Source organism: Lissotriton helveticus, chromosome 7, assembly GCF_964261635.1.
Source record: "Lissotriton helveticus chromosome 7, aLisHel1.1, whole genome shotgun sequence".
NCBI classification, from domain to species: Eukaryota; Metazoa; Chordata; class Amphibia; order Caudata; family Salamandridae; genus Lissotriton; species Lissotriton helveticus.
In genome coordinates, this window is record NC_136068.1 from 713,386,484 (window position 1) to 713,874,070 (window position 487,587).

General features: G+C 44.8%; 1 protein-coding gene across 2 annotated transcripts; it reads left to right on the forward strand.

Annotated features, from left to right (window-relative positions):
- The first annotated feature begins 111,187 nt into the window (after positions 1–111,187).
- DPYSL3 (dihydropyrimidinase like 3) lies at positions 111,188–487,160 on the forward strand. Of its 2 annotated transcripts, none has more exons than XM_078653034.1 (14): positions 111,188–112,404; positions 355,568–355,656; positions 364,558–364,742; positions 370,646–370,810; positions 379,994–380,055; positions 380,407–380,487; positions 398,117–398,185; positions 435,053–435,173; positions 437,034–437,190; positions 443,639–443,780; positions 450,019–450,189; positions 455,570–455,749; positions 458,195–458,354; positions 483,753–487,160. In XM_078653034.1, the coding sequence occupies exons 1-14, from the start codon at positions 112,060–112,062 to the stop codon at positions 483,842–483,844; spliced, it is 2,019 nt and encodes a 672-aa protein (XP_078509160.1). In that variant the 5' UTR covers positions 111,188–112,059; the 3' UTR covers positions 483,845–487,160. The 2 variants fall into 2 exon arrangements, with proteins under 2 accessions (XP_078509160.1, XP_078509161.1); XM_078653035.1 differs by lacking the exon at positions 111,188–112,404 and adding an exon at positions 290,021–290,352.
- Positions 487,161–487,587: the final 427 nt, after the last annotated feature.

Genomic DNA, 487,587 nt, shown 5'->3' on the forward strand with positions numbered 1-487,587 from the left:
CAGAAAGCAGAGGACCAGGGGCTGAATGAGCCACCAGTCAAGACAAGCTCAGTCTTGTCTGGATTGAGCTTGAGGTGATTGGCGCTCATCCACCCGGAAATAAAAACCAGAGTGGAGCGAAAAAAAGATAAGGAGTGAGAGGAAGAAAGATCAAAGACGAGCTGGAGGTCATCTGCGTAGTTATACACAGAGACCCCCAGATCGAGAAGAGAAACAATAAGGGGGCGAATATAAAGATTGAAAAGAAGAGGGGAGAGAGAGGAACCTTGGGGAACCCCACATGACACCGGGAGGGGGGAGGCAGAGAAACCGGAGAGGTGAACAGCTTGTGAGCTTCCTGAAAGAAAGGACGTGATCCAGGAGAGAGCAGGGCCCCGAATGCCCGCTGCGCTTACACGGTCAAGAAGGATGGTATGATCGACCGTGTCAAACGCAGCGGATAAGTCCAGGAGAACCAAAGCTTGAGGGGAGTTGGTGTCGGCCTTGGCTTTCAACTCATCAAGAACCGCAAGCACCACTGACTCGGTCGAGTGGCCCGAGCGGAAGCCTGCTTGGTGGGAAGCAAGGAGATGGTTCTGCTCAATGTAAGAAGAAAGACAGGAGGTGGCATAACTTTCGAGAATTTTGGCAAGGTAGGGAAGAAGAGAAATAGGTCTGAAATTAGAAGGGAGGGAAGAATCAAGACCAGGTTTTTTGAGGATGGGAAAAACAATCGCAGATTTAAATGAAGAAGGGACCAAGCCAGTTGAAAGGGAAGCATTAAGAAAGGAAAGAGGAATAGTAGGGCAAGAGTTAAAGAGAGTTCTCAGTACGCGGGCAGGGGCGCAATCGGCAGGGGAGCCTGTCTTGATTTTGATAAGTAAAGCTAGAAAGGAGTCCAAGGAAATAGGTGGGAAGGAAACAAAGGAAGAATTAGACACAAGAAGATCAGAATGAAGGGGAGGGAAGGGAGTGGTAGGAATGTTGGATTTAATTTTAGCGATCTTCTCAATAAAGAAGTCGTTTAAGGAAGAACAGAGGGCCTGGGAAGGGATAAGCTTGGGGCAGACACGATCGGAGGTGGCCAGATTAGTGACGAAGGAAACGATCTCTTTAGATTTATTAGCAGATAATGCTACCTGCTCAGAGAAATACTTGGTCTTGGACACAAGGATAGCTTTCTTATAATCATTAAGGAGACGTTTATATTTGGCCTTGAGATCGGGGCAATAGCTGCGACGCCAAAGACGCTCAGAGCGTCTAAGTTCCAGTTTAAGGACCTTGAGTTCAGAGTTGAACCATCTATGGGCCTCATGTGGGCGAATAGACTTGACTATTTTAAGAGGGGCAACTAGATCACAACCAGAAGATAACCAATTGCTGACTGCGACGGCCTGAAGATCGAGAGAAAGGCCGTTGAGGTCAGGAGGAGAAGATGCCAGGAAGAGGGAAAGGGAAGGGAGGTCCACACGGTTCCAGCTGCTGGATTGAGTAATTGGGGTTCTTTAAGCTCCTCTGTCTCCAAATGAATTATTGGGTTGGAGAAATATTAGAACGCAATATGTATGTTAATACGGACATCAGTGCATTTATCATCAGAAATTAACTATCGTCCTTATTAATAGAATCACCCATCCGTGCCCACACAAAGTCGAGACCCACCTGTAGTAGCCATTGACTATTAATTTATGACTCTAAGGTAGCAACCAATATTCCTCACCATATGTGTTTATGGCTTGATGTAACATTGTATATAAAACCAATGCAAACCCAATGTCAGTTGAGACAGCCCTCAAAACTTGTGCCTGTAACAGTCTCACAGCTGAATTGTTTAATTAAACTAAACTGTTCCTGTTTTGCCAAATGCCTCTTGTCTTCTGTCTTCTGTTTTTTAAGGAATTCGAACCCAAGCAACAAGTACACCATTGAGACAAGCAGGAACTGTATGGAGTGTTTAACTCCTGGAGGGAGCAGAACTGAAATTTCAGAAGCACGTAACGGATAATGCAGATGGAAAGATTTCCTGATTTAAGTATATTCAACTATAGTCTTGGTTTTTGATGCAAAAGTGAAATAGAAATAATCCTTGTGATATGGAATTGGATGTACAGAACCAATCCCCCATGAGAAAAGTCATTTCCAAATGTTACTGGAGACTCAGTGAAGCAGCACGGGCAGGCATAAGTTCACCTTACATGGTGCGGGATGGATACTTGTCTATGGTGGAGCCAGGGGATTTATAGCAGATATCCTTTGGTGCTCTTTATTCCACTGTAAAATTACTGCATTAAGGAAGAATTATCATTTTACCTTCACATAATCTACTGGTCTCCAAAACAGCGGGCTAAATTAAAAGTATGTCAGATGTTCAATGCAGACATTGTGAGATGCTGCAATGAAATGCTATCCACATATTAATCTTTTGTCCCAACCTGACCATTTTCTGGAACATTGTGACAAAGATTATTTCCTCTCTATTCAATCGGACAATCAAGACATTACTCTTATTCTTTTTCTCGATGTGTGGATCAGGAAACTTTTTTTGTTTTCAAAAATGTTTTTATTAACTTTTCCAAGTAAATCCAACAAATCAATAGATAAGGAAAAGGAAAAACAGACTGCCATGTCTTGGCTTACTGACAGAGTAACTAATAACACATACGCAGATGGGATCCACATTCTGTATACAATATCTCAGGATGTATTAATCCGGCTATTATTTATAAGCACAGAATAAGCCTTAAAGTCTTCTAATGGGGAACAATAGGGCCCCATGGTAGTTCCCATTTTGTATATGCATGCATCATGCTCATTTGTTCAAATAACAATTTAGTCAAAGCTGTCTATAACCAAGGTCTAAAATGAGTTTTCCATGTAGTTCGAGAATTACATTTTATACAATAATCATGGCGTCCTAACTTTATAATAGGAAGGTATTACACCATTGAGTGCCTATGGGTTGTGATCATAAATGGTTTATGTATCAAATCCGTACAGTGGGCAATTGGGTCGAGATACTGAGCTATATAACCTGCAAAACAGGCAATGAGTCCAAAAAGGAGAGAGGATGAGAGAGAAGGAGGAAAAAAAGACCAGGGAAGAAAAGGATGAGAGAGAAGGGCACTTCAGAGGACATCACAGGAAGCAGTGTGGGGGTGCATTCGTATCCTAACAGCAGCGTCTCATGTTACTATCATCCCTGCCAAACATTGTTGTAGTGAGGGGATTATGCTGCGGCTCTCTAGAATGTAGGGGGTGCATGTGGGAGGTGGATGCAAGATCACAGCGGGGGACCCTGTGTGAAGTATATGTGAAGTATATGTTAATCTGGCATCTATTAGGCCTCCAAAGGCTGTCCGGGTCTGCTGGAAGTATATTGTCCTCAAAGGAATGTAGTGCCCGAAGCTTCGGAGGTTGGAGATGGGCATGTTCAAGCTTGGTGAAAGAATCAATCAGTGGTTGCCACAGTTTCGTAAATTTGGTATCGCGAAACAGCAACCGTGCCGTGAGCAGCTCCATGGCCATGGTATGTCACAAATGGTGACTGGAGGTGTTTCAGCTTTCTTCCAGTATAATGCTATGATTTGCTTAGCTGTGCCAACATAAGCAGGCTTAAATGCCAATCCCTGCGTGTCAGAGCAAGTAGGTTCTCTGGCTTAAGGCCCAGAATGACTGTGGATTGGGCTTCGGGCAATGGGTCTCCAAGTACCTGTTTGATGTGGCTGAGAACCTCTTTACAATATATAGACAATAGCGGGTACTGCCACCAGATGTGCAGGGAATCCCAAATAGCACTTGAGAGAGCGCAAATTAAGAAAAACTGTAGAAGCGCACCATATTTACAAGCACGTTGTATTAGTTTAGTGAACAGTATATAAGAGTGTCGAAATTATAGAGTGAAGGTACATAATGGTGTTTAATTAGAATAGAATACTTATATAGAGTGTGAAAAGCTAAATGTAGATGTGTTCAGAGATGTTAGAATGATGTTGAAATCTCATGTTATGTGGCTGTTGTAAAGGAAAATGTAATTCTGCTAAACGTGGAAATGTGTAGGCCACATGGCAGTTCAGAAAGAGTACAAGAAACTGATGTATTTCCACATGATCTGGATTTTAATGTTATTTTGATTCAAGTATTACTGAACCTAGGACTGATATATATGTTTTATAGATGTTTATATAATCATTGTGTGTAATAAGTTAGAATATTGTTTAAACTAAAGAAATTTAATGTTTTGTAGAAGTGCATAGGCCCGTTTCATGGAATCCTATCAAGCCTGAATAGATAAAGTCATTTCGTTTGATCTGCATGTGCTCGTTAGAGAAAGGTCGTGTTAGGCACAGGACGCAGAGCCTGTTACATGGTTTACGACTTAAAGATATGGTGGAGGCCGGAATTTGGGGCCCACAGAGAAAGTGTCTTTTGCAGGTGCGAGGGGGTTTAATCAGGAAAGTGATGAATAGACTTTTGTTCAAGAGAGCCTGGTACAGGCCTGGAGGAGTCTTCAGGAATTTCCTGGGGGTACTGTCTTGCCGGAGAGGAGCCTGGGAAGCAAGGTCAACGCTAACGATGGGCCTAGAGGAGTATCAGCATGGAGCATACCAGAACCAACACCACGTGAGGGGCGTCTCTAAGGGGTGTCTCCAAAGGGCGTTTCTATTGTAAATGTGATTTTGTATTAGGGACAGCACCCCTGGGTGGAGTTAAGGCAGATGATCTGAGGAACCTAAGAGAGCGGATGGGTAGGCAGATAGGGAACTGCAAGACATCGTTTGGAACAAAGACTAAGGGAAGTGCGTGATCTTCTTTGGAAGTCACCACTGCTGACACCTTTTTAGGTTAAGATCTTGCTAAGTAGGGATGTCACTTAGTCTAGTGTAGGGATAGTCTAATCTGATTTCTTTCCTTTCTGTAAATGACTCACAAGCTACAGCTTGTGTTTATCCTCGTAACTTTGATAATTCTAGAATTTGTTTTGGTGATATTTTTCTGCCGACTAAGAGCATTTAGAAAATTCATGTTTGTATTGATACCCGTATATCTTTTGAATCTTATTTTGAGATGTTTGTATCTCCAGTTAAGTTTGGCTTTGTAATAAACTTTTAAACTTTTAAGCTTGAGTGGTTCTTTAGAGTGGAGTAAGTCTTTAACTGATTAACTTAGTAGTGGCTTGCCTTTTACTCAATGACAGGTACCAACGGTTCAGTCGACCTGAGTTGGGATCTAGATCTATAACTATAGACCAACAATCCCGCGTTAACACACTCCTGCAGCGCTTGCAGGTAGAAGAAGTTCCGTGGAACATCTTGTGCAGTTTGTGGGGGTGTAATACCATTGTGTCATGACCTTGTATGCAATTTCCCTATGTGAAATACTACGGTAAACCTTGGGAATATCACACCATAGGCGGTTCCATTGTGCAGGCATAATGCCTCGATGTGTGGTTCTGGAAACCTTTTAATTTGTAAGCAAACACAAATGAAATGTTTTGAGACCTGTGAAAATGATTTCAATCAATGCCACGTTGTTTGTTATTAAGCATGAGTCAACAGTAACTGGTTTATTCAGTTAATTAAGGAAGGTGGCTCCCAATCTGAATATGAAGAGGCAACGCCTGGTAAAGCAGGTATTGTGTTGCCACCACACCACTACTCATGTTGGTGGAGCACTGTGTATAAATATGTGTGTGTATATATATAGATATATATTTTCTTTTTCCTGGCTTTACATTTTCTCGAAGGAGACGAACGGAGGAACCCTGCTCGTTAAAAATCCACAAAAGATAACTGTTAATTCAGACAGAAAGACATTTGCATTGGTTGAGAGTGACATAGTCTATTTCTATGGCTGGCTGGCTATAGTGCTGCCAGGCAGTGCCCGATGGGCTTTTCTAAAAGGTTAGTGTGTGGGACTTTTTAGGCTTGTTTGAGGGCCTGTTTATGGCTTGATGGGCTAGTTTTTTTCTGTGAATTTCCCTGATATTAAAACAAACATTGGCTGCAGCAAACTCAAATCCATGCAGTCTTCTATACCTTGCAGAACACCTATACACCATTTCTTTACAAGTTTAAAATGACCCCGAATTGCAAACATAGACCTCCTTTTTTAGCTATTCAATTCACTAATGGGGCCACTTTTATTTTGGTGCCTGGTCCTATTTTCTGTCCCAGTTCAGTCCTGTTTATTTCATAAAGAAGCAGTTTTAAAGAAACTCTGTAAACCCCAGCATGGTTCTGCCTTACGTATGTGTGTGTGCTTGTATAAACATATATATATATATATATATATTAACTGAAAAAAACAGAGGTTTTAGGGGTGTTATGGTTAGCTGGACATTTCAATCGTACAAAACCATTCAAATTCCAATGTTATAGTTAGTTGTACTAACTATAACTTGCGCGCCCCCAATCCACTGCTGATGATGTCACATATTACATCATTCATGACATGGTCAGTGACATCACTGACGACATCATTGATGACATCACTGATGACATCATCCAGTGAATGTCGTTTGGTTTGATATTTAAATAAGTATTATATATATATATAGCAATCTGCATTGAAGACTGAGTGGATGTATAAGTGTCTGGCTGGAGGATTTAGTAGCACGGTGATTGACTGTCTAAGTGACTAATTTAAAGTGTCTCACTAAATATATGGAATAGTGATTAAACTGTGTGAATATCTGTTACACTGTATCTCTTCTTGTGGAAACTACTACATAAGTTGGTTACTAGCTATGTGAAAGTCTATATTAGTATTAATTAGTTAAGTGAGTATTTGTATGGGACAGTGAATGTGTGTGTGGTTGGGTGGGAGGTGTGTGACTGTCCAAAGATGTGTAAATAGTTGATTTAGTAGGTATATGAGATTAAGACTGCACGTGGAAATACTTGTTTGGGTGAGTGAATCTCTTTTTGGGTGTGCTGATGAGTAAATATATTTTTCAATGATACATGTCCAACAAAGTAGAAATATAAAAGGCAGTGTATGTGACAGCTGTTGTTTATAAATAAGCATACATAAGACTCAGTGATTGTATGAGTGACTGTATCGAAAACTGTATACTTGTAATAGTGATTTTATAACATACTAAGTATGAATTACTATCTACATGAATAAATAAAGTGGTGTTTGTATAAATGTGTAGCTTAGTAAATGTAAGCATGATCAATTGTTTGCATAAGTGAGTAGGATGACTGCATACGTGAATGGGATGGGTGCTGGTGTGTATTGTCGATGTAGGTGTATAAGTATATTTAATAGTGTTCTATTGATCTTTGTTAGCATGTCTGAGTGAATCTATAGGTAAGTATTTAGATATGTGTGTAGATGTAGGAATCACTGAGTGGGTTTTTAGAAACTTGTATTTTTTTGTCAATGGTTTCAAATATGGTACTCCATATTTTACAGTAAGTGTTGAAAGGTTATATTAGTGTATGGTGAGATGTATCAGATCATCACGTGGATGATGTCATCAGTGATGTAATCAGTGATGTCATCAGTGATGTCATTTGAGATTTCATCAGTGATGTCATCAGTGATGTCACTGACCATGTCATAATTGATGTATTATGTGACATCATCAGCAGTGGATTGCGGGCCCGCGAGTTATAGTTAGTACAACTAACTATAATGGAGGAATTTTAATGGTTTTGTACGAGTGAAATGTCCAGCTAACAATAACATCCCTAAAACCTATGTTTTTTCAGTGAATTTCTAAGGGTTTTTAAATGCTAATTCGTAACTATACCATGTCTGAAACCTATGTTTTTTTCAGTGAATTTCAAAGGTTTTTTAAAAGCAAATTCCTAACTATAACATGTCTTTAACCTATGGTTTTTTCAGTGAATTTCAAAGGTTTTGTAAATGACAATTTTTAAATGTATTACTTGTTATATTTATTTTTTTATACTGATTTGCTTTTTAGATATTTTATTTTTTAAATTACATTATAATTACATTATACATTACATTACATAATATACTTTCTCAGAATGAATTACTTTAGTTTAAATACTTTGCAAATAGGCAATAGACTTTTAAGTAAAGTAGTTACAGTTGTTGCAATGGGCAACACAATTTCAAACACAATGCAACATTGAGCTCAATGTGAATTTCTAGTTAAATGCAATTAGTTACTTTATGGATTACTTTTCTAACCACAGGACTGGATCCTAGATTCAGTCCTGGGACATCTCCTGTAAACAGTTGAGTAAAAGAGTTTTGGTTACAGTAGTGATATTTAAGGAATATTGTTGTATTTCAAAAGTTGACACTTTTTCACATAGAATCACCAATGTTATCCCATGAGAGGAAATTCACTTAGCAGGTAAGTAGTGTTATCGTTACTTTTTCTTACTCAGTGGTGGATCCTGGATCCAGCACTGGTGCATCTCCTGTAAACAGTTGAAAGAATGCATTTAAGTCATACAAGCGATTTTTAAGGAATATTTGTAGTTTGTGAAAACAGACAATAGACAATGGATTCCTATGGAAGGAAATACAAGTTACTGGTAAATACAGTTAGAATTACTTTTCAGGGTCAGTGCTGGGCTAAAAGATGCAGCACTGGGTTCTCTCCTGATAACAGGCGAGTAAATCGGAATTCGTTGTTCGGATGATTTTATGCGAATATTTTAAATTTTAAAACTCCACACTTAGACGAATTTCCAGGTGAAACCTGTCAATGTTAGCCTATGGAAGGAAATTCAAGTTACTGGTAAGTATGGTTAGAATTACTTTTCAGGATCAGTACTGGGCTCAATGATGCAGCACTGAGGTCTCTTCTGATAACAGGTGAGTAAATAGGAATTCGTAGTTCGGCTGATTTTACTTCGGTCCAGTATATATAGAGCCACTTTCCTACACCATCCCCTCCCTTCACCACTCTGCAAACACTCCCTGTGGCGCGTTTTAAGTTGGGGAAATAATTCCCTTCAATCCTGAGGGTCCCTAGGGTCTAACTAGCCCACTAAGTACATCCAGTAAGCGCCACAGAGCTGGGTAGCAGAGAGATGTAAAAAGGGGCACGGCCTAGACCACCTCTCTGCAAGCAGCGCAGTGGCGCTTACTGGAAGCATCTGATGGGCCAGTTGGCCCCCAGGCTCCCTCAGGATTGAAGGGGAATGATTTCCCCAACTTAAAACGTGCCACAGGGCGTGTTTGCACATGTCACCTCAGGCCCCGTCCCCTCCCTTCACCACTGTGTAAACGTGCCCTGTGGCCATTCTAATTTGGGAGATTAAGTCCCCTTGAATCCTGAGGGTCCCTAGGGTCAAACTAGCCCACTAGGTACCTCCAATAAGTGCCACAAAGCTGCGTTGCAGAGAGGTGTAAAAAGGGGCGTGGTCTCTGAACACCTGTCTGCAACGCAGCTCCCTGGCCCATACTGGAGATACCTGTTGGGCTTTTTAGCCCTCAGGGACCCTCAGTATTGAAAGAGAAATCATTCTCCAACTTAAAAAACGCCACGGGTGCGTTTGCACAGTGGTGAAGGAAGGGGGCGTGGCCTGAGGTGACATCTCTGTAAGCACGCCCTGTGGCACGTTTTAAGTTAGAGAATTAATTCCTCCTCAATCCTGTGGGTCCCTGGGGGCCACCTAGCCCACCAGGTACCTCCAGTATGCGCCAGGGGGCTGCATTGCAGAGAGGTGTTTAGAGGCCATGCCCCTTTTTACAACACTCTGCAACGCAGCTCCGTGGCTCTTACTGGAGGTACCTGGTGGGCTAGTTGGCCCCCAGGGACCCTCAGGATTGACAAGGAATTGTCTTCGATAATATGGGCAAACCGGACGAGGCATACGCCTCCAAGTCAGGATTGCTGACTTGAAAGCGTATGCCCCGTCCGGTTTGCCGCATATTTTTAGAACGCCACCTGATTTGGGGGTTCGTTGAAAAGGAAATTTACAGACTCCTCTATCTACAGAGAATTGATCGTGTTGTAATCGTGCCGTTATCGTATATTGACATAAGACACCTACTGGCATTTATCTTTTAAGAACGTCTGTGTATCTTGTGGCTTTCGGGATTGGTTTATATCGTAAAGTTCTCCCGACAAAAGTGAAGGCCGGTGACCCGTGCTGCGTGATATCTCTGGCGACATCAATGTCAAGAGCGGTCTAGATTCGGCGATGAACGTTACGGGCTAATCTTTCAAAACACTGTTTATGCCCTGAAAGAGTACGCTGCCTACCTGATAAGGGGTACTTGTTTTTAGCTGTATGATTGCGAACAGAAGATTAAAGGCTCTGGTTTTTAATGGGATGGTGTATTCTATTTTCCTGAAGAAGGTGTTGGCTACTTATTGATTGCCCACCGAAACGCGTCGATGCACTAGAAAGGGAGAACTACTTTGAGTTTTGGGAGACAATAATTCTGATGGAAGAGTAATAATATTGATCGGAACTGATCTCTGACTTACCTCTGTATTTCTCCCTATGCTAATAAGAATCAATTTTTTCCTTATTCTCTGTCCTGAGATTTTATTTTATTTTATTTTGTTTTTGGCCGTTGCTATTGTGTATGTATATTGTAAATGTATGTGTATTTTTATGATCAAGATTGTGTTTACATTAGGTTTGTTTGACACAAGCCTGAGCTGTTTTTAACCTGTTTAAATAAATTGCATTTTCTTTTTATATATTTACAAGTTCTGCATTTCCTCATTGTTTGTTACATGTGATGCATTAAGATTTTATGTTTATATTGGTGAGCTGAATGAATGCCTAGGTTCAATACTGCCCAAGGGGGATCTTATTTTCTGACATTTGTCCTTTGGTACCCTACTCCTTTGGGTGATTGGGTCCTTCTCTTTTATTAGAGAGTGACCATTACCACAGCCAAGTAATTTCTTGGCTGTGGTATATAGATGATCTTTTTATCATCTAGAAAGGCAGTCGGGAAGAGGTAATGAAGTTCATTGAGGGTTTAAATCATAATGAAGTGAACTTACAATTTGAATGTACAGTGAGTGAGTCCAAGATTGAATTTCTGGATTTAGAAATCAGTGTAGTCGACAATAAACTAACATCCAGTTTATATCGAAAGAAAACAGCTGGCAACACTTTGCTGCACGCGGAAAGCAGTCATCCAAGGGCATTGATCTGCAGTATCCCGTACGGGGAATTTCTTCGGGTGCAAAGAAATTGCAGTAGTGAATTGAGTTCTGAAAAAGAGTGTCAGTGCATGAAAGAAAGATTTCGGGAAAGGGGATATAGTCCTAATTGTATTGATGATGCTTACACTAAAGCGGTCAATTTCACTCATCTTGAGCTGTTAACGGATAAAGAAAAGGAGATGGGAAATGATGATAATGTTATCAGAGATATCACAACCTACAATTCAAATTCTGTTAACGTTCGGAAATGCCTAAAAAAACATAGGAAGATCTTAGGCACCGAACCAGCACTGGCCAATGCAATCAAAGAATCCCCTAACATCACCTATAGGAAAGCCAACTCCCTAAAAGACAGATTATGCAAAAATGAAATTGTACAACTTAAAACTAATCTGCGAGATAATCAGGGATTCTTTGTATGTATGTAGTGCAAAGCATGTAAATACAGTTCAAATGTGATAAGTGTGTACTATCCTATTGTTGAAAGTGAAAAGAACATTGAGAAACATCTAACTTGTTTATCTGACCACTGTGTATATGTCCTAACATGCCCTTGCGCTAAAAAATATGTAGGGAGCACGATGTTTGCTGCCAAGAAGCGAATTCTAGAACACATGAGGGCTATTCAAAACAAGGATAAGGTATCCCCTGTTGCACGACACTTTGAAGAACTACATAGCAGTAATCCTAATCTACTGTGTTTCTTTGTGATTGATAGAGTGCCTCCTTTGGGTAGGGGAGGATAGAATTCGTAGGTTGCGACAGCTGGAGTCTAAGTACATCTTGGAACTCGACACGAAAATCCCACATGGTCTGAATTCCGAAGACAAACTTTCTTGGTTCCTTGGTGATTAGATTTATTGCTTAGGCTTAAAGCGATGTCTCTTCTGGTCATTAAATTAGTTAGGATCCGAAACCTCCTACTACAGCGCTTCCGCTAAATTTTAATGTTTTAATTCACTTTTCACTACTGTTTAGAGAATTTTCACTATTATTCTGTCTGAGCCCTATATTATATCTGTTTTTTGCAGGTGGTGCTTGCACAAGAAACAGGCTGCGATCATCTATATTATACAACGTATTGTCCATGAATAATGTACTTTACCTTATTTAAAAGATGAGATGTTACAATTTGTGTTGATATTATTTGCAGGATGGCATTACAAGTGTACATACTGCTGTTATTATTACCAAGCTGGTTTTGTTGTGTAAGACAAGGTTTTGATATTTGACCAATATTGACTTATCTAATGAGGGATCATTTTGACATTACCCACTGAGGATTTAGGATGTTTTCTTAATCTACAATTTGGACTGTTAGATTGAATGAGATAAACCCATTTGGGTAGAATTATTGTAAATATGAACGTAATAATAACTTACTCATTTATATATATGATGTGTCTGAATGAAGCAGGTAGTATCATGAGCGATATTATAAAACTATTATTTGGATTGATTATTGCCTGAAAAATATCAAGTATCCACCGTTTGGGGTTGAACAGACAGTTTGTTATAGTGATTATAGGAACGAAATCGCCATACGTATTAATTTTGGATTAATGCGGATACGTGAATTATTTATTCTGCCTTGGAAATATGCTAATATGATTTTGCTGACTTAAAGGTCATTGGCTTATATGAATTTAATATGGCAAAACGTTACCGCTGCTTGATTATGTATGAAATAAGGATGTAATTTTGCTTTGGGGCAGTTTCAAACTTACTAGTCTATGATGACCGAATAATATGAATAGTCCATTGTTTATTTTCACTACGTTCACGTAAAGTTTAAATGTTTTGATTTTCACCAACATACTCACCCCTGACCAAGGCGGTATCCACCGAAACGCGTTGGGTTTTTGTCTTGGCTTAAATGACTGAATACATTTTTCCAAGCTTCTGATATTGCATGGTATCATATTTAGAGTGCATCGCGTACTTGGATGTACGGTGGGAGTGAAATGTTTTACAGGGTAACCTCGATCCCTGTGATGCACCGACGCCAGAGTGTCCCGCCATATCGAGGAAGTGGAAAGGTTATATATATATATATATATATATATATATATATATATATATATATATATATATATATATATATATATATATATATCCAAAACAAACAGGAAGCCCAAGTGAAGCAGATCCACACGAAGTTGAATAGGCACGTTTTCTTTATTTGCATCCATTTCACAGCTCGATCCCCAAAATGCTCCGAGCACCACCTTCTATCATAAGAGCCTGACGCGTTTCAGGAATTGTCCTTTCATCAGAGGCAAGGTTCGAAAGTTCTGAGAAACAGTCTCTGGTCGTACACCTCTTCAAATACAAATCACCTGCCAAGTGGGCGTGGCCTATCTTGCACTGCAGTGCTCTCCGAAGGCTCCCAGCGCTGCCCTTCACCCCACAAGGCTCGGCTCCCAAGATCTGCTTAGAAGAACCGCACTCGTAAAACAAGTTGATGCTCACACCATCGATTTTTATTTTCTCAGAGACAACAGACGCGTTTCAGCATCAAGCCTTCGTCAGTGTTAGTCGCACTGTGCAGGTTGGCCGGGGTATTCATACAGTCACATGTTTAGCTAAACATTGATGATGGACTACAAACAGTGTAGACAAGCTCTGCGCCATCTTTAAACATATAATTACACGTTTAAACCTGTAATACGGATACATGATTCCATATAAACAGTGCGCAAGCTTGGGTGCAAAGTAAACGGAAATTAACAAAATCTCGCCGTGTATCGGCGTTTCTCCCCTGGTTCTTCTACGGGGAGTTTGGGGGAGCGCAAAGCCTCGCATCTCCCTCTCACATTTCCGAAAGTCAGTAGAGCCATAAATTGGCTCGTTCCTCAGTTCAGCCAGCAAACAGGGCAACCAGTGCAGTATACCACATAGATCTTCTACACAATCAACAAAATCAAAAGTGTCTTTACATACTCATGTGTGAATTATGATTTCAAGTCATTCACATTCCAAGTTTCATCAAAATTCAAAATTCAACAAGTTCTATCAGGCTGTGCAAATCAGAATCAGGAAAAGTCAGGAGATTAGATTGGCCCGTGGATCTAATCAAACAGTCAATAGAATCAATAGAGGAGGGAGTCAAAAAAGGGGGGATTTTAAAATCAATAGATATCAGAAATTTCGGATAAGACCCTAGTTGATCCCAAGATTTCAAAGTTTTCAAAGTTATCAAAATCAGAAAGACTCAATCAATTCAAATGATCATTTCAAATCAACAGGATTCACGAGTTCATCAGTCCCAGTCATAATTTACAGATTTGCAGATTCTTTTCCCAGTTCTACTCTCTTTTAGATCAGTCCACATTTCACATTGCATTCATTTTCCCAAATGGACAGCAAGCTCTTCCCCGCTGTTCAACCCCAACGGTACTTTTGTAATCAGATCTATAATGTACCTCGATTCCAGTCGTCTCAGCTTTTTTAGCCTGTCTCCTTCACTCGCATTCTCCGGCACGTAGTCTAGGCCGAAGTATTGTAATCTACTTCTGTCTCGTTTATGTGCTTGATCAAAGTGTCTTGCGACAGGGTAAGTGGGGTCTGCCTTGTCGATCGCCCTAAGGTGTTCCAGGACTCTGACCTTTAGCTGGTGGATTGTGCTCCCTATGTATCTTAGGCCGCACGGGCAGACAAGGCAGTATACAGCATAGGTAGTGCTGCATGTCAAGAATGTATTAATCGGTCTAGAGATACCTGCTCCTGGCACCCAGTAAGAGCGAACCTTCTTGCTTCCTGAACAGGCCTTACATTTGCCGCAGGGGTAAAAGCCCCCCATATCAGCAATTTTGCCTGTCTTGGGAATCACTTTCTCAAAATGACTCCTCACCTATGAATCTTTCAGAGATCTTGCCTTCCGGAATGTTGCTAATGGTTTGGATGGAATGTCTTCCTTTAGTACTGGGTCTGTTCTTAAAATATGCCAGTTTTTGTGCAGTATTCTCTTAAGATTGTGGGATTCTGTAGTGTATGGTGTGATCATCCGGAATTTACCTTCCTTGGATGGTTCAATCAATCAATCATAGCATTTGCATCGCGCGCTACTCACCCGGAAGGGTCTCAAGGCGCTTGGGGGATGGGCCGCTACTGCTCGAACAGCCAGGTCTTGAGTTGTTTCCTGAAGACAAGATGGTTCTGTGTCAGCCGGAGGTGGATGGGGAGGGAGTTCCATGTCTTGGCTGCCAGGTAGGAGAAGGATCTTCCTCCGGCGGTGGCCCTTCAGATGCGTGGTACGGCGGCGAGGGCGAGGCTTGTGGAACGTAGCTGGTGGGTGGGTGTGTAGAAGGTCAGGCGGTCGTTGAGGTACTTGGGGCCCAGGTCGTGGAGAGACTTGTGTGCGTGGGTAAGGAGCCTGAACGTGATCCTTTTGCTGACGGGGAGCCAGTGCAGGTCCCTCAGGTGGCCGGAGATGTGGCTGCGTCGGGGGATGTCCAAGATGAGTCGGGCGGAGGCGTTCTGTATGCGCTGGAGTCTTTTCTGTAGTTTGGCTGTGGTTCCAGCGTAGAGGGTGTTCCCGTAGTCCAGACGGCTGGTGACGAGTGCCTGGGTGACCGTCTTCCTGGTTTCGGTCGGGATCCAGCGGAAGATTTTTCGGACCATACGCAGGGTGTTGAAGCACGATGAGGAGACGGCGTTGACTTGTCTGGTCATCGAGAGGGAAGAGTCCAGGATGAAGCCCAGGTTGCGTGCATGGTCTGTTGGCTTGGGAGCGATGCCCAGGGCGGGAGGCCACCAGGAGTCGTCCCAGGCGGAGGGCGATGGTCCCAGGATGAGGACTTCCGTCTTGTCTGAGTTCAGTTTCAGGCGGCTGTTCTTCATCCACTCGGTGACGTCTTTCATCCCTTCATGTAGGCTCGTTCTGGCAGTGGCGGGGTCTCTGGTGAGGGAGAGGATCAGTTGGGTGTCGTCGGCGTAGGAGATGATGTTGAGGTTGTGTTGGCGTGCGATGGCGGCAAGAGGTCTCATGTAGACGTTGAAAAGGGTTGGGCTGAGCGATGATCCTTGTGGTACGCCGCAGATGACTTCGGTGGCCTCGGATCGGAACGGGGGGAGGCGGACTCTTTGTGTTCTTCCGGTGAGGAACGAGATGATCCACTCCAGTGCCTTTTCTTGGATACCGGGATGTCGTCGGTGGCTGCGATGAGGGTGGTCTCGGTCCTGTGGTTGGCTCGGAAACCGGACTGCGAGGGGTCGAGGGATCCGTTCGTCTCGAGGAAGGCTGCAAGCTGTCTGTTGACGGTCTTCTCGATGACTTTGGCAGGAAAAGGGAGGAGCGAGATGGGGCGGAAGTTCTTGAGGTCGGTGGGGTCCGCTGTTGGTTTCTTCAGTAAGGCGCTGAGCTCGGCATGCTTCCAGCTCTCCGGGAAGGTGGCGGTGTTGAAGGATGAGTTGATGACGTCTCGGAGTTGGGGTGCGATGATGGAGTCGGCCTTGTTCAAGACGTGGTGGGGGCAGGGGTCGGTAGGGGATCCGGAGTGGATGGTGTTCATCGTGCGGACTGTGTCTTCGGTGGTCACCGTGGTCCAGGTGCGGAGGGTGGCGGTGGGGGGCGTTGGTTCGACGGTTGGGTGCGTGGAAGGTGCGCCGAAGCTGTTGTGGATGTCGGCGATCTTGCGGTGGAAGTACGAGGCGAGAGAGTCGCAGAGATCTTGTGAAGGAGTGATGTCGTTGTTGCCGGTGCTGGGATTGGAGAACTCCTTGACGATGCTGAAGAGTTCCTTGCTGTCGTGGGTGTTGTTGTCCAGTCGTTCCTTCAGTGATTTCTTCTTGGTGGTGCGGATGAGCTGGTGGTGATTGCGGGTGGCGTCTTTGAGGGCGGTCATGTTGTCTGTGGACTGGTCGAGGAGCCAGGCTTTCTCGAGGGTGCGGCAGTTCTTCATGGAAATCTTGAGTTTGTCGGTGAACCAGGAGGCTTTCTTGCTTCTGGGTCTGCTGGGCGGGTTCTTTAGTGGCGCGAGGTCGTCGGCGCAGGCGGTCAGCCACTGTGTGAAGTTGCGGGCTGCTTTGTTGGGGTCCGTTGTGCTGGCGGGTGGGTTCTGGCTGAGGGAGGTGGTGAGCTGCTCGGCGGTGATCTTGCTCCAGCTCTTGCGAGGAACCTGTTGCGGGTGGTGGTGGGTCGTGGTTCTTCTGAAGCTGAAGTGGACGCAGCTGTGGTCGGTCCAGTGAAGTCCGGTGGAGTGGCTGAAGGTGATGTGCTTGCTGGATGAGAAGACGGGATCAAGCGTGTGGCCGGCGTAGTGGGTGGGGGTGTTGACCAGTTGCTTGAGCCTGAGATTTGCGAGGTTGTCCAGCAGGGCGGTGGTGTTGCGGTCCTTGTTGTTCTCCAGGTGGAAGTTGAGGTCCCCTAGGAGGATGTAGTCAGCGGAGCGGAAGGCGTGCGGGCTGATAAAGTCCGTGATGTCTTCGCTGAATTGTGTACGTGGTCCCGGGGGTCTGTAGACGAGGGTGCCTCTGAGGGTTGTCTTTGGGTCGGTGTGTATCTGGAAGTGGAGATACTCGGCGGTGGTGAAGGTGTCGTTGGAGTCGGTCGGTCATGATGATGGTTGAGTATTTATGGGTTTCTGTTTGAGTAAGTGGGTTCTTGGGATCCTTCTCACTTTTGCCAGTGTTTTCAATAGCAAGGCAGAGTCATATCCTCTTTTACATAATCTCTCTATGCAGCCTTGGGCTGCCTGGTCGAAATCCTCCTCCCTACTGCTGTTCTGAGGAGTTCCCCATAGGGGATGCTTTGTATCAATCTGCTAGGATGATTACTGTCAGCTCTCAGGATGGAATTCCCTGCTGTCGGTTTGCGGTATAGTGAGGTATGTAGCCTGCCTTGCTCCACAAACACCTCAGGTCCAGATAGTCCGCTGCCACCGGACTAACTGTCCCCGAGAAGTGCAGGTTGCAGTTGTTATTGTTCAGGACCTTGATATACTGATGTGCCGTCTCCACCGCCCCCTGCCACATGATGAAGAGGTCATCTATATATCGGTACCACCTCACTACCCTTCCTGCCTCATGCCCCCCAACCTGGAGCGCCATGGGCACCCGCTCCTCCCACCAGCCTATGAAGAAGTTCGCGGAGCTGGGGGCAAAGCAGGTGCCCATCGCGGTCCCAGATGTTTGTGCATAGAGTTGCCCATCTAATGGGAAGATATTGCTCGTCAGGCAAAATTCAATGAATTCAAGCAACATACAGTTATGTAAGGCAAACCTAGCAGGCCTTTTGTTCAAAAAATGTTCTATTGCCGTTATTCCCAGTTCATGCCTGATGTTAGTATATAAAATCCTCATATCCAACACCATTAATAAATACGTGGAATCCCAGACAATGTCTTAAATTTTTTCCAAGAAGTCTTTAGTGTCTCTCACGTGGGATTTGAGTTGAACGACCAGGGGAAATAGGAAACTGTATAAACCTAGACAGGCGCTCAGTCAGTCCATTAATCGAAGAGACGATAGGCCATTCCGGCGGTTCACTTGCGTTTTTGTGTAGCTTAGGCATTTGGTAGAAGGTGGGTATGGTTGGGTTGTTACTGCGTAGGAATAGATTCTCTTCGCTCCCCAGCATTGACTTTCTATACCATTTGTTTACCAGATCGTCATATCGGCGGATACTTTCTTTATATGCCTTCTCATCAGTCTTTTCATAGTATTGAGTGTCTGAGAGTTGCCTCAGGGCTTCTTTACAGTAGTATTCCCTGGTAAGTAACACCACGTTGCCACCCTTATCAGAGGGCTTAATTATGATACCTTCGTCTTTTTTGTAAATTTTGTAGAGCAATTCTTTCTTGTGTTGTGATATTGTCCCTTTCCTTGGGAGCTTTATATTTACCTCTCAGGGTCACTAGATCTTTCAGGGCCGTTTCAGAGAATGCATCTATCGCATCCCAGGGCATTATGGGGCAAAATGTTGAGACAGGCTTAAATCCACTTTCTTCCCTGTCCTGCTCTATATCATTAATTTTTGCTCTTTCGATCATCGTATTTCCTTGTGAGCTGTGTGTTATTGCGGGAACCCTCTACCGCAAACCGCACCCACCAGTTATATATATATATATATTACCTACTGGTCACCAGTAGGTAGTTATAGTTAGGATTGTTTTCCATAGGAAATCCGCAACATTCTATTGGGAATAACTTTAGCGCCGGTGGACGAATCTTCGCGAATGTCTCAAAGAAGATGGCCCACTCCGCTCTGCTCCTTCCCTGAAAGTTTCGGGGGGATTCGTCAAGCGAGGGGCCGAGATAAAAGGGGGGTCCCAAAACGTGTTTTCTCCATGTTAATTTCCATAGGGCTGTTGGACTCACTTTTAGCCCGAACGGCTGAATGGATTTCCACCAAACTTGGCAAAATTGTAGAGACTGGTAGCCCGATGTGCCTTTGCTATGTCTCAAGATATGTGCTCCAGAGGATTTTGAGTAATTTAGGTTAAAAAAAATATATATATCTATAAGCGCACCCCGGTACGCGCACCGGGGAGCGCACCCTGCGCGCTACGCGAGTACGCTAGCGGAAAGCTGATTGGCTCTCGGGTGTCTGTCAACATTCCAAACAGTCCGGAGCGGCGGCCATCTTGTGTCTCGGTAGGATCGAGACACAAGAGGTGGCAAAAACAAAGGGGGAAATGACCATAAGGGGGCAGGGTAGACCCCCCCTGACCCCCTAGGTTTGATGTGGGGGGAGCGCCCGGTACGCGCACCGGGGAGCGTACCATGGAGAAAAAAGAATGACAGAGTTTTAAAAAAATTTTAGCATTTTTTTATAAATTAGAGGTAGTTCTAAAAAGAACTGTTTTTTTTATTCTTTTTGTTGTTTTATATATTTTTTATTGTTTTTTTGAACATTTTTTACTTTTTTTGGCTTTTATGAAGAATTTTATATTTTTTTGTATTTTTTATGGGGACAAACAAAAAACAGGCAATTGTAAACAGCTCAACTGGAGCAAAAAAAAACAGGAAAAAATTAAGGCTTCTTTCGGCACTTGTGGTTTTCACCAGCAAGGTTGATGAGATTAAAACTTTGCTCACCATAGGTAATTGTTGTTCCACAAACAATGCAAACGATTTTGTACCCACCAAACTTGGTTTGTATGTTTGGCACCATCTCCCTTGCCTCTGGACCCGATGGAGTGGGTTCTTTGGTTGTTGAGGTTCTGGAAGACGATTGGGGTAGGTTTCTGCACAGTTCTCTCACCTCTGCTGCAGAACAGTTATTGGGGTGCCTGCGTTGCATGTGGCGAAATATTGTGTGATTGCCAAATTAATATTTTTTGGCAGGGTTCCCCGTGGATAGTACAGCGCCACAGATGAGACAGGTCACCTTTGCAGCGTTTACTTTTTTGGAACCCCTTGGGGTTTTATAAAACTCCCATATAAAGTGCTCCCTAGGTTTGTATGGGGGACTGTCTTCTGGCAGGAACTGCCTTCTCTCTTCTTCCTCTTCCTCCTCCTCCTCCTCTTCTTCTTGAGCACCAATGTGATGTTCTGGTGGTCCTTGTGGTGGTGGTGGTGGCGGGGCAGATGCTCCAGCTGCTGACAGTACTGTAGCCATATCTCTAAGAAAAAAGCAGGTCTTCCTCACTCAAAGAACAAAGTGAGAATGAGGAAAAAAGGTGGGGGATTTTCATCATTTGGAAAACAAAACAGTTCTGAACCAATGAAAAGTGTTATTTTCAAGTCACATGATCCGGGCTTTCATCATTTGGAAACCAAAACTGTTCTGAACCAATGAAAAGTGTTATTTTCAGGTCACATGACCTGACGCGCTTATGATACGCGCCACGGTGCGAGCCCGGGGGCGTGCCCGGCGGCGCGTCCGGAGGCACTTGCGTTGCGCGATCGTATGCGCTCGAGCGCTTCCGGAAGCGCTTACGCCGTGCGTCATAAGACGCATCACGCGGCTACGCGGTACGTCACGATGATGTTTTCGTTCGCGACAATGGCGCTAACGGGACACTCCCCGGTACGAGCACCGGGGCGCGCCGCAAGACTGCGCTTACCGGTGCGCTCATCGGTACGCGCACCGGGAGCGCTCCAGGGCAAAAATTTTTTTTTTTTACATTTTTACATAAATATACAATATACAATATAGGATTCATTATAAAATAGAGATTAGCTATGAAAAAACCTATGAAATTCACTGAAAAAACCATAGGTTTCACACCAGTTACAGTTAGGAATTAGCATTTAAAAAACCTATTAAATTCACTGAAAAAAACCATAGGTTTCACACCAGTTATAGTTAGCTGGAAATTTTACTCGCATAAAACCATTGAAATTCCCACGTTATAGTTAGTTGGACTCACTATAATTTGCACGTGCAATGCACTGCTGATGACGTCACATATTACATCACTCATGACATGGTCCAACTAACTATAACGTGGGAATTTCAATGGTTTTATGCGAGTAAAATTTCCAGCTAACTATAACTGGTGTGAAACCTATGGTTTTTTCAGTGAATATATATATATATATATATATATATATATTACCTACTGGCGGTCGCCAGTAGGTATATATAGTTAGGATTTTTACTCTATGGGTTTTTTGAAAATTCTATGTCTAATAACTTTGCCGTTTGTGGACGGAATTGGCTGAAATTTTCAGGAAAATGGCACATTTTGTTTCTGAGCAGCCCTTGAAAATTTGGGGGGGGTTCGTCAAGGGGGGGCCGAGAAAAAAGGGGGGTCCCAAAACGCGTTTTTCCCATGTTAATTTCCATAGGGCGGTTGGCCTCACTTTTAGCCCGAACGGCTGAATGGATTTGCACGAAACTTGGCAAAATTGTAGGGACTGGTAGCCCGATGTGCCTTTTGTAGGTCTCAATATATGTGCTCCAGTGGATTTTGAGAAATTAACGTTTAAAAAAAGATATATATCTGTAACAGCGGACCGGGCAGCGCTCTGGTTCGCGGACTTTTCGCGCAACGGAGCTTTGTGAAGCGAAGCTGATTGGTTCTCCGGCGTCTGTCAACATTCCAAACAGTCCGTAGCGGCCGCCATCTTGTCTCTCGGTAGGATCGAGAGACAAGAGGAGGCCAAAGCGAAGGGGCAAATGACCATAAGGGGGCATAGTACATTGTCGCTCACCCCCTAGGTTTGATGTGGAGGTTTTAAAAGGGCCCCGCGGGGCAAAAAAAAATAAAAATAATAATAATCGAACAGCTGAATGGATTTGCACGAAACTTGGCAAAATTGTAGGGACTGGTAGCCCGATGTGCCTTTGCTAGATCTCAATATATGTGCTCCAGTGGATTTTGAGAAATTAACGTTCAAAAAAAGGTATATATCTGTAACAGCGCACCGCTTCGCGTACTTTTCGCGTTACGGAGCTTTGCGAAGCGAAGCTGATTGGCTCTCCGGTGTCTGTAAACATTCCAAACAGTCCGTAGCGGCCGCCATCTTGTCTCTCGGTAGGATCGAACAGCTGAATGGATTTGCACGAAACTTGGCAAAATTGTAGGGACTGGTAGCCCGATGTGCCTTTGCTAGGTCTCAATATATGTGCTTCAGTGCATTTTGAGAAATTAACGTTCAGAAACAAGATATATATCTGTAACAGCGCTCCGCTTCGCGGAGATAAAATTATATGTGTATTACCTAGCTGTTGCTAACACCAGTTAGCGACGGCTAGTAGAAGATAGCGACCATCTTGGGCCCTACTTTGCATGTGAGTGATATTTATCACTAATGACATGCAAAGTGGGCATGCCAAGATGTTAGCGACTGGAAACAGTCGCTAACATCGCTATCTCCTATTATCAACTTTTGGAAATATTCGAGATAAGGGCGAATATCTCTAAAAGCTACCACCTGCCCTGAGCAGTTCTTAGCCATGTTATCCAATGGGAGGTGGATAACATGGCTAAGAGCATTAGCTCGGTAATGCATGAATATCGCTGAGTTTTCAGCGATATTAATGCATTGCGGTCGTTTTTTATCGTATTTCCGATAAACCTTGATAATAGCAAGGTTTATCTGCGATAATTTCTGACGGTAAAAAAATCGTTGCTAAGCATCGTTAGGGATAAATATCGCTTAACTTTGGTAATATGCCCCAACGTCTGTTAACGTTCGATTCGAAGGAAATCAGGAAGTGTTGAAAAACATTGTCTGCGCCATCTTGTCTTTTGTCAAATGCCACACTTTTGTCGTGCACGGCAGCCATTTTAGATGCCTTGACCAGACCCACTCTGTGCACGCTGTCGATCCTTAGCATGGCTCCCCACCCTCGCAAGCATCTCCCCCAGGCAGTGGTCACCCCCGCTCTCTGTCTTATGCATGGGTAATAAACCTCCCCCATCTGCACTGCTGTTCCCTGAGAATCACACCCTGTGCCCGCCCGACACCTCCCTTTCGCCCTATTCACTACCGCACCCTCTGACACTCCTTTTCCTCTGTGTCCGATTGTCCAGGCTGGTCCTAGGGTATCAGCTAGCCCTGCAGATGTAGTTTATGGCCACAGCTGTAAAGAATCACCCCTCTTCAAAGGAGTTATAGTAGATCAAGGCCCACACTCGATGAGATCCGTCACAGCAGAAGCGTTGCTATTATCTGAAAACCATCCTGTATTGTGATTGGGGAGGGGACCGAGCCTGAAGCGGAAGATTCCAGGGATGACTCTTTGTACATCAAAGTTTTTACAATTATGTGTCACATTAAAAATATATAGCACTCCGACAAAGTAGTAAGATTATAAAACTTTAATAATTTATAAATATATACAAGAAAACAAAAATAGTAATAACATATAAACATTTTTAGGGAAAAACAACGAAGTAGCGGTCGGCTGTGCGAATAGTCCCAACGCAGCACAACGTCCAGATTTCCGGCGTGGGGCGTCGCGGGGGGTGGGTCATCAGTAGCAAACTGTTGTGCGAATAGTTCCAAGGCAGAAGAACGCGCCGAAATCTAGATGACACGAAAGTGATGTCTAGTAAGTTGCCACCCAGCAAAAAACGGCATGGGGCGTCGCGGGGGGTGGGTCATCAGTAGCAAACTGTTGCGCGAATAGTTCCAAGGCAGCAGAACGATGGCACCAAGGTGATGTCCAGTAAGTTGCCGCACTGGTTTTGGTATCCTACAATGCTGCTCCGAATAACAGCGTGGAGCGCCCCGGGGGAGGCGGCGTGAACGGGCCTCTCCAGGTGGAGTCTCGTCTGTTGTAGTGGGGCGCCCCTTTACCGTTTCAGTTGCCATTCCGTCCGTTTTTGGTCCACTGTGTCAAAAGCCGCAATTCAGCTGAGTTGCGCCCACTCTTGCGGTGCAGCGATAGGCGGCTGTCACAGGACTCTCAAAATGGCGGCAGGCTGTTTCCTTTTTGGGCCTGGTCCACTGAAATGGCCCTGGGACACCTTGGAAATCGGACGCTTGTCTGCTAGGTCTTGGACCTCATTCTCGAAAGCGTCCCCTCCGCCTTGAGAATTCATCAAAAGTTTTGGGGGCTCCGACTCCTGCAGGCTTCTGGTGGGGAGCGGCTGCCATGATTGCTCGCGGAATGACCACGACTGAGCTACGAGATGGTGGTGCTTTCATGCTGACGCCAGCTTCAGTCTGAAACATCCAGAAACAAGGTGGGGCTTTCATCGATTGGGGAAAAAAAAAAGTTTTCATCCTATGAAAAGTGTTGTTTTTAGGTCACATGATCAAGCCTTCCATCATTAGGAAACCAAAAGTAAAATGAACCAATGAAAAGTTTTATAAACAAGTCACATGACCTGTTATGCGGCATAGGGTGTAAAATTAGGAGAAAATACGTTGGCACGTGAGGCGGCGTCAGTAGCGGACCGATGTGCGAATAGGCCGAAGGCAACACAACGCGCCAAGATCCGGATGGCACCGAGGTGGTGTCCAGCAAGTTGCAGCACTGGTGTGGCCATCCTACAATGCTGAAAGTCGGCGTGGGGCGCCCCGTTGGCTTGTGAGTTTGCGTCAGTAGCGGACCGATGTGCGAATAGGCCGAAGGCAGCACAACGCGCCAAGATCCGGATGGCACCGAGGTGGTGTCTAGTAAGTTGCCGCACTGGTGTGGCTATCCAACAATGCTGAAAGTCGGCGTGGGGCGCCCCGTTGGCCTGTGAGTTTGCGTCAGTAGCGGACCGATGTGCGAATAGGCCGAAGGCAGCACAACGCGCCAAGATCCGGATGGCACCGAGGTGGTGTCTAGTAAGTTGCCGCACTGGTGTGGCCATCCAACAATGCTGAAAGTCGGCGTGGGGCGCCCCGTTGGCCTGTGAGTTTGCGTCAGTAGCGGACCGATGTGCGATTAGGCCGAAGGCAGCACAACGCGCCAAGATCTGGATGGCACCGAGGTGGTGTCTAGTAAGTTGCCGCACTGGTGTGGCCATCCTACAATGCTGAAAGTCGGCGTGGGGCGCCCCGTTGGCCTGTGAGTTTGCGTCAGTAGCGGACCGATGTGCGAATAGGCCGAAGGCAGCACAACGCGCCAAGATCCGGATGGCACCGAGGTGGTGTCTAGTAAGTTGCCGCACTGGTGTGGCCATCCTACAATGCTGAAAGTCGGCGTGGGGCGCCCCGTTGGCCTGTGAGATGGCGTCAGTAGCGGACCGATGTGCGAATGGGGCCAAAGGCAGCGCAACAATATTTTCTGATTTGAAGACACCACAAGGCGCTGAGATGCCAAGATCCGGATGGCACCGAGGTGGTGTCTAGCAAGTTGTGGCACTGGTGTGGCCATCGTACAATGGTAAAAGTCGGCGTGGGGCGCCCTGTTGGCCTGTGAGATGGTGTCAGTAGCGGACTGATGTGTGAATGGGGCCAAAGGCAGCGCAACAATATTTTCTACTATATTTTCGGAGTAGAAGACACCACAAGGCGCTGAGATGCCAAGATCCGGATGGCACCGAGGTGATGTGTAAGTTGCGGACCGATGTGCGAATGGGGCCAAAGGCAGCTCAACAATATTTTCTGAAGAGAATACACCACAAGGCGCTGAGATGCCAAGATCCGGATGGCACCGAGGTGATGTCTAAGTTGCGGACCGATGTGCGAATGGGGCCAAAGGTAGCGTAACAAGATTTTCTGTATGGAAGAAACCACTAGGCGTTGAGATGCCAAGATTCGGATGGCACCGAGGTGATGTCTAGCAAGTTGTGCCACTGGTGTGGCCATCGTACAATGGTAAAAGTCGGCGTGGGGCGCCCTATTGGCCTGTGAGATGGTGTCAGTAGCGGACTGATGTGCGAATGGGGCCAAAGGCAGCGCAACAATATTTTCTGACTGACACCACAAGGCGCTGAGATGCCAAGATCCGGATGGCATCGAGGTGATGTCTAAGTTGCGGACTGATGTGCGAATGGGGCCAAAGGCAGCGTAACAATATTTTCTGTATGGAAGATACCACTAGGCGTTGAGATGCCAAGATTCGGATGGCACCGAGGTGATGTCTAGCAAGTTGGTGTGGTCATCCTACAATGCTGAAACTCGGCGTGGGTCACCCCATTAGCCTGTGAGATGGCGTCAGTAGCGGACCGATGTGCGAATAGGCCGAAGGCAGCACAACGCGCCAAGATCCGGATGTCACCGTGGTGGTTTCATAGTTGAGAGGCACTTCATCTGCAGTGGGGCGCCGAGATCCGGATGGCACCGAGGTGATGTCTAGCAAGTTGCTGTACTGGTGTGGTCATCCTACAATGCTGATATGTAGTGGGGTGCCCCTTTACCGTTTCAGTTGCCATTCTGCTGAGTTTCGGCCGCTCTTGATGCTACAGCGACAGGCGGCTGCAAGAGGACTCTCAAAATGGCGGCCTGTTCTTTGGATTTGGGCCTGGTCCACTAAAATGGCTCTGGGACACCTTAGAACTCGGACGCTCGATTTTTTTTTCCTTTCCTGTACATGCAAAAAAAGGTAAATGCCCGGTATGTTACACGCTTCATCTGCCACGATGAACTCTCCAGAGGAACCGAAAAAATATATAGTTGTGGTAACTATACCATGCATCGTCATATGGAGAGGTGGCACCAATTAATTATAGTGCTGCATAAAAGAGAGATTTGGAGGAGAACCCCTGACCTGCTAGTACATTCATCAAAGAAGTGGCACTGAGAGCTTCAGAGGCAAGGGAAACGGTCCCAAATATTTAGAAGAACTTTGGAAAGATTAAAATGACATGTTTAGATTGTGGTAAATTAATTTCATGTGGGCAGATGAGTGTTACTCTAATAAATACAGCATATGAACATCATCATAGTCGATGGTTGGTAGAGACATTTTGACTATATCCTGGACCTGCCCGTCCTCGCCCAAAATGGCGCCAGAATAAATGGGACTCGTAACTCCTTGTTGTGTACTGGTTGCAGAACCTTGAAATCACGAGATACGTATGCAGTTTTGAAGCACATGGCGGGCGGGGACGAGAATTGATTGAATATTTCGACATCCCTATTGATATTAAGTTCTGATGTGTTATTGATTACTGTACTGTTGAAAATTCGAATTAACGTCACCCATGGTACTTGCCCGCAAATGTATATCTAGATAATTTTATTGTAACTGGCCCTGTCGTATTTTAATTATAAAATGTACGTCCACCGATTCCGTAACTGTTAGACACCTTAGTTTTTGCAACCTAATGGCCCGCCCGTTACGTTCCTCTACAGTGTAAATGTCTATTCATCATATACGATTACAGTTTGCTCCGTGGCAGGCCCACGTGGTTATAGGCTCGTATTTGTATAATGAAATTTTCACAATAAAGGTTTTTAAAAGAAAACATGGTAGTAGTGTATACATTGGTAAAGTTTTTAATAATAGTCACTGTTTTAGAATCATTAAAAGGCAAGTGAAATAAAGCAGACCAATTACATGAAGGGTAAAAGGTATAATACGAAGGAACGCAGTAAAGATAAATGGTCAAGGGCTGTTGTGTTTTCTATTCCTGCAACATAAAGTGATCGATAAGAATCTCATATTCAGGCGTATCGGCGACTAAGACAGCAGGTCGACCCTCTTTTGCTCAACGGCTCCGTCATGGGACGAAGAAACGCTCTTTTTCTCGAAAAAAGAATATATTTTACTTGCAGGACAGTTGTAAAATTTCCCGGAAAGTACATTAGCCTGGAACATTATAACATATATTTAAGAGAAAATAATGTTCGGAAGTAATTAAAAGCGTAATTTTTAGGTGATATGACCAAGGCTTTCATCATTAGAATAAGAAAAGTAAAATGAACCAATGAAAAGTTTTATTAACAAGTCACATGACTTGTTATGCTTACGTTACGCGCTGCGCGCCCCGGATGACTTCCGGATGCGCTAACGCGGCGCGTCATATGACGCATTACGCGACAACGCAGGTCCAGAATATAGTCAAAATGTCTCCACCAACCAGCGGTCGAAACACAACCCCTTTCAGCAGGCTAAATAGTTCTGTTAAATGACAACAGAAGGGACAGGCAACAAGAACCATCAGTCAAAGAGGGGAGGGCTAGTTCTTCTCTACCGGGTTACATTGGGGCGCTACCGGAACTGATCGAATTGGTAGTCTACAGTGTTTCTGGATGTTTCAGACCGAAGCTGGGGTTAGCATGAGAGCAGCACCATTTCGTAGCTCCGTTGTGGCCATTCCGCAACCAATCATGGCAGCCGCTCTTTATCGTTATTTTGGGCGGGGTGGGTGGCGGAGCCGAGCTGTTTTGCAGCCATCATTGTGTGGAGTTCAGTTCATCTCACTAGTTTTGTATTTGTCATGAGGGGTTGTTCCTAATGTTTCTATTTTAGCGAGGTCAAAAAGAGATCCCATTAGTGGCCTACTGATTTTGCTCGATTCCTTTTCTTTTTTTTACACGATTTTTCGTTATCTGCAAAGACTAAACAGAGTATTGCGACTCTGTGTTTGTTTGTAAATAGAGAATGAACCAAAGAGAACTAATTCTAAAACAGTAAATACTTGGATAACAATCAATCAAATGGAGAGAGAAGCAGGCACGACGGATTACAACGGGGGCAAAGGCCTGCGTTAACTACCTTTCACTATCTGCAAAGAGAGAGTACTCCTAATAGAAATGAGGGGGGGGGGGCACCATTCAAAGCAGATCAGTGTGCATAAACACGAAAATGTTTTCACTTACCACGTACTTGACATTCGACAGCTTATGATATTTGCTATTAAAAAACCATTGAAATTCACTGAAAAAACCATAGGTTATAGACCATATATAGTTAGGAATTAGCATTTACAAAACCTTGAAAATTCACTGAAAAAACCATAGGTTACAGACCATATATAGTTAGGAATTAGCATTTAAAAAACCTTATTTTACTCACACAAAACCATTGAAATTCCATATATAGTTAGTTGCACTAACTATATATCGCGCACTTGCAATCCACTGCTGATCATGTCACATATTACATCATTCATGACATGGTCAGTGACATCACTGATGACATCACTGATGACATCTCAAATGACATCACTGATGACATCACTGATGACATCTCATTTGACATCAATGACCACATCACTGATGATATCATTCATGTGACAATACAATGCATCTCCTCACATTTTAATATAACCTCTGTTTCACCCAGTGTTAAATACAGAGTATAATTTTTGAAACCATTGACACACCAATACTAGTTACTACATACGTACTCACTGATTCCTACGTCTACACACACATTCACTCATTCACCCATACAATCATTCATACATACAATCACTCATCTTTACAACACTATCATATGCACTCATACACCTATACAGACACTCACACTCTGCCACTCATCCATGGAGTTACTCACACACCTAGTCAGTCCTGTAAAGAATCAATCACACTTCCATTTTCTTGTCTATACAGTTAAACATAGAGCACCTTACATTTTCAAACATATAGTAACACATACTTACTTTCTTATACAATCATTGATACAAGTACACATTGATCTGCACAGAGTCACACACCTCCCAGCCAGCCACACACACACTCAGTCTCCCATACAAATACTTGGACAATCAATCAATAACCCATATAGTTAATCATATAGCTACTGATCAACACATGCAGTAGTTTACAGAACAACAGACATAATGATGCACAAATTAAGACAGTTTAGTCACTAACCCATGCACTCAGTGAGACACATTTAATCACTCACTCATACATTCAGTCATGCACCTACTAAATCCTTCGTCCAGACAGTTATACACCTACTCATTCTTCAATATCTAAAACATATTTAAACTTTACAGAAACACACAGTCACTGGATGATGTCATCAGTGATGTCATCAGTGATGTCATTTGAGATGTCATCAGTGATGTCATCAGTGATGTCACTGACCATGTCATGAATGATGTAATATGTGACAAGATCAGCAGTGGATTGCAAGTGCGCGATATATAGTTAGTGCAACTAACTATATATGGAATTTCAATGGTTTTGTGTGAGTAAAATAAGGTTTTTTAAATGCTAATTCCTAACTATATATGGTCTATAACCTATGGTTTTTTCAGTGAAAATATATATATATATATATATATATATATATATATATATATATATATATATATATATATATATATATCACGAAGTTTCCAAGAGTTAATAGAACTGGAGCGACACAGCGGGGTTTCCAGGTGAGGGCTTTAATTCAAAAAAGCATTTGGCATGACGCGTTTCAACATAATGTCTTCCTCAGATGCCTGCTTCGATATTGCTTTTTACGCCAGAGCACTTTAAATACCTCCCCTCGTTCTGTCCTCAATGCAGAAGGAAGCGGCCACATGAGGAATCCAGGTAAAAGCTTTTAATAGACAGCAGTTAGGGCATAATGTATTTCGGCTGTCAAACCTTCATCGGATGCCTGCTGCTCCCCATAGTCACAACCAAGACTCCGCTTTTTAATGTTCCTGCAGTGCTCTTGTGATAAATAGCAGGCACCTCCACCATCCATGTGATCATCCGCCAGCTGCAGCACTGTAGGTACTGCAACTCCCAGGATGCAACATACCTGGGCACGTTGATACGTGGAGGAATCAGCAAATTTTAATTCATGTGGCGGTGTCCTGCAGGGCAAGGCGCGTTGTACCAGGCAAATAAAGTTTTTAAGCTTCCCTGGGTCCCTGCATACGTTACAACCTTCCAGAGATCAGTCCCGCTTGCCAAGAGTTGAATACAAGGAAACAACCTCTGTCATGAAGTCACGATCTGCCAGGGCATCGGCCTTTGCCAGACTGATGCTTTCATGTGGGCTGGTGTAAATCCACAACCATGGAGAAAAAGAAACTGCACCCGCAGAAGCCAGAAATTACCGCCAGCCAACTTGTGTAACGGGGCCACTTAACACGCCTCTGGCAGACGTTACAATACGCCAATGCCCCTCCACAACGCAGAAGGAATATATATAATATAATTAATTATTGAATCCATGAGTCAGTGCCTGGCTTGCTTTTTGGAGGAACTTTGAGTGTGTATATATATATATTACCTAATGGCGGTCGCCAGTAGGTATATATAGTTAGGATTTTTTCTCTATGGGTTTTTTGAAAATTCTATGTCTAATAACTTTGGCGTTTGTGGACGGAATTGGCTGAAATTTTCAGGAAAATGGCACATTTTGTTTCTGAGCAGCCCCTGAAAATTGGGGGGGGGTTCGTCCAGGGGGGGTCGAGAAAAAAGGGGGGTCCCAAAACGTGTTTTTAACATTGAGTTTTCCATAGGGCGGTTGGCCTCACTTTTAGCCCGAACGGCTGAATGGATTTGCACGAAACTTGGCAAAATTGTAGGGACTGGTAGCCCGATGTGCCTTTTGTAGGTCTCAATATATGTGCTACAGTGGATTTTGAGAAATTAACGTTTAAAAAAAGATATATATCTCTAACAGCGGACCGGGCAGCGCTCTAGGACGTGTACTTTTCGCGCAACGGAGCTTTGTGAAGCGAAGCTGATTGGTTCTCCGGCGTCTGTCAACATTCCAAACAGTCCGTAGCGGCCGCCATCTTGTCTCTCGGTAGGATCGAGAGACAAGAGGAGGCCAAAGCGAAGGGGCAAATGACCATAAGGGGGAATAGTAGATCCTCGCTGACCCCCTAGGTTTGATGTGGAGGTTTTAAAAGGGCCCCGCGGGGCAAAAAAAAAAAATAATAATAATAATCGAACGGCTGAATGGATTTGCACGAAACTTGGCAAAATTGTAGGGACTGGTAGCCCGATGTGCCTTTGCTAGGTCTCAATATATGTGCTTCAGTGGATTTTGAGAAATTAACGTTCAAAAAAAGATATATATCTGTAACAGCGCACCGCTTCGCGTACTTTTCGCGTTACGGAGCTTTGCGAAGCGAAGCTGATTGGCTCTCCGGTGTCTGTAAACATTCCAAACAGTACGTAGCGGCCGCCATCTTGTCTCTCGGTAGGATCGAGAGACAAGAGGAGGCCAAAGCGAAGGGGCAAATGACCATAAGGGGGCATAGTAGATCCTCGCTGAACCCCTAGGTTTGATGTGGAGGTTTTAAAAGGGCCCCGCGGGGCAAAAAAAAAAAATAATAATAATAATCGAACGGCTGAATGGATTTGCACGAAACTTGGTAAAATATTAGGGACTGGTAGCCCGATGTGCCTTTGCTAGGTCTCAATATATGTGCTTCAGTGCATTTTGAGAAATTAACGTTCAAAAACAAGATATATATCTGTAACAGCGCTCCGCTTCGCGGAGATAAAATTATATCTGTATTACCTAGCTGTTGCTAACACCAGTTAGCGACGGCTAGTAGGAGATAGCGACCATCTTGGGCCCCACTTTGCATGTGAGTGATATTTATCACTAATGACATGCAAAGTGGGCATGCCAAGATGTTAGCGACTGGAAACAGTCGCTAACATCGCTATCTCCTATTATCAACTTTTGGAAATATTCGAGATAAGCGCGAATATCTCCAAAAAGTAACAGCTGCCCTGAGCAGTTCTTAGCCATGTTATCCAATGGGAGGTGGATAACATGGCTAAGAGCATTAGCTCGGTAATGCATGAATATCGCTGAGTTTTCAGCGATATTAATGCATTGCGGTCGTTTTTTATCGTATTTGCGATAAACCTTGATAATAGCAAGGTTTATCTGCGATAATTTCTGACGGTAAAAAAATCTTTGCAATGCATCGTTAGGGATAAATATCGCTTAACTTTGGTAATATGCCCCAACGTCTGTTAACGTTCGATTCGAAGGAAAAAAGGAAGTGTGGAAAAACATTGTCTGCGCCATCTTGTCTTTTTTCAAATGCCACACTTTTGTCGTGCACGGCAGCCATTTTAGATGCCTTGACCAGACCCACTCTGTGCACGCTGTCGATCCTTAGCATGGCTCCCCACCCTCGCAAGCATCTCACCCAGGCAGTGGTCACCCCCGCTCTCTGTCTTATGCATGGGTAATAAACCTCCCCCATCTGCACTGCTGTTCCCTGAGAATCACACCCTGTGCCCGCCCGACACCTCCCTTTCGCCCTATTCACTACCGCACCCTCTGACACTCCTTTTCCTCTGTGTCCGATTGTCCAGGCCGGTCCTAGGCTATCAGCTAGCCCTGCAGATGTAGTTTATGGCCACAGCTGTAAAGAATCACCCCTCTTCAAAGGAGTTATAGTAGATCAAGGCCCACACTCGATGAGATCCGTCACAGCAGAAGCGTTGCTATTATCTGAAAACCATCCTGTATTGTGATTGGGGAGGGGACCGAGCGTGAAGCGGAAGATTCCAGGGATGACTCTTTGTACATCAAAGTTTTTACAATTATGTGTCACATTAAAGATATATAGCACTCCGACAAAGTAGTAAGATTATAAAACTTTAATAATTTATAAATATATACAAGAAAACAAAAATAGTAATAACATATAAACATTTTTAGGGAAAAACAACGAAGTAGCGGTCGGCTGTGCGAATAGTCCCAACGCAGCACAACGTCCAGATTTCCGGCGTGGGGCGTCGCGGGGGGTGGGTCATCAGTAGCAAACTGTTGTGCGAATAGTTCCAAGGCAGCAGAACGCGCCGAAATCTAGATGACACGAAAGTGATGTCTTGTAAGTTGCCACCCAGCAAATAACGGCGTGGGGCGTCGCGGGGGGTGGGTCATCAGTAGCAAACTGTTGTGCGAATAGTTCCAAGGCAGCAGAACCATGGCACCAAGGTGATGTCCAGTAAGTTGCCGCACTGGTTTTGGTATCCTACAATGCTGCTCCGAATAACGGCGTGGGGCGCCCCGGGGGAGGCGGCGTGAACGGGCCTCTCCAGGTGGAGTGTCATCTGTTGTAGTGGGGCGCCCCTTTACCGTTTCAGTTGCCATTCCGTCTGTTTTTGGTCCACTGTGTCAAAAGCCGCAATTCAGCTGAGTTGCGCCCACTCTTGCGGTGCAGCGATAGGCGGCTGTCACAGGACTCTCAAAATGGCGGCAGGCTCTTTCCTTTTTGGGCCTGGTCCACTGAAATGGCCCTGGGACACCTTGGAAATCGGACGCTTGTCTGCTAGGTCTTGGACCCCATTCTCGAAAGCGTCCCCTCCGCCTTGAGAATTCATCAAAAGTTTTGGGGGCCCCGACTCCTGCAGGCTTCTGGTGGGGAGCGGCTGCCATGATTGCTCGCGGAATGACCACGACGGAGCTACGAGATGGTGGTGCTCTCATGCTGACGCCAGTTTAGTCTGAAACATCCAGAAACAAGGTGGGGCTTTCATCGTTTGGGGAAAAAAAAAAGTTTTCATCCAATGAAAAGTGTTGTTTTTAGGTCATATGATCAAGCCTTCCATCATTAGGAAACCAAAAGTAAAATGAACCAATGAAAAGTTTTATAAACAAGTCACATGACCTGTTATGCGGCATAGGGTATAAAATGCGGAGAAAATACGTTGGCACGTGAGGCGGCGTCAGTAGCGGACCGATGTGCGAATAGGCCGAAGGCAATACAACGCGCCAAGATCCGGATGGCACCGAGGTGGTGTCCAGCAAGTTGCAGCACTGGTGTGGCCATCCTACAATGCTGAAAGTCGGCGTGGGGCGCCCCGTTGGCCTGTGAGTTTGCGTCAGTAGCGGACCGATGTGCGAATAGGCCGAAGGCAGCACAACGCGCCAAGATCCGGATGGCACCGAGGTGGTGTCTAGTAAGTTGCCGCACTGGTGTGGCCATCCAACAATGCTGAAAGTCGGCGTGGGGCGCCCCGTTGGCCTGTGAGATGGCGTCAGTAGCGGACCGATGTGCGAATAGGCCGAAGGCAGCACAACGCGCCAAGATCCGGATGGCACCGAGGTGGTGTCTAGTAAGGTGCACTGGTGTGGCCATCCTACAATGCTGAAAGTCGGCGTGGGGCGCCCCGTTGGCCTGTGAGTTTGCGTCAGTAGTGGACCGATGTGCGAATAGGCCGAAGGCAGCACAACGCGCCAAGATCCGGATGGCACCGAGGTGGTGTCTAGTAAGTTGTCGCACTTCTGTGGCCATCCTACAATGTTGAAAGTCGGCGTGGGGCGCCCCGTTGGCCTGTGAGATGGCGTCAGTAGCGGACCGATGTGCGAATGGGGCCAAAGGCAGCGCAACAATATTTTCTGACTGACACCACAAGGCGCTGAGATGCCAAGATCCGGATGGCACCGAGGTGATGTCTAAGTTGCGGACTGATGTGCGAATGGGGCCAAAGGCAGCGTAACAATATTTTTTGTATGGAAGATACCACTAGGCGTTGAGATGCCAAGATTCGGATGGCACCGAGGTGATGTCTAGCAAGTTGCTGTACTGGTGTGGTCATCCTACAATGCTGAAACTCGGCGTGGGTCGCCCCATTAGCCTGTGAGATGGCGTCAGTAGCGGACCGATGTGCGAATAGGCCGAAGGCAGCACAACGCGCCAAGATCCGGATGTCACCGTGGTGGTTTCATAGTTGAGAGGCACTTCATCTGCAGTGGGGCGCCGAGATCCGGATGGCACCGAGGTGATGTCTAGCAAGTTGCTGTACTGGTGTGGTCATTCTACAATGCTGAAAGTCGGCGTGGGGCGCCCCATTAGCCTGTGAGATGGCGTCAGTAGCGGACTGATGTGCGAATGGGGCCAAAGGCAGCGCAACAATATTTTCTGAAGAGAAGACACCAAAAGGTGCTGACATTCCAAGATCCGGATGGCACCGAGGTGGTGTCTAGCAAGCTATGCAGTTGAGTTGTGTGCGCACTTGCGGCGAATAGGTCGAAGGCAGCATAACAATGTTTTTTGAATAGAAGACACCACAAGGCGTTGAGATTCGGTTACCACCGAGGTGATGTCTAGCAAGTTGCCGCACTGGTGTGGCCATCCTACAATACTGCTCCGAATAACGGCGTGGGGTGCCCGAAGGGGGGGGGAGCCGGCGTGAATGGGCCTTCCTAGGTGGAGGCTCGTCTGCTGTAGTGGGGCACCCCTTTACCGTTTCAGTTGCCATTCAGCTGAGTTTCGGCTGCTCTTGATGCTACAGCGACAGGCGGCTGCAAGAGGACTCTCAAAATGGCGGCCTGTTCTTTGGATTTGGGCCTGGTCCACTAAAATGGCCCTGGGACACCTTAGAACTCGACGCTCGATTTTTTTTTCCTTTCCCGGTACATGCAAAAAAAGGTAAATGCCCGGTACGTTACACGCTTCATCTGCCACGATGAACTCTCCAGAGGAACCGAAAAAAAATATAGTTGTGGTAACTATACCATGCATCGTCATATGGAGAGGTGGCACCAATTAATTATAGTGCTGCATAAAAGAGAGATTTGGAGGAGAACCCCTGACCTGCTAGTACATTCATCAAAGAAGTGGCACTGAGAGCTTCAGAGGCAAGGGAAACGGTCCCAAATATTTAGAAGAACTTTGGAAAGATTAAAATGACATGTTTAGATTGTGGCAAATTAATTTCATGTGGACAGATGAGTGTTACTCTAATAAATACAGCATATGAACATCATCATAGTCGATGGTTGGTAGAGACATTTTGACTATATCCTGGACCTGCCCGTCCTCGCCCAAAATGGCGCCGGAATAAATGGGACTCGTAACTCCTTGTTGTGTACTGGTTGCAGAACCTTGAAATCACGAGATACGTATGCAGTTTTGAAGCACATGGCGGGCGGGGACGAGAATTGATTGAATATTTCGACATCCCTATTGATATTAAGTTCTGATGTGTTATTGATTACTGTACTGTTGAAAGTTCGAATTAACGTCACCCATGGTACTTGCCCGCAAATGTATATCTAGATAATTTTATTGTAACTGGCCCTGTCGTATTTTAATTATAAAATGTACGTCCACCGATTCCGTAACTGTTAGACACCTTAGTTCTTGCAACCTAATGGCCCGCCCGTTACGTTCCTCTACAGTGTAAATGTCTATTCATCATATACGATTACAGTTTGCTCTGTGGCAGGCCCACGTGGTTATAGGCTCGTATTTGTATAATGAAATTTTCACAATAAAGGTTTTTAAAAGAAAACATGGTAGTAGTATATACATTGGTAAAGTTTTTAATAATAGTCACTGTTTTAGAATCATTAAAAGGCAAGTGAAATAAAGCAGACCAATTACATGAAGGGTAAAAGGTATAATACGAAGGAACGCAGTAAAGATAAATGGTCAAGGGCTGTTGTGTTTTCTATTCCTGCAACATAAAGTGATCGATAAGAATCTCATATTCAGGCGTATCGGCGACTAAGACAGCAGGTCGACCCTCTTTTGCTCAACGGCTCCGTCATGGGACGAAGAAACGCTCTTTTTCTCGAAAAAAGAATATATTTTACTTGCAGGACAGTTGTAAAATTTCCGGGAAAGTACATTAGCCTGGAACATTATAACATATATTTAAGAAAAAATAATGTTCGGAAGTAATGAAAAGCGTAATTTTTAGGTCATATGACCAAGCCTTTCATCATTACAATAAGAAAAGTAAAATGAACCAATGAAAAGTTTGATTAACAAGTCACATGACTTGTTATGCTTACGTTACGCGCTGCGCGCCCCGGATGACTTCCGGATGCGCTAACGCGGCGCGTCATATGACGCATTACGCGACAACGCAGGTCCAGAATATAGTCAAAATGTCTCCACCAACCAGCGGTCGGAACACAACCCCTTTCAGCAGGCTAAATAGTTCTGTTAAATGACAACAGAAGGGACAGGCAACAAGAACCATCAGTCAAAGAGGGGAGGGCTAGTTCTTCTCTACCGGGTTACATTGGGGCGCTACCGGAACTGATCGAATTGGTAGTCTACAGTGTTTCTGGATGTTTCAGACTGAAGCTGGGGTTAGCATGAGAGCAGCACCATTTCGTAGCTCCGTCGTGGTCATTCCGCAACCAATCATGGCAGCCGTTCTTTATCGTTATTTTGGGCGGGGTGGGTGGCGGAGCCGAGCTGTTTTGCAGCCATCATTGTGTGGAGTTCAGTTCATCTCACTAGTTTTGTATTTGTCATGAGGGGTTGTTCCTAATGTTTCTATTTTAGCGATGTCAAAAAGAGATCCCATTAGTGGCCTACTGATTTTGCTCGATTCCTTTTCTTTTTTTTTACACGATTTTTCGTTATCTGCAAAGACTAAACAGAGTATTGCGACTCTGTGTTTGTTTGTAAATAGAGAATGAACCAAAGAGAACTAATTCTAAAACAGTAAATACTTGGATAACAATCAATCAAATGGAGAGAGAAGCAGGCACGACGGATTACAACGGGGGCAAAGGCCTGCGTTAACTACCTTTCACTATCTGCAAAGAGAGAGTACTCCTAATAGAAATGAGGGGGGGGGCACCATTCAAAGCAGATCAGTGTGCATAAACACGAAAATGTTTTCACTTACCACGTACTTGACATTCGACAGCTTATGATATTTGCTATTAAAAAACCATTGAAATTCACTGAAAAAACCATAGGTTATAGACCATATATAGTTAGGAATTAGCATTTACAAAACCTTGAAAATTCACTGAAAAAACCATAGGTTATAGACCATATATAGTTAGGAATTAGCATTTAAAAAACCTTATTTTACTCACACAAAACCATTGAAATTCCATATATAGTTAGTTGCACTAACTATATATCGCGCACCCGCAATCCACTGCTGATCATGTCACATATTACATCATTCATGACATGGTCAGTGACATCACTGATGACATCACTGATGACATCTCAAATGACATCACTGATGACATCACTGATGACATCTCATTTGACATCATTCTTGTGCTAATACGATAAACCTCTTCAGACTCTAATATAACCTTAGATACACTCAGTGTATACAGACACTCACACACTGCCACTCATCCATGGAGTTACTCACACACCCAGTCAGTCATGCAAAGAAACAATCTCACCTCCATTTCTTCAACTATACAGTTAAACACACCTTACTTATTGAAACATATACTAACACATATTTACTCTCTTATACAATCCCTGATACAAGTTCACAATGATCGATACAACCACTCACTCATTCAGTGGCTCTCATGCACAGTTATTTATATATGCCAACTCTCACATGTACTGTGTTTTACATATGTACTTACTATGACATGTAGCATTGAGATATCCATTCACTCATCAATACACTCATGCACACAGTCAACTGCCCATGTAGCTGTTTCCACATGCACTCTTGAACTCATACACCTAGTGAATAAACTGCTCACACATCTATGCATAGAGTCACACACCTTCCAGCCACCCCCACACAAACTCAATCTCCCATAGAAATACTTGGGCAACCAATTAATAACACATATAGCCTCTCGTATAGCTAATGATCAACACATGCAGCAGTTTACAGAACAACAGACATAATGATGCACAAATTAAGACAGTTTAGTCACTAACCCATGCATTCAGTGAGACACATTTAATCACTCACTCATACAGTCAGTCATGCACCTACTAAATCCTTCATCCAGACACTTATACATCCACTCATTCTTCAATATGTAAGACATATTTTAACTTTACAGAAACATACAGTCACTGGATGTTGTCATCAGTGATGTCATCAGTGATGTCATTTGAGATGTCATCAGTGATGTCATCAGTGATGTCACTGACCATGTCATGAATGATGTAATATGTGACATGATCAGCAGTGGATTGCGGGTGCGCGATATATAGTTAGTGCAACTAACTATATATGGAATTTCAATGGTTTTGTGTGAGTAAAATAAGGTTTTTTAAATGCTAATTCCTAACTATATATGGTCTATAACCTATGGTTTTTTCAGTGATATATATATATATATATATATATATATATATATATATATATATATATATATATATATATATATATATATATATATATATATATATATATCACTGAAAAAACCATAGGTTTCAGGAGTTATATAGTTAGGAATCAGCTTTTAAAAAACCTTTGAAATTCACTCAAAAAACTGTAAGTTTTAGTGGTGTTATAGTTAGCTGGGCATTTTACTCGTACAAAACCATTGAAATTGCTCCTATATAGTTAGTTGTACTAACTATATTTCGCGCACCCGCAATCCACTGCTGATGATGTCACATATTAGATCATTCATGACATGGTCAGACTTCCTTCTCAACAGGTCTTTTAGAGTCTCTACCCCTCCTTACATCTCTGAGGAACATAACATTGGACAGGGAGTGCCGCAAGGCTCTTCCCTGAGCCCTACCCTGTTCAATGTATATGTCCGCCCCCTGGCAGAGGTAGCTAGAAGAAATGGATTTGCCCTGGTATCCTACGCTGACGATACCCAGTTGGTGGTGGCACTTAATGACAACAGTGGTCTGGAGGCTCAACACTTCAAACAGACACTCACGGACATCACCAACTGGATGACGGCGAATTTTCTTCAATTAAATGCCGGGAAAACGGAGATTCTCCTCCTGGGCAAAAACACTTCGTCCTGGGGTGACAACTGGTGGCCGGATGTGCTAGGCCCACCCCCTACGCCTAAGGAATGTGTCAAAAACCTGGGAGTTTGGGTGGACTCTGCTTTAAAGTTCACGCACCACACCAAAAAAGTTGCCGCCACATGCTTTGGCGTCCTGCGTAACATCAGGCCCATTCTGAAGTTCTTCGACTGCCGCAATCGCCAACTTATCGTCCAGGCGACCATTCTTTCCAGACTGGACTATGCGAGCTCCCTTCTATTGGGGGCTAATGTAGCTGAAATTACTAGATTGCAAAGAGTTCAGAATGCGGCCGCCAGGGCTCTGGTTGGTCTCCCGCGCCATTCCTCAGTATCGGGAACCTTGAAGAAACTGCACTGGCTCCCGGTGGGCAAAAGGGTCCAGTTCAAAGCACTGTGCCTCGCTTTCAAAATCCTTAAAACCTCCTCCCCCCCAATGCTTCGCCCACTCCTGTCAGAGTACATCCCTAGGAGATCGCTCCGGTCAGAGGGGCAGCATCTTGCGATTATCCCTCGCACCAGACTGGCTAGAGTGGGCGGCCGCTCTTTCAGTTTCCTAGCGGCCAAGCTATGGAATAGTCTCCCTGAAGCTATCCGTGGGATACAAGATCTCCTAGTCTTCAGAAAGGCTATCAAAACATACCTCTTCCAACAATAGTTTCGTCCTTAGCGTCTCCACCTCACTGTACACTGTCCTTCCGCAGCGCCGGGATGCCCCTTTGCTGAGGCAGCCGTGCGCTATACAAGTCACCATAGCATAGCATAGCATAGCATATCACTGATGACATCTCAAATGACTATATAACTCCTGAAACCTATGGTTTTTTCAGTGAATTTCAAAGGTTTTTTAAATGCTAATTCCTAACTATATAAGGCCTGAAACCTATGGTTTTTACAGTGACTTTCCAAGGTTTTTTAAATGCTAATTCCTAACTATATAAGGCCTGAAACCTATGGTTTTTTCAGTGAATTTCAAAGGTTTTTTAAATGCTAATTCCTAACTATATAAGGCCTGAAATCTATGTTTTTTTCATTGAATTCGCAAGGTTTTTTAAATGCTGATTCTATAAGCGGATAACGTTTTTATATATTAACACGTTTTTTAAATCTCAAATGCCTGCTTTGCTAACAGAGTTTTTAAGCACAGGCTCTTTTGTCTCTGGTGGCCATCTTTGGAGACTGCATATCAGAATTTTTTTAATGAAATATAAGAGGATTTGAGAAGTCACTCAAAATGTGCCCTAATTTTTCTTTCTTCAGCACTAATCATAATTTCTATGGCAAAATGAACCCCCTAATTTTGTTCCTTTGCAAATTAAATGTTTTAAGTGTTAACATTTTATTCCAAACCTGATGACTTCAGGTGTGCCATACTTTTGTCATAAGTAAGACTGTTAGCGCTCTAGTTGGTCTTTAGAACACTCTGGGACATTCTGTCATTGGGCTATAGTTGGGCTACATCTGGCTGATATTTGGGCTACATTTGTTTTTTTTTGTCTCTGGTGGCCATCTTTGGGCTACATTGGGCTACATTGGGCTACATTGAGCTACATTTGGACTCTAACATATATATAGCCCAAAGTTAATTTTCGTAAAAACCACTGGAGCACATATCTTGAGACATAGCAAAGGCACATCGGGCTACCAGTCCCTACAATTTTGCCAAGTTTGGTGGAAAACCATTCAGCCGTTCGGACTAAAAGTGAGTCCAACCGCCCTATGGAAATTAACATGGGGAAAACACGTTTTGGGACCCCCCTTTTATCTCGGCCCCCGCTTGACGAATCCCCCCCAAACTTTCAGGGAAGGACCGGAGCGCTGCAAGGCAAAGTTAAGGAAAATTTCAGGAAGATTCCTCAACCGGCGCCAAAGTTATTCCCAATAGAATGTTGCGATTTCCCTATGGAAAACAATCCTAACTATATATACCTACTGGCTATCGCCAGTAGGTAATGTGTGTGTGTGTGTGTGTATATATATATATATATATATATATATATATATATATATATATATATATATATATATATATATATATATATATATATATATATATATATATATATATATATATATATATATATATAAAAAAGACACCCGAGCCAGTCTCGATTAGACACTGACAGCGACACAGGGGTATGAATCACTCGTTTGTAAACCTCCATTTATTCTTCAACTAGCAGCCCATCCCGACGTTGTCCAGGTATGAAATAGAATGTGTGTAATGTGTGTATTTGGCAAGGGCAATTTATTTTAAAATCTCGCGGTAGACAACATTTTTTGTTTCATTAGAATAGGGACGGAGAAGGCCCAGCTGCAGCCCTGGTTGATGTTAGCAGGCGCGTTTAATTGGTGTAGTGATCCGCCGCCTGAGCCCGGCTACAGCCCTGGTTGATGTTAGCAGGCGCGTGTAATGTCGTTGAATGAGAGAGTTATCAGCCGCGGGTAAATCCGTTTAATGAGAGAGTTGAGTGACAGCGAGTAGGAGAGGCTGCAGTAATTGTCCCCGCAGACACGCTCATTTGCATGTTCCCCCGCTGGAGGCCCAGGTGCAGGCCTGTTTGATGTTAGCAGGCGAGTGTTCCCCCGCTTGAGGCCCAGCTGCAGCCCTGGTTGATGTTATCAGGCCCATGTAATTAGTGTACTGATCTGCCGCCTGAGCCCGGCTATACATTTTTTTATCCGTCTGCATAGCCTATGTCCTTCTGCTGCAACTGCCCTTTCCAACGCTGTATTGGGTGTTGTGATTGGTGCTGTGGTTACTGAGATTACCCGCCTCAAAGGTTTGGGCTCTCTCTTTATAATATTAGTATGGATGAGTTGTAACGCGTTTCGGCATTTCCTGCTTTGCTCACTCAATTTATATATATTTATATATATGAACCCAAAGTTCATCCAAAAAGCAGCATGGGCACTCACGAGGTCAATAATCAAAATAATATAATTGCCAGCAAGCAGACGCGTTTCAGCATGTTGCCTTTCTCAATGCAAGCTGTAATGAAGGCAAAATTAAATACGTTTCTTTTAATTCATCAAACAGCATTTCCACGGGTAAATATACATGACACAGAGAACAGACTGGCTATCCAAGGCAAATTCTTCATTTTCGGCCCCCATTAGCTTGTCCGATAACATTAATCCCAGATAGCAGCATTTCTGTTACAAGGCTGATGTTAAGAAAATACATACTAATAAACAGTCTTGTCATTAGTCGACATATTCCAAAAAGCATCAAAATACTTGTAGATATTTCGCACATGCTAATGGCAAATATTCTGTCCTTCTTCAAATTGAACCATGTATGGCCTGCCACTGAATATCCCGAGAGCAGTACTTAACTATATTGCGGGCGTTAGTTCCAATCTTTCACGCCTGTTATAGTCTTAAGTGTGTTCCAAAAGAAATAAAGGGGCATATTATCAAGCAGGGCGTTAAAAATGATCGCTGTTTTAGCGGCAGAAAACTGACGCTCAAGCGGCGATAATGGGCTTGATAATATGGCCTTGAGAATTCCAATAGAAACCCACGTTCTGGTGTGAACATGGGCTTCTATTGGAATTCTCCAGGGCATATTATCAAGCTCATTATCGCAGCTTTAGCTGCAGTTTTCTGCAGCTAAAACGGCGATAATTCTAACGCCCTGCTTGATAATATGCCCCAGAAATTCTAAAATCGGCCCTCGCCTGCCACAGAAGATGTCAACCGGAAATCCTTCAGCACACATCCACAGGGAATTAGGCCAATTACCATAACTCCTCAGATCCTCAGATTGAATGATCTCCGATATATATATAATATATGTATGTGAAGGGATTGTGGGATTTCATATGGATAGATAGATAGATAGATAGATAGATAGATAGATAGATAGATAGATAGATAGATAGATAGATAGATAGATAGATAGATAGATAGATAGATAGATAGATAGATAGATAGATAGATAGATAGATAGATAGATAGATAGATAGATTGTTGAAAGTATATTGTGTTGAGGCAAGATGCTTTCATATGTCAAAAGCACAAAAGAAGCCTTTGTAGAAGTGACAGCAAAGCAGGAAATCTCAGTTTTCCATTAGAATTAATCTCATAATAGGCTGGTAGACATAAAGTGAGCGCAGAGCTTCCAGATGGCTCGCTGATCCCACTTACAACTGGGATAATTATCCATGTCCTTGCCCCCTGCAGGGAGCTTCTGTTGTCCTCTATTTCCCATGCCCAGTACAGTTTCCAGTACAGTGTCTGACTCGGAGCCCTTGTTCCACGCCCTTTACATTGCTTTAATGGTTTGTCCCAGTGACAGAGCTGGAGTTCTTTGCCACAGTCGCTAAACTCACTGAATAGACAACGCATCTACATCACAAAAGAGAGTGTATGAATGCACTTTGGTCTGAAAAAGATTATTTAGATGCAAAAGTGCAAATCTGCATTAATGCATTTTGCCAATAGATAACTGATCAACGAAGTAGACATTTGCAGTTTCCTACGGCTTTCTGTTCAAACATCAGTTGTGGGTGAAGATTTAAGGCAAGCACGCCTGCAGTTGTATTTTTAAGGTGTTTACTTTTTAATGTATTATTTCATCTGTCTTTTTTGGGTCTAATATTAGACAAAGAGCTCTTGACGAGAGCATCAGCAGAGTCTGTTGGTCAGCCTCCTTCAGCAATTGGTCATTTTGGGCCAGGCCCACTTAGTCATTGCCTATCTTAAGTGCCTTTCACATTTTCAGCCAATCAACAGGAGTATCATGCAGGTTAAAATGTACTTTACCAGTGGTGATTGGAAAAAAAGTAGTCTGTATCTTCTAGCCTTGCATTTTAGTCAGTAATTTGTCCAGGATGTTTGGTTATGATCTGGGTGCGAGCACTGTTTAATGTGAAGTGCCCTGTCAGCAGTTCCATGTGAGGTCATTTTGTATTTCACTTGTACTCCTGCACCTCTCTGTGTTTGTGGCAGTATCTCTGCTACATGTGCACCCGGTACCGGGGCAGCTCCTCCACGTGGGTGGAGGAGCGTCACCCTAATGCTTTCTAGCAGTGCGAGAAGCAGAAACATAAAATGGTATTCACAATACCATTTCATGTTTCTGCTTCTCGCACTGCGAGAAAGTAGAAGGGTTTGGTTGGGGGCAGGCAGGTGGGCGGGTCGGTGAGGAGTGGCTAACCCAATGTAGTGGGCGCCGACTGTTTGGTCGGCCCCAGGGCTGACCAAACCAGCCATACACACTCTCCCGTTTTCTCCATGCGGGCCTCCACATAGATGTCTATGCGGTCAGCGTGCCAGCCAATTGCAGCATTGTGATTGGCTTAGGGGAGGGGAGGGAGGCTTCTGCTTCCTGTGACTGCGCGGAGCAGAGAAGCGGGACCGGTACATTTCTTTTTAATATAATTAACTCACACGCACGACCTGCCGGCACCCCCACCCGCCAGTCATGCGGGCCACGACTGACCCGGTACCACAACATTTGTTGTCATACCCAGAATCCTGTTTTAACATGCACCTTCTCATAACGCTTTACCTGTCCTCCTTTCTCTATTTCCTGAATGAAAAGTTTTCTATTAACAACTTTTATTGATATGAGTGACAGTAGATTGGTGAAGGTTTGAGTAAAGGTTTGAGTAAAGGTCTTCCGAGCAATTTAATAAATGGCACCTCGCGTGTAATCAAATTGTATGATTTTATGTTCACATGGGAATGTAAAGGGTTGTGAAAGGTCTTCGCAAAGATTTGGTAACAACAAAGTGGCTAACGAATAAATCATGGACTTCAAATTTGTGCTTGACCATCAAGTTCTAAATATTTTTAAGATGGCTGCCATCTTATGTGCCCTTTAGGTAGCATTTATGACCCCTGACTTCCATTTCTTGCAAAGGTTCTTTGGGGTTTCTCCCGTTCCGCAGTGCACCCACGGCCTACGTCCAGACCAGCTTGCAGTCGGAAGTTGCACAGGAATTCTACCTGGGTCTGCTTTTTAGAACATTACCTCTATGTGATGTCTGTTAAGTATGGGGTATTAATATAGTGCAAGCCTAGCTCAAAGTTGAAATTGCAGTGTACACGGCCAAAGGCAAAGATACAGCCAAAGAATGATAGATGAAGTAGCTGGGTTTTTTGGAACAGAAGTGTACTGGCGCTGCATTGTGATGTTGTGTTCTTTAAAGAAGTATGCTTTCAACTCTATCATTTTGGAGTAGATCTCGGGCGGTCCAGATAGATATTCATGACCCTCGGTGGATTGATGGAGAAGGCCTGTTACGTCCAACTTCAAGGCGAGCAAAAATAAGGAAAATGCATAGGGTCAAAGGATGAGCAGCTGGCAGTGTTGGCTCTTCGGAGGTTTGATCATTTTAGTGTCCCTTTCCTTGCATCTACGGTAAAAAGCTGTGAACACGATGGTGCCAGCCTACTGCAGTATTCTGATCTTCTTCAATGACATCCACACCGATGTGGTCATCTATAAAATAAAGAATGCCAATATAATAGTTGAGCACAAACATTTTATGGATCAATTAATTGTCAATCAATTAAGACATGTGACCAAGCTATGAATTAATTTCTTACTGATGTCACTACAAAAAAACATTTGCAACACAAAAGATGGATAGACAGAATGCAGAACTTTGTCAATCATTCACCCCAGTACAGAGATCTGGGCCTAAATCCGTTGTTTTTTTGCTCACCATGCCATTCCAGTTTGAACCCAGCCCTATGCAAGTCAGCCTTGACCCTGCTCCCTATGGGAACAGTCCAGCTCGAACTGACAGGCCCGGTGGTCCCTGGACCAGAAACAAGGATCCTGAGACCGGTTTTGGAGTATCATCAGTTATCAGCCAGGCCATCTTGAATCCAATGGCATAGTGAGCACAGGATCCACGTCCACTCAATGAGGTACAGAATGAGGCTGAGTGGCCAGAGTTTTGAGGTGCTGGCATCATCAGTCTTGATGCAAAGGAGGGTGTCCATTTCAAATTAGGTTGTGGTGTATGATGTGATTCAAGAGGATGGAGTTAGTGGTGGGCCACTTTGGCTATAAAAAACTTTGCTTCATTAAAGATCGCCAAAGTGTGCAGTTGTCTACTCTCTCTTGTCATTGTCTATATTGGTGACTTGGAGCCTCAGACTTCAGGGACTATAGGACCCTAGGAAGAAAAAGAGTGGTAAAGTATTAGCATGAGACATATTCCAATGAAAAATTAAATGTATAAATCATGCTGTTCAGTTGTTAATGTATTACATATGAGGTACATATAACTTCAAGGTACATAAATGTGGAGGTAGGAATAGTAATTCTATACTTCCCTATATGCACTTACCTTTCCAAATGTTGCCCTCGATATTAGTATTTTAACAATATTGTTGCTGTTGTCATTAAGTAGTACCATTCTTATCAACATCATTTATTTGCATTTTCTGGTTCTTTCTATCCCCATTTCTTCCACTCTGCTACAGAACACAGAAAACATAAACTTCTCCTCAGTTTAAATGTATGTACAGCATCAACCTTCTATGGCTACAAATTCTTGAATGTAACTCCAACTCAATTTCTGATGTAGATCCATGTTCACTGTGCTCTATCCTTAATTTATGTATTCGACCCTTCAGTTTGCGCCGGATAATACTGAGGATAATCTTTTTTACTAACCTAACTCAAAATTATGTTATTGATTTCAATTAATCAATCAGTTGTTTATATAGCTCAGCTTATCACCCAAGAGGGTATCCAGGCGCTGTGCTGCAGGTCTTAGTCAAAGAGCCAGATCTTAAGTCCCTTCCTGAAAATGGGTCACCTAGGGTGAAGTGCTGAGGTGGAGGGGAAAGGAGTTTCAGGATTTGGTGGCGAGATGGGAGAAAGAGCATCCTACGGAGAAGCAATGGTGGATGTGTGGTGTCTGTGCGAGGGCGAGGTGAGTGGAACTGAGGTTCATGTAAGCAGGTCATTGGTGATGGAGGGATTTGTAGACGTGGGCCAGAAGCTTGAATTAGAATCTCTTCTGGATAGGGAGCCAGTGGGGGTCCTTTAGGTGCTGTGTGTTGTTGGTCCTCTTAAGGAGGTTGAGGATCAGTCTGGCTCCTGGGTAGGCTGGAGTCTTTTCATGAGTTTGGTGGTGGTGCCTGTGTAGAGTGCATCGACGTAGTCAAGCCGGCTGGTGATGAGGGCGTGTGTTACCATTTTCATGGTGCTGAAGGGTAGTCATTTGAAGACTTTGAGGAGCATGCAGAGGGTGTGGAAACAGGCTGAAGAGATGGAGTTGACCTGACATTTTGGGGAGAATTCGCTGTCCAGGATGATGCCGAGGTTGTGGGCATGGTCTTTTGGTGCAGGTGTGAGTCCGAGTTCTGATGGCCGTCAGGAGTTGTTCCAGAGTGCGGTATGTCTGCCGAAGATCAGGACTTCGGATTTGTCCGCGTTGAGCTTCAGGCAGTTGTTTTTCATCCAGGCTGTGATGTTCTTCATATAGTTGTGGAAGTTGATCTTCGTTGAGGAAGGGTCCGCTGAGAGCGAGAGGACGAGTTGTGTGTTGTCGCCATAGGAGATGATGTTGATGTTGTGGGATCTGACAATGTCTGCGATTGGTGTCATGTAGATGTTGAAGAGGGCTGAGCTGAGTGATGAGCCTTGAGGGACGCTGCAGATGGTGTGCTTGGGTTGTGAGGTGAATGGGGGATGTGCGCTCTATGGGTGTGACCCATGAGAAAGGATACCATCCATCTGAGCGAGCTGGCTGAGATTCCGATTAAGGGTGGCCGTAAAATCCGTTTCGCGGGCGAATTTGCGGATTTTCCGCGATTTCGCAATCCGCGAATCTCGCGTAATCGCGGTAAAATCCGCGAATCAGCGGGGACGAATTTTCAGCCAAGCAAGGGTTACAGCAGCAGGTGCAAAAGTTGAACCTAATTTCTTTGTAACCTTTTACAAAAGGGTTACAAAGAAATTAACTTCAACTTGGGCACCTGCTGCTAAGTGCCTCGTTGCCAACTTGCAACTATTCTCTGACCCTGCTCTGACCATTGAAGCAGGGTCAGAGAATAGTTACAAGTAGGCAACAAGGCACCTGTCCCAGGAATTAAACCTCATCAGGAAGCACTTACAGATATAAAAAAACAGGAAGAAGGGAGAGGATGGCAAATACACCCATTTTGAGTTGTCAGGAGCGGATAAACTAAAAGAGACCTTTACAGCACAATTTTCATATGCATTTTGCTAAAAATAAAAACCTGTATGTTCTGTAGGGGCAACTCAGGAATCTGGCCCTTCAGAGATCCGGCCTCTCTTTCTTTCTCTCGTTCTCTCTCTCCCTCTCTTTCCCTCTCTTTCTCTCTATCTATCTCTCTCTTCCTCTGCTTTCTTGCTCTATTTATCTCTTTCTCTCTCTTTCAAGTTCTTCCTCTTTCTCTGCTTATATCTTTCTTTCTCTGTTGTTCTCTCTCTCTTTCTCTCTATCTCCCTCTCTTTCTTTCTTTCTCTCACATCCTCTCTTTCTCTTTCTCGCTCTCTCTTTCTCTCTCTTTCTTTCTCTCGATCTCACTCTCCCTCTTTCTCTCTCTCTTTCTCTTTCTCTCTCTCATCCTCTCTCTCTCCCTCTCTGTGTGTCTTTCTCTCTTTCTCTCTCTTTCCATGTCTCTCTCTCTCTCTCTTTCTCTCTCTCTTTTACTTTCTTGCTCTTTCTCTGTCTCTTTCTTTCTTTCTCTCTCGTTCTCTCTTTCTCTCTCCCTCTCTTTCTCTCTCTCGATCCCTCTCTCCTCTCCTCTCTCCCTCTCTTTCTCTCCCTTTCTCTCTCTCACATCCTCTCTTTCTCGCTCTCTCTTTCTCTCTCTTTCTTTCTCTCTCACTCTCCCTCTTTCTCTCTCTCTTTCTCTTTCTCTCTCTCATCCTCTCTCTCTCCCTCCCTCTCTGTGTGTCTTTCTCTCTTTCTCTCTCTCTTTCCATGTCTCTCTCTCTCTTTCTCTCTCTCTTTCACTTTCTTGCTCTTTCGCTGTCTCTTTCTTTCTCTCTCATTCTCTCTCTCCCTCTTTCTTTCTTTCTTTCTTTCTTTCTTTCTTTCATTCTTTCTTTCTTTCTTTCTTTCTTTCTTTCTTTCTTTCTTTCTTTCTTTCTTTCTTTCTTTCTTTCTTTCTTTCTTTCTCTCACCTCTCTCTCTTACTCTTTCTTTCTCTTTCTCTCCCTCTCTTTCCCTCTCTCCCTTTCACTTTCACTTTCTTGCTCCTTCTCTGTCTGTCTCTCTCTTTCTTTCTTTCTCTCTCTCTTTTCTTTCTTTCGCTCTTTCGTTCTTTCTTTCTTTCTTTCACTCTCTCTCTCCCTCCCTCTCTCTCTCTATCTCTATCTCTTTCTCTTTTTTGGAACATTGTAAAGATCTCGTAGATGACAAAGTGCAAACAAGCATTTGCAATGCAATAGGTCTCACATGTTTTGTATTTACGTGACTTAGCTGTATCGATATTACAAATTACAATGGCTTTTAATTTTTAAATAATTAATACTTAAATAATAGTGATTTTAATTCATAATGGCAATAGCTTAAACGTTTGTAAATAACTTTTGTGAAGATTATGTTCAGTGTATTTTATTGTGACGAAAATCCAAGAACAGAAGTGAAATATTAACATCTTTTTGTGACATTTGTAATAAAGTTTGAAACATTGAGAGAACATATTTGAATCAGTTGTTGTTGAATGGTTGCGCAGACTGATGCTGGGGTGGTGCTGAGTGGTGCTGTGGTGGTGCTGAGTGGTGCTATGGTGATGCTGAGTGGTGCTGTGGTGGTGCTGAGTGATACTGGGATGGTGCTGAGTGGCGCTGGGATTGTGCTGAGTGGTGCTGTGGTGGTGTTGAGTGATGCTGTGGTGGTGCTGAGTGATGCTGTGGTGTGCTGAGCGGTTCTGTGGTGGTGCTGAGTGATAATGTGGTGGTGCTGAGTGATGCTGTGGTGGTGCTGAGTGATGCTGTGGTGGCACTGAGTGGTGCTGTGGTGGTGCTGATTGGTGCTGTGGTGGTGCTGAGTGATGCTGTGGTAGTGCTGAGTGATGCTGTGGTGGTGCTGAGTGGTGCTGTGGTGGTGCTGAGTGATAATGTGGTGGCGCTGAGTGATGCTGTGGTGGTGCTGAGTGGTGCTGTGGTGGTGCTGAGTGATGCTGTGGTGGTGCTGAGTGTTGCTGTGGTGGTGCTGAGTGATGCTGTGGTAGTGCTGAGTGATGCCGTGGTGGTGCTGAGTGATGATGTGGTGGTGCTGAGTGATGCTATGGTGGTGCTGAGTGGTGCTGTGGTGGTGCTGAGTGATGCTGTGGTGGTGCTGAGTAATGCAGTGGTGGTGCTGAGTGGTGCTGTGGTGGTGCTGAGTGTTAATGTGGTGGTGCTGAGTGATAATGTGGTGGAGCTGAATGATGCTGGGGGGTAGCGCTGAGTGATGATGTGGTGATGCAGAGGGCAGAAAGGCACAAAAAGCAGTCTAACAAAGGGCAGAAGGGCAGAAAAACAAGGGAAAAACGAGTCTAACAGAGGGCAGAAGGGCACAAAAAAACAGTCTAACAGAGGACAGAAGGGCAGAAAAACAAGGGAAAAACGAGTCTAACAGAGGGCAAAAGGGCACAAAAAACGAGTCTAACGGGGCAGAAAGGCACAAAAACGAGTCTAACAGAGGGCAGAAGGGCACAAAAAACGAGTCTAACAGAGGGCAGAAGGGTACAAAAACAAGGGAATAACAGAGGGCAGTAGGGCACAAAAAAAAGAGTCTAACAGGGGGCAGAATGAATACCGCCCTGCATGTTTGTCCACGAAGATGCCACCTTTTTGTGCAATACCTCTACTCAACTGGAGCACTTTTTACTGTCTAATCAGTAAGTACTCCCTCGTTGGCTAAATGTATAGGGGCAGATTTACAATAACTGGCGCATCCCCAGGGATGCGCCAGTTATTGTGTGCCGCAACTCTGCCACCCATGGTGCACCGCATTTACAATGCGGCGCACCATGTGGCAAAAACGGCACAGATGTGTCACGCATCTGTGCCGTAAAAGCAGCGCATTGCTGGAGCTGCGTCGCGCTTGCGACGCAGCTCCAGCAATGCTCTGGGGGGACCCTATCTCCCCAATGCTACATCAAGCCTTGCGCCTGCTTCAAGCAGGCGCAGTGTTTTGACGCAGCATTGGCCTAAAAGTGACTGAGTGAAATCTTGTAGATTTCACTCAGCCACTTTTAGGAGGCTGAGTCGGAACGCCTCCTGATGACGCAGGGCTTTACAACGTGACGCATCTCACAGAGAGATGCGTCGCGTTGTTAATACCCAGCACAATGGCGCATCTTTTGTGCTGCCGCTGCGTCACAAAAGGTCTCGGTAGAGGGTGGCAGTGGTGAACCAGAGGGTGGCAGTGATGAACCAGAGGGTGACAGTGATGAACCAGAGGGTGGCAGGGGTAAACCAGAGGGTGACAGTGCTGAACCAGAGGGTGGCAGTGCTGAACCAGAGGGTGGCAGGGGTGAACCAGAGGGTGGCAGGGGTGAATCAGAGGGTGACAGTGCTAAACCAGAGGGTGGCAGTGCTGAACCAGAGGGTGGCAGGGGTGAACCAGAGTGTGGCAGTGATGAACCAGATGGTGGCGGGGTGAACCAGAGGGTGGCAGTGGGGAACCAGAGGGTGGCATGGGTGAACCAGAGGGTGGCAGTGGTGAACCAGAGAGTGGCAGTGGTGAACCAGGGGGTGGCAGTGCTGAACCAGAGGGTGACAGTGGTTAACCAGAGGGTGGCAGTGGTGAACCAGAGGTGCTGTGATGAACCAGAGGGTGGCAGTTTTGAATCAGAGGGTGGCAGTGGTGAACCAGAGGGTGACAGTGCTGAACCAGAAGGTGGCAGGGGTGAACCAGAGGTGCTGTGATGAACCAGAGGGTGGCAGTGGTGAACCAGAGGGTAGCAGGGGTGAACCAGAGGGTGGCAGTGGTGAACCAGAGGGTGGCAGTGCTGAACCAGAGGTTGACAGTGGTTAACCAGAGGGTGGCAGTGCTGAACCAGAGGTGCTGTGATGAACCAGAGGGTGGCAGTCGTGAACCAGAGGGTGGCAGTGGTGAACCAGAGGGTGACAGTGCTGAACCAGAGGGTGGCAGGGGTGAACCAGAGTGTGGCAGTGCTGAACCAGAGGGTGAGAGTGGTGAACCAGAGGGTGGCAGGGGTGAACCAGAGGGTGGCAGGGGTGAATCAGAGGGTGGCAGTGGTGAACCAGAGGGTGGCATGGGTGAACCAGAGTGTGGCAGTGGTGAACCAGAGAATGGCAGTGGTGACCCAGAGGGTGGCAGTGCTGAACCAGAGGGCGACAGTGGTTAACCAGAGGGTGGAAGTGGTGAACCAGAGGTGCTGTGATGAACCAGAGGGTGGCAGTCGTGAACCAGAGGGTGACAGTGCTGAACCAGAGGGTGGCAGTGGTGAACCAGAGGGTGGCAGGGGTGAACCAGAGGATGGCAGTCGTGAACCAGAGGGTGGCAGTACTGAACCTTAGGGTGACAGTGGTTAACCAGAGGGTGACAGTGGTGAACCAGAGGTGCTGTGATGAACCAGAGGGTGGCAGTCGTGAACCAGAGGGGGGCAGTGTTGAACCAGAGGGTGACAGTGTTGAACCAGAGGGTGGCAGGGGTGAACCAGAGAGTGGCAGAGCTGAACCAGAGGGTGGCAGTGGTGAACCAGAGGGTGGCAGTGGTGAACCAGAGGGTGGCAGTGGTGAACCAGAGGGTGGCAGTGATGAACCAGAGGGTGGCAGTGGTGAACCAGAGGGTGCTGTGCCCATACACAACTGCATGGGTAACTTCGCTATGCAAGCGGCCCGCAAACACGCAAAAAGCCCCGCGAACACGCAAAAAACCCCGCGAACACGCCAAAAAAACCCGCGAATGCGCAAAAAAACAAAAATCCGTAAATTCGCGCGAATTCGCGGATTTTGCGGATTGCGAATTTGTTTTCGCGCGAATTCGCGGACCGCGAATTCACAAATTTCGCCCAAACTTAATTTCGATCTGATGCAGTCGATCGATGAGTGTGTGGTGGGAGACGGTGTCAAAGGCTTCAGAGAGGTCGAGCAAGATCAGGGCAGCTGATTCTCTTATGTCAATCAAGATGCTGATGTCTTCTGTTGCGGCGATGAGGGCTATCTTGGTGACCTGATTGCAAGGGGTCCAGCAAGTTGTTTTTTGCAAGTGTTCGTGAGTTGGATGTTGATGGCTTTCTCCAGGACTTTGGCAGAGAATGGGAGCAGTGAGCTGGGCCAGTAGTTCTGGAGCTCTCTGGGGTCTGCAGAGGGTATCTTGAGGAATGATCTAACTGCTGCAAATTTCCAGGAGTTGGGAAAAGTGGCAGTGGTGATGGAGGTGTTGAGGATGGTGGTGAGCTGGAGGCTGATTTCAACTCTTTTGAGGTTAAAAAGTTAGTGGGGCAATGGGTCGGTGGCTGTTCCTGTGTGGCTGGAGTTCATTAGCGTAGTTTTGTTCGGTATGCTGAGATGTTTCCAAGCGGTGAGTGGATGGTCACCGGTAGTGGTCATTAGGATGTTGAGGATCGAACTTTGTATAAATGATTGCTATCTTGTTGTTAAAGTGGTCGGCGAGGGCATTACAGAGTTCCTCTGAGGATGGGATCATGTTTTCGGTGGCTGATGGGCAGGTAAACCCTCTGACGATGGTGAATAGTTCCTTGGTTTGGTTGGCACTGGCCTCTATCTGGCAGGTAAGGGCCTCTTTTTTTATGTCTTTGAGCTGGTAATGGTAGTTGTTGAGGGCAGTCTTGAAGGTGGCTTGGTCGGTGTGGTTCCTGCTGGAGCACCATTTTCTCTCCAGTTGCTTGGATCTGTGTTTCGACGTGCTGTGCTCCGGGGTGTACCAAATGGCACGTATGGTGGATCTGTGCGTGTTGGCTGTTCTAGTGGGAATGACTCGGTCAGTGGTGCTGGTGATCCAGGCATTGAAGTTCTCTACTGCTTGGTTCAAATTAGTTGTGGTTTTGGGCTGTGTGAAGCTGAGGGTGTTGATCCACTGGTGCTGAGTGACCTTGGTCCAGCTGCAGAGTGAGGCAATGTGGTGGTTGGGGGTTGTACGGGTGTCCTGCTTTGTACGTGGGGTCTGTGACAAGTTGCTTGAGGTCAAAGTAGTACAATCTTTCCAGTAGGTTGGTGGGGTTGGTTTCGCTGTGGTCGTCCAGGTGGAAGTTGTGGCCTCACAGGAAGACATAATGTTCGGATTCTATGGCAAGCGGAATGATAAGTTCGGCAATGGCATCACTGAGACCGGTTCGTAGTCCTGGCGGTCGGTAAGCCAGGGTGCATTTGATGGTCGTTTTGTTGTCCGTGCAGAGCTGTAAGTTCCTGTGTTCCATCATTGGCATGGTCTCGTTGCTGGTGATGGTGCAGATGATCCATTCCTTGCAGATGATGGCAATGTCACCTCCATGTTTGTTGGCAAGGTCTCAGTGTTTCATCTTGTAGCCGATGGATGCTGCAGTAGCTATGTCAGGGGCCGATTTGGGGGTGATCCTGGTCTCTGTAAGGAAGGTCACGTCAGGGGTGAGAGAGAAGATGGTGTCCCAGACTTTGGTGGTGTGTTTGCAGAGCGATCTGGTGTTGATCAGGAGACAGCTTAGTTGTTCCTGGGAGGTCCTTGGCCGACGGGGCTGGTGTGGCTGTGGTTGCCATGGTGGTGGATGGGGCTGGGGTGGAGGTGAAGTGGCAGCTGGTGCAGGTGAAAGGTCCCTCTATGGTGCCAGGTGATGCCAGGCAGCAGTTGCTGTCGCATCCGGGGTTCAGGGCACAGAGGTCTGCGGCGGAATATCTGGGGTAATGCAGGGGTCCATGTTTCCTGGTGCTGGGTGCGGTCTAAGTGCTGACGTGCACAGAAGGGCTTGCCTTTGGCATGCCGGCACCACAGCCGTGCAACGGAAACCTCCTGGGAGGTGGTGGGTTTGGCAGGGAGGGCGGTGAGCAGGAATCAGCAGGAGCAGGCAGCAACAAATACAATAATACCACTGAAGAAGGGGCACAAGTAAAACAAGCATTTACAATGCAATAGGTCTCACATTAATAAAGTTTGAGCTATATCGTAAACCCTGGCAACAACATCAGGGGAACAACTACCAAAAGAAGAAGGTTAGATTCTTCGATACTTCTTATACCAGCTCTGATAGTGAACCAGAAATACAGAGTGACAATAGAAATACCAGCAAAGAGAATGATACCTCAAAAGGCCCCAATAGAGACTCACTCTCTTTTTTAGAACAACGACAGAATTTTGTTCAACAAAGAGGGAGGGGCAGGGGGAGGGGCAAATATGTGCCTCAACCTCAGTACCAACAGAGACCGTATACCAGGAGCCAGAAGACCTGGGACATATAAATAAAGCCCCTGTTATTAACCTTTCTGATATAGAACTGTCTACTGTAGAAATAAAATTACTCGAAAAAGGCCTAGGATATGCGATTACACCCCCAGTTGATAAATTTAGCCTAGAAAGGGACCTCCAAAACTTCTTTAGGAAAGTGAGACTCATGTCATTTTTTGACGAAAAAGAGAGGCCCCCGTCACTCAATAAATCTGGTCTAAAACCAAAATCAACCTGGACCCCGCAGATTGGTCAGGTCGACAAGCATATTGAAGCTTTTGAAATAGCGGTCACAAAAAGCGTCTCCGATGTCTTGGACCAAAAAAATTGGATAGATTTTAATCTTAGCAAAGAAGAAAAAGAGGCCCTTACTAAATTAGAGAACAACCAGTTGTTGACAATCAAACCGGCTGATAAAGGCGGCAGTATTGTGGTGATGTCAACTACACAATACAACAATAAAATGACACTACTTTTAGACAATAAAGAACACTATCAAAAGTCGAGTAGGAAGGATTGGTCTGCTCTTGAGACCAATATAAAAAGAATGTTAGATTTTGCTAAAGAAGACGATATAATATGTGACGAGGAGTATAGATTTTTACTTAACTCTAACCCTATAGTGCCCACATTATACGGACTCCCAAAAGTCCATAAGAATCCCATAGACCCTCCAATGTGAGCCATAGTGTCCAGTATAGGATCCCTCACGGAATCCCTGAGTAAATATGCCGACACCTTTTTACAATCGTATGTAACGAAACAAAAGGCATACATTAAAGATACGCCGCTATGATCAAAAAAGTTGAGAATTTACCCTTTGATCCTGAAACACAATATCTAGTTACATTAGATATAGAGGCGTTATACACGAATATACCTCAAGACAGCACCATTGAGATGACCAAAATTTTACTCTGCCCAAGTGGTACTGACCCGACCCCTCATGAATCATTTATCATTGACTGCGTTACCACTGTTCTGAAAAACAATATTTTTTTATTTGATAAAGAATTTTTTTAACAAACTAAAGGCACCAGCATGGGAGCCACCTGTGCTCCAAGCTTGGCATGTCTCTTCGTGGCTCAATTTGAAGAAATGCACATATTCAATTCTGTTGCCCCTTTTTTTGAAAATATAACAGTATGGTCCCGATATATAGAGGATATTTTCTTTATTTGGACGGGACCCGTAGACATACTAGAAGATTTTATTTCTTGGCTAAATTTAGGTGACAAAAATCTCAAATTCACAAGCCACTATGACCAACAGAAATGTGAATTTTTAGATATAATAATTAAACACGAATCTGGTAAACTACAAGTAGAACTGTTTACTAAAAAAACTGATACAAATACCATGCTCCATTATCAAAGCCACCATTCCCCCTGTCAGAAAAACAACATCCCTTTCGGACAGTTTTTAAGACTGAAACGAAATTGTTCACAGAATATTGATTTTTTAAAACATGCAGATGCATTATCAACAAAATTAATAAACAGAGGATACCCCAAAAAAAATGGTGAGACAAGCTTTTAAAAGAGCTAGGTACTTCAACAGAGATAATCTTTTCCAAGAGAAAGTCAAAGATACACTAACGGAATAAAGGTTAGTATTTGTGAGCAACTACAGTGGAGTTAGTAATAAAATAAAAAACATAATTAATCGTAATTGGAATCTTGTGACAAAAAAGAATAAAGATAAAGTCCCGAAACCGATGTTTGCTTTCAGACGAAATCAGACTATTAAGAACAGTTTAGTTCATACCTACAGGGAAGATAACAAGAAAACACAATTGACTATTGATAATAATCCACTCCCCTTAGGCACGTTTCCATGCAGTAACTGTTCAAACTGTGGAAATGTAATCAAAGGTGACTGCGTGGAACACAAAAAAACAAAACATAGAATCAAATTGTTCATAAACTGCAGATCCAAAAACATGGTGTACTTAATCAAATGTCCATGTGATTACATATACATAGGCGAAACATCTCGCGAAATAAGGTTAAGAATAAATTAGCATAAATCGGCCATTCGCTGTCAAAAAATAGGTGCCCCCCTAACGGACCACTGGAAAACAGCAGGACACAGCACTGACGATTTACGTTGGTGTGGTCTAGAATTAACAATACAGAACAGTAGAGGAGGCAACACCGATATCAAGCGTAAAAAACGTGAACAATTCTTCATGTCCAGATTCAATTCAGTGAAAGATGGACTTAACACTAAAGAGGACTGGGAAAGGATTCTGTAAGTATACCGAGGTGATACTTGAAGGTCAATAACAAATAGCCAGTCTGTTAAGTGTTGTTGTGGACACAGAAGAAAAGTTTTTTCTACTAAAAAATTAATTTTGGTAAAACACAAGGTTTAATCTAATTGCAGGTATCGTAACCAACAAGAGGGATGAATGAACCAGAATAAACTACATTTGTAGTCCCAAAGATGCGCGGCTCATATGAATGACGACAGTAGAGGGCGCAAGACATGATACAAAACTACGATTGTAGTTCTGAAGTTAGGCGGTGCATACTAATGATGAAATACGACTATTCACGTCTCGCGAAAGTACGTTCTCAAAAACACCGCGATAATTCGTTTAAATAACAGACGGGTTTTACGTGTGAGAAAAACAGCTTCTGTATCGAGAACGCAAGGAGCCGTGAGGGGTGCAGGGAGGCCGATTCGAAGCAACAAGGTAAGACCTGCTCTCACTGTGCGACCAACGATGGTTGTAGACATTCCCCTAGCCTACTCTTGGGTTATTTAAAAACCGATAACAATACCGATAACAATAATGTAAGTAAACCTTCCATATGCTGTGTACACAAAGGCATAGATATTTAAAGATAAAGAAGCCATGAAATGTATAGCGCAACAAGGATTGATAGCAAAATAAGGATAGAGACTACGCCTTATTTAAAGGACGCACTTCGTCTGTATTGTGATTAAAAAAGAGAGAATACCGCTGTCTCTACCGCCTTAGGCAAGTAGCACTATGAAGATATTCTCTATTATTAAATACAATCATTACATCGCTCGACCAATATTTAACATGAAAAAAAGCACTATCACGTACCCGCGTTTTCTGGGGAGAGATTGTTTAATACACTCGATGGCGAGCCCGATTAATGAGAAAAAGAGAAATAATACTACCATTCGCGACGGTAGCTTTAACAATTAAATCAATGTAAAAGTGTAATACAACAAACGTACGACGTTGGAGTAACAATGTAATGAGACACGATTAATATAACTCATTCCCAGGTCAAATTGGAAAAGACACTGTGAACGGAAACTGAGCGTGGATAGAAAGTTTAAAAGAATCCAGTCACGCTGCTGTGTGGGCCCGATAACCCTGTGTTAAGGGTGAGTACTGTGGTTGTAACAAACTACCTAGATAAGACAATTTAGAATTCTGGATACCAACATCCTCCCATGTCTAAATGCATCTGTTTTTACTATAGGTACATAGTCCTTAAAAATACGGTGGCCCCCCTCCGGCTATATCCTCACTACTGAGTTCCTGAATTTTACAGGTAAAACCACACGTCAGCTAGAAAATATGGCCCTTGAGTACAACATTTAAAAACTAAATCTAGGCACTTAATATACAGGTGTTTTCTGTACCCTTGACAGAAAGGAATTTCAAACTTGATGTGCTAGACCAGAATCTCTATTAATCGAGACACAACGATCAGACTACCTCCGAATAACACGAGAGGGATAATTAATTTTCGCAGGTATGCACAATGATTTATTTAACGATAAAACCATACGTTATTTAGAAAATGTGGGCCCGTGATTGCAAAACTTAAAAACTGCATGTGACCACTTGATATACAGTCATTTTCTGTAATCTTATGTCCCTTACAGAAAGGAACCTCGCACTTGATGTGTGAAACTAGAGTGTCTATCAATCGAGACACAACATTCAGACCACCTCCAATTAATAAGAGAGGGATAATTAATACTGTACAGGTATGCATAACGATTTAGTCTTTTATAGCTACCTCAGAGTGACTGCGAGTCACTAAACTCAGTAACCCACATGTATAGCCCATTATAACTTAAATGCCATATTACTTATGCATAGGAAATTAAATTTGTGTAGAAGATGTAATATACGATCCGGTGAAAACACGAATATGCCTTGGATAATGTAAAAAGAAAGTTTTTTTAACAAAATCTATGAATGTATCTAATTGTATGCTTTTTCTGTATAGAATTGTTTGTCCTGATGAAGGTGATATCGTAGTACACCGAAACGCTGCGTCAACAACCTTGACAACTGTGAGCTTTGTGACTTTTGATAATTTTAATAACTGTGAATTGTATGATTTTTTATCATTCTATATATGTATGTGTATATCTCTTGAATCCAAGACATATTTTTAATGTATGGTACTTTATTGACGTTATTCAATATTGATTTTATCGATTTGTAATAAACTGTTTATTTTTTAATATCAAATAATGTTTTTTAATTTATTCATTTATCCTTGTTTTCACTATATGCCTAATATTGTGTAATTATGTATACTCTTTTACGTAGTTGGCATTTTGAGATATGAGGGCAATACACTAAAGGGCTTTCCAAGAGTTGAACTTTCGGGACTCGTGAATTTCTTCACTCCTATTCTCCCTGTCCCTAAGTGGATTAATTAGGGGACCTCCCTTTCTTTTTTATTTGCTTCTATTTCCATTCATGGCTTGTTCTGCAGGAGATGAAACTGAGCCGAACTTTCATCAGGAGACAGATGGCCAACACCAGCAAGGCGGAGGAGGACGGCAAATACCAAACACGCACTACGATTCACAACAAAGAGACAACCCTCCTCTCAGGACCCTAACCCAAAGAGCTAGATTTTAAGGCCACATCTAAACTTCATCAACGATGGTTCAGTCTGTGTAAATGATAGGTAAAGCATTCCATAGCCTGGGGGCGCATATAGAAAAAGACCGCCTAGCCTGATCTGGCTTTGTGAATTCTAGAACTCTATAGAAAATGACCCCCTAAAGATCTATGTGTCCTAGAAGGGTGATATCTCACCAGCCACATCTTAAAACCAGGGGAGGCGCAACACCCCCGCCTGCAGCACCTTGGGGGCCAGGGTAGGTGCAGCATCCCAACTTGCAGCACCTTCTGTGCCAGGGTAGGTGCAGAACCCTTGCCTACTGCGCCTTGGGTGCCAGGGTAGGCGCTGCAGAGCAGTGATGGACGGATTGGGGTGTGCTGGGGGAGGGCCGGTGTTCTGGGCAGGGAGAGGCTGGGGTGGGGAGCAGTGATGGGGGAGGCTGGTTGAGGATGTGGGGCAGGCTGGGGATGGGCCAGGGGAGAGCCGCTGTCCCTGGGGAGGGAGAGGCTGTGGTGGGGAGAAGTGACGGGGAGGCTGGTTGAGGATGTGGGAGGAGAGCTCATTCCTCGCCTAGACCTGGAAAGAGCCGTGGTCCTGCCGAGCCGACAGACTCACAAAGCAGCAGGCTGGCACACACACACCATACCTTGCACACATGCTGACTCGTGCTTACACACACACTGACACTCACACAAAACTTGCACACGGGCTGACACGCTCCCATACACAATATGCTGGCACATGCACATCATAACTTGCGCACACACTGGCACACTCATGCACAAACTCACACTTCCACACACACAAAACTTGCACACACGCTGGCACACACACACCATAACTTGTGCACACACTGACTCATGCTTACACGCACGCTGACACACACAACGTAGGAACACACACACAACTTAGGAACACAAACACACAACTTGCACACAGGCGACACTCACACCCATCACTTAATCACACACTGATACTCATGCACACACCCATACTTACACAGGGTAACTTATGCTTGGCTTGCACATACACACACACCGACACGCTCATGCATGCACCCACAACTTCACACACACTGACTCATGCTTACACATACGCTGACACACCCACATTTTGCCCACACAAGGACTCATGGAGGGCACTGAAACTACTTACTGCTTTACGTCCTAACACTTTGAAATAATGAAAGCAGCGATCAATATAACAGCAGCACTGTCCATAGGTGGAAGCACAAGGAAAACTCGATAGCCAATTATAAATCAGCGCCAGCGTTGCTGAACAATTAAACATGAAATAAAATACAATTGTATGTGTTAAGTAAGAGCAGCAGCCAGGACGAGTTTGTGCTCTGCTCACAAGAGGCGCCTGATTCTCTGTGAAGGCAGCAAGTGTGATAATATGTACACGAGGTAAATAAATAGGTTAGCGCAGGCGGGCTTGCAAAGGGAAGCTCTTGTACACCCATCCACTCTTCAACCTATCCTACCACTCATCCATTCACCCTTTCACTACTCATCCATCTACAATTCTTCCCTTTCACCCATTTATCCTTACATCTATCCTGTCACTCATTAAACCATGCATCTATCCATCCATCCCTTCACTCAACCATCAACTATTTAATCACACATCCATCTATTTACCCTCTCACTCTTCCAGCCATCATTTCACTCACCCATCCATACACCTTTCACTAACCCATACATAACCCTTTCACTCATCTATCATCCACCCTTTCACTCACCCATCTGTCTACGCATCATCCAGCCATACATCCATCTACACTCCCTTTCACTCTTCCATTCTTCCATTCATAATTTCACAAATCCAACCATTCACCCTTTCACTCTTCCATCCACTCTTCTTCCCTTTCACTCATCCATCCTTTCACTCACACCATCCATCCTTACACCCCCTCACATTAATTATGAGCTTTTGTCAGCCAAGGCCCATCGAAGACGCATCCACGCTGTAGCTGATAAAGAGCGTGCGTTGACACTCCTGAACTGGGGACCAAGGAGGGAGAACCGCACAGATGGGAAGGCAACATGCAGGAGGAAGGATAGAAGCACGCACCCAGGGCAAAGAGTACACAAAGGAGACTGCTGGAATTACAACAAGCGAATACTTTGTTTTCTCCAGCATAACCCCCAGAACACGAAATGACTTAAACTCACGATGCCTGGCTAATGTTATCTGCGTCACACCCCGTTACCAATATCTATAAATCCTGTTCCAGTCTAGGATTCTGAGAGGCAAAGCGCAATATTTTCCAGAATGTTCTGGAAAGCATCCCCGTCATGTGAGATGTTGCACTCCCACCACTGCATTATACCAGTTTGTACATAAGCAATGCGGGAGACTTAGGGAGTTGGCATTTATGTGATAGCGGCTAAATTATCGATCTTGTCTCGGGGGACCCGAATTCCAACCCCAGCCGTTGCTTGAGCCTTGTGATCTTCGGCAAAACACTTCACCTCAGAGGTGTCGATAACAAAAAGTAGAGGCGTCAGGCCGTCTACATAACGAAAATGTGGTCAGAGATATCGCTTGAACAAAATGTTAAAGCTAAGCTAGGTTTTTTGCGCCAAGAGATTACAAACTATTTTCCAGCTCCTGCTCGTTTAAAAGATTTGGTCAGCGATATCGTATATATTTACAACGTATGCCTTTACAACGCAGTTTTTACACCGCAACATCCCTTACAATGCATACATTTACATCGCACACCATTACAACGCATACCATTACATTGCAGTTAAGGTAAGTGTTGGATAGTGTAGTGGTAAAAATTACTATTCTAACTCCAGGAGGTGCAACAGTAATGTTATGTTATATGTTATATGGAAATTTGTAGCGCGCACAACTACTCTTGAGTATCCTGGTGCGATGCGGTATCAAACAGATGGCGAGAAACAAAAGGAATTAGTAGGCCTGCTTAAAAAGGTGAGTTTTGAGGAGCTTCTTAAAGCATCTTAAGTCCTGAGTATGGTGCAGTGCTATAGGGAGGGCATTCCAAAGAATGGCTACTTTAACTGAAAGAGACTGGCCACCCATCCTAGCCCGACGGAAATGAGGGATCACCATCAGTCGATGGGCAGCAGACCTTAGAGATCGACAAGGAGTGTAGAAGGCCACTCTTTTCCTAATATAGGAGGGACCAGAGTCGTGTAAGGCTCTATGTGCTAGGACAAGAGCCTTAAACTGTACGCTCTGGATCACCGGCAGCCAATGGAGAGTGCACATTTGTGATCTAATACTGGTTCTTTTAGAAATGCCAAGAAGAAGTCTGCCGGCAGCATTCTGGATAAGTTGTAATTTATTTACCAGATATTCCGGGATGCCAAGAAAGAGCGCATTGGCATAATCCAGGCGGGATAAAATGAGTGCCCGAGCGACCATCTCCTTGGCCGGCTGAGGGAGCAAGGGAAAGAATCTGCCTAAGGACTTGAACGTCCCGAAGCAGACGCCCGTCAGTCTCTTGATGTGCTCCGCGAACCTAAGGTCTGCTCCAAACCAAATACATAGATTTTTGGCCGGGCCACCCTCGGATAGAGGTCGGGGGAAATCAGAGGGCCACAAACCTTCTGTAAAACTAGGAGGAAACTGGCCATATAGTATGATTTCTGATTTCCCCTCGTTACATTTTAATTTGGCCTGAGCGAGCCATGTAAATACGGCGGCAAGGCATCTTTGCGCCAAATCAGTGCATACCTCCGAGTCGACTCAAGTAAACAAAAGCTGGGTGTCGTCGGCGTAGGCCATAATCTTGGCACCCAGTTCTTCGGCCAGGGAGATCTGTGGGGTCATGTAGATGTTAAAAAGGAGCAGGCTCAGAGTCGAGCCCTCAGGGACTCCTGTCTGAACCTCCCTGGCCGAAGATGAAAAAGGAGGCATCCAGACTTGCTGGGAGCGGGTGTTCAGAAAATATTCCAGCCACGACCACACTGAACTGGAGAGGCCGATGGATGATAAACGAGCAAGAAGAAGCTGGTGGAGTACCATGTCGAAGGCGGCAGAGAGGTCAAATAAAATCAGAGCCGCTCTGCCGCCCCTATCCAGACATTCTCTAATAGCCTCAGTCACCTCCACCAATGCCGTCTGCGTGCTGTAGGATGATCTAAAGCCCGACTGTGCTGGGTGAAGAGCCCCCGAGGTGTCTACAAATACATTCAGTTGATGAAAAGCCACCTTCTCGCAAACTTTGGCCTGTGCTGGTGGAAAGGCGGGATTTTACCTCTAGAGTCTGCTTACCATTCTCCAGAATCCCGTCACAGGTCGACTAAACCTTTTTACCTGTCATAGAGTGAATTAGGCACTCTTTTCCATGGAATCAACAAAAGTTTTAGAAATCCTAATAACTTCCCCCAAGAACCACTGACCAAAACTAAGTTTGAAGGTTTATTACATAACCAAAAACAACTGAAGATACAAGCACCTCAGCAAGAGGTTCAAAAGATACACAGGTACTAATACAAACATAATTCTACGGAAAAGTCTCAAGCGACTGATGAATAATACGAGAATCAATTCCAGAATCATCAGACTAAACAAAATTGCCATAACCTGGGTTCTGGTACTCATTGGGATAATAGACATAAATTCAAATTAGTCTGTCCCTACTCTATACTAAATGTCATCCCTACTCAGCAATAGCTCATCTTAACAAAAAGGTGTCAGCCGTGGGGACTTCCCAATGAAGTTCGCCCACTCCTCTCTTAGACTAGAGTTCCTCATCCACGCTAAGCTCCTTGCCCAACACGACCACACTCTCTAACTCCTCAGCCCATCTGCTCTGCCTCTACCCTTGGGGTGCTGTCCCTAATACGAAACCCCACAATGTGAACAACACGCCTTCAGGTACGCCCCCCTTGAAGGTGTTAACTTTCGGAAATTTCCACCATGGCACTTGTCCATCCTTGTCCGAGCAAACGTCCTTGAGTCCCAGGCTCTTCATCCTTTCAAGTTGCTTCTTCAAATTCCGGATCTACTCCTCCATGTCTGAGTCTAGTATTTCTAACATTCATACACAATGGGCCCTTCTACTCTACAGTCTACTTGGTGCTGCACCTGCAAGAAATACATACAATTCGGCTCACATTCCACTAATGTTGCAATATTTTCTAAAAGCATCTTTTATAAAACATTTCCACAGCTAAATGCTAAGCAAAACTTTCGAACAGGCCTGCATCATTTCTGTGAAGTAGGCCTCGGCTTGATTTAAAGGCCCAACATTTTACATTAGCAATCCCTTGTTTCACCAGGCCTTCAACCTTAACAGCAAATGCATTTTCTACTTTAAGCTAGTTGTCAAATATAAAAGGCACAGTTAATTTCAATAAGCAGATCTAAATGCACAATAGTGCTCGTTTAAACGCACTTCTCATTAGTGAAAGATTTCATTTTAACGACATCTCTAGGTTATACAGCAAGTGTGGATTTGCATTTTTGTAACATGTGCTCTGCACATTTTCTAATACCAATTACTCTAGTACTCTATCCCTCCTTGCATCTAAACATGATTAAAAGTCCTCTATATATACAGGTGCTGACTACTTGTACATATGATGCACCCCTACAAATTTCACTGTAAATGGCGCTCTCTCACTGGTAACAGAGAAATAGGCCGATAATTTGCCGGTATGAGAGGATCCGCTGTCGGTTTCTTTAGCAGCGGAAGAACCTTAGCTTGTTTCCATTGCCTAGGCATCGTTGCTGATTGCAGCGACCTGTTAACAATGGCCGTGACTTCCATGCCTACAGTATCTGCCACTCCGGCCAGGAATCTGGCTGGGCAGGGATCTGAATGAGATCCTGATTTTAGCGATTTAAGGATGGTAAGAATATCTGGCAGCTCCACCAGGTCGAACTGAGAAAAACACCTGCTGGGGGGAGCAGATAGTAGGTACTGGGAAGGAGTATGAGGGGGTAGTAGACAAGGCTAAACTATCTTCAATTAGTTTGATTTTGTTAATAAAAGATGCTGAAAGCTCCTCGCACCACCCTGAGGAGACGGGAATGGACTTAAGCTCTGCTCGAGGTGACATAAAGCTTTGTACGATGGAAAAGATCTCTTTGCTGTTGTTATTAGCTTTTATAATTCTAGACGCAAAGTACTCGCTTTTGGCTTTCCTTGCGGCAGTGTAGTATGTTCTCTGAGATGAACGTAATTTAGATTTAGCTACACAGTAGGGAAAGTGTTGGATAGTGTAGGGGTACTATGCGTTGTAATGGTATGCATTGTAATGGATTGCGTTGTAATGACATGCGATGTAATGCCTGCGTTAGTGTCATGTGTTGTAGTGACATGCAATGTAATGATTGTGTTGTAGTGACATGCGTTGTAAAGGCTGCATTGTAAATGTAGTGCGATGTGATGACTGCGTTGTAAAGGTTGTTTCCCTGCAGCGCACATAGAAACTGCAAAAACGAGGAGAAATAAAGCATTTCTCCTTGTTTCACCTGTTTAAGACCATGGTTCCACTGGTCTTAATTTTGGTGCTGCCTCCAACCCAATGGGTGTTACGGTGGAACGCCCACTGCAACACCCATTGCCTGTCCCTTTAACGCTAAGTACAGTGTAAAAGGATGCCTTATTTACAAGGCACAATTAGGCCAGATTAAGTGGCTTAACGCTGCCTTGTAAATAAGGCAAAGCCCCTAACACCATCACAACGTCTCTAAAAGTGATGTCATGGCGAGAGGGCCTTGTAAATATATCCCACAGTGTGATGTTTAAATCCTCTAAATCTACAGTGAATGCACTTCAATAATGATGTCGAGTGCAACATTTCAATTAATTAATTGTCATTTGGTCACACATGAAACATTTGCTGTGTGCACATTTAGGTTTAGCATTTGTGACGTGTAAAAGTGGGGTAAAAATGTGCTGTATGAATCCCCCTTCTGATGGTGAATCAAGCCATCACATCTACGATAAAAATCCTTTTATCAGATTAACAAATTACACTCTGGCTGTTTTCATCATATTTCTTCTGGAATCCTCCAGAAATGTCATGTCATCATAGTATTTGCTTTGTCTGTCTTCTAGTTCTATGTCTGCTCTTTTTCTCTTCACTCCCTTTTTCACTTGTGCACATTTGAATCCTTTATAGATTACAAACAAAATTAATCTACAAAGAGCAATTATCACTAAAGCTTCAAGATGTTTCCAACAATTCCACTCCCTAAGTTTCCAAGCCACCTGTGTATAGCAGAAAATCCATTCCCTGCGGCGTCCCATTAACCTGTTCCTTCTAACCCTTTCAAAAGTTTCTTTATGTCAATAATGTTCTTAATGTATTTCTTCAAGTCCTTACTGTTGTCTGGAATGTAAGTACAACATTGTTGAACTTGTTTCATCCAACAGTCTCCGCACCCCTTCGTGAGAAGGTCATTGAATGCAAATCGATTCTTCAAAACCATAGTATGTATGTATGTATAGATAGCGCAATTTCTGTCACCCATCGGGCATCCTGGCGCTTAGACTGTACTGACACTTACACATACATGATGTTTCCAGCCGCAGATACATTTACATTGCTCTAGGGAACAGGTGGGTTTTCAGGGCGTTTTTAAAAGAGCAAAAATTTTCCATACCCCTCAGACCCAAAGGAAGGGAGTTCCACAATCTTGCAGCGGTAAACCTAAAGGACCGGCCGCCCGTCCGAGACCTCAGAATCTTAGGTACAACCACCAAATGAGCTGAGGCTGACCGTAGAGATCTAGAAGGGGTGTACCAGGAAAAGAGATCCTGCAAAGGGGACCGACCCTGTCCGTGTAGAGCCCTAAATACCAGGCACATTGCTTTAAAATCAATCCTCTGGGAGACTGGCAGCCAGTAGAGGTCTCTAAGTGCCTTAGCAGAGGAATCCAGGCGACGACGTGAGAGGGCCAATTTGGCGGCAAAATTCTGTACCCGCTGCAGTTTTCCAACTAGAGTAGCCGGAGCCCCCAGAAGTAGTGTGTTACAATAGTCAATACGACTTAAAATTATGCTCCGCACTACCTCTGGTCTAGCCTGTGCAGGGAGCAATGGTAAGATCTTACGCAGTGAGCAGAGCAACGCCATACAGGTGGCCACCGTTCGATTCACTGACACATCAAGCTGCAAGCTAGCACTCAACATCACCCCCAGATTACGAACCAATTCAGCGGGCAAGCTAGCGCCCTGAAAGTCAGGAGGCCAGAAATCCTGCGGAAGTGGTCTGGGAATACGGTCCAGGGAGCAATGCAGCACCTCGGTTTTCGCGCTGTTAAACTGCAGGGAGTTGTTACCCAGCCATTCTGCCGTGGTGTTCATGCAGCAGTGAAAGGCCTCCTGAGACACCCTATCCTTACCCTCAAAGGAAAAGATGAGTTGGGTGTCATCAGCGTAATTGGTGACTTTTATGCCAAAGGATTTAATCAACGTGATCAGGGGGCGGATGTAAAGATTGAAAAGAATGGGGCTGATGGCTGACCCCTGGGGTACACCCTGACCAACCCTCCTGGTGTTAGATTTAAAGGGTGGCAGAGCCACTACCTGGTGCCTATGATCGAGGTACGACACCAGCCACTCAAGGGCCAAGCCTGATACTCCACCCTCCGCCAATCTCCTGATCAGAATTGCATGGCTAACCGTGTCGAACGCGGCCGACATATCGAGCAGCACTAAAAAGGCCGCTCGGCCCTGGTCGGCCCGCGTTCGCAGGTCATCAAGAACAGTCACCAATGCCGATTCTGTCCCATGCGCTGGTCTGAAGCCAAACTGAGCCACATCCAAACAGTCAGTGGCCTCAAGAAAGTTGGAGAGATGTTTTGTGGCCAGTTTCTCAAGGATCTTAATAGGGAATGGCAACAGAGAGATGGGTCTGTAATTAGCTGGACAGGCGGGATCCAGATTTTCCTTCTTGAGTAGTGGGGAAACAACCGCCAATTTCCAGCTGTCTGGGACCCGCGCCGAGCTATGGGACTGGCAGCAGATGGAAAAGAGAGGTGGAAGAAGCTCTTTCCGAATCAGTTTCCAAAATTTTGGTGGGAGAGGATCAAACGGTGAACCTGAAGATATACCGTCGGCCAATGCGCAGAAATCCTTGAACGATGGTAAAGGCAAGTTGTTCAATTCAGCTGACTTAACGCCCTCCTCCGCGTTCTCAGTACAGTTGGAATAATGCACAGGCTGACCAGATGACGAGGCAAGATTATTTAAGATGGTGGCAATCTTGTCCTCAAAAGCCTGTGCCAACGAGTCACAGAGAGCTTGGGAGGCCGGTATGTTGTTTTTAGTACAAGCTGGATGGGCCAGGTCTTTTACGATCTTAAATAAGGCCTGAGACTTATTCGCAGCTGCCAGCAATAGTTCTTCTAAGTGTCTGGCCTTGGACAGCTTAATCTGGACCTTATAGGTCGCCAGAGCTTGTTTGAAACGGACTCTACATGGTTCCAGATACTGTTTCCTCCAAGCACGCTCAGCCTGTTTACACTGAAGCTTGAGCTGCCGGAGTTCCTCTGAGTACCATGGCATAGCCAGATTGGTCCTAGCTCTGATTTTGCGCATCGGCGCCAAAGAGTCCAGAGAGGCCGAAATTTGCTGACAAAACGTCTCGTAGCTCATGTCCACCGTATCTCCCAGTGTGAACCGGTCAGGAAGCAGGGTAGGCAGGGTAGGCTGTTTAAGAAGTTTAGACCATTGTCTACCCATTCTAGTGCCACCCACACTACCTTTCGTTGCTGTGACGACTGGACATGAGAGGGAAAAGAGGACGAGAGCGTGATCCGTCCAACCCTGAGGTATGACGTCCCGCAGAGACGCTTGACCAGCATCGGCGAAAAGCAGGTCGAGAATATGACCCTTAGAGTGGGTTTGCGAGAGTACTAGCTGTTGTAGCTCAATATTGCGGCAGGCTTGGACCAGCTCTACAAAAGCGGAGTTAGTCGTCCATTTGGCCAAAGGTTGAAATCCCCTAGCACCATCAGCCTAGTATGGGAATGAGACAAGTCATAGATTAAGTCTATAAGCTCAGGCACAGCGGACAGCGTACCCACAGGGGGTCTGTAACATAACAGCCCCGTGTATAGCACACCTCCTGGACCCTTGATGGAAAGGCCAAGTACTTCACATCCAGCGATAGCCTTGATGTTGAGCTGCGAGAAGTTTAATGTCTCTCTGAAGATCAGTCCAATTCCGCCTCCTCTAGCCCCTACTCTGGGATTGTGTATTATTTTAAAACCCGGGGGGCAAGCTGTTCCCAATTCCACCGCACTAGTCGTGTGGTCTAGGTCTCAGTCATGAAAGTGCGTCTAGCTCATAGGACTCTATGAGTAGCGCAATCTCTTCACAGTGCTTGATAAGCGATCTCACATTCAACAGGCCACAGGATATGGAATCTGGATGCCTACCGACGGATCTATGCCTACGGTTTGGGAGAGTGCCGGGATTCAAGCGTATAAGATCGTCACGAGAGTACAATGGTGCGATACATTCCTGACAGGCAGAGTGTCCGGTGCCCGGCGCGTCCAGTGCGCGAACGGGCGCAAACGGGCTTACCTCTGGCACACCTCCGGCGATCCGCCGGCGCGCCCGCTGCGCGCCTACGCTGCGCGCTGTAGGGTCAGCCATCCTATATAGCCGTAGGCACGCGAGTCCTGCAGTGAAAACACTAGCCCCCCAACCAAGATGGCACCTGCTATTCGGCACACCCTGGTTCCCTCACCCAAAATGGCGGCTCCAATCACCGCAGCGCGATCTCCCCAAGAGCCCAGGAAGCCCCTGACGCGTTCTAATTCCCTCAAGTGTGGGATGGGGACACAATTATAGTGCAGGTAAGAGCTGTTCTGGGTGTAACCCCCCAAGACAAGCTAGGACAAAATAATGCACCTAGCGCTAAAATTATCAGCGCGATCGCGCTGTAAAGCAAAAGATTGTAAAATTATTTAAAATGGCAAATACAGCAGCAAATGCCTCAGAGCGCGAAGGTCAAGTAAGTCTCATTCAACCATTTCAGTATCTATTACTAAAAGTCCTCCAGCTGTACTAGTAGTTAACTTATCAACTACAGAATAAAGCTTTCTTATCTTGTGTGAGTTGGGTATCAATTCAACGAATGGCATTGAACCACCAAAAATGTCTCTGAAAATTTCACTAGCACTGGCACCTTTCTTTGTTCTCAAATGCTCTTCCCCTGTTGGATCATCAAGTTGTCACACACGATACATTTTTGGAAAACCTTTCTCTATGTAACATGTTACATATCATCTCTTGGGTAACCCATATAATGATTTTTTCACATACATGTAATAAACTCCAACAAAACTATACTTACCCTCGGCTCAGGGCGGGCTGCTGGTACCCAACCTAGAACACTATTACTTAGCACCCCTGATACAGTGGGCGGCTAAATGGGCAGCCAAACTACACCTGTCAGATATGGCAGAGAAATGTCCCCAATACACCTAAGAAGCAATACTTCATCTCTTCCATCCATGCATCAAGCCACCCAAGACACTTCCGTTACTAGTACAGGTGGTCAACCACTGCTTCCATAGCTGTCTGTTCCTTACCAAGCACATCACACCATATGCACTAGCACTGGCATTACTGGGATTGCCTTACGGTGGCAGGAGAATGATGCCAGCCAAATTCGTGAACTGGGACGAAAAGGGTATTCACACCATAGGCAACCTCTACCGATGGCACGCTTATGACATACAATAGCTTGGTGGAGAAAGAGGAAATGCCGCCGGGTCTATTTATCAGTCACACATCCTGGATACATACACTACAATGGCACTGGAGAGACATTTCACAATAATTACCAACACATCTCATAATACAATACGTACATGTCTTGAGGGATGGGAAACATCTCACTAGATGGTTCGCTGACGCACTTCGCACTCAGAGAGCAGCAGAATTGGCACCCCTGCAAACTCATAGGGAAACAGTCTTGGCCCGTCCAAGCACACCCAATGAGTGGGACATGATACTAGCGAACCACACATTCATCCCTCGCAAAGGAAGGTTCCGCCTTCCCGCACAAAAACAATCCAAAGAGGCATATTCCTCTTTCTGTTTGTGCTGCAGAATGCACCACGTCTAGAGAGGAAGTAATGAGGAGAAATGCAGATATTTCTCCTAATTACACCTCCCCTGAGAAAACGTATCTTTTTGGCGTATTCCCAGGTGTACCACTTTTGGTAAATCTGGAAAAGCATCAAAAACAATGGGGGCTGTGTGGCAACACCCATGCAACATCCATGGAATGCCTAACCAGGCAGAGTAATGAGGTGCAGTGATTTGCGCTGTGTTGCAGTACGCCAAATTTATAAAGCCACACAGGGCCATGCAAGGTGGATTTGCGTAGCTTCATAAATCACATTTTGGGCTTGCGTCAGGGTGCAGGCGCGATGCATCCCCTTTCAGAAATATCCTCCTCAGTGCTGAAAAGTGTGTGTTTCATAAGATGGGGTTGAAGCTTTGCAGATACACTTTATCAGAAAAAGGCATGAATTTGAATACTGGAAAAGTAAAGCACTCGTCAACACCAACAGAAATAAGTTCCCTTGGGTAAGAACTGTTATTGTGAGAGATGCATCAAAGACAACTATACCATTCAATGTGAGAGGTGGGGTGGTGTAAAGTGGGAGCAGGATCCTGTGATATGAACAAGGTCTGCTGATCATATGGCCTACCTGGACTGTTACCACTTTCTGGGAAAAGGATGCAGGATAGTGATAACGTTTCACATGTAGATGCTTGCTCAGTTGTTTGAAGAAGAGCAGGTATAAGAGACAGACTTTTAATAACAAGTAGAAAATACATTTACCTAGAAACCAGGCTCAGGTGGTCTATACCTCATCCACACTTGAAGTGTCTGCCTGCACTACAACACAACACGGACAAGTGTGTTTTGAACCATTTTCGTCTATAATCTCATGTTTACAGCCAAAAATGCATTGTAAATGTGGCCCACAATGATGTTCTACACCTGAATTTCAGCAGCCCATTAACACGTATGTTGTGGCTAAAATGTATTGCTTAGTATAACCTAGAAATGAACTTAGATGAGTATGTGACAGCATGCATGATCTTGAATGTCAAATGAAAACACAAGGTGGGTTGAAGCATGGCTTTCATGTGTGAATGGATTATTTTTCAATAATTTTAAATTTCTCGTGCTTCTCTCTTTAGTCCTAGTGGGTGTTTATGGGTGAGATGCTGCCGGCCAGGTATGTAGCATTACCCTCATTTACAATTCTGTTTAACAGAAAAATTGCAATAAACAAATTACTGGCAAGTGTTCCTGTTTGCAGAGCTTTCCATTGTTCTGTAAAACTGCTGACTCAGTAGTTTTACAGAACAGCATCAATCAATAAATAAACCTAGCCATTGCCAATGGAACTCAGCTGGTGATAGTTGTGAGGAAAAGTGTAGAAAACAGGCAATAACATTGCTGCCCTCTACTAATTATCATGTTTTCCAGGTAGATTTCGAATTCTGGAGGGAGTAAGAAGCAGTAGTGTTACTACTGTTAAATCGTACATCATCTACATTTAGCAGTGCATTGTACATTCAGTCAAAAGCCTTATTAAGCAGAGCTAAGACATAGAAAGAGGCAGGGCTCGCCTAGGACCGAAAATAGGCTAAGGCACCAACATAAAAGTGGCCTCATTATAGAATAAGATAGCTAAAAAAGTGGCCCACATTTGCAAAGCAGGGCACCTTTGAACTTGTAGAGGCACGCTTCAGGGGTGTATTGCAAAGTGTGGGAGACTGCATGCGTTTGTGCCTTCTGCAGGTAATGTTTCATGGTGTTCAACAGAAAAACAAAACCGCCCACCAGACCATAAAACAAGTACACAAACAACCCCCAAAAATCCCATATACTGATCTCTCAGGCCAGCTCTCGTACTGCTATATTACCCCGAATGTATGCTTGTGTGAGGCTCACATGGAGGTACGGAACAAGCTCTGCGTGGAAAATAATTTAAAAAGAGCTTGAGAATCGATACATTTGTGAAAATTAGTCATGATAAAAATACGTGTAAAATAATGCAGCTGAAGCCAAAAACCTAAGGAAGAAGTGCAAAAACAAATAGGAGCTTGACTGTCATCAAATCATTGAAGAGTGCGTGAGGGTGTGAGGGTGTTCTTACTCGATATCCTAAAAGCAGTTTAAGAAGGCAAAGGTTAAAGGTCAAAAAAGGATCTAGGGGAGGTATGGAAGTATAATAATTAGGTCAAGGAAGTTGGTGTGCCACTTTATGGATCACAGATGGAACTTTATTGGCCGTTTCGGTTTCAGAGGACCAGCATCTCCAAGTTGTGGTTTTTTCTTCTCTACCAAACCTTTTGCTCGCTATCCTCATTCAGAGGTAGGTGAACTGCCAGGTTTCCAATGTCATATCGGTCTCAAATTAGAAACAATTCACCGTCAGTTCGTTGTCCCACTCTTTTTATGGTGGGATGTCTAGCAGTGATTTCTACCTCCTGGAGTGTCCAAGAAAATCAAAGGTTCACTATCATGGGCAGGAAGAATCGAGCAATGTCCCTAATGCACTTGGAGAAAATTCCCAGTGTGTGCTTTAGGTGTTTGTGTTTGACAGCCCAAAAATATCAGTCAGTCTAATGGGTGGGCTGGCATAGACCATTTTCACCAAAACTGCTCTTTAAAATGCCAGCAGTAGCTCTTTAGGTAAATAAAATCCCACTCATATAGCCAGCATCTCTCACTCGGGTGGGATCAAAAGGGTGGAGACAGTAGAGGCTTGTTTAACCTGTCAATCAGTCAATCAATCAATACATTTATATAGCGCACTACTCACCCGTGAGGGTCCCAAGGCGCTGGGGTAGGGGTGCTGCTACTGCTCGAATAGCCAGGTCTTGAGTAGCTTCCTGAAGGTAAGTAGATCCTGGGTCTGCGTACGAGGATGGGGATGGTGTTCCAGGTTTTGACGGCGATGTGGGAGAACAATCTGCCGCCGGTGATCGCTCTTCGGATGCGGGGGACGGCGGTGAGAGCAAGGTCCGCGGAGCGGAGCGTAGCGGAGTTGGCAGTTCGGGGTGTAGAAGGTGAGTCGTCTGTTGAGGTATGTCGGTCCAATGTTGTGGAGTGCTTTGTGTGTGGGTGAGTAGCTTGAAGGTGATCCTCTTGTTGACGGGAAGCCAGTGCAGGTCTTTTAGGAGGGGTGTGGTGTGGCTGCGGCGAGGGATGTCGAGGATCGAGCATGCGGAGGTGTTCTGTATGCATTGTAGTCTTTCAGGAGTTTGGCCGAGGGTCCTGCATAGAGGGCTTTACTGTAGTCCAGCAGACGAGAGCCTGGGTGACCGTTCTTCTTGTTTGAGTGGGGATCCACCTATAGATCTTGCGGAGTGTGTGGAGGGTGTTGAAACAGGAGAACGAGACGGCGTTGACTTGCTTGGTCATGGAGAGTATTGAGTCGAGGATGAATCCTAGGTTGCGTGCGTGGTCGGTGGGTGTCGGTTCTGCTCCTAGAGCGATTGGCCACCAAGAGTCGTCCCACGCCGAGGGAGTGGAGCCGAGAATGAGGACTTCCGTCTTGTCTGAGTTCAGCTTCAGGCAGTGATCTTCATCCACTCGGTGGCGACTTTCTTTCCTTCGTGGAGGTTAGTTTTGGCGCTGAGTGGGTCCTTGGTGAGGGAGAGGATCAGCTGGGTGTTGTCCGAGATGATGTTGAGGTTGTGCAGTCGGGCGACGTGGGCGAGTGGTGCCATGTAGATGTTGAACAATGTCGGGCTGAGGGATGATCCTTGGGGTACCTAAGCATTAAAGTATAGCCACGTTAAATGGTACTGAGACCGACCCGGCTCTGAAAACAAGCCAACAAACTTCTAGTGAACAAACGAGTAAATGTATTCGGCAAAGCACTGCGTCTCGTTTTCCTGAAGTCCGGTTTGAATAACGGTGTGGTTTATGACCACAAGTCGGTAAGCCGCAATACGTTTACTCATTTGTTCACTTGAAGTTTGTTGGCTTGTTTTCAGAGCCGGGTCAGGCTCAGTATCGTTTAACATGGATATACTTTTATGCTTAGGTTGTTTGGACCCGAGTAGTCTCAGCTTGCCTCATCCAGTGTTTACTGTGAGACATGTAGTCTTGTGGTGAGTCTTTGGCTCTGTCTTGTAGCACCTTTTCTATGCTCCACATGATAACATTTATATGGGCAATAATGCTAGTCACTTTCCTTTCTATAGTGGTGGCTGTGCTTTTTAAAGTAGAAAGAGATATACTTAGTGCAATTGTTCAAGTCGCACAGCGACAGAGCTTCCGGGTACCTGTTTGGTACTGAGGAGGGGTGCTTACTTCACGGTACATGAAATTTAAGAGCAGGTTCGCGTGGGGCGAGACTTGGTATTTTCAAGCACTTATTCATTTAGTATTATATACCAGCCTCTTTTTTGTAGACACAGAATACCAGTGCACACCGAAAAGTTTGTATAGTTCACATCGTTTCAGCACAATCATTCACGTTTCGGTGGATCAGGTGATGGACTTGATTCCTGTTTTCTTTTTTCATTACTGATGAGCTACATTTACCAAAATGAATGTCATTTTAAGGCCTTGGAGTTTATTATCTTCATCCGGTTACAGTTATCAACTCTTTTGCTATTGTACCTGTGCTCTCTCTCTGCTCTTACTACTTTTGTACTTCTCAGTTATGTATAAATGTAAAAATCAAGACACTATGTTTATTTATTTGTAGACTCCCCTGAAGACGAGCAATTGTTTATGCCTGAAATGCATTGGGATTCTTTTATAATCTGCATGAAGCTCGCAATTGTCATTTTCATCATTGATTGAAGTTCTCTATGTTAGACTCCTAAAGTCTGCTCAATAAAAGAAGAATTTTTTTTAGCTACTATTATAATTCTTTGTATTTTTCTTATTATTGACTTTGGACATTTTTGTTTCTGATCAGTATCATTGTATATGTACATACCTGTGACATCAGAATACTCAGAATAATATGTGATACACTCCATTGGAGTGTTTTAGGCGTAGTGCACTTGAAGGTTATGACCTTAGGCCTAGCATTGTACACTTTTTAAGCAAGGGGCAGGCTGTACCTCCTCTTTGGGTGCCCAGCGAACTGTATAGTGTTGTCTTTATAGTTTGAATTTGCTGTAGCTTTTGTTTATTTGAGTGCATACTAGCTGTTCCTCCTTCACCTTTTAGAAAGATTGCCATTTTCTTGCCTCAGCTATTTGTTGTCTGCTGGCTGCCTCTGGTTACATGACTGAGTGTAGTTGACAGTTGTAAGGGAGGGTGTGGCGCAGCGGCCAGAGCGTCTGACTGAGGGGCTCACCGTTGCATCCCAGGTAGAGCTCAGCTCAGCATCATATGACTCTGGGCAATAGCTCATTTATTCTCCCAGAAGGCCCCACAGCACCTGGATACTCTTAGGGGTGATATGTTTGCGCTTTACAAATGTGGGATTATTAGTACACAACACTATATCCGCCTGTGCTTATTTATACTGCACTCACAAACCCTTTGACCCCAACTTGGATAGGCTAAAGTCACATTAAAAAAAGGATTAGAAGGCCCCCATATTTCTTCAGAGTGAAAGCCTTTCACAATACAGAGACAAAATGTTTGTCCACCTTATGTTAATTCACCTCGAAAGATGGTCAACAGAGGGTCACATATGCCAAGAGAGCAGGTGAGTTTCCATCTTAGGATGGGGACCTTACACCTGAATTTTCCCTCTGGTTTTAGCACGTACATCCACTGTTGAATGATGTGTACTAGTTGTTTGCCTTTTTAGTTGACTTCCATGCAACCTTCGGTAAAGTGGACCATGGACTCCTCTAGAAGAAACTGAAACTAAAGGATATTTCTTCGGGACAATTTTGCCACATCTCCACATGCACACCTGGATTAGATCCATGCTTGATTGTCGTGGCCACCTCGGCGATAAAATCTACACTCCCAGTGGTCTGATACAGAGAGAGAATGTTTGCTGATCTCCCGAAAAACGTAATTAGCTACAAGAAGCTTCTCCCAAAGGTGCTGGAAAGGACCACAGACACACCAGCATCATTTAGACATCCTGGTTCAGTATTGCTGTATAAATGCACTGACGATAAACACAGACCAGACCCCTGGGAAGTGGTTAAAAAAAAGAGGATTACTTAGAGGTTGGGAAAGAATCATCCACTAGAGAAGGCACCTCAGTTCTGCTGTCTGGTTGTATGAAATACATGCGTGTCTTTTAATTGTTGTCTACAGTAATGTGTTGAAAACTTCGAAGTAAAAATGTTATGCATAACATCTCTTTCTAGGGAAAGCACGTTGATTTTTTTTTCTAGTATTAGAAACACAACTTTATTACAAAGAACTGGGAAGTTCCAACACACCTTTACCCTTAGCCCCTCCTCGTGTTCCCCCTAGCCTTTCTTTTTGCTGCCTCTATCCGCAGGGTAGGACAACCTTACACCCACCAGCATCTGTCACGCACCATATTAGCACTGTTTGCTACCCTTCCCTCTCGCCCCTCCTTTAATTGCTTTTCTTCATTTTCCCTCTACTTTTAGCGTTTTTTAAACAGTTTCTCGTCACCCTTACATAAATTCTGTCCACTGACCTTACTTGACGCCATCAGTTCTTCATTATGGATTTCTTCTCCTCGTTCTCCTTTGTGCCTCTCTGCCCCTCCCACCTATCTGCAGTGTGGTGGCCATATGTGAATATGTTGTTCACCTTTTTAGGTCTCGCTGAGTAAGCACATGCGCTGCTCTGCTAGACATTTAGAAGCGAGTTTTCAAAGTGCTGCCCACATGCTTGTTCCAGCCACCAGCTTGCTGTTACACGCACAAGCGCGCGCAACGTGCACAGCTGCCATGTGGCTTTATCGCATGAATCTAATTGCGATAACTTTCACGGCGCGCACGCGCACACAACTCCGAATATTCCGAAGTATGAAAACAAAGGGGTCCATTTCCTCTTGGTTGACGCCCACGGACTGATAAACCATCTTCTAATACTGCACGTGTTATGCTTTAGTTCTTGACGTAAAACATTTTTTATTCAGATAAAATGCGCAGTTCGCTTGTCAGGGAGCCCGAAACGGCAGGCGCGCATCTGTTTCGCAGACACCACTGGAGCCGTGGGCTGTGCTCGCTTTAAGCAGTGTGCACGAGCGCGCGGCAAACCTCGCCTTCAGAGCCTTCTCGTTTGGCATGTAAATATATTGCTTCAGCTTCTGTCCCTGCACTACATTTTGCAACCGCTGGGATTGGAAGCGCTTTTTGAAAGGAATTTCATTGTAATAAAACATTTTGCTTACTGCAGCTCTAATGTGGGTGATTTAAGTTTCAATGTAACTCTTTTAGTTTGTGGAATAAATACCCATCACACTTTTCCCTATCACCCACAATGCTTAAACTACTTTACTGAGATTAGTATCTAATTCCTATAAGTACTTGTTGAGTAAAGTTACAGGCAATGAGGACCATAACCATGTAATTGACCGAATGTTCCGCATCATCACGTTTAAGCATTTTCCTTATGGAGTGGGATGGCGATTGCCATTGGAAAATAGCAAGCACTCAGTAAACTTTGTGGCTATTCTCACATATTTTCCATGATTTTTCCTACACTATTTGAGCACCTACACTTGATGCCAAAAATGGCTAATGTAAGTGTGCAAATTGGGTGTGAAAAAACAGGTGGAGATAAAAAACATTTCACGGTCTAATTCACGTTTGCTTCACAGTCTCTACGACAGACAATCCATGGAAGAAAGTCTGGGACAATTGAACCAATCACCATAATCTTCACATTTCATAGGCTCCCACGAGTATCCCTGTTGCTTTAAGTGAATCCCGCAAACAATCGGAAATTATATGGAACAGGCTACCTTTCAAACTGTACGTGCACAGGCCTATGTTTACCTTTGTATTTTTTTATGAAAGCTTCGTGAAACACAAATGAACATTTTCAAGCAATACAAACACTATTCAAACATTGTCCATGCCTCGAAGTTAAAGGCCCATGTTGATAAACGGAGTCAGATTCAGGGCCGGACTGGGAACCGAAACCGGCCCTGGCAAAGTGCTCGGCCGGCCCCCACCTCTGGGGGAGGGGGGGGGGGGGGGGGTTGGGTGTGTGACCGCACTCTTTGCCAGGGCCGGTTTTCGGCCGATTTTGTTACAGGGTCGTTTTTGCAGCTATTCTGCAAAAAAACGGCCCTGTAACAAAAACGGCCCCTGGGGCCCAAAACCGGCCCCCACCCATGCGGCCGACCGGGGGATTGCCCGGTGCCCGCAACGGCCAGTCCAGGCCTGGTCAGATTCTGAAAGAGGAGATTATGACAGGACTTTGAATAACTATTGTCTTAAAGACAGAAGTCTTTCCATGCAGACTTCTAATCACAGGTGTTGAAGGAAGAGCATGAGGTAAGAACACAGTACAGTATGGATTTTGCATAAGGAATATAAAGTACTACATACTACGTCAAAACTATTTCCAATCTAATAGAACCTGCGGTACAAAGGTGGAAATTCCGGGCTCCTTCGATCAGCCATTGATGTAATCATCACAGTTCACATATGAACCCATTGACAATGGGAATGCAGCTGATCGCAATTGTATCCATACTGCATTGTATGTTCATTGGTAAAATGGAAAAAAACACCACAATTGCACCACAACCGTTTATAAAATAAAAGGTTGACAGTGTTTTGTAGAATTGGTTTCAGTGCAACAGAAAGAAAAACAATGACAACAAAAGCATCATTCACAAACATCATTGCAACATTCATACACATAGAGCAATATGGGGACGTATGCGCTTCACAACTGAACAGGCATTGTGATGGGGCTGATGCATGAGTCAGTTTTGTACTGAAGAGTCCCCGCCTGAATATGCAGGAGGCAGGATGCACAAATATCCTACATTTTTAGGTCTCGCCTACAGACAAATCAAGCACTGGCATAGCCAATAGGTCTCGCCTTTGGGACCTTATGAGTGTTTAGTTATGCAGCACAATAACCTTGGTGCAACAACATCAACTGTTGCATGGCTAAGCACTTATAAGGTCCTAAATGTGAGACCTATTGGCTATGCCAATGCTTGTTTAAATAAGCATTTGATGATTTTATTGTGTCCACAATTGTCGCCAAAAACTACTTATAAAGTGTGTAACTGTTTTTCTGTTTGTTTGTTTGTTTTTGATTGATTTTCGCATGATTTTGTGTTTTTACTGCACACCTGCTGCTACCTTGGCCTTTTGACAGGGAGTCTGTGTTGTGGTGAAATTTCAAAAGTCTAGTCATAGCTGGACTCTGACCTCTATAGTACTACTACTATCATGATCCATTTGTATCTACTAGGGCATCCCGTTGGAACTTTTCAGAGGGGTATGTAGAAGTTCAAGGGACCCTATGCTGCTTATGGTTTCTCCGCTGTTATGCTTAATTCTAAGATTAGCTTTAGCAGTCTAAAGGGAAAGTGTTTGAAGATAAAACTCTTTCTCTCAAAGAGTTCGCGTACAGAAGCCTTGAGATCAGAATTGGGCTTGGTCTTTCCAGGACCATTGTGGACTCCATGGGGTTACATATGTTTGTAGATTATTGAAGAACACTGAGACATCCATTTAGCGAAGGTGCGCTGATTAAGCTCCATACTGCCCTACTGCCCTTAATCAACTTAGTATGTCCAATTAAAACTTTCTTAGGGTTATAGTATCGATGTCCGGAAACTGTGGGCACCAAGTCCATTTGGAATAAAAACTCACTCTATTGCTAATGACATAATGTGCGTTGAAGGGAAACACTCCTTAGATTCTATGCGTTACAGCTTTGATATGTAGGGCCCTAATAGGTATTTGCTTTCCGCAGAGGATACTTAAGCGAGGTTATTGATAAGAATGTGTTTGGGTTTATCTCTGAGGAAAAATCAGAAAGTTAATGATATCCTGATGTTAATAATGGATTATGCAGCTGTAACATGTACCTAAGGGATTTCCTTTAGTGTTGGCCATGAGCCTAATTGCAGGGTTATCCCCAAAGTTTTTGCCTATTTTTTCTGACCTTTTTGGTTGGCCCCTTACCACTTCTACCTAGTGCTAAAGCGCATATGCTGTGTGTCTGAATTATATTGGTGATTGGTTTATACATGATTGGCATATTTGATTTACTAGTAATTCCATAATAAAGTCAACCGTGCTCAGGGCTCATAAATCAAATGCTACTAGTGAGCCTGCATCAGTGATTGTGCCACCCACATGAGTAGCCCTGCAAACATGTCTCAGACCTGTCTGTGTGTGCAGTTTTGAACTGCCATTTCGACCTGGCAAGTGCACCACTTGCCAAGCCCAAACCTTGGCCTTTGATTACATGTAAGGCACCCCTAAGGTAGGCCCAAGGTAACCCCATGGGCAAGGTGCAGTGTATTTAAAAGGTAGGACATTTGCTGTTGTGTTTTACATGTCCTACTGGTGAAATAATGCTAATTTTGTTTTTCACTATTGCAAGGTTTATCTCTTCAATAGGGTAACATGGGGATTACCTTGAAATATCTTTTAAGTGTAATTTCCCATTGGGAGCTAATGGACATTTGGAGTTTGGGAACTCTGAATTCACAATTTAAAAGTACATCTTTTGGTCAAGTTGTTTTTTAAATTGCCTGTTTGAAAATGCTACTTTTAGAAAGTGAACATTTTCTTGCTTAATCATTCTGTGCCTCTGCCTGTCTGTAGAATCCATGTTTGGGTTATGATCACACTAGAGCTCTTATGCAATCACTCCTGACAGTCACACAAAGGGAGATGAGGTGTGACTTGCATATCCTGACGGGTCATCATATTGGCTGATGGGCCTTCCTGAGCTAGAGTGGTGGGAAGAGTTGTCACTGACACCTGAAGAGAGCTGTGCCTGTCTTCATTAAAAGCTGCCTCCACCCCCTTGTAGTGTGTTTGGAGCCAGGTCAGGGAAAGACAGGGTCTTGTGCACTACAAAGACTTTCTTTTGAAGTTTGCCTACTTCAAAGGCAGAAAGGGGTATAAGTATTGGATCTCTGACACTCTCAAATCAGAACACTGCTGAACTGAGAACATTCTGCCTGGAAGAAGAGCTGGTTGCTGTAGGAGGGACTGCCTGTTGCTTTATTGTGCTGGCCTGCTGCTTGCTGCTTCTGTCCTGGGAGTGAAAGGACTGGACTTTGCTTTCTGTATCCTGCTTCCAAGGTTCTCCTAGGGCTTGAGTTGAGCTTGCTTCCTACTACGAAGTCTCAGGGCCATCAAAGACTTCATCTACCGGTGCCTGGGCTCTTCTGCTGAGAGTCCTGACTTGCTAAGTGATACCAAATACAGTTCCTGGGTCCTTGGAAGCAGAATCTGACGACTGAAGGAGAATATCCACACTTGAACCCCCAGCTCCTCCTTTTATTGAACCTTCACTACAAACGTCAATGCATCACCTCTGCCAGCACCGGAGCATGGTTCTCCATTGGTGCATCGACCATGGCTTTCACAGCAGACCCCAGCATTCCATAGCAGCATGTAGAATAACAGCAGCGGCATGATGTTCGAGCATCGCATCACTGAAGTTAATGATGCACGGCTCTAATTCTGACACAGCACCTGCTTCGCAGCTGTGGAATTGACAGAGCACATGCATTACCCCTGTTGCAATGCAGCAGCGCATCTAAATTTTTGATGCAGCACAGTTCTACCCATTGCATCCTGTTAAATGCAGTATGCTTACTTTCAAAGTTTCTGTAATTCGTCACTAAAGTTGGTACAGGTAGTGCTGTTATCTCTAGACACGTGTTTCTGGGCTTAGCTCTTAATCAGAAGAGAGCAAGAGCAATATAGAGCAGAGAAAAGTGATCAGGGGTTCCTGAAATGGTGCCCAAGTCTTCACAGGTACACAGGTGGATCCCTTGAGAGCTTGTGAGCTCATTGGTTCAAGGGAGCCTTTCAAACACAAGAGAAGGGTGGTGGGAGCACACTGATTTTTATCCGAGCACAGTTATCCCCATTGCATCCTGGTAAATGCAGTACACTTACTTTCAAAGTTGCTGTAATTCTTCACCAAAGCTGGTACAGGTAGTGCTGTTATCTCTTTAGACGTGTTTCTGGGTTGGGCCCTTCATCAGTAGAGAGCAAAAGTAATGTAGAACAGAGAAAAGTCATCAGGGGATGCTAAAATGTTTCCCAGGTCTTCACATGTCACAGAAAGACTGCACAAGCACTTAGGTGCATCCCAGGAGAGCTCGTCGGCTCATTGGCTCAAGGGAGCCTTTCAAGCACAAGGGGGGTGGGAGCACACTGCTTCTCATCCCAGCACAGTTCTCCACATTGCTTCCTGGTGAATGCAGTACGCTTAGTTCTTTTATTCGGTTATGTACTGATGGCGTGGCGCTTATTGCTGTGGTACACCATGACATTGCACCACTGTAGGATTTATAATACGCCAGGATGGAACCCAAACACCTTACAACAGGCTTTTTCACTGATGCGGATAGTGCTTAAAAATTAAGCATTTGCCCTATTTCAATATACATTTGATAGAACACTATAGTGTCTTGTGGTTCTTCACACTGAATAAACCATTAATGAAATGTAAAATGATGCCTGCTGTGCTCACTCCACTCACTTTTTTTGCAGCTAAGTGTCAGTTTTTCTTCTGTTTCCATATCACAAGAGGGGTGTTGTGCAACCGGAAGTTGCTTGTCACTGTTGTTGGGGCTGCTGGTGTCATAGAGCGTCCCGACCCCGCTCCACTGGTGAAATATAAAAATAAAGACATAACTGGAATCAGATGCCACCTAAGACACCTGGTACCCAGTGCCACTGCGCCTGATACACTAAACATATGTCCGCAGTGGCACATAGGCACACTTGTTCATTACTTTATGATCTGTAACTGACCGAATGTTTCTAAATGCTTGTATGATTTTTTTGAAAACTGCATTTGCATTGAGTGAGATCGTGAGTATATTTCGTTAGCGCCTATCTGAAACAAATGACCTTTAGGCGCTAGTCATCCAAGTAAAGATGCTGCCCAGTGTGTGTACCAATGCAGTACCGTCCCACCAAAAGCAATTGCCAAAGCCAATCAGTCCCAAAGGCGGAAATTATTGGCTATGCCAATGCTTGTTACGGTTATTGTGGACGGGGCATCATGATCAAACTGGGAGCTCCACCTCCTGTCAGTCCTGCCCCTTGCCCTTCCTCAGCAAGTATAATCAATAGCACAATACACTTAATGCATCCACATACACATACTATAAATACTCTTACAAGTACAGACTCTCGTCACACACAGACAGATGCTCATTGTATTATCTTCCATTGTAGCTTGCTGTACTATTTCCCTGATGAAAATAACAATTTCATGTTTTTTTTATGCACCAAAATACTTTTAGGATTTTGCAACCTAATGGCAATTTAAAGTTATTTCAGCTGCAAGGTCTTATCTTGAAAACATTGTCTCAGCAGTGTTTTTATTGAAATTGTAGCATAAATGACATAGGTGATTTCATTGATAACCTTCACTCAAATGTTATTTAGTTTTTACCTAAATAGTATCACTCAATAAATGCGTGTTTGCTTTCCTGGATTCCTCATCGAAAGAGAGCGTTAGCTAATCTGTCAAAGTTGCCATGCACAAAAATAGATTTTTGAATACAATTGATCTCTAAGTGTCTAATCTTTTTTAGTTCGAATACAGATGGTTCCTAAAAATACATTTTGATTATACCACTGCACACTTTGGATCAGCATTTTACTCTTTATGGGTCATTATAAATTTACTGTGGCGTTCCTTAGGGCAGCATTCTACTGGAGAAACAGTTCTATGACTTGATGTAGTTAACTTTCTTTAAGCAATTTGATCCTCATTTACAATATTTTGACGCAGGGTAGCACAGCAAGCCTTCCTGCTATGCTGCCTTGCGCAAAAATAAAAGGTCAGGAACGCTCTGTATTTACAAGATACAGCACATTCCTGTCTTTTTCCCCTGCGCTGTTGCACAAACAGCAGCCATGCACCAGGGCAGACAACCTTGTGTCATTTTGCCAAGGGTGCCTTCGCTGGCGAGGATTTGTGCAGGAAGGGACACCTTCCTGCAAAAAATGAATCATTAAAGGCAGTTTCCTCTTTATATGTGTGCTGCAGAATAGGAATTTCTCCTTGTTGCACCTCCTTTCGCCTACTCTGGAGAGGCGTAGGATTCTAACACATTCCCAGGCTTACAAAATGTTGAAAAACTGGGAATGCGTCTGTTCCATGGATGTTGTATCGGAAAACCCATAGCAACACCCATGGAATGTCCCTTTCATGCAGACTTATGAAAGGGTAGAATATTTACAAGGCCATGAAAAGTCATGCAGGCTGACTTTACATGTTCTTGTAAATATGGAGAAACTCATTGCACTGCTGGTGGGTCAATAAAAGTGACGCATAGGAGGCACAATGGGTTTGTAAATAAGCCACTATATATATATAAATGTATATATTGAAAATATTTTACTACTTAGTCAATTATTTACTCTATAACTTATAGTAGCTTACCATTTCTTAATTGATGCACTCTGTAGTAAATTGCATGTTCCTGATTAAGACTTATATTTATTTATTTATAAAGTTTGGTATAGCACGAACAAGACCCTGAAGGGTATCAGAGCGTTTCACATTATAGGGTAGGTATGATACAGTTGTAAAAAAAGGCATTTGTTACATATATGAGAGTGGCAAGGTAACGCTGGAGTTAATGGTTGCACAACAATGTATTGGTCAGGGCATCGGATAGTGGGCAGGTGAGTCAACAATAGGACCTAAAGTAACTTAGGGCAAACATGTGTTCATCAGTATTGTTTTCACTTCTTTTTTAAAAGAAGAGGAAGATGAGATTTGGCAGACATCTGGTGGAAGAGAGTTCCATATCTTCGGGGCGAAGCCCAGGAAGGCTCTGTAACTCGTGCTCTTTTTGTGGAAAACATGTGGTCTCAGTAGCAGTGAACTTGCACTTCGTGAGGATCTGCAACCCCCTGAAAACACTAACTTTTGAGCTACATATATGGGGACCCTGAAATGTAGGGCTTTATGAGTCATGCAAGCAATTTTTAGCTGTATTCTTGCTTTGTACAGCAACCACTTATGGGTTTTTAGTGCTGGGGATATGTGACCATGTCTTTTTGTACCGGTTACACTCTGGCTGCGGCATTAAGGGAGGCCCTTAGTGGGGTCAAAGTGTATTTAGGAAGACCACAAAGAGTGGAGCTTCCATAATCTAGCCTCTGCAATACAAGAGCTTGGACCTCCATCTTGAAGTCGTCTTGAGGTAGGAAAGGTTTGAGTTTTCTTAGTGTATTCATCTGGTATTTAGCTCCCTTGGTGGCATTGCTTATATGATTCTGCATGTTCAGGTTTTTGTCTAGTGTGATTCCAAGTGATTTAGCTGATTCAATGATGTGCAGAGAATAATTTAAGGTTGTTAGCTGTTTAATTCAGTGGTCAATCTTGGGAGGGTGGTTAGGAGGAGCAATGAGGAGGAATTCCCTTTTGGAGGTGTTGAGCATGAGGTGGTTATCAGTGAATCGAATTTGACTGTTCTTCAAGATAGAGTTGAGTGAAATGAAGTCTTCTGGGGAGGAGATTTTCAGATACAATTGTGTGTCATCTGCATACATGTGATAAAGAATGTTCACAGAATTCAGTGCATTTGCAAGTGGTTCCATGAATAAGTTGAAGAGTATAGGTGACAGTGCGGACCCCTGTGAAGCCCCCATATTGACTGCTGAGGGCTGAGAGAGGGATTGATTCACCTTGACTCTTTGGGTTCTGTTGTGGAAGAATGATGAAAACCATTGGAGTACAGGCCCTGATAGGCCCATTCTTTGTCCGAGAATGGAGGGTTAGCTGCCGTGTTTGACAGTATCGAAGGCAGAGGACAAAGCAAGTAGAATCAGCAGACATGATTCATTTTGGTCTAGCATTTTTAAGATGGCATCCAAGATGTGAATGAGAGCGTATTCAGTGCTGTGCCCTTTACGAAAACCAGATTGATGTTGATCCAATAGTTGGAATTCATCGATGTGTGTGCAGAGTTGAATTTATATGCACTTTTCTAGGAGTTTCGCAAGAGTGGGGATGTTAGAGATAGGGCGGAAATTGTTCAGAACAAAGATGTCTGCATCACGTTTTTTTAGAATGGGATGTTACCTGTGCTATTTTTAGGTAGTCCGGTATAGAGTCTTGCGATAGTGAAGCATTAACAATCTTTGCCCATAGGGGGAGAAGTGCCACTTTTATTTAATTGAAGATTGGAGGTGGAAGTGTGTTGCTGAAGTGATTAGATGGGTTGATCGCTATGAGGATGTTGCAGATGTCACTATCACTGAGTGGAGTGAACGTTTGCCAGGGCGCATTGTTCTTAAGGACATCGCATGGGGTGCCAAACCCATCATGGCCCAGAGACGTGAATGGAGGAACTATACTTGTATTTGGAAGGAGAGGTAACGCGATCACTGCTAGCGTCAAGACTTTTTGCTCACAGCATGGTTAGATGCCAATTTCTGCCTAAGTAATTTGCTGCCAGCACTAAAAATTGTGATCCTGTAATTGCGCTGCTCAAACGCTGACGAATGCAAGAAAAATTGTTTTTAATTCTTGAAATCTGAGGACTGTTTTTAAATATTTGCACTACGTCACGTACCTAGCCCGACTCCTCGGTCTGCCGCGGGAAGTCCTGATTTTGCAGAGGGAGTGCAGGGAGACACCAGGCTCGAAAGAGCAAGTCGCCATCTTGGGAGTGGTGGGGGACGCGCTCTAGCTGTTCACACTTCCGGGGAGAGACCATAAAATCCAATGCACTTCCGAACGCGCAGCGGACTCGCTGGCGGCGCGCCTTCGGCAAGCCCGTCTGCGCCCGTCCGCGCCCGTCCGTGCCCATGACGCGCCTAGCACCAGACCCCCAGCCCATTTTCACAGAATTAGCTGGCCCTCAATACACAGAAATGCCTAAGCCCCTCCATACTCCTGGATCACAATATCACCAACTCGAAAACCTGTACATTCTGTGATCTGAGAACTTCCTTCCTCCCACTACACCTGGCCAACTGCTATCAATCTGACCCCCACCCTGACGTTAGGAGAACTACCATCTACCCTGAGTTCGAAAAACACTCAGGCAGGGGAGAACAAACAGATATGCCTAAGTACAACAAAGGGAACTCACTCAAGTGTGTCCTGTTAAACACCAGATCTATGCCTAAACATAAACACGAATTAGAATCCCTGATATCGGATAACAACTTAGACCTAGTATTTCTGACTGAAACCTGGGCATCCACTACGTCAGGACCTGACTGGAATACAGCAGTCCCTTCAGGATATTCAGTGGCACAAGTAGACAGGACGGGAACAGTGGGCGGGGGCATTGCGCTAATCTACCGCTCTCACTTCAAAGTTAAATCCTCATCTGATGCCTCACTTGAGGCAGAGGCTCTGCCCTTTAACATTAAAAACAACAATCAAGCTCTTCTCACAGGCCTACTGATATATAGACCACCGGGAATGAAAGGTTCCTTTAGTAAAGCAATCCAAACCTTCCTAGAAACATGCCTAGATACTCCCACCTACACAGTCTTAGGTGACTTTAATTTCCATCTGCAGGATAACGCGGACTCTAACGCTGTGGCTCTGGTTGACAACTTCCACAGTTTTGGGCTGAAACAACTAATTGCTAAACCCACCCATCAAGCCGGCCACACTTTGGACGGCATTTTTACAAACAATGAGAGTATAAGAGTGACGTCGGTTTTACCGATCACATGGTCTGATCATTCGGCCATCCACTTTGCAATAAAACACACACCACAACCTTGCAGGCGCAGAATTCGCCCGACACTGGCCGTAACCAGGCTGTGGAAAAGTATCCAGAAGGAAGACCTAGCTAAATTCCTCTTAAGTAACCCTCCCTCATTTGCCAACAGCAATGATGGAGCAAATAAACTCAACCACTGGATAGATGAGGCAGCCAGAGTACTAGCCCCTGAAGAGAGAAAGAAACCTAGGAGACAATCAGCCACCGCACCTTGGTATACACCGGAGGTGAAGCAACAAAAAATCAATTGCAGGCACAAAGAACGGATCTGGAGATCTGATTATAGCACACCTCATAAAAGGGAAGATACGAAAGCCCTAAATGAGTATAAAGTAATGAATATCGATCTACTTCACCTCCAAAATCAATGAGGCCGCAAACTCCTCTAAGGAGCTATTCAAAATGGTGGCATGCCTACTCAAATGTAGTATTTGTCCAAGGTCCATGAGGTATATAATGAGCTTCGCAAGATATCGGTCCCAGGGAGCAACACCTCTGGGGAACCATTAGAAGTCCCCCAGAACTGCTTATCCCACTTTTCACACTTCGAGGAAGTTCAGATTTCCAAGATGATAGCTCAAGCCAAGTCGGGATCTCCGCTTGATCCCTGTCCACCCTACATATTTCAGCTGGCCCCAGAAACAATTAGTAAAACTTTAACTCCCCTTCTTAATGTGATAGTGGACTCCGGTGTTTTCCTACAACAATGGAAAAAGGCCAGTATCAGACCCATTCTGTAAAAAGACTCCTTAGATCCAGGGGAGACAAGGAACTGTCGTCCGATATCATGTCTCCCTTTACCTACCAAAATACTGGAAAAAGCCCTTAACCAGGAATTAATGGAGTTTGTCAAATGCAACAACCTACTTGACAATACCCAACACGGTTTCAGGTCTTGTCACTCTACCGAGACAGCCCTAATAATTGCCACGGAGGAAGCCCGCAGAACCATGGACAAGGGAGGTAGAGCAGTAATGATACTGCTGGATTTAACAGCAGCATTCGACACTGTCAACCATGGGGTCCTCATTGACTGGCTAGAATCAGTGGGAGTTAGAGACACTGCCTTGACCCTACTAAAGTCATTTTTAGAATATAGAATCCAACAAATCAACTGGGAAGGATTGAAATCAGAAGAATACTCCCTCCCTTGTGGAGTCCCACAGGGCTCGGCACTCTCCCCTACCCTCTTTATCTTTAAGTGACCCCGTTAGCATCACTAATAAAAGCCCACGGTCTGAAACTAGTTTTGTATGCTGACGACACACAGCTGTTGGTGTCACTGACACAAACAATTGAAGTCACTGCGGAACAGTTTAGAAGCTGTCTCTTAAGCATAAAATGCTGGATGAACAAGAACTTCTTAAAATTAAGATCGAGTTCGGACATAACATCTCCATCTGGAGCCAAATCTGGTGGCCTCCTGAGGCAGGAACCTGTCCTGAGCCGGCACTAAAAGTTAAAAACCTAGGTTTTTGGCTAGACAAAGACCTTGGTCTCACCGCACAAGTGAATCAAGTGACATCTGCTTGCTTCTTCACCATCAAAACCCTCAGGAAAATATTGCCTATGATCCCTTCCACATTGAGGAAGACAGTGGTCGAGCCTTAGTTCTCTCCCGCATCGACTACTGTAACGCTCTATACCTGGGAATGGGTGAAAGGCAACTCACCAAATTACAATCACTCCAGAATGTCGCGGCCCGAGTTCTGTTAGACCTCCCAACGCACCATCCTACTTCCAAAGCCATACCCCAACTCCCTTGGCTACCAGTTCGGCAAAGAGTACAGTTCAAAGCCCTCTGCCTAGTCCACAAAACAGTTGTAGCTGGAGGAGCCGAGGACCTGAAAGCTCTCTTTCCCCATTACACCCCTAGCCGAACTCTTAGATCTATGGGCCAGGGCTTAATTACCACCACAAGAATAAGTAAAGCACGCTGGGGAGGCAAGTCCTTCTCCCATCAAGCAGCGAAGCTATGGAACGCCCTGCCCGTTAAGCTCCGGCTACAACCAAATAAGAGCAGCTTCAGAAAGGCACTGAAGACCTGGCTGTTTACCATGCTTTAGTTAACCAGCAGAAGCCTAACCCCTCTCGCAGCGCCAAGACGCCACGGCATAAGTGCGCTTAATAAATAATTCAGCCTGTCAGTCAGTCAAGAAGAGCCCTGTTAGATTCCAGGTCTCTTTCGATGCTTTATGTTTTCTCCATGAAGAAAGAGGCTAATTCCTCGCAAGAAGGAATGCTGTCAAGATGGACTGGCCGTTTGGATGCATTGAGCGATTGTTGCGTCACGATTTCGAAAAAAAAATTGGGCCCGTTTTTGGCTTGGTTAAGTTGAGTTCCAAAGAAGTCGGCTTTTGCTTTTTTCATTTTTCTGTTGTAGGCGTTCCTGGCTGATCTCAGGTGTTTTAGGTGTTCGGTGGAAGGACTGGATCTCCATGTTCTCTCAGCTGACCTTAGACAGCGACGTACAGAGCTTAGGTTGTCATTGAACCCAGGTTTGGAGATTTTGCCAGAAGCATTTGTCTGTTGTAGAGGGGCAATAGAGTCAAGGATGCTTGAGATAGAGGAGTTATGGAAGTCTGTGAGGTCATGCACATCTGTCATGTCAGCTTGGGAGGTCAGGGCATTGGTGCATCGGGTTGCTAAGATTAAGCGATTGATGTTTCGGAGGTTCCTTTTACTTTGATTGGTTTTCATGGGTTAGTCTCTCTGCGGAGTCACTTCCAGGTTGATAAGGAAGATGAGGCTGTAATGGTCAGACCAGTCATTTGGGATAATGGAATCCAGTGTGATGATGTTCCTTTTAGATATAATAAGGTCCAGAGTTTCACCCTTGTTGTGGGTATGGCTGTGGCAGAAGTGGGTCAGCTGCTGGTCTGATAGGAAGGTTTTTAGGCAACTCACTGCATGATCATTTGAGTTAGACAAGTGGAGATTGTAGTCTACAAGGAAAATTTGGGTGACTAGGGGATTATCGTCGGATGTGATGATTTCAAAGAGTTGTTCAATAAAGGACAGATTGTCTCCAGGAGGTGGTAGAAAGTGTGTAGTTTGCAGATTGGGTTTTTATTGCTTGAACTGTTGATGCAGAGATATTCACTGGAGGTCAAGGTGATTTTTCTGATTCGGACACCAAGAGTGTATTTCTTTGTATACAAGCCATTCCCCCACCCTGTTTAATGGCTCTGACTAGACAAATTATGTTGTAGCTGGGAGGGACTAGAAGGTTGTGCATAGGAGTGGAGGAACGGTATAGCCAGGTGTCAGTGAGGATGATTATGGAAAGCTCATTTGTGAGGATGAGATCATAGATATTAGGGGAATGTTTACTTGCTGATCTGCAGTTGAGAAGAACGTATTTCAGTTGGCTGTTGGAATGGTTGTTGTAAGTCAGAGGGATGTTATTACGCTTGAGGTTGGCACTATTTATACGTCTCAGGTTGAAGGTGGGTTCTGGTTCTTTGTAGGGGTTAGCCTGAATGGTCTGGAGGGTCATGATAGTGTCTGTTGTAATGGTGTATGAGAGGAGTAGATCGTGGATATCATCATTAGATAGACCTGCCTTCAGTCTTCTGGGAGGGGAGGAGGCATTTGTGAGGGGTAACGTTTTTGAGTTAAGGTGAGGGGTGTGAGGGTCTCGGGTTGGACAGGTGTATGCTTGGGAGTTGGCCTGGGTCTTTAGGGCACTACTGTTTCTGAGCAAGGGTAGATGCTCGAACGTGATGCCTGTCAAAATATGGATTTAGTCCATGAGGTGGCGCAGGTAGGTAGAGATCGCATTGAGGCGAGCTGCCCAGTCATTGTGGTTACAGTTGGTTAATGGTTGTGGTGAGGGTTCCGGTGGGGTGAAGAGGCCTCGTGAGAGAGCTGTTTGGGCAGAGGGTGCATTATTACAGACCTGGAGAGCGAGTGGGTCAAGGAGGTCTGTGGAAGACCAACCTGGGTGTAGGAGTGAGCTGGGGTTGGGGGAGGGTAGGAGGGCCACTGGGCCGGGGGTAGGATGTGGGCGATAAGATGTTGAACGCATGGGTGTTTTAGGTTCCCAGGATGGGGCTTTCTTTGCATTATTAAGGGCTGATGGCGTCCTGGGATGGATCTTGCCAGGTGGATCCGCTGGAGTGGAATAAATTGGATGAGCAGGTGAGGTTACAGCAGGGGGGACCCGGAGTGTGTTGGTGTATAGGTCTGGGGAGTATGTGATAAACTAGGGCAACTAATCATTTGAATCAACGGTCGTGTAGGGGATAAGGGTTCTGTATTTGCTAGGTCAGGGGACTGGATGGGGTGGGGATCGCTTAGGGAAGGGTAGGGCTAGGAGAAGTTGGAGTCACCCTGTATGTTAGTTGAAGTGTGTGAGTGATATTATGGTCTTTAATGTGAGATGAGGGGGCTGTTGGCTCTTATTAGACACCGCGTTCTTGAGTGTAGGAAAGGTATAGTCCAATTTAGATAAATTGTTGTTCGAAGCTTAAATCATGATGATTCCGTTGTTTTAGAAGGATATGATGACTTTCGCATTGAAAAAGGGTGAAGGTGAGGCATATAGTTTGAGGCCATAATGAGTTTTCTTTGAACCTGTGATGCGAACCATGGAATAGAAGACATTCCTTCATCTTGCACTTTTTCTCGAGTAGAAGATGAGGTCATTGGTTAGCCTGCCCTTATTGACGCATAAATATATATCTGAGATAAGTGTTTCAGGGAGGGTTTTGAGTAGCTGATGTTTATGCTTTTTAGCAGCATTTGTAGATAGATTAGAAGGGTAGTTAATTGTGAAGGCATGGAGGCCTGAAGGATCTAGTTTTATGTCCATTATGAGGATGGCGAAGATATCACTGGGAGAGAATAAGATAGTCCTTCACACCTCTTTTTTTTTATTTATATATAATTATGTCACTTGCTCTAACTTTTTATTTTTGATTATTCCCTTTCTTCTGAATATGTCCAAATTACTATCTTCTCTACATTTAACTAAATCATCTCACCTTCACTCCCTGGTAATTTTGCCATTATAACCAGTCAAAGATGGCTACCAAATTAGCAGTGTTGTGTGTTGGAGGAGAATAGTTCTCTTTTGGATTCAATGTAGTTCAGAAGGATGGGCGCCACCTTGTGTGCATAAGCCCAGACCAGTAATAAAATAGAGGTTTGGGCCTTGAGGGCCCTGCTGGCGGGCAGTGCTGGGTCAAACAGAGCCCAGTGCTTGCCTCAAGTTATCCTAATGGGGCCGAGCAGGTTTCCCAGGGTTTCCTTTCCCAGGCTACACAATGCAGGCAATATGAGTCATCCTCAGGGGCTAATGCCCTTTTTGATTTGTTCCTGAGACTGGGCTGAGCTGGGCAAGAAGCGGAGCTTGTTCGCTCTCAACAGGCAGAGACTTCCTGACTTGTGGGCAGGTCAAGGGGGGGGGGGATAAGAATTTGGCCCATAGGTGCACTAGCCCGTCAGTCTGGACAAATCGGCAGAGGCATCCTGGGTGGGCCGACCCAAGACTTTTAGCATTAACGGAGGGGAGGCAGCCAGCGTCGGATTGGTAACGGGGGCATTCAGGCAATGCCTGAGGGGTCGGTGTCAGAGTGCTGCTGTGGGCTGCTTTTTTGAGCAGTCTGGGGGGCTATTTGGGCGCTGTCTCTATTGTTCGAATACAGCCAGCGGCCCAGTGGGTGTCTGAGTGGCCTTTCTAGAGGTGGATGGGTGCTCATTACCTCCGTTTAGCAGAGGTATCACTCCCTTTGTCTCGCTGCCGGCCCATTAATGTGTGCATATACTGAGCGGGGGGAGGGGGCCTGAGTAGAAGTGGCCTCACTTGTTTCACCAGTGTAAACTAACGCATGCATTTTTTTTACCCCCCCCCCTAAAGTTTTTTATAAGATTACACCAACGCAGTGATATGGAATGGAATGGAATTGTTTTTTTTAGAGCGCGGTATCTATCCTGAGGCGTCCTAACGCTATGGACTGAACGTGTGTCATTGAGAGACGTGAGCTGATTTATTTGCTGAATAGTAGGGTTTTTAACTTTTTCCGAAAGGATAGATGATTGGGCTCTGAACGAAGAGGTAGGGGCAGGGAATTCCATAGTCCTGCCGAGTTGAAAGAGAACGCTCGGCCCCCGCACCTGGCCCTTCGAATCCTAGGTGTTAGGACTCAGAAGGCATGGGCGGACCTGAGCTGTCTATTAGGGATATAGGGGGTGACAAGCGAATGATTGATGGAGGTCCCCTTTCGCCAGAATGCACGGTGGACAATGCACATGCTCTTAAATTCGATTCTCTTCCTAATGGGTAGCCAGTGGAGGTCTCTTAGCTCAGATCTTACAGGGAGACGGCGGGGGATCCGGAGAAGCGTTCGTGCGGCACAATTCTGGATCACCTGTAGTTTATTTAGAGTGGATTGGGGGCACCCAGGTAGAGAGCATTTCCAAAGTCTAACCGGGAAAGGATTAGGCCCTGAATCATAATCTGTCTTGCTTTGAAAGGAAGGAGGGGGAGGATCTTCCGAATGAGTCTGAGTAAGCCAAAGCAGGCAGCTGAGAGTTTGACTGCCTGGGGGTGGAGGCTAAGCCCCTTGTCCAGCCAGATTCCCAAGCTCTTGATGGTATCCTTTGCTATGGGTGCCGGTCCGAGGGAGGTTGGCCATATGGAGTCAACGGGGTTTTACGGGGAGTGGCCTAACACCATCAACTCCGTCTTGTCTCCATTTAGTTTAAGACAGGACGAGGTCATCCAAGAGAAGACGGCCTCTAAGCAGCCCCTGACATTGTTAGCCTGGGACTGGGGGTGTTTCATAGCCACCACTAACTGAGTATCGTCTGCGTAAGAGATGATTTTTACTCCAAAGGGGCGGACGACCTCAGCTAGGGGGCTCATATATACGTTAAAAAGTGTAGGAGCCCTGTGGGACACCGCAGCTAAGTGGTTTGCTCGGGGAGATGACATTGCCCTCGAATACTTGAAAAGACCTGTCTGACAGAAAGGACTCAAACCATGTCCTGGCGTTAGCCGCTATCCCCAGATCAGAGAGCCTCCGTAGCAGGGTGTTGTGATTCACGGTATCAAAGGCGGCACTGAGGTCCAGGAGTATAATGGCCGCAGTGCCCTCCTGATCCGTGATCATCCTAGCTTCCTCTGTCACAGCGAGGAAAGCGGTCTCAGTCCCGTGCACGGGGCGGAACCCAGTCTGTGAGAGATCTAATAAGTTGTTATTTTCAAGGAACTCTGTCAGGGTGTTGTTAACGTGTTTTTCCGCGATTTTGCTTATCCAGGGTAGTAGGGAGATGGGTCGGAAGTTTCCTGGGTTTCCCTGATCGAGGTTGGCTTTTTTATGGAGGGCTTTGATCATAGCTTGTTTCCAGCTAGGGGGGACAATGCCTTTGGTAAGGGAGGCATTGATCAGATCCAGAATGGTGGGGAGAATTTGAGGAGAAGCAGTCTGCAGAACATGGGCAGGTGCTGGGTCATTAGGAGAGCCTGATTTGATCTCTGACATGTAGGATTGGAGAGTAGTGGGGTCCATAGGAGGAAGGGTTTCCAAGAGGATAGAGGGTTGGCAATCTGCATCCCCGTGCTTAGTAGGTGTGGAAGGAGGAGGGGTGAGGGGGAAGGAGGAATAGATGGTAAGAATTTTTTTGTGAAAGTACTCGGCCAGGATGTTACAGCGCGATTGGGCATTGTGGAGGTCAAGGGGTTTTTATGGGATTTTAAGCAGGGTTTTAGCGATTTGGTAGATTACTTTGGGTTTTGAGGCTGATGCATTTATTCTATTTTCGAAGAAAGTGGATTACGCACTTCTTATTTCATTTTTGTATGATAATATGGCCATCCGATAAGCTGTTTTTCCTGAGGGAGAGTAGTCTAAGCGCCATTTCCTTTCAAGTTTTTTGCATTGGCGCTTCATTTGTCGGAGTTCCACAGAGTACCAGGGTGCAGTCATTGGCCTGTCTTTGGGTTTAATGTGGTTTAGCGGTAGTATTGAATCCAAAGACTGTATGATCCATCTATTATAGTTCTCATTGCTAGAGATGGGATCAGGGTTGCACGGAGGCATGGTGGTTTCCAGGGTAGCTGCCCATTGTGTGTGACTAAGTTTCGACCAGTAGCGGTCTTTCCGAGGTGCTGCAGAGGGGGCGGGGACAGAATTGGGATGGACAGGGAGATGGGTATCAAGAAATGATCTGTCCATGGAAGGGGTAGGGGTGTACCAGCTGAGAGGTTCTTACAATTGCTAAAAATAGGGTCAAGGAGATGACCCCTGGAGTGGGTGGGTTTTAGTACTAGTTGCGAGAGTTGTATTGCCTCGAGACTAGCAGTTTGTTCTATTAGTTCTATTGCTGCCTGATATGAGGAGTGTTTATGCAAATGTGGGCTGATTTTATTTTTTGCCTGCCCGGGGCCGATTTTCATTAACCCTGGGCGTCCGATTCGGCTACGCCCACGGAGTAGGCATAGTGTTGCCTTCTACGCACTTTGCGTAGACAGCGTAGCCGGCAACACTACGCCCACTCCGTGAGCGTAGCCGAGTCGGCCGCCACCCGCCTCCCTCCCGCCCTCCCCTAGATACATTATTTAAGCAGCTAGCCTGAAAAATACAATTAAAAAGCACTTACCTTGTCCGGCGCTCGTCCGGGGCTCCCTCATTGAATAGCGTCGTTTCCTGGATACCAATGCGCATGCGCGGGCGGCCGCGCATGCGCATTTCTCGGGAGAAATGCGCATGCGCGGCCGCCCGCGCATGCGCATTGGTATCCAGGAAACGACGCTATTCAATGAGGGAGCCCCGGACGAGCGCCGGACAAGGTAAGTGCTTTTTAATTGTATTTTTCAGGCTAGCTGCTTAAATAATGAATGTAGGGGAGGGCGGGAGGGAGGTGCGTAGTGGGGCTACGCGGAGTGCGGGAGTGGGCGTAGCTTCTCGCCCACTCCACGTAGCTCCGCGGAGCCCCACTACGCCCACTACGCCCAGGCTTAATTTTCATTCCCAATCCAACCCTGGAGTCAGCCTCCCACTGGCTTACTCACTCAATCCGGCACCCCTGGATCCGGTCAGGGCTTCATTTTGGCGGCGGCTCATCGTGCGTACAGAAGCTCACTGCCTTGGTAGGAGCCTGAAGACGCCGGAGCTTGTCAGACTCTCCCAACTACATCTTTCTCGCGGCAGGACAGCGGCGGCCCCAGGTGACGAGCTTGAGAAACTGAAGCCCGAGTGGGTCCACAATGCGATGTCAGGCAGCTATGGAGGGGGGGGGGCAGGTGCTCTCCTTCTTACCCAGACCATATAATTGTTTCTTGTACTAAAAGTAATAAAATGATAATCTACCTTTAAAGCACAAATGGCCTAATTTACAAGGCCTCTAGCAGAACTTTTGCGCCACCGGAACAGCAGTTTTTTGATGCTCTGGTAGAGCAATGTGCCGCAGCATATTTACAATGCCACACAAAGCCACTCTGCGTGGTCTTTCATGGCTTTATTAATATGTGCCCCTTTCATGCAGAACCCTGCATGAAAGGGGCATTCATGGGTGTTGCATCAAGCAAAAAAACGTATTAAAGATGTTTTCTGTGAAACTTTGTTTGCAATCTAATTCTCCTTATAGAAGCAGAATTTTTCCAGGGATATTTCTCCACATATCTACTCTAGCAGTGTTTTTCTGTACAATTTTGGGGGGAGAACATATTCACAAAGTTTGCAAAGGGAAAGCTGTGCAAATTCGCCTACCTTTACGCTGCTGTCAACAATATATGTAAAAAAATACATTTTAAAATAATTTTTTTCATTTAGGTATCCGAGTTTCTTGCATTATATTCTTGAGAAATTGGATTCCAAGATCACCCAGGAACAAACTTCCTCCGAGTGTATCCAGGGGTTACCGATTCCTATGTATTCGATTATATTAGCTATATCTTGAGAAGGTGTGGTTTTATTATGCCAATATGGGAGAGTAAAGTTTTGACAAAACAGACTTTGTCAGTGGCTGTGAGTTCCTGTAATTCAATTCTTACTGTTTGCAATAGAAGGATTTTGCTGAGTGTAGTGTTGTGGGAAGACTCAAATACCCTCTGGAAAAACGTATAATCACTTGACTACGACTTTTCACAGGTTTACAACACTATAGGTAAATGTAATTTGCACCACTTCGCTTGCACCTCTCTCAGTGCTGTTAAAGAATATCACATGTTCCTTCCAGCTGACCGTAAATGTGTTGTGGGTGCATTTGAGCATTTTGGCAATGTGGGGCAGCAAAGTGGTTGCTTGTTCACCTGTTCTGCAAAGCATTAATTACATGTGCATTAGGTAAAGGTAAAGGTAAGTATACTTGTAAAGCGCACTGTTACTCCATCTCGGAGTGTCCTGGCGCTGTATACCGCTGGGGAATCCGTCCTGGCTTTCCCTGTGAGATGGTCCCTCCTGGGCACCGCCATGGTGAAGCCAGGCATCCCTGGCGCTGATGGGGCCGTTGTGGAGATTAAGCAAGCTATTGCCCAGAGTTGCAGAGTGGGACCCATGGTTAGCGTAGGCACCTCGGCGAGAATTATCGAGTCCGCAGACATTGACCCAAGACTCTGTCGTGTCAGGAATTGAACCCTGGTCCCGGGCCGATCTCTGCTTCAGGGCCTGCCGCTTCTAACCAGTGAGCCGCATTGTCTCTTTGTGAGTCACTGTTGCCCACTTCATGGGCAAAGCATATCACCAGGGGCTGAACTTAAGAAAATGTCTAACATGTCAGTGATACTGACAATGTCAGTATCACATACAGCGCATCTGGTGGATATCACATGGTAAAACCTAAGGGAGATGCATTTAGATCATTCAGCGAGAACAAATCTCATTGAACAAGCGCGTCTTATGGTATGTTATAGACCCAGCTCTTTACCTTACTAGGAAGACTACGAAGATGAGATAGAAGAGCGACGTGGGTAGTGATTCAGGACCTGATTCATAAGCGTTTTGGCCAATCATGGTACTCAAACTTGTCCATTCAAGCTGGAAGTCAAAGGGCAGAATAAATATCGTTTCTGGGCGGGGCCAGTGAGGTAAAATCTGTCAAATTCCACATTTTCATTTTTTCACACTATTTGCCTATTGCTTCCTAAAGTGAGTGTGTGCAATGTTATTGCTTCAGTGGTGTCAAAACAACTCATGGCGGCTTGTGGGTTTCTGAGGATATTTCTGAATATGTTTACTCCAGAAAAAATATTTATAAAAATACTTGAAGTTTGGATATCTCGCGCCCCACCTGCCGTATTAGCTTCTTTGCCATCCACATTAACCTTATGTTTGTGAAATAATCTAGAATTTACACCTCCTGAAATAATAATATCTTAATTATCCATTGTTGGGTATAATGTAACTTACATTCTTTAACATCTAAAACTGTTGTTATTGCTTTTACAGCCTGTATAGAGATTTCCATGCTGAGTGACCGGACATCTCAGATTTCCCTTGACTGTCCCAACACTTCTACTATAAATAAATATATGTCCATGTTTTGGAAGACAGGTTCCTTCGAGGGTGCAAATTAGTTAAAATGTTGTGCATGCTCACATTTCTCTCTCTTATTACATACAGCACATACATGTCAAAATGTATTTAATTGTTTGAAGGGGTACCCTGCTGGCCTGCCTTGACACATTTTTACAGTACAAAAGGTATTAAAGAGCTGTGATCAGCGCTTGAGGACACTTCTGCCAAATAAAAGACGTGCCTGCCTTCCTCTGGCTTCATCACACTAGACGGAGGAAGTTTATTTCATAAAAAAATATTTTGCAGAATTTTTATCAACTATCATTTAACAGAGGATGGTACAATGCTCCTGGACCAACGCCACCTCCAGCCCCGACATAGCCACCGTCATACCTGACGGATACGACATCCAGAAAAAGGACCGCCTCCACTGCCCAGGAGGAGAACTCACCATCGCTCACAAGTCCTCCCTTCAACTCTCCAACTCCAACCAGCCGCGTCCCTTGGAGGGTGTTCCGTGGGGCAGACAGGCGGGGTGGGAGAGGGGTAGGGTGGGGGGTGGTAAACCCTGGAATATGGATGATTGCAGGTAAGTAAACAATTAAATTAATAAAACTAATTTTGTTGCGTACCCTGCATTCCAAAATGCGATGCAGGGCGCGCTGCGAGATTCATTTTATTAATTTAATTGTTTACTTACCTGCAATCATCCATATTCTGGTGTTTACCACCCCCCACCCTGCCCCTCCCCCGGCCCCACGGAACTCCCTCCATGGGCCGGGCTGCCTCCAACACGAGCGACCCCCACTCCAGCACAGAACACCTCCACTTCCAGATCCAGACCAAGCCCAGGATCACGCTTCGGGGCAACCTCGCCTACTGACCCTCCCTGGACCACATACCCAGTCCGCAATCACCATCACCGACCTCGTCGCACCCCATGCCATCGTTTCCGCTGACTACATTCTACTCAGAGACCTCAACTTTCACTTCTACAACCGCAGCGACCCGACTCCTTCACCCTCCCCCACAACCTCTCCAACCTCGGACTGAAGCAGCTCATCACCACCCCCACGCACAGAGCCGGACACACCCTTGACCCCATCTTCGCAGGAGGGTCAAACTTCATTTCAGCCTTACCACGCAGCCCCCTTGTCAGACAACCACTGCGTACATTTCACCTTCAACGCATCCACCGGATCCAAACTCCCCCCCACGCCGCTTCAAAAGAACTTGAGCAAGTTCACAGAGGAGTACCTTAACGCCACCCTCCTCCTAGACCCACCCTGCACCACGACCAACGCCACATCCACAGCCCAAGAACTTCACCGCTGGATCTCCAGCTCCACTGACAAGCTTGCACCCCTCCGCCACCCCGGCAAACAACGCCCTGAAAGCAGCTTGGTTCACCACCGATCTCCAAGCAGCCAGGCGCTCCTGCAGACGCCTCAAGAACACCTGGTGAAACCGGAAAACTATGGAAGCCTTGAACAGCTACCGGAATGCCCTTAAGGAGTACCACCAGTGCTTAAAAAACACTAAGCGGTTGTTCATCAGGAAGAGAATACACACTAATGATAAAGAACTCTTCAACGTCATACAGCAATTCACCAAACCCCCCAGCGAAGCCATGGACATCACACCCTCCCAGGAACTCTGCGACAAGCTCAGCTCCTACTTCCATCTGAAAATCAAGGCCCTCTACGACAACTTCAGTGACCTGACGCCAGACACCACCCCACACCCCACCACCATCGACAAAGAGCCGATCTTCACCACCTGGAATTAGGCCACCATCTAACTCACCCCTGTGACCATAAAGAACACCCACTCAGGAGCCCCCACGGACCCCTGCCCACTGTACATCTACCACAGGGCCACCGCTGCCATCACACCCAACCTAGGATGCACCATCAATGCCTCTTTCGAATCCGGCATCTTCCCCGATGACTGGAAGAGGGCAGAGGTCAAACCTCTCCTCAAGAAGCCCACGGCCGATCTGACAGACCTGAAAAACTACCGGCCCATCTCTCTTCTCCCCTTTACTGCCAAAGTCACTGAGAGACTCGTAAACACCCAGCTGACAGCATTCATCGAAGAAAACTCCATACTAGACGCCTCTCAGTCTGGATTCCGCAGCAACCACAGCACTGAGACGGCCCTCCTCGCTGCCACCGATGACATCCGCATACTACTAGAACGGGGACACACCACAGCCCACATCCTACTAGACCTCTCGCAGCATTCGACACCGTCTCACATCGCACCGTCGCAGCCAGACTCTTCGACGCAGGAATACGAGGAACCGCCCTCTCCTAGATCCCATCCTTTCTCTCCGGTAGAGCCCAGAGGATTAGACTCCCTCCTTTCCTCTCACAGATCAACTGCGGAGTCCCCCAAGGATCATCGCTCAGCCCCACGTTCTTCAACATCTACATGGCCCCCCTCGCCGCCATCGTCATACAACAAGGGCTCAGCATAGTATCTTACGCCGACGACACCCAGCTCATCCTCCTCTCCCTCACGAAGAACCTCGAAGACACCAGACTCTGTTTCCAGGAAGAAATGAGAGATGTAGCCACCTGGATGAAGAGCAGCTGCCTGAAGCGCAACTCAGAGAAGACCGAGGTTCTCATCCTCGAACCCTTCACCTCTGCCTGGGACAACACCTGGTGGCCCTCCACCCTCGGGAGTCCGCCCACCCTGACAGACCACGCACAGAACCTCGGCATCATCCTTGACTCCTCCCTCACCGTAACCTGCCAGATTAACTCCATTGCCTCCACCAGCTTCAACTGCCTTCGGATCCTCCGCACGACCTTCAAATGGATACAAACAGAATGCAGAAAAACTCTCACCCACGCACTCATAACAAGCACACCGGACTATGGCAATGCCCTCCACGCCGGAATCAACAGAACTCTCCTACACAAGCTACAGACCATCTAGAACGTCGCAGCCAGACTCTTCCTCTGAACCCCATGGCACAAACACATGATAAATGCGTTGAGTGACCATTATCCACTCAGCATCTCTTTACCAGTGTCTCATAACCCGAAAAAAAATCTTGGCACTATTTTAGCACAAAATAATATGGAACTAAACAGGCTAAATGGATATGCATTGAAATGGGGGGAAGTAGATCCAATAACAATAACAAAGACAGTGATAGAAAGGGCTTCCCGTTCCATCATGAAATGTCTTGCCTTAGATACGTCCGATCTAGAAGTTATTCATAACTTTGATATGATTATCAACGTGATTAACGAAGCTCTGTGGATAGAAATAAAACATAAAACAAAGAAGAGGAAAGGATGGTTTAACCACGAGTGTACGGCTGCTTATTCAAATCTAAAAGCTGCTCTGAGGAAATCAAATAGGATTGCACACGAAATAACAACTCTTAGGAAAATATATAATTCCGCATTAAACAGCAGGAAAAAAGAGTTAAAGAATCAACTATGGGCCCAACTCCATGAAAGCTGCACCCATAAAAACCTGGTGGCTTTCTGGCAAGTGCTAAAGTCTCCCTTCTTAGTTGATAATACTGACCATCCAAAATTAGAGGTAGCAATAGAGGAAAATCACTGGGTCCACCATTTCTTTAAGATTTTTTTCAATTAACACAGAGACTGTTAATTCTGAGGAAACAAACCCCCAGAACCCTAAGCCTCAAGATGATTTAGATAGTCCCTATCCCATTGACCTTTGGTTTACAGTGAAGCAAGTTGCCTTGGCTCTGAGTGCTAGCAAAAATGGGAAGGCACCGGGCCCCGATGGCGTCCCCGTGGATCTTTTTAAAGCCCAGATGGACCTTTGGAACCCTCTTTTAACCAGAGTCCTGAATGCAACATGTACCATAGGCCTAATGGAATCATGGTCCAAATCCATACTAGTCCCCATTTTTAAAAAGGGGGATCGGGGGTCGGTAACCTGCTATCGCCCAATCTCTCTTTTAGACTCCCTGGGAAAAGTGGCGGGTCGAGTCATTCTAGAGCAATTACAGGATTGGGTGGACGATGGCAGGATTATCTCAGATCTCCAGTATGGATTTTGCCAGGGACTGGGGACTATTGACCAGGCTTTAAACCTGTCACTCTTGATAGACAAGTATGTTCACATCAAAAGAGGAGACCTGTACATGGTCTATGTGGACTTATCGTCTGCATTCGATTGCGTCTCCCATTCCAAACTTTGGGCATTATTGGTGGATATGGGGGCACAATCGAATCAGGTCAAGTTCCTGAGGTAACTCTATTCAAATGCCACAGCAAGGGTGCGTTACGGGGTGGGGGGAGAGTTGACGGCAGAGTTTGCTGTAGAAAAAGGGGTTAGGCAAGGATGTGTCCTGGCCCCCTTTCTCTTTACATTATATACCAACGATTGGAAATAGAAATGATTAAGGGGTGCCAGGACCTCCCAATGGTGAACAACCGCCCAATTCCCGCCCTGCTCTACGCAGACGACGCCGTCATACTTGCCCGCACCCCCCTTGAACTACAAAGGGGCTTGAATAGATACTCTACGTTCATGGCAGACCTTGACCTAAAAAATCATATTACGAAAACCTTTGTTATGAGGGCAGGTACTGGCCATAAAAGTAAAATGAAAGGCATCCATTTAAATCAAGAGAAAATATCAACCACACAGAAATACTCATATTTGGGCATAACGATAGATCATAAATTATCCTGGAAACCGGCAGTAGAAACCAGAAAACTTTTATTTATAAGAACTACTACAGCCATTGTAAATTTTTTCAGGAAGTTTGGTAAGAGAGCCCCCCCTGAAATCGTTATGATCTATAAAGCTAAATGCCTTTCCGTGGCATTGTATGGGGCAGGTCTCTGGGGCTTTGTTCCTACGGATAGCATCCAGAGGGTGGAAAACTCTTTTTTGAGGTATCTACTCGCGGTCCCTGGGAGTACGGGCACTTTTGCCTGTCATACAGAGTTGGGACTCCCATACGTGACGGACTTAGCGAAGGTGGAACCTCTCTTATTATGGCGAAGAATCTATATGTCGGAGAAAGCAACTCTAACTCAGTCCATTCTCTCTGATTGCTTAGCCAGGGACAATGTGCATAAATCCAGATGGTTGTGGTATATCAGAGGGTTTTTTTTACGATTTGGGATGGGATAAATATTTGTATAACCCCTCGTGAGATTCCGAGGAAGGTTTTTAAAGCGAAGTGTCTTGCACATCTTGAAGAGTTGAGATTGATGAGTGAGGTCACGAAACCATCTGTTATCCACAGCCTGCTCATACAAACGGTACCTACAATACAACCGTACCTTACATATAACATCAACAGTTATGAGCGCTATTTGTTGGTCAGGTTCAGGATGAATTTATTTCATCGACTAGTTGCTTTCCCCACTCGAAATGATTGGGTTAAAGATCTCATACTTTGTCCCTGTGATGATATCTCTGTGCAATCCACTCTGCACACCATTCTTTTTTGTAAATTTTACAAAGATCTCAGGAAAAGATGCCTTGTTCCATTGCTACGTTACACTGGATATAGACAATGTCGTCCGGCTTTAATTTTTTTGCAGCTTCTAGAAGGGGAGCATATAGTTTTTATAATAGTTAGTTTTCTTAAATGTATTGTTCGTCATCGAGCGAATCTAGATTAAATACTGTATAATAGCCAGCTCTGACTTATATTAACAAAATTAGGAAAAAATGTTTTACTGGTTCATTTTGCTTGTAACCTCCACTGCATCCCCATCGAGGAGAGAGTTACCTTCAAACTGCTCATTCACGCCTACAAATCCCTCCACAACATCGGACCCAAATACCTTAATGAGAGAGTCTCTTCCACGTACCCAAGAGGAACCTGCGCTCCGCAGACCTTGCCCTCGCAGAGACCCCCCGCATCCACAAAACCAGAGCAGGAAGAAGAGCATTCTCCAATGTCACAGCCTAAGCCTGGAACGAGCTCCCAGTGAACATCAGACGCTCTTCCACCCTCCACACCTTCAGGAAGATCCTAAAAACCTCGCTCTTTGATTGAACCGGAGCTGCACCCCACCCCTCCCCCCCACAGCGCCTTGAGACCCTCACGGGTGAGCAGCGCACTTTATAAAACCCCTGATTGATTGATTGATATCAAGTTTGGATGGGACCCAGAACATTTTCTTTTTGATTCAATGCAAATAATTCCCTTTACAATTTCATGTATATTTCTCTACCACCTTCGTACTTGCCTCACAGGTTTTATAATGTACTTTATGCAGTGCTTAATTTGTAAAAAAAAAATACACAAAAGTAAGTGCAGAAGCCTCATCAAGAGACTATGCAGCTTGCATCACCCATTCCCTTTGCTTGCGCTGCCAATGACAGTACCTGTGTGTGAGTGTGACGATTCAAGCTATTTGAGGCCCCAAAAGCTATAAGAATAGGTTTGGCATGTATTTTTAAGACTAATAAATACTGTTGTTCTTCTCATCTCTATATTACACAAACAGCGCCATCATGTGGCAGCTGTCATAAGTGTCAGCATTAACAATTAAGTGCTGGTGCCAAGCACTGGAACCCACTGGCTCAAATTAAGCACCATTAACTAGAATGCAACCAAAACTGTAATGAATGAGAGTGTGACGTGGGAGAGGCACATTTTCCAAAACCTTCTGAAACGCAATAAAGTGCGCATCCCCTGAATTGTTGGTCTTTTCAAGTTTTTTATGTCTAGCTTGTCATACAACTCTACAGACCTGCCAACATTACAAATGTTTTCACCCTGTGAGAGACAAAGAGAGAGTGAGCCCAGGAGGTGTGGGGGGGGCATTATGCTGGCCACTGACTGAGACCACTCCTACCCTCCACTGAATCACTAACCAAAGCTTCTGAGACTGCTGCTGATGATGCCCTTGCCAGGTAGCAAGAGCCATGATGCAAACCAGCTATGCAGATCCTTGCCCCACAAGCTGGAAGATCACGTGTTGCATGGGTTTTCAGATCACCTTATGTTCCATCTTTTTTAGCATATTGTGATAACAGCTGTTCACCGAATGGCCGTGTGAAGAGTCGCGTTATTGTGGCACACCTTGTGAACTAGCAGGTCTGGGCGTGTGGATGCTGGTGCGGTCCTTCTATGTCAGTGTTTTCTGCCAGAGCTTCTGCGTCCAGGGTTGGTATCAACTTTTAGTCTTACTTCTATGTCTATGGCCTTTTACTTTTGACAGTCTCGTTACCCTACTTCAGTGCCATATAGAGATAGCCTTTAATTCTTATGGTTAGTTTAGACCATGTTCTCAACCACAATGTTAGCTATGAATAAGTTGGGAGAGGTCGGTATAGTGAACGTATTCAAAGATCCTAAGGAGATTCATGCGGTAGAACTAGAGAGACTTTGCCATTAGCTAACAGGCTCAGACAGGAGAACCAATTTTGAGTCGTTCAAAAGTGATCCCTGTGATAAAACAGTAGCATTCATTACTGTGGAGGGAAGTGGTGCTAAAGCTGATGACAATGCGTGACCTTCACATGGAGGCATCGAAGGATGCTGACAGGCACGGCGCCTGTGTGTGTTTTCGCAGTGCTCGGTGTGTCCTTGTGTCCACTCCCCTGATGCTGCTGTTCTCATCATTTTGTGTCTTCCTCTGGCCGCGCGTGCCAAGGCCCCGGCGCAGCAGCGCCGCCTACCGTATAAAGGCGGACACTCCTCTGCCCGCCCTGCGCAGACCTCCCCCGGACTCCACTGTCTGTCCCTGTCTCAGCGCCGGTGACCTGGGCTCTGTGCAGTCTGTGTGAAGCCCTCTCGGTCCCAGCCTGGCCCTACCGCCGTGCACCGAGCCAGCCCTGCCCTCCGGGAACCCTGCTACTCTCCACACGCCCTACTCCACTGCCTCACAGCACACAGGCTCTGACCTCTTGTGAACCGGCTGCTCTTGTCTGCACTACTATCTACCATTCATCCTCTAAAACTTCAGTCTCTAATTTGCTCTCTCGCTCAGTCTCAACTTTCTACGCCTTCCTTGTACCTACTCCCCCTACTACACTTGCATCTCTTCATTCCTCGTACCCCATCTTCATCAGTATCCCACTAGTTGCTCCCTATCCTACCTGCGCCGCACTTTCTGAGTTATACCTACACCCTTCTCAGCTCTAGCCTCTTACATCCGAATTTTCTCCACATTCCCTTTTCTGCCCTCCAGGCGCCCTCGCCGTTGCTCTTCCCTGTCACTGTTCAAGCCCCCGTCCCACCCTGCTCTCTTCTCCTCTCTGCTTCAGCCTCCACTCCCTGCCCGCTCTCTCCTCCCCCAACCTCCGTCCGTCCCTCTCGGTGCGGTGCTCGTCACTCCCCGCTCTCACAGCCTCATTGGCACCTCTCTCCCTCTGCTCTGTCATCCTCTCGGAGTGCGAGCCCCTCCGCCCTCCCTCTGAGCAGCAGCAGCACCCTCCCTTGGCTGCCTCTCTCGGCTCCGCCACCCCACCGACCAGCCCCTCCCTCCCAGTTCTCCCCACTTTCAGCCCCATCCCTGCGCCCCCGACTCTCCTCTCCCCTTCTCGCCCGTCCTCTGCCCCCTGAGACTCCCACCCTCCAAACATGGCTTCGGGGAACCGGCGGACGCGGGAGGAGGACCCGGAGGAGGAGCTGCCCTTCTACCTGGCCCGGCCGGGCACCACTGCCCAGGTGCCCCGGGTGAAGTACGGGGGCATGTTCAGCAGCGTGGAGGGGGCCTTCGAGTCCAAGACCCTGGACTTCGGCGCCTTGGGAGTGGGGCAGAAGGGTGCCAGGAGCCCCCGCAGCCCCAGCAAGCCGGAGGTGCCCCAGGAGAAGAGGCAAGGGGACCCGGGGACCCCTCAGTCGCCCACGGGCAACGGCGTCGCTGGCATCGAGATCAGGACCTCGGGAGGGAAGGAAGTGCTGCAGAACCTCAGCGACTGCAAGGTAGGGCGATCCTGCGGCTTCATGCAAACTCCCTGAGGTGACAGGTCCGTGTGGGCGCGACATGTCGCACACACACGAAACTCTGTGCAGACGAGACTCTGTGTAAACACTGCTGCAGGTAGACAGCTCTCTCCACACCTAACTCCCTGCACACTCAACTCCTCGCACACTCAGCTCTGCAGACATAACCCCCTGTGAGACGAGCTCACTGAGAAACAACTGCATCCTGCCACAATACTACCCTTGCAGAGTCATACCTGCGCGTTCAGTGTGCTGCAGGCACAATTGTTTGTGGGCACAGCTCTATGCGGCTGCATCCCCATGAAGACACAGTTCACTGCTCAGATAAGTATACTGTCTCAAGTCCTTACAAATAGATTTCCACGTGAACACAAACTCCACATGTAATCAAACTTATAGTTTGGCAAACCTCCCTGCACACTCAACTCCCTTCGGACACACCTCCCTGCAGAAGCAAATTCATGCGGGCAGAAGTAAACGGAGAACGTCATCTTCCTTGCAGACCCAGCTCCCTTCAGGCACAACTCTCTGCACGAATATATCCATGAACCCCAAATTTAACGCAGACACATTTCGCTTCGGAAACAGCTGCTTGCAAGCAGACATCTCAGCAAGATGCAAGCCCCTGTGGGCGTATATCTCTTAGAACACTACTAACTCCCTGCAGGCGCAACTCCACGTGGAAACATGTCAAAAGGGCACACGTCTTGCTGACATGTCTGACACATTGCTGCCAGACCCCCTGCTGGAATAACTCTTTGCAGACATAGTTACTTTAAAAATCCCTGCACATAACGCCCAATTCAGGCACAACACCACGCATATACAACTGCTTAAATAACGAGAACTTCCTACAAATACTGCTAACTGCAGATATGACTTCATAAGTGAGGATACACACGCCCACACAGACACAACGTGTTAAAATCATAATTCCTTGCCATTACGCTTCTGCATTATTAGAAAACTGGCGGAAAGAATACCGTCTGCGGTAGATGTTAACCTCGGCGGTATTTATGCTGCAGGTCAATCCATTAACACCTGTGATCTCTGTGTGTAGTGACTGTATTCACATAGTTGGCGGTATATGACAACAGAAACATTGCCCCAGCCAGTAATACGTGCAAATGGCGGTCACTACCCCGCTGCAGAGCTCAAGTTTACGTTGGCGGTAATTTTTATACTGTGACGCACATCCACTTGGTCCAAAGGATGCTCCGGCAGGTGTACCGCTCCTGTCCTCGGCTCCTCCTCTTTTGCATCACGTGATACCAGCACCTTCTCACGACAAGCAACTCATCCCCTCTCCCTTCGCACTTTTCACCCTCATTACCTCTCCTCTCTTGGCCCGCATTAGAAATCTCTTTTTAAGGAAATGTTTCAACAATGTCACTTTACGGCCAAATCAGTCGACGCTACCGGAGGAAGCGGTGTTTGGCGTTGCACTTTATTTCCTCCAAAGGGTACGTTCCATTGTCTGGGAAGGGCGGAGAGGGAAGTTTTTATTTCACTTAAAAGGATGAAGTCGTTGCTGCATTTTTAATGAGATCATATGGTTTGTGTGAGGAGGGCCCGGCTGCACCCATTCTCTTTGTCTGCTCTCTCATTGCGGACAAGTGCCAGGGGGTTCTGTCCAACAGGATGTCTGGTTGTCTCTAAATTATTTATTGGACAGCGTCAGTCTGGGCTTCCTGGCGCTGCTGTGCAGCTACACAGCTGTAGGGTCCTCGGACAACCCCAGACGTCCACGTATACTTCGGTTCATGGGACGAGATGTCTAGAAGGCCCGACCGCTTTCTAAACAACTGGCCGAGTTAAAGAGCCCGGAAGAAAGGAAGGAGAAAATATGTTGCTGTTGCTGCTGCTGGGAGTGAATTTGTGCTGTGTGATTTGCTGCGCTCCCGCTTTAGGTTTCCAAAATGGCTCTCGGGCCTCGGGACGCTGTCTTATGTGTAATGAAAACAATATGGCAATGTTGAAAACGTCAACCCCACGTGCTCTTTTCGCTGGCGGCGGCTCAGCAGTTAGGACTCAGGAGAAAATAGCAAATGTACTCTTGAAGGCAACAGGGCTGCAGCTAACATATAGGGATTACTTTCCAGTTTTATTGCAGAAATGATGTAGATACAATTAGGTAAATTTAGCTGCTAGCATGGAGTGTCTGTCTTTTTTCATCTATCGAAGGGAGAGGAAAATAAACGAAATAAAGTAGATTTTAGGACTACCGTCAAACAGACTATTGCTTACACTAGCATCACAAAAATCAAACCAGACGTGTAAAGAAGAAGGGTCTACACCTGGCAAATACCCGTATTCTGGGGTGTCCTGGAGTCATTAGTCTCGATAGGGACAAGCACCCGAGAACATTCACCAAAGTTTGTAAACAATAAAAAAAATTGTAAGGAATGACCTAAACCAAGCCATGCTTCATCATTGGCCTTCCTTGCTCACTAAAGGATCCTCTAATGATGGCCAGGCTTCCTATGTTCACAGGAAGCACTTAGGGTTGGGGAACTGGATCCAGATAATGGAAAATAAAAAATAAAGGTTGCCTCATCATGGAAACTACCATTAATCTTTCAATGAAGCAACAAGATGGTTAAAAACAAGGAGCGATGATTACTCCTGCATCTACTAGGTCAACATGTTTCAGCACGTGGCACCATCCGGGGTCCGTGGCTTTCATCAGGACCTGGAATCCCTATTTTCCTATGCTGTTAGTGCATGGATGCTCGACACACAACAGCTATACACAAAATCCCCAATCTTTTCTTCCTGCTGGACACAAAAATACTTCTTCATCACATATTAAATGGTCCTGTAGTAAATGAATAAACACAGATTATAAGGTGGGATTCACAGAGGACAAATAAGGACCAGCTAAAAACTTGAAGACAATGCTCCTATCTGCGTGCTGAATTCCAGCTGTATGTGAAAAACCGTGCAGCACTTGTGGTAGGTATACAGTGCAATCCACAGCAAACTGGCGAATAAGGTGAAACGTGATAGCCAGGAATCCATGCCTATATCACACATCACGTATTGCACAACATAGCCTGAACTTAACTTAGGCAAACCTCGTGAAGGAATACGACGAGGGAGACCTTTAGTGACTCACTATGTGAACCCAAAGATAAATACAAAGGCAGATTAGTTCACAAAAAAAATGGTGGAAGAGCCCATATGGTATATTGAAATATTGGCACACGCCTACAGGACTTACTTCGTCAAAGGTTACCCCCTGCCCATTCACCTAGTAACACCATTCCTTACACTTTTTTGAAATTGTTTACAAACCTTGATGAATGTTCTTGACAGCCACGGTCCATGGAGGGAGTTCTGGTGGGGCAGCAAGGCGGGGCGGTGGGAGGGGCAGGGTGGGGGGGGGGGGGGGTGCTAAAAACCGGGATATGGATATTTGGAGGTAAGTAAACAATTTAATTAATAAAACGAATTTCGTAGCGCGCACTGTATCGCATATTTATTACATTTTTTACTTTCCTCCAATTATCCATATTCCGATTTTTAGCACCCCCCACCCTGCCCCTCCCCCACCCCGCCTTCCTGCCCCACCGTAACTCCCTCCACGGGCCGCAGCTGGTTCTTGAGTATCTTGGTCCTATCCAGACGGTGGGTCATATAGGAAGTCAAGGCCCCCCAGAATTAAGGTATTTCCAAGGGGTGCTTCCTCCTTTAATATGTCTAGTTTTCTTTTTGTGGTGTGTATTTTATGTGAGAGGGTGCAAATATAGACAGCCTATACATCCCTCTCGTTTCCCCGACACCTTGATAATAGAGAGTCATAGGTTGTGTATTGCTTATACTATGCATAGAGTGGATTGCCCTTTCAACCACTGGCTTTCTTGGACCAGCTTCTTTCTGCCATTGGCTTGATACATTATCTATCATGTACTGGCTCAATCCAGTGCTCTCACCGAATGCTATTGGCTGTTTCGGTGTATTCTATGTATACTCTACAACAGTGAGTGTATTAAACTGTATGAGGAACTATTGTTCGTTGTATAGTCCTGTTTGTCCACTCCTGCAGTCTCTCTCCTTTGGTTGTCAATCGATAATTCAGTACTTGTAGAGCGCAGCTAATCACCGCGGGGAATATCCAGGCGCAAGGGGTCTTGCAGGTCTTCAGTCGAAGAGCTAGGTCTTGAGTCTCTTTCTGAAGTTTGTGCGTGAGTGTGACATCGCAGGTGGAGTTGGAGGTAATTCCAGGACTTGGCGGTGAGGTAGCAGAAGAAACGGCCTCTGCAGATGCAAGGAAGGCAGAGTGCAGTTGTCTTGCGGGTAAGTGGAAGATCAGGCGGTGGTTGATGTAGGCTGGTCCCTGATTGCAAGGCCGGCTTTAGCGCTGGTGTCGCCTGATACAACAATGTTTGTTGGCGCACCCCATCCATGGTTTCCTTCACCACCACCTTTTAACAGTGACCCTGAAGACTCCCTAACCACTCTCTTTCAGGTGCATTTAATTAATTATATAGGGCCAGCCATACCAGTTTAGGATGTCAGAGCACTTTACATCATACACACATTACGCTGAGACTATCAATCATACATGTGTAAATCAGCATATAGGAAATGTTACAAAATCCTGAGGACTACAAGGTGTAGGAGTGACATGTCACCCATACTGGTAGGCAGTTTAGTGTGAGTGCTTGGTCTGGAGAAGAACAAACTCAAAATTGAAAATGGAACACCATAGTTGGGGGTTCTCCTTAATAATAAGAATCAATTTCTACCCAAATGAATACTTTTTGCAATATAAACCTATGCTCTAATCTATACCTTGCTGTGCGCATGAGGTTTTGTTGACAGTAAATAATTCACTGTTCTATTTTAGGATTTTAATTTATAAACTGCAAGTAACAAAAGGATGTCTCTTAGAAAAGCAGAAACCAACTGACCTATTTACATTATATGCACTTTGTGATCTGCATGGTGCACATTCTTTGCAAGCATATTAATCCTCTGTGCTATTTTATGATCAGTCATTACCTCAACTAGACAAAACTCCATCTCTCTCCAGGAAGAACATTAATCATCAGAGTTAGCTTGACATTTTTATTGTTGCTTGGAAGAGCTGGAGGCAAGGAACGTGGCAGCAGGTGCTTTTAAAACCAAAATAAACTTGCAAACACCGCACCACCTGAAGTCAGCACCTGGGTAGATGGCACCTGTGGCACTGGTTGCACCGCCCTAGAGTCGGCCCTGCCTGGTTGTCGACGGCTTTGTAGGTGTAAGTTAGCATCTTGAACTGGCATCCCTTCTGGCAGGGAGCCAGTGGAGGCTTCTGAGGTGGAGGGTGAATGTGGTCCATTTGGGGAGGTTGAAGACGAGTCTGGCTGCAGCATTCTATATGGTCTTAAGTCGCTTGAGTAGATTGGTGGTGGTGCCAGCATTTAATGCGTTTCCATGATCCAGTCAACTTGTGACAAGAGCTTGTGTGACAGTTTTCCTCACATTGATGGGGATCCATCTGAAGATCTTCTGAAGCATGCAGAGGGTGTGGAAGCAGGAGGAGGATACTGCATTGAGCTGGTAAGTTTGCTGTCCAGCATGACACCAGGGTTGCAGGTGTGGTCCTTAGGGGTAGTTGTGGGTCTGAGTTCGGGGGACCACCAGATGTCGTCCCATGGTGAGGTGTTCCTCCCGGAGATAAGCACTTCCATCTTGTCTGTGTTAAGCTTCAGGCAGTTGGACCTCATCTAGTCGGAGATGCTTGTCATGGCATTCTGGAACTTGGTTCCGGTGGTGGTGGGCTTTCCGTGAAGGAGAGGATGAGTTGGAATTCGTCCAGGTAGGAGATGATGTTGAGTCCATGGGTGCGGATGATGTTGGCCAGTGGTATCATGTAGGAGTTGAACAAGGAGGGACTGAGAGAGGAATCTTGGGGGCGCCACAGATGATGCTCTTGGGGTCGGAGGTGAAGAGCAGTAGCCAGATTTTCTGGGTGTGTTCTGTGATGCATGAGGTGATCCATTTGAGGGTGTCTCCTTGCACGCAGATGTGGTGGAGTCTTCTGATTAGGGTGTGGGTGTGTATGATGTTGAATGCCGCTGATAGGTCGAGGTGGATCAAGGCTGCTGTCTCACCTCAGTTGAGGAGGGTTCTGATGTTGATGGTTGAGCAATCAGGGTGGTCTTGGTGCTGTGGTTGGTGCAGAAGCTGGAATCGAAGGTGTTGAGTAAGCTGTATCCTACCAGGTGTTCTTTAGTAGTAGAGTTGCATGTGTTAAGACATTATTCTAAGACATATTGGCTTTGCCAATCTCTGTTTATGCAGGACAGACCCCACTGTGCAATCAAAACTCAGGAAAGTCAATAAATGTAAAAGCTCAGGAGTGTTCAGACATAAGTCCACCCCTTAATTTTTTACGTTCATATAGGTGACATAACATATGTGATCGTGATTGATCTAAGTGGTGACACATCATTAGATACAATGGAAATATTCCAGAAAGTTGCGAAACGCAAACAATCCTGCAAGGTATTTTGTAAGCCACTACACAACATGTACATTTATTTGCATGCAATCAGCATCCAAACTGTGTATAGTCTGTCAGTTTAAGAACCAATTCATCAGTTTCACTTTATTGGTCAACCAGATATATGCCAAAACCAGAAGAGAAGATATATGAACAATCATTTAAAAATGACATACTTTGGACCAGCTGCGTCATCGCATCAACAACTTCCACAAGATACACAACATATTTTGTGATTTTTCATACTGAAAACTCATCATTTATCTACTAAATTTACATTCTGTTGGTGCATTGGTTCCAATCTTGACAAAAGCACAAGGAAATACCATTAACACAAATTATTGTTGTTTTTCTCTTTACTTCGAACACGTCTAACCACATGCAATCATTCGGGTGTTATGTTATTGTTCGTTTACCCACCATGCAACCTCAGATTAAATCCATCTATATGCAAATCCCTCTTGACCCTGCGTCAATAGGAGCAATCCAGCCCAAACTGCCAAGCCAGGTCCTCTCTGAACCAGAACACAAGGAACCCTAACCCTTTTTGACCTGATTAGAGTTCTTCTGTTAGGGTTGCTTGATTCCAGTGGCCCAGTGAGCAAATTATTCACATCTGGGCACACCACCGGCCACTTAGAGTGTCACTGTAAACAAAAAAAGGGTGATTGGTGATGTTTGCAATAAGTCCAACCAGTGTCAATCACTTGGGCTAGCATTCCAACCCAGCGCCCGTTGATCATCATGTCACCTCAGATTAGGCCCAGCTATTTGCAAATCAGTATTTCCCTGCTCCAATAGAAACAGTTCAGCCCAAATTGCCAAGCCAGATCCTCATTGAACCGGAACATAAGCAACCCTAGAACAGTTTTGAACTGAATGGGGCTTTTCAGTCGGGTGTAGCTTGATTCCAGTGGCACAGTGAGCAAGGGACCCTGGTTTGGGCACATCCATGGCCACTTAAAGCATTACTGCAAACACACAAAAAATGATAGGAAGATGCTTACAGTAAGTCTAACCCAGGGGTCTTCAAACTTGTTTGCTCTGAGCCCCCCTAAGCAAAATGTTTTGAAGTGGGGCCCCCCTCCAAAACTATATGCCAAGGATTTGGGGAGTGGGGGGAGTAGGGATGATCACAGAGGGCGAGGCTCATGAGATAATTTCAGGGCTGCAATTCTGTAGCTCAGTATCCACACTAAATGTGATCCTTATAGAAAAGAAACAGCATTAAACAAGAAAATAATTCACCAAAAACACAATGCACATAATTGGGGTTCTGTGGGCCCCAATGCACTCCAACTGCTGCACTAATGATGGCTGAAGCCCTGAGAAGCAGGCTATCACTTCTTCTTTCACTCCTTCCCCGCCTTTTGTCTGACCATCACTTCGAACTCGAAACAAGTCTTGTCTCTTTTAGAAAGAAAATGAGCTACTGCATGTTGCCCCCCATGTTTGTGCCAAGGACCCCATCTGCTCCAACACTAGCAAAGAAAATGAGCCCCAATGTCCACTTTGTATTGCAAAGCATTCATAATTATGATGCAGTGGGCACCTGGGCAAAAGTGTCACTGCACCAGTTTCACTAAGGATAGGTACTGCCTTGCTGTCATCTCTGATGTTTGTTAAAATGAGCTGCCATCTCACACCATTCCTCTTCCTCCCATGTCTCATCATCCCTCTCCCATCTCTGTGTCCCTCTCCCTCTTTGATGCCCAAATCAAGGGGAGGGTCTCCTCTGCCTAAGTTTTTCTCGTCCCTTGGACCATTGTTTAGAAGATCAAAGAACACTGGCACAGGAATTATGGCCTGCAACTGCAGCACCAATGAAGCCTACAGCTGATGTTCACTATTCTAGTGAGCACCTTGCACCAGTCCAAACAACCCTTATGGTGATGGTTGTAAAGTCAACCTTATAGACCAGCTATCCTAGCGGTAGCATGGACAAAGCAGTCTTAGGCTAAACTCAAGAGGGCATGTGAAGCCAGCTGTTTTACCATATGTAACCCCTTTAATACCAAATGAAAGGACACCACACAGGTTATATATATAAAGTATACATGTATTTATTACTAAAGTAATCCTCTGAACTCTTTATGAGGTCAGAGGCACAAGCACATAACAAGAGACTTAATTATCATACAATAAGTTGCACAAAATACAGTAATGCCCTAGGGGCACTTCGAACCATATACTAAAATAGTGGTATAAGAACCACGTCACGAACAAAGGATAGGCCTAGGGCCTGGAAAATCGCTGGGGCTACACTGTACTACCAAAGGATAGGGAGCAGGAGGCCCACGGGATGTGTGTGCAGTGTCTTTACACACACGCGAGTTACCATAGAGTTAGAATGGGAACGAAAGAATTGGAAACTAGTTATTTTAGGGCACTTCCGGATGGACTAGGAGAAAGCTACTTGAAACTCATACACTAGGATAGTCAATACCCACAGGAGTACCGAAATACTCGCGTTACCTCACCCACAGGAAGCGGGTGCATAGGTGTCAAAGTGTGTCGGGTTTCGTCGCTGAATCCTATGGAGCCGTGAAGAACGATGCTGCAGGCGACCAGGAGGGAAGTGTCCAGTTGGATCCAAGGGCGGATCGAGGATGAAGAGTTCCTGAAAGCAGAGGGGACAGAGTCTGGGTCACTAGCCAGTGACCAGGAAGGAACCAGGCGATGTCGCGAAGAAATCAGGTGATGTTATGAGGCTTGCCTCTGCAGCCACGTGGACCAGGAGGTGTTGACGACGACCAGGACTGGATACGGACTGTCCCACAAAGGCTCTCGCTGTCGGCGGTGTCGGCTTCCGGATTGGAGTCAACAAGCCTTGGCAAAGACAACCCACGCAGGAATCGAAGATGGCTTCTGGATCAGACCAGCAAGATCTGATGGGCTTCTCATTTTCAGGGAAGCAGGGGCCAGTCTGGAGCAACCAGACCAGTGGTGTAAATTCAAAGGTTCATCGTCACAGAGGCCACTAGCCAACGGGCAAGTGACCGGACAGACGCGTCGAGCAGGAAAATGCAGAAGGACCCCACGCAGAACTCGTGGAGTGTGGAGGGCTGATCTTCGGTGCAGTTGGTGCTCGGGGCTGAGGCTTCTCAATCCCCAATGCACAACTTTGAGTGTGGCTCAGAAGTTGCACAGACAGCAATTCACTGGCTTTCCAAGATGGCTGGTCCCACGTCTCTCGTCACCTCCACGGGTCTCAGCTTTGCTGTGGCTGTGGATCGGGCTGCGGAAAGTATGGAAGTCCAGGTCATGTCAGGCTCTGTGCTTGGGCTCCGGCAAACCGTTGATCGCTTGATGGTGCCTGCTTGCACAGGGTGGTCACTCCTTGACCACAAGGGAGATTCTCAGTCTTCTATCTTCAGGTAGAACGTCGAAGGTCCAGAGTTTCATTTCAAGTTTTAGTCAGGATAAATCTAAAGCCTCTAGACTCAGCTCCTACCTATATACCAAATTTAGGGGCTGGATTACCTTCTAGGTCCCTCCTATGGGTGGGACCAGGGAATGGGGTGGTTACACCCCTTTCCCTTTGTCCAGTTTCGCGCCAGAGCTGGGGCTGGAGTGCCCCAGCACCGGTTTGAACCGGACTATGCATGGGACACCTTGTGTGCCCCAGGGAGTGTCTCATTTCATTCAGCCCTCCCTGCCCCAATACACTTTGGCCTGTCTGGGGTGGTGCTAGCACCTCCCAAGACAGGAAACCTATTGTCCAAGCCCCCCTTGCTGGAAGAACTCCCAGCAGCAGGAGGTCAGACTTGTGTCTGTGGCAGCAGCATCCATTTTGTGATGCTGAGGCTCTGGTTAACTTTAACCGGGATTAGTAGGAACAACATGTCTTCTCCCTCTAGAAGGGTGGAATGCTACCCCCATCACCAGAACTGGCGAGGGGGTAGTATTCCAAAGCGTATGACACCTTACACAACATGTTTTGATAAAGCCAAACCAAAGTTAGCATTCAACGGCGAGGATTATAATGCACTTAAGAGTATATGGTATGGCTATATCATGGAACAGCTATAAGGACATGGTTCCGAAAGCTGCAGACAGGCTCAGCTCATGCTAGAGCCTCATCTCCTTGATCTATCCTCGACCTTCGATACTGTCAACCACGAGATGCTACTCGAACGCCTCAAAGTTAGGATGGGTTTAGATGGCACAGTACTTGATTGGTTTAGTTCCTACCTCCAAAACTGATCTCAGAGATTCCTAATCAATGACGAACTTTCCACCCCCTCCGTGGTCACGGTGGGAGTCCCTCAAGAATCAACGTTGTCCCCCACCCTCTTTAATCTCTATTTAGAACCCCTTGCCGAAGTCCTTCGCACTGCAAATATCTCCTTCCATATGTACGCTGATGATACTCAGATCTACATAAAAATCTCATCTCTTGCGGAGATCCTCACCCTGAATGAGGCCCTGAAGCTGACCGTCCGATGGCTCGCCTCAAACCAACTCAAACTCAATGCTAATAAAACTGAGTTCCTTCTAATCTCCCCGCCCAAGAGCAACTCTGAGATACAGACTTGGATCAACGCTATCACAGCCTTAAACTGTCCGCCGACCATTGTGGACTCGGCCAAATCACTGGGAATCACCTTGGATTACAACCTAAACATGCGAAACCACATCAACTCAATGGCCGAATCTGCCAGATTCCACCTGAGCTACCTATGGAAAATGAAACCCTTTCTAGCTGCTCCCGACCTAAAACTTGCAGTCCAATCATTAGTTATCTCTCGGCTGGAATATGGTTGCTCCACCCTCTCCGGTTTACCCAAGGTCACTCTGGCACCCTTAAAAGCCTGCCTCAACACAGCCGCCAGACTACTTACTGGCTCTAGAAAATTTAATCACATCACCCCTCACCTGAAAGCTTTGAACTGGCTTCCCCTGGAGGCTAGGATTCACCTCAAGCTGGCATGCATCACGCACAAGGCCTTACACTCCAACTCCCCGGCGTATCTAGCACAGAAGCTTGCGATATCCGGAGGAAGCAGAAACTCACAATCGGCAAATACCTTCCTACTCCGGCCTGCACGTTTTAAGAAAAAAAAAGAGGCTAAATCCTTCCTCATGGGTAAATTCCTTGGCTAAACCCGCTCCACAACCACCGAGAGACTTAGTACCCGTGTGATATCCTGTCTATTGTATGATCCTTGACTCTGTAAATTACACTGTGGTATAGTTTTCTTTTCTTTTTCAGTCTCTTTATGTAAAGCACCCCTGCAATATCCTCCCTATTGTATGACCATCTATTCTGTAAAATGTTCCTATGTACAGCTTTCACCCCCTCACTCCTTTGCACATTCCCCTTTGACACCCTGCCTACCATATGACCCTTGATTCTGTATAGCCCTCCGATGTATTGCTCTCATGTGATAACCGTCTTTTCTGTATTACTCTATGAACCTGTAAAGTGCTCTGATACCCTCACGGGTCAAGTCCGCGCTCTATAAAACATTAAAATTAAATAAAAAATAAAAATAGGAGTGACTTATAGGTGCATATGTGTCTATATATAATGGTAGGTATAGGAATACTATACCTAAGCAAGGGGTGATTACACAACCTTGCCCCAGCTGAGTGATCAGCCAGTTGTGTCAGTTTGGATGGCCAGCCAGGGGTGGCATAAGATATGCTGCAGCCCCTGGTAGGCCTTGGGTGCACCTATGCCCTGGGTACCTATGGTACACTGTACAGGGACTCATAAGAGTGACTCATTTCCCAATTGATGATGTACCTAAAGTACATGGTGTGAATTTAGAGAGAGAACAGCAGGGCTGTGGGTCTGATTAGCAGGCCCACAGCCACATTAAAGTCGAAAACCAGTGAAGCAAAAAGCAAAAAGTGGGGTGACCATAGGAAAGCAGACCCTACTCTCCTACACCCTGCCTCCCTCCATTGTTGCTTGGGCCATGTTACGTGCATATATAACTCTTACATGCACAGAAGCATACACGCACACACACACACACGCGCACACGCATGCACACACACACATGCACACATGCACACACACACGCACGCACACACTTCATATGTTTTACTCTCTTACATGCACACAGTAAATAACTTACAAATATGTAGCTTTCTCTGAGACACCCATAAGCACAAACATTTTAAATAACCCAGTTGTTTCCTACACAGAAACACCTACCCACAGAAAGAATCTGAATCAAAACCAGAGTACATTTATTGTATGATTAATTAAAATTACAACAGAATATCTTTCAACAGTAAAAAACAATTAAAACCCGAAGAAACAAACCTACACGATTTCCCACTACAGTGGAAAGCAATCCAACCCTTAAAAGAGAAATCAACAATTCCTTAATGATGTCAATTGGCTGTATCTATGCTTTTCAATGTTTACAATAACCCCTCACCATTTAAAACGATATATTTGACCAACCATATCAAAAGCATACCTTCCTCATACTTTTCAATGGGCTTTAACTGCTGCATGTAAAAGAAGACAGCATGGAACGCGCCTTTCGCGCTTCCAGGCTATCTTTTTTTACATGTAATTGCAGACTCATTGGCGCCTCCCTGGGAACACATTCAAGCCCCGCCCAGAGGTGGCGTGCCCCACAGTTTGAAGACCTCTGGTCTAACCACTGGCAATTGCTTGGGCAAGCATTCCTACCCATCGCTTTGTTGCCCACCATTCCATCTCACATTAGATCCAGCTATATGAAAATCATTCTTGATCCTGCTCCATTAAGAACGGTTCATACCAAACTGCCAAGCCAGGTCCAGTTTCGTCCGTATTGAGGGTCGTCCGTATTGAGGGTCCTCAATCAAAACTTTATTCCAGTGGCACAGCGAACAAGGGACCACTGTGCCACCAAAACCAACTGACACCCGACTGAAGCGGCCCAATCAGGGTGAAAGCAGTCTTGGGTAGCTTTTGTTCTTGTTCAGGTAGGACCTGGCCTAGCAGTTCAGACTGGATTGTTCCTAGTAGAGCAGGATCAAGACGAATTTGCATTAGGGTGGGTGCAAGGTGAAGTGGCATGGTGAGCAAAAGAACAATGCGTTGGGGTGCTACTCGAGAGATTGCCAGTGGTTAGACAAATGGCATGCATTCCTACTATCACCTATTGTGTATTTGATGCACTGCCCTATGAGGCAATAGATATGCCCAGGCTCACTGTATCACTGGATCCAAGAGATACCTGCCCGATTAACCCTTATCAGAGCAAACCCAGTCCTAGGCTGCTTGTGTTCTGGACCAGTGAGGACCTGGCCTGGCAGTTCGGGTTGGACTGTTTCTATGAGAAGCAGGGTCAAGATTGATTCATACAAGGCTGGGTTTAAACTGAGGTGGCATGGTGACCAAATTAACGATGCATTGGGATGCAACCCAGAGCGATTGCCAGTAGTTAGAAAAGTTGCATGCATTTCTATCATCACCTTTTGTGTGTTTGATGTACCACCCTAAGTGGCAAGGGTATGCCCAGATGTGGGCCCCATGCTCACTGTGCCACTGGAACCAAGCTATACCAGACTGATGAGCCCTAATCAAGGTGAAACTGATTTTGTGTTGGTTGTGTTCGAGTTCAGCAAGGATCTTGCCTCGCAGTTAGGGCTGGACTGTTTCTGTTGGTTAGGATCCAGGCTGAGTTGCATATGAATGGGCTAAACTAAGATGGGGTGGTGAGCAAAAGAGCGATGGGTTGAGATGTTACCCTGAGTGATTGAGAAGTTATACTTATTGCAAGCATTCCTCCCAACACCTTTTGTGTGCTTTTTATTTACTGTAATATGTGAAGCCCAAATAGTGATCAGAAGTTAAATGTGTTCTGTTTTCGTAGCATGCACTGCTCACTCTTTTATAAAATGAGAGAAAACAAGCATTGGCAAAGCAGTATGACTGGTGTTAGGGGGCAGTCTTTTAGCTTTATCAATGCCTGTGTTGTTTTGTAATGGTTTTTGTAAGACTTTATTTTTAGGTAAGCTGACCAGCCCGTACCAATATAAAAAAAACATTGCCTGAAAGCAAAAATAATTTTGGTCTCAAAAGCACATCTTGATATAGTAGTTCCAGACACTGACAGGAACTACATTGTGTGCGGATGTCTTCTTCCAAAGAGCAGAATGCTGTTATTCACAGGGAAATTAGCCAAAGTCTGAAGAGGGCTGACTCATTGCCCAATGCTGTTTACTGTTGTGGACAGAATTAAAAAGGTGAATGACACAACAATAGACCAATAGATGAAAAGGACTGGCTGAAAGTCTCCATAAGTTTGTGTAATTTATAGATTGTACCACTGAATATACTTCATTGTTCTCTGAGAGAAAATATATCAAAAACGTTTATCAATATTGCTGCTTCAGATAAAAATGTCTTTATTCGATTTTCCAATTTTTGATATAATTCCACTTTCTGGTAGCATTGTCTCAATCGTTTTCACAAATATACTGCATGACGCAAAAAAGTAAACATCCTGCCAACACATGTTTCACAATGTGGGATGATTTCACAAATGTGCAGCTTGTACCCAGCCTCTCAGATTTCCCTTACAATTCAGCTTGAAAACAGTAGACCGGACCTCACAATATCATAAGCTAAATTTCAAAGTTTCCAAAGTAGTCATCAATGCCCCATGATAAGGGTATCTCCTGTTTGCTGCAACGCCACAGACCAGATCCGATCCAATTGTGATAGCTATCACCAGGTGGTGTCCATCACTTGGTGAGTGGGTGCCATGGCACAGTACGTGGTCAAAAGTCTCACTGATATGGTCTTAAAAGATTGCAGGAATCAATGCAGATTTATGTTGGCCAAGCACAGATCGCTCTATAATCTTTGCCACAAAACATATGCTGTAATTGGATGGAAGCGAGTATACTCAATAATAGCACCAGACTGGAAACCAAAATCACCCCTGGCAAAAATGTTTGTCCAAGCCCTACTTTGCACAACGTTATCGGAAGAATGTGGCTCGGGTGGTGGTGGGTGCTTCGGTCATGGCAGCCATTCCTGCTGTATGAGCAGCCCTTTAGCATATAGCATAAGTGGTGGACACACCCACAACATGACGTGGCCAGCCACATCAAAACCTTTCTAAAAATTGTTCAGCCATTCTGAATAAAATCCAGGATGCTGAGAGGCATAGCTAAACACGTTGGCAACATCAATAGGCCCATGCGTTGTTTGGCGGTCTCACAAGGGTATGTGCTCCAAACGCTTTTGCTAAATGTATATGCACTGAGACTAAAAAACCAAAGGCATGGGATACTTTGTCATTGGTGTGCAGATTAAGCCAGCATTTATGTCACATTCTAAAGGCAGCACAGAGGCAGCATTCCAGGGCCCTCATGGGTTTGTTTGCCAGTAGTGAGCTGGCAGAATTTAGATCCATGATTTTCTATTTGTGTAAGAGCCGATGATTGCAAATTCAGAGAGTCCATTGAGATTAGGCGAGAACAGCATGAGTTGATGGCATTCATTGGTTAGCTTCCACCCATTTGATCAAGGCACTTCAATGAGCAGCAGGCGCCTCATTTATAGTATCCTGGATGTGCAGCCTGCTCAAGTGACTGCTACTGGCAGGAAGGATGGTAACCACATGATCACACTTAGGAGTCAGTGACTGCTTTTATTGCCTCTAACCCTAGACACAGGCACCATGAGTTTTCCAATAGACAAGTAGTCTACAGGAGTGGCCTCACAGCATAGTTTCCTCTGTACTTCACTAGGAGTCTCTAAGTAGATGCCCAAGGGTCAGAAGAGGGCACACGTTCCTTGCTTTCAGTTTATGACATGTGATCTCTGCATTGTTTACACAATATTACTAACATTACATCTACAATCACTACTTGCAATAGTAAGAAAACAGAAACCACTCATATAATATATATTTTAAAGAATTGATTTAAAATGGTCCCTCATTTTACAATTTTTGCCATTTTGAAGTGTTAGAATTAATCAGTGTTACTGGTTTCCTACTTCAGTGGTACACAGTTAGTAAACCTCAGAACAATGAAGCCCATGTTGGTCTAGCTGGGACTTGAAATGAAGACCTGAAGGTCATAACAGATGTTGCCACATAAATCGTGAAGGCATCTGGCTGCCCATTTGTTTCAAAGTCAACCTGTCCATATATATTTTTAACTTAGCAGGTCCCTTAGGTTTGCTGCTATCAGATTATTGGTATGTCAGAGATCAGATATGTGGTGTGCCCCTTGAATATTGAAACCACAATATCAATGAGACACAATATTGAGGACCGAATATAGAAAGTAAAGTATGGACAGGTAAGTAATTTTATATTTTCTAAATCTAATTTCACATATATGTACCTACGAAGTAAATATGTCTTCAAAGTACATGGCTGTGGAGTTATGAATAGTAAATTTATATTCCCCATATAGGGACTTAACTTTCAATATTTTGTTTCTCAACATTCTGTCCTCGATATTCTCAAACTAAGATATTTTTGGTGTCAACTTTCAGTCGTACAACTCAGATATTTAAACCATTAGATCCTCTGAAGATGTGTGTCTACTCACTGGAGATAGGGGACCAGGGTCGGATTGGCCAATGGGAAAATCAGGCAGTGCCCGATGGGCTAGTCTAACAGATCAGTGTGTGGGCTAGTTTTTTAGCCGCTGTGCTCTGGTTTTATGGCCAGTTGGGCCGGTTTTGCTGTTGATTTCCCTTATATTACCAATTTTTAAGCTATCTGCTGAGCTGATGGGGGGCAATTTTATTTTGATACACAGGCCTATTTGTGTCCCAGTCCCATTGTGTAGGGAACTCCTCCATCTTGGAATTGGGACCACACCAAACCTCACACAATTTCAATTATAAGATGCACGACTTCCACTTTTCTGAAAGCATTTGTTTTTGCTGAAGTACATTTTATTATCAGTTGCTCTTCCATCCATATATGTTTAGCTGCTTGGTGTAGGCCGAAAAGCCTTTTGCACAATTTAAGGGTAGTTACCATAAACAGAGGATGATGGTGGTATAACATCAGAGAAATTAAGAAATTCTTACACAGTTCAATAGAGAGATTAGAGAACCTTTGTCGCCGATCATGTACAGTACAAAATAAAGTGCTCATTGCCAAAATAAGAGTGTTATCATTATTGTACAGAAACCAAGTCAAACATTGAGCTCAAATATCTCTTCTATTAAAACAATATGTGACAACTTGAAAAATAGCACCGACTGGCACAGTAATCCTATTTGTCAGACTGCAAGTAATATTTGTCAGAACTGTAAGTAATATACACAATGCATGCCAATGGTGAGATGGGATATTTGTTAACATGAAAAATACAATTATAATCTCTAGTGCATAATTAAACACACCAAAAAAGCAGTGCGATATTTTTTGCCCAAAAATATTTGCATCAGGTAGTACGAAATTTAAAAAAAACCAAAAAGCTCAGAATGTTTAGAAACATGCAGAGAGAATATTTCTTTCGATAACTACCAAAGCACGAAAAAATAAACATGTTGCCATAAAGATATCTTTTCTATCTATCACTGTACATCTAAAAAACAAATGAGAAGAAGGAAAGGTAGATTTCATGTTTTGTACATTTCCCTCTGCTCATGGCTCTGACAGCACTGCAGGGCGGCTCCTCCATTAGGGCGGAGGAGCGTCGCCCCAATGAAATGCCCCAGAAAACACCAGAGACAAAAAATAAAATGATAATAAAGTTGATTAATTACCATTTTATTTTTTGTCAACCCATTCTGTACCAAGGACGGGGCAGGGCCTGTTGAGTGGCAACAGCAGCAGGAAGGAGTGGTGGGCTTCCTGTGCACTTGTGTAAAAATGTGAATGTTCCTTTGGCTGACTGTCTTGCGACGGCCAGTCACACTTGCGCACTTTAAGCCTCTCCGCCCAGCTGTCTTACACAGCTGGTTTGAGAGCAAGCACAGGACTCCAGTGTCCTCGGGAGTAACGGGGGAGGCTGCTCCTTCCAATCCTGGCTCTTCTCTCATGCTGTTTAACAGCATGAGATCAGCGCCAGGATTGGTTAAGAGAGTTGGCTGGGGCCCTGGACTTCATGAGAGAAGAGGACCGGATCGAGGAGGACATGTCTTGCAGCAAGCACGGTAAGTAATTTTGTATTTAAAAAAAAAAATGTATGTAGTTATTTCATGCACCTACCCATCACCCATTTGCCCGTCCCCTCCACCCGCCATAGTTGCCCCTGGACAGCAGGCATTGTAACCTCAGAACTGAAGTGCAATAAGTGACTACAGGTGAGTAGCTATAAGGGGGGCTGCAATCCCTGTGTAAAATCCAGTCTAAATCTTCTTATTACAGGCAACTTGGGATGCCTTTAGTCACGTGTAAGTAAGAAATCAGATAGCCACTCAGCTGTATAACGTATTGCAACTCAGCTCTGTATGTAGTTATTATGTATATAATACATGGGAGCCTGAAATCCCTGTATAGCATCCTGTCTATAATTTCCTTATTACAGGTGACTTGTAATAAAGAAATGACATAGCTACCCAAATATAATAACTTATTACAGTTGAGTTCTGACATCATAATTCCTCCTGCCAGAGGCAGCAGCCAAGGTGAAAGGTAGGACATAGAGCATAATCAAAACTGCAATTAAAAAAATTAAAATTATAACTGGCTTTTCTTCCTTTGCTCTCTTATTCTATATGAACAATGTCAGCAGAAAGGAGACATGTATGGCAAAATGTTTATTTTTTGCAGCAGTATAATCTCTTTGCATGCTTTAGAATGTGTATCTTCACATTCTCAGAAATTCTGACATGTATTAAACTGATTCTAATATATTTTGCAATATCTAACTGCATTTTGTGTGTTTAAGTTTGCTCTACACAGTCTACGCTTATTTGTTATGTTTATAAACATGCTATATCCATTATATGATAATGCAAAACAATGTGGATTTAACAGATTTGTGGGATGGGTGATGGGATGACCATATATTATAAGGAATAAAGCACCCCTGCTTTAAATAATAAGAAAAGTGCAAGTCACCTCAGAGTTCCACGACTTTATAATGGAACTCGGCCCTGTTCCTCTATGTGCCATCATAGTGAAACAAGCATTTTCAATGCAATGGTTTCGCCTTTGGAAAAGTTTGAGCTATGGGCATTGTTAATGACCAAATTTTTATTTATGTGTTGGTTTTGAAAACAGATAAATAAATGGCATTGTCACTTACATTGTTATTAGCGTAATCTTTGCAGTCTCTAGAACTCTATAGCACTCTCTAGTTACTCTACACTCCCTAGCACTCCGCACCTCTTAGCACTGTGCACTCCCTAGCACTCCGCACCTCTTAACATTGTGCACTCCCTAGCACTCCTTAGTCATTTCCTAGCACTCCTTAGTCATTTCCTAGCCACTCTGCACTCTCTAGCCACTCTGCACTCTCTAGCCACTCTGCACTCTCTAGCCACTCTGCACTCTCTAGCCACTCCAGTAGGTGGTTATCTTGAATGAACTAAACAAGCTGCGTGTTCATTTTCACCATTTTTGCAGGGAGAGGAAGAGAAGAAACGAGGCAACAGTTGTTGGGGTTGTCTGGATTCAGTGTGGGTTTCTTTAGAGGGAAAATTGAGACTTTTCCATTATGAAGGGGTAAACTTCTGTATTAAACATGGAGTTAAAAGGAGAGATTGGTTGCGGTCACCTCAGGTGCCAACTTTAACTCTGAAGGAAGCAGGGTCTAGTGAAGAACCAGATTTCGTATTGTTAAGCATTTTTGCTACTAGATTTTTTGGGGGGGCTGTATGGGAGTTTGGATGGAATTTATCTGATTGGTGTGGACCTTGACGTCCAACTTAATAGAGTCCTCAAATTTCAGGAATATTTGATAGACTTTCTCCCTAAAGATGTGGGCTAATGAGTCACAGAACTTGGCTGTGACTGGCTGCTTTACTGCTGGGGGTGTGGTAAATTTGGTTACTACTTGGAATAGCTTTTTAGAGTCTTTAGCTGACCATTTGTTATGTGAAGTAGTTGCTCTTTTTTACTAGAAGACTTATATGTGGTCAGTGCTAGTTTGTAAGTTTCTTGCGAGTGTTGCAATATGTGCACCAGCATTTTCCCGGTCCCCTACAGGCTTGTTTTTTCAGTCAGAGTGTCTCAGTAAACACTGGTGCAAAGGGTTCACTCCTATTAGTATGGGCGTTTTTGGGTGGAGCTAGCTTTGAGATAATTGACTCTAGCCAATCCGAGTAGAGTGATGAGGCTAGTTCTGTCATGTGCAAAAGTTGGTTACGACCGTAGCAGGTGTTGTGTTAGTGTGGTTGTCAATTTAGCTACAGGCTCTTAGACACAGGGGTAGGCCAGGTTTTCGGCATGTGTGTTTTGATTGGCATTTAATCCAAAAATGATGACCGGAGGGTCTGACAAGCAATACATTGTATATTGTGATGAGGGAATGGTTAGTGAACAGACAGCCTCATTTTGGCCAGCAAGGTGTGAGAGTTGCTTGACTAGTTGTGTCAGTCCTAGTGTGGCTATAGTTCCTAGTAGAGCATCTGTCAGATGAAGCTTTTAGGTGGAAATGTAATTACATTTTTTTTTTAAATCGCCTTGTATGGTGAAATAGTTTGCACATAGTCTGGCTTTTAACAGTGCACCAAGGTTATCCCCAATAGAAATAAGCACCAACGGCAAGACCCAGTTCACTGCCGCTTGCAGAACTCTGCGTATTGGGGTGGATTTTTTTTGGTCACTTCACCTTGCCCAGGCCTAGTGAAGATGCCTGCATGACAGAGTAGCACACATTGGGGGTTAGAGGAAGCGGGGTGTCCTGAACACAGGGGAGGAACATATGTAGAGGCGGTCAGGAGCATTTTTCAGGACTGGTCCCATAGTAATCGTCTCCTAATACACCCTAATCTTGAATTTTTCAGCAAAGAGAAAACAATTTATATTACACCTCTAATTGGGGAGCCATCTAGTGACTTTTTAAGCCACTGTGTGCATTGGTCATGGAGAAATATACACATATATACAAACACGCAGCAGCTACATCCCTAGTGGGATGGGGAATACACGGGAGTTACATACATTGTCAAAGGGATGCAGCAGCTGGTGTCTTAGGGAGAAAGAAAAAATAAAACGCACACCCACCCCGTAAGGAGTTTCCCCCTAAACATGGTCTTCCGGGTATGGAAATAGTGCGCTTGAAAACGTCTTAGATTGTGCCTGCAGAGTGAACTTATTGTGGCGCTATTGCATTGGAGTGGGGCGACTCACACCTAGTTTTCTTTTTAGATTCATGATGTACTGTGTGCATCCTGTAGAGGTTAGGGGGCGGGTTGTGCGGTTTTAGCTTTTGTACGTGGGGCACAGCATTCCTGGCGTGCTTAAATCATGCACAAGGCCTCGATTCTTTCCCCAGCAGCAGCCGCTGGGGATGAGGCGGCCATTCGCAGCCTGGGCCTCTTGCAGGGGTGCCTCCTTTGGCCAATCCAGACCTTTATCCGACAGTATTTTGCAAACTGAGATATTTAAGCACAAACCAGTGGGGTAAGGAAAAGTGCCGCCCCCTCCATATCTCGATATACATTGGCCTTACTGAGGACCCCATGAATGGTTGCCCCGCCCCACGCTCCTTGAGCAAACGTGTATGGTTAGAGTGACACTTCAATTCCCAGAATGCACAGCACCACTAGCTAAAGATGTAGTCTGGCCGAAGTCCTCGGTTGATGGCAACTATAGATTTGCTCAGCTGTTTAAGAAAATAACCTGCCTCGAGCCGATTAAGTAGATTTACCAAATGACGACAGGCGAACAGGAGACGCGCACTCGGTCATTTAAGCGCCAAAAGCGGTGACAAGCCAAAACGTATTGCTTCCCCCACCGCCGTATGACGGAACAGGCGCGTAGGCCACCCCAATATCCATCCCCCTTATACCCTGAGAGCTACAAAGGGGGAGCCCGAACACATCTTTTAGTGCTGCGTAGTGCGACAGCTTCACATGAGGGGATGATGCGAGCGACTCCCCATCGACCAGATCCCTCGTGATAGCAGCCAGACGGTCAGCAGCCGCGCTCACGCCCCTAGCGGTTCGAGGTATACACACCATCGCCGCCCCCCTCAGCATCGTCGTACATTATGGACACAGCAAACGATCAGACACGCCCAAAACCTACATTTAAATGTTATCAGAACGCCACATTACCCTTAAGAAAATAGCTTCGTTCGTAATGCGCAGTGACCTCGGTGGCGTGCAGCTTTATTTTTCCCCCTCTAACATTTTTTTTATGCAAAGCTACATAAGTAACAGTGACTGGCAACAATAAAACAATCCTAAAAGACACCAACTAGCTGGTTTGTTGAAGCTACTGTTCTGTGAAATAAAAAGTTAAACAAAGCAACCCTCAATGTCAAATCGAACAGACACTTCAATGACGCACCACGCCTTAAAACATAGGGCAAAACGGGAGATTTAGTTCTGCCACGCGCCACAGCAGCAGCCTAGGTCTACACAGTTAGAAAAAAAATAATTAAATTAACAAGCGATTCATTTATCTCCCAATGAGCGGATCATTTAATAGCGGTATCCGCCAACCGCAGAAACACCTCGTGGGTAGAAGACACACAAAAAACACCTAAAATGTATATATTTACACACGCATTTTGACAATGCACGGACAGTGGGAGGGGGGGGCGGGGAGGCACACGGACAGCGGGAGGGGGGGCGGGAACGGCCAGCACTCACCTGGACCTGGACTTCCTCTGGCGGAGATCAGCCGCACAATGACCAAACGAAACTGACTAAAAAAAATAATAAACCCCGCCAACGGCCTTGATGACAATGCGAAAAGGGTGGAGAGGGAAAAAAATGCAGGAACGCCCACGAATCTGGTCCGGCCATGACGGACAGATCTCTGTTCCAATGGCTAGCCTCCATTTATGGAGCTAGCCAATGGAACAGAGGGCGGGACTAAGCAGTACACTGTAGAGACATAAGATTTCTCCTGGGGGCGGAGCTAGGAGCTCCGTGCCCCAGGCGAAACCTAAAAAATAAATGTGGCGCAATAGCTCATGTGATGTGGAGCACCTGTATTAGAAAATATGCATTCACACATTTGTTAATATGGAACCCAGAGCAAGTTTGAGTGTATTACCTATTACCCAAGAACAACACATTGGACTGCCTCACAGATTGCATGTAACAATGACCCAATTCAGGGATACAAACCCCCTGCATCCTGGTTTTGCTTAAATATCTTTTGTCAGCTCAAATACACATGAAAAAAACAATGACATAAACCATATATGCATATGTGCAGAGTATATTAGTCAATGTATTACTACTGTAAAGGGATAGGAAGGGCATCATGACTCATTAGATATATAAACAATGCATTTATTTTTAATGTTTGTAAAAGTACAGCTGATTAAACTATAAAGTGCTTAGGTTTTGTTTCTGCTGTGTTTGTCAGTGCGGCATCGATTCCTCATGCATCAATGCAGAACATAGTGTAATTGCTAGACTGTAAGTTGGTGCACGGAAATACAAGATGTCCTCTGGTGTTCATGAGGATATCTGACAGCCCAAGTCCAAGTCATCCAGAGGCTGAGCCCTGTCTCCTCATTTTCAAAATGCACATTAAAACCTGTTTCCTACTTTCCAGCCCCCTGATCCATTGTTCTTTACAGTTTCTTCAAATCCACCCCTAGAGTGAGGACATCCCTGGGGTCCCCTAGGACAGAAAAGGCCAAAGACGGCGACCGATAAAAGACAAAAGGAGGCTTCGAATTATGTTTGTTTTTTGGGATGTGATAGCTGCAGTATTAGGGCCTAACGTCAACTATTGAACGATGCGCACCTTTCACTTCCTTGAATAAAGCAGAACCTCACATTTCTACTTGTCTCGAGACATGCTTTCAATCCCACCACACTTTATTGTTTAATATGAAGAGGTGCATTGCACTGAGCCCCACGTTCTTGTTCAGACACACTTTTTTCACGCTTTACTCCTTTGTACCAAGGCTGCTCAAACTAACATTCATCAACTCCCTTCATCCACTATACCTCTGATAATGGCTCAACTAACTCCTGAATTTCATGCCCATTCGTCAGTACACTTTTCATGGCTCATAATTTTTAGGGGAGGGTGATAAATTGTGCTCCGCCAGCGAGTTCACAGAGTTTTGCTCATGCCGCATTACATTCGTAACTCAGAATTCCAGCAAAATTCCGCATAACACCTTGTGGGGGATTTTTTTCTCACCCGGCTCGCCAACGTTAAATTGGCAAGCAAGAATTGGCATACCCTAGTGTAATTTTCGGGAGCTAGGATGGCACCTCATGAGATTTTCTCAATGCGGGCGGTCACGGGGAGTCATGACAGTTCGGGGTGAGAAAGCTGTAATTCGTGCTGAGAAAGCTGCAGCTCGAGTAGAACATCTATGGTGCGGTTCAAGCATATTTTGCAGCGCAGAACAAGCTTCTGGCGCTAAAAAAAGTGCAACGTGTTGATTCCACCACTTGATAGAACTCTGCGGAATCTCGCAGAGTTTTTATGTAATCTGCGGATTTCCATGGAGTTCCGCGGGTTTTGCCCACCTCTAATAATTTTACAAAGTTACCCCTCCATTTTGGGAGTCATTTGCCATTCACCACTACAGCAGCTGAGGCCATTCTGCTATTTCTAAAATGAAAAATCATCAATTTTCCTTTTACCACACAGTTAACTTTCTTAGTGCTTGGCAGAATATTGCTGTCAACTTCTTCTGCTACCGTTCTGTTTTCATTGTTTTTCCAGATGTTACTACGGGACGGCCATACACCATACCATTCATCGTTTCAGCCTGCCAATGTAATTCCAACCTTTGCCTAATACTTAGAATGACAATTTCTGTTTCTCAACTCCTGTGCCTCTTTTCTTGAAACCCAGAAAGAAGTGTTCCCATTTCCAATTCCAGGCTCCTTTATACCCTGAAATTCATGACCAACAATTTCAGCATAGAGGCTGATTCACCATCCACAGTTCTTGCGCCTTACTTATGAATATATGACGTTACAATGCAAACAATTACAATGCATGCTTTTACATTACGGTTTTTACATCGCAACTACCATTACATCACATGATTTTACAACGCATGCCATTACAACACATTTTTAAAAAACACTATTACAACACATTCCGTTACAAAGCATACCATTATAACGCATACCTTTACAACACATAATACCTTTAGGGCAACAGTAGAGTAAGTGTTGGATAGTGTAGGGGTAAAAATTACTATTCCCACTCCAGTATGTGCAAAAGTAGGTTTAGTGTTGGATAGTGTAGGGGTAAAAATTACTATTCCCACTCCAGTCAGTGCAACAGTAGGGAAAGTGTTGGATAGTGTAGGGGTAAAAATTACTGTTCCCATCTACCCCAAAACCCATACCCATCCTAAAACTAAAAAATCTCCATTACTTACCTTATTATGTGTTGTACTGGCATGCGTTGCAGTGACATGTGTTGTAATGGCATGCGTTGTAAACGCATGCAATGTAAAGGCAGTTGTGTTGTAATAGTTGCGTTGTAAAAGCAGTGCGATGTAATGACTGCGTTGAAATGGATGTTTCCCCTTACTTATAGCTTAAGTTACTGTTATTCACAAGCTCGCATCATTAAGATGTCTTAGAACTATCTTACTCCTCCATTTTCTCTAAAGAACATTCACATCACCACTGTTGCTGTTATATAGAATCTGTACAAAGGGATTTTTCGTCTTCCTGGTTGGCATTGTTGATAAAGTACAGGCGTAGTCCATCCTGTTTGATGGTTTGGCTTCTACAGTAGAATATTGCTTCCTTCTCTTTCATTCATCATTCCATTCTAGATATCTCTTCATTTTTCATTCTCAAGAACGTACTATTGCACTATTCTGGATTGATTTCAAAAGAAATAACAGACTGCTAATGAGAGAATCTGTGTTCCCTAAGGCACACCCTTCACCAATGTTGTGGTGCACTGCTTGACCCGAATGTGCATAAATTATTTACAATTTTGAATAGTGATTGAGCACTTAGAATTCGGTTTCATGCATGCACATTTTCTGTATCTTGTTACACTGGGTAGAAAACGCTTGTAAAATGAAATTCAGGGAAATTGAAGCAGTGCTTTTACCTAATGGGTAACCATCTGTTACATTTACATTTTCATTAACATTTAGCAAAAATTCTCATTTGCAAGAGATGGACAGGTAAAAATAAAATTGAAGAATATATAGCAGTGGAAAGAATAGAAATAGGTTTATAGGGATACACCTAACAATGAACTTTGCTATTACATCAACATGTAACTTTATTAAATAATGGATTTCATTAGGCGGCGAATAGACATAGCACAGCGTGAACCTATGCAATAAGAATGTTGTTAATCATAGTGCACTGCTCTTCTATGCACCATTACTTAGAAGCTTCTAATTTAGTAGTCAGTAGTTTCTTAAATATTTTTCACCTTGGATTTACCATAAACACAAGATTCTTTTAGTCTGTAGGTCAGAATAACGTATACAGAAATATCATGTGACATGAATATCATGTCCTAAATGTTGTATGTCTCATACAAAAATATCAACCCATTGGATGTAGATTTTCTATTATTAACTCTAATGGGCAATACATATGCAGACCATATTCATGCCACACTATTTGTGTTGATGACACCTCTTCCGATATTGAAGGATGAGTGTTTTTGACAGTGTGGAGATCCTCTTAGGGTGTCTGAAACCAAACTTGGAGAGCTCGTTCAAGTTTTCACCTACCTGTTTCTGAACCCAATGTAGCACCCCAAGTTCATTTCTGTGATATCAACAGTCAGTATTAATTTAGTTTTTATTTTTGCATCGGAGAGCTTTTCTTTATAGGGTAGGATAGATTAGGTGGTTCACCCTGAATCACAGGTTATTAAATAAATAAATCCATATTGGTAAAGCATGAACTACTCACCCTTACAGGTCTCAAGGCACAGGGGGCAATCATGGAAATTAAGTAAGCTATTGCCCAGAGTCAACTGGTGCTGAGCTGAGCTGCCGCCGGAGCCGGGGATTGAACTGTGAACCCTGTGCTCTGAAGTCAGCTGCCCTGGCCACTGCACCACACCATATTGACCTGATGCCGGGACTCAAACCTATTTCCCCAATTCCAAAGTCAGCAGCTGTGGCCAAAACGCCAAATCTTCTCCCCGTGAATGGCCCTCGACAATAACAAACACACAGCCAAAAAATGATGGTGATAAAAAGAAAGAAAACTCAGAAGTGCCAGGAATATCTCTGTAAGAGTCACCCACTTGGTAGACATTTGCTGCACCCGGCCACAGATGAAAAATGTAGCATGATACAACAGCCACTAGCATCACAGTGTTAGAAGGCACCAGCGCACTCAACTTAGGCCATGTGGATAGCACAGGTCTCTTCATACCATGAGCCAGGACTGATTATTTCTCCACTCTAAGGAACAGTACTTCCAGCAGAAAGTTCCTTTCCCTACATATTTCCATGCACCCTTTGCAGGGGCGAGAAAGATAATCATATTCGATTGCTAACTTGCTAAATTATAATTTTACCTCAAAAAGAGCACACTTATTATAATGCATTCCAGTGACCAGTGAGTATCGAAATGAATGTGATCCTGTGTATGTTGTGAATTTTTTAAGACTGAATATGACTTGTCCCATCTAGGATTTGCTCCATGCTGGAACATTGGCCCTAAGGTGTCTTTGAATTTGCACTGAGAGGGGTGTTTAATGTTAGTGTTTACACAGTATTCTGTTTGTCATGAATAGGGATTGCTATGATGGTAAGTGAAGCATCTGCAGGATCATGTCCAGCTTTTGCCATCAGAAGCGGGGTCCTGTAGTTCTTCTTCTTTGGATCTTTGGGCCTGCCCATCCTGTCCTAGACTGTCCTGTCTTCATCAGTTTCAGTGGTTTTAGAGATAATGCCACTAGAAGGAATCTCTTCCATAGCTGTGACAGGCCACTATGCTGGAGCTTGTTTGTGTGTACGCATTCATCCCTCATTGTAAATTGCCTTGTGCTCACCTTTTTCTTGTTGCTTAAAGACCAGACACGGAAATCATTAAAGTTCAAATCCTTTGTTTGGGAGCCTGCCAGCAGTCCTCCCTCTGTTGCACCTCTGGTTGAATTCCCTATTGTGTTTCTCATTGCATTGCTTGCACTAAGTTTCTTTATGTACTCTCTCATCTATTCTGTTTCTGTCTGCACAGTTTGCAGTGACACGGTTGTTTTGGCAGATTTGCATCTTATAGCATCAATGCAGATGAACATCCCTGTAATAGTCATAATTGTAATAGATCCCATGAACGTTTCCTCCAGAGAATCAAGAGTCTTGTATGAAGCAAGGACACTGCCAGAAATACAGGAACATGGAATTTACGGGTCGAGTTTAAGGGTGAGGGACTTTGTACCTATATCAGTGGTCTACTGTACTGCGATCCAGTGACCTGGTCTGTGGACGTGGCACTTGCTTTCTTTGATCTTATAGACAGCCGGCACTTTTTGGGATTAGGCATCCGAAGAGTAACAAGCATTGGTAAAGCCAATAGGTCGGTTTTAAAGTGTTGAAGTATGCCGACATAGGCATTCACAAAAGTTTCTGTGCATGTGTTTATCGTGTTAATGCCAGATCTATCAGCCTTGCCAGAGTCTAGGAAAAAGTATTGCTTTCTGTAGAGTGTGCATATAGGAGATAAAGAATTGAATGTGAAAAACGGGGACGTGATTCAGGGCACTTTCCAGATGTACAATATTCCCACCTGTATTCTAATGGAAGTATTTTCTAGAGGGAAGAATAATACACTAAACAGCCAATAGTATGAAATGAGAGAAAGGAATGCGCCTTTTGCATGGATCAAAAACCAACCCTTTCTATATATTTTAAAGAATTGATAACAATAGCTTTGCAGTGCTGTCAAGCCAGAACCAAAAATGCTACTATAGTTAAGTTAATTATAGCTTGATATTACTCACAGTAAGTTGTCCTCATTCTTTCCTACAATCCCTCCGCTCCGCCCTCACCCTGAAATTGATGGGTAATGACAACATAGTAGTGGCGAAAAAAATCAATGGTGAATGGCTCATGACTTAAGGAAGATGGTAAAAGTAAACTAGATGTGAAGTGGGCAGATTGCTCTAAAAGAGAAAAAAGCAGAAGTATGCCGGGCAACATCATTTTGGCATCCAGGTGGTAACATGTTAGTAATGGCTGGTTTCTACTGACATGGTCCCAGCTCCTTATCCCTGGGTTAGCTCATCTGTTAACCCCTCCTTCAGCCTCCTACCTAAACACAATGAGGCTTGCACACTAAAATATTTGCATAGCTGCCATATCTCACATTACTCTCAATCACAAACTCAGTGGCAGTCTGAACAGTGTCAGCTAAAGAATTCTGGGGGGCCACAGCAAGACATACTTTATGGGTCCTAGCCTAGAATAAATTTACATTTTATTACCCATTTTCTGCTAATTCAAGCCCCATGATGCCACACAATACTGAATAATACATTAAAGGTTGAAATGGAGAAACAGGCAAATATGAGATAGAATGTTCACTTTCTAAGGAGAGGCTCTGGAATGGTGTGGACACTGGGCAATTGCCACTTTGCACGTCTCTGTGTCTGGTGGTTCCTGCACACACATGTAGCTTCTCTAATCCTCAATTGCGAGTTGTGTGTAATGACTTGCGCACTCAACAAACCTCAGCTACAGCAGGGTAACCATTTCTCAATTCTATTGCGATTTAAATACATTTTATCAAGCATTGTAAACATCTGGAGCATTCTAACACGACAGGAAAATCCTTCCAAAAGTCAATGAACACTTACTAGAGCAAGGTTTATGTGGTATGGGACAAACATATGAAATAGAAAGGCCTCGCATTGCTTTGTGCAGGGTGCAAACAGTCCAGGGAACCTCAGTGTGCTAACAAGTCTGCACGTGGAGCTCTTGGCCTTTGTGTTATGCGCTGGGCTTTTAAGGTCTGTCATTAGCCAAGACATTATGATTTTACTAAAATCGCATATATAATATATGTACCTACAGTGGCTTTTATCACCCATTGGTCCATTGTTGTGTAATTCACATGTTTCTTCTGCCCATATCAGTATAAAGCATGGGACAAATGGTTAACTTACTTTAGCCATTGGACAACTTCACTGTTCTGCTCTTTCATAAGGAGCGCGTCTGCATACAGAGCAGTTCCCTTCAGTGCCGGGGGACTGCCAAGGCAATGTATAAGTTTGGAGAAATATTTTTGCCTTTGTGTCATTTTTAGGTCGAGCAGAGACCTTTTGTGGCCCGTATTTAGGAGAGTGGACAGCTACCAGACGCGCGCTTTGACGAGGTCGGATTTCACCTCGGGAGCGAGCGTCTGATAGCTGCGCATGCGTGGTGCAAGCCCTGGCTCTCACACAGACACAGACAGCCCCCACCCCTCTGCATGCACGCACGCACACACACACACAGGCGCGCGCATGCACACGCAGGCATATGGCACACATACAGGCACACATACAGGCACACTATCCCCTACCTCGCATTCTCTCTCAATCACACAGTCACGCATGCGCACACACATTCCCACACGCACACACGCGCGCACACACTCCCCCTCCCCCTCCCCCACCCCCACCCCTCCCAGGCATACACACAGGCACGCACGCACTTCACTTCAGCCCTGGGCCCCACTCACCGACTGCGCTCTTCCGGCGGGCTCCTCTCGCGCTCCGCGCCTCACGGCGCGTCTCGTCTCCTCTTCACAATCGGGGCTCCCTCAGGTCCGAGGAGCCCCGCAACAGACGCCACACTCCTCCTTCTCCCCGGCCCCCTCCTGGGGACCCGGGCTGATTCGGACAGGCAGGGCGCTCCATGCGCCGGCAGCTCGCGGACCTCGGGAGGCGGGACTTCCGGTCGGCCGCGACCGGATTGGCCGGCCGGCCAAGAGCTTCCGGGTCGCCGCGGGACTTGTTCCATTTGCCGCTAATTTTTAATCGCCTCATTCTTCTTCTTCGTCCCTCTTCTGTCTCGTTCTCTCTGTCTCCCTTACCCCAGGTCAAAATCAGATGATTAAAAATAAGTCTCGGCCCCAAAAAATGAGTGACTTTGCCCACCACAGTCAAAGACCGGCACATATATCAAGCACTGACTGTGGGCCACTGCTGTTGGGTTTGCTCCCCTCTGTTTTTCTTGACATCTGCTACAATCCAGTTCTAGGAGAGAAACCAAGCTCACCTGATTGATAGAATCTTTATACATTCAATGATGTGTTTTGTAAGGCGGTCGTTTCCACATACTATAGTTTCTTAAAGTAACAGTTCTGTTGATGAAAGACCAGAGAGATGCAACAAACGGTCAATGAAGATTTTTCGATTCTAATGAGAGACTCTTCACAATTGACTTATTCAAGCGTTCCCTCTGAGAGATGGTTTTGCAGAAGAAAAGGTGGATTACAGCCATAACTTCTAACGGGGTTGTTTCTGTTTGTGGTTAGAGGTAAAATCCAGGTATGTGAAAAGCTTGTTTCAAGACTTTAGAGGATTCTGGGCAATGGCACGAAGCATGGTTCTTAGCACTTCAGATCCAGACTGTACTTGTTTAGGTGCCCGGTTATGTGCCTGTAAACAAATATGGTATTGTAACCAACACACTGCACACACTGCACCCTCACACACACTGCACACACTGCACCCTCAACACACTGCACCCTCACACACACTGCACCCTTACACACACTGCACACACCGCACCCTCACACACTCTGCACCCTCACACACACTGCACACACTGCACCCTCACACACACTGCACCCTCACACACACTGCACCCTCACACACACTGCAACCTCACACACTGCGCACCCTCACACTCTGCGCACCCTCACACTCTGCGCACCCTCACACTCTGCGCACCCTCACACTCTGCGCACCCTCACACTCTGCGCACCCTCACACTCTGCACACCCTCACACACTGCACACCCTCACACTCTGCACACCCTCACACTCTGCACACCCTCACACTCTGCACACCCTCACACTCTGCACACCCTCACACTCTGCACCCTCACACTCTGCACTGTAACATACATTCCAAATACCACTCAGTGCCACATATTTACACTGCACTCAATGCAACATACACTCCAAATACCACTCAATGCCCCATAATTGCACTCCACATCATTACACTGCAATCAATGCAACATACACTCCAAATACCACTCAGTGCCACATAATTACACTCCACATAATTACACTGCACTCAATGCAACATACACTCCAAATACCACTCAGTGCCACATAATTACACGCCACATAATTACACAGCACTCAATGCAACATACACTCCAAATACCACTCAGTGCCACATAATTACACGCCACATAATTACACTGCACTCAATGCCACATACACTCCAAATACCACTCAGTGCCACATAATTTTCACGCCACATAATTACACTGCACTAATGCAACATACACTCCAAATCCCACTGTGTCACATAATTACACGCCACATAATTACACAGCACTCAATGCAACATACACTCAGTGCCACATAATTATATGCTACATAATTACACTGCACTCAATGCAACATACACTCCAAACAATACCACTAAGTCCCATATAATTATATGCTACATAATTACACTGCACTCAATGCAGCATACACTCCAAATACCACTCAGTACCACATAATTACATGCCACAAAATTACACTCTACTGAATACAACATACACTCCCCATATTACCACTCAGTGCCATATAATTACACACCTCATACTTACACTCTACTCAATGCAACATAGATACACTTTATCTATCTGTCTATCTATCTATGGCCCTCACTCTATCTGTCTATCTATCGCACTCACTCTATCGATCGCCCTCACTCTATCTATCTATCGATCGCCCTCACTCTATCTATCTATCTATCGATCACCCTCACTCTATCTATCTATCTATCGCCCGCCCTCTATCTATCTATCTATCGCACTCACTCTATCGCATCACCATAGCATCACTCAGCACCACCACAGCATCACTCAAGGGCACCACAACATCACTATGCGCTACCACAGCATCACTGTATGCCACAGCATCACTCGTCGCCACCACAACATCACTCAGCGCTACCACAGCATCAATCTGTGCAACCATTCAACAACAACTGGTTCAATTATGTTCTCTCAATGTTTTAAGCTTTATTACAAATGTCACAAAAAGATGTAAATATTTCACTTCTGTTCTTGGTTTTTCGTCACAATAAAATACAATGAACATAATCTTCACAAAAGTTATTTACAAAAGCTATTGCCATTATAAATTACAGTAACTTTTATTTAAGTATGAATTATTAAAAAAAATAAAAGCCATTTTTATTTGTAATAACAATACATCTAAGTCACATAAATACAACACATATTGCATTACAAATGCTATAGGTGTCATATTTGCAAAAGTTAAAACTATTGGCATTGTAAATGACAAAGCTATTAATTTCGCTATTTTCAAAACCGACACATAAATACAAAATTTGTCATTTACAATACCAATAGCTCAAACTTTCCTAATGCGAGACCTATTGCATTGCAAATGCTTGTTTATGTTGGCAAGCGTCTGGCAGCTCCCCCTTAGTGAAGTCTTAAATAAAAATTACAAAACAAGCATTGGCAAAGCTAGAAGCCTGGCAGCCAATGCCAGACCTACTGCCTTTGCCTATGTTTGTTTCTGTTTAGTAAATGGCTAGAAATGCGCTTTTCATGTCTGGACTAGAGACAGCTTGAGCTCTGTCACCTGCCTCATATTTTTCCCGAAAAAAATCATAATTCAAATACATATATATGTACACATTAAGGGACTTTCAATCAGACTTCTTTGTTCCTTTGGTTTGCTCAAGTGTCATTCACATTTAGCTTCACCACAGCCTAAAGCATGGGGCAGTAGATCAGGCCTCTACAGCCATTGATTACCTCTACGGTGAGAAACGCAATTTTTCTCTTGCACATGTGCCTAAAAGGTAGTCAACGTCATTGCTAGACTTATATGCAGTCATTTTCTGCTTATTTCTCAAATGTTTTTATTTGATTTTTGGAGAGGGTCATTTTTTCTTTCTTAATTATTTGCACAAATGTCCACATCACCTTCAGCCATCAGGAAATTTTCTTTCTATTGCTTTTACGCTTTTCATGTCTATTGCACATGTTTACAAACGAAAATACATAAATAACAACATAGCTTGCTTTCCAAGGCCAGAGCTAGTCGTTTTGCCAATGCTTGTTTGCTAAGCATTCACAAATGAACCAGTCAGAACCCAGACAGGCCCCATTTTTTTTCTTGCGTTACATTAGGAACACGATACACAAACGAGAAATAAAATTAAAATTGCCGTTAAAAACATTTAAATACGAACATACGACCATGTGCCAACTTTTAATAGACTTTTACAAAGAAGGATGGAGGTAACTCATCAAAAAGCTCTTCTTTGCACCTGAGTAAAATATCCAGATTGGTTCCCTCAATATGTTGTTTCAGCTCATTTGTCCTGGGAGTTCGCATTCAGGTCACTTGAGCATTTTCTAGCACCTTTATCAAAGTTATCAGATTGCCTTTTATTTTACCAATTATATAGGAACTCATACCCCAGGCAAGGCAAAGAACCATACTTTTGTGTATCATTTAACTGTAATGTATTAGAGACGGTATAAAACTAACAGAACACAGAAGCCAAAATCAGCAGAAACGTTTAATATTTCGGGAGCTCAGAAAACCTGTGAAATAGATTATGAGAAAAAGTATGAGGTAAAATGTAAAAGTGAACGATTTCATCTGCATTTCCAGGACGTATTGATTTTCCACGTTTTTGTTTCTCTCGATTTAGCTGACAAATACCAGGCTTGTCTCTTTGGTCAGTAGCACTTTGTGTGCTGTGATTTCTGAGCCCAGACCTACGCTGCTAAAAGCGAATATACAATCCCCAGAGTGTGACGTGCTGCCGGATGAGAAGCTTGGACTGGGTGTAGGTGTCACGCGTGACATTTGACAGCTGTATAATGTCATGCGGGCATTTAAATATGTCTGCCCTGAGCAGCCTGTTTCACATTTCAGCTAGTAAAATGTGATACAGTGTTTTGACAGATGCAAGGTGAAAGCGACAGAACAGTTATGGCTCTAATTTTTGCCAATTAGCAGGTTGGCAAAAGTTAGTCTGCTCACTTCGCTAAGGCCTCTGGTGTTTTGCTGTGTGCCATTTCCCATTGAAGATCTGGGGCTACAAGTTCGGGTTGGATTTCACAGTGTTTGCCTGCTTTTGAACAGAATTCTTTTTAATACTTCATATACTATCCAGCAATAGGGACTAAGGGCCATATGTATCAAGCAAATTCGCATTCGCAAAGGCCGAAATTCGCAGAATTTCGGCCTTTGTGAATGCGAATTTGCTACATGGTATGTATTAAGCAAAATGTGGTGCAAAAAAAATCTGCGATTCCTTATTTTGCAATTGCATTTAAGGAATTACTAATTTTACAATTCCTTAAATGCAATGTATGAAGCAAAAAAATTTAGCAAAATGCCCTTTAAGGAATCGCAAATTAACACCAACTTCTAGTTGGCGGTAAGTTGCGAATTCCTTGAAAAATGCAAATGTTTGCATTTTTCAAAGTGCCATGTGATGCACATACATGCCCTTGGGGCATGTATGTGCGCCACATGTGCACCCATGCATATTTCAGGGGTGCAACAGGGTGTCATTGAAATTATTCTCAATTTGCGATTAGCAAATTGCAAATCGCAAATTGAGAATCATTTCCCATTCATTCCTATGGGCCTCCTGGCCCATAGAAATGAATGGGAAAGTATTCCTTAATTGCGATTCGCAATTTGCTAATCGCAATTAAGGAATTTTAAGAAATCGCAAAAAAATTCGATTTTGTACATACATACCCATTTGCGATTCTCAAATAGCGATTTCTTAAAAATCGCTATTTGAGAATCGCAAATGGGTATCTTGATACATATGGCCCTAAGTGTTTAAAAACTGAAGTTTAAGAGCAGACAGGCACAGGAAATGTGAAATGTAAGCACAAATACACTATGAAGGGGTACACAATGTTGGGGAAACTCCATTTAAGTATCAGCAGGGTAGGGTACATATTTGCTGCGGCCAAGTAGCTCTACAAAGGTTTTAGATTGTCTCTGTACAAGTGTGTCAGGGCCACTTTGAGCCTAGCGTGGAAGGGGTTACTGTGACCTGGTGCTTTACTGTAATTTAATAGGATATAGGCTTGCCCACTGGCGCTCAAAGAGCATCAGTAGAGCGCTTACAGAACTCTAACTCGTTCTCAAGAGGACCGCCGCAGGACAATGTGGAACCATCAGGCGATTACACAGGTCCCTGCAGACCCTGCAACACAAGGGGCTCCCACCCTTCAGGGGCCACAAACAAATCAGGGGCCCCCATTCAGACCAAGGTCGATAAATATCTATCAGATAAGGGAGGCTCAGATACCCCCTCATCATATTGTGAAGCAGGCCCTATCGTTTTGCGTTATATCACTCGGAACCCATCTAAGTCAACAGGTCACTTCAGGTGGAGTTAACAATGCTGACCAGTATATTCTTCCTCATTAGCAGCCAGCTTGAGTTTCTGGGCCAGTAATGAGTAATAACATGCCGGATCTCACATTCCGGGCCCCTTCCAAGCACATTTGGTTTTATCCAGTGCATTCCTACAGACAGACAGCAAAACTGAGGATCAGCCATGGTGTGCCTGACTTGGGATGAGGGTCTCAGAGGACACTTGGAGAACACCAGAAGGCTATCTGTAGGATACTACAAGAACGCTGACAGGACACCCACAGAACACTCCGAGGACACCCAAAGAACACTCCAAGGACACCCTCAGGACACTCCGAGGACACCCACAGAACACTCTGAGGACAGCCACAGAACACTCCGAGGACACCCTCCGGACACTCTGAGGACACCCACAGAACACTCCGAGGACACCCACAGAACACTCCGAGGACACCCAAAGAACACTCCAAGGACACCCTCAGAACACTCCGAGGACACCCACAGAACACTCTGAGGACACCCTCAGGACACTCCGAGGACACCCACAGAACACTCCGAGGACACCCAAAGAACACTCCAAGGACACCCTCAGGACACTCCGAGGACACCCACAGAACACTCTGAGGACAGCCACAGAACACTCCGAGGACACCCTCCGGACACTCTGAGGACACCCACAGAACACTCCGAGGACACCCACAGAACACTCCGAGGACACCCTCAGGACACTCCGAGGAAACCCTCAGGACACTCCGAGGACACCCACAGAACACTCTGAGGACAGCCACAGAACACTCCGAGGACACCCTCAGGACACTCTGAGGACACCCACAGAACACTAACAGTAGACTCACAGGAAAGTCAGATGATACTTGTTTATCACTCATTCATGCCTTCGGGACCGTAGAATTGCTAGAGATGCTCAAGGGACCCAGAGGACACTCACTGGATGTCTACAGGGCAGCCACAGTACAACCAGAATACACCACAAGAGATCCACAGGTTTGTCAGGGGACGTCCAAAGTACTCACAGAGAGCAGTTACAGAACACTCAAAGGCCATCAACACATCGTTCATAGCCTACTCATAGCAAACACTAATACAACCACTGGACACCAATGGGACACTTACAGCACTCACTGGAAATTAAAGAGTACAGTACCAAAAACCTATATGATACTAGCAGCCCACATATGACTCCTAGTGGACACCACTACAACACTTGCACAACTTTCAAAAGAAACCCACATGACTTTCAAGTGAGAATTACAGGACATTCTTTTCAATCACATCTCTTTGTCATTATCTCTCTTTTGCTGTGTGTGGTCGCTCTGCCTCGTTTTGTTGCTTGCCGTCTATCTGCTATGTCTCTCCCATCCTCTCTGTCTGACTCTATCTGAATAACTATTAGTTTCTCTCGAACTCTCCGTCTCTCATCCTCTTTTCTCTGTCTCTCCTCTTTTCATTTCTCCGTCAACTGCTCTCTCTTTTTTTCTCTCAGAAATAAAATTTACAATTGCCTTAAGTGTATAAAAAACACAAAAAATGTAACCGGTTACACATCATACCTTCCGTTTGATTTATTGTATTGCTCACCAAACGTTTCAATTTGCCTTCAGTCCAAAAGATTACGGACGTCATAAAGTATACGTCACACCACTATAATAAATACGGTTAAAAATATCCGAAACATACAATCTTTTTACACTAGTTAAAAAATACTGCAGCGGAAACAGTGAACCTGTAGCTTATGACTTAAAAAGTTCTTCCTATGCTATTTAACAGAGTGCCAATTTAGCAAATAATAATTTAGATAGATAGACTGCAGAAATTTAAGTAATGGAAACCAAAGAGCCATGTTGATTTAACAACAAATTCTCCGAAATGAAAGAAACAAAAAGCTTTATGTTGTTTATTATTTCATCCTTACATTAATATCTTATGTAAACTTAAAGTGGTTCATATGTCATTTCTCCTGTTTTATTGTATTATGTATTGATGTTTGAAGATTCCTTCAATAAACTTACTTTTGAACTGGGAAAGAAACAAACATTTTGTTGCTTGTGATTCACCCTCTCTTTTAAATACGTTGATAAAAACTCATTCCATTTATGTAGTTCACAGTATAAGTTCAAAGCAAGAGAGGGGATATCTTCTTATCTTCTTAGTGACATCCAATTTCCAGTTCTGTAGCAATCCATTCTGTGCAAAACAGCTTGTTCCTAAATGCTGAAACGCTTCTTTCTTATCGTGTTTCATCTTGGTTACTACACATAAATATCGTCTTGTGTTTGTGTCAACAAGTTTCAGTCCAAACCATCTATTGCTGTATTCATTCCAATTCCTTTTTTTTTTTTTTTTTTTTAAATATATTTTTATTTTATTTTCACCTGGTACAGGACAACAATACATACAAAATTATTTCACATCATACTATAATTTGATTTGGGTGAACTTGGTTTTTACATAAAGTTAATTAAATACAGAAGTGAAAAGTAAAGTAGAATCTATAAAACAAACATCATAATAGAAAGACTAACATATACCAGCAAGATCCGCTTGTCAGTCAAAGTTAATTTTTAAATCAGTCATTTCAGTCTAGGTCCCCCCAAATTTTCCCAAATTTCCTTAGTGACCGAGTGCCTCTTAGTTCTGCCAGAGTACACTCCATTGTTTTGATTTCAGTGACTAAATACCACCATTCCATTGCGTTAGGTATATTAGAGCTAATCCAGGCCCTTGCTAGAATTAGTTTAGCACATGAAATTAGTATTGATGCCAATACAGGGCGTGGTTGATTAGTTAAATGTAGGCCAAGTAATGCCATAGTCGCTGTTACAGAGGAGCTGAGAATGTTTTTAGCAGCCAAAATTTTTCCCACTTCTTCCCAATATTTCCCTAGCTTTGGAAAGGAAAACAGCATATTCATTCCAATTCCATGTCATATCTCCTTGAAATTGATCTGAATAGATACCTTAGGTCATAAACAAACACTGCCTCATACTGCTCTTGCTAAAAAAGAGTTTGGTGACAGGTATGCGCCCCAACAAAACTCATTACAGAATAAAAATCCAACCCAATTTATAAAAACATGTTGTATTTGTATCTCAAAATGACACATCAACAACAGAAATCCACCAAGGGTTCCAGGGATATGAATTTTTAAAGCAGTAATGAATCGCTGCTTTTCCATTCAACGCAAAAAATCATTGTACTGGACCATGCTTGCGGTCAAGCTTTGCAAACTTAGGAGTACTTTTATAAAGTTGTAAACTAATACCCAAGCGCACTTTGGTAACCATCTCCGACATGGAATCAGTCATAGAGGCCAAGGAGGCTTGGTTGAACAATTACCTCGCAGTCAAAGGAGTCTCTAGTCCAGCTTCAGGTTCTATTAGTGGTCCTAATGCAAGAGATGCAGGATGCTGAAGATGCTGAAGGATCCTGAGGATGTGGATCCAGGTACGGGAGCATCCTGGGCCTACTCCCGAATCCACGTTCACAGTGGGGCGGCTTTGGCCACAGGGGTTTGATGGTCCTCAAAGTCCAGTTGAAGTCCAACCAAAACACAGTTGCTACTGGTCTGCAGGTCTCTGGTTACAGTGAAACCAGTCTTTCCCTTTAATGGCTGATAACTTCCATCTTGGGTGACCAAACTGCACTCCTATGTCTCTTCCAGGTCCAGCAAACTCAGGTGAAAACTTTGAGGGTCGGTCTCAATCTCCTGGGCAGCATGTTGGCAGTCAGAGAGGGTCAGGCTATCTTGGTTTTTAACTCACCAAGGCAGGTTTCTTCAATTTTTGGGACCATGTTGCTGTAATAGGAAGGCAGCTAACTGACTCTTGAAGTCACTTCTTCTGTCTGAGGTTCGGGACAGCTTTTCCTCTAGCAGGGCAACACAGGCACAGTCATCAATTTGCTGGCCCAAGTAGAAGCAGGTGCAGTCCAGTCTTGGGGCAGCCTCTCTTTGTTGAGTCCAGTGAACAGCAGGGAAGACCTTCTTTGGTCCACTCTTCAGTACAGACATGAGCTGAGGTCTAGGTGCCAGTGGTGCCCTTTTGTACCCAGTTTGTGACCTCTAGGGATGTGGTGACTGCTAGCTAATGGGCTACCAGGTCCCTTCCTCCCTTGTGACAATTTTCTGTGAAGTGTGGCATCTAGTTATCCCAGAATGCACGATTGTGCCCCCTCTCAGGATAGCAGAACCCTTCTCTTGGTGTGTGGAACTCCCATGACCATATGTTACCATAAACGTGGGACTTATAAGTAAGTTAATGAATGCCAATTGTGGGTGAGTCAATCAGACATAAACCTTTTAGGGTCAGGGCACTGGCAGAGATGTCTGTTTATCAGGCCTCTGTGCACCCTCTGAAACGAAATACCCACAGCATCAGCCCAAAAACCCTGGGGTGATTATGCAAAAAGAGTCAACTCCCTTACACAGATCTAACCTCAATCAACCGAGGACCCACCTCATCTGTCAATCATTTGCTCTTGAATGGCTTTTTACTTGCCTGTAATCTCTCCTCCCTATTTTCCTTGTATATCCAGTGCTCTGCAGGGATTTGTATGATTATACAATCACTAAAGTAAATGCAAAGTTTTTGTCTTTACAATGGCCAGAAAAGAAATAAAAGCAGACAGCAGAACAAAGGTCCTTCCTAACATGTATTGAAGAAATATTCGTATGGCTTTATCACTATGAATCAAAACTCATTGGGTACCAGAAGGCCGCTCTACAAATATTAAACACACATTTCAAATACCATTGCTCTCTTTCACCCTTGGTTCAATTACTTCAATATTTACAGAGTAAATTTGTGCCGAGCTGAGCCTCCAGTTCTGCTACATTAAATTGCTTTTCATAGCGCTTATAATCAATGTCTTCTTCTGTGCACACATGGATTCATTAATGCAATTAGAATTTCATATAAAATTCACTCGAACTTTTGATAGATTTTGCATAAATAAGAGAAATGTAATTTCCACATACAGGAGGGCCATTTTGGGAGACAGCCATGACAACGCGGGCTTTACACCGCGCTGCCATTACGACGCTGCCATCACAACGCAAGTCGTTACAACGACTTGCGCTGGAGGGCGCTCTTGGTAAAGGAATAGTTTTATTTTCTATTCCAACACCTTCCCTACTGTTACGTGGGCTGGAGTCGGAATAGAAACTTAAACTATTCCACAATCCAGCACCTACAGCGCAAGTCGTTGTAACGACTTGCGTTGTAATGGATGCGTCGTAATGGCAGCGCGGGGTAAAGCCTGCGTTGTCATGACATACATCCGCCATTTTTAGCCCCAGGTTTATTCTAATGGCAAACATTGTCCGGATCACTTACTTATAATGCCCCTTACACCAACTTTAGATTTTCTTTGTCACCGCCCTTCCTATTTCAGAGTGTGTTTAAGTCTGTAACAGCACCTTTGCTTCACCAAGAAAGAAACGTTGCTCGCAACATTGTTTTAATTATACTTCGCTGTGCCCTTGTAGTGATAAAAGGCTACCATGCTTTTTCATGTAAAATATCAAGCAAAACAATGTAAGGAAGAAAGGTAATTCAGATGGGAAAGAGTAGGTTGGGGCAAGTCTGAGAAATGGAAGACCTAGTCTTCGAGCAATGGAAATTACTGGAAATAGTCCACGCATTGCCCCCTACTCTGTCTTCCTTGTCACAGGCCTTACTCTTTGAGTCTCACCCAAGTCTTCCGCTGTGCAACTAGTGACAAAATGGTGAGAAGATCCGTTTACAGCTTTAATGTGCCTGTGAAAGGAACAGCCTTGACCAGAGATGCACAAAGACAAAACCACAACCACAGGAATTGCCACACCAAGCCAAACACCAGTGGGGTGTAATTCAAGGACAGACTAGTCAAGGCGTTTATATCACCCGGGATCCTGGGGAATTCTAGAGCAGAAACCTGATTTCACAACTGGAGGGGTTTTGCATGATGTTGGGCAAACTGAGGACACTTCTACTCCCTTTGATGGGCAGAGCATCCCTAAACAAAATGATGACCCTCCCTTGCATCCTATCTGGTCTCCAAAATACACAGTAGAAGATCCCTCCAGATTTCTTTAAAAAAATGGATCATAATGTAAAGTTACTCCTCTGGGATGGGTGTGGCTCCCAAATTGCACTTCCCAAACTGCAGAGGGAAGTATATGACGAGTGGTTGCCGATCCCTGACATACTCAAGTACTACTGGACCACACAAAATAAGTCATGGTTAATGATTGCGTATTTCACAGACCGAGCCGAACCAGCCTATCGTGTTGGCAGAGGGACCATGGGTCACAGGGGTTATCTTAAGATTCCTTATAGGCAGAGGCGGGAACATGATTTGCCGGCCCACATACAGACAGTGGTGAGATATGGCGTAAACCTTCTAGCTACTTGGGCTGGGAAAACAAACTGACAGGCCAGACCCCACTTTGGGACAGTGATATTCTGAGGGATGTGGGAAACCTGGAAAGTTTTCATTCTGGGCCCTGATTGGCATAGACCGCCTGGATGACATATGTAGGGGACAGTTGCGGGTGCCGTTTGAGGTCCTACAAAAGGAATATGAGATGGTGATGACTGAGTTTTTTAAGAATATGCAGCTCAGACACACCCTGCTGCGAAATATTGTGGTAGCACCACTGGAGGATCGCCTTCTCTTGGACCCATTGTAGTTAAGACCATTTCCACGAGTTATAAAAAAATAATGAATTACTCCCCATACCTATTGATATCAAATTGATACGTGAAGCCTGGGAAAGAACTCTTGCAGTAGCTGAGGTAGCTGTCGCGAAATGATGCATGTCTAGAAAGTGTGTCACCGACATGAAATATTTGGAAAACTGTGCTCTAAAGTGCACCATCTCTCAGGTATGCAGAATGATAAACAGTGGAAAGACATGCCATAAAAGCTGAACAAGAACCTGAGCACCCTTGTCTTCTAATTGACAGCAATGGAAAGCAAACACTCCGGTCTCTAGATGGAAGCAATAAAAAAAATTCAAAAACAGTCAAAGTAAGCCTTCTAGTAGCATTTTGTAGCGAAAGAAACATTCCTTACCTTCATTTAAAAAAAAAGGTTTGGTTGAGCTGCAAAGGGAAGAATTGTCTCGTCTTGCGTGTGTTTAGAAAGTGCCTGTCTCTATGCTGGAACCCACCTGAGGCTGATGGATGAGTATGTAATGTGCTCTTTTGGCTTCATATGTTCATATGTCTCTTGTCTATGGATCACATATTGATTCCCGGGATCCATGAAGCATTTTGGAAATGGTTATTGCTTTTAGGCCTTTAAAATTATTCTCTGAGCTATGCCTACCATGTTTAAAATTACGAGTGTTAGTTGCTCATGGAGCACATGTCATCCAATTGACTACCAGAACGTTTTAAGGTAGTTAATGTATGCGTAAATCTCCCTCGCTCCTTCTCTCTTTCTTCGTCTGTTTGATTCTCTCTCCGTTTCTCACAGTCTCTTACTCTTTAATTGTTTCTCTAACTTCCTCAGTCTCAGTATTACTCTCTCTGGTTCCTCCTTCTCCTTTTATCTTCATCTACCACTCACTCTCTCGCTACCTCTTTCTGTCTTTATCCTCACACCCCACCTCCAGCCCTTTAAATGGGCAGGAACTTCCTGGTACTCAGTGCTAGCACTTCTATCATTTGAAAGGAAGAGTACCTGCACTTCTCAGCACTCAAGCAGTATATTTAAAGGGAGGCACTTGTCATCAACAAACAGACACTCTAAATAGTGAGCACCTGCACTTCTTTATTTCCATTTTCAGCACTGCCCGCCTCACTCTTTCTCATATTGGGCCTGATTCAAAAAGGTAAATTTACACTTTTGCATACGCATGCAATTGTTTCCTATTCACAAAGGTATTTACAAGTAGTATCTTTATGAGTGCAGAGTCCCCGCATATAAAAAGATGGAACATCCTATCCTTTTGTGTGCGGAGACTCCTTGCTACTCATGAATCCCTTTGTGAATAGCAAACAATCGTAAACTTACACAAAAGTGTATGTTTGCCTTTGTGAATCAGGCCCTCTGAGTTTTTCTGCTTCAATCCCTGTCTCTCCATCTGCATTCTCCCCTTCAATATAAATATATACCTTTCTCTGCGTCTGTCTTTTCTTTCTCTTCCAACCCCTCTCCCCGCCCCTGCTCATTCCTCTTTCTCTTCATGTCTGAGCCCTCCATCCTCACAGACAGACACACATAATCTGATTGTCAGACCCCTTACAAGACAGGCTCAATCAGCACTGCAACAAATCTCTCTCATTAGGGGTCTAATAGGATTACTCAAAGCCTGCCTTCCGCTCAGGACTACTGTTAAAGCTCGACCAATGGATCTCTGAATTTCTTCTCACGCAATTGCTGCCCACAAATATTGTAAAATTTCAGAGACATTGTGAGGCCCAAATGGACCTTGCTGAATCAAAGAAGTCCAGTCGGTGTCTTACTGTGCTGCAGTGGCCTGGCTAGCATAGACCTAGAAGTTACCCTGACGTAATATAGCGTAATTTCCACCATTTTGTGTTCACCTTTTTGTGCAAAATGCCTGAAATTACACCATAACGCCATGTCACATAATTTCCCGTCTTTTCGGAGTAAAGTCCTATTGCAGGAGAACAAGAACAAGTCGAACAAACTGAACAAAAATGGCTGCTTTTTCCTTTATTTGAGATTTTGTGCTCTTTTTTGTAGCATGATTTACATCCTCCCACCCTATAAGGTCACAAGGACGCATTTCGTGCTAAAAATAGAACTAAATGCCAGGTTTGCGGTTCGCATAATTTCCTGACATTTCGCATAATTACCTATTGGAAAATTAAGGGGATTTTGCACACATTTAATTATCAACAGAATAAGACATACAATAATGAAAAGGCACTGGCCATGAGCACATTCTAAATGTCAGCGGTCTAATATAGTGCTTGGCTCCCCAGGCCCTTCAGAAAATAACAATGTTACAGTCTATCTGGGCCTTTATATTCCAAAGACCAAGAGTTAATTAACATGCCTTTGCATTCATTTGAATTCAAGTGCTAGGTAGCTACGGATCTGCTTGTAGATCTGAAAAGAATCCACTCTTTCGCTTTCCCAGCATCTGAGTTGAAGTCCCTTCAGTTAACTTTAGATCAGAAGAGAAGGAAAACATCCAAGATCTGGATTAAGAGTGCACGAGAAGAAGATGGGATATTTATTGCACCCGATAAAGGACCACACCGTAGGGATCAGAATTTATCCCAAGCAAATAGTAGCACCAGTTATGAGTTTTGCTCTAAAAAGGGGGAACAACATATGGAGATTTGTGCTTTAAACCCCAAAAATGTTAATGTCCTAGCATTTACGCTGCATTTTCCCCAATACATTTTGTCAGGCTTGACAAGGAGAAAATTGATGTGATAAGTTGTTTGCTTTCTAAATATTAATTCGGAAAAGTGCGGTAACTCGAGTAACCACACGTATCAAGTTTGATAGAGGCACTTTTAATCCGATCCTTGTTATGAGATTCATGTTGTGCGTAAGACATAACATTTCAATTTAAACCTAGTTGGGTAACCTTGAAAAAGGGGCAAGTGTAAAGGGTTGCTGGCAGTGGGACACTGTTGGGAAAACCAGGGGACAGAAGCTGTCTTATTTCATTTGGTTCTTGAGTTCTAGAATTGCAAATGCGTTTTTTATTGTATTTTTAGTTGGGTTTTAAAAGTGTGGCACTTCTTGGTATTTGATGGTGGCTTCTATTTCCACCAACATCTTCACAGCTCTTCTCTCTCCTCCATTGCTTTCTGTGATTGCAAATGGTTGAGTGATGCAGACTAAACATCACCCTCCTGAATACTGTAGCTTTGTTAGGAGCAGTGCTTAATTTCAGCCGGTTGTTGATGTGACCCAATGGTGCCTATTTTTAGGTGACCTCCACTTATTTCTCCTCATCAGACTTTGATACAGAACCAGAGAGTGAAAAAACACAAGGGGGAAGAGAAGGGGAGGTGAAAAGAAAGACAAAAAAATGACAAAGAAGACAGCAGGCATCCCTGCAAGAGTGAGATAAAGGGAGAGGTAGTGTTAGGTTGTGAATTAAAGTCATGAGGAGGAATCTAGACTATGCAGTACACGTATTGGGCATGTCGGCATACAATAATGCTGGTTGTGGCTTTGCAAAACTTTGGGCCCCCGCACTTATTCTTTTACAAATTAAGCACTGCCTAAGTGTACTGCTCCTTCCAGACTTTAGGTCACTATCCAATGGACATAATATGTTACTTGCATTTCACCATTGTATACCATGCCTGTGACAGAGATAAAATGCACAATGCTAGTGAGACTGGTGAACACCATTGCACTGCCACTAATCTAAATCCTAAAGACATTTTACCCCACAAGAATGTGCTATTCCAGTTCCACACTGTGACTCGGTGCCTCTTTCATGAGATACAGCAATCCTTACAAGCTAAAACATAAATTCCTGTATAAATGTCCTGATGAGTCACCTTTTTCCCGTTATCCACTGTTCCCGGTTGCCCTACCGACAACATAACTATGAGCAGCAAGATAAAGAAGATGAAATTGATCCTAAAAGTGCAAAGACAGCCTGAAATGTACGAAGGAGCCAATTCATCAACATCCAGAAGGCAGACGAACACTTTCTTGTAAATCACATACTGACAAATTCCTACTAGCTCATCAATCACCAAGCTAATAAATTGGATATGACCAATCAAGTGTACACTGGAGAAACACAAATGAGTTTCTAATCACAGCCCTCTAGTCAGACTTGTCTGACCACAGTTGCACAAATCTGATCAGTCCACCCAAGAGTCGACAGCTAGCAGACCACGTCACACGACAGGCAACATGTCTTAGGTTGGCAATTTAGAGTTGATTCCTCATGCCATGTTCAAACCTTTCTTTCTCAGAGTAGTTATTTGGGCAATGAAGAATTGTAACAGGGGACCTGGTGGTCATCGTAACTCTAGTATCATCACTTCTGGGGTTGGGAGAAGTCCAGGGGGAGCTTTTTAAACCTGGAATCTACAGTCTCTTGGTCTTTGATATTCTATTGCCTACTGAGTGGTTTTACAGTAAGTGTAGCAGAGGGCATGCTTGTGGACTGCCAGACACGTGCTTCGGAGTCGACTTCTCCGTCAGTACATATTTCCGCGTGAATTAGGATTTGGAATGATCAAGGGAAGGTCATTTTACAGATACAGAGTATCAAGAGCTAGGGTCTTCATTCCCAGCCTAATGTGCAAAATTATACAGACTGCAAGGTTTTGGGCAGGCAGCACAAGGGTCATAATTTCTTATTCAGTGATCATTTTGTTTGTACCTTCATCTCGTTTCACTGACTCTCCATCAAAGCATGATCTATGTTCAAGCCCCCTCCTTCACCGTAAAGACAATACATCAACCTGTGGTATTTATGTGCTTGTTGTGAATAGTTGAGGACATATTGTAGAGTGTCGCGTGATACTTTATCGTGCTAACCCTGATCATAGGGGATGGAATGGAGAATTTGGGGAATGTTAAATGCGGGCAGTTGGTGCAAGGAGTGTTCATCTGTTGGAACGTTTGTTCTCTGAGTGTGTGTGTTCACTACTACTTGTTTTACCAACTGGAATAAAGTGGAGGTGAAATCTTCTGGAGTTCCTGTATCTTACTAACATTATTCCAATGAAAACTGTGTGTGACATTGGATGGTATGGACAGCAAAACAAATGATCTGCACCCTAAGACCTTGACTTATCTGGGTGCATCAATCCTTTGCTGGACACTTACACTAAAAGAATGTGACCTCAATATACCCCTCCCTCCAGTCCTTGCATGTCCTGTTACACCTAATTCTCGACCTTGAATAATTCATCAGGGAACTTGTGACTCCCACCATTCACGCTCAATCAATCAATCAGATGTGCATTTGGAAAGTTGCTATATGGGATATTTATGAGTGTTTTTAAGATCACTGTGCCTGAGGTGTTAAATAAGTTTGGTCTATTGTGGCAAGCGTCACTGTAGTGTAACTGGGGATGAACAAGGAGATCTTGGTGAAGGGTGGCAGGCGGGTTGGTTTCAGTGACAATGTTCATAGGATTGTACGAGCGGCTGGGTGGAGGGCCCACGGGTGAGTCTCCCGGCATGCTGGAGGTGTGTAGATATGGTCAGAGGCATACTGCAGGTGCATGCTAACGTGTGTGACCCCCGTTTGGGGTGGTCTTTGCTGTGTGTGTGGAGCCTGGTGCTTCAAGGAGGTAGGTCGTTGTTTCCCACCTCCTGCAGGAAGTATGCAAGAAGGGTGGCCCACTGGGGGATATGGATTGTCTGCGCAGTCGACGAATGTCCTCATATCAGAGGGCATCTTCCTCCACATCACCCAACTTATGCACTGCCCCCCTCCATGCCTATACTGGGGGTACTGTGGGAGAGCACCAAGGAAGAGTGAGAGTGCACTTGGCAAGCAATAGTGCCAGGTCCTCGAGGTGGGCTCGTATTTTCGGTCACTTCTTATGCTTAAATATGCCCAGGGAGCATACTGTCCATGTGTGAATGTCTAGTAACTCTGTGACCTCATGTAGTATTGTGTGAACTGAGTGCCAGTACTCATGGAGGGTAGGCCAGGACCACAGCATGTGCATGAGGTCCGCATCAGGAGCTCGGCAGCGCGGACACTCAAACTGCTTCACTGGGAAATAGCGGTGAAGTGGAGCCAGAGTTAAGTAGGCCCTGTGTAGGGTGAAGAATTGTATATTTTTGAAGCATGCATTGAGAGAGATCTTTTTGGGAAACTCCAGCTCCTGTTCCCATTCCTTATGATGCAGTACACTCCCAAATTCATCTTACCACTTTTGGCGCAGTTCTGAGAGAGGAGCAGTCATCAGTTTGCATATGGCTTTGTATAACCAGGTAATCAGGTGCCGACCGGTGTCCATTGCTAGGACAGCTTGGAGCACTGGGTGTGCCGTGGGTTACCCTTCCGAAAGGTCCCAGAGGATGAGGCATGTATGACTGAGCTGCCGGTGTTCAGTGCAAAAGCCCAGGAGGGAGATCGCTCTCTTTGGCCAGAAGCTCCTCGGCCCTTGAACTTCGGTAGAAGTAGGCATCAGATTGTAGGGATTAGGAGGGGCCCAGACCTGGTTGCATCCAGATAGCGCCCAGCTGTAAAATGGGAGAACTATTGTAACAGTGCTGCGAGGAAGTATGCCTGAAAGCATGGGGCCCAAGCCACCCTGGGATAGTGGCAAATGTAGCTTAGCATGAGCAATATGTCAACACCTGGAACCTCTTATGAGTGTGCATAGAAGAGAGTTTAGTTCCCTGAAGAAGGAGTGTGGTGGTATAACCAGGAGATTTGTGAAATAGTATAATACACAGGACAGGATGACCATCTTTGCCAAAGCGAACGTACCTATGGGGGCCAGGGGGGACCGCCAGAAATGTACTCTAGTTTGGAATGCCGCCAGGGCCTTGTGGAGGTTCCCCTCATATAAATTCTAGGGTCTGTGATAGAGATAACTCCTCAGTAGCAGGTCGCCTGTGCATGCCAGAGGCGGGTGCCCCTAAGATTAATATCTCACGGTTGTTGGTCAGGGCAGAGTGGATATATGGCTAATTTTGCCCAATTATCACAAAGACCCCAATGATGGCATACTACGCCAGGATGTCCCGAAATGGCATTAGGTCGGTCGCAATGTCTCGTATATATAGGAGTAATCATAATCATTATTATCCATGTATAATAATGATACTCTGTGTGTCCTACTGTGAGCGGGATGCCCCACTCATGACCCTCCCTGTACAGCTGCTCCGCGAAAGGCTCCATGGCAAGCTCAAACAGTAAGGGGGAAAGTGGACATCTCTGTCTCGTTCCTCAGCCAACTAGGAAGGATGCTGAGATGAGGTGACCCAGGCAGACCCGGGAAGTCGGCCTGGAGTATAGCAATCTGGTGTAGACTAGTAGTCCCCATGTGGGCGAGCACTGTGAATAGGTAGTGCTACATTAGGGTATCGAACCCATTCTGCATATCAAGGATAAATCAGGCCGACAGTGGGAATAGCCTTTGTACCTGGTCATGTTCATGAAAGAGGTGACAAATAGTGTGTGAAGTGCTGCGTATGGGGATGACGCCGTTTTGATCCGAGTGCACCAGTTCTGGGATTGCACCAAAAAAAATTAACCAGCGTGAGGATGGCGATGGGACTGTAAGAGACTAGCAATGAGGGGTTTCTGCCTGGCTTAGGTAGGGATACCAAAAAGCTACTCTGAGTGCAGGAGCTCACCAGTGTTTATTGTTTCATTATACATTTCTGCCAAAATGGCACCAGGAGTGAGGAAAATGTGCTACAGTACTCCAAGTGCAGACCATCTAGTCCTCCTGGTGATTTGTTTCAGGCCAGGTCACGGATTGCCTGTGTCACACCTGTAGGGTTAATCGTCACTTCCAGACAGAGCCTGGTGGAGGCTGGAATGCGTGGGAGAACTATACCCTCCAGAAATGCCGTGGCAAGATCTGCCGATGTGTTGGGTGGAGCAAACACAAGGAGATGATGGACGTAGCACTGAAACTTTTCAGACACTCACCCCCCCAGTCACAGATCCGGGTTGAATCCATTAACGTTCTTTCGCTCACTTTGCCACCCCAGTTCAGACCCAGATATATGCAAATCAGTCTTGATCCTGTGTCTCATGGGAACAGTCCAGACCGAACTGCCAAGCAAGGTCTTCCCTGGACCAGAAGCAAGCATCCAGGGACCGGCTTCACGCATCACCCCTCATCAGCCAGGCTAGCTTGACTCCAGTGGCATGGGGAGACCCGGGCCACTGGATGCCCCATTTGCCAGTAATGCCTCTCACCTGCGGTGTCAGTAGAGGTCCTGACATAGCCTTGCAGGTGACAGACTCAGTGCTCCTTGATGTCACGACTGACCTCCGAGGGTCAGCACGTTCCTGTGTGCCTTGGGGATGGCGCTGATGTGGGTGATTTGGCCTTCCGTGGAGCCCTAGTGCAGGGGCCCCCACAACCACTCTGCATATGGCGCCCAGAGCTCCCACCTCTTCTCCGGCAATGGCGATTCCCAATGCCCAGGCAGGTGGTCCAGGCCACGACAACGAGTCCCCACCATCCGCCCGTCTCCCAGCTTCAGTGTGTTCTAGCGGGCACGGGTCGCCGCAATGTTGCCACCCGTCATGAGACTTACAGGCCTCCCGTCTCCACGCACCTCCTGGATCGGCCCCAGCGCACTGTTAAGCAAAAGGCGAAGTGCAGGGAGTCGTCCGTGCATTACAGCGGCTCGCAAGTCATATCACTAGCCAGGATGGACAGTAATTGTCGGGCGAGCTGCTGGAGCACTAAGGAGTTGCGTCCGCCATCTTGGCTAGGTTAGTCACTCCACAGTTTGTTATCTATATTATTCTGGTGAAACAAAACAACTCGTATTGGAATTTAGCCTCGAACATGAGGTTTAGCAAGTCATTGGTTGACACGTATGTTCTAATAAAGTCTGTGACCCTATACAGACATACCAAGCCAGCATACATTTTCTTAACCTCTTGCGTGCTCATGACGAGGTCAGCTCGTCATGAGCCACGGCGCTCCGGTGCTCATGACGAGCTGAGCTCGTCATGACCGCGCCCGTTACTTGGAACGCTCGCACGCTGGGCTGATTCCCCTGCTGTGCTGAACTTTCCTTTGGAACGGGCGCGGTCATGACGAGCTCAGCTCGTCATGAGCACCGGAGCGCCGTGGCTCATGACGAGCTGACCTCGTCATGAGCATGGGGGCGCTGTACGCACCCCCCCCCCGACCCCAGCACAGCGAGGGAATCCCGCCAGCGTCGAAGGGGTTAAGGAAAACATCACGCCCATTAGATGAAATGTCGTTCAATGAAAATAGACAAAAAATTAACATTTTCATGTTTTCTCAAAATGCACTCATAAAATATGATACTGCATAGACACATTCTTATTAAACATCACACTTACCTGAGAAGCGACTAATTTGATAGGAGACCTAGTCCTGAGCGGAGGTGAAAGTCCCTTTACAGCTTCTAGCGATAGTACATTCCCACCAGTTGCAGTGACGTAACATTATTTGAGGGGATCCCCCCTACAAATTACATAGAGGCCCCTAACTCAGTCTGGAGCTCTCAGGTCAGCGACTGACCCCTGTGCAAGGTGCCGGAGGGGGCCCCCTGGAGATCGGGACCCCCTGCACAGCATGGACTGTGGGGGCTAATGTTACCCCACTGCCCCCCAGTAGGAGTCATTGCCAGTCACCATTATCAGAGAGGCTGATATGTGGCACCTGATTTGTTTATTTAGGAGATCCTAGCAGGAGTAGGCACACTGAATATGAGCACCATTTTCTTGCTGATCGCAAGGTGGGAGTAGTGTGTGGGGGCAGTTGTTGGGCTCTCGAACATGAGTTGCAATTTGGTGGGTTCTGTCCATATGAAGCGCATCAGGGTCAACTGACGATGAAGAGGGGCCCATTTCATATTAATGCATGGAGCCCATTGCTTGACTTGTAAAATAAAAAGTGCTGGTGCCACATTTTTCCTCAGAAGCCCAGAGACATCACTGACTAATGTTGAGATTGCTGAATACTAAGGGTGTGTAGTATTCATTCCTGTTCATGCCACTTTCTTTCACCCCATACACTCCCTGCACTTTAATTTCCCTCTTGCAGGTTCTTTTTTTATCCCAGGGTTCTCTCTTTGTAATTGTGTTTACTTCTTTCCCTTCCAACTCTTTTGCTCTTCTTGTGTTTTTCTCTCACTGGCTCTGGGCTAAAGTCTGATGAGGACATGTAAGTACCAGTCCCTGAAAATGAGTGTTGGTGGGCTCCACCTGCAACCACGTGCTCAAATTTAGCACTGATGGGGTCAGCTGAAAATGTTGTGGCCACACAAATACCCACAAATACCAATAACAGATATGATATAACAGTAAAACAAGAAAATACTGCAAAACTCAGGATAAAGAAACTATTAATTACTTGCAGAATGTGAGCAATTGCTGCGGGGAAATAAGTATAAAATGATTGCTCCCAAAATGCCATCAGCTGAAGCTTAAGGGTCCAAGCTCTCCCCGGTATGGGGAATGAGCTACAGAAAGCTGAAGGCCCTTTAAATTGAAAAGGGATTAAATGCTCAAATGCTTCTTTTAGTGGCGTCCACGCTTGGGAGAGGGGCTTAAGTGACCCTGTCACATTGGGGCACAGGACAATTGTGCCCCTCCACCTGGATTCACAGGACATTTCTGTGCGATGAAGTCAGGCTGGGAGTTGAGGAGTGGATGAAACAGGAAAACTGTCCACACGGACTATTTTTACAAATGTCCTGACAGGGAGGGATCACTTTGTATAATCTTTCCCGATAGTGACTAACTGTGCAATGGGCACAATCACTGCCTTCCAAGGCTTAAAGCACAACTTGACTGTGATTGGATCATGTGATCCAAACCCAGGTGAGTTTGGTCAGACAGTTGTGTAACTTGGGTGCCATATGCTGTTTCAATCAAAGGGTTTTGAATGATGCAGGGAAAGGGAAGTCTTGTTGGAAGAGTACACCCCTCACACTCATGTATAATATTAGCAGTGTATAAGCACGGATACCTTCAAGGAAGTTTACCTCGTTTACTGTTCAAATTAATGATTTCAGCCGTAAAATGGCTTCAGAGACACGTAGATTATTTGGGTCTACACAAGCCATGCACTGCCAAGTGAAAAACATTTATCAATTTCCGTATAATGCAGCCACAAAATGCCCCCTAGGCCTCATTAATTTTTTGGTATTAATTTTCATACGCCCTCATCATATTTCATTCGATTTGTCTGTCTCGCCTAGAAGCCAGGGTCAACTGGAATATGCAATTATTGACACTTGGCAGAGCCATTGTTCCCTTTGCTCCAATCAGCAGCAACTCCTGCAGGAAAGTCCCACTTGGCTTTCAAGCATTTCCTTTTTTTCTCATTACATTGCATTCTTAGGTTTCAACAATATCGGTCATGTAACCATTGCTTCACTCTTCACAGCAAAGAACTTCGATCCCGCCCTACCGACTCACAAAGCCTACGAACAGGTCAATAGCGCCATTGCAAGCTCTCCTCTCGGATGTTTTCTTCCCCAGATGAGATATAACTGGGGCAGACGGAGAAATTCCCATTAGACAGAATCACCTCAGTACAAGCCAGTATGGGAGGCCATCTAGAGCTCTACTTCAGCCTCACTTCTACAGCCCATGTACCTAGTTGTTTTGGTCAAAAGTACTATCTCTTAGGTTATTATATTGCCTATGCAGATGTGTAGCCTGCATACATCTGCAGACTGGTTGCACAGTTAAGGGGGTCCGATGTTTTTATGGCTTCTACCTTTGTAATGTAAACATCTCAAATCAATGCTATGGGTCCGCGTCCAGCTTGTAGACTGTGCCTTGTAATAGCAGCAGCTTCCGCCTTTGCTCGTGTCCATAGATCACATATCCACAATCTTACTTTTGGAGCTGAGTTTGCCTTCCAGAACATGGTAATACAATGCTTAAATAATACCAGGGCCAAGTCTATACATTTACATAGCATTTTGCCTTTTTTTGGGTCTTGGCATGAGTCTCAGGAGGCATAGTTCCGGTGTGCAAGGGATTGTGCAATGTATTATTTCAGATAAAGTTTCCAGGACCATCGCCCATGTGTGTTGGAGGGCTCCATAACACCATATGATAAAAGCCAGCATCACCTTGTTGGCAACATGCACAACCCTGAGGTACCGCTGTACAGCTGGTATAAGCGATGAAGTATTAGGTATGTCCAATGTACATAGCTGAATTGTGTGAATCAAAATCTCCAATTACAAGAGATCTGTTTGAACATACATGTGATCGTTTCCAACTGTTTAGTTGTGATCTCTTTGCCCAGTTCCTGCACCCATTTAAACTTATGGTACGGGGTAGGGTTGCACAGGCATGCTTGCAATAAGGTGTATAACAACCCCTGATGTAATTCCCTTGCCACAGAAAGTAGAAAATACACAGATGTGCTCTCTCTACCTATTGTGTGCAAGGAATTAGAGTGCCTTATTGAGGTCATAGATGTTGCTGTTCTTTTGCTAGTTCACCCATATGCAGATTAGTTTAGGTAGACGTGTGACTTTATGTGTTTCCATTTCTTTAACCTGAAACCTTGTCAATGTAAACACAAAGAGCCCAAACGTCTAAGTTTATGACTTCGGGGAATTTACAAAGGGCATTTAAGAGTACTAGCTGTATGTCCGCATTCCGGGCAATCCCTTCTTAGACCAAACATCTAAGTTTATCTTTGTAAATCAGGCCCAAAGTGTGTACTAGTCTGTCCAGGACGCATTCATACTTCTGTAAAGTGAATTTTAATGCCTCATGAAGAAACGACCTTTCTGATACGACCTCCTGAATGAGTTGCATGTGGTTTATTTTGATTTAAGAGGCAGTTCATCCATTGAAAATCGAAATTTCACAGCTCATGAGGAGGATAGAACACCTGCCCAAAATATAAAATCACCCAAGGGAAGCACAGTTAGAGCACTTTCATTACCACAAGTGAAGTAAAGCAGAAATGGTCGTCTAAAAATAGAAGAGTAGCTTGGCACAGATTAGAGTTTAAGCCATACCAACTCAGTGACTCCTGGGCATGCCTGCAATTCTCATTTTTCCTTGACTGTGGGGAGGAATGGGGAGCCTGGAGAGGTATGAAATGAAATGTTTGCTGTTTATTGAAGTAACAGCTCCTTGCTGGCCGGTCAATGGTATGCTTAGCTGAAAACTTAATAAATAAACTTACACCTAAAAAAGAAGGGTGGACCCTGTCTGTCAGTCTGGAACATTGGGTGTTTCAACACTGCAGTGCCTTCATTGGTGGACCCCTATGCATAAATGTTTTTGTTGCACCCCATATGCCACTATGTGCCACTAAGTGAATCTGAGCAATGAAAGCTCTTGAAATTGCAATAGCGGAGTGGAATAGAGCACCTGTCATTAGAAATATCGGGCCTGAATTTGATCTTGGCGGATGGGTTATGCTGTCACAATGGTGACGGATATACCGTCCACCGCAATATAAAATCCCATTATAACCTATGGGATTTATATTCCGGCGTATGGGATATCCGTCACCACTGTGACCGAGTAACCCGTCCACCAAGATCTTAATCAGCCCATTGGTTTTAATTTTCATGTGAGGATATGGGTGTATTATATGGTATGGATATGCGACCTTACAGTGTAATACACTCACAACCACTGTCTTGATTACAGTCAGGCTCATTTTCAAACCCTTTAGCTCAACCCGGTGGTAGCTATGGCTTCGAGCAGCAAGGATTAAACGAAGGAACTAGTGCAAAGAAATCACACAACATGAAAGAACTCTGACTCCAATGTATACACATAGATTATATTGTCATTAATTTTTAATGTCCAATATGAACAAAATCCACCAGAGGGTTCCAGAGATATAGATTTTTAAAGTAAACATCAACCTTAGCACTTTTAGTAACAACTGCAAACAAGCATTGATAAGTTTGGAAACTTGTTAAAAGTTTGAAAGAGTTGTGTTTGTTACTCGGCCTGACTAGGACGACCACTTCTGGCAGGGAGACGGTCAGGGGTATGGGGGGGGCAATAAGGAGTATTTGGACATTACATGGTTATCAAAGCGTTCTCCAGTCCAGTTCTGAAGCTTACATCAGAAACACCATAGACTTCAATAGAGTGTTCCTGATGCTGCGGCTGCAGCAGGTGAAGGATGCTCAAGGATTCTCTGGGTGCTGTGCTGTTGACGGTCCTTGGGGTTACTCCTCAGTCCATGGGTCAAGAGGGACGACTTTGGCCATAGAGGTTTAGGTTCCTAAAAGTCCTCTTTGCGCCAGTAGAAGGCCAGCTGCTGCTGGGCTACCAGCCTCCAGTCACAGCAGGTCCAGTGGTATACTTTGATGGAGGTTAGCGTCCCTCCTGGGCAACCAATCTGGACTCAAATGACACTCCCAGGTCTGGCAGAATCAGGTGCAACTTTTGACCATTGAGGATCAGTTTCTTGGGGCACCCAGTGGCGGACAGTGGCGATTCTCCACAGTTGGCTACTGATTTGCTGAGTTGGGCTACTTCAACTTTGATGCCCCTGGTGCTGGTTCCGGGGGGCGGGGGGAGGGGTCAGCCGATTGACCCATGGGGTCACTTCTTTGGTTTGGAGAGGCCCTTTTCCTCATCCAGGAGCCTCAGGCTCAGTCCTATCTTCGCTAGCCCAATGTGTGGCAGGTGCAGTCCAGCTGATGGTGCAGCCTCTCTTTGCCAAGTGCAAGGGTCAACAGGGCAGTCCTGCTTCAGTCCTTTCTTTAGCTCCATAGTGACTCGAGGTTCAGGGTGCCCGGGGTGCTATATTTATGCCCAGAAATTTCCCTGGGGGGATGATGCAGACACTAGCCAATGGGCTACCAGGACCCCTCCTGCCCTGTGGTGACTTCTGGCCATAACATTCCTTTAAAGCTATGCCTATTGGCATTGTCAATGCTTGTTTTGTGTTTTACTCACATATGTGGTAAAAGTAAAATCTGTTACCCTGAGCATTTCTCTCATATTCTGTACCAGTGGTCCTCAGGACCTGAGCAATACTGAGTGCTACTCTCATATTAACCCTTTCCATGCTGATGACGGCCTGGAGCCGTCATGGCACACAGTGCTCGTGTGCTGATGACGGCTCCCGGCCGTCATGACCGCACCCGTGATCGGAAAGTGCCACACAGGTGCAGAATCGCGGCCACGCCCAAGGGGTTAAGAGTGATATATCCCATGCCTAAGAACTTTTCTCGCAAATGCTATGTTGGTGGATTCATCAGACCTCATTTGAGGTTAGTTCATTTAGTTACTGAGACATTGCTCCATCATTCTGTGTGATTGTAGTCTAGTATTCTCAGTAATGTTCCAGAATTTAATGATGATTGATTTTGTTCCTTGAAGCATTATTTTCTTGATGCATTTACCTGATCTGACCGTTGTTCCGTTCTATGTGGGCACGTTTCATTTCACATGAATGGTTTTGTGATTTTTATTCCATTAAATTTCAAACAAGGCACCCAAGAACTTTAATTCTGTATATCCTCATAGGGACATTCAGAAAGCCTGAATCATCTTCCTGTGGTCATAATGTGGTTCATGCCTCAGACATTCTGTGGTCTATGATTCTGGAGCTTCTCTGCCTGCTGCAGAGAGTTTGCATGTGTGCGATTATATCTGTGGATCCTGGAAGGATTTAGCCGTTTGTTCTCAGTAATCCCCTTGCTGAATGCACAGTAAATGTATTTTTGAGGTATTTACTCTGATCATTACTCAGCTATTCTGGCAGGAGTATTTGTCACCTTATGTAACACTCATATTCGATAATAAAACATGTGCATTTAAAGCACGCGTTCACCCATAGGTAGCTTGGCGCTGAATAACAGATGTTTATTGTTACCCGAATCAGTGGTACTCATTGGTATCAGCCTTAGATGGACAAAAGGCTGAGTGGACCTGCCAGGATTTGAACTTGTGATCATGAGGTTGAACACAGGCCCCTGCAGTGGATGCATTAGTCTACTGAGCCACCAGATCCGATTACAGCTGCTCTGATATTCTGGGCCCGTTTACTCCTCACTCTAAGGATTAACCTGGTATTTGGTGCAAGTTCATTCTTTCACTAGAATGTAATCTTCATATTATGAACTTCTCCCACTAAAAAGCTATCTTCATATTAGAATGTTATCTTCCTAGTATGTTATGTTACTCTTTCAGTGCTTAATTTGTAAAAGAATAAGTGTTAGTGCCAAAAGCTCTCAGCCATCGCTTTTACATGTGATGGCGTCCAATACCAAGGCTGTGTAGTCTTCAATCCACCTCATACTTCTTTACTCAACTACTGTTTTCTTCCTTTGTTATGTTTCTCTGTCTTTTTCTTCCTTCTTATTTATAGTTTGGGCATTTTTCCCTCTTGGTCTTGGGAAATGTCCGATGAAGAAAAAGAATTACTGATCCCTAAAAATAAGTCCCGCTCTCCCACACCACAAACCACAGGCTCAAATTAAGCACTGCTTTTAGAGTTGTGATTGTATTATTTGAAGGCGAGTTCCTTTACTCTGAGTGTTACACTGATGCAACATAGAGGGGTATCTGTTACTCTAGTGCCCTCTTTCAAGTAGGGTGGAAATATTGAAGCAGTATTTCTGCTCTTGAAATTATCAGTAGTGTAGCTAGTGTGTCATGGACACTAGTAAAGAAAGGAAATTAGCCCCCGACTCTTGTTTGAATTATAAAATACAGCAATAATCAGGGTTCAACGGGTCAGTGAGGCTTCTGGGACCCCAATGTTATGGTTCAATGTATTGTATTTTCCACTTTGTACATTGCACATGTAGTATGAACATGCACATTAATTTACTTTGTGCATCAGTCAAGCTTATCCTGGCAGCCTGAATATTATTCTGTACCTCTGATACTTGTTTGTTACCTTATTGTGTGCCGATGTATTCTGTTACAGTCATAATTAATAGTTTTTTTCATTAAGGTGCATTCCGTTAGTCATCCGTCATGCTAAGAAAGTGTTGAAGTCATCTAGCACTCCGAGGGTACTTGCATAGCATTTTAAAACTATTCAATGGTTTTCTCTGCTTGTGTATTGTGTTACTTTGAGTCTTACACCTGTTGGTGTGTTCTGTTACTCTGTTCAGTATTCTGCTGTGTAAGCATGTTCTATTAATCTTGTTAACTTTTGATTTTTTTTTTTTTATTATTTTATTTGTCAGAACCAGCAAAGACAGGAGTACAAATACAATAATAATGTACAATACGCAAACACTTTCATATATAATACATTCTCATAATGATAGGGATAGAAAGTAAGCCAGTAGAAAAGAAAAAGAGGGGCGAAAATAGATCATAAGAGAAAAACAAATTATAGTGAATTATTATCACTCTGAGCAAAGCACCCTCCTCCAGTTAGTAATTGGTTGCCAAATCAACTTGCCGCGCATTGCCGATTTTAGCCCTCTGGTGGAGTAGATGGCGCTATCCTGGTTAAAGACACCAAGAAAGCAGGCCAGCCACATTTGAAAGCTCGGCGGGTCTGAGTCTTTCCACCGCGCTGCTAGTATTACCCTAAGAACTGCCGCTCCGATAAAAAGCATGGCCTTTTCGTCCTTATTTAGGCTAAGTGTGTTGTCGGTGCCTAGTAGGTATAGAGTGGGGGAGTCAGGTATCTTATGGCCCAAACACTTCTTCCCAGAAGTCACCGATAATTTTTTTGATAGGTGCTAATTGATCACACTCACTAAACATGTGTATTAATGTAGCGGGCCTTTAAGACATCTAGGGTAGTGGTCATTCTCTCTTTTGCCCCAGGCAAATAATTTAGCCGGTGTAAAATATAAATTATATATAGTTTTATATGTCTGGGCTTTTAAACTAGCTGACATAAGGAGACGTGAAGATAGGTAAAGACTCATGTCAATATCTACATTTGTATTGTTAAGTTTGTCTGCCCAAACAGTTTCCGTAAGCTCTAAATCATCTTGTAGCTTGTCAAGCAGTTGCCCATAAATTGTACCTATTCTCGTATTTTTTTTAGCTATAGTATCGATAAATTCAATTCTCCCCAAATTGATATTTGTGGCCTTATGTTTAAGAATAGAGTGAATCTGCAGAAATTTAATGTAGTGCCCATTTGGAAGGTGAAATTGTTGTTGCAGATCTGCAAAGGTAGAAACCTGGTTTGCACCCGAGAAGTCACCTATTGTATTAATGCCAATAGATTGCCATTTCTTTGAGATAGCGTAGTTCCCTAACTCAGGAAATAGGTTAGAGTACCATAAGGGAGAATATCTATTACATTTTGAGATCTGCATATATTTCGCTGTTTTCAGCCATATTTTCCATGCACTGGTGATAACTTTAAATTTATTCTTTTTATAATAACTTCTCTCCACTTGCCTTAAAAAGAGACCTTTAGCTTTTTCACCTAGGGATAGCTCATAGATAGATGGGAGAGGTTCAACCTCGAAAGTCTCTAGATTAGGATTGACATTAAGAAGCGGAGCCATCTGTTGCAGAAATTAAGCCCAGAGGTAGAACAGAATGTTTGGAACTGCTAATCCTCCTTTGTTCTGAGGAAGCGACAGGAACTTCAAGGATCTTCTAATTTTACCCTGTTGCCAAATGAATTTAGACATATCAGAGTCTAGTATTTTGAGGACCTTCTCCTCAGGAATCAAAGGAATAGATCTGAACATATAGAGTACCCTAGGAAGGATATTCATTTTCAAAAAATTCCCTCAGCCGATTATAGATAGTTGTAGACAATTTACCAAATCTAAATCTTTTTTATTAGTATTTAGAAGGGGCTCATAGTTGAGTCTGGGGATTTGTGTGACATCGGGGCTTATGCTCACACCTAGGTATGTAGCACTATCGGTTTTCCTACGATTGTTGCAGATGATATTATCAGTGCACATCACGATTGTTTTTTCTTTATTTAATGAATACCCAGAGTAAAATCCATATGTATGTGTTAATGTCTCTATTTCAGACATTGCCTCAGAGGAGTTTGGTGTTAATACCGCAATATCATCGGCATAGGTCAATACTTTAGTTTCAAAATGATTAACCACTATAGGTATGATTCGAGGGTTCTCTAGAAGTTTCAAAATTAAAGGGTTAATATAAAGGGCAAATAATATTGGGGAACAATGGCAGCCTTGTCGTGTGCCTCTTGATACTCTAATTATACTTGATTCAGAGCCCATTATTTGTAGTTTTGCTATCGGCTCAATATACATAGCCATTATAGATTTGACAAATTTGAGGCCGAAATTGTAGCGGGTCAGTGTTGCCCATAAACAATTCCAAGCGACCCGGTCAAAGGCCTTCTTGGCATCCAACAGAATCATCGACATCTGACCTCCCGTTGCAGACATTATATCAAACATTAACTTTTGATTTTCTATGTCGGTTAGATATATTTATTCACTCGTAGTGTTAATAATATTTTGTGCTGGTGTTTTCACATACCCTGAAAATGATTCTGGTATATGAAGAGTTATTGACTGACTCTGAGCATCATATTATGTCCAAGTGTATTCTCAGAGTATTATTTGGGTGTTCTATATAGATGTATTTATTCTGTTACTCTGGATACTGCTGTCACATACTCAGAAGATGTACTTGTAATTGTGAGTATTACTCAGGTGTTGCATGATGGCATATTTTGTTACTCTAAGGCCCTCGTTACATGTTGGTCAGAATTGTCCGTCCCCTGCTTAAACCTGTTTGCACAGGGGTCGGAATTCTGAATCGGATGGTATTTACTACATCCACATTAAATATCTCACCCTTCTTTACATTTTGGTTTGTCAAACCTACCGGAATTTAACCAGGGAAAAGTGTACAGTATTTACCTTACCATGCAGATTTTTATGTGGTAAGCAGCAACATCTGCATGTTATTCTTCAAAAACTCATGATAGGTGTTACTTATTGCACCCAATAAATAATGAAACCCACTGTATCGTTCTGTATCAGGTGTGAAAATAGCCACTTAATTTGGAATCAAGACCCAGGTGTTACTTTCATGTTATGCGAATCTCCATCCCTTTTTACAATACACATATTATTTTATTGTGAGTGAAAGATGTATTCATTTTAACTAAGCATCTATGCATCCCATTCTCTTGAGAAGTGTATTCTGTTTCTTGGTTATTCCGCCGATGATATTGGACTGAGAATGTTTGCCGCCAGTGTCTGCCTTCTAAAATAAACCCACTGTAACACAGCTAGGACATGGGGCAATGGGCTGATTTCACATAAACATATGTGCACACACATATGCACAGGCTGTATGTGTGAGACTACTGTTGTGCGCAGCCTGATAATTAATTGCACACAGGTAGCGTGCCACAGAAGGGACTCTGTAAGGATATTGCCCCAGGTCCTGTGAGAGGAAAGTGACATGTGTTAATCTTTACTTGATAATTTGTTGTCACACAGCACTAGGGCTGGGTGAGTTCAAGCCTGCTGAACAAGGAAGGAAGGACAGTCATAGGACCCGATATATGATGTTTGATAGGGAGGGATCTGGCAGTGATGTCAGCTAGGGTGCTGAACTGAGACCCTCAGAGGAGCTCTTCCCAGAGGAAACTTGACTGCATCATTTTTTATTATCCCAGAATGCTGTGTTGGAGAGTTGTGGCAGGGGTGGAGGGATGACGTGGCAGCCTAGTATTGGTCAATGGTACTTGGCATCTACAACGTTCCACCTCCACTTATAAACCCTTGCACAATGGAGAGAGGAAGAACACAATTCTGGACCTGGGAGGTAAAGCCAGGGGAAGAATGGCTAGCTTGAAAGAGACCACATGTGATGGAGCGAGAGGTGGGAGCGCTGCCACTCACCTCCTCGAATAGGAGTGTGCCACCCCCACTCCCCATTCCTGCATCCCGCTAGATTGGACCACACAGTGCAGCATCGACAAACTGCCTGCATAGACCGGGCAGGGAGAATGAAGATTCCAGTGCTCGCGCTGGCAACTGGAACTGCCAACTGGGTGGGGAGTTGGCTGGGGAAGTCAGGAATGCGGTTCCAACACTACCTCCAACTTGGCCCAACACCCAAGTGTCCTGTGGTCATAGGCATCCGGAATTTACAAAAGAAAAAGAAAAATTTGCGGTGTGAAGTTGCAAAAGCAGAGCGCAACTGGAGCCACTCAAGAAGATTCATTGCTCCTGGCCAGGACGTGACCCATAAAGCCCTGCACGTGCTAGCTTGCATCCGGTTCGTTGCTTGTGGTTGGTCCACAATGGCAGGGGCACCACTAACAAATTACTAAAGTGTTGTTGGGGGCTCCAGAAAGTGCCACAGCTTCCAGGATTGTTTATTAAACCGACCCTAAGTCTCGTGGGACTAGTAAAAGTAACCTACGGAGTGGTTTCACTCATGTTTAAAGCACACTGAGAGCTGGAGTGTTTGTTCTGGAGTGTCGGATCCCGTGGTTGGGCCTGTGGTTGAATTAGGCAAAAACGACTTTGGCAAACGTTTGTGCCTATTTTGAATATAAGTGCTTCACTGACAATTTGTTGATGAACAACGCAAAGCTTATATTTATAATGGTTTCATAGGTCTTTCATTATGGTTTCCATTGTTTTTACTGCTCAATCCTAAAATTCTATTACTGTTCTAATGATGTGATTATCTCTTCATGAAGCCAGTAGGCTGGCATTATTTTAAAATTACACCCCCTTATATTGTGATGTTGCATGTGGCATAGATGGGGAGTTGTTGTGATTATGGGGTTCAGGACCCCCTAGAGATGAAATGTGATATAAGGGTGTCACCAAAGGTATTTCCATCTAAATGATGAACATATTTTTCTTCCTCGATACTTTGTGCCTTTAAAAAGTCACACATTTGCCAAATATCAACTTCGCAGCCCTCTATCCAGGGAAACATCCATTACAATGCAGCCATTACAACGCAATGCCTTTATAACGCAGCCAATACAACGCAAGTTCCATTACAACGCATGCTATTACAACGCATGCCTTTACAACGCTGACCAGCACCTTCCCTGATGTAAGCACCAAGTGGTGTTAGAATAATATATTATGTTGTAATGGTGCATGCGTTGTATCGACTTGCGTTGTAATAGCATGCGTTGTAATGGAACTTGCGTTGTGAAATCATGTTGTAAAAGCATGCGTTGTAATGGGACTTGCGTTGTAAAAATCATGTTGTAAAAGCCTGCGTTGTAATAGTTTGTGTTGTAGCGTCAAACATTCCTCTATCAAACCTTCCATGCACCCAGTTTGGCAGCTGGTTTATGGTAATGCTGGGAGATTGTTTTTTTTTACCTGTAGTAAAATAATCTTTCATATTCTCATTTGACTCCACCTTCTGTATTACATCAGATGGTTGCAAGGATACCCTGGAACCTTTTGGTGGATGAAGGAATGTGCAACCTTTGCTCCTTCCTGGACATGGCACCACTTCTGAATGCCTTTCTATCATTATGGTTCTAGTGAGCCATTGATTCTATTGAGCCTGTTTGCCTCTTCCCAGATCAAGTACCATACGGTGTGGCCCAGAACAGCGCACCATTCTCAGATATTAAGATGAGTCTGAGAACACTCCAAGGTTGGTAACATTGATTGCTTTGAAGAGGATTGTATGAGGACAACAGTGCTTATGTTTTGAGTGTTGCACTTTCCATGATTATCGAAGATAAATCAGAGCTTAGTTGTGAGGAGGATATGGTGGCCTGCCAGTTGAAGCTATTAACTGTAAAGGCATGACCAATTAAGACTCACTTATAACTGAGTTACATCATTTTTGGAAAGTAGTGGATGAGCTCACAGTTGAGTCAGAGATTGGCTTTGAAGAGTAACACATGTGTTCTACTGGAAATATTAATAGATTGAGCAACCTAGTTGGCTCCACAGGAACAAGTAGACAGATTCTTTATCAAAAATGGGAGTATTTATTTTGGTTATAGATACATGCTTTGGTGGAAGGGTCAGTGAATAACTGTTTAGCATATGAATAAAATAAGCATTTGTTTACCACCCTTGTTTCTGAGAGAAACAATGGTAAGAGTTTATAGACAAAATCATTTTTGGCTTTGTCTGTCCGCTAGAGATGTTGCCGGTTAACTGTAAATATCTGCCATCGATGATAGATGATGCTTGAAATTAGATTATGATATAGCTTGTAAATTATGTAAATAGCTCGTAGGTTATTGTATTTTTATTATTTTAAAATACTTACTAGAAAAGAATTCCCTCTTCGGATATTGATAGATAATCTGGTTCAATTCACCTCAAAGTTGATGGTTGATTTTATAAAGTATAAATATTGATGAACATGTAAGAGTTCCCTTTCAATGTTCATTCACAATAGGCAATGCGTCGCATCCAGTTGGCCTTGCATTGTGCACAAGAATATTGTGATTAATTGCTATTATTCCTCTTTCAAATAGTACAATTCGTAGACAGCTTTTTATCAGTTGCTTCGTAATTGGATGGCAAGAATAGAGATTTGGATGTTAGGAATGGGAGAGGTGGAGGAATTCGGAAATCAGACATCTTTTAGGTTGATGTAAGAAGAGTTTTTATGTCAGATAGGATTCTGACTACAGGCGACTTTATTAATATGAAATAATCTAGGAGATCTGAGAAAGGTGAGCCAAACTACAGGGTCCATAAAAGAAATTGCACACATGTGGGGGTCTTAGATGCTGCTGTTGTGTAATAGCTTTATGAAGGTGGCTTCTCTCCTATCTGAATTGTAAGAGAGCCACCATCAAAATTTATTGATGGTGAATGGAGAGAAGCAGATTGTAAAAGTGTGACATCATCTGCAAAATTCTGAAAAATATGGAGGACGTTACGAAGACAACCAACATACAAACATAGAATGTTCTCACCAACAGATGCTCTCATCCTATTAATGGATGTGGTAAATTAATACGATAGTTCCGGAAACTAAGGGCCAAATTACAATGCCATCCGGAAAGGCTCCGAACAGCATCTGATTCGGTTGAATCCAATTTGGTTGAAACCGATTCAGAACCTGCCTTTCCGACTGGCTCGGACATGTTTCATAATGACCAATTACTATGGGTGGAAAGCCTTCGAACTGTTCGACTCAGTTCCGAAAGGCATTGGGAGTAACTGAGTCGTTCGGAGCCGAATCGTAGCGGTCTACTGCCCGCTTTTCCAGCCAAGCGATTAGGATGTCAGATTTGGAAAGCCTTTCCGATTCGGTTATGCCGACACGGATCGGCTGTTGGAATCTGACTTAGGAGGCCTGTAGCAGGCCTCCCTTCACCCGGGGTCCTCCGGATCGGGCCTGTGGGGGTACCCATGGGTCCCCCTTCCCATGCATGCACAGTGTAGCAGGCACTACATGGTGCCTGCCACAAGGTGCAAGCTTTTCCCCAACCACCCCTTTTGTTCATGGGAGCCTGTGTTCGGAACACAGGCTCCCATTGAAGTCAATGCGAGTCCGACCGAACGATGTCCAGAAGCATAGTAATAGTTTGGTTGGACTTGCAGAACCCAATTCGTTTGGAAACGATTCGGGAACCAATTCGTATGGACTGCTTTCCGGATTACATCGTAATCAGGCCCTAAGTGTTGAACAGAGAGGAGCCAACAGCAAGTCTTAGCTTCTTCCAGTCGGCATTGCCAGCTCAAAGTGAGCTTGAAAAATATTCTTCCTCTCAACTCATTGGGGATACATTGAAGCATCAATGTTGGATCATTGCTGCGATTTTCTCCCATCCCCATTGTCCGGCACCTGGTTATGCAGGCACAGCTAATGTATCACTATAAGGAGGAGTCTCCGACTTCCTTATGGAACTATGTCATTTTGGTCCTGGAAAGTACAGAAACTGTAATTTCTGATCGGCCTAGCAGCTGAAGCTGTTTGGTGGGGTTATGTTATATACAAGAGATGTGGTTTGGTGGTTAGACTGCTGACTGTGGAAACAGGAAACTCAAGCTGTAATTTCGACTCCCCACATAACAACATTAACTGATCTTGGAAAAATACTTTTATTGCTTATGTAACAACAGAATACTAAAACTGTGAGAACTAAGAAAAATGGCATGCATCTTTTAAAGAAAAGTTTTGTATAAAACCCTGTACTGTTAGAAATGCCTGGGCACATATAAGCCCTACCATTTTTTTTTTAATGAGAAAAATCTCTCGTAATTCCCGATTGTTGAATTTGGTATACATTATGCAAATTTTACTCTCGTTAGCGTTACGTTTCCTCATTACATTTTCTTCTATATGGAGCAGAAAATCTCTCCTGGAATCTGTATATCCCAAAAGTAACAATGGCTGCACAGCATTTTCTGCTTGAACCAGGCAGTCTCCCGTCAGTATCTTGCGTTACATTTGTTCACGAAATTTCTCCTTTTTATACAATGTTCATTTACACGACTGGCAAGGTGTATTTCACTTTCACAACACCCAAAATGTCCACGAAAATTACGTGCAACGAAAAAATTTACATACGTGCAAGGAACACATTTTGCATAGAAATAATTTGCAATAAAAACATGTTGCACTTTCTCCCGCCTCAAGGCGTGTCCCACTACCCATGTACTGTTTTTGCTATGTACATAGCAGCTAACACCAACAAAGAGAGATACCATTTATCACTGAACAGAACGAGACTGCAGAGTTGCTGTGATTCCCATATTCTAAATTAAAAACGATGTATGTTTGTTTATTATTCAGTACGCTTGCTAAATGTGCAGTGATCAATTGTGAGTAAAATAACCAGGCAAATATGTAAACCAACTAACACATGAAAAATATCTCAAAACATATTAAAAAACGAAAATACACTATGACATGTACATATCCAGATATAAATGTAATAACATACTATTCATTAAAACTGATACACAATTTTACACAAAGGATAAAAAAGGTTTGTGGCATACAGTGTATGCAAATTTTCAATCATTTAGATAGTCCATTGATATAAAAGATTAGATGGTTCCTTGTTTTTTTGTCTTGTTTTCTTGTCTACGCGTTTCGACACTATGTGTCTTCCTCAGGACTATACCATCACACTGTAAAAAGATTTTTTTTTAAAGTGATTTTACAATTTTGTATTGGTAAGTACATAACAACTAGTAACATTCCTTAACTGACATGTGCTCAGAGTTGGTTATCTTTATGGCTGATAATGCCGCTTTACACATTATGACGTTTTTAGTATGGCTGCTAATGCATTGCATTTGATACAACCTGATGCTTTTATATTCTCATTTGATAATTATTCAATAGGTCTTATTTCATTCCAAAACAGAAATGTGCTATACATTGCATTGTTATAACAACTTTACATGTATGTCTAGAACATATACTATAGCAGAATAAGGATCGAAAGAGAGACGGATGCATAGACTAAAAGCCTAATTTAGATGGAAAACAGAATACACGAAGAAGAATGTGAATGTGTATCCCCTATATAGCATGTTAGGAAAGCTGTGTTTATATTTTGTACTTATAGAAAAGGCTTACCTATTATAAGGTATAGGTCAAATGAGAATATAAAAGCATCAGGTTGTATCAAATCGAATGTTACTAGTTGTTATGTACTTACCAATACAAAATTGTAAAATCACTTTAAAAAAAATCTTTTTACAGTGTGATGGTATAGTCCTGAGGAAGACACATAGTGTCGAAACGCGTAGACAAGAAAACAAGACAAAAAAACAAGGAACCATCTAATCTTTTATATCAATGGACTATCTAAATGATTGAAAATTTGCATACACTGTATGCCACAAACCTTTTTTATCCTTTGTGTAAAATTGTGTATCAGTTTTAATGAATAGTATGTTATTAAATTTATATCTGGATATGTACATGTCATAGTGTATTTTCGTTTTTTAATATGTTTTGAGATATTTTTCATGTGTTAGTTGGTTTACATATTTGCCTGGGTATTTTACTCACAATTGCTCTTTGCCCTGACCCAGGAAACCAATCCGTATCAGGGGGTCCTTGTTTTGTTTCGCATATAAATGTGCAGTGATTACATAAAAAGAAAACGTCCAAACATTCAATAATATCTGTATTACATTTACGTCTTCAGAAAGGTAAAAAAATAATGTTATTGGCCATTTTGCCTTTTTGACAGGTTCGCATATTCTTTGTGGAACTAGAAATAAAATCCGCTGTAGCGTATAAACAGCCCCGTTTTAGAGTCATTTGGGTAAGACTCAAAAACGACCTCCATGTCAGTCACCGCTGTGCAGCAGTTAATGGCCAGGATGTAGAGCCAGGAAGTGACGTCCAGCACAGTGCACTTCTGTCGGGTAAATGTGGGCCCTTAAAAACATCTGACCAAAAAGCATTTCAAGTATAAACCACACAGAATGTTATTTGAGTCTGTTGCGGGGGGGCATACATTTCTACCAATTAAGGTTTTGAAAGATGAAAACTCAAGAATGAAAGAGTCATGGTAGCCATATCCGAGATGATTTGATGTTGCATTAGTCCTATTAGTTCTGCATTACTCACGCTGAGTCACACTAACTTACATCAGCTCGTGTTATTTTTGGAACATGCTGAAGGGGCAGACGTCACCCCTAGGGGCCGTCCACCAAATCTATCGGTAAAATGTTGTAGAATGTTGCTATATAAGGTCTTGCATAAAATAACTGAAACAGTTTTAATAAGTAAACACTTGGTGATATTTCAGTACAAGAAAGTGACCTAAAATTCGGCCTTTTTTGGACTATTGTGCACCTACTTGCATGCCTGGAGACCGAGAGAATTAAAGACGCCCCCCGAGCCAACCTGGGAAAGGTAGAGCCAGGGATGCAGGCTAGGGTAATGGGTAATGACTATATGAGAGGTGCTGAACTAGTGGCCTACTAGAAAACGCATCTAACAGACCGATAAAGTAAGAGAGTTCAGTGGGTTGAGTGCTAGCTGCAGTTAGATGTTCATTTGCTTGCTTGAGTCGCTGGAAAGCCTAACTCACCTTTACATTTTCCTGGGGTAAGGAAAACGAGTTCCTTTAAGGGTCTTTGCAACATAATTGATTATTGATGGGCCAACAAACAGGTCAGCTTGGGGTGTGTGTAAAACGGCTTCTGAAAAAATTAATGATCTCTACTCCATGTAGGCAGTGGCGGCGGCCACAACACGAAGGTGGGGAGCGGAGGGGGGGAGGGGCGTTCAGGGGATGGACAAGTGGGCAGGGATTGGGGGGATGACAAATAATAGTTTTAAAAAATGTATCTTTTCCATGCAGCCTCCGATGGCCGCTGCAGCTTTGCAGCTCTCCCAGCAGCCTCTGGGAAGACAGAGGCTGCTCAGCCAATCCTAGAACTGCTCTGGGATAGCAGCGCCAGGATTGGTCTCAGGGCCTGCTCTGCCGCTCAGACACTGCTTGTGAGCCTGCAGCATTTCTCCAACCCAGCTGTGCATACAGCTGGGTTGGAGAAATAGAAGTACGTATGTATAGTTGGCCGGCCTAGGACAGCTGGCTAAACTTCCATGCACACTTCTAAGTGCCACCATCTGTCTGTCATGGCCCGGCCGTGCCACGCCCTGCATGCAAGTCAGAATCAGTCAAATATTGCAGTGAAATTATCATTGATGTCATAGATGTCATGACTGATGTAATATGTGCAGTAATTAGCAGTGCATGGCGAGGATGCGAGCTATAGTTACGTTAGGGCACCAGTTGTAGTTATTTGAGATAACTATAACTGCTGAATTTCTATGGTTTTGTGTGTGTGTAAAATCTGAACCTAACTATAACCTTTGTTTTTTTTAGTAAATTACTAAGGTTTTTCTAACTCCGTTTCCTAACCTCAACAGCCCTGTAACCTTTGTTTTATTCAGTGAATTTCTACATTTTTTGATGCTATTTCCGAATTATAAGATCCCTGAAACCTTTGTTTTTTTAGTGAATTTTTCGGTTTTTAAATATAAATTGTACTATGATTTTACCAATGAGTTCAATTTACTAATATACATGTTTACAAGTTTATAAATACATTTTATTTACACGTTCATTCTTATTATATATTTTAAACAAAATATTTGAAAATTAAGGCGAGGTAACTTTCATAGTCTTTCTATAAATGCAATGCACAAAGTATTTTTAAAATTCATTTTATAGATACATGGGTCTGTCGTGAATCCTTGGGCAAATAAGGAGTCTGCTGATTATAATGCACACCTTCAATACAAAAACAACACATTTAATACAAACATATGCTATTGCTATTTGTAGAGTATCACTGCCTGTGTTTGGGGTGTGAGTGGCTATATGGGTGTTTTAGTTGGTGTGTGAGTGGCTTGTGGATGTTGAGTAGGTGTGTCAGGGACTGTGTGGGTCTGTGAGTGGTTTTATGGGTCTGTGAGTGGATGTGGGAGTGGTTGTATGGATTTGTGAGTGGCTATGTGAGTGGTTGTGTGGGTGTGGAAGTGGTTGTGTAAGTGAGTGGATGTCTGAGTGTGTGTGAGTGGCTGTGTGGGTCTGTGAGTGGATGGTTTTGTGGGTCTGTGAGGGGATTGAGTGGCTGTATTGGTGTGTGAGTGGGTGTGTGAGTGATTGTGTGTGTAAGGGGTATGTGATTGTGTGAGTGAATGTGTTGTTAGGTGTAGGGGTCTGTGAGTGGGTGTATGTGTTGTTTTTTAATTGGGTTGCACCAAATGGTGGCCACAACTTTTCTCTTAAGTTGCTGCCAGCCAATCACTGCATTACTGTTGGTGCGTGGAGCCGCAAATCTGCTTGGATTCACAGGGAATTTGCGGCGGATCGCGTCTCTACAGATACATACATTTTTTACTTTAAAAACTCCAAAACTACTGAACAGATCTACACCAAATTACAAAATGCACTATTCTGGACCAAGATCTAGCTTTCTTCCCTAATTTGGTGTAACTCAGTTCACCGGTTCGGGCTGTAGTCATCTCTAAATTCCTACGGGAAATTGGATAGGGAAAACACATTTTGGAAATCCCCCTTTTTTCTCAGCCCACGCTTGAGGGACCACCCAGAAACTTTGCAGACAGCAGCTGAAGTGACTGTGAAATAGTTTTGAAACCTTTGTGAAGATTTGTCAAATGGCATCAAAGTTATTAGCAAAACAAAAACGCTTTTCCTATGGAAACTATAACTGCCTGCTGGTGACCAACAGCAGGTAATATATATGTATATATATCTACATCTAGATATCTATTTCTATGTGTGTGTGTGTCGAATGTTTCCTCAGTGGCATGCACAACCTATTTGTCTGTGCTACCACAAAGGAGATGATGACTAACACTTCGAGCAATTCTCTAAAAGACGTTGCCAGTGAGAGCTGTGGTAATAGGAAAAACCACATAAAATAATGTCTTACTGCATTAGTGTTTTGGGTAACTTTAAACTTCAACTGCACTTAGTCTCCAAATAATGCAAATGCAGAAAATGTCCCAATTTAGTTTCATTAATCCAAGGGAATTGGGTCAGTGGGGTAAATCCAAGAAGTTATAACCATTGATTGTGTATTATACACCAATTAAAGTCAAGTTGAAGCTGAATTAAAAGTTTCATTTACAGAACTAGGTGCCCAACTAGCCAACCAGGTACCTCCAGTAAGCGCCACAGAGCTGCGTTGCAGAAAGGTGGCCCCCAGGGACCCTCAGGATTCAAGGGGACTTAATACCCTAACTTAAAAGACGCCAGGGACACTTTTCACATCAGGCCCGCCCCCCAATGCACCACTGGCGTGTTTTATGTTGGGGGATTAAGTACCCTTGAATCCAGAGGGTCCCTGGGGTCCAACTAGCCCACCAGATACCTCCTGCAAGCGCCACAGAGCTGTGTTGCAGAGAGGTGTAGAAATGGGCATGGCCTCGGACCACCTCTCTGCAACGCAGCCCTGTGGCGCTTACTGGAGGTACCTGGTGGGCTAGATAGCCCCTAGGGACTCTCAGAATTCAAGGAAAACTAATTCCCCGCCTTGAAATGTGTCATAGGGCGCGTTTGCACAATGGTGCAGGGAGGGAGCGGGCCTACGGTGATTTGCTGGTTCCTTTTTTTTTGCTTTTTAAAAAAAAACAATTGGGAGGGGGGCTGCGTGGCCCCCTTCCCTGGGCCACTATTGGCCCCGGGGTCCCCATTCCACGGGGCCTGGCAGCCTGTTTTTTTTTTTATTATGCAGAAGGGGACCGCGTGGCTCCCCTCCAAAGGCCAATTATGGCCCCGGGGACCCCATCCCCCGGGGCCTGTACGCTCCGTTGGGGACCGTGGGGGGAGCCCCAATGCCCCCACGGTTCCGCCGGCTCCCCACCTCCTGCGGGAGGCGCATTGCTTTTCCACAAGGGGAGCTGCTAATATGCAGCTCCCCTTGTGGAAAAGCAATCTGCTTTGCTTCAATGAGGCAAACAGCAGTGCCACTGGGGTGAGCACCCCGGGACACTACGGGAGCCGGCCCTGGGGGGTGGCGGTCCCCAAGGCCATCGAGGGCTCCAGGAGGGGGGGTCATGCGGCCCCCCTCCCAATGTGTTTGAAGCCCCAGGAGGTGATGGTGTCCAGGGCTTGGGGTCCGTAAAGGACCCCCAAATTTAAATATACAGTACCCTGGGGAGGTGGTGGTCCCTGGGGCATGTGGGAGAGCTCGTGCCCTCCCCACACATTTGTTTATTCTTTTTAAACTGAGCCCCAGGGAGGTAGCGGTCTCCAGGGCTGCGGCGGGGACGTGTGCCCCCACGTTAAATTTGAAAAGCCCTGGGGAGGTGGTGGTCCCTGGGGCGTTTGTGGGAGATCAAGCCCCCCACACATTTTTTAATTAAATTAAGAGCCCTGGGGAGGTGGTGGTCCCCGGGGCTGCGAGGCAAGGCTGCGTGACCCCCGCAACTCATAAATGACGCCCCGGGGAGGTGGTAGTCCCCGGGGTGTACATTTTTTTCAGTCTCCCGGGACCTCGCACACACACGGAGGCTTAAATACAATGAAGCGTGGGAGCCCGCGCTTCATTTTTAAAAAATTTCTTGGCTGGATTCGTGACCCCAGCGCGAATTCGGCAGAATTAATTTTTTTTTTTTAAATGCTTTTTTTGGCCCTGGGGGTCCTTGTAGGATTTTCTGAGCAGGCCTAGAGTATTAGGGTGTTTCTATCCTGTCCCCTGTTCTTGTTTTCTCACTGTGTTTCACTGTTTTCTTGTGACTTGGTTCTACCGAGTCACAAGATGGCTGCCAACACTTCTTGGTTTGGAGTGTTGGCAGCCAATCACATTGAAGCTGGTGCTCGGGAGGGTTTGCGAACCCACCGCGGACATAGATGTCGAAACTTTTTCTTTTTCTGATTTTTCAGGAACTACTGAACGGATTTACACCATTTTAAAAATAAGGTCGCTTTCTGAACCAACGCCTACCTTTTTGCCAAATTTGGTGTAATTCCGTTCAGCAGTTCAGCCTGTAGCTTTATTTAAACTTTCCTATGGAAAATAACATGGGGAAAACACGTTTTGGGACCCCCTTTTTTCTCGTTCCCCCGCTTGACGAATCACCCTGAAACTGTCAAAACAGGAGCTCACCGGAGCGGGTCACTAGTTTTGAAAGTTTCGAAAAGTTATTGGGAAAAGAAAAAACACTTTTCCTATGGAAACTAGGTCTTAACTATAACTACCTACTGGCGACCGCCAGTAGGTAATACATATATGTGTGTATATATATATATATATATATTGATGACTTAATGAGTGCGCGAAAAACAGCCGGTTTCAGACAGAAATTCCCCAGCACCCCATGAAGAAGTGCTCTTCAAAGCACGAAACGCGTCGGGAGGGAGAAGTAATTTGCCGCGACGGCTGTCCATTGCCTTTGCCTGTGCTGAATAAATGGTGAACAGAATCCTGAACTCCCCTGTGTTGCGTCATCTCTTTCACAGGCAAACTCATGTTTGGATTTGGTGCGGCCAGCCTGAGCCGCGAGAATGACCACGCTGCGCTGAGCGCAGATCAGCTGAGATGCCACAAGGTATTTCAGCATTTGAGCAAAGGAGTGTGATTCAGCGCAACGAAACGGCAGGACAGTATTCAGCCCTTCGTGTGCACACCCACTTGGGACATCATTGACTATTTTCGATATGAGACCTGGCCACTCACTAGAGAAGCATAGCAGCACTACATGGACCAACAGGCCACAGGGGTGGCCACGCCCCTTCGGGCGGGGTTTGATAACTTAATGAGTGCGCGAAAAACAGCCGGTTTCAGACAGAAATTCCCCAGCACCCCATGAAGAAGTGCTCTTCAAAGCACGAAACGCGTCGGGAGGGAGAAGTAATTTGCCGCGACGGCTGTCCATTGCCTTTGCCTGTGCTGAATAAATGGTGAACAGAATCCTGAACTCCCCTGTGTTGCGTCATCTCTTTCACAGGCAAACTCATGTTTGGATTTGGTGCGGCCAGCCTGAGCCGCGAGAATGACCACGCTGCGCTGAGCGCAGATCAGCTGAGATGCCACAAGGTATTTCAGCATTTGAGCAGAGGAGTGTGATTCAGCGCAACAAAACGGCAGGACAGTATTCAGCCCTTCGTGTGCACACCCACTTGGGACATCATTGACTATTTTCGATATGAGACCTGGCCACTCACTAGAGAAGCATAGCAGCACTACATGGACCAACAGGCCACAGGGGTGGCCACGCCCCTTCGGGCGGGGTTTGATGACTTAATGAGTGCGCGAAAAACAGCCGGTTTCAGACAGAAATTCCCCAGCACCCCATGAAGAAGTGCTCTTCAAAGCACGAAACGCGTCGGGAGGGAGAAGTAATTTGCCGCGACGGCTGTCCATTGCCTTTGCCTGTGCTGAATAAATGGTGAACAGAATCCTGAACTCCCCTGTGTTGCGTCATCTCTTTCACAGGCAAACTCATGTTTGGATATATATATATATATATATATATATCATTGCTATGCACTTTGTCTGACTTTCTTGTCCCCCTTTATGATGTTCCCATTATTAGTTTGCCTCACATCTTTCTCATTCTTAATATTAATCCTTGAATGTACATTTTGATGTGTTCTATTATTGCTGTTTATTTTATATATGTTTTGATATCCTCTGAGGCGGAAGCCGGAGGACTGTGTCCACAAGTGATTTTAAAATTGTATTTCTTTCGTGTGTTTGATTTTAAAACTATCACGGAGCTCACCTGCACTGAATTGCTGAGTTACTAGCGGTCTCACAGCCCTCCTAGCCCTCCCCTGACACAGCGACCCCAGCGCTGTTGCTGGGAAACGCCCACACCGCCAGCGCGGTCAGAACGCAGAAGCCACGCCCACTGCGAGGCCACGCCCCTATCACCAACTACAAATGTGCCGGTCATACCAGCGCAGCGGGAGCGCCTAAGGCAAGCCCGTCTGCGCCCGTCTGCGCACGACCGGGCCTAGGGCCACAATCCCTGGCGGATACAGCTGCCCCTAAGGTAAGCTACTCACGTCGGGAGCTACTAAGCCTCAGACCCCCCACCTCCCCTTGTGAATACATTCATGACCTAAATGGACCTTTCATCCGCTGTTCCCTCTGCAAGCCAGTCCAGCTCAAACTACCTACAAAACCTCACAAGCCCGCTGCCCTGAAACTGGCATCGTTAAACTGCCGATCGCTCCCTAAACACGCGACGCAGATTAACCACCTCATAGAAGACCAGGAGATTGACATCCTCTTCCTCACGGAAACATGGCTCGCCCCACATTCGGAGTCAGACATGGTGCTAGCTACCCCACCGGGCTTCCTCATTCAGTCCCTACCCCGCCCCTTAGGCCGAGGTGGTGGTGTTGCCATCATTCATCGGGACTACCTTCATTGCAAATCCGGCGATGCGCAGATCCCTGACTCTGAAAGCCTGCAATTTGCAATCAAGCTAGACCCGACCAACTCACTGACAGGAGTCTTTGTTTACCGCCCTCCCGGTCATCCAGGCCCTTTCGCTAGCTCTCTCCTGGACACTGTAGCGACCCAGCCACACTCCTTATCAAATTTCCTGATCGTAGGGGATCTAAACATCCATCTGGATGACCCTACCGACCCGGCAGCAGCTGACCTGATCTCCGATCTGGCAGCACTTGACATCCACCTCCTTAATTCTGGAGCCACTCATACTAAGGGTCACCTGCTGGATCCAGTGTTCACTAACACCCCTGCGATGCAAGTGAAGGAGGCCTCTCCCTTACCCTGGACAGACCATTTCTTAGTCTCCTTCCTACTACCAGGATCTTTCAGGACACCTCAAAAACCGCCTACCTACATCAGAGACAGGACCTGGTCCAGACTTCCCACCGAAGAATGGGCCAGGAATCTTAAAAACACCATCCCTGTACACGCAGAAGACCCGGTTGTCGCCAACAGTAATTTCAGAGAGTGGATCACCACCTCCCTGGACTCCGTACTCCCACTAAGAACTAGGGAGGATAAAAACGGTAAACCCGGGTCCGCCCCGTGGTACACTTCGGACCTCCGACTACTCCGCAAAAACTGTAAAAGAGCCGAACGGCTTTGGAGGAAAGACTGGCAGCACACCAGCAAGGAAGCATACCATAATACAGTCAGACTCTACAAAGATGCCATTAGGCACGCCAAAGCTTCCCATTATGACACGCGGATAACAGAATCCTCCAATTCGGCCAGGGAATCCTTCCTAATTGTTAAGGAGCTGCTTAAAGTACCTAACTCTCCTTCCTCCAGTTCCCCCCCGGTGGACCAAAGTAATGATCTAGCCACCTATTTCGACGACAAAATCGACCGTATTCTAGCTTCCCTCCCATCTCCTGGTCCCGCCAGCCATTTGGACAATCCTCCACCTCCCAGCCAGACAGAAAATATTCCCCGCCCTCAACTTGCGACATTCAGGCCAGTAACTTACGTAGAGGTAGAACGAACCATGACCAAAATGAGAAGCGGATCACCTCTGGATCCGGCTCCCATTAGATTCCTCAAAACCGTGGCCCCTGTCATCGTCCCCACGGTCATGGAGCTTATTAATAGCTCACTTGCCCAGGGATCTGTTCCTGCCAGCTGGAAGAGCGCCGTGGTAAAAGCACTCCTTAAAAAACCCCAGCTCGATCCAGCAGATATGGCAAACTACCGACCAATATCACTCCTTCCGGCAATCAGCAAGGTAGCTGAGAAACTGGTCAACGGACAATTGTCCCAGTTCTTTGAAACAAACAACGTCCTACGGGAATCCCAAACTGGATTTCGCCCGGGTCATGGCACAGATACTGCCCTCCTCGCCGTCATCGAGGAGGCAAGGCGCATACTGGATTCAGGAGGGTCAGTGGCAGTGATCCTCCTGGATCTCAGTGCAGCCTTCGACACAGTTAACCATCGTGTCCTTCTCCACCGACTCGCGGCAGCAGGGATCACCGGGACGGCACTCAGCTGGATAGAATCCTTCCTCACCGGGCGCACGTTCCAGGTATGGGACGGCAATTACCACTCATCCACCCTCCCCCTCACAAGCGGGGTCCCTCAGGGATCTTCCCTGAGCCCGACGCTTTTTAATGCATATATGGCCCCTCTTGAAGACGTGGTGACACCATTTGACATAAAAATGGTAAGCTACGCTGATGACACTCAACTGGTCGTCTCCTTATCCCAACTAGTCGACCACCCAGAGAACCTGGCCAACTGTCTCACACAAATCCACAGCTGGATGAGTGATTCATCATTAAAATTAAATGGGTCTAAGACGGAAGTGATGCTCCTGGGAAAACAATGGGCGACCATCCCCCCAACAGTCTGGCCTGACGTGTACGGAGAAATCCCTTCTCCGAAGCGTGAAATCAAAACCCTTGGAGTGTGGCTAGAACCTGAGCTCACCATGAAGACGCAAGCGGCCAAAACTGCGGGTACCTGTTTAGGGCTCATGCGTACTACCCGTAAGATTCTCCCCTTATTACCACCTGCTTCCAGGAAACTCCTTATCCAGGGACTAGTATTGTCCCGTCTGGATTATAGCAATATGGTCTACCTCGGAGCCCCAGAGGCCACATTGACGAAACTGCAGCGGACACAGAACGCTGCGGCACGTCTGCTCATGAACCTTCCCTCGAGAGTGTCAGCAAAACCAGCCCTCAAGGCCCTGCACTGGCTCCCTGTGCCCCAAAGGGTGGAATTCAAAGCCATGTGCACGACACACAAACTAATCAACGGATCTGGCCCTGCGATCCTCAGCAGCTTGGTCACCCCCTACAAAGCATCCAGATCCCTCCGTTCGGAGAATGAGCACTTAGCCAACATCCCCAAATTCAAAAGGACACGCACAGGAGGACGACGATTCTCGGTTCAAGCGGCCATGGGATGGAACTCCCTCCCACGCACCCTCAGACTGGAATCCAGTTACCTGGTTTTTCGCAAAAAACTGAAAACGCACCTATTCCCGAAATAAATGTCCCTCCTCCCTTCCCTTCCCTCAATGGATATCAGCCTTTTTACAGCGCGGGGATGCCCTTGGGTCACCAGGCGCTATACAAATCGCTAAATAAATAAATATATATATATATATATATATATATATATATATATATATATATATATATATATATATATATATATATATATATATATATATATATTCACTGTAGTCAGTGAATGTCATCAGTTATGTCATTTGAGATGTCATCAGTGATGTCACTGACCATGTCATGAATGATCTAATATGTGACATCATCAGCAGTGGATTGCGGGTGCGCGAAATATAGTTAGTACAACTAACTATATAGGAGCAATTTCATTGGTTTTGTATGAGTAAAATGTCCAGATAACTATAACACCACTAAAACTTATAGTTTTTTTAATGAATTTCAAAGGTTTTTTAAAAACTAATTCCTAACTATATAACTCCTGAAACCTATGGTTTTTTCAGTGAATTTCAAAGGTTTTTTTAAATGCTAATTCCTAACTATATAAGGCCTGAAACCTATGGTTTTTTCACTGAATTTCAAAGGTTTTTTAAATGCTGATTCCTAACTATATAAGGCCTGAAACCTATGGTTTTTTCGGTGAATTTCAAAGGTTTTTTAAATGCTAATTCCTAACTATATAAGGCCTGAAACCTATGGTTTTTTCAGTGAATTTCAAAGGTTTTTTTAAATGCTAATTCCTAACTATATAAGGCCTGAAACCTCTGGTTTTTTTCAGTGTTTTAAAAAAAAAAATGATTGGTTAACTCGCTTATTAAGTTTATCTTAGTGAATACATATATTAGCGAGTAATGTTTAAATATTTAAATATATGCATGAGTGATGTAATATGTGACGTCTTCAGCAGTGCATTGCAGACGTGCAAGTTATAGTGAGTCCAACTAACTATAACGTGGGAATTTCAATGGTTTTATGCGAGTAAAATTTCCAGCTAACTATAACTGGTGTGAAACCTATGGTTTTTTCAGTGAATTTCAAAGGTTTTTTAAATGCTAATTCCTAACTATAACTGGTGTGTAACCTATGGTTTTTTCAGTGAATATAAATATATATAACATTTCTATGGCAAAATGAAACCCCTCATTTTGTTCCTTTTCAAATTAAATGTATTAAGTGTTACCACTTTATTCCAATCAAGATGACTTCAGGTGTGCCATACTTTTGTCATAAGTAAGACTGTTAGCGTTCTAGTTGTTCTTTAGAACACTCTGGGACATTCTGTCATTGGGCTATAGTTGGGCTACATCTGGCTGACATTTGGGCTACATTTGGGCTCTTTTGTCTCTGGTGGCCATCTTGGGAGACTGCATATCAGAATTTTTTTAATGAAATATGAGAGGATTTGAGAAGTCACTCAAAATGTGCCCTAATTTTTCTTTCTTCAGCACTAATCATAATTTTTATGGCAAAATGAAACCCCTCATTTTGTTCCTTTGCAAATTAAATGTTTTAAGTGTTAACACTTTATTCCAATCAAGATGACTTCAGGTGTGCCATACTTTTGTCATAAGTAAGACTGTTAGCGCTCTAGTTGTTCTTTAGAACACTCTGGGACATTCTGTCATTGGGCTATAGTTGAGCTACATCTGGCTGATATTTGGGATACATTTGTTTTTTTTGTCTCTGGTGGCCATCTTTGGGCTACATTGGGCTACATTGGGCTACATTTGGGCTCTAACATATATATAGCCCAATGTAGCCCAATATATATTTTTTCAAAGTTAATTTTCGTAAAAACCACTGGAGCACATATCTTGAGACATAGCAAAGGCACATCGGGCTACCAGTCCCTACAATTTTGCCAAGTTTGGTGGAAAACCATTCAGCCGTTCAGGCTAAAAGTGAGTCCAACCGCCCTATGGAAATTAACATGGGGAAAACATGTTTTGGGACCCCCCTTTTATCTTGGCCCCCGCTTGACGAATCCCCCCCAAACTTTCAGTGAAGGAGCGGAGCGCCGCAAGGCAAAGTTTAGGAAAATTTCAGGAAGATTCCTCAACCGGCGCCAAAGTTATTCCCAATAGAATGTTGCGATTTCCCTATGGAAAAATATCCTAACTATATATACCTACTGGCTATCGCCAGTAGGTAATATATATATATATATATATATATATATATATATATATATATATATATATATATATATATATATATATATATATATATATATATATATCGTACCACAGCCCTTCCCCACTTAGGAAGAATTATCACGGACACCTCGCATGGATTTGCAGGTAATTTATTCAAATATCAGACTGCACCGCAACGCGTTTCACCTTTCGGCTTGATCACGCTAAAGAAGCATTGCAGTTAGCACATTCAAATACACTTCAGTGAATAAACATAAACAAAGGACTTAAACCACAGTGAGAAAGTGAAACAGTGATATATGGCAGTGCCGCCATTTTAACATAGTCAATATCATCGGTAAATTCAAATGGGGAAATACCACAGTTGCTCAAAATTATATTTCTAATGTTCAGCTTAAAATAAATCATTACATATTCGGCGTTATTGCATATTAATACTCCAAAAAGCATGCATCTCGCCCAAGTGGGCCAACACATAGTTCATAAATCCATAAATCCAAGGTGTACCGCCCAAGTGGGCTACTGTGTCAGTGATCCATACGGATAAAGATAACGCCTAATTCCAACATCATAACGGTCCCATAGTAAGCTGTATCAAAAGAATAGAAAAAGTCTCGCCCCAGTGGGCATAAATTGTCAGTGGTACTTCACGCTATGAAGATACAAATAATCTCATATCAGGTAAGGTCCAAAAGCGAAAACCACCTTCACCATATAATGTGCCACCATCTAAAAATAAATAAAATAAAGTGATATAGTCATGTCAAAATACACTAGAAAATTTAAAATTCAAACGGCAGCAGATATAAAAACACAGCATATATATACACAAATACATTACAGGCATATCCCCAGAAACCATGTACATTACATAATTGTGGTAATATGACTACCTCAAAAACATCTCAGTTTACAAAGCAAGAAACAATTTAATGCAGATGAATAGATAACTCTTCACTTGAGTTGAGTCCTTGCGGAATCATGGTTTCTAGGTCAATTATATATTTAGACTCTAGTTTCCGCAGTTCAAGCTTGCGATTGCCCCCACGTATGTTATTAGGGACATCATCGATGACCACCATTCTCACTAGTTTCTCATTTTGAAAATGTTGTTCATAGAAATGTCTGGCAACTGGATACTGTCTGTTATTGTGTCGAATAGCCCTGATATGTTCAAGGACACGTTTTTTGGCACAATGAATCGTACTGCCAATGTATGCCTTATTACATGGACATAACAAGGCATACACGCAATACATAGTATTACAGTTCAGTTTCTTTTTTATGGTCATCTCCCTTTTAGTGCCTGCAATAGATAAAATTCTGCAGTCCGAACTGTTACTACAAGCTTTGCATTTCCTGCACCTAGTGAATCCACCAAACACTGTTTTGTTGGTTTTTCCCTTAGCAGTGATTAAGCTAGGACTTAATTAATCTCTGAGCGAGTTGCATTTTTGAAATGTAATCTGTGGTTTCACATTCAGGTGTTTCTCAAGGTTGGTATCAGTTAGTAACACATGCCAGTATTTCTGTAATATCTTACGTAGTTGTGATGCCTGCCCTGAAAACCTGGTTATAAATCGTAGGGTATTCTTCTCTGGGACCTCAACATCAGGGTAAAGTAATTTAGTTCTGGTCACTGCATCTACCTTAACACAGGCTTCAGAAATGGTCTCGCTGCTGTATCCCCTTTCACGAAACCGGTCAATCATAGTTTGCGTCTCTAGTTGGTAGTTTTCATCTGAACTACAGTTACGTCTGGCCCGTAGTAGCTCTCCATAAGGGATACTATATACTAACTGTCTCGGATGGGAGCTGGCGGCATTAAGAATACTATTGCCAGCCGTACTCTTACGAAATAGTTTAGTCTGCATAGTATTATCTACGATCTCCACTAGGACATCCAGAAATTCAATTTTAGTTTGACTCATATGTTCCGTGAAACGTAGATTGTATTCATTCTCATTAAGACGTTTCACAAAGTCTTGAGCAGATTCTATGTCTCCATCCCAAATCAAAAAAATGTTGTCTATGTACCGTAACCACAGGACACAGCGATCGTAATGTTCCACCTGGGTGGCCACCCGCTCCTCCCACCAGCCAATCACCAAGTTGGCATAGCTGGGGGCGAAGCAGGTGCCCATCGCTGTGCCCTGTGATTGGTGGTAGACAACATCATCAAAAAGAAAAAAATTATTTTCGAAACAAAATTTCACCATACTCAAAATCATATTGGAATGGGACAAAAAGGCAATAGAACGTCTCCTGAGAAAGTGTTCCACAGCTTTCAAACCTAAATCATGTCTTATAGATGTATACAAACTGCATACGTCCAAGGTAACCATGATGTAATTGGGTTCCTAGTGTATACCTTCGATAATGGTAAGGAAATGAGTGGTATCCTTAAGATAGGCAGGCAGGCTGACAACATAAGGCCTCAGATAGTGATCAATAAATCTAGATGTCATTTCAAGTAAAGACCCAATAGATGACACAATGGGTCTACTTGGTGGGTTCGTGGGGTCCTTGTGTACTTTTGGTAACAAATAAAGGACAGGAATGCGAGGGTGTAAACACTTCAGATAATTAAGCTCCTCCCACTCTAGGAGTCCCTGTTCCTCCCATTCACCTAACATTTCACCATAAATCCTATTAGATCGCATGATACATGATCTATCAGATTTGGCGTAACATGTGACATCCGATAGTTGCCTGAACCCCTCGTTCAAATAGGCATCGTTGTCAAGGACCACTACGTTCCCTCCCTTGTCAGAAGGGCGTATCACAATGGATGTGTCTGATTTTAGATTGTCCAAAGCCTCCCATTGTCCTGACGTGAGATTCCTCTCACCCCTCGGTATTCTGCACTACCTCATCTTTTTTAAATCCTTCAGTACTCCTCTTTCAAAAACATCAATCGCGTCACATTCCACCAAAGGTAGAAATACTGATTTAGGTTTAAATCCACTACGTGGGTTTCTATCTCCACTCAGATTATACTGCACCAAATCAATATCATCATCATTATTTAGATCATCTTGCGATGTCAATATATTTAACAGTTCAACATCATTTCTATTCAAATTACTGTGTATCTCAGTCTCTTTAGCCACATTCGAGTGATGCTTTGGGTCAAACCATTTTTTTAGTTTCAATTTGCGGGAAAAATAAAACAGGTCAATACGAGTTTGGGGAAAATTAAAATTAGAGGTAGGACAAAAAGACAAACCTAGTCCCAGTAGTCCAATCTCTTCCGCCGATAGTTCACGCTTTGAGAGATTCATCACAGTCATACTTGAGCTTTCTTGCCCCTTGTTACCATTCCCACTGGGGTTGTCGCCTCTTTTCTTTCGTCGTATTTTGGCTTGTTTGTTCCTCTGTTTCTGCCTCTGCCTCCTCGTCCGCCTCCCCTCTGGGAGTTCTGACCTTGTTGTTGGGAATGTTGTTCTGTCCTTCCCTGATAGATCATTTGAAACTGATCTAAAAAATTTGGCATCTTCTTCTGTTTCTGTATTGTAGGCGTTGATTTAATCGAGCCATCAGAGGCATTACCATCAGATATGTCGCTTTCAGAGACAATGATGCTGCTGTCTTTTACAAATGATTTCTTCAACCCTCCCCCATTTTTGTCAAACAGGTGGTCATACTTTTTGTGGAATGTCAGTGTGCGTCCCGACTCATTGTGTCATCTATTGGGTCTTTACTTGAAATGACATCTAGATTTATTGATCACTATCTGAGGCCTTATGTTGTCAGCCTGCCTGCCTATCTTAAGGATACCACTTATTTCCTTACCATTATCGAAGGTATCCACTGGGAACCCAATTACATCATGGTTACCTTGGACGTATGCAGTTTGTATACGTCTATAAGACATGATTTAGGTTTGAAAGCTGTGGAACACTTTCTCAGGAGACGTTCTATTGCCTTTTTGTCCCATTCCAATATGATTTTGAGTATGATGAAATTTTGTTTGGAAAATATTTTTTTTCTTTTTGATGATGTTGTCTACCACCAATCACAGGGCACAGCGATAGGCACCTGCTTCGCCCCCAGCTATGCCAACTTGGTGATGGGCTGGTGGGAGGAGCGGGTGGCCGCCCAGGTGGAACATTACGATCGCTGTGTCCTGTGGTTACGGTACATAGACGACATTTTTTTGATTTGGGATGGAGACATAGAATCTGCTCAAGACTTTGTGAAACGTCTTAATGAGAATGAATACAATCTACGTTTCACGGAACATATGAGTCAAACTAAAATTGAATTTCTGGATGTCCTAGTGGAGATCGTAGATAATACTATGCAGACTAAACTATTTCATAAGAGTACGGCTGCGAATAGTATTCTTAATGCCGCCAGCTCCCATCCGAGACAGTTAGTATACAGTATCCCTTATGGAAAACTACTGCGGGCCAGACGTAACTGTAGTTCAGATGAAAACTACCAACTAGAGAAGCAAACTATGATTGACCGGTTTCGTGAAAGGGGATACAGCAGCAAGACCATTTCTGAAGCCTGTGTTAAGGTAGATGCAGTGACCAGAACTAAATTACTTTACCCTGATGTTGAGGTCCCAGAGAAGAATACCCTACGATTTATAACCAGGTTTTCAGGGCAGGCATCACAACTACGTAAGATATTACAGAAATACTGGCATGTGTTACTAACTGATACCAACCTTGAGAAACACCAGAATGTGAAACCACAGATTACATTTCAAAAATGCAACTCGCTCAGAGATGAATTAAGTCCTAGCTTAATCACTGCTAAGGGAAAAACCAACAAAACAGTGTTTGGTGGATTCACTAGGTGCAGGAAATGCAAAGCTTGTAGTAACAGTTCGGACTGCAGAATTTTATCTATTGCAGGCACTAAAAGGGAGATGACCATAAAAAAGAAACTGAACTGTAATACTATGTATTGCGTGTATGCCTTGTTATATCCATGTAATAAGGCATACATTGGCAGTACGATTCATTGTGCCAAAAAAACGTGTCCTTGAACATATCAGGTCTATTCGACACAATAACAGACAGTATCCAGTTGCCAGACATTTCTATGAACAACATTTTCAAAATGAGAAACTATTGAGAATGGTGGTCATCAATGATGTCCCTAATAACATACGTGGGGGCAATCGCAAGCTTGAACTGCGGAAACTAGAGTCTAAATATATCATTGACATAGAAACCATGATTCCGCAAGGATTCAACTCAAGTGAAGAGTTATCTATTCATCTGCATTAAATTGTTTTTTGCTTTGTAAACTGAGATGTTTTTGAGGTAGTCATATTACCACAATTATGTAATGTACATGGTTTCTGGGGATATGCCTGTAATGTACTTGTGTATATATATGCTGTGTTTTAATATCTGCTGCCGTTTGAATTTTAAATTTTCTAGTGTATTTTGACATGACTATATCACTTTGTTTTATTTATTTTTAGGTGGTGGCACATTATATGGTGAAGGTAGTTTTCGCTTTTGGACCTTACCTGATATGAGATTATTTGTAACTTCATAGCGTGAAGTACCACTGACAACTTATGCCCACTGGGGCGAGACTTTTTCTTTTCTTTCGATACAGCATACTATGGGACCGTTATGCTGTTGGAATTAGGCGTTATCTTTATCCGTATGGATCACTGACACGGTAGCCCACTTGGGCGGTACACCTTGGATTTATGGATTTATGAACTATGTGTTGGCCCACTTGGGCGAGATGCATGCTTTTTGGAGTATTAATATGCAATAACGCCGAATATGTAATGATTTATTTTAAGCTGAACATTAGAAATATAATTTTGAGCAACTGTGGTATTTCCCCATTTGAATTTACCGACGATATTGACTAGGTTAAAATGGCGGCACCGCCATATGTCACTGTTTCACTTTCTCACTGTGGTTTAAGTCCTTTGTTTATGTTTATTCACTGAAGTGTATTTGAATGTGCTAACTGCAATGCTTCTTTAGCGTGATCAAGCCGAAAGGTGAAACGCGTTGCGGTGCAGTCTGATATTTGAATAAATTACCTGCAAATCCATGCGAGGTGTCCATGATAATTCTTTCTAAGTTGGGAAGCGCTGTGGTACGATATTGTACAGGGCTGCCGGTGCCCTGATCATGGACCGCCCTGCGAGACGGCTTCTTTCATGACCGGAGCCTGTGTTGTTCATATATATATATATATATATATATATATTTATTTATATTTAAAGTTCGTTTCTTCTCCAAAATCCAAAGGAAAAAGATACCGCACTCAAGGTAGGGGGGCTCGCACAAGACTTTATTTGGCAGAGCGAGAAACAACAAACGTTTCGGCGTAAAGCCTTCTTCCGTGTCACTCATTCAATCATGAGACAGTGCTTATATAGCATTATTGAAAACGGGCAATGAAACAGAAAAGGGACAAAAAGCCTGTGTAGAAGTACTCTAGATATACTTACCTCAGTGTAATGACTGCTAATGTAAAAGTTGACAAAGTAGCAACTGACTTCTCGTGTGGCCTGGCATGGCTGAGCTCCCAAGCAGGCCATCCCTGAGGTGTAGAGATGCCTGGGCAATTTTCACAGCCATAGTTTTTGATATATGTCTAATGCCAAAAAGTTAACCTAACCGCAGTTTAAATATGAGGCCTAGCCTTTCTAGGTTGAGGCCCAGGCTGAGCCACCCTCCAGACCCTCCATCTGGGGACCAAAGCATAATGGCAGGCTGTATTCTCAGCTCTCCAGAAGCGCCACTGGCAGCACTGCCATGACTGGGAGCACACATGACACCTTCACCAGCACCCGCATGGATTGATGACTCTGTATCAAAGAGTAGACTCAATCCGCAAATCATCCTCAGGTGATAAGTAAAACCCAGCTGTGCCTCAAGTCTCGCCCTGCCTTTGAAATCTGCAAATCACATCAGGCAGGAGCCTTAGAGGGTGCTTGGGAAAAGGATGACTTTTTATGTAGCACACCCCACAAATTGAATTTCCTGTAGGAGCTTGAGTAGAAGATGTTATGGTTAACTAAACAGTACTCATTTTTTTTTTTTTCAAAGAAATTTTTATTGCTTTTTCCACAATAAAGATTCACGGTACAATCCGCCAATATGCCCTCGCAGGGGCTCTCCGAAATTCAAAGTATCATATTCTCTGCTGCAGACAAGTAGAGGGTCGGAGCTCCCCATAGCCATAGTGTACCCAAGGCTTATCCGCAGTACAATTGCAGGGTTCAGCTTCGAGGAAGACGGGGTACAGTTGCTTTATCACCTTCAAGGGATAATCACAAGGATCAATGTCACATCCGTGAGTGTCTCTGGGATGATTACTCCCTCTATGCTCTCTATTCCGACCAGTTGCCAGCATGCGTAATTAGCAAGTATCGCCCCTTGAGAGCTCAAAGAAAATCGAAAGTGGATAATACACCAAGAATCAAACAACAACAAAAAAAACAACCAACCCCCCCCCCCCCCGAACTCCCTCTCCCACCCCCTCCCCAGTGGTGGTGGTGCAATACAATATAGTTTCGACCCTATGATGTTCCTCAGAGTTGGAATAGATGAAGGGCCCTTAGTGTGGGAGGGCAAACCGCCGATGGCAAACCCTTCGAAAGGAATGAAACCAGAGGGCCCCATCGGAATTCGAAGTTCTTAAAGTCCTCTCGGGATATATCAGACATGCGTTCTAAGCTCATCAGTTGCCACAAGCGGGAGTGCCACAGGGACAACGCCGGTGCTTCCCTCTTCTTCCACGCCGCCGCTATAGCCAGCTTGGCAGCTCCCAGTCCTAGCCACATAATTCTCTTGTCGGCCCTAGTTTGATGTTCTAGCATAGGGTCTCTAATGCCCAGTAGGGCCTCTATCAGTGAAGTCGGGACGGGGTACCCCAGGATGGTTTTCATCTGTGCCAGGATCTCTTCCCAGAATGGCCTAATGGAGGTGCAGTCCCACCAGATGTGTTGGAAGTCTCCCAAAAGGCCACACCCTCTCCAACATCGATCTGACGTGCCTGGAAAGATTCTAGCCAATTTGGACGGGTATAGGTACCAGTCCATCATTACTTTTAAATGGGCTTCTTTAAGAGCTGTGGACTGATTAAACTTAAAGATATCTGTCCATAGATGGGTCCATTCTTCCTCTGAAATGTCGCGCTGGGCCATCCCCTCTCACCAAGACATATATCGTGGACAAGGGGCAATCTCTGTGGAGAGTAAAAGCTTGTAGAGAGCTGAAATAGCACCCTTCATGGACGTAGTTTTAATGAGGAGTGATTCAAACTTGGTGAGAGGTCTGGTGGCACCCTCCCTGATTCGTGGGCCGAGCGCTCAGTGCAGCAGCTGTGTGTGATGGTATCGCTCATGGTCCCCCACCCCATAATCTCTTTTGCAGTTCTCAAATGTAAGGAGGTCATAGTTGTGGAATAAGTGTGTCAGTGCAAGACAACCTCCTTCCCTCCAAGCATTAAATGGCCCCTCTAGAAGCGCGGGAGAAAATGAAGAGGAGTAGTGGATAGGTGTGAATGGTGAGGGGAAAGACGTCCAACCCTCCCTCGTTGCCACGGAGTCCCATACTTTAAGAGTAGTGCGTGTTGGGGTACTGATGTATGCGTTTTGGGGTCTGTCCTGTTTATCGCGCCAGATCAAGTCCCATATAGTTCTACCTGCTATACTGCGGTCCATGTGGAGCCAATGATTCTCCGATTTCTTTTGCGTCCATTCGACAAGTATTCGCAGTTGGGCCGCCTTATAATAGAGTCTAAGATCAGGGAGTCCTGCTCCCCCCTCCCTCTGTGGACGTCGGAGCATGGAAAAGGAGAAACGGGCCCACCCTCCCTGCCATATAAATCGCAGGATCATCGTTTTCATGCGTCTAAAAAAATCCTCATCCAGTTCTATGGGGAGCGCCTGGAATAAGTATAGTAGTTTGGGGAGAAGTGTCATCTTTATAGCATGGATGCGTCCCAGCCAGGAGAGAAAGAGCGGCTTCCACCTCGTCAGTTCTGTTTGAATACGGTAGAGAAGTGGAGGAAAATTGGCTGCATACAGTGTCTCTATCTTTGGTGTCAGAAACACCCCTAGGTATTGTATGGAAGAGGGCGCCCATGCCAGAGGCGTTAGTGACCGGAGTTGTAAGGTTTCTATGTGCGAGAGGGTAAGGTTAAGTATATAAGACTAATCCAGATTGATCTTGAAGCCTGCCGCTTTCTCGAAGGAGTGAAGCACTTCCTGGAGGCATGGGAGCGAGCCTATCGGGTTAGACAAGGAAAGGAGGACGTCATCCGTGAAGAGGGAGATTTTATGGGCTTCACCGGTGAAAGGAAGACCCTCGATCCCCTGGTGCTCCCAGACTGCTATAGCTAGGGGTTCTATTCTGAGGGCGAACAGCAGGGGGGACAGAGGGCAACCCTGTCTGGTCCCCCTGGAGTGGCAGAATGAGGTAGATTGCACGCCGTTGACTGAGACTTTGGATTTTGGGTGTTTATAATTGGCCTGGAGCATTGTTATGAATTGGGGTGAGAAGCCAAATTTTGTGAGTGTGGCCCATAGGAAGTTCCAATCAAAGCGGTCGAATGCCTTTTCAGCATTGAGGCCGACTAGGACCGCAGGAATTTTAAACTTGTTGGCTTTCTCAATTAAGTGGACGATACGACGGGTGTTGTCATGTGTTTGGCGTCCCTTAATGAAGCCAGACTGGTCGGGATGAATAATAAGTTGCATGAGTTCATACAGTCATTTGGCTAGTATGGAAGAGTACAGCTTTGCGTCAATGTTTAGGAGGGCAATGGGCTGGTAAGAAGTACAGCGAGTGGCGTCCTTACCTGGCTTGGGGATCACGGAGATCACCACCTCCGCCATAGAGTCAGAGGTGTCGCCGTCCGAGGCCATCCGATTAAAAAGCCGGACCAAGTGGTGACTAATGTCGGCCGCAAAAGTCTTATAAAAGACCGCGGTATACCCATCCGTGCCGTGCGCCTTATGGGGTTTCAGTGCTTTAATAGCTGCTTGTACTTCCTCAAGGGTGATAGGTGCAATGAGAGCCTCATTCCATTCTGGGGAGACCTGTGGGATTGGCAAGTCCAGAAGGAAGGCATATTGATGCTCAGTGTCAAGTGTGTCAGTTGAGTATAGGGAGCTGTAAAAGGACCCAAAAAGTCCCGCCTTGTCCGTCTTTATGGAGTAGCTTCCCTGACGCGTCCTGAATACCCCCTATGTATTCTCTCTCTCTTTTGTCCTTCAGTTGTCGGGCTAAGTGTTTCCCCACCTTGTTGCCCTGAGTGTAGGACAGGTTGCGCAATTTGAGAAGGGTGAATTCTGCCCTGTAAATATAAATGGCCCGTAATTTGCCCCTGAGCGCCGTGAGTGTGCGAAGCGTCTGCCTAGTGGGTGCGAGTTTGTGGGCCTGCTCAGCAATCGTTAGTTCCTCCTCCAAGCCTTCCCTTTCTTTTGCTCGCTGTCTATTCAGGGCCGAGTTGAGCGCTATGCATTTGCCTCGCAGAACCGCTTTGAAAGTGTCCCATGTATTATACTCAGAGGTCTCGTCATGGCTATTAAAGGTGAAGAATTCTTTGATAGTCTCCCTCAGTTGTGCAATCGATTCCTTATCCCTCGACAAGGCTTCCGGGAAGTACCAACGGGCAGGTTTCGGAGCATTACCTAGCCACGAGAGACACACTGTATACAGACCATGGTCAGACACCGAAATGGGGAATATCCTAGCATCTTGGAGGTTACCCTATAGGGACTGGCTGTGGAAGATGTAATCCAGTCGAGAGTAGGACAGGTGCACATGTAAAAAAAAGGAGTAGTCTCAGGTAAGTGGGTATAAGGCTCGCCATGAGTCCAGAAGTCCCATGTCCCCAATGTGTGTCTGTATGGAATCAGGAAAAGTACCCATGTCAGAGCGGCGTGTGTGCGTGCTGTCAAGTGCTGGGTCCCAAACCAGGTTGAAATCCCCTAGGAGGAATAAAGGGCCCTCTGCAAAATCGGTCACCCTTCCCAACAGTGCATGCAAGAAGTTCTTTTGCCCCGTGTTGGGGGCATAGATCGTTATGAAAGTGCACATCTTACCCTTCAGACGGCATTTGACCATTAGCCACCTCCCATCCTTGTCGCCCTGAGTGCCCATGGGTTGGAACTGAACGGCCGAGCTAAAGAGAAGAGCTACCCCCTTCTGTTTAGTGGAAGCCAAGGCTTTATAGATAAGGGGATATTTTTTATGCTTAAGACGGTGGTCTTCAGCTTTCAACAAGTGTGTTTCCTGTAGAGCTACAATATCTAAATGATGATCTAGAATATATTTACAGACCTTCTGGCGCTTCTGCGGGGAGTTGAGCCCCTCGACGTTCCAGGTTCCTATAGTAAGCTGCATTCTAAGTCAAACCTTGATGTTCCCTCTGTAGAAGCTGATCTCCGCTCTGCTCTCCCTCGTGGGGTCCCCCCCCTCTCGATCCTCCCTGCATGCACCGACCAAATCCCCCAGTGACGTTTATGAGGCTTCCCACGCCCCCACCCGTATCAGAGCCGCGCTCCCAGTGCCAGTCAAAACCAGCCCACAATATGTCACAGAGGTTTTACGGTAAGAATTATTACATTATCATCACCACCCTTCCCCCCCTCCCCGAACCCCCCCATAAAAACAATATAAGCATATTCTCAAACAAGGAACCCCAACTGTTGAACATTGTCCCAGGCCTATGTAATGTCTGTCCAGGCCGTGGTAGATGAGTAAATGTACGGGTTATGTGGCAATGGCGGCTCGACGGCTCGAGACCCCCCACCCGACCCCCAACCGTGTCGCCATACTTAGCTGAGTGTGACCATCACTTCAGGTTCTCAAGAGTCAGCGCCAGTGTCTTTGGAGACCTCTTGAATCGCCGCCGCCTTTTCTCGTGCCATTGTCTCGAGATTCGGCTTGAGGCTCTTCCTGGAGGGGCGTCCACGTCTCACCCTCTGCCAGCCGTCGCCCATCGCCCGAGGGGATCTGGAGGAGGCCCCTGATGATTGTCCCCCCTCCTCGTCGTCTGGTTGGTCCTCCTCGTGTGGAATGCCCAGTAGGGTGCAGGTGTCCCGCAAGGATCGCAGCTGGTGGAGGGCCCCGTTCCATTTTAAGATCAACCTAAAGGGGTGCCCCCAAGAGTACGGGACCCCTTCGTTGCGGAGGAAGGCGGTGGCTACTTTGAAAGATCTCTGCTTTTGTAAGGTGATTGCCGAGAGATCCTGGAAGAGTTCCACAGCGTGGCCCTGAAAGCGGAGAGGCTGTTTGAGACGTGCTGCTTTCAGGATGCGTTCTTTGAGGGGGTAGTCTGGCAGGAAGGCCAGGATGTCAGGCGGGGGACCTTGAGCTCGACGAGCTGGGCCCACCCGATGGGCCCTGTCAATACGGATCTCAAAGTCCTCGCTTTCGTCGAGTAATGTTTGGAACAGGGTTTGTAAGTATCCTGCTTTGTCGTCCCCCTCTGCTTTGGACGGCACATTTCGGACCCGAATGTTGTTGCGCCTTGAGCGGTTTTCGAGGTCCTCTGTATGGGATTGGAGATCAGTTTGTTGCTCATTAAGCCGAATGATTTCTTGTCGCAAGTGCTCCACTTCTTCACTTCTGGCTTGCCCTTCAAGCTCATTCGCGGCCACCCTCTCCCCAAGATCGTCGACGTCCCGGCGAAGTTCTTTATAATCCCCCGCCATTTCTTGTCTGAGGGTTTGGATGTCTTCCTTAAGAGAGGTGAAGAGGGCCTCCATGAATGTCTTGGTCGCCGGGGCCTCCCCCTCATCACGATCTTTCCCTTTAGGGGGGGCGCCTGAGCTGGTTTGTCAGGGCTTTTGTCAGCCTTAGAGGACCCTTTGGCCAACAGTTCGGTTATGGTGCGGCCCCCTTTACGGTTGGTGGAAGCCATCTTCTCCACCTCTGGCGTTGCTTGGCGGGATCACAGTCAATTTGTGGCGGGCGTGTAGTGGGGTGAGGGGGGGGCGACGTGCCGCGATAGCGCTATGCCCCGACGAGGGTCGTGTGCCTCTGGGCCCAGGGTCCCGGACCGCTCTGTCTTGTGGCACTTCGAACTGACCCGCTCCTTCACTGCCCCGTGGTCGCGATTCTCTCCCGCGACCCTTGGTCTCCGCCCAGCACCGGGAGCCCGTGCTATGCCCCCCGAGCCGCTTCCCAGGCTGCCAAGTCCGGTCCCTCGGGTGCTCCGCTGGCAGATCGCCGGTCGCCTCCAAGTCAGCCCCCCCAATGTGGTGGTCCTCCCGGGGGGCCCTCTCCGGGGTCACTGTTATTGCCCTCAAATCTTTCTTTTGTGAACTGCGGCTCCAGCGACTCTTCTCCCCTCCTTCTCCGAAGTCCTGGGCCCTGGCTGGCAGTGGTAGCGTGCGAGTCGCGCCCTCGGCGCTAGGTGCCGCTCGTGTTGTCGCAGCTCGGGGCCCGGGGCCCTCCCCGGGGGCTCGATTAGCGCCCCCCGAACTCTCCTGTCTGCCCTATGCTGCCTCCTCCGCACCTCCGCACAGGCGGCCCCACTGCCCCGGCCCGCGGCCTAGCTGTAGTAGGCCTTATGGCGCTGCTGCTGGAAGCGTGGCCGAGTGTCCCTGGGCCCTTGCGGTGCTTGTCAGGTCCTCTGGGCGTTGGAGGCTCGAGTGTCAGCCCCTCGGAGTGGTGCCCTCTGAATTTGCTGCGCCGCTGTTCTCACCTTTGTACGCAGCCCGTGGTCGCCGCGCCTCCGCTGAGTAGGCCCGAGCCGGGGCCTCGGGTGATTCCCGGCGCCGGCTCTGTAGGCGCCTCCTTTCGCGGGCCTCCCCCCTGGGGCCCGTGGACGGACTCCGGCCGCCGCCGCCTCCGAACCACCGTACCAGCCGGGGGAACCTCTGGCGCGACAGCACAGTCTTGTGGACGAGGTATGGGGTCCTCTAGCCCCCCTTACTGTAAGAGCCGGATCGCCTCTTTCCGTGCCTCGGATCGACCCCGGCCGGCGGCGCCGCCCCTCGGTCCACTCCTCTGTATCTGAGGCTCGTTGGGGCCCCCGGCCGCCCAGCTGGTGTTCCGCGTGCCTTCGGCTGTTGGCACAGGTGCTCAAGGGTGAAGTGGTCCGCTTTTAGACCCGGTCCGGGGAACGGGGACGGGGAGCCTCCGAAGGACACGTCTTGCTAAGCCACCATCTTAGCCACGCCCCCAACAGTACTCATTTTACCAACCAAACTGGGTGTAGAAAGGTACACAGTCTAGCTGTGATTGTGATCCTCCTATTTGCTGATTACACACAGATGTTGCACCGAGTACGCAACCTACCCTGCTGTCTTACCAGCCTGCAGGATGGACAATGTCACATGTTTCTGAGGCAACGATATAGTTGTCTGCTTGACTGACTACGAAATGTTAGAAGCTCATGCTGTCAGACAGAGGACTTATTTACAATCCCCTTGCGCCACTCGTGCGTCACTTTTAATATGGGAAAAAGTTCTTGTAAATAAGCCCAGGAGGGTCTCGAAACTACTAGTTAAGAGGAAGACCAAATCAGACAAAGGTTACGCGCTGAGAAGAAGTGTGGGACACACTTGGTTCCCTAATTTTCTATAAGGCCGCAATTTTTGCTTGTAAGTTGGCATAATGTTATACGTGACACTCTCATCCGATCCTTACTCTTTCTTGAGCAAAAAAGTGGCTGAACCTTGGGACTTTTTCTTTCCCCATAGTATGTAAGGGTCTAAAAGTCGCTGCATGTAACAAATTGCTGGCTAAAATGTCAGAGCTGACTGAAGGTGGCCAATGTAAGCTGAAGTAACATGGTATCTTCCAGGCCATAATGATCAAGCAAATACATTTGTATCTTGCAATGAAGCTCCTATTGGCGCTTGTGGCTCATTGCAAACATGCAATTCTAGTGCAAGAGACTGTCTTTCTGCCTCACAAGGCTTTCTCATGTTTTACCAGTCCGTCCGAGTGCGGAGCATCAGTGCGGTGATGACGGTGTCACAGTCAGCAGGAGTACAGTTGTGGCAGTAGCCATGTCACTCAAATCTTGTTGCTTAGGAAAGAGAACGATAGGCCTGGATCAGCTGTTGTGCATCTTCAGAAGTTGCAGGTTCCAGGCCCTTGAGGGATTCTTCTACTACCATGGTGATCAGAGCTTTGCCCATTGCACATGGTAGAATGGGTCCTCCGGATCATGACAAAGTTGCCATCTGATGGGCTGGTACTTAGTGGGTTGTTGTCAGTTCATGCGGTTCACCACATAAATAATGCAGGGCAGCTGGATGACCTGTCTAAGCTCGGGTCAGCACCTATCACCGACACAATTGCCACTTGGCTTAATTTGGATGTTCCACATTTGAGAACTTCTCCTTCTAGACAGTCTCTCCTGTTTCTAGGCCAAGCACTCACCACAGACAGCCAGACTTCTGACAGCTAGGCAGACTCTTAGCTTGTCCAGCAAGTTGCACAGACGTCAAGTGATGTCCCCTCACCTCTGGGACACTTGCTGCCCTGCAGACACCAGCGCTGGATCACAGTAGCTCTTTAAGTACTCTGCAGAGAACTCCCTTCCTTAGTCAAGAAGAACCTGAAGCTGTAACAAAGAGGGATGGTATAGATCCCACACATCTTTCAAACTTGAAATGTTAATCCACTGTTTAAATTCATGTTACCACTTTGGGGTGGTTCCCTTTAATATGTCAGGTTCTGGCTGAAGTGCAGATACTGTCTGTGTGCAGGGGGATGGCTCTCAAAGAGGAGTGTAGTGAGGAGGCTGCCTCCAAGCAAGTGTATCATAAAACATGGACACAATGGAGTTTGGTGAGACTGCACCAGGTTGTCATTAGCCTTCCTGAAGCAGCAATTAAGGAAAGACAAAAGGGCAGGCCACGGCTAATATCTTCCTCGCACTTGACAACAGAACCTGCTGACTCATCCACCAAACGGCAGTGCTCAGGAAGGACTAATGATCAATCCCTTGCTAAAAGGTGCACGTAGAATTTCTAAAGATAACCCTATCTCCATCCTCCCTCACATCATTGTCTGTGTCTCTCTTGAGCTCCAGGAATGTGAGCAATTCCCTTGCACTGTCTGTGGAAGCTGTTTCCCATCCTACAACTTGTGCCATGTCAAATGAGAGGCTATCCAAAATGAATCCCAGTGGTCCAGCAATCAGTCTCTTACAGAAGCTTGGAACATTGCTACCTACCATTCTCACCATACATACATGCATTTAATGCACATATGGGATGTCAGTGCACGGTTCTGACTGTTACATCTTTAAAGAACGTGTCATACGTGGGTCCGGAAACAGGAAAATTGGTCTGCTCAGTACTATCAATTCACAAAAATATCAATATGTTGCCACCAACGCTTCATCTTAGCAACCCAGGACATGGACAGCAGTCACATGTCAATAAAAGGATCACCCTTGGTGCACCCCTCCAGGTCACAGAACAGATTCTGGGTCTTGGAATAAGCATGGAAAGGCCTGGGCCTTATCACACACGCTAGATTAGCTTTTCATCTCGGCCAGTATAAGTCAGGATACCATTTTCTCATACAGTCGGGTCACTCGGGCAAGGGTACAAGCATGTTTCCCATCTCAACAGCATGTTAGAGTATCTAAAAGAGTACTACAGGAGTACTACTTTCTGCACTCCAAAATGCTTTTGTGAATAGGTCCCACTACATATAGATATCTATTGCTAATCAAACTAGAGGTGTGAATTACATGTGTGTGTGTGTCACTAGATTTGGGTAGCAATGCTTAGTCTGTGAAAAGGAGGTGCAAGAGAGGCATTGTGTGAATTATTTCTCACTACTGGAAAAACATTGCATGGTACAAGTCAGGATACAAGAGCATTGTGAGAACTCTGTGGATGTCTCAGTACCATGTATAGCATTGAATAGTGAAGGTGAGCACTGAATGGCAGTATGGTCCACCCATGGAACAGCTCAGCCTACCATTTCAATACTGATACTCAACACAGCTTTGTCAAAAACCTGTTTACACACCCTGCTACTCCACTGATAAAATATTAAATGTTGTTATTGGTTTGACAAATTGTGCCTATGCAGGATGCACATCACTGATTATATGTTTTTGAACATAAAATAAGAAACGTGCCAGCAGGTTTACTAAACATTCACACAGCACAGTGAGGCAAGTTGCAGCACTGCAATGTGTGAATGGGAAAGAGTTGAACAGCACCATATTTACAAAAATATGGAACTTTTCAGCTCTCTCCCTGTGCTGATGTACTTGTGGCTGCCTAACACTAAGCAGGCACCAGTGCATCATATCGCAAGGGTGCCTGCATTGTGGTCAGGATTGTTTTTGTGCAGGAAGGCATACCTTCCTGCACAAAAAAATCGTAAGAAGCATATTACTCTTTGTACAAGCAAAGAGGAAGTAACAAGGCGAAAGGAAGATATTTCTCCTAGTTATGGATTTCTCAGGTAGGCGCATCATTTTGGTGCAAACCCAGGCACGCTTATGTCATATTGTAAGACTACCTGTACTGTGGTCAGGATTGTTTTGGTGCAGGAAGGCATACCTTCTTGTACAAAAGCAATCCCCAGAGGCATATTTCTCTATGTATGGGTGATGCAGAAGGCAGCACACATGCAAAGAGAAAGTATCAAGGAGAAATAAAGATATTTATCCTAGTTACGCCTTTCTCATTTGGGCCCATTATTTTGGTGCAAACCCAGGTTTATTGTCTTTAGAAAATCTGGGTTTGCAACAAAATAAATGAGTAGATGCATGGGAACATCCATGCTCCACTCACGTAATGCCCACCCCATACAGTGTAACGCAAGGTTCAAATCGGCCCTTGCATGGAGCAACCAATACACAAAATTTTGGTAAATATTGCCCATGGTGTGGTAAAGTTCTTTGAAATATGCCACCAAAAGTTGCCAATGAATATTGCATACACACCGCTAAAACGCTTTATATTCAGGGCACACGTCGGGGGTACATGCAGGTAGACGACATCCACCCACTATTTTCACAGGGTAGAAGTTGTCTACCATGCCAAGAATTTGGGCCCCACTGAAATATCCTGAACTTGTCCTGGTGTAATTTTCAGACACTGGGACACGTTTAGCAGCGCCTGCATTTTGTCTGCCTTCCATTCCCAGCAGCAACGTGGATGCAGGCAGGGGGCTTTTTTATTTTTAACTCCAGCTGGGCCAAAGTTAGAGGCCGAAGTTAAGGGGCCATCAGGCCTCCTTTTTTAGGTCTCGCCTGTCGATGCGCATGCGCATCGAGCAAGCGAGACTATGGTGGCTTATCCACTCTTTATCCAACTTGCAAGGAATCGTGGCGATTCCTTGCAGTGCACGAGAAATTTAAGCTCAATGCGCATGCGCATTGAGCTTAAAAGCGCGTGCACATGCCCCCAGCCGCCTGCCTTGCCTACTCTCCCAGCTGGTGCCGCTCCACCCCCTGCGGCATCAAAGGCTTTCACGGCCGGCCGGCCATGCTTTCAGTTTCACGACCGGCCGGCCGTGTGAAGTACATTTCAAAGCCCGCTCTCCCTGCTCCGCCCCCTGCTCCGGCCGAGACGCATTTCTCCTCCCTCCTCCCCCCTCCTGGGTCAGGTTACCCTGCTTTCTCTTTCGCTTTTTTTTCACCCGGTGACATTGTTGCCTTTAGCCCTTCCCTCACCTCCTCAAGCCGTTACTCGTTGCCTCTTACTCTCTCTGTATTTTGTTACAATATTCATTTATTCTTCATTCAGGTTTCCGCAATACGGACAATACTTGTTTTGTTTTTGGGAACCCGGTAGAAAACGGTGAAACATTTTGGATGTAAGTTTCCTTCATTTTTTTTACTCCTTCAAGTGGCGCCATCACTAAAGAAAATCAACAAACATTGTATTTATCAGTATTGTTTTTATTGCGACTTCAGAAAAATAATGAATGGCTCAGTTTAGATTCCATATTCGAAGTATACTGCAAACGTGAAAAGTGCAGTATTTCTACTCGTATAATAAAATATGTATATTTTTCCTTAAAATAATATTACTTTAACTCAATTTTCATTTGAAGTTATGTCTGTATCAAAATATAACCACTTCAATATTGTCGTTCCGCTAATAGTATACCCCACAGTCTTTTGTTAGGTCTATTGGCGAGTTGGCTACGTCACACCTGCCGCTTCGTCCAGCCCTTACACGCATGCGCATGTCTCTATGGCGTGCTGTTGGGCTGTGGTAAGGCCATATTGGCCGGTACGGCGCGAGTAAGGCTGTAAAAACAGTGTGGATTTTTACCACTTGTTGGAAAACATCTGGCTTCGTGAGCCCCAAGCAGACGGGAGGCCGCCCACACCCAGGTAAGTGCAAGTTAAAAGACGGACAGTACCTATATGCAGGATATTGGCGGAAGCGAGTGTTAGTAGTGTTTAATGAGCGTAGTTATCCTCATCTTCCTCCGCATGTAGTAAGGCGCCCATGAAATAGAAAACGGGACCTATACCCAAGTCTGTAGTTCATTCGGACCTCTTCTTTTCAACCTCTTCCTGCACCTCAGTGATGTCAGCAGCTTGGAGTTCCCACCCGTCACTTTCGGAGTTTGCGTTCTTATCCTGTTGTGACTTCAAAGAATCTGCTGCAGACCATTCAACAACAAGTTTAATTTAGACTTGAGCGTCGCTGCCCTAGTATCCTCGCTGCTTATGACAGAGTTATACTCTTTGAATGGTATCTCAAGCGCCGGCCTCTAGCACAGTTACCAGCTGTGGCATCGGTGCTTGCACAAACTGCCAGAACTTTGCTTCCCATTGCTCCTCTTTTTACGATGGGTCCAGCCGCTTGTATCTAGCAGTTTGAGTCTTTCTTTAGGTACGATGGTATCCTGTTGCGCTTATTTATGTTTCTGAGAGAGGTTATTTCAGTTAAAACATGTATATTCCACTGAAAAATTTGGTTAAAAAAAGCCTGCAGTTCCATTTCAAACTCATTGAGAAGCCAATAAGTGTTGCAAAGGATGACAGCCAACTTTACAATTATACATTTTCCTTCTGGTTTAAAAAAAAAATCAATGTTAGGAAAGGTAAAATGTGAAATTAATTTAAGGGTGTAACTTGATGTGCAATGGGCATGTGTTAAACAGACAATAGTGCCAGTAAGGCACACTCCACCCCGCCGGAGCCTCGCATCACTCTGCAGTCTCTGCCTCGCGCCCGCCATTGCCCCCTCCCCTTCAAGGGGACTGAGCACGTGCTCTCATTATCTCACCTCCCTTTATAATTAATTTACGGTCTTTGCAACTCCCCAGCCATATGTTGCTTTGTTTTCGCTGCTTCTTTGTTGTTGTGTCGCCACACATCCGCCTCTCACCGCACCGACGCCACTCACCCTCACTCACCCTCAACCCCTCACCCTCACTCACCCTCAACCCCTCACCCTCACTCACCCTCAACCCCTCACCCTCACTCATCCTCAACCCCTCACCCTCACTCACCCTCACCCTCGACCCCTCCCCCTCAACACCTCACCCTCACCCTCACTCACCCTCACTCACCCTCAACCCCTCACCCACACTCACCCTCAACCCCTCACCCTCAACCCCTCACCCTCACTCACCCTCAACCCCTCACCCTCAACCCCTCACCCTCACCCTCACTCACCCTCACCCTCACTCACCCTCACCCTCACTCACCCTCAACCCCTCACCCTCGCTCACCCTCAACCCCTCACCCTCACTCACCCTCACCCTCACTCACCCTCAACACCTCACCCTCACTCACCCTCAACCCCTCACCCTCAACCCCTCACTCACCCTCACTCATCCTCACTCACCCTCAACCCCTCACCCTCACTCACCCTCAACCCCTCACCCTCACTCACCATCAACCCCTCACCCTCAACCCCTCACCCTCACTCACCCTCAACCCCTCACCCTCAACCCCTCACCCTCACTCACCCTCAACCCCTCCCCCTCGACCCCTCCCCCTCAACCCCTCACTCACCCTCACTCACCCTCACTCACCCTCACTCACCCTCACCCTCACTCACCCTCAACCCCTCACCCTCACACAGTGCAATAGGTCTCGGAGCATTTGAGTTAGAGCTTTTAGAATTGTTTATGGCTTTTTTTATTTGTAATTCTTTAGCATTGGCTACAGGAAACAAAAATGCTAAAGATTTACAAAAAAAAACCATAAACAATTCTAAAAGCACTAACTCTAATGCTGCGAGACCTATTGCATTTCCAATGCTTGTTTCCAATATGACCCTGGCTGGGTGCAGTCTGGAGCCTCACACTTAGATGCAATTGGAACAGGAGGGGAAACAAAGGCACAAAGTTTATCACTTCACAGATACTTAAGAGAGGTAGCTTTTGACTTTGTTCAGTACCTCTATACATGAGATATGCAAGAATGTCGGATGTGTTGGTTTTGTCCCAGTATTTACCCACATAACAAATTAAATCCCACTATTTTATTTCTTTTATAGCGCTACTCATCCCAATGCAGGGTGTCAGAGTGCTGTACGTAACATAGACATTATATATTGACAGTAAATCGTCAGTGTGTACATTAATGTACAAGATGTGTTATATAGGACAGTGAGGGTTACAAGGTGTAGGAGTTACATGTCCTTCATAGCTCACTGGGCTATATTAGAAGGATTACATTTTATGAAATGCAAGTAACAAAAGGATCTCTGTGTTCAAATCAGTAACTCACTTCCCGATCTACATAAAATAAAAATGTGCCATCTGCATGTTACATGATGTGCTTTAGAGGAGACCGATTAATCTCCATGCTACTTTGATTCCAAACTGGTACTAAACAAAACACAGATCTCTCCAGCAAATGTGTTAAGCTCCAGAGTTATTATCTTACCATTATTGTTATTCTCTGAGATTTACGGGGCACACAAAGATCTCTGCAGCAAGGGCCTTAACTCCCTAAGTTATTTTAAAATGCAGACTTTGCAACTATTTAAGCAGAACAGATGTACTGCCATGTTTTTCCTTGTTGCCAATTTCTTTGTGACAGAGTTTTCAGAGTTTTATTAAAAAAAAGCAAGGGGCAGATTTAAAAGCCCCTTGCGTGACTTTTGTGCCGCCGTTGCGTCACTTTGTGACACAGCCACGGCGTAACTGTTGCGGCCCATTTACAACATGACGCATCTAGGGAGATGCGTCACGTTGTAAGGCCCTGCGTCACATTATACCTGCGTCAGGTATAATGTATGCAGGGTGGGCGTTCCCACGCAAAAGCAATGTAGAAATGACGCAGTGAAATCTACAAGATTTCACTGTGTCACTCTATGTCTTCACTGCGTCAAAATCCCTACGCCTGCACCGACCAGGTATAAGGAATGACGCAGGGCAATTTCCATGGGACTCACCCATTTATTGTGGCGCATTGCTGGAGTTGCATCACTGTCATGAGCAACCCCAGCAATGCGTCACTTTTGTGCCAACAGATGCGTCAGAATTTTTGACTCATCTGTTAATCTTTGCGCCATGGAGCACTGTATTGTGGTGCAAGGACATTCGGCGCTGATGCAAGGAAACTGACGCATATATGCAGATGCATCAGTTCCTTGTAAATCTGCCCCTGAATGTATTAGTAGAGGCCCAGATTTTGCATTGGGCGTTGTGCCACTATTTTGCAACCCCGACGCAAAATCTAATTTGTTAAAATTCGTTATGCACTTAAATGTACACATGATAGACCAGCTAAACATGTGTGCAGTCTAAATATCTAATGCCACTTCTTGTGATGTCACTTCCTATGAGGTCACTTCCTGTGATGCCACATGCAATGGCATGTGCTGTGATGTCCCACGACATGATGCCAGTTGCATCCCGCCTAACTTCGCTAGTCCCCCCACTTCTTTTTTTTTTTACTTCTGCCTGGTTATATTTAAACCAGAGATATGATGTGACAAGGACATAGAGCTCCAAGCCTGAACAGCAGTCGCTAATCAATGATCAGTGACATTGTTCACTTGTACACCACCCACCATCCCCAACACACGCACACACACACACCAACGCTTTGTGCAAAGTTACTGCTCTCTGACAGCAGAAAAACATCATGTCACTGCCCCAGCAAAGAAATGGTGCTGTACCCACCTCGTCCTATATTGGAGAATGAAGCCGAACGCATCACAAGTATCTCTGGTGGTGACGTGTGGCCACCTAGCGGCTGATGGTAGGAGTGCAGGCTCTCGCCTTCGGGCTTTATGTTCCTCCAAGGAACGACTGACTGCAGAGAAAGCGCAAAGTGGCTGACTTTTAAGTGCCGTAGTAACAGACCGTATTCACGGTTCCTTTACCAGATGGTGAGCCCTGGCAAATCCACGCACATTGATGGACCCCTGACTATCCGTCGCGACCGTTTTACACCTCGAGGGAGCGCTCTGCGTGTTGGAAACACGCTTCCCACTTTCTATGGAAGCCAATACTTCGCGGTACTCCCTGGTCAGACATCCCGTCGAACCCGAAGAGGTGCAATTTCCCCAAACAAACATTGGTTGCTATGGAACCCTGGATAAAAGAGCACAAAAATAAAACAAAAACACCGAGGCAGAAAGACAGGCCTTCCTGGAAACGGAGCGAGGTGTTGTACGGCGCCCAGCAGCCAATAGCCACTACAGCAAAGGGTTAGTTAGTCACAGCTGCCACACACTTCACGGCCATTAATGGCCCTGTGTGGGAAACCCCGTGTGGCTGTGCCTGGGGAGCACGGAAGCAGCGACAAGGGGCGGTCCTCAATGCCAGTTGTAAATAACTCTATTCAGTAAAGTGTTGGTTGAACACGTATCCACTCTCGACCAGTGCTTAATTTGTAAAAACCATAAGGGTCAGAGCTCTCATCAGGAAGGCACAGCACCTGCACCACACATTTCCCCCGCTATGATGCACATGTCAGACTATATTTGGCCCCCACAGCTATAAGAATGGTCTGGGCAGTAGGTAATACTTATTTTTAAGGTATATTTTATTAATAATTAACTGTTGTTCTGGTCATCTCTAACTTAGCCTGACAGCGCCACCTTGTGGTAGACTGTCACAAGCGCCAGTGTTGACTATTAAGTGCAGGTGCCGAGCACCCGGAAACCACCTGTTCAAATTAAGTACTGCTCCAGGTACACAAAATTAGTCTGTTGATACACACACCTGACACTCCAGCTACACAAAAGTGTACTGCAGTTATGGTACAGTTCCACTGAAACAACATTTTCCTAAACATGCGCCACACCCCACTCCACTCAATAGGACTCTTCTGCTCCAGCTAGCCGATGTGCTGATCCCTTTTTTATAAGCACTCTTCAGTAACACCGGGTTGCAATAGAGGTAATTTGTTGTAGTTGGAGGGCAGGGTGTTCCAAGAAAAGTCTGGAGCTATTCAGGCAGGTGATAAGTAATTTGTTATTTTTAGGCCCTTAGGTTACCACTAGCCCATTATAGCTCCTATTAGAGCTCCAGCCTCCCTTCAGCTGCAACCAATTCTCAAATAGAGGTTGGTGAGTCATCAAATTAACATGGCGAGCGGAGCCAAGTGTCTAACTTGGCTCTAAGCTGAGCCATGAGAATGTTGGTCTTGTAATTTATGCAACAAACATAATGCGAAAATGTGTTAAAGTCTCATTAAAATTCATAAAAGTGTATTTCCTTAGCTTGCAAAATCATTTCACCTTAGTACTCTAGAGCATATAATTTCTTTGGAGGGCATTTACTTAAAATGATAGTCTGAAGTTAATTTGAACTTAGATGACAGTACCATAGTGAATTTATTGTCAAGTAAGTTTTCATGTGCCCAATAATTTATAGTATAATATAATGTATAATATAATAGATATTAGCAATGTAATAGTCTGTTAAACCAAATACAAGAGAGATATTTGCCTAGGATTACACAATTTGGTCAAGTTAGAAAGATGAGCTGTATCCCAATTCAGACACTAGATGGGTATAATTTTTTTCTTCCTTGTGTTTCCTGGTTTGTCTTAAGTTCCTGTGCCTGAGGTTACAGCATGGGCGGCAGGCCGAAGCCATGTGAAAGCCCAGCTTATTTTTAGCTCAAGGGCCCAAAGGAGTTCAAGCTGAGCCTGAGCCAAGCATCTGGCTAAAGCCTGGTTCGAGCCTTCTATGTCTTGTCTACTTCTACTCCCAGGCTTCACCCAAGGCACAGACACCAACATGTCAGGCTCACACACTTGTAGCATCCACATTTAATGTTCTACAGAATTTCCTCTCAGCCCATCATACTCTTTCCTTATATACACAAGACGAACATCCAACAAATGACCCACAGATAACAAACTCTCACTCTTTCTCCATCTTCGAAAAGCAAAGCATACATGTCAATATGGACAATGCACTCCGACACACTCTCTCACATACACACAAAAGTGCAGCCCAGCACTCCAATGTGCCCAACACCCAGTCATACTAGATGGCCAAACCAACATAACCATGACCAACATGACCCCGTGTCGGACTGGAGAAAGCATCTGTTGGGATGGAAAAGTCCTCTGGATGGTATAAGACGTCTACCCCTGCCCTGAGTCCCCGACTGTACTGTTGTCTGAATCCCTAAAAATGATTTTTTTTGTAATGGACAAACGCAGATCATATGTGTGCACCATCACATAGGTCTGTCTCATGGATTGCTGTCTTATTGGACTGAGAGGGATGCCCAAAGCATTACCCTCACAGTGGTGAAAGGCAGCACAAGTTTAGTAGCACACATTCCTTCGGTGGCAGCATACTGTGTAGTGATCAGTAGGAGCAAATAGGTCCTTTTTATCCTGTGTCACTGGAGTGCGACCTGCAGGCACACTTACCTTTTTAAAAGTTCTGTTGCTGTGTGCTCAACTCCCCCTTGACCAACATTAGTTAGATGTAGAGTGCTACGCAGCGCAGGAGTGGTGACTCTGCACTGGATGAATGTGTGCCTGGGAAGGATACAGTACAGGGATACTGTGCATTGCAAGCATGGTTATTGCATGTACTGCGTGCATGAATGCCTCCAAGGAATACATTACATGAGAGATGTAAAGCTCTGCAGTGCCTGCACAATTAAAGCCTGTGCTGAATGTATGTGTGCTTGTGAGAAGTACAATGAAGGGTGAAATGTTCTGTAGCACGTGCATAATGAGTGTGTGTGCTGGAGTGTGTGTGTGTGTGCAAATATTACACCATGGCACAATATAGAAAGGATACTGTACTGAGCAGTGTGCTGAGAGTGATTGTGTGTGCTGGTTGTATGTGTGCCTGTGGTGGCATAATACATGAAGGTGACAGTACTGGGCAGTATGTGTGCTGTGTATGTACACTGAGTGTAAGTGTGCCTGCAATGGTACATTATATGGAGGACCCTGGGTTCAATTTTGGGACTCCCAGGCCTGACTGGTGAAGACACGAGGAGTAGAAGGAAGAATCCCCCCAGACAGATTTGTGAATTGCTGCATTCCTGTAAACTGGGTGGGTCACACTGGAGGAAGGGAGAGAGAGGCACCCCTCTGTACAGCTCAAAATAGTGCTCTTTGATTCAGTGATAGATCACAAGGAAGGGGCCTAGACACATCTCAGTAAGGAGACAGGGCAGATAAGGGAATCAAAAAGAGTGGGTCTGGGAGGATGGGATGAACCTTTTGATGTACATATCACTGTGGCTGGCATCCGGTGCCAATTATAGTCACTCCTGTGGCCTACGTTGTGGGACTATCAGCTCCAGACACTCTCCTGCTGTGACACACAGCCTACCAAGAGTAAGAATAGAGAGAAAAGTGTACACTTCCAAAGAAGGAGAACCCCAACATAAAACTTCAAAGACCCAGAATCTAAATCACATTTGGAATCTAGAACTGGACTATAAGAATGGGAGGTAGAGACCCCACAAATTGTTATCTGCCAAGCAGCCAGATGATTGTGTGAGAAGGGGAAGCTCTGCAAGACTTCTGCTCATGACCAGAACTGGCAGCTAAGGACTACTAGTCTCCCTGCTGGGTGAGGTGACATCACCCAGGGAAACCAAAACCATCTCCACTGATCAAAAGTGCAGCCTCTGTAGGCAGGTGCCGATTTTCCATTATACACACTGAGCGCCCTATAATTGGGACACCCAGTTGAGAGTGCACCAGCTCCTTAGGAGACCATCCAGATGATCGCACAATAGCCACAAAGATCTCCTTGCACTCAACTCTTTCAGTATGCATTGTTAAGGAACACACACTGACTTACACATACTTAGGTCAAGCTTCCTGCAACCCTTAGAGTCTTAGTAGCGCACCATATAGTACTGTTGATAAAGAATCCTCACATGCCTGGATGGACACTTGAGTTCGCGGAACTTGAATTTAAATGACATTTACCACCCCATTAAAGGGCAGAGCATGAACACCAAGGGAGCCCATCTCATGGTGCCCAAAAAACACAAATGTTTCCTTATTCTACTGATCACCCATACATGCTCTCACCACTGCTGTATTTATTCTTTCATTCAATTTGCAATCCCTTCATGACAAAGCTCAATACTTGTGTAAACTATTCTCCAGATCGCACATTTGCTGCTTCTTCTATCTCATGTTCCGGGCCTTAAGCTTTGGGCTCTTAAAGAGAGACATCACTACAGTTTGCACACTTAACTGGTTTCTTTTCTTCTCATCGTGGTCATTGACCACCCTCCTCAGTGGGCTCTCCTTGGTCAGCAGCCATGCTGACACCACTTGCTAGTCGAGGTGTTGGGGGGGGGGGCAGACTATTTCTCTCTGGTCACAGGGTCCCTTTCCATCTCTAGAAAGGCCGCCTCCTCTGTCAGGACAAACTCCCAAATGCCACCATTGTTCTGCTCTATCCCACGCAGGTTTATTGTACATACTTGATCCCACAATGTTGTCTTTGGAGGGCAGGGTCTTCATAGAAAATCCTAGAGTCACTCAGGTAGGAGGTATTTTATGTTAGGACCTTAGGGTACAGCAACAGTTCTGCTATGGCTCTATTCTCCCTCCTAGTGGAATCAACTCCCAGGCCTACCACCGCACACTAACACAAAAGGTGATGGGAGAAATGCTTGCAATACATCTAACCGTTAGAAAACACTCAGGGTAGTATTTCAGCTGAGGTTCTTTTGCCCACCATGCCACCTCAGATAAGACCCATCCAGGTATAAATCAGTCTGATCATGCTCCAACAGTCCAGTCTGAACTTCCAAGTTCTCTCTGAACCAGAACACAAGAAGCCCAAGACAGGTTACGGCCTCATTGAGCCTCATCAGTCAGTTGTAGCTGGGCTCCAGGTGCACATTGAGCAAGGGACTCATGTCTGGGCATAAACTTGCCCACTTAAAACATTACATAAAACACACAAGAGGTGATGGGTGGAATGATTGCAAAAAGTGCCAATCCTATGGGTAGGATTCTAACCCATCATTCTTTTTCACACCATGCATTCCCGATTAGACCCAGCCATATGCAAATCAGTCTTGCTCCTTCTGCAAAAGGAACAGTCTAGCCCAAACTTCCAAGACTGGTCACCTCTAAACCGGAACACAAGTAATCTAAGACTGGTTTCATCCTTATTGGGCTTCTTCAGTTGGGTGTAGCTTGGTTCAAGTGGATCAGTGAGCAAGGGACCCACGTCTTAGTATTATACAGTGCAAAATACACCTGGAGGTATTGGAGTACTTTACATGATCACCAGTTAAATTTCACAAGGGCACATTCATTTTTTGGGTAGATTATGTGATTCGCCCAGAATCATAGAATATTGAGCTGATGCGGAGACTCAAACCTGGTTCCCCAGCTCCAAAGTCGGCAGCTCTGGCTGTTACACCACCCCCCCCCCAAAAAATATTTTGCAAGCATTCCTCCCATCACTTTTTGTGCGATTGTTGTTACTATCTAAGTGGCCAAGGCAATTTCCCATACATGGAACCATTTATCACGATGCCATAGGATCCAAACTATACCTCACTGACTAGGGCTGGACTCTAACTCAAAGCATCACTGACCAGCCCTCAATATGGCGCATAGCGAGTGAGCCTGACCCCTACAAAGGGAGGCTTTAGGGAGTGGTTCTTCCCCCAAGAAAATGTGGGAAAAAATGGCGCAACACATTTGTCATTATATATTCAATTCTTTTGGCTTTTAAAGCATCGAAAATGATGACCTTACTTTTCACCAGGATACAACAATGTTTTTAGGAGATCTTTAATGGATCCCTCACTATCACCCTCCAACAGTACCGCTCATCTCTCCATAGCCCCTCTCTTGCATGTATTTCATTTGTTTTATATCACGTCGCATACGTGTGCAGGGTGTTGGATTGGAGCACTTTATATCACACACAGATTTAGAGACAACGAATCATACATGTGTAAATCAGTTTATAGAAAATGCTACTTTTTAAGAGTGGTTGGCCTGGAGATGCACAAACTCAGGAGTCAGAAAATAACACAGTGGGTAGGGTTGACTTTAATATATATATGAAGAATGTATTTCTACCCAAACAAACCTTTTTTAGCAACATCTGGATAATGAAAAACTAGGAACAAACATAACTTTCTAACCTGTACCATGCAGTTTGCATGCAGCTCTTTGATGGCAGTTCATAGCTCACTGTGCTAGACTATGGCTGTAACTTATGAACTGCACAGTAACAAACGAATCTCTGCGACGAAAGCAGCAACCCACTGAGCTATGCACATAAAATACTGTTCTTTTATATGCATGGTAAACGTTCTTTGCAGCAGGCATATTAACCCTCTGAGCTACCTTAGAGGAGTCAAAAATTTCCCTAGAGAAAACTCGAATCTCTCTCCAGAAGGTACATCAATTACCAGAGTTATCTTGACTATTTTTTGTTGTTGCCTGATAATTGTTAGATGTACAAGAACTTTTGTAGTGCTTTTAAAACAGCTACACTGCTAAAAAACGGACCCCTACTAACAAAACTGACCTCCCACCTTTCCAACCTCCCACAGAAATGCCTGAAGCCCGGCACAGCCAGTCCTAACTTGTCACTGAGAGGGACTAGTAAGGCCGAAACCAGTCTGGGGTTGCTTGTTCCTTTCTGGAAGGGGCCTTATCTGGTAGCTCAGTATGGACTATTCCCATGAGAAGCAGGGTCAATACTGATTTGCCTAAGGTGGCCCTATGTCTAGTGTGGCACACCGGGTGACAAACGATGGGATGGAACGCTACCTCAAACAATAGCCAGTCGTTAGACTTTTTGAAAGTATTTCTCGCATCACCTTTTCTGTGATTAACACCGCAACACACCACACCAACAATCCTTGCATCATCACATTCTGACAGCAACACTCAGCATTGTACACCACACCCACTCAGCCCATGCATATACAGGCATATCATGTCACTACATATTGCATGAACACAATAGTAAGGGAGAGTAAAATTGAAAAGAATAGGATTCTTTAATCTGAATTATATTGTACATATAGGAAAAAGCAACTGAAGAGCAAAAAATGCAAAGCATCATGGTACACCGTCTTAAATGTGGAAAATGTGGGTAGACTTTGCCCTATGCTTCCAATAAATAACTGAACCCAACTTTGTTTCATTATATGTGCCATGACAGTGCTCCTTGTCTTACAAACACTCAGGGCCGGCTGGGACCCAAAACTAGCCCTGGCAAAGTGCTTGGCCAGCCCCCAAGGGGGTTGGGGATGCGGCCGAGCTGTTTACCAGGGTCGGTTTCTGCCGATTTCGTTACAGCGGCCGATATTGCAGCTATGCTGCAAAAACGGCCCTGTAACGAAATCGCCCCTCAGGGTCCCAAAACCAGCGCCCAACCCTGGCGGCCCACCGGGGAAATGCCCGTTGCCCGCTATGGCCAGTCCGGCCTTGCAAACATTGCCTATTTCAATGTGCTCTTTGAACTTTTCTGAAATGAGATTAATTGGAAGCTCTAGGCCTGACTGAAGTCTTGCCCATGTCCACCAATCAGGTGCTGGCATTGAACTCCTGCCTCACCTATGTGTCAAAGTACCCCCCACCATGCCGTGGCAGGCCCTTCTTCTTGCAAGAGAGGTTACTGCAGGTTCTGTGCCCAATCCATCATTGGAGCCTCTGTGGAGTAAGGCGCAGTTTACATATAATCATCTAGCCGGCACTTTAAGCTTATATTAGTTATTTTAGCCTATTCTGAATATTCTTTTATTCCAGGCCTTTCGGTGGGAACGTCAAACTGGACTATAATGTTAATATTATTGGACCAACAAATTGTACAACTTCGAAAAGCGGAGAGGGGTCAGGCGGAAAGAACCAGGACTACCAGCTCCTTGCACAGAGATCTTTGCAGAGCAGCCAGGCGGCTCTGGACTCGAGGTGCAGCCAATCTGGTCTGGATTTGAACCGGAGATCTTCAGGCGAAGGAGTCCAACTCCGAGCCAATGCGTTGAGTCACCCGTGGCCTCCGGTGAAGATTATCTTCCCTGAATCCAACCTTTTTCCACAGACAAATCCCGTCCCAGTAAAGGTCAACCGTGTTAAAATGACAATAAAGCTTGTTATTCCGCGCTGGGAGGGAGTTGGACGCCTCGCCCTCTCGGGAGTGTTGTCTCCGGACCGAACTCTGAATACTTCAGTCTCGCTTCAATGTCTGCCCTCCCCCGTTTCTATTGTTTAGTGTTGTGAGAAAGTCTCTTCCATATGGTTTTCATTTTGTTTGTTGCAGCGCAGCATTGCCTCATTGATTGGCACGGCGATTTACACAGCGAGGGAACTGTATTTTATCCGGAATGTCGCTGATGCGGCGCCAGGGACATTACTGGTCTGCTTCCCAGCTGCCCCTCTGGATTTGCCCAAAGGAGCAGTCTAGCCTCTTACTGAATTGATTTCCACGTTACTCCCACCAGAGGGCGTGTTTCCTTGTTACCAGATCCATAGAGAAGCATCATGGCTCCTTATGAGATCGAGAATTCAAACCACTTTCCTAAGGATGCTCACATTTGGCGTTGTTGTCCCAGGTGTGGCTTCTGGAGCTGACATTTAGAGTGGGGTGTACTCTTCTCGAACTTTCCACCATAATACTCCTGCCAGTGCCCACATCTCTAGCATTCGAGCAACAAACTGAGGAAATCCACTTATTTTATTGTAAGCCCTTCCATCCCTTTTTGATCCTATCTGTTATACATTTGGGTCCATTTTTATGGCCCTTAGTGGTGTCTTCTGGGTAAAAGATGCTTACTCTTCCTGCTTCAGCCCTAGACCATTTGGAGAAAGTGTAACTGTCCCCAAAATCAAGCTGGAGGCTAACTCCAACCACAGAATATTATAGTGAAAACCTCACATTCCAAAAATATTGTAATTTTGTGTTAAATTGTTACCATTTAGAATCTCAGTGTCCAAACGGAGATGCCGAAAGCACAAAACTAGAAATGTCATGTTTACCATACTGTTCCCTTTGAGGGGTGTAGGCAGTAGGCCTAGCTTGTTTACTGTGAAAGGCATTTGGTAAAGCCAGTAGGCCTTTAACTGTGGGTAGTTATCATCATGTGATACAGGGCTGAGATTTGTATCTTGTAGCCTGTATTCTCACAGATTACTGCAGTAGACAAAGGTTTTGGTGTTCTCCATCCATTCTGAACATGTTGGGTGGTTTTCACAGTAATGACTCTTATTAGGCCTGATTGAGAGGAAGTGTATATTGTTATACAAACTATGTTTCTGCATGTTTGTAATGTTATACCTGCATACATGATGATTGTCAGTTCACGTACACTTGGGTAGCCCTGTTTTGGTTATGCTGCAAGTCACTGTGAGGTCTTTGGCAAACGTCATGAGCGAGCGCGGCTGCTGTGCAGCATGATTGAAAGTAACACCAAAAAGTGTTGTGGCACATCCAATGTTGACTGTGCCATATCTTTTTTTTTATTCTTTCAGCCATACTGCACAGCAGCCGTGCTTCTGAGCAACATGGTTTAAATAAAATTTACAAAGCTAATTGATCTCGTAAAGTCAAGACTTATTGGCTTATCCATTTCTTGTTCACTTTGCAAAAGAGACACCAAAATTGGAGATATCTGAACTTTCTGAAAGAGTGGCCCCTCTTGTCCTTAAACTGACAACATTTCAAAAGTGAGCTACTTTAACCCCTTGCGTGCGTCGGACAACCGCCGGCAGTCTGACGTCACGGTGGGCGTGTGTGGAGGACGGCCGGGGGCCGTCCGAACCACGCCCACGCCATAAATCACCCGCACCGTGGTGGAAATTCCACCGCGGTCAAAGGGTTAAAATAAGCAGGTCCTTCGGCCTTTCGAAACCTCATTGGTAGAGTGTATTACATTTTGTTCATTTGGCCGTAAACTAGTTTTATAGTACACCAAGCTCAGGAATTTCAATTTTTAAAGCTCCGAGAAATTGGATAAATAAGCTGAAAAAAATCCTTTGTTTTCAATATTCAGAATTTAAAATAGCTGATAAATGTTACTCGTTTGAAGAACATTGCAAATAGTCACACTGTCTGCGGCCGCCACAGTATAGATTCAAATCCCTTTCTTTGTATACCTCACTGACGCTGTTGTTTTGACAACAAGGCTAGGAAAAATAGGGAAAACATTACCACACGTCTATATTTTTTCTCCAGATGTACAAGTGGCATCCACTCCATGAAAATGTCAAAGTTTTATAAAGCTCTTTCAGATCTGGGCCAAAGCTAATAAAGTGAACATTTCCGTGGTAAGAGTGAGCACACGGGAAACCGCCCAAAATCCTCCGACTGGACTCTAAGGAACTCATAAATCTGAAGACGCAACCAACACGTATACTTAATATGTAGCACCCAATGCCCAGTTCCATTTTGCTCTTTTTCTTTTTTACAACAAGGGGTGGTGATGGACAGAGTCTCTGAATTAAGCAGAGTACTCTCACCCAGTCAAGAGATCAGGCCTAGATCCAACACCGTTTTTTAGCTCATTGCACCATCCCAGTTTCAGAACCTGGCTGTATGCAAATTAGTCTGTCCCTGGCCCAGTGCATCATGGGAACAGGGCAGACCAGACTACAAAAGCCAATTCTTACACTGGGAAGGAAACAAGCTTCCGGGGACCGGTTTCTGCCATTTCAGGCGTCTTCGGCCCGGCTTGCTTGAATCCTGATGGTGCAATGAGCAAGGGACTCACATCTGAGTATACCCTTCCACGCTTAGGGTGGACAAAATTATTTACAACAAGGGGTGGTGATGGACAGAGTCTCTGAATTAAGCAGAGTACTCTCACCCAGTCAAGAGATCAGGCCTAGATCCAACACCGTTTTTTAGCTCATTGCACCATCCCAGTTTCAGAACCTGGCTGTATGCAAATTAGTCTGTCCCTGGCCCAGTGCATCATGGGAACAGGGCAGACCAGACTACAAAAGCCAATTCTTACACTGGGAAGGAAACAAGCTTCCGGGGACCGGTTTCTGGCATTTCAGAATTGGCTTGGTAGTTTGGTCTGCCCTGTTCCCATGATGCACTGGGCCAGGGACAGACTAATTTGCATATAGCCAGGTTCTTAGCTGGGGTGGGGCAGTGAGATAAATAACGGTGATGGATCAAGCCCTGATCTTTGGACTGGGTAAGAGTGGTCTGCTTAATTCAGACACTCTGTTCATCACCACCCCCTTTTCTGAATCGTTTTTGGCCACTACAGGTGTGGCAGGGTATACTCAGACATGAGTCCCTTTCTCACTGCTCCATCAGGATTCAAGCAAGCCGGGCCGAAGAGGCTGAAATGCCAGAAACCGGTCCCCGGTAGCTTGTCTCCTTTCTGGTGAAGAATTGGCTTGGTAGTTTGGTCTGCCCTGTTCCCATGATGCACTGGGCCAGGGACAGACTAATTTGCATATAGCCAGGTTCTTAGCTGGGGTGGGGCAGTGAGATAAATAACGGTGATGGATCAAGCCCTGATCTTTGGACTGGGTAAGAGTGGTCTGCTTAATTCAGACACTCTGTTCATCACCACCCCCTTTTCTGAATCGTTTTTGGCCACTACAGGTGTGGCAGGGTATACTCAGACATGAGTCCCTTTCTCACTGCTCCATCAGGATTCAAGCAAGCCGGGCCGAAGAGGCTGAAATGCCAGAAACCGGTCCCCGGTAGCTTGTCTCCTTTCTGGTGAAGAATTGGCTTGGTAGTTTGGTCTGCCCTGTTCCCATGATGCACTGGGCCAGGGACAGACTAATTTGCATATAGCCAGGTTCTTAGCTGGGGTGGGGCAGTGAGATAAATAACGGTGATGGATCAAGCCCTGATCTTTGGACTGGGTAAGAGTGGTCTGCTTAATTCAGACACTCTGTTCATCACCACCCCCTTTTCTGAATCGTTTTTGGCCACTACAGGTGTGGCAGGGTATACTCAGACATGAGTCCCTTTCTCACTGCTCCATCAGGATTCAAGCAAGCCGGGCCGAAGAGGCTGAAATGCCAGAAACCGGTCCCCGGTAGCTTGTCTCCTTTCTGGTGAAGAATTGGCTTGGTAGTTTGGTCTGCCCTGTTCCCATGATGCACTGGGCCAGGGACAGACTAATTTGCATATAGCCAGGTTCTTAGCTGGGGTGGGGCAGTGAGATAAATAACGGTGATGGATCAAGCCCTGATCTTTGGACTGGGTAAGAGTGGTCTGCTTAATTCAGACACTCTGTTCATCACCACCCCCTTTTCTGAATCGTTTTTGGCCACTACAGGTGTGGCAGGGTATACTCAGACATGAGTCCCTTTCTCACTGCTCCATCAGGATTCAAGCAAGCCGGGCCGAAGAGGCTGAAATGCCAGAAACCGGTCCCCGGTAGCTTGTCTCCTTTCTGGTGAAGAATTGGCTTGGTAGTTTGGTCTGCCCTGTTCCCATGATGCACTGGGCCAGGGACAGACTAATTTGCATATAGCCAGGTTCTTAGCTGGGGTGGGGCAGTGAGATAAATAACGGTGATGGATCAAGCCCTGATCTTTGGACTGGGTAAGAGTGGTCTGCTTAATTCAGACACTCTGTTCATCACCACCCCCTTTTCTGAATCGTTTTTGGCCACTACAGGTGTGGCAGGGTATACTCAGACATGAGTCCCTTTCTCACTGCTCCATCAGGATTCAAGCAAGCCGGGCCGAAGAGGCTGAAATGCCAGAAACCGGTCCCCGGTAGCTTGTCTCCTTTCTGGTGAAGAATTGGCTTGGTAGTTTGGTCTGCCCTGTTCCCATGATGCACTGGGCCAGGGACAGACTAATTTGCATATAGCCAGGTTCTTAGCTGGGGTGGGGCAGTGAGATAAATAACGGTGATGGATCAAGCCCTGATCTTTGGACTGGGTAAGAGTGGTCTGCTTAATTCAGACACTCTGTTCATCACCACCCCCTTTTCTGAATCGTTTTTGGCCACTACAGGTGTGGCAGGGTATACTCAGACATGAGTCCCTTTCTCACTGCTCCATCAGGATTCAAGCAAGCCGGGCCGAAGAGGCTGAAATGCCAGAAACCGGTCCCCGGTAGCTTGTCTCCTTTCTGGTGAAGAATTGGCTTGGTAGTTTGGTCTGCCCTGTTCCCATGATGCACTGGGCCAGGGACAGACTAATTTGCATATAGCCAGGTTCTTAGCTGGGGTGGGGCAGTGAGATAAATAACGGTGATGGATCAAGCCCTGATCTTTGGACTGGGTAAGAGTGGTCTGCTTAATTCAGACACTCTGTTCATCACCACCCCCTTTTCTGAATCGTTTTTGGCCACTACAGGTGTGGCAGGGTATACTCAGACATGAGTCCCTTTCTCACTGCTCCATCAGGATTCAAGCAAGCCGGGCCGAAGAGGCTGAAATGCCAGAAACCGGTCCCCGGTAGCTTGTCTCCTTTCTGGTGAAGAATTGGCTTGGTAGTTTGGTCTGCCCTGTTCCCATGATGCACTGGGCCAGGGACAGACTAATTTGCATATAGCCAGGTTCTTAGCTGGGGTGGGGCAGTGAGATAAATAACGGTGATGGATCAAGCCCTGATCTTTGGACTGGGTAAGAGTGGTCTGCTTAATTCAGACACTCTGTTCATCACCACCCCCTTTTCTGAATCTTTTTCTTTTTTAGTCATTGCAATTTTATTATTTTTCCGAGTTCATAAAATATATTTTGCACAATCGTTGTATGTATTTTGAAGCAACATCATACATACAATAATAAATCAGCAAATTACAATAAAGTCCTCAAAAAATCATCGAAATGCTCTGTTCTGTCCACGTGAGGGTTCTGGTATGGTACTCAATGCAAAGACAACATTCAACTTAAACCTAAACAAATGCCCAACACCCGCACAACATCTACTGATCTCTCACTCAGTCCCTATGTTTAGTATTTCTTCTCTTTCTCGTGGAGATACATTGCATCATTATTCAGTCTTCTATGAAGAGAAAAGGGGCCCATACACAGCTCTCCCTACCCAGTTATGTGAATCAAACAACCCAACCAACAGTCTTACAGGTCCAAGTGTAGCAGGCGCGCAACGCCCATTGGGCTCAAAGAGCTTCAGCCACTCCCCCCGTCGTGTGTGTCAGCCCTGGCTGAGACAGCTTCCTGGGCTGGCGACCGTCTTATTGCAGCCGCACCCGAGTACTTCACAGGTCTTTAAAAGACAATTTTCTTGTTAACGATTCTTTGTTGTGTTTTCACCCCTTCTTAAAGCCCCTGAATCTCCACTGTTCCTATTGGTGGAAAAATTAAACCCCCCCCCCCAAAAAAAGTTTTATTAGCCGCCCCCCCTGAAATTTGGCTGCAGCTGCGCCTCTGAAGTGTAGCAATAATAAACAGTTAACACAATTAAGCTTTAGATGCTAGTTGCCGCGCTCACCTCTGACAGGTAAGAAATTACTGAGTCCCATATAGCGTCACAGCTTCCTTTCCTGTTCATCACATCTATAGACAATTTTTCCATGGGCGTAAGTCTCTGTGGATGCGCATGCCTGTGCTATTGAGTGAAGATCTGTTTTTTTCCTTTGAAACGTCAATCGTTTTGGCCATTCCTAAAAAAAATCAATATTTTTTTATCAGCTTTAGATTGAAACTTCCGTGGAAGTTGGTCTCACCCCAAAAGTACAGTGGATATTTCTAGTGAAATTGGACAGCCGAGGATCTTCCTTAGCTCATCTGTTACCTCTGTCCTCAAAGGTGATGATCTGTGGAACACAACAAGATGATGGACAGAGTACTGAATCTTTTCAGACACTCACCCCCAGTCAAGAGATCTGGGTTTAATCCATCGTTTTTTTGCTCATTATGCTATCCCAGCTTGGACCCAGACATATGCAAATCAGTCTTGATCCTGCTCCTTATAGGAACAATCCAGTCCAAACGGCAAAGCCAGGTTCTCCCTGGACCGGAAACAAGCATCCTAGGACCGGTTTCAGGGTTTCACCCCTCATCAGCAAGGCTAGCTTCAATCCGGTGGCACAGTGAGCACGGGACCCACATCTAGGCATATCTTTGGCCACATAGAGTGAACATAGCAAACACAACCCAGATCTCTGCACTGGGGGTGAATGTTTGACGTTGTTCAGCATTCCGTCCATCAATTGTTCTTTTTTTACATCTCCTATGATGTCTCAATCCCTCCAGCATTTAGGACTGACCTGGGGGTAAAAGTTGTGTAATTGTTCATGGTAACAGTACCTGTCTAGTATTTTACAGTGGAACTCTCTTCCCAGAATTCTTAAAACACTCTGATGAAGATAAATCCATTGATCCCCTAAATTGTACTTGACATTTTTTATTTTGTACTTACAATCAGGACCCATGTTGCACCATTATCTATTTGCAGCAGAATGTTATGTTATGTTATGATAAGTTATAGTTGATTTGTAAAGTGCTCGTACACCAGATTGGTTTCTTGGCGCTACTGGGAAAGGTGAAGGGTGGTGAATTTATTTGAGAATTACTTGTATGCCTGTTTAAAAAGCCATGTTTTTTTTAAGTTTGAGGGAGGTCATGAGGTCAGTGCAGGATCTAATCTCTAGCGGCATGGAATTCCAGTATCTTGGGGCCAGTGTAGAGAATCTGGATCCTCCAAACCGTTTCTGTTTGAAGGAAGGTGTTGTCAAAAGATGCAAATGGGTGGATCTCAGATTACGGGTTGGATTGTATCTTTTGATCATGCTGTCAATTAATTTGGGATTTCTGCCATTCAAGGATTTGAAAATGATGCATCCCAGTTTAAAGGCGCATCTCTGTGATATAGGAAGCCAGTGAAGTTTTTCCAGAAAGGGGGGACATGTTGGCATTTGTTTTCCTACAGAATCAGTCTGGCCACCTGGTTCTGTACCAGTTGGAAATGGTGAGTGAGATATGCTGGGATGCTATAGTATAGGGAGTTGGCATAGTCAATGTGTGATATCACCATGGCGATAACTGCCTGAAGTTTAGCTTCTTGAGTAAGGAACCTGATGATTTTCTTTATTTTCCTTAATTTGAAGAGGCAGGTGGAAATGACAGATCCAATTTGAGATTTCATGGTGAGATCACAGTTGACCCCACTCCCAGGGTTTTGGCGTATTTGGATGGAGTCGGGGGTTGTCCTAGTTCTTTGAGCCAGAAATGGGAGGTCAAGAGGTTGAGTAGACCTCCCGTGAGGATTAGTTCTGTTTTATCCGGGTTCAGTTTCAATTGATTACTGTTCATCCAATCCCGGATGAACAGCATTGTCGATTGAAATTCATGAGTGGAGGTCAAGGAGTTACTGATATGAAATACTAACTGGAAGTCGTCCGCATAATTGAAGGTTTGAATGTTCCTTTCTTTTAATGCGTGGACCTAGGGGAGAAGGTAGAGATTAAATAAGTGAGGTGAAAGTGAGAATCCCTGAGGGACTCCACAAGTAGTCTTAATCATGGGGGGTCGTAAAGCCACCAAGATGAACTGCCTGGGATCGGTTAGTGAGGAATGATGTAATCCATTCAAGGGCAAATCCTTCAACACCCGCATCCCTGACACGGTCAATCAAAATGTTATGATCGATCGTGTCAAAGGCGGCAGAGAGATCCAAAAGCCCCAAGGCTTGAGGGAGACCCCTGTCTGCCTTGTCTCTCAGAGTGTCCAATACCAACAGAGTCACTGACTCTGTCGAGTGAGCTGGACGGAAACCTGCCTGATGTGCGTCCAGATATTCCGATTGCTCCAGGAAAGCAGATAGACATTTAGCTACATGGGCTTCAAGTAGTTTAGCTAGATAGGGAAGCAGTGATATCGGTCGGAAATTCGTTAAAGTTTTAGGATCAGCTCCTGTTTTTTTTAACAAGGGGATGATTATGGCTTTTTTAAAGGACTCCGGTACCTGGCCCTGGAGCAGTGACTCATTTAGGAAAGTCACGGCTGGGGTGGGCAGGCAGTAAATATTTCCTTAAGGATCCAAGGGGGACGGCAGTCCCTTGGAGATCTTGATTGGACTTTGAATAGTAGGTCTGTAAAATTTCTTGGTTTAGTACTGGAATTTGTGCCAACTTTTCTGGGTTCTTAGGTTTCCTGTGGTTCGCCGGGCTCGGACAGCTAGGAATGCTATTTATAATGATGTTGATTTTTTCTTTAAGGAATCACATAGGATTAAGAGGGATTGGGTTTCACTGTAATTCTGTCTGGGTTTGATAGTTCGTTAATGATTGAGAAGATATCATTAGAGCGGTTTGTAGAATTGATAATTTTAGACGAGAAGTATTTGGCCTTGGTAGTCATTACCGCCTTTTTATAAGTGCCACGGGCTTGTAAAAACATGCTTTTGTTGTCCGGAGAGTATTTATTTCTCCACTTTCTCTCTGCTTGACGTAGGTGAAGTTTCAATTTTTTAAACTCAGGTGAGCCATCTACGGGCTTCGTGACCAAGAGCCCGGTGTAGTTTCTTGAGTGGGGCATGTTTATTGCTGGCAGTCATCAGCCAGTTTGATAGATCTTCCTCACATTGATTAACAGATGGTTGGCCTGTAGGGATAGTGTTAATCAATGAATCTAAAAATTGATCTTTATTAATAGTGCTCCAGCTTCTCCGTGAGCCAGGGTCATGATTAGTTGTTTTAGGGTGAGTGGAGATATTTATAGTGAATTTAATGAGATGGTGGTCAGACATATGCACAGTGTGACTTCTAAATTGGTTAAAGGTAGGTTGTTAGACCATACCTGATCTAATGTATATCGTTTGATATGTGTTGCTGAGGAGATACACTGTTTTAGGTTAAGCCCTGTGAGTAGATCAGTTAATTTGGCTGAGTGAGGTCTCCCTACTGAGTCGTTGGCCCAGTAGTTGAAGTCACCGACTAACAGTATCTTTGCATGATTGGTTACTAGTTGAGACATTTGTTCGCTCAGTGACTTTGGCAACTGCGGCATGTTCTGTGGTGGTCTGTAGAGTAACGCACAGACCAAGGGAGTAGTGTTAGATTCCAGTTTGAGAACTAAATTGTCAGACTGAGGTAAATCTAGGGGAGTGAGTGCCGTAAATTTAAGGTTTTGATGCACAATGGCTGCTACTCCTTCTCCCTTTTTCCCCTGTGGACGGTTAGCTTGAATATTATAGAATTGGTTAGGTAGTGCTGCTAGAATGTCCGGGGCAGAGTCCTGTGTTAACCAGGTTTCTGTAAGTAAAATTATGTCTGGTTTTTCTGACGCCAACAAATTATATATATCAAGTTTGTGTTTGGACAAGGAGCGGGTATTTGAATAAATGATTGAGAGTGCTTTTTCTTCCTTCGTAGCCTTGGGCTCGGTGTGTACCATAGTAGTCTTAGGGTTAAATTCAGGGAATGAAGATCTTAATTTCCTTATGCCTTTACTGCTTAATCTGGCTAGTGTAACATTATTAACTGTGGTAAACAACCTTTACAATGCAACTTTTACCACGCAATGCCTTTACAACGCAACTTTTACAACGCAAACCATTACAATGCATTGCGGTGGGGGGCGCTCTAGGATAGGGAATAGGTTTAATGTACTATCCAACACCTTCCCTACTATCCACGGGGACTGGAGTTGGATTAGTAAATTAAACAATTCACTATCCAGCGCCTAAAAGCAATATGCGTTGTAAAAACCACGTTGTAAAAGCATGCGATGTAAAAGCATGCGTTGTAATGTCATACATCCATTAACTGTTGACTCCTTTGAGTGAAGTTTTTTTAGGGTAGCTGCGGAGTACATTGTAATTTGGGAATGGTTTTGTGAAAGGGAGTTATCTCGAATATAGTTGTCCGACATATCCCACCCACCACAGAAATATGTATTCTGGAATTGTCTGGGTCTACTACATCAGATGGCATATATCCCGTGGCGGTATTGTCGCCACAACATTGTAAGGTAAGCTTTTTTTAATTGCACTGATGCTGGAGTTAATTTAGTGGTAGGTCTATATAGTGGATGCAATATTATTGGAGGTCGATATTAACAGCCTGTATATTGTACCGTACAAGCTCTTGCAAAAAATAAGCCATACAGTTTTGAAGCGACTCTCAGCGTTTTCTTCAGCGCCTAAAAGCAATATGCGTTGTAAAAACCACGTTGTAAAAGCATGCGATGTAAAAGCATGCGTTGTAATGTCATACATCCATTAACTGTTGACTCCTTTGAGTGAAGTTTTTTTAGGGTAGCTGCGGAGTACATTGTAATTTGGGAATGGTTTTGTGAAAGGGAGTTATCTCGAATATAGTTGTCCGACATATCCCACCCACCACAGAAATATGTATTCTGGAATTGTCTGGGTCTACTACATCAGATGGCATATATCCCGTGGCGGTATTGTCGCCACAACATTGTAAGGTAAGCTTTTTTTAATTGCACTGATGCTGGAGTTAATTTAGTGGTAGGTCTATATAGTGGATGCAATATTATTGGAGGTCGATATTAACAGCCTGTATATTGTACCGTACAAGCTCTTGCAAAAAATAAGCCATACAGTTTTGAAGCGACTCTCAGCGTTTTCCTACACATCCTTGCTCCCTAAAACCAGTTCCAAAATCTTGATAATCATTTTAGCATTAGAAAAGAAATTGTCTGCTCCTCCCCTTCTCCTCCTCTACCTCCACCCGCCATTCAAGGCTAGGACATTGTTTAATGAGATAAATGGATTCTTCGGCTGCAGTTACAGTAAAGAGCTCAATTAGGCATCTGATTAAGAACATTAATGGGATCTGTGAAAACATCTAAACAATGGCACCCTTGCACAACCAGGAAGTCCAAGATGCTGACCAGCGTGGCAGGAATGGATAAGAGAGGCACTTCCATTTTACTTGTGTTGAAATCTTTTTATTGAGTTTAAAGCAGGAAATGCTTATAAAGCAGTAGACAGGTACATAGCCTTATACAAAAGAGACACTTCAACACAAACTACAAAGAGATGCAACATCACCTGTGGAAGCACAACAGTCTGCATGGCCGAAAGGGGCAGTAACCATGCAACCCCCCAAACAACGAAGGGGTGCTTGTTGGTGTGGCTACTGCAAGCAAGTCGTGTAACGCCTGATAGAGAGAGGAGCTGGCTGCTTCAAGAGGAGGGAATCCAGGGGGCAAACAGGAAGAAGGAGGCTGCCCTGGGACAAAAATAGATACACCCTGGGCAGTGACACCTACAGTGAGAAAGCAGCAGTATGGGGACAAAAGAGGACAAGTAGAAGGCGACTGGGCAGCAGGGTGGTCGAGGGGTAGCACGAAAGGATCAAGAGGGTGGCTAGGACGATGGAAGGGGCAGAAGAAACATCGCCCAGACAAATCTGAAAAGATATAAACAGCCAAACCCCGAAAGACAACCATAAGGGGGAGAGAAACGATTACTAATATCCACCCAATAGTTGGAGAGTCCTCCGTCCCATGGAGAAGGGGTCCCAAATGTTGGTAAGCAGATGCTCCTGGTCATTCAGTTGGTGAATGAGCCGTTCATTTGCCACCGAGGTCGCCACACTTTCAAGCCAATCCTCCTGGGTAGGAACAGTCGCGGTTGACCACCGGCGAAGGATGCACAGCTTAGCAGCAGTCAGTAGGAAAGCCACCCAGCAAATTATGTGGGAGATAAGCGCCAGTATGTCCCGTGTGTCATGAAGGATTGCTAGGGTGGGCCTGGAGAGGTGGCATATCCAAGTGTATCAAGCAGGAGACGGTCCACTCCGGCCCAAAGGAAGTGAGCACCGGGTAGGGCAAAAGGGTGTGGAGAACGGCACCGTTCGGGGCCTGGCAGAAGCAGCAGTTTAGCATAGGCTTTAGCCATGACCTATGTAGCCTAGTAGGCAACCAGTGCCAGTCTTGGAAGATTTTGGAGTATCAAAGCCTGATTCTGGCCTCCCGTAGCCCCCTATTTTGGGATGCCAGGAGGAGGGACCAATGGTCCAGAGAATAGTCAAAGTGAAATTGGTCCTGCAAGGGAAACCCGAAGCACGAGCTCCAGCGACACAGAGAACAATTTAGATGCCAATAGTCCATAAAGTCCAGAGACCAGTTTTTTGCGAGAGCACCAGGTTCATGCGGAGAGAGGAGAGGGGGCAGGTCCCATCACGTAATTGCAAATGAAGGCAATGTTGAGGCTGGATGTAGTGTCAGAAAAAAGAGTGCGGTATTCGCTGATCCATAACAAAGCTCTCAAAAGACCGAATCATATTGCCATTCAGAAGATGATGGATCACCACAATTCCTGCTCAGGACCACTTGGGCCACCACAGAAAAAACAAGTTACTTTACAAAGGTGCAAGGAGCAGTGTTGGCTCCTCTGCTAAGGCAGAGGAGTGTCGCCCCACTACTTTTTTAGAGTGAAACAAAGGGAAAATTAAATTATAATATCTTGCATTATTTTCATTTCATTTTCTCCTTCTTCTGCAGCCTTGCTTGAGGGGGAAAGTGGTAGGACACTCCTAAGTGCACAATGGTTGCTTGGCCTGCCCTCTCGAGCCACCCAAAACAGTCTTGCGCACTTCGCATGTTCTCCATGCAGGCTGCATTAAAGCCGCTGGCAAGGAGCGAGTAGTACAGACAGGGAAGACTGAACAAATTAGGATTACAGCAGAATGCTGTTAAAGAGAAAAACAACAAGGGGGTGCTTGTTGGTGTGGCTACTGCAAGCAAGCCGTGTAACGCCTGATAGAGAGAGGAGCTGGCTGCTTCAAGAGGAGGGAATCAAGGGGGCAAACAGGAAGAATGAGGCTGCCCAGGGACAAAAAGAGATACACCCTGGGCAGTGACACCTACAGTGAGGAAGCAGCAGTACGGGGACAAAAGAGGACATGTAGAAGGCGACTGGCCAGCATGGTGGTCGAGGGGCCGGGTAGCACGAAAGGATCAAAAGGGTGGCTAGGACGATGGAAGGGGCAGAAGAAACATCGCCCAGACAAATCTGAAAACATATAAACAGCCAAACCCCGAAAGACAACCATAAGGGGGAGAGAAACGATTACTAATATCCACCCAATAGTTGGAGAGTCCTCCGTCCCATGGAGAAGGGGTCCCAAATGTTGGTAAGCAGATGCTCCTGGTCATTCAGTTGGTGAATGAGCCGTTCATTTGCCACCGAGGTCGCCACACTTTCAAGTCAATCCTCCTGGGTAGGAACAGTCGCGGTTGACCACCGGCGAAGGATGCACAGCTTAGCAGCAGTCAGTAGGAAAGCCACCAAACAAATTATGTGGGAGATAAGTGCCAGTATGTCCCGTGTGTCATGAAGGATTGCTAGGGTGGGCCTGGAGAGGTGGCATATCCAAGCGTATCAAGCAGGAGACGGTCCACTCCGGCCCAAAGGAAGTGAGCACCGGGTAGGGCAAAAGGGTGTGGAGAACGGCACCGTTCGGGGCCTGGCAGAAGCAGCAGTTTTACATAGGCTTTAGCCATGACCTATGTAGCCTAGTAGGCAACCAGTGCCAGTCTTGAAAGATTTTGGAGTAGCAAAGCCTGATTCTGGCCTCCCGTAGCCCCCTATTTTGGGATGCCAGGAGGAGGGACCAATGGTCCCGAGAATAGTCAAAGTGAAATTGGTCCTGCCAGCGAAACTCGAAGCACGAGCTCCAGCGACGCCGAGAACAATTTAGATGCCAATAGTCCATAAAGTCCAGAGACCAGTTTTTTTGCGAGAGCACCAGGTACATGCGGAAAGAGGAGAGGGGGCAGGTCCCATCACGTAATTGCAAATGAAGGCAATATCGAAGCTGGAGGTAGTGTCAGAAAAAAGAGTGCGGTATACGGTAATCCACAACAAAGCTCTCAAAAGACCGAATCATATTGCCATTCACAAGATGATGGATCACCACGATTCCTGCCCTGGACCACTTGGGCCACCACAACAGAAAAAGCAAGTTACTTTACAGAGGTGCAAGGAGCAATGGCAGCTCCTTCGCTAAGGCAGAGGAGCGTCGCCCCCACTATTTTTTAGAATGAAACAAAGGGAAAATAAAATTATAATATCTTGCATTATTTTCAATTTATTTTCTCCTTCTTCCGCAGCTTTGCGTGAGGGGGGAGTGGTAGGACCCTCCTAAGTGCACAATGGTTGCTTGGCCTGCCCTCTTGAGCCACCCAAAACAGTCTTGCGCACTTCGCATGTTCTCCATGCAGGCTGCATTACAGCCACTGGCAAGGAGCGAGTAGTACAGCCAGGGAAGACTGAACAAGTTAAGATTACAGCAGAACGTTGTTACAGAGAAAAGTGGCTGAGCAAGTTCAGTTGCAGAGAACACTCTTGCGGTTAAGAAAGCTGGCAAAATGAGTTAAGTGATAGCAGAGCAAAACAATGTATGAACAGCAGAGAAGTAACCAAGTGCCTGGAAGCGAGGCACGCAGTAGCGAGAGGGAGCTGGACCTGGGACCTGCACCATGCAGATGGAACCCAGAACCAGCCTTCATCTTCCTGAGCTGGGAGTGCCTCCAAGGTCACCAATCAGAGAAAGACGACATGGTCCCCACCTTGAAAATGAAGATGGTTAAGAGTGAGTCGGCCATCAGAGGACCCCAACCATCCCAATAACAGAGCTGCACTTAAAAGCCTCAAACGAAGGATGTGACATTTGTAAGAAAACCCATGGTAACCGACACTCCAGCAAGAGCTATTTTAAGCCATGGCACTTTCCATTTATACTTGTGAAATTCTCAACATTTTTGCCCTCGGGACAAAGACTGGTTCGCGCAAAAGAGCCCCATGCATGACATTTTCTAGTCAAACCTTGAAAGTGTTTCACAGGCCATTTGAAAAGGAGGTATACACTTATTGTTTACATTTTATGTGCGGTTCCAGAGATTTTATTTCGGGAGATGATTAGCATAATTTTCAATTTGTTTTAAATAAAAATTGCAAATCAATATGAAAAATCCAGGGATATTATTGAGTAACAACCTATCAACAAAAACATGGATTAATTATCTCATATGATCGGATGTTTGAATTATATGCTTTCTTTGAAAAACCGTAACTGCCTGTCATATAAGACCTGATAAATATAACATCATTCTTTACAGCGGAAAAACAAGCCTACTGCCGTAGGATTTATGGAAACCTAAAGCCTCTTTGTAGATGCAAGAACTACACAGGTCCCTTAAACTGCTGCAACAGGTATAGTGCTAAGTCTAAATAGGAGGCATCACATATTCCCTGCCCAAAAAAAGCCTCCATTACCTCACAATAAAAGATGACATTTAAGAAACTCTAAAAGGTTGCAAAATATACCCAAAACTGCATTTCAAAGTACCATATCACTTTGACCCCGAGCTCCACCTCTCAACACAAAGTACCTGTGTCTGGATTAATTAATGCCGGTCTGAAAGGATATATCACACTTTGGGGAGACCCTTTTTCTGTGGTGCATGCTACCGCGTCATCTGAGACAAAGGACAGTGGACTACTGCAATTCTGAAGTATTTTATACATGGAACTGGACAGGAAAATGAGTTACCTGCTACTTAATCTGCTTATTGTAGAAGAAAAAACACCCTTCTAGCTCCACAGATTTTGAGCTCAAATTGCCTAAACCACAAATCATTAATGGATAATTTTGTGGCAGTTCATTGATTTTCCTTCTGATGTGTTAGGTTTCTGGCCCATTTTAGGCAGAATCAACTCTGGCGAAAAAAGCATATTTGTGTGTCCACTTACTGTGGCTATTACCGAGGCTAATCCTAAAAGCCTGAGAAACAAAAGCACTGCCGCTGTTGTAACGTTGCAGGCACACACTAATGATGACTCTGGAGCCAGGCTATGTTGCTTACTTATTTATTATATCTCTCCCAAAGAGTGCCGAGCCTCTGCCCCTGCGCCGGCTCACTCTCTGCCCTTTCGCGCCCTTCGCGCTCCTCGCACGCCTCCTGCGCGCGCAGCCAATCCTGGCCACCCACACGTCACGTCCGCCGACGTGCCGTGCATAAACTAGACCGTCTCTACATATCTCCCTTTTTTCCACACAAACATTTACAACTTACAGTCCGTCGCTCAAATCATAGTCTCTGAACCTCGTGGGCCTCACCACCGCTCTGCCACTCCGTGTCTGTCTTACCGGGGTGGTGTTGTTCTCTTCCTCGCCGTGTCTGTTCCTGTCATCACCATTCTCATCAGCTCTTATCTCCTGCTCGATGTTCCTTGCTTCTCCTTGTCGTTGCTCTCCTTCTCTCAGTGCGATTTCGTTCTCCTGATGTTCCTGTCTTTCATTCTCGTTCTCTTCTGCTTCTCCGCCTGCTCTTCCGTAGTCCCAAGCGAGGATCTTATTGCATCTGGCCATGCGGTCTTGTGACCATATATTACCATCACTCAGTCTGGCCGCTCTGCCCTTAATTTCCTTCACCTGCATGGGCTTGCTGTATTTGCTCTCTCCTTTCCTTTGTAGAGTGGGCAACTTTACTCTCACCCATTCTCCTTCCTTAAGTTCTGTGTCTCGCACGTTCCTCCGTGCATCGTAATGTCTTGTGTATACTGCCTTAGCTTTCTCTATGTTGGCACGCACCACTGCAGGGGACCATTCACTTACTATGGTCTTCTCCTTCCATACCCGGTTGTCCTGGGTGAAAGGTTCCCGGCCACGCAACAGCTGGAAGGGGCTATATCCCGTGCTTGTGGGAGTGATCCTGTATGCCCATAACATGTGCCATATGTCCTTCTCCCAGTCTTTGTTGTCCGAGATGGCTGCTTGGATCGACCCCATCACCACCCTGTTGAAGCGTTCTACTTGGCCGTTTCCTGCTGGGTGGTAAATGGATGTGTGCTTCGCCAGGATGCCGTTTCTTTTCATGAAGTTGTCCCACTTTTCCGATCGGAACTGGGGCCCATTATCACTGAGGATGGACTTGGGTATGCCCTCCCTCACAAAAGTGTCTGCCAGAAACTTCACTATTGTTTCCGTGTCCATGGCTTCCTCTATCTTAACTTCTGGCCATTTCGAGAATTTGTCGACGAGGACACACACGTACTTCTGGACCCCTTGGGTGTCTAGGATAGGGCCTAAGATGTCAACTGACAGCTCTTCCCATGGGTTCCTTGGCGTTTCGAATGTACCCAATGCTGGGCGCAGGGGTTTGAGTGTCTTGTCTGCGCCTTGGCACCTCACACATTCCCTTACGTGCCGTTCTGCTCTTATGTCCATCCCTGGCCACCAATAGTCTTGCTTGGACCGCAGTTTTAGCTTTCCAATGCCCAGGTGCCCTTCATGTAGCATGTCCAGCAGTCTGGGTATGATGTTCATTGGAGGGATGACTTTCTCACCTCTATATACAAATGTTCCTTGATTGTCCAGGGAGAGTTCCTCCCTCACTTCAAAGTATGGATTGAGTTCTCTCCGGACATGTCTCTTTTCCGGCCACCCTTGGGTAATGTATGTTTTCACCTCTTCCAACGTCTGGTCCTCCTCATACGCCTGTGTCCATTCTTGAAGGCTGATGACCTTTTCATGGTCCTCCATTAGTGCCACCCATTCCTCTGTGCCGGTCTTGTCTTCCTCACCGGGTTCCATGGCTGCCGCTCGGCTCAGGTAGTCTGCGACCTTGTTTTTGCTGCCTGGTATGTGTTCCACATCATACCTAAATTCTAGAAGCTTTAGCGACATTTTTGATATCCGGGGCGTTGCGTCTGCATGGCCACTCGATGTCAGCACTCTCAGTAGCGGTTTGTGGTCGGTTCGCAATTGAAATCTGGTGCCCCACAGGAATTGTCAGAAGCGCGTGGTGGCCCACACCACCGCCAGCATCTCCTTCTCTATCACACTGTATTTTTTCTCTGTTTCACTCAGTGTGCGCGAGGCAAAACTGATCGTTTCCAGCTGTCCTTGCCCTCGGTCTTGCATGAGGACAGCACCCAATCCTTTGTCGCTGGCGTCGGTGGTTAGGACAGTTTTGCATTGAGGGTCGAAACCTTGTAGTGGTATAGCCCCAGCCACTTCCTTCTTGATGATCTCAAATTCCCTCTGTGTGTCCTCTGACCACTTGAATTCCGTATTTTCTTTTGTGAGCTGCCTCATGTGATGGGTCTTTGAGGCGAAGTGCTGCACGAATTTTCCGTAATACTCTGCCATTCCCAGGAATGACCTGACCTCTTCCTTGGTGGCGGGGGACGGTGCTTCACAGATCGCCCTGACATTTTCTGCTTTAGGAGTTACACCTTGCACTCCTATCTCGTGCTCCAGGTAGGTTACCGAGTTCATCCCTATTCGGCATTTGGACCATTCAGCCGTGAGCCCTTTGTCTTCTAGGATCTTCAACACTTTTCCCAACTTCATATCGTGGTCTGGGATGTCTCTTCCCATCACCAAGATGTCATCCTGGAAGTATTGTACGTCAGTGAGGTCTTTGAATAGCTGGTGCATCATCTTCTGGAACACCGCCGCTGCTGAAGCTAAGCCAAATGGCATCCGGCGGAACTGATAGCATCCAAACGGGGTGATAAAGGATGTTAGTCTGCGGCTGTCTGGGTGGAGAGCAATTTGGTGGTACGTGGAGGTCAAGTCTATGGTTGAGTACCACTTAATCCCCCTGGTGCTGGCCAGCATCTCCTCTATTCTGGGCAAGGGGAACCTTTCCACCACAATGTTTTTATTCAACTCTCTGAGGTCGACGCACAACCGGACCTTTCCATTGGGCTTCTTAACCACTACCAAGGGCGCCAGCCACTCTGCGCACGTGATGGGTTCTATAATCCCCTTCTTTTCCAAGTCTTGGAGTTCTTCCCTTACAGCTTCTCTCACCGCCAACGGGATGTTCCTTGCTTTGTGGGCCACAGGGACGGCGTCCTCCTTAAGAATGATTTTGTGGGCGAATTTCTCCAGCTTCCCTACAGAGCCTCCAAACACTTTGGGGTATTCGCTCCTCCATTTGTCCAGACTTGGCTCTGTTTCCTGGTCCGTCAGGAGTATTTGCTCCTTGCCTCCTGGATCTAGCTTGATGCCCAGGTCGCCTTGATCTAGCCATCCTAGGACCGACGGGCCCCTCTCCGACACATAGAGCTTGCATCGTGCCGACCGGCCTCGAAATTCGAAGGTCAGGGGTCTGAACTGTGGAAAAGTAAATTTTGCTATGTTCTGTGTCCCTACGCCTCATCCATCATATGTTATGTGTGCATGACCAATATGCATATGTTATTCCCCATTTCTGATTAAAGACGCAAGTACAGTTGTGTCCACCTCTAATATGTTAGTTTCCAGTCCTCGTGAATACTACGAATATCAGGCCTATGTAAGTAATGTTGCCACGTTTCTCAGTGTGCACGTTATTCAATTATAAAGTCCCCGTTTCCAGGCCTCAAAAGGGCCCGGACCACAGATTCAGTTCCTGTCTCCTGAAAGCCTCGCTGAGGAGCGATACAGCCCCCACCTGTATCCTCGACCCTTCACTTACTTCCTGCCTTGCAGTGCCCGGTGCATCCCGGCTCTGCCTCTGAGTCTGCCAAAAGTATGTTATAGTTCCAGCTATCAGTTCAGTCCTCCTCCTCTGCATTCCTAAGCTACTGAACTGCATCAATAGTTTCCGTCATTGTCTAGCCTTCTCGTCTCCATGTTAGAGAAATACTGTATTTAATGGTCATTTAGTATTCTTCATCACGCACTACATGTAGAATAATGCATGGTCCAGTCTTAGAGTCAGGTTAGCCTCTCCCCTCATGACTTCTAGTTTATATCAACATGTTCCCTAAACATTAGATACCAGATAGGGTTTAGGTACATGTCGCTCCGACCCTCCAGACTCCAGTCTCTGCTCCTAGCACAGAGTTCGTAGCCCCCAGCTTCTCCTAGTAACACGTCATTGCCAGTTTTCGCGCACCATTAGGTTAGAGGTCCCGGCTCCTTAGGTAGCCCCCTCCAAAGTTTCCGCCCATTCATGACATATTCTGTTACGTTTGCACCACATGTCTATGTATACGCCCAGTTACACCTCTTATTACTCTTATCTCTCGCGACTGCTACGCGTCACGCCTCCTACTCCACCTACTGTTACGCCTACTGCAATGTAATGCTATGTGTTTGCACTATGTATATAAGTCAATGTTTTGTTATTAAATGTTAGCGCGCTCATCCCAGACCAAGCCCCGGCAGCTGCTGGGCCCCAGTTGTCCTGCTGGGCCTTATTGTCCTATTCCCATGCAGGTTGTCCTGATCCTGTCCTTATGCTGTAATAAACCTGCAGAAACTCCTACTACCTCGAATCTTGACTCTTATTTATTGAGCTATCTGTTATGCTATAAGTCTAGTCAAAAATAGGGTATTATTTATTTATTTACCACATAATGGCGCCCGAATAGGGACTTGCCCTTTCCCCACGCGTCGGTGAAGCCACGCCGACCCCCTGACCCTCTGCAGTCGTGACGGAACCATACTGGCCAAGTGCAGATATTTCTGCTTCAAGTATCCCTCAGGCCCACGGAGGAGACGGAGGAGGCGGTCCAGCATCCGAACGAGACGGTGGAGGAACGCGGCGAGTCCCGACCAGAGCCCAAGCCGAGAGTCCAAGGTCCGAGGTATCCGGAGGCCCACCCGTAACTGAAGTCCGAAGTCCGAAGTCCGTCGTAGTCCAGTCCCGTTCGAGGCCTTCCGTTCCGTGCTGCCCGGTGAGTACCATTGCTGGGGTAGTGTCTAGACAGGGTCAGTCTAAATTGACTCCTGGTCCGTGGGTTGGTGGTACCCAAGCCCACAAACGAAGTGTTCACCTAGGTGGATACGGGTCTTGATGCGTTCCTTTATGGGACCGGTATGTTCCGTACTGTTACAGCAGTGCATCCAGTAACTCTAGTCTGTTCCGTTCTCGAGAATTCTGTTCTGTTTCTGTTTTCAGTATTTTCAGGTAGTATTCTGTTCGAACTGTTATGTTATGATATTGTTTAATGTATTTCCAATGTCGTGGTATGCCTGAATTGTTTTCCCAAATTGTTATTGTTTTTCGTGTATTGTATTGTGTTCCGATTCAAGTTTAGAATGCCGCTCTTTTCCAAGTTACGTCAGTTAAAAACTAGAAAGGGTCTGCTGGAAGCAGCAGTTCCTGTTCCGCCTAGGGACAGTCCAGGTCACTTTATGTATCAGAAACATGGCATAAGCGCCATATTGTATCTAGATTTATGGGTAGAGTATACCAAACAGTTAGAAGAAAAGTATAGATGGCCCGTATCGGGTACATGGGATGCCGAATGTATCATGCGAGTAGAAGAAGCATTATGGAAAAAGAAAGCCAGACAGTCACAGAAAGATGCCATCGAGTTATGGCGTAAGGAAGCGCATAGAAGAACGGAAAAGGAAGTCAGAAAGTCAGAGTTAAGTAGAGAATCCCAAGAACGAGCCCAAGAAAGAGAATTTATCGAGATAGGTGAACAAGTCAAAGTCGAACAGTCAGACAGACAGAGGCATGCCCTTATTAAGGGTATGTATCCTCTCCTTGCCGAAGGCTTGCCAAAAGCGACCCCAGAGGCACCCAGTAATTTCCCGCCACCATTAGTTCCGACCAAGCTACGTCACCAACCGACCGCAGCTGATATTTTTATTTCGTCCTATTTGGACGACACAGTTCCAGAATATGCAAATCCAGTTCGCGCTCCACCTGTCCCTGTAAATCAGGCATTTCCCGTTCCTCCAGACACCGGAGTACCTGTTACGGTACCCCCGGGTCAGCCTGTCATACAAGTTCAGCCCACGTTACAATTACCGACCCTGCAAGCACGAAGAATGTCAGTCGACGATTCCAGTCTAGGGGCCGCAGGAGGAGGTCCTCCTCAAACCCCACCGCCACACAAGCGTCTATCAGCACTCGAATTACATGCTCAAGCATCACAACGTACTCCTAAAAGTAATAAGTCTGTTACAGAAATCAGACAAGCCCTTGCCGAATGTGTCTATGACACAGTCCCAGGCGAGTATAATATGGTTTTATATTCCGTACGCGTAAGAAGGGTGACCGAGTATCTAGTCACCTTACCAAATATGAAAGAAGATCTAGACAGAATATATCGTTTCATCCGTACAGGGGATGATCCAGAAAGTATTGGCGAGATTATGTCTCAAAGGAAAGCCGAGATTCAGCTCATGGTATTAAAGTTCCTGATCAATTGTCTAATAAGAGAACAAGATTACCCGTCTAAAGATCCCGCCGAAATGAGAATCCTAACAAGGTGGAGTGATAATATAGCCGAGGGTAAGCACAAGACCATTAGTGCCATGGAAAGTATGTACAAGAAAATTCGTAAAGAAATAATAAGGTTACACGAACAGCGTAAAGCAGCACAAGTAAGCGAGAAAGAAAGTATCTCTGATCCTGAAGAGGAAGAGAACGAGAATCCCGCCAGAATAGCGTATGTAGGAAAATCCAGATTTCCAGATCGCCATTTACGTCCAGAACCTAAGTCTATGTTTCATCATCCAGCACCAGAACGAGGCTCTCTAGAACAAGTATTTCAAGTTACCGATCACATTCTGAAATCACGAGTCGGTTACAGTGAATTAAGTACCATGCATGAACAAGAACTAGCCCGATCAGCAGTCCGATGGATTACTGATTCTACCACTTTTCCAGACGAAATAGTGGCACAAATGTTTCTGAAACTGCCCCCAGCCGAGCAACGACTGGTGGGTATGTATATGATCCAGTACCTCATTACTCTGTATGAGGGTCAACATTCTGATCCAGGCCCGTTACATGATATCCTGAACGAGTTACTCCAGTACAGATGGAGAGGTCTAGGTACCGATTTAATTAGTGTCATTCTAGAACAGCGCCACAAGTATAGAACGTTCCTGAACCCGCATTTTGTTCATGTTTCACCCCCGGAAAGTAAACCATTCTACATAGACAGACAGAATCCGCTACGAGAAGTCCACCCAGTCCAAGGGGCGGGTGGCGTAATGCAACGAGTGTTTGTATACACTCCGATATCAAAGATGGAACTTCTTGAAATGAAGAAATTAATCCCCTGTCACGACAAAGATCCAGCAGGGTTCCATAGAGAATTAAAAGACATGCTCCGTATGGGAGAATACACTTACCCAGATATCATTAAAATGTTAAAGGTCCTGCTACCCGCAGGGGTGTATGAAAAGTTAAAGGAAAAAGAATGGGAGGTGGGAGAGAAAAAGATCGATTGGGCAGCTCTAGAAGCTGAAGACAAGGCACGAGTACCAGGTACCGGTCTTGGAGATAAATGTAAAGAATTACCAGAATTATTGATTCAAGTTTTACCCAGATTATTGACAACTAGGAAAGAAGACTGGGATGCAATCTCAGCCTGTAAACAGAAACAAGATGAAGACATTAGTGATTTTTATTCTAGATTTGAGAAATGTTTCAGTATTAACAGTGGTCTCAAGACAAGTAGTGAGTCATACCCTCATCTTTTCGTTACCAAATTAGTCGAGAATTCAAGTCCACAAATTAAAAACCGAGTTTTGAAAGTCGAAAGCACCTGGCAAGCAAATACTCCGTCCCAGATGCTCCAGATGCTTCAGTATCACCAGAATAGAATTAGAGAAGAGCAAGAACACGAAAGAAAACGTATGAAAGACACGAAAATGAAAGTGCTAGTTGCACAGTCTATTCCTCAAGACAGTCAGAAGAGAGGTCCGAATCAAGCCAGTCATCCTGCAGCTCCCGTTAAAGGGAACTGCAACTATTGTAAACAGCCAGGTCATTTTATAAACGAGTGTGCAGTTCTGAAGCACAACATAGCTACTGGTAAGACTAAAGAAAGACCACGTCCGCCGAGACAAGAACAAGTTTCACAGACTCCTCAGTCACAGAATGCACCACAGACAGTTACAGTACCGCAGCCTATTGCTGCAACACAGCACGTTACATCGCAGATGTACCAGTATGCACAGTCCGAGTATCCAGAGTACCAGTCATATTCATGAAACAGCCTAGAGAGGGAGGTAGGCTTGCCTCTCATCGAGATACCTGTAGACCAAGAAGGTCCCTATGTTCATAGTCAAGTATTAGGGAAAGACAGAAAGTTTTTGATCGATACAGGGGCAAGTAGGACCACAATTAGTCACGCCGAAGTTCCAGGGGCTCCGCTCTCAGGCTCAAGAAATGTTTCCCTTGGATTTTCAGGAAAACCCATAGTTAATGAAATATCTAAGCCAGTTACTCTAGAAGTAGGTCCATTGTCCCGTACTACTGATCTGTTACTTACTAAGTCATGTCCAGAAAATCTATTAGGCATTAAGACATTGAAAGAATTAGGTGCAGTTATTTGCTGTTCCCCAGAGGGAATACGTCTGTTCCTACGTGACTTTAAGGGTCACTATGTATTACGAGATTTTGATTCAAGATTGTCTAATGTTCCGCAGCATTTATGGGCGCAAGGTCCAACTGATGTAGGTTACATGCAAATCACACCCTATCGTGTGACTCTCAAACCAGGTGTAGTGTTACCACGAATCAGGCAGTACAGATTGCCACCTGAGGCTGTAGCAGCCTTATCCAAAATTATTGACGAGCTCATGGCTCAAGGAGTAGTTGTAGAAACTGACTCCAATGTGTGTAATTCTCCGATCATTCCAGTCATGAAACGTACTGATCCAAATGCACCCCCAGTATATCGATTAGTGATTGATTTACGAGAGCTTAACAAATGTATTATTCCTCAGTACCCAGTTGTTCCAGACATTTCTTCCCTGTTAACAGCCATTGATTCCGAAGCCATGTTTTTCACTGTTGTTGACCTCAAGAATGCATTTTTTAGTGTTCCAATTCATCCAGACAGCCAGTTTCTTTTCGGATTTTGTTTAAATGGAAGGAGCTATATGTTTACACGCGCTCCTCAAGGTTTCACAGAAAGCCCTAGTATTTACAGTCAAGCACTCAAGAGACAACTAGACAACATTCACATGCCAACTGACACTGCCCTGCTCCAGTATGTCGATGATCTACTGATCACAGCCCGTTCTGAACGTGACTGCGAGCGAGCATCCCTTACAGTTCTGTATTTTCTGGCCGAAATGGGGCACAAGGTGTCACCTTCGAAGCTTCAATTCTGTGTCCAGCAAGTGGTATACTTAGGACACTTGCTGTCCAAGAGGGGTAGGCAGTTGACACCAGACCGTATCCAGTTAATAGCGAGTCTTCCCCAGCCAAGAACCCAGAAGGAGGTACGTGCCTTTATCGGCCTTACTTCTTATTGTAGACAATGGATTCCCCAGTATGCATTCCTAGCCAAGCCACTGATACAGTTAACGACACAGGAGGCAGCCGTATCGACTGTCCTCCCTTGGACATCTGACCATACACTTAGTTTCAACGAGTTAAAGAAAGCCCTATGTCAAGCTCCAGTTCTAGCTACACCGAACTACAGTAAGCCTTTTACACTTTTCGTTACTGAACGCGAAGGTACAGCATTATCTGTCCTCACACAAGATCAAGCAGGTCAATACAAGCCCTGTGCTTATTTTTCGAGCACATTAGATCCAGTCGCCCAGGCGTTGCCTGCGTGCCTCAAGTCAGTTGCAGCCACAGCACTAGCTATCAGACAAAGTGATTCTATAGTTTTAGGACATTCCCTGACAGTACAAGTCCCACATTCAGTAGAAGTTCTTTTAAACCGAACACAAACTCAGCACTTGACAATTGCACGTTTAACAGGTTATGAATTGACACTGTTCCAGCCACACATAGAAATTAGACGCTGCAACGTTCTGAATCCTGCTACACTGTTACCATCAGTTAGTTCAAATCCAGACACACATGATTGTGTGGAAGTAGTTAACATTACGACAAAACCAAGACAAGACCTGACAGACATTCCGTTACCAGATCCTGACCTGACACTTTATGTGGATGGTTCATGTATGAGAACTAGTACAGGAGAACTAGTCGCCGCGTATGCAGTGACTACTGACACTGAAGTTATTGAAACACACCGTATTGATACCCTGTCCGCTCAAGCAGCAGAGCTAGTCGCTCTGACACAAGCCTGTATACATGCCAAGAACCTGAAGGTTAATGTTTACACAGATTCACGTTACGCATTCGGAGTTGTACACGACTTCGGAGTGCTCTGGCAGGAGAGAGGTTTTATGACTTCTCATGGAACCAAGATTCAGCATGGTCTCCTTATTCAAGCCCTGTTAGATGCCATACATTTACCGACATCTATTGCTATTATGAAGTGCAAAGCACATACGAAAGTCACTGACATTATTTCCCAAGGTAATGATTTAGCAGACCGCACAGCCAAGCTTACAGCACAGACTCCAGACATTCCAGTTAATCAGACACAGACACATACCCCAGATCCGATTACATGCATGACAGTTAAGGACCCTACTCAAGATGTCATAGATATCCAGTCACATGCTACTCCCGATGAAATCAAGAAATGGTCTGTACAAGGAGGGGTCCAGACAGATCAAGGATGGTTAACGAAGGGTAGAGCCACATGGTTTCTCCCCGATTCTATGGTTCAAGTCATTATCAATACCGCACATAGTCCAGCACATTTAGGAGAAAAAGCTATGTTAGACAGTATCCAGAACATTTGGTTCAACAAGCATTTACGAGCTGCAGCCAAGCAGAAAGTCCGTACCTGTATGATATGTTGTCAGTTTAATCCAGGTAAAAGTGTTCCGGTGGAACAAGGTGGTTTCCAGCCCCCTGACCACCCTTTTGAGGTCCTCCAGATGGATTATATTCAAATGGAGCGATGTCGAGGTTTCAAGTATGTCCTTGTAGTAGTATGCGCCTTGTCCAGATGGACAGAAGCATATCCAGTCCCAGATTATACAGCCGCGACCACTGCCAAGCAGTTGGTTCGTGAATTCTTCCCTAGATATGGACTCCCTAGAGTCGTATATTCTGATAACGGCCAGCCATTCTCATCTGAACTCATGAAACACGTTTCCCTTTTGTTAGGGTACCAGTGGAAGTTCCATTGTGTACGCCATCCAGAAGCAGCTGGACTAGTCGAAAGGCATAATCAGACTCTGAAAATCCGTATAGCAAAAGTCTGTAAAGACAAGGGTGTGGACTGGTTAGTAGCTTTGCCAGTCGCTCTGTTTTACATGCGTATGGTCGCACATTCCAGATCAGGTCTGTCCCCGTATGAGGTCGTTTTCGGCCGCCCCCCTAACATGTGGGGTACTCCTAGACCCCGAAGTATTACCGATGTTTCATGTAATATGCTGACAGATTACCTAGCTTCCTTGATGTCTGCCCTCAACTCATGTCGTTCACAGGTTGCCGCCGCATTTCCAGACAATACCGAGGTGGCACCGCACGAGATCGTTCCAGGCTCCCTAGTGATGATCAGAAATTTCGACAGATCAAGTCCGCTGGATCCACGTTGGAAGGAGCCACGTCAGGTCCTCTTGACCACCCGAACTGCCGTCAAGTTGGAAGGCAGGAAGGGGTGGGTCCACCTTTCTCATGTAAAACTTTTCAAAGGATCGAAACCAGTCTTCAAAAACATTTCCAAGAACATTTCCCAGGATTCGAAGGATTGCCAGAACATTGTTTTAAAGGACTGTCCCGCACAAGACATTATTACAACCCCTCCCTTGTTAGAGAAAACTCCGCAACAGGAGTATAAGTTAAAGCTCAGGTCTAATAAGTCAGCCAGTTTGATTGTATAAGTCCTCCCCTAGGTGAAACGGTTAGACTGTTTCTGACATGTATAAAATAGACCCCCATAGTGAGAGAGTCAGTCAAAGCTCAATCAAATGTATCGTTTTTCTGAGTTTCGTATTATTCATCAGCATAATGATTTCCTGCACCAGCTATGCTTTCTATCTGTGTTTTTCAGTTCCTCATGTAAATATGTCTGCTCATGCTACAGTAGAGCACACGTTTAGTGATCTGCCTCCTCACGAATATGCATACCGCCTCGCTATGCGTAATAACACATTTATCCGTATGTTACATTATTCACACCAGACCAGCAATGCCACTAATTGTTGGGTGTGTGGTCGACTCCCCCCTTTCCAGACACCGAAGGGAGTTCTGCCACTTTTTCCCTATCCATTCTCACACAATGGTTCGTGTGGAGCATGGTCCACGTTAACGTCATCCTCAACAGATATGTCTTTTCTTAACAGTACATGTTTCCCAGACAAGCAAGGTTTCCCCCACAGAACAGGTTTAGATTTAGAAAATGAAGTATATAATTTAGGAAATTATTCGTCGAATTTCATGGTTCTGAATGTTCAGTCTGATACTACTCCAGACTCACCCGCTATTTCAGTACTACCAGTCAAAGGCGAATTATGTGTCCGTAGTTATGGTTCTGTATATGTAGGTCATAGTGAATGTACTACTGTTATCCAGTATAGTGACAGTGGGAAATCTATTTTCAAAGCTTCACGTCATTCTTATTTTATTTGTGGTCAAACTGCATATGTCCGTCTGCCCCTCGAATGGGAGGGAACCTGTTACATTGCTTTCCTACTGCCACCTGTTTTTCTAGCCCCACCTGACTATCATAGGAATTCTTTCTTAGTACACACTAGACACAAGAGAAATCTCCCGATTGTCGATTATACTGAAACTGCCGCAGAGCAATTCATTGATATAGATAAAGGTGTTTTCCCTTATTTAGGCACAGTTGTAAATAGTAAGCTAATCCGTAGGTTAACAAGAACCCTTGAAGCAGTAGTAGATGAGACTGCCTCCGCTCTAGGTAACTTAACTGAAGAGCAATCCTTTATGAGAATTGTCGTTTTACAGAATCGTCTCGTCCTTGACGTCATACTGGCCGATAGGGGCGGGGCCTGTAGAATTCTCGGATCCAGTTGTTGTATTTTCATTCCTAATAACGCGCCGTCTGTTTATTCAGCTATAACCAGACTCCATAAAATTGCCCATCTGTTACACCAAGATCTAGGCACCTGGACATGGTCCGGTTGGTTCTGGAATATAATTTCCGCATGGGGTTGGAAAGTCCTGTCCTTTTTAGGTATTGCAGTAGCGATCATATTTAGCTGCTGCCTCTGTATACAATGTGGCCCTGCGATTTGCAGCATGTGTGCTACCTCTTGTATTCCCAGTCCCAAGCCCCGTTCTAAATCTCGTTCCAAGACAATTCGAGACGAGCAAATGGTACTGTATGAAATGATAGACGGTATCATGAATATTGATGTTTCCTGATGGAAACGTAGTGACAAGGAGGGAATGTGGAAAAGTAAATTTTGCTATGTTCTGTGTCCCTACGCCTCATCCATCATATGTTATGTGTGCATGACCAATATGCATATGTTATTCCCCATTTCTGATTAAAGACGCAAGTACAGTTGTGTCCACCTCTAATATGTTAGTTTCCAGTCCTCGTGAATACTACGAATATCAGGCCTATGTAAGTAATGTTGCCACGTTTCTCAGTGTGCACGTTATTCAATTATAAAGTCCCCGTTTCCAGGCCTCAAAAGGGCCCGGACCACAGATTCAGTTCCTGTCTCCTGAAAGCCTCGCTGAGGAGCGATACAGCCCCCACCTGTATCCTCGACCCTTCACTTACTTCCTGCCTTGCAGTGCCCGGTGCATCCCGGCTCTGCCTCTGAGTCTGCCAAAAGTATGTTATAGTTCCAGCTATCAGTTCAGTCCTCCTCCTCTGCATTCCTAAGCTACTGAACTGCATCAATAGTTTCCGTCATTGTCTAGCCTTCTCGTCTCCATGTTAGAGAAATACTGTATTTAATGGTCATTTAGTATTCTTCATCACGCACTACATGTAGAATAATGCATGGTCCAGTCTTAGAGTCAGGTTAGCCTCTCCCCTCATGACTTCTAGTTTATATCAACATGTTCCCTAAACATTAGATACCAGATAGGGTTTAGGTACATGTCGCTCCGACCCTCCAGACTCCAGTCTCTGCTCCTAGCACAGAGTTCGTAGCCCCCAGCTTCTCCTAGTAACACGTCATTGCCAGTTTTCGCGCACCATTAGGTTAGAGGTCCCGGCTCCTTAGGTAGCCCCCTCCAAAGTTTCCGCCCATTCATGACATATTCTGTTACGTTTGCACCACATGTCTATGTATACGCCCAGTTACACCTCTTATTACTCTTATCTCTCGCGACTGCTACGCGTCACGCCTCCTACTCCACCTACTGTTACGCCTACTGCAATGTAATGCTATGTGTTTGCACTATGTATATAAGTCAATGTTTTGTTATTAAATGTTAGCGCGCTCATCCCAGACCAAGCCCCGGCAGCTGCTGGGCCCCAGTTGTCCTGCTGGGCCTTATTGTCCTATTCCCATGCAGGTTGTCCTGATCCTGTCCTTATGCTGTAATAAACCTGCAGAAACTCCTACTACCTCGAATCTTGACTCTTATTTATTGAGCTATCTGTTATGCTATAAGTCTAGTCAAAAATAGGGTATTATTTATTTATTTACCACAGAACCCCGCCATAGGAATACGGTCTCCGTTGTACGTGACTGGGCGGATGTCCAGTCTCTCCAATTCCGGGCCGAGGCGTGGTGCAAATTTCTCCTCCCACACTGCTCTCTGGATGATGGTGAAGGGTGATCCTGTGTCTGCCACCACGTTGATCTTGACACCGCCTATAGCCATTTCCAAGACTGGTTTCATCGTGCGTTTTCCTTCTCTGTCCAGGACTTTACCCTCTGTACTCAGAACCTGGTCCTCAATGTAGATCACTGTGACTTCTTCTGCTTCATTATCGTCGTCCGGATCGTCATTGCTTTGATCTACACAACTCACCATGCTCTTGGAGGCCTTCTTCCTGCAGACCTTCTCGTAGTGGCCAATTATTCCGCAGTACGCACATTTGGCGCGGAAAGCGGGGCACTTCCGATCATGTGCTTCGTGCGACCAGTTCCCGCACCTGTAGCATGGCTTTCTGTTGCTCCCTGCTTGTTTCCCTGACGTGCTTGCATTGCTTTGCCACTTGTTGGGCCCTCTTTCCGTTGGTTTCCTGTTCTGATACTCTCTGCGAGACCCTTCATTATCCACCTTGTTCACCATGGTGCTGGACGCCATGTCTTTCTTCGTCACTTCTGCACACCGACGAGCTAGCTCCGCTCTTTTCACGATTACTAACACTTCTTTCAGCGTGGTGTCTCCACTCGCCCATAGCTTGTCCTGCACCGTCGTGCACGTGGTGTGCATCACCACCTGGTCCTTGATGAACTCATCTTCCCAGTTGGCGTATTTGCACGTGGCTGCCAGTCGTTTCAGTGCTGCCACGTACTCCTCCACTGTTTCTCCTTGCTTCTGCTTCCTCTGGTGGAAATTAAACCTGTCCACCGACACGCACACTGCCGGTCTGAAATGTTCATTGAGGTCATCGAGCGCCTGCGCATACACATCATCGTCTGTGGTTGTTCTCTGTTTCGGAACTAAGCTCTTGTATATCCGGAGTCCTTCCGGGCCTAGGTTCAGTAGCAGGATTCGCTTCTTCCTCTGGGGTTCGAACTCTTCTTCGTTCTCATCTTCCAGGACACCTATGAAATTATCTATGTACTCTCTCCAGTCCTCCCATTTCATGAGGGGTTCCCCTGGCCGGGGTAAGAACTGTACCGGCGCCGTCGCGTACCCTGCTTGCGCGCTCATCTTCTCTCTCTTTACGGCGGGTAGTGTGGTCCTGTTCTTCTTCGCTTGCTGGGGCTCGGGGACTATCTGTGTCGGCCCCCTCTGATCCCTGTGAGTTCTCCAGCGCGCGTTCCCGGGGTCTGCTGTTTGCTGCGTGGGTCGGTGCCCTTTATCCTGCCTTATTTCTTAGTTCCTGGGGTCTGTCCCCCCTTTTTTCTTTCCTTTGCGCCACACCCTCCGGTGTGCCGGGCTCTGCCACGCTCTTTGGGGTACCTGTTATCCTGCACCAGGGTGATCCTGCTCGTCTGTCCCTTGTGTGGTGGTCCTGGAGCCTCTGGGGCTTTACTTGTCGCCTTGGGGTCGGTCAGTGGTCCTGCCTTGCTGGGGGGTCTTCATCCCACCCTCGTCGCCATTGTAACGTTGCAGGCACACACTAATGATGACTCTGGAGCCAGGCTATGTTGCTTACTTATTTATTATATCTCTCCCAAAGAGCGCCGAGCCTCTGCCCCTGCGCCGGCTCACTCTCTGCCCTTTCGCGCCCTTCGCGCTCCTCGCACGCCTCCTGCGCGCGCAGCCAATCCTGGCCACCCACACGTCACGTCCGCCGACGTGCCGTGCATAAACTAGACCGTCTCTACAGCTGTAGTTTGTAAATGCGTACTCAAGGCCAGATTCAGAAATTGTTTGCTGAATTAAGCTTTGCTTACAGATGCAGATAGCTTCTCATGAGTGTAGAACCACTATTGGCCTTCTCAGAAGTTGGTTTTGCGTTTGTTAAACTATTTACTGATATGAATATTCTCAAGAGTGTAAGTCCACTACCAGCGGTGGGAATTGTGTGGCTAGAAAACCAAGTGTATTAGTGTTCGTTAGCAAACTTACATGTAGATGAGCATTCTCAAACTCCTCATCATTCCTTCCTACCCTGAAAAAGATGAGACATTTATCAGAAGTGGAAGGAGATAACAATTGTGCCTGTGCGCAGCAGGGGGTAGGACGAAGAGCCAGGCCTCTGGCAAGGCTCTCCCCCTAACCCGCCACTGGCGCCCAACTCCACACAGGTGCCAAACCCACATTCTCCTTCTTTATATGTTTTTATATATAAATATGGCACTCCCAGGGAAGATTGCACATTGCTGCTGTAGCATGGTGAGGAAGCTTTTGCTGCTGCTCCCAGAGTACGCCTGTGGTACCTCATGGGAGCATCAAATCCTGAGGGAGTACCTCAGTACTAGTGGCTCATAACAAAAATCATTTTGATCTGAGGTGGGTCCTTTGGGTCACCCTCAAAAAGCTTTGCGGTCTGGGTGTCCTTAATGTGCCCCCTTATGCCTTTAAAAAAACGTTTTCAGGACATCAGATGGAGTCCCCAAGTCCTGTAATGGCAGCCGCAACACTTTTTTTCTTAGTAGCTGCCTACGAATCCGATTGCTCGGTAGTACTGGTACTGTATCGCTGTCCTGAAATGCCCAATGGGAGAAAAAGCTCCCTCGGGCAAACAAAAGGCCCTATTTTTAAAACTTTCAGTACCACAGGCCATGCACTTCACTTTTAAATAAATTTCACCCTGGGGAAAGGGTTCTCTGGGGGCCTTTAGAGCCTTGGGGAAAGGGGCTGAGCCCAACTTCACTTCAGTTTTCAATCAGCCCTGGGGGATGGGGTCACCGGGAACTCAAGAGGCGTTGGAAGGTGGCCATATTGCCCTGGGGCTGGGGATTCCGGGGTCTCTAAGAGGCTCTGAGAGGTGGGCTACGCATCACCCTTTCCACCAAATGAACATGTATGTGGCCCCAGTTTTTTTTCTCAAACACGGAGCCTGTCCTTCTTTTTGCAGCAAATTTTTTCAAATATGTGTTTTCCCCAGGGTTTCCTAATGTGACCTAGCCCCACCCAGGCCTAGGATAGAAGGGTATCCCTACCCTGCCCCCTAAAATCTCTTTTTACATTTTTGTCTAGGACTCTGAACTGAGCCCCGAGTCCTAAAATGGCTGCTTCCACATCATTGCTGTTTTGATGGCAGCTAATCAGATCTCATCTTTGGATCTGCACGCTCGCTGATTCTCATCAATGTGAAATATGCAGAGTATTTGAAGCTCAATGTCTAAAAAGCTACAGAACGGTTTTACCCTAAGTCTGAAAAAGCACGCTTTCTGGACTAAGATGCAGTTTTCTGCCAAATTTGGTGTAGATCCATTCAACCATTTGGGCTGTAGCCATGTGTAAGTTTCAGATGGAAAAATGAATGGAGAAAGAACATTTTGGGACCCCTGCTTTTTCTAAGCCCTCACTTGACGGATAACTAGAGAGAGAGATATATATATATATACGTATAGTTTGAAACACAGAGAAAGAAATCCACTCTTCCATCTTTAATTCAATTATTTCTCTGGAGTGAGAGCAGGAAAGCGGCAACACGTTTCGGTTCTAATGTGAACCTTACCTCCGCCATTTTTAATCTCAAATTCAGAGACAATGTTGAGAAAGATTTTTTATATAGTAGGACAAGCTTTGAATGTGATTCACTTCTGGAATATTTAAGATTGAAGATGATTCTCTCTTGGATGTTTTGGGCCGTTTGTAAGCGTCTGATATTTTTGTTTGTAGATCAAGATATGCTGAGTTGCCATAATCTAATATGGATTACACAAAAACATTGCAGACTGTGATTTTTTGGGTGTAATGTAGCGATAGAGCACTCTGTTTGATGATGACGAATCATCGTTCGCTAGGACCCTCCACTGTAAACGGGGTATGTCTCCAACTTCATAATTACTGATTGTAGTAATGCAGTTATCCAGCTATGACATTAAAATTAATGATGATCGCAATGCAGGCCTATGTGGTCAAATTCAGAGTGGTTGTAAAAATGCAGCAGCACTCTATGAAATCTGAACTAGTGATTATATAACAAAGCAGCACTCTGTCTATCATAACATAATGAGTAAGCATAAGACTGCAAAAGTCTGATCGTGACATCGCAATTAACTATTACAACAATGCAGTACTCTGTGGTGACATAAAAAGTGACTGTTCCGATGCTGCACTCAGTCTATGACATCTAAATTAGGGAATACCCCAATGCAGCACTCAGTCTATGATCTAATCAGGGAATGAAACAATGCATTACTCCGCATCATAGTTGCTGAATCTAACAATGCAGCCCTCAATCTATGATATAATCAGTGAATGAATGCATCACGGCTTCTAAGCTGCATCAGTGTGCGTCTTATTTACTGAGTCACAGGGTCAGACTGATTTGCATATGGCCATGTCTGAACTGGGGTGGCAGAGTGGGCTAAAGAACGGTGATGGATTAAACCCAGATCTGTTGACTGGGTGTGAGTGTTTGATTGGTTCAGATGCTCCGTCCATCACCACCCCCTTTTGTACCGAGTTTAACAATGCAGCACTCTGCATCTTAGTTGCATCACTCCGCTTCTTAGCCCAAGTACAACAGTGCATCACTCAGTCTATGATATGATCAGTGAATGAAACGATGCATCACTCCGCATCATAGTTACTGGATCTTGCAATCCAGCCCTCAGTCTATGATATAATCAGTGAATGTATGCATCACTCTGCATTTTAGTTGCATCACTCTGCATCTTAGTTGCATCACTCTGCATCTTAGTTGCATCACTCTGCTTCTTAGTTACTGAGTATAACAGTGCAGCCCTCAGTCTAAGATATCACCAGTGAATGAAAGAATGCATAACTCTGCATTTGAAAAGGGGGGGCCCTCGGCCCCCCCGCACGCATGGCGGCGCGGCGACCGTCTCCCCCCCTTTCCCCTGTTATGTCTCTCGGTGGTGGGGGCGGGCCCTGGGGGGCGCGACCCACCACCGATTGGCTGGAGGCCTCCCTGACCCGGATACAAGGTAAAAGGTCCGGGTCAGGGGGGGCGGGCTACAGGAGGGGCGGGCCGGGGGGCGTGCCCCCCCACCTGGCCCCTCGGGAATAAAGAGGTGGGGAGCGCCCAGGAGACCCCTTGTCCCTGGACGCTCCCTCACAGTACGGTGTGCCCCGCGCTCGGGGCTTCTTTGTTTTCCCACCATCCCTTGGAACAAAAGTCTTGTGGCATTCATTATGTCTGGTTTAATGGTAAGTTTTGAAGGTACTGTCCACATGCCTTACATGGTAGTAGAAATGGATCTGTCGGTATATTTTGATGATGCTTTTGTTTAGGAATTTTTTCCTCTTTTAGCAAACTGTGTGTGAAGTAATTTTTCTTTGATGCCAAGTGTCTTTAAGCCTTTTTTCCCTTAGTAGCTGTACTGTGATACTGTTAATTATTAGCCAGTGTAGCTGTCCTTTAAAGTTTTTTCCCATAGGTCGTCGTATTTATTAGGTATGGGGCATGCGGTAAGGTCATTATCGGTGAGCACATATTTGAGGTCTGAGGGGGCGGGCATCATCCTATGGAGGTTCCCGCCCAGGGGGAGGGGCCTGCGGGCCACTCCTAGAACTCCAGGGGCAAGGTAATTCATGCTGCAAAGGAGCGCGGGTAGGAGTAGTTCACGCTTTCCTTAGGCTGGTAGCCACCCCGCGCGCGTATACTCATGACGTCACCGGATGGCGCAGAGTAAGGGCCCTCCTTTAGTGGGTAAATGGAGTTCAGGGCGTAGACCGGGCAATTCCCGGGGTAACACTGCGCATGCGCACGTCTCAAGGGGAGGCGCAGCTTGTAGGACCTGACACCGGTAGTGACCTTGCCATATGGCCAGAAATGTACAAAAATCAAGATGAGGATGTTAGACACGGTTAGGAAACAACATGTATTAGAGTTTTTGTTAAGGTCAGGCTCTCAAACTTGTTGGAAAACTTGTATCTAATGTCCTGCTGATTTTTGTATAAATTGTTGATCATGCAATTAAAACCTTTTTTAATTTCATATTTTAATAAATACGGCCGGGTGACAAGCGCCCGCCTTCCAAAAAGTAAAGAAGTCTCGTGTCCACGTTTCTGGGTGTTGGGTGCCGGTTTGGGGGGGAGGCGGCAGCTAGTCGCTGACCATGTTAGTTATTGAATATAACAATGACTAGACATAACTAGTAAATGGCACAATGCAGCACTCTATGAAAAGTTAACAAGTGATTATCACAATACAGCCCTCTGTGCAGCCCATATAATGTGATTTGCGCAGTCAAGGTTTATGTCATTAGATGTAGCCAGAAATGTAAAGAAATATGTCTTTTTATAACTCAACTACGTAGCACTCGACCTTAGAAGGATTGAAGGTTAAATGAGCAAAGTCTGTCTAGCTAAAACACCTTCCCTATCTGTAACATCTAGATTTTTGCACCAAACTCTCCACCCACGTTGCTGTCTCCTGTTAACCCTTTGCACAGCAATGCCAGCGCTAATTTAATGTTCTCAGATCAGATGCCGGGTAAACAGCGACACGGATTTAGTACCTGGAGATCTGTGGATGGATGATGGCCAAACGTGAACGTTTGCATAGGCCTGTCCCGAGAACAATACACAGTGCACAAGTGCATGTTTGTAACCGGGCTGTGCATCTGCCCATCCCTCCGCTGTGTTTTCACAAAGAACGCCCTAGGGTGGATCCCGAGAGCCAAGTATTCCAGGCATCTGCCAGCGAAGGGAAAACAAGTCTCCTTCCCTTTGGCAGCACCCCAGTTTTGTTTCAGCGAGGTGCGCGGGGCTTTTATTTCACCTCGTTTGGATGCATTTTTTTGGAAACATATGCCCTGTCGGGCGTTGACTGGATTCCAGCAGACCTTATAGAAATATTTTAAAATCCACGATTACGAATCACTGTGTGCAAAATTCTTCAAAAAGCATCAGGTAGGCAGTAGAGATGTGAGATGTTTGCATTATTTGCTTTTGCGTAATTAAGTGAAATTATGCAAACATAATGTAGATTTTGCAGTATTTTATTATGAAATGCATCCTTGCTTTACTTTTGATTGGGCAGCGGCTGTAGAACTGGAGCTATGCAATTTTGAAGATATAGATAAAAGTTGCACCAGAAGGCACCGGGCATCAACTGAGGATATCTGGTCGTGCTGGACTGGGACAAAGTCACAAATTCAGGCAGACCACAATGAAGAGCAGGCCAGGGCAAAAGACCATGTTTGGCCATTGAGGAATGTACCTTATGTTCTAGGTGTGCTGGCAGCATCGCGTTGCTTTGCGATGTGTTGTCCAGCGTTGGTTCAAACAAAGCTATGGGGCGAGGCTTTGCGTCGCTCTGCGTCAGTTCCGATGAGCTGTGCAGCGAGGCTTTGCAGAGTTTTGCGTCACTTTGCATTGGTTCCAAAGGAAGCTGGCAGCTGTACGGCAAGGCTTTGCAAGGTTTCGCATCGCTCGGTGTTGATCCCAATACGGCTGACAGCTTTGCAGCGAGGTTTTGTGGGGCATTGCGTCGCTCAGCATTAGATCCTATGAAGCTTGCAACTGTGCAGCAAGACTTTGCACAGCTTGTTGTCAGTTCATGCCGGATTTGAAGGAACCTTGAGTCAGGCCAACAGGAGCGTTCTCTGATCCTAGCCAAGGGCCCAGGACATGGAGAAACTTCAGGAACTCACTCCAGCAGAGGCCAGCAGGGCTCAGGTAGGTCCATTTTCAAATACAGGCAGGTCAGTGCAGCAGGTCAACAGTGCAGTTGCATGAAGGCCTCTGGAGCTTGTTGTGCCTCTGTACCTCACACAGGAGGTCAGTCAGATGACCCTTGGAGTCACTCAGGTAGCCTGGGATGAAGGTAGTAGGTCCAGTCTTCCTCCTCAGACAGCAGGGAATGCCTCAAGCGGCAGGGCAGTCCTCTGAGAGCTGGGCAGTTCTTTTTTTTATTATCCATAGTTCGAGAAGTGTACTGAAAAGCACGGAGGAACATGGCAGCGGCAGGCTAACGGCTGCTGCGAGGCTGTGCACCTGAAACACCCTGAGACGAGCGAAAGACCGGTCTTTCAACATTTAAATTTATGGGCGATTGAGCCTAAACAAATGGTGAGGCGGATGATTACCTTTTTACAGATTTTTTTGTATGCGCCACTGAAATCTCTCCCGTTTCTTGTCTGGAGGTCGGAATCACGGAGGCGAACACGGAAGTGCTAGGACCCTGCAGGAATGCGTGAACGGCCATACGTGAAGGAGTCAGAGACAGGGCAGCTGTGCCGAATCTCGAGCAGCGAGAGCAGTGAATCACGGAAGCAGGTCAGCGGTGGTAGCCATTTTGCGGAGGTGAAAACCGAATCCAGTGGGCTCCGGGTAAGCTGTTGTAATCTGTGGGTGCGCTCATGGGCAGCGCTCCTGTTTCGTGTAAGAGCTTCAGTATGCCGGGAGACTTGCACAGCAGCGCTTAAAGGCGGTAAGGTGGCACTCAAAGGGGAGGACTGCATGGAGGCAGACAGACATAGACATACAATAGTCCCCCAAAGCGAGTGTGTTAGTGCAGTCGAAAATACTAAGGAAAGCGGAATCGCGGAGGGGGCTGCTCCTGCTGATCACTCTATAAAGCAAAGTATAAAACAGGACACCTCAGTTAAAGAAAAATCAAGAGAAGTAAGAAGCCGATATAAATTAAGATCAAAGCTAGATCTCAGGAAGCAAGGGGATTGGAATTTTACCGACATTGCTGAGAGAAGTGGCCCGATACCCATTTCTCCCCACAAACAAAATAGGAAGGGCGGGGCCGGAAGAGGCAGGTCAACCAAAGCTACAAAACAAACGCAAGCACCCAGAGGAACTCCTTCGTTAAAAAGCTTCTTTAAAATTATGGAACAGGCAGTGAATTTCAAGGAGGATGCCACAGGAAAAGCAGCGGTCAATATAGGCTCTAAAGTAGATGAGATACCCACAGTAGATGATGACACTAGCTCAAATAAAATTCCTGCTGCCTCACTCCTCTCTTCACTACCCTTGAGCAACAAGTACGCTGTACTAGATTTAACTCCCGGCGAGGAAGAGCCAGAATCAGTGGCACAGACTATCTCCAGGCAGAATATGGGATTAGATTCTGATATTCCATTGAATGTAGTACAAACTGTTTCCCCTCCATTGGAAGAGTCTGTAACTTCAAATCCTGTTGAAATTCCTCTCTTTTCAACTACACTAAATAGTATTGCTAAAATACAGTCTCTACCTCACCTTGCCTCAGATACACATGGTTCAGTCCCTCATTTTGACGGAGCAGTCGGATCATCTGGCATGGAAAAAGAGGGGGATAGACTCAGCTCTCTATTTCATACACTGAGAGATGATTTGATGGGTAAGTTCGAGATTTCTAAGAAAAATCAGAGGGGCCTGCATGATAGATTTGACCTCCTAGAGGCTAAACTTGAGGGTATTAATGCCAGAACTAGTGTCTTGGAGGGTAAAGTTACGGCACTCTCAGAGACCTCTAAAGGAAACTCTAAAGACATAGAGGCCTTAAAGGCGCAGAATCGCACTCTAACAATGGATATGGAGAGGTTGGAAACACAAAGTCGACGCAACAACCTTAGGATCCTCAAAATTCCTGAAGGAGTAGAAGTGGAGGATATAAAGGGGTTCGTATGCAGACTACTCCGTGAAGATATTCTAAAGGACCGACCGGATATCAATTTGGAAGCTGAGATTCAGCGAGTACACAGGGATCCATTTAGGCTGCACCCTGACCGTAAAGCACCCAGGAAAATGTTGGTATATTTCCAAACATATAGTGTCAAAGAGCTGATCCTTAACAGATGTCTGGCACGTACCTCTTTGCATTTTCGTGCTAACCCCTATCAGATAAGATCAGATATAGGGGGCAAAACTGCTCAAAGAAAGTGGGAGTTTGGCTCTAGGATGCCAGAATTGCGTTCAATGGGAGCTCAGGTACAAATGAAATTCCCAGCTCTGCTCAAAATAATGTGGAACAACAAAATGTTTACCTGTCACTTCCCAGAAGAAGTTGATGAGTTATTAGCTAAAATGAAGGAATAGTTAATTTCCCATCAACTCATTGCAAATTGTATCCCTAGAGAGTGTTTAATAATAAAATGGGGGAGGGGGAAAAAAATGAGGGGTAAGAGAGAACCTTATAAGAAATAGAAATAATTACTGATAAAAAGGAAACTGTAAGGAAAGACCAATGTTTATTTACACGTAATGGGTGTGTTAAGGGTGTGGGGCCTCCCAAAGGCGTATTTACGCCAAACAGGAGGGTAGGGTTCCTCGGGGGGAGGGTTGGGAGGGTTCACAGGGGAAAGGAGAAAAAACAGATAAAAATGTCCTCATATGCCGTAAATTCTTATTCTTTTAAGTTCAAATGCAATCACAGGTCACCATTAGTTATAGGTGCAGGGGTAGTTACATTATACAATGGCCTTATCTAGTAGCAAAATCCTCTCCTGGAACTTGAATGGCTTGGGGAGCCGCAAGAAACAACAAAATGTTTGTGAGTTTTTGAAAAATTCTGGAGCGTGTATATCCCTTTTACAGGAGACTCACCTGGAAGCAGAAGAGTGTAGAAAAATATTTGTAAGACACAATTGGGTTCAGGAAATTTTGTGCTCTAAGCAAACTGGCGTGACCAGAGGGGTAGCAATGGTAGTGAGCGCTAATAAAGGGATTAGGATCTATGACTGGAGTACAGACCAGTCAGGGAGGTGGTTGGCCGCAGTTGTTTCAATTAGCGGTACTAAATTTTTGTGTGGGGTATACTATGGCCCTAACAAAGACAATGCTTGTTTCTTACATAAGCTAGAAAAATATATGCTACAGCATACAATTCCAGTCATATTAGGGGGTGATTTTAACCTTTTGTTAGACCCTCAACTAGATCGCACCTCGAAAGCCAAATATAACCCTCCAAAAAAATCCCTTTTAGCTTTAAAAAATATCATGAAAGACTATACACTACGAGATGTTTGGAGATTCAAATATGGTAATCTCAGAGAGTATTCTTGTTTTAGTAAAAAATATCGCCAGTTTTCAAGAATAGACTTTTTTTTGTTAGACCAATCTTTTTTAACTAATATCACTTCTGTTTCCTACATTCCGGTGGGTTTGTCAGATCACTCCGTGGTTGAGTTAAAAATAACTTTCAAAAATAACATCTCAGAATACAGGTGGACACTTGATAGGACCATCCTACTAAACGATGAGGTTAGAAACAAAATTAAGGAAAGTTTAGTGGAATTTTTCAGGTTTAATGAGAACACTGCTTCAGAACATATTATATGGGACACATTCAAGTCTTACCTAAGAGGAATTTATGGCTCCCAAATGATTTTAAATATAAAGCTTAAAAAAGATAGAGATATCCAAGAGCTCAAATTAATTAAAATAAAAGAACAGCAACTTCAACTCGCTGCTTTGGAAGATAGAGCTAATATTCCAAGACTTGAGAAGGAAATACTAGAACTACAAACAGATTTCAGAACAAGAGCTGAAAAAATAGTTATAGATAAGTGGGAAGTAAGTAAGCTCCGCAACTTTGAATACGGTGAGAAATGTGGTTCCCTGTTAGCCTGGAAGGCTAGGACGGAGAGGAGCAGGAACAATATTAAATCTCTAATACAGAGTGGGACTGGATTGCCCTTAACAGAGGATACCGAGATTAAAAGAGAAGCTAGAATCTTCTATGAAGAATTATATCAGGAGAAGAATAATTGGCCGCTGGGAGAACTGAATAATTGGTGGGCTTCAATAGAGTTGCCACAGTTGAATGATTCTGATAAAGCTTTCCTAGCCACTGAGATAACAGAGGGAGAGGTTAGGTCACAATTGAAGAAGATGGCTAGAAATAAGGCCTCTGGCCCTGATGGACTTCCGACAGAGGTCTACAAAGATAATGTGGAAGAAATTCTAGCTCCATTACAGAGACTTTTCAACAAAATATTCATCCAGGGAGAGCAAATTCCTTCTTCCTGGTTAGATGCCACAATTTCTTTGATAGCCAAACCAAACAAAGACCCGGAAAAGATAGAGTCATATCGACCCATTTTGCTTTTAAACTCAGATTTAAAAATTTACTCTGGTATCTTGGCGTCCAGGCTTGCAAAAATAATTAAGTCAATCATTCACCCAGACCAGAGGGGATTTATACCAGGCAGCCAACTGAATGAACTGACTTTTCAAGTTATCGGAGCAATAGACATTGCAATTGAAAAAAAGGTGCCGCTTACCATTGTAGCAATAGACGCGGCTAAAGCGTTCGATCAAGTGAACTGGCTCTTTCTATGGAAGTCAATGATAACATTTGGCTTCCCAGAGATCTTGATTAAGGGAATTGAAACTTTGTATAGGGGCCCCAGAGCTAAGATTTTGGTTAATGGCAGTCTGACTGAATGGCTGAGCATTTTTAGAGGGACAAGGCAGTGCTGCCCCCTATCTCCCCTCTTATTCGATATCTATATTGAGCCCTTCGTATGTTCTTTAAGGCAAGATCTAGGAATTAAGCCATTCAAAATAGGAGACCTAGAGCTCAAGACACCTCTCTATGCCGACGACCTTCTCCTCTATACGTCTAATCCAGAGGAAGCAATACCAAGATTATTCAAATTGGCCGAGGATTTTGGTTCAATATCAGGGTATAGCATTAACAGAGACAAAACTGATATAATGAGCTGGAATAACCCTGTCCCTATCTCAGAAGCAAAATCCAAAATCAGATATCTGGGGATCCATCTCACCCAAAACCTGGATGAAACCCCTAAGACCAGCTGGCTAATAGTTGTAAAGGAGGTCAGAAAACTCCTGACTAGATGGAACACTCTACCTTTAAACATATATGGTAGGGTGAACCTAGTTAAAATGATAATCTTGCCAAAAGTCACCTTTCTATTCAATTCTATTCCCTTAATCTTCAACAAAAAAGATATCTCTAATCTGCAAGGTAGGATTGGTTCCTTTATTTGGGCTACTAAGTCTCCTAGAATAGCTTGGAAGAAGTTGAGGAGAGGATTAAAGCTTGGTGGATTGGCACTTCCAGACCTACTTCTTTATTGCTACGCCTTCCAATTCAAAAACTTTAGACTTTTAGCTAACAAATTGGATTCTACCTCACACGGCAGACTTTTTCAGGCTATGTTATTAGACCTCCCATATAGTACAGATTTGTTTTTGTTTAAGTTTGGAGACCAAAAGTTTTTTTAAAAAATTCGCTTAAAGCTCCTACGGACAGCCCTAGACAATTGGCAACGGATACGGAAAATTTTAGGCATCCCTTACTATCACTCTCAAGCCCCAATTTGGAACTCCCCCGGTACTTCGGAATGTTTAATGGATCAACTAGCTCTCCCGCTGAGGAAAGCTGGCCTGAAAAAATGGGGGGACCTTTGTGACGCTTCGATATTACTAAATTGGGAAACCCTATCAAGCTTAACAAAGGGTACCATCACAAGATTCAAGTTTTACCAACTGTCTGCCTGGTGGGGAAGTCAGAACTGGAATACAGAAGAAGAGAGCCTCCCGCTTGAACTAATAACTAGGCAGAAGGGATGGAAGGGCGAGATTGCTGAGTGGTATAGAATTTTAGTGGGAAGCAAAGATAATCTAGAGGCCGAAATAATTAAATTATGGGACACCTCCACAGTGCAGATTTCAGATGACATAATAAAAGTCTGGACAGATTCTTTCACAATGTCTCAAAAAGTTATTAAACCATCGAACTTGAGAAGAAACCACCTGTTCACAATGTATAGGGCTTATTGGACCCCGGCAAAACTTTCAACAATTTCAACAGTACAGTACTCTTGTCCAAGATGTAAGCTTCCAGCAGCAGATGATGCCCATATGTTCGCCGAATGCCCTGAAATAGGTAGCTTTTGGAGACAGGTGTGTGGATTCTTGGAAGAGGTATTGTTATCATCAATCATATACACCCCAGACTAGTTTTCCTCGGTTTTCTATCTGATTATGATATAAACAGCTGTACATCACAGTTTATTTTTTATGTAGTTGTCATCGCCAGAAGAGAGATCTGTAAAGAGTGGAAATCAGAACTCCTCCAAAATTTGCTGACTGTCTCAAGAATATTATGGCGGTGAGTAGATTAGATATACTATGTGGAGGGGTAAAGTCTGTTAAGCTTTGGTCTGCCTTAAAAACATGGTGTGAAAAATAACAAGAAAAGTCCAATGATTATGCCAGAGGTTAAGTGGCCCTGTCCTCCCTTTGTAGCAAGTAACATCGGGAAAGGGAGTTGGACTGGAAACAACCCTACCTCTGGGCAACCTTCACTGGCTATCCACAAATACAAGGGCAGGCAAGGAAGGTTTGTGTCAGTGGCCTGAAGTACGCCCATTTAGAGCTAACATCTACTGGTAGCATATATGAGGACAAATAAAAAAATTAAAAAAAGAGAAGTGTACTGAAAAGTGAGTCTGAGGGTCCTATTTTTATATCTGGTGCCCCCTTTGAAATGGGAGAAGCTTCTGGAGGTTTCCCTTTACAGGTGTGCCTGGAATTTCCTTCCTTCCCATGTCCTGCATCCTAGGGTTCTGGGTGACAATAGACTAGTGTGAAGTTCTTTGTGAGTGGACTGAGGCAGTGCCTTTGAAATGCAAGTCTGGTAGGTGACAGCTCCACTCCTCCCATCTACAGAGGATTGCCCATTCTGTCAATATCCAGTCTCCCCTTTGTTATACTCCCAGGGAGGAATACGTAAAGACCATCTGCCAACTACACCAACTCATGTGACCCAGGAAACAAGCTGCATATACCAAAGGGTTAGGACAAGAGTGTGGCCACTTTCTAAAAGTGGATTTTTCAGAATTGTTGACTTAAAATCCAAGTTTACCATTAGACAGGGTTTTAGATTACAATTCTTTAGCAAGCAAACCTGACACTCTTACCAGCTTCTAATCAAAAGTTATCACTTATTAATTGAATAAGGTAACCCAATGTCATCAAAAGCGCAAGGCCACTGGAATATGTGACTGTGCAGCCGCAGCAATTTTCGCATTACTGTAGACCTGACACCATTGCCACATAATCCATCATCTGCTGCATAATCTGCAGATTTTAATTAAAAAAAGATTCTAGCTCAAACATTTCAAAAGTTAGCAAAAATACAGTGACCTGTGTTACAGTACAGGGCCCTTTGCAAAGGTTGACTGGTCATCTTTCTGTAGTTTATTGCTATATTTAGGTGTTAAATTGGTATTAATAACGTACAACAAATGCCCATACTGTGTTAACAAGTTTAAAAATGACTAAATAAATAAGTAATACTATCACAAAATATGCTGCATAATTTACAGGCCCTGGGTGCATGTAGTATCGCTTTCCTTGGGATTTATAAGTAAATTAAATGTACCATTTAGGTTTAAGCCAATTTTACAGTCTTTAGAGGAGAGAGCACAAGCTCTTTAGCTAGTCGCAGCCCGTGCAGGTAAGCGCAGTGGGGCGGTCCTGGGGTCGGGGGCCAAAGTGACAAATGACGGAATAGGGAAAATAAAATAAATACATAAATAAATAAAACTACGTACCTTGCGCTCGCCGCATCACTAAGTCGACGATGTGGTGAGCGCATGGTAGGTTGTTTTATATAATTATTTATATTATTTTTCCTATTCTTTGATTTCTCACTTCCACCCCCTCCCATCCCTACCCTACCCCACCCCACTGCCCCACCACGCTTACCTGTTGTATAACATTACGACGCATACTTTTACAGCACACACATTTACAATACATTTATTACAACGCAACATCCATTACAGCGCATTCCATTACAACACATACTACCTTTACAACGCATACCATTACAACGCATAACATTACATTGCATGTCTGGTAAGTATTGGATAGTGTAGGGGTAAAAATTACTATTCTAACTCCAGGGGGTGCAACAGTAGGGTAAGTGTTGGATAGTGTAGGAGTAAAAATTACTATTCTAACTCCAGGGGATGCAACAGTAGGGTAAGTGTTGCATGGTAATGGTATGCGTTGTAATGGTATGCGTTGTAATTACTGCGTTGTAATGACATGCGTTGTAATGGTATGCGTTTTAGTGTCATGCGTTGTAATGGTTGCGTTGTAATGGCATGTTATGTAATGGATGTTGCGTTGTAAAAGTTTTGGTGTAATGGTAGTGCGTTGTAAAAGTTGCGTTGTAAAGGTTGTTTCCCACGCTTACATGCATGGGCTGCGACTAACTTTAGCACTGGTCAGCAGTGGTAAAGTGTGCACAGTCCTAAAGCCAGCTAAAACAAATTCAGCAAAATAATGGGGTGATAACAAAAAGTGTGGTGATGACCCTGCACAGAGGGTCAAGTCCAACACTCACAGTTTGGGTGCATTCTTCAAATAACAAATTATGTGAGTTGGTAGCCCCTTTAAAGACATGGCTGCTGTTTGGCGTGTGTGAAGCAGAATTTTCAAAAAAGATTATCCCACACGTTTTGTGATACCAGTTTCTGTCAGAAAGCAGTTTGTTAGTGATTGAGACGGGTCTGTTACTATTTATTCTCTTAGAGTGGATTGGTGGCTATTTCTTTAAGCACTTTTGAGCTCTGCAGGAAGCCCCTGATGGCCCTGTAGTTTATCTCTTCCTGCAAGACATTTCTTGCTTGAACCATGTCGGATACAAGAAAATGAGTGAAATGTTCATGCCGGTAAAATCTCAGTAGATTTCTAAAAAAATGTGCTGAACATAAAATACACAGATTTTGTATAAAATGAAAAACTGGTTAAATACGAAAGACCCGGGGAAGTGACTGAGAGTTCATTCCCCAACAGACATATACATTAACCCTTTGGGACGTCACAATGGTCGTGTGTAGAGGAGCCGTCCGAAACACGCCCAATCACTGCGGCAAAATTTGCACTGCAGTCAAGGGGTTAACTGCATAGATACTCCTGGGAAAGGGGAGACTCGAAAGAAGAACTCTTATTATGGATGGCTAGAATCAGGGCTTGGGTCGGGGTACCACGCGGGGTGGATGGCGTCCCCCGACTTATTTTACCGGGATCTCGATACCTATAAACTGCAACTGAGTGCACACTGCCTTTCGTGACGTCACTTCCTGTCGTGATGTCAGCGTCCCCCCACTTCTTTGTTTAGGACTTGTGCCCTGGCTAGACTCAAGATAAATTTTACTAGCAGTAGCGGCCCATGGTGTGAGTGCTGCTAGGCGCTGACGTAGGACGGGGGAGGAGCAGGTTGGGGGGTAGTAAAATCCGGAATACGGCCGAACAGAGGTAAGTAAAAAAAAAAAAAAAAAATCATTGCGTGCGCTGCATCGTCAAATGCGATGCAGCGAGCACAACAAAATTTGTTGTAGTTTAGCCAGCCTTTCCGTGGGGGGTAAACTGCCATTGAATGGCTGGCGGAGATTGATTTTGGGGTCCGCTGCGGGCCTCCCTTTGTGTCTGGGGGTAGTGTTTACGCACTGGGGGGGTACCCATGGTACCCCCTACATTTCACTGCACCAAGTGGCAGGCACTGTGTGGTGCCTGCTACGTAGTGCAGTGAAATGCACATAATGCATTTTGAACATCGCGGCGGGTGCTGCAGTGAGCAGCACCCGCTTGACGCAATGTTAAATTGTAAAAAGCTACCGCCATGATGGCGGTCGCATCCTAATTAGGTGTGAGGGACCGCCGCATGTATTGCGGATGGTCCCGGTGACCACCACAATGGCGGACGGACCTCCATCGTAATCGGCCCCAAAGTTTGCAAGATTTTGCACCAACCTAACAAAAGTACACACTCAAGAATCAAATCCTTGTGGTAAATGTGTGTGGACCTGTAGAACCTGCATGCTGTCTTTTTCAGAGGGGGGGGGGGGTTTGAATTGTTCAGCAAGAAAAAAATCCTTTCTGTTCCTCTACACTCCTGCCTTTTTCTTCCAGATTAGGGACCCTATTTTTGGCTCTTTAATTTTCTGATGTTTTTATTAAATAATTAACAACTTCTATTTGGTTCCCACTGAGATTCTGGAATATTGATATTCAAATATGTCCAATACTGGGCGATGGATAAATGAATGAAAGAACGCATGAAGGGTCTGCTTTACAATATATGGTGGAACGAGAAAAAATTCTCCGCGGGGCCCCATACCGTAATGATAAGAGTCTTGTAAGCGAGAGGACTAAGGTAAAGGGTGCGAGTGGTAAGGAGGCGGCGAGTAGTCCGCTAAAGTGTGAGTGTGGTACAGTGACGGCAAGGAGCGTTGAGCGTCATTAAAACATTCAACATGGCAGTACATCGGCGCAGCGTTTCACTGACTTCCGCATGCTGCGATGTTACATTGACGGAGAGACGGAGGGCGAGTGGTGGGCACACCAGAACAGGTGGCATTACTAATTGCCATTGATCGTGTCTGCAGGGCATGGAGTCTGCCCTAGTAATGATGGTGCCCCTCGCCCCCTTGGGATAACGGGAGCCGCTCTGAACCAGCGCCATAATTACCCCTTCACTTGCATAATTGTCCCTCCAGGGCCACTCATCTCTGTTGTGGTGCCGTAAAGGATTCTGGGATTGCGAGCCTGGATGGTGGAAGAGTCGAGGCATTCATTTATGTCCTTTGTTTGCAATCCCAAAAACACCGAAAGTGTTATATCTGTAGAGCACATACCTACCTAAGAGGTTTCTTGTTGGCAGATAACAGATGTGTATTATCACCCAACTCAGTGGCACTCATTATAACGACGAGGAAGGCTTAAAATCAGAGTGGACGCAAGGGGCTCAAACCTGTGGCATTATGGGTAAAAAATAATCAGTGGTAAATGGAAGATGGTGACCAGATTTACTCATAAAGTGCTTCCTGGCAGGTTTAAGCCAATTTACATGTGCGGAGATCGCTCATAATATTCTGACTTGCTTGGTTACTTGGACCCGATCTGTGCAGAGCTGTGCCCATCTCCAGTGGACAGGGTTACACCAAGGGTTTGGGACATGATAGATGCCCGTATAAAGATAGCAGGTTTGCCTTCCACATTCACACCTCTTGGTTTGACCAGGACATCTCCCTGGGAACGACTGGTGTGATTTGATAAGTGGTGTCAAGATGGAGGACATGCTCGAGTATGGGCAATATGGTCACTTGAGCAGATCAAGGGTGAACGTGTGAGGCCTGAAGTTGAGTGTTTTCATTTCCTAGGGTTGGGCACAGCATTCAACATCCACATGTGAAGGATGGAGTTACTCAAGACTCGTGCTCTTAACACCTTCCATGCTGGTGACGGAACCACTCCGTCACCAGCCTCGGAAGCGCTGTGCTGGTGACGGAGTGGTTCCGTCACGGCCCGGCCGCCACACCTGTGCGGCACTGATTTCACGCCTGCGCGGTGCATTCTATTGAGCGGGCGGGGCCGTGACGGAACCATTCCGTCACAAGCACAGCGCGCCCGAGGCTAGGGATGAAGTGGTTCTGTCATGAGCATGGGTGCGCCGCGCGGCCCCCCTCCCCCTAGCGCTGCGGCGGAATTACCGCCGCAGCAAAGGGGTTAAAGAGACACAGCCCATGTCATATCAGACATTTGTAAACTTAATTACACCAAGGTTCCCACGCAAACTCCTGTTTCAGTGAGCTCAGGAAAGATGCCTGGGTGTAGCTCTTTGGGGGATCGATGAAAAGTCATACTCATTATGAGCAATACTTTTGCACATGCCCAAGGATGGGAGACGCTGTACAAAATACTACAGAGATGCTGTTACACCTGTGACTAGATGGTAAATATCACGCAGGTTCAACAAATGCTGGAGGGGTTGAGGAACCATTGGGTATATTGCACACCTTGTGGCATATTAACAAGGGGATAGCGTGACCAGAACGCCACTTATAGTGATGTTCCTGCAGCGCAATATCCTTCTCCATATTTACAACGTGGCGCTAAGCCACTTTGAGTGGCTTAATACTGCCTTGTAAATATGGACCCTTTACACGCATCACTTTGATAGAAAGGGGCGTACAATGGGTGTTGCTGTGTGCTTCCACCACAACACCCATTTCATTTTGATGCTGCCCCAGATTTACAAGGATGTGTAAATCTGAGGTAGCGCCAAAAAGGAACATCATGCAATAGCAAGCGTTAGAATGGCGCAATGAGGAGAATTACTTTCATTTCTCCTCATTTTTACTTTTTCTATGTGTGCTGCAGAATGCAGCACACATAGAAAGAGCAAAACACCATTAATGATAGTTTATGTGCAGGAAGGTGTCCCTTCCTGGACATAAACAATCATGAAATAATGCAGCACACATAGAAGTAGCAAATCGCCATTATGGATTGTTTATGTGCAGGAAGGTATACCTTCCTGCACATAAACAATCATTCTCTGCAATGCAGGCACCCTTGCACTATTGTGCAAGGGTGCCTGCATTGGTGCTAGGCAGTTAATTTTAGCGCCAGTACTAGCGAAAATACATGGGGTGCATCCTATTGTTGGAAACACGGCGAGTCCATGCATTTTGGAAATGTCAGAGCACGACGCTGGCAAATTTGGTGCAGCTCTGAGCTCCGACATTTCCTTGTAAATATGCTACCTTCTATGGACATTCTGTGGAATGACTCATTCTGAGAAGAAATCCTACAAATAGTAGAACTGGCGGTGGCCAAGTTACCCAAATGCCTGGAGGTGATTCTGTTAGGGAGCCACCAGGCAACGCGTTACACTCCCAGAACGGAATGACAATATCACACCTGATACTGGAGGATAATGAAGTAATTGTAGTCATTCTGGTATGACACCACAACCACTGCCTTGAACATGTGCTTAGACAGATTTTGTTGTGTTCTGGGGATGGGAAAAATAGTTCATTCAATGCTGGACAAGAACAAACTCTTCCAGGTTAGAAAGCCAACGCTGACACTCCTGGTATAAGACTTTAGAAATTTGCAAGCCCACAGCACCTCAGGATGCTCATTGTACATGATGGGGAGGTTGAAGTCAGGGGACTTAACACATAGAGCCTGATTCTGATGCGGTTTAGAAAGCTTCCCGACCAAATCAGTTTTGAAATGGTTTCCGACCCACTCGGATCGGGAGAGTCTGACCGACGGAGTACGATGCATTCGGATGCTTCCAAATCCGATTTGGGTGAAATCCCATTGACTTCAATGGGGGCATATGTTCCTAACCGCATCATAATTGGGCCCTGAGTCGGGAAGACATGTTCCTGATCTGATTTGGAAGGAGCAAATGCCATTAGGAGGCCTTCCTAACCGCATCAGAATCAGGCCCTAGTTGGGAATGCTTCCCTAACTGCATCAGAATCAGGCCCTTTGTACGGCGTTCGGAGAAGATTCATGGAATGGCTGGTGGAGGGGGGACTCAAGGGTTAGTGACAAGTGTTTGGAAAGGGTGAAATAGATCTTCTTCGGTGAGAAAGAACCTACAAGAGGTGTGAGATTAGAATGGCTAAAATACAGGAAAGATGGTAAATGTATGAATCTTGGATATTTGCACCAATTCATACTGTTGGAATGACAAACATAACAAAACACAAATTGGTAAAGTCATTTTTTATAGTCATAAAAAGTGAATTCCCAGGAAAGTAAGACTTAAGTTGAGTGGTTTGTTATAGTTCCAGAACTATGAATGGCATTGTTCGTTTCAAGTTTACAAGTGCCCGTCTTTTTATTTTACATGCTATAATTTGGTTTTGCTTGGCATGAAAATGATATCCATTAACATGAAAATGTTACCGTAAACAGAAAGATGGGTGATGTAATAGTCTATTCATGTTAGTCAGGAAGTGGAGTTACAGTAAAGGCATTTTTTAAATTTTGATATTGATTTATAAAAGCACAATTTGTTTTAGAGTGGAAGAGGTTTACAAGGTCCACCTAAGTGTAGATAGAGGATTTAATTCAGTGGTATCCATTTTGCTTACACAGCATATGTGAAGTACCTACAGAACTAAAAGAGTCACATTATATTGAATAGTGCATTTGAATTATTCAGATGGGACTGTCATGCTCGGCAATGGGTAAGTGACTGCTGAGAACAAAATGGTGGCATTTCAGTGGCTGAAATCCATAATACACAAGAATTATGTGATTCTAATGAGATTTAGAAAATAATTTCATGTTTTGCATTTTACATTTATATTAAAAATAAAAGAGAAAATATCCAATAATTTGGATCATGGCCAAATAATTCAAATGTTATGTATTTAGTTGCTATGTGCAAATTACTCATTCTTTATGGAACAATATCTTTTTTAACAGCATTACTAGATGGTATTTTAATATTATAATTCTAGGTTATCCATAACTAAGGCTCACAGTTTTCCGTGTTCACTGATTTTTATAGATACACGCAGACAGAAAACAATGTGTTTCCTGTCTGTATTTATTTTTAAAAGTGGAAAAATACAGAAAATGGTACTAGTTCTGTTTGATTCTCCGTGCTGTCTTTCATGAATTCCTGGCAGATTGCTGAGCAGATAGACTGTATGAAGAGGAACATACAGACTAAGATTTCCTTTAATCCAGGCATATGTTAGCATATATTTGTAGTATGATGCTAATATTTACCTGTGGGTGTAGTGTTTTGCCAGATTTGGCTGCTTAATTTGCTAAATCACGACAAGCATCAAAGTGTGAGTGCATATTGATCAGCTAAATAATTGTGGAAATATCCCATTTTAGGACTCATTTATTCTGAAATACAAATAAAGATAGATAAACAGCAATAAGGTGGCAAGAACATAAACATGGATAAATTCAGCTGGGAATGTTAAAAACAAAATACCATAAAATTTGCATGCCCTACCCAAAAACCTCCTTTCCTGAATACACTGCTCAAGGTCTCGCACATGACATCACAGATGACTCCATGACAGAGATCAGCGGTAACATCACTGGTGAAAGCAATGACGACATAATCAGTATTATCAATTACATCTCGAGTGCAGCAAAAATGTGCAAGTGTTCATGTACACGTACATCTAAACTTCTAGATACATAATGGCACTTTCCGGGACTTTTATTAAACCTGCTACACGATCCAACAGCGCTTCTTTGCTACGTGAAAGCACTTCTGGTGTGTACTCTAGCCTTTTATGAATATGACATTTCAGTGAGAGCATCCCTTGTCTGCTAGTGGAAGTGAGCCTATTTGTCTTCAGAAAATACTTGTATGGGCAACTGCAACCTTTCATTTCCATATAGTGTATATATGGTTTCCTTTTGGCTATCAGTGGATCTGCAGCCATTTTTAGGTCTCGCTAGCGAACGCAGCGCATGCGCTGCTTCGCCTTGCGAGACTCTATTGTTGCCGCTTTCTGTGCCGAAGGGAAACAGGAGATGGCACGCGCGTACAGGAGATGTGCACTCCGTACGCTTGCACATCTCCTGTCCCCGGAGTCTGGCAGCGAGCGCATTGCGTGCTTTCAGTTTCCCTCCCCCGGTTGACTCCACGGAGCCAGCTTGTTTAAGTATTACATGCACTTCCTGATGGCAGAAACAGCAAAATTGTATTATCTCCCCCCCCTGCCTTCTGCCACCTCCTGGGCACCTGGAGAAGAGTGCACAGATACAGGCAAGCTGAGGAAATTGAGCAGATACAGGCAGGGAGAGTAGAGTGCTCAGATACTCGTAGGCAGAGGAAAGTGCGCAGCTACAGGCAGAACAGAGTAGCAGTTACTGAAAGGCGATACTGGCATGCAGAGACGAGGAGAGGGTCAGGCAGACTGGATGAATATAAATACAGACCGGAGGAACAGGCAGGCAAAGCAGGCGTGGACACCAGCACACGCAGAACCAAGTGTGGGGCGCGGGCATAACAGGCAGGGTAAAATCATGAAAAATTTGCAAGACTGATCAGAACGTCAAAACAGACAGGGGAAACTGGAAGTGAGACAACTGGGCTCAAACCTTGCAATAATCCGGTGCCCCTAAATATTTCACAGCGAGCCCGGACCGGAAGCACTGAGGGGAGATGTTTCTGTGTCCAGTGTATGTCTGAACTGGGGTGGCAGAGTGGGCTAAAGAACGGTGATGGATTAAGCCCAGATCTTTTGACTGGGTGTGAGTGTTTGATTGATTCAGATGCTCCGTCCATCACCACCCCCTTTTGTACCGTCTGTGTCCAGTGTAGTCAGAGTATACCGGGTTGAAGGCAAGCCAGGATCTCTAAAATGTGGGACAAGCACACACACGCATGCACGTGCACACACATGCGGACGCGGACTGCCAAGGAGATTCATTTATTTGGCGTGACATCTCTCCTTGTGGACCGACTCTTGGGACCCCAGATCAAGGGGCCTGGATGAAACGGGGCACATTTCCGCATCTTAAATGTAGAGCTTTATGAACCCCACTCCGATGTATACAAGCTAAGCGACAGAAAACGAGACAGATGGGGGATGGGTGCTGGGTGCTGGCAACTCTGGGGAAGAAGGGGTGGGGAGATTCAACAGGCGGCGGAAGGGGGGGTTATTTGCATCTCTGGCAGCAGAGACCAAACTAGTGCCTTGGTTGGTATAATGCACTGGGATCCGCCCATCTATCCACAGACTGGAAGCTTCTGGCACATTCATGACACGTGGGTTATGTAAAAGAGAGAGGTGAAAGTGCTTATCTCCTGTTTGTCTGCAGTCCACTCAATGACATATGAGGAACAAGCATTTGCAATGCAATAGGTCTCGCGTTTACGCAAGTTTAAGCTATTGGCATTGTAAATGATGATGCCTTTTATTTACATTTTAAAAAACAAAACATAAATAAAAGTCACTGTCATTTACAATGCCAAAGCTCAAACTCAAGCAAATGCAAGACCTATTGCATTGCAAATGCTTGTTTTCTGAGCAGCCTCTGTGAACACATTTGCCCCTTGTAAGTGGACCTTTAGCCTTGCGACTCCCTATGAGCTCTGTGAGAGATTACAGGTGGTTGGCTGCCATATGAACTGCAGCCATTTAACTCCATGGAATCTGTCATTACATTATAAATCTGATGCCTGTCAGTGGAACTGCTACCTTTCACCTTAATGTAATCTCTCTGAGAGCATCGGCTGTCTCTCAGTTGAATGTCATTTTACCACACAATCCCTGTTGTCTTCCAGTGGGACTGCAGTATTCAAAACAAGCATTTGCAATGCAATAGGTCTCGCATTTGCGAGAGTTGGAGCTATTGGCATTGTAAATGATGATGCCTTTTATTCATGTCTTTTTAAAACCTGCAATCGGTGCATAACACACACTTTGAACGTATAGTCCTTGCTTACGAGAAGCAAGGCTGGCAGTAAAAGAGACTGCCAGTCTTGCTCCTCATAAGTATAGACTATAAGTACAAAGTGCTTGTTTACGCACAGCTTGAGGGTTTTCAAACGCATAAATAAAAGGCATTGCCATTTACAATGCCAATAGCTCAAACTCTCACAATTGCAAACGAAATAAATTTAAAAAATGAAAGTTAAATAAGTTATATGCCTAAGAGTCACTGACACAGGGTATGGTCAAGCTGAATACAAAAAAAAAACACCTGGGACTGTCTGAGCCAGTAAGACTTGTCACTGCCAGTCAAACCCTAGCATATATGTTTTGTAAATGTGCTGTACGATTGAAAGATGTACACCTCTAAAAGGGGTTCTGATTTTTGGTCACCTGTGGAGGGTGGGCCGCATGGCCTGGTTGGTGTCCACGCTGGTTTTTATGTAGGACTACTCGAATATTTTTCTAGCTTTGTTTTTATAGAGGAAAAATAGACAGGCAGAGCCATAAACAAAGTTTTCTCTGTAGAAAAAGGTCAGAAGTATACTATTTATTTTTTAATTTAGCGTTAATGGAATGTTGTAAATATTTTTTACTCAATAGTAAAAACAAATGGTCATATGCTTCATCTTCAGCAGATCCAAATTCTTTATAATGTGGGAAAATTCTTTCTTTCCAAAACAGACTATCAAAAGTCAGATGATTAGGGGGAAGAAAATGCATCTCAAGAGTAGATTTTAAACATCTTTCTCACAAAGCCGGTGAGTAAACCAACACACAAACTGCCAGTCTCCTGCAGAGATCATGATAGAAGTGACTATAGGTTCGTGCTTGAAACTTTTCAGTGCCCTTAAATAATACTACCTAGCCAGCCTGCTAAACAGTACACTCAAGAAGATGTTTTGCTGTTTGCTAAGGGTGCAACACTCACTAGCTCAAAGTTATGCATGATATTCGACTTTTAAGGCAACCATCAATAAAAATGAATAGAAACGTTCATCCCAATGGCTTTCCAGAAGCCGCTTCTTTCTCTCCTCACTTACACACATTTCCTGAAGTCACCACTGCAGCAAACATCAATAACAGATGAAAACGTTAGACCGAAGTCTAACAATTGAAAAGTTTGAACAGTGGTAGGTATAACAAGAATTACCTTTCAGGTTTATTGGCAAACAACTCTAATGCAGGTTGTTTCCCCAAATAAATTATCACCGCCGACGGGCCCGGGATTCCCGAGGAAACGCTGTGCCCGCCTCCCTGCTCGGGGCCGCGCTGCCATTGGCAGACCCCTGAGGCAGGAAACCAGGCAACGGGAGAGAAGACGTGGGCCGGGCCAGAAGAAAGAAGGAAGTCCCGCCTGCTGCTGGGCTATGATTGGCTGCCCGCCGGGATGGAGCAAAGAAGCCGAGTCCTCCCGCGGCCCGGGGCTCCCGTGAGCTAGGGAGAGCCCCGGGGCCGCCCCAGAGAAGAGAAATCCTGCGTAGCCGGTGAGTGGGGTCCGGTGCTGGTGTGTGTGTCTGTGTGTATGTGTGCGATGGCGGCGGCGGGGGGAGGGGGGTCTTTGTATGTGTGCGTGCGTGTGTGTAGGTGCGCTGGTGTGTGTGGGGTGTCTCTGTGTGTGCGTGTAGGTGCGCTAGTGTGTGTGTAGGTGCGGCGGTGACGGGGGGTGTGTGTGTGCCTATGTATGCGTGTGGCTGTGTATGCGTGTGGCTGTGATGTGCGCATGCGTGAGTGTGGGTGCGCGTGCACGCAGTGTAATCCAGCCGAAGAGAAGCGCGTGGCAGTTTCTTGTCCTTCATTCCCCCGAGTCAGCTAGCTATAAGTCTCCACCTGGACGCATCCTTCGGATGCGAATTCCAGGCTCGACCTAAAAAGTGATAGGTGGAATGCTTGAATTAATATCAGCCATTGGTAATTACTCGGGTCACATCCCACTCCGTCGTTAATTTGCATACCATGCCATCTCAGTTTGGAGCCAGCCGTATGCAAAGCAGTTTTGACCCTATTACCAGAGGAAAAGACCAGTCAGAACTGCCAGGCCAGGACCTCTCTGAACTGTAACACAAGTGACCCATAGCCTGTTTCACCTGGATTGGGACTCTTTGGTTGGCTGTAGCTTGGTTCCGGTGCCACAGTGGGTACGGGACCAACATTTGGGCATGCCCTTCACACTTAGGGCATGGCACTGAACGATACAGTGGAACTGCAGCACTGGCTGTTTGTTCAATCAATACACTACTACATTTTTGACAGTCATAGACATTGCGGCTTCTCATCTATGCGTAATGTTGTATGTAATGCCACAGCTGTGCTGTCACTGATTATGTCACTAGTAATGTAGTATGTGGTGTCAGCTCAGCATTGGTGATAGTAATGCCATTTCTGTAATCTTTGATACTTTAAATCGGGGTCCTGAAGAAACAGTAATCGCGCCTATACTTTTCTACATAAATTTGAATAGGAAGCAAATTAAATATAAAGATCCACAGAATGTACTATATCTAACCGCAGTTCAGTATACAACCTTTCTTTTGCTCACTTTTTAGTTATTTTTTTAAAATAGTCCATGATCCGAATGGATTCGCAAAAGAGAGAAAATAAAACAAACTGCTATTTAGTTTTTGTTGCAGTCGTGTGCATATTTTATTTACTTTTGCAAGGAAGGCAATATTTCAGATTGCCATTTCACTGCATTTGACCCTGAAATACTTTGAGATTGGGGCTTGAGCTGCCTTTCATTGCAGTGGGAGTGCTGTGTGATATCCTGCTGTTCATTTGTGGATATGAGTGGTATATAACAGTTTTCATCCCTGATGTTGCCACACCTATCCAAACAGATACTGCAACTATTCCAGATCGCTGCTGGATATCATGCAAGTGAAGCGATAGGTTGGAAAATGCAGGCCTCAGGCCCAAGTGAAACATTTAGCTCATCTATTGTTTTGAATGGGCATTGGATAGACCTGACCCTCCTGCTACCGCCATTATACAGCGGCAGGTCAAGAACCATCTTCCCATTACTTGTAGCAGAGTCAAAAGCACCACCCAGATCCAGAAGTTTCTAGGACAGTGAATCGGCGGCAGCCGGCACAGGTACGCGCTGTGGGGCAAGGCAGTGCGCAGCAGGGGGGGAAGCCGACAAATGATGGAACAGGTGTTATTTATTTATGTAACCTCTTCCGTGCGTCGGACGGCCCCTGGCCGTCTGACGTCAAGGTGGGCGTGTGCGTTGGACGGCTGGGCACCGTCCGATTTGCGCACACATAGAATTTGCCCACACAGCGGGGAAACCTGCACTGCATCGAAGCGGTTAATTATACCTATTCCATCGTCTGTTGACTTCCCCCACTCCCACCCCGCCCCGCCTTACTGTGTTTATCTGTGCCGGCTGCCTCTGCAGTGAATATTTGCGAAAAGAAAACACTGATGATGCTGGAGACTTCGCAGGCTCAGGATGTCAGCAGTATGTGAGAAAGGGGAGGTGTCCTGGTTACTTTACTGGCAGTGGTCGAAGTGGGTGGGATCTAAGGGGCATGGCATGCCCATCATTTTTTAATTCAGGAAAAACAGTTCCCCAACTTTAAGTTAAAAGGCAACCGTCCCGAGACGTTTCATCCCGACAGTTGAAATGCTTCCGCTGAAGTGCACGGCAGGAAGTCTAAAGAGCTGTGAAACTGAGGGAGGGGCAGACAGCTGAACAAGCCTTCTTGCCAGGGTACCCGCTTGCCTGAAAGAAATGTAAATGTGTGCAACTGGTCAATCTGCAAATGTAATGGATTCTTGAAAACCGGTATTGGCTTTAATTAACAGAATCACTGAAACTTCCTGATTACACAAAGTTACTCTTTTTGAGTGGTACTGCAAGGGAGTTACCAGCTGAGCTGTGAAGTGTGTGTTTTTAAAGAAGTTATAAAAGTTTGCACTACTACTTACTGTCTGGGTATTACTGAAATCTGTATTTTGGAAACCCTTTCTTTCTTAAACCTGTTTTGCACATTTTATATCAGCCTACCTTCTTCTGTGTGTTATGAAAGTTTAGTATAATGACATACATAGTCACACTGCTTTATGTCACAGACTGGGACATTTAACCACTAAAGATACGCAAATCACAATTCTGCACCAACCAGGCGTCAATCCTGTGTCTCTCTGGTGCAGTGTAATTACTAATAGAGTTTTTATTATGGATGATAGTTCATTTCTCACTGATTAAATTAACTTGGGCATTTATTTTTCATTTAAGCTGTGCCTTAAAAACCGAAAAAAGTTACAGAATATGTTCTTTTTTAGCCACACCTTTGACCCCGCCACCACGTTCTCTCACCCTGACCCCTTGTGAACGTAGCGTCACAGTCCCCGTACATTTTTTAATACACTTCGACCACTGCTTACTGGTAAACCTCATTAATCTGAGTTCTGGTCTTCCTCGTCACAGTCCTAAATTGACCAACTGACCTTGCCAATTTTTTTTGGGGGGAGGAGGGGTGCAACAAGAAATAAATTAGATGTATGTTCCTTTTTCTGATCTTTATGTTTAATGTGGCCAGGTAGTGTATGACTACTTCCTCTTCATGCGCTGGTCGAAGGAAGGAAAAGTTGGCCATATTGGGGGTAGTTTGTAAGTACGCTTTGGTATAAAAATAATTTCTGTCGTTAGATATGAAATATCTCCAATAAGGACTGAGACGAGGCAGATGGACGAGTAGGTAATACATATTTCGTGCAGACCTAGTTCTCAGCTCTATAAATTGTTACTTTTCTTTAATGGCTGGTGCCTGTGACAGCTAGAAAGATACCACGGTGGGTGGTGCGCCTGCTGCTGCATGCTCGAAGTGTATCTTATATGTGAAAGGTTTGAATCTTACTCTGACAGATGCAACCATCCAGCCGTCTGCGCAGGTGAGGGACTGGGTGTTAATGATGCATATCATTCAAATGCTTAATCAGGGCTTTAAGTGGACCGGGTCCTGCCGGTGCTCAGCTGGGGTGGCATGGTGAGCAAAAGAATGATGGATTAAACCCAGATCTCTTGACTGGGGGTGAATGTTTTGATTTGTTCTGCATTCCGTCCATCAACTGGGTGTCTTTTGCTTTCTCACCCTAAGTGCGCCAGGTATGCCCAGAAGTGGGTCCTGGGCTCACTGTGCCACTTGAATCAAGCTATCCTGGCTGAAGAGGGGTGAAATCCCAAAACCGGTCCTAGGATGCTTGTTTCTGGTCCAGGGAGGACCTGGCTTGGCAGTTCCGGCTGGACTATTCCCCTGAGGCACAGGGTCAAGACTGATTGGCATATGACCAGGTCTAAACTGGGGTGGCATGGTGAGCAAAAGAATTATGGATTTAACCCAGATCTCTTGACTGGGGGTGAATGTTTTAATTGGTTCTGCATTCCGTCCATCAATTGTGTGTCTGGTGCTCAGCACCGTTAGTTGTAAAACGCAGGTGCTGAGATGGGTCTCTATCGGGCCTTTCCCTTTTTGCCTGCACATTAAAGATGAAAAAAGAAACCTTAATTCTGCAGCAGTGCCACCCTTCACTGCCTTTGATGTAACTTCAAAGATACTCGTTTTAGTTTTTGTACAGTTTCATAATATCAGAGCGGAAGCATTTTCAATATTCTATACAACAAAGCCATAGTTGTTGCTTATTTACCTAACACAACTAACAACCATTGGCAAAGCCAATAGCCATCACTTGTTGTAGGTGTATTACTTGTTGTATTATATATGTGTATGCAATGACATAAACAGCAAATTACCAGTCTGGCGGCACACTATCCTAAGCGCAGATTCTTGCCTTGGGTATTTGTAAGCCACGTCCTTAATTACATCGACCATGCCCCTTTGAGGGACCCCCTAGTTTTTTTTGTATTCCATTTAAAGCCCTGAGCTAAATGATTATTCAGTTAGACGTGTGCGCTATACAATCCGTTAATAATGTGCCTAACAAAAATGAATGTGTCCTCATGTAACGCAACTGGTGCTATGTAAAGCGCTCTGATACCCGGTTCCGGGTCAAGTTCGCGCTATATAAAACTGTGTAAAAAAACAAAGGAGCAGATTTACAAGGCCCTTGTTGCGCCACTTTTGCGTTATTTTTAACATGGGAAAATTACGCAAAAGTGGCGCAAGGGGCTTGTAAATCTGCCCCAAAATGTCTTTCTAAACGCCTGAGAATTGTAATTCAGCCACGAGAACGCGCATGTTCAGGAAGTCGTACGTGATTAAGGAGACTGATCGGACTTGTTTAAAACGCTGGTGTGATGTTGTTTAGTGTGCGTGCTGAGGGGGTTCTCCCTGAGAGAGGAGTGGACCTAACACAACGTGTGTTGCAATTCGGGTTTATTTCTTTATGGGTCGGGGTGATCTTGTAGACTGCCAGTGCTGGATTCGGGAACTGTGGAATTTTAGCGCCCTCTGGTGGCGAAACGCGCGCAGGACAGACTGCAGGGAAGCAAAGTGGGTGAGGCAGCTGGAAGAAAGAGACTGAAAAAAAATCCACCAGCAGCAGCATAATCAGGAGGACGGCTGAGGGAGGGGAGGAGTCGCAATCGGCCATTCTGTCTCTGGATCCCAGCTGGCACTGCAAGAAGGGATTTACTATTGTCTGAGCGGGGAGAGTCCAAACACACAGCACCCCCAGCCCACAGCCCCCTGCCCCCGCCCTGCACCTGATCCGCAGCATCCCTGTCTCCATCATACTTGAAGCGCGCAGGAGGAGCAAGGGAGCGAAGCCAGCCTGCCACCGAGAGCCCGCAGCTTCCCAGTGCCACCATGTCCTACCAAGGCAAGAAGAACATCCCCCGGATTACCGTGAGTGCCTCTCAGCCTCTGCCTCCTCTATGCCGCCTCCCCGCCCCCGTCGCCTCGCGCCCCCGACCCGTCTCCATCCTACGCCTTCTGTCTCCGCCCGATCTCCACCCGTGTGTGCCCCTCTGCACCCGTCTGCCCCACTGTCACCATTCCTCTGCCCCCACCACAGCCCGCTCCCCATCTCTGCTCTTTACCACCCCGAGATCGCCAGGCCTCCTGTATCCTCCTTTATCTCTCTGCCCCATCTCTCCCATTCTGCCCCCACGCCACCCCTCTGCTCCCGTCCCCACCCTCTTTGTGCCACCCCAGTCATCCCTTGTCTCTAACGCCATCCATCATGCCTGCCCCTGCACCACTCCCTCTGCCCATTATGCCATCCATCCTGCCCCCTCTGCTGTCATCCTCATTCCCTTCTGCCCTCATCTCCATCCTGCCTGCCCCCTCCACGCTTTCTGCCTCGCCCTGTCTCCATCAATGCTCGCCCGGCGCTCCCACCCCTCGCCCACGGGCACTGTTAATGCCCATGGCGTTTGGGGCGCCTTTGCATTGCTGCACCCCACATGCATTGCATGTACATTAAAAGGACGTGTTTGATTGTGTGTGTGGGGGAGGGGGGTATATTATGCAACGCATACCCGCATTGTCGTGTATTATGGTTTAAAATGGATTCCGTGATATTGTATTTTATCATATGAAAGCCTTTTCATGTGTATTTTTGGACAGCAGGCGCGCGTGTCACGCCCATCGGACGGGTGGGTGTGGGGCATGTGCAAAGGGAATGCATGAACCGTCTGATGACATTGTCTAGAGATCCGGTTGGGGGTGGAGGGGGGCGCCCTTATGCATATGAAAACTAGGCGTGGGCGTCGATCCGCTCGCTTGCCTTCCAGGGATTACTGCTGGCGTGGGCGCGGGATCGTGGAATGACCTGGAAGAGGGATCAAGCGGGATTATCAACTGCAGAAATCCCTGGGCTGCCCATACATATCCAGGCTCCTTCACCAATGCTCACTTATATGTAAATATATATTCTCCGCCTGACAGCAGTTCTTTAAATTCCCATAGGAGAAAAAACCTGCAAGCGATACATGTGCACAGGGCGACGCTTGAAAAGATCACACGCCGATCTACCTGTACGAAAAAAATCAATCAACCAACAAACGTTTGGCAGTAAATATTTGTAACCGCCCACTCAATTTTTCACTAGCCCCTGGAACGCATGATTGTGTCCTGGTAGCTGGCAGGTCATCCTCTGAAAGGGACCGAGAGTCTGGGACTGTCGTCAATAACCCATGTATATCGCGATTTAACGACCCATTGCGGTATTCGGGCAGCGATGTTAAGCGCCCAGAAAAGAGCCAACGCCGTTAATTTTATGACCATTTGTGGAAAGAGGGTTAAATGGAAATGTCTGTGAATTAATGTGAATTAATTAATTTTACTCTGGAATCTCGTCTGCATTCACCGGCAGAGGTGATGCGCCTAGAAGGCGCCCCTCCCCCACGGCTTTGTGTGATGGTCAGGACTCAGGAGGTGGCGTGATGGAGAACACACCCTACGCCACTTGGGGCTGCCGAGGCGTCTCCCTGCATCAGGACCTGAATGTAGGGCACGGCAGACGTAACGAGCTCTGGCAGCCCCGGAGATGATAGATTCATATCTTCCCATCCCGGATACACGCCCCTCCAGGACTGAGGCAGTGCGCAGGGCAGGCAGTGCACTGCTTAAGTGGCACCTTGCTTACCTCTCGCACAGGGCCCTGTCGGCAGTCTCCGCATGTACGAGGGGCAGTGCAGCCCTGGAATTCAGAGTCCTGTCTGCACTTTGCCATTTCACCGCATGCAGTGCAGTGTAGTACCAGAGAGCCCCGACCCTCGGAGTCCTGTCCGCACTGTGCCTTGCATGGAATGCATTGCAGTGCTGCCCCCCAATCCTTCAAATATGTCTTCATTGTGCCCTTCCCTAGCATACAGTGCAGCGCAGAAAGGCCCACTGCCTGTCCCTCAGAGCACTGTCTGAATTTTGCTATTTACAGCATGCAGTGCGGTTCAGTACGGATTCTCCTCAGCATGCCCTGCAGTGCACACTGCCCCCGGCCTGCGTTGTTCCGGTGCACGCCATTTCGACAGTGCTGAAATTCCCCCACGCCCCCTGCATGCCAGTGTATAAACCCCCGTGTTCGTGTCGTGCAGTGCATTGCTGCAGTGACGCGTCTCCACAACGAGCATTGCATGCTATCTGTCTGGGTGCAGCACGCATCCATGCAGCGCCGCTCCCAGTCATGCTGGGCTTGGCCTGCAGCCCGGGCCTCCTGCATCACCCTGCTTGCATTTCCCTAGCACCCTTAATGCAGCCATGCAGTGCGGGACCCCCTCTCTTAAAGGACTGTCACTGAAAGCATGCAGTGCGCTGCAGTGCTCGGGCCCTGGCCCCGGTCCCAGCTGCCCGGGGCCTGCGCTCTGTTTTCCTCAGGCGCTGCCAGTGCAGCTGGGCTTTGTCTCCTGGTGCATCTAATTAGAGGCTTCGTCGGGTGGGGCGAGGGTTAAGGGGGCGGAAGGGGGGGGGGGGGGCCCATTTCTTACTTCGTCTTTGGAAAATAGGACAAAGGGAGTAAGTACGGTGTTGGCTGTCTCAGTGGGACACGTTTTTTTTCCCACCAAACCTTTTTTTTATTTGTGTTTTCTATAGGGAGGGGGAGGGGGGTCGTGCTTGTCAGGCCCCAATTAGCCTTGTTCTGTGCGCTGTGAATAGAGAGGTATTTACACATCCTCTTCCCAGAAGACATAAAATCTCAATGGATGACTCCTGTTACTTCAAATAGAAATAGACCAACCAGTGCATCTGTGAGCGGCCTCTCTGAGCTGTGATATGCATAGCGACCACGCAGGCACACAAACATATCTTGGATTTACTTTCGCACTCTGCATAGATTGTCCTTGTTTTGTTGCCATATTGACGTGCATTTATTTTTATCTAGCTGTATGTTTATGTATTTAAGGAAAAGTTAATTGTGCATGACGTCTTCTTTGTTATTCGTATGGAGATGTGTGTTTGTTTTCAAGGCTGTGATCTCACCGCTGGTCACACACACTCACTCCCACGACCCAACCCTCCCTGGGGGAAACACCCAGTGGCTCGGAAATTGCTTCAAGCTTCGGCCCTGTAGTACAAACACCACCAGGCGCGCGCTGCGCTTTTTATATATATATCTTTCACAATATATCTTTCACATTGTGAAAAGGCTTTTCTCCCCCTTAATACATTTGGCCTGGCAGCAGACCCTAAATGACAGACTCCTCCCAGCCGTACCAGATGCTGCCACAGCCGTGCCAGCCTATCAGAGGCGTGGCCTGACAGGGAGGCTTCAGGTACTCCCATAGGGCAACTCGCCAAAGCCTGCGTCATGGCCTGGCTCAGGGTCACCCATGGGCTACATTAGGTTTGAAGAGATTAATGCAAGCACTTTGTGTTGTCGTAATTCCTTCATAAACCCATTATTCGGCTCCACGCAGGGCCTCTGCCAGTCTCCAGGGCCTCGTTATCCTGAGAGGGCCTAATGGCTTGTAGGCATGTTTAGCACAGGTATAGAAGGAAACACTGCACTCTGCGTGAGGGGGCTCTTGGGATGCCACCAGGAAGGGGTGGGGGAGCCACTTTAGGGCATTTGGTATCAGCCATAGACAAGTCTGAAGCCCTATGGGCCTAAAACAATATGCTGTTCCAACCCACCTTAAATCACAGCCTGATTTCGGTAAATGCATTTCTCCTAAGTGCTACAGAAGTGCTACTGTTCAAAGCAATACAATGCATTCCTCTGGTTCTTTGACTGTCATTTATTCAGAGAACTTCTCATGGGTTGCAACAGACCCTGGACGTGCATTTATTTTTTTAAAGTGATATACAATTCTGCATGTTATCTGTAGATGACTTCAGAGACCTAAAGGTATAACGAATGTACAGTTCGATGAAAGATTGGGGAGGAGGTGGAGTCCAACTAGATAGGTTGAGTGCCTGTGTTCAGGTTTTCAGGTGCTTCCTGAATAGCTTGCACTGGGACTCACTTTGAGGCAGGTTTTTAAGTACCGCTATAAAAAGGAAGAACAAGGTGTGTTTTACCACCACAACCCCCACACAGATATACTTAGCCGAGCTTCCCCTAGATTAGAATATATATGTTGCAGAATATAAAGGACCCACTAAAAAACAATTTACTGATAATAACATAACGAAGATCACAAACACCTGGGGTAAGTACACTCTTTTGCCTAAGGGGCAAAATAAACAACATATGTGTGTAATCTGAACACATTTACATGCTTACACATATTTGTAGTAGAGATCTAAGATAAACTACAGCAGCGAAACTGTAAAATTTTAGTGAAACTGTGAGAAAATCTTAAACAAGTTATTGGTTGAACTGATGACGAGCTTCACTTGAGACTCCTATCCAGTGTTTAATTTTGAGAAAAAAAATAAGTGCCAGGGCTCTCGTTAGGAGGCCGCTTCAGCTCGCATCACCCAAACCCCCTGCCAGTACTGCCAACGACAATACAAACACAACTACTAACTATCACACTTCTATAAGTGTGACAATGCAGACTATTCCAGGCCCCCAAAGATTTGAGTGGCTGGGGCGGCGGTTATTAGTAATTTTTAATATATTGAATTTATAAACAACAGTTGTTGTGCTCATCCCTAAATAAGATAACTAGCGCCACCATGTGCCAGACTGTCATAGGTGCTGATGATGACAATTAAGTGCTGGTGCCGAGCACCGTCAACCACTGGTTCAAATAAAGCACTGCTCCATCTCAGAACAGAGTGCCTAGAAAGGCAGCAACACTAACTCCCTTGATAGAGGAAATTGTTATAGAAAGGATAATTCTCAAAGATTTGAAATTGGAGTTGAATATTCATTAGGTGCGTCCCTAGAATTAAAGATGGCAACAATAATTGGTGAGATTAGTATTGTTCGATCTTACATATGGGGTATCCAGATGCAGAAATAGATCACACAATATTGGTCTTAACCTCTCTCTGAAAGTCAGAAACTGCAGACATTTTAACTTTCAAGATAAAAAATCATCCTCATTTCAGTGTTTTGTGGTGGGGTAGAGTGACAAAATCTGCTGTTAGAAAGGATGGTGGTCTTGCGTACATCCTCTGGCATCAAGAGCCTAGTTTCCCAATTGCCTTCACAGGTGATTCTAGGAAAATTATTTGGTGCTCCTTTTCTGGTGGTAATGTAGTCACCTGACAACTGTAAGTGAACAATTTTAGCGGTGTTAGACCAGAACATTGTGGCCTAAACATTGTCCAACAAAAATACCATGTCCTCTATCTTGTTTACAAAACTATTGCACTCCTGAACTTAGGAAAAAGTCTACACTCAATGGTGCAACATTTTTGTCAGTGATATTTTGGGCAACAGTTTATTGTCAGACAATATTTTTTTATTGATATCTTGACATGCAATGCTTACATGTGACAAGCTCTTTCGTTGGACTGATTGAACCTACCGCCTCCGTCTAAGACTAAATTGACCATTTCTCAAGCTGCCTTGAAATCTCTTCCAAATTATTTAACCATTACATGCATGTTCCAATTACTAATTCTTCCTTCCTTCTACTTGATTATACGTGGTACCTAGTCATCACTTCATTCTTATCATCATAAATTAATTCAAATACACTCACATGTGGCAAGTAACAACACCCTTGAGAAACTTCAACTGGATCATGAAATCCTTGTAAAATTTTGACTCATCACCAACTTTCTTTGGTAGATTAAGATATTTGAAAGATACACTACCATAGAGTTGGCCAAGTAACCAAAGTAGAAAATCTCTTTGCTAAATACAAATCAGGCCTCTGACTTATGTGCAGCATTAAAGCCATCATGCTCAATAATGTAAACAATCTGTACCATTACCTGAACACAGACTGCAACTGTCCCTTTTGTTCCTTGGGCTACTATTGACCGTACACACATTATACCACTGTAGACCATATTAGATCCATGTTTGCACTGTGGCTTTCAGACCAAAGTTCTGTAGTTTGCATTCTACTCCCAGGATGCTTGTTTTCGGTCCAGGGAAGACATGGCTTGGCAGTTCGGGCTGAACTGTTCCCATGAGGCACAGGGTCAGACTGATTTGCATATGGCCATGTCTGAACTGGGGTGGCGGAGTGAGCTAAAGAATGATGATGTATTTAGCCCAGATCAGTTGACTGGGGGTGAGTGCTTGCATTGTTCAACACTCCGTCCATCATTCCCTTTGGTTTTCCTTTGTTCGCCCTAAGTTGGCAGGGTATGCCCGGACGTGGATCCCTTGCTCACTTTGCCACTGGATTCAAGCCAGCCTGGCTGATGACGGCTGATTAGCCAGAAACTGATCCCAGGATGCTTGTTTCCGGTCCAGGGAAGACATGGCTTGGCAGTTCGGGCTGAACTGTTCCCATGATGCACAGGGTCAGACTGATTTGCATATGGCCATGTCTGAACTGGGGTGGCGGAGTGAGTTAAAGAATGATGATGGATTAAACCCAGATCAGTTGACTGGGGGTGAGTGCTTGCAATGTTCAACACTCCGTCCATCACCCCCTTTGGTTTTGCTTTGTTCGCCCTAAGTTGGCAGGGTATACCCAGACGTGGGTCCCTTGCTCACTTTGCCACTGGATTCAACCTGGCCTGGCTGATGATGGCTGATTAGCCAGAAACTGGTCCCTGCATGCTTGTTTCTGGTCCAGGGAAGACATGGCTTGGCAGTTTGGGCTGAACTGTTCCCATGAGGCACAGGGTCAGACTGATTTGCATACGGCCATGTCTGAACTGGGGTGGCGGAGTGAGTTAAAGAATGATGATGGATTAAACCCAGATCAGTTGACTGGGGGTGAGTCCTTGCAATGTTCAACACTCCGTTCATCATCCCCTTTGGTTTTGCATTCTACTTTAGTCATATACATTTCTCTGTCAGAATAGGGAATACTAATTAAGGTTCTTGCAAAGTTATCTGTGATAGCCTCTAAAATTCTCCATATTGGCCTGAGTTATTCAATTTCCTAATAGTCACTATGAGGTTGTCAAGGAGTCTCCACTTTCCAGTGTGAGGGATTAAACTGAATTTCACTTTCATCATACATTATCCATCCACCTTGTGTATTCTACCATGCAGAAGTTCTAATCACACCCAACATCCTCATGCTGAACCCCGAATAGTGTGTGCAAACAGGGTGAATCCAGGCTGAGTACACAAACTCTTCTAGACAACTTTACCTCAACACTATCCATACATCACCATCCTCTCCAGCCACTTTAAAAGTTGTTCTATGTCATGCAGCCACCCACTTGGCTAAGGCACTTTGACCACATTATCCAATGCTCACTTGCAAGCACTATAAGCTAGGATTAAGGTCAAATCGAACCACGTCACCTGCAAAGTTCCACACTGGACTACACCTTTCTACCTGTGCAGCCTATGGCTCATCTCTGAGGCTCACCAGGTGTAGGAAGCAAAGGCTTCCAATGTTTTGAAACACCATCATTTAACAACAAATGGTCTTTAGCAAAGAGGTTCTGCAAAGCCACAGATTCACAGTAAGTGTTCAATGGATGATCCATCAATAGCTACAGAAGGCTCAGAAAGTGTGGTTGCATATGCAGATCTGGGATCTCTGTCCGCGTTTATACTTTCCCGCAGCGACTCAGATATCTTGCTCGTACTCAACTTGACTTCTTTTTTAAGCAAACTGGGCAACAGACATGTTAAAGTAAATGAAATTAAAAATCTCATCCACATAAACAGCAATGGTTATAATATACCAGCTTTTCAAACTCCTAATTATGGCGTCTGTATTGGGCTCTTAATTAACACTTAGTGTGTGTGTGGGGGGGGGGGGGGGTTGGGGTGCTCAGAATGCAGTTAATTTCCAGGTAACAACTGTAGTACTGATGTTATCTTCGGAACAAACCAATCTAACCTGCTCAGACCCAGTGACAGCAGCATTTTCTGTTCATTCACTTAGTACATTAAAATTGACATTATTTGTAAGGATCTGGGAGTAGCGGAAGTGGAACTCCTAAATGGCATAGATTCCTCCAAAGTATGTCAAAGTATGTCACCAATGGGATGACTCTTTCTGAACCTAGTGTCATATGCTGAATTGCCAAAATGAAGTGTGGATGACAAGAACCTCATGAGACACCAAGCTGGTGGGCAAGGATTATTGGATTGTGCAGTGGGGAAAGTGGGGCTTCAGGCATTCCGCAGAAAGCAGAGTACAATCTCAGGAATGCCACACGCTGCTTTAATCTACATATGTGAAGGGGTGCCTCTTTTAAGAAAAATTGAATTTTTTAGTTTAAGGAAAAGTTTATTGGACACAAAGAATGCAATAAAAAATGATATACAGTATTACTGTCCAAAACATTGTAAATAGAAAATCATAGGTAATAAAAAGAGAGAACAAGCATTGGAAATGCAATAGGTCTCGCATTAGGAAAGTTTGAGCTATTGGTCTTATAAATGTTTTTTTTTATTTATGTGTTGTTTTTTAAAATAGCTAAAATAATAGCTTTGTCATTTACAATGCCAATAGTTATAACTTTCGCAAATGTGACACCTATAGCATTTGTAATGCAACATGTTTTGTATTTATGTGACTTAGATGTATTGATAGTACAAATAACAATGGCTTTTAATTTTTTTAAATAATTAATACTTAAATAATTTATTTAATTTGTAATGTCAATAGCTTTAAGTTTTGTAAATAACTTTTGTGAAGATTATGTTCAGTGTTTTTTATTGTTTAGAAAATCCAAGAACAGAAGTGAAAAATTAACATCTTTTTGTGATTTGTAATAAAGCTTGTAAGCTTGAAAGGTGAGAGGGTGAGCGAGGGTCAGGGGTGCGATGGTGTGTGAGGGTGAGGGGGTGTGTGAAGGTGAGAGGGGGTGTGAGGGTGAGGGGGTAAGTGAGGGTGAGAGGGTGGGTGAGGGTGAGCGGGTGTGTGAGGGTGAGGGGGTAAGTGAGGGTGAGGGGGTAAGTGAGGGTGAGGGGGTAAGTGAGGGTGAGAGGGTGGGAGAGGGTCAGGGGTGCAAGGGTGAGGGGGTGTGTGAGGGTGAGCGGGGGTGAGAGGGGGTGTAAGGGTGAGGGGGGTGTGAGGGTGAGTGAGGGTGTTTGAGGGTGAGTGAGGGAGGATGAGGGGGTGTTAGGTTGAGGGGGTTTGAGGGTGAGGGTGTGTGAGAGTGGGGTGTGTGAGGGTGTGAGGGTGAGTGAGGGTGTGTGAGGGTGAGGGGGGTGAGGGTGAGTGAGGGGTGAGAGGGTGTGTGAGGGTGAGGGGGTGAGAGGGTGTATGAGGGCGAGGGGTGAGAGGGTGTGTGAGGGTGAGAGGATGTGTGAGGGTGAGAGGTTGTGTGAGGGTGAGAGGGTGTGTGAGGGTGAGAGGGTGTGTGAGGGTGAGGGGGTAAGTGAGGGTGAGAGGGTGGGTGGGGGTAAGTGAGGGTGAGAGAGGGTCAGGGGTGCGAGGGTGTGTGAGGGTGAGGGTGTGTGAATATAAGCCCATGGGGGCGGCATGATAAACACACGTATTACGTGTCTTGCGAACTAGCGAGTTCCCAAAACATTTTTTTGTTCAAGATCTAAAGCTTTACAGCAGTCAATTGATTACAAGCAGTCTGCAATGGGCATGAAACTAGGACTGCACGTGTTAGTCTTATTTGACCCGCAGTATACCGCACTTGCAATACCCCATGTAAAATGAATACTCAACAGCGTCCACTGTTACGATTGTTAAGTTTGTACCATTATAAAGTCTGTCTTCACTGTTGACACCGAGGTGTGTCACATGATTAATTTAAACATTTTGTTTTTGTGCATTCACATTACTCGGTTTCAAGGAGCAGCCGCTCCGAAACACGTAGAGTGACTGCAATAAAGAATCACACATAAGGATATCGTATGGCCACGGTGTGTTGTTTTCATTGATTTGGGATGACAACACTGTTTGGATACGTAGGGGCTCGCAACCCCGCCATGGCCCGCCATTGCAAGCGGCGTGGGTTTCTTTGCAACAGAATTGTTTGATTGAGTGAAGAGTAACCTCTGCCCACCCCTGTACTCGAGAAGGACAGGGCAGCACGGACCCGCAATCCTGGCACCAGCAACAATGGAGTTGCGGAACTGGGACACCTGAACAAATACCCCGGGTGAGTGCTCAAGCACGCTTGCCGACAGCAGCACCAGTGTAATTAAAGACGAGAAGGGGCAAATGGAGTCTGAAAACTGACGGCGGAGTTGATCTTCAGACATCCTTAGAGCGCTAGCGTGCTTTACAGCGCATAAGTTTCAAGAAATACACTATAATGGCAATGTGTCATAATGCGAAACTAAACAAGTATTGAGAGCCTGGTGGGGGGGGGGGCGAGGGAGCCAGCGAGTGGGAGGGATGGGGGAAAGGAGCATATGGGGATGGGGTGTGAGTGAGGGGCAGTGAAACCGGCAGTGAAAAAAGCTTTGCTGTGGCGGGGGGTGGGGAGCATTCCTTTGACGACTGATGCGGCGGGCGGCGGAGCGGCAGCCTTTCCTTGAAGTCTGAGGTGGTTACAGCGCATAAGTTTCAAGAAATACACTATAATGGCAATGTGTCATAATGCGAAACTAAACAAGTATTGAGAGCCTGGTGGGGGGGGGGGCGAGGGAGCCAGCGAGTGGGAGGGATGGGGGAAAGGAGCATCAGTATACCGCACTTGCAATACCCCATGTAAAATGAATACTCAACAGCGTCCACTGTTACGATTGTTAAGTTTGTACCATTATAAAGTCTGTCTTCACTGTTGACACCGAGGTGTGTCACATGATTAATTTAAACATTTTGTTTTTGTGCATTCACATTACTCGGTTTCAAGGAGCAGCCGCTCCGAAACACGTAGAGTGACTACAATAAAGAATCACACATAAGGATATCGTATGGCCACGGTGTGTTGTTTTCATTGATTTGGGATGACAACACTGTTTGGATACGTAGGGGCTCGCAACCCCGCCATGGCCCGCCATTGCAAGCGGCGTGGGTTTCTTTGCAACAGAATTGTTTGATTGAGTGAAGAGTAACCTCTGCCCACCCCTGTACTCGAGAAGGACAGGGCAGCACGGACCCGCAATCCTGGCACCAGCAACAATGGAGTTGCGGAACTGGGACACCTGAACAAATACCCCGGGTGAGTGCTCAAGCACGCTTGCCGACAGCAGCACCAGTGTAATTAAAGACGAGAAGGGGCAAATGGAGTCTGAAAACTGACGGCGGAGTTGATCTTCAGACATCCTTAGAGCGCGAGCGTGCTTTACAGCGCATAAGTTTCAAGAAATACACTATAATGGCAATGTGTCATAATGCGAAACTAAACAAGTATTGAGAGCCTGGTGGGGGGGGGGGCGAGGGAGCCAGCGAGTGGGAGGGATGGGGGAAAGGAGCATATGGGGATGGGGTGTGAGTGAGGGGCAGTGAAACCGGCAGTGAAAAAAGCTTTGCTGTGGCGGGGGGGTGGGGAGCATTCCTTTGACGACTGATGCGGCGGGCGGCGGAGCGGCAGCCTTTCCTTGAAGTCTGAGGTGGTTACAGCGCATAAGTTTCAAGAAATACACTATAATGGCAATGTGTCATAATGCGAAACTAAACAAGTATTGAGAGCCTGGTGGGGGGGGGGGCGAGGGAGCCAGCGAGTGGGAGGGATGGGGGAAAGGAGCATATGGGGATGGGGTGTGAGTGAGGGGCAGTGAAACCGGCAGTGAAAAAAGCTTTGCTGTGGCGGGGGGTGGGGAGCATTCCTTTGATGACTGATGCGGCGGGCGGCGGAGCGGCAGCCTTTCCTTGAAGTCTGAGGTGGCGGGCACGTGATAGGCTGGCAGCACTGTAAACAAGTCTTTGGAGGAGGGCTGATTACGGTACAAATATCTGGCATACCTTTCATATAAAAAGTAAATAGTACATGTTCTAACACGGCGGGCAGGGGAGGGGGCGGAGCGGGTAAAAAAAAAAACAAGACCGAGGGAAAGGCAGATAAGGGGAGGGGGGAGGAGAAATGCGACACGGCGGGCAGGGGAGGGGGCGGAGCGGGGAGAGGGGAGAGGGTGTGAAAACAGCAGGGGCCTGGAGTGCGGCTGAGGGAACTGATGTGCACGTGCTTTTAAGCTCAATGCACATGCGCATTGAGCTTAAAAGTCACGGGCACTGCAAGGAATCGCCACGATTCCTTGCTTGTTGTTTAAAGAGTGGTTAAGCCGCAATAGTCTCGCAAGCTCGATGCGCATGCGCATCGACAGGCGAGACCTAAAAAGGGGGAGGGAGAAAAGGGGGAGGGAGAGAGAAAGGGACGGGGAGTCAGCAATTAAAGTACAAGATCCATACATAAATTGTAATAGTTCGTATAAACTTGCAAAATGTCCAATAAACATTATATAAAATTGAAGAAAAAAGGCACATATAGAAAATGAAACTAAGTCAAGCAGGTAACATATCAAGGGGGTTTGAGTACTTCCTCAGTACGAGGAGAATGCAACATGGGAGATTGAGCTGAGGAGTCTAGGAAGGTAGTAATAGGTAACCACAATAAATCACGTTTGATAGCAAGGGTAACAGGATAAACATATGCTCTTAAAAATTGAATTTTAATCAGATTTCATGGGTCTAGTGCTGGTAAGGTGGATTTATAGATGCCGTCCGCTCTAGTGGGTTTTCGATACCTGGCAACTCTTCAGATCAGTCTACAAACAAGAAATCCCTGTGTGAGATTAGTAGATATTCCACTCAATTTAGAAAGAGAAACAACAAATAGTCAATTGCACAATGTAGTAATATATAATGACTTTCCTACATACTTTTTGGTAAAATGCACTTACATACGTTTTACAGAAAGTTAAGGCTAGTTGTGGAGCATTGCCACTACAAGTGAATATCCATCCGGGTCATCTTTAGCTCAGATGGACCATATTGAGCTTTTTTTTTAACAGCAGCAAACACTGAAACATGGACATCATAGTGTTGGGTAAGGGTACTGCCCTTGGTTTCACTTAGTTCCAGAGCATTACTACTCATGTAAATATTCTCTCTCAGGTTGCTTGTTAGCTAGTGTGTGGGTTACACCAAGCCCTCTCACTGGGATTGATATGTGAGTGTTACTCATCCTGCAGGACAGACAAGGGCCTCAGGTCTTCTGAGACTTTGTTGACTGCAGAAAAGTTGGGTTGTCAAGTTGCCAAACGCCAATCAATCAATCAGGGATTTGTAGAGTGCACTACTCACCCGTTAGGGTCTCAAGGTGCTGAGGGGTAGGTGTGAGCAGCCCCGTTCGGGTCATTCGAAATGCCAGGTCTTGAGGTCTTTCCTGAATAGGTGCAGTGTCTGGCTACTTGCCTTTAAACAGAAAAGTCTGAAATCGACATATTTATTTTAGTAACATAGGGCCTTGTTTTTAGTTAAGCAGGTAGGATACTCCTTCACTCATGGAAATGTCCCATCCATCCTATTACAAGTGCATTATATCCTTTGGCACTCGTAATACAGTGGGTAAAATAACCGTCACATTTTGACGGAGTATGCCATCCAACAAATTCTAAATAAGGTCCAGAGCCTTCTTGCCACCAGCTTGGTCATGGGCATTGCCACACAGGCATCATGCTTGTTGACCACAACAGTTTAATACCAAACAGGAGCTGCATCTTTTTAGCGTGTATTTCCATACTACAAGTCCTTTGTCAGTGAGGCACCACTGATGCATATAACCATAGCCTGCCACTGACAGAATCTGTGATCTGTGTATGATTTGATAAGGCCAGACTTTTTGAAGACAGCATATTTTTTAGGAAAATCATACTTTTTGAAAGCACATTTATACTGTTGGTTGAATTGTCCTTAAAGAGTAATAGGTCTATTAAGAAGTTCTTCAGTCTGTGCCCATCAGTTGAAATGAAGACAGGCCAGGGAGAAGAGACATAGGGTTCTAACCACCTTCCCATTGTCCTTTCTGCGAAGAAAGTATTGTAATCTAAACACCCAGTGTGTAACATCTTCAGCAAATCTGTTTCCTTGCATTGATGCCAACTTGGACATTATCCTAACACTGGAGATGCTAATAAAGTAATCCAACTCTATCCCCATCAACACCTCGTCTAGAAAGGAGTAGTAGTCACCCAGTGAAAAGTGGCACAGTAAGACCAGCTCTGCAGAAAAATATCTATTTACTGCAAGTCAAACAACCGCACATTATTTCAGCTTGCTTTACAATAGTTTCATCAACTCATAACTGCAAATTTATGACAGGCAATTTAACAGAGGCATCAGAAGATCAGCAGCCAGCCTAAGTGATCAAAAATCATCAATAGGACCGGCTGCAATATCTTCAAATCTTCAAGTTTTCAATATCAAGCAATTATGGGACTAGGCCTTCGATTAAGAAGGGTGAATGGCCCAAATCGCACATTCTTACCCGTTTCGGCTTATTGTGATCCATGCTGAAACCTCAGTCAACATCATCCCTGGGAATTGGCACACTGGCAATTATTTATAGATAAAGCTGTAGCTCTATGGCAAATCTATTGATTTCAGGATGGGCACATTGTGTTGTACCTTGTGCTTGAATACAGTGCCCTGGACCTCCATACACAACTTTTTCCGCAATGATTAAGTTGCAGGTGGTGAGAGATTCCAGGTAAGAGGAGTCTTCACCACTCTCACAAGCCTGTAGATTGTGTGTTTGATGTGATCTGTTTTTGAAACATTAGCATCAGCGAGCCTTAGCGAATAGATCACAGAAAGATACGGTATCATTGAGACAAGCAACATAGACCCTGTGATTCCTTCTTAGCAAAGAAGTCAAATGAAAACATCTGCTACAACAACAGTGTGGATCTGTAATGATTGGTCATGAATAGGTTTTGTGAACAGTCATCAATGGAAAAACAATTTATTCTATGTGCTGCCTTCTACAAAAAGATGGACAGCAGATGAGACTGCAAAGCTATAATTAGCTCTTTCCAATAAAAGAGAGGAAGACCCACATGCCACATAGGGAGCATGCCTTAGATCTTTACCTAATGACAGAAAAAATAGAACAAACATCTGGAAATACTTGCCTCTCTGTCTGGTACCCGTTGAACATATCAGCTTAACTTATTCAGCTGATGTTTGAATTTATTTTAAGTTTTGTCCAAGGTGAGGATCTGGTTTATGTATAGAATTGTTTCAGGTCAAACCAGAAATGTGTCTGGAGTTCCACGTGTTAAAGAAGAGTGGTGGTGTCCCCCACGACATCCAGAGGTTAACCAGTAAACTGTGTCTCCTTACTCACCCGTTGCACAGGCAAAGTACACCCCCTTTTTTGTGGGAGATCATTGAGAAAGTCAAGGGGCTGATTATGCTGCATATGTTTTAAGCCTCAGAGCAGTAGGCCAGGGTTATAAACTGTCACAGGATTATCCCTCCCTATGACGCCCCGCCTTCCACCCCAGTTTCACCTACAAGTTGTGTTCACTTCGAAAGCCATCCAGGACTTCATACATTTGTTACAGTCAAACCTATACCATAACACAGCCACTTTCTCGTTGCTCGGATAAACAAGAGTTGCAATATCCTGGTTAGTAATCAAATATGCAGGTTTGCAATTCACTTTATACTTTACACAAATGTTAGTTAGGATACAGCATCATCTATGGGCAATTCATTAGTTCTTACAGTAGTTATGATCCATGCCTCTTAGGACCGGGTGCCCCACAAAATACATGGATATAACAAAGGTCCTTGTAAGCAGCATTGCTACTAGGAGAGCAATAAACTATTTTTGGAAAACCAATAGAATTATAGAGATGATCTATTTCTTAGCAATAAATGACAATGCAGATTGAGCAAAACCAAAGGGGATGATGGACGGAGTGTTGAACATTGCAAGCACTCACCCCCAGTCAACTGATCTGGGTTTAATCCATCATCATTCATTGAGCAGCAGAGCTACCATAGAGCTATTGCCCCCTTTTACTCCATGCAACACATTACAGATGGGGCACCCTATTACTATCGGCAGCAGAGCTATGCCTCAGTTCTACTGCTAGTAGGCCTTAATACTATAGGCAGCTGAGTTTGCAGAAACACAGTGTTCCTGTCAACCTGCTCAAACTAAAGATGCAAGACTATGAGTGATCTTGCAGCTGAATAACAATTCCCAGAGTTCACCAAGCCTTGAAAAAGATCCAGCCCTTGCAGCCAAGAGGATGAAAAATGTATTGGCTGTTGTTGTTTGTCATTTACTGAAAGGCAAGATTAATTCATTATAAGAAAAAAGATCTTAACAAGAATATTATGACTGAAATGTCCACATATACGTCTACATCGTGATGAAATTTGGTGTAAAAAGTGGTTATACTAATGTTATGGTGGTTACAATCTATGATTGTCCTTAATGCTTTAGACCAGGGCTATCCCCGTGGTCTGGGAATGCATACAGGAACCAACTAGACTCATCATATACAAAATCTGGATTTACACTGCTGTATCAAGGCTTTGGGGCAACTATACTACATACACTAGATGCCCATATGACTGCCTTATATATAGGGCTCCCAGTTTTATGGAATTTATATTTTTGTCATTTCCATCTGTATTTATCCATGTTTACTTTTTGATAATTTTACCTGTATTTATCCATATTTATTTTAGGTTTTGTGAAAAAAGCTGAAACGTGTATATTTCTGCATTTATTTAATCAGTTAGTGTGCACTCATGCCTGAACGCCTGACAGGTTTCAATGATATATACACACTCAGATGGTAAAATATCCACTTGTAAGAAAATATGTCAATTTTAGTATCAAGGTTGTGCAAATCTACTGCTGGTTATGGCTCTTTACTAAAATACCAATATTTTTGTAATTCCCCTTGCCTGTTAATCTGCACAGCTATTGTCCTGGCAGTCATGATTGACAGCATGTAGAATCACTCAAAAACAACACAATTTCCGTTTTTATCCACATTTAAAAATAAATACAGACAGGAAAATAAATGGTTTTCTGTCTGTATTTATCTGTATAAATCAGTAAAAACGGAAAGCAGGGAGCCTTACTTATATAGAATGCCATCAGCATGGACCTGATTTGGTTGAAGCTCAGTCTTGGTTAAAAAGAAATATAAATGACAGAATGGTGGAATTGCTGACTCTGCGGGGAGCTTGACGGCAGGCAAAGAAACATTCACCCTACCAGTTTGATCCATGATGGTGTAGGGAGTAGGCAGGAAAGCTAGTAGAAAGGGATCAGAAGCACTTTCTTCACAACTTGAAACTGTAACAATGATGGCATGCTGTAGCTAAGACACAGAAGAGAGAACACATAGTAGCAGATTCTGGTCCATTAGCAAGTCAAATACCCAGTGGAACTTGCTAAACTTGATGGGTAAGAAGCAATGAAGCATAATTGTGAGATCCAAGCCCAATCTACTCATATGCCAATAGTACCCACCTTTAGTTGAGCAACAGGTGAGCATGAGACATCAGGAAAACAAATGCATAATTTCCAAAAATAAATTTGTGAGGTTCCTAATAAAAAGAGAAAACATGCAAAACTAAACGATACAAATAAAAAGTCTAAGAAACCACATTTGTGTAATTGTACAGTTGATTTTTTTAATATTAGAACACTGCAATTCTGGGAGCTTTATTAATGCAAATAGAATAGCGCAGGACCAATAATGACTGGAACAGACCTTCTGCTCCAACATTCCAGTGCTTGTTTTTCTGTTTCTCACTTTTTATTTAAAAAATGTCCACTCTTTTGGTGGAACGCTGCAATAGGTTATAGTCTCTATAATCCTTGTCCCCAGTGCCATGCAGGTTGTTCATATCCATCTCCCTCATATTAGCCTTCGTCTTTAGCCTACTGTGCTCAAGGCCTTTACAACAGTAATAGCCCCTGGCAGCGGGCTATAATGCGTTATTAGAGCACTGGGATAGTGACAGTTGCATTGAAGAGAATTGATTGGTAGAAGGACGTTAATGGGTGGTATTGATCATCTCCACCAGTATGCGAGTGCTTGTGTTTCTGTTTTTGCCATTTAATTAACAACGCACTTCCCACTGTGAGTGAAATGTTTTAATGGCTTATAGTTCTTTTAGCAAAGAATTTTCAGGCCCGTTCCCTCGTTATAGACCTTTGCCCTGTGGCGGCTCGCAGAGGAAGTGCTGCGGGGTGGTGGGGCAGGGCGGGGGAGGGGCAGGGTGGGGGGTAGTGGAGTCGATCATACGACTGCAAGGAGTAAAGTAAGTAAAGTAAATAAAACTATTTACCTTGCGCTCGCTGCATCGAGTTGGCGATGCAGCAACCGCAAGGTAAATAGTTTAATTTATTTATTTACTTACTTTACTTCTTGCCGTCGTATGTCCGATTCCACTACCCCCACTCTTCCCCTCCCCCTCCCCGCTCATCCGCCCCGCAGCATTCCCTCTGTGAGCCGCCACTGGCTTTGCCTGTACCTGGACTTATAAGTGGCTAAAGAACTTTTAACAACCAATTAATTAAAAGTTGAATATTTTGCCAAACAGATAATACATGCCCCAGATATGGCCAAAATGTTGTACTCCTTAGTAAAAACATTACAATCCCCAGATTGCATCACACAAAGAAGCATACCATCATGAGAACTGTGTAATAGGATTAGTTCATTATTCGAGAATAAAATCATAAACATTGTAGATTACTCATTAACCCCTTCCACGCGGGGCTAATTCCCTCGCGGTGCGGGGGGGGGGGGGCCACACGCGGCACCGCGGTGCTCATGACGAGCTCAGCTCGTCATGCTGCACAGTGGAGCTGTGCTCATGATGAGCTGAGCTTGTCACGACTCCGCCCAGAACAATAGAACCCCCGCACAGGTGGGGAATTAACCGTGCGTGGGCCGTCCGTGGCCGTTATGACGAGGTCAGCTCGTTATGAGCACAGCTCCACTGTGCCTCATGACGAGCTGAGCTCGTCATAAGCATTGAAGGGGCTAAGCCCTCTATCACCTGAAAAGGTACTGAATTCCAACATACAGTAGGGGAATAACAGGAATCAAAGGCTTGAGATCATCCCTCCAACCACGGAGGAATACTCGTGGAGCTGGCAGGAGCCATTACGTCATACTCTCCATTCGACCCCCTCCCTCCAAAATACTGGGAGGTACTTGCTCCATAGCTGGCCGAGCCTTTATGATACATCAGTAATCTTTCTCTGGCCACTGCTAAGTTTCCCAAGTCCTGGAAGCAGGTGTTAGTTACACCCTTACTAAAGAAACCATCTGCAAGCCCTAAAGACTTTTCTAATTTTAAGGGCCATTCTGCAGCTGCCTTTTCCGCTAAAAGTATTGGAAAGACATATTACTGAAATTATATCGATCCATATTAGTGCCAGTAATTGGCTCGACGTGGCCCAGTGTGGGTTTCGGCCTCGCCATGGGACTGAGACAGCACTGGTTGTGGTTATGTTATGTTATGTTATATATGGGTCTTGTATAGCGCAACGGCTACTCCAAAGGAGTGTCCCGGCGCTTTTATGCTCCAGACCCAGAAAGGAAGCTAAAAAAACATAACAACAGACAGGAAACACAGAGGAAGGAGACAGAAGAAATCTAGTTCAAGAATAACCAGGTCTTAAGATCCTTTCTAAAGGCCAACAGATTGGACGTGGACCGCAACGACAAGGGAAGGGAGTTCCACAACAGAGGGGCCAGGTATCTAAAAGATCGCCCTCCCAGGCGTGCCCTCTTTATACGCGGGATCGCGGCCAGGGCCAAAGACTCCGATCTTAAAGATCGCGTCGGCCGATAAAAAGCCAACCTTTTCTGTAGGTATTTAGCACCTGTGGCATGCAGTGCCTTGTGAGCTAATGTCAGAGCCTTGAACTTTATCCTCTTCCGTATGGGAAGCCAATGGAGGGATTGCAGCAGGTTTGAGGCACTGGCGCGACGATGCAATCCAAAAATTGCTCGTGCTGCCGCGTTCTGGGTCACCTGCAGGCACTGTAGAAGGTATTCTGGGAGGCCCAAGTACAGAATGTTGGCGTAATCCAATCTGGATCCGATGAGGGCCTGTACAATTATTCTCCGGTGTTCCTGGGACAAAAGAGGAAAAAACTTTCGAAGCATCCGGAGGATGCCGAAACAGGTTCCAGTAAGGGTAGCCACCTGGGAATTAAGCGTTAGCCCATTGTCAATTTTAATTCCCAGGTTCTTAGCCCAGATGGACGCCTGAGCCGGAGGGAACATGTCAACAGGCCACCAATCATGCCAGTTCGGTTCCAGAGGACATCCAAAGAAAAGTATCTCAGATTTATCCGAGTTACACTTGAGGCTGTTCAGATGGAACCAGTTAAAAACAGCCCCAAGGCACTCACGGATACTTTCCCCATCGAATTCTTCGCTCTTACGGCAGGTGAAAAGAAGCTGGGTGTCGTCAGCATATGAGACGATCTGGGCCCCGAAGGACTCCACCAAAGTCGCCAGAGGGGTCATGAGGATGTTAAATAGAGTTGGGCTCAGCACTGAGCCCTGAGGAACTCCGACTCCCAATGGCGGCATTTCGGCAGATCCAGGAGGGACCCAGACCGTTTGCCGGCGGTTGGCTAAGAAGGAACAAAACCAATTCAGCACCGTCCCCCCAAGACCGATGTCATGAAGTCTTATGAGGAGATCCTCATGGGGGACGGTGTCGAAAGCCGCCGACAAGTCTAACATGACTAACATCACCCTGCCTCCGTCATCCAGCACCTCCTTTATAATCTCTGACACTTCCAGAAGCGCCGTCTCAGTGCTTAGGTTGGATCGAAAGCCCGATTGAGACGCATGAAGAAGCTCATTAGATTCCAGAAGTTGGAAAGCACGCTATGAACGTGCTTCTCCAGGATTTTAGTCAGTGCTGGAAGGAGCGAAATAGGCCGATAGTTGGATGGAACCTCTGGGGCAAGATTGGGCTTTTTGAGAAGGGGAATCACCATAGCCTGTTTCCAGGAAGGTGGCAGGAATCCCTGACTCAAAGAAAGATTCAAAATAGGATTGGCTAATGGATTGACAACATCAGCCATTCTGGCTAAAAATTTTGCCGGGCAAGGATCACAAGGTGAGCCAGATTTCAGGTTCCTCATCAAAGCTAGAGATGAAGCCATTGTGAGGGGCGGAAAGTCCAGAAGGGCCGGGCCAGAGATAGGCTGGTGTGCTATCTCACTAGACAGAGTCAAATGGTCCCCTGCCAATCTCGGAGAGAAGGACTCCTGAATCTGTCTAATTTTAGTTGTGAAAAAATTAGCAATGGTATTCGCCCAGCTCTCATCTGGAGCCTCCTGGTCCGAGATCGAGCGGGAAGTAGTGAATTTGCGTACGATCTGAAAGATTTCCTTGCAGGAGTTGGCTGCTTCCTCAATTTTCCTAGCAAAGTAACACTTCTTAGCCTGTAAGATTAGAGCATGATAAGATTTCATCATGGCCTTATAGGTCTCTTTAGCCTCCCCGTCATATAAGGCCCTCCATGCACGTTCAGCGGCTTTACACTGTCTGCGGGATTGGGCGACCTCTGCCGTGAACCACGGGGCCGAAGATCGTTTGGTGTCTGATCTAGGGAGCTGTGCAGGCGCTAGTTCATTCACTCTAGCTAAGAGCCAGGACTGCAGGGTCTCCAGATCGAGCTCCAGATCCCCCGTAACGGAGAGAGGATGATTCACCAGGGCCTGAGATAACATGTCAGGGGAGACCTGATGATACGCCCTGTAGTTCCTTCCCAGTTGCCTGGGGGCTCTGATAGATGGTTTCTCAGTGCCAGATATTTGGAAATGAGCGAGATGATGATCAGACCACAATACAGGCTCGAGTGCAGTGACCGTAATTGGGGAGGTGGAAAAGACCTGGTCTAATGTGTGGCCTTTGTCATGGGTCGGGCCGGAAAGATAGGGGAGCAGCCCCAGGGCAGATGTAATATCTAATAGCTTCACAACGTCCTTAGCCTGCCGATCTTCCATATGGAGGTTAAAATCTCCCACCAAGAGACAATGTTCTGATCTAAGAACTAGTGTAGCTAGGACCTGCTGGAGGTCCTCAAAAAAGGACCCCACAGGGCCCGGAGGCCGATATACTAGAAGGCCCTTCACAGCTTGCTGAGGTGATAGAGAGAGGGTAAAAGCGAGAGATTCGGAACCCGTGATAATCTGCGTGGGCACAACAGCACACGTAGAAGATTTCTTTACAACAAGGGCAACACCTCCCCCTCTTCCCTTAGCTCTATCTTGTCTATATATGATGTATTCGGGTGGAATAGCAGCCGCAGTATCCGGTTGCGATGATTCATATAGCCAAGTCTCAGTGAGCATAAGGCAGGTAGGGTTGTTAGTAGAGAGGACATCATAAATCTCCTGAGTATGTCTGGGCAGCGACCTGGTATTAAGGAGTAAGCAAGGGTGAATAATGCTACAATCCTTCGCGAGGGGGGTAGTAGGGAGAACCCTAGTAGGATGCCACTTACAGCCTGGACATTTATATTTACCCCTGTAGCGCCCCGGGAAGACTGAGAGGCAAGAGGCTTCCACAGAGCGCAAAGAGTGGAGCTCCTTGGATGTATACGACAACATATTAATGCTGGGAGAGGAAAGGAAACAACCAAGGGGTCCTGCCACGCCTCACGCCTCCGGGACGCTGACGGGCGCAGACGGGCAGGACTCTGGCGCGACTCAGGCGCAGATCAGGCGCGTCTGCAGTACGCATCCGCTGCGCGGAGGGAAAGAGGAGCTTTATGTAGCGCTACTAGAGCGCGAGGGCGGAGAGTCCTACCCCCAAGATGGCGGCCCCAAACAGATCCCAGCCCTCGGCGTCAATACTCGGCCGAGGGCGGTCTGAAATCCCTGGTAAGGAGAAGGGAGCAGGCGAAGCGCTTAGCAGCGCTAGGAAGTCTCGGTCTGAGCAGCACGCTCGTGGATCAGGCGCGCTCACGTAATTGCACACAATGTTTAAAAATACAAAGTCACACACACAGAGTTAAAAACCGGTGGCAAAAGAAAAGAGGAGAGACCTCCCGGCTTTCCGCCTCAGGAGGGAAATGGTTTGTTTGCAGGTGGTAATCCCTGACTAACAGGCAGGATTCCCTTTTGTAGCGCTACTAGAGCGCGAGGGCGGAGAGTCCTACCCCCAAGATGGCGGCCCCAAACAGATCCCAGCCCTCGGCGTCAATACTCGGCCGAGGGCGGTCTGAAATCCCTGGTAAGGAGAAGGGAGCAGGCGAAGCGCTTAGCAGCGATAGGAAGTCTCAGTCTGAGCAGCACGCTCGTGAATCTTGCGCGCTCACGTAATTGCACACAATGTTTAAAAATACAAAGTCACACACACAGAGTTAAAAACCGGTGGCAAAAGAAAAGAGGAGAGACCTCCCGGCTTTCCGCCTCAGGAGGGAAATGGTTTGTTTGCAGGTGGTAATCCCTGACTAACAGGCAGGATTCCCTTTTGTAGCGCTACTAGAGCGCGAGGGCGGAGAGTCCTACCCCCAAGATGGCGGCCCCAAACAGATCCCAGCCCTCGGCGTCAATACTCGGCCGAGGGCGGTCTGAAATCCCTGGTAAGGAGAAGGGAGCAGGCGAAGCGCTTAGCAGCGCTAGGAAGTCTCAGTCTGAGCAGCACGCTCGTGAATCAGGCGCGCTCACGTAATTGCACACAATGTTTAAAAATACAAAGTCACACACACAGAGTTAAAAACCGGTGGCAAAAGAAAAGAGGAGAGACCTCCCGGCTTTCCGCCTCAGGAGGGAAATGGTTTGTTTGCAGGTGGTCACTGATGATATCCAGATGGCTGTGGACAGAGGTCAGCAAGTGCTTCTGGTAGTTCTGGAAGTGTCCGCAGCATTCAATACTCCATCCTGCTCAAGAGATTGGAGGAAACTGGTTTTGTGGGTAAAGCCTTGGACTGGTGCGGCTTGTATCTATCTGACAGCGAACAGGCAGTACATCTCCCTCCTTTGCGCTCCAGCTCCGTCACATTAAAGCAGGGAGTTCCGCAGGGTTGGTCTCCCAGTCCCATCATGTTTAATGTATACATCCAGCCACTCATTAAACTCATACATGGGCTAGGAATAAACTGCACTAATTACGTTGACGACATGCAGCTGCCAGACTTGTTCAAACCAGGTTCTATGGGGTTCTTGTTCTCTTTTCACCAGTGCATGAAGAGAATGACCAACTGGCTATGAAACAACTCACTCCAGTTTAATGCTAACAAGACAGTGACCATGCTTTGGCCGGTAGCGAGGGCAGGCGCCAGTCATCTAAATGATGTTGCTGACAGGAGATGGGTCAATTCCTGTATAGGCAGACTCCGTACGAGATCTGGGGGTACAACTAGACTCCAAACTCTCGTTAGTAGACCATGCAAAGAAGACATCCAATACTTGGTCTGCTCTTATGAGAGCTTTACGTAATCCTTCCACCTCTTCCGACCAGCTGGCTCTCCACCATCAACCATAGTACCATCATAAGCCGGACTGATTATTGTAATGCCCTTTTCATCTACACACCTGAGAAGGCAATAAAGTGTCTCTCATGAAACCAAGCTGCAGCTCCCAAACTGGCGCTTAGACAGAAATGGAGTTCCTCCACCTCTGCAGCCCTTGATCCCTTGCACAGGTTGCCAGTGAAATGGAGAATTTATTTTAAAGTAGTGTGCTTGATGCACAAGACGGTCTACCAGCAGGCACCTCGCATACTGGCAGATAGGATCACTCTGTACCAACCAGGCAGATTACTCCACTCAGCCTCTGTGCCTAAACTCCAGATTCCTAGGTACAAGAATGCAAGAGGTGGAGCCTACTCAGTTCTGGGACCTAAATTGTGCAATAGTATACCCACATATATTCGGCTGACTTAGGACCATTTATTATTCAGAAAACTTCAGAAAACATGGATCTACAGGCAGTAGTCTCCCCTCGGGATGGTCAGGCTTATGCCCCGCAGCGCCAGGATCCCTGTGGGTTTGCTGTTGACCGTAACAAATGTTTATAATAATAATAATAATCCTCAGCACGGGCTACGATGCTATGATATGATTAGGTGGGTGAAAGAATGAGATGCAATGTAAGGAAACTGGATGAGTGTTCCCAGAGTTAGCAACTTATGTCCTGGGAAGTCCTGTGCAAAGCAATGCATTGTGGGGACGGAAATATTTGATATTTGATATTTATTGGTTTTTTGTAAAGCGCTTCTTTCGCTCCGGAGGGAGCATCTTGGCGCTAGGCCCACAGCAGATCTACTTGGATAGCATGGATCAGATAGCTGCGAGAACTGAGGAGTCAGATTGAGAGTAAATCCATGTCTTCAGGTATTTCCTGAAAAGGCTTTCTGAGAGGGCATGCCTAAGATTTGGGGGGAGGCGATTCCATGCCCTAACAGCAAGGAATGAAAAGGTCTTTCCACCCTTTGTTTTTAATTTGATTCGGGGTTCAGAGATGAAATTAGCGCCTGATGACCTCAAGCAGCGAGTTGGAGTATAACGCTGAAAGCGCTTGATTAGGTAAGCTGGACCCGTACACTTGTTAGCTTTGAAGACGGTGACTAAAAGCTTAAACAAGATTCTCTTGTGGAGGGGCAGCCAATGGAGTGCGTTAAGGGCTGCAGTGGCCGAAGACCTACGGGGGAGTTTCAGGACGAGCCTGGCCGCTGCGTGTTGAACAGTTTGTAATTTTTTTTGTGAGGACTTCTTAATGCCTGCTAGGAGGCCATTACAATAATCCAGCCGGGAAAGGATGAGCGCAACCGCGACTGATTTCCTGGCTGAAATGGGCAAAAAATTAAAGAATTTCTTTAGTTGCCTGATTAAGCTGAAGCAGCGCCCTGCGGTGATACGCACATGTTCATCGAAGCTGAGGGAAGCATCGAATTGAACTCCCAGATTGCGGGCTGACACAACCGCGCTAGGTGGTGCTTCGGAGTTATGAGGCCACCACTCTTTAGGGGAAAAGAGTGTACCTTTACCGAGGGGTATTATTTCGGTTTTGGCGCTGTTACATTTCAGATGATTCAGGTTGAGCCAGGAGAAGACTTCTGACAGGCAGTTTTGGAATCTGATGGCAGCGTCAGGGATTCTTTTGTCAATAGTGACGACGAGTTGAGTGTCGTCAGCATAGGATGTCACTAGAATCCCATGTGACTCAATCAACGTAAGGAGGGGGGCCATGTATACATTAAAAAAGAGAGGGCTCAAGACGGAACCCTGAGGCACACCTGAGGTAATAGGGCGTTCGCCGGAAAGATAAGGGCCTAAGGAAACCGTTTGAGAGCGGTTGGACAGAAATGAAATTATCCAAGCAAGCGCGGAGCCCGAGACACCAATCTCACGCATCCTATTGATAAGAATAGCATGAGAGATGGTGTCGAAGGCCACGGTTAGGTCGAGCAAGATGAGGACAGCCTGCCTGCCCTCATCTTGCAGGAACTTGATGGTGTCAGACAACTCAATCAGAGCGGTTTCTGTGGAATGGCCGGGGCGGAAGCCGGATTGCTGTGGGTGCAAGATATGTAAATTTTCCACAAAGTGTTTTAGTTCCTCATGGACTAATTGCTCGGTAATTTTGCCTAGTACTGGGAGAAGGGAAATTGGGCGCATATTAGTCAGATCGGTGGGGGGTTTATTTTGCTTTTTCATAAGGGGCTTGACTATGGCCTTCTTCCAGTCAGAGGGAACAACACCGGAGTGGAGAGATTGATTCACAATGGCATTAATTAGAGGATTAACAGCCTCGATGAGGTGGTGAAGGATGACTGGGGGGCAAGAGTCCGTGGGGGCACCTGATTTACAAGCCAAAATGGCTTTTTGCATTCGCTGTAGGGAGACTGGTGTGAATTGACTAAGTAGGGGCGTGGTTGAGTCGGGTTCTTGGGTTGGAGTGGGAGGGGAGGGGAAGTCCTTATGGATATTCTGAATTTTCTCCTCGAAGAAGTCGGCGATTTGGTCGCAGAGAATTTGTGAGGGGGGAATTTCACGTGCCAAAGCCTTGGGATGAGTGAAGGATTTTACGATGTTGAAAATCGTTTGCTGTTTCTGATTGGCTGAATCTATTTCTTGAGTAAAAAATACAGTTTTTGCCCTTTTTATATCGGAAAGGTATTGTTTTCTCTGAAGGATGTATAGGATTCTGGCAGTAGGGTCATAGGTCTTTCTCCATTTTCTCTCCATAAGCCTACACTTGAGATGGCAGTCAGTGAGGGCCGGAGTATACCAGGGAGCGCTAGGCTTCTTCTTACCACAAGCTGGTTTTTGAGTGGCAGATATTGAATTAGCAGAGACCATTCTGTCAATCCACTGATGAAAATTTATGGAGTCTACTGTTGCATCACCCATTATGGGCGGGGGAGGGACAGTCGGTAGGGGGTTGAGTTTGATGCACTCAGCTACCTTTTTCCAATTAACTGGAAAGGGGGTATGGGAGTGTTTAGTGGGGGGAGGAGGCAGAGTTTTGGATTGGATGGAGAAAGGGATGAGACAGTGATCTGTCCATATTTGTGGTAGGGGGGGGGAGACTTCTAAAAAGGCTAAGTTTGTGCAAATGCCGTCCAGGGTGTGCCCGGCACAATGAGTGGGAAGGGAAACTAATTGGGAGAGACCAAAAATCTCGAGGGAATGGTGGAAATTAAGAGAGTGTGAATCAGAACAAGACTCCAAATGAAGATTGAAATCCCCTAGGAGGGTGAAGGAGGGATAGTGGGTAAGGAGGGCTGCCAAAGTTTCATCAAGAGGCACTGAGAATGGAATGTGAGATCTGTGAAGGTATTGAAATTAAACAGTGAAATCAATGCCTCACATCCATAGGGTGATCAAGAATTATGTATAATGAGCTGTACTATCAACAAGACTAGAGGGGGGGTTCTTACAACTGGGCATATCGCTAGCAAAGAGGTGTTGACATTTTTGTGTCCAGATTTAAACATCAGGGGCATTGTGTCCATTTCCAGCTGCTGCATCTAAAACGTTGTGTCCAAATCTGGGTGCATCATCAGGAGTCTTCTATTCCTGACTAGTGGGTTTATTCAGGGTATATTCTTGTTCGGATAGCCTGACCTCGGTGTTGTACCTTGTTCCGGCGACCCCACCTGCAGCATTTTATCATGTTATTGAGGCAACATAGTGAGTAGTCTTGAGGCCGATATTGGACTCTTATGTTATGTTATCTTATGTAATACATGCAGCCCTACATATCATCAATACAGCTGCTGGGCATAGAACCCAGGCAATACAGGCAAGACATAATGCAGGGTATACAGGGTAGAAAAACGGCAATCAGATAAAACAAAAAAGTTCATTAAAGCAGTCCTTTCATTCATGACTTCAGACGGGAGATGACTGTGCATTATGGTTTTAAAGTTTGCGCAGACAAGGGAGGCAGAGACCTGATCTATGTATTTAATACAGTTGGTGTCTCTATGTAGCACTTATGCCACTATGCAGCACTTTTTAAGATTGGAAAAGTGATGAAGGCAGGAGACTGTATGTCCAGCCTGGACCCTTGAGTGGCAGGATTTCCATAGAGAAATAAGCCTTGCTCCAGACCGGCCTTGGGGTAGGTTTCCAATTTATACCTGGGTTTAAGGCACCCAAGACAGGCAGAGCTTCGGTCCTCCACAGCACATCCACAGATCAATATTTATTTTGGAGTCGGAGATGGACAGAGAGCAAGTACCAAAGAGTGCCTGTCTGGAAGTGCATCCCCACGCCTGAGCTATTGGTACCTGACTATTACTAGGTAACCTCTTAGTTAAAGGACATGTTTAATATTCATATATTTTGAACCACGTACATATCACATGTGAAAAAGTCAAATTGGCTCTCTGTACTTTTTTGTTCAACTGCGCAAAAATTGCATCAGCTTTGGAAAGATTAGATCCTGTTTCTCTGCAGGGTTCCATAAACCTCTCTTGTTCTTGGAAAGCTGACTAAACTATATTGCTATCTGAGCAAGCTATGACCTGGCCTAATCTCATGCAAATATTCTATGTGCTTGGATGTTTCTATAGTGCACTCCACAACAGCCACTCTGGCACATGACTCGTTCTTGGGAAAGGCAGTACCAGGAAGCCACACATTGCTTCATCAATGATGGGGGCGAAAACATCAGTTTGATCTCAAAAGTTTCATATGTAGCTAAAGAATTGTCAATGATGGGGTTCATGAAAATCCTTCTTTCCCATAGCCTAATACAACTTTTCACATCTGTGCTCTGACATGATATAAGAACATTTTGGAGAATTAAAAATAGCTCCTACTCGGAGACTTATACTTCCACCTGGAAGACCACTCAGATTCCAACTCAAGAGCACGCGTTGAAGACCTTGGACATCTGGGCCTCCCCAATGAGTAAAGGGACCTTCCCATGTCGCCAGACACCTCCGGGATCCTATTTTCACCAACTTCAACAACATTTGAGTAGACAAGCACACATCAGTCCCCTGGACAGACTACACCCTGTTCAAGTTCAGCATTCCTATCTCTTTCCACTGTACACACAACACTGTCAGACCAGCCCACAGAAGATGGACCAGCATCACTGACTGGGATTGGAACACAGCCCTCAATACCCACCAACCCGAACTCAGCAACAGCCTCCCCAAAGCCATCGAGAATTTAAACAGTTGGATCACCTCCTGCGCAGACTCCCTGTATCCCGTGGATAAAACACTCATGACTAAAATTTCTGAAGAAATGAAGACTAGCTGTCTAAAGATGAACACAGACAAAAACAAGATTGTGGTCTTTGGGAAGAGCACACCACCGTGGGATTCCACCTTGTGGCCAACAGATCTAGGGCTGACATTCACCCCCACTACCCATGCCAAAAAACTATGGATCATTGTCAACAGTAAACTAAACATGACCGCCCAAGTCAATGCTGTCACCGCCTCATGTTTCCATACCCTGAGAATCCTAAGGAAGATTTTCAAATGGCTCCCAAATAAGATCCCAGAAAACTGTCACACATGCCCTGGTCACAAGCACGGCAGGCACGGCCCGTGCCGGGCGTGCCACAGGGCGGTGATGTGGGGCGGGGGAGGAGCAGGGTGGGGGGTTGTAAAATGCAGGAAACGGACGATATCAGGTAAGTACCGAAAAAAAAAAAAAGAATTTCGTTGCGCGCGCTGCATCGCCAAATGCCAGCGCGCGCAACATATTTTTTTTCCCGGTAAATTCGTTTTTTTTCCCGGTACTTACCTGAAATTGTCAGTCTCCCGTATTTTACAACCCCCCACCCTGCCCCTCTTCCGCCCCACGTCACTGCCCGGTGACACGCCCCTCACGGGCCGTGCCTGAAGCACGCTGAACTATGGAAACACCCTCTCTGCCGGGATCAACAAAAAACTCACTAAACGTTTGCAGACCAATCAGAACTCAACAGCCAGAACCACTGTCAACCTTCCAAGCTGCACTCACATCACACCACACCTGAAGGATCTCCACTGGCTCCCCGTTCACAAACGAGGGCAATTCAAACTCCTCTCCCACACTTTCAAGGCATTATATAACACTGGCCCAGCATAGCTCAACAATCACATCTGCTTTCACAAACCTTCCAGACACCTCTGCTTGTCCAGACTCCTACTTACACAAATCCTAGGCATACAAAAGACCAGATCTAGTGGTCGACTCTTCTACATCACTCCTAAATCATGGAACGTCTTGTTGCTGCACATATGAGCCTCCTCCTCACTTCTTGAATTCTTCAAGAAGCTGAAGGCCTGGATTTTCGAGTAGTCCCACGGTAGCTAGACTCACACCTGCTCAGCACCAGGATATCCTCCTGTGTGACAGTGCATTCTACAGATCTGTGTAACATAACATAACAATGTGTCTGTGGTGTTCAGCTCAAAAATCCAACCTCACCAATGCCTTTTAAATGTCTTTTTTTAGTTCGCTTAAAACAGGTTTCTGATTTTGGCAAAGAAAGTTTGCCTTTTTGAGTGCTTTGTCAGTAAATACTCGTATAGTCGACCGACGCATCACTGATGTTACATGTTTTAAAATGGTACAAAAGGGGGCGGTGATGGACGGAGCATCTGAATCAATCAAACACTCACACCCAGTCAAAAGATCTGGGTTTAATCCATCACCGTTCTTTAGCCCACTCTGCCACCCCAGTTCAGACATGGCTATATGCAAATCAGTCTGACCCTGTGCCTCATGGGAACAGCCCAGCCCTAACTGCCAAGCCATGTCTTCCCTGGACCGGAAACAAGCAAGCCGGGCGGAAGACGGCTGTAATGCCAGAAACCGGTCCTCGGAAGCTTGTTTCCGGTCCAGGGAAGGCATGGCTTGGCAGTTCGGGCTGGACTGTTCCCATGAGGCACAGGGTCAGACTGATTTGCATATAGCCATGTCCGTACTGGGGTGGCAGAGTGGGCTAAAGAACGGTGATGGGTCAAACCCAGATCTTTGGACTGGGTGTGAGTGTTTGATTGGTTCAGATGCTCCGTCCATCACCACCCCCTTTTGTACCGCTTTTGGCCGCCATAGTGTGGCAGGGTATGCTCAGACGTGAGTCCCTTGCTCACTTTGCCACTGGATTCAAGCAAGCCGGGCGGAAGACGGCTGTAATGTCAGAAACCGGTCCTCGGAAGCTTGTTTCCGGTCCAGGGAAGGCATGGCTTGGCAGTTCGGGCTGGACTGTTCCCATGAGGCACAGGGTCAGACTGATTTGCATATAGCCATGTCCGAACTGGGGTGGCAGAGTGGGCTAAAGAACTGTGATGGGTCAAACCCAGATCTTTGGACTGGGTGTGAGTGTTTGATTGGTTCAGATGCTCCGTCCATCACCACCCCCTTTTGTGCCGCTTTTGGCTGCCATGAGTGTGGCAGGGTATGCTCAGACGTGAGTCCCTTGCTCACTTTGCCACTGGATTCAAGCAAGCCGGGCGGAAGACGGCTGTAATGCCAGAAACCGGTCCTCGGAAGCTTGTTTCCGGTCCAGGGAAGGCATGGCTTGGCAGTTCGGGCTGGACTGTTCCCATGAGGCACAGGGTCAGACTGATTTGCATATAGCCATGTCCGAACTGGGGTGGCAGAGTGGGCTAAAGAACGGTGATGGGTCAAACCCAGATCTTTGGACTGGGTGTGAGTGTTTGATTGGTTCAGATGCTCCGTCCATCACCACCCCCTTTTGTACCGCTTTTGGCCACCATAAGTGTGGCAGGGTATGCTCAGACGTGAGTCCCTTGCTCACTTTGCCACTGGATTCAAGCAAGCCGGGCGGAAGACGGCTGTAATGCCAGAAACCGGTCCTCGGAAGCTTGTTTCCGGTCCAGGGAAGGCATGGCATGGCAGTTCGGGCTGGACTGTTCCCATGAGGCACAGGGTCAGACTGATTTGCATATAGCCATGTCCGAACTGGGATGGCAGAGTGGGCTAAAGAACGGTGATGGGTCAAACCCAGATCTTTGGACTGGGTGTGAGTGTTTGATTGGTTCAGATGCTCCGTCCATCACCACCCCCTTTTGTACCGCTTTTGGCCGCCATAAGTGTGGCAGGGTATGCTCAGACGTGAGTCCCTTGCTCACTGTGCCACTGGATTCAAGCAAGCCGGGCGGAAGACGGCTGTAATGCCAGAAACCGGTCCTCGGAAGCTTGTTTCCGGTCCAGGGAAGGCATGGCTTGGCAGTTCAGGCTGGACTGTTCCCATGAGGCACAGGGTCAGACTGATTTGCATATAGCCATGTCCGAACTGGGGTGGCAGAGTGGGCTAAAGAACTGTGATGGGTCAAACCCAGATCTTTGGACTGGGTGTGAGTGTTTGATTGGTTCAGATGCTCCGTCCATCACCACCCCCTTTTGTGCCGCTTTTGGCCGCCATGAGTGTGGCAGGGTATGCTCAGACGTGAGTCCCTTCCTCACTTTGCCACTGGATTCAAGCAAGCCGGGCGGAAGACTGCTGTAATGCCAGAAACCGGTCCTCGGAAGCTTGTTTCCGGTCCACGGAAGGCATGGCTTGGCAGTTCGGGCTGGACTGTTCCCATGAGGCACAGGGTCAGACTGATTTGCATATAGCCATGTCCGAACTGGGGTGGCAGAGTGGGCTAAAGAACGGTGATGGGTCAAACCCAGATCTTTGGACTGGGTGTGAGTGTTTGATTGGTTCAGATGCTCCGTCCATCACCACCCCCTTTTGTACCGCTTTTGGCCACCATAAGTGTGGCAGGGTATGCTCAGACGTGAGTCCCTTGCTCACTTTGCCACTGGATTCAAGCAAGCCGGGCGGAAGACGGCTGTAATGCCAGAAACCGGTCCTCGGAAGCTTGTTTCCGGTCCAGGGAAGGCATGGCTTGGCAGTTCGGGCTGGACTGTTCCCATGAGGCACAGGGTCAGACTGATTTGCATATAGCCATGTCCGAACTGGGGTGGCAGAGTGGGCTAAAGAACGGTGATGGGTCAAACCCAGATCTTTGGACTGGGTGTGAGTGTTTGATTGGTTCAGATGCTCCGTCCATCACCACCCCCTTTTGTACCGCTTTTGGCCGCCATACGTGTGGCAGGGTATGCTCAGACGTGAGTCCCTTGCTCACTTTGCCACTGGATTCAAGCAAGCCGGGCGGAAGACGGCTGTAATGCCAGAAACCGGTCCTCGGAAGCTTGTTTCCGGTCCAGGGAAGGCATGGCTTGGCAGTTCGGGCTGGACTGTTCCCATGAGGCACAGGGTCAGACTGATTTGCATATAGCCATGTCCGAACTGGGGTGGCAGAGTGGGCTAAAGAACTGTGATGGGTCAAACCCAGATCTTTGGACTGGGTGTGAGTGTTTGATTGGTTCAGATGCTCCGTCCATCACCACCCCCTTTTGTGCCGCTTTTGGCCGCCATGAGTGTGGCAGGGTATGCTCAGACGTGAGTCCCTTGCTCACTTTGCCACTGGATTCAAGCAAGCCGGGCGGAAGACTGCTGTAATGCCAGAAACCGGTCCTCGGAAGCTTGTTTCCGGTCCACGGAAGGCATGGCTTGGCAGTTCGGGCTGGACTGTTCCCATGAGGCACAGGGTCAGACTGATTTGCATATAGCCATGTCCGAACTGGGGTGGCAGAGTGGGCTAAAGAACGGTGATGGCTCAAACCCAGATCTTTGGACTGGGTGTGAGTGTTTGATTGGTTCAGATGCTCCGTCCATCACCACCCCCTTTTGTACCGCTTTTGGCCACCATAAGTGTGGCAGGGTATGCTCAGACATGAGTCCCTTGCTCACTTTGCCACTGGATTCAAGCAAGCCGGGCGGAAGACGGCTGTAATTCCAGAAACCGGTCCTCGGAAGCTTGTTTCCGGTCCAGGGAAGGCATGGCTTGGCAGTTCGGGCTGGACTGTTCCCATGAGGCACAGGGTCAGACTGATTTGCATATAGCCATGTCCGAACGGGGATGGCAGAGTGGGCTAAAGAACGGTGATGGGTCAAACCCAGATCTTTGGACTGGGTGTGAGTGTTTGATTGGTTCTGATGCTCCGTCCATCACCACCCCCTTTTGTGCCGCTTTTGGCCACCATGAGTGTGGCAGGGTATGCTCAGACGTGAGTCCCTTGCTCACTTTTCCACTGGATTCAAGCAAGCCGGGCGGAAGACTGCTGTAATGCCAGAAACCGGTCCTCGGAAGCTTGTTTCCGGTCCACGGAAGGCATGGCTTGGCAGTTCGGGCTGGACTGTTCCCATGAGGCACAGGGTCAGACTGATTTGCATATAGCCATGTCCGAACTGGGGTGGCAGAGTGGGCTAAAGAACGGTGATGGCTCAAACCCAGATCTTTGGACTGGGTGTGAGTGTTTGATTGGTTCAGATGCTCCGTCCATCACCACCCCCTTTTGTACCGCTTTTGGCCACCATAAGTGTGGCAGGGTATGCTCAGACGTGAGTCCCTTGCTCACTTTGCCACTGGATTCAAGCAAGTCGGGCGGAAGACGGCTGTAATTCCAGAAACCGGTCCTCGGAAGCTTGTTTCCGGTCCAGGGAAGGCATGGCTTGGCAGTTCGGGCTGGACTGTTCCCATGAGGCACAGGGTCAGACTGATTTGCATATAGCCATGTCCGAACTGGGATGGCAGAGTGGGCTAAAGAACGGTGATGGGTCAAACCCAGATCTTTGGACTGGGTGTGAGTGTTTGATTGGTTCAGATGCTCCGTCCATCACCACCCCCTTTTGTACCGCTTTTGGCCGCCATAAGTGTGGCAGGGTATGCTCAGACGTGAGTCCCTTGCTCACTTTGCCACTGGATTCAAGCAAGCCGGGCGGAAGACGGCTGTAATGCCAGAAACCGGTCCTCGTAAGCTTGTTTCCGGTCCAGGGAAGGCATGGCTTGGCAGTTCGGGCTGGACTGTTCCCATGAGGCACAGGGTCAGACTGATTTGCATATAGCCATGTCCGAACTGGGGTGGCAGAGTGGGCTAAAGAACGGTGATGGGTCAAACCCAGATCTTTGGACTGGGTGTGAGTGTTTGATTGGTTCAGATGCTCCGTCCATCACCAACCCCTTTTGTACCACATGTTTTAAAATGGCATTTTGGGCCAAACAGCAGAACGCGTTTTCCCCCTTGAAGTACTCTGTTTTTCTCCAAACTGTTCCGTGTTTTTCTGTATTACACAAAGGAATTCAACAGGATCTTCAATAGAAACAGAGACAGAAAGAACTGGGTATTTCAGAGTAATACCGGAGACCACAAAGAGAGAATATGTTCGCTCTAGAAGGGCCACAGTACGAATCTGTCACCTGGTTCTATATTTGTTCAGATTTCTCCTCTCCGTTTAAATGCATGGAGTTAAAAAAGTGTTTAAAAGGGACACATTCAGAAATGCGTTAAAAATCGAGTCACTCACACCCGGACGCAGCCCCTCCCTAAGGGGGCACTTGGACGCGGGAGGTGTGGCCACATTGTGTACGCCGCCGCCTATCCATGCTAAATCGGCTCTCCCAAGCGTGAGATTCCCTGGCTCGGCCCGGGCAGGGCTGGGCAGGGCACTTGGCCAGAGTGGTTTGGCTACAGAAACAGAGAGTTTATTGTGGTGGGGGTGGAAGGGGCTGTCCTGGTGACTCTGCTGGCGCGCGCCCCCGTTTCCCAACACATTTCCTCGCGCTGCGCCTCACTTTTTCCCTTAAGTCCGCATCTGGGCGCACCATAACCCTGTTTCATAACCGCTCTCTGCTGGGCCCAGAATAGACATGAGGTCATTTTGTAGCGAATGGACTACGATTCATCTGACATTTCCTTTTGTTATTTTCGCATGCTCTTCCATTTTTTATTTATTTATTTATTCTTGTCTTGAAATGGGAACATTGTGTCGCATGCAAGCCTGTTCGGGAGGTTCTTTGATCGCAGGACTGCTGTCCTATTAAAAAAATACAATATTTTAACAGGCCCCAGCAGAACCGTCTCTGAAGGCAGGGTTGCCTATGGCAGAGTCAGCCTCAGGGCAGACTTTTTCTAAAATAGAGATTGACTCTTCCTCAGGCCGACTCGCCTTCCAGAGAAACTCACAAACCTGTCAGGAAATGTTTCTATTACTGCACAGGTCAAACCACTTCCGCATTCGGCAATGCTCGGTCACCAGGAAGATATCGTTTTCCAGGAGCCTCAAACAATTTTGATATCGAACTCCCATTGTATCCAGCAGGTGGTAGTAACATTTAATTTCTTTCACCAATAATCAACACCATAAAATAAGACCCACGGTTTGTTTTTCTGGCTGATTTACACCGTATAGCAATATCATGCATAACAAAGAGGCGTCGGACATGTTTATAGGATGAAAAGTTTTAATGCATTCTCATTTTACAGGTTTCTGTTGCATCCCCCTCCTAGCCACACTAGCCCACTGGTGTTTCCATCAGACGCAGGTCATCTGTTCTTTACATATTCAGTGCCTATGCTGTAAATATTGTAACCAGATAGGAGGAAGCTTTGTCAAATCCATAGGTCTGGCTTGCATTTTGAGCACTGACTAAAACATTTTTAAAAAGCATGCCGCAGAGAACAAACAATATAAAAATAATAGTTACTTTCTGTATACAATGCATTTAAGAGACAGAGAATTTAATGTGGGGTGATGTAGATTACTTTTGAGATGTAAAATAGTCTCTTAATCCTGACAAGTTAACAATCCATGGGAGGGGTAGCGAGAGATCAAACTTCAATTAGTATGTGATGAGAGAGGAATAGGACATTTTACCCCGCACGCGTTTACAACGCGTGCCATTACCCTGCATTTCTTACTCCGCAAAATCGTTTACAACGCAGGGCTTTACAACGCAATCCATTACAACACATTCCCCATTACAATGCAATTTACTATTCTAACTCCACCGGGGCGTTACTTTGGGTAATGCGTTGTAATGGTTAGCGGTGTAAAACCTTGCGTTGTAAAAGATTTTGCAGAGTATAAAATTCTGGGTAAAGGCATACTTGGTGATGCATTCATTGTAAAATATGTTTAACATGAGAGAGTAGACGGGTGGAGCCAATGCTCACTCTTAATATATTTTAAGTAATTTGTGACAGTAGGTCATGAAGGCAGCTCTGCTGCCAAGCCAGACCTAAAAGGGCGAGCAGTAGTAGTAATTTCGAAAGAATCTAAAAAAGCGGTCTCTTTAGAGAAATAGGGATTACAATTTATGTGTCTAACTTTCACAGTCAGTAATTTTTTAGACACTAGAAGACGTCTCCTTGGCCACAAAGCCACACACATTTGGCATAAGTACAGAGTATCACCCACACTGTCAGCTAGTTCCTGCCCAAACTTGTGGCAACAACACATATTTGACTGGCACAGTGAGTATTTTAGTCTTGTGGTTTTATCCAAACATAAAATGTCTGCTGTATGTTGACATTCTGCTGTCTGGCAGGGAAGTTGTTGGTGACAGTGGCATCTTCCATGAAAGTTCTGTTGGCAGAATATTCTAGCAGCCACAAGCACAACTGTGTAGCACTTAATACTGTGGCTGAGCCTGTTTGCAAGAGCTAAAGATGTATAGGCAGGTCAGAGAACAGAGAGTGAAGTGCATTAGCCCACGATCACACGATTTGCAAGAGGGATGATTGAGATTAGAATGTGGCTATTCTGGTTGCACATATGTTACATTAATTTCTAAACTACATCTACTCCCAACATGAAATTTGGAACAATCTCAAGAGAGCTGTTCCTTACTATCACCTTCCTTCAAAGTCTGACACCTTCCGAATGTAAATTTAAGGTACATTTAGAACAAAGATAAGATGGTTGAGGAAACAATCTTGGTTGACCACAGCAGAGAAGCTCAGCGTATTGCAGCAGAGTTGTAGTCCTAGACTAAGAGTTCATTAGACTAAACTTGTTAGGTAACAGTCTTTCTGAGACTGTTTTCACTAACATAATTTGAAAGGGCCCACAATCAACCCAGATGAGTCAACGTAGCCTGAAAGCCAGGGACTAAGACCCAGATTTGCAAAGAAATCACACAGCACAGCAAGTAAAGTTACTGCACTGCATTGCGTGAACATGAGAGCAGAAGCGTGCTGTATCTACTAAGATGTGGTACTATTTTTCCCTCTCCCTGCACTGGCACACTTTATGCAGGCATGTGCCAACGCGAACAGCCTTGTGCCATTGTGATGGGTGTCTGCATTGCGGGAAGTATAATATTTGTACAGGAAGGGGTCCCTTCCAGTAAAAAAATTGCCTTAATGCGTTTCCTACTTTGAATATTTGCTGTAGAATGCAGCACACATAGAAAGAGGGGAAAAGAGGAGAAAGTAAACGTTACTTCTGCCTCAAGGAGAGTTTGGTGCAAATCCCTGTCTACAATTCTTTGTAGATAGGGATTTGCGTTAAAACTCATGGGTGGCTGCATTGGAACGCTCATGCACCACCTGTGGACAGGGTCGGACTGGCAGTAGCGGGCACCAGGCGTTTCCCTGGAGGGCTCCTAGGTTGGGGGCTGGTTTTGGGCCCATGGGGGGTGATTTCTGTTACCGGAGGCAGGCAATATTGGCCCCCTGTAACAAAATCAGCCGAAACTGGCCCTAGCACACAGCTCGACCGCACCCTCTGCCCCCAAGGGGCACTGGCCGAGCATTCTGCCAGGGCCACTTTCGGGTCCCAGTCGAGCCCTGCCTGTGGAACGCCTCTTCTCCCAAACTAACGGAAGGCAGTGCATTGTGCAGCTTTGTGCTTATTTTAATTACAATCTAGTGCAAATCACAATTATGCGTTGGTTTGTAAATACCAACACAACACTTTGCATAAAAAATGTAAGGCAAACCCAATGCTGTCTTTATAAATCCGGGCCTAGGTGCGGTCTGCAGGTGATACGCTTGGCAGGCTCATGAATACACTTCACAGCCCTGGTAGTAACTAATGCATTCATTCTGGTTGTCTATATAATGCCTGCCCTGATTTATCATTTAATGTATTCAGGGCATTTCTGAGATCAGGGCAGCAGCCATTAAAAGAAGGGACAAGGGCGCCTTGTGTTGTTCATTTTAGCTGTTTGTTGGTTTATCTCAACATAACTGACACGGCTAAATGTGGATTTAGTCTACATGTCGAAGGCTGTCGTTGTTGTGGACAGGTACCCTGCTCAGTGCAACTCTACAGGCGGAGTCCCCGATTGAAGGGTTTGTTTCACCCTGAACCTGTAATGAGCACCTTCATTCATAGCGCTTCCAGTTCTGTAGAGGAATCTTCATCTGCGGGGGTCCGCAACTTGAGGTGTGTGCACAATTAGTAATGGTTTGTAAAATAGTCCCCTCCAGTGCTTGAAAGGGAAAAATGGAACTACATGTACTCTGCACTAGAGTACCTGCTTGTGTATGAGAATTGCCAATACTCTCCAATTAAATGTATTATATTTCTCTTGAAAAGTACCGTTACTCTCCCTCTCAAAATAAAAAAGTGCTGGTACTCCGTACCGGACAGTGCCGGACCATTTAAAGCACTGGTCTCCTCCTCAGAAACACCGGGAACAAAATTCAACAAAGCCCGTTATTGTGAGGGAGAAATTTGTATTTTTGTATTTTTTTCTTCAAATATATTATATTTTTCCACCTGGGGAAGGGGATCTTTGGCAATCCCACAGGCAACGTTTCAACACATTAGAACAACATGGCTTGAAAATATGTGCATGCGTCATCTTTGATGTGCGTGACAGGAAGGTGAGCAGCGCGTGAGCTCCGGAACCAGGGGCCCCACCGCACACAGACCGAAAGCAGAGGCCTGCGGCTGACATTGTCATATAGTCTGGGCATACGTCCATGTTTACTCATGGCCTCAGCCACCAAAATATGCAAGGACGTCAAGGACTCAGAAGGAAGCTGCGTTATCATAACACTGCTCAGCGCGCGTGCTGCTGCTGGGAGAGATTTGAGGTAGCGGTCGGGGTTATTTGTGGCCACGTGCAAGGGGGTGGGAAGGGCTTGAGAAGAATGGTGCATGAGCTCACCATCAAGGCACTCATTCTATGTAGAAAATCCAGGTGATGTCTCATGAAAGGGATTGAAAGGAACCACACGTTAGCAACCTACTTTACCCCTCCTTGCATCATCTGACACCTCTTTTACTATACCGATCCCCAAAACAAACCTTTCTAAACTCTTCCTTCTGACTCTTCCCCTCCAAAAACCCTTTTTACTCATCCAAAAGCCTCCTCCTACTACTATGACCTAAACAAAATAAATCCTTCACTCTTCTATCCCTCCACTATCCTTTTCAATCAAAATAACAGACTAGCATGTTCACTTCTCAAATTCCATATTCCACTATACTAATTCACCACTAATCCTTAATGGGTTCCAGAGTAGCGTGCTACTTGCCAACAAAGCGTTTCAACACCTCATCAGGGTTACAAGCGCAATATAAATGCAAACCTTTTTTCCTATTTTACCCCTCCCCAACCCTTCTCAATCCAAATAACTGACTAACATATCCACTACTCAAATTACTTCATATTTCACTATACTAATTTTCAACACTAATCCTTTATGGGTTCCGGAGTAGCCTGCTACTCGCCAGAAAAGCTCTCCAACACCCCATCAGGGGTAACAGGTGCTATATGAATGCAAACCTTTCTTTTCCTTCTATCCCTCCGCTATCCTTCTCACTCTAAATAACTGACTAATATTCACCACTCAAATTACTTTCATATTTCACCATACTAATTCACCACTAATCCTTTATGAGTTTCCGGAGTAGGGTGCTACTAGCCCAAAAAAGCGCTTCAACACCCCATCAGGGGTTAGGAGCGCTATATAAATACAAACCTTCTTTCCTCTTCTATCCTTCTGCTATCCTTCTGAATCCAAATAACTGACTAACATAGCCACCACTTAAAATTTACTTGCATGTTTCACTATACTAATTCAACACTAATCCTCTATGGGTCCCGGAGTAGCGTACTACTCGCCGAGAAAACGCTTTGACGCCTCATCAGGGGTAGTAAGCGCTATACAAATGCAATTACAATACAAAACAATTCAATAAGGTGATTTCATAATTCCATTTTAATCTGGAACGTTCTTTTCAGATCTGGTATTTACCCACTTTTTTTACAAACTCTTTTAGTCAGTTGATTCTTTTGAAGTTAATCAAAACTGCATGTCCCAGAGTGCATTCGTTTTTTTCTAAATAAAGGTCTACGGCTTGTGCATGTGGACTGAGTTGACCCATTGTCATCTGATACACCTGCTTAAGAAAGACACATAAGTACCAGGAAGGAGAGAGACAATGTTAATTAAGGCTGCAAGGGGGGTCTTCTGGGAATGAGTAGGGTGCTTTTGGCCAGATATATTCCTCCTTCCATTGTGGCTCTCCACAAGATCGCAAGCTGTGGCTGTCACTTGCTGTTGCTGTCTGTTCACCAGCAGCATTAGCTGACTCCTATCTGTCAGTCATATTGACCATGCATTACTTTTTTTGCAGTTAAAGCATAGGGTTAGTGATTTATGCCACATTATCTAGTGGGGTTCCTTACAATACACTAACTTATAATGAAGTAACTGGCGAATCTCTTCTGGTGGTATGAGTTGGCTTGCAGGGTTCTAGTTAAAACACTGAGTTATTTTTTACTAGTTGGTGATACTCTGGGGTACTTATTTGCATTTCAGTAAATTACAGGTTTGTTGTTATTCATTAAGTCCTGCTGTCAGTCTAACAAGGCTTTGGTTGGGGCTTTGAATTTTGTTTGGCAACGCTCGGGTTGCTGTACTGAGTTATATTCTCTTAGCTGCTTTTTGTTAATACCAGTTTGCATTACTCGGTGACACTGTTATTGATGTATTAAGGTGTGTTGCATTGGCAGACAACGTTTTTTTAATGCACTACTGCTGCTGACCTAGATGAGTGATGCATGTTATGATTCCAAATGTAAGGTACGTCCGTTTCCAGGATTCCGCATTACATCCTGTATCATTTGCTACTTAAACTGCTCTACCTTGAATCGACAGACAGCTTGGGGAAGACTAGCCGACTGCTAGTCTTCCCCTGGATGAAATGTGTTGTGTGAGGGACCTGGTATTATTTGTTCACTGTCCCAAACAAAAGAAAATCCTCCATTAGGTCTTTTTATGTCACAAGTAACTTTTGAATGAGGTCCAAGTTACCATCCTAAAAAATACCTTAAAGTGCTAATTTTCCATATGTAATCTGTAAACTCCCACGTCTAGAGGCCAGGCTTCAGAATGTCTACATGATGCTTTCGTATTTAGGCAATAGCTGAGTTTAGTTGTTTTATACGAACCTATATGGCGCCTCGCTGTGTTTTTCATAGGACCAGATAACTATTTCTGGTTAATAAGCACATCCTGTAATATGATAACCGTATCTGTATGCAATATGTATTGTTAATAAAAAATAAATTAACAATTGGCAACAAATAGAAAAAAAATCCAATTTCTTGCTCCTGTACTTAGAACACCCCTGGGAATGTCACCAGACTCACCATCTTGTATCCTGTAGCTCCTTCCCACTTCATGTGCCAAGTCGCTTTGAGTATCTTAACATGTCTGGTCATCTTGTTGAATACAGCATTTGTGAGGATTATCAATGGTTATCATGGTGGGCATGTTTTATTTGGCGCTAGTGCCTTCTGGTGTGCAACTGAAATACGTGCCCAATCCCTCAAGGTGTGATGTTCGTGGCGTGGATGGGGCTGGGCATATTGGTACTGCCCCATTAGCCATTTTGTGCCATTGTGGGCTTCCCCTGTTAGACAGTGTCCTAGGCTTCACTCGTCCCATTGTTCAGTGGGCTGTATGTGTGGTTGGAACTTGCTTTCAGGATTCGCTACGTGTCCCTGGTATTACCTTTAAGTGTGCCCTGCGTGGAGTTGGCACCTCCTTTAGAATAGAATGCCTTGGCTTGGTATGGCACTTACATCAGGCTGTTACATTCCTGGAATATGCCCTGCGTGTAACTTGTTCCTTATTAAAGTGTGCACAATATGAGACAAACTACACCTGGGCTTGCTTGAATATATAGAGTTTGTTCCATCTAAAGGATGTGTAATGGTTTTGATTGCATGATATTTAGGAATATTTCTAAGAGAGATCTCTACAAAGGACGGATTCCATCTTGGATTGTACCAAGCATCAGGGTGGTACTCTTCTTTTGGTGGAGTCTATGAGGTGCTGGTATGTTCTGTGTGTGCTATTTATGTTTATCACATCTAACAGTGGACATGCTCTGTGGGGGTCTGCCCCCTGGGCTGTGCCCTATGCCTAAATAGTACCAGCCCTGAATGACTTTATCTGAGTTGGCCACTTTAGGGCGTTCTCTTTTTCAGACTGTTCTTCTCACATAGCTGATCTAATCAGGGATGGTCTATTTTTAGGCTGTGGCTTGTCAGGCTGGTCCTTAGTTCATACACACCCCATGTGTGGCTAGTTCCACTTTATATTGTGCAACATGGGGCTAGTCCCTTCTTGAGGTACACTGGGTATGGTCCATTTTGAGGTTGCCTCATTTAAGGATGAGCACTATGTTCATCTATATATTTTTTTTCTTGTGGTGTGTTCTATGTTGGGTAGGGTTGTGCAGCGTTGCCCAACTGCATACTTTTTTAAAAAACCTTGTAAACTTTGTGAAAAGCAAAGCTCACAAATTTAAAGAACTGTGGGTGGACTTGTGCTGTTTGGCAGCTGTTTCCTGTCCCCTTCCTTAAGGCCAATCAGTCAAAGTCTCAACTCCAGAGTGCCTTTGCCTCTCCACCATCTCATTTCCTTCTGTGCTCCACCCCCAACTCTATAAATTTAAGGAGTGCTGCTTGCCTCGCTGCACACTAGCCTCATCCTATCCTCATGCCTCCCCTTTCTTTGAGTGGGCAGTAGATTGCTGGCTCATAGAAGCCCTTTGTCAGACTTGTCTAATATTGGTGTGTTCCATACACCAAGCTCTCTTTGGTGTATGCTTTATGGTAGCCTAGTTGGTCTGATCTCTTCTTAGGTTGTTCTATGTCAGCCCAAATAATTCTTGTGACATGCTCAATGAGTTGCAGACTTACAAGGAATGCTTCCTTTTTCTGGTGTGCTTATTTAGGCTGGCCCTAATTGTGTGTATTTATGGAGGTGCCTCTTTTTAGGTCATTTTACATATAGGCTAATCTTGGTGTGGGGCTGGTTTAATTTTTATGTGAGGTAGGTCCAACATTTGAAAGCAGAATATATGGTTAGTCCTTTCTTAGAGTCCCTATGTGGAGTTGTGACATGTGTCTGGTATGGGGCCAGCTTCTTTATCGGGTCTGAACTATGTTGGTTTTGTTCTAGCGTAGTACGTGCCTTTTATGTGTGAGGTCCAATCCTAGTATGTGCCGTATGTAGGACTGATTTTATCTTGGAAAGTGCCCTATATTTGTGTTGCCCTCTTTCGGTGTTTTGCTGTGCTGAATTGACTTTGGATGAGTCCCTTGTAATGCACATTTCTTCCCGGAGTTGGCACTGTATAGGACAAGTGTAACCTAGTGCTGTATTGTAGTGAATTGTGAGTGAATAACCGCACAAATACGCAGGAGAAGCGTGTCCTGACACTGGAGGAGAAGCAGTGAATGCAGCATCAGCATGCAAACAAACAGTTTCTGAGGGGCTTGTGAAATCTCAGTAGACTACTTCTGGCTCTTGGGAAAGTGGGAGGAGCTTCCATTTTTTGTAAGTGACAAAGGAAAACACACAGGCTCCTCTCCTGCTGAAGACTTGTGGTAACCAGGAATGGTAAAACGATTAGCCGAGCTGGAGTAAAATATTCGGATGGGGGAGGGGGATAGCATTTTAAAAGGCTAGTGATTGCTGGTTTTGGGTGAATGGAGGGCTTTTTTGACAAAGGCAGGGTGTCTAGAAGATACACCTTTTAGATACTGACAGCCAGTGTGTAGGAGGGTTACTGAAGGACTGTACCACAGCGTTGTTATAATTAAGGTGGAGATACTGGAACAAATCTAATTTGCCACTGTGTCAATCTATTCCTAGAATTTGATGGGTTGTGAACTTGCCGCCCAAGTTTAGGATTAGTTGTGTGTCATCTGATAGGTATAGAAACGTATACCAAGGGCTTCAATAACAGTAGGTAACGGAGAGACTTAGATATTAATTTGGGTAGGACTATAGGTTGAACCCTGTGGAACACTACAACTGATCAGGCTGAGACACCGATTGGCACGGGAACAACGAGACTGCTTGACAGTGGGCTGTTAAAAAGGAAGAGACCCCCCTTGGAATGGTGTCTTTAATTCCTGGCTGAGCCCGGCAGTGGATCAGCATGGTGTGGGGCACCATATCAGATGCTGCCCAGATGTCGAGGAAGAGGCATGCAGCATCTCCACCTTCATCCACAATACTCCAGATGTCTTACTTTGTTCCAACAAGCCATTTCAGTTGCGAAGTCAGGAAGAAAGCCAGATTGTTGGGGCATAATTAAATTGTGGCTTCCCACTTCGAGGAACAATTTCTGATTCATGGTAGATTCTGCGATTTTGTTTGCAAAGGGAAGTAAATGTATGAATCAGTTGTAGGACATGATTTTGGGGTTTGATAAAGGATTTCTTCCAGTCATTAAGGAACATTCCTGGAAACTAGAAAGGCGTTGCGCAGAGAAGTGAGAATGGAGGCCCTGGAAAAGGAAAGAGCATTGACAGCTTTCATAGACAGGCGTCCACTGGTGACCCCTAATTGATAAGATTGATTTTAGTTATGAGCTCCTCTATGGTGCCTGAAATGAAGCTGGGAAGAGATCTGGAGCAGATCCACTCTTGGTTAGTATATGGTGGAAAGTTTGAAGCAGGACGGCTTGGGAAAAGGAATGAAGTATGCTTTAGAATGGAAAAAACAGAGGGGTCTGAACAAAGAGATTGTGAAGGTTGAACAGCAGCTTTAGTAGATTCAGGCTGTGCACGGCTGTGAAGATAGAAACGACTCCTTAAGCGGGATTAGAGGCATGTTTGATATGGGATTGTAGCAGCTTGTGTGGGCAGTGTGCAGAATTCTTTTCTATTTTAGAATTTCCTGTCGGTATAATTTTTCATCTGACATCAAATAAGACAGGAGCCAGTGTCTTTCCATTTTTTGCAGAGACTTTTCACTTTGGAAGCTTCTTCCTAGTAACAAGGGACAGAAGGAGTGTGAGGGTTTCTTATGTGGCTTTATGGGGGTGTCTAATGCCAATGTGATCCAATCATTAAAGGAGGAGGAGCATCAATTAACCTCCATTTCCATATTAAGAGCAGTGTGACTAAGGGCCTGGTTAACAAAGTAAGAATTAAGGACCTGATTATGACTTTGGCGCAGCAACGACAACTCAATGCCGCATCTGCTGCGCCAAATCCGTGCAAGCACCGCCAATCGTATTATGAGTTGCAAATATGCAACTCGTAATACGGTCAGCGATTCTTTCCTATTCCCATGGCGGTGCTTGAAAAACAGGCTCTGCAATTAGAACAGCACAAACGTTCCAGCACAGCATGGACGTGGACATCCATGACGTGCTGGAATTTGTGGGGGTACAGACCCCTGAATCTAACCCCATGGCGGTGTGGCAATGGGGGCCTTTGGTCCTGTACCACCAGACTTTTCATGGTGGGGGTCCACCATGAAAAGGCTGGCTGTCCAGGAACTCGTAATATGCTGAGTGGGACTGCGCCAGTCCCCGCTCAGCATATTGCGTTGTGGTGCTCCTGCGCCATCGCCGGAGAACGATTGTTCCTTGGTGCAGCCGACGGTCTACCACCGTAATTACTTAAGAAGTCATAATACGATGGATGGTGGACCACCACTGCTGCACCACAGCGAGTCTGGCGGTCAGATGACTGCCGGACTCGTAATCGGGCCCATAGTTTGGTCCAATGTCTTTTTTGGACGAAGGGAGATGATGTACTGGATTTAAGTGGGGTAGTAAGAGAGAAATGATGAAGAGCACTTTCTTATCACCTGTCCCAAGAATAAGTGCTTCCTTAAAGGAGCACGCTCAGTAGGCGCAAGCAGCAAGTTGAGGGAATCCCCTGCTGTGTGTGTGGGATCACCAGCCAGCTTTATGACCTCCTGGAGGCTGCATTGAAGTTGCCGGCTGAGCTGTCAGTAGAATTTTGTATCTATACGTTGAAAGCCCAGAGTATGATAACGTTAATGGAACTGAGACTGATAGAGTAAGAAATCCCTGCGGAGGAACTGAGAAAAGAGATAGTCTGACTTGGAGGAGGATACACTAAAATCATTTTCATGCAAGAGTTTGAATTAATGGTAAGCTGGAGGTATTTTACATCAGAGGTGCTCCCAAACAAAAAGGAGGTTTTATAGAGGGACAATTTGCTGACAGCTCAGATTGGGGGAGGTGTCAAGTTGGAGGGAGACAAAAGAAGGATTATGGGAGGTGCTGACATGTGAGGAAGTGGTACTGGGGTAAATACAAAGACGTGAGCGGCGAGAGGGATGAAAGTAAGATAGGCACTAATGGCCATACTTAGAGTAGGGTGGGTGGGGGCAGGGTGGCTTACCTGGTAGTTGTAGGGCAACAACTGGCAGCATCCCTGAGCCCAGACAATGAGTAGACAGGTGCAGACGGGCTTGCCTTTGCACGCCAGCGGCCTGCACTCTGTATTTGTCCATTGCATTGGCCATCGGGCCCCTAAGCAGGAGCTGGAAGTAAGGCAAACAAAATTGCAAAGTCAATAAATGAAAGCAAAAGTAAAGAATGAGTCACCTAGCGTTGCTATAGCTAAAGTAACCGATTAAAACAACAAAGAGTGGCAGGTGGGGCTAGGCTTCCAAATAAAGGAGAAAAAAGGAATGGTGATGAAATAAAAGGAGAGGGCTGCTCCGTGAGTCTGTGCAGTGCTGGCAATGTTCCTGCTGAGAGTACGCAGCAGTATGGGCCTGAATTATGCTGAAAACAAGATGGCTGCTCTGGGTGTGATTGTTGGACAGAGACCTTCTCCTTGGTCAAGGCCGCCTTTAGCACTGGTAGCACCGGGTGCCACACTGCATTTTGGCGCCCCCACACCCCACTTCTTCGGATTCTCTCACTTTCACCGGGCAAAAGTGCCCCCTCCTTGAGGCCAGTGCTCCTCCACAGGTCAGCGCCAAGTGCGGCCACTCCAGTCGCACTGCCCAAAAGCCGGCCCTGTCCTTGGTCACCCAACACGTAAGCAAGGAGCAGTGAGTTGAACAAAGCCAGAAGAAAAGGAGTATAATGTTCTCTTTGCTGCAGTTCAGCTACTGGAAAATTAAAGTAAGGTGCCTGAAGTTGAACTTTCAGGGGTGCACACATGACATTATAATGCTATTAATTGTCTTAGATAACTAGATAATGTATGATGTTTTTCCCTGGCAGCAGCACAGATGGGAGCAGGCCAGCCATTAACCTGCACAGATTTGTAGGTCTAGATGGACAGTGCAAACCAGACCTATTGGCATTGCCAACGCTTGTTTAGTTATTTTGGGGTTTCAATTGGGGACGCCGATATCTATGATAGAAAGTGCCTACATTCAGATGATCTCTTGTTAGTAGGTGTTTGATAGGTTTCTTCCTGATGTGTGTCATAGATGAGGCTGGCCCTTCTCCAGTTGTTACGTATACCAAGCTGGTGTCTTCTTGAGGTAAACATGTTTTGCAAATTCTTGATCTCTATCTTCAACCTTATGCAATTTATTCGAAATCTATACTTTTATGTCCCAGTGGCGGCTTATCCATTATAGTTGAGGAGCTTTGCCCCACTTCTTTCTCGCAGTGCGAGAAGCAAAATATAAAATGGTAATAACTTTTAGTTATTGCCATTTTGTGGTTTTTTTTGCTGGCGGGCGGGGCTGCTCTGCTCATGGAGCAGGGAAGGGGAGGAGTGGTTTGCCTACTCCTGAGTGCGCAATGACTGTTTGGTCGGCCCTCTCGGGCCGCCCAAACCAGGCATGTGCACTTTCCCCTTCTCCATGCAGTCTGCAATACAGTCTGCATGGAGAACATGTCCACCCCTCCAGCCCCTGCCTGAGCGCGTGTTACGGCGCCTAGACCAATCTCAAAACTGCATTACATCGTTGTGATTGGCTTCGGGGTGGGTGCCTGGCTGCCTACTTCCTGTTCCGACCCGGAGTCGGACACAGGCGAGCAGGAGCGAAGATGTGGGACGCGGCAAAGTAAGTGTTTTTTTTAATTGTTAATTTAGCACACGCGCCCCCTGCGCTCCCACCCCCCTGCCCAATCCACGAGCCAAGCCGGCCGATCCTGTGAAGTTCATCAGGTTATGGCTTTGTTATGACATTGTCTGTTTTGGAACTCCATGTTCCCTGCTGCTTTAATCAGATACTTCTAAGACACACTTTTATGTGGTGATATCATTCCTATTATTAATGTCCTTATTGTTCTTGCTGCGGTTATTGTTTTTATGATGTCGGTGAAGATTATTATTATTAGTAATCATCATAAAAATCGTCACTAGCCCCATCATTTGGTTTCAATTTGGCAGCTTAGAACAGTGTGTTTTTTCAAAGATTTTTTTTAGAAAAAAAGAAAGAAAGAAAGGCTCATCCGTCACTTTGCATTTGATTTGTTAAGATAACGCCCGAGTTCAACTTACCTGAACGTGGAACTTTATTTGGTACTGAAAGCAGCAACCTCAAGTGCTGTGCAATGTTATAAACCAGCAAGTGGGAACCTATCACCGAAGAAGAAATACAAAGACTGACCTCGTGGGAGAGGGAGACGCATTTGACCCACTGGACACCAACACATATGTATTGCTTCAATAGACGCCATTATTCATATAACGAGTGGTGGTCCATAGTTCGAGTGTGGCCATGTGTAGTTACATTTTCTCTCAGAGTTGTACCGACCACGAGTGAGGCACTCGCCGCAGATACCGAGCCGACAGTGTAGCATTGGGATCTACGGAGAGTTTCCCGTGAACGCTCACTTCTCCAGTGGCGCTTATCCTGCTAAGCAGGATAAGATAAGGTGCCATTTTAGTCCCTTCATTTAAAGGAGGTGGCGGGCGTAGAGGTGATTAGCCTTAAATCCATGGGAGGACATTCTTCTGCAGGGGGCACCAGGAGCCAAGGAATTAAAACTGGAGACTGCACAGGGCCCCTGTGTGGTGGCAAGATGGCACCTAAGATATCTGCCTAGAGATATATAGTTCACACTCTCCTCACAGGGCCCGAAGACCAAGCAGGGCAGGCTTCAAACCCTTTTCAGAACTGCACTAAGCTAGGAGTTGTATGTATGTCTATCCATCAAGGTCCTAGCAGGTTTTTAGGTATTAAAATGAATAGGTAAAATTGGTTTGAAAAGCCCTTGGGAGGGCTGGATGGCTTACATTGACGTCAATTCACTGTATGGCAGGAATAGAAGAAATATGTGAAGACACTTTTTCACCACTGCTGGATTCACAAGTTTAAACCCTTCTTCCACCTAGGGCCCTCTACAGTCACTTCTTGGATGCTCATAGTTTAGGCAGAGTAGCTTAAAAAAGTGATATCTTAAGAGTCCTAATTACTTTCTATTTCTACCGCTGGCATTGTAGCCACTGAGACAGTGGCTACAAGGCAGAGAAAGGGGTAGCAAAGCATACATCAGAGGAAGGAAGAGCTACTGGTGCCTCCCCCTAATCGATGTCCATGATGGTTTGGTGATTGGCTGCAGGGTGATAGAGTGTCTTTCACAAAGCATCATACCTGGGGATTCACCTGTTGGCTGATGATCTAATGAGCTGTGCTCAGAATAAGTACAATACTGTTGATTTATCGATAGCATAAGTGGCCACGTTTCAATGTGCAGTCGACAGCACTACCCCCCCCCCCCCCATAAAAAACACCAAAGAGTCCAAAGAGGTCAGTTTCAACAAAGTGGTCAAGGGTGAACTATTCACAGTGGGTGACAATTTTTTCACTAACACAAGTTGTTCTGAGACAAGGAGTGCCAACCCTCTCACACCAGCACCTTTCATGAGCACTTGATCCCCCTCTAAATTCACTTAAGAGCCCAGAGATAATCCATTTTGCAGTGCGCTCAATGCAGAAAAGCTCACTTGCTCGTAGCACCATAACTCTAGTCCCACATTTAAAAGATCCAACTGCAGCCTGAAATCAAGCTGAATAGTTCCTCCCAGGGAATACTGTTTTTGTGGTTAGAATGTTTAAGCAGCAGTGATTGTTGCTCAGTCATTCCTTCAAATCCCTTGAGGAGAAACATGGTAGACCGCTTCGCCCACACTCAATGTCAGCCTCTATAAATTCTAAACCACTAATCATGCACTGGTCAAGAAAGAAGTGACCATCCGTGAAAAGAGGGAGCCGTACAGTTTGGGTTTTTAAAGGAAACTTTGGATTAAAGTTTTATTGACTAGAATCAAAATGTATCATTTGTATCCGTGTGATCTTAGAATTCAAGGAAACCACGTGATGCGCCCAATTGAAAAGCCTATTCCGCTTAGTGTATCCCCATGAACACTTCAATTACCTTATCCCAGCAACGGGCTCCATCTGAACAAGAATTCAAAGCGGCCTACTAAGGGGTGTCAGTCCTTGTTGACAACCACTTTCTTTTCCTCTGTGTAGCAGCTCCATTTTCATTTACAGCGCTCAATTTAGTGCCCCTTTTTCCGCCATGACAGGCAATTCTGCCAGGGGCGGCCTCAGGCATGTGCAAGCTGTGCACCTGCACAGGTCCACCAAACGCCAGGGGCCACCACGCCAATATATATCTTAATATAATAATCCTCTGAGGATGGATACATATTTGCGTGGCGGCCCCTGGAAGGGATTTGGTGGCCTGCAGCTCTGTTCCACTTCCAAACACCCTGACCCACCCCCCTCCCCCCTCTTCACTGGCCTCCGCGCTCCGCCCCGCCCGGACCCCATCTTCCGGGGCCCCCTACCTACGCTCCCTGCCCAGGGCCGCCATGAGCCTAGAGCCGCCCCTGATTCTGCCATGCGTAATCCCAATCAGTATCAACAACCAAGGGGTGAAACAGGATACTTAGCTGAAAGGCAGTGATGACAAAATTAAGTCAGGACGAACCACACTCACTCCACTGAATCAAAAAATGTACCTACTGAACAAGGTCATGCTTTGTTTTATGAATTAAGTGGGATAATCTAGCTGTCGCCTTAACTCTTTCAAGACGCACTTGTGAGTAGCACATACTTATCCACAAAATAACGATCAACTCCTACCTTCTCCTCTGCCACTGAAATACCCCCAAAGATTTACATTTACACTTCAAGCTAAGAGTGGAAGCTGCCATTACGAGATGTTGACTTTTGGGCTTTGATTGACGCGCAGCCTTATTGCTGCGCTCCTACTACTGCCTTGTGTTCTTTTCAGCAGATATGCTGAAAGGTCAATATTTATGCTGTAGCATAAACTTTGGAATGGTGTTGGAGTTGGAAGAAGCCCCGAATGTCTCATAATATCACGCCTGCTTCAAGCTGTGAGAGCAGGCAGAGCGAGCACGCCCTACTGATCCTCAGGATGCTTTAGGGGATGGAAGGTTCACTCCCCAAGAAAATGCTTCAAATATTTTGTTCAACCATTTTTTTGCATCACAGTTTTCCAAATCGGTAGATATTTTTCTGGCTTTTGTGAAAAGAAATTTGTGAAGAATTGGAAAACCTAAGGGTCTGTTGTGGCAGCCATCAGCATTATTTTGTTAAAGTAGGAATTCTCTTGCGTTTCTGCTACTAGACTGTGTGCTGCTTCCCCTCGGTGAACCCGGTCATCCCGAGGTTCCCATCTTGTGTGGTTCCGAGGTTATGCATTCCCCAAGTTTAACTGTATTACTCTTTGAAAATATTTTTCATTAAAAAAGTGTCTTTTCTTGAGCATCCCCTCATGTAATGCATACATGCAGACTCACAAAAGTCTCACTCCTCCATTTGTAATCGACACCCACTATATGTCAATGCTGTCACCTGTGCTCTAGATCGACTAGTCATTCACACCTGAATGAAGGATGATGAAGACTAGCAACACACATACTTGCCTTATTAAATGACATATATAAATAAAATGAAATCAGTATTTCTGATGGGTGTGCACGCAAAGGACTCTACAGTTTGATAAGCAGGTCAACTAGGAAAGCAGTGGAAACAGTCAGTGGCGGCTCCGCCGCTAAAGCGGAGGAGCCTCACCCCACTGCCATAAATCAGCAAAAGAAAGGGAAATATAAATAGATAATAATGTAATGTTGTTATCATTTTATTTTTTCGTCCTGCTGCAGCAGTGCATGAGGGGTGGGGGAAGATGCAGGGAAGGAGTGGTAGAACACTCTTGTGCGCAATGACTGTTTGGTTGGCCGTCTCGGACCGCCCAAACAAGTCATACACACTTTCCCCCTTCTCCATGCAGGTTGCATCACAGCCTGCATGGAGAAAATGCCCATCCCTACAGCCCTGGCGCTCAGACCAATCACAACGCTGCATTGCTGCATTGTGATTGGCTTAGGGGTGCAAGCCTGTCTGCCTGCTTCCTGTTCCGACCTGGAGTAGGACACAGGCAAGCATGAGACAAGACACAGGACCCGGCGGCGGCAAGGTAAGTGTTATTATTTTTTATTTTTTCAGTGCAGCTCGCGCACCCTTCTCCCCTCCCTGCACGCCCACCCCACCGCGAGCCATGCTGGCCGCCCCTGCGTGGAAAAATATTCACTCCCAAATCTCAAACTACTCTAGTCTCTACTCTTTTATAATTTATCTAATGTTTGGTGATTTTCACACCACAGGCCAGGGTTCATTGCCCTGGTTTGCATCAACCAGGACAGTGTGCTTGATTACAGTAAATATATTGTTCACAGTACAGGCGTGTAGCCACGTCTGCGCTGGGAGTGGCCCAGTAGTTAAAGGTGGGCTGACTCTTTGAAGCCGTCAGTTCACTTTTCACTGAAAGCGCCAACCAGGCCCGCATTTGAAAGCGGCAGAGATCCTCCTGTGGGTAGACGCACTCAGTGACTGCACCCACCTGCAGAAGAATGTCTAGAGGGCCCTGCGATGCAGTTTCCTCCCTTAAGAGGAGCTGCCTATGCTTGATGCCACCTCAATTTGGCACACAGTCAGTGAGTCTCTTGATGGAATATTGTGCCTTGTACCAGTAAAGGTAATATGGCATGGATGCCAAGGCAATGGATTCCCTCATTTGCATGAAGCATGTACCTGTTCAAACGGGGGCTCATGCTGGTGTACATTTGCGATCTGTATTATAGAATTGTCTGCACAAGCGTCTGTGGCCTCTCCTGTAATACCAACATGCCCTAGGGGTGCAAAAAGTGGGCTCCCACACGTGTGGGGACTCCAGAACACTTCAGATAATATGGCCCCAGGTATTCCACAATCCTATTCATAACCCCTTAATCAGACCCACACCCAGCAATGAAAGAAGTACTAAAGATGGCGAGATCTGTTGCTGGGAGTCCCTAAGTGCCTTCCATGTCTCTTTTGGATGCCTACACTTGGCTTCGCTTCTGTTTCAGACAGCTTGAGAGAGCTCGGGGATATTGACTAAAAGTAATCTTTTCTATCATGTGACTTTTTTTCACAGATCAGGGCGATGCCATGCACTCGGCAAAAACAAAATCCTAATCGGAGTGTGATTCCATGTCATGTGTCACGACCACTGAGGTGCGGCTATCATGTGATGGGACACAGCTTTTAGTGGTGTCATGGATGACGGAGTGTGAGAGACAGAAGAACAAGAGTGTGGTTAGAAGAATGCTGGCAGCTTGGATCAGCGCTGCAGGCTCGTGTGTGAGAATCTTTATGGTCCACTCTGCTGGGAACTGAATAAGGACATCCATTCTGGGATTTTATTGTACTTCTATTCGTGATTTTTCAAACCATAAAGTGCTAAATAATATTACCTTTATGCTCAAAATAACATGCCTTCTACTTGTGTGTGCCCCATTTTTGGCAGTTACGTCACAACTTCTGCCTTCTGCTGAAAGATTCGACACCCAGTTCCTTTCATCTCTGGTTTAGGAGCCAACATCACCGTTTCAGCAACTTTCCTAATAGAAGCCGCCAAAATAGCATTTCATAGAGGACAGCTCTCCCCTTCTGGAGAAAATCACAACTGCTCATTTGACCATCGTGTGAAACAAAATGAACATTTGGCTTGGGAAGGTGACTCCAGCAACAGCTTCAGTTCCAGCGCTATCTTCGCTAAGCCTGGGCAAAACTCGTGTAATTTCCTGTGCAAAAATGATGCTCAATGACAAAAATGTAGTAGGAAGAGGTGTGGCGCCGCGACCAGGGCGACTGACGTTGGAATCTGGGGATCACGGTTCGATCCCCGGCACCGGCGGCAGGTTAGCCCAGCACCATGTGACTCTGGGCAATAGCTCGCTTAATCTTCCCGACGGCCCCCCAGCGCCTAGAGACCCTTATGGGTGATTGTGCGCTTTACAAATGTGGATTATTATTATTATTACACAAAATTATAAGCTATCACGCAAAATGCCAGTCCAACACCTTTTGGATGTGAGGAATCATGTTGTGCAAAAAATAGCACAGATCAACAGCTGCTCGCATTTCATTAATTCTTGTTGTTCCAGTGCTGCTGCGACAAGATTTTTACCTGAATGAAATCTTGTCCACTTGACGTGGTGGCGTAAACCCAGGCATTACGCACAGTGCTTAATTTGGGCGGGTGTTTTCCAGGCCTCTGCACTGGCCCTTAATTGTCTCCCACAAGGTGGCGCTGTCTGGCTAATTTAGAGATGACCACATAAACAGTTAATTAATAATTCAATCAACTTTAAATGGCTATTATTTGCCACCCAAACCATTCTTATAGCTTTGGGGGCCTGAAGTAGTCGGAATTGTCACGTCTGTAGGAGTGAGATGAATAGTAGTTGTGTTGTTACTAACGTTGGCAGCGCTGGAAGGGGCAATGTGTGGGGCAAGCTGCAGTAGCCTCCTGAGAGCCCTGGCACTTAGTTCTTTACAATTGAAACACTGATTACGCTCAACAACCATAATGCGAAATACCGTAAATGATGCGAAATTGCGCTGGCGTAAATGAAGCTTCAGTCAGGAACTTGCTCGCTTTAGACACAAAGAAGCTGTCGAGATCCCCCGTCTGCGCACATCTGTTCAGTTTCACCTGCTATTAAAACCTTTAGCAGACGTTACATCCTGTGCGAAGTGCACTGCTGGCTCGTGGTGCAGGAAACAGCAGTCATCCTTCTGCGCCGACCTGGCTGGAAAGACTGCTCGTGGAATCTCAGCACTTTACTCAGAGCGGCTTAATATGGTGTATTTGTGAGGTGTTCTGCCGCGCTCTGTGGATGCGGTGCCAAGTGGCATTTCAGTATGACTGCCTGGCACGGGAGCAGTTTCCACTTCTCTGGCTGGATGGCAAGGCTGAAAGGTATGACTGCTTCCCTGGCCAGGGTTTAACAATGGGTGTGTCGATGGAAAAAGACACTTTCAATGCTGGTTCTTGAGTTTAAATAGACAAATAAAATGCCTTGACAAAACTGCAGACACCCTTGAAATTAACATTGCAATATATGAGTTATCTGTATTTAATTCAAAAGTAAGTTTTGTAGAAATGAATAAATGTACCACATAACTTATTTAAAGTAGTATGTATAGTCTGTCAAGCTGAAGGGCAGCACCACACCAAACAGAGTTCTTCAAGACTCTTTACATAGCCCCACCCTTTTTAATGTGTACTTAACACTTGTAGCCCAAACTGTGCAATTCGTTTCTCGGCTCTGTCCTATGCTTACCATGAACAGCTCCTTGTATCTATGGGCTAGGTTACGGGTTTGGCGGTCCATTGGACCACCAAACCCATGGTGGTGCTGCGGTCAACACCATATCAGCGGTCCAACCGCCGAATTACAACTTAGGCGGTCGGACCGCCATGCAACTGCCACAACAGCCCAGGATACGCGGTCCCTGGTGGTGCCACAGCAGTCTGGAGAGGCAATATGCTTGGCAGTGCCGCAATGGCACCACCAAGTATATTACAACTCCCCCCCCAGCATTTTCCTGGAAGGCTCACCACCAGCCTTTTCATGGCGGTGAGCCTGCCATATAAATGCTGGCGGTGGGAAAGAAAGCGGGCCATTCTGGGCCCCCTGTGGCTCCTGTGCATGGGAGTGCATGCAAGGGGGCCCATGTTCGGCCTCCTTGTCGGCATGCACCCCAGTTCCTGCACAGCATGGACTGCAGAGTCCATGCCATTCAGGAACTGCCTTTGGTGCCCCCATTGCGGTACCTTTTTCATAGGCACCCCCGTGGGACAGTCAAAGAACCGCCCGCCAGACACAAGAAAACTCGTAATCTGGCATGCAGTCTTCACATGGCATTGGTGGTGTGGGAGCAGGGCGGCGGTGTGGCAGCCCCACTACCACCCCGCCAAAGTCATAATCGGGCCCTGTGTCTGAGCAAACTGCTTGCACCCTGGAGCTCTTTAAAGACTGCCAATCGTCAACTGCTAAATTAATACGTAAGAGCTGTCTGGAATTCACTTTTTCTAAAATTGAGATTCTGGTTTTTGATATACTTGATTCGATTTTGGTGCCTTGAAGGTGGCCTTTGGATCCAAGTCAAGCTCCTCTTCCTTAAACCAAAGCCAGAAATTGTGGTATTCTCTATGCTTAAGGTCTGTCTTTTAAGTCTCAGGTTAGGGCAGTTTCTTCATCCTACTGTGCTCTTTTGAAAGCCCTTAGAAAAGGTCTGGATTTTCTGCCTACGGCCTCTTGGAAAGCCATCATCTATGCAATCATAACACCTAGGTTGGAATATGCCAAGTCACTTTACCTAGTGCTGCCCAAATATGCCAACCAACTGCAGACAGTACAGAATGCTGTTGTTTGCTTAGTCTTAAAGCCACCAAGCCACCCAACTAACTTTCTGTTCAATGTCACCTGCTGGGCCTACATTTCATTAGAGCCTTCTTCTTAATTACCAGGCTATTAATGGGCAGGTGCTGAACACCTTTTAACCTCTACCGCGCTAGCGGGTTTTCCCGCTGTGCGCTGAAATGTAAAAATCGCGCGTTACGTGACAAAGCCAGCTCGTCATGCGCGTAGCGCAGGTAACGCCCATGACGAGCTGGCTTTGTCATCAGTGCTGAAGGCGTTAAAGGGAAGTACAGATGGGCATTCACTCTCCTTCCTTGCCGTCAAACACTGGAACTTCGTCCTAGTTCACTTGCATGTGGCACCTACCTTTAGGATATTCAGAATAAAATTAAAACATGACTTTTTCGTCTTGATTAGTCTTTCATTGTTTAGTTTGCATTGACTTTAGGGCCTGGATGCTCCTTGGGGTAGCTGTTTGTATTAACAAGTTTTTTATTCACTCGTTTATTGATGTGCTGTGTATTTTGTTAAAAAAATGCAATTTCAGACTAGAAGTTGATAAGTTCGCTCACAGCGGCCTGGTGTTTAATAGATTATTTATTTAATATTTTCCAGATTAACCATTGTTTCTTGTTACATACACCTTTAGCCAGGTTCACCTCTGAGATAAAGAATAGCCTCAGTTATTTGCTATATTGTCTCCTAAAAGAGGAATAGGCCTCTTTTTTAACTTCATGCTTCACTGAATGGAGGGTCTGGAACTTGTTCTATGTGTTTAATCATGAAGGGTATGTTAAATAGGAATTAAATATTTCGGGGCAGATAATGTCAGCTTGGGAATTGTGAGAGTGATGTATGGATAGATAAACGTCACTGATTATAGAAGGACAGTAGTGCACTGGATACATTTCTAGCTGGCTCTAATAAGTAGAGGTTACAGAAAAAGTAAAAGACAAGACTTGAAGATGGTACATGTGATCACAGATAGATGGCAACAGTAAATCTACAGACCGAGCAGGGCCTGCAGTGGTAGCCGGTAAAGCTGATCAAATGCAGCTCAGATGGGTCAGGCAGTCTCTGATGACTGTCAGTATCTTCAATGATTAGATGAAATTGAATTGTTATCTTTTTCTGTAACATTGTGTAACCTAATGTAAAGCGCTCTGATACCTACGGGTCTACAGGGGCGGCTGGTGACATTTGAAAGTGGTGAGGCGAATCAGCAGCAGCAATTGTCAGGGCTAACGGGAAGAGCCCCATATCCCTGTACCCCGTGTCTCTGCATTTCACTGGTACACAGATCAAAATCCCGTGTCTCTGCATTTCACTGGTACACAGATCAAAATTAAGGAAAGCACAGGTTGCAACAAGAAATGGATCAGGAAAAATGGCACACACAAGCCAATATCCCCATCTCAGTACATTCTCAAACTTCCTACCAGTCCTTGATATGTGGCATCAAAAGCTGGCAAACACTGAACACAAAAGCTAACACAACAAAGCAGGTGTTACTACAAACTGCAATCCAATGCTCAAAAGTGAAATTTATGAAAGATATTCCAGTAGATTCAGCCGAGACGTAATTGTGAAAGGGAGCTGACCCTGGGCCAAATTATTTCTTTCAATGGCTCCGTTGCCTTATGTACTCAGTGCACCCACTACTGCCCCTCCTCTTCAAGCTGAAGTAAGATCCACAAGGTCACACAAAGTGAAGAGGAGAAAATTACACTACAATAATGGTGTCTTGATTTGAAGGCAACAACCGGACCTATAGACCGCCTTCCCAGCTTTGCTGTGTGGCTTCAAAAACATAAATGATAAGAAAATGTGCGAACTGTAACCTTCTCCAACAATATAAAAATGTACCCTCCTATGTGTCGTGTCTAAAGGACAACAAGAGGCTTCCTCCGTTGGAAATACGAATGCAAAACACTCAGAATACATATTTCCGGTGCTTGGTTCCCGTCACCATAAAAAGCAGCGAAGAAGAAAAAAGATCAGCGTTTAACATAAGAAACAAAAACACTTCTTGGTGTAATGAAAACAAAGCCCGATTGCTGGTAACAAAGCCCAATTGCTGGTCCGTCTAACGCTCACGGTAGGAAGAGCATTTTCATATTTTCAGGAAGAACGGTGACTCTGTGGTCCCCGCAGTCGAAGGGGCCTGTTTATTCAGCATGCATTACACATATGAAAACATCACTTGTGCCCCTTTCCAGTCCCATTCTATTCTAAGCACATTCTCCTTTCGACTCTGTCAGAGTGTCACAAAGTCACACCGAACCCAACCGCTTATCAAACCCTGAATGAATTGTGACTAATTGATGCCATTTATTTGTGCGGATGGGCCTGAGATGGGAGGCTACCTCCCTCTGCTTGATTTTAATATCTAGACAAACGTTCTGAGCAGGTACAGATCATCTGCACCAGCACGTCCTTAAAAACATATTTAGAGGCACATGCAGTTTGAACAAAATGAGTTTTGAAATTTTCCATCTTGTAGTGCAAAGGAGGTTTTTTTCGTTTTTCTGAACCTTGTTTACTCTGTCCCGGGATTTGATAGGGCATGGGGCGACTTTGCGCAAAACGCATCACCGCCCTAGCAGGAGCCTATCTACAAACTCCTGCACCACACTGGGCATGCGCAGCATACAATGGTTTGTGAATGTGAGTGAGGGGCAATGCTCCTCTCTCACATGCGCAGACCATCTTCTAAACTCCTGCTCGCCTCTGCCTGCGTGCACTGTGCGTGACGTGCACTTTCACCAGTGAAGACACAGGCGGGCCGGAAATGTAAACAGACGAATTGTAAACTGTCAATTTGTCTGCTTACATTTCTGTTCACCTGTTGCCCAATTCTTTTGTGGGGCGCTGCCCCAACGCCCCTATGGACCAGCCGCCCCTGCGGGTCTAGCCAGGGCTATATAAAACTCTTTAAATAAATAAAGAAATGAATAAATAAATAAATAAATAAATGATCAGGATCTGTGATTTTTAATTACAAATGGGCTGTCCTACTGGGACTTCTATAGAGTCTGATTACTCAGGGCCATATTTATGAAGATTGTGGTGCAATGAGGAGAACCACAGCAAGTCATCTTGCTGCACTGCCCTACGTCACAGGCAAAGGGGCACATTCCTGCACAAAAGAAACCCTTAAAGGCATTTTCCTCTTTCCCCACACATAGAACGAGAAAGTAATTGAGGGAACTAAAGATATTTCTCCTTGTTACACCTCTCCTGGGGAGGCATATCTTTATGGTCAGCCTCAGGTTTACTAGGTTTGGTAAATCTGTGAATGCGTCAAAAACCATGAGAATTACGTGAGAACACCCACCACAACACCCATAGAGCCCCTCCATTGCACAAAATGATGCAACGCAGCGATTTACACTGCGTTATGTTAAAGTGGCTTTAAAAATACGACTTCGAGGTTTGACACCAAGCTCTCGTAAATATGCCCCTCAGTGTCTTGGAGAGACAGGTGGGTCCGAGGGAGAATCAGCCACGTCATCTCTCACATCCGTGCTTCCACGCGCTCCAGCAACACACCCTGAAATCTTTGACAGATGTTTGTGTTTGGCTGTCAGTCACAAAACCCATTTGAAGCAGCACTGCCTTCAGCTCATGACACTCTAGCGTGTAATCCCTTGGGGGCATAAAATGTTAGTCAGTCAGAACTTGCATAGACAAAGCTTCAGCCTGTGCCGTGATTTCTGAGTGAAACCACTCGATACAAATCTACACAGGGGCTGCGCATTCTGACGATCACGAAGGCATATGTATTTTTTTTTTAAGTTTGAGTTTATTGAAAATTAAAGAAAAACAATACAAAAGCATAAAACATAAATGAAGAAACAGATAAAATGATAAATGATTGAGTTTATTGAACATTAAAGAAAAACAATACAAAAGCATAAAACATAAATGAAGAAACAGATAAAATGAGAAATGATTGAGTTAAAACTGCATATGTATTTTTGTCCTGTATAAAAATGTACGAGTGTGTAATGTTTTGCTGGCATGTATTTGCAGTTGCTAGGTGTTTTTAAAAAGTGTACTTCTTTTGAAACTGATGCCTTCATCAGTTGGAATAAGCGCATGTAATATATTTTTCGTCCTCTGCTCATAAATAGGATACTTATTTTTATCAATGTCTTCTGGAAATGTGAAAAACAAGTCATTTCAGCTGCAGCTGTGCCAGTGACTCTTGTACAGCGCCAGCATCAGCTGGTATTTTATAAGGAAGCTTTTCATCTGGGGAACAAGGCCCTAACAGTCAACAGCTACTGAATGCCAGGTAGCCAGTCTCAAACACCACTACTGATACACCTCCTTCACTAGAGGATTATACAGGAGCTTGTGAGCCAGTGGGAGGCGGCCAGTCAAAGACCAGTTGCCGCAGCAAAGGTTTTTTTTTTTTTTAAATACACATCTTCAATGTCTGTTGAGCTTACCAATCTCAAGTTTAGTAGATTGAGTTGTGTATGTTTTATAGTATACAAATTCAATAGTGACAGATTTTTTTAAGTTTATGTTTTTACGACAGCAACAGTCAAGCAGTAGCGACTGCTACCAGATGGGGTGGAGGGGCAGTGGGGGTGGGGGGTGGTAGTGGGGTGTAATGAAAAAAAGGACTTACCTTGAACAGTGGGCCAGCCGCTGTATCTCTTCCGTCCTCTTCCATCTTCCTTCTTCCTGTCGCGGCCGGCAGCAGGAAGCACCCATCCCGGCACACAGGCTCCCCTGGCCCAATCAGATTGGTCTGAATGCTGTGGTTCGGCGCTCAGACGGGGACAGCGAGCTGTTGCATGTTTTTGACCAGGCTATGTAATGCAACCTGGCAGGGAACATGCAGTCATGCCCACTTAGGGAGTGCAAACCTCTCCTTCCCCTGCTCTGGTCGGCCCCGCCCTGACACTGACTGCAATAGTAAAAATAAGATGATATTAATGATACGTTATTATCATTTTATTTTTCCTTTTGAGCTGAGGGACGACCACTGCAGCCAAGCTTTCTTTTAGAAGCTGCTAAGACACTTACGTTTTTCATGTTGGTCTGTAGGCAAATGTCTCATAAACACTTGATATTGACCTGGTTAATTGCTATGTTTATACTTTCAATTGTACCTAACCGCTGAAGCGTTGGTGGCGCCTGGTGCAACAGTCATTTTCGCCCCTCCCCCATGACCTCTTTATCCATGAATTCCCTCACTACCACTCTCCAACAGTGCACCTCATCTCTCCATAGCCTCTCTCTGACATACATTTATTTTTTATAGCCCTGCTCATAGTTCACCTATACTCGGTTCAGTTTTTTTGCATGGTGCACATTCTTCGCAGCAGGCACATTAACCCTCTGTACTACTTTAGAATGAGTCTAAACTGCCACTAGATAACATTTTGATCTCTCACCATTAGGAACCCTAATCACCAGAGTTATCTTGACATTTTTATTGTTGCCTGAAAACTGCTGGATGCCCAAGAAAGTTCACGTGCTTTTAAATCAAAGGTTATTTTTAAACACAGCGCCACCCACCAAAGTCAGAGACTGGTGCGGCTGCACCAGTCAAACGCCTTAAAGCCAGCCCTATTAAAACCTTATTTCTTAAGATTGTCTAATTTGCTTTATTACTCTTCAAGGCTGTTGTTCTGTCACCATGTACACATTTTGTCTTACTTAGTAGTTTTTCCTCCCTTACTCTGTGAACTTCAAACCCAACCTTGCAAGTAATTTATTTCTTTATTTGAGAGTTGGTGCTAGCTAAGTTAAGTTTGAGATTTGAGCACCAGTGTCATTTGTTTAGCACTGGACATAAATTGCACATTTCCTACAGTAAAACAAAACGGTCCTGTTGATTCAGTGAGGACCCGAGGCAAACCAGCTGTTCGGATTCCTGGAGAATTTCAGAAAGTCGTGTTAAGTCAAGGGGGCTAAACATCGAAATGAATCTCCTACACTCATGTCATTAAGAACCAGCATCATGAATAGATACTTTTGTACAAGATGCACTTGGTACAACCTATGCTAACCCTGAAACAGAATTGCGATTATGTTCTTGTATAAAAAAATTAATAAAACATGTTGGAAAAAAAAAGAAAAAAAAAGAAAGTGAGAATATGGAAGACCATTTAACCTGAGGAAAATTTAGAAATGTGTCTTATTATCAAAGGAGAAAAAGTGTGTCTTAAAAAATGGACTTGTGGCTCAATTATAAAGGAATCTGCTATAATTTCAATGTATATTTGATTTGAGTCATTTCAATGTATATTTGATTTGAGTCACTAGCTCTTATTTGATTTGAGTCAGTAGATCAGATACTCCAATCCTTTTAGGGTGTAAAAGTAACTGATGGGGCACATATGCGGAACCACCGAGGCTCCCAGATCGCACAGATATCCATAGGCGCTAGGCTGAACAGTGGGATCCCCCATGCTCCAGTGGGGCTGCATGGGGCTGCGCTACGCCCCTCCCCATTTGTCTCCTTTTCCTTTCTTTCTATTTCTGTTTTAATCTATTATTCATGCTGTCCTATGCTATGCTGTTAAGTGGAATGGGAAACTTTTATTACTTAAATACATTATTAATGCTGAGCTAAATAAGAAATGTTTAGAAACTGCTTCTGACTAAGTGTGGCCTATTCATTGATGTCCACAATATCAAGGTCCTTTCTTACCCTTATGCGCATTGGGAAATATAGGTATGTGTTTATTATAAACTTCGCCCTACTTTGTACTATGTTACACATATGTATGTGTTGGATATATATTTCTTAACTTAATACATTATTATTTAAAAAAAAAAACAGAAGAAAAATAAGTAAAGTGTGCCTGTCACAACTGGTTGAACTGCCATTTAAGTATAGTAATGGACGAAAAACGAAATGTCCTTGTTTGTTAACGTAATAACGTCAGTGTTTCCTCTTTGCAGAGTGACCGTCTCCTTATTAAAGGCGGCCGGATCGTCAACGATGACCAGTCCTTCTACGCTGACCTCTACATGGAAGATGGCTGCATAAAGTACGTAAGAGTCCTAAAGCATCCCTAAGAGCCCTGATCTCTAAGGCAGTCGTTTATCTACAGATATTAGTGAGGTTGTAGAAAGACACTGTGAGGTTAACCTTTTAAAATTCAATCTACTATTGAATAAATGGTGTGCAAATGAAGTAGTGACAGGCTTGTTGCTGCGCTGCCCTACATACAAGCATGCACCCTATTTATGAAATACGGTGCATTCCTGTTCTTTTTCCTTGCGCTGAAACACTATTTGCTGACAAGTGCCAATGCAAGCACCCTTGCACCATCGTGCAAGGGTGTTTGTATTGCATGCAGGATTGTTTTTATGCAGGAAGGGGCACCTTCCTGCACAAAATCTATCCCAAAAGGTGTTTTTCTATTTCTATGTGTGCTGCAGAATGCAGCACACATGGAAAGAGGAAAAAATGAGGAGAAATTGAAATATTTCTTCTCGTTGCGCCTGCTTTTGGGAGGCGGAAGGTTTTGGTGCTGCCCCAGATTTATGTGATTAACCCCTTGGCCGCGGCGGTAACTCCGCCACGGCGCTGGGGGGGTCACGCGGTGCCGCCATGCTTGTGACGGAACCACTCCGTCACGAGCCACGGGTGCGCTGATCTTGTGACGGAGTGGTTCCGTCACAGCCCCGCCCGCTTAATAGAACGCGCCATGCAGGCGCGAAATTGATGCCGCGCAGGCGCGGAGGCCGGGCCGTGACGGAACCACTCCGTCACCAGCACAGCACGTCCGTGGCTGGTGACGGAGTGGTTTCGTCACCAGCACGCAAGGAGTTAACTAAATCTGGGGCAGCGTCAAAATCCATGAGTGTTGCATAGGGAAACCCACCGGAACGCCCTGGGAACGCCTCCTTGGAGCAAAGTAAGGAAACACCAACTTGCACTGCTTTGTCTTACTCTATATTTATGAGGCCATGCAAATCCACGCAAAGTGGCTTCCGTGGTTCTCATAAATATGATCGAGAGGCTTGCGCCACCGAAGCATCAAAGAAAGTGATTATCCGGCAGCGCAAGCCCTTTATAAATAAGCCCTTAAGTGATGAACAGCTAGTACTTGTATGTATCTTCCTTGCGCTAATTACTTTATTGTGCCGACATGGCTGTACCTTGTTAATTAAATTTTATTTTTTTACTGAAAAATTGCATCACTTCATTTTTACCGCTTCTAATTGCCTTACCTCGAACTGAGGTGTGTTTCACTGAAATTAATTAAGTGAAGAGTAACTGTGAAAAGCAACACTTCTGTCTTTTCTCTCCCATAGATAGACTGCAAATAATTGTAATACTCATCAACAAACCATAAATTAAAAACATTCCTAATTGATTCTAAAACACTGAAGTGACAGAGGTAGCACCATACTGCTACTCCCCTATCCCCTACACCCGAAATACTTAACCCTAGACCCTAAACTCTTAATATTATGGCCCAAACCTCTAATGTTTTACTCTTACCCATATACACGTATTTATATCTATATCCTATAACTTTAAGCTCTAACCTAAAGTCTTAATCCCTATAGTCAGAAGGCAAAACCCTTAACCCCTTAGCACATAACTCCTTAAACATTAACCTTATACCCTCAAACTTCAACCCTATATTCTTAACTTGTTACTTATAATCCTATAACCCTAAAGTTATAACCTTAAAATTGACTCCTACCCACAACTCAATTCCCATAATCACATATGCCTAATCATTACCCTTATACGCCAACCCTTAAACTTTAATCCATTACCACAAACCCTAAACACGAAACCCTAAATTCTTAACAGCAAATCCTTAATCTAATACCCCAAACCCTTAACAGTATATATTTAACACCCAACTGCATACCTTTGACTCATATACCCCTAAGCGCTGTACCCCAATCTCTAAACCCCAAACCCTCAAACCGATATTGGTAACCCTATTCCTTTAACTCTTAACCCTGCACTCTCAACCACTATGTCCTTAATCCTCGAATACTAAACCTTACCAAACCCTTTAATGCCTAGCTCCTATACCGCAAACATTTATCATGTACCTTAAATGCAGGGCCCATAACTCTATAATTAAAACCACAAACCCCATAACATTAACCCCATACTGTTGACCTTTATACTCTATAACTTATAACCTTCACCCCAAACCCCTAACCCATGTATCCCTTTCATGCTATCTTAACTTGAAATGAAATGAAATGAAATGAAAGGAATCTTGTAATGCGCGACTAAGCCCGAAGGCATCAAGGCGCCTCTTGAACTTGAATGTTATTTGAAAACAAAAACTGTAAGAAGTGTTCATTTTAAAGGTGTATTTAGTTTTACAACTTCTTAGTGTTACTTTAGACGTTTTGTGGAAATAGTGTTGTAATGAATTCTTATATGTACATTCTCACCTGTGGCAGCCGTGGATTCCAGGTGGAATATATTTATTGTACAGGATGACGTTCCATCTCAGTGGGTCCCTGGCGCAGCAGGCGGGCAGTGGCTGAGTAACCCATCTCTCTTCAGTTTCTTACTTTATTTGAGTACCACAAATAGTGTCCACTTATCCGTCAATCCAAGCCCTTCAGCCAAAGTATGTAGCTGCTCACATGACCAACATGAGTACTGCTTAGCAGTAGTTGTATTTATCCCTTACAAAAAGAATAAAACCTCACAACCACTCTGCTATTAGGATGTTTTATTAGGATTGATTTCCTGTGTGATCATTAAAAGTCACAAGTAACCTTTTGACAAATAATGTGCCTGAGGCCGGATTACACGGATGTGGCCTAACGGCTAGAGCATTTGAACTCAAATCTGGAGAACCGGGTTCGAGTCTCGGCAGGGACTCTCCACATTCTGTGATTCTGGGCAAATCCCTTAACCCCTTGACCGCGGCGAAAAGTTCTCCGCGGTGTGGGTGATTTAATGGCGTGGGCGTGGTTTGGACGGCCCCCGGCCGTCCTCCGCACACGCCAACCGTGACGTCGGACGGCCGGCGGACGGCCGACGCACGCAAGGGGATAATCTCCCCGTGTCTGTCTGTTATGCAACTGGTGCTCATGTAAAGCGTTCTGATACCTTCGGGCCGAGTAAGTTTGCGCTATATAAAAATAAATTTTTTAAAAAAGGCTTAATAATTCTCAAGGGCCCACTAATCGGAGTTACTGGGCCCTTCGAAATTACGAGTTGTTTTTTGTCTCACTGCTGTACGTAGCCAACATCTTTATATGAAAGTCTGTGGAAAGCAGGACAGAAAGACACATTCCTGTATTTTATCCCCCAAAATCTTGTCATTCACATTATTTATTTCCCCACCCACAAAACCGCTGGGAACCACCGGAACAGTAAATCTGGGTCACGGAGATAAGAGGGTTAATTCCAGGGCACTCGTAATCGAGACCTAAATATAGTGGAACCCCTGCTGGCTATGTCGCAAGTCCGCCCACTGTGGATCAGTCCTTCTGATCTGTTTTATTTATGTTGATAGTCGCACAGAGTTTACACGTCACAAGAATCTACACTTCCTGTTATAGAAATCTGTGGGGTGCAGAACTTGTATCCAGTGCACAAGCACTGAGGCAATGATCAGCAAGGCACGTTTTTCACATTTTCATAGATTTCAAAGGATCTTTGTCTGGGTAAAAGGAGGATTGCAGTCCTTGTACAAGAGTTTGGGACCGTGTTTATGAATAAAGTCGCTTATCTGGAGTATACATTTTTTGAGTGAACAGAGAGAACACTAAGGCACTTGGCGGAAGCACACACAGCAAAATTGGACCTCATTTTGTGCCAAACTCCGTGGTTTTACAGGAATAAGATCAATGATACAAAGAATGGATTTTAAGCAACTAATTTGTTAACAGAAATTTTGTGGCAATGTCAGCACCCTGGACTTGGCGAATCTCCCTCTTTGATGTGCAGAATCTTCAAAAAGAGGACAGCAGAAGAGAAAACCCTTGTGCTTGGGGAATGAAAGAAAGAAAATAACTCACAGAGCTGTGCAGTTTTTTTTTTTTGCTGATTTGTGGTCCTTTCGCAACTTTCACTCCAAGTATGATTATTGTTAAAATGGGAGCGCGAAACTAATCGTGTGCGACACCACCAGCATCTTTTTTTTCGCCAAAAGTCAATCCTGTTTCACTGATCAATGGCCAGCTAGAATGAGCACAGGACCTCTGGAAAACCCTGTAGCTCAAACATGCCATTATTTGCATTGTAAATATGATTTCCTACAGCCAATTCCGGTTTCAATAAGGGACATTTCATTTTGATTTCTCCATCAGGAATATAGGACATAAAGGGCCTTACTTATGAGGCCTTGTGACAGTTTTGCGCCTCTGTTGCATCACTTTTTGTGATGCATCAGCGGCATAAAACATGCCTCCTGTTGCGCCCTATTTACAAAGTGACGCATCTAAGCAGATGCGTCACTTTGTAAACCCCTGCTCTACATTATACCTGCGTCAGGTATAATGTATGCAGGGTGAGAGTTCCCACGTAAGTAAGCCTCGTAGAAGAGACGCAGTAAAATCTACGAGAGTTCCATGTGCCACTTCTAGGGTGCGAATGCGTCAATATCTTACGCCTGCCTCACAGCAGGCGTAAAACTGACGCAGGCCCTTGCACATGGGGCTTGCTTCATGTGAAAGGACATATTACTGAAGTGGCGTCACTTTTATGAGTTAAGCAGCTGTGTCATTTCTTTGTTACAATTGACTGGAGACACCACAGTTCACCTGTAGAATTTAAATTAGAGCCAGGCTTTGGTGTTTTCAAGCTCCAGTGTATTATACATATCATGTTATTAAAATCAAAACGCATCGGATAACTCCAGACCTGAAGAAATGTGCTCACATAGGCCTAAGCCTACTTTCTGAATGCATTTGTCGACTTTTTTTTTAATTCACAAAGAAATAACGATAACAACTGAACTAGCACTAGTCTCGGGAACTCGCAGCCATAGCAGATTCTCATTAGTTGTTCCATTGTTGATATTTTCAATATTGAAATATAAATTGATACATGAAGTGCACAGTTTGGGGCACTAATGCAATTAAAGCTGAATAGCGCACATGTCCTCTGTTTATTAGTAAATGAAAGAGATAATTAAGATGACGTGGACTCCTCACACGCTGTGCTTGGGTGCCACTGCACCTGATGTGTGATAGGTCCACCCTTGTCCATAAGTGGGAATGTCATGTTGAAGACCATTTACTTTTGGTAACATTCCTTTGTATTTCTTTGTGCAAAATATTTCTTTGTACAAAATATAAAGGAACCTCGTCCTCTGCAACCGACCAATATTTGGGGTGGTCCCGCCTGCAGCACCTCATGAAAAACGAATTGACTTGTTTGAATACCCACCTTTGAGTTTGCAAGTGTTGTCGACCACGTTTTTGGAGCTGTCCTTATCCTGGAATGCCCACAAATCCGATTCTGTGGGGAGATCTGAACATTTTCAGAAATAGTAGAGTCGATTTTAACTCGCAAGCAAATTCTTTTTTACATCTAAATGTAACTTAGGTGTGCTGATTGAAACTTAGATACAGTAATACTTCAGATAATTGGCCCATAATAAAACATCCCTTTTGTTATAGTTTGTTATGTATTTGTTATATTAAAATATGCTGAAATTATTTTATAATCGCTCACTGCTAAAACCATGCTCCATTACTACATGTATCCTTTATGCCTTACAAAGTGGAGACACCATTAGAATGCACAAGTGGTGGTAAGACAGATATCTCAGGATGCCCCCATGCAGCTACGCAAATTTACTATAGAACACTAAAAGGGCACATGCAGCACATCACTAGGTAAAATTATATTTTGCCTAGAGTGCTTCAGTTCCATTGACTGCTCCTGCCTATGTGCGTTTAATATGGAAACACACTCTCCCTTTTCCAGGATATTCACTCCACATTTTATGAGTTAAGTGGATAGATTTCAACAAAGCATTTTAGAGGAAGAAGTGACTTGCACAGATGGTATGATGACTAATGTAATCCCTATTCAAAATTCAGGCATGGAAAGTGGGTGTGCCATTAAGCCAACTGGCTGAGTTTAGTAAACAGAGTCAAAACAAAGATGAGAAGAGACTTTATTTAGGCAGTCAAGACTTTACATTTTTAAATTTATTTGGCGGAGCCATACTGACTGACTGGGAAACTGCATGATTTTCCTAAATGCCTTTTCCATGAGTGGCTGGGACAGGCTTTGCCCACGGACTGCCAGCCGTCCAGAGGTGCGAATCTGTTTCTCACAGGCTGGCCAAACTCGTGCAGGATCAGCTCTGGACTTTACTAGAGCCTGGGAGCCTGCCTTAGTGGGCTCTATCTACCATTAAAGGCCCGCTCCAGCATTTGGCGAGGGCCTTTAACAAGGGAGTGGACCTTTAATGGCTGGTAGAGCACGCTACGGATGGCTCTAAGGTTATTAGAACGTTCCGCCCCTTGAGGGCAGAATGTTCAAATTTGTAAAACAAAGGCCTCACAGAGCCTGTGGGAGTTGAAATCCCCTTGGACTCCATGAGGCTTTTGTTTACAGCTGTTGCTGTGAACAAACATTGGAATGTTGTTGCTCCGGGCTTCTACCAGCCATTAGAAGCACAGAGCACTCCAATGTTATGATTATTATTATTATTTTTAATGTTTTCAATGGAGCGCTCAACATTCCAATGTTATAATTCACTTTAGGGTCTTGGAAGATGTGAGAAGTATTGCAACATTCTTGGCTCATTTGTACAGTGCAGATGACATATCCTTATGGGTCCAATACCTCTCTATTGTAAGACTTCAGACATCATCTTTCTCATTGAATTTAACCCTCTGTCTACAGAGATAGGGAACAAATTAGTTTTAACATTCAAACCATGCACTCCTGCGATGCCTACCTCTCCTCGATATTTCATAAGTGACTAGAATGTTGGGATCAGTCTCTCTGTAATGCTCATTTGCAGCAGCATGTATACCTACCTTTGAAGCAAGCAGTAGTTACACCAATATTGAAAAAAACATACAGGGTCTTAGTATTTCTAGGAACTGCTTTGGTACACCCCTTGCAAAGTAAAACCTTAAAAAAGTTTGTTACCAAAGAAATGATGGCCTCTTTTACACCAAAATGACATCGTAGAGGCAGCATTTCCTGGCTTTATGCCACTCCATAGCGGGGTTTCAGCCCTGGTATCCATGGTAGACAGACTATTGTGGGTAATTAACGCAGGAGGCAAAGAGACGCATTTTATTAAATCGCTCTGCTGCATTTGATACCATCTCTCATTATATCATTCTGATTCGTCTCCATGAAATTTGTATAGAAGGTACTGGCTGGTATCTTACTTACAGGACCATACCCTAGTTGCGAATATTGTAACTTCCGACTCCACATCTAAAGAACTTCATAAAGGAGTACCCCAAGGGTCATCATTAAGTCCCACACTTTTTTACGTTTTTGTAGCCCAAGTGGCCTGACTGATGTAGTTTTGGCTTCTCATTTATAACATATGCAGATGGCACACAACTTGTCATCAATATGGACCATCCCGCTGGAAGCATAAAAGAGCGTTTTAAAAGCTGCTGGACTGAGGGAGCATCTTCCATGCCAATAAACGCTCTTAAGTTAAACATCGATAAGACAGGGATATTTATCTTCCACCCTGCCAGCGAAGACGGGTCTGAAAGCTGTTGGCCAACAATTTGGACCACCCCCACTAAAGTTACAGTTCAATAGAATTCATGAGTTGTCTTAGATATCACTTTGACACTCTTGGCCCAAGTCAACAAAGTTACCTCCACATGTTTTTAATAACTCAGAACGATTAAAAAGATCTGTCTATATATTTCTTGTTGTTGCAGAAAAGACACCTATCAGGCAACGATTCTTTCTACATTGGATTATTGTAGTGCATTACACTTAGGATGTCCGAAGACATTGCTGTCCAGACTGCAGCTGGTGCCGAAGTGGCCAATTATTCAATCCGCCAGGACGATCTCCAATCTCTCCTTTCTATTGAGCAAAGAATCATATATAAGTCCCTCTGCATTGTTCACTGAACTTTCCATTAGCTGGGATGCAGATATATTCAAGTGAAATCGACTTACTACATCCCAGCTAGACTCCAAAGATCCATTTTGCTGCTTAAACTGACGATCCCCTACTACAGAAAGAAACGTTTGAGAAGCGACCGATCACAGTGGATGTATGACGTTACAACGCATACTTTTACATCGCATGCCTTTACAACGCGGTTTTTACATCGCATACCATTACAACGCATAATGCTTTTAGGCGCTGGATAGTGATTTATTTAATTTACTATTCCAACTCCAGTCCCCGTGGATAGTAGGGAAGGTGTTGGATAGTATATTAAATACATTCCCTATCCTAGAGCGCCCCCCAGCGCTATGCGTTGTAATGGTTTGCGTTGTAAAAGTTGTGTCGTAATGGTAGTGCGTTGTAAAAGTTTCGTTGTAATGGATGTTTCCCATCACAGTCTAAACTGCTATGCTCTGGAGCTCCCTTTCGAAGTCGCTCATATCTATCTATCTATCTATCTATCTCTCTCTCTCTCTCTCTCTCTCTCTCTCTCTCTCTCTCTCTCTCTCTCTCTATATATATATATATATATATATATATATATATATATATATATATATATATTGCATCCCTTGATTCAGGAGATCTTTAAATACATTTCTTTTTGTTTAAGTGGTTGTTGTTGTATGAAGTTCCTTAGGTTAATTCATTAGCGCCAGGACACCCACTTAGGTAACAGCCATGCTAAAAAAATCATTAATGTAACTTAACTCAGTCTTGTGGCATATCACTCAAAATGCATTTGCCGAGCAGTCTTCCTTGCCAGTAAGTGGCAAAACTGAGAAGAGACTGATTGTTTAATACTTACATGTTCTTGTTCTTCTAGGCAAATTGGAGACAACCTGATCGTGCCCGGAGGGGTGAAAATCATTGAAGCCAATGGAAAGATGGTGATTCCGGGAGGAATCGATGTGCACACACACTTGCAAATGCCATACAGGGGGATGACAGCAGTGGACGACTTCTTCCAGGGAACGAAAGCTGCCCTTGCTGGTGGGACCACCATGATAAGTGAGTGTCTGCGATTGGGGAGCAGGGGTATGACATGGATGACTCTGCTGTGCATAGGTGGCAGTGTGACACGAAGGTCGATACTTTCACTGGGTTGTATGAAGAAGGCAGTAGTGAGGTCCAGCTTGAGCGGGCCCATTGGGTTCTAGTAGGCGGAGATGCGGGGCAGTTCCTTGATTCAAGCATCGGATATATGACAATACTATTTTTATTGCTTACCAAAATACCCCAAGATTACCGGTAATAAGTAGTGAATAAACCCTTGTGGAAGCGCTGACAATGGCAAACAAGGCCGTGGACTATTATCACACGGTGCATAGATCCAGGCTAATTTTTAGTTATGTTTGGCGATTTTATCTGAATCGCCTATTTTTAATGAGGTTAGATGGGAATTTATGCATTTTCAGAAAGTTTATCAGAAAGAGTCTGTGTCAAGGACATCCACCTCGCTTGTGGAAAAGCAGCACATAGTCAGGGCTGGCCTCTGGGAGCAAAGTTCTGGTCATTAATTGAAATGTCATACTTTTAAAATGCCACCTATAGCCATTACTGATCCATGCACAACATGCCACTGAGCGTTCCTAGCCTTGTAGCCTCTAATTGCAAATGTCAAGTTATTTCTTTAGCGTTTCAGGCATTAGTTAGTTTTGATTCATTTTACATTTTGACAGATAGGTTGATGTGCATAGGATCACACCACGTGTCACATGTAGAAATCAGGATGAGAAGCCTGGTCTCCTGGATCTAGAATCATCTTTATATCACTAGACTACTCCTCCCTTGCTGGAAGCATCCCAGTTTTTTTTCTACCAGTACAGAATCCCTACTAATGAAGGCCTGGCACCGACAAGGGTTTTCTGTTTACTGGGATTCTGGGCCCGTCGCCACCTTGGCATGGCCACCCTGGCCACAGACTGGCACACTGTAACAGGGATGTCACGTCTGCATTACCATCCAAACCAAGAAAACAAATGAAACTCTCCTAAAGCTGCATGCCAATGCGCTGTAACTTGCCCATTACCCCCACCCAATGAAGAAGCCTATTCATAGAAACTGACCATAAAGATGGCGTCACGTGAGGCTGAAGACTGCAAGCATTCGAATTAAGACCCAGCTTTGATTTGGTTAACCCAGACCAGGAACATGCCTGGCGAAAGCCAAACTAGCTTTAAAAAAGATAATATTTAAGTGAATCTGCTCTCGTGCAATAGAAGGAAATTACCACATGTTACACACATATTCCAAGCGACCTTCATAAACAGCAGAGCTATCGCTCTCTAGGATCGCATCTTTTAAGGTCTGGTTAGAGACCTCTCAGCCTTATTGAGGTCGTACATATACTATACACTTATTTCTTCTTCCACATTGATACCCTTCGAATGACGCTACTATTGCAAGTGAATGTCGAGGAGTCCAGATCACCGGCACCTTGGCAGACCTTGGAGGCACTGGCAAAGAGTTGAGATAGCTCAGGGGAAAGAGGAAGCACACAGATACATTCAACATAAGGGACTTCCCCAGGGGTGGCTCTAGGCTCATGGCAGCCCTGGGCAGGGAGCCTAGGTAGGGGGCCCCGGAAGAGGGGGTCCGGGCTGGGTGGAGCTCGGAGGCCAGTGAAGAGGGGGGGGGGGTCAGGGTGCTTGGAAGTGGAACAGAGCCGGAGGCCGGCAAATCCCTGCCAGGGGCCGCCACACAAATATGTATCCATCCTCAGAGGATTATTATATATATTGGCCTCGTGGCCCCTGGGGTTTAACGGCCCTGTGCAGGTGCACAGCTTGCACATGCCTAAGGCCGCCCCTGACTTCCCTCAGGTGACGTTAATTCACACGTCCATTGCACAGCAGAGCTGGCATCTCTCAGATCTATAGATGTTGAATAGTGTGCGTTTGGACGCTGCAGCTCTCCGTCACACCGCTTGGTTGTTATAAGAAGGTGCATTTCTATAGGACATCTGTTCCTTATAGCTTTTCACTATTACACAGATCTCACTGGCTAATGCATCTGACAGCAGAACCAGCCCTTATGTGAGCCAGGTGCACTGACTGGCCCCACTCAGATGTTACAGGCAGCAGAGCAGTCTTTCATGCTAAGCAGTTGTTGGAGGCCTGCACACAAAACAGCAGAGCTATGGCTCGGATTACAGGAATGCAACACGTTGGTGCATTAGATAACCGACCTGTTATTATTGTAATAGCGCAATGACGTGAAGGGGAATTAACATTAGCGCTATCCTTCGGTTTGAGTACGTGCTACAAGCTGAAGCATTAGAAAGCAGGGCTACTCCTCAGATTACGCAGATGGTACGTGTTTCACCATTGCACACCACAACAACGCCTATATTAGACAGAAGTTAGAAGTCTGATGCTCCAGAATGCAGCGCTATCCACAAAATATGCAGATGCTGCAGGTAGATGCGTTTCAGAGCAAAGCTATCCCTCATTTTAAAGGCATGTCACAGGTTCATTCACTAAACTGTAAACTGCCTCAGGAAACACAGCTTGTACGGATTGCGGCCTCGGCGAGTGCACAGAGCAGCTGTTTGCACCTGGGGCGGACACTTTCCTTTGTTGCTTGCCTACACGTATCCAGTAAACAGCTCTGCATTTGGCGCGTGAAGGTTGTTATTATTCTTTTATGTAGTCGTCAGTTTTATGAATGAGGTTATTATTCTTGCTGTCTTACCCATCTGCCCTGCTTCGACTTTTTTTGAACTACTGGAATTAAAGTGATGGTGCACCAGAAAGCTCATATTACCCTCCCAATATAAGATCTGTATAACATAATTATATCCAGATTGACTCGCTAGACTTTATTTTGTAACCGTCTGAAGATGCATGAGCAGACCCTAATTTGAGGAGGGTGTGGCATCATTACTCTATTATTATTCTAGGGCACATTGGATTTTGGGAGCAATACCTATCCATAACAAGCATTTACAATGCAATAGGTCTCCCAGCATTAAAGTTTGAGTTATTGGCATTGTGTATGACAATGCGTTGCATAAAATGTTTAGCAAACTTTGAATTGGTGAGCAGTGAGAGTGTGTGCAAGAGTATGCTGTTGCTCACAGCTGTTATTCTTCACACAGCTCTGATGATGCACCTCATGCACGGGGCTGAAGCAGTTATTATTCACACAGCTCTGATGATGCACCTCAGACACGGGCTCACAGCTGTTATTATTCACACAGCTCTGATGATGCACCTGAGCACGGGGCTGACGCAGTTATTATTCACACAGCTCTGATGATGCACCTGAGCACTGGGCGATCCAGGCTTGAACAGGAATAAGAGATTTGATTGAAACGTTCTTTCCTTGGCCATGAAACACAAATCTAGACCTGAGAACTAAGTCCTGGAATCGCCCAGAGCTCTTAAAAGAGTTGCATTCATTCACTGTGTACAGCAGCACCCTCCTTAAGGGCCCCCTGTGCCGCCAGAGTTCAGTGACTAAACAATGACCCCGTGTCACAGCACCCCTTCTCCATCTCGCGGCTAAGACTTAAGAAATTTGTCGGATGTGAAGTTACAACGTGGATGCTTCGTCAGCAGTGGTTTTTAATCTCCACTTTGACCATTAGTGCTGCTTTAGCCAGCCACAATGCATTCTGAGAATTTCTAATGGGGCCAGGTCAAACAGCAAGTCCCAGAACCCGAAGCCCTGGTGTCACTGGACCAGGACTGGCGCTGGACGGGGCACCTTTGAGTTTATGCACTCGGGGTTGGCAGGATCCGCCACCGGGTTTTGGTTTTAGAATAAATTCCGATAAAGTACCAAGATCACACGCCGAGACCGCTGCCCGCTCGAGGGGGACAGAAGGGCGCGCTGGCTCGGATTGCGGGAGTTTCCTTCTTGAGCCTTCCCTTGTCTTACTAGGAAACAACACTAAAAGTAGCTCCTAAAATATAGTACGGGCTATCTCACCCTTCCGCCCCCCCCCCTTGCCCCCCACTATTACCCCAGCCTCAGAGGTAAGTCAAACTAACACCAATTGTAAACCCAGAGCATCGACAGGACGGCACTTAAAGCAAGGGCTCAGGGGGCGCAGAACACCCCTTGTCTATGAGACTGTGGGCTACACAAGCGCCAATTGTCAATAACACTTCTGCACCCTACCGATTTGCACTTTTACCCCCTAAGGATCTGCACTTCTGCACCCTACCGATTTGCACTTTTGCCACCTAAGAATCTGCCCTTCTGAACCCTAAGGTTCTACAATTCTGCATGCTAAGGAGTTGCACTTATGCACCCTAAGGATCTACACTTTGCACATTAGGGTCTGCACTTTGCACCCTAAGGATCTGCACTTTTGCACCCTACGGTTCTGCGCTTCTGCACCATAAGGGTCTGTAACTCTGCACTATAAGGGTTTGCACTACTGTGTTTGTTTAGCACGTTTAGTGCCCCGCACGCCTCTAAGCTCCATGACGCGATTGAAGCCCCGCTTTGTTATAAACCACCTAGGTTCTCCTTTTTGTAAGATTTTATGACAAAGTTATTAAAACAGAATACACCGGTACGATTTTGAGCTTTTAAATAGTGTGGCTGCTCTGGAGTAATAAGATCGAAATGTAGCGCCACGATATTCAAGCAGAAATAAACGATGCGCCAAGCAGTGATTTTAAAAGGCACGTGTGACCTTTTCACGACTGTGCACAAGAAGCAGGCACCTTTCCAATGCGATTCTTACCTGCCTTGCTTTGTTGAGTGCTCCGTGGTGCGCAGCTCTACCTCAGGGCGCCTCCATGCCTCCGCTGAGGTCCCTCCGAGAGGGGCTGCTCTGAAACCCTATGAATCCCTCCGGGCGCTGCTGTCAGGGCTCAGCTGTCGGAAAGTTTCAGATCACAGGAACATTTAAACCAGCATCCACCTGCTCGCGGCGGCCCCGGGCCTCTTCCCGTGCTTGTGGCGGTGTTGGTGAGCCTCCTCCCGCTTGCCCTGGCCGGGGAGAGAGGCCTCGGTGGGAGAGGAGCAGCTGTGGCCGGGCGGCGGAAGGACTTACTTGGTGAAGAAGTTGAAGAGTGTGCTCTGACGGGACATGGCGGCGGCTGCGCTCGGGCTCCGCTGTGGCTGCTCACGGGATCTGACCGGGGAGCGCGGAGCGGCACTGGCGGTATGTGTGCGATGGAGGGGGGGAGGGGCTCGGTGCACTCATTTGTGTGTGTGCGCGCGTGTGTATGTGTGCGACGGGGGTGTGTGTCTCTGTATGTATGTGTGCGTGCGTGCATGGGCGCTCGTGTTTGTGTGTGCGCATGCGTGGGTCTTGGAGCTTTCCAGGAGAGGAGACAGGAGCTGGCCACAGCGAGCGCGTTCACGTGCGCGTGGCCCGCTCAATTTCCTGCGCGCGGCCAGCTCCTGTCCCCTCTCCTGTGGAAGCAGAGTCACTGAATATAGGTCTCTCTGGCGAGACCGCGCTTTCGCGCGGACCGTTCGGTGCATCCTTTAAATCTTTTGGAAGGTCACAGAGAATGTTGTCAAATTCTGCATGCATTTGTTTTCAAGGTTTGATTGTGCAAATAAAATAACCTTTTCACGTAGGGTTCCTGCATTATGCATGTTTTTTTAATGCCTTTCAGCACTCTTTCTGTCAAGAGAAAAAGAAATAAGCTGGCCTCTGTGGATGTAGGGATATTTTTACAGATGTCAGTGCTTCATAAAGGCATGTGACAAGGCTCTGGACTGTCACATGTCTGCAGTGGCTGACATGTGACTGATCCAATTTCTCATAAATCAGTGAACCTCTTGCTGTTCTGTGGCAGTTGTCCCTTCTTAATGTGTATGTGTTGGCAATTACATTACAGGCTGTCTCCTCAGGTCTATATTTCCGTGGTTGGAGCTTTGCGAAGCCCAAAGCTCAGCAGTATCCTCATCTCTCCCTCTCCTCTCTTGTCCATCCCCAGTTGACCATGTGTTCCCGGAGCCCGAATGCAGCCTGACTGAAGCCCTGGAGAAGTGGCGGGAGTGGGCCGACGCCAAGTCCTGCTGCGACTATGCCCTGCACGTGGACATCACCCACTGGAATGAGAGCGTGAAGCAGGAGGTGGAGGCGATCATCAAACAGAAAGGTGGGTGAAGGCAGAATGGCTTTTTGGGCGTGGGGCAGAGAACGGAGAGTCCTGGGTGATTGATCGCAGTACTGAAGGGGCAGAAATGTGTATGATGACCTGGGCCTCCTTTGGTCAGCTCTTTGTATCCATTATAAGCTAAAGAGGATAAGAAATTATTGAATCGGTGCTACAACTACTGGAGAGAAGAGATGAATATGGCTTTATGGACTTGAAGACAGACTGGCAGATAGAAAGATAGAGAACCAGAGGTAGAGGAATAGACAGACATAGAAATGACTGTATAGATGGTGTAACTAACTGACGGATAAACTGATAAATGAACAAACAAACATCAGACAGTAAAAAACATGTGAGAAAATGATCATCTCTCTCTCTCTCTCTCTTTCTCTCTTGCTTCCCCTCTCTTTCTCTTTTTCACACTCTTGCTCTATATATATAGATGTGTAGATCTATAGCTATACATAATAAAAACAAGAATCCTTTATGATTAGGTCAAGATTTCCAATAAAAAGGTGGTTTCATGAGGGTGACAGATCTGAAAAAATTTTCTCCCAAAAAGTTCATCCACCTCAGATCTTTATGGCAAGCTTAAAAAACAGTGCTGTCCAAAAATAGCATTTCCGTTTTAAGTCCAGTTGGATTTTTTGCTCCACGAATGGCATTACACCAGAATTGTTATATAAGTAGAACATAAGGAAGTGCCTTTGCTATCTTTAGATTAACTCCTTTCAGTGCTATTGGTCACAGTATTCACAAATCCTATATATTTTTTTAATTGCCATTGGAATGCTTTGGTTGCTGACTTGGCCACCTGTGGCGGGTTGGGCACGGGGGCATGCCAAAGGAAGGCTCTACAGCCAGCACCACCTGACCCCCACTACCATGGCCAAAGGCAGTGCACTGCTGAGGTTGACTGCCTGCAAGAGGTGGAGCGTAGAGCAAGGCCAAAGCCAGGCCCTGTGGTCAAGTTCTATGCACGCAGCCAAAGGCAGTGCTGAGTGGGTTGCCTGTAAATAGGAGATTAGGCGCAAGGAACAGGTGGATGTGGTGTTTGATGGAGGAAAATATATACTTTTATGGAAAATAAAGTTTTAGTGAAGATATCTTTAGCTTTGCGCATAAGACCTTCACATACGATTATGGACACCACAAATATTCACTGAATTTTGAGAAAACAAAACCATGAGGTGAAGCCTTAATTAGGCCATGATGCCTCTTTCCTTCATCAACAGTGTTATTACTATATAGCATAATACACTCAGCTGGTCTGTTCGTATGGCTTATTCCACGCTGCTCATCATCTATAATAGCTTTAAATAAATGTATTTAACCATAGCCAACATAAAGGGGTAGGAGAGGAAAATGTAGAGTGAGTGTGTGTGAAAGAAAAAGAAAGGAATGGAGAAAGAAACAAATAAAGGATTGACACAGAGAGAAAGAGAGTGAAGAATGGAGAGAGGCTGTGATACCCTCAGTTTTGTGTTGAAAAGAGGATTGCTATAATGAAGAAAGTTAATCTTAATAAATGTCTCAAATGCTCTGTTTCGTTAGTACAGAGAGATCTATGAAAGACTTGTCTTTATCCAACAGAAGAAAAAATAAAACATCTAAATTAAGTGGATCCCTTTATTAGCTAATTTGTGAAGATAGCTGTCTGAACTATCTATGGTTTGTAGGGCATAATGTCATTATACATCATCCTTGTCCTATTTGCTCATTTTGTAATGAGAGTTTCCTCAGGGTACATGCAACTCTGCAAAGGATAGATATACAAATTTGACAACAGTTTCTGGGAGCGCACAGCAAGTTCAGGAGAAGTAATTCGCAAAAGTAAGTTCGGTGCTCCAGGTAGATGTGAGCCTGTTGCCTTGACTCCAAATAAAACCACCTAGGTGATCCGACCAATTACGATATTGATCCACCGAGCACCCAAATAATCAATTGCAGTCCACAAATTGTATTGTCCTTCTTCTTTTCTTTTTTCTTTATTCTTTAACTCTTCTTCATCCAAAGTAAATTCCAAAAAACAGCCAACACGTGTTTCGTCTTAGTCCGTCTTAGACAATAAGACTTCTTCAGGGCAGTTCAGGTCCAATTAAATCATAGGACAGGTTCAACCCACTGAATCCAGTTCAGCGTTATAGCTCGTATTTTGAAGTAGGTGATTCTGTAGCACGATATCGTATTTTAATTGTTGTAAATGTGTATCCCTTTTCAGTATTCGTACTTCTGCAGTTATGGCCCTTTCATCTTTCTTGTAAATAATAGTGATCCCGGTCCGTAATTCGAAATTCGTGTAATCGCCTCGGTAGTTTCTCGCGTGCTACCTAAGAAGAAGGACAATACAATTTGTGGACTGTAATTGATTATTTGAGTGCTTGGTGGATCAATATTGTATCTGCAAAGGATAGGATAGGATAATATTTGTAGAGCACACTTATACCCGAAGGTGTCAAGGCATGGGGCAGACGGAGGAGGAAAGAGATGCACAGACAGTCAACTAAGATAAAAATAGCCATGTTTTCAAAACTTTTTAGAAAACTGGAAGAGAGTCCGCATTGGAGATGGGCAAAGAATTCCAAAGCTTGGTGGCTGCTGCCGAAAAGGAGCGGCCGCCCCACCTGCACCTATGATAGCTGGGCGAGACCAGTTTTTTCTGTGTGGATATTCTAAAAGGTCCTCCCAGGGGTGTACTATTGTCATATGGTTTTCAGATGTGGCGAGCATTTACTGTGCAAGGCCTTATATACCATACTCAGAAGGAAATGCGGTTCCTGATAGGCAGCCAGTGCAAGACATGAATCCCCTCCCTGGCTGACTGATGCTTCAGAATGTTAAGAATCAGCCTTGCCGCTGCGTTCTGTACAACCTGGAGCTTGTTCAGGGATGCCGCATTGATGTTAAGGTACAGAGCGTTGCAGTAGTCCAGCCGTGAGGTGACTAGTGCAATGGTGGTAGACAGATGCAGTTCAGACAGAATATATGACAGCACCTTTCTAAGGGTTCTTAACATATAGAAACATGTGCTGACTGTTCGGCTGACCTGAGCATCAAACGTCAGACCCTCGTCAAAAGTGACTCCCAGATTTTTCACTGTCCTATTCGGGACAGGAAGGGGACCACAATCTGCAGGCCAGCAGGCATTTGAACTGATGGAATTCTGTGAGCTAAATACCACCACCTTCGGTCTTGTCAGCAATGATCTTTAGTGAGTTGCTATTCATCCAGCAGATAATGCTGGACATGCACTGGTTAAACTTCTCTGCGACAAATTGCAAATCATTTGAGATGGAAACAATGATTGAGTGTTGTCCACATAGGAGAGCTCCTGGAATCCGAAAGATCACACCAGCTCGGCCAGAGGGGTCAGATAAAGATAAAAAAGAGTGGGGCTCAGTGATGACCCTTAGGGGACCCCACAAGGAAGGTTAAAAGCCTTTGCTCTGTAGCCTCCACAGCTAATGATGTGTTTTTTGCCTAACATAAAAGAGTGGAGAAGCTGCAGGGCCCTTCACATGACTCCAACTTACCACAGACACTGAATCATGCGTACCGGGGAGACGGTGTCGAATGCCGCAAATAGGTCGAGCATAATCAGCCCCGCCGATCTACCCTGATCGACCTGTGTGTGAATATAGTCAGTGGCCGCAATGAGGGCAGACTCGGTGCTGTGACCGGTGCAAAACCCGTTCTGAGAGCGACCTAAGATCTCCTGGGATTCAACCTATTTCATCAACTCAATGTTCATGAATTTCTCTAGGATTTTAGCAGGGGCAGGGAGAAGGGAAATAGGTCGAAAGTTTTCCAACCCCAAGAGGTCAGCGTTAGGTTTTTTTAAGAAGTGGTGAGACGTTGGCTTCCTTCCAGGTAACCGGGTAGCTACCTGATAAAGAGTATGTTATTGAACACCTTACACAGGAAATTAGCTACTAAGTCAGGAGCCAGTTTAAGTATGGAGGACATACAAGGTTTCGAAGGAGCACCGGATTTTAGGCCCATTAACATTTCCATAGTTTGCTGAACTGTAATTTGTGGGAAAGAGGTAAGAGCATTATTCCCGGAGTTCTTCTAAATGATGGTATTGTCCCAAAACGTCAAAAATAACACTTTTAAAATAAACACTTCCCAATTATTTAAAAAAAGCCTAGGAGATACCTTGAGAAAGTAATATTTCCTAATTGTGTGTTCCCAAAATGTATTGAAGTTATGATAGTGTGGAACAGGCAAATGATTTAAGGAATGGGGTTTATGGGTGTGGGGCTTGAGGTACAGGGGGTTAGGTTATAGGAGGAGAGGTTGGGGTTAGAGATATAGGGTTTGGGGTACAGGGATAAGGGTTTGGGGCAAAGGAATACGGGTTTGGGTATGAGATTATTGGTTCAGGATTAAGGGCATACCATTTGGGGGTGTAAGGTATGGATTTTGGGATAAGGTTTAGGGTAAAGGAATTGGGGTATTGGGAATTGAATAAAGGAATGCTTGGTTAGGGTCAAGTATAAGGGGTTATGGGTATAGGGTTACAAATTAAGGGTTTGGGTTACAGATTTAAGAATTTAGGATTAAGGTTCAATGTGTAATGGACTGGAGTTAAGGGCATAAAATATAGAGGTTAAGGTTATGGGGTTAATAAATTAGGTTTGGGGGTACAAGGCTAATGGGATGAGGCTAAGCATTAACCATTTGGATAACATGTGCTTAGTGTCGCATTCCAAAATGTGTTTATGATGTGTCGATGATTGGTAGTTATTTTTAAGTCTATCTGTTCAAAATGAGAAAAATAAGTTGCTTTTCACAGTAATTCTGGACTTAATTAATTTCAATGACATTTATTACAGTTTCTCAGTGACGCAATGTGAAGTCTTAAAAACAAACATGTGCTTTTTCTCAGTTAATAAAAAAAGAATTGGGTCCAGGACGGGGTGGATGTACCTCCAATCAAAAGGCCTTCAGTAGTCCAACAAAGCGTATCAGGATGATGTCAGGGAAATTAAGAGGAGCTGTCCTCCCCGATTACCATTCTGCCACCAGCAAAGGCACGAAGGCAGTTACAAGGACCCCACCGGAATTTAGCAAGCTGCCCCCTCTGCCTGGAGGGGCAGTTTTCTCGGAGGGGTAGTCCTCTCCTCTGCTGCCCCCGCTGCATGATGGCCGCACTATCAATGGGAAGGACCTGTCATCCCAGAGTGACTCCCACTAAAATGCCGCCTGACTCACCCGGGCCGGCTCGTGGTGCAGGCTCATTCAATCAGGGCCCGCCGCTGCACTAGTGGGGCCAGAAATCCAACAGAGGCCGTACTGTACAATACTGCGAGGCCACAGTCATTCCACGACTACGGGGCCATCATCTTGGGGGTTTCCTCAGGTGGCACTGGCTTCCCCTGGGATCCGTGCACATGCCAGATTGGGTATCTTGAAGCCCCATCCTCGAGACTCCTTGGCGGCCTGTGCTGTCAGAGAGATGGCTGGAGCCCGGCACGGGTGTCTGGGGCAGCCGGGGGTCCAAGTGGCAGCGAGGAGCTCCGGCTCTGAGCTGCCTACTCCATGGTGGCTTGCTCTGCCCCCTGTGCGAAGTATAACCTTGTGGAGAAAAGTTACTTGAGGATCCAGCAAAATGCATTTTGTATAATATGTCTAATTTCAGGAAAATTATACATGTTTCACAAAAACCTAATTGCAGATTTTGTACACTGCTAGTTTATTTCCCAGTTCAGTACACCTTATTTTCTCTTCTCCGCCACTGATCAACAAGGATATTACAGCCTTAGTGACATTAGAATTTAGCAGCCACCTTTGGTAGAGTTGGGAGTTTAGCTGTTTCCCTTCTCAATGTTAATCAAACGATATGACAGATTGTTTCTATTATTCTTTTATCAGCATTGGCACCTGATGTTACTCTGCCCTTGAGGCTTGCAGGAGTCATTGGCTCCCTTTTGGAATAATTCTGATTTGCTCTTAGGAAAAAAGAAAGGTTCCTCGTCCTGCATTATGGAATGGGGCAGTTGAACAATAGGGTTCAGATTAACTTTATACACCCTTGAGTGCCATTGTAGCTACCCACTGATTAGGATTGAGGTGCTCCTGACATCAGATACAAAAGAGACTCAGCTCAGTGCAGGGAGATCACCCACAGCCAAGCACTATGTTTACTGTAGCAATGGAACAGCTGAACCTTTAGCTTCTTTGGGCCAAAGAAAATATGAGGAACAGTCAAAATATTCATGTATGCGGAACACTGAACATTGTGATGATTGAGCTGACAGCCCCTTTTGTACCATAAAAGGGTACCGCATAAGTCTTGATAAATGTCCTAAATAAATTAGAAATAGTTCATTGCTTGACAAGCATTTGTTTAAATTATGTTAAAATATGCTGTGAATGTCTTCATGCAATTATAGGTTATGCTGTGGGTTTGTCCTACTGCGAGCAAAGTAATATTGCAGAAGGACTTGTAAGAGTGACGTGAAGTGTTTGGCTGCACAGCCCTCCCTTTTTACTTCTTTCCCTGAAACATGTCTAAGTATTAGGGACACCATCCCCCGTTTAGTATTTGCCATTGCTCACTTCTGATTTCCAATACTCTGTAATAAAGATGGTGTGCAGGAGATCTAAAACTTACCTACTTGCAACACTGTATATCCAACCTCTTTTTTTTCTTTAAATGTAATTCACACCTTTGTTTCCACACTCCTTTCCACGTTCAATTGTACTGCATTCTAGATACTCTATTAAAAGGACTCTATGGTAACTCCTGGAACATCCCACTATGGAGGCTCTTGCACAGTTGCTTAAATCAGGAGAAATCCTGACAAAACAGCAAGCTAAATTAGGCATTTGAGTACATTTATTTGTCAGCACTTCTTAACATGGTTTCACCCCAGCAAAAAAAATACAGTAAATAAATGTAATATACTTGTAAAGCGCACAGCTGCCCCAGCAACGGGGCGTCCCGGCGCTGTATAACTCTGGCGAACCCGTCCTGGCTTTCCCTGTGGGATGGTCCTTTGCTTGGTGTCCCCAAGGTGGAGCCAGGCATCCCCGGAATTGGTGGGGCCGTTGTGGAGATTAGGCAAGCTAATGCCCAGAGTTGCCGAGTGGAACCCCTGATTAGAGTAAGCACCGAAGCGAGAATTATCGAGTCCGCTGACCAAGGTCCATGACCCTGCCGCGTCGGGAATTGAACCCTGGTCCCAGGCTGACTTCTGCTCTCAGGCCTGCCGCCTCTAACCAGTGAGCCACACTACTCCACTAAACAGTAAACTGTTAAAAACAGACCCCTCCAACCACCCAGGCAATACATTTTATAGAGTGAAAACCGATGTTGCATTTAAAAGAACTGAGCAGACTAGCCAAAAACTAAGGCGCGTCTTAAATCACAACTAGACCAAAACTCTCAAGCGAATGATATGCTTGAACTTCTAGCTAGAACCTAGAAGCTGTTAAGTGAAGTGCTCCGGAATCCTAACATATATTTTAAGATTTGCAAGTTCTTACTATGTTTTGATGCTGCACTGTCATTCTTGATTCTAAGACTTCTCATCGTGGGATGCTCACTAACACATGCAAAGTGCAAGTGAATTTCCCTCTTTGTAGTCCTCCCCTACCAGTTCATTTCTCTACCTTCTTTACAACTGTATGTTTTTATGTAATGTGCCACCTTAATTCATAGCTCTTTTAATTCCATTGGAGAAGGGTAGAATATTCTATGATTGTGAGATGCTGCCCGAAAAATATTCTGTGATTGGTTTCCTTGGGACATCTCATGTTTTGGCCCACATCCTTTTTTTCGAACTGTGCTGTAAACCACTCCCTCACTCTCATTTCTATTTTTAAATGGGTTGTCTTTGTATCCCTAAATGTCTCCACCTTGTTCTTTTTTTATTTCCTCACTTGCCACTGCACGTAAGTAACCACATGGCGTGGTGGAGTTGGCGAAATGTCCAGTCAGCAGAATTTGTCGGTTCGAAGTCCACATGCCCTTTTTCTTTATTTATGTATTATATAATTTGGAGGTTTATTTCCTGCATATGTTGCACATTGTGTTTGTTGAAAGGCGTCTTATAAATTCCAGAGAAAAACACTTAATAGCAAAATCCAAAGTGTTGGTCCCAACAGAGGGGATTACGGGGCAAACCAGCTCCATTTCTCCATTAATGTAAGTTATTTATGCCATGCAATGTTCAGGGTATTCAAATGAGTGTTTTTATATGTTTATGACGTAAGTGCAGTTTTCTGTTCCCTTTCATTAAGCATATTTTAGTGAACCATGTTCATACAGATGCTCTAATTCATTGTGTAAGAAGTCTTTTTTCCAGGTTCTCTACATAAAAGGGAAAGTAAGCTATGATTATGGAGAGCTAGTGCTATACCTAATTAACATTGCTGTTGTAGCGTTCATATCCGGATAGTGTTCAAGATTTGATGCAGCAATAAAACCTTCTCTGTTCCAGTTAAAATGACAATGTTCTTTAGTGACTAAAATCAAGCCCTTTAGTAAGTACAAGAAGTCATTTAAAAAAAAAAACGAAAAAAAACAATGTATATTTTTTAACAATGGCCTTCTGAGGTTTCTTAATTTGCCACAGTGGTTTAATCTGGTACTCCCAATTGTAAAACCACTTATGATTACAGGGTTATTTGAACAGCACCATGACTCCTGGGCGATGGGAGAAAGGATGATCTAATGTAAATACATATTTATACTTGTAAGCTTAGTGATCTAAAGTAGCTGGAGCTGTACTGAACGTCAACAATTTGCACCTATATGAACATATCAATATCTATCTCCTATGTGCACCAGGAAGGTGCTTTATACAGACTGCAGATACTGGTTTGAAGCCCCACATTGGCTGCCTGCCTTCTCCCGAGTCCAGCCGTGGCCCGTGCAGGTAATAGCGGTGGGGCCAGGGATTCAACAGATGACCACAAGGGAAAATAAATAAATAAATAATGTTCCCTTGTCACTGTGTGTCAAAATCTCCCCCACACCCCCATCCGGCCCCACAGCTCTTACCTGCACGGGTCGTGGGTACCGAAGTCTCAAACAATATTGTACACTTTCCGGGTGCGGCATACTTAAAGGTGAATTTGAATTTTGAAACAATTTTCAACAGTACTTCAATTATACCACTGTAAACCCCAGGGAATTCAACTAGTTTGACGATTTTTCTATCTCTTTTGTAGGAGTGAATTCGTTCATGGTGTACATGGCATACAAAGACTTATATCAGATGTCAAACACAGAGGTAAAGTTACTATTCCAATTTTAACACAAGAAGAGTAAGCGGGATCCCCTCTACTCCTCATCGTACCAGACTGAGTGTGTTGCGTTTGTAGAATGTAGATGCTGAGATGTGATTCTGCAGTCACCCCTGCAGTGCTTCTTGTATGCATTCCACCAGACTCACTAGGCATTCTATAGAGGGAGGAATACTAGGTATGAGCGGCTCCATGGTGCCATGTTGCAGAATGTTGTCAATTTAGTGGAGCGTGGTAGAGAAACTCTGGCACAGATGAATTGCTTGAACACACTATGCACCAGTTGGCTGTAGGATAAGGAATGTGTTGACATCTCTCATTTCTCATTTCTTGTTCAGCTCTATGAGATCTTCACATGCCTGGGAAGTCTCGGAGCCATCGCTCAGGTCCACGCAGAGAATGGGGATATCATTGCACAGGTAAGCAAAGAGAAGTTTACATCGAACACTTTGCAGTGCACCTGATGTGGGTTGATCGCGTTTTCTTATGTCACAAAAGGATTCTGATTATAAGGTGTACCGTGGAATCCTTCCCAATCAGCACTCCTTTTGTTACTGTTAACAACGTTTACATTTTAATGGATTCTAAAAGATGTTTTGATTATGATCTTAGTAACATTAAAATCTCGTTTTGAACTGTAAATCTAAACTATGTCATGCATATCTAATTACTGTATAGAGAACACACTAAATAGAGTGTCTTTATTTAGGCCATGTGTTGTTTTCTGCTCAGAAAACAAGCAATCCGGGCAAATCAATTTTGACTTTATTGCATTCTTGTTCTAATATTGTAAACAAAAAAGTACATATATTTTTGTCTTCTTGCCCCACCATCAGATATAGGTTTTCAATGTCTTGATAGATCCTTGATTGAAAATCATCAAAGAGACAAGCAACAACAAATGTGTTTCCCATATATATGTCCTCAAAGTTCACAAATCTCCAGCCTCTTCATGCAGCAGCTCGTGCTTGATTGTGAGGCCTGAATAAAAGTGAAGAGAAGATGTCCCTCCGCAGTCACAGAAAGGCAAAACACAAGAATTTTGAAGACACAGGACACATGACCAAAGAGATATTACCTACTGGCGGTCGCCAGTAGGTATATATAGTTAGGATTTTTTCTCTATGGGTTTTTTGAAAATTCTATGTCTAATAACTTTGGCGTTTGTGGACGGAATTGGCTGAAATTTTCAGGAAAATGGCACATTTTGTTTCTGAGCAGCCCTTGAAAATTTGGGGGGGGTTCGTTAAGGGGGGGCCGAGAAAAAAGGGGGGTCCCAAAATGTGTTTTTAACATTGAGTTTTCCATAGGGCGGTTGGCCTCACTTTTAGCCCGAACGGTCTCAATATATGTGCTTCAGTGGATTTTGAGAAATTAACGTTCAAAAAAAGATATATATCTGTAACAGCGCACCGCTTCGCGTACTTTTCGCGTTACGGAGCTTTGCGAAGCGAAGCTGATTGGCTCTCCGGTGTCTGTAAACATTCCAAACAGTACGTAGCGGCCGCCATCTTGTCTCTCGGTAGGATCGAGAGACAAGAGGAGGCCAAAGCGAAGGGGCAAATGACCATAAGGGGGCATAGTAGATCCTCGCTGACCCCCTAGGTTTGATGTGGAGGTTTTAAAAGGGCCCCGCGGGGCAAAAAAAATAAATAATAATAATAATCGAACGGCTGAATGGATTTGCACGAAACTTGGTAAAATATTAGGGACTGGTAGCCCGATGTGCCTTTGCTAGGTCTCAATATATGTGCTTCAGTGCATTTTGAGAAATTAACGTTCAAAAACAAGATATATATCTGTAACAGCGCTCCGCTTCGCGGAGATAAAATTATATCTGTATTACCTAGCTGTTGCTAACACCAGTTAGCGACGGCTAGTAGGAGATAGCGACCATCTTGGGCCCCACTTTGCATGTGAGTGATATTTATCACTAATGACATGCAAAGTGGGCATGCCAAGATGTTAGCGACTGGAAACAGTCGCTAACATCGCTATCTCCTATTATCAACTTTTGGAAATATTCGAGATAAGCGCGAATATCTCCAAAAAGTAACAGCTGCCCTGAGCAGTTCTTAGCCATGTTATCCAATGGGAGGTGGATAACATGGCTAAGAGCATTAGCTCGGTAATGCATGAATATCGCTGAGTTTTCAGCGATATTAATGCATTGCGGTCGTTTTTTATCGTATTTGCGATAAACCTTGATAATAGCAAGGTTTATCTGCGATAATTTCTGACGGTAAAAAAATCTTTGCAATGCATCGTTAGGGATAAATATCGCTTAACTTTGGTAATATGCCCCAACGTCTGTTAACGTTCGATTCGAAGGAAATCAGGAAGTGTTGAAAAACATTGTCTGCGCCATCTTGTCTTTTTTCAAATGCCACACTTTTGTCGTGCACGGCAGCCATTTTAGATGCCTTGACCAGACCCACTCTGTGCACGCTGTCGATCCTTAGCATGGCTCCCCACCCTCGCAAGCATCTCACCCAGGCAGTGGTCACCCCCGCTCTCTGTCTTATGCATGGGTAATAAACCTCCCCCCATCTGCGCTGCTCTTCCCTGAGAATCACACCCTGTGCCCGCCCGACACCTCCCTTTCACCCTATTCACTACCGCACCCTCTGACACTCCTTTTCCTCTGTGTCCGATTGTCCAGGCCGGTCCTAGGCTATCAGCTAGCCCTGCAGATGTAGTTTATGGCCACAGCTGTAAAGAATCACCCCTCTTCAAAGGAGTTATAGTAGATCAAGGCCCACACTCGATGAGATCCGTCACAGCAGAAGCGTTGCTATTATCTGAAAACCATCCTGTATTGTGATTGGGGAGGGGACCGAGCGTGAAGCGGAAGATTCCAGGGATGACTCTTTGTACATGAAAGTTTTTACAATTATGTGTCACATTAAAAATATATAGCACTCCGACAAAGTAGTAAGATTATAAAACTTTAATAATTTATAAATATATACAAGAAAACAAAAATAGTAATAACATATAAACATTTTTAGGGAAAAACAACGAAGTAGCGGTCGGCTGTGCGAATAGTCCCAACGCAGCACAACGTCCAGATTTCCGGCGTGGGGCGTCGCGGGGGGTGGGTCATCAGTAGCAAACTGTTGTGCGAATAGTTCCAAGGCAGCAGAACGCGCCGAAATCTAGATGACACGAAAGTGATGTCTAGTAAGTTGCCACCCAGCAAATAACGGCGTGGGGCGTCGCGGGGGTGGGTCATCAGTAGCAAACTGTTGTGCGAATAGTTCCAAGGCAGCAGAACGATGGCACCAAGGAGATGTCCAGTAAGTTGCCGCACTGGTTTTGGTATCCTACAATGCTGCTCCGAATAATGGCGTGGGGCGCCCCGGGGGAGGCGGCGTGAACGGGCCTCTCCAGGTGGAGTGTCATCTGTTGTAGTGGGGCGCCCCTTTACCGTTTCAGTTGCCATTCCGTCCGTTTTTGGTCCACTGTGTCAAAAGCCGCAATTCAGCTGAGTTGCGCCCACTCTTGCGGTGCAGCGATAGGCGGCTGTCACAGGACTCTCAAAATGGCGGCAGGCTCTTTCCTTTTTGGGCCTGGTCCACTGAAATGGCCCTGGGACACCTTGGAAATCGGACGCTTGTCTGCTAGGTCTTGGACCCCATTCTCGAAAGCGTCCCCTCCGCCTTGAGAATTCATCAAAAGTTTTGGGGGCCCCGACTCCTGCAGGCTTCTGGTGGGGAGCGGCTGCCATGATTGCTCGCGGAATGACCACGACGGAGCTACGAGATGGTGGTGCTCTCATGCTGACGCCAGTTTAGTCTGAAACATCCAGAAACAAGGTGGGGCTTTCATCGTTTGGGGAAAAAAAAAAAGTTTTCATCCAATGAAAAGTGTTGTTTTTAGGTCATATGATCAAGCCTTCCATCATTAGGAAACCAAAAGTAAAATGAACCAATGAAAAGTTTTATAAACAAGTCACATGACCTGTTATGCGGCATAGGGTATAAAATGCGTAGAAAATACGTTGGCACGTGAGGCGGCGTCAGTAGCGGACCGATGTGCGAATAGGCCGAAGGCAATACAACGCGCCAAGATCCGGATGGCACCGAGGTGGTGTCCAGCAAGTTGCAGCACTGGTGTGGCCATCCTACAATGCTGAAAGTCGGCGTGGGGCGCCCCGTTGGCCTGTGAGTTTGCGTCAGTAGCGGACCGATGTGCGAATAGGCCGAAGGCAGCACAACGCGCCAAGATCCGGATGGCACCGAGGTGGTGTCTAGTAAGTTGCCGCACTGGTGTGGCCATCCAACAATGCTGAAAGTCGGCGTGGGGCGCCCCGTTGGCCTGTGAGATGGCGTCAGTAGCGGACCGATGTGCGAATAGGCCGAAGGCAGCACAACGCGCCAAGATCCGGATGGCACCGAGGTGGTGTCTAGTAAGTTGTCGCACTTCTGTGGCCATCCTACAATGTTGAAAGTCGGCGTGGGGCGCCCCGTTGGCCTGTGAGATGGCGTCAGTAGCGGACCGATGTGCGAATGGGGCCAAAGGCAGCGCAACAATATTTTCTGACTGACACCACAAGGCGCTGAGATGCCAAGATCCGGATGGCACCGAGGTGATGTCTAAGTTGCGGACTGATGTGCGAATGGGGCCAAAGGCAGCGTAACAATATTTTTTGTATGGAAGATACCACTAGGCGTTGAGATGCCAAGATTCGGATGGCACCGAGGTGATGTCTAGCAAGTTGCTGTACTGGTGTGGTCATCCTACAATGCTGAAACTCGGCGTGGGTCGCCCCATTAGCCTGTGAGATGGCGTCAGTAGCGGACCGATGTGCGAATAGGCCGAAGGCAGCACAACGCGCCAAGATCCGGATGTCACCGTGGTGGTTTCATAGTTGAGAGGCACTTCATCTGCAGTGGGGCGCCGAGATCCGGATGGCACCGAGGTGATGTCTAGCAAGTTGCTGTACTGGTGTGGTCATTCTACAATGCTGAAAGTCGGCGTGGGGCGCCCCATTAGCCTGTGAGATGGCGTCAGTAGCGGACTGATGTGCGAATGGGGCCAAAGGCAGCGCAACAATATTTTCTGAAGAGAAGACACCAAAAGGTGCTGAGATTCCAAGATCCGGATGGCACCGAGGTGGTGTCTAGCAAGCTATGCAGTTGAGTTGTGTGCGCACTTGCGGCGAATAGGTCGAAGGCAGCATAACAATGTTTTTTGAATAGAAGACACCACAAGGCGTTGAGATTCGGTTACCACCGAGGTGATGTCTAGCAAGTTGCCGCACTGGTGTGGCCATCCTACAATACTGCTCCGAATAACGGCGTGGGGTGCCCGAAGGTGGGGGGAGCCGGCGTGAATGGGCCTTCCTAGGTGGAGGCTCGTCTGCTGTAGTGGGGCGCCCCTTTACCGTTTCAGTTGCCATTCAGCTGAGTTTCGGCTGCTCTTGATGCTACAGCGACAGGCGGCTGCAAGAGGACTCTCAAAATGGCGGCCTGTTCTTTGGATTTGGGCCTGGTCCACTAAAATGGCCTTGGACACCTTAGAACTCGGACGCTCGATTTTTTTTTCCTTTCCTGTACATGCAAAAAAACGTAAATGCCCGGTACGTTACACGCTTCATCTGCCACGATGAACTCTCCAGAGGAACCGAAAAAAAATATCGTTGTGGTAACTATACCATGCATCGTCATATGGAGAGGTGGCACCAATTAATTATAGTGCTGCATAAAAGAGAGATTTGGAGGAGAACCCCTGACCTGCTAGTACATTCATCAAAGAAGTGGCACTGAGAGCTTCAGAGGCAAGGGAAACGGTCCCAAATATTTAGAAGAACTTTGGAAAGATTAAAATGACATGTTTAGATTGTGGCAAATTAATTTCATGTGGACAGATGAGTGTTACTCTAATAAATACAGCATATGAACATCATCATAGTCGATGGTTGGTAGAGACATTTTGACTATATCCTGGACCTGCCCGTCCTCGCCCAAAATGGCGCCGGAATAAATGGGACTCGTAACTCCTTGTTGTGTACTGGTTGCAGAACCTTGAAATCACGAGATACGTATGCAGTTTTGAAGCACATGGTGGGCGGGGACGAGAATTGATTGACTATTTCGACATCCCTATTGATATTAAGTTCTGATGTGTTATTGATTACTGTACTGTTGAAAGTTCGAATTAACGTCACCCATGGTACTTGCCCGCAAATGTATATCTAGATAATTTTATTGTAACTGGCCCTGTCGTATTTTAATTATAAAATGTACGTCCACCGATTCCGTAACTGTTAGACACCTTAGTTCTTGCAACCTAATGGCCCGCCCGTTACGTTCCTCTACAGTGTAAATGTCTATTCATCATATACGATTACAGTTTGCTCTGTGGCAGGCCCACGTGGTTATAGGCTCGTATTTGTATAATGACATTTTCACAATAAAGGTTTTTAAAAGAAAACATGGTAGTAGTATATACATTGGTAAAGTTTTTAATAATAGTGACTGTTTTAGAATCATTAAAAGGCAAGTGAAATAAAGCAGACCAATTACATGAAGGGTAAAAGGTATAATACGAAGGAACGCAGTAAAGATAAATGGTCAAGGGCTGTTGTGTTTTCTATTCCTGCAACATAAAGTGATCGATAAGAATCTCATATTCAGGCGTATCAGTGACTAAGACAGCAGGTCGACCCTCTTTTGCTCAACGGCTCCGTCATGGGATGAAGAAACGCTCTTTTTCTCGAAAAAAGAATATATTTTACTTGCAGGACAGTTGTAAAATTTCCGGGAAAGTACATTAGCCTGGAACATTATAACATATATTTAAGAAAAAATAATGTTCGGAAGTAATGAAAAGCGTAATTTTTAGGTCATATGACCAAGCCTTTCATCATTACAATAAGAAAAGTAAAATGAACCAATGAAAAGTTTTATTAACAAGTCACATGACTTGTTATGCTTACGTTACGCGCTGCGCGCCCCGGATGACTTCCGGATGCGCTAACGCGGCGCGTCATATGACGCATTACGCGACAACGCAGGTACAGAAAATAGTCAAAATGTCTCCACCAACCAGCGGTCGGAACACAACCCCTTTCAGCAGGCTAAATAGTTCTGTTAAATGGCAACAGAAGGGACAGGCAACAAGAACCATCAGTCAAAGAGGGGAGGGCTAGTTCTTCTCTACCGGGTTACATTGGGGCGCTACCGGAACTGATCGAATTGGTAGTCTACAGTGTTTCTGGATGTTTCAGACTGAAGCTGGGGTTAGCATGAGAGCAGCACCATTTCGTAGCTCCGTCGTGGTCATTCCGCAACCAATCATGGCAGCCGTTCTTTATCGTTATTTTGGGCGGGGTGGGTGGCGGAGCCGAGCTGTTTTGCAGCCATCATTGTGTGGAGTTCAGTTCATCTCACTAGTTTTGTATTTGTCATGAGGGGTTGTTCCTAATGTTTCTATTTTAGCGAGGTCAAAAAGAGATCCCATTAGTGGCCTACTGATTTTGCTCGATTCCTTTTCTTTTTTTTTTACACGATTTTTCGTTATCTGCAAAGACTAAACAGAGTATTGCGACTCTGTGTTTGTTTGTAAATAGAGAATGAACCAAAGAGAACTAATTCTAAAACAGTAAATACTTGGATAACAATCAATCAAATGGAGAGAGAAGCAGGCACGACGGATTACAACGGGGGCAAACGCCTGCGTTAACTACCTTTCACTATCTGCAAAGAGAGAGTACTCCTAATAGAAATGAGGGGGGGGGCACCATTCAAAGCAGATCAGTGTGCATAAACACGAAAATGTTTTCACTTACCACGTACTTGACATTCGACAGCTTATGATATTTGCTATTAAAAAACCATTGAAATTCACTGAAAAAACCATAGGTTATAGACCATATATAGTTAGGAATTAGCATTTACAAAACCTTGAAAATTCACTGAAAAAACCATAGGTTATAGACCATATATAGTTAGGAATTAGCATTTAAAAAACCTTATTTTACTCACACAAAACCATTGAAATTCCATATATAGTTAGTTGCACTAACTATATATCGCGCACCCGCAATCCACTGCTGATCATGTCACATATTACATCATTTATGACATGGTCAGTGACATCACTGATGACATCACTGATGACATCTCAAATGACATCACTGATGACATCACTGATGACATCTCATTTGACATCATTCTTGTGCTAATACGATAAACCTCTTCAGACTCTAATATAACCTTAGATACACTCAGTGTATACAGACACTCACACACTGCCACTCATCCATGGAGTTACTCACACACCCAGTCAGTCATGCAAAGAAACAATCTCACCTCCATTTCTTCAACTATACAGTTAAACACACCTTACTTATTGAAACATATACTAACACATATTTACTCTCTTATACAATCCCTGATACAAGTTCACAATGATCGATACAACCACTCACTCATTCAGTGGCTCTCATGCACAGTTATTTATATATGCCAACTCTCACATGTACTGTGTTTTACATATGTACTTACTATGACATGTAGCATTGAGATATCCATTCACTCATCAATACACTCATGCACACAGTCAACTGCCCATGTAGCTGTTTCCACATGCAGTCTTGAACTCATACACCTAGTGAATAAACTGCTCACACATCTATGCATAGAGTCACACACCTTCCAGCCACCCCCACACAAACTCAATCTCCCATAGAAATACTTGGGCAACCAATTAATAACACATATAGCCTCTCGTATAGCTAATGATCAACACATGCAGCAGTTTACATCACAACAGACATAATGATGCACAAATTAAGACAGTTTAGTCACTAACCCATGCATTCAGTGAGACACATTTAATCACTCACTCATACAGTCAGTCACGCACCTACTAAATCCTTCATCCAGACACTTATACATCCACTCATTCTTCAATATGTAAGACATATTTTAACTTTACAGAAACATACAGTCACTGGATGTTGTCATCAGTGATGTCATTTGAGATGTCATTTGAGATGTCATCAGTGATGTCATTTGAGATGTCATCAGTGATGTCATCAGTGATGTCATTTGAGATGTCATCAGTGATGTCATCAGTGATGTCACTGACCATGTCATGAATGATGTAATATGTGACATGATCAGCAGTGGATTGCGGGTGCGCGATATATAGTTAGTGCAACTAACTATATATGGAATTTCAATGGTTTTGTGTGAGTAAAATAAGGTTTTTTAAATGCTAATTCCTAACTATATATGGTCTATAACCTATGGTTTTTTCAGTGAATTTTCAAGGTTTTGTAAATGCTAATTCCTAACTATATATGGTCTATAACCTATAGTTTTTTCAGTGAATAGATATATAATATATATATATATATATATATATATATATATATATATATATATATATATATATATATATATATATATATATATATATGAGGAAGTCTTTCCTCGCTGGTGATAGTGTATCCTCCAATAGCAGCGAGGCAACCCATATTTTAAGGACGTAGAATACGTACACCTGTGTCAGCAGCATTTGAAAAAGGCATTCAAGCTGAAACGCGTTATGCTGTTGGTTTCAATAAATGAAGTCCTGCGAATCCGAGATGTGCTATGGTTGTGTTCCTGAATAGGAGCATCCCTATTCCCCAAGTCTGGTATCGACCCATTCCGGCCCTCCTATATGCAGATGACACCGTGTTTATGGCCCGCACCCCGTTGGCTTACAGCGATTGCTCATCAAATTTGCTCGGTTTATGCGGAATCTCGTATTGAAAATTAATATAAGTAAAACTTTTTTAATGAAACTCAGGAAAAGAGATACAAAATACTGTGATATTTTGATTGAGAGTACCAAAATAATGCCCACACCATCCTTCTCTTATTTAGGTTTTTTATTTGACTAAGAGGGGAGCTGGAGAAGCGTGGTTGAGTCCAGAAGGTTCCAATTTGTTAACAGGATTGCAGCCTTGCTCAACTTCTCTAGGAAGCTGAGTATTATGCATTCATATTAAATGATGACCATATACAAGGCTAAATGCCGGCCCACTGCCACGTATGGGTCAGAGCTGTGGGGCCATGCTAATGTTGACTCACTACATTTGGTAGAAAATGACTGCTTAAGGAATCTCCTCGCCCTCCCGAAAAGTTGTTCTGCTTTTGCGTGCCATTCTGAACTGGGCGTAACCTACTAAGCAGATTTGATTAAGTTACAGCCTGTTCCACTTTGGCATAAGATCTGGTAATTTGAGCATACTGAGCTCAATCGCGCTATTGTAAAGGATTGCCTTAGATCTGTGTCCTCTCTTAAGATTCCCTGGCCTAAGTTTGTCAGCCATTTCCTGTCGGACATCGGCCATCCTGAGTATTTTGACCACCCAGAGATTTTGATTGGATTTTCCAGAAAAGCATTAAAGTTGGACTGCAGTTCATTACTTGAGGAACTGAAGTTGTCTTCCGAGATTCCCAAACTTCTGTTTTGAAGAACCAACTGTTTCTGACTACATATGGTATGGAACCTTATTTAGAAAATGTATAGAATACTAAGCATAGATTTTTTCTGACATGTTTCCTGTTGGACATTTTTCGTCGCTTAACTAGTTTTCCAACCTCAAATAACTGGTCACATGAACTAGGGAAATGCTCTTGTGACAATCCATGCAAAGTACCATGCAGATCTTTTTTTTTCTGGAAGTACTATTTCGATTTGAGGAATTGTTTAATCAAGCCCCTGTTAAAGCCTCTAAGATTTGTGCACTATCGACCAGTTTTTTTTTACTTGCAATCTCTTCCATATTTGTATACATGTGTTGTTCGGTTTCGGTTTTTATGGGCTGTTATTAGGCGGAAGAAGCTGCTGTAGAAATGTTATTGACAGAAGGAATATGTATTTGTCTGTTTTATCTATACGCCACCTGTTTTTATTCAGTCTTTTAGTTTTTAACTTGATACTGCTATATATTTTTATACGCTTTTATGATTAACAATGTAATATCGAATAACGCTTATTTTCCATTCGATTCAATACTTTAGTTTGCTTACAAGGTGTTGATAACAATAAAATGTACATTTGGGAAGTGCACATGAGTAAGTCTCATTAACGAGGTTGTTTTCAGTTGAGGGACCCCATGAGACATTGCAAACAATGAAACATATTGGGTTTGGGACCTGTAATCTTCTTAATCACAATATAAATATAGTATCACAAGACTAAGTTTCAGAATGCATAGAAAATATAGTCCCAAAAACAACAGAATGAAAAGAAAATAACCTAAACTAGGTAAGCTATTCAAATAGTTTTGAGACAGTAGGTATACATACCATTATAAAGCCGTACAAATGATCAGTATAGGTTAAGAAATGCCTTTACATGAGTCCCGAAATAACCGTTCGAACATTAAGAAAGTGGCTTTTGTAACTAAGGAATTGGTTCCACCCACAACATTGACAATAGGTGTCCCTAAATCACCAGATGTTATCATTCAAATCGCATTTTGAAATAATAAAAAAAGTCAGGATATTTTTTTCAGACACTATTCACATTGTTCTTCTGTTGCCAATGTTCTTATTCAATGAAAATAAATCAATAGTTTACCTAATATAACTATATAATTTCTAGCAATAAAACTGACTTCCTCCCAAGTATCACCTTGCCTTTATCTAAAAATAGACAGTGTTTCTCTGCAAACATATGTTTGTCATCTTCATTAGGCATATCACTACCATCAAGTCGTCGTGCTACCATCACGTGTTCAGGTGGGGCATCTAATGCAGACATGTCCATACCGTATTCACCATGAGCCAGCCAGATCATGACTACCGACCTTTCCCAGATGCCACAAACACCATGACATCCCCATTTAAATTGTCTGCCACTGATGATATTATATAGCCCTACCCCATATAGTATACATATCATGATGTACCTTCCCCTCCTATATGCTAACCTTGATGTTCCTCCTTCTCATGTATGGCAGCCATGCATTGATGTATCGCTTTCTGATATGCATGCTATGCCATCATGCCCTTCACTCATATGCCCGCTAGAGAAAGATGTTTCCCTGTTTTCTCGTGTGCCAGCCATGATGTGCTATAAGCCACACATGCCTGTTTCCTCCACGTTCCTTTCATGCCAATTTGTTCTGTTTCTCTGTATGCCCACCGATATAGAATGTGCTGCCACACCATATTTTTTCCATGGCATGATATAGCCGTATTCCAGTATGCATCCATGCCATGTGGAACCCCTGTTCCTACAAATGACAGACATGCTGTGATGTTCCAGTTTCCCCACATGCCATTTATGATGGCATGTGTGATCAATGTCATGATTTGACCATGGTTCCATTCACTAGCCATGCAATGATAAACTCAGATGCTACATATGCCTTGATGTGCCTCTCTTCCCCTTGAGCCAGCCATGCTATCATGGGCACCAACCCCACTTACACTAGCTGTGCCATCATATGCTTTTTTCCTCATATGCCAACCATAAAGTGCCCATTTCCTTTTGTGTCAGCCATGCTATGATGCGTCACTTCCTCCATATGATAGGCCAGGCTTGATGTCTCCACTTTCTCATAAGGCAGACATGCCATGCTACGGCCAAGTCACTGATTCAAGCTATTCCATGATTTGCCCTTTTTACCACTTTTGTCAGTCATGCCATGACATGACTAAGCCTCCATATGCCAGGTATGATGTGTTACTGTTCCCAACATAAATCCTTAATCCTGGGAAATGGCTGTCGCTGTCATTTTTAATATTTGCAAGCACACAGTGTATGCATTGGAAAGCTGCAGCTTCATGAGCCAGCTATTTACACATGTAAATGCCATGTTAGAGATGGGAACAAAGCATTGGTACACTTTGTGGTGGTCCCACCCACAATGCCCTAAAGACCAATCACTAATTATGTGTGTGCTCTTTGCATCCCTAACCCTCAAGCTGGAATTGGGAACCATGTGCTGAAAGCAGTCTTTTCTCTTTCTTTATCCAAAGTTTACTTTTAACACAATATGTTACTTTGGGCAACCATTGAAATTAGCCGGGTGATCTCTGATCCTTAGCTTCTTGGAACTGTCTTTTAGGGGCCCATATATTCCCACATATCATTGTTCAAGTACCTTTATTGCAGAAATGCAATGGGAAACTCAAAGCAGCAGTGTTATGGAGCCCTAGTTTTCATCAAGGTTTATTAACAACCCTTGACATATAACCACAAGCATAGAGCACTAAAAAAACACTTGGTACACCACCCCCAAAGACTACACATAAACAGTGATTCTGTACCTTAATCTCTCACCAGCCCTAGCAGCTCACATACCTTTTTAAGAGGTAGCATAATCCACTTCCAATTCATCAGGAGCAGGGAGACCTCATTACTGTCTCTATTTATAGCACAAAGAAGTGTCCTTCTACTACTTTGGGGCTGTAGGTCACTGGGAACCACATTGCGCCTAAATGTGTACACTGGGTTACAGGCCCTTGTTTATGACTTGCTGTGCATTGCCCACTTATTGCTTACTCCAGAAATTGGTGAGCTCGGTCCAGCTACGCCTCTCTGACCTCTGACACACACCTGGGCACACGAGGCGGAAAGCCTCTGCGAATTTGCCCAGTACTGAGTCACGCCATAGAGCCTGGCCATCCACCAAATGGATGCAACTGTTCTAATACTTCCTCCAGGGTTGTGACTCTGCCCTAGCAGAACTCCTCCTATAATGAATGGTATCTGCACTGTACCACCCATGCCAGGTTTGGCAGAACAGGGTCCTATAGATCTGTTCCAAGGGCAGCTCCAGCAAGTGGTGCGACTCTTCCTTCGGAGACCAGCTCTTGATATATTCAAATACTCAACGATTCCTTACACTCATCCACTCCATACACATACAGACGGCGAATCAGAAAACAGCAGACCTTCTCATTCATCAATCAGTCAATTACTTCATCGTGGCTTGCATCATCCTTCCTTCCTGTTGATATAGTGTCTGCTTCCATCAGGTCTCCAAAGATGGGTTTGCTGTGTGCTCATCTACCAGTGCAGCTACTCCAATCACACAACTCCCTGCATGCGTACGCAGCCATATACATGCATACCATAAGGGGAACTTGGCAGACACTTAACTGCCTATTTGCTGAACACACACTAACTCTTTATCTCACAGATTTATTTGAAACATGCAACGCTTGAACTATGACACCCTGGTGATTATAGTACACTGTGAACACTTTCAATAAACTGTCTATCAGACTTTGCTTGTTATTTGCTCAGCAAACAATCACTTGCATCTTTGCTACACCTGGCAGACAAACATTTAAGGTATTTGCCACATAGTATGCTTTGATGAATGAACATGCTTCTGCATGCTTGGACCACAACCCACTCTGCGCAACTGATATGTCCCTTCGGACCTGTCTGGGTTGGCAGGTAATGCATGTACCTCTATCTGGAGGGAAACAAAGAAGCATGTCCTGTTGTCGCATGTCTGACATTGGCCGTATAACTGTTCATGGGGGAAATTCATTTTTGGGTTAGTCAAGACTGACTTTAGTATTGTGTGTTTTGGTTGTAATGGCCCAAAACACTACAGAGAGGAGTTTCCCCTTAATAAATGCTACTTGATTCAGCATATTCGTCCATCACTTTTGGTTTTCAATCTATGTGATCCCCTTGTATACAGCACAAATAAGCCGGATGCGAACACCTAGCTCACTTTGCCAAAAGGATTCAGAATGCTTCTCATCAATGAGGCGGCATATGTACAAAATTCATTTGTGGTTGTTTTTGCAACCAAAGAAGCATCATTTAGCCATTAAGAGTGAGATATCCCTTTCAAGGTAACGTGGCTGGGCAGTGTCTCTTTTTTCACAAGTGAGCTGACAATGGTAAAATCTAACATTTTCCTTATTACATTTCACTAAGGAATTGGGGGTAGACATAGTCTTAAATGGAAGCTCTGCATGGAAACCATACAGAACTCCAAACCCGTTATCTTAAAGCAGTTACACTGCAATGCTGTTCAAGGAACATGTAGAAATATCTGAATGAACAGTTGAGTCCTGGCTTTCAAAGTCACATGATACTGATTTAGATTTGTTAGAATCTAATGATTGACCTCGTCGATGTTTCCAACATTTGTCATCTCTAGTTCAGCAGTGAGCAAGTGAGGTATTCCCTCACTCAATCCAATTTGAGTAATCGGGCACCTGAGGCAAGGAAGGTTGGACTGGTTAACTGAGCAATGTTGAGGTTTCTCAAGAACACCACAAGATTAAGGATGCCTGAGGGTGAGGGGCCCTGGGGTTGTCATCAAGATGGTAACCACTGCCCACTATGGAGATACTTTAGAGGGATGCCATGGTTGTTGAACAATCTTACTCGGAAAAAAAAGGGGAAGCATTTTGTGGTATTGGTTCGTATGTGTTGTGTAGGAGTGAGTTGAACCTGGTTCCACTTGTACCAATATTGGTGTTGAAGGTGAAACTTTACGCCGTGGTAATAGAACAAGGAAGTTGCCTGTCCGGTTTACCGATTTTAAGTTAGGGTAACTTTTTGGTTAGTGTCTTGTAAGCTGTTGAGGAGGAGCGTGTGTGGTATTGGTTCGTATGTGTTGTCTTGTGCGCGTGGTCTGTCTCGTGTGTGCATTAGCGCGTGTCTGTGTGTGCACGTGTGGAATGTGTGGAATGCATGCGTGGAGAGAATGTAGGTGGTAGGGAAGGCAGTTGCTGAAGGAGGAGGGTTGGAGGTTGCAGTTATGTTCGGTGCCGCTGTACAATACTTCATGATTAAAGAAGTGAGAAACCCTGATGTGCCTACGTTCATCCTTTCAACACATTTCCTCAAGTTTCCTTCTTTTTGTCAATCATCGAAAGCTGACTGTAACCCCTAAAGCTACTCAACTATATTTTTTCATGGATCACTGTAATTTGCTAACGGCCGCACTCTGCATTTGTCCAAAACAGCGGCCACCTACTGATGAGTCTCCAACCCCCTGCCTGGGCCCAGGAGTCATTTTTGAAAAGAGAATTGCTTGATATTTTTAGCTCCATAATTTCCATTGTGAACAGGTTTCAGCCTTGAAACTTCTTTAAAGCACACCTTCAGCTTTTTTTCAAAACTGTCCACATCACTCATCAAGGCCTTTGGTATGAGCAAACTGGTTGCTTTTGAAAGTTTCCCATCACACAAACCCACATCCCAGCACCACCTGCAGGTTGGATGGCAAATACTGATCTTGCCACAGACCTCTCCCTCTGGTGTTCAAGACAGCAGTCTCCCAGTGCTTTATGGTCTGCATCTAACCACCTCTTAGGTGCCCCTAAACCACATAGTGCTGCATCCACAGTAAGATCCTAATACTTAACCATTCCCCTACTTGGGAATGCCGTCTCCCTCGAGATGTGTGCCCCATCACCACGCCCCACTTTCTGCTCTGCCTCTTCTTTGAATGAGTCCAAAACTACCTTTTACCCTGATTAGCTTATCATTCCCTCTACTCCTTGAATCTGTAATTGTACTTATGTCTTACTCTAGTAGCTATATATAATATTGAACTTAACCCTTTCCAAATCTATCTTCATCATTTCAATTAAAACAACCATAATTTATAGACTAAGGGCCTCATTTATGAAAAGTGTTGCATCGGTGGGGAAAAACAGCAATGCAATGGTTTTCATTGCACCACCCTTGCAACACCATGGAAGCACTGTATTTACACTACGGCTCTCCTTGTCGCAAGGATTGCACAGATACGTCAGGAATCCTGATGTATCTGTTGGAGCAGTAATGACGCATTGCTGGAGTGTGTCAGTTAACAGACACAACTCCAGCAATGTGTCATTACACATGGGACTCGCCCCATGTAAAAGGCCCTGCGTCACTCCTTACACCTGCTTGAAGCAGGTGCAAGGATTGTGACGTGTCAAGTCATAGGAGTGGCACAGTGAAATCTAAGACTTTTTTACGTTGGAACGCCCACCCTGCATACATTATACCTGACGCACGTATAAGGTAGCGCAGGGCTTTACAAAGTGGCACATCTGCTGAGATGCGTCACTTGATCACTGTTATAGGTCTGGGCTAACATCTCTCTACCTACTCTGGCTCCATGGCCATGTTCAATCTAGTGAAAGTGATGACTTTTTAACTTTCCAAGCCAGTTTCATGGGCTTCTAAACTGGTGGTCTTCAGGATCGAGCTAGTCTAATACAACCATTGGAGTGCTTGTGCCTACCTTCCGCAGAGACACTCCTGTTATGGATGATGGGTGCCGGTTTTGCAGCACTCCCTCCCCCGGCCCTGCTGGTGATCCAGTTTTTATTCTATCCTTAATATAACATAAGTAATGTGTTTACTTGTATGCCTTGTTCCCTCATTTCGCAAAAATAGAACCCAGACCTGGAATGTTACATATTCATTTTATAGAGAGGCCGGGAAGCACAAACTCAGTCTTCTGCATGTCCTTGGCCCATCTTCAGATGCATGGTGTACTGATTGAATGAGTTTGGCATGCACATGCATGGTTTTCCTTAGCCCACAAGTAGAAATGTGACCTTAAATGACTTTGAACAACATATTTGGTCTCTGTTTTTTTTTTTGCTTGGGTGAACTCAGTTGGCCACTGTGGTCTGCCTAATAGGGCACAGACAACCTTCTTGATAAAAATCATTGAAACAACAAAAATGTTTTTGTCTCAGCAAAGCGTCCAATGGCGTCATCTTGTGAATGCAGATGATTGCCTCATCGAGACCAGTGTTGAAACTTTGGGTCAGAGGAAAGAGAGTATAGAGCGTGCACTACCAGTGCCGCGACCTCTGCTTCTTGTGGGACTTTGAGCTTCCTGTTCACTCTGTTGCTGCCCAGTCACTCCTTTAGCACTACACTGATGCAAAAGGCACACAAGGCAGATGAACAGACACGTTCCCTTGATGTTTGGTTATGTTTATCTGTTGCTTGGCAACCCTTCCTCTCTTTGTGTTGTGCTTCCAGAAATGCTGACAGGCGATTAAATCAATGGCCTGAAAACATGTTTTTTTATTCTTTGTTTTCTAGGAACAAGCCCGAATGATAGAGATGGGAATAACCGGGCCTGAAGGACATGTGTTGAGTCGGCCAGAGGAGGTAAACTTTCAAAAGAGGCTCACACCAGAAGCCCCTTTGGTGTTTCCTTTTTAAATGTAATTGCATATGTAAATTTTAGACTACTGCGGGGGTAGTAAACACAGCTATTATCAGAGTTTAATGGCCACTTAGGTATCTGGGCATTGGTGCTGCTGCACCTGCTGCACCAATGGAAGCTACGCCCCAGGGTCTGAGGCCTGGCTGAAGGAACTAGGGGGCATATTTACAAGCCCCTTGCGCCACTTTTGTACTTTTAACATGGGAAAAGTGACGCAAAAGTGGCGCAAGGGGCATGTAAATCTGCCCCTAGGAGATTTGTTTCTGGCATATCACTTTGTAAAACTGATCAAACTTCACATAATGAAAATATGAACAGCTTTGCTAACAATATTCTGAAACTCCCAGGAAAAGGATAGCTCCTCTACACAGATTCGAGAACTGGATTGTAGGAATCTTTCAGCTGATGGACATTCAGTCCCCTGGCAGTCTGGCAGAAGCATGTTGTTCTAAGGACAAGACTAGATATTTATTATTGAAAGGCCAGTGCCTTCGCAGGACCTTGAGCTTAGGCCGGCACATGTCGGACATCTTCACCACCAGCCCTGCTGCCCTTTCAGCCGGACCCATACGTTTGCCTGCAAATAAATATCTCAGTTAGTCCTGATGCATACATGCCAGCAGATCCGATTTAGGCAGGAGACCCCATTTTTCTAACCAAAATTGGCTTTATGTTAGCTACGTCTCGCCTAAAATTGTCCCTCCTACTATAGAAGTCAATGGAGAAAAATATGATCTACAGATTTATTATTCAAAATCTACCACTTTAGTGTTTTAAAATGCTAGTATTGCATGCTGATAATGACTTAAAGGTAGTGTTGCCTCCTGGCCTTTTTTTATCAGCATGACCAGTATTATCCCCGATCACTCCAAAAATTAGGAAAATCACTAATAGCAGGTATTTTTCTCCTGATCAGTGCATATTTTAAACAGTAAATATAGGAAAGATAGCACTTTAAAATGTTTCCCAGGGCTGCCATTATGAAAACTGACTGATAAAGTAAGCGAAGCCAGAAAGGCAATTTTAAAATATCTTAAACTATTTTTATAGAGTTCTATTCAAGAGTCACGTCCAAGCCTTTGCAGAATCTTAAAACGTGAACAAATTGCTGGTATTGTTCCCTGGGGAAAATGGCACTTCCAACCCTTCTTAAATGTAGAGGAGAGGGCCTATCCACACCCCTCTCATGATAGAACGCAGAAAAAAGAGAGAGGTAATTCATGCATAGTTCCTTTGCATAAATTAAAGAAGTGGTGCTGAGGCTGGCTGCTCTTAAAAAACCCTCTAGTTCTCCGAGTATTTGTGCTGCTTTACATAACATATTTATATTACATAATTTAGAGAAGAAAAAAAACCTTGCATGTGATTTTGCTGCTAAACCTCTTGATGTTTCTGAGATAGGCACGTTATTTACTTGGCATTTGGAATTTGGCAATATTCCAAAAATAATTTTAATCAGAAGATTGCCGGGGGTGGGGTGGGATGGGGGCAGCTCCTCTGCAATCTCCCCCAACGCTCAGCCCATTCGAGAAGGTTCTGATAGCTGCTGTTTGAGGCCGCCGCTTCCGGTGCGCGCGCATGACATGCCCAGGGTCGGTTAGATCACACTAACAAGGAAGTGGGAGTGAGATTCCGAGCGTCAGCAGGAACCTCCGGGCTCGTTTATGACTAGAAGCGGTTTGTTTCATTTGAGCCGACAAGATTAAAACCCGTGCGACTGGTTTTCAGATCTGTATGGTTGAGGTGCAAATCTAAAGAGAAGAAACAAAAGGAGTGGATATCCGCACCTATTAGAAGTGGGTGTGGGTTAGGAATTTTCTTAAACCCGACTCACAACTTTTCTATGTTAATGAGTCCTGCGGAACCTGCTTGCGGCTACTGCATTCTATCAAATGGTATTTTCTGCTTTAGGCCATGGGAGACAGTTTTGGCAAGATGGCTGAGTGACTTCGGGCCTGATTAATATTCTAAGCTCAGTTAAGTTAAAAAATTAGTATGTGCTAGTTGCAAATCAACTAGTCCGTGAACAGGGTTTAATTTTGCAATGTGACTGCTATGCTAATTAAAAGTACAAAATGTACAATCAGAGGGATGGAGGCCAGAGAGGGAAAACAAAACTATATCCTTGCATTTTCATTCCTTCTGTGTGAACATCTTTTTAACCCCTTGCATGCTGGTGACGAACCCCAGCCGTCACGCTCCGCGGTGCTCGTGTGCGGATGACGGCTGGGGTTCGTCACGGCCCCGCCCTGTTCGTTTGTTTACCGCACAGCGGCGGAAACGGGCCAGCATCGAAGGGGTTAAGGCAGCCCATGCTCCTTAAGGGAACACAGTCTTCTTTTAAGGTCTGGCCACAGATAGCTTTAGCAGCTGTTTCACCTTGTTATCAATTCTTCAAAAAAGTATAATCAAATTATAGAGAGGCTGTGTTTGAAAGGGCGAGATTTTGATCGATACCTTATATCTATTGATCCAAACCTCGATCTGGTCGACTGAACCTTTATTGCCTGTCTTGGAAGGAAACAGTACACCTATCTGCAAATTAGTTCACCCAAGAAAGGACTCTACTCTCAAAGATCACGGACAACTTCTAGGTTTCAAAAGTTTATTGTAAAGATATAATGAGCTGCAAATACAAGCATCTCAGAATGAGATTCACGAGGTACACAGGTCCAATTACATACATGTGCTCTCGAAAAGCCCTCAGACGAGCAACAGAAATCACTAACACAAGTTCTAAAAATAGCAAAGCTATCAGCATAGACGCATATCTCTCCTTCATTTAGGTTGGAGGAAAACAAACACAGGTTAGGCGTCCCTACCCTGTTCTAGATGGTATCCCTACTTAACCAAATCCCAACCTAACAAAGGTGTCAGCAATGAATGACCCCCAAGGGAAGTCACCCACTCTAAGTCTCTTGGTGAAAACCTAAAGTTCTCCAGTCATGACCCCTCACTGCCTACCCATCCGCTCTCTAAAGGGTCCTCAGGTCTCTGCTCTAACTCCACCCAGGGGTGCTGTCCCTAATACAAAACAATCAACAACATTTGAGACGCCCCTTGCGAAACGCCTCTCACGTGGTGCAACTTCAGGCTTTTTCCATGATGCTTTGTATTGGGCCTCAGACGTTAGAGTTGACCTTGCTTCTCAGTCTCTTCTCCGGCCCGCTGATACCCCTTAAACATTCCAGAACCCTCCTCCATGTCTGGGCCGTCTACTGAACAGACCTCTATTCATTCACTTATAATTGGATCCCCCCTTTCCAGTTGCAGACAGATATCTGCCGCCAAGAACCCAACTCTCATAGACTTCTAAAAAGGCTTGCAACATTTCTCAGCCCAGACATGTACGTATAAATCAATGCTAAAACATTTCAGGCCTACAATATTTCACATTATGATTATAGCATTCAATTTCTTCATTTAATTAAAGCATGTTAAAACTCTTATTCTATTATTTAGAAAACATTACTCTAAATCATGGCCCATTAATGCAATGACCAAAAACGTTAAAACAATCTGTGTCGTGAAAAGAAACACCTTCCCTTTTAGCTCCAGCTCTGGCCCTGAGGCCTACCACGTTCTGCGTTTTACCACAGACCATCTTATATGTTAACAGCTACACGACATAGATTCAAAATAATCACGTCTACTAAAATCATATAATGTCACACATTTCTGTATTAGTTCCACTTCTACTTAAATCTCTATATTAGCTATACATTTAGAATATAATTTCAGATACTATTAGCACTCATGGCATTTCTCTTCATGAATTATGCTCTCTATAGGTAAGTGTGATGTACTCATATATTTATATCAGTTTGCGCTCTCTCAGTTCCCCCCTTTGATGACCTCTCGGGGTCATCACTAACATTTAAACTGCAGTTATTGCTGGCATTCTCTGCGCTTCCAGAGCTCTCAGGCTCCTGTACTGATTATCTTGTATGGCAGCCAATCTCTGCAACTGTTCTCTTTGGGCCCTTTCTGACCTTCTTGCTCTGTACCATTTGAATACCCTCACCAATCCCCACAATATTATCCCACAGATCAATATTATGATGATAGGCTTTAGGATATACCAAATAAAGCTTTTGCCTAAGGTGGAAAACCACCCTCCAACTGTACTCATTCCGTGGCCCACCTTTTCCCAGACATTTTCTCTACTCAAGTCTTCGATCTCTTTGTGTATATTAGTTATGTTCTTAATAACTTTCTCAAGGGGCTTTGAAAGGTCTGGAATGTAAGTGCAACATTCCTGAACCTTCAAAGCCTTACAGACTCCGCCCTCTTTTGCTAATAAGACATCTAATGCAAGCCGATTTTGAAGAACCATAGCCCTTATCGATTGCATCTCTCCTTCTACCAGCATTAAGGACTGAGCAGTGCTGGCAGACAACCTGTCGACAACTGTTGCCAGTCGTCTAATTTTAACATCATTAAGGATTATTCCCAAAAGAGGGAACATAGCTCCAAAGACATCTCCAACCATTTCTGCATCGCCTAAATCCCTCCTTCCCCTCGATGATGTCTGGCCCTCAATGATCAATAAGTCTTGTGCATGATATATTTTGGGGAAGACAATTGCCAAGTAACATGATCCATACCAGTTGTCAGGTAGTCTCACGTAAGCATTTCTTCCACATACAAAATACACATTTGGAATCACTTGCATTCCCTTCAGGAAATCCTTAGTGTAGTACTCTAAATTAAAAGCATGTTCACAGTCAACTTCACCCACGTATACATTTTCATAATACGTTTTGGCTCGGTGAAGACATAACTTTCCTTTCTGCGCTTTATCTAAAGCTATTGGACCACTACTACCCTTTCTCTTATGTGACTTCTCTTCCTCGGTCCAATCTAATTTCCCTTGTCCTGATTTTTTCAAAATCTTTTGTCTCCTGTAACGATCATCCACCTGCCCTATGAACTTTTTCTCGACTTCGGACACCTTACATGTCAGGTTATTTCTACGGGCATGTGAAGTATCTAAGGTAATCCAAGGAATGAAGAATTTGGCCAATCTGTCTTCACTCTTCCAGTAATCCCATTTATTCATCTGCTTATAATTCGGGACTTCTGGCAACACAGAATCATAATTGGAGAAATAGTATTCAAAACTATCTCTCTCATAAAATATACTAAGCAATAAGCTACATGTAATGCCATATGTCAGAGGGAGGTGATGATATCGAATTCCTTCATCTACAGACGCAGGCAACTGCATGCAGACGTAGCAATCCTTAACCTCCATGGCATCCACGTATTCATACAAAAGTTTAGCATAAGCATTTGACCTAAAGTCTCCTTGGGACTCGTCTACATGTAACCTGCGGGCTTCTGCAGCCAATAACGCTTTCTCTTGAGTGTTTTCCCTTTTCTCACCTGCAACAGTGGGTGTAAGTGTTACTACAGAATTCGCATCAATTACCTTTACCTCTTCCTCATGTCCCTTTACATAAGAAATTGTTACCACTAAAGCTATTAATATTATCACTCCTACTATTAGTGTACCTATTATACATTTAGCTCTGCGGTTCGGGGTGCCGGCCTCCATTTCGTCAGACAATCTAGCTTTTCCCTTTCTCTTTGCAAAAAAAAGTTCTTTTCCTCTCGTTCCTTTACAGTCTCTTTCAATCCTTTTTTGTCTTTAGAATCCACACAGCTGGAGGCTGACAGCCTTTTTCGCAAAAAGTCCTTTCACAGTTCAAAAAGACAACCCTAGCCCTTCTCCATCCACTCAAGGGGTTCCCTAAAATTCTCTGCTTCCTGGGCGCTAGGTAATCTTCTTTTCTTCTGCTTGCTTTATTTACAAAGTCCTTTAACAATCGACTATTAGATTTGTGGTTGCAGCTTCAATAGCATAGTTCAATATTTCCATGCGAAGAGTATGCTCTTCCTGTGCTGTTATCGTGGTACCAAAGTCGGGGAATTTCAATTCTGTAAGAAACATGTGTTTTAACTTGCTGAGGCGGGGAGGTCTGGGGAGCACGAATGTTAGTGACCCTTCTTGTTCGACACCGGGTACCAACAGTTGTATTTCCACGGTGATAATGGGCTCAGAACTGGACACCACCACCGCTCGGATCCTCCCTGTCTCCGGTTTCACAGACATTTGTCGCCAGATATGTCCACTCAGGTGTGGAGTATCTTCTGTTAGGCACACGCACTCTTCTTGACCTTCTTCGGTCTGGTGCTTCAGCGCCCTGAGCACCTTCTTCTGGGTCTGAGTCTTCTGATATCGGAGGAAGGGTTGCTTCTGGAGTTGACCTCAGGCTAGAACTTCTTCTTTGCGGCCAATTTGCTTCTCCACGTGCCCTTCTACTCCTTCTCCTTCTGGTCTGTTCTCGCTCTCTTTCAGACCTGTCAGGGTCAGACTCGTACTCCCAGCTGTCTTCTCCTTCTGTAGCGTCTTCTGTTTCGCTGTTGTACTGACCGTCCTCAGCTTGGTCAGACTCGTTCCCTGCTTCCACTGGCACCTCTACAGCTTGGCTAGCCCCCTCTATGGCTTCCTGGTCCTCAGCTGGACGTCCATCCGAGAGAGGAGCTGTTTCCAGAGGTGCTGGAACCCTTTTCGTATGCGACGCGTGTATCCAGTTGGGCAGGCCTCCCACCTTTACAGCTGTACTTGTGATCAGGATGACCTGGTAGGGCCCACGCCAACGAATATCCAAGCAGCTTCTTCTCACATGTTTCTTCACCAGGACCCAGTCCCCAGGATACAGGTCATGGCAAGGGCCCTGGCACGCTGGAACCTCTGCAGCCTGCACCTGAAGGGACACAGAACGCATGGCGTCAGACAGCCCCTTACAATAGTCCAGGATCATATCATCTGTGATATTTAACAGTGCAGTAGCTGGAATAGATGGCAGTCTCATTGCTCTCCCCATTAACACCTCATGTGGTGACAACCCTGTTCTTCTGTCTGGGGTACTACGAAGGCTCATGAGTACCAATGGCAGGGCATCAGGCCAACTCAGGGTCGTTGAGGAGCAAACTTTCGCTATTCTGGACTTGATCGTGCCATTAATTTGTTCCACAATTCCTGAGGCTTCTGGTCGGTAACTGCAATGGAGCTTTTGGTCTATATTCAGTGCAACACAAATCATCTTCACAAGCTCGCTGTTAAAATGTGTTCCCCTATCTGATTCCAAAAAGGCCGGCACCCCGAAACGAGGGATAAGTTCTCTAAGCAGTAACTTAGCCACTGTGAGGGTGTCGCACCTACGTGTAGGGTATGCCTCAACCCATCTGGAGAACACACAAACAACCACCAGGACATAGCGGAGGCGGTTGCATCTTGGCATTTCAATGAAATCTATCTGCATTCTGTTGAATGGACCTCCAGACCTTCCTATGTGACTTAGTGCAACTGGTGTTCTTTTCCCTACATTCAGCTGCTGGCAGGTCACACAACGCTGGCACACTGCTTCTGCTGCTATTCTAAACTTAGGATTGTACCAAGTCTGTCTAAACACTCTCAGCATAGCATCTCTCCCTAAGTGTACTGGACCATGTATGAGTCTAGCCATTGGACTCACCATCTCATTGGGCAACACTGCTCTGCCGTCTGCTGAGACCCAAAAATGAGTCTCACCCATTACACATCCTGCCTTTTCCCATGTTTCCTTTTCTGAATCAGGAGCATTTTCTTGCATGGTTGACAATTCATCCCAAGTATCAACAGTTTCCAGTATCATGGCTAATTCAGTTCTTACATTTATTCCACCCACATCCACCTCTGTGAAAGAGTAACCTTGTTCTGCGCAATACCGCGCAACTTCATCAGCATATCTATTGCCTTTTGAAACAAAGTCCTCATTTTTGGTATGTGCGATGCACTTTACAACTGCGATACTTGCTGGACATTGCAATGCTTCTAACAACAGGCGCACAAACTCTCCATTGCGAATGGGAGAGCCTGAAGAAGTCATGAACCCTCTTTGAGACCATAACTGCCCGTAATCATGAACTACCCCAAACCCGTATTGGCTGTCGGTGTAGATGGTGACTCGAATTTGATTGCCTGCTAAGCAAGCACGTGTTAGGGCAATAATCTCGGCTACCTGAGCGGAGTGTACTCCTTCCAGGCACCCAGCTTCCACAACTCCTTCAATTGTACAAACAGCATAAGCTGCTCTCAACTGCCCAACTTCGTCTCTTACACATGAGCCATCGACAAAGAAAACTTCATCTGGGTCCGTCAGTGGCTCATCTACGATGTCGGGTCTGGGTTTGGTGCATAGTTCAGTCACATCGAGACAGTCATGGTCTGTATATTCATCATCATCATCAATATCATTTGGAAGTGGCATTAAGGTAGCAGGGTTCAAAACAGAGCATCTCTTGAGGGTCACGTTCTCTGCAGCAAGAATAACTTGCTCATAGCGCGTGAGCCTGCTGTTGGTCAGATGCTGTGTTTTGGTCCTGGTCATCAACAGTTCAACAGAATGTGGCACGCACACCTCTAACGGGTGCCCCATGACGATATTTTCACATCTCTCAATGCTGACACCCGTTGCAGCAACGGATTTGAGACATCCGGGCAACGCTGCGGCTACTGGGTCTAAAGTAGCCGAGAAATAAGCAACTGGTCTACGGGCATTCCCATGGATTTGGACCAACACAGACAACGCACAACCTTCTCTCTCACAACAGTAAAGAAAGAATTGTTTATTGTAATCAGGCATTCCCAATGCCGGAGCACGACACAGGTCCTCTCTCAGCTGTAAGAATGCCATCAAACAGTCTTTGTCCCATGGTACCGGATCACTCACCTCCTTGTGCGTCAGTTTTTGCAAAGGTTTTGCTTTCAGTGAAAAGTTCACGATCCACTGTCGGCAATAACCCACCATCCCTAGGAACATCCTGACCTCTCTCTGGGTCTGAGGCGCATTCATTTTCATGATCGCCTCTATCCTATCTGGTGACACTTTTCGTTTGCCTTTCTCAATTCTGTGTCCCAAGTACTGCACTTCTGTCAGGCAGTACTGCAATTTTCCCGGGGATACCTTATGCCCATTGGCAGCTAGGTGATTTAACAAAGCAATGGAGTCTTCCCTGCAAGCTTCTTCTGTCTCTGACGCCACAAGGAGGTCGTCTATGTACTGGACCAGAACTGACTTCTGGGGCAGCACTAGACTTTCAAGATTTTTCTTCAGAAGCTGGTTAAAGATCGATGGACTCTCTGTATACCCCTGAGGGATACGACACCATGTTAGGACGCGATTTTCCAGCTTAAATGCGAAAAGAAAATGGCTATCTTCGTCCAAAGGGATCGAAAAGAAAGCCTGACAAAGATCTATCACAGTGAACCACTCAGCTTGGAATGGAATCTGAAACAGTATCACTGATGGATTCGGTACCACTGGACAACATGAAACGACTATGTTATTAATCTTTCGCAGGTCCTGTACTATCCGAAATTTCCCATTGGGTTTCTGCAGACCCATAATCGGGGAGTTGCATGGACTACCCACAATTTCTTTCAGTATTCCCTGTTTAATCATGGACTCGATCACGGGTTTTATGCCTGCAATCGTTTCTGGAGTCAATTTATACTGGGGTGTTCTTGGGAACTCAGCATGCGGTTTCACTACAATTTTCACTGGGTCCACCCCTTTGACCAATCCAATCTCTTCCCCAGTGAAATCCCATACCTCTGATGCCACTGTCTCTCTCAAATCCCAGGGAAGCTCGTCTACCGTCAAAGTAGGGTACAGCTCCACACATATTCTTGAGTTTGCAACTTTGAAATCTGCATCATCATCATTAGTCAATACCTCCACTCCCTGGGGTGTACAATATATAGTACAATTCAATTTGCACAACAGGTCTCTTCCTAGCAGACACACAGGGCTTGAATCGCAAACCACAAATTGGTGCTCATCGCTGTACTTCCCTATTTTCACCTGTACCGGTTCTGTCAATTGGCTGGTTATTCTCCTGTTTGCGACCCCTACCACCTGTATGGTCTCTCCAGACATGGGCAGGTCTGGAACTGCAGCTGATCTGATCGTGGATCTAGTGGCTCCTGTGTCCACCAGAAATGTCGTAGGGCACCCTGCTACTTCTGCTTCCACATAGGGTCCCCTCTGATCTACCTCTAAGGCTGCCCCGAGGGTGCAGTCTTCTCTTTCCACTCTCTGTCCGGTTAATGGGTCCACATAATAGCATTCTTCACCTTCCACAAACAGGGGCATTTGTCTATAGGTCTTACCCATACTCCCTACTCGAGGAGGTTGCGGGAACTGGGCTCGGGGAGGAGCCCCCCCCCCTTTGAGCACCTTTCCTTGGTATGGCGTCGCCCCTCTCATAGGTGCGCTCTGGACCTCTTCCTCCTCTATCTCTTGCTCTCCGATCTCTACATTGTAAGGGCACTCGCGTTTCCAATGCCCCAACTCGTTGCACTGGTGGCACCTAGTCGTTTTCTTCAAGGTAGCTATGTCTACTCTGGGTCTAAAGGTAGTACTCTCCTCATTACCCTTGTTCTGACTGTACTGCTTCTTACCCCCTGTACCTGTCCCTTGCTGCTGTTGTTGCGGTCCCCCCTTTCCTGCTGTCTGCAATTGTACCACCATCAGCTTCTCTTTTAGTTTCTTAGCCTTGGAGTCTACCTCATCACAGCAGTACCTGGCATATCTCAGTATTTCATCTAGGGGTCTACTTTGCCAACAAATCGAGTGTTGCTGAATCATCAAACTAATATCCGGTCTCAGTCCCAGGACGAACTTGGACACGAATTGCCCTATGTCCTTTGGATCCATTACATCCAAGCCGCTATACTGTTTAAACGCCTTCAGCAATCTCTCGTAATATTCATGGACTGTCTCTTTGGGTTCCTGTCTCGTTCTGTCTATTCTGACCCAATCTATGTCTTGCATTGGCACTTTTTCTTTCAGCCAAGTCATCACTCTCTCGAATTTTGCCATCACGATCTCGGACGGCCCATTAGTCCTAGCATCTCTCTCTGGCTCCGTTGTGGGCCACTCAGCGCTAACCTTGCATGCTGTCCACAGATCTCCTGGTACTACAATGTCAAACAGCGTGTTCAGATCTATCCATAGGACTTTTGAGATCTTTACAAACCTCTCGACTTGCTTGTACCACTCCACGGGGCTCTCTCGTAACTTGGGGAAAGATGTGGTAAAAGCAGCTAAATCTCCCCTACTCCAAGGGACATGTACATAGCTCCTATTGGCAACTTCACGCAAAGGGTAAGCTTCTATTCCCTGCTGTCCTGGTGTTATACCAATCATGCTTCTTCTGCCGGTCCCTTTCTTGGACCACCTCTCTTCCCATTTATCTAGTGCCCTCCATGTCCTTATTCCAGTAATCAGTTCCCTTATGTGTGTTTTCAGCCCAATCGTTCTCCTCTCATCTAGATCTCGATCTGAGTAATGTAGCCTGTGGTTACCCTGTAATGCTTTGGTTCTTGACAAGTCCACCATATATTTGCCTGCTAGTTCGACTAACTTCTCATGGACTGCTCTCGCCTTTCGTGTGATGTCCTTTGCCATATACAGTATTTCATCCTGTTCATACATTTCCATTCTTTCCAAAGGCAGGGTACCATCTACCATGTCATCCAGATCTGACCTTAAGCTGGAGACATCAAGTCTCTTGGCTTTTATCTCAGCTCGCAATATGTCTTTTGAAGGGGGCTCACTGGTCTCCCTACCATCCCAACTTCGAGCTCTGCGTTTGGGCTCAGGAGAATTAATGGGTGGCCTCCCTTGCTCCCATCTCTCCAGGTCCCATGCTCGGCCATCCGATCTTGGAAGGTGATGGAACACGGGCCTTTTATCCCTACTCTCTCTCTGCCCACTCTCGTCTTCTTCTCTCCTCTCACCGCACATCTCTCTGTTATTTTCCCTCTGTTCGCTACACTCCCTTTGCCTCGTATCGCTCAGTATCCGATACGATCCTTCCTGGTTCCCCATATTCCCTGGGCTGCGCTCATTTCTGTCATCACAGGGACTATGGTGCGACCTCTCACAACTCCCATTCTGTTCTCTGGTGGCAGGCACACAGTGTGGACACTTAAAGCTGTTCCTGTACTCTTGCGCTCTCCTCTCCCCTTCACTGAGTATCGGGCACGCCACCCCTCCACTCCCGGGGCCCCCGTTTTCCAGGTCTGTTCTACCTCCATTCCGGGCCCAATGGGTGACTCCCCTACTCCCTCTACAGTCCCACTCCGGGCTACTCTCCCCAGCCCCGCAGTGAGTTCGTGCTCTGCTGTCCTGACTTTCTCTTTCTGCTTCCGCAGCATTGATGCACTTTTGAGCCTTCACTGCCTCATCCCACTGCTTCATGTACTCATTTAGCTCTTGAAAGGATTTTCGTCCAGATCCCCTCAGATCCATTGGCCATCTAGGGCCCCCAGGATCTCCTCCTGGGTCCCCTGCTGTGTGCATCGGGGTGCTCCACTCTCTGGGTATCGGCATCTGACTTGGGGAATTAGTGGTATCGTTCCTCCTTGCCTGCTCTGCTCTTTCTCTGTCTTTCCGTTTCCGTTCTTCCCCTTTTGCTCTCTCTTGGTCATATATCGATATTATAGGACCTATGGTAACAGGTACCTGTAGTGCATCTGGTAATGGGTAGGATGTGGCGCTTTCCGTTTCCGGTGCTCTTTGTACCACAAACCTACCGACTACCTGTTGCACCTGACTAGGCTGGAGCAACTCTTTCTTTGGCTCAGGATCCCACTCTGAACTGGGAAGCGGTCTATGCTCTCCTGCATTGCCCCCCTTTTCTCCTTCAGTATTCTCGACCTCTCCCCCTGCTCTATTATACGGGGGTGGCCTGTCTGTCAGTAATCTGTTTATCAGGCTGTCCTCTGTTTCGCTCTCATCATCTTCTTCTAGGGGGCTTTTATTTACTGGCGCCTCTAACACTGGGTACAGTTTATTTATTTCCAAATTATGCACTCTCCATCTTTTAGCATCCGCATCCCACCTGGCATCCTGTACTGCCCTTACCGAGCGTTTCACCCTTTCTTGTCGTCTGTTCATATTCCTTTCATGCGCTGCCCTAAGCCATGCTTCAAGGGCTTCAAACTGGGTTGGTCTAGGCAAGGGTCTCTTTGAGGTCATGACTGATTTCAATCGATGTAACACCTCTAATCTGAACGTCCCGTACTTCGGGAACGTCAGTTCCTCGTTTCCTTCAGTAATCTTACTCCACTCTGATATCCAAAGGATCGTATGCAACCCAACATTTACTGCCATATAACGAGCTGGCGTACCCTCCGGCGGGGCTTCTTCCCCTTCATACGATCCTCTCCTCTCTTTCTTAAACAGCGCTTTCAACCATTTAAAACACTTCATAATTATGCGCACAAAATTCAGCCTCGCTACTCTGTTTACTTCCTGATGACAATCCACCAATCCTGTCGCGGCTTTGCTAGCTTGGCCTATCACAGCGCGGTCTTTCTCCTGTTGGCCAATCACGTCGCGACCCTGTATGACGTGTTCGCTAGCTGGCCTATCACAGCGCGGTCTTTCTCCGGTCAGCCAATCACTGCGCGACACCACCTGACGTCTCTTTTCTCCGCTTCGCAGCAGCACCCCTCCTTTCTCAACTCGTCTCCCGGTTATGCATGCGTCCCATTCATACACTGAAAAATGACTACTTCCGACCAAGCGGTCACTTCTCTCGACTGTACGTCCACAGTCTATCTGTAATTTTCAACACAACTGACGAGATGTCTATCGTCTCTCTGATAGGTTACTTACACACACAGTAACTTCCGACCAGCGTCCGTTACTCACGCACTCACTCTTACGTTCCCCCTATCTCGGTCTCTCGGGTGATCAATGGTACCTCATGACCCCCTTCACACTAGTTGACAATTACTCTGGGTGTCCGATACACCCGAACCACTTAAGCTCTCCTTGAACTTAAGATTTCCACCGGTTGCGCGCGCTCACAACCTGTTCCACAGTCACTCTACAGACATTCAACTCCGCCAGACATTACAACATAGATACAATACAAAACACCGCAATCTAACACGCATAACCCTTTATACTCACTCTCGACCGATACTGCTGCTTTTTCTGTCTCACGTCATCCGGATCTTCATCTGCGGGCTGTTCTTCCGATCATCGATTTCTAGGGGCCTTGGGGTAAGCTAACCTGGCCTAGGTCACCGTCCTCAAGAAGGCAACCATCCTCTGCTACCAACTGAAAGGGCGAGATTTTGATCGATACCTTATATCTATTGATCCAAACCTCGATCTGGTCGACTGAACCTTTATTGCCTGTCTTGGAAGGAAACAGTACACCTATCTGCAAATTAGTTCACCCAAGAAAGGACTCTACTCTCAAAGATCACGGACAACTTCTAGGTTTCAAAAGTTTATTGTAAAGATATAATGAGCTGCAAATACAAGCATCTCAGAATGAGATTCACGAGGTACACAGGTCCAATTACATACATGTGCTCTCGAAAAGCCCTCAGACGAGCAACAGAAATCACTAACACAAGTTCTAAAAATAGCAAAGCTATCAGCATAGACGCATATCTCTCCTTCATTTAGGTTGGAGGAAAACAAACACAGGTTAGGCGTCCCTACCCTGTTCTAGATGGTATCCCTACTTAACCAAATCCCAACCTAACAAAGGTGTCAGCAATGAATGACCCCCAAGGGAAGTCACCCACTCTAAGTCTCTTGGTGAAAACCTAAAGTTCTCCAGTCATGACCCCTCACTGCCTACCCATCCGCTCTCTAAAGGGTCCTCAGGTCTCTGCTCTAACTCCACCCAGGGGTGCTGTCCCTAATACAAAACAATCAACAACATTTGAGACGCCCCTTGCGAAACGCCTCTCACGTGGTGCAACTTCAGGCTTTTTCCATGATGCTTTGTATTGGGCCTCAGACGTTAGAGTTGACCTTGCTTCTCAGTCTCTTCTCCGGCCCGCTGATACCCCTTAAACATTCCAGAACCCTCCTCCATGTCTGGGCCGTCTACTGAACAGACCTCTATTCATTCACTTATAATTGGATCCCCCCTTTCCAGTTGCAGACAGATATCTGCCGCCAAGAACCCAACTCTCATAGACTTCTAAAAAGGCTTGCAACATTTCTCAGCCCAGACATGTACGTATAAATCAATGCTAAAACATTTCAGGCCTACAATATTTCACATTATGATTATAGCATTCAATTTCTTCATTTAATTAAAGCATGTTAAAACTCTTATTCTATTATTTAGAAAACATTACTCTAAATCATGGCCCATTAATGCAATGACCAAAAACGTTAAAACAATCTGTGTCGTGAAAAGAAACACCTTCCCTTTTAGCTCCAGCTCTGGCCCTGAGGCCTACCACGTTCTGCGTTTTACCACAGACCATCTTATATGTTAACAGCTACACGACATAGATTCAAAATAATCACGTCTACTAAAATCATATAATGTCACACATTTCTGTATTAGTTCCACTTCTACTTAAATCTCTATATTAGCTATACATTTAGAATATAATTTCAGATACTATTAGCACTCATGGCATTTCTCTTCATGAATTATGCTCTCTATAGGTAAGTGTGATGTACTCATATATTTATATCAGTTTGCGCTCTCTCATGTTCTTTGGGTGTCATTTGTATTTCTATTAGGTTTTAGTGAGGAGGTATTAAATAGACCTTTTATCAGACTGTAGAAGGGCAAGTAGCTAATAATTGAGATCCAGTGTGTGTCCTTCGCTGTGTTTACTTTGCTGACACAACATCATAATTTCCGATTTGCGTGTTATCTTGTTAGTACTTGCTGCTCTTTTGATGCCTTAACATGTCACAAACATTCAGAGCTATTTACTACTAATCATTGTTGTGTATATATTTGTTTGACTTTACTGTCAAGATTTATGGTATTTTTTTAACAAATAAAAAATATTTACACACAGATTCTTCTTTAAAATTCAATGAAAGTACTTTCCCTCCATCAAAGTATATACTATACAATGTTTTGCTGTATCTGCCTTTAAAGTTCACCACTTACAACTCAAACTTTATTTTCTTTCTCCTTTACATAACACCCTTTTGGATGGTACAGCTTTAGTCTGCTAATGGAATCCTGCAAATGTATCTTTCTCCTGGCCTCCATACTATTGTAGCTTATATTGGTATTTACATTCTGGGAAAGCTGAGGGGACACAAAGTAGAGCACCTACTACTAAACACATTCCATAACAAAACAAAAATTTGATCTAACCAATTCCTTGTTTTAAAAAATGTTCACATGGAGGGAATGACTTCAAAGAGAGCATTCGACCCTGGCAGCACCCTCTTGAGGGCATGATGACTCACACCTGTACACTTCGCCATTGCCTGTGGCGCTGACATACTAAGCAGCACGTCTCCACAGGATGTCGCTCAATGCATGACACTTGAACCTCCTATTGTCTTTTCTCAATATTGCTACCCTAGGAACCATGTCCTAATATTGACCTGTGATGACTCCATTGACACTGTTATTGTTTGTATGTGTTTTTTTGTGAGCCATGATTATTGCCTACATTATTGTTTAGAACTATTATGGAAAATGTGACTGCGTCCGACTGTTTAGCAGCTTACAATGTCAAGAATGTTTCATGCTTCAATATGTTTTACACTGATATCAATACACAATAGATTTAAAAAAAGGGGGGCATGCAGCTGTCTTCTGAAAGATAGTCTACTTCCCTCAGAAGCTGCTCTTCATGGGGACAATTTCCCCTTTGCAAATCAGTTACCGCCCCAAGTTGGATATCGACATCTGATAAATAGTTTGAAACCACAAAGGTAGGGTCAAACTATTGATATATTTTAATGCGACTTGCAAATAGGAGGGACACATTCCTTTCCGGCCCTCTCCTATTTGTGATTTAGAGTGAGCCAGAACTACGTTTTTGACTCAAAAAGTAACGTTTGTATATTGGACCAGTACATTTTGCAGTTGCAAATGTGTGATTTTGCATATTGCTTGCTTGCAACTGCAAAATGCTTAGGTACTTTGAGATAATTGTGCTAGCTGCTGCTCAGCCCGACCCCAACAGAGCAGAGTCATCATTACATTAATTTAGATCAGTTAGTCCCAGCAGAGCTGTTGGTCGGCATTAATAAGACTTCCCTGCCACCATGGCTTCAGTCAGTTAGATGCTTGCCACTGCTCCACCAGTCACTTACTCTTATCAGTGATACAGAAGTGCATGAAATGAGAGAAAAATAGCCATTGATTCAGAGATTGATTCAATTCTGTTGGGAAAATGTGTGGCACATTTCGATAGTCTATGTTTCTGTTACAGAGGTTACTTTTTTGAATTTCATACCAGAATTTGTTATGACAGTACAAATGCTGCTGAGGTTCCCGGTAATGTAGACACTTGCACAGGCATTCAAGGCCCTTTCCTCGGTAACTATATGCTTACAGACATATACATCTCTGGAGTTCATCCTGGAATTCTTGAGTTTATAGTAAGAGCAAGTCTGCACTATTTTTACTAACATTCTGTCTAAACCAAAGTTCCTAAATATTGGGATTAGCATTGAGCAGAACGTAGCGTTTACCCCAAAGAGTTTGCTTTCTTGTGCAATTTGTAACAAACACTTTAAGAGCCACTCCACTTTAAGTCCGCCATTTTGTGAATATATGAACTAGAAATTGAGAATGTGCTTTAAAATAGTTGGAATTCATGGCAGCACAGTCAAAATTTCTGTAGAATAATATCACAAACTCAAACAAGTGTCTAATGTGAACCCAAGTGAACACTTGTTCTATTGATTCAGCTAAGAAATAATACATTTCTTCATGGAACACAAGAAACTCACTACAAATGTTTTTTAAATCCCTGAAAAGTAAAAATAAAGGGCCCCTTGTAATATAGTTGGTTAAAAAACTATGCCCCATGAACACACATGAACAATGTTCACACAAAATAAATGTCACAAACACCACACAGCGTAAATTAGATCCTAAAAATACAACGTACTATAATTATTACTTTCTTGTCTGTTGAACGAAGAGGCCATAATTTCAGGACTTATTACCATTAAGATGAACCTACTTTAAGAAGAATGGTGGCTCAACTTTGACTCTGCATGAAGTGCTACTGAGTAGCTACTAACAAAGAGAACCTGAGAAGAGGGGTTATATTAATCCACATAGCAAGTTTACATTTAAATGCACAAGTATGCCTATTGCTACAATAAAATAAGCTCAGTGGCACAGAATGGGGCTCGTTTGAAGAATTTGCTCTTCTTGATGTACCGCCTTCACTTGTGATAGTCTACTGGACTCTAAAATGGCATGCAAATATGGTATAGTTTGTAAGCTTTCTGAGTCAAAAGGGTCTGAAGAAATCATGTCACACTTCAAAAGCATGCAAACTGTTCCATCTTTGCATAAAGTTTTTGGTTAGTTAAATAATAGCAAACAAGATCCTTTGGTGTTGTTGTTGGACAGAACTAATAGGGAAGAATGTCAAAGATCTATCAACATTATGACACAGCACTTGTTCATATTGTAAGTTTTCTTCTTTAATAGGCGGTCTATTAGATCTTCTTTTCTAACTCTCTGGCACTTTGCATTCCCAGGATAGGAGGCTATAGTTAAACCGGGCCAGAGATATTTTAATTATCAGGAATTGTCCTGCAAGTGTTTGATTTAACACGATGGTCCACTTTAGCCACTAAGGAGAAGAATGGTGTTATCACAAGTTATAGAGAAACCAACTCGAAGCTGTGGGAACCTTTGGAAAGGTGCTGTCAATTAACATAACGCCCACTATAGCAGAGGCAATGGAAAGATAAAGTAAACAAGGTGGAAATCCTTGAACTTACAAGGGTAAACCAGCAACCACCCATGCAAGGTCAGATCTGGTGTAGTCTGCAACACTCTTAATTAATCGGACACCTAGATAATGAAAAATAAGGAGGAGATGCCTAACTTGTAGTTCATCTGGAGAGGTAAACTGGCTAAAGTTCATAGCAGCATTACTACACAAGGTGCCATGAACAATTGCATTTTTAAAATAAGATAGAATGATGAGCATAAAGGCATGTCACTGCAATGAATTAATAACAAATGAAGTTCTATAGGAAGCAGCTTTTGTGCCTTGTTTGATAAGTCATTAACGGGACTGGAGCAGTTGACCATGAAATGTACAGAAGTAAAAACAATCAGAACAACATGGCCTCACAGGTGAACACAGTCAGCTTCTCTTGCTTCTACTTACTACGCATCCTCAGAAAAAATCTTCAAATGGATCCCCAAGAGCACCAGCCGTACCGCCATTCTAGCCCTAGTTTTTATTAGACCCGACTATCGCAATGCACTCTATGCCGGAATCTCCAACCACCAACTCCACCTATTTCAGATCATCAAGAACACCACAGCCAGACTCATCCTGGAACTCATACATTGCACACACATCACACCACACCTCAGAGAACTCCACTGGTTACTGATTCACAAAGGCTGCCAATTTAAACTGTTCAGATTTGCGTACAAAGCACTATGCAACACTGGACCAGCATACCTCAATTGCCGCCTTCACTACCACCAACCCACCAGACACCTACTCTCTGCCTCACTCTATCTCGCACACACCCCCAGTATTCGTGAAAGTAGAACAGGTGGCCTAGCCTTCTCCTACATTGCACCCAAAGCATGGAATAGCCTCTCTGTACACATCAGGGCCTACTCCTCGCTTCTTGAATTCCGCAAGAGGCAAAAGACCTGGCTCTTTAACTAACTCCCAGAAGACGATCTACACACCTGCTCCAGTGCCTGGATACCCTTTGGGTGAGAAGTCGTGCTCTAAAAATTCAAACACAAACAGCATAACATAAAAGACATAAGATTAAGCTAGATGATGGACATGCGCATCAGAAATCCTATATTGCCTAAAAAGATGGCGAAAAGCTACTCCTCACTGCCAAAATATAAGAGCTAACAAATGGGACAAAAATATATTGAAAATTGTCCTAGCCCTAGAGATAGGGACATAGGGGTTTCCATTGATTTAAGATTTTTAAGGATTGGCTCATGAGTGTAACAGAAATATAGTTGTGGGGGTGAAGCTTGAAACTGAGTAGAGTGTGTGGTTTTAGAGCAATCAGAAAAATACAACGACAGTAAGAATACTTCTTTTTAGTGTCTTAGTATTGATGGTCATTTTATGGTGACATAGTGCAAGTGATTTGACTTGTGATAACTGTAAAGACCACTGTGTGTTGACAGCTGTAATTGAGGGTGCTTTTGAGAGGAATGTACAGTCAGCGATTAATAGTCTAAGTAGAAATCTTGTCGTTTTAATATACAGAGTATTCAGGACAAGAGTCAAGGAAGTCAGACACCAAGAATGCTGCAACATCCCAAACTAACTATTGTGAGACTCGTAGCCTTCCGTAACCTCTAAGTTTTTGATCCATGATCTGTCTTTCATCTCCATGTGAATGTATTTCAGAAGTGTGTTGATACTAACTTAGGAGAAAATATGTCACTGTTCTCTATTTAACAATCATCTACATGTATTAAATGTTAACAGCAGTCTCAGCTCATTAGCAAGACAGCTTTCCTTTTTGGTAGACAGTGCTACCTCATTTCAGTTAATGTTTTCTGGTTTGAGGATTGGCTTGTCCTATCTGTGAATGGCATCCTCAGATTGTCTTGTCATCTTCCCTTTCAGACTGGAACTTTTGCTATGTTAACAACCACATTTTCTTCAAGCTGTTTCTCCCTGTTGGCAGGTAGCTTGTCCTCATTGTCAGATGATCTTCCTTTACTAGCAGAACAGTTATCTAAACTGGCAGGCAGCTTTTACCTCATTGGAAGAACAATTTCTTTTATTAGCGGGTAATCACTACTCATTATCCAATAATCTTCCCCTGTTGGCAGGCATTTTCATTCAAGTCAGTCCATCTTCCTCATATTGACTGACAGTTTTTTGTTTTTGGCAAGTAGGTTACTAAAACTACAAGGTTGTCGTCCCCATTAGCAAGCTGAATTCACTCATTGGCAGGCTGTTTTTTCTGTTCGTAGACAACCTTTTCTCATTGACGGACATTCTTTCATCCCTGGAAAGCAGATTTTGCTCATTTTCACTTAGTCTTGCCTTATTGGCTGATTCTTTTGCCTTGTTGACAGGTAGTCTTCCATTTTTACTGACTGACTGTGAGAATATATAGCCTTGTGAGGAAGACAACGGAACAATAGATTCCAGCCGCGGCCCACGGCGATGCAAGGTGCACTACCAAATTTGTTTTTATTAATTAAATTGTTTACTTACCTGCAATTATCCATATGCCGGTTTTTAGCACCCTCCACCCTGCCCCTCCCCCTCCCCGCCTCTCTGCCCCACCGTAACTCCCTCCACGGGCCGCGGCTGATAGATTCAGTCGCCTGATTATCTTCTCCCAGTGCTTGAGCATTGCAAACAGAATATTTATATTAAAATGTTTGTTGGTTAGTGTGACTGTTGACATTAGCTGCTGCTTTACTATGAGGTTTCAGCGGACAAAGATGTGATAGTGATATAGGTGGTCCCCAGCTTGGGCACCGCCCTACCTACGCCTTAGTATACTTTAATATGCCAGTTATACTGGATGAGGAAGCCTCCCCCACATATTGCGGCATGCTTCATCATGGGATCCTCATCCCACAATGGTAAGATGAGACTACCAGGATGGACTGAACCTCAGTATGAGGGAGTTCTTTATAATATAACCACTGGATAAAGAAGGGCTCCAGATAGAATAAGGAAACACCATTCATCGTGGGTGTCTCCGGTATAACTTTAAAAAGTACACCAGGGTGGATAATACTTAGCCTAATTGACCAATTGACCTGTACTAAGCCAACGTGTTTCTGCCCATACTAGTGCCAAACAAGGGTCAGGGAAATTAGGGTACAGGAGATCCCTAATTCCTAAAGATACCTGGCACACACACACACACACACTTGTGTAAGAAAATAAATTGCCCATCTCCACGTAGGATATGAATAAGGATCCGAATTCTGGGGTTTTAGCACAACATGATCTAGTGGCAAATAGGTACCCCCTGAAGTCACACATTCATCAAGAGGTGGAATGGCACTGAAATCTATTGCACCTCCGTCATCCGTTATGGTATAGGGAAGTTTGACTACACTCAGCCATTCGGATTATACTGTCCTCGGCCCCCCCCCCCCCCTATTTATGCTCTTGGGACGTAATCACACCACACCCAATGTCTTCTTGGAGGAAATCACTTTTGGGCATCTTTCTTCCCTCTATGCTCCCACTTTCAACCTCTGCTTTGTTGCTGCTGACACTTTTATTCCTCCTCTTTCATTCTGATGGCCTATTTCATCCGTTGATCTCGTCTGTCACTTTGAATTGTTTAACATACAGTTAACATAGCCCTTTTACACTTCCAAAATCTAACTACTCCTCTAACTTGCTCAAAAAGATTACTGCTCCTTTCTGTTCATTCCCCTATCGTCCTGTGTTATTCTTCCAATCCAATCTATCTTTAACTCTGCAGTTCACCTTTTCCACAAGCTCCAATTCGTGAATCAATGACACCTAAACTTACACTTCTATGATGGCTTCCTTTTCCTGGCTCTCATAAATGTTGTCATCTCAATACTGTCTTCATCTGAGTTTGTGGCCTTGCTCCTACCTTTGACTCTTCTCTTGTATAATCTGCATCCTATTAGGCTTTGCCCAGCTTCCCAGCTCCTGCTCACCTCACTTCAGTCTAATGGTGCTTCCCCCCATTCCCGCTCTTTCACCCATCCTGCTCCTCAGCTCTGGTTTACTTTTCCCTCTTTATACACAGTACTCCCTCTTTTTGCACTTTCTATTCTCTAAATTGGAGTTCCTAGGTATTGACTCTTCCATCACCATTTACTGTTACTTTAGGCCTGCTCATATTAAGGCTAAGGATTCTATACCAGTTAAAGTATGTTATCACTATGGCGAACTCTCCATGAGACGTCAGAACGACTTGGTTGCCTCTATCTGCTTCAATACCCTGCGAAATGCTCCAGAAAGTCTTTAGATGGATCTTAACCAACACTGAATGTAGAACCGTCGTTCAAGCACTCTTCAACAGTTAACTTGTCCACAGGAGTGCCCAGTACGCCAGAACCACTACCCTCCTCCTCAATCACCTCCAAACACTCCAGAAGACTGGAGCAAGAATTATCCCGGACCTGCCCAGACAAACCCACATCACACCCCACCTCTGTAGACACTTCAAACTGCTCACACATGCCTACAAAGCCCTCTATAACATGGGACCAGAATACCAAAACAACTGTCTGACCTTCCACCAGCCCACCAGACACCTGCTGTCTGCTGCCCTGGTCCTCGCCACTCTCCCCCGCATTCATCGTACCCAAGCCGAAGGACACTCCTTCTCCCACCTCGCAGCCAAAGCCTGGAACAACCTCCCCGTCCACCTTCGAACATCTACCACCCTCAGCTGACTTCAGGAGTAGAATCAATACCTGGCTGTTCGAGTAGCTCCACCTCAACCAAGCACCTGGATACCCCTTGGGGTGATTAGCACACACTACATGTTCCGATTGATTGATTGGTATGGTGTGAAACATTATGCTATAGGATTAAATGATATCTTCATCAGTTGTGCTTTATGAGCATTCCTGTTGCACACTAACCATCTATTAGATTAGACATGGTGCACACCTGAGGCATGCTTCTCCACTACCAACACCCATCACAGGTCACACACTCCAACATCAAGCAGAGTACTGTCTGGCCCTCCCTATATATGCACAGTCATACATACATAATTGTCGCATAAACTACTGACAGCATTACAAACAACCAGCATATACTGACCTATAGGTAAAGGAGCAAGAAGAAACAACACATAGAAAATGAAACCATAAAATTGCCGAGTGTAACAGACGTATGATTTTAGGAGTAAAGTGGGAGATTTAGCAGGATTTATGGTATCAGAGCAGGCTGAAACTGAGGCAACCATAAGAATGAAGCTTCTATGCAATCATTTCATGGGGGTGTATTGTGAGTTTATTGACAGGATATGAGTGAGAAGCCCTGACAGCTTTGTCAAGCTACAAATAAGTGCAAATTCAAATAGAAGCGGAATTTTTAAAGTACAGACCTGACCTCTAGAGCCCATGAGGATTTTGGAGAAAAAGAGTCACCACATTTAGTTAAAAGACAAAATACTTTGAGAATCCCCAGTGAAAGTCTATTGCCTACACAAATTTGGCTTAGAACATAAGAGTATGGATTCAACCCAGATTCATCCCTGGAACCGGTGGGTGGGCCATGAGCTAATGGGAAGCAGAGGCAGGAAGCTGTCTCTTCTGATAAACATATAGATTACAGTAACCTATGATGTGAAGCCAGGGGACGATAACTGCTGGAGACGTCAATGTACAGCATGATCAAAATAAGCAAAGAAGGCACGGGTGTGCCAGAAAACAAGCTTGGATGTGGATCAGACACTGAAATGTAAGCATTTGTGGTTGGGTTGCGAAGGGTCAAGCTTTTGCCGACAAATTTGATGAAATTACAAGTGTTGCACATATCACACAGTCTTCATCCAGTTAACACATTTTGATGAGTTTCTCAATTTCAAATCCAAGAGAACATTTCTAACAAAAAAATGTGATTTTGTTGACAATATTTCTTGGCAAAGCATTTTTGTGCAAGATCATTTCCACTGAAGGTGGATTTCTCTCTAGTGTGAATGAGTGAATGAATAAAGAAAGGTTGTCTTGGTGCTTACAGATGAAACAATGAAAGGATAATTTTTATTATCAGAATACATGGGTTTTGAATTGTTTATGGAAATTAGTGAGGTACCCGATTGACAGTAAACTGAGGGGAAATGTATTCCAGTCTTTCGCAGTAACAGCTGAGAAAGCACAATCCTCATACTTCCTCTCAGGAACCTAGGAACCTTCAGGAATGATGGTGAGCAGGCACAGAGGATCCTTGAAGACTCATAACAGGGCTTCATATGCAAACTCATAGAGGTGGCAGAAGAGGCATAAAGAGCTTTACGGCTGAGCTATAGTTTCTTAAAATACATACATTTCAGATGGATGGAAATCATTGAGTGTCTTTGCAGACCATAAATAAGATGTCCACTGTCCTTAAGGCTTGTAAGTACCGCTTACCCTACAAGCATGATTTTCTTCTGAATTGTTTTCCATCATTCTGGTTTTTAAATCAGGAAATTTCCCAGTGCCCTATAGATTTAGGTCTTTATGTGGACTGCATTCGATTAATTTTCCATAGTACTTGGCTGCCTCAATCTTACCTGCATGGAGAGCTGATCAATTCCTGCTCAGCAGTAAAAATCTCACTTCTGTTTGTGATTAAGTAACAGACCACTAGCTTGATATCTTATGTTTAGCTGAAACAGGGTTTCATGATGACAGGTCTGATAACATAAACAATATAATTTCAGTGGATTATTCTATGTTGTCTGCCCACTGCTTAGAGATGTTAAACTGGGATGTGAACAGAGTAATTAACAGTGGCTGAGATTAATTCAAGCATTCCATAAGACTCCCATACCAGTGACAGAGGTAAAAAATCTAGGGGTATGGCTAGACTCCACCCTTAGCTTCTCTAGCCACACCAAAAAAGTGGCAGCCACATGCTTCGGCATTTTACGTGCCATCAGACCTATTCTGAAATTCTTTGATGTACCTACCAGGCAACTCATAATTCAGGCCTCCATTGGGTCTCGGCTGGACTACGCCAGCTCCCTCCTATTGGGGGCAAATCAGGCGGAAATCACCCGGATGCAGCGCATACAGAATGCTGCAGCCAGAGCCTTGGTTGGCCTACCTAGGTTCTGTTCAGTGAAGGAAACCATACGGAAGCTTCACTGGCTCCCAATGGCCCAAAGGATACAGTTCAAGACATTATGCCTATGCTTTAAAATCCTTAAACAGTCCACTCCCAAAATTCTGGAGAATTTACTTACCCCCCTATGTCCCTTCACGTTCCTTGAGGTCCAAGGGTCAAGGTCTGGTCACGGTCCCACGCTTTAAACGCTGCAGAGCCGGAGGGCGCTCCTTCCGCTACTTAGCGGCGATGCTCTGGAACTCTTTACCAGTCCATGTTCGGGCTATCGGCGACCTTCTTTTGTTCAGAAGGGCGCTCAAGACGCACTTTTTTCCACCTAGGATCTAATATTTGCCTAATTTCTGCTCTATACCTGCCACTGCTACCCTCCACTCCATCTGGTAGCTGGCTTATTGGCTGTCTTTGCGCCAGGATGCCCCTTTGCTGGGGCAGCTGCGCACGGTATAAATTATATTAACATAACGTAACATAACCATCCATCACAAATAAGGATTTCTGCTAGTCTGACCCATGATGTGTGACACTTGGCAGAGCTGTGATACTGCCACATCAGACTCATGCATCCTTCATCATTTGTTTCCTCCGGTACTCTTAGTTTCTCATTATACAGCATTTTCCACCAGTCTACCCTGGTCCCCTCCATCGCTCCTAGATTTCACCTTGCATACATATTCTTCTGCGCAAACGACTCTCTGTATGCATGTACACCTGTTCCTCGTCCTCCACAAAACATGTCCCTTGGTTTGCTTAGGTACAACCACACCTTGTTACCCTAAACTCGATATGCTTTTACTCTGGGTTCTTTGTACATTTGAGTTTTTGACACACATAAACCGTTGAAGGTGGTGGACTTCACAAACACTCCCTCGACTGGGGAATTTTAAAGATCCAAGTCTTGCTTTTGCAATCTACCCACTGGATTCGACTTCAAAGTCTGCTCTCTGGCAGTTCTTTGATAAACCGGCTGCTAGACATGGAAAGTTGGAACTCAAATGTGACTATTTTCTCCATCTGCCGAGGAAACTCACAGCCGTGCATGTTGTCCTCTGGATCCACCCACATACTGTGCCAATCAGACACCTCTCACCAACAGCCCAGGGTTCACTTCCCCCACTGATGCTTTCTCCACTCTGGACAGCAGGGCTGGAGGCATTCGGCTCTCCATATGAGCCAATACTCCGGTCTCCCATAAATGGTGGCCTGGTACATGCAGCAATTATACATCCCTGCTCAGTGACTGTGGACCTGACCTCATGATCAGAAAGAAGCCCCCGCCCTACAGTCACGCTGCTGGGCATGGCTTAGGACGCAGCACAGTGGACTACTAGAGCTGCAACTAGAGCTGCAGGACACTATCTGGAGTGATCAAGTGACCAGTAAGGTCATGAGGTCTTGAGGTCTCGAGAATGGTGATCCTCAAGAGGGATGGGAAGCTCTGTGAAGGCATGCATTGCCTTGCGTGTAAGTCTATTACACTGCCACTCAGGTGAAGGTTGACCTCTGTGTCGACCAATGAGGGAGATTTATGGAGGTAGGGGCTTGCCTTGCATTCACAATCGGTACAAAAGGGGGCGGTGATGGACGGAGCATCTGAACCAATCAAACACTCACACCCAGTCAAAAGATCTGGGTTTAATCCATCACCGTTCTTTAGCCCACTCTGCCACCCCAGTTCAGACATGGCTATATGCAAATCAGTCTGACCCTGTGCCTCATGGGAACAGTCCAGCCAGAGCTGCCAACCCATGCCTTCCCTGGACCGGAAACAAGCTTCCGAGGACCGGTTTCTGGCATTACAGCTGTCTTCAGCCCGGCTTGCTTGAATCCAGTGGCAAAGTGAGCAAGGGACTCACGTCTGAGCATACCCTGCCACACTTATGGCGGCCAAAAGCGGTACAAAAGGGGGTGGTGATGGACGGACCATCTGAACCAATCAAACACTCACACCCTGTCAAAAGATCTGGGTTTAATCCATCACCGTTCTTTAGCCCACTCCGCCACCCCAGTTCAGACATGGCTATATGCAAATCAGTCTGACCCTGTGCCTCATGGGAACAGTCCAGCCCAAACTGCCAAGCCATGCCTTCACTGGACCGGAAACAAGCTTCCGAGGACCGGTTTCTGGCATTACAGCCGTCTTCAGCCCGGCTTGCTTGAATCCAGTGGCAAAGTGAGCAAGGGACTAACGTCTGAGCATACCCTGACACACTTATGGCGGGCAAAAGCGGTACAAAAGGGGGTGGTGATGGACGGAGAATCTGAACCAATCAAACACTCACTCCCAGTCAAAAGATCTGGGTTTAATCCATCACCGTTCTTTAGCCCACTCTGCCACCCCAGTTCAGACATGGCTATATGCAATCAGTCTGACCCTGTGCCTCATGGGAACAGTCCAGCCCGAACTGCCAAGCCATGCCTCCCCTGGACCGGAAACAAGCTTCCGAGGACCGGTTTCTGGCATTACAGCCGTCTTCAGCCCGGCTTGCTTGAATCCAGTGGCAAAGTGAGCAAGGGACTCACGTCTGAGCATACCCTGCCACACTTATGGCGGCCAAAAGCGGTACAAAAGGGGGTGGTGATGGACGGAGCATCTGAACCAATCAAACACTCACACCCAGTCAAAAGATCTGGGTTTAATCCATCAAAGTTCTTTAGCCCACCCTGCCACCCCAGTTCAGACATGGCTATATGCAAATCAGTCTGACCCTGTGCCTCATGGGAACAGTCCAGCCCGAACTGCCAAGCCATGCCTTCCTGGACCGGAAACAAGCTTCCGAGGACCGGTTTCTGGCATTACAGCCGTCGTCAGCCCGGCTTGCTTGAATCCAGTGGCAAAGTGAGCAAGGGACTCACGTCTGAGCATACCCTGCCACACTTATGGCGGCCAAAAGCGGTACAAAAGGGGGTGGTGATGGACGGACCATCTGAACCAATCAAACACTCACACCCAGTCAAAAGATCTGGGTTTAATCCATCACCGTTCTTTAGCCCACTCCGCCACCCCAGTTCAGACATGGCTATATGCAAATCAGTCTGACCCTGTGCCTCATGGGAACAGTCCAGCCCAAACTGCCAAGCCATGCCTTCACTGGACCGGAAACAAGCTTCCGAGGACCGGTTTCTGGCATTACAGCCGTCTTCAGCCCGGCTTGCTTGAATCCAGTGGCAAAGTGAGCAAGGGACTAACGTCTGAGCATACCCTGACACACTTATGGCGGCCAAAAGCGGTACAAAAGGGGGTGGTGATGGACGGAGAATCTGAACCAATCAAACACTCACTCCCAGTCAAAAGATCTGGGTTTAATCCATCACCGTTCTTTAGCCCACTCTGCCACCCCAGTTCAGACATGGCTATATGCAATCAGTCTGACCCTGTGCCTCATGGGAACAGTCCAGCCCGAACTGCCAAGCCATGCCTCCCCTGGACCGGAAACAAGCTTCCGAGGACCGGTTTCTGGCATTACAGCCGTCTTCAGCCCGGCTTGCTTGAATCCAGTGGCAAAGTGAGCAAGGGACTCACGTCTGAGCATACCCTGCCACACTTATGGCGGCCAAAAGCGGTACAAAAGGGGGTGGTGATGGACGGAGCATCTGAACCAATCAAACACTCACACCCAGTCAAAAGATCTGGGTTTAATCCATCACCGTTCTTTAGCCCACCCTGCCACCCCAGTTCAGACATGGCTATATGCAAATCAGTCTGACCCTGTGCCTCATGGGAACAGTCCAGCCCGAACTGCCAAGCCATGCCTTCCTGGACCGGAAACAAGCTTCCGAGGACCGGTTTCTGGCATTACAGCCGTCGTCAGCCTGGCTTGCTTGAATCCAGTGGCAAAGTGAGCAAGGGACTCACGTCTGAACATACCCTGCCAACTTATGGCGAACAAAGCGGTACAGGTGGAACGGGTATGCTCAGACGTGAGTCCCGTGGCTCTCCATGCCACTGGAATCAAGGCTGATGAGGGCTGAAAGCCCGACACCGGTCCTGGGATGCGTGTTTCCAGTCCAGGGAGGACCTGGCTTAGCAGTTCGGGCTGGACTGTTCCCATGGGGCAAATGGGTCAAGACTGATTTGCATGTGGCTGGGTCCAAACTGGAATGGCATGGTGAGCAAAAAAACGATGGATTTAGGCCCAGATCTCTGTCTAGGGTGAATGTATGACATTGTTCTGCATTGTGTCCATCACCTGTTATTTTTGTATTTGTCACGCTCAGACGTGAGTCCCGTGCTCTCCATGCCATTGGAAACAAGCTATCCAGGCTGATGAGGGCTGAATGCCCGAAACCGGTCCTTGGATGCTTGTTTCCAGTCCAGGGAGGACCTGGCTTGGCAGTTCGGGCTGGACTGTTCCCATGGGGCACAGGGTCAAGACTGATTCGCATATAGCTGGGTTCAAACTGGAAAGGCATGGTGAGCAAAAAAACGATGGATTTAGGCCCAGATCCCTGTACTCCGGTGAATGTACGACATTGTTCTGCATTCTGTCCATCACCTGTTATTTTTGCTTTTGTCACCCCGAGTGGGACGGGTATGCTCAGACGTGAGTCCCGTGCTCTCCATGCCACTGGAATCAAGCTATCCAGGCTGATGAGGGCTGAAAGCCCGAAACCGGTCCTTGGATGCTTGTTTCCAGTCCAGGGAGGACCTGGCTTGGCAGTTCGGGCTGGACTGTTCCCATGGGGCACAGGGTCAAGACTGATTCGCATATAGCTGGGTTCAAACTGGAAAGGCATGGTGAGCAAAAAAACGATGGATTTAGGCCCAGATCTCTGTACTGGGGTGAATGTATGACATTGTTCTGCATTCTGTCCATCACCTGTTGTTTTTGCTTTTGTCACCCCGAGTGGGACGGGTATGCTCAGACGTGAGTCCCGTGCTCTCCATGCCACTGGAATCAAGCTATCCAGGCTGATGAGGGCTGAAAGCCCGAAACCGGTTCTTGGATGCTTGTTTCCAGTCCAGGGAGGACCTGGCCTTGCAGTTCGGGCTGGACTGTTCCCATGGGGCACAGGGTCAAGACTGATTCGCATATAGCTGGGTTCAAACTGGAAAGGCATGGTGAGCAAAAAAACGATGGATTTAGACCCAGATCTCTGTACTGGGGTGAATGTATGACATTGTTCTGCATTCTGTCCATCACCTGCTGTTTTTGCTTTTGTCACCCCGAGTGGGACAGGTATGCTCAGACGTGAGTCCCGTGCTCCCCATGCCACTGGAATCAAGCTATCCAGGCTGATGAGGGCTGAAAGCCCGAAACCGGTCCTTGGATGCTTGTTTCCACTCCAGGGAGGACCTGGTTTGGCAGTTCGGGCTGGACTGTTCCCATGGGGCACAGGGTCAAGACTGATTCGCATATAGTTGGGTTCAAACTGGAAAGGCATGGTGAGCAAAAAAACGATGGATTTAGGCCCAGATCTCTGTACTGGGGTGAATGTATGACATTGTTCTGCATTCTGTCCATCACCTATTGTTTTTGCTTGCATTCACAATGGGGACCATTTGGACATGTTGCATATATCATTGCAGTTTGTGTTGAAGTTCAAGGCATGGACGGAGCATCATTTCATAAGGACACAACTAGCAGCCCTGTGTGGCACTGGGCAGGACTGGTGGTGTCAGGCCAGCCCTGCCACAGAAGGGTTAAAATGTGTCCAAATTTCTCCAAGTTGTTGGTAAACTCCAAAACACCCAACTTAACTCTGTGTCCACTGTATTAATTAGAGCTCTCAGACTCTCTCTCTGACCCGGAGGCAGGCATTCCATACCCTGCAGGCGCCGTGGGTACACACTCAGGAGTCAGATGTGCCTGCTCGCTCAGACCTGACTGAAGAAGGCGATGTATTGAATTTTACTTTATCTAGATGCAAAAAAGTGGCTCCATTGCTATTAAGTTGGTTTCAGCACTCGGCAGGAACGTCAACTTTTTGCCTTTGGTGCATAATGATCTGTTCTCTGCGTCCTCCTTGGTTGCTCAGAGGTTATGGCTCGTAATTCTATGGCCAGCCTAGATGTATGGGACCGAAATTATGTCTCCGGGCCACTGCCAGCTGCCAAGGGGTTTTTCAGGACTTGCGACGCAGGGGCAACAACACCATGCCAACAATGAGACCACTTCAGCACAGTAGCTCATTAAAAAATATACCAAGCTGCCTGGTGCCGTCTGCAATCATCCTCTGCTGTGTGAGATAACCGTGGTCTGGGGTGCCTTGCTGGAATTTAAAATAGCGACTGAAGGCAAGCACCATCAGATCCACGTGAGGGCTGCAGACAGTGCCCCATCCGGATATCGAACGAGGTGTTGTTCTCCTTCACCGGACCACGCGTCGCTGACCACATGGTCTGCACAGAAAGCCTGTAAAGCCGCTTAGCAGTGGGCCGATTGATGTAAGTCCCGCCCTGACTTTACTGTAAAGCAAAACATCATGAAATCGCCAGTGCTCACCCCGCCCAGCAGGCCTGCTGAAATCTGTGTCATGTGTGCAGCAGCTCTGCACAGCGCACTAGTCACTATGCCAAAGTAAGTCAAAAGCGATCTGGATGCTTTTGTGACATGTAGTCAGCCTTGTTGGATGCCTCGTATCAGGTGGTCCCTGGATTGCTGTTATGTGTGACTAATACATTTAGTGCGGTGATGCGAACACCAGTACTAATTTTACTTTGTCAGTTTTAAATTAGTAGTCTGCCCAACTCAAAATCGGACTGAGGGATCTTGAATTTGGCGGCCAGGATAATCTGTCACTGTTGCAACAAAATACTTGTCCGCCAAATTCTAAATTAGCCTCAGAGGCCCACCTAAAGCAAATACATACTGACTCTGATCCTCATGGGAACAGTCCATCCCATACCTTGGTCATCTCACACATTCGCCCTGTGGCTTTTTCAGTTAGAAACTTTGAGATTTACACCCCCTTAATCTCACTGATGCCCCTCATTGCATTCGTGTCAGTAGCAGAGGTTCCTTTTGAATTCAAACTTGCATTTGTCACCACCCCTGTTGAAGAAAGTCCTTCCAGACCTTAATGTTTTGGCCAATTACTACCCTATATTTCAGCTGCTTTACCAAGCTAAACTACTGGAGAAACAGTCATTCGTCAGACTTCGGTTTTTGTCGAGTCCTATAATCAGCTGCATTCTCTCCAAGTTATTTTTTGCTCAGGAGACATCACAGAGGTAGTGGCGATCTCAACATTACACGATTTGCAGTGGTACCCAGATGCCAGCCTTTCTGCAGCACTGATTTTATTGGACCTCTCAGTGGCCTTTGATACAATTAATGATCAAATATTATTAGGCTGTCTAAGAGATATCGTCGTCGAAGGCCAAATCTAATTCTAGTTTAAAGGAACATTTGATGTCTTTGCTGGAGCTTACTGCTCCATATTTCACACACTATCTTGTAGGTTCCTGCAGGGATCAATGTTGTCCTCTCTGCTCCTCAGCCTGTACATGGCCTCCCCTGCCCAGCTGATCCAAACATAATCACTGGCATCCCTTCTTACCGTGAAGGAGTACATTATTTTTAAATCACTCAGCCTAGTCCATAAAGCTGATTACACTTCTAAATTATCTTTCCTGGAAAACTGTTTCATCTTTTTTTTTTTTTTTTGCTTAAATGTCATTTACAATCGAGAAACCTTGCTCTTCTCTTTTTTGGTCCTACGTTTTAAACAGTCCTTGCTGAGAGGCCAAACGTTCTCTATTTCACCTGCCCAGCATTGGAAAAAATTATGCACATCTTTGAAAAAAGCTGAATTTTATCAGGTTTAGGAATACCCTCAAAACCTGGCTCTTCCTGAAAACATCATGAATTATGAAGCGATGTAGGGGCATACTTACATACATTTGTGAAAGGTAAACAACATAAATGCTCCATATCTACTAACAAAAGCACATTTCTGCTGTTTCCTAGTGCGGGTGCACTGTGGGCTGCTTAGTGCCAACACAAGCACCCTTGCACCATGGTACAAGGATGCCTGTGATAATGGCAGGATTGTTTCTTCACAAAACAATCCGTAAAGGGATTTTCCTCTACTGTCCTTGCTGCAGAAGGCACCACGCCAAAAAGGAAGTAACAATCTATGTGTTAGAGTTGTGCCACAAAGTGATGCAACCCTGATACAAAATCTTAGTAGATCTGCACCGAAGTCTCTAGCATTTCTTGTTGTCTCTGTTTCTTACCTTCGTATATTGTTTTAGCTCGAGGATATCCTTAATTCTGGGTGACAGTCACACTCATAATAAATACACTCATAAAAAAAACACAGAATCCTGATTGCTGAGGGTTAAAAATATGTTTTGCTTCAACCAACAAGGAAAGCTGTTGATTCACTATGCGTTTCGCCATTTTCGTAGGAAATGGTAAAAGCAATAACATAACATTGGGGTCCTCAGTAAATAAAGGAAAATGAAAACCTTTACCCAGGCAATAAGCACAGAGCTTTACCCAAGAGAGGTACTGCAACGAGTGGTCAAAACAGGAAAAACTGTTATCTTCAATGTACATGGATCAAGAGGGAAGCAAGAAGAGATAAGCTTGAGATTAGAAAGAATAGCTGCAACATGCAATAAATTAAAAGACGCTGAAGAAGCCCTGTTAATCCCTGTGATATCAAACGGGTGGGTTTTGGCCAGAGATGAGGAGGAAGTCGAAGAGATGGTTTTGAAAATATTTTCTGTATAATAAATGAAAAAATCCAACAGTCTAGAGCAGAGATTTACTGACGGTAGAATTACTGGCCGCATGACCATTGCAGATGGAGATGATCTCTTTAATAGGGTTACCGATATGTGGACTAACAGGGACTGGCACTATTTGTCAGAGAAGTTTCTTGTATTTGCAAATCATTTCTCTATAGTGGAGTGTAGATGGTCCGACAGCAGCTCTAAAAGCTTTTACTGCACATTTAGCAGCTTCTACATCTTCAGCACACTAAGCGGCAGACGATGCATCTCTGGGAAATTTGAGACATTTTAAAAGGACAGAAGTATCATGTGCTGCTGTGATCCAGATATTGAACGATTCAGCAAAAGAACTGATGTCATCTTCTAGGATTTAGACAATATCTTGCAAACATCTTGACTCCTCCGAGTCTCTCTCCGGGGCTGATATGTGTCTGAGATTATTAGCCCTGATGAGAAGATTTGTGAGTGAAGCCGTAAGGTTTTTTATTTATTTGTATTTATTTATTTAATGCGATTTTCTATAGCGCGAACATTACCAAAGGTGTCAGAGCGCTTTACAAAAGAACCAGCTGTGATACATAAGGATTTAGGATTACATGAGTTACATAAAAGATACAAACATAAAAAAATTGCAAATGTATAAGTTGTAAAGTCACACAGGGAAGAGATACAAATAGAAAAAATTGCAAATGTACAAGTTGTAAAGTCACTCAAGGAAGAGATACAAATGGATGAACTCTAAGAATCACATAGGAATGGTAGTTCTTACTCTCCTTTCAGACATTCACTTTGTCTTGGACTGGGTACCCAGATCTTGGCTTTGTAAGAGGGGTGTAAGAAATCGAACTGTCACAAGTAAAAATGACTTACACAGTGCTATTGAGCTGCCCTATATTACTGATAATCTGGTTTTTTGTATTGTGACAGACGCTCATTTTGCCTAAATTATCTGTTATACATTGTCAGTTTTCAGCCCTGTCCCTCAAAACATGTTGAATGCTTTTAAATAGAAAATGAACCTGTGACTCACTTTTAAGTGTAAAATGCCTTTCACAGGTACTAAACATTTTTTTTAACTCTGACCGAGATACTGCAGGAAGGGAATTTACCCTCTTTTCTCAAACATTCTGAGATGCTCTTAAACAGTACTTAATTTGTAAAAGAATACATGCCGGGGCTCAAAGTTTTTCCTAAAAGGCCTCCACTGACACAGCTGAATATCAGGGTTTCCAAATACCAAAGCTGTCTAGTTTTTAGGCCACCTGATGACATTCCATCCACACTCTCACCCTTTGTCTCACTCTTCCATGTTGATTTTCATCCCTTCTTTAGCCACTGCTTGCCCATCTTTCTCCTCATCTTCTTTTGCTCATTTCTGTCTTCTTCTTTCTTGTACTGGGTCTAATGATAGAAAATAAGCTCCAGTCTCCAAAAATGAGTGCCAGTGGGCCCCACCAGCAACTACCGGCTAAAATGTAGTACTGCTCTGATAACGAACTGAGTGAGACTACCAAAGAGCTTCAGCATTTTGTCAATGGTACTAAGCACTATATAAATACTAATACAGTATCATATAATATAATATAATGTGATGTGATGTGAGGTTATATAATATGATATAATATAATATGATGTGATACAATATAATATAATATAATATGAACCACTAAGATCCTGAAAAATGATCAGTGAAGGTGGAAGTAGAAGTAATATTCAAAGAGAATTGTAGTTGACACAGCTGAAGAGCAAAAATGAGGCCTGCATAGATTTATGAAAAATACCACTAAACATTGAACAGTCTCTCACTGGTCTCTCCCTCTTAACACGTGGATAGAATTTCATAGCCCTTTTGGCATGCTTAAACTTTTGAAGATCTTTGAAAGATATATGCACAAGGGGAAACTTGCGAGTCAATCAGGGAAGCACTTCCAAGTTTATAGAAATCCATAAATAATTGATCAAACACATTGCAGATGTGGAATTTATATTCCAGTAACATCTGGAGTATCTCTGAGAAGTCTATTTCCTTGATATGTGGCACTGTTTCGATGTGAGAATATTCTTTTTTGCTGAAAGGAAATGACAAAATATCCTGCTTCTATACATAGCAACAGAATATGTAGTCCACACAACCTCTTCAGTCTAACATGCCCCTTAGGGTGACCTACAAATCCTATAAGGTCTCCAGCTATACCTTCCATGGTTTCTATTGTTAACTGCAACACCTCCACTGGGAGGCAACTCGATTTAATTGTTTTGTATTTATTGCAGCTTGAGGCCGAAGCCGTTTTCCGTGCCATCACAATCGCAAGCCAAACTAACTGCCCCCTTTATGTGACCAAAGTGATGAGTAAAAGTGCCGTCGACATCATCTCCCAAGCCAGGAAAAAAGGTAGGGACTCTAGTCCAGATTTTAATGCCCTTAAAAACTCTGCATACACAGGCACTGATGCTTCAAGAAAAGTAACAACATTTACAGAATTTTGTATAGATTATTATCCCAACCATGGGCTGTGTTATGAAAAGAGTCCATGGGTTCAATGGCCATGTGCACCCATTTTCCCTGCGCCCAGTGCACTTTGGTATTACAGAAGAGAGCACACACACTTACGCTGTCCGTTCTTTAATGCAGAGAGCCCTATCAACATCTTAAAGGGGTGTTCCCTCTTTTGCATGGGGACATGGCCACATGCTAATTAGTGAAACACTTCATGTCTGCGTCCATGCTGTATAATGAATGTGGCTGCAGAGGCAAGGAAGCTGTCTGGAGGTGTCACAAACAGGTGGCATAAAGTCAGTGCTACCCCTGAGGGCATCCTCTGAAAGGTGGCAATGGGGCTCCCATGGACTCCCCAGATATTTCCGTGGGGGCGGGGTAGTCAGGCATTGCACCCACCTGCAGGGAGATTTTTGCCCCTCTAGAAAATGGAGGATGAGTGCTACATGTGCTGAGGAAGAATATTTGAAGCAGCTGGTCCATTTTTAACTAATGTGGTGCTCTTATGGCACAGTCAAGTTTGTGACTGCCCTGGGGGCAGTGCATTATCAGTGATAGGCTGCCCTGCCCCTGCGTGTGCCCAGCACTCCTAGTTACCCTTAGGTTCATCCTCAGTGCACTACAACCTCTTTCAAAATATATGCAGAACGCTCCACTGTGAGAAGCAAGCCAGACCAATGTAGACCATAAGAGCAGACCTGGCAGTCACGGATCAAAACCTTTATTTCATTTTTATATCCAATAATGTCTATATTTCAGTTTTGTACGGCAACTTCAAGGTCCCCTTCTGGCTCAGTGGGGGTACAGAAGAGTTCTTGCTTTCTAGTAGTGCAGAGAACATGACGAGCCGTACTGGATAAAAAAAACTGTTCTGCTCTTTGCTGGAAGCACCATTTCATGTGAGGGTAAAGCAGCAGCCATGCTTGGCTAACATTACTCACACTATTAATTAGTAGAACTACCTATGGAATTCTGGGTTCCACTGCCACATCTATGTTTAGATTAAGGTAATTGGGAAAGACTGTATTTACCTCACAGTCAGTCCCATAACTCGAAAGGCAGCTGCATGTGTATGAGCAGTAAAAGCCATCATCTTGCTGAGAGTAGCTTCCCCTCTCCATGAGCGCAGCATGCATGCTCTTCTTTCCCATGGCCAAAGCAACAATAGCACACATAATAGCATCTTAAGTTACTGGTGTGAAACAGCAACGCTTAATAAACACAGAGTATTGCCATTGGTGTCTGACACTTGGGTGTGCTGTATCTGAATTTGAAATATCATGACTCTACACCACTCAATTATATAGCAAGAGGCTTTAAAAATGAAATTGGTTCTCTTTTCAGACATGCCTTTGTTTCACCTTCCTATGACTGTCCAAATTATATTTTCCCTGTAATGTTGTCCTGCACTGATTCTCAGTCTTCCAATTGGAGTTGGTGATCGCATCAGTGCATCCCCAAACGGGAAGCCAAAGCTGGATTGTAATGATAACACAGTACCTTAAAAGACTACTTATAGCAAGGCAAAATGCTAAAATACTAATATTAATAAGAGAATACTTGAGGAATAGTCCACTAAGTGGCCACAGAGGTTAGCCTGGCAAAGTTATTACATTTATCTTGGGCAAGTTTTACTCAGTTTGTTAGTTAGCGTTAACATTTTATCACTTTTCCTCCTATAGCGGTTCCTATGATTGGCAGTTTACACAACCATACACCGAAGTACTTTTGCTAAACTTCTACCTCTTCCCACAGGCAGTGTTGTATATGGAGAACCAATCACAGCCAGCCTGGGAACTGACGGGACACACTATTGGAGCAAGAACTGGGCCAAAGCAGCTGCATTTGTGACCTCCCCACCATTAAGTCCAGATGAAACGACTCCAGACTACATCAATTCTCTGTTGGCCAGGTGGGTAGATGTCTCCTTACTTCTGAGGTTGAACAGGAGCAGAGAGACATATCATTATGTTGATATGGTATCTGCTCATTGTGTTTTTATTCTTAAAAAAATGCTGATTAGTGAAGCAGGGATATTTCATGCAGGTTAATCAGTAGACAGGGTAAAACAAAAGCAAAATTCAAGAAATATGTAATTCCAGTAACAAAGAGCACTGAACAAATGAATACCAAATATGTGACCATCCCACTTCAGGATAGTTAAGAGGAGATGTGCTGAAACGAATGCGCTAAATGGGGTGTTTTCCAAATATATTACCAAAAAACAGTTGAGATTTTGCAGGCACTTCTCAAGAGAAGCTCAGAAGAGATTTCTGGGCTTTAGCTCTTGCACAGTGTCCGGCAGCATTGTGGATCTATTAATGCAAATCTCCCACGCCTCTATGAACAAAGGTCTGCAGTCATATTTAGAATAGAGGGACTGCATGGCATGCTTCTTTGCAGAACTATACTTCCATGTTAACTGAGGCAAGTTCAGTTAATTATACAGTGTAATCATATGTACAACCATATAAGTTACCCACAATTATCGATATGTTTTTGTCTGCTTCGTATAAACTTCATTTTTGGCTTGATAACATTGCAGGCACAACCGCACCATTGTATCCCGATTTACAGTGGCCTAACTAGCACATTTACAATTCATAAAATGTTTAAACCAGCAAAGAAAAATTGTAGATAATGAAAGTGTAGTAATGAAGTCCAGTAGACGAGAGGTAGTTTCAGTAGATTTATTAAGTCTTGGTTACAGGTTGTGAAGTTAATGTGAAGCACCAGGAGCAGTCTGCCTGCTGCTCAGCCCATACTCCAACTGTCACACTTCAGTTCCCAGGCATCCAAACATTCCAACTATCATCCCCACACCAACATGCCACGCAGCACATTCACACTGGGTTATGCAGCTAGGCAGTAAGTAACACAATAATTACAATGCAGGCTACTACATATCCTCCCTCCTTCCACAACACAAAAATGAAACCACAAATTAGAATAAGGTTCTAACAAGAAAAAACCAAGAAAGAGAAATATGCAACATTAAAGAAAGGGCAAGAAGGAATGCAACCCCAAAACTGGAAGAAACAGTATAGATACAATGAATAACCACCATGAGCAAGATAGGAAAAGATAAAGAAGATGCACAAGAAAAATACAAGAGAAAATGAAGTTAAAGGAATAGAAGGAAGTACAAGACAAAGAAATGCATAGAAAATATGCATAAGGAATAAAGCATAGAGGATATGTGTAGAAAAATATACTATATATATATTCTCCTCCTCTATAAATGTTATAAAGCATAGTAGAAATGGGTAAAGGGCACCTGAAAGAACGTCCCCAAAACATGGGTGAGTTTAGGGGAAAATAAAAGATTGTTGACTCCTACCCATACAGCCACTCACGAGCTAGGAGACGAAAACAACACGTGTGGCACAAGGTGACTACACACCGTTAAACAAATGTGCAACACAAGGTGACTCACACACACAGTTTAACAAATAAAATGATACATATAGCATAAGGTGACTTACACACCATACAACAAACGTGTGGCACTAGGTGACTTACACACCGTTTAACAAATAAATGTATGCGTGTAGCATAGGGTGGCTTATACACCGTACGACAAATGTGCAGCACAGGGTGACTTACACACTTTATAACAAATAAATGAATAAGGGCAGCACAGGGACGTGATAAGTACATATGGGACTAGTACCCATGAGTAGTAGTTGTAAGCCACTTACACCCACATATCCACATACCCACAAACATAAATCATAAAAAGTAAATATGGGCAAGAGCACACCCATAGAGCAACAATCTGCAATAAAATGTGTGTACAATGTTGAAATGGGAGCAACACTATCATACAAACAACTAGCATCGTAATAACAAAAAAAACACCAACACTGTACTTGATTGAACACAACTGGACCCAGAAGTGATACCACTCACTGCAACATTGCACAACAGTAGACACAGAAACGTGCACAGGAAATATGTACTGAGGAACTTAGCACCAAAAATTTCAATGCTAACTTGAAAACAGTGTGTGAACTCCTGAACAGCCAAGCACACAGAGGTAAAAAAACAGAGAACATTAAGTTGAAAAACGCCTCAACCACACTGTATGCATGGCAATCAATAAAACACACAACACAGAAAATGCATTTATGAATGACCAAAACTGGAGCAGAGCCAATGTGCAACAATGTAGCAAAGATGAGTAACTACAACCAGAAAGCTCCAGAAAGCTTCACAAAAGAAGAGTGAAGACAAGTTCTTTCCTACGCTTTGAATCTGCTGTAGAAGAGAATTCCTAAGACACTTGGACAAGATGATAACTAAGAAGCAAGTGAATATCACCCCAAAAAATTTTTTGATGCCAGGAAACAGCATTGAGATCAAAATAATTAATTTGTTGGTTCAAAGTACGCCGAGGGTTTAGAACATTAAAAGTCAGTACTTGACATAGCCTAGCAAACCTATGTTGCAAGCGGGATGGGCGAACATGCTGAACTGAGCACGATGCACAAATACCAATTGCGCAGCCTCGAACTTGGCAGACGCCAGCAAAGCCAAGACAGATGGACATGAAAGTGTGAGGATAATCATGGCTTACCCTCAAATGCCTTGACCTACACCATGCCTTAAGTCTTATTGTCGAAAACCGTAGAGCTGGTCGCAGCACACCGACAACCCCGGCAAAAACATCCTGGATAGTGGCAGCAAAAAAGAACAGCATAGCCCCGGGACTTGCATGTTAGCTGTACGGCCAAGATGGCGGCACGTACAAGAGAAAAGTGCTGAGTGGCTTGAGGCGCTGTGTACTAAACATAAATGCACAGCACGCGTTCCAGGCAGTGTAAAGTAGACGTCACTTGCAGTCTCGTGGACTACACACGCACCTCCTGCCCATGGCTCCAGAGTCCTTGCGGCAGTTGTCAAACAAGTAACCGTTGTGGATAATTTGCGCTAGCGTAACCGTGATTCGAAAAAAAAAATGTAATCGCCAGCCAAGATGCAGACCAAAAAACACGTACTCACGCAGTAATGTAACCCGCACACATATTTGATTCTTCTATATCACATGTCAGTTAGCTGTTGGTGTGACCGTCTGGGGTTTACACTGTTAGTTGTGCTGACCAAGATGCTTAAAACTAATTTGTTCCTGAGAACTCCATCCGGTGTGACCAAATCTGTTGGTTACTTCACAGTGAACGCTGTAATAACTTGGTTGGAAGGTCCTTTCCCCTGTGTACATAATCAGGCTCCATTAATTAAACGCGCCTTGGCCGAACACAGACTGTACTGTTGAAAATAAAATTCAACTAAGTAAACAGACATATGGGATACATTTAATTGTGTATGGATGATGAAGCACCCATTGGCAAGGCTGTCCATTAATGAGTTTGAGAGATCTACGATGCCCATCGCCAAAAATGTGTAGTAATGAAGTCCAGTAGACAAGAGGTAGTTTCAGTTGATTTATTAAGTCTTGGTTACAGGTTGTGAAGTTAATGTGAAGCAGCTCCACCAGGAGCCGTCCGCCTGCTGTTCAGCCCATACTCCAGCTGACACACTTCACCTCACAGGCACCCAACATTCCAACTATCAAACTATCATCACCACAGCAACATTCCATGCAGCACATTCACACTGGGCTGAACAACTATCGAGAAAGTAACAAGATAATTACAATTCAGGTTACTACGTAAACATGCAACAGCACCAAATTAAATGAATCATGGTTTGAATTAGTCAATTTAAATATGAAATGTTGCTTCTTAAAAAATAAAAAGAGCTGATCTTTGGAGGACCCTTTGTACCCTTAGCTCAGCTTGCTACAATCCAATTGCTCCAGCCAGCTGCTGCAAAAGCTTACCTGCTGCAGTCTGTCTGCCCTGGGTGTGTTTTTCCTTTCACCACAACATCTTTAGTTTTATCGCTCATACTGAGTTTTGAGCTTTGCTGCTGCCACTGATGCTGAGCACTGAAGGGGTATCAAGACTATTATGCAGCAGCCCACTTATAGCACTATTGCCCCACAGGATCACAAAGAGAATGAGTAATCATAGGTTTGCATGGCTGAGTCTACTGACCTGCACTCCATAGTGTAGATATGCACATGGGGAAGTGACGTTCCGACTCCTCTAGTGCAATCACCGCTCCCAGGGTCATGTCGTCTTTCTGGGATGATATATGCAAATCCTCTACTAGAATTAAATAGAGCTTTAACATCGTCAAACCCTAGCATCCACCTTGCAAGTCCAGCGTTGTCTTTTTCCATTAATCTATTCATCATCATCCTCAGCAACCATGGAATAACTGCTGTTTTTGCTTTAATATCTTTTAAAGGTAGAACAGAGGCATACAACCAATGACAAACGACACAACTTGTACACAGGCCAGTACATCTGAATGGCAGAAAACAGTGGTGTATAGCCTGTTACTTGAATGATTCCCCTCTAGAGCCTTCTATGAAATCGACCAGTTTGCGTGCAGGAGGAATATGCATTTTGATTCAAGAGTTAAAATTAGATGAGACTTGCTGGAGTTTCTGGTGCTTGTGTGGTCTTGTGATTCTGGTTGCTAAGTAGCATAAACCGCTTGGGACCCGAATAAGCCATGTGGATTTGTTAACATCTAGCCTTTTGGCATCAAAATTATAGTTCATGGAGCATACATCACTAAATCATTAAGTGTAGCTCACCACATATTTAGAAATTGATGTGAAGACACATGCCATGTGGTGTGTGGGAGTGAGAACCTTGCAATTACGCCTATTTCTATAAAACACATATAGACACACATACAAAACCCCACACACACTCACACTAAGGGGCATGTTTTTTAAAATAGTGGTGCGGCGTAGCGCAGCAAATCACCTTGCTGCACTGCCCTGCGTCACTTGGACTGGTATCTAGCCAATAGGTGCATCCTTGCCCTTTCCGTTTGCTCTGGCACCATTTTCGCAGTCTAGCGCCAATGCAGACACCCTTACACCATGTCACAAAGGTGCCTCCGCATGCAGGAATGTTTTTGTGCGGGAAGTGGCACCTTCCTGCACAAAAACAATCCTGAGAGTTTTTCTCCTCTTTCAACGTTTGCTGCAAAATGAGGAAATAATGAGGAGAAATATAGACATTTCTCCTCATTACGCCTCACCAGACGTAGGAATTTGTTGCATTCCCAGGTTTAAAAGACCATGTAGATCTAGAAATGCATAAAAAACATTAGAGTTGCATGGGAAGGCCCACTGCATCGCCCATGGAACGCCTCTCAGGCACAGAGTAAGGCACAGCAGTGGTTTGCGCTGCGTTGCCTTACTCCAGATTTTTGTAGCCATTTAAGGCCACGCAAAGTGGCTTTGCGTAGCTTCATAAATCTGACTTTGTGGTTTGAGTCATGTATTTACCACTTTGCGTGGTGCAAATGTAACGCCAGCCTCTCATAAGTATGCTCCTCAGAGTCAAACAATGGATGTCACCTCCAAAGACATATTGAGTAGCTAATTGTGGTTTCACTCTTTCTCTTACACGTGTACACATTAATACGGGTGTACTTGAGCACACACATGCACAAACAAAGCCATACATACAACACCCTCGCATACAGGTATCCATCCCTACTCTGTGAAGCAGGCAGATTCCCTCTATAACAATGTTTAGACATCTCTAACAGAGAGATGACATAGAGACAGTTATAAAGATGGGCACACACAAAGACAAGGACATTCTGAGAGAGCAAGCATCTGCTGGTAGAAACAACTAGACAGTGCATCGGAACAGAGACACAGAAAAAACATCTTGTGACAAAAATTCACACAGATTTGCCCCATATTCATTCTCATATATACCAAATATATGTACACTTAAGCACAAGCAGGCAAGATAACCTACTCATGAAATGTAACTGACACAGAAACCGAGTCAATCAACAGTAGTGCATGTGCACACGGACAGGTGAAGAGCGCACACACACACACACACACACACACACTCACTCTCTCTTTCTATCGCTCTCTCTCTCTCTCTTTACTGGTGGAATTTGTCTATTTACTTGTTTACCTATTCATAGTATACATTTTTGTAGCTGTGCTTTTTGTTCCAGTTCAAAGTGGGTGGCAATGCACACCGAATTATTTTGCTGCCTGCCGAGATGGCGAATTATCGGTTCTACATTCAAATTATTTTCTTTCCAACTGTAGAAAAATATTTATCGGCACTCTGTGATATTTAATGAAACCAAGTTTAGAACTTACCCGTGAAATTAAAAAATGGAAATAACCACTCGAAATAGCACAGACCTGTAAAGCTCAATGAGTTACAGAATAATAGACCTCAGGCTTAAGTGACGTCTCATATAGTCAACCCTGGCTCCCTCCACTTGTCTCTTAACAGTGGTGACCTGCAGGTGGTGGGAAGCGCACACTGCACCTTTAGCACTGCACAGAAGGCTATTGGAAAGGACAACTTCACCCTGATCCCTGAGGGCACCAATGGCATAGAGGAGCGCATGTCCGTCATCTGGGACAAGTCTGTGGTAAGTGGGCTAGAACTGTGGAATGTAGGTCTGCTTATAGTGCCCTGAAAGTGTGTTTTCATGATGCCGCTTGTTCTGTTGTGCTCATTTATTTCTAAATAAGGGTAATGTGAAAGGGCTTATCAATAAATGTTGTTCATTGTTTCTGCTTAATAAACACATTGATGGATCTATATACCACTTTCCTTCTTTCCATCTGCTTGAGAATCAAGTAAAACAATGTCTAGCTGTTGCCTTTCTTATTTCTATCTGCGAATATTTTTTCAAACTTCATTATTGTAATTTCCTACAAATGTGTAAATGTTTTTGTTTGCCCTACTTGTAGGTATTCTCATCTTGTTGCTATAGCATTATGCAAATTGGTATCGCATAAATAATTGTATTTTCTATAACTGAGGGAAAGGAAAAGAGCCAATAATGAAGACATAAACATTTGTCTTTCAAAAAAAGATTCTGGGAATAGCACTCTAATATTCTTTGGAAACTTGCAGATTCTCTACAATGTAAGTTAAATCTAAGGAATGAGCCATGAAAATACTGAAGTAAGGTAGGTCAATTAAAATATTGTCATAAATATTATTTGCTAATACCACAGTTCTAAAACAGAATACAATTGCATAAAAACTAGATCACCTAGTCACACAGAATGACAGAACCTCTCATATGCAGAAGACAAAGGAGCATGCTAGTCAGACTCTTTAAGAAGAAGAAAGATTATGTGAATAAATAAAATAAAAGAATAAATCATTGTTCACCCTGCATCTCACAAGTTCTAATTCTTGTGTGTCCAACACAATTGAGCTAATGACATGCCAATGTCCTCTCTCAGCAACTCAGACCACCACCTTCTATCTCATCTAGAGGCCTCTGGGGCAGAGCGAGATTTTACTCTATTCTCAGATCTCCTTGCCATCTTGTCCATCAACACACCCATTCCTCTCTCTTGCGAGACTTCAATTAAATGCAAGCTCAAAACAATAATATCATCTATCATGAAAAGCCCTGTCATTTTATAGGACAGAGTAATCTAAACCCCTCTCCCTTGCTATCGAAGCTAAATTATTATACATGAAAGATCTCTGGGATTACTGGCGGACCCCGTACCTTAGCATACACAGTTGAATGCTCTACATCTCAGCAGATGCAGTGCTTGTCTCTCAGAACTCTTGTTCTCTGTTTTTTGCTCATGTGCTCATCTATAAGATAAGACATGTATGTGCTGAATTCTTGTGTTATATCTAGGTGGTATTGCCTTGCCAGAAAGAATAACAAGGGAAATTGTTGTTTGACCTTGTCTATGGTGTTCAGACTAGATCACAGGAAAAGATATGAACGCAAAAACATTTTCAGGTTCCGTGGGAAAATATAATGTGGCATAAAAGCATAACCTATTTATGTAGAAACGTGTGAAAGGGAAAATGAGGCCTACAGCATGCACAGCTAGGCTAACATAAGGATAACTACAATATGCCATGCCGGAAACACACAACAACACCTCTGACAACCTCATTGACACACTCAACGTGAGACATTGAGTCACCCAGTAAACACACTCCTACGGCCACATCCTTGACCTCATCTTTCAACATCACCAACAATCCAATTCAAACCACCCGAACTCCTGGACTAGACCAACCACCTCACCACACCTATCTCCTTGTTCAGCTGCTGACCAACACACCAAAGTCAACCCAAAATAGAAGATCAAACCATCAGATCCTTCAAAGTCTTCTTTATCAACAACCAAATGCATGAACTCATCTCCCACACTGCCATGTCCACTTCCATTGCCTACGCTTTTTATGTGACTTCAACCCCAAACTGCATGAGCATCCACATTCCATCAAAAACACACGGGTACAAGCCAACACCTACAGCACATTTGTCCTCTAAAGAGGTTACTGGCAATAAACGCTGATTCACACACAGGAAAGAAAATAGAAAAAACGAAACTCCAGATTACCTCATGATACCAAAGTCTCTCCAAGCAATGCACAGGGAGTTCATTACATCAGCTAAAGTAAAGTACTATACCAATACCATCAATGAACCCAACAATAGAAGCAGAATATTTTCAAGGCAATCAAGCACTACACAAACCCACTGCCTGACCCACCTATATGAAATTCCAAAGACACATGTATTGTATCCAACCTCTGCTTCAGTACAAAAATATAGATCTGACAACACATCAACAGCACCAACCTTGCTGCTCTTCTTATGTTTGATCTTTCTTGTAGAATACCACAATGGGCATACTTATCTCCCTCAAATCCACTTCCCAAAAAGATGATATTTTACCTTTGTCCTTCATCATAGCTATCTCCTGTGCAGCTCTCTCACCCCTATTCCCCATTGTCAATGGCTGCCTCCCTCACACTAGGCATCTTCCCAAACGTTCTCAAGACAGGACAGATCCTCCCACTCCTAAAGACCTTGATTACTTTGACATCCACTGGCCCAATGTTCACCTACCCATCATCAGCAAGATTATTGGAAAGCCGCCTATGAGATCACACCAGTGCTAACCATCTGCTGCATGACTGCTGATCTGGGTTCATTGAAGACAGCTACCTTACACAATGCTCTCCTGACCGCAGATAAAGATCACCCCTGTTTCTAAATATGACTGGACCTTTCAGCTGCCTTTGACACAGTTGCTTATCCAACCCTTATCCACACCCCGGAGACCCAAAAGGGAGTCACTGGCAAAAACCAGTGGCGTATCTTAAGGGGAGTGTGTGGGGTGGAACAGTCCCTCCCAATGGGTAACATGCACAGCTGCCGGGCTGGTCGGATCAGCTCATCTGTTGCTTATTTCCCTGGCCACACAATAGGATGTCGTTGCAGGCCCTGTCTTAGGCCTTTTCGCAACATTGAAAACACACAATGTCCGCTGGTTGGGCAACTGTCACTGCGAACCAATGCGAAGCATTAGGGTCAACTGTTGCTGCATTGACCGTGATTCAGGCTGCTGAGCCTGCATGCTGCTACAAGGAGATGGGAGTAAGAAAGGTAGGCTCTTGTCTGCATCCAATTTAAGAAGTTCAAAACTGATATGCTCCGCTTAGTCATTCCTGCAACGCACAGAGCCAGCATTCAATTGGGTGTCTCCCTCTCCGAGGTCGCTGCTGCTTTTGACCAGCTGGAGCCTGCCTGCAGGTTCTTTGGAACAGGGAAGGTGCTATTGTTTTTCTCTCACAGATAAAGTATGACCACTAAAGCAGGCAAAAAAGTGTTAGTGTTAGTGTGCACCCTTCAGGGTGCATGTGTGCATGTGCATATCAGTGTGTTTGTGTATGCATGTGAGTGTGGGGCACAAGCATATCCATAAGTGTGTGCGCATGTGGGAGTGTGTACGTGAACGAGTGCACACATAAATGTGTGTGCACTTGAGAGTGAGTACAGTAATTTCACCTCTTGGTGACAGTCGAATCTGGGTAAGCCTACTCCGCCTTTCATCATTCTGAGGTCGATAAAATGAATAAAATTGAGGTAGGTAACAGTAAACTTCTTTCAAGATACCCAAAGGTGAACATGCTCTTTCATAAACATGTATATTATGTGTACATGTGAGTGTGTGTGTGCGTCAGTGTTGTGTCTGTATGTATGTGCACGAGTATCTTTGTTGGTTTGTCTTAGAATGACTGGAGAAGCACCCAGCATCTGAAACTGAGTGCATTGGCAAAAGCATTAGTTTGTCAGTCACAAATACCTAAATGAATGGCTTCTTCAATGTACATTTTATGTGCATTAGTAGAGTACCTGTGTATATGTCAAATGTAGGGGTTGCAAAATTCACATACTTTGCCTTTGCATAATCACATGATATTTTGAAATTATATGAAAGGCAAATCAACCATTTTGTGCTGCATTTTAGCACAAAATGCAACCCCTAGTCAAGTTTTAACACAAGGACACATTTTGCACTACAAAATAGTGCAAACAACCCAAAACATTGTCACATACTTGGATTACTGTGTGGTCTAGCATTTGTTTATTATTCAACTAGGTTTTGTACCATGTTATCACATAGGGGTGTGCAAAGTTGTTGTTGCCAGTGGATGATTCTATTTATATATACATTTACTAAAAATACTCCGTATTTTTCCAAGCTCTAAGCTAATTTCCCTAATTTTGCCTACCCCATTTCTTTTTTAGTTGGGTACACTGTGATGCTTGTGGGATATATTAGACCGACACCCCTCTAATATTATTGATTAAGCTACAGCCCTAGCAATATCCTTCACTGGCTCCCCTCTTAGCTATCCAACGATCATAAGTTTGTTCACATGGGCAGGTCCAGGTTGAAAATATCCCTATTACCTGCTGAGTACCCTGGTAATTCCACACTGTCTCCTGTCGTCTTCAACCTCTACATGGAGCCCCTTAGGGCTATACTCACCAATAACAATATTAAGATTCACCAGTGATGCACATCTCAACATGAAGGTCTCCTCAGCTCCAGACATCCAAAGCCTCAAAGACTGCCCAGTCCTCATCCAGACCTGGATGCCAAGCACCCACATGAAGCTCAACCCAACCGAGACAGAATTCCTGTTATTTCTCAAAAACAATAAACAAAAAATTGTGTAAACCTGGATCAGTCACATGAACCTTAACATCTTTTGATCCCCAACTTTCCCCGAATGTGAGGTTACTTGGAATTTCCTTGGACACTAACCTCACATAGAAGAACCATACTGCCAAAAATACAAAGGCAGACTAGTTCCAGCTCCTTTATAAAGAAAGTGAAACAGTTTCTTCCAGAAAGTGACTTCAGAACTGCTGCTCAATCTCTGGTACTCTTGCATTTAGAAAGTGGTAACACCTTCTCCATGCCCTCCTAGGCTCCACACTGACATCCTTTATATGCATCCTACATGTCACAACTCGTCTCATTCAGGGCCGGAAGGAATATCACCCCCACCCTGATGGAACTCCATTTTCTCTTCTTGTTGGCCTTCACCTTTTTCAAAACCAGCAGCACATACAAGGCCATCATTGGCATCATTCCCCTTATTTTGCGGACAACATCACCATCTCTTGTGGCTCTCAACACACCTTCAGTCAAACCACATTCAGAATGGAGGCTGAGCAGTGTAAAAAGGAAAAAAATAAGGCAGCAGGCCCTTTCCATCTGTGCACCCAGTATCTAGAACAACTTCCTTGTATCCACCACAACTCTGCTCCAATGCATGAGAAAGTTGAAGACACACTTTAAAGAACACTACATCACATTCAGTAGCAATCCACTATCCAGTTACCTCACCTGTCGCTCATTGACTCTATGCTTGCATTTGCCCTTTTTCATTGCCCTGCTATCTTTTTGATTAGGTTTGCACTATGTACATACCCCATACATGCATACTTACCCTTGAATCATTCAAAGTTGTTAAAACAGGTGGAGCTGAGCTGGGCTAATAATATCAGCTGTTGTTCACAACATTTAAAAGCAGCAAGTTAATGGCACGAGATATATTTTAAACATAATTTATTTCACACACATGCACTGGCTTAAAAAATAGTGATCTTTAGGAAAGTAATGTGATGGAATACATTTCATCAAACTCCAAAATTGAGTGGAGTTTTCATAATCTAATATGTGGCCACATCATATTTGATATCAGAATCAAATAACACCCACAAGAATCCTGGCCAGAAGACGTTTCATGAAGGTGATGTCACCTTCCTGCTCACTGCTGTATGAGATAAGGGTGAACCGTGGGTGGGGGGGTGACCCTTGAATAAAAGTCATTGGCTCAACTGCCTAAATCACTTCCTGTATAGCATATACAACTTCTGTGCTTTGTATGGATGGAGTGAAGGGTGGGTGTGGTTTTCAGTGCTTGAAACCCGAATGTTTGGGACAAATGTCGCTCTCATTTCCTACTATGTTATAAGATAAGCCTTTTATAGCTTGTAGATGTTTAAAACCTCATAACTAGGAACAGATATTTTTCACATTTAGAAAAAAATCAATTAGACAGAAAAAAGCAAACTATTAACTCCAAAAATGGAATTTCATGTCCTGTCCAAACTCTTCAAGAACAGAAGATTTGAATCCCTTATTAAAATGATTGGGCGATTTCATTCTCTTTACTACTCTCTGCCCAAACACCAGCTTCCATCCACTGCAAAAACCCATCCTTCCACCGATTATGTATGTACTCTTGGGTTATGAACCTGGTCACTGGGGAATTCCTGCTAAAAAATGTACTTTTTTTTATCTTGACAGGCAACTGGCAAGATGGATGAAAACCAGTTTGTGGCAGTGACGAGTACTAACGCGGCAAAAATCTTCAACCTGTACCCCCGGAAAGGGCGAATCGCTGTGGGATCCGACAGTGACTTAGTTATATGGGACTCAGATGCTGTGAAGATTGTATCAGCAAAAAGCCATCAATCAGTGAGTGGAATATTGTATGTGTGACAAAATTAAGAATTTGAACCCACTTAAGGGTGTAGTGATACTCTAGCCATGATTTCCAATGGCCATCCCATCTGTTAATTAGACGCATTCGAGCTGCACAGACCAGAATGCATTGCAGTGCAAACTTAATAAAAATTAAATGAGCTTCAAATAAAAACATAATTAAGGCCTTGGCCTTAATTATGAGGGTGGTGAGATTCAAGTAAAATGATGTGTGTTTTTTTTCAGATACAACATTAGCTCTGCTCTCATCTCTAAGTGCTGACAACTGGGGCCTCATTTATGAGGCTGTGCGTCACTTTTACGCCGCCGGTGCGTCACTTTTTGAGACGCACCAGTGGCGTAAAAAATGTGCCTTGTTGCGCCATATTTACAAAGTGACGCATCTAGGTAGATGCGTCCCTTTGTAAACCCATGCGCCACATTATACCTGTGCCAGGTATAATGTATGCAAGGGGGGCGTTTTGATGCAAGAAAGGGTCGTAGAAGTGACGCAGTGAAATCTATGTGATTTCACTGCGCCACTTCTAGGACACAAATGCGTCATACAGATACGTCAGAAATACTGACGTATCTGTAACTCCCTGCGCAATGATGCGTCATACTGTAAATATGACGCATCATTGGTGACGCAAGGAGGGCGCAGTGAAAAGTGACGCATCGCTGTTTTCACGCAGCGATGCGTCACTTTTCATAAATGAGGCCTCTGGTCTTTTTGGATGTGTATTCAGCAAGTTTTAATACATCACTCACTTGTGCATCATTTTTGGGCTTGAATCTTCATGTTCCACTTATAAACCTCACAGTTTCATCATGAAGTGTTCTTGGTCCACATAATTATCCAATGTCAAACCGAGGGCGAAATTTAAATGGATTTTTGAATCTACTGACTTCTGCAACTTTTATAGAATTTCAGGATCACTTTTGAGAGGGAGGGGGTTAATTTATGCCTCCACGAAGAATAGACATAGATTATTTGTCATTGTAACCACCAGAAGGCTGTGCTGATTGTGTACGTGTTTAGCACTACGTGTAAGCTCGAAAAGCCCTAGGCAGTTAATGCATTTTTCCATGTGTTTTAACTTGAATAATTAACATTGAATAATAACATTTTCATAAGGAAACATTCACTTATCTGCTATAGAGCTTATAACATAACGACCTTCTGATATCCTTACAGGGGTATAGGCATGGTAAAAAAAAGAATCCTGTGAGCAAAATGTCATAAAGCAGAGGCAAAGTAAAACAAGCATTTACAATGCAACGGTTTCGCCTTTGGAAAAGTTAGAGCTATTTGCAATGTAAATGACAATGCCATTTATTTATCTGTTTTCAAAACCAACACATAAATACAAATTGTCATTTACAATGCCAATAGCTTAAACTTTTCCAAAGGCGAAACTGTTGCATTGTAAATGCTTGTTAACAGTTCTGTCTGATATAGTGTCTCCAAACTCCTGTGCAAAAGACATGAGGATTGCAGCCTGAAGAGTTGTTGATTTCAATCCCAATTCCTGCAATTCTGACCATGCGACATTCCATTTAGGATGCTTTCTGGAGGTACGAGAAGCTTTCACCTCTGTGTGTAGGATGACAACTGTTAACATGGACATTGTTTCCAGTCATACATTTCAAACTCACAAATCATTGGCATTCAGTGTTTGTATGTTTAATTTGATAGAAGCAAACTAAGACTACAACACACAAAATGCTTACATCCCTGTACCAGTACACATCCCCTAAACCCTAAAATTAACCTTAGCTCAGTTTACCACTACTCTGCCCTTTATATGCTCTGTATACAACAGAATCAACCGTTTGTATTGTGCACCTGTTTAGAAGTAGATATGATGTAATCTAGGACTTGTAGGCTACCTCCAGAAGGACCAAAAACTGGGCTCGCCATGGCCCACGTAAATGTACCCCAGGCCCATGCTAGAGCCGGGCCTGAATATAATGCTGTTGGTTGGGCATTGCATGTTTTTTGTTGTTGTGTAATACATGACTGAGTGACACCTTCAGTCAGTTTACGCTCCTGCAAACACTGGTGAATTCACTTGATATTTAAATAGTTACGTGAACCGGCAACCACGGCAATTTGACATCGATGATTAACTCTTTTTCTGAGAACGTGGGCATTATTAAATTTAGGATATAGCATTACCAAACAGACCCGCCTCAGTGCCTGATCCGGCAGATATGGAAATAGCCTTTTTAGTTTTAAGAGCATTTGTAAGAAAAAACAGTGTAGTGAGCTAGTTTTCCGTTCTCTCGGTAACGCAGATTCCATCACTGTCAGCTTCAGGACTATTCGGTGTGGTGATCGCATATCGTATTTAGTGTTAATTACTCTCACAGTACACCTTTTTAAGAAATGTATTCAAGCAGGAATTGTAGGTGCCTAGTTCATTACACATTATATTGACTGCTGGAGAAAATGTGCAAGTCTGGTTGGGTCCGCGGCCATACCCGTCGACTGCAATTATACGGGGTCGATTTGGCAGCGCCTCTCGTTGGTTTTGACGCTGGTGGTGCAGTGGCGTTTCCGCGTGTTTGACATTCTGCACGCACGAGTCCATCAGCATGACTGGAATACTTATCTGGGAGGCTTATTACTGTGAATTATGACGCAGTACTAATGTGCTCAGAAATGAACCATTGCCTCGACAGTAGTTTTATCTTGTCTCTAGAAATTCTTTTGTCTCCCGTCACATAAGTATTCATGCCATGAAATTGGAGCTTTGAAATAACTCGTCTGGCTTTTTTTGATGCAAACGAAAGGCACCGTGGTGCTGCGGAACAGATGTGGTTTTGGTAAGGTAGGTTTTCTAATCAGAAGGTAATTTGAAGTCGTCTATGTAGCTGCTGTGCTAAGAAAAGACCTCGATGTTCAGAGTGTGTGTGGAATTTTCGAACTACGGTTCCGTTGATTATTTTTTTTTTTTTGCCAGGACGTCTCCATGTGTGAGGACGTGCACATGACACACTTTTTGATCACGAATTGAAACAAGAAACAACGGCACAAAAGGGGGGCAGAGGCTTACCTAAAAGCCTCGGTAGACGCTGCTCTGAAAGCACAGCATCCTGTAGGGATTCGGGGGCGTGCTCTCCCCTTCCCATTGTCTGGAAGGTAAAATTCCAGCCAATGGGAAGAGGAGAGGGCGTGACTTAAAAAAAGACACGGAAACGCCCCCGAATCGCGTCAACGCGGGCCCTGAACTCAGTGACGCTCCTCTCCTCCAATGGCTGGCCAGCATTTACGAGGCCAGCCAATGGAGAAGAGGTGCGTGTTCAGGCCCCCATACTACAAACAAAAGATTTCGGCTCCGCCCACCCACTGCTTACGCAGTGGGACGGTAGCCGAAACCTAAAAAAAGTGTTTGCTGTATAGGATATAGAGGAAGGTAGTATTTTAATATGCCTGCGTTCGTGAAGATATCGTAAAAAATGCCACCTACAAGATGGCACATACAAAACAACAGTTTTTTTATTACACCTACAGGTATATCGCATTAACTTGTGGGTATGTTTTAAAAAAATGTTAAGACGTGTTTTAGAGCATCATATGGGAACATTATTTCACTGCCAATAAATGCACCATATCTTTCAAATTGGAGACTTTTTAAAACATTTAAAAGAAAGATTATCGCAAAGTAAAAATCTATTTCTGCATGATGTTTGAGAAGTAGAATAGTTTTGCACCACACTTCAAACACACTAGCCATTGCTATGGAAATATAATCATTTAACAGAAAGAGAGGCCCACTAGGTACATTTCATTTTTACTACTGCATTTTAGACCAAGTCCCGGGTGGGCTACTGGGTCATGTTTTACGGTAGATGGTTAGGCTGTGTTTAGTGGCGGCCTGTAATGTGGATGAGTAGTGGGACCGGCACACATATGCACACTGTCTTCCATCCATCCACTTACAAAGGCACACACATACTCACACCCATCCTCATGCACACTCAATCACCTATATGAATTCACAAACATGCACACATACACTCACCATTCAAAAGCACATACACACTTTAACATCCATGCTCAGCATGCACACGCAGACACAGATGCACACATACACACATCATTCAATAAGCACTTACTGGGCCGCACCAATGACAGCGGGTGGCGGGAGGGAGAAGCAAAAAGGCCTCTTAGTTGCTGGAGGCTTCAGGGAGGAAACTTTGTCATGGGTCAGCCAATAAGAGGAGGACCTTTCCTAATGTGTTACAGAGTGGGGTGGGGTCAGTGAAACTTGCTGACCCCACCTCACTCTGTGATGGGGGGTTAGTGATAGACAGCTAGCTCTGGGCGCTGTAGGACTTAAACCTGAAGCACCAAGTTCTGACAGATCAGTGAAGCTCCTCCTCGTCATGAGAGTGAGGACCTTACTGCGGTTTTCCTTGCTGATGACATCAGTGCATTCTGGGATGTGAAACCTTCAGCCTGCTGAAGCTTTCCTCAGGCTGGAAGGCACATGTGCATTAGCGCAGGTAAAGTGCCTGGCGGCCAAACCCTGACAAGGTAAGTGTCTATCAACTGACAGACACCCCACCTGCAGCGGTGCCCACCTTAAACAAAGGGTGGTGGGACAGGTGGGGACATGCAGGAGGGCTCGCGTGGAGGTGGCTTAGAAATACATTATTTGTTTATAAAAAACACTTACCTTTAGCCGCTTGCCACCTCCAGTGTCGCATTCGTTGCCTCTCCTCTTCCTGGGTCCCAGCAGCTCCTGGGACCCAGACTCCCATCCAAACCCCGTGCTGCAGAGCAGAGCGGGTATTGGCCTGAGCAGGCAGGAAAGATGTCCTCGCAGACCAGGTAGTCTCAATGCAGCTGGGCTCGAGAAAACCTAAGTGCACATGTGTGTTTTGGTCGGCCTGTAACGGCTGACAAAAACATATTCGCACTTAGGGAGTGGAGTGCATGCCTCGGCTCCACCCCTCCCAACACCGCTGGCTAAAAGACAGCAAATAGAGAAAAGTAAACGACGCAAGAACATCGTTTTATTTTACATTTGCTGGCTCTGATCCAGGCAGTGGGCGATGCTCCTCCGCCATTGCGGAGGAGCCGCCACTGTTCACTTGACATATATTCATTATGCTTTGGAAAAGAGAGGCAGGGTGGTGCCCCTGCACCATTATTGATGGGCTCACTCTGCTCCCCTTCTTCCCTCAAGATGTTAATTCAATTTCCCCATCACCCAATACCTGTAATCGACTCCTCCCAGTGCTTGCAGCTTATGCAGAGTAAGTACAAAATTCATATGTGCTGGTTTCTGGCTTGGAGAAGCTGGCTTACAACAGAAATAAAAATGGAAAACCTTAAATCATTTTTCTCCTGTGTTTTTAGGCAGCAGAGTACAACATCTTTGAAGGAATGGAGTTGCGAGGGGCCCCCTTGGTGGTGATATCGCAAGGCAAGATTGTGTTGGAGGAGGGCAACCTTCATGCCACCCAAGGCAGTGGCCGCTTCATCCCCTGCGTCCCTTTCCCAGACTTTGTGTACAAGCGGATTAAGGCCAGGAGCAAGGTAAGCCTTGGAACCAAAAGTACACATTCAGTTGATGCATGGACTGTGCAATGCCATGTCTTCAGTGCTCTGACCTGCGGCATGAGCCTAACATCTCAGAGGCCATTTTGCCCATTAGTAACTCTGGGTATTTCACAGTCTGATGGTGCGTCATAAAAGCCGCTAGGGCAGTGGCAGTCAGTCACATCCCTTTCCGTAGCCCTACAGCCCTATCCATCTTTCAGGGACAATAGCCTATTTAAAGTTGTCTTTTTCTAAAAAGTTACTCTGCATTTAGTTGTGCTTGTAAGGCTGCTGGTCAGGTGCTCTTCGTGTGATATTAGCTACTCTTCAAACACGCCATAGTTTATATTTTCCTTCACGTGCACATGTCTGTTATTTTTCGAGCTCTTAAAAAGATGTGGCGCCATAAGCACTAAACAAAATAAACACTTGCTTCAGCCCTGTCAAGTACTAAGCATTGCAGGTTAGTTATATGCATTTTAGCGCTGGTGTCCGCATCAATGCACTATTGTCACGCCTTATCACGAAGCTAGATCATATGCGTCACGAGGCACTGCAGCACAGGGGTGGTTCTGTAACTAGAGGGTGAGCTGAGCCCAGAAGAGGTGGGCTGCTATAGAAATCTCATCAGGGGCCCGACTACTCTGTTTACTTGTATAAAATTGTTACAAAGAAACATTAAAACTGTGGCTGCCTCCAGGGCCGGCCTGTCCTTGTCTCATTAGCATATTTGAGCGGCGTACTGTTTCTGAGGCCCGCCACTGATTGTGCTCAGCTTGGGGAGCAACAAGAAGCCGCGCTCTGGTGCAGAAGCACAATGCAGCACACATAGAAACAGCAGAAACGAGCAGAAACTAATCATTTCTTCTGGTTTGGCAATGTTAAGACCAGGTTTTCCCTGGTTTTAATTTTGGCTCTGCCTCCTATTTATGCCACCCTGGTAAATAAGGGGCAGCGTCAAAATCAATGGGAGTTGTGGCGGAATGCCCACCGCAACACCCATTGCCCACCCCTTTTACGCTAAGTGAAGCATAAAAGGAGACCTTATTTACAAGGCAGTGCTAAGCCTCATTAAGTGACTTAACTGCACTCTGCCTTGTAATTAAGGCGAAGAACTTAACACCACAGGAATGTCACAAAAAGTGACGTTCGTGTGGAGTTAATCCCTTGTAAATATGCCCCACAGCACTTTAAAAGTCACACATAATAACACCGAAACCGGCAAAACTCTCACACGTAAACAAAATGAAAACCTGGCAGCTACAGTGCGTGCATGAGCTTTGCTGCAGCTTCTGTGGCTCCGTGGTAAGGAGTGCAACTGCGACACCTAGTGGCCAGTTTTAGCATCTGCAGTGCAGGGAAAGTCACTTTCCAAACACTACAGCATCCTTTCAGTGACAAGTGTGTTGTATACACCTTTGATGGAAAGAGAGCAAGAAAGTTAGGTCACAGTTATTTGGTTTTAGGCACTATATCATGCATATCCAAACTATATATAATACAGGGGGCGGATTTCATGGTTGTTGCCTTCACTATCTGTGAAAAGCAGTCATTCCACCTCAGCAGCTTCAACTCGATTACGCTGTGCTAAGGAGTAGGTTGTGTTGAGTTTGGAGCCCCACATCTATGTCTGCGTAAAGTAAAACACATCTATTAAAAGCTGCAGAAAAATGCTATTAAATTTAACATGCACATTAAAGTTTCAAAATTCAATGAGAGGCAGCTAATAAACCATGGGATTTATTTACAAGAAAGTAACACAGCGTGGTGCCGCAAGCCATTTGGCTGTGCCATACTTCGTTACTTTCAAAGCACAGGGATGCATCATATTTACAACAATATGATAGATTCCTGAGCTCTCCCCTGTGCTGGTGCACAATTGGCTGCCATGCACCAACGCAGGCACCCTTACACCATGGTGCAAGGATGCCTGCGTTGCAGGGATGACTGTTTTTGTTCAGGAAGGGACACCTTCCTGCACAAAACCATTTACGAGAGATGTTTTCACGAGTAGAAATAAAAGTACTTCTCCTCATTGGGCCCCTTTATGCCTGCCCTGTGAAGGGAGAGGATTCTGACACATTCCCAGGTTTATGAAACGTTGTAAATCTGGGTATGTGGCAGAATCCTTAGGTGTTGCGTGGGAACACCCACAGCAACACCCATGGCACGCCCCTTTCGCGCAAAGTGCTGCATGAAAATGGGCCACATATACAAGGCCATAATAAACCACGCAGGGTGGCTTTACGTGGCCCTGTAAATTTAGAGCATCACACTGCGCCGACGGTATGTCAAAAAAGTGACGCACCGGCAGCGCAAGAGGCTTTTAAATATCCCCCCATATTCTTACGTTTTCCATTGGGACACTACTGTAAAATAGTTTTCACATGTGCACCAGTATGATTCTTTTGCTTGCCTTAAATCTGATGTCTCTTGTTGCAGTTGGCAGAGCTCCGTGCCGTGCCAAGGGGGATGTACGATGGACCAGTCTTCGACCTAGCCACGTCCAAAGGAGGGACGCCGGCTGGTTCCACCAAGGGATCCCCAACCCGACAGACTCCCCCAGTTCGAAACCTCCACCACTCCGCCTTCAGCCTTGCTGGTGAGTATGGCACGACACATTGATGTTACATTGCTTGTAAAACTGCTTTCTATCGGTCTAATTGGATTTTTTGTGCACACAAGGAAAATATTTTTTCTTACGAAAAAACACTCTTCTCCTGCTCTGGTTTACATTTTCGGGATATCACCAGCCTATTTTCGACATGGAAATAGGTTTACTCTTAACATCGACATGCGTAAATCAGTGACTGTTTCCAGGAAAAAAAATCAAATCAAGATTTCTTTTTTTAAACAAACAAGTACCTTCATTGTGGTTGTAGATAGACTTTTCATAGCATCCTCACCGCCCTTTCCCTGTTCTTCAGAGCAGGTTAAATACATGTGTTTATCAGATGTGATTAATTCACTAATGCACTTGTTGATCAAACTCTTTAAGTATCTAAATTTAACTTCTGTAACCGAGGGCTTTTTTGAATCGGGCCTTTGAATTGGGCCCACAGAGAAGAAAAAAGGAGATCAAAGTTTAAGAAAAATAAGTTGGAGTATGAAAGGAGAGGTAAAGATAGAAGATGTAAGAAATAATGAAAATGAAAAATGAAAGATGAAGGACCATGAAATTAGAGCAAGAGGATGATGGCAGGAAATAAACAGAAAGGGAGAGGAGGACGAAAGCAAAAGTAAAAAAGAAAGAACAAGAGGCATATGGAAATCTACAGTAAGTGTTAAAGAAAGGAGAATGGGAAGAAAGAAAGAAGAAGGCAGGAAGACTGTGATTAAAAGGCAAGGAAGAATGAAGCAAAGAGAGGATAGTGATGGGAAGCATTACACATAAGAGTGAGCTGTGTGGCAGAAACTGTTAAGGGTGTTAAGAGTGAAGGTAGAGAGAAGTATAAAAAATAACGGATTCCTGCAGAAGAAAGTGGGATCAGAAAAGTGACCGAAATAGAAAGATGGATCTGATCTATGTGAGAGAGGTGACGTTTGAGGTGACACTGGTAAAAAATGAGGTGGGTTTCTAGATTATACAGTGGTCTTGGTAAAATGTGGCCATCTTTAGAGTATTGTGGTCATTCTAGGCAATATTATGGCCCTCCTTGGTATACTATGGGTATTCCAAGTATCATGCATCATTTACCCTTTTAGGGCCTCATCTACAAGAAAATGACACAGTAACGTAAGCCATTTAGCTGCACCATGCTTCGTGATTTTCAAAGCACAAGGATACGTTGTACCAACAACAACAGGATGCATCCATGTACTTTCCCCTGCACTAGTGCACAATTCTCTGCCATGCGCCAGTGCAGGCACCCTTGCATTATTTTGTAAGGGTCCCTGTGATGCGGGGAAGATTGTATTTATACAGGAAGGGACACCTTACTTCACAAAAACAATCATTAATGGCATTTTCATCTTTCTATGCGTGCAGCAGGATGCAGCTCTCATTGAAAGAGGAAAACACAAGGAGAAATTCAAGTATTTCTCCTAGTTGCAACATACCTATGCCTCCCCTGGGAAGGCGTAGGATTCTGATGCATTCACAGCTTTACAAATTGTTGTACATATTGGTCTGCGTCAAGTTCCATGCATGTTACTTGGGAACACCCACAGCAACACCCATGGAACCCCCATTTTACACAGAGTAATGCATGAAAGGGGTCCATACTTACAAGGACTTGAAAAGTCACACAGGGTCACTTTTATGTGGCCTTGTAAATATGGGCAGGCAAACTGCGCTGCCGGTGCATCCAAAAAAAGTGGCACACCAGCAGTGCAATAGGCTTGTAAATAAGACCTTGCATACATTTCTGGTTATATAGACATTTTGTATGCTGCGACGTAAGAAGATATTTTTGTGGGGGCAAAGTTCTTTTTAGTCAACAAGACTTCTGCAAAGGGTATAACACATTGCAAATTGTATAGGACTTCCCGCATGTTTGATCATCTAGTACCGATTCAGTTTCTGATTTTGGAAAGTCCCCTTGCCCCCATTACGCCTTGCGAGTCATGTCCATTTTAACAAAACCCAACAATGGGGGAAGCCCCCAAACACTTTACATCAGCAGGAAAAGAAAAACGGAAACCCCCTTCCTAACCCGCCCTTCCCTGGTGGTGGTGGTGTAACATTGGAAGAACGTGTGTGAACACTCAGGTTTGAGCTGTAAAGAGGTGCAGCACCTTTCTCATTGATATTGGGCCTTCCTTAACAAATTGGGGCACTAAAAACGGGTTGGAGGTTCGTTAGCCTAAAACTGAAAGAGGTGCACAGCTCTGACAGAAGGGGGACATACTGCCAAGGGGAGACCGTGGGATAGGAAAGTAATCAATTGGCCCCATTTGTATTAAAAGTTGTTGTATTCGCCCCTGAAGATGCCCGCCATCCATTCCATGGTGAGGATGTTCCAAAGACGTGAGTGCCAGAGCGATATCGCAGAGGCCTCCTTCTTTTTCCATGCTGCTGCGATAGTGCTTTTGGCCGCCCTAAGGCACGCCCACTAGATAGCTTTGTCCGCCCTCGTCTGGTTTTCAAGATCAGGGTCTCTAACTCTATTGAGGTTGGAATGGGGTAACCCAGCATATCTTTAATATATGATAAAATCTCGTCCCAAAAGATTCGAAATGCGGGGCAATCCCACCAAATGTGATGAAAATCCCCAAGAAGGCCTCATCCACACCAGCATAACTCAGAAGTGTCTGGGAATATCTTTTTGAGCTTGGAAGGGTATAAATACCAATCAAGCAGGGTCTTGTAATGGGCTGCTCTCAAGGACACTGAATGATTATGTTTGGATATGACTGCCCATATATGACGCCAGTCCTGTTCTGCAATGTACCTCCCCACTAATTGTTCCTAAAACGATTGATAGCGTGTACGTGGAGCATGAATTGTTGATAATAGCATTGAGTAAAGTGCAAAGATCGCCCCTTTGACTGAGCCCGCACTCCGCATCCATTGTTCTATCTGTGTACGCTCTCTGGTGGCTGCTTCTCTCATCTGTGGCTAGGAAGCCCAGTGTTTGAGTTAGAGATAGTGATAGTGCTCACTATTCGGAACATGGAATTCCTGTTGGCAGCTCGCAAAAGTTAGTACCTCAAAATTGTGGAATAGGTCGGAGACCCTCAAGCATCCTCCCTCCCACCACCCGTCAAATGGACCTTCCCGCACTGCAGGGGTAAAATCTGGGTTGGAATGAATGGGAGTTTATGGTGAGGGGGAGGTAGTCCACCTTTCATCTTTCATGACTTCGCCCCAGACCTTAAGAGTACTGCGTGTTGTGGTGCTGATGTAAGCGTTGGCCGGCCTGCCCTTATTCGGTTTCCAGAGCACATCCCATATCGTCCTTCCCACTATAGCCCTATCCATGTGGAGCCAGTGTTTGTCGGACTCTCCCATGGACCATTCCACCATCACTCTTAGTGGTGCCACTTTGTAATATAGTGCAAAGTCCGGGAGAGCAACACCCCCCTTCTTCTTGATTCGTCGTAAGACATGGAATAGAATCCGTGCCCTGCCCCCTTGCCAGATGAATTTAGTGGAGCGAAGCCGTGGTAGTAACTCACGGTCTAAGTCGACTGGGAGTGCCTGGAATAGGTAGAGGAGCTTGGGGAGCAATGTCATTTTAATGGCATGTATCTGCTCAAGCCGGGAAATCAATAACAGCTTCCAGCGTTTAAGCTCTTGCTGGACCTGAGATAGTAAAGTGGGATAGTTCGCTTTATACAGGTCTGCGATGTTTGGAGTGAGTTAAATGCCTAAGTATTGCAGAGAGCTTTTGGCCCATTGGAGGGAGGTTTGCCCTCGGAGTTGCTGAGCCTCCCTTTCAGAGACTGTAAGATTCAGAATGTAGGATTTGAACAAATTACCCTTAAAACCCGCCCCCCCTTCGAATATACCCATTTCTGTTTGTAGTGCCTGAGCAAGGGACCGGGATGCGTGAGTGTCATCAGAATATCGTCTGCGAAGAGTGAGGCCTTGTGCTCTGTACCCCCAAAGTGGATGCCCTTAATCCTTGGGTTCGCTGTAAATCAGGCATCCAAGGGTTCAATGCTGAGTGCAAATAAGAGGGGGGAAAGAAGTAAGGAAGAAAAACGACCAATCCACCCTGTCAAAGGCTTTCTCTGCATCTAGCCCCACCAATATCGCTGGGATTTTAAATTTGGAGACCTTTTCAATCAGGTGTATTGTCTGCCAGATGTCAGTGCATCGTCTGCCTTTTATGAAGCCGGATTGATCAGAGTGGATTAGTGTAGGCATCAAGGGCTAGATGTAGGTAAATAATTTTTACTGATTCTAAAATACCGAAATTTACCGATTCGGTATTTTAGAATCGGTAAATCTGATGTAGGTAAATATTCTGTATTTTTTACCGAATCGGTAAGATTCGGTAATTACCGAATCGGTATTTACCGATTCGGTAAATACCGAATAATTCAAGGGTGGCAGGGTGCCACTTTGACACCCTGTTGCACCCCTGATTAGGGCTTGTGTGCCATGTGGCACACATACATGCCCTAAGGGATGTATGTGTGCCACATGGCACAGGTGTACATGCACAGATTTGCATATACACAGGTATTCGTTATTTACCACCAACTAATAGTTGGTGGTAAATAACGAATCCTTAAAGCCCTGTGACACTGTGTACAGTGCCACCTACATCTTAAAATACAGATTCGGTAATTTTACCGCATCGGTAATTTTACAGAATCGGTAAATTTACAGATTCGGTAATTTTCCAGATTCGGTAAAATTACCGAATCTGTATTTTAAGATGCCCTACATCTCAGTATCCAAATACCGGTCGGTAACGGCCGGAAATTGGTATTTTCGGTCGTTACCAACCGGTATTTGGATACCTACATCTGGACCCAAATTCTCTATGCGTGAAGCCAATATTGCAGAGAAGATTTTGCCGTCTAAGTTTAACAGTGCTATGGGCCTGTATGAGGCGCAATTCTGGTGGGTTTTTTGGGGATGACAGTGACCATGGCCACAGCCATAGAGGTCGACACCGCGGAGTCATCCGCTATAGCATTTAATAATGCTGTAAGGAGAGGGAGGAGCTGTGCCGTGTATATTTTTGTAGAAGTGTACCGTCAAGCCATCAGGGCCATGGGTGTTGTGGAGTTTAAGCTTTGTGATTGCCTGTCTTACTTTGTCGGTCGTGGTGGGTTTGTTTAATTGATAGCTCTCAGCTGGTGAAATGTGGGGAGAGCTAAAGAGTCTAGGTATTGCTTTTGCCCCACTGTGTCGGAAGGTGAACCAGTGTAAAGGTCCATATAGACCTGTCAAAAGATGTGGGCCTTGGACTCGTCTGAGTGAGTCAATGCACCATTCAAATCTTGTATGCCCCCAATATATTACCGCTCTTTTTTCTCGCATAGCTGTCGTGCTAAGTGGGAGCCCACTCCCCCCCGCTCGTAGGATATCTGCCTGAGTCTCAGCAATGTACATTCTGCCCTATTTGTATAAATCGCCTCGATTTTCCCCTTCAGAGAACTTAGTTGGTGCGCCAGCACACGTGAGGGTGCAGTCTTATGGGCCTTATCTACCTTCTCCAGTTCCACCTCTAACTCTTCTCGTTCCTTAGCCCTTCGCTTATTTAGTGTGGATACATTTGCCCCTGATGACTGTTTTTAAAGCATCCCAATTATTCTGAGGAGATGTGGCTTGGGGCTTGTTCAGTTTGAAATATTCGGAAATGCCAACTCTTAACTCATCCCTCAGTAACCTATCCCTAGTTACTGAGAGTGGGAAATACCATCTTGGAATACCCTGCTCCCTGTTTCCCCAGGAAAGGTTAATAGTCACTAGGCTGTGATCCGAAATCCTAATCGTGTGCATTTTTGCCGCCTGTAAGGAGCCTGACATGCATTGACTTACGAATATGTGATCTAGTCTAGAATAGGTCAAGTGGACATGTGAAAAAAATGAATAGTCTTTAATAGTGGGGTACAGTGATCGCCATGCATCTTTCATGCCCAAGGCCAGCATTTTCTGCTGAAGACCCTTGGGGAAGTTGCTGTTAACTGCTCTGTGTGGGTGTGTACTGTCCAACTCGGCATGCCACGTGAGGTTGAAATCCCCCATAAGCACCACAGGGCCCTCTGCAAAACCACTTATCTGATCTAGGACTGAGCTCAAAAACATCGCCTGTCTTGTGTTGGGCGCATAGATGGAGATGAGTGTGCAGAGTCTACCTCTTAGTTTCCCCTTCACCGTTATTATCCTGCCATCCCTGTCTGTCTTGATATCCACTGGTTGAAACTTAGCTGCATTATGAAATAAGAGTGCCAGCCCCCTCTGTTTGGAGTTAGCCGCTGACCTATTCATTAACGGATAGCTTCTACGACGGAGTCTAAGTCGACTTTTTAAGGTGCGTTTCCTGCAATGCTACAACATCGAACTGGTGATCGGCAAGATATTTCCAGACTTTTTGCCTTTTAAGGGGCAAATTCAATCCTTTCACTTTCCAGGAGGCTAAGGAAACTATTTTAAGAATATATGTCTCCCGTGTCTCTACAGTCTACTCCCCGTATTCCTTTCCCTCTGTCTCGTCCGCCTTGTCCCCATTCTCCCTGGTGCCCTCTCTGACTCTGGATGGAGTGCTTGTATTCTCTACGCGTCTGAAGTGCATAAAAATCGCCCCGAACCACCAGCAGGAAACCCCCCCAAAGGAAAAAATAAAATTGTTCCTGAAGAACTTTACGCTGCAGAGCCAACGGGCTCTGAACAAGTTTGAACTTGAATAAACACCATATGGTAACGAGCATCATGGTCATAGCCCGAAACCACGGTTGCCAGTTGCTTAATGTAGAGAATAGCCTCTATGGGTGGCATGGACCAGAGTCCACTGTGACAAAAACATTGTAAGGGTTGTGTAGAAATTCTTCTGACCCTCTCTCTTCGCACATATATCGACAGGATGCCACAACAGAGTCAAGGAGAGTTTCTCATCCCATCGAGAACAAGCATTTCCACGTTGCCTTCATCTTGGGGTAGGTTTGCCTTTGAAGAGTGTGCGCCACTGCCGTGCCTTTCCTTGCGTTGTCCCTGGTCCCGTCTTAAGACCCTGAACACAATCATCGGCTAGGATTGGGAGGCCCAGAATGCGTAGACCTTCTTCCACATCTGTGATGTGTCGTGATGTATTAATAAATTCAAAAGCAAGTCCAAAGGGAAAGGTCCATCTATAACGGATATTGTCTTCTCGCAGCTTCGTTATTATTGGTCGCAGTTGCTGTCTGCGTGCCAACGTGGAGGGGGCCAAATCCTGCTAAAGTGAAAATTTATATCCTTGAAAGGAGGTCACCTCTTTTTTTCGTACCACCTGTAGGATCGCCTCCTTCGTCGTGAAAGAGTGCACCTTGACTAGTACGGCCCGTGTGCGCATCCGATATCCCGTTGGTAGGTTTCCCACACGATGCACCCTGTCAATCTTGATGTTCAGCTGGCGTGGGCTCAATATCTCAGTGAAAAGGCCCTCTACTAAGGCTCCCAAGTCTGGTTCCTCTGCTCCTTCCTCAAAATCTCGGATTCAAATGTTCTCCCGTCGGGATCTATTTTCTAAGTCCTCCGTCTTCATAAGAAACTAGGGGAGTTGCGACTGGAGATCATGTTGTGTTTCCTGCAGCTTGGCCGCGCTTTCATCAAGTGCTTTTGTTTGGTCTTCCAGTTCTAGCACCCTGGATCCCGCAGCGTCTACATCTTGCTGGAGAGAAGAAATGCAGCCAGAGAGGTCCGACTTCAATTGGTCGAGAGAGGCCTGTATATCCTGCTTTATCTCCGCGCAAAGTTCTGTTTTAAAGTCTCGCAGTGCTGCCATTAGGTCATCTCTGGTAAGCGCCATTTGGGTAGATTGCTCCCCTTCGTCGTCTGCTGGGCCTTTCTCAGCTGTCGCAAAGTAGTTGGAGACCTTGTTTGATACTTTTTTTGGTGGCATAGGGGCTGCGACGCAAATCTGTCCCGTGAAGTGCGCAGCTCTCCTTCCAGCTCGTCGGTCCCTCGTGTAAAATGGAAGCAGGCAGAGACTTGCTATTGGGTTGCTGTGCACTTGACAGCAAAGCTTCCAGGAATCAGGACAGGACAGCCATCTTAAGGTCAGGCAGCCAGAATGTGCAGGTCCGGGCTGTGGGACGCTCCGCTGTTTCAACATGCAAATCTCTTGGTGTGGGTGAGGCTGTAGCAGGACTGAGTAGAGAAACGGTCCCATTACCAGTCTTTCGCGATGTGGAGACCCTTATATGAACACTGAAATCTCGCTCTGGGCGCCATTTTAAGATCAGGCATTGCCTTTGCTTGGCCCACCTGTAAGCATCTCAGCCATATTCTTCCCCCAGAACGGGACGCTGCTTGTGGGAACCCCTGGATTACCCCAGCTGACCATTATGATGTGCCCCGGGGCCTCAGTCTCCTCCTGCTCTCGTCGTCAGCATCGAGGAGATCCCTCGCTGCGTTGTCAATCACTGCGCGCCTTCTATCCCTGTTGACACCGGGGTACTCGGCATGAGCTCAGGAAACTAGCTCAGCCTCTCCAACTGGCGCTGTGGAGGTTGGAAAACTGCTCCAGTGCAGCCTCTGCGGGCCCATGCCGTTCTGGAATCCCGCTTGAGAAGCGGATGCGGTGCCATTTTGTCCCCGCTGCAGCGTCCGGCCTCTCAAATCAAATGCTGAACAACTATCGTTGTGCTGTAGAGAAGGTTTGCTCCAGGCTTCCCACTGCCACACGCCACCCTCATGATGTGTTCCCTTCAATTATAGCTCCTACACACAGAGGAATCTGTGTCCGTCAGGTCCGTGTCTCCGGAGCTGATGTGGATCACGTCCTCTCAGCCACTTTGCCTGGCCACGACCCCTGTAAGAAGATATTTTTAACCTATTGTGGACATTGAGGGCATTACGGCGACATTGTTATCAGGTTGCCTTCACTTGCATATTGCAGGCGCCATAGATTCATAGTTCCCATACCTGATAGAATGGCCATTCTAGATATATTGTCGTCCTCTTAGCCATTATTTTGGCCATCTCAGGCATAACGGTGTCAATCTCTGACTTATGGAGTCAACCCTTGGCTTCTAGAGGGCATAAGGTGTTTATGCCTGACATTTGGAAATTGCCATGCATGTATGATGCATGTGCTTGTGTTGCGTAACATGTAAGATGGATTCTGATCATATGACTAGGTTATTTGTATAGTGCTGATTATGCCTTGTTGGGGGTGTTCAAGTGCATGCTCACTTGTGTAGCATGCTACACTCTATGGGTGTCTGGTTGAAATTGTGTTGTCTTTGCTTTGAATCTATGTGGGAAGTAGATCACTGCTGTATATGATGATCCCTGAGGTGCAGTTGTCATGTTATGGTACACACGTACTTGATGAAAATGACAAGCTGGTATTTGGGCTCAAACACGTGGACGTACACAATAAGAAAAGCTAATGTTTCAGAGATAGTAATATTAAAAAATGTACAAGCTTTTGTTTGGGGGACTCCAGTGTATTTATATATAGGAAAAGCTTGCATGTGAAGGGTCTTGATGGCTTGCTACACTTGCTTACTTGCTCTCTGCCATTTGCAAAGTGATTCAAAGTGGAGTGTACTTTATTTTTCTGTTTTCTCTTGCTTTGAACCACTACTTATGAATTTAATAGAAAGCATAAGGAATTGAAAAAAAACATTATGACCCTAAATCTAAATAAACACAAAAAACATTATGACCCTAAATCTAAATAAACACTGAAGTTTACCTGTTATGGTGTGTTACCTGCATACCTCCTCTCCAATGCACTGTTCACAACTTTGCACATGGCTTCACACGTGACATCATACATGGTAATAGAAATGTTATCATCAAAGACACTACTGGAAATACTGCATGTGATTACATTAATTGTGTAATTATAACCAGTGATATTACATAGACCTCAAACCTTGCAGTCCAAACAGATGTTTTTGCAAAGAAAGTATAGGCATAATGGCCACTAGTAACATAAATCATTATTGAACAAGCAGCCATGAAACCGCAATAAACAGATGAGGATTATATATACAGATGAAATGTTGGCATATCAGTCATTTGTATTATATTTATATTTAGAAGAAAGAGTGTGGTACCAGACCATTACAAAACGTACCTATTGCAGCAGGGTCAATACTGATTTACACATCGCTGGGTCTAATCTGGAGTGGCATGTTGGGCAAAGGAACAAATGGTTGGAAATCTACCCTGGGCGATTGCCAGTGGTTAGACTTTTTGCAAGCATCCTCCCATCATCTTTTGTGTGTTTTGATGTACCACCCGAAATGGACAAAGGCTTGCCCAGGCGTGGGTCGCTTGCTCACTGTGGCAACGGAACCAAGCTACAAGTGACTGAAATGCACCAAACAGAAACATCGGTCTTGATTTGCTTATATTCCAGGTCAGAGAGGATCTGAGTTGGCAGTGGGGCTGGATTTTTCCCATTGGAACATAGCCCAGACCGATTGGCCTTTTCTTGGGTCTAATCTGAGGTGGCAGGGGCAAAAGCGCCATGGGTTGAAATGCTACCCAAGCAATTGTCAGTGTTTAGACTGGTTCCAAGCATCCTCCTATCACCTTTTGTGTGTTTGAGGTACCTCCCTAAGTGGCGATAGATATGACCAGACGTGGGTCCCTTGCTCACTGTGATACTGGAACCAAGCTACACCCAAATGAAGAGCCCCAGTCAGGGTGAAGCGGGTCTTGGGTTGCTTGTGCTCAGGTTCAGAGAGGACCTGGCTTGGCAGTTCGGACTGTACTTTTCCTGCTGGAGCAGGGTCTGTAGTGTAGCTCCTATTTTCCCAATAGGCTCTGCGCATTGGAATAGTACCTACAGCAGTAAAGGCCTAGGCCAGACGTTAACTAGGTCTACTACTGTCGATACTAGACTTAATTTTTGGGTTTGCCAGCTAAGCTCAGAGTTCGCTAGAAACTTTCTCGAATGTTCAAGGAAGGATTAACTCCCCTGATTAGACAAGAAGGGATTTAGTTTCTGACAACCATAGAACATGACAACTTTGCTCTCCCCTAATCAAGAGTCAATCTCAAGAGTCGTGTGAGCACAAGGCAATTATTTTACTCAGTCAGTACGTGCATTCTTAGTCTCATCAGAATGTAGAGAAAAGGAAGAGACGGGCGTGTTCAATAAAAGGTGTTATTTATTGATCAGTCTCTTTTCTCGTACAAGAGAAATGGATCGATATTATTGCAATACTTATAGTTAAGTAAAGTGCATACATTAGAAGCAATAGTATAAAATAATACTGTAAAAACATTGATATGGTTTCTGAGCCATACGATGTTTAAAATGATTAAAATATATTTACATACACATATACATTTGACTAAACGTACTCAACTGGTGTTTCTAAATACGCCTACCCCGTGTACCTGACCTAAGTCTAATGCGTGGGCGGGAATAGAAAGTTACAGCTTAAGTTAAGTTTGTTTTTGCCAAGTGAATAACTAAAGAATTCTCTGTGAGGGTTTATTCAGTTCTGTACCTGGAAGTTAGGATGAATGAGGAATGGTATCTCTTTCTCTGCTCTCGATATTCCAGGCTGCCTGCGAGGGCTGCCCGAAAGCGCCGGTGCTGGGTCTCTCGGTAGGAGATAGCAGCGCGTCTCTCAGCGCGTCAGGAAGGCGGGGCTGCTGCCAGCGGGGTCTGCTTCTGCTCTCGGCTTCGGCAAGTATGGCTGCTCCGTCTTGTCACCACGCGTGTGTTTGCATAGGGCAAGGTCGGCAATATTTATACCTTAAAGGTGCCGAGATTGACGTAAGGATGGACATAGGTACGTCAATAAAGATGTCATACGACTTGCTCGTTAGCACATTCTTTTGCAAAAGTTCTCTGTGAAATCAAAACAATGGCCGCACGGATTTTCCAGGTTGTCATAGGTTTGATTTGTTATGAGAACGTCGTATGCCTTATCAGGGGCTGGAGGAATGTCGCTTGTCTAATTAGATCTCAAGCGTTATGACCTAATCAGATAACACGTTCCTGTGCCGTAGTGTGACTGCGTCAGATAACAGTATCTGCATCATGGGGGTTTTCTTGCCTCATGGGCTGACTGTTAGTTAACTAGCTAGGTAGTTTAACCAGATTAGGGTCAGGAATAGGGGGATCGATTCAGAACCTATAGAAATACACGACACCCACTCCACGCTAACTATGGTCATATCTACTAATCTATGCATAGTATAACATAGTACAACATACTATAGAGTATAGTGTATACCTTACCACCCCAAAATACATAAATGCATTTCGAAATTTTCAAATATACTGAAAAATTGCAGTCATATATATTGTATGCACTTAAGCTATGAATTAAATGCAAAAGTAAACACGCATTGTAATGCATTATTGCTTTTTGGTATATGAGAAATACACATGAAATGGCTCTTAATATAGCTATACAGAAAGGAAGGTCGAGACCATTTCATCACATAATAAAATATTTGTGAACATACCAGCGGGCAGCTAAAGTCTATATAAAGTATCTAAAATAGAAATCTTAGTTCTCTAGGAATAGTTTCTTACTCTAAGCAGAAGATCAGTGTCCCGGGGAAAAAATATATAGAAAAAATATTTTAAGGTCTTGCTGAAAAAAGTTGCTGTCCGTGAACTGGATTGTAATTGTTCATGTGACTTTATTTTTTAAAAGTTGAAGGCCGAATTCAGGGAACGCCGTGTGCGAGTTTACTCAAAAGTCTCTATTTCTGTTCCGGAGAGAACATCATATCATTCAGGCTTTCGAAAAAACTGTCAACAGCTTCATGGGAAAGTTCCACTAAGTCGGAAATAGGGGTAACCATGCATTCATGCGCATGATTGTCTCCATTGACATTCTGATTTGCATTGCTGACAGAAGGTCGTACCTGTTCGATGCTGTTTTCATCTTGAACCTCACTACTCTTCAATCGTAGTGGTGAAGATTCCAGGAATGCCGTCATCAGAATTGGCAGCCTTTGAGGGCAGCACAGTGCGTGAACCTTGGTAGGAACCAACAGTGTATCTGCATCCACTGGCGCATCTGATTGTAGCGTCAGACAGGTGTCTAACACGCATTCTTCTCCGCATAGCAGACACCTTAGTACAGGTAAAACACACCTTTGCCACATTGGTCGAAATGATAGAAACCAAGTCATGTTTAGGTCTCTAAGCCGGGAGAGTCCCAGGATTTTTGATATCCGGTCCCGGTATCCAATGGCTAGGATCGTATCTTCCATTGTCGCGAGAGTTTGATCTGTGACATGGGTTGCCATAACGAAAAATAAGGACTAGGAATAGGATTCCTGCAATTAGTCCCAGGATCAGGGGAAGTCCGCCAAAAATCGAATGGACGAAATCTGGAAAAATACCCAGTATGGCTTTGAATGGTGTTAATGCCATCGAAAATACTGTCTTAAATACCTTTGAGACCCCAGTGGTATCAGAAATATTTAAGATTTCGCTCAGGATTTCCGCGAAATGTACGGGGGAATTAGTCGATAATAATGTATGTATCTCTGCAGTCGTCCTTGCGACTTGTAGATCATATGTTTCTTTTGATGACGTGAGCCTTGTAGGCGTCTGTAGAAGCACTGTTTTCATTCTGCTTAAAGTATCTATTCGAATAGAAGTAATTTTCAAACCGGGCCATGCCCTTGCCTCCCTGTCTGGTAAGGAGCTGGGGAACAAAGAACGTCCACAGCACTTGACCTTCGCCGTCGTGGTGACGAGATAAGGAGTCCCGGGCATAAGACTACAACATCTGCGGTCTACAATAAGAATGTAACTCCCATTATAGAGTCTTTGAAAGAATGGTTCTATTTCAGTTGCAGGTGCGCCTTGCTGGTGACATGAAAGGTTGTATGAATTCCCTTCACAGGCTCCGTGCAAACTAATTCCGTTACACAGAAGCGTGCCGCTTAGTGACATAGCACAATTGTTGCCACTAAGAAACACTTTCTGTCCTTTATTACTGACACATGCATGTGAATAGGGCAGGTTCCAAGTTGTTTTAAGGTACCCCTTTCCCAATTTCTCGTACATGCCAGCCTGTATATATTTTTGGCAGTATTGAAACCTGAAGGTTGAGATTGGAATATTTATGATTCCGTGGATTATCCATTCACTGACAGGTCGTTCTGACATTGTCATCGGTAATCTTTCTAGTTTTTCAATGCTCAAGATTGTATAATCAGCACCCTTCTGCGCCATACCGATTTGTCTATCAGTAAGGTTAAAGATTTGGAATAGTGACGTTGTGTTGATTAAACGCCAAGGCACATAGCCTGAACGCAGATTTTGTAACGTCCAGCCAAGCTGTACAATAGAGCGCAATTGTGACTGACCATGTTGTAATAACAGTAAGTCTTGCGATAATATATCGATTGCTGAAGACACAATGCTGTCCAATGAAAAAATTCTGGAGGACAGAGTCATTAACCCATTGTCCACTACAGAAAGTGATTTTTCCAAATTAATACGATCAATTTCACGTATTCTCTCTGCTGTTTCAATTTGAGTAACCTTCCAGGCCTCATTGTATGCTGCATATACAGAGGCTGCTATGAAACGCTTTTGACGCTGTTTGCGTGGTCCCAGTATGAAATCACGCAAGTCAGCACCATCAGTAAGTAAAGTTAGGTGTTGCTTAATTTCAGGCAGTGTGGAAGTTTGTAGCCATTGAAGGCATAATTTGCCCACACTGTAGGTTGTTATTATCCCTGGGTGATGTCTTTGGGGATATCTAGGGTCTGGCCTGGTCATTTTGAAACCCTGTGTTTTATTCAGGAATCTATCTTGACAGTGATTTGTATCTGTGGGCCAGATCAACCATTGTTTCCAATCAGGATGTGTTCTGTTTTGGTTAAGTATATGGTTTATGTCTATTTCTTCATCTGTTTCAGAGCTATTGCTAAACATTGTTGGCTTTGGAATAGACGGGTTATTTAAATCTTTGATTTTGGCTAAGCCAAGACAGGTGGTTTGTTGAACAGTGTCATTTAAAAATATCATTTGTTCTGGGATCATGCAGGCTCTAAACAAAGCTTCTATACCCTGTACTTGCCATTCTTTTGTACCCCAAACACTTTTCAAATCAACATTTTTGTCCCAATAATCAAATCCAAATGTATTCATTTTTTCAAAGAATGAATCTGAATATATCAATTTTGTGTTGGTTATCATGGTTTTCATCCCTGTCTTGTTTGACAATTTGTAATAAAATGTTTCAGCATTAGTTATGTTAAAACCTGAAAAATATGAATATTTGTCATAAACGGTTCTAGAGCTCCCTTTTGGAGGTGTAGCACAATGTTCCCATTGATTATAATTTAAAACATTTCTAGGTTGTGCAGATTTATGCAAGAAATGGTTACCATAATGGTTATAGCAATACATACTATCATAATTTGTAGAACCTTGCAAATAATCATGTTTTGTAAATTTAGCAGACATTACTAAGTCAGACATCATATTGTTTATACTTTCAAAGTCCCAATCATCAGCAAATGAGTTTGGTTTTGCAAAATCACTCAAGGAGATCTTGATTTGGTGTGGATATTTCAGGATCTCGACCGGACCATAAATTTCATAGTCAGTGTTGTCCCAGGCTACCCCACCAGGTATTGGAATTGCTGTGAAGTTGGCTGAAGAAAGTTCTGAAGAAAGTTCTCGTTTCTCGACGTGTGAAGATGTGTGTGGTTTGAGGACCAAGTTGATGTTCTGACTTGCTGTGTCCATTTTAGCATATTTTCCCTCAATGAAGCGTCCCAAGGTAAATACCATGATGAGCCAAAGTATGAGGATAAATGCACCAAAACCCACCCAAAATTCAATCCATGGAGTAACCAGATATGTTTCTTTCAGTTGTTTCAAAAGTTCCTTAGCTTTGTCTTTAAAGGATTTTGATGATGGCTGTGTCTTTTGTTCGCTGAAACCTTCAGAGGAATCATCGAAGTTGATGAAGTAACCAGATGCAGTTCTGTCAATTGTTCCAATTGGTTCAGGATTTTTGTTTCTTGCAATTTCACTTGGAACTTCATTGTAGATTGGTGTGTCTCTGCTAAATGTCTTTATTTGGGTTTTCAGAGGTCTGAGTTCTATTGCATTGTTGCATAGTCCTTGTTGTTCTTCTTTAGGTGTTTCGAATGTGATGAGCCTCTTTGTTAGGACCTCTGTACTGGTAGCAAACCTTGGTGTTCTGCTACTTATTGGGAGTCCACTTGGCCTACTGTTTGTTATCGGCCACATGTTGTGGTTTTACCAGGTCGATGGATACAACTCGGTTCTCCTTTTTTCCAGCAAGTGGCGGTAGTACAACTGATCTTGTCCCGTTGACAGACAAGACAGGAACTGCTTTTCTGTAAGAAGGCCCAAATTCCTTCTTTACCGCGATCTTCTCCCTGACTAGATCCCCGACTTTTGGAATCCAGACAGGTCTTGCTGGGACAGGTGGTGATTCTTCAGTGGTTGTTGGCTGTTGTTTCAACTGTATGTTGCTCAGGTCTTTTCTTGTTTTGTTTAAGTCCTGCAAAATAGCCAAACGGTCTTTGACATCAAAGGTTTTTTCTATTACCACTGAAGTCTGACTATCAAGGTCAGAGATCAACATCCTAGTTCCGAATAATAATTCGTACGGACTGAATCCCTTCAGAGAATTTCTTGGCAAGTTATTTAGACTACGTTGGACACTTTTTAGATGTTTGACCCACCCAGCTCCCGAACCTAATGTCCTTTCCATTATAGATTGCTTTCTGCCTTGGTTTTTTCTTTACACCATCCCATACCCTCAGGAAGGAAGTGAGAAGATTCCCGCTGGGCTGTGCTCATTTGGCCATTCTTTCCCCCCCCAGGCTGGATTGCCTGAGAGAAAAAAAAAAAAAATGGTCGAACGTAGCATGCTCTTAGCGTATATGCCATTTAGACTCGCAAATCTTGTATAACAGTCCGGACGTCAGCCGAGTGCTGTGGATCTACATTATAAGTGGAACTAGCCTGTGTATGTTAATCGCAAGCCATTCTTTTTGTTGGTAATATTATCTGCCTTGATACGACGAGGTATTAAACTGCTTCTCTCCCCACTGCGATCTCTGTTGCAGTTTGGGCAGTTTTTTACAAACATGGTGTAGTGCAGGCTCATGCCTGGCCACCAGTACCGTGATTGTAATTCTTCCAGAGAATCTTTTAATTTAAGGTGTCTGAGACCCTCGCCCATGTGTGCGTCTGCGATTAACAAGTGTCTCCTGTCCATGTTTGGAATCACTCTATCCCCCACTCCAGGGATTCGAGCAAAAGGGACGGAGTTTGCATCGATTATGTATGTATAATTGAGTGGATAGTTGATCGGTAACGCTGAGCAGTCGCCTTTTGATGACGTTTTCACCGCCAGCATTGTTTCACCGTCAATGTATTTTAATGTACGCTTTTTTCGATCTACGGGAGCCGATTTAGTGGCTGCCGCTGCGGCTGTTTCAGCCAATGAATTCCCTACAACGTGAACGCCATCACGTTGATGACTCAGTGAGTGAGTCACGTGAGTCTTTGGTAGTTCTTTTTTTAAAAGAGCTACTTGTTCCCAGAGAAGTCTCGGCTTTATTGGTGCATCTGTGTCATCTTTGTAACCGTTCTGAATCCATGTCTGCAAATCCTTGTTATATGCTTTGACGCAGAAATATGAATCTGACACTATAAGCGTCGGGAATTCGCGATCCGCATTATCTAGCGCCATTTTCAAAGCTATTATTTCAGTTTGTAGTTCTGAATTAGTTTCTACTGAGTGTGATTTTGTTAATAGAGGTTTTAATATACCTCCGCGCCACACTTCTTTTGTGATCTCACATGTGGGATTGTATGCATGTTCTCCCCAAACGGAGGGTTGAGCATGTCCGTCTGTATAGATTACACAGGCGTAATGTCGTAGAGGCAGAATGTCGATTGGCAGAGGATACATCTTTTCATATTTTAGATTTTTTAATTCTTCTAGTTCTTAAAAGACTGTCAACCAGGCAATACTTGATAATTCATATCCTCCGTACTGGATTTTCAGATGGGCAATTCTGGATTTTTTGAAGTTGAATTTGTAACCCTCTGCAGCGAAACCAAGTATTATGGTGTTCACTCTTTTCAAGTGAGTCTCCAAGTCATCATCTGTTAAGTAAATGTCATCGACATACGATAATGCTTCATCATCATATAGTTGTAGTAATTCTGTTACTCTTGCTGAGAATACCCCCGGGCTGTTCTTGTACCCCTGGGCTAACCGACAGAATTGTTTTTGAGTGCCATTTACTGAGAAAGCTGTTAAATATCTGCTCTCTGGTGCTATGTTTTGACAAAAGAATCCATTGGAGATGTCCAAGGTTGTTTTGTATTTTTTGCGCACTATGTTATTCATTAGTGCAGCACTGTGTGAGTTTTGCACTGCAAAAGTTTTGCAACATGTGTTAAGGTGTCGGTAATCCAAAACTAGACTGTATGAATTGTCTGGTTTGGAGACCGGAAACAAAGGATTGTTCATTTGTGAGGTGCAAGTTTCAATCACCCCCTGGTATTCTAGCTGATCTAATATTTCATTTACTTGTTTTTTAGCTTCTTGCTTAATTGGGTACTGCCTTTGTGCAGTTGGTTGTGATTTTAGCTGGATTTTGTGAGGAGGAGAGTCCTCATCCCATCCTACATGATTTTTGTATAAAGCAGGTGCTAAGGCCACTGCCCACGTTCTAGCAAGTGTGTATTTTTTATGAATCGGTATTTGATTCGAGAAGGCAGGCATAATTACTTCTTCGCCATGAGGGCACTCCCTGACAAACTCTGGTGGCCAGTCTTTTTCAGCTAGAAGGATGTCATAGCCCTTGGATAGGTTATCCCAAAATAGTCCCCTTATTTTCCTAGTCTTATCTCCCTCTATACGTAATGTTATCTCGTATATTTTGTGGGGCTTGCTAACTCTGGTATCTGCAGTTTCCACTTGAAGGTATTCATTCGTGTCCACTGTCTCCAGATGATTCATAAGGACTTTGCGAGCTATGCTCACCTCTGCTGCGCTGTCTAGCATTGTCTGAGCCCACTCTCCGTTTTTCAGTTGTGTCCTCAGTATTCTCGGCATTGTTAACTACCTTGATACTGGCTACCTTCTTTTTTGGAAATTGTGATTTCTTTTTCAGTTGAGCAGGTTCCTTGTCTTTGGACTTGGCGTGCTCTTCTGATCGTCCTCTTCTTTCCGATTTCTGCGAGGAATTCTGAAAAGATTGAGAGGGACGTGTATCAATGTCTTGATATCTATCAGGTTTTTTAATATTATCCCTATTTCTAAGGTTATATCTATTCCCAGAGGGGTCACTCTGGGGTGACCTTTGTCTCGGGTTTGGAGATTTCTCTCTTCGCCTAGGAGACCTTCCTCTGGACTGGAATTTCTTTTCTTTAGGATTGGATTGTTTATTTCCATCCCAGTTCTTTTTTGGTGAATTATTATTATTATTAAAAAACTTTTTTTCTGGACTTGTAGTCAGTTGCGGTTTTACCGGTATTCCACCTAGACTATCTCTGCCTAGTTCTTCATAGGATTTTTCTATGATTCTGGCAATTTCAGCTGGTTGGTCTGCTATATATGTCTCTTTTAACCTCTGGCGGATCGCCACGTTTGCTGCTTCACCCTTTATGTTGGCTAGTAATATAGCCGAAACCTGTTTGAAGTCTTTTAGTAATTTCATACCAAGAGTTAAAGCAGGTTCTGGACCGTATTCATCTTGAATTTGTTTTAGCACATCTGGTATTACCGAAATGGATGGAACACCGTGCGTTTTTGTGTAGATGGAAGCAAAGACTGTACCCCAAGTGTCACAGTCCTCAATGTGTGGTGCGATTCCCATTGGGAGACATATTGTCAGAATCCTGTGTTTTTCCAGCGGGGTGGTGTCAGGAAACACCGCCTCTATTTGGGTAATTTTCTGTGCCAACCAGAATGGTATCTGTTCCCGTTTAGCTGGAATTTTACCTAGGCAGGATTGGATGTTCTGTGGTGTAATTTTATTTGTGTTCCCCTGGTGAGGGGTCAGCTGTGGAAGTTTAATCGCTGGCTGAATTGTTGAAGTCCGCATTACATACTGAACTAATTGTCTGTGAATTTTTAGTAGTTGTTTTAGCTGTATTAACAGCTCTGCTGCAGGCATTCTTTCGATGTCTGGATGTGGTGTGTATCCGGCTAAGACCGGCCACGTTGCTCCTGGTCTTCCTAAAGGACCGAGCCTTGTAATGTGATTGTTATGTATTAGGGCGCCATCAAATAAGAGCAAATGCTCTTGGAATTTGAGTGGTACTTCCACCTCCTCGAAAGGAGTGTACGTTTCAGGAGGTTCCTCTACTTTGTAATAGTGGAAGTACTTTGTTACAGCATTTGCTGCTGGAAAATGTATCCATGTATAGTATACCTCTGTCTGCCGATATTCGTGTGCCTCAATTACGAATATGACTGTGCCACCTCTAGGTGTCAGTCCATTTTCTATAAGTTTTAAGGTTATAGATCTCCTTTTAATGACCGGAATGAGTATTATATCCGCGTCTGCTGCTTGCATGGTAGCATCAGCATCTGCTATTTCAGTAGCTAATCTAATTGCCTCTCTTTCTCCATCACTGTCTCCCATTTTACTGACAGGATGGTATTATTTTTATTTGCAGATCAGGTTTCTTATGGAAACAGAGATTAGATGCACAATATTCTGGAACTGTTTTATCCTTCAACGTTGACTAGACCAAAAACCATACATAGGAGTTCCCTCCTGCGAGGTTTTGGAGGATATTATAACCTTTCACCCACTCCAGATGTCTTTGGAGTATTTGGGAAAAGGGGTCTGAGTGAGAAAGCACGACTGAGTTACTCTAAATGTCTTACGTTAGTTTTATCGCCCTTTCCAAACGCGTTGGGCGCCATGTAGTGTAGCTCCTATTTTCCCAATAGGCTCTGCTCATTGGAATAGTACCTACAGCAGTAAAGGCCTAGGCCAGACGTTAACTAGGTCTACTACTGTTGATACTAGACTTAATTTTTGGGTTTGCCAGCTAAGCTCAGAGTTCGCTAGAAACTTTCTCGAATGTTCAAGGAAGGATTAACTCCCCTGATTAGACAAGAAGGGATTTAGTTTCTGACAACCATAGAACATGACAACTTTGCTCTCCCCTAATCAAGAGTCAATCTCAAGAGTCGTGTGAGCACAAGGCAATTATTTTACTCAGTCAGTACGTGCATTCTTAGTCTCATCAGAATGTAGAGAAAAGGAAGAGACGGGCGTGTTCAATAAAAGGTGTTATTTATTGATCAGTCTCTTTTCTCGTACAAGAGAAATGGATCGATATTATTGCAATACTTATAGTTAAGTAAAGTGCATACATTAGAAGCAATAGTATAAAATAATACTGTAAAAACATTGATATGGTTTCTGAGCCATACGATGTTTAAAATGATTAAAATATATTTACATACACATATACATTTGACTAAACGTACTCAACTGGTGTTTCTAAATACGCCTACCCCGTGTACCTGACCTAAGTCTAATGCGTGGGCGGGAATAGAAAGTTACAGCTTAAGTTAAGTTTGTTTTTGCCAAGTGAATAACTAAAGAATTCTCTGTGAGGGTTTATTCAGTTCTGTACCTGGAAGTTAGGATGAATGAGGAATGGTATCTCTTTCTCTGCTCTCGATATTCCAGGCTGCCTGCGAGGGCTGCCCGAAAGCGCCGGTGCTGGGTCTCTCGGTAGGAGATAGCAGCGCGTCTCTCAGCGCGTCAGGAAGGCGGGGCTGCTGCCAGCGGGGTCTGCTTCTGCTCTCGGCTTCGGCAAGTATGGCTGCTCCGTCTTGTCACCACGCGTGTGTTTGCATAGGGCAAGGTCGGCAATATTTATACCTTAAAGGTGCCGAGATTGACGTAAGGATGGACATAGGTACGTCAATAAAGATGTTATACGACTTGCTCGTTAGCACATTCTTTTGCAAAAGTTCTCTGTGAAATCAAAACAATGGCCGCACGGATTTTCCAGGTTGTCATAGGTTTGATTTGTTATGAGAACGTCGTATGCCTTATCAGGGGCTGGAGGAATGTCGCTTGTCTAATTAGATCTCAAGCGTTATGACCTAATCAGATAACACGTTCCTGTGCCGTAGTGTGACTGCGTCAGATAACGGTATCTGCATCATGGGGGTTTTCTTGCCTCATGGGCTGACTGTTAGTTAACTAGCTAGGTAGTTTAACCAGATTAGGGTCAGGAATAGGGGGATCGATTCAGAACCTATAGAAATACACGACAGGTCAAGATTGATTTGCATATGACTCAGTCTAGTCTGAGCTGGCATTGTAGGCAAAATAACCAAGGGTTAGAATGCTAGCCCGAGTGATTGCTAGTGGTTAGACTTACGGCAAGCATCCTCCCATCACATTTTGTGTGTTTGATATGGCAAGTACAACCCAGTCAACATTTGACTTCCAGTGTTAGCGATCACAAGCAGTCACAGCTTCTCAGAGAGTTTAATGTGGGGGTATAACAAACTCAACACTCAACAGGTACTGAACACATATTAGCTTGATTGTCGGTTCTAGTGCTTATATTTATAAAACTTGATTTACGGTACTTTAATGCACCATAAATAAACTCAATACTACACACTATAAAAGGTAAAATACTCAGTCTCTGGTGTAAAGTCCTTTCTTTTGTTGAGCATGACCCCTCTGCTTCCTCTTGCACCTCTCTTAGTGAGGAGGTATGCTGGTGTTAGTCACAGGCACTCTCCTCCGTTAGGCAGTATTTTTTATTCAATCTGTTAGTGCTGAAAGCTTATCAAATATATGAGTCCACAGTAGGTCTTGATCCGGCCTCATACACTTCATTTATGGTCCTCTCTTTTGGGGGAAAATATGCCAGACGCAAGTTCGCCAGCCTGCAACGCCTGTCTCACAAGTGATGCAGGGCCCCAAGGTTTCGGGTAAAGTATAAATGATGTAGTTCCATCGTTTTTTAATCTTTTTAAGGATACCTCATGTCTTATTCCAACACTTAACTATAAAGTCCCTTTAACCTGTTTTTTTTCTTTTTAGCGAACCTTTGGTGTTTTGCAGCAAATTTCTAGATTTTCTTAATGTAACTTAATGTCTTAGAAATTAACCTAACTATAGCATCACTTTAACCTTTCTTACTATCAGTGATTTTTGAAAAATCATATTGTAAACTGGACCAACAGACAACCCTTAGCATGCAGCCAAGCCCAGTTGGACAAAACCTTCAGCTGTGCACAGTGGGGGTTGGCCACAGCACCTAGCCTTCAGCTAGGCCCTACACCCAACCCCCACGCCTAGCCAACCCCTACTACACATAGACTTCCCATTTGTATACTCAACACACTTTGGGGTATATTATCAAGGGGTTTTATCTCCGCTTTTTTGGCTTTAAAAGCCAAGAAAGCGGAGATAAAATTATCTCCCTATTACCAAGCTGTCGCTAACACCGTTAGCGACAGCTAATAGGAGATAGCGACCATCATGGGCCCCACTTTGCATGTCAGTGATATTTATCACTAATGATATGCAAAGTGGGCGTGCCAAGATGTTAGCGACTGGAAACAGTCGCTAACATCGCTATCTCCTATTACCAACTTTTGGAGATATTTGCGCTAAGGGCGAATATCTCCAAAAGCTAACACCTGCCCTGAGCAGTTCTTAGCCATGTTATCCAATGGGAGGTGGATAACATGGCTAAGAGCATTTGCTCGATAATGCATGAATATCGCTGACTTTTCAGCGATATTCATGCATTGCGGGCGTTTTTTATCGCATTTGCGATAAACCTTGCTAATAGCAAGGTTTATCTGCGATAAAAATCGCCGATCTGCGGCGATAATTTTTGTCTCTAAACAAGTTAGAGACAAAAATGATCGCTAGTTGTTGATAATATACCCCTTTGTCTTCTCCCTTTTATTTAAATTGTATTTTTTTTTTCCGGGTACCTTGATACTCCTGTAGTACCTGCTTGCAAGCCTCCACCCGATTGTACTGTGTGGCAGTGCAAGCATTATTGGTGAAGCTCATACTGTGCCACAATACTTTGGTGTGAAACTTGAGCAGCGGCTCCCATCAGAGTATCGCAGAACATCAGAGGGATGAGCTGGCTTCTGCAAGAGTACCACTGTACCTGATTTTTGTTTCATCACTAGGGCGTCCATCTTGGGCCCGCCATTCCCCACCCCAACAAGTGCTTGGAGGTCAGAGTGCCAATACTCTGCCCTCTTATGTCCGTTTTGAAAAACGTTTTCAAGACATGGAGATCGAGTCTTGAGTCCTCTAATGGTTACCTCAACATATTTCTGGAGCTGTTGGGGCTTGGCCAATCAGATCATGCGGTACTATTATACAATCTCAGATACTGCTGTACCCCAGTGACTGATTGGAGAAAATCTCCCTAACTGCACAGGTAGAGTATTTCATAAATGTTTGGTAACACGGGAGCCCTGCGGGACACCTGCTGTATATAACTGTCTAGATATCACTAACTTTTCAGGACATTAAACTCTTCATGACCAACCGAGTACCTTTTTGACTGCAAATTTTGCAAAAACTGTTGAACTGATCACACTAAATAACGAAAAGCATTCTTTCTGAGGTAAGTAAAAACTTTCTGGCAAATTTTGTGTAATTCCATTCAGCCATTTTTTTCCGTATTGGAGAGCAAAGTGTTTTTTATGGGAATAAACATGGGATATCAATGTTTTGTGACTCACCCCCTTTTTTCTTCACCTCCTCGTGATGTATCAGTTGGAAACTTTCCATGAAGGAGTCGAAGTGTGTGAACTTTGTTTGGAAAGTTTCATGCAGATTCATCAAGGGGCATCAAAGTTATGATGTACTATCCTTTTGATTTCATGCAATATACAGCTAAGCAGGCTTATCATTGAAAAGAATAATTATAATTACAAAAGGGATGTTTTAACAGTTTATCTTTTTCCTTCTTATACCTTTGATGACGTAATGACTGTGATGGTAGTAGTACAGAAGTTTTTTTCTCTATGTAAAATTGTATAGAGGACGTATGCTAGCAATCACTGCAACAACTGCCTTATTTGTGCATCATACTGTATGTAAAATAATAGTATTGATTTTATGCATGAGGTTATCAATCAAGCCTTAAACAGTCACTAACTTATCACTAATGTTGTCAATTAAGGTACCATGTATCATGTACATCTAGGTATAGATTTATGGCTCACCATAAGTGATGAAATGCAGTGACTTATTATTATTTGATTTTGTCTTTTTGTTCTGTTCTTCTATAATACTAAGCAGTTACTGATATAAGCAGCTAAAGTTTGTTTTTAAGAGTCTTCTTAGAAAACCTTTTTCGTACTTAAAAAATAACTGACTCCTTTTTTCACTTCTGATCTTTTCCTTCTTCAGGTAACCAGGGAGACGACAGCGGAGCGAGGGTAGCTAGCCGGCGAATTGTAATTCCCCCTGGTGGCAGATCCAATATAACATCCCTGAGCTAAACATACCAGAGTGGGCTGAAGGGTGGGGGGAAAAGGGCAGGGTATTGGTGATAGAACCACATTGGTGCAATGGTATTTAAGAAGGAAAAAAACAAAAAAAAAGAAAAGAAGTTCAGTGTGAAGAATCAACAAGCCTCAAGCCTTATCTGTCACAAATACAGTTTGCTACCTAGCTTTAAGGATGTTGTTTTTTGTTTTTTAATGCATAGCCTTAATTTTTCTTTGCACAATTGGTTCTGGTGCATGCTGGGTTACTCCAGCATATCCTGAGGCCAGGGACTGCCCATTAACCTCTGTTTGCCGATTCTACGGGGCACCAGAGCTCTGTCTACTAATTTGTCCGTCTGATTGGCCGGCTGCCACTCCTCTCTTTGTTCTGTCTGTGGCTGGGTTCTCCTGCGGTGAAGCCCAGTAGTGAAGTGCTCCAGTATGTGAGAGTGTCAATGTAGATGGCCCCGTAACCTGTCTCGCAATCACTACCTTCCAAGTCATCAAGGGTCTCCATAGTCACACAGAAGCTGATTTCCGACCACTTAGGTGTTTGTGTTGACGAGGTGTCCAAAGACCTCTCACGTCTACTCCCCCCCACTTTAGTAGTCCACTATTTCTACTGATGCTGAGATCTTGAGACATACCTCGACGAGATGACTTCCAAAGAGTACTCCCTGACGCCCTGTTTTCTGGGGGCCTGTGCTTTGTGTGTCATTTTATAGTCTTCCTGCAGTGCAAAGTCATCAGCACTTGGTGGTGTCAAAGTGCATACATGTAAACTCTTCTATTAAATCTAAGAACACATGTCTATAATTTGCTTATGAGCAACACTTTGACTATGCTATTTCTAATGCACATTCCTATTTTACTTTTTTTCTTTTCTTACCATCCCATTTTCCGTCCCGTAGTCACCCTGCCAATCACAATCACTCTAGAAACTAGCTCTAGGTTTCAAATGTGGACCGGTCTATACTTAGACTGAGAGATTCCCCAAATGGGCAATGCCCTCAAAGCACTGGTAGGGCAGTGGCAAAGCCATTAGTTACTCTTTGTAATAACATCCATGCCCCTCCCCCACACTGGCCGCCGTCTGGATAATCAAAGTTAGCAACTTTTATTGGCTTCTGAAGCAAAGTCATTGTTGGAGGAAAAGAGGAATATGTTTTATGAACATGCAGGGAAGTCGATCGATGAAAACTATCCACCTGTACAACTTCTTAAAAAATATTTTATTTATTCTACTGACCTAACTCTGAAACTATTAGGCCAAAAAGACAGATAAGCTGACCATATACAATACATTCCAGCATGGTGCGAAATTAACGTCTTGATATGACTGACCATCTCCACCCTTTCATACATTTCCTCACAATTATATATTATGAAGTTTTCATTTTCATACCACTAACATTCTTGGATCAACCACTTGTTTCATTTACTCGATGGACACGATCAAGAAGCACCAGGGCATGTAGTTCTAAACCCAAGTCATTAAATCCTCTCCTCAAGTTAACGTTTCTGTTTCTAAGTCCTGCATTATAATGGTTTTGCGTGTTTGCAGTTGAGACAAGCATTCAATCAGAATAAGAAATGAACCTCCTTCTCACTGATACCTTTGTTATCGAAGTGGGCATTGAGGTGTGGAGGACACTACTCCTGATTAGGTACAGTTGTGGTATTGTCATTTCTCGACAGTCCCAAACAAACCTAAAAGAATTCTTAGGAATAAAGAGCATAGTGCTCACACAAAATAAACACAGCAGCATTCAGTTGACCTGGATATGCAAGCAAGAAACAACGTAACTAAATTTGTTCTGAAGAAATAAGAAACTTGCTGAATTTAGCATGGTTCTCAATTTGCTAAGTTTGGGAATGAGGCACTACTTCTCCTGGAGTTCTCACAACTGGGTTTCAATTTCACTTTGCTTGAACATACAAAGGTATTAAACCTAAAATCAAGAGGTTCTTACCGCTGTTAAGAATATCTCCGGGTTGTGTAACAATATCCCATCTCTGTGCCAGAATACTCTATCTCTAGGGTGTAATATCTGCTATGCAAGCCTATCCCAACAATACGTCTGCATATGCCATCATTGTCTTTCTGCGAGAAATGTGTCACAATGTGCCCCTTTCCCTAACTGTGCCAAACTATTCCATCATGGGTACAGAATGTTATTATTATTACACCATCACAGATGCAACCTATTGAAATTACACCAGGATTTGCCATAATTCTGCTGGAAAACTGCCACAATTCCCCCCATTGTGCCAAAATATGAAACCTAAACCCTGTGTCTTTACAATATATTTGAAGTCTGTTTTCTGTATCTATTGGCAGAGGCATTTTCTTGATCATTGGCGCAGTGACAGGTCAATCTGTAGAAAATCATGGCTTGGCATGACTTACATGACACTTCAGCTCATAAAAAGTCAATTTGATTAGCAGACCTTCAGCTTGCCCACTTAGTGATTTTATTATAAGGGCATATAACAGTATTATACAGGGGCTTTTTGTGCTGCTGCGGCATTGGGATCCCATGTGTAGTGGAAAAAAGCAAGCCACAGCATCTTAAAGTTATTCACTGGAGATCTTGGGTTGTGAGGAGAAGGCATAATTTAAGACCATGGGGACAGCACCCTCTTCTGTCATTTTGCCACACTATTCTGCAAGGTTCTATCAAGTGGAGTGTCTTGAATTGCATGGTATGTGAAAGGAACGTTCTCAATTAGCCCTTGAATGAAAAGATTAAGGATTCCTCCAGTTGTCTTCCTGTTAAAACACCTCGGGAGGGTTTGGAAAACAATCAATGGCCTAGTCTTTTACTAATATTTTGAAAATCCCTTACAATGCGGGTCAAGACAGGAATATCTTGAGAACCCAGACACCGCTCGTGCAGCTTGATCTCTCCTTCCACATCCATTCAGGTTTCTCCACCTAAAATCCCTTTGGCAAAATCCAGAAACCCTCACAAACCCAGCAGCCTGCTCAAGCCATTTGAGACATCTGTGCTCCTGCATTCCAAAATCCCTCTTGTTTTACCATCGTTTTTTGTCAAAATACATTTTTTGAAAAGCTATTGGTGCATTTTAAAGACAGAGTAGGCCACACTATCTCTAAACAGCCTGATGCCTTCCACTGTGCCAGTCCTCCTAGCTGTACGATGGGCCCTATTAGAAACGGTTTGTGGAAAGTAAAGCTTGAAGAAACCTATGTATGTCATGACAACTTTGTTGGAGTGTGTTTGGGGGACGGGTTTGGGTGTGGGAAGTCAACTTCTTAATGTTACCTGTTACAGTACTTGGTTATTAAAACATTGTCCAACAACTTGTTGCCTGATTTTATTTGCATGTATTGCACTGGAGCCTCAAGAAAAATTGTAGTCCCTTCTTGGAAATCTTGCTATAGTAGATAACAGTCCTGTCATGACTCTGACCACCACATTAAATGCTTTGGCCAATGGAATTATTCTACAATTCAAGACCAAATAATCTTTCAGGCTGACTAAATTATGGAGCAAGAATAGGGACAATGCAGCACATTCTGTCACAGTATTATTCTGCAATTTTAAAACACATGGCTACTATTTTGGCAAACATTTCAGCATATTAGTAGTTGTTAAGGAAATAAGTAAAGAAATCAGCAACTGTAAGGTAACTAGTTAACCCCCTGCAAAGGGCCTGCCTCTGCGTTACGCTAATAAGAAGCTTGGTTTAATAGGTTTTGATCCATCTAAAATAAAAACATGTTGATT

Bases quoted from the DNA above. Each gene is read 5' to 3' on its own strand.
- DPYSL3 (XM_078653034.1), top strand. From the start codon at position 112,060: ATGGCTTCGGGGAACCGGCGGACGCGGGAGGAGGACCCGGAGGAGGAG. The intron at 370,811-379,993 runs GTGGGTGAAGGC...TCTCTTTTGTAG, and splicing joins GGCGATCATCAAACAGAAAG to GAGTGAATTCGTTCATGGTG. The intron at 458,355-483,752 runs GTGAGTATGGCA...TTCCTTCTTCAG, and splicing joins CTCCGCCTTCAGCCTTGCTG to GTAACCAGGGAGACGACAGC.